The sequence below is a fragment of the Emydura macquarii genome, unplaced genomic scaffold, assembly GCF_026122565.2.
Source record: "Emydura macquarii macquarii isolate MOO-44397 ecotype Brisbane River unplaced genomic scaffold, CSIRO-AGI_Emac_v2 contig_2768, whole genome shotgun sequence".
Classification (NCBI taxonomy): domain Eukaryota; kingdom Metazoa; phylum Chordata; order Testudines; family Chelidae; genus Emydura; species Emydura macquarii.
In genome coordinates this window covers 33,832,906-34,370,801 of record NW_027132905.1, presented here as the reverse complement: position 1 = coordinate 34,370,801, position 537,896 = coordinate 33,832,906, and the positions used below count along the sequence as shown (strand labels likewise).

At 44.9% G+C, this 537,896-nt stretch overlaps 2 protein-coding genes and 1 long non-coding RNA gene across 21 annotated transcripts; 1 reads left to right on the top strand and 2 right to left on the bottom strand.

Moving 5' to 3' along the window:
• Positions 1 to 19,601: 19,601 nt before the first annotated feature.
• HP1BP3 (heterochromatin protein 1 binding protein 3) lies at positions 19,602 to 83,102 on the bottom strand. 5 transcript variants are annotated; one of them, XM_067566993.1, is made up of 14 exons: positions 82,597 to 82,656; positions 81,475 to 81,592; positions 70,733 to 70,932; positions 70,230 to 70,329; positions 68,173 to 68,323; positions 67,272 to 67,431; positions 58,997 to 59,140; positions 58,564 to 58,644; positions 28,484 to 28,638; positions 27,683 to 27,773; positions 26,805 to 26,964; positions 23,315 to 23,426; positions 22,122 to 22,250; positions 19,602 to 20,814 (listed from the first exon to the last, which is right to left on the bottom strand). In XM_067566993.1, the coding sequence occupies exons 3-14, from the start codon at positions 70,826 to 70,828 to the stop codon at positions 20,529 to 20,531; spliced, it is 1,665 nt and encodes a 554-aa protein (XP_067423094.1). In that variant the 5' UTR covers positions 70,829 to 70,932; positions 81,475 to 81,592; positions 82,597 to 82,656; the 3' UTR covers positions 19,602 to 20,528. The 5 variants fall into 5 exon arrangements, with proteins under 5 accessions (XP_067423094.1, XP_067423097.1, XP_067423098.1 ...); XM_067566996.1 differs by lacking the exon at positions 70,733 to 70,932 and having other exon boundaries at positions 82,597 to 82,652; XM_067566997.1 differs by lacking the exons at positions 70,733 to 70,932; positions 81,475 to 81,592; positions 82,597 to 82,656 and adding an exon at positions 82,992 to 83,102.
• A 20,495-nt stretch (positions 83,103 to 103,597) lies between these two features.
• On the bottom strand, positions 103,598 to 505,088 carry EIF4G3 (eukaryotic translation initiation factor 4 gamma 3). 15 transcript variants are annotated; one of them, XM_067566985.1, is made up of 34 exons: positions 401,286 to 401,909; positions 357,803 to 357,931; positions 317,911 to 318,006; positions 312,560 to 312,592; positions 303,206 to 303,385; positions 302,456 to 302,570; positions 288,210 to 288,313; positions 280,528 to 280,650; positions 257,315 to 257,423; positions 243,893 to 244,705; positions 220,429 to 220,517; positions 216,823 to 217,075; positions 212,558 to 212,715; positions 211,541 to 211,660; positions 195,182 to 195,292; positions 190,611 to 190,781; positions 183,436 to 183,633; positions 181,369 to 181,515; positions 180,842 to 181,078; positions 168,695 to 168,799; positions 165,232 to 165,364; positions 155,669 to 155,763; positions 153,289 to 153,382; positions 126,107 to 126,224; positions 124,734 to 124,957; positions 122,682 to 122,797; positions 119,339 to 119,511; positions 116,701 to 116,826; positions 115,553 to 115,634; positions 113,563 to 113,661; positions 112,363 to 112,509; positions 108,776 to 108,857; positions 106,537 to 106,683; positions 103,598 to 104,520 (listed from the first exon to the last, which is right to left on the bottom strand). In XM_067566985.1, exons 1-34 carry the CDS (start codon positions 401,370 to 401,372, stop codon positions 104,339 to 104,341), a joined length of 5,196 nt encoding a protein of 1,731 aa, XP_067423086.1. In that variant the 5' UTR covers positions 401,373 to 401,909; the 3' UTR covers positions 103,598 to 104,338. The 15 variants fall into 15 exon arrangements, 12 of the variants coding, with proteins under 12 accessions (XP_067423086.1, XP_067423082.1, XP_067423081.1 ...); XM_067566981.1 differs by having other exon boundaries at positions 212,582 to 212,715; positions 401,286 to 401,361; XM_067566980.1 differs by having other exon boundaries at positions 257,315 to 257,420; positions 401,286 to 401,361.
• Positions 411,214 to 430,085, top strand: LOC137165652 (uncharacterized). Its single transcript, XR_010923448.1, has 3 exons — positions 411,214 to 411,237; positions 418,990 to 419,142; positions 430,045 to 430,085. It is a non-coding gene; the product is annotated as an uncharacterized lncRNA (long non-coding RNA).
• Positions 505,089 to 537,896: the final 32,808 nt, after the last annotated feature.

The following is a 537,896-nucleotide window of genomic DNA, read 5'->3' as shown; positions in this document are numbered from 1 at the left end:
AGCCTGCATTGCTCACACATGGTTCTCTGGGTCGGGGGCTCCCCCATGCTGCACTTTTCTGGTTTCCTGCTCCGGGGATGCCGTGCTAGGAAAAAGGCTGCTCCCTGGCAGCCAAGAAGGGGGACAGGAGCTGCACAGCAACAGGGCCAGACAGCATGGGCACCAAAGGGCACAGCTCCCAGAGGTAGTGCCGGGAACCAGGCAGCTCCACGGAGCCGGGGACCAGCAGACAGGGCCCAGCAGTTCCGGAGCCCGGGGGGGGCCAGGTTTCCTGGAGTCGAGGACTTGCATTCCCAGGGCCAGGTAACTGCAGGAGCTGCCCCACAGCTCAACAGCTCAACACGCCCTGGTAAGCGCTGTATGCTGGGGAGGCCAGAGCTGGTCTGCAGGGGCTGGGCCCCTCCAAGAACCCCTGAAATTAAGATGCCTTGACCCATCCCCTCCCGGGGCTCCAGGCCTGGAGCAGGTGCTGTGAGCCACCTGGAAGGCCCAGCCCATGACCTGGAGGCCAGTGCATGCTAGTGTCCCATGCTCGAGGCCAGCCAGAGCCACTCAATCAGCGCAGGCTGCTGGAACCTGCCGGCACCTGCCTGCTAACCAACAATGGCTACAGGGCTGTGCCCCGCTGCCAGCCAGCACCAGCGCCTGGCTCAGGGCACCACTGGCGCCGCTAGGAGGAGGCTGGGTAACACTGAGCAACGTCTGCGGGAGGTTTGGGTGTGTCAGCACGTGCGGGCTGGGTGCAGCAAGCCATGCCCCCGTGGCAGGGCTGCAGCTGGGCGACGGCACAGGGAGGCTTCACACAGGGCACGGGCATGGGGGGGTCTGTAGCACTCTGTGCTTGGGAGAGAAGGGGGCACCTGCACGCTTGCCTCAGCTTCCTTGTTTGAGTGCAGCACTCAGTAGAGCCTCACCAGCGAGACGAGGTGCTGGGCCCCCCACATTGCCACCTATAGCCCCCGCTGCCCATACACGGGCCCACTGTCACATGGCCCCTGAGATACTGGGATGAACTGAGCAGCACCATGTGTACTTAAGACCACACAGGGCCAGACCCTGTTGGTCATCAGCAGGGAAGGGGCAGCCCCACCAGAGCTACCATCCACCCTGCCTGTCAAGCTGCTCTGTGTACTGGCAACACAGCACCCACCAGGCCAGCGCTGGCCTGACGGGCCCCACAACCAATGGCACCATGTCCAGGGGCTGCCCCGGCTCTGAGGACACGGCCCGTCCCATGGAACGGCCACAGTGGGAGTTTTCCATGTGGGCAGGTTCACCCCCATGCAGCGAAGGGGGTCACAGTACAACCAGCACTTGCGCACCCGCCCCACAGCCTCATTCAAATGCCCCTCTGTGCAGAACGTGCCGGGGGCGGGGGCAAGCGGCTGGGCCTCAATCAGCTGCTCTGGTGGCATCAAGTGGCTGTCTGGGTGGCAGGAGTTTCCTGCAGGCTGATGGGAAGCGCTGAACCCGGCGGCTGTGATGCTGAAAGCTAGTTTTGGCTCCCATCAGCTGGTGCTTTGAGCTAGAGGCACTCAGCGAGTGCTCTTTAAAGGTGCTGGGCATGCAAGCCAGATGCCCAGGGCTCCTTGTGTCCCCGTCCCCCCTCTCTGGTTTTTTTCAATTTCCCCCATGTGACCGGCCCCTGAAGTCCTGGCAGGGATCAGTGCGCTGTTCTCAGGGAGCTGGCCAACCAGCCAGCAGAGAGACAGCACCATGCTGCCTGCAGAGCCCAGCCGAGCCTCAAGGCTGGGCATATTTGCCCGCCCGTCGCTCCCACTGGTGTCCGAAGCAGGCAGACAAAGGCACCTCTCTGCGGAGATGCCTCTGCCAAGGTCCGGCTGGCTCTAGAGCCCAGGCCACCAAGGGGCTCTGCATGGCTGGAGTGCTGCTCCCCCCTCATCCCCCGGCCCAGAGTAGCCATCGCCTCACAGTGGCGACCTGTCAGGGTCCAGCATGGGACCAACCTGGTCCAGGACAAGCTCTGCTGTCTCACACCAGGGACGTACGCCAACAAGGCCCCGAGTGCCAGCCCCCCCAGGCAGGGTCCGTCTGTGGCTGTGGGTCAATCTCCTCTCTCCCACCCAGGCCAGTCAAGGCTTCCTGCTGCAGTAGAGGAGGAGGGCCCATGGAGGGATGCTCACGCAGTGGCAGCCCAGCGCTAACCGGGGATCGCTGTCTGGCCTGGCTGGAGGGACCCATGGGGATGGAGCCCACTAGTAGAGGTGGCCTCAAGCTCTAGGCCAGTGCCACGCCCAGGACAGGTCTGATGCTGGGGATCAGATGCAGCGGGGGTTGTTTGGGGTCCAGTCAGGCATAGTCCAGCCAGCCCTGCTGTGCCACTCGCTCAGCCTGCACAGCCCTTGAAGCACCCAGAAAGCTCAGCGCGAGCCCGGGCTGAGAGGCCGGCCCCTTTCACCTCTCATGCTAAATCTAAGGTGGCCTCCTCATGCTGCCCAGTGTGGGCCGGGGCAGCTTCTTGGCTGGTGCGGTGGGAACAGTGCCAGGAAGTGCACTCGAGCACTGGGCTGGTTGCCATGTTTGCCACAGGGCATTAGCTGCATTTATTCAAGCTGAAGCTCAGTTTCTTTCTGTCCATGCTTTTAACCTCGCCCAGGCCCTGTGTAAGGCCTCTGCCCAGAGCCGCAAGGGAGGCAGCTCCCATGCTTTGGGCACTAAACTAGACCTAGGCAGACCAAGCTCTACTGCCCTCCTCAACCACAGATAGCCAGTGACTTGGGGCCAGTCCTTAGCCTTGCTGTGCCCTAGCTGTGTTATGCTTGTCAAAGAAAAGACTAGCAGGATCTTATTCGAGGGGCACAAGGCAATACGCTGCGTTTATTGTAAATGTAAGAATATCAAAAAGCAGTCACACACACACACACACACACACATTCATACCCAAGACGTTCTGCAAGCTGGTGTGATATAATTACCAGTCCTTTTATGCGTTTTTTTGAGCTAGCCTAGTGGCCAGCTAGGCTGGGCACAAGGAGGGAGCCAGGGCTCTGTCGGTCGCGAACTGATGCTCCATGATGACAATTGCAGAACAATACCCAATGTTTCCATGTTTTTACCCCATTTTTTATACTTGCTGGCTCTTACGTAAGGCTGTGGACCTTGCTGTGTCATGCTGTCTCCAGGTTCAATATGGTTGTTAATCACCAGCTAATTGCAAGCATGATATTCTCTTATGTCTGTACTTTGTTTGTTCTCAAGGTGGATCCTGCTGTACTTTAGGGTTGTTTATTTGCACTTTAAGGTCATTGATAGGCATTCTTCGGCCTTCAGGGTTAGGATGGCAGTGGGTCTTAACTCCCCTTTCTGTTGTCAGAGCAGTTTAGGTTGGCGTCTTTTTATGCCCTGCACATACATTCCTCACTCACACAGAGAGAATTCATTGAGATATTTTTAGGTTCAACAGTACAAATTTCAGGAAAGAATTCACGTCAAGAAACTAACAAGATGGAGCCCACTTATGCCACACTAAACAGTACTATACCGTTATCATAACAGTAAAGGCAGAATCTATCTCTACCTCTAATCTCACGTATACAATAAACCAAGGAGTCTGTGTCTGGTTTGTTTACATGGCTCCTGGGGATGGTTCACCGCTGTACCCTGGGCACAGCAGTCCTGTGGCACAGGCGCGTGTATGACGATAAAGATACAACAGTGACAGGGGCCAGATAAATATCTTGGTTGAGATCGCTACAGCTTGTCTCAGGCCAGCCCTGGACACCAGCCAAGATGCTCCCTTGCCGACAGCAGTCAGTGGTGCCCTGCTTACACAGATGGCTCAGACCCAGGCAAACCCTCTGTAGCAAATTCATTAATTGGGGCTCTCCAGAAACCTCTGTGAACCTGAACAGAGCGTCCAACCCCAGCTCTGGACTGCAATAGCTTGACTTAAAACATGCCAGAAAGGTGTCTTTCTCTTGCCCACTGATGGGGCCTTGGCTACTTTTGAGGAAACACTGCGCAGCTGTGTGACAATTTTGTAAGGCAGGCAAATAAATTCAGGTTCAGTCACAACCCAGTGCAGAATTCAAACCCAGGTCTCCTGGGGTGCTTGGGGGACAAGGACTTTGGCAAACCCCATCTCAGCAGAGTCTCACCAGACACCGTAAGATGTTCCCATTCATTTGCCTGGCAAAGAGTTACTTGTGCATTCCAGGGTTGTCCAGCGTGGTTTCCAACTCTAGTTTCACTCTTAAACATTTGCACACAAGATTGACACCAGAGCAAGTAAACATGTTACTTTGTCTTAACAAAAATCAGCAGGAGAGTTGAAACGCAGCATTTTAAAAACTTGATTCATATGAACTGGACGCTGAATCTTTCTGTGTGTGTGTCTCTATGTGTGTGTAATTGGACTTTTTGGATGGCTTAGGGATATTATGTAAAAAGTAACAAAATGACCTCTGAAAAGTGACTTTTTACAATAATTTTTTAGAAAGTCATTAGTAATATTTGAGGCTATTGTGTTAAAAAAGTGCTACAATTATTTGATCCGGTGGATTTACCCATGTTTTTTCATCTTCGGTGACTGTAATTTAAACTATTTATAAACCTGAAAGGAAGGTATTCAGATCTTTGAAAAAGTGGGTTTACATAAGACTGTTTTGTTGTTAGCAAAGACAAAGGAAGACAAATATACGTGGGCATGGGGTAGATTGTTAACAATCAAATATTTAACTGATCTAATTCTGGCAGTTTAACCAGCTATTTTTTAAAATGATGTTTTAGCTCCTTATTGGGTACCAGGGCCCCAAAACCGAGCACATCTCTTGCCCTGGGATCACCATCAGCATCAAACCAGGCACATCCAGTTTCTGGCTCATTCTACCACTTTTTAATGGAGATTTGGCCAGTGACCAGGATCAGGCTCTCCCTTGTTACTCCCACTATGCTTCCTCCGGTGTGATTGCTCATGGCTATGCCAATCGAGTGATTGCCAATCGAGTGATTGCTCATGTCCATGCCATTATTGGTAACTAATATTGGTAACATTGGAGGTGGGTCGGAGTTACCAATGAGTTGCTGGCAGCCCCACTCTACCGACGCCTGCGTCTTCCCATACCTTCTGGACAATGGTGTAATGGGTTGTGAAGTAGACACCGACGACCAGGTGGTGGCTCTACAGATGTCTTGCACGGGCATTCTCTCCAGGAAGGCTGTAGACAAAGTGTGAGCTCTGGTTGCGTGCGCTGTTATGGTTCCTGGAATTGGCACCTTTGCCTGCTTATAGCAGAATTTGATGAAGGATGTTATCCACGAGGAGACGCGCTGGGTGGAGACAGGTGATACTTTCATCTGGCTGGCCACTGCGACGAAGAGCTGCATCCATGTCCGGAACGGATTCGTGCACTCAATGTAGAAAGACAGGTCCTGGCTCACATCCAATGATAACCCCCGCCTATCCTCCTCTGAACCGAGACGTTTGGGAAAAAAAACGGGGAGAAAAATATCCTGGTTACAATGAACTTGGGAAACCACCTTTGGCAGAAAAGCCAGGTGCAGCCTCAACTGAACCTTATCTTTATAAGGGAGGGCTGTATGGGAGGGGTTCCAAGGTCAGCGCCCTAATCTCGGAGACCCTCCTTGAAGAGGCAATGGCCACCAGGAAGGCCACATTCCAGAAAAGCAGAAGCAGAGGGCATGAAGCCATGGGTTCCAAGGGGGGCTCAAGAGGACCAGGTTGAGATCCCAGGGAGGCACTGGGTGATGGACCTACGGATAGAGCCTCTCCACCCCTTTGAAGAACTTAATAGACATTGGGTGGGAGAACAGAGATCTCCCCTATAGCGGCTGATGGAAGGCCAAAATAGCTGATAGGTGAACCTTAAGGGAGACCACCGCCAGTCCCTGGAGCTTTAGCTGAAGCAAATATTCTAGGATCACCTGTATAGGCGAGAGGATAGGCAGGATACCCCGGGACTCCACCCAACAGGTAAACCATATCCACTTAGCCTGATACACGATCTCTGTAGAAGGCTTCCTGCTGCCAAGCAGGACTTGCTGGACCTGCACCGAGACGGTTCTCGCCTTCTGTCAGTCACAGAGCCTCCAGGCTGTGAGGTGGAGGGAGTACAGGTCCAGGTGCAACAGGCGATCATGGTCCTGGGACACAATTTTGTGTCATCCCGCGAGCTCCAGGGGTGGGGGCGATCAAAAGGTTCAGCAACATGCTCAATCAGTGCTGTCTTGGCTGGGCTGGCGCGAACAGTATAAGGTCTGCTCCGTCCCTCTATTTTCAGCAGGACCCTGAGCAGGGTCCCTGAGAATGGGCAGGAACGCGTACATGAGGTTTCTCATCCAGTCCATGAGGAACGCGTCGTAAATCAACCCGGTCTCTCGACCCCGGAAAGAGCAGAACCATGGACACTTCCTGTTGCAGGCCAACATGAAGAGGTCCACCTGGGGAGAGCGCCACCTACAGAAGATCATAGATACCACCTCTGGGTGTAGCAACCAGTTGTGGTGGGGTAGAAACGACCTGCTGAGGTGGTCTGCCTCATTGTTCCTCACTCCCGAGAGGTGAGAGGCTATCATGTGGAAATTGTGCCTCACGGAAAAGTCCCACAGGCAGATAGTGTCTCTACAGAGGGGTGAGGAGTGGGCTCCCCACTGCCTGTTGATGTAGTACGTGGCTGCAGTGTTGTCTGTCAGCACCTGTATCACTCTGTCTGTAAGCAAACGGAGGAACACTGCACGCTAGGTGAATGGCCCGCAGCTCCTTCACATTGATGTGCAGGCACCTCTCCTCTCTTGACCAGATCCCTTAAGTGCCTAGGTTGGCACTGATATGGGTCCCCCACCCTATGTGCGAGGTGTCCGACATTAGGGTAATTGAGGGAACTAGTTCCTCGAATGGAACGCCCTTCAGCACTGCCCGGGGCGGGGGGGGGGGGGGTCCTCCACCAGTCTAGGGAGGCTAGGATGGGCGGGGGAACTGTGACCACCTGATCCAGAGGGTGTCTGCTTGGGGCATACACTGAGGCCAGCCATGCCTGAAGCAGTCTGAGCTTCAGATGAGCGAGTCTCACCACACAGGTGTAGGCCGCCATGTGACCTAACAGTTGCAGGCAATGCTTGGCTGTCGTTGTGGGGCATTGGTGCAGATGGGAGATAATGAAGACTATTGCCTCGCAACGTGGTCGGGGCAGGAAGGCTCTGGCCTGGGAAGCATCCAGGATAGCTCCAATGAACTCTATGCGCCGCACTGGGTTTAACGTGGACTTCTGTTCGTTTATAAACAGGCCCAGCCTGCAGCATGTAGAGCAAGTGAGGGTCACATTGCTCTGCACTTGGGACCTGGCCCTACCCCTGATTAGCCAATTGTCCAGATATAGGAAAATGTGTGCACCTTTTCATCTCAGGTACGCAGCCACTACCACCATGCATTTGGTGAACACCCTTGGGGCCGAAGATAGGCCAAAGGGTAAGGCTTTGAACTGGTAGTGGGAGTCAGCCACCATGAAGCGAAGGAAGCACCTGTGGCTGGGGAGGATAGATATGTGGAAATATGCATCCTTGAGATCGAGGGTGGCATACCAGTCTCCTGGATCCAGGGACGGGATTATGGAAACTAGGGAGACCATGCAAAACTTGAGTCTCTTGATATATTTGTTGAGACAACGCAGGTCTAATATGGGACTTAGGCCCCCTTTCACTTTGGGAATGAGGAAGTGCCTCGAACAGAACCCTTTCCCCACCATGCCCTGAGGGACCTTTTCCCTCGCTTCCAGGCTGAGGAGGGTCTCCACTTCCTGTATGAGGAGTTGCTCATGAGAGGGGTCCCTGAAGAGGGACTGAGGGGGAGGGTGTTTGGGGGAAGTGAGGCAAACTGGAGGGCATAGCCCACTGAAACTATACCAAGGACCCAGAGTTCCAAAGTAATTTTGGCCCATTTGGAGTGGAAGGGCGCTAGGTGATTAAAAAAGGGACAGGATGGATCCAGGAGAACGGTTGGGGCGCCACCCTTGGTGCACCATCAAAAGTGCCTCCTTTGGTTGCCCGACCACCTGGAGGACTGAGGAGGAAGTTGGGGGCAGATTATGTTTCCTAGACCCCCTATTTCTGTCCTGTTGTCTATAGGACGGGAACAGCTGAGGTCGGAATCTTTGCTGCTTCTGTGCCTGGGGATGTGACTGACGCCTAGAAGACTGAGGAGTGTAAGGGCCCAGGGAGCGAAGCGTAGCCCTTGAGTCCTTCAGACCGTGCAACTTAGCATCAGTCTGGTCTGAAAACAAGGCTGACCCATCAAAGGGAAGGTCCTGGATGGACTGCTGAACCTCTTGGGACAGCCCGGAGGACTGGAGCCATGAGCACCTTCACATGCAGATGGCGGAGGCTAGAGCCCTGCCCGCTGAAGATGCCTGGAGCGCTGCTCTAGCTACCATGGTACCCTCTTCCATGATCGTATTAAAGTCCAGGGCCTGGTCCTGAGGCAAGGCCTCAGCAAAGTGTTTCAGCGAATCTCTGCTGGTTAGCAATCCTAAACTGTAGGCTTGCCGTAGAACAAATTTTTCTCCCGAACAAGTCCAATTTCTTGTTGTCCTTGTTTTTGGGAGTAGACCCCAGCTGCTTCTGCCTATCCCCCTGGCTGGCAGCGTCGACCACCAGGGTCCCAGAGGAGGGGTGGGTGAACAGGTACTCAAACACATTGGCCGGGACGTAGTATTTCTTCTTGGATCCTTTAGAGTCGGGGCCACACAAGGCCTTTACTATTTTGAGTACCCCTCATGAGTCAGCCGCTGCAAGTACATTAAAGAAGCTGTCTGATGCCTCTTTTAGTTCCTCCACCTTGAGCCCCAAGTTGGAGGCCACCCTTTTAAGCAGCTCCTGGTGCACCTTGAAATCATCCAGGAGTGCTGAGTAACCTTCGGAGACTGCTTCATCCGGTGTGGCGGAGAAGGAGAATTGGAGGTGTACAGTAGGAGGTGGCACCACTTCCCAAAGATGAATCATCCCCACATAAGTCCTCTCCTGTGGGTCCAAATTGTCTTCCGAGGGCAAGTGGTGGGCCTTCCCCAGTACCGGTGGCACTGACTGTACCCCCCCGAGGATTTAATGAACTGGGGTTCCAGGCCCACCAGGAAACCCCAGGGGCCCCAATATGGCCATTAGGCTGGCCACTGCCCTTGACGCCATCTGGGGCCTACCTGCACTTGGGTCTCCATCACCTTTTGTCGATGGTGACTCGCCTAGCGACTACTCCCCTGGGAGGACAAGAAAGCACTGTCCGGCACCTCCGAGGTTCCCAGCCTGCAGTACCGAGCCGGGGGGAGGGGACTGCGGAGCACCAAGCCATGGGTACTCCATCGTTCCAGAGAATGTCCACTGCGTCTTGGTGCTGTGTCGGGCTTCAGCAACCACCTCTTGTGGGCGAACTCCTTGGCACAGAGTGAGTCTGTGATGACTGGGTTCCGTGCTGCCTAGATGCAGACGAACTCATCGGTGCCAGGAAGCGGGAACAGCGGGATCCACCTGTGATGTTGCACCCAGTGGGCAACAGCGACCAGTGCCATCTCCTGGAGCAGGCTTCTCCTGGTGCCAGGGATCTAGCATTAAGAGGGTAACTCCATTGCCTATCTCGGCGCAGGTCAGCCCAACAACCGCGACCTGGAATGGCTTCTAGGGGAGCAGCGCTGCTCTAACCTAGGCGACTGGCCCGCAGGAGATCTTCCTCCCCGCACCGGGGGATCTCCTGAGCCATTCAGGGGGAATCTAACATAGGCGTCCCCTGTGATACCGGCCCCTTCTCCCTCCGGTGTTGATGGCTACAGCTGGTGCTGAGGGGGCTCCTCCCCTTCCCGGTTTCAGGGTTGGCTGCCTGGCTGGAGATCTTGGCTCCGGTGAACACGTCTGTGGTCCGGCCCGGTGTAGCTGTGTTCTCGACCCCACCAGGACAGTGTGGGGGAGGGTCTGCACTCTAAGTGCTGCTTCCACTTCTTCTTCGGTAGCAGGGAAGATGCGCGGTGTTGAGTCGAGGCCGGTACAGATGGTGGACTCTGCACCGACTCCACACTCCATATTGAGATGGAGCGGGCCAGCACACAGGGTGGACGAAGCACTGCCTCCATGAACAAGGCTTTCAAACAGATTTCTCTGTCCTGCTGAGTTCTTGGTTTGAAAGCTGTAGGAAAGTAAAGAGTGAAAAGCTGGACAAGTAATCAGGCCTAATCTACAGGGAATGGCATCATGGCACAGGCAGAAGGTTGTTTCTGTTACTTACAGCTAGAACGTTCTCTCTTTTTCTTTCCCTCCCTTCCTAGCATTCAGTATATTTTAAAGAACGTTAGTACGTTTCGAGGTAATGTGCACTAATCCTATAAACAACAAACAGGGGTGGGTATATTCATTATGTAGTTGTTACTATTCATTTTATAGGTGTTAATGTAAGCAAATAAGGGTGTATGGGGAGTTGCTGGAAATGCATACAGTTACATACTGTTATGAATAAAAAGATTGTAAAGTAACCCCCTTTTTGCTCACTTGCAGTGTCAAGATGGAATGACCAGGCAATAAAGGGTTCCATCTCCCCAATCCACCCCCAGGACAACCTGTTTGATTAATTCTAACAAAAGCCTTGCAGATCTTACACGTCTCCTTGCGATGGGCTTCCCCCAAGCACTTCCGGCATCCGGCATGAGGGGGGGTGTCACTGAGCAGAAAAATCCTTCCTGCAGGAAGCACACGGTTTGAAGCCTGGTGAATGGCGCATACCCCGGTCTTGGCTAAATTCTAGCTGGGACTACCATAGCTACTAACTACCACTATTCACAGCTCCTTAATCTAACTACATAACTAACAGAAGTAACAACAATAATAGTTCGACAATGGGGAATGAAGAACTTGCAAAGCAAGCAAAGGCTTTTCCGGCAACAGTCATGGGCAGAAAGAAGGAACGGAGTGGGGGGGGCATAGGGCCGGCAGCACCTCATATACTGCGCATGTGCACGGGGCTCCAGAGAGCACCGGCGCCCAGCCCTACGGGATCTGCTAAGGGGAAAAAACGTTCCGGTAGCCGTGCACAGAGGTGTGCACAAATCTATAATGGAATGGACATGAGCAATCACTCTCAGAAGAACTAAGCTCTTTGTGATACACATGTAAGCAAAGAACATAGTGTGTTACTCTTGCCTATCCACAACCAGATGGGATTTTTTTATTACTGTGAGAAGAGATAAGGGACGTAGTTTAAAATGTGTCAAGGTGTAGAGAGGGTTTGATATATGAATGCACAAATGAAAGAAATCCTCCTCCTCAAGCTAGAGCAAGATCAAGCAACAAGTTTGGCAGTGCGAGGGAGGTGTAAAATTATTGGGACATAAAGTGACTGTGGCCAAAATGTAACCTCACTACCTACTCCTCCCATGAGGTTCAAAACAGATGATACCAAAGTCACCAGACTCAAGACTCTCCAGAACGGAATATGACAGTAAATTGGAAGGGGTGGTATGGGGGGGGGGGGGGTCAGCATTATACGTATAATTAAGCCTACCAAGAAGGAGGGGGGAGGGAGCTCTGTTGGCATACAGAGCTATGGTTAGGGAAAGAAGGCACTCTTATGGGAATTGTCGCAAATCGCTAGCGCTGCTACTATGGGTTCTGCACTTTTACTTCTCATGAAGGGTCAGGGCACAAGCTGGTGCCCCTGTCTCTGGGCATTGGCCATTCCAGTAATGCCCAGTGGGGCAAGAGGGGAGCGGGACAGGACTGGGGCCTGTCCTCTACTCTAGGTTCTAGCCCTAGGGACCTAATAATAGCAGCTAGGTGCTGCTGACAAAGCTTCCGACTACAATTTTCCCTTGGATTACTTCTCCTGTAATGTTCTGTGTTCTTCCTTAGAGTACAATTGTGTATTGTTTAATGCAAACTATGTCATGCAAGATGTTGCTGGAATGCACGTGATGAACTGAGCATTATTATTATAGTAATATTTGTTGCAGTGGCATGTGTAGTTATGAGACTCCACTATATAATAGTCCCAAAGATGTGTCCTCATGGCTTGAAACAGATCCAGGCAAAATGCTCCAGGAGCAGAAAGGGAGTCACACCTCATTAAAGCGTGTGTATTCCAGGAACAAAAGACTGGCCTAGGCATCAACAAAGGAACCACGATAAGGTAATGCTCACTGACTCAGGACATGGATGAAACCATACAAGGACATTGTTTGTCAGCTGACCCTGAAGGGGCGGGGGCAAACCCCCATAGAAGAGAAGGACCATTTTAAAAAGGGGAGACATTTCACATGCTCTCTCCGTTCCACTTCCATCTACAAACACCACTAAGAAACTGAAGTGCTAACCAAAGGAGAGAGCTTGGATAAAGGGAAACCACCCAGTTTGTGGTGCGAATCATCTAAGTCTGTTGAAAGTGTTATGCTTAATTTTGAATTCCTTTTGCTTTTTTTATCCTGACCAAATCTGACATGTTTCCCTTTGATTTATAATCACTTAAAATCCTTCTGAAGTTAATCAATTTGTTTGTTTGTTTTACCTAAAGCAGTGCATTTGGTTTGAAGTGTGTTGAAGACTTCACTGGGAGTAACAAGGCTCGTGCAAAGCAATTTCTTTGTTAAATTCAGGAATGATTATGAGGATGCATTGTTCAGTGGGCAGCACTGACAATTGTAAAACAGAATTTCCTAGAATTGCATCTGGGACTGGGAGTAGTAGCTGGGGTCACTCTATTGTATAATCCGAAGTGTGGCTGACTAGAAGCACTCACTCAACTAACTAGGAGCAACTTGCGTGATAGAGGCTTGTGTGTGAACAGCCCAGAAATGGGATGTCTCTTAGCAAAGGAGAGTAAGCTGGGCTCTGGGTGTGGGGGGTGACAGCAATTCATTAGTTCAGCTTGCAGTAGGGGAACATCACATCCTCTCTGCCTTTTCAGTTTCTGGGGTTCACCCCCCCGCCTTCTTGGGCAGAGTCTCTTCTAATCCTCCTCCCTGGGGGAGTGTCTCAGTCCTGTTTCCCTGCTTTTGGCAGGGTCCTTTCCCCACAGGACTCTGTACCTTTAGGCCAGGGGTCTGACAGGGATGTCTCCCTCCCAGCATTCCCCTTCCCCTGTTTCTTTGGTCTTTCCTTCAGTCACCATACTCTTCCAACACTCCCACCAGATTTCCTCCCTGCCCCCCTTGGGTTTTTTTATCCGGTTCTCTAATTAACCTGTAGTAACCTCCCCTCAGCCCACAGGGAACAAGGCCCTCAGCATTCTAGTGCTTCTTTCTCTCCCTTCACCACCCTCTTGCAGGAGTGGAGCTACAAGGCCCAGAACAGAGGCCTTCCTGCTGTTGCTGCAGTGGCAGCAGCAGCCAGACCATCCCAGCCAGACCCCTGCCTTCCCCTGGCCGCCTGCCCACCCCCCTGCCAATTGCTGCCTAGGTAGGCCTGCTGACCTGCCTTCCAGCAGGAAAGGAGGGGACAGAGAGGCCCCTACCACTTCCACCACCCTTATTGGAGTCTCTCCTGTCCTGGATGCTGGCTCCTGCTGCTGGGCACTCCACTGCTGCTGCTTCTCCACTGAACAACTGTTTGTGGGTATACCTGTCCTTGCCCTCCCTTCCCTGTAGCTACTTCTGATCAGTGGGACCCCCTCTTAGTTTTGCCCACTGGCCCCAGTAGCACTCTGTCCTCCTCCTTTACCTCCCCCCCCCGTGTTCTTCCCCACTTGCTTTGGCTCTCTAGAAGAGTTGGATTGGTTTGTTTGCCCCGCCCTAGTCCCTCAGTGGTAGTTTGTTCCCAGCCCCACCCCAGCTTTCACAATTTGCTTTTGAGCCTTTCCTACTCCCCACCCCTTATTTGGACTCCCCCCTTTTTTAACTTGCTGCATTTGACTGGTGGGTCTCCTGCCCCCCCCTTTTATTTGCTTTGCCCCCCACCTGCGTCTGCAGCATATTTCCCCCCTTTTATCCCTTGATGCCTGCCCCACCTGTTCCCTTCTCACTGTTAGTTTGCTCCCCTGCTGCTTTGCTTCAGCCTTCCAGAAGTTTCCTCTGATCACTGTGTCTGCCCCACCCTGGCCCTGGTGTTAGTTTTCTTTCCCCCTCCCTCTCTCCCCATTTTATGGATTGGTTTTGAGCTTCCCCCATATCTGTTCCTGCCCACTTCCAGGACGGTGGGTGTGCCTGGGGAATGGGACCCCCCCTGGGATACCCCTGCTCCCCTCTCAACCCAGTCCCTAGCATTCCCCCGTGGTGACTGTCCTCGCTGCTGTGTCACCTACTATCACCCCCTACTGGGGCGCTGGCAGTGGCTGACTCGGGCCCCTTTCCCACCCTCAGCAGGAAGCACATGGTCCGTTGCCTCCTGGTGCCCACCTTGCACCACGTGGAAACATATATGTGGGTGTTGGCACAGGTGGTGGGGTCCACGGCCATGGTAGCAATCTCAAAGATGCATGGGAAGGTGATCTTCCTGGCATCTGAGGCCACTGCCCAGGAGGGGGCTGAGAAGGGAATGGCATTTGGGGGGTGGGGGGATGGCTATGTCTCGCTAGAGCCTCTGGAAGACCTGGCCATATGGGTGGTGCTCACGTCTGTCCGGCCCTTCCTCCCCAACGCCAACCTTCTGCCTCTCCACCCTGGAGAAGCCCCTCTCCCTGATTAGCTTTGTTCCACTTGCTGCAAGGCCCACACCCTCCGTCACGGCCTATTGTTCCGCCAGCAGGTGCGGCTCCAGCTGCCACTGTTGGCACGGTGCAGAGAGGCACTCAAGGGGTCGTTTCTGGTGCCCTATCAAGGGCCCCAGTACTGGGTCCACTACTACAGAGGAGAGGTTCAGTGCTACCTCTGCCGGGTGACACGTCATGTCCAGACACTCTGCCCTGGCAAGGTGAGATGCCTGGGATCCCTGAGACCCAGGAGGGTTTTGGCTGGGTCAGTGGTGGTGACCATAGCCATCCAGTCGCTGTGGCCGCCCCTCCTCCTCCCTCGCATGATGTGACTGCCACTCTGGACCCAGGGATGGCTCTCCTGGTGTCCCCAGACAAGAGGGTGGGCTCTGCCGCTGCCAGATGTAGTCATGCAGGACCCGTAGAGAAGAGGAAGTCAGGTCTACCATTGTTGGGCACCATTGGAGACTTACCCCAGGGGGAGGCCTTTCCTTCCCTTGCTTTCACACCCGTCCTTCCACGCTCTGATCCCCCTTTGCCCTTGTCCTGCCCCCGCCGACCAGCCCGCCACCTCAGAGGACTGGGTGCTCGTGCAGGGCAAGCACAAGGCTCAAGCTCAGCACCTAACCTTTGCTGTGGAGGAGGGGTGCAGCCCCTGAAAGAACATGAAGGGGGGCCACTAGTGCTGAGCATTTCACCACAGCCCCTGTTGAGGCCCAGCGGGTGGCACCAGCCAAGGCAGCACATGTGGGCCACATCATCTCTCTCCTAGAGTCCCTTCTCAAGGGCACCCCACTAGGAATTCCCACTGCCTCTGTTATCTGGGCCCCCCCTGCTGGCACCGCAGCAACCATAGCACGGGCTGCTGCTAGGGAAGACCATGTGGTGGTGGGAGGGGATCTCTCCTCCATATGCGATGAGATCAACGCCCTGAGTCTGACCCCAGCTTACCAAGGGGAAGAGGACCCTCCCCCTTATAGAGGGCCTTGATTGAGGCAGAGTTCAGGCTGCCTTTTCCCTCCTCTTTCCTCCCTCCCTCCACAGGCTTCTGCCATCGCTCCCCTCCTGGGATGCACTTCCGCTCCTTTGCCTGCCTGACCACCAGTGGCACCCTGATCGAGGTTGCTCAGCTGTTTGTGGTGGCAGCTGGTGCACCCCGAGCCTCTTGAGTTTCCCTTCCTATCATGTGGGGGTACCGGTCTGACCGCCCCTCCACTTAGGGCCAAGGACATGGGCACCAAAGCCACTGAGGCACGGAGGGGTGGGCATCGCCCCTTATCTGCTCCTTTGGCTCCCGCCCCAAATCAGGAGGCACTGAACACCGATGGCTCAGTTGCTGTGGCCTCAGATCCCATCCGTACTCCTGTCCCTGTCCCTTCGCCAGCTCCCGCCCTGGTCCTGACCCTTCCCCTGCTCCTGATCCAATTGCCGCTCGCGCACCGGTCACCAAATCTGTCACCTGCACTACCGCCACCCCCAGGGTCGTCTCCTTTCCTTCAATAGCTCCCAGGAGGCAGCGTTTGTGTTCCCCTCTGCCAACCCACCTGGGGCTGCTGTCTTCCCTCCGCCACTGCTCCCTGTGACCATCTCAGTGAGCCGTGGGGTTGTTGCAGGACCTAGCCAGAGGATAATCACCTATTTGCGCTGCAGGGCAAGCTGTGCTCCTTTCCTCAGCGGACACATGGTGCCAGGAACAGGGTGCAGCTCACCCTGCAGCACTGAGGCAACTTCCACCCCGTCATTCAGGCCATGAAGGCCATGCTGAAGGAGAGACAAAGGCAAGACCTTGTGGCCTACCTGTGGGCCTTCAGCTGCTGTGACTCTCTGATGGCCTGCGGGGTTGGTCACAGATTGCCCAACGGAGATCGCCAGTGCTCCTGCTCATGAGGATCCTTCCCAGCCCTCTTCATAATGCCTGTCGGTGTAACTCCATTGACCACCCGGAGATTTAGGACGGGTCTATGCAGGTGCCAAGTGCTCACCTTCCTCCGGGAGAGGAGTACTCAGTGACCTTGCTGCAGGAGATCTACATGGATCCAGCCGCCGAGGCTAGATGGCTGTTGGAGTGGGCCACAGTGTACTTCAGCCACTTCATGGCTCACTCGGCTGGAGTGGCCACCCACTCTCCTCAGAAAAAGTATAGACCATCACTCCCTGGTAGACATCTGGTGCAACCACCACTAGGATGACATGTCCACATTTACTTTTGTCCAGGAGGGGGAGAATCAGTCGTGCCAACCCAGATAGATAAATGTAGTCAATCTGCTCACCATCTTGTGCAAGCCCACTCCTCTGGAGTTCAGCTGGACCCATTCTTGGATCACTACCTGGTGACACTAATGGCCTCCCTCACATTGGAGAGGCTGGGGCTGGCCTATAGACACTAACAACAGTTTGCTGGAAGATGTGGGGTTCGTGGCATCCTTCCAGAAGTTCTGGCTGGTCTATTGAAGGCAAAGGTGCGCCTTTCCCTTGGCGTGGCAGTGGTGGAACGTGGGGAAGGTTCGTGCCCAGTTTTTCTACCGTGACTACACTTGGGAGGCCAGCTGGCAGAGGGATGTAGCGATAGAGCAGCTGGAGTGGAAGGTCTTAGAGCTGGAGAGGCGTCTGGCCACCAAGCCCGAGGATCCATCCCTCTGCGGAGTGTGCTGGGAGGAGCTCCAGATCCTTGAAGACCTTTGGGCCCAGGGTGCCTTCGTTCAATCCCACAGCTATCACCTAAGGGGATGGAGCACGGCTCTTGCTTCTACATGCTGGAGAAAAAGAAGGGGGCTAAGAAGCATATCATCTGCCTTTTGGCAGAGGACAGCACTGCCATCCCTCCTTCCCCCAATGGACCCAGTGCAGATGCGCGAGCATTCCAGAGCCTTCTACATCAGCCTTTTTCCCCTGGATCTAACCCATACCGATGCCTGCAGGGTGCTCTGGGACGAACTGATGTTGGTCAGCATGGGCAACCAGGACTGGCTGGAAGTCCCTTTCACTCTGGCCAAGCTCTTGGAAGCCCCATGTCTCATGCCCACTAATAAATCCCCAGGTATGGACGGGCTGACCGTGGCGTTCTACCACGTGTTCTGGGACTTCCTCCACGCGGACTTTGCCACCGTCTGGGCTGAATCCTTGGGTGGTGGTGAGCTCCCGTCTTGCAGGTGGGCTGTGCTTGCCTTGATGCCCAAGAAGGTGGGGCCTCCTTGATCTGCAGAATTGGCATCCCAGCTCGCTCTTCAGCATGGACTATAAAATTATAGGGAAGGCCATTTCCCTGCAGCTGGGCTCCGTGCTGAAGGATGTGATCTCGCCCGACCCGACCTACACCGTCCCGGGCCATACCATTTTTTATAACCTTTATTTGGTCTGGGATCTCCTTGAGCTCAGATGTAAGGATAGTCTGTCATTCGCCCTCCTTTCCCTGGATCAGAAGACGATAGTTAGAAGGGTAGACCATGGGTATCTCCTGGGCACCCTCAGCATGTTTGGCTTCAGGTCCCAGTTTGTGGGGTTTCCTCCAGGTTCTGGGCGAGGCTCAACTGGATCTTGACCGCACTGGTCAGCTTCAGGTGCAGCGACGCTGTCCACTGTCAGGTTAGCTGTACACACTGGCCTTCGAGCTCTTCCTCCGTCTCTTCCACAAGAGGTTGGTGCTCCGCAAGTCAGAGTTGCAGTTGGTGCTGTGAGCATATGCCGATGAAGTGCTCCTCAGGGCTCAGGACTAGGGCAACCTGGTGTGAGTGGAGACCTGCCAGGCTGTCTACTTGGCAGCCTCCTCCACCTGGGTCAAGAGCTCTGGCCTGATGGTTGGGCTTGGGTGGCAGGCAAGCTCCCGCCCACCCACGCAGTGGTAGCTGCTGATGGGGGTGGACTTCCTCCCAGAGCCCCTGCTATCTCAGTCTGCAGGTGGCAGAGGCACGCCCAGTATGCCAGAGGATGGTCCTGGCAGGCATCACCAAGATTGGCAACCACCTCCTGGACTATGACCGGGGTGATTGGGTGGATTCCCCAAGTCCTGGGTCAGCTCATGGAGCTCTCCACCCTTTCATGTACTTCAGCATGCCCCCCCTCCCCAGCATGTACTTCAAGAGATGACGGCAGCGTTACCGCCCACTGCTTGGGCCTCCCTCAGGCATGTCCTGCCTAGCCCTCATGCCAGGCCCTCCGGATCTTTTCATCAGGCCCCTGCACCACATGTTCTCTCAGCCACCCCCTCCACACACCCTGAGCCGATCCCTTCTGAACTGCACTATGGGCACATCTCTACACGCTCACACTCTACATTTCCTTGCCCTTGTGTCCCGCCCCACTACTAAGTGGCAGGGCCTTTTGCCACCAATCGAGGATGAAAACCCCAGTGGGCCAGTCTGTATTCCACCTTGGTTCCACTGCCCTGCTGGGGCTATTAGACGGCTACTCCTTCATGGACCCCTGAGCACAGGCATGTATCTGGCTTGGTTCACCCCTTATCCCAATACCTGTCCCTTTTGGAGTCTGGTCATGTGTATCTGGAGTGCGCCAGGTTGCAGCCCCCTATTCTGGCTCGTCCAGAACCTCCTCCTGAGGAAACAATTTATCTCCTGGAATATTTCCCCCACACCCCACTCAGCCCCGGGTAGTGCCCCCAGCCTGGCTCCGCAGGGGAGCCCCATCTCAGACCAGTGATCCCCGATCTTCCGCAGCAGGGTGCTCCGCAGCGCCTGCACCAAGGCCTTGGCCTCCCCAGGCAGCAGCTGCCTCCCTCTGCCATGGCCTGATGATGTCATCATGGACACAGTCTGCACCAATAATTGTTTAACCATTAAGTATTTTACATCCCTAATTTGGAGTGGAAGGTGAGGACATTTGGGATGGTTCTTATTTCCTTGAACAAAATGTTAAATAAAATGGGTCTCTACACTGATCCTTTTGGTAATCCCACTCTCCTTCTACATCACCTAAAGAAGCTGAAAAAGCTGCAGGGAGGAAGAAGCACACAAGACAGGGCTGGAATCTAGTTTCATTTTATTTTAGCAAACTGCATGTTCATCACTTACAGCTCTACATTAGCAGTTATATAACTTTCCAACTTTTTTTTTTTTTTTTTTTTTTAATTTAAAAAAGGGCAGACAAGAAGTGAAAACTCAGGTTCTTCATCTTTTTTTTTTTTTTTAAACTTTTCAAAGTTGGATTCAAGACGACTTTTATATATTTTGGTATTTAGGTAACATATGTGGAATCACTTACTCAAATCACAACCTGACTAACTGAAAACCAGTAGATTGCTTCTTTTGGGACCCCTTAGATGTCAAATGGGTCAAGATATTTTATATCCACTCATGAGATCTGACGCATTTTCAAGGGGAACTTACTGGTCTGAAGGGGTCAAACAGAACATCTTCTTAGCAAATCACTACAACAGCCAAGCAGAGAGAAGCACCTTCAGAATTCAGTGCAAGCACTGCATATATTTTGCTTCACCATGGAAGCATTAGGAACCCTTTGTGTTAGATACCATGCAGGAAATCTAAGGAGAAAGCTACTGCAGTTTTGACTTTTCACTTCAGAGTTTCATTTCCCCAATGATCCTGTTCCTGCTGTCTAAAGATATAAAACTTTTCTTTGAACAAGTTTTAAAAAGCAAAAAACCAAAACCAAAATGAACGCCCTAAAATGTACAGATTACACATTCTAGAAAAGTTCTAAAATTATTGAAGAAACTAAAGACGACTTGTGCTGGGGGGAGGACAGGCACAGGGCATCTAGATCTAATTGAAATGCTTGGGTTGGTTTGACTTACGTTTTCAGCTTTTCCCCATCATTCAAGGAAAAAAAAAAACTGTTTAAGCATCAGAACTAAAATACAAATGCAAGTTGACTTTATAAAATAAGATTGTGGATTTGACCATGGGATTTCCTGACACATTGGAAAAGTTTACTTTTTTGCCCGGAGAGACTTCCTCATGGTGGATTTGCCCTTAGCCGGGGATTTCACTTCCTTCCTCCCACTCATTGCTGGTTTCTTAGAAGAGCTGCTGCCAGAGGGCCTCTTGATGGGTGGGGCTGCTGGTCTGGCTTTCTTGACAGGGGTTTTGACTTTGGGTAGGGGCTTTGCTTTTCCACGGCGGGCTGCAGGTGCCTTTCTTGGCTTGGGTTTGGACTCTCTTCTTTTCACTGGGGGGGCCCTGCTCTGGGATTTGGGGGGGGGTCTCTTCTGCATCCTATCAAAGAAATGACAAAAGAGTTTAGTACCAAGGCACAAAAGCTTTCAGAGAACCCAAGGGCTAATTGATATAAAAATGAGGCAGATTTCAGCATCCTTCATCTTTAACATGGAGGTTCCAGCATGCAATGATTCACCTCAATTGGAGTAGCCAGACCCCAACAGCAGAAAATCTTCCAAGTGAGTTCACAGTGTAAAGCTCTTAACTGTCCCCATAGTGTTCATCCAAGCAGGAGCAGAATTTAAGTTTGTATCTCCTTTGTTAACATATAACCATGCGAATACTGCCAGTCACACAAAAGTCTGAGTCATGCAACTCAAGAGACCAAGAGCTTTCTTTTGTGTTGGGCTTGTTAGTAATATAGGCCAGTGTTTCTCAACGACTGGTCCATGGTCCCAGAGATCTCCCAGACACAGTATAGGAAGCTGGTCCCTGGTATCAAAAAGGTTGAGAAACATTGATATAGGCCATTCATCACAAATATGCATTTGGAGCAAGAACAGTTTCATTTGGCTTTAGAACAGTAAGTACACCAGCCAGAAGAGAACAAGGTAAAATTATCCTCTATTTATCAGATATTTCATTAAGAAGTCTGCAACTTTTAAAATGAGAGCACAACTTTCCTAAGGCACAGAAGGAAGATGGGGAAGCTAAATGGACAAACTAAATGGACACTAAAGATGGAAAGATGGTACAAAGGATAAGAACATGCTCTTTTCCCATCAGCTTTTATGAAATTGAGGAAATGACTATTACTAGAGTCAGGCCTGGTGCACACTGAGCATGTGTATATAGCACCTACCACGATGGAATCCTGATCCCAACAGTGCTCAAAGCCTCCAACCATAAAAAACCATACACCATACTACAAATGCCTGCAACATCCCCTGCTATTCTAATCCTGGGCCTCTTCATACCAATAATGGCTATTTGTGGATAATTATTCCCTGCCAAAGACTAAACACTCTAACATTTGAACTCTAGTCTCCAAAGGTGAAGTGCTAGCACACCAAGCTACAGTATCCCTAGAGTCTTCTGTAGCATAAATATTACTAATGGAGACTATCAGTTCTCAGCAGCTAGCCCTAGCCATAAAGAACTTTACCACAGCCCCGACAAAGGCAAATGAGTTTCCCCAAACTTTGGTTAATATGATCTCAGTTCCTTCATGGAAGGTCCATGTTCCAATTACTCCTGCACTATGATATTTTGCTGGAGCCTGCTGCTGAACAGCCATGAAGCTATGACTGCAGGACAGTCATACATTTTAGCCTGGAGGAGCCCATTTATTTTCAGCTCAATACCTTTTCTTTGGAGGAGGCTCTTCCTCCTCAGACTCTTCTTCCTCCTCAGATTCCTCTTCTGCCTCCTCTTCCTCCTCCGAGTCCTCAGAATCCTCCTCTTGCTGCTTCTCTGGGAAAAGCACACCTGGGCTGCAAGAGTAATTTTGTTAACATAAAGAACCCCACTCTCATAAAAGGATACAAAGGTCAGTGTCAGATGGCTGAAAGATAGCCACTGATTGACCCTGCATTACCAGGGATAGTTGCCCATTTTGTTGCAGTAAAATCTTGCTCGTTTGAGTTTCCACACACTGTGGAACTTACACAAGATGCTGATTTCCATGTATGTTGCTATACAAAGTAGAAATCAGTGAGGTGCTGTTTGGGGAGGGCCTTGGTGGATGAAGTCAAGCTGGCCTGCAAATTAATGGACATGCCACACCCCCACCTCTTCCTAAGCAGCCCTGCCTCGAACTCTCTTACACATTGCTCCATCCCATTGCAGACATAGCAGGGGGATGGCAGTTTTAGTTCAGGTTCTCAATGATCCCAGGCAACTGTGATGAAGACATAATGGGACTTGAAGATTAGTGGGTTGATTCACGCTTAGAAGCAGACCTGTCACGCCACACTGCTCTTCCGAAGAGACTCTTGAGAGTCACCAACTTTGTGCTCCATGTGGCTCAGCTCAACGTAGCCAAGGGAAGAGATTAAAGATGGTGGAGTTGGAACTTGTTCTCTCCCCTCCATATAGAGCAAACGCCGATCTTCCCCCATATCTGTATTATGTATAGTGGGATAGTTGGATTAAGGGTATTTTTCCTTATAATAATTCCTGTGTTAAACAAACTCTACGAGGGGCACAAAGTACCTCATCATGCAGATTCGCTATATCTTAGAAGCACTTAAATAATACACTATGGGCACTACAAAAGACACCAGGAAGAGTAACTGAGAATACTAGGCTCAATATTTTATTTAATAGTTTCCAGGTTGGTAAAGCCATTATAATGTTTAAGCACAGATTTGTTATCAGAACCTAGAATGGTATGGGTTACACAGTGTTGGGCATAATCAAGGTTGTTTAACCCTATAAAAAAATCTTTCAAAGAAAATAAATTGATCCTGTGAATATCAACATGTTAATCAAGACTGCTGGGCTAATGGTGTGTGAAATGCTCTGCATGACCACCTGTCAGCGGAGGGCTCTTTACCTGGGGTAATAAGGAAAGCAGAGCTGGAAGGTGCCACTGAAACCCTTCCCAGAGATCTGCTCCATCCAACCATTCTTCTCACATTTCTGCAGGGTTCTCTTCAGTAGATGCACTGTGGGAAGTGAAGTAAGGGTGCATCAGGACCTTCATATAGCCACAAATCCTGACTTCATTATTCGATACAGTCCCCCTCACCTTTCTGATGCAGTCAACTTCTATATAGCACCTAGCTAGAGAGAGTTGCTTTAGAAGAGGTTTACTATGAATGTACTATATTTAGAACATACAGGGCAATCCTCCACACAGATAATATTGAGGTAGATTCAAGTGCTGGGCCTAAAACAGTTAAGTGTTAGTTTAAATCTTCCCAAGGCTGTCAAAGCTTCTTGGTGGAAATATTAAGATTGGAGACAGCTCTTTTATAAATGTTTCTGATAGCAACATAATTAATTTTAGTTACACTGACATTTAGTCTCTGTTCTGTTCCAATTGTTCTTTGAAGTATTTTTGCCTTACTTTGAACACTTCATTTCCCACTCTTCCCTGCTTTTTGTTTTCAGGTCCCTCACCCTCTCAGTTCTACCTTGTTACAGTGAATTGCTAGGGCAAGATTTGAGGGGTCAAGAACCAGAGGAAAAAAATTGTTAATATATGTTTTTGCTCCAGTCTTTTCTTTGGCACTTGTGTGCAGTGATGGAGCCTCCTGCACATGTAAAAAGGAACTTGCCACTCTTGCAAATAGGAGCAAATAGCTGGTTCAACAGTTTGTCATGAGACAGTTTTCCGTTTCAGTTAGGATGGAACATTTACACAAGTTAACTTCCCTTCAAGCCAGTGAGAGACAGGAAAGATCCTTTTCACCTAGAGAATGAAAAAGACTTTTATATTTTATCTAAAACCATGTATTTTGGGCTGAAGTGCTTGGGAAATCTCAGCTCAGATTATAAAGGCCTGTGTATGTCCTTTCCACACAGAGAGTGGTGAACTACTTAATGAAATTGAACTGCCCAAGGGAATCTTGAGCAGTGTAAGACAGTATAATTCTGGGGTGCAAGACAGGGAGGAATTGGCTGAAGGCTGGAGATCATTCATGTAACTCAGTTGGGTGTGTCCCTGTCTGTGGATGGCTGTGTAATTGCAGTGCCTATCAGAGGCTTGTAGCTTGACATTAGCATCACAGTGAGAAAGACATAGTCCAGGCTGATGGGTGTGGAGGGCTCAGCGATCCCACTGTCCAAGTTGCTCCCTCGGGACTCCGTCATAGAAAAAAACCCACCAGAACCAAAAGGAATATATTGGTTAAATTATCTGGTAATATTAAGCATAATAAATGGAAAGATATTCACTCCAGCCAGCTTCTATAATATTGCTGAAGTGGGGCTTGTTATGTTGAAACGTCATCTCTCTCTACTAAATCACCTGGGTCTAAGCCATCCTTCTATCAACCTACAGACTATTCCCACTGAACACAATTTAAATGAAAAATATCATTTAAAGAGCTTGCATTTTGACTGAATGGCTCATTTCCATTAAACTATTAGCTTTGGCCCTGTTAGATGCTTAAGAGTACAAAAACACTTATTTAAAAAAAAAAACCCCAAAGTTTTATAATATGCATCATCAGGCTATTTTTAAACCTGGGCAGTGAAGACTTCATATGTGAAGGATCTAACTGGAATTAGAAGTGTGAGGGACAAAACGACAACCATGGCAGGGCACTGAACTCCTCCTAGCATACGTACACCTGTCTGCTACATCTCCTCAGGTCTCCCTCTCTGGATTAGTCCAGAAAGGGAGTGAGATCATTTCAGGTATTTCTGTCTAGTGGTATGGGATGCAAATTAATAGATAGCATGCTGAAGTTTCCACACAGGATCAGCAGTAACTAGATGTCATATCTCTGCAAGCAGTAATCAGTGTTCTCAGGCACTGGGGGTAGGTTGAACTGTATATGCCTTTAACAACCAGAGTTGAAAGTTTCCTACAGCAATGCTATGAAACCAAATAATGCCAGTGCTAAAATACGTATTAGACCAGCCTGAATCACAGGCCTCAGAATTCTTCCTACACACCCAAGATTAAAGGTGGGCATGGGACAAAACTGGATAGCATGATCTCTGAATGACAAGAACAGTAGCCATAGCCCTGCATCAAAGATTTGCTGATGCAATATTCTCAAACTGACAAATGAAGAGTACAAGACTGGGTTTGCTATCTATGGCCCTGTCTCCTGAAAGCATTGCAGGAAAGCACTAAGCATCAAACTTTTGAAACAAAGAGCCAAAAATGGTAACATGCTAACGTGTCTGGAGATGTGCTTCTGGGTCTGGCATTAGTAGGAAATCACAGTGATCTGATATCTGCTTCATCTGATCACCAGTCCAGGTCAAACAATCATACTGTGCAGCAGTGCTCAGATCAACACCATATACTGTACTTCCTCTGCAAGTGAACTATTAGAAAAATCTACCTTTAAGCCCCTAAGGCATCACCACTACTGATAATACAAAACGGTTTACACATCACAGTCAAATTATAATTTCACATATTTATTTTGTTTCTGACAACCAAGATGTACTATGCCCCTTTCAAATAAAACTAACCCACAGACTTAATCTTAAGTCAGACACAAATATGGAGACGTGGAGGCAGCACAAACAAGCAAAACTGACCAAGCTGGTGAGTGGGTGCTTCATGGGCTAGAACTGTACAACTCCTCTAGTAGGAAGTAAATTTGGAACTGCATTTATTTTTCTGAGCCACAGTCTCCTAGAATTTTTCCAGAAGTGGCTTAAGACAAATATGACTAGACCATCTAGACTAATAGACTGCTGTAGTAGACTATTTTCCTCCCCTAAAAATGGGCTTCAGAGCAAGAAGACACAAAAATCCGTTATGGGTCTGAGACAGACCAGGCTGCTATAAGCCTTGATTGGGACTCAATGGAAATAACGGGCTTTAAAATCCTGGGAATCTCTGTAGTGTGCCTCTTTCACAAAGGATAGTGCTGAGCTGCTGCCTGGCCTCGCTAAGTCAAACAGTATATTTTTAACAGGGAGTAGAGAGAATTCTGTGGCTTCTGGGACGCTCCCTCTTAGTCTCTGTGAAACTGACAGCTTTGTAGATTTGGAGTAGGGATGTAAATATTGGTTAAAAAAGGAAACCATTTAAACTCTTAAATGTATATTGGTTAACCGTTTAACTGATGTAATTGTGTGCCCCCCCGGATCTACTCCCTTCCCTCCGTCCCCAGGTAGCGCCTCCAGCCCAGCTCCACAAGGTCTCAGACCCCTGGTTCCTGGTGTGCCACAACGGGGTGCTCCAGCCACAGCTTCCCTAGGCAGGCAGCAGTTGCCTCTGCCATGGCCCAGTGCCATCATCATGGAGACGGCGAGCCCGCGCCGCCGGTTAACTGAGAAGTATTAATCTTAATGGAAAAACTAATATTTAACGGTTAAAAAGGTTTTGCATCCCTAATCTGGAGTCATACCCTGGAAGTTGGAGTTGGTCCCGGGGTGGTTCTCCAGGACATACTTCTTCAGAGCTGTGGTGGAGCAGGTCTTCGGTTCATTCATGGCAGCAATAGCAGACAGGATGGCATCTTCCATCAGACTCCCACCAAGCAAGGGCTTCTCCCCTGATTTCTTCAGCTATTTTCCAAGGAGGAAGAGAAAAGCGATCAAGACAAAATTCTCCCAAACCAGGCCAGGACAAGACTCCTCTGCACCAGGTGAGTCGGGGCTCCTGCATTAGCACAGATACGTTTTACATTAAAACGTTGCATAGGGAATACTTCTCTCCCACCCACAAGGAGAAGACAGGTCTTTTAGTCAATTGGCCAGAAATGTTATTTATTGGAGACATGGTCCCATCTCCAAGATACACAGTAGCTACATTTACATTGAGCTGAAGAGACTAACACCACAGGCAAATTAACATGCTATGATCTTCCTCCATCACACAGACCAGGCAGCCAATGGATTTAGGCTTCCTTGTGCCACTGCCATGGATGGGGAACGGACGGACGGACACACACACTTCTAGAAAAGCATTTATAGTTACACTGACCATGTAAAACTTACCCCACCATCCAGCCCCATCACCCTAATGAGTCAGAGCTGAAACAGCATGTGTAGCACTATTGACAACAGACACTATAAATCTCAGCAAGAATGGTCAGGTGGCCTGCTCCAGAAATGTAGACCAACCTAATATTCCATAATCTGAGAACTACTGCATGTGACTCTTACTTGATAGGCTGCTAGAGAAGGTTGCAGCCCAATAAAATCAGAGGGGGAGAAAACAGAAGGGTTATATGTGGTATAAACAACAATGGAAGGTGAAGAAAGACTAACTCTGGCCTCTGACCTGGAATGTTCCAGAAGCTCCTTTGCCTGTGATCTGTTCTAACTGGCCCTTCTCTACGGCTCTCTGCAGGGCATTCTTCAACAGCTGGGGTCTGAAAAAAATGGGCAACATAGTGTAAAAGGGGAGGTGGAGAGATGACACTTTACCCAGGGTATGAGAGTAACTATTAGCAAATGCTGACTCTGTGAAAGGAGTAATGGACATTATTTAAAGGTGAACTGACATTGTCTTCTGGTGCTGTTTATCTAGAAAAGACCAAGTTTCAATTTAGAAGTCTGACTAAATTATAAAGAAAATTTGTAGACAGAAGAAGGTGGGTAAGTCACTTCCCCACCATCAGTCAATGGACAAAATCTGGGATCTGAATACAAGGCTCTTTACATTCACTAATTAGGTGACTATACATAATTTTTTTTAAACCATCCACATGGGTAAACTAGCTGGTAGGCTGCATGCCCTTTAAAAGCATAAAAAGAAGTGGAATAAGGGGCCAAGAGCAAACATGGAAATATTTATATCCCCAAAATTAAAGGGATTCCATTTACTGGTGGATGTTCAATATGAACAATGCTGCCCTAGGGATCTGGAGTTTCACATGGGGCACAGAAAGAAAAAGTCACAGGAAAAAGCATTTTATTCTCAGCTCCTAGGAAGGTACTACAATGCAGAATAAAAAAATGCATCTGCCTACAGCTTGGTAAAATACTTGACAATATCCTTAAAGAAACAAAAGAGGGCAAACAAATGGAAATTAGTGTTTCAAGATAATGATAGAGACAAATATGTACCATCTGCACCTACCTTACATCCACCTTGAGTTTGGGGTAATACTGAGAGACATATTTTTTGATCAGGCTGTATGAAGCTTCCTTAGGTTCACAAAGGCGGGTGAAGGCCAATGGAAGGATGTCTTCTAGCTTGACTTGCTGCTCTGGAGTGGATATGGAGGTACTTCTCTGAAATATATTTTTCAAGATATATCTAAAGTTAAAGCAGGGACTACACAAAACATATTTTCAATCAGGTATATGCATACAGGAAGAGGTGCTGTTGAAAGAAAGGATACTTATTGTAACTGGAATTCTGCAAGATGTGTGGTCCCTATGGGTATTCAATGTGGGCGTGCATGTGCACTGCGCACCTGGGACCAGAAACTCTTCAACAGCAGTGTCTGTTAGTCCATGATGCATCCTGTGCCTTCTTGTGCTCCCAACTGAGGGCATAAGGGTGGCACAGTTCATCCATCTCTCTAGTTCCTGATTTACTGAGAGTCCTGTGAGGACCCAAGCAGAGGGGAAGGAAAACGGGTTGTGAATACCCACAGGGACCACACATCTCAAATAACTCGTTACTATAAGGTACTTAACTTTCCTTTCTTCGAGTGCTGGTCTCTATGGGTATTCACTGGAGGTGACTTCCAAGCATTGCTCACTGAGGAAGAGGGGGTGAGGATGTATGCCATACCACAGAGTGGAGCATGAACCAGCTTGCATGGTGAAGGTGTGTACAGAGCTCCAGTGAGATGCTCTGCATATCTCCGAGAGGGATTCCTTGTAAGGAATCTATTGATGATGGTTGGGCTCTTATCAAGTGGGACCTGACCATCTGAGATGAGGGGACTTTCCTAAGATCATAGCAAAGAGTGACGCAGGAAAAAAAATCCACTTAAAGCCTTTGGGAAGAGAGCTCTCTAATTTTTTCTGTAACCGACAATTCTGGAGACTTTCAAAAGGCCGCCACACTATGCAGACAAAAGGCTAGAGCGCTGTGTACATCTAGAGTGTGGAGCCTTGTCTCCTCCATACTGCAGAGAGACTTGGGGTAAAACGCCAGAAAGTAAACTGTGTGGTTTAAGGTGAAGCTCAGAAGGCACATTAGATATGAATTTTGGATGTAGTTGCAAAGAAACCTAGTCTATGTGAAAAACTGTATTAAAAACCTGCCAAAAGGGTTCCAACCTCCTCTCCCCTTCTAACCAAGGTAATCGCTGTCAAGAAGTTCACTTTTCAAAAAACAGTTCAAACCATGGTCTCATAAGAACAGAAAGGACAAGGTTCAGAACCCAGGTAGGAACTGTCCTTTTATTGCCTGTCAGGAATTTCACAATAATGGATGGGTAAAGACCGAGCACCCCTCACTAGGATGTGGAAAGTAGACAGACATGCCTGATGTCTTCAGTGAGAGAAGATATTCCGGTAAGAGGAGTATTCCTGATGCCTCAGGGGATAAGTGGTGCTGTCAGAACCAAAAGGAGAATTATATCCACTTCTGCATAAATGCTGTTGTTGTTTAGGATTGATTGAACGTTCTGAGAGCATGCTCTCTATGCTTGTCCATCCAAAAACCATGCTGCCAGATGCAGGAAAGCTGGATTGGAATGGTTTGTGCTGCCCTTGTTCTGGAACATAAGGCCCAAGAATGGTTGTAGGTGGACACATGGATGGGAAGCTAGCTTTAGGATGGTGGTGAACAAGAAATGCCTCAGTCACTATCAGGAGGGCTATCAGAATCACCAACAAGCTTGATTTTCCCCGAGTTCAAGGTACCAGAGAGATGGAGAGAAGGCGTCCATCAGTGGGTCTGACCGCTGTACCAAGACGACATCCCCTCTGGAGTTGAGGCTCTAGACAACCTGAGAGCAGTATAACAGGCACTTCTTTTTCCACTGGGTTGAGAAGATGGGGGCCTTCCCATTGCTGAAAAATGAGCTATACTATCAATGGGTAGGAGTTCCCATTTGTGATCCACCTGGAAAAGTCTACAGAGGCTTTCTACCAGGGAGTTCATTATTCCTGGAATGTGTATTTCTGAGAGGATGATTTGGTGCCTGATGCGCCAATTCCAGAGTTGGACTGCCTCTCCGCAGAGTAGGGTTAATTTTACTCTTCTCTGTTTACATGTTGGACCGTGTTCACATTGTCCGATCTGACTGGGATGTATGGAGATCAGATAATGGGTAGAAACATCTTGCAGGCTTTGTGAATTATCTGAAGCTTGAGTAAATTGATATGCAGCCTGGATTCCTTTGGGAACAAGGAGTTGTGAGCTGTCTTGTCATGGAGATGTGCTCTTTGTAAGTGGTACGGCAACAAAAGGGGAGTCCTACACAAACAACCTCTGCTGTCCCACCAGGTGAGCAACATCAGCATATTCCATAGAAGAGAAACTTTCTTGCCCAGCGAGTCCCTGACCAGGACACAGACTATCCTTAACCATGTTTGGAGGCACCATAGGTGCAGCTGTGCAAACAGCGTGACATAGATGCACACAGCCACGTGGCCTAATAGAACCAAATGAACAGGATCAGACTATAATCTGAGGACTGAGACAAAGCGGGGCAATGAGATTCCTCATGGCAAGGAATCAGTCTTGAGGTAAATAAGCCATTGCTGTGAATGAGTTCAGATCCATCCCAATTAATTCTATGATTTGCATGAGCATTAAAGTGGACTTGTCTGAATTTACCTGGAATCCCAAAGAACGAAAGAGTTGAAGAGCAGTGCGTTCTGTTTGCATTTCCTGGGCCGACAAACCCATAAGCAGCCAATCATCTAGGTAGGGAAATATTGGTCTGCCTTGTCTGCAAAGCATATGGCTACCGTCACAAGCACTTTTGTAAGGATCCTCAGGGCTGTCAATAAACCAAAAGGGGAGAACTCTGTACTGAAAGTGCTCCAGGACCACCATGAAGTGCAGGAACCTTCTGTGATGGGGGAGGAATGTCCGAATGAAAGTATTCGTCTTTCAAATTAAGGGCCATAAACCAGTCGCCTGAGTTGAGGGAGGGTTTTAGAGGCCATGGTGGTGATCCTGAACTCTGAGTGTTGTATGAAGACATTCAACTGCCTGAGGTCTAGCAACTATAGCATGTAAAGAATGGTTACTTACCTCGTAACTGTTGCTCCTCGAGATGTGTTGCTCACGTCCATTCCCAATTTAGGTGTGTGTGCTCGCCACATACACCAATGCCAGAAAACGTTTTTCCTTAGTGGTACTAGTACACGCCAGCTCTAGCGCCCCCTGCAGCGGCACACATATGCGTCTACATATAGACACCGCCGGCTCCTCCTCCCTCTCAGTTCCTTCTTGTTGGAACTCCAACTGAGGGGTAGGAGGGTGCACATGTGGAATGGACATGAGCAACACATCTTGAAGAACAACAGTTCTGAGGTAACTAACTGTTCTTTTTTGAGTGCTTGCTCGTGTCCATTCCCAATTTAGGTGACTCACCAGCACGCAGAAGTTCATGGACATGACCCTTGAAGCACTGCTCTACCGAAGCCAGTGTCGACCCAAGCTTGCTGAGTCAAGGCATATTGGGATGTGAAGGTATGTACCGATGACCAGATAGCTGCTCTACAGCTGTCCAATATGGGGATGTGCACTTGGAAGGCTGCAGATGATGCCTGCGCTCTCGCTGAGTGGGCTGTCAAGGACACTGGAAGCGTGACTCCAGCCTGCTTATAACAGGCCTGGATATAGGCCTTGATTCACTTTAAAAGACACTGCGAGAAATCCAGTAGACCCATCATCCGGTCCGCAACTGCTACGGAGAGCTGAGTAGAGCGATGGAAGGGCTTAGTCCTGTTGATGTAAAAAGCCAGGGCCCTCTTCACGTCAAGAGAGTGCAGACGCCTCTCCTCACTGGAGTTGTGCAGTTTGGGGCAAAAAACAGGCAGGAAAATCTCCTGGTTCAGGTGAAAATAGAACACCTTAGGCAAAAAAGCTGGGTGTGGGTGTAGCTGGACCATGTCATTATAAAACACTGTGTAGGGTGGTTCTGATGTTAACATTCTGATCTCTGACACCTGCCTGGCGTATGTGATAGTGACCAGAAAGGCAGTCTTCCAGGACTGGTCTGTAAGGGAGCATGAGGCCACAGGTTCGAAGGGCGGTCCAGTGAGCCTGGAAAGGACCAAGTCCAAGTCCCTTGAAGTCCCTTGATGATGGGAAAAGCCTTTCCAGACCTCTGAGGAACCTAGTCATCATTTCATGTGAAAAGACAACAATGGATGGAAAGCAGATATGGTAGCCACATGGACTTTAATTGACGAGAAGGCCAATCCTCCTGGCTTCAGGTGTAGCATATACTCCACAATTGTTGGGATCGATGCCTCTGTCAGGGACATGCCAAGTTCAGTTGCCCAGCAGGTGAAGCGCTTCCACTTAGGCCTATAGGCCTATCTGGTCAATGGCTTCCTGCACTCCAGGAGCATGTGCTGAACTTGGTTGAGCAGGCCTGCTTCTCCTGGTTAAGCCACGAAGCATCCAAGCCATCAGGTGGAGGGATGCCAGCTCTGGGTGGAGCAGGTGACCTTGATCTTGGGATAGCAAGTCAGGGCGCAGTGGCAGGATCCAATGCCTGGGTCCAGCCAGCTCTAACAGCATCCTGAACCAATGCTGTCTGGGCCACGCTGATGCCACAAGGATGACCTGTGCCATGTTTCTCTTCACCTTCAGGAGGACTTTGTGGATCAAAGGATCGGCAGGAAGGCGTACAGGAGTCCCTCTGAGCAAGGGAGGAGAAAAGCAACGGTGATGGAGCCTGCACTGAGGCCCTGATGGGAACAGAAGTGATGGCACTTCCTGTTGGCCCTGGCGGCAAAGAGGTCCACTTGGGGATTGGAAGATGCGAGCCACCACCTCCGGATGGAGGGACCATTAGCGGTGAGAGCAGAAGGACCTGCTGAGATGGTCAGCCAAAGAGTTGATGACCCCTGGGAGGTGAACAGCTATTGGGTGAATATTATGGCTGATGCAAGAGTCCCAGAAGTGCATGGCCTCTATGCATAGGGCAGGGGATTTGCTCCCCCCCCCACCATCTGTTGATATAATACACGGAGGCTGTATTGTCTGTGAGAATCTGCACCACCCTGTTGGCAAGATGTGATAGGAAACCTGCACAGGCTAAATGAATTGCCCTGAGATCTTTGATATTTATATGTAATCCCAGTTCCTCCGAGGCCTCCATGACCTGGATCTTCAGGGAACCAGCTCCCCATCCCAGGTCTGAGGCATTGGAGACCAGAGTTACCGACAGCTGAGATGCTTCGTAGAGCATTCCCACAAGGACATGACCCGGACTTGACCACCATACAAGGGAGGTAAGTATTTTTGGAGGAACTGTAAGTATCCTGTCCAGGTGGTGTCTGACCGAAGAATAGAATGATGCCAACCACATTTCGAGGAATCTGAGGTGCAGCCTGACCTGGGGAACCACGTAGGCATAGGCCACCATGTGGCCCAAGAGGCTGAGGCACCCTTCGCTGTTGTGAGGGGACGAGCCCCGAAAAGCAGGTAATAATCTGTCATCATTCGAAATCTTTCCTTTGGAAGGAATGCTCTGGCCTTGGATGACTCCAGCATTGCTCCAATAAATTCTATTCTTATACAGGGACTACTACCTATTTTTGTTTATTTATTAGGAGGCCCAGTGCCTAACAAACACTTTGGGTGACAGATGCTGGCCTAGACCTGAGACCCTGATGAGCCAGTCGTCCAGGTAGGGGAATACCTGCACTCCTCTCCTCTTGAGGAAGGCTGCTACCACAAACATGCACTTGGCGCAGTTGAGAGGCCAAAGGGGAGCACCACAAACTGGTACTGGCAGTCTCCTACCATAAATCTCAGGAACCTCCTGGGACCAAGGAAGATCACAATGTGAAAGTAAGCGTTCTTTAAATCGAGAGTGGTGTACCAGTCGCCTGGATCCAGAAAGGGAATGATGGTGGCTAAGGAGACCATGCGAAGTTTTAGCTTTCTGAGGTACCTGGTCACGTATTGTAAGTCCAGAATAGGCCTCAGCCCTCCCTTTGGGATCAAGAAGTAATGGGAGTAAAATCCTCTACCCCGCAGGTCTCTGGGAACCATTTCCACTGCACCCCCCTGCAGGAATGCTCACACCTCCTGTTTGAGGAGTTGCTCGTGAGAGGGGTCTCTGAAGAAGGATGGGAAGAGAGGGTCAGAAGGTAGGAGTGAGGCAAACTGGAGGGTATAACCAATAGCCACCGTGCTGCTGGGCACCCACGTCTGATGTTATGGCCGCCCAGGCTGGGACGAAACAGGCTAAAACGAGAAGACAACAAAAGGGGGGTTGGAACCATGGACAGAACTGGTAGGTTGTTCTTGGTCACACCTTCAAAAGGCCTGCTTTCCGCCTCACTTATGGTGGCTAGAGTCCAGTCGAGGGCCAGCAGATGATGAACGGCCCTGGTACCTCTTGTAAGCTTAGTTTTTCCTCTTATAGGAGTCTCTGTAGGGATGGTCCTTAGATCACTGCTCATGCTGGGGCTTGAAATGCCTCCTAGAAGGAGGTGCATAGAGGCCAAGGGACTACAAAATAGTCCTAGAGTCCTTCATGCCATGTAGTTGGGCATCTGTCTGCTTGCCAAAGAGGGCCATACCACTGAAGGGGAGGTCCTGGATAGATTGCTGGACCTCTGATGGGAGACCCGAGGATTGTAGCCATGACGCCTGCCTCATCGATATCGCCAAGGCCATCGTCCTGGCTGCAGAGTCTGCCACATCAGAAGCCGCTTGAATAGATGCCCTGGCCACCGATCTCCCCTCTTCTAAGATAGCCTCAAACTCCTGTTTGAAGGAGGAGGGGGACAACGAGTCCACGAACTTGTCCAGCAACTGCCAGATATTAAAATGGTATCCTACCTAGCAACACCTGTTGGTTCACTACTCATAGCTGCAGACTGGCTGTGGAATACATTTTTTGACCAAACAAATCGAGTCTCTTGGTATCTTTATGCTTAGGGGTTGAGCTGACTTTCTCCTGTCTGTCCCTTTCGTTGATGGCTGTGACCACCAGGGACCCCAGCGCAGGGTGGGTATAAAGGTATTCAAACTCCTTTTCTGGGGCACAATATTTTCTTTGTCCTCTTCGACGTGGGGGGCAAGGAGGCCGGGGTTTGCCACAGGGTCTTGGCCAGTTTAACAACATGGATTGGGAGGGCCACTCTACTAGGAGCTGCCAAGGCCAATATTCCAAACAGCTCGTCAACCAGCTCATCCAGCTCCTCTATCTTGAGTTGGAGGCGACCCTTTTCAATAAGTCCTGGTGCGTCTTAAAATCATCTGTCGACATCGCAGATGAGAGTCCCATAACCACCTCGTCCAGTGACGATGAGGAAGAGGCCGGTATGCAAACTGGGGGAAGGGCCTCTGTTCTGGGTGGGGTGGAACCCACGGGGCCCAAGGTGCGTGAACCTTAGTGGTCTGAGACCGCGTCCAAGTGCAGACGCCACGCTCTGAGGGATGGACTGCGGCACCAAGGTTCCTCTCATGGAACTGACCTGAGGAATCCCAAAGGGAAATCCCCACCAGTTCGGCCACGGTCCAGGCCACTGGCCTTGCAGCCACTCCCCCCATTGATGGTATTATGGAGAAACCAGGCACCGGAGCCGGGGTTTCCCTAGTCTGGACAACTTCCTCGCTGTCCGAGAATGAGGTGCCACTATCTGATGACTATGGTGGTGCCGTCTCCGAATACCTCACTGTGCTGCGCGAGATGCGTTGATGTGCCAGCATTGGAGAGCAGCATGAGAAGCCGTGAACACTAGGTGTGACAGGACTGGCTCTTGTCCTTGGGCTTCCTGTATGGGGGAGGCGAGAAAGGTCGCAGTGCTGGGGAAACACACTGCGAGTCTGGCAACTTGCGTTGCTCTGCTCCATAGCGGTACTCCATTCAGTTCCGGTCCTCTGGAGGAGAACAGCGGCAGAAGCCCGATCTGGCGATATCCTGACCCAGAGAGCATGGCCTGGATTTCGGGGACTGCCTGCACACCGGTGAGTGGTGCCTCGATGACAGGGACGGATGAGCAGATCTGTCCCTCTGCGGCTGCCCCAAGATGCCGGTGCTGGAACTGGGTGTGGTGCTCTGCTGTCCCTCTGCGACTGCAGTACTGGCAGCGCCCAGAGGTCCTTCATAGCTTGGAAGGCCTCTGGAGTTGACAGGATCACTAATTGATGAGGGCCTCTACCACTACCTGGAGGTGGTGGAGGCCCAGTGCCAGGGTCGACTCTTGCTCAGGTGAGGGACCCTTCTAGGAAGAGTTAGCAGCCAGATGCAGGTCTTGCCAGGTCCCCCTTTGCCTTCTCCGCAGGAGAGCGTCCCTATTCCGTGCGGATCTTCCTAGACCTCTTCTTCGGAAATGGGGAGGGAGATCGGTGCCAGGTGGATGAAGCGGGCGTCGGAGGGGCATTGCGTGCCGAAGCCATCATGCTTGGTGCAGAGTCTGACCTGCTGGACTCCGAGACCAGTCTAAGAGCCGACTCCATCAGAATGGCCCTGAGACGAACATCCCAATCTTTCTTAGTCTACAGGTGGAAACTTTTACAAATCTTACACTGATGTGGGCTTTCCCCGGACACTTTAGACAACTTTGATGAGGGTCGCTCCTCGGCATAGGCTTCTTACATGAAGCGCAGGGTTTAAATCCCGGGGAATGGGGCATATCCTGACCCTGGGATTCTAACTACTAACAAACTAGAACTGTAACTGAACAAGTAACTATACACAGTAAAAACGATAAACTAGGGAGATGAGAAGAACTTGCGAAGGCAAGAATGTTTCAGCACCGTCACTGGCGGCAAGAAGGAACTGAGAGGGAGGGGGAGTCAGTGGCATCTATATTTGGGCGCGCATGTGTGCACTAGAGCCGGCTTGTACGGGTATGACTAAAGGAAAAAGTTTTCCGGCACCAGTGCATGTGGCGAGCACACACCCCTAAATGGGGAATGGACATGAGCAAGCACTCTGAGAATTGTTCAATAGCATCCAGAACCCATTTGTCCATCGTGATAACACGAGAGAACTGGGCGACAATGGGCCAGTCACCAAAGGTGGTGATAGTGGGCAGTGTGGTGTGGAGACTGGTAGCTGTGATCATGTATTGTGTCAAAATAACTTTCTGTGAGGCAGTTAAGACTATAGAGGGGAGTGTGATGGTGTAGGATGCCAGCCATGCTAGACAGTTCCTGGGTGGGTTCATAAGCCCCCTCTGTTGGAAAGAGGACTGAAGTAATGGGTGGTGTTTGGGAGGAGGCAGCAGCCTGAAATATTTTCTCTGGGGTGCCAGAGAGTATATCTCCAGAAAGCAGAGGGTAGTGAGAGTCCTTGGGAGTATGCAATGACTCACCAGTTTTGTTCCTAAACAGCTTGCTACCCTCAAAGGGGAAGTCCTCAGTCATTTGGATCTCCTTGGGGAATTCCCAAGGCCTGTAGCCATGGGGAGCACGACACTGTATCAAAGGACACCTGAAGGCAGATCCTGCAACTAGCTTTGCTGCATCTGTGATGGCCTGGAATTGGGGTTTGTGTCCTGAGGCAGGTTGTTAGAAGATTCTGGCAGCCTGTTGTAATTCAAGAAGTCATATTTAGACATCAACATCCAGTAATTTGCTATAAGGAAAACTAAGCTGTCTGAAGAAAGTATCTTCCTCCCAAAGAGGTCTAGTTGTTCTGTGTCTTTGTCCAGAGGACTGGACTTGGGCTGGTGCAGACAGCTTCTCTCCATGACAGCCTGAGTCACCAGGAGTTGGAATTTGGGTGGAAAAACAAATATTCCACTCCTTTGGATGGAATGAAGTATTGTTTCTCTGCCCTCCTTGGGTCAAGTAGCAGGTGCGTGCCAGGCTCCATAATGGCCTTGTTAATGGGAGTGCCATTTTAAAGGGAGCTGTAGCCTCAAGAATGCCCAGGAGCTTGTAGATGGGATCTTAGACCTCCTCTAGTGGTACCTGTAGAGAGTCAGCAATCCTTCTGAGAAGGTCCCAGGACTACTTAAAGTAATCAGATGATGAGAGAGTGTGGCTAGAGATACTGCCTCATCTGGAGAGTATGAAGAAAGTACTGCTGGTTGATCTGCTGGTATCAGTAGTTACTCCTCCATCAACTACTCCTGAAGAGACTGTGGTTATTCCCTGGGTTGACTATACTGGAGGAGCATGCCAGGTCTTTGTAATGAGATGCCTGAAAGTATTGGTTCCAGGGCTCCAATAAAGTCAATGGACAAGGCTGCAAGAGTATAGAGGTAGACCCCATGGCGAGTGCCATTGATCCCTTGACCGATAACAGTTGTTGAGGACATGAGGGCATGTGAATGGCTCTAGAAGCCCTGTGCAGGCTGACTGTTCTCTAATCTATTGGATACCTGGAGGCAGCATTAGTACTGATTTGTTCTTACCAGATAAGTTAAAAAAATGTTTTTAAGTACATTAGATGCAGGAAGCCTGCCAAACAATCAGTGGGGGGCCACTGGATTATTGAGGTGCTAAAGTAGCACTCAGGGAAGACAAGGCCTTTGCAGAGAAACGAAATCAATTTTTTGCATCAGTCTTCACTGCAGAGGGTGTGAGGGAGATTCCCACATCTGAGTCATTCTTTTTAGGTGACATCTAAGGAAGTGTCCCAACTTGAGGCGTCGTTAGAGGAGGTTCTGGAACAAATTGGTATTGCTGTTTAATTTGTCATCAGGACCAGATGGTATCTACCCAAGAGTTCTGAAGGAACTCAATGTGAAATTGCAGAACTACCGAGTATGGTATGTAACCTATTGCTTAAATCAGCCTCTGAGGATAGCCAATGCAATGCCTATTTTTAAAAAAGCTCCAGAGGCATTGCTAGCAATTACAGGCTGGTAAGCATAACTTCAGTACCAAGCAAACGAGTTCAGACTATAGTAAAGAACAGAATTATCAGACACAGATGAATATGGTATGTTGGGGAACAGCCAACTTAGCTTTTATAAAGGGAAATCATGTCTCACTAATCTATTACAATTTTGAGGGGTTCAACAAGCATGTGGACAAAGGTGATACAATGGATATAGAGCTCTTGGAGTCTCAAAGCCTTCAACAAGGTCCCTCTTCAAAGACTCTTAATCGAAGTGAGCAGTCATGGCATAAGAGGGAAGGCCTTCACCTGGATCACTAACAGGTTAAAAGATAGGGAACAAAGATTACGAATAGGTCAGTTTTCACAGTGGAGAGAGGAGGATAGCGGGCTCCGCTAAGGATCTGTACTGGGACCAGTGCTGTTCAACATACTCAAATTATCTGGAAAAAAGGATAAATAGCGCAGTGGCAAAATTTGGAGATGATACAATATTACTTAAGATTGTAGTCAGCTTTGGACTTAACTAAGAGTTACAAGGGGATCTGACAAAATGGGCGACAGAATGGCAGATGAAATTCAAAGTTGGTGAGTACAAAGTAATACACATTGGAAAACATAATCCCAACTATAATACATAATGGTGGTATCTAAATTAGTTGTTACCACTCATGAAAGATCTTGGAATCATTATAGATAGTTCTCTGAAAACATCTGCTCAATATGCAGTGGCAGTCAAAAAAGCTTTTAGGAACTATTAGGAAAGGGAGAGAAGACAGAAATATCACATCATCATCATATAAATCCCTGGAATGGAAAATATCACAATGCCATTATATAAATCTCTGGAACGCCCACATCTTGAATACTCAAAGATATTAGAATTTGAAAAGGTACAGAAAAGGGCAGCAAAAATATTAGGGGTATGGAACAGTTTCCATATGAGATACTAAAAAGACTGGGACTGTTCAGCTTGGAAAAGAGACGGGGGGATGGAGGGGGGAGAGGGAGTCTATAAAAAGATGTCTATAAAATTGTGAATGGTGTGTAGAAAGGGAATAGGGAACTGTTATTTAACAAGAACCAGGGGTCAAACAATGAAATTAATAGGCAACAGGTTTAAAACAAAGTGAAAGGAAGTACTTCTTCCCACAATGCATTGCCAACCTATGGAACTCATTGCCAGGGGATGGTGTGAAGGCCAAAACAATAACTGGATTAAAAAATGAAATAGATAAGTTCTTGGATGACAGGACCATCAATGGCTATTAGCCAAGATGGTCAAGGACATAAACCCATGCTCTGGATGTCCCTAAACCTCCAACTTCCAGAAGCTGGGACTGGATGACAGGGGATAGATTACTGGATAAATGTCCTGTTCTATTAATTCCCTCTGAAGCATCTGGCACCAACCACTGTTGGAAGACAGGATACTGGGCTAGATGGACCATTGGTCTGACCCAGTGTGGCCGTTCTTATGTTCCTATCATGCTCCAATATTGAAGCCAAAAGGTACCATGGGATCCTATCCTGACCAATCAGGAACAGGAGTAGGTGAGGAGTGCACAACTGTACTACAGCTTTTAATTCACAGCTGGGGCAAAGTACTGGTGGATGTCAGCCTGATGGAGTCAGGACATCTTACAGCTAGATTGGATCTGAGAATGACTGAGGATTCCAGATCTATATAGATAGCTAGGCCCTAGAGGAGAACATATTGAGGTCCAGGCTGCTAGGAGTCTTGGGCTTGGCCTGAACTGTCCCCGTCATCTTAGAGGTGGAAGACTTGTGCAGAGCCGGTACCATCAGTGCAGAGGAAGAAAGAAACAGAAGGGATCAATCAAGGTGGATAAAAATCAAAGATTTTTTATTTAAATTGGATTTAAAAAAAAAAAAAAAAAAAAAAAAAAAAATCAATAAAATACTAAATTTCTCTCATTTAAAAAAGTTACAATTAAATCTCATCACAAACATGCTAAACCTACACTTACAGTCACATAAAAATGAATTAATGGCTCTAGTCTATCCAGCCTAACTACCAGCTCTTGCTTCTTGAAAGTTCTGTGCTTTCAGTTTCTGTTCAGTTTCTCAGCGGACTGAAGTCATATGTGCAAAGAGAGACACAGGCTGGATAGAACTGTTGTTGGTCTGTGTTTATATGGTGGTGGATCTGAGCCAAGCAAGGCAGAGGAGTTAGTTAAGACACTGTCTTAAAGACAGAGAGCCTAGGGACGGAGGCAGAGGAGAAAGGAACAGTGGTATGGAGTGGAAAGAAAAAAGGAAAACATTGTTCAGTACACACATAGCTTCCTATATTCCCCAACACTTTTGCCACAGAAAAACTGTCATGGCTTCTGGGCATAAGAGAGACCCTATCTGGGAATATTTTGAAGAAATTCCTTCTCTAGGTAAAAAAGGAAAACATGTCAAGTATATGTTTACTGATGATGTTTTGAACAAAGTTACTCCCCTGAATTGATGGAAATCATTAGCCAGGCACCTTGAAACAGAGATCCTTCAGTTGCTAAGCCAACTTTTCACATCAGTAGCTTCCTTTGCAGGCACAGAGAGAATATTTTCACAGTTTGGTATTATTCACTCAAAGCTAAGAAATCAACAGGAAGCTGAAAAAGCAGGAAACTCATTTCTGTTTCAGTCTATGGATAAAATGACAGTGGGAGTGGGAAGAGAGATAGTTGTAGAAGTTTTAAGGACAGTGTACGTTTAGTGTTGTGATGACTTGTCTGTTATAGTTAATAAAATTTGAAAATTGGAAAAAAAAAGAATTTAAGGACAGCCGTCAGCTGGCAACTCAGGAGACTGTTGCAATTGCAAATATGAAACATTTACGTAACATTTAAGATTTAGTTTAATAAAATATAAGTGCTATTGTGTTTGCGTGTGTGATTTAGCTCTTACCATTCCTAATGCACTGCTGCTGCATCTGCAGCTTGACACAGGTATTGAGTCTTATGTACTATTTCCTAAATTAGTAAAAATCAAGTTATTTAAAAAATTACACAAAATATACCCTCCTAGATGTTGTAAAATGCTGTACTGAGTTGTAAATTAACGTTTTAATGATCAGATTTGCACCATTGTTTAAGAAATATGTGAAGATGCATCAGTGTGAAACTTTATTTAAATCAATGATTTTCTCTTTGTAAATAATGATTTAAAATCACCTTGATTTAAATCAATCCATCCTAGTTTTTATGCAGTGCAGAAGTTATTACTGCCCTTTCTCTGCAAGGTTTCAGGGCACTGGAAGCTCCCAATGCTGTCATTTTAGTCTTCTCCAATTGCTCCGGGTGTACCTGTTCTGGGGCCCAGAGTCTTGTAGGAGAAAGGGACAAGGAAGACCTCGTTTTAGAGGATGTACGGGGAGATTTGTCCCTCTTCTTGTGGGATTGCTGGCCCTCGCCTTCCTTGGGCTTTTGCTTCATGGAGTCTGTATGCTTGCTTGAGGACTTCCATCTGTTGGAATTAGACACAGGAGGGGTACTACCTGGAGGCTCTGAATAGATATGGGAGTGGGAGGGCACAGGGTCTGAGCAGAGCCTCATGGAGAGCTCCATAAGGAGTCTTCAGAGCCTGAATTTGTGAGATAGCTTGAGTTGTAGTGCTAAAATTAGTTAGGTGCGGATTGAGTGTTCCCCCAGCTCCCCCATCGTTTCGGGCACCTATTAGGCCCAAAGTTCCAGGCTTCAAGCCTTGCCTGGCTCGCCCCCAGATCTTCCTGGTGAACGACCCCACATGAGAGCTGCCTGTATTCTCTCGAGGAAGCACACATCCTTCAAAAAGCGTGGCACCTGCCATGCTTCTCCCCCGTATACCAGGCAATCTAAAACTTTAACAACTATTTACAATATTTACAGGTTTGACGAAGCAGAGTGTTGAAGAGCAGAATCAGACACAGGAGGGTTCCATCCCACACCACAAGTTGTAGAAAAAGGAACTAGAGACGCTGTCGATCCACACCACACCTTATGTCCTCGGCTGGGAGCACAAAGAGGTGCAGGTGCAGACCAATGGACACTGGTATTCAAGTACTGCCAGTCCCGGGTGCACAGAAAGCTTGCGCACCCAAAATGAATACCCATAGGGATCAGTACTTGAAGAACCTGGCCACACATTCAATAAAACAAAAAGTTACAGTAAGGCAGCTTTTCCAACTGAACGTTATATTAATAAGTTAAAGGGGCATTGTCTACATGACATCTAGTCGATTTGTCTGGAGTTTTCAAAGAAGACTAAGGGAATTGGGCACTTACAATCCCACTCTAAAATAATGGAGTTAAAGTAGTTTCCATGAATACACTTGTACATTTGTGATTTTATTCACGTTCCTTTTTATATTTTTAATGTCTCTTTTCCCAGCACTGGTTGCTGTGTGAAAGATTCACATAAACAGATACAAATTGACTTTACAGTTATTGAATGCACAAAGCAAAACTGAAAAGATAAGGTTCCCCCTGCATTCTGCATCAGTTCTATTAATCTGCAGAAACAAGGCGTGTTATTTTTTAAATTGGTGTTCCTTGTAATCAAGCCATCACATTTGTATCCCTATCACTTCCACAGTAGTAGGAGGTGGATGATTAGAAAGGGGAGCTCTGCTCGTTACACAAAAATATCCTGGTAAAGCAGCACAGGAAAGAAAATGCCAAAATAAATGTATGACATTTTAATTGGTTTTTTGACTCCATGCAATAGATTTGTGAACATTTATTCAAGTGAGGGAATTGTAGTTTTCACAACAGGTCAGGTTGCTAGCTACTTGTTTTTAATTAACTTATTAATTGCTGCTGAAGCAGGCTAAGTTATCCTACTTGAAGAAAGTAAACAGGAATGAAGAATACACTGATTTGCTTCAAGGTTTTGCAAGGACATGAAGTGAGACACATCAGCAGGGATCAGCTGCAGTAACCTTTAATACAGCAACACTTTTTTTTTTTTTTTTTTTTTTAAATAAAGCAAAGACGACGGAGTAGGTTCCCTCTCTCACCTCAGTACCCATACATATCACCATAATTATCCTTTCTAGGCCTTCTGGTTTCTTTGGTAGCCAGTGAGTAAGTGCCAATATGTTCAAATACTCAGTGCAATATCCCCCTTTTAAACACCTGGACTCAAGTGTGGGACATCAGTGGATATCTCATTTTTGTGGACTGGATATCACTTGGCTAGCACCTAAAACAAAAATGCTGCACAGCCATAGCCAGGCAAGAAAAGAGAGGGAAAGCCAAGATGGAACTACTATTAACAAGGACATCTGGGCTCAAGAACTATACCAGGTTTTTGGACATGATACAATATACATCACATCTGTGGTCTCTTTTCAAGAGAATTAAGCCAATTGTATTCCCTTTCTCTCTCACTACTGATGTAAGGGGACAATCTGTCAGCCCTGGAGACTGAAAGTCCTCCATTTATTCAGCAGAAGCAAGGTTCCCTCACATTGCCCTGGGAGCGATCCACTTCAAAATAAGGAGAGAAGCCCAGTTCTCATGGCCATTCACTCTTCAGCCTCTCTACGGTGGTAGGGGTAGATATTGCTCCATTAATAACTGTGATTACTATGACAAAGCCAGCCAACAACTCTCCACCTACTATAAAGAACTCAAAGACCATACGACATCACAGTTCACACAGGAATTAAAGGATATCATCAAATCCTTCCACAAACAACTCCAAGAGAAACTCTACAACCTCATCCTCCATGACCCAGTGACCTTATACACACTTTCCAAGGTACATAAACAAGGGAACCTAGACAGACCCATCATATCTCCCCACAACACACTTAATGAAGGAATATGAAGACTCTCAGGAACCCATCCTCTTCTAATTATACAAAGGGTCAGTTTCCTTCAGGACACAACTGACTTACTCCAGAAATTCTGCAACAAGAACAACAACATCCCTCAGAATACCATCCTTGCCACCACAGATATCATGACCCTATACACCAACATCCCTGAACACGATGGCATCTCTGTCTTCCTCACGTATCTATAAAACAATGGACAATATTTACATAACCACACCAAAAACATTACCAAGCTCATCCATTTCATCCTCATCCATAACAACTTTACATTTAACACTTTGTCCAAACCATGGGAAGAGCCTTGGGTACTAGGCCAGCCCTCCAATATGTTAACCTCTGCATAGGCCACCTTGAGGAAGAATTTCTTGACAAACACCATGAAACCAATTATATACCTGAGATCCATATATTATATTTTCATCCTCTGGCCAGACAACCTGAACTCCCTCAAAGGTTTCCACCACAACTTCACCACCACCATCTATCCAACTCTCTCTAGAGTGCTCCCATGCCAGCATCAACTTCGTTGACATGATGATCACATTCAACAATGGAACCCTACAGACAACCATACACAAGAAACCCACAGATCACCATACTTACCTCCAAAGATCCAGTAACTACCCCAGAAACACCAAGAAATTTGTTATCTAAGGCCAGACACTCAGATACCACAGAATATCTTTGAGGAGAAAGTCTAGAATATACACTTTAAACACACTTAAAATCACCTTCATCAAACAGACACTGCCCCAGAGAAGTTGATTGTATCATGGAACAGGTCACCCAAATATCCCGAGAAAACTTGCTTCAACAAGGACCATATATATATATCCATCCATTGGCCACACACCCCTAGTTGTCACCTACCGTTGTTTACAGGGGTGGCCCACATAGGGTACCAAACAATATTTGATGGGAGCCACATCCTGAAAAGTTTTCCCAACACCCACCTCTTCTGACCATCAAACAGCTCCCCAGAGTTACCAAACTCATCAGAAACAACCTCCGCATAGACCACCTCACGCCAAGTGACAGCAGCACCAGACTGCCATCACAACAGATGCAAAAGAGAAAGTTGCTCACCTTGTGCAGTAACTGAAGTTCTTCGAGATGGTTGTCCCTGTGGTTGCTCCAATTTAGGTGTCCATGTGCCCTGCTCCTGTAATTATGGTAGCAGTGCCTAGGTGGATCACACATGTCTGTTGCAGACTTGTGCCACCTCAGGCCGTTATAGTGCTGTGCAACCGACCATCCCTCAGTTCCTTCTCTCTCTATCGCAAAGCATCGGTTGTATAAACTCTGAAGTAGAGGGGAGGAAGGGAGGGTAGTGGCGTACCCACAGGGACAACCATCTCGAAGAACTTCAGTTACTAAGGTGAATAACCTCTTCTTTGAGGAGTGTCCCTATGGATGCTCCACGTTAGGTGACTGTCGAGCAATGCCCCTCAGTGGAAGGAAGGGGCTTTGGAATTGCGCTCGTGATGGTTGATAAAACCACGAGTCCAAATAGTGTCTGAAGATGACTTTTTCACAAAGCACTACATTATAGAGCATGTGGGCAGATGCCCAAGAGGCTGCTTTGCAAATGTCCATAATGGGAGCATTGTTGAGAGAGGCTATGGATGTTGGAACTGCTCTTGTAGAGTGTGTGTGGGTCCCCACTGGGGCTTGTAATTGACGTTTTTGGTAACAAGAATGGATGCATCCTGACATACCTTCAGATAGACTGTTTTGAAATAGGCTCCCCTTTTGATATTCTGTTATAGAGACAAAATAGTTTCAGTGATTTTCTAAAGGTTTCTTATGCTTTCAATGTAGAAGGCTAATGCTTTTCAGACATCCAAGGTGTCGATTACTCTCTCTTCCATCTGCATGCGGTTTAAGAAAAAAATGCAGGTAAGCGTATGGGTTTGTTTAAATGAAATGGGGATGCGACCTTGGGTAGGAATGTAGGGAGTGGCCTTAAGGTAACTTTGTTTGTTCTGGCACCATGTGCTGAATCTTTTCCATTTGTAAGTATATGTCTTCCTTGTATTTGGTCTATGGTTACTTAATAAGATATTTCACTTCCTCTGAGCAGATTGTTTCGTCTTCTCTGAGCCATGGAGTAGCGAAGCCTTGAGGTGCAATATTGTCAAGTTGGGATGGTGGGTGTGTCCCACATCTTGGAAGAAGAGATGAAGCATTAGAGGAAGATTTTGAGGTGGGCATACAGACATCTGAGAGAGATATGGAAAGGAAGTTTGTCTGGCCCATGTAGGTGCTATTAGGATGACTCTGGATTTGTCCCTCCTGATCTTATGTAGGACTCAGGTTAGGAGTGGGATCGGAGGAAAAATATACATTAAAGGGTGCATCCCATTTGATGCAGAGAGCATCACCTGAGAAGCAGGGTCCCGGTCCGAGTCCCAGTCCTGCTCTTACTCTGGAGCAAAACTGTGACCAGTTGGTGTTCCGTGCTGTTGCAAAGTGATCTATGGTAGGGAATCCCCACTGTTTGAATAGTGTATGTAGAACTCCAGGGTCCATTTCCCCATTCATGATTCTGTGAGAAGTCTCCATTTTAGGATGCTGATATGTGGCTGTCGTGGCTGATGCACCAGTTCCAGAGCAGCATTACCTCCATGCATAGGAAGAGTGATTGTAGCCCTCTGCCAAAGGTTTTTATAAAACATGCACACCATTGGTCTGCTAGGATCCTGATTGACTGTCCTTGATTAGTGGTAGAAAGTGATTGCATGTGTTGCACACTGTTCTTAGCTCTAGCAGATTTATATGCGGGTTGGACTCTGATGTGCACCAACTGCATAGGACTATGTTGTTGAGTAGATGCGTTTCCCAGCCTACTAGGGAGGCATCTGTGGTGATTGTTGGAGTCCTTTGTAGGAAAGGAAATCCTATACAAATGTTCTTTGGTTTTGTCCATCATTTTACAGAATCCTTTAGCTTGTCTGGCATTGTGAAGCATCTGTTCAGACTGTGCCTGTGTGGTATATAGACTGCTCGATGCCATGCCTGTAGGCATCTCATGTGTAGTCTGGTGTGTTTGACTACAAATGTTGTTGCTGAAGTGTCCTAACAGTTGTAGCCATGTTCGGGCAGTTTGTGGGCTGTCTGTAACCATTGATATTAAGTTGACAAGTATGGTGAAGCATTGTTGAGGTAAAGGAGGCTGTAGGTTTTAGACAGTTGAGACAAGTGTCAATGAATTCCAGTTTCTGGACTGGAATCAGTGTTGACTTTTGTTTGTTCATTTGTAATCCTAGGTTTGTGAAGAGGATTATTGTGCTTTCAGTGGCCTCTATCACTTCATGTTGTGTTGGTGCCCTTATCAGACAATGGTCCAGATATGGGAATACCATGATTCCATGTCTACATAGATGTGCTGCCACCACTCTTAAGACTTTTGAGAAAACCCTTGGGGCGGATGATAGTCCGAAGCAAAATACTTTGTATTGGAAGTGCTGTTCTCCTAAGATGAACCTTAGGAATCTCTTGTGTGACAGAGGGATTGTTATATGGAAACATCTGTCCTGGAGGTCGAGAGCAGAGAGCCAATCCCCTCTTTCTAGCATTGGAATTATAGTTATTAATGTCACCATTTTCAAACGTCATGTTTTGACAAATTTGTTGAGTTTTCTTAGGTCTGGGATGGGCTTCCATTCACCCATCTTTTTCTGTGTTAGAGAATAGCATGAAAAGACAGTTACTTTCCCTCATAACTGTTCTTTGAGATGTGTTGCTCATGTCCATGACAATTAGGTGTGCGTGCGCCATGTGCACAGTCGTTGGAAGGTTTTCCCCTAGCAGCACCTGTCTGGTCAGAGCAACTGCCCCCTGGGAGAGGCGCCTCCATGGCATTGCATATAGGGCCCCGCTGACCTGCTGCTTCCTCAATTCCTTCTTGCTGGAATGCTCCAGAAGGATGTGTCTTGGAATGGATATGAGCAACACATCTCGAAGAACAACAGTTAGGAAGGTAAGTAACCATCTTTTCTTCTTCAAGAGCTTGCACATGTCAATTCCAGTTAAATGACTCCCAAGTTGACCCAAGGCAGAGGGGTCAGAGCTTATAGAATTGCTGACTGAAGCACTGCTTTGCCAAATGCAGTATCATCTCTGGCTTGGTGGGTGATGGCGTAGTGTGCAGTGAATGTGTGAATCAATGACCAAGTAGTGGCCTTGCAGATCTCCTGCGTAGGGATGTGTGCCAGGAATGCCACTGAAGAGGCCTGACCCCTTGTGGAGTGCGCAGTTAACGCCGGAACTGGTACCTTAAGCCAGGTTGTAACAAGCTCTGATGCAAGAGGTGATCCAAGAAGAGATCCTCTGGGACAATACTGGCAGGCCCTTTATCCTATCAGCCACTGCAATAAACAGTTTGTTTGATCTACGGAAGGGTTTAGTTCTCTTTATATAGACTAGTGACCTCCTGACATCTAGGGTATGAAGTCTTTGCTCTCTGCTGTTTGCATGCCATTTTGGAAAAAAAGACCGGGCAGGCAGATGTCCTGACTCATGTGAAACTGGGACACCACCTGCGGTAAGGCGGCTGGATGTGGTCGCAGCTGCACCTTGTCCTTGTGAAAGGTCTGATGTCAATGCTTTAAGGTTTGACACTCTCCTGGCTCAGGTGATTGCAACCAAGAATGCTACCTTTCATGAAAGGTACAGCAGCAAGCAGGAAGTCAAGGGCTCAAAATGGCCCCCTATTAGCCTACTAAGCACTAAGTTAAGGTCCCAAGAAGGTATCGGGTTCTGGACCAGCGGGCAGAGTCCATCCATACCCTTGAGGAAACAGGTCACTGTTGGATCAGTGAATATGGAACGCCCAAACGCGCCCAGATGGAAAGCGGAAATTGCTGTCAGGTGCACCTTTATGGAAGAAATTATCAGCTCTAACTGTTTCAAGTACATCAGATAGTCTAAGATGAAAAAATAATCGACTTTCATTGTCTGCATCGAGGAAGTGTCTTTCTGCACCACCCACATGGAGAACCTCTTCTCCTTTTTCAGGTATGCCGCCATCATAGACAGCTTCCTATCACCTAGGAGAACATCCTAACCAGGTCTGAGCAGGCAGACTCCCTGGAATTTAGCCATGGAGCATCCATGCAGTGAAGTGAAGGGACTCAAGGTTGGGATGCTGTAGATGGTCCAAGTCCTGCATGCTAAGATTCAGTGCCAAAAGAAGGGCTATGGGCTTGACTTGTGACATCTCCTGTAGCATCATGAACCAATGCTGTCTGGACTAGGCTGGAGTTATCAATATGATGGACACCTTTTCCCATTTGATCTTCAGGGAAGATCTCCTTGTGGACCAAAGGAAAAGGGGTGGAACGTGTGCTCTAGACTGTGTCCCCAGGGCAGAAGGAATGTGTCTACAATCGAGTGTGGGCTGTGGTTCTGGAAGGAGCAGGACTGCTGACACTTCCTGTTGAGCCAAGTCAAGAATAGATCCACTTGGGGAACGCCCCACTGTCGGAAGATATCGTCCAGAATATCTTGGTGGATGGACCACTTTTGGTTGTGAAATGATCTGCTGAGATGGTCCGCCAGTACATTTTGGGACCCCAGAAGGTAAAACCCCTCCAGGTGAATAGAGTGAGAGGTGTAGAAGTCCCACAGCTTGAGGGTTTTTGTCATGTGGGAAAAAATGCGCGCTCCACTTTGTTTATATAAAACATCACTGTTGTATTGTCTGTCATAACTGAAATGCACCTGCGCTCTAAAGTGCAGCTGGAGCGCCTGATATGCTAGTCAAACTGCTCTCAGTTCTCGGACATTTATGTGGAGAGACAGCTCTTCCTGCAATCAGAGGCCCTGGGTTCCGAGGGGAGCTAGGTGTGCTCCCCAGCCCATTTTGGATGCATCTGTAACCAGGGACAGCAATGGTTGGGGTTTGGAAAAGGGGACTCCCACACATACAAGGCTGCACGTTTCTCCACCACTGGAGAGAATCGATAACCCAGTCTGTCCTTGTTTGGGCAGTAGACCGATGCCAGCCAGGCTTGGCGAGGTCTGAGCTGCAGCCTTGCATGTGCACATACGTGATGCAACAAAGCCATGTGGCCTAATAGCTTCAGACAAACCCTTGCCACTATGGTCACGAAGCGACTCATGTTTCTTGTGATGGCTTCCCTGACCTTAAACCGAGACTCTGGTAGAAATGCTCTTGCCTGTCCCAAGTCTGGATACGGATAGGGTCGATTTGGGCACGTTTAGGCAAAGGCCCAGGCTGCCAAAGTTTAATCATACTAGTTTGACTTGTGCCTCTACATGATCCCTGGAGTGGCCCTTGACCAGCCAACTGTCCAGATATGGGAACACTTGCACCTGCCGTCTCCTCAGGAAGGCAGCGCTCACCACCATACACCTGGTGAAGACTCAAGTGGTTGCTGACAGGCCAAATGGGAGGACTGAACTTGTAGTGTGCATTGTTCATCATGAACCTGAGAAACTTCCTGTGGGATTGGACTATCAATATGTGAAAGGTTCTTTAGGTCAAGAGTGGCATGCCAGTCTACTGGATCCAGGGACGGGATGATTGCAGCCAACGAGATCATGAGAAACTGTCTTCATAAATTTGTTGAGATTTTACAGATCCAGAATGGGTCTGAGACCCCCTTTGGCCTTAGGAAATATCAGGAGTAGAATTCCTTACCCCTTAGCTTCTGCGGGACCTTTTCCACAGCTCCCATTTGTAGGAGCTGCTGCACCTCCTGGTCCAGGAGTTCCTCATGAGAGGGGTGCCTGAAGACAGACAGGGAAGGAGGGGTAGGAGGGAGGAAAATCACAGAGAATATCGCACTTCTACTATGCACAGTACCCAAACGTCCAAAGTAATGCAAGTCCAAACACAGCAGAAGTGGGACAGATGATTCATGAAACAAGGTGATGGATCTGGGTTGCTGATTGGTGCATCACTCTCAGGAGCATCTTCAAAACTGCTGTTTGGAACTAGACAGCTGTCTTGTTAAGCTCCAGCCCTGGTTAGGCTGAGGCTGTGGTGTTCTACAATTATTGCTTCTGCTCCTCTTCCTGAGATAATCCTGCTCTTAGGCTGGTAAAAAAATTGAGGGGCAGGCTGAGGTTTAAAATGTTTCCTCTGAGTACTCAGAGTGTGCAAACTCAAGGACTTCAGGGTTGCCCTAGAGACCTTTAGGCTGTGCAACTCTGAATCAGTCTGCTCCAAAAAAAAAGTTCACACCCTTAAATGGCAGGTCTTGAATGGTCTGCTGTACCTCTAGGGGGAGGCCAGACACCTGCAGCGAGGAACATATCCGCATCACAATCCCTGAAGACATGGTGCAGGTGGCAGAGTCTGCTGCGCCTACGGATGCTTGCAGAGATGTTTTCACCACAGCCTTTTCTTCCTCGAGGATCACAGAGAACTCCTGCCTGGAGTCAGCTGGAAGTAACTCCTTAAATTTCGACAGCCTCCCAGAAATTGAAATTATATTGGCTAAGGATAGATTGCTGGTTGGCTATGTAAAGACAGAGCCCTCTGGTAAAATATACCTTTCTACCAAAGAGCTCCAACTTTTTGTAGTCTTTAGACTTGGGCGTGGGTGCCTGTTGTCCTGCTTCTCTTTGTCATTAGCTGCAGCCACCACCAGTGGCCCTGGTTGCGGGTGTGCAAAGAGGTAGTCATATCTGGTGGATGGGCAAAATATTTATGCTCTATCCCTTTAGACATCAGAGAGATGGATGAAGGAGTCCACCACTGAATCATAGTTGTGGCTTGAATCATTTTGATCATGGGATGCACTCCGCGAGAGGAGCCCTCCAGAGTCAGGATGTCAGTCATCAGGTCCTCTGACTCCCACACCTCCTCAGCTGGAGGCTTAGGTTCTTTGTCACACTCCTCAGTAGATGTTGGTGGGCCCTATTACCAAACGGAGGGAAGTAGCTCAGGTCTCCACCACTGCCTCATCCAGGGATGACGACGAGGATGCTCTGGGAAGGGCGGGGGTCCTCCCACTCCACAGAGTGCTGCTGTTCCTCTGCAGCATCCCTCACGGTGCCATGAGTTTCCTCAGTACCGTGGTCCATCCTGGTATTTGCCCTTTCCTCCTCAGCACCATGGAGAGATGGTTGCAGTACTGATGGCCTCAAGCTCTATGCGTGTGAGGTGATGAAGCATGACCTCCTAGATAAGGCCCTGGGCCTGATAAGCGCAGGGGGTCCAAAAGGGCCACTGGGAAGGCACCTGCCAGTGGGGCTGCCAATGGTCTCATAAAGGAGTTCTGTCCTTGCCTGTCACTGGTCGCATCTTTGTGACTGGTCCTGGCTGTGTGTGGACACAAGACTCCACTTCTGAGCCAGATGATTGGGACTCAGACCACGGATATTACGGCGGGGCTGAGCGAAGTTGGTCCAGAGCATGGTGGCGAGGCCAGGGTGATCGGTACCAAACCATAGCAGGTTTGCCTCTGGACGGTACCACGATGGGATGTGATGTTTGAGGATTTACTTCCTGCTCGTTCCCCACTAGAAGGGAAACTGAGCCATCATGGCTATTAATTCCCATGTCACCTCAAAAGTGCCTGGGCGGAAGAAGAGTAACTCCTCCACGTGGCTCTCCCTGTCAAGTGAGTCCAATGGCGCCGGACTCAATGGATTCCCTTACGGTGCCAAAGTCAACGGTGCTGGTCCTGGTAGAGAGGGTTCCAGGTGTCCCAGCATGGGATGCACCCAGGTCTCTCCCTAGCCTGCAGTCCTCCCTGTCAGCAAACATCCCCTCTGACTTCTTCCACGGCACCGGTGAGTGAAAGTGATGCCATGTCTTCAGTGCCAAGGAACGTCGGTGCCAGTGTTTTCTGGATGCCAAGTCCCTTTTCAGTGCCGGAGCCTCTTTTAACAAGGCCGGCAGACTGCGCACTGATGTGCTGGGTCAGAACTCAGCTGAGGACAGAGCGCTACCTCCATAAGGAGATGTTTAAGTCTAACACTCCTGTCCTTTGTCCTCGGCTGAAAGTCCCTGCAGATTTTGCACCTATCCGTTTGGTGTGCTTCTCCCAGGCACTTTAGGCAGGATTCATGCAGGTCTCCTCTGGGCATGGGCATGCGGCAGGTCTCACATGGTTTGAAGCCTTGAGACCAAGACATGCCCCAGTCCCTGGATGGGGATTGGGGAGAGGGTACCCCCAAATAAACTTACGTACAACTAAACTATTTTGTGTGTGTGTGTGTGTATATATATATATCTTTTTTTTTTTTTTTTTTTGCTAGAAAGCTTGCTGGAGAACCAGGCAAGAAGCTCCAATGACCGTCACGGGTGGTAAGAAGGAACTAAGGAGGCAGCAGGTCAGCAGGGACCTATGTTCAATGCCACAGAAGCGCCACTCCAGGGGGCGCCTGCTCTGACCCGATGGGAGCTGGTAGGAGAAAAACCTTTCGGCAACAATGCACACACCTAATTGGAATCGACATGAGCAAGCGCTCAAAGAAGAATAAAACTCTTTCCCTCCGTACTGTGTTGGCACTGGTTCTACCGTATCTAGAATGTATAACATGGTTTACTTCCTGTTGCAGTGGATATTTATGAGAGTGGTCCCTGAAGAGGCACAGGAAGGGAGACTGGATAGACGGGATGGAGATAAGAGATGGAGTAACCAGTCTCGATGATTTCCAATACCCATTTGCCTGCTGTGATGGTCTGTCAGACGCAGTAAAAAGGTGACAACTGATCTCCAAATGTTTGGGAGCTGATCTGTGTTTCCAGAGTTAGCATCTGGGGGTAACAGTGGATAATAAGCTGGATATGAGTCAGCAGTGTGCCCTGGTTGTCAAAAAGGCTAATGGCATATTGGGCTGCATTAGGAGGGGCATTGCCAGCAGGTCACGGGAAGTGATTATTCCCCTCTATTCCGCATTGGTGAGGCCGCATTTAGAATATTGTGTCCAGTTTTGGGCCCCCACTACAAAAAGGATGTGGACAAGTTGAAGAGAGTCCAGCGGAGGGCAACAAAATGATTAGGGGGCTGGAGCACAGGACTTATGAGGAGAGGCTGAGGGAACTGGGCTTGTTTAGTCTGCAAAAGAGAAGAATGAGGGGGGGATTTGATAGCGGCCTTTATTTGAAAGGGGGTTCCAGGGAGGATGGGGCTAGGCTGTTCTCGGTGGTGGCAGATGACAGAACAAGGAGCAACAGTCTCAAGTTGCAGGGCGGGAGGTCTAGGTTGGACATTAGGAAAAAGTTTTTCCACTAGGAGGGTGGTGAAGCACTGGAATGGGTTACCTAGAGAGGTGGTGGAATCTCCATCTTTAGAGGTTTTTAAGCTGAGGCTTGACAAAGCCCTGGCTGGGATGATCTAGCTGAAGTTAGTCCTGCTTTGAGCAGGGGGTTAGACTAGATGACCTCCCGAGGTTCCTTCCAACTCTAATATTCTATGATTCTATGATCTTTGGGGGTGTTGTGCTCTCGACCACACCTTCCAATTGTTGTCTTGAGACACTGAAGGTTGGTCTGGGGTTTATCATTGTCTGGTTTGTCTCTGTTTACAACGTCGGTGGCACTGCCTGTATGGCTGTGCATAAGGTGGCTGGAATCTGTGTATAATACCTACCCTGTTTCTTATTTGCAAGTGTATAGATGCCCAACAACTTTAATATTGCCCTTGAATACTTCAGAGTATGAAGGGACCAGTCAGTTGGCTGAAAATAGTTTTGGGCCTTCAAAGAGCAGGTCCTTGACTGAACTCACTGGAGAACCCTGACAGATAGAGCCATGATGCACTGTGCACAATTACTGATGTAGCAATAGAGCATGCCGCTGTATCTGCAGCGTCGAGTGAGGCCTGCAGTGCTGTCCTGACCTTCAGTGATGTTGGCCTTGAATTGTTCTTCGTTGTCATCTGGCAAGCTATCAAATTCTGACATGTTAGAAAAAACTGTATGTATATATTTTGATAAAAGGGCTTCATAATTTGCTACCCGAAATTGTAATGTCACAGCCTCTTCCAGGCTGTGTCATATGGGTTTGTCCTGTTATGGTGTTGCTTTCCCCTCTCGTGTACTGCATCCACCACTAAAGAGTTTTCTGTGGGATGCATAAACAAGAATTCCATTTCCTTATGTGGGATGTAGTATTTTTTTTAATCCAACTTCTTGCATGATGACAGTGCTGTTGTTGGTGTCTGCCAGATGGTTTTGTCAGGCTTCATGGTAGCATCATTAACTGGCAGTACTATCTCTGCTGAGGTAGAAGTTTTGCATATGTTCAGCAATTTACACAGACTCAGGTACTTCTTCCAAAGATTTGTCTGGGGACACTGCTACCCTTTTGAAGAGTTCCCGAAATTGTTTGAAATCATCCCCGATGGTGAGTGGGGAGAGTGGGAGGCAATTTTTGTTTCATCCAGCAATGAGGAGGATAGGTTTGCTGGTGGTAAGGCTACCTGATCAGAAGCTTCCTAGTCTGCGGAGTCGCCTCCTCTTGGGGTTCTGAGTGTCCTGATATTGGTGATGGTGGAGATCATGGCGCTCTCAATCTTGGTGGGCTGGAGGGCTTGCAATATTGTTCTCTGTATACAAGCCATGGGTCCCAGTGGGGCCATTGTGATGGGAATGACATGGGAGGCAGCAACCAAGAGTGCCCATGCCAGTTGGGTGCTTCTCAGCTTGAGTGGTAGCCTGACAGGTGGGATGGTCCTTGTCTGGGTGAGTGTGCAGGTGTGAAGAATGACAGAGTGAATGTAATTGCCCTTCATCTTCTTCTGCGTTGTCACGGGGGGGGGGAGGGGGTAAGAGGGGAGAGAAGAGAAAGCAGGCACACAGACCTGGGTGGAGTGGTTAGGCAGTTTGGTACTGAGCGGGTTGGAATAACGTTGGTATTGAAGAGCAGGGATACTGAGGTGGATGAGACCAGTAGGTCTTTATGTCTCAGGAATTGCTGTGATACCGGAAGGCATGGTACTGATGTCGGCATAACTAGCGATGCCAACGTGTGAGTCGTCATCACCGGTGCCAAGAGTCTTGTGCTAGGCACCATAGGTGGCACCACTGACTGCAGCGACGTTGAGCTGCTTGGCGCGGAGTGTGTCTCTTCAGCTCCGTGGGTACAGAGGCTGAGGGGTTTACTTTGCTTTTTGAGCCTTTATCAGAGCTTGCCAACTTAGGGTCTTTTGCTCTCTGGGTATCGGCGGTACCAGATGGTCCTGGTGTCTGAGTCCTATGCACTCGGTGCCGATGTGGTCTCAGGGGCTGAGAAGCGCTTTTTCTTAGAGGACTTCCTTGGCAGTGAAGTTTGAGCCTGCTTTTTAGTCTCTTTTTTGGGCAAGGGCTTTTTAGTAGGAATTTTTGTGGCAAAACAAACTTATTTTTCTAATGAGAATTTAAAAAAAAAATTTAAACAAAAAAATTAAAGGTGAACAGAAAGGGTAGGAATAGCTAACTATCTTATACTAAGTGGAGATAAGAGGCACTGCTAAGTGCTCCGAGTTAAGCCAAAGGTGATAGAGAAGGAATTAAGGGACCTGAGGCGGCGCAAGACAGCGACAGCACATGTGCGACCCAACCTTGCACTGCTACCATAAATCTCCGATTACAGGTACAAGGTGCATGGACACCTAAAGTGGAGCACCCACAGGGACACTCCTGGAAGAAGAACCCGCAGACATCTCTACTGTTATGATCATCAATACCCCCTCCTAACCCCAACACACCTTCAAGATCCACATGTCCTACACATGCCTGTCACAACATGTGATGCCTCTCATCCAATGTGTCAAATGCCCCTACAAGAGCTCCATTGGTGAAATGAGACAACCACTACGCTCTCAAATGAACGTCAGAAAAATGATAAAAGAAAAAAATACTCATCTTTGGGTGAACACTTTTCACAAAGCAATCTGGCCCCAAAGGAAACCTGCACACCACCACCTTCAAAAGAAGGGTCTGGGAACATAACTTCATGATTTTTAGTGTATAGCAGAGGTATGGACTCAAAGTCTCTGGTTTTACGGCTTATTACAACAATTTGTAACCTACTAACCCTTTTTTCCTATGACTGTATGGGTACTATTGCTCCAATTCATTTTAAGTTGTTGCCTGCAATGTGTTAACCCCTTATGCATTACAATCTGTCCTACTTTGTATTTAGCTGTGACATGGATTACTTTTTCCAGAGCTGAACAGCAGCTTTGTGAAGTTTGAAAGCGTGTACCTTCCACCAACAGAAGTTGGCCCAATAAGAGATATTATGTCACCCATCATGTCTCATTAAGAACTAGACAGACCAACTAAATGATTTCTCACAGGTTATGTCCTTTAATGCAACTTTTTTACTGATTATATTTTGCGGGAGGAGGAAGCAGTTGTTGGGTGTTTGGTTTTGGGTACAATATGTTGTAGCTGTATTTTGCTGGCAACTCAAAGGCCTTTGAGACAATATTTATTATTAAAAATGATCCATCTTACCTTTCTGTCTCTGGATTTCGGAACGGTTTTCCCTGCATTAGAGACCACCACAAAACTCCCAGAGGCTCCCTTCCCTTTCACCTATTTAAAAGAAGAATTTCCATTTCAGTCCCCAGTAAGCAATAAATTAACTTCCAATAATGGCCAGTCGAGAGAGACTGTAAATGAGACATGCTGATGCAAAGGTGAGGCAGTGGAAGATATGAACTGTTGCAATGCCATAAGCCACAGTTCACCATCAAGATACAAACAACTGTATCTTCTACAGACTTACAAAGTATGTGGTTCCTAGAAAAACTCTGACATCCTATTAATGATCAAAGAAGCTGAGAAAGGTTCATGAGAGAGAACAAGGTCTCCCAAATGACATGACTACTGGGTTGATGTGGGAGTTTTCACTCACATCTGCAATGCTGCTCAAGGTGGCTCCTACCTGTCTGATGACTCCCCTCTCCAGCTCCCTTTTCAGTGCTTGCTTTAGAAGATAGCCTCTCCTTTCAAGCTCCAGGGAAGGGTACTTGTGGATAATGTATTTACGTATGGCAACCACAGATGCACCACTCTTTTGAAAGCATGCCTGAAACAGAATCAACACGTTAATAAACCACACACAACAGAACTACCTCTCCAGTGGTAAAGATAAACTGTTGCATATATGACAGGACAGTGGCCTAACATGCCAGGGCTGGCCTTGGTCCCATAATGGTTTCAGAAGCAGAGAAGAACATTAATATATCTAATTACAGCACACCTTTCTACCCTTCAGACTGACTGAACAGCAGACAACATGAAAGTAATATGGTAAACATGTGGACAGCTCATTTGTCCTGTACTGTGTTACAGAGTAGCAATTTCTGTTGTAACAGAGCTAGTCACCCATTACAGCAAAGCAACAACTGTTAATATGTTCCACCAATGTCAGATTGGGTTAATCATTGGTTACTGAAGTAATTGCCAAATTTCCATTCCAAATTTTTTGCCATGAATTTTGAAAGCAATGCTAGCAGGCTAAAAATAAAGACTAAGCTACAAATTCATAAGAAAGTTGTTTCTTTCAGAGATTCATGTTTAGGATGCCAAGTGTTACTGTAAAGTCTCCTTGTTAAGTGTAAGATCACTTGAGATCATAACATTACTACAATTCTGCTAGTTTTGTAGCCCATTTGTAACCCTTGTAGCCCTAAATCAATTACCTAAAAAAATAATCTTATTTTAAATCAATTAATTGGTAGTTCCAAGTGTTTAACTTGATGAAACTCTAGGTATAAAGTCAATTTGCAGTTCTAGATAGATTTAGGAAGATTGCCCACATGTACAGTCATGTAATACGGGATGAATTTAACCCACACAGAGCACGGTTATGAGCCTTAGAACCTACACCGTTACCTGCCTCTTCTAAACAACAGCCAGCAATCTAGGGTTTAGAGCAACCTAGAGTTTAGAGCATTTCTTCTCTCTTCCTCCAATGGATTTGGACGAACTGCTGTAGACTGCAGTGGCTGGAGAGGTAGAGTCTTTTGCAACCAAGGCTGGTGGAGCCCAGACCCCCTGTGAAGGGAGTGTGCATTGAGTGAGTTCTAATGGGAAGGTGGCAGCGTTAACTGCTACAAAAAGGATTTCGGGCCACAGCTAGAAGTGGGGATGCAACAGACTTAAGACCACTGACATTTTTTTTTACTTAGTTTTCAGTACCGTATTTCCCCATGTATAAGATGCTCCCATGTATAAGACGCACCTTAATTTTGGGGCCTGAAATTTGAAAATAAATGTATTACGGTACATCACCGGTAAGTACCACTGTGTAAGATGCACCCAGTTTTTAGACCCCAAATTTTTCGAAAAAAGGTGCGTCTTATACATGGGGAAATACGGTATTTTCAATCCATTTTGAGCCAAGATTAAGCTTTGAAAAAGACGTAGCAAATTGCTGTGCCAAATCAAAGTAAGTCAGGTAAAACAGAGCTAGAAGCAGAAGCACAGCACATTGACTGTTGGCATCAGTTAACCAACCAGTCAATACAACAGTTTCTAACGAGTTAAGCAGAAAAACAAGGTTACCTACCAGTAACTGCTGTTCTTTGAGATGTGTTGCTCATGTCCGTTCTACTATAGCTATGTGCACACCTCCGTGCACGGTTACCTGGAACTTTTTCCCCCTTAGCAGATCCCGTAGGGCTGGCCACGGCGCCCCCTGGAGTCCCACGCACATGCCGCCGTATATGAGGTACTGCCAGCCCTACGCCCCCCCTCAGTCCCTTCCTTCTGCCAACTCTGGCAGCAGGAACGGGGGGTGGGTTGTGAAATGGACATGAGCAACACATTTTTAAGAACAGCAGTTACTGGTAAGTAACCTTGTTTTCTTCGAGTGCTTGCTCATGTCCATTCCACCATAGGTGACTAACAAGCAATACCTTTGGAGGTGGGTCGGAGTTCCCGGTGAGCTGCCCTCAGCACTGCTCTGCCAAATCCCGCGTCCTCTCTCATCTGCCAGACGATGGCGTAGTGGGACGTGAAGGTATGCACCGACAACCAGGTGGTGGCTCTGCAGATGTCCTGCACGGGTACACTCTCCAGGAAGGCTCCAGATGAGGCTTGAGCTCTGGTTGAGGGCGCTGTGATGGTTCCCGGGAGCGGCACCCTGGCCTGTTCGTAGCAGAACTTGATGCATGACATAATCCACGAGGAGATGCGCTGGGTGGAGACAGGTGAGCCTTTCATCCGGTCGGTCACTGCGACAAAGAGCTGCGTCGATTTCCGGAACAGCTTTGTGCGCTCGATGTAGAAGGCCAGGGCCTGTCTCACGTCCAGTGAATGCCACCTCCTCTCCTCCTCCAAACCGTGAGATTTGGGGGAAAAAAACACGGGGAGAAAAAGATCCTGATTATAATGAAATTGGGAAACCACCTTGGGCAGAAAGGCCGGATATGGTCTCAACTGAACCTCGTCTTTACAGAACACCATATAAGGGGGCTCCGAGGTCAGGGCCCGAATCTCTGAGACCCTCCTAGCTGAAGTAATGGCCACCAGGAAGGCTACTTTCCATGAAAGCAGGAACAGAGGGCATGAAGCCATGTGTTTGAAGGGAGGCCCTGTGAGTCTCGAGAGAACCAGGTTGAGATCCCAGGGAGGCACCAGGTCACGGACCTGCGGATAAAGCCTCTCCACCCCCTTGAGGAACCTGACCAACATGGGATGGGAGAACAGTGATCTCCCCTCTAGCAGCTGATGGAAGGCCGAAAGGGCCGCCAGATGAACCTTCAGCGAGGCCAGAACCAGACCCTGGAGGTTTAGCTGGAGCAGTTACTCCAGTTACTGTATAGGCGAGAGGCTGGGCGGGATACCCCGGGACTCTGCCCAACAGGTAAACTGTCTCCACTTAACCCGATAAACGACTTGTGTAAAAGGCGTCCTGCTGCGAAGCAGGACTTGCTGGACGTGCACTAAGCAGGCTCTCTTGCCCTTCATCAGCCACAGAGCCTCCAGGCCGTGAGGTGCAGGGAGTCCAGGTCTGGGTGCAACAGGCGACCATGGTCCTGGGACAGAAGGTCGTGCCATCCTGCGAGCTCCAGGGGTGGGGCAGTCGAAAGGTCCAGCAACATGCTGAATCAGTGCCGTCTCGGCCAGGCTGGAGCAATCAGTATAACGTCCACTCTGTCCCTCTATTTTCAGCAGGATCCTGAGCAGGAGCAGAATGGGCAGGAACTCGTACATGAGGTTCCCCGTCCAGTCCATGAGGAACGCGTCATAAATCAACCTGGTCTCTCGACCCTGGAAAGATAAGAACCGTGGACACTTCCTGTTGCAGGCTGATGTGAACAGGTCCACTTGGGGAACACCCCACTTCCGGAAGATCACAGACGCCACCTCGGGGTGTAGTGACCAGTCGTGGCGGGGTAGAAACGACTTGCTGAGGCAATCCGCCTCATCATTCCTCACTCTCGGAAGGTGAGAGGCCGTCAAGTGGAGATTCTGTCTCATGCCGAAGTCCCACAGATGGATAGCTTCCTTGCAGAGGGCTGAGGAGCATGCTCCCCCCTGGCTGTTTATGTAAAACATGGATGCAGTATTGTCTGTCAGCACCTGCACCACCGTGCCTGTCAGGAATCGGAGGAACACCTTGCATGCTAGACGAATGGCCCTCAGCTCCTTCACATTGATGTGCAGATGCCTCCCCTCCCTCGACCAGATCCCGAGTGCCTAGGTTGGCGCTGATGCGGGCCTTACATCCTATGCCTGAAGTGTCGGAAATTAGGGTAACCAATGGGACAAGTTCCTCGAAGGGAACTCCCTTTACCAGTGCCCAGGAAGTACTCCACCAGTCTACAGAGGCTAGGAGGGGCGGGGGAAAACTGTGACCACCCGGTCCAGTGGGTGTCTGCGCGAGACATATACTGAGGCTAGCCATGCCTGAAGCAGTCTGAGTCTCAGACAAGCAAGTCTCATCACATAAGTGCAGGCTACCATGTGGCTTACCAGCTGCAGGCAGTACCTGGCTATTGTCATGGGGCATCAGTGCAGCTGGGAGATGAAGACTATCGCCTCGAAGCGTGGCTGGGGCAGGAATGTTCTGGTCTGGGAAGTGTCCAGGGTAGCCCCAATGAATGGTATGCGTTGCACTGGGGTTAAGGTAGATTTCTGTTAATTTATGAGTAGCCCCAGTGTGAGGCACATGGAGCAAGTGAGGGTCACGCTGTTCTGCACTTGGGACGTGGACCTGCCTCTGATCAGCCAATTGTCCAGGTAGGGAAAAATTTCCACACCTTTTCGTCTGAGTTGGGCTGCCACTACCACCATGCACTTGGTGAACACCCTCGGAGCTGAAGATATGCCAAAAGGCAAGGCTATGAACTGGTAGTGGGAGCCAGCCACCATGAAGCAAAGGAAGCGCCTGTGGCTGGTGAGGATAAATATATGAAAGTATGCGTCCTTGAGATCAAGGGCGGCATACCAGTCCCTTGGATCCAGGGAAGGGATTATGGAATCTAGGGAGACCATGTGAAATTTGAGTCTTCTGATATATTTGTTTAGATGACACAGGTCTAAAGAGGGCCTTAGGACCCCACCTCCCCCGGGGATGAGGAAGTACCTCGAATAGAGCCCTTTTCCCTTCTGCCCTATACAAGGACTTGCTCGTGAGAGGAGTCCCTGAAGAGGGATGGAGGTGGAAGGGTGTTGGGGGTGGGGTAGATGTAAATTGCAGGGCATAGCCCCCCGAAACTATCCCAAGGACCCAACGGTCCAAAGTGATTTTGGCCCACTCAGGGTAGAAGGGCCATAGCCTGTTTAGAAAGGGGCAGGATGGATCCAGGAGAACAGTCAGGGTGCCACCCACAGCTGCACCATCAAAAAGGTCTCCTTTGGTTGCCCGACCTCCTCGGAGGGGCCCTTGCTGAGGGGCTGAAGATGACCTAGGGGGCTGATTCCTTCTTCTAGACCCCCTATTTCTGTCTCGTTGCCTAGAGGACCAGAAAGGCCTGGGCTGAAACCTTGGTTGCTGCTGCTCCTGGGGACTAGGTGTCAGTCACGAAGACTGAGGTGTGTAAAGGCCCAGGGAGCAAAGCGTGGCCCTGGTGTCCTTCAGACCGTGCAACTTCACATCAGTCTGGTCCGAAAACAAGGCCGACCCATTAAAGGGAAGGTCCTGGATGGACTGCTGCACCTCCTGGGACAGCACCGAGGATTGCAGCCACAAACACCTTTGCATACAAATGGCGGAGACTATAGCCCTGCCTGCTGAGTCAGCCACATCAGAGGACTCCTGGAGCACTGCTCTACCTATCGTGGAGGAGGTACCGCGGTAGCATTAAAATCCATGGCCTGGTCCTGGGGCAGGGCCTCAGCAAAATGCCTGAGAGAGTCCCACAGGTTGAAATTATACCTGCCCTGGAGAGCCTGCTGGTTGGCAATCCTAAACTGAAGGCTTGCCATTGAATACATTTTCCCCCCAAGTCCAGCTTCTTGTTATCTTTGTTCTTGGGAGTCAACCCTGGCTGACCCTGCCTATCCCACTGGTTTGCAGCATCAACCACCATAGTCCCAGGGGCGGGATGAGTAAACAAATACTCAAATCCCTTGGCCGGGACGTAACACTTCTTCTCAGCCACCTTTAACGTTGGGGTAACCGAGAAAGGGGTTTGCCACAGCGCCCTCAGGATTTTAAGGACCCCTTCGTGTACTGGGAGGGCCACTTAACCTGGGGCAGCCTCCTCCAGCACATTAAAGAGGCTCTCCACCTCCAGCCCCAAGTTGGAGGCAACTCTCTTGAGCAGCTCCTGGTGCGCCCTGAAGTCATCCAGTGGCGCAGGGCAATCCTGGAAGACTGCCTCGTCAGTTGAGGAGGAGGATTGCAGGTGTGCAGCCTGTGGGTGTGCCCCCTCCTGGCAAAACCGCTGAGGTTCCCTCATGCAGGTCTGACTCCTCGTCCGAGGAGTGATGCCAGTGGGCCTTCTCCAGTACCGGAGGCACAGACTGCATCCCCGAAGATTTAACTGATTGGGGTCCCGGTCCTACCTGGAGGCCCTATGGGGCCCAATAAAGCTATTGGGGTGGCCACTGTCTTTGGAGCTATCTGGGGACTAACTGCCCCGAGGGATCTGGCACCTTATGGGAACGTCAGCTTGCCCAGCGACTACCCACCCGGAAGACCCTGAAGCAGCATCAGAGTCTGAAGCCCTGGCTCTGCGGTACCGTGTCAGAGGGGTGCAGTGTCCTGGGTCACTGACTCTTCCCCTTACCAGTGAACACCCCCTCGACGCCTCCGACCTGGAGGACAAGGAATGCCTCCGTCACCACAAACAATGCCGACGAGGGGGGGTTGTGCTCTGAAGAGCTGGAAGTACCGGAGCGTTGCCTCAGCACAGACGATTTCCAGCGCTGCTTCCCCTGCAGCTCCATAGAAACCTTCAGTGACCGAGTTTGGAGTGGTACCAAGCCAGACTCCGATGACCAGGTTCAGCGCCGCCTCCACGTGGGCGAAATCCTTGGTACCTGGGAGCAGAAATGGGAGCTGTCTGAGCGTCGCTGGGCGGACCTTGATCGGTGCGGTCTCCCAGCTTGAGTTGCCTTCGGTGCTGGGGATTGACATCAGTGCCGGGAGGGAGACTCTACATTCCGTGTCGGAGCAGGCCGGCTTGATGACACCGACCTGGAGCGACTGCTAGGAGAGCGTCTGTGCTCTACCCTAGGTGACCGTCTTGCAGGAGATCCTCCTTCCCGTACCAGGGATCTCCTTTGCCATTTAGGGGGACCCAATACAGGTTTCCCCTGCATCACCAGCCCCTTCTCCTTTGGCGGAGGGTGGGGCGGAGGCGGCATGGGCAAGGCAAACAAGGCTCTTGCCACCTGAAAAGACTCCGGTGTTGACGGTGTCGGCAGAGGGGCTCTCCCCCACTCCCTAGAGTCAGGGGAGGCTCCCTAACCGGAGATGTAGGCACCAGAGAAAGGGTCTCTATGGGCCAAGCTTGATGCATCTCGGTACTCGACCCCACTTGTACCAACAGCATCGGGGAACGTCCTCATTCCGCACGCTGCTTCTTCTTCAGTACCGGGGAAGTGGCGCAGTGCTGAGTTGCGGATGGTGCCAAGGGCGTGCTTTGTACCAATGCCACACTCGGTACCAAGACAGAGCGGGCTCGCTCGGACGCCGGGCAGAGCACTGCCTCCATCAGCAGGGCTTTTAACTGGATTTCTCTGTCTTTTTGAGTCCACGGTTTGAAAGCCTTGCAGATTTTACACTTATCCTTTCTGTGGCCTTCCCCCAAGCACTTAAGACAGCTGTCGTGTGGGTCACTGAGCGGGAAGGCCTTCCTGCAGGAGGCACACGGCTTGAAGCTTGGTGACCGGGGCATGCCCGGGCTGCGCGAAGTCTCAGTCGGGACTAACTACTCTATTATCAAGTAATTAACTATAAAACTAAAAACAGAACAACAAGTCCAAACGAGGGGAATAGTACTTGCGCTTGAAAGCAAGGCTAGTTCCAGCAACCGTCACGGGCGGAAAGAAGGAACTGTGGGGGCGTAGGGCTGGCAGCGCCTCATATACTGTGGCATGTGTGCAGGGCTCCAGGGGGTGCCAGAGCCAGCCTTATGGGGTCTGCTAAGGGGAAAAAAGTTCCGGGTAACTGTGCAGGGAGGCGTGCAGACCCCTATAGAGAAATGGTCACGAGGAAGCACTCGAAGAAGAGGGACAAATTCTAGACAGAGAAAAGTTAACCAAGAGCCCCACTCAGTTACATCACTGAATGAAGAACAAAACCCAAGTGCCAGGAGTTTCTGTCACTGAAGTCCAACAGTATACAATGTATTATAGCTCATAGCATGACTACACTACAAAGGAAGTTTCCTTTTAAAAAGTACAGTATTATTCATGTCTATACAGGAAGCTGACCTGAACACACAGGGCATTTTGGCTCTCCTATTATGATTATTTTCCCATGCCCCCCCCATCTCAGCAGCATGATTATGTTAATACAGATATCTCTTGCCTTATCTAGGCACTTATAACATGCTCCTCATAATATCAGGGCACCTACTGGTCCATGCCTTAACACATGCCAATTGCGATTTTGCTTACTCACTGCCAGAATTAAGTATATATTAATCCCAAGATAAGAAACTGGGAGCGTGCAATTGTGAATCCTAAGAATCTTCAGATTAATAATATATTTTATATATGATATACAAACAAAGGGAATGAAGTCTTTCACTTGCCTTGATAGCCTCAGTTAAGATAGCATCCATCTTTGGGCGCGAGGAGGCAGCCATCTGTGTTTGCTTCTGTGCTCTAGCTAGTTGGCTAGCAGAAAGGGTTGCCCATGAGGGAATGGTCTTTTTCACTTTCTTCTCCTTTTCCTTAGATTGATCCTTCTCACTTACAAAAAAAAATACAAAGTGACTGTAAGACAAGAGATACTGAACAAAGACAGCCCATGGAGCAAAAGAGGCAAAACGGGGAGGGAGGTGGGGGAGGGGGGGGGAAGGATATCTCAAAAAGGTTGTCTTAAAAAGGAAGGGTTTTAAAAAAATATAGGAGAAGGTTGGGTGGATAAAAGAACTGAGGACTTTATATTACATTGATATAATTTGGGAGCATAGACTGCAGAGGATAAATCCAAAACCCCTCTGTGTACAGACAGGATTCTCTGGGTACAGACAGGAGTTTGTGTGTATGTACACCACCTGAAAGAAGAATTGCTCATTTCAGGTCAGCTGACAAGTGACATGAGTATATCCCTCTCTCTGCACTAATGAAAGCCCAAAGAGATGGAGAATATATTCAGGCTAGCAAACCAGTTTGCAGAAAATATATGTATTTTCCAGGCAACTCTTGTTTGCAGGGGAAAAAACTTTTTCCAGGAATTGATTTGCATGGAATTTATCTGCTGCTGGATGAACCCCAGGAATTTGTTCCACCCGGAAACAAAAATATTCACTTTTGTTATAACTTACTTCAAAAACAGCAGCAGCATTTTGGCTGCCATCCTTTGTTTAAGAAAATTTTAGTTGTCTCTTTCTCAATAAAGATCTTTTAGAAGAATTTTGACAGACTTTCTCCCAATTTCTCCTACAATCCCACCCCAATTCTAGGCACTCAGAAAGGAATGTGTCTTACTCCTTTTTGGTTTCTTCGGAAGACTTTGCTTCTCCCTTCTCCTCACTCTCAGGTTCTTTTGGCTGCTCTGTCTCACTGGATGTAGCAGGCGGAGTTTCATTCTCTTGCTCCTCTCCAGTAGAAGCAGATTCCTCAGAGCTGATTTCAGGGTCTAATAAGAGATTTGGAAACACAAAGTCTCTATCTAAAACAAAACAACTCTTTAAAAAGGTAGAGGGAGAGTTTATAAACACACCCAAAAAGCAGCAGTTTCCTGCCAGATAATCTCGGTGAAAAACTCAAATCCATTAAAATTAAACTTTAAATAGATCTGTTCTCTTTTTAAAAGATCTTTGGATGTTGTGATTAGCTGTCAAATGCCAGAGTGAACTTCAAAAGAGACATTACATAAAAATTCTCCAACTGAATTAACTCACTTTTCTCATTTCACCATTTCCTCCCCAGCCTCCTCTTCCTAGTCTGTGGAAGTTACTATCCCACAGTGGTCACTCAAGTGAGATGCCACAAAAGAGATGTGTATCATCTCTGTTTAATGCCAACACTAGATGAAGTGGAAAGATTTTTGCCTAGACTAAAATGACCTCTGGCACCCTTTGACACCTTTTAATACTGAAGAGACATTGTCACTTAAAATTTGATAACATTTAGATACATAAAAATAAACTTTTAGAAAACCTGAGACCAATATAAATGTATCCATGATTTCTTTTGTTTTCAAGAATAGGTTTGACCACAACCAACAAACATGTTTTTATCTGCACTAAAGACTGTAGTGTTTAAAAACCACTAACAAGTTACCTAACATGTTCACCAGTTATTCATTGCTCTAGACAGGGCCTTAAGAGTTTACAGAAGTGTTGGCAGCTGCCTTTGCTTAAACAAAGAGGGATGAAAACCAATGTAAGAAATCAACATTCCAAGAAAATGAATGCAAATGACTTGTAATTGAGTGCATGCCTTATAGACCAGACAGCTCATCATACAGAACTCCAAAATAAACTTCTGGGTAGATTCATTTTTTCAACTGTCTGTTACCTGTTTGGATGGAAAGCCCCTAACAAACTCTAGTTACTCAATGCACTGTGGAAAGCCTTCTTCCCTCTACTTTTAAGAAGTGTGCTCAAGGAGTCACTCTGACTTTCTGCTGTGCACATTTTTCTTTGAAATTTTGTGCATTTAAAATGTCAACTAATGCTGCATTAACAACTATTTTTGCTTTAATTTCCTTTTTTCCATAAGAAACAGGATAAACAGTGGGATTAACTGAATGCGACATCCAAGAATCACATTTCCCAGAAACTCAGAAGTGATTGATCAAATATGCAATGTATATCAATCTTACAAAGAGGTTGCTAAACTGCATACTCCATCAACACAACAAAAAAAGCAGAGAAATATGCAGTTAAGTCATTCAGCACCATGTCTACACTCAGCCTGAGCAGGGGACCTGATGAACAATGTCTACACTGCCAGAAGTGCTCTCCAGACAACACGATTAACCCACCTGCCCCAACCCCTGAAAGAAGTAAGGCTGCATTGACCAGTGGGCCTCCTCCATCAACGCAGTGCAGTGGAGACACTACAGTACAGCAACATAAGTAAGTCGACAGCAGATACCCAAGCTACATTATGTACACTGTGTACCTCCCATCGACGGCAGTGTAGACCAGGCCTCAGTCTAATACTTCCTTCCACTACTGAAAGCCACATCTTTACCTTCACCCTGAACAACCAACAGGCAATCATAACACAAATCATGTTTATTTGTTATATGCTCATACAATGCAGTAAAGCCACAACCCTATATTAATCATAAAACACATGTAGTCTGTATGTGGTTGTGTACTGGTGTGTGTAAGTAAGTGAGGTATGGTTTCAGATAGCAAATGATGGCTGCAAAACATAACTTTTCCTAAACACTATAAAAAAGGCATATGAACGGGAGTTCTGTGTTAGTGAATATTCTAAACTTAACAGTAATATCTATATAGGAGTTACAGAACTGAAGTCTGTGTATGGGTACACATTGGTAACTCAGTACAATTATTTCATTTTACCTGGCTTGGCCTCCTCACTTTCAGCAGGTTTGCTTTTGGGAGGAGTTTCCCGAGCAGAAGAATTCACAGCACGACGGATCGGCATGGTGTCTTCAACCTCCTTTAAGAAACAGAATAAGAAAATCAAGCAAACATCAGAAAGTCTGGAAAGTTCCTGAAATGGGTCTAAAGCAAAGTATTAGAAACTACTGGAAGAAGTGTGTTGAGAAATTTTCCAGCAAGATCTGATGCAATTAGCTTTTTAAACTTACAGGAAAAACCCAAACCAGCTTCTCTGAAGCACACTAGGAGAAAATAGTTTCATGTTTTTTTATTCTAGTTTACATTTCTGAGAGCGAATCATTTAATTTCAATTCAGAGTTAAATGAGGAGAGCATTTGAGGATTCTGGCAAACTGGACATCTCAGGGGAAGCCAGGAGGGAAGAGTACAAACTAACCCTTGGCAGGGCTGGAAGTCAAGGACTGATCCAAGGGTGAGCTTGGAGAACAGGTCAGCCCCTACCTCTCTTAACTTGTCCATGTGGATCAGCTGAGCTCCCGTTAAGAGAGGAAGCACCTTATGATGCATGGGTTCAGCTTCAGATAGATCAGTCGCCATTTAAATTAATTTCTAGCCCCAAGTGCAGGTAACACTGTGGAGCCCCAGGTTTTAACCACAAGGATTTTTTCCTAATGGTTTTCACAGTGCAGTGAAGAGTCAACCTAAAAGTACAGAAAAAATCTGGTGTGATTAACAAAAAACAGACATCTACTAAACTAAAGATAAAAAATGATAAATTATTGTTTATAATGTGACTGACAATCTACTGCGTTCAATAAAGATGCCACAACATCACCACACACAAACTACCATACACAGCTAGGACAAAGGCGAAAGCCATAGCAGCAGCCTGTTCTGTTAATGCACCTTCTAAGAGAATAAGGAGCCCACAAAGGAACAAGAAGTGTTCAGAAATAGAAACGCAATAATGCACTGCACCTGAAGTTGGCTAAAGACAAAGCTTTGAGGTAACAGGTATGCCATTCACTTGGGCTAGAGCAGGGTTTGAAAAAGTTACCCAGAACCTACTAGCCCAATAATGAAGTCTACTAGACAGGCAGAAATATACCAGTGATCCAAGCTATGCCCTTCCCAAGCTATACTACTTAACATTTAGAGGAATAAAACAGGTTTTTGAATAACAACTTACTGGAAAGATTAGTCACCAATAAACCAATGTTTACTACCTCCCACAATAAAATAATGCTTGGCAGCAGCATTCCCTCTAATTTTGTAATAGATATGTGTAAGATCTAATGTGTAAACATCTGTCCAAGCTCAGTTTTAAGAGTCAAGAACAGTCTCTCCCATTCTCTCCACCTTATTTACTCATTATCTCCTTCATTTCATACCTCATATTCATTATCAATTCCCCTCCATCACAGGATTCCATTCTCCCTCTGTCCTATGGACATAATCATTCCCCTCCCTCCACTGCAAGAGGGGATTGTACAAACTTCTCCATTCCCTTCCCTCCCCAACCATCTCCTTTAAGAATACCCAATCCAATGAAAAACAACAAAACCGGGGCTGAACCTCTCTTCCACTATTCTAAGAGCAGCAGCACTTAGGCCTCGGTGCTCCTTTTATGTCTACAAAAATAGCCAGGGGCATCCTAGCCCCACTCAGCCCATTTTCAATTTATGAATATGTTTTTCTATGTCCTGACTAGACGATAAACAGTTACTACACACAGGTTTATTTTCAACAGACATTTCCCTTGCCCAAGAGTTTTACAGTACTCCCGTGAACAGACTATATTCTTTCCCTTTTTTAAACAACTTCTCGTTATCACTCAAGGCCTCAAAGCAATCAACAATGAAGACTTCTAGACAATTAAAAAAATTCCCCGTCTCTAGAATAGTGTTCTGCCTCCATCACATCCCCAAGCAACTCAATCTGGGTCTTCCATCCAGGTACACAGAGCAATACCAGCAATATCCATACAAACAGAATTGGTGGCAGTTGTGGGAGAAGGATAGGGGAAGGGGACACAAACATCATGATTCCTGAAAACTGAACATTGACAACCGGGTTCAAGCTTCACAAGGAATTACTTTCCCTTCAGAATTTACTGGACCAAATTCAGCCCTGATACAAGTGGGTGTGATACTTATTCAGCCTTGTTCTGCCCTAAGAGCGTATCTAATTCAACATTTGATTGACCTAAGGGAGGCAAAAGGCTAACTGGAACTATTCCGATGAACCAAGCAGGCACCATTTCAACAGGATACACACCTGATGGTTAAATACAATTTATCCACTTCCTCTATAATGTAAACCTCATTTGATACTCTTCAGGACAATTTTTATTAAAAGAGTTTAAGAGTTGTTGTCTACACTAGTGGAAGTGAATAAGGAGACTAGGTTGGCTTTCCCCCCCACTGAGAGGAAAAAAAGTTCATAAGGTGCTGCATTTCAAACACGAAACAAAGATGGGTTGAAAATAAACTTTCCTGTGTCGTTCCTCTCTTCTCTTAGAATTTCAACACATCACTAAGCCATTTGCTGTTTGTCCAGTATTTTCATTTCTGTATGTGGGATGAGAGGCCTGCCCCCAATCAAATGTGGGAAGAGATTTATTCAAAAATTGTATTAGGTTGTATTTCAGAATCTTTCAATTATTAATCCAATTACTATCAACTATCAGCAGCTCTGGCTACCAAAGAATGCAGGAATTCTTTTGGCTATCATTTATTACTCAACAGAGTGGCAGTTCAAAGAAACAAAAACTAGATAATTTAGTTTAGGTGGTTGATTATTTCTTTGCTGCCTCCACTCAATAATCTTCTTTCAGTCTGAGCATTATTTATTTTTTGTTCTCCCTGCTCTCAAAAAAAAATCAGTCCCCAACAGTTGTATAGGAATGAAATCCAAGGTACCTTTGTTGTTCCAGCTCTTACAGTACACCTAACTTCTTCATGAGGCAGCATCTTAGAGCGAAACTGACATTAGTCCTCTCAGTTTCACTCTGCTCCTTTCAAGTAGGCTCACCTCGCAGGGCAAAATGCCAGGAAAGTGGAAAAAGTAGGGGTCTTTCAATCCTCCACTGAATTTAAAGCCCTGACAGTTGGGAGAGACAAGGTCACAAGTGCTCCTGGTCCTCCGATGTCACTGAAGTTCAAGGTTTGCCTGCTGGAATTTGGGCATACCTTACCTAATCAATTCCATGCTATTGCAAGAGTCTTAGGCATTGGTGGCACTTTAGGCTATGTTTACACTGGTGGCGGCAAATTCGCCACCGCCAGATCGATCTTTCATGATCGATTGAGCAATCAATGAGACGTGATCAATCGATGAGGGAGTCGACTGAACAAGTCCACCCCGGGATCAGCGCAATGTGAACAGCGCGCAGAAGCAGTCAACGGGAGTTACGCAAACTACTCTGTGTGGTTTGTGCAACTTCCGTCGACTGCCGCCGAATTTCCAGGTAAGTGCGAACAAGCCCTGAGTCTCTTCTGCTTTCTCCCTCTAGCACACGATTTAATCACCAAAAGATTGAAATGTTTTGATCTAAAAGCTTTTGAACTTAAGGGTAGATGTAATTTAATGACTAGTGATATACTGGAGATCAGACTAGATGCAATGGTCCCTTTGGCTCTTAAATGTGGTAGGATAAAGACTGATTTCTACACCAGGGAGAAAGCACTGACCAAAGCATCACTTTCTGGACTGAGCATGCTCACGAGAGATGGCAGCTGATAACACGGTCTAAATCTATTTCTCAAAAAATGATGAAGCAAGTAACGAGAAAGTCTCAGCAAAAGCAACATTTCCATCAGAATTAATGCAAGGACAGCGAAGGTGAAAAGAAAGGAGACACTCCTTCAATTGTTTATTAATTTATACTTCGAGAACTTAAATCCAAAAGCATTTTATTGACCACATACTGAGACTTTCATACAGTATTGAAATGCAACTCTGCTGCACAGAAGTTACAGATGGAAAGTGAACAAGAATACTGTTTCCAAATAAAATTGCACGTAGCTTTAGAGGCAAAAAAGTCAAGTTACCTAAACTGCATTTGATGAACATACCCTAACTCCCTGCAGAGTACCAAGGGATCTTTAATGAGCATGTGTGTCTATAAAAGCTGCAGTGACACACACAAGATATTCTTATCATTGCTTCTAATTGCAAAAGCAATTTGGAAAGCAGTAATTATTAATATTCTCTTAAATATAAAAGAAGTGATGTTGATTAAGACAAGAAATTCAAGTCAGCATTAAAAATGGCTGTAAGGTCATTTTTATTTAGGTTAAGGTTAATCTGATCAAGTACCAGCAAAACTTTAGATACCACCTAGATATACCAGTATGATTCAACAAAACAGATACTAAAAAAAATGAGATTTCTGTGAACTGCTTTGGAAATACATATTATAATTTTACACACACAGACCTACCCACATTGTAACTGTTCATTTAGGTTATCCATAAGAGCTGACAAATGGCTCAGACCAGTGGCCCATGTAGTCTAGTATATCATCTCTCAGAGTGGTCACTACCACATGGTTCAGTGAAAGGTTGTGGAAAAGTTTACCTATAGAGAAATTCTCACCTAGCTTCTGTCAGTTAGTTGTCTGCTTATGTTCTTAATGCAACATGAAGATTTGTATCCTGTGCGTGTTTTATATGCATATATAAATAAAAATGCATCTTAATTGTGGATGTTCTCATCCACAAACCTATAATTGTTTTTAAACCCTGTTAAGTTCCATATTATGCATTATATAAAAGTTCCAAATTATGCATTATATAAAAGCATTTCTTTGTACATATAAACATCCTCTCTTTTAATGTCACCGATATCCCCTTGTTTAAGTGTCAATAAAAGTACCCACTTTACTTCTCTATACCATTTATTTTATGCATCTTTTATGCCTTCTTATTCCATTCCTCTGTAACCCAAGATGTTTGCACGTCTTTTCACTCTCCTTATGTGAAGTCTCTCCACATCTCTAGTCTCCCTTTAATAAAATATTTCTATTTCTGCTAGAAAAGAAAGGAGGGGGTAAAGGTATGTTGAGGATGCTCTTCTTACACAAACCCTTATAGTGAGATGCTCACACGAACCAAGTTTAACAATACCTTTGACTGGTGAAAACATAGCAAGAATTATTAGAGGCCTTTAAGGACTGGATCAATCATGAGAGACTTTCAGTTCCATGCAATGATCCCAAACTGGTGGGCAAGATGCCAGATAGAAGGGGCAAGGAAGAGAGGAACTCAGTTATTTTACACATTTTTTTTCACTTTTTATAAAAGCAAGACAGTTCTGATGGGGAAATCACTACCACTTTGCCTGCCCAGAAATAAGACTAATCTGCAATCTCTACAACCACCTTACCTCCCCTCCCCCCAAAACTCTTCAAAGTCACAGCCAGGGCCACCCCTAACATCCCTAAACAAATTTCCATTGAGGATAACTGCTGTGACTCAGGACCTTGTGGATTTTGCAGGGAGGAAGAGGAAAAGGAAATGCGTGAAAAATAATAAAATAAGGTAAAGGGGGGTAAAAGGATAACCAGTCTCAAACAGTGATAACAGAATCTCTACTACCAGTAAAAACACTGCTAGTGGACATGTGCAACTGCAACAGCCCTGGGAAAAATAGGGTAGCAATTTAGACTCTTGCTCAGAGGCAAATGACAACTGAATAGGGCAGCCTGGGTGAGTAAAGTATCATTCATCTTCCCTCAGCAGATTCTACAGCACCCGTTAGCTCTTCTCAGGGTTGTGCTAGCAACGATGCTGGCTTAAGGATGTCTTGACACCATAAGGAATTACTTTAAAAAGCGGTTTTATTTCAGCTCTGCTCAGAACAAGAGAAAGTGGGAAGAAAAAGCAGCATTGTTAAATAGAAAAATTACAACAAACAAAAGAGAAAGACAACTCTACTCCCTCTTCCACTTTGTAATTTTTTTATTCACCACTATAAAATGTATTTAAAGTTGTATGACTGTTTTAACTCCCCTCATTTTTTTTCCACAATAGCTTTCCCTGACCAACTAACTATAAGCTTAACTTGACCATCGACATCTTTTTTATGCCCCCCCCCTTTTTTTAAATGGACTGTTTCCATCCAGAAGAAGGTCCACCATAATAAGAGAAATTTGCATTTAAGTGAGGAAAACAGAAGATGGATTAGCCAATTAAGCTAAGACATTAATCAGTGGGTTTGCACAAAATATTAGGTCCTGTCTACACCAGGGGTTGGGGGGAGGGGGAGGGGGAGGGGAAGGGGGGAGAACGTATTTTCTGAATTGGTTTCACTCTTAAAGACCAAGATGGTTTAAACACAATTTGCCTCACCAGTATGAATGAAGCATAATGGTGTTTAAAAAGTGATAGTTCTAAATCTGTTTCTTTAGAGCCAAGTTGCAACCTATTATACCCCACTTATGATGGCCCACAGCAAGCTGGTTTAAAATGTGTCCACATATATTCCCCATTTCTCATTCAGAATAGAACCTTAGTATGAATGACAATTTTGTCTCCTCCAAACTGTGGACATTCTGGATATTAATAAATGTTCCTGAAGACTTTTTAGTATAACTTGTTTGATTAAACACACGACACAAACTTAATTAATGAATGCAGCCAGCACAGATTCATTCCTGTATATAATGTGAAGTTGTGACATTTAAAAATGCATTTGCAAGTGAATTTTACAGCACCTTGCCCAAGACCAAGGCATACAATACAAGACATCTCACTGCAACCCAGGATACCTGCCACATCACAGAATGCTGCATCCTGCAACACCATCAGTACCAAAAAGAGTTTCACAGAGGGAACAGTTAAAACTTACTTCTTTGCCGAATATCTCTCAGAACCTAGTTAGAAAGGCCTTTAGTACTCATTTCTGATCTTTACTCTGCTTTCATTTTTGTTTTGCAGCTCACCTTTAACTGGAGAACCTGGTGCACAGCCTGTTTTCCTGATAAGGAGGTTGGTCCAGTAGAATGAAGCCATTCAAGTCAGACAAAAAAAATTATGAGACTAAAATATCTTACTAAATAAGAAGTTCCAGAGGGGTAGCCATGTTAGTCTGTATACAGCAAAAATGAGAATTCTGTAGCACTTAAAGCTTATGCCTGCAGAAATTAAATTTGTTGGTCTTTAAAGTGCTACAGAACTCTCATTGTTTTTACTAAATAAAGAGGAAGAAGACACGTTTATTCACTGTGTTCCACCTTGATTTACTCTTTCAGTCTTTATTTAGTAGTTTCCTTATTAAGACTAACTCAGAACTTCACTCCTGTTTAACATCTGATTAAGCACTACTTCATCATGGGCATCTCCACCACAGACATCTCCACAAAGCAACTTTTATGCTAATTTTGTCCCAACTAAGCAGCAGACTTTGCCATTCACTATCATTATGCTGCACAGGTTTCCTGGGAAATGTCCTAGTTAATCAGACTTTCTAATTAAGTAACTCCTGATCAAGATCCAAAGGCTGTATCTGTAACTCCCTTGAGATCCCCCGCTGCAGAAATCTCCTACAGAATATTTAAGCCCCACGTTGCTGCACACACCATAAGCAGTTTGTTTCAATTTAAAAAATAATAAAGGCCCAACATGAAGATCTCATAGCTTACAATCTGCCAGGCTAGAAACTATTCAGCCTCCCTAGTACAAATTTTTCCATTCTCGGTAAGCTTTTCTAAGTACTACTCACTAAATAGCCTTGTCTACACTAGCACTTGTGCCAGCAAAACTTTATGCTGCTCAGGGGCATGAAAAAAAAAAATAAACAAAAACCAGCACACACACCCCGAGAGACCTAGGTTTTGCCGGTATAAGCACTTGTGCGGACAGCGCTACGTTGGTGGGAGACATAACACAATCACACAAGCGCTTATGCTGGCAAAACAGGAGCTGGGTTTTTTCACACACCTAAGCAACAAAAGTTTTGCTGGCATAAGTGCTATGTAGACAAGGCCTAGGGAAAAAAAAGGCATTAAATACCACAGGTTTTTTAGAGGGAGTGGAGGTAAGATTAGAAAAAATGGATGTGCTACATTATGAAAATACAAAAATACTACAGAGATAACTTCATTATAAATCTGAGTGATACATTTTCATTTCAGTACTGTAATCAGAATTTGGATATCTGACTCCCAATAGCATTATCAGGAGTTGTGTAACTAAAATCTTGTTCGCTAAACTGAAAGTTTATCTATCAAGGCATACAGGTTAAATGCTACATTTGTGTTTACACATAGGCTATAGCTTCACTGCAAAGGTGTGTTTATACACTGAGATAGCTAACTCCAGAAAGCTCTCAATGTAAGGTCATAGTGGAGACATTGCACAGACGAGATTCGAAGTAAAAGCTATCTGTGCCTTGTCTCTACTAGAAAGAATCATTGAGCCCAAGAGAGCTTTGTGTTAATTCCCGCCCCAAAAACACCACTTTTTTCTCTGCAGTGAAAACAGCCACAAACTCCAGTTTCGCTTTTTCCTTCCACCCTCTAATCTTTTGAATTCTATAGAAGCAGTTTAGCAACAGATCAGTGCTATAGAAGAGAAGATAATTTATCAAAATCTAACTGTTATCCATTATTATTAATTGGATGACTAGAGCCAGGTACTGCAGTGTTTAGCCCTAGGAAATGCCAGTGATTAAAACCATTTTCAAACATGGTTACAGTACATTATATACCATTCTACTACAAGTAATATTACAACCATGCTGAGGAACTGTGCTAACACTCTAAGGGATTAGCACAGAGCAGAGGTTTCTGTTGTATAGCTGTTTAAAAAATAACAGCATTATTATTTTTTGTCCTCTGCACTGGAACACAAAACCATGGTACCTACAAGTCATACCAAAAAAATGTTTTCAAACAACCTGATGAAGTGGGTTACAGCCCACGAAAGCTTATGCCTGCAGAAATTAAATTTGTTAGTCTTTAAAGTGCTACAGGACTCATTTTTGTTTTCAAACAGTTTTAGTTAAAATTGTTCACGGCCTACATTCCTAATCCCTGCTGTTGAAGAAGGCATAATATTCTGAGTTAAAAAGTTAGTGTGTCAACTTTAAGTTTATTGTAGGTTTAGGTCAGAAGTTTAAAGCAGAAAATTCATTAGGGAAACACTTAGAGAAATTATGGGCAAAATATAGATACTGGAATTAAGATGTCACTCAAATTTTGATATACTGCTAACTTCATGCTTGAAGGGAGGTTTATATCACTAACGTTACATATCAGGGAGAGCAATGTTTACAAGTGAGAATACATTTAAACAGTTACATTTAACCGCATAACATTATTTTTAGGGTTTTTTTTTTTTTTTTTTTTTTTTTTTTTTTTAAGTATTATAACTCTTGTGTTCTGGACATAATCCCCTAAAGGCTCATATCAGCGTTCCTTCACAGAAAGACCTTTTTACTTTTATTCTCTCTCAAGATACCCTAAGATCACAGTAGCTCCAATCTTAGGAAAATGCACATTTATACAGAATTGCTCTCAGTGGTTATATACTTAGGATGCATAATCTGTTATGAATAATTAGGAGAAAGTGTAAACTGTAAAAGCCAGAGCATATATTTACAGTGTATGCTCGCTAGGTTCTCTCTATGAAAAGATAAACCTCTTTTCTCACTCCATGTTCTATGTCCTTGATTTACTGAGACACCTCACTTTATTCCCCAATGCCCTTGGGACCACTTCTTGTAGCAGCCATCCTTCTGGTGGAAGAGAACAGGATGGATTCTCCCTTTACAGTTCATTAGCAAGCAAAGATTAGTTAAACTGGTTGCTGTAATGGCAATAAACATCGCCGACCCAGAGTCACTGTTCCCTGTATGCACAGCATTCATGACAATTTGGGGAGCAAGAGACTGTTAAACCCTAGATGTTGATGAACAACAGTATTACTATGGCACTGTCTGATTGTTTATGAAACATCAATATTTAAGAATTTTTTTCCATCCAGTAAACATAATATATCTGCTTGCCAAAGGATTGGTTTTTTTTTGTTTTGGTTTTTTTTTGGGGGGGGAGGGGTTAAAAGAAGGGGGGAAATGAAAGCATTATGTATTTTTAGTAAAAATAACAAACACCACATGTCTATAGAGTCACAAATTGGGTATATTTAAGAAGTCTGCGATGAGTTGAGAACTCACATGCTTGTTACCCTGGAAATAATTTTAACGGCTAAGTCAGACGCCTGAAATACAGGAACTTGCACATGAAATGCTGATACAGATGAGCTGAAAGTCACAGAGCAGAGATAAAATATCCACCCACAAGCATCAAATTTTGCTAAACATCTCTTCCCTCACTATACAGTAAGCAAGTCTCCATGATTTACAGATACCTGTCATAGATGAAACACCTATCACATAGAAATTTGCTGAGTAGGGTCAACTGTGACAGTGTGTTTCCAAGCTACTGCTATGGAGAAGGCTAAAAACAGTGAACAGATTCTCAGCTGGTGTAAACTGGCACTGCTCCATGGAGCTATGCCAATTTACACTAGCTGAGAATGCATTCACTATTCTGTTCTTTTTTCTACAACAACATGCACAAGGTTTCAACCAGGAACACAGTCCAGAGTGGTGAACAGGCTAATACATCCAGAATGCTCCAACTTTGGAACGGTCTAGCTTTTTCAAGCTATGGAATTTACAGCCTCCACTACATTTAGGTGGGAAAGGAGAGAAGATAAATGCTTAGTTTTTCTCAATAAGATGGAGAACGCACAGAGGAATGGTACCTCGTATTTTACGATTTGGACCATGGCTCCTAACAATCGCTGAACACACTTCTCACTAGGATGAATGCTTTTCTTTTGGAAAGGAAATGCAACACACTAGATGCCCTCTGAGGTGCAGATTTGGGTCACTGCTCAAGAAACCATCTCAACAGTGCTAATCAAGACAGCTATCATCTGATTTAAAACCACCTTTTCTTGGAGAAGATTGCGGTGAATATGGAGTTAAGGCAGCTTCAGGTGCAGCTGGTGTTAAGAAACTTCTTAAATCCTTATCAGTTCTATTCAGGATTTGTAGATGACACAAGTTATTGATGTTTGTGGTACCCCAAGCAATTATACTTTCACGAAGTCCATGCTGATTTTGTTAGATCTGTCAGCAGCATCAGATACCATCAACCTTGGAGAGACAAGGTTGATGAGGTAATAGTGGACCAACATCTACTGTTGAAAGAGACAAACTTTCAAGCTTACCCAGAGCTCTTCTTCAGGTCTGGGAAAGGTACTCAGACAGTGTCATAGCTACATAGCATTCTAAGGAGTTAACACATGTTGCAAAAGGCCATTCAAGGTGAAGTGGACATGAACACCTCTGCAATTGTAAAACAAAGGAGAGTTGGTCGGTTACAGTTTGCTGTAGTGAGCCATAAATCGAGTGTCTCTACTGAATCCATGATTTTTACTATCTAGCATCAACAACACTACAAACAAGCTGGTGGGGCCGTGCATCTCTTCCTCTTAAAAGGATCTCAAATAGTGGATACCATAAGTTGCAGTCTCTTATCCCTCCCAATACATAACTGCCACTGATGACGAAGCAAGGGGTTACAAACTGCAGTGTTGGTGGCATTTCACTCAACTCCGCTGCTTTTATGTTTGTGAAGCTTGGCTCTGGGTGTGATTGAATCAGGACAAGACCAGAAACAATGCTGTTCGGTCAGGGGATTTATCCAGGAATGGAATGAAGCTGTGCCAATTTTAAGTGCAGGGTGAGGGCTGCCCTTCAGTCCTGCCCACCCCTAGAGCCGCATCAGATCCCTCAGCACTGCTGGATATGCAGGTAGCAAGGGCCCTCTGTGCCAAACCAAGAGACTGCCACATCTTCTCGCTGCTATGGGCCTGCTACAGCTCTGCTCGGCGTTGCAGGCCATGCTACTGTAAAGTGCCTTACTTGGTGAGGTCCTTGGCAGGGCGTTCCAATCGCTATCCACCTCCGCCTGCGATGCCCTGCAGCCTCCGGGGGGCGGAGGTCCGGTAGCCCTGGCGACAGCTGAATGCTGCTGACCGTGCCACCCCCGGCGGTCTCAGAACGGAGCTTGCTCAAGCTCCAAGCCTGTCCCTTCCTGTACTCGCTCCCGCGGAGATGAAATGCCGCGCTCCCGCCTGGCCTAGCCCCCCGGCCAGCCGCTCAGGTCACGGAGCCAGTGGGCTGCTGCCTGCTCCTCTCCCCACGGAACCGGTGAGGGGCCGCCTAGCCCTTCCCTTCCCTTCCCTTCCCCCAAGGCCACCTAGCGCAGCCCCCCTACGCGTCCCCGGGACCCTACAGCCCAGCCCCCAAGAAACCGGACCCCTCCGCAGCTAAGGGGAGCTACTCACCAGCAGACACAAAGCAAAGCGAAGCAAAGCGAAGCGACCTTTTTAATGGCGGCAGCACCGCGGCGCAGGGAACCGGAGAACGGGAAGACGGAGAACGGGGGTGGGTCGAAGCTCGCCGCAGCCAATCGCAGCCCGCGGGCATCTTTCGAACACCAGACCCAGCCCTTCAGTCAGGAGAGGGCCGATCTAAGGGCCAATCAGCGCCTCAGCACCTGGCGCAGGCGCACAACAAGGCGGGGTTCAGCCAATCAGTGAGCAGCGCAGCCCCCCAAAAGCAAACAAAACAGAAGCGGGAGCCCGCGAGGCCAGAGGGTGATAAAGGGGGGCCGGGAGCGCGCAGACGGAATGTTTCGGCCGGGAACTTCCCGCGCCCCCCCTCCGCCTACTTCGGTTACCTCAGCGCACGGCCGGTGGGGCTCGACACTTCAGCAGAGCTCGCCAGCTCCCCCCTTCTGCTGCCAGTCACCACCCGCGCGCTCCCGGCAGCGGACACGCCCCCTGGCGTGCGCGCTCTCTGCAGCTGACTAGTTCTTAAAGAGACAGTGACTGACTGACTGACTGAGGGAGCCCCCTTGGCTTCTGCTTGGGCGGGGTTGTCTAAACCCAGGCACGGAACGGCACGGGAGTGGAAAGGCCGCAGCAGGCCGGCCTCAGCCAGCGTCTCGCCTGAATGTTAAAGTCTAGCGACGGCCGGGCCCGCGCCTCCTCGCTGGAGAGAATCGGGTCATTCGCGGCCTGGAAACGAGCCTGCCCCGCTCGTGAAGGGCGGGTAAGGCGCAGAGCCGTCACCAGGGCACCAGCTGCCCGGACCCCCGGGAGAGAAGCGAGCAGGCCCGAGGCAAGCACCCTGAGCGGAAGGAAACAGTGTACGGTGCAAGGCAGGGGCCGGAGTCCGACCCTGTCCTCACCTCGGTGTAAATCTCAGCTCAGCAACGCCCCCAGCGTCACACCGCGATTCCGGATTCATGCTGAATAAACGTCCCACCCCCACAGCAGGGGAATGGTCAAATAGCCTAACATGCATGGAGTGGGCCTTGGGAGAGGGGGTAAAACTCTCCCATCTCCTCTCGTGGTAGCACAGGTGACATAACAAGGTGAAAGGCAGGAACAAGACTAGTCAATGGGGAGAATACATGTGACTTCTGTGCCAAGGGGAAGAAGAGAGAATAGTGGCTAATAGGTGTATGGACCGGAAGCAACCCCTATGCATGCGTTTACACTTACTCCAGCCCTCCCACAGCCTGCATGAGCTGGTGTAATCCCCAATTTGGGGGCTGCAGCCACTTGTATCAGGGCTGAATTTGGGCCACAAAGACTGTCAAACCAATTTAAATTACATACCCACTGAAAGCCAATGAGTTCCACTACTTTGCCATTTACATCCAACATATATCTTAAACCACTATTTAGGTCACTGTTGACTTACAACCAAGGAGGACTCATTCTGAAAACTGTGGTCATTCATTGTTTACAAAAGGTATAGACAGAAACCCCACTTCACTGTGTTGCAAGGCTGCCTGGACATCAAAGGTTTGTTCTTCAATTGGATTTACAGCTAGCAAGTGACATGAAGGGGAACTTTCTACAAGTATGTTAGTAACAAGAAGGTGGTCAGGGAGAATGGAAGCCCTTTACAGAATGGGGGAGACAATCTAGTGACAGATGATGTAGAAAAAGCTAAGGTACTCAATGCTTTTTTTGCCTCTGTCTTCACAGACAAGGTCAGCTCCCAACCTACTGCACTGGGCAGCACAGTGTGGGGAGGAGGTGAGCAGCCCTCAGTGGTGAAAGAAGTTCAGGACTATTTAGACAAGCTGGACATACACAAATCCACGGATCTGGATGCAATGCATCTGAGGGTGCTGAGGCTGATGTGATTGCAGAGCCATTGGTCATTATCTCTGAAAACTCGTGGTGATTGGGGGAAGTCCCAGACGATTGGAAAAAGACAAATATCATGCCCATCTTCAGAAAAGGGAAGGAGGAGGATCTGCGAAACTACAGACCAGTCAGCCTCACCTCAGTCCCTGGAAAAATCATGGAACAGCTCCCCAAGGAATCCATTTTGAAGCACTTGGAAGAGAGGAAGGTGATCAGGAACAGTCAGCATGGATTCACCAAGGGCAAGTCATGTCTGACCAACCTGATTGCTGTCTATGATGAGATAACTGGCTCTGTGGATGTGGGGAAAGCGCTGGATGTGATATACCTTGACTTTAGCAAAGCTTTTGATATGGTCTCCCACAGTATTCTTATCAGCAAGTTAAAGAAGTATGGGTTCGATGAATGGGCTATAAGAGGGATATAAAGCTGGCTAGATCATCGGGTTCAACAGGTAGTGATCAACGCCTCAATATCTAGTTTGCAGCCGGTAACAAGCGGAGTGCCCCAGGGGTTGGTCCTGGGACCAGTTTTATTCAACATCTTCATTAATGATCTGGAGGATGGGGTGGATTGCACCCTCAGCAAGTTTGCAGATGACATTAAGATGAGGGGAGTGGTAAATATGCTGGAGAGCAAGGATGAGATACAGAGTGACCTAGATAAATAAGAGGACAGGGCCAAAAGAAATCTGATGAAGTTCAACAAGGACAAGTGCAGAATCCTGCACTTAGGACGGAAGAATACCATGCACTGCTACAGACTGACTAGGCAGCAATTCAGCAGAAAAAGACCTGAGGGTTACAGTAGACAAGAAGCTGGATATGAGTCAACAGTGTGCCCTTATTGCCAAGAAGGCTAATGGCATATTGGGCTGCATTAATAGGAGCATTGCTAACAGATCGAGTCCTGCTTTGAGCAGTGATTATTCCCCTTGTATTTGGCACTGGTGAGGCCTCATTTGGAATACTATGTTCAGTTTTGGGCCCCCCATTACAGAAAGGATGAGTACAAATTGGAAAGAGTCCAGCAGAGGTCAACAAAAATGATTAGGGGCTGAAGCACATGACTTATGAGAAGAGGCTGAAAGAACTAAGCTTGTTTAGCCTGCAGAAGAGAAGAATGAGGGAGGATTTGATAGCAGTTTTTAACTACCTGAATGGGAGTTCCAGGGAGGATGGAGCTAGGCTGTTCTCAATGGTGGCAGATGACAGAACAAGGAGCAATGTCTCAAGTTGCAATGGGGGGGGGGGGAGGTCTAGGTCGGATATTAGGAAAATCTTTTTCACTAGGAGAGTGGTGAAGCAGTAGAATGGATTACTTAGGGAGGTGGTGGAATCTCCATCCTTAGAGGTTTTTAAGGCCTGGCTTGACAAAGCCCTGGCTGGAATGATTTTGTTGTGGTTGGTCCTGCTTTGAGCAGGGAATTGGACTAGATGACCTCCTGAGGTCCCTTTCAACCCTAATCTATGAATTTTGTCTAATTCATTTTTAATTTGCATGCCTGTTTTTCCCCCATTAGCTCTGGTTACCATCATCTGAAAACATGGTGCTACTACTATGTTAGAGTGGTGATAAACAGACCTGGCTCACGTCATCTTTAATAAGTTGTCTCTGAAAGAAAAATCCCAAATGTTCGACACTTCAAATATACATTTGAGTTCTGGGTCTATCGTCCTACTGCAGCTGCACAGCATCACCCTACCTATTGCTCCATCCCCTATCTCTGCCTGTGTGTTATCCAAGAACCTCTCCTTGCTGTTCATGAATTTATACCATCCTTCATGCCAGTTCCAATGCCATTTGGGAACAGCCTCCTACCTTACAGGTAGGAAACTCCCTCAAAAAAACAATTCCCATCTGATTTGTTAAATGTCCCCACCATCAGCTCTGTGTTGGTTCTGAATCACATTGTCCTCTGTTATACCCAGGTGTGCCTTTAGATGCCAAGCCTCTCATGCAAGGGACTTTATTTGGGTGGCAAAGTTTAACATTTATTTTGCAGCAAATACACTTATAGTGGCATGTGGAGCAAAGCCAGTTATACTACAAAATCATCAGTGATGTGCACTGTATTCAACATACACCTTTGGGGTTGTTGCCCACACTCAAGATAGCCGCTATAGGATGTTTCCAGTCAAGGGAAGCCAACCTCGTTGACACATCCTCTTTGCAGCTCAATGATCTTCCTGTTGCAAGCTGAGAATTGTAGTTTTCTATCAGGAAATATGCCTACAAGTTCCTGCTTGTAGGAAGGGTCAGATTTTTTGATTTCCTACAGACACAGAATTGTTAGACGGGGAGAGAAAGTTACATGAGAAACGGGTGGTTAGATCGAAAAAAGATTATGCTCAGTGATGTAGCGGCGTTTGAACAGCATTTGTGAGTCAACATACAGGTGGTGCATTATACGACAAAAGGAAGGTGGTTTTTTTAAAAAAACCGGGGCCCAGTGTATCCCAAGACATTTTTCATCCTGCTGCACGATGAGCATTACTATGGGGTTTTGGATGTGAAAAGTTGTTTGGTGTGAAAAATTATTGCGAGTTTTGCCATGTGGTGTACAGTCATGACCACTCTTGCAGGTACTGTTGCCGCCTTTGCTTGAGCATGACATGCTTTGACAGTATGGGTGTGCAACTGAGGTGTCCTAGCTGCAGACTGTATTGTTGGTCCAAAGAGTGTTTAGACGGCCATGTAGATGCTGCATCAAAAAAACAAGTCGAATGCCTGTCTAAAACTTTGACACTTATCACAAAATCTTACATGGACAAGGGTCACAGGTGCAAAGGGAGGCGTTGTAAGTAGTATCAAGGTGTGTAGACAGTCACTTGTGTTTTATGGACAACATTAGAAAGCCCGAATTGTCAGAAAAGTATATTTTTTTACGATTTTGAATGCATGCAGGAGATAGGGTTGCATGTGCCCAATTACATTTATGCTATGTCTCTAAAGCCGGAAAAATCCTGGGAATTTAAGGGCGGTGAGTGTCTTTCTATCTTTGCTAATACCTTCATCAACAAAAAGTTTCGGGACTACACGTTCATAGCGCACAATTCCAAAGCTTACAACGTGTACTTTGTCGTCAGACAGTTACTGAAGGAAAAGATGTGCATAGAGGTGATAACTTCCACGCACTTACTTACTGCCCTTAGTTAAGGCCCTGGGTGTCCGTTTTATAGACTCTTTAAACTTCCTGCCCATGAAGCTTAGCAAGCTCCCGCAGGCTATGGGGTTCGAAGGTTGCAAAGGGTATTTCCCACTTCTTTTTTTTTTTTTTTTTTTTTTTAAACACTTTAGGAAACCAAAATTACGTGGGGCCTGTGCCCAGGATGGAGCACTACGGCATCGACAGCATGATGCCCCAGGAGAAAGTGGAATTTCTCGACTGGTACCGGGACAACTGAAATGAGACATTTGACTTGCAGAAAGCGCTCATGTATTATTGTCAGCAGGATGTCAAAATTCTGAGATGGGTCTGTACCCTGTATAGAGAAGAGATCATGAAAATGACAGAGACGGTAGATATTGTTGAGAGAGGCCCTGATAAATTCATGGAGGTAAAATTGTGTATAGATCCTTTCCGGCCATGTACAGATTTATGTTTTTAGTGTCTAACATGGTAGTTCTTCTCCCTCCCGACAACTATCACAGGCAGAAAAAGAGCTATTCGACCCCGTCTATTCAGTGGCTATTGTATATCACTCACAAAGAAAATATAGAGCTACATCATGCGTTACAGGATGGGGAATTACAGATAGGCCCCTACTTTCTAGACAGTTATGCCATCATTGACGGGGTATGCACGGCCTTTGAGTTTAATGGGTGTTTTTTCCACGGCTACGTCACCTGTTACCATGAAAAAGCACTGAACCCTATGACAGGGATGACTTTTGGGTTTCTTTATTACAAGATGCAGCTCAAGACCGACTATCTGAAAAGACTGGGGTATGTAGTCAGGACTCTGGGGACACGAGTGGGAGGTGATGAGAGAAACAGATAGGACGCTTGCAGATTTCTTATACAAAGCACAATTGCCTCAGCCTCTCGTCCCTAGGAATGCTCTTTTTAAGGGTAGGACTAACGCCATCGGTCTATATTACAAACCTAACTCCAGTGAAAAAATCCACTATTACGATTTTACCAGCCTGTACCCTTTCGTAAACAAAACCGAAGAATACCCATTGGACACCCTGATATTGTTTATGACAAATTTGGACCTCCCGCAAATTATTTTGGAATTGTGAAAGTTAAAGGGTACCCCCTGTGAGGTCTCTTTTTCCCATTGTTATCTGTCAGCTTGGGTGGCAAACTTATGTTTACGCTATGCCGAACCTGTGCAGAAACCGAGCAGCGGGAGACATGCGCCCACACTGACGAGGAGCGGCCCTCCTGGGGACTTGGTGCTCGGTGGAACTGAACACAGCTGTAGTGAAGGAGTACGCGATGGCAAAAGTCTACGAAATCTGGCATTTTGAAGAAAAATCTGACAAACTCTTTTCAGAGTACATAAAGTTACACCTGTGTCAGAAACAAGAGGCTTTGGGGCATCCCAGCTAGTGCATGGATGAAGCAAAACAAAATAAGTACATTAATGATTTCTATCGGAAAGAAGAGGTGCGTTTACGCCAACACGAGATCAGGCTGAACCCCACTAAGCGTCAAATGGCTAAACTGTTTTTAAATTCTATGTGGGTAAATTTGGCCAAAGAACAAACCTGCCTAAGACCAGCATCATGAGAGACCCTGACAAACTCTTTCAATACCTATTTTCCCCCCATTATGAGGTTTCATCCTGCGACTTTATCGATGATGAAACAGTGGGTGTGGCTTGAAAGCACGCAAAAGACCACTACTCAGTCTCCGGCAATACCAACGTCTTCATTGCCTGTTTCAACACCACTTATGCCTGCTTGGAACTATACAACTTGCTAGACAGGCTGCAAGAGCGGTGCCTGTACCACAACACAGACTCGGTGATATTTGTGAAAAGGGAGAGTGACTGGAGCCCCCCTCTGGGGGATTATTTAGGGGACCTCACAAGTGAGATCCCGCCAGATCAGCACATCACGGAGTTTGTGTCAGCTAGTCCAAAAATGTTCGGGTACAAGCTGTCGGGAGGAAAGTCCTCTATGAAAGTCAAAGGGATTACCCTGAACGTAGCAAACTGTGAAAAGATCTGGTCCTGGACTATAGTGCAGACCTGGGAGAAAACACCCCAAAAAAGATAAAGGTGCAGCAGCCCTCCATCGTAAGGAACAAAAATCAGTGGCAAATAGAGACAAAAACCCTTAAGAAAATGCAAAAAGTCATTTACAACAAGAGGGTCCTCAGAGAAGGGTTTAAAACGCTGCCCTACGGTTTTTGAAAAATGGATACGTGGTAGAAAAACTCCTTTTCTGTAATTCTCTCAGAGTCTAGCAACTGCAGGAAAAGTTACTTTATAAAAAAAATATGCTGGATAACGCCGAGTGAACGTTGTGTGTTATGCCTGAGAACATTGTGTGGTGTTACAGTTGCTGGCAGCCTCTGTATAAAGAACTGCTCGGTAAATATCCTTTTATCAATTTTGTGGAGGGGCTGCCTGATGCTTTTGACAATGACTGGTTGTTTCCTACCAATAAAGTAAATATGATTATCGTAGATGATCTGATGAACTCTGCATGTGAAAGCGATGAAATTGAGAGAGCCTTTTCCAAGTACGTGCATCACAGGAACCTGAGCATTATGTATATAGTTCAGAATGTATTTTGTCAGGGAAAAAAGAGTTGCACGATTAACCTAAATGCCAATTACATGGTCCTGTTAAAAAACCCCACGGATAAATTACAAATCGTTACGCTCACCCGGCAAATGTACCCTGGCCAGACACAATTCTTTCTAGACGCTTTTGAGGATGCTACCAAAAGACCTTACGGCTACCTGGTGGTGGATTTAAATGCTTCTACACCAGAGGCTTCTAGACTAAGAACCGGTCTTTTCCCTCCAGACTGGCCAGCGGTTTATACTTTGAAAAGAATAACAGGTGGGTATAAAAAGAGATGAATATTCGGTCAGTCCTTTTTAACTGCAGGGGCTGCCGACCGAAAACATATCTAGCTGCATGAAAAGAAACCGGATCCTTTTAAAATTACTTAGCAAATCGTCCCTGCAGTAAAGGAAGGCTATACTGTGTTCGGTTTGTGGTCGGTGCATTCCTGATTGGGAGACAGGTCAAAGGCAAACAAGGTATAACCCAGTGCAAATTCCACAGTCGATTAGCAGTGCACGATATTTCATGTGTTTACCAGCTGTTTGTACAGTTTCATATACTCCCTCACACAGCGCCTGACCTCAAAGTCCGGTTGCAGAGGCTTGGTTGGTATCTGTTCAGTATCCACGTACAAGGCCACAAAATTAATATCGTAATGTTTAAAGTGAAAGGGGTTTTTAGCGTAACTTCCGCTGAGGGTGTCATTATCCACAAACCCTAGGACAAGCATTTTGGGTAACTGTCCCAAGAACAGGTTCTCCTGGTTACTGATCCTGCTGCCTGCGGGGATGCTAAACACTTTCATTCCCACACGGTCCACGACTTATTTAGCATTAGCAGTAAGCAGGGCCTCCGCGTGCCCCAGGCAGACGCCCAGGGCCACCCCTACTTTCTTCACAAAAAGGGATGCTGATACAATGCTCATTTATAGCCTTCGGCCACATTGCCCATTAAGCAGAAGGTGTTTTTATTACACGTCAGTTTAATTTTCACATCCACGCCATTCAACAAAAATTTTTCTTGAAAAAACAGGTCACTGTGTAGATGGCCCAGCAGCTCTATTGTCCTGCTCAGGGTTGTCAGATTTGCCTGCCTCACAAACCCTAGATTCTCACCATCCAGCTCTGTTCCTTTGTGTTGTCTGGGGGTGTCTTTGTAAAAGAGGCCAGTGTTGGAGGCCCAGTACAGTTTGAGTTGCTTGACCACTGTCCTACAGGCCTAGCATAGCTTCAGTTGCTTGCTTGGCTGTTCTGACCCCTGTAGCATGACATCTTCCAGTTGGCAGAGACCGAATCACCTTATAGATGTCTCAGTTTCTGCATAGCACGGCACATAAGACAAAATACAGATAATGTATACTTGCAGCTGCACATAGATAACAGTGATAGGAACAACAAGTTATCTTTTTGAGTCCTCAGTTTGAAAGCCTTGCAGATTTTACACTTATCCTTTCTGACGGCTTCTCCCAAGCACTTAAGACAGCTGTTTGCAGGGTCGCTGAGTGGGAAGGCCTTCCCGCAGGAGGCACATGGCTTGAAGCCTGGCGACGGGCATGCCCCGGCCGCGCAAAGTCCCGGCCGCGCAAAGTCCCAGCTGCGACTGCCTTATCTCTAACTACACTTAACAACTACTTAACTAACTAAAAACTAAACACAGAACAAACAAGTCCAAAGAAGGGGAATAGTATTTGCTGCAAGCAAGGCTAATTCCAGCAACCATCGCGGGAGGAAAGAAGGAACTGAGGGGGTGTAGGGCCACCAGTGCCTCATATACCATGGCATGTGCGTGTGGTTCCAGGGGGCGCTGCAGCCGGCCCTACAGGATCTGCTACGGGGAAAAATATTCCGGGTAACCGTGCACGGAGGCGTGCACACACCTATAGTAGAATGGACATGAGCAAGCACTCAAAGAAGAACCACTTTCGGAAGGAAAGCTGGGTGCAGTCGCAGAAAAACCTTGTCTTTGAAAAAGACTGTATAAGGGAGCTCCGATATCAGGGATTTGAGCTCCAAAACCCTTCTGGCTGACATAATGGCCACTAGGAAGGCTACATTCCATGACAGGAGAGAGCATGTCACCAATGGCTCAAACGGTGGTTTCATTAATGCTGATAGTACCAAATTAAGGTCCCATTAGGGAACTAGCTGGTGAATTTGAAGGAACAGCCTGTTGAAGCCCTTGAGGAAGCAACTTACTGTATGGTTCATGAAGATTGAGCGACCAGCCACATATGGATGAAAAGCTGACATTGCAGCTAAGTGGACCATAATAGATTATACTGAAAGACCCTGATGTTTAAGATGTAACAGATAGTCCGGGATGAGAGGTATAGCTGACATCTCTGGAGAAGTGCCTTTCTGCATGGACCAGATAGAGAATCTCTTCCATTTTGCTAAGTAGGTAGCCCTAGTGGAGACCTTTCTGCTTCCCTGACCTGCTCTGAGCATTCCAGCTCTTGTGGGTTCAGCCACGGAGTTTCCATGCTGTCAGGTGTAGTGATTGCAGGTTTGGATGATGAAGGAGGCCGTGATCCTGAGTAATGAGGTCTGGTACCAACAGGAGACTGATAGGGGCTTCCACTGATAGCTTGAGAAGCGTGGTGTACCAATGTTGGCGCAGCCATGCTGGGGCTACCAAGATTATTGTCAACCTGTCCTTCATGACCTTTAGAAGTACCTTGTGCACCAGAGATATCGGAGGAAAGGTATAGAATAGGTGCCCCATCCATGGGATGAGGAACACACCTGTGATGGACACTGGACTGTGGTTCTGGAAAGAGCAGAACAGTGTGCACTTCCTGTTGGATTTCATCACAAACAGATCTATCTGGGGAATCCTCCAGCTTCGGAAGATGTTGTTTGTCACATCTGGGAGGAGAGACCACTCATGGGCAGATATCATCCTGCTGAGGTAGTCTGCGAGCATGTTCTGTGACCCGGGCTTCTACATGTATTGCGTGGTCTATACAAAAGTGCCAAAGGTCAAGGGCTTCCTGACATAGGAGAGAGGAGCGAGCACAACCCTGTCTGTTTATATAGAACATCACAATCATGTTGTCTGTCCATACAGCGATGCACTTGCCCTTCAAATGAGCCTCGAAGGCTTGACAGGCTAGATGTACCGCTCTTAGATCCCTCACATTGATGTGGGAGGACAACTTGTCCTGAACTCTTGGGTTCAGCCCTTGGGTCCTGAGGTGACCTAGATGGGCCCCCAGCCTGTGTTCGAAGCGTCCGTCACTAGGGTCAGGGTGGGAGACGGCCTTAAAAATTGGATTCCTGTGCATATCTGATGCTGGTCTAGCTACCAGTGGAGGATTTCCAACATTGATGCCAGGATTGCAACCACCTACTCTATGCAATTCCGGGATGGTCGGTAGACTGAGGCCATCCATGACTGTAAAGGTCTAAGGCACAGTCTGGTGAGGCCACGTAAGTATAGTCTGCTAGGTGGCCCAACAGCCTCAGGCAGTTTAGTAGTGACCATGGGGGTGACATTTCCACTCCTCTATGATGGAAACTATGGACCGGAATCATCACTCTGGAAGAAAAGCCCTGGCTTGGTTCGAGCCTATAACTGCCCCTATGAGTTCTACCCTTTGTATGGAGGTCAGGACTGACTTTTGTGAGTTGATCAGAAGGCCTAGTCTAGCAAACATGTTTTATGAATTATGTCTGATTCCACTTGCCTGGAGCGATCCCTGATCAACCAATCGAGCAAATAGGGGTAGACCTGTATCTTCCGCTTTGTGAGGAATGCGGCTACTACTGCCATACACTTTGTGAAGACTCTGGGAGCTGTAGAGAGGCCAAACAGCAGTACTGAAAACTAGTATAGGGAGCGATTGACCACAAATCGGAGGAATCTCCTCTGTCTCAGGATCTCTTCCACTGCTCCCACTTATAAGAGCTGCTGTACTTCTGAAATCAGAAGTTGCTTGTGACAGGGGTCTCTGAAGAGGGACGGGGAGTGTGGGGGCATGAGGGTGGGAGGGAGCTGAATTGGATGGAGCATCCCAGTTCTACCATGAGTAGTTCCCAGCTGTCCAATGTAATGTGGGCCCCACGCATGCTAGCAGTGGGATAAGCGGTTTGAAAATAAAAGGGATGGAGGATCCAGAGTCTGGATTGGTATGCCATCCTTGGGCGCATCCTGAAAAGATAGGTTTTAGCCCTTGGGCGTTGTTTTGTTGAGCCTCCACTATGGCCGCAGGGAGCCTGATAAGGCCTTTTCCTGTTATTCCTGTCCCTCCTGTGACTTTTATCCTGTCTCTGGTGGGGTGGTAGAACCGAGGAAGTGTTTGAGACCTGAAATGCCTCCTCTGGGGTGCTTCCGTATGCAGACTCAGGTATTTGAGGGTAGCCCTGGAGTCTTTGAGACTGTGCAGTTTCAAGTCCATTTGGTCCGAAAATAAAGACTGGCCCTCAAAGGGGAGGTCCTGCACAGTCTGTTGGACCTCATGGGGAAGGCCCAAGGCCTGTAGCCATGAGCTGCAGCACATCGTTACCCCCGAGGCCATGATGTGGGCTGCCTTGTTGGCCGCCTCCAGTGCCCCTTATAATGAGGCTCTCTCTGTTGTCTTGCCCTCCTCCACTAGGGCCGCAAATTCTTTGTTGGAGTCGATGGAATAGACTCCGTGAATTTTATCATGGACCCCCAGATGTTAAACGTATATCTGCTTAGAATTGCCTGCTGATTGGGTACTCTAAATTGCAGGCTCCTGGTGGAATACACCTTCCTGCCAAAAAGATCCATTATCTTAGCCTCCTTGGCTTTAGGTGTAAGGCCCTATTTCCCCCGTCTCTCTTTTTTGAGACTCAAGAGGAGGGTTAGTATAGAGGCACTCAAAGTTCTTTGAGGGAGTGAGATACTTCTGCTCTACCTTCTTGGCAATCGGGAATCAAGGCAGGGGTTTGCCACAATGCCTTCATGTTCTTGTCCATTTTTTTTTATTATTTGGCAAGGCCACCCTGGCCGGACCTGATAGTGACAGAATATACATCATTGGGTCTCCTCCACCTTCCAAGTCTTCCTCAACCTGGAGCCCCAGGTTTTGGGCAACATTAGGCTATAGGTCCTTGTGTGCCCTACTGTCTTCTATTGTGGATGCCAGGGAGGTGCCCGCAACTGCCTCATCCAGAGAAGAGGTAGATAATTCCCTTATCAGGACAATCTGCTGTCCCTCGGTACCCAGGGGATCTCACGGTGCTGGGAACTCTGGTTCCGCGACGGTACTGGTGGTCTCAGGCTTGACATCGGTGCCAGTGCCAAAGTCGGTGAACTGTTCATGCTCGGTGCCAGTGTCAACATCCAGACAAGAAAAAATGTCTCTGACCTGGCCTGGTGGTACCTGCTCACTGATGCCATAGCTAGGGACCGTCTAGAGTGAGGCCCTTGGACTTGATGAAAAGCCTATGGGGTCCAAAAGAGCCACTGAGTCAGGGCCTGCCATGGCATAGAGAAGGGCTGAACTGGCTCTGATACCGTTCTCTGTCCCGGTGCCAGCTCCTGTGCGAAGCATAGGATTCTGCCTCTGAGTCAGATCCTGAGTGCTCACTTCTAGGAGACCATGGTGGTGTGGTGCCCCTTGGTGTCGGTGATCAGTGCCGAGGCGATGGCTGACGAGGCATTGACGCCGGCTTTCCTTTTGATGGTACCACCTGCTTTGCTGGTAGCAGGGCTTCTGCCTTCAGAGATATGTTGCGGGTATACAGAGATTGTGGCACCGTGTGAGCTCCCTGGCCACTTCAAATATCTCTGGGGTGGAAGGCAGTTGCAAGTCCTACTCCTCCAGCTCCCTAGGTGGGGGGCTTGTTGGCACCAGACTCAACACACCCCTCTCCAGGGCCAGAGTCAATGGTACCATGGCCATGGGAACGGCGCCTGAGTGGCCTGGCACAGGTCACATTCCACTAGTGCTCTTACATTATGAAGTTCTGGGCATGGGCGAACAACCCATCTGTCCTCTTCTGCTTCTTTCTGGGGCCCATAGAATGATAATGGTGCCATCTGCTCATGGTGATTTTCTGTGCTGGAGACCCCTTATGGTGCTGAGGGTCTCATGAGCCAGAATTCTTCCTTGGCACTGAGTCCTGAACCGAAGCTGGTGCACTTCTGGTTGAGGTGGACATGCTGGAACTTTAACCTCTGGCTCCTGTCCTTCTCTGCAGATTTTGCAGCAGTCCCCTAGGTGTTCCTCACTGTAAACATTCTCCAACGTGGGTGGGAGTGGTGGCATTCCCTTGCCATCAATCTTCGAGGGAGGCCACAACTCCCAGCCCCTATGGCCTGTGGGGAGTTCAAGCTAAAAGGGGAGGAAGTCAGCAGTTCCGGGCCACTTCGGCCCAGCTGGGCAATCCCACTGTCCTGGGCTCCCCAACCCTCAGGCGGGGCAATCCTGTAGTTTGGAGCCCGGACTGGCAGTTGGGGCAGGCAGGCCAGGTAGGAGGCGTCTCGCCTTCTTCAGGGTGAGCACACAGTTCCAAGCCCAGGCCCTCAGACAGGGTGGGCAGGCGAAGGGGAGCAGTCTTGAGCCCTCCGTGGAGCAAGCTAACATTGCACCTCACAGACCCTTAGGCAGGGCAGGGCAGGCAAAGGGAGAGCAGTCTCTAGCCTTTGGCAGGGCGAGCAAACTGTTCCTGACCCAGGTCCTTAGGCAGGGCTGGGCTGATTAAGTGGAGCAGTCCCTCGCCCTTGGTAGGGCGAGCAAACAGTTCACCGTCCAAGCTCTCAGGTAGGGTGGGGCAGGCAAAGGGGAGTAGTCTCTAACCCTCGGCAGGGCGAGGCAACAGTTCACAGCCCGGGCTTTCAGGTGGGTCAGGGTCCGACGGGGTAAATGGACAGTAGCCCTAGGAAGAACAAACAAATGGTTTAAAGCCCAGGCCTTTAGGTGGGCAGGCAGACAAGGCCAGTAGTCTATAGCCCTTGGCAGGGCACACAGTTTACAGCCCTAGCCCTCAGGCAGGGTGGGCAGGCAGAGCCATGAGTCTAGCACTGGGGAGCGGGAGGGAGGCGATCATCCCAGGTTGGGGTAGGAAGGGGGAAAGGGATGCAGGCCCACTTAACTCCACTGTGTCCAAGCCCAGGGCCCTGGCAGTGATGGGGTGTCCTGTCATTGAGTCAGTAGGGCTCCAGCTGAAACACGCTGCCTCAACTATATGCCATAACACAGCCAGACGGATGTCTGGCTTCCCTGGGCTCCTTCCTTCCCCCCTTTCCCTGGAGTACCTTGTTCCCCAAGTCACTCTGTCTCCTCAGGGTACATTGCCAGGGGGAGGTTCCAGAACCCTTTGGCCTTGTCAGTTGGTGGCAGGTCCGGCAGCTCATTGGGGCCATCTATGGATGGAAGCTCTTCCAGGTCGCAAGGGCCAGGTACTTCCTCAGGTTCACAGAGGGTAGGCAGCTCGGGCAGCACGTCCAGATTGCAAAGCCTAGGGGTCTTCTCTGGCTCACAGGGCTCAGGTGTCTGGCAGGTCCTCAGGGTTCCAGCCAGTTGGCAGCCCTGGCAGCCTCTTCTCAGGATAATGGTCAGGCCCAGGCCCAGGCCCAGGCCCCAGCACCAAAGGAGAGACGTCCTTCTCTCTCAGCTGCCTTCTCCCAACTGAGCTGGAAGGTCTGCCCTTTATACTTCCCTTTCTTGTCCCGCCTCTCTGCTTCTAGTCAGGTGGATGTGGACTTCTGAGTTCCGCCTGTCAGAGGGGGTTTGGCTCTCCCTCTCCATCAGTCTCGAGGGAGGCCACACTTCCTGACCCCTACACTCACCCAAACACTTGAGTCACATCATGTGCAGTTTGCTCTTCGGCATGGGCTTTTTACACACCCATAGAGGGAAAAAGACTGATCCCTTAAGGGGATCTGCTTAATACAAATTTTCAGGCTTCTATAGCACTTTTTGTGTTCAAATCACAGCTCTCATTGACTTCAGAGGCAGGTGAAGAGCTGTAGATATGAGCACTAAGCATTTTTGCAAAACAGACCCCCTCCCCACCCCGGTCTCAAGCTGACGCACCACACTACAAAACAAACACAAGTAGTAACCCCTATGAAAAGTTTGGTTTAAGTGACTTGCCTTGTATCACGCAGGAACTCTGTGGTGCAGGCCAGGAGAGAATCCAGTTTTCCAGCATTCAACTCTATTAACCATGAGACTATCCTTTTTTTAATTGAAGTCTCCTGCCTCTTTCAGTACACACCTTCAAACATCTGCAACAATCTCATTAACCACACAGCCCCAATTAATTGTCTTAATTGCCCTAGGACAAGGGGAGTCCTGTGGAAAAAAATAGTATGTGATCACAGGCAATCTTAATTTTGGCATTTCCTAACTTTTGGAGTGCTTGACTTTGCAACTGTAATGTTCTTTTAACATTTTTTTGTGAAATTTCGTTTTTTAAAAAGCAAACTGAACAAATTCCATCATTTAGCATCATAGTGACACCCACGTGGTTCGCCAGCAGGATTGGAACCTTTAGAGCCACAATCACAGACCTATGTTCCTTAAGCTAATTGGTAACAAAAGTAGGCTGCCATTGTCTATGTCAATCAGCATTGGAGGGAAACAAGACACACATTGGGCCAGAGGGTTTCACAGCTATTTGCTGACAGCAGAGGAACAGTGAGGCAATGTACACCCTACAACTTAAGTTGGTATAATTATGTTGCTCAGGAGCGTGGACTGAACTATGTCAGTGGGAGAGCTTCTCCTGCCACCATAGCTATGGCCACTCGCAGGGCTGGAGCAATTAAATTGTTGGGAGAGATCTCTGCTGTCAGCTTAGAGTGTCTGCACTAGCAGTGCTACAACGGTGCAGCTGTGCCACTGTAAGCTTTGCAGTGTAGCCATAGCCTGAGACTCAGAAATCCCAAGTTCTAGTCCAGGCTCTGCAGGCAAGTGTGTGCTCTGGTGGTTACAGACCCTTATGCTGCTGTTCTGCCAAACCTGAACCCCTTCTGTTCCCTCATCCTGGTTCCTTCTCTCAGTCCTAGTCTCCTCATCTAGAGAGTCCCAGTCTTGCTCTTCATCTGATGTCCCAATTTACTTTCTCTGTACCCAGCCCCAAACCCTGTGGTCTGGCTGCTGTATGAGTCAAGAACCTTCTTCCTCTGTGCTGCTGAGTACAGCAGGGGAGCACAGAGAAAACGGGGCAGAGTGTCCTTGCTCTGAGTTCCCATACCCAGTATTGCAGCAGCTGGGGACAGCAATTGCAGGGGGCAATGCCAACTCCACGCATAACAGTGACTTTGATTCGGCTACTTCGTAGGTGACACACTACCAGGTGCACAGTTGTAGCATTCCGGCACCAGTAGGAACTAGAAGTTAATTTAAGTAATGTCTAGCATAGTCTTCTACACTGAGCAGTGGTAATTTACTCCCATATTCACCAGAGTGTGGAGTAAAGAAGGGCTGTGCTGTTGGCTTGGCTTATAGGACAGTGACTTAAAAATGATCCTCAGCATTCATGCAAGGAACTTGTTACCCTTTCCCCTTAGGCCTCACTTCTGTACCAAGCAGGAGCAATCTTGGCTGCTAAACACGAGTCAGCTTTTTCATTAATGCAGAATTGGGTTCCCCAAGCTTTGTATTCTGCTCATCAGCTTTTACCTTGTGCTTTATGTGCAATGCTCCACACCTGTGCTGTGCGGGATTTAGCCATGATAGCAGGCCCATGTTTCTCTTGTGCCTATGTGCAACATCTAGTTGTTCTGCAGCACAACAGCCATAGCATCATGCTGTCCTTGTGCAAGGCCTTTCAGGGTCAAGCTCAAACAAGCAATATTTCAGGACCCCCAATGACCAGTCTGGTCGGTGGTCCCCATTAGGAAGGTCACACTTAGTAAAATTCAAAGCCATGTTTGTTTGTTGCAGCAGGCCTATGATGCATCCACTCTCACACACCTTCCTCTTACTATGAGACTACTCATGAACAAACTACATCCACCGAGTCTGTGACAGGCAAAAGGACACGAGTAGTTTGTTGGTGGTTCTACAAAAATTTACATCAACTTATTTTTGTGTGTCCTTAGAAACTTTCCAGATTAGGCATAATTGTAAAAATACCTTTTGATCAGAATTTCCAGATGGAACCTTCTGTTAGTTATCCCTTTTCTATTTTAATCAGTTGTCATTTAATAATAAAGTAATATTTTATATATCTTAGCACCTCTCTGTCTGAATGGTCTCAAAGCACTTCATAAACTGTAGGTCATATCCCGAGAACTTCAGCTCCATGTGAACCTGACTTTGGATATCTATTAGCTCATTGAAAAGCAGTGAACTTCTGGTGTGAAGCAGAACTTCTGGTGTGCTTCATGTAACTAAATAGCACACAGCATACCTCACACTGGTAATGGGAGGAGACAATTTTGTCAGTGATACCAAGCAAACGGTTCTTATGAAAAGAGACATGGGGTCTTTAATGTCCAGGCAGGGCAGATACAACTACAGTCCTAAGGTCTCATCCAAAATTCCTCCAACACAGTGCATAGAGCTTAATTCATCTACTTTAAAAAGATGAAAGACTTAGCTAAGCTTCCTAGCATATGAACTTCTGCTTCCAGGGATTTTGGATACACCTAATGGGATACACTAAGACATCAACTCCAGGCACTTACATAGTGCCAACAGGGTAAATTGTCTATTCCCCAGAAACATTTAACTTGAAAGGGTGAGACAATGACAGGTGATATTGGGAATTATTTCCTCTCTCCCATTTATTCATCCCCATGGATTTGCTCATGTAACACAGTGGCTATCAACTTTTCCAGACTACTGTATCCCTTTCAGGAGTCTGACTGGTCTTCTGTACCCAGAAGTTTCACCTCACTTATTAAGTACTTGCTTATAAAATCAGACATAAAATACAAATGTGTCACAGCACACTATCACTGAAGAATTGCTTCCTTTCCCATTTTTAACCATATAATTATAAAATAAATCAATTGGAATATAAATATTGTACTTACAATTCAGTGTATTGTATAGAGAGCAGTACAAACAAGGCATTATCTGTATGACATTTTAGTTTGTACTGACTTCACTACTGCTTTTTATATAGTCCTGTTGTAAAACTAGGCAAATATCTAGTTGAGTTGATGTACCCTCTGCATACTCCCTGGGGTACATGTACCTCTGGTTGAGAACCACTGGTGTAATACCTATTGCACGGATCAATGTTTCACTACCTCCCTCATTCAAATGATTCAAATGTCCCAAGCAAAATAACCCATCAGTGACAGCAACAGCACCTGCTTGGTCAGAGGTGCTAGAATTTCTTCCCCTTTGGTCAAGGCAACACTTAAATACATCACATTGCTTACAGGCATCCTTGCAATAGTTCGCAAGGCACATGGATAGTAGAAAGCCTCCTCAGAGTGCTGCCTGAATATCAGACATTCAGATGTATAATCTATCTCAGGCCTAGGTTGCGTCTACACTACAGAAACTATACTGCTATGATAGCATACCCCTGTAGTGCAGGCACAGCCTACATTGATGGAAGGAGTTTTTCCATCAGTGTAGGAACACCACCTTCCTAAGTAACAACCCATTCTTCCATCAACACAGCTGCACACAATGGGAGTTAGTTTGGCACACCCTGTGAAAACCCTGTGTGGACATTCTTATTATGGTTTAAGAGTGATTTATTCCCAAAGAAGAGTGCCCATGAAACCTTTTGCACTGATTTATCACACCTGTAGTTAAATTGGTACCACTATGCATGAGACAAGCCCAGAGTTTTTCACCAATTTGTAGAAACAGCTCTTTAGCCAGGGGGGCTGAGGAGGTGGACAAAAGCTACTGAGAATGGGGAATGGCTAGCTGTCTTTAATGTAAGTGGGTACATATATGTGGGTATATTAAGGAGGGTTTTTTTTTTGGTTTTGTTTCAACAACACACCAGAGAAAGTGTTATATTGTTACTAAAAATCAATGCTCTCATCTTTTAGCCCATGGGTTATCCAACTTTGATTTCACAGTGTGGACCAAATGTTAATGGAGAAGCTGGTCTCCTGGACACCTCTCCCTCCATCTACCACCAGACAACTTCTCCCCTCCCACCAGTGATCAAATATCATGCCCGTGCATGTACAGCAATTATTTACATTTAAAAAAGTAGGAAAGTATTTAATGTATTTGTAGCCTTTAAAAAAAGTGAGTTAGCAGCTGGTAGAAAGAGAAAGCACCAAGTTAGTGGCCAGCAATCCACTGGCCTCACCAGCAAGCGCTTCATAAACCACCAGCCAATGCTCCACCGGTTGCTGACAGTCCACAGACCACAGTTCACAAACTACCATTTTAGGGCTTCACAAGCTTTGCAGATTGTATTGTGGTGGATGCATCTTCATAGTGAGATCCAGAAGGTCATCTTTGGTTGTTCAAGAGAGATACAAAAAGATTTAATTTGCTTAGAAGCAGCTGTTTTGTGGCGTGCTGTTTGTATAGCACCAGCCCTGTGAAGAAGGGCATGTTTGAGTCATCTTTGGACACAGATAGTATGCACTCCAATTTAATTGTAAAGTAGCCACTGTTAATCTGTGCCAGAGAAGCCAGTGCCCAGGCTGTACTCAGACTTCATACACCAGGATGGACTGGGCCGAGCTGGGAAGAGCATTGTGTCACTTGCAGTGCTTTTTTCACCTCTTTTGCTTAATGCTGTAGTTGTTTTCTTTTTTACTCCTGGGGGTTTTGGGTCCTTAAGCACAGCAAGGCAACTGACAGATGCAAAGACAGTGGTGGTGGCAAATGGATGTACAAGCCATTGAGAAGAGATGTTGGTTATCTGGTTCAAAGGCTGCAACCTGTTAAGAGAGCTACCACCATAACAATGCAGTGTTCTTGAGTCATAAGACACACTGTAGTCAAACAGCTGCAAAACTAAGCAGGGGCTAGTTATTTTATTACCCCATAGCCTAGTGGAGAAGCATTTGAAACTGGATGGACCTAGCTTGTATGGTGATACAGCTAGCTGCCCATCAGCCTTGAAGTTCACTCTTCTAAAAGGGTTCCCAAGCAGCAGCCCCCCATTTATCACAATGGCCCCTACCCCCTTTTTGGTGCAGACACACACACATACACACTGTCTGAACACAAATTTGGATCTAGAATCTACACACTGAAAAGGAGGACAGCACCGCTTAGATATGTGGTGCATTCAGCAGCTGTCTAAAGGAGAAATCGTTTTTAAACTTGCAATGTTTGTCTTTATTTTTGTTCTTTATATTTTGAAAATGAAAAGAAATAGTATCGAGTCATTTTCTTTCTTTTTTTAAATATTTGTTCTATGTATTTACAAGCCTTAAAGATGTTCTAAAGGTTTTGAAAGTATCACTAGTACTCCCCTTCACCCCCCCCCCCCCCCCCCCCCCGGGTAGCACCGTTTGTTTTGAATGAGTTTTTCTCGGAGCACTCTGATCCACAGTTTTTTTCCCAAACGCATTTCCTTCTGTTCCAAGGTTATGTATGTTTTGATTACTATTTTCTTTTTAATTTCTGAAGCAAGCTGAGAGGCAGGCAGAAAAATCCGATGACAATTTAAAAATATTGATCTCTCTCACATAGCTCACCCAAGTCCCCTTAAAAGTTTTGACTATCTACCATGCTTTGAAACAAAACTGAGGTGCATCTGAAGGGGAGGGAAATTTATTTCTCTGCTTTTTTCTATCATACAATTTGTTTACAGAAACTGCAAATTTAAAAATTACACTGGCATTTGCAGTCCTTAAAATAATAAATTAAAGTTTTCAACTTTTTTTTTTGCTAAACAGATCTGTTTTTTTTTTTTTTTTTTAAAATAATGAGTCCTTGTTTAAAAAGAAAAGAAAAAAGATTAAAACAGAAAATATTTTCTATAAATAATACATGTCTTTTGGTTTAGTGCTCCCGCCCTCAGGTTTGAAGTTTACTTTTTATTTTCAAGTACCTTTTTCCTCCATGATCACCTTTATGTTTATCTATTTTTATTTCTCTCCCACTCGTGCATATGTGGGGAAAGAGGGGGGGTTATGCGCGAGAATTGGCCTTGCTGCACTGTGATTGGCGAAGACGTGAAACTTTTTAAAAAAATACTTAAATTGTTTCTTTTTTTTTGTTTTGTTTTCTGTATTTAAGTTTTAATTATCCTCTGATTCCTCTTCAGCCTCTCGTAGCCATGTGAAGAATGCTGTGACTGATTTCAGTGCTACTCCTTTCCCATTTTGCTCTGCTGGGTCCTTGCTGCTTTCCCATTTGTAGAAGGCATCCTCTGATATCACCTCCTCATCATACAGGCAATCAAAAAACATCCGCAACAGATCTGTAAGAGGGAAAACATCTGTTTAGTAGTGTATAAGTCTGTAGACAAGGAAATGCAGAAATGATTAGAGATATCTGTTTAAAACCTGAATAAAAGTGGCCTTTACAGTGAGAAGTGGAGAAGCAAGTAGAGAGAACTGCTATTAATAGTGGATGTACCCTAATTACATAGGTATGAAGGTTAAAATACACACCCACTAAAGTACAGTTTCCTCTGATGCTACAGAACATGGTGTCATATGTTAAACAGAAGGCTGGAGAGGCAGCTGCGTGTGCACGTGTACCAGCAATGGCCATGGAACAGTATCTACAATAGCCATTCTGCGCTTCTTAGTTTCACTAGTCTTGAACTTATGACAACATCTATGCTAAAGATATGGCAATTTCCTACAGTATCCTGGAAAAGCCTTACTGAATTAAGTTTAAGTATCCTTGGACTCCATTGCATTAAATGGAAAGGTTCTGTATTACTGTGGGCCAGGATTGTCTGTAATCTCTCCAGGGGGGAAATGTGATGTGAACTCTGGGAAGTGTTAGGAACTTCAAAGGACTGTGCTGAACAATGTGCCAGACAAGAAAGGACATTGGGGACAAACAGTATCAAGTGGTTTGCTTGGGGACTCTCTAAGGGGAGTGGAATGCAAATTCCACTCCGTTTATGCAAAAAGCCAGCCTTTGGAAGTTACGCCCTGAGGAGACCATTGTGTGCTGATCCACTGTTCCGAGTCTCCAGATCAAAGGCCTAAGCTGTATAAAGGAAAGACTGACCTATTCATGGGTGTTCTAGTCCTGAGTTAAGGCTGTTATGAACTTGTAACCACAGAAAAACCCCATTGTGGGGTTTGAAGGACTGACTTCTACCGCAGTCCTTGTTGGAGTGATCTCTGGTAGGCTTTTTAGTAAGTAGGTAGGTTCTTTTATTGGTTTTATATGTTTTCTCTGTAATGCTTTAGCCTTAAGAATAAATGTACTTGCTTAGAAAGGTCTGTGTGGTAACTTGGGACTGGCTGGCAATTACAGTTGTACATGGCCTTTGGGGAGAAAGCAAAGCGCAGATGCTGGCCTGTTTAGGTAGCCTGGCTCACTGGGGATATCACAGTGCAGACAGGGAACTGTACAGCATGGAAAAACCCCAGACAGGAAGAAGAGAAACCCGGGTCTCTACCAAAGAGAGGTGACGGCTGAAGACCCAAGAGCCAAAGGGGATGCCCTTAAGGGACATTGGTGGGGGTACATAGGTGCATTTGCCCTGAAATATGACAAGCATCAACAAGTTTTGCATTAAACTAGCACTGGTATCCAGTCTAATGTTTGATTTTACAATGATCATCCTCAAGCTGTCTAAATAGAACGATTGCTACTAAATACTGCCAAGGTTATTTAAAGAAAATTAAACTAAAATTAGAATGTTCTTTCTAGCTCTTCCTGATCTGTGATGCAAATTCACCCATTGTCCCTGTTTCACTGACAAAGGTCTGCATGTCTCCACCATAAAGACCACATGCTGTATTGTGCCTTTAAGCTGTAATATATTTGATACAGGGACTTTAATTTGTACAACTCATTTTACCCATTCTAGAATTCCATGTGCATCTATGGCACTAGATATAAATACAATTATAATAATGGGGATGTCACACTCCATCACTGGCTGGAGATTTAAAATCCTCTGCTGTGATTTAAGATTTTTCTTTTTCCTCACTCCACATTATGGATATTTCTTCTCAGCTGCTTATAGTGGTAGCCAATAGAGGAAATCACCTTCAGCCAGGAGGGTGTGGAACAGTATTGGTCTAAAGCCATAAACTGGATAATAAGGTGCTACAACAGTAGTTTGCTTTCGGCCCCTTGGCACTCACCTAACCAGTCTGTTCCACCTTCAGGAACAGCACAATCTACCAGACCCCAGTCTAAGGCCCAAGTCTAATCCTCCACCTAGATTTTTCCCTTAGATGCCATGTCATTTTTCAAATCCCAAACACACACACACACACACACACACACACACAAAACTTACTAGGAGGCTGATCAAGTTTTACTATTGATGCTTGTAGTGCATAAAGTGCTTGTAGTTCCTTCTCTGTATCTGAGTCTAGGTACTTGAGTAAGATCGGCACTCTCTGCTTGATAACAGCAGTGTCCACACGGAAGCTAGAAGAATCCGCTGAAGAGAAAAGAACTACAGTTAACTTTTGGTGGGTCGAAGGCCAGGAGCAGGTTTTTCATCTTATTTATTTAGTCAAATAGAAACGACAAACTCAGGTTAGTCAGAAATGGAAAGAGGATTGAAACAGATGGGACACAATTGAAGCTAATATGATCTCTGAGTATTGGCTATTTCTGTAATAGAAACATATAATCTGCTTTCCAAGGCACCCACTCCTCAAATACAATGAACATTTTCAGAGATTCTGGACCACATTTTCATCCAGGCCACTATCCAGCCTTCACATTTGCACATTCACTTGAATACTCAAATATCTACACACAAAGAAGCTGTAAACTTACTTTTTTTTCTTGAGATTTTGAAATCATTACATTCACAGAACAAGGATGTATCAGGAGACCCCTAAATATTAGTGATTAAATCCTGCAGCATCTAGACTTTAACAGTAGGTGACATTAAAAAGATTATACTCTCAGAAAATAAAGGTTTTTGTCCACTTTGAAATCCATACAACAGTGAGATGCAATTCAATTACACCCATCCCAAGAGCAAACACTTGAAAGAGAGAATGATTTTTAAAGGGCTGAAACCTCACAGACAGTTCAATCCAGACACCTGTAAAATAGCAGCTGCTTTGTTAGCACATTCTCATGGTTCCTGTTATCTTAGGGGAAAATCACAACAGTATTTAAGACAAATAACTTTACTTTTCTCTAGTATCAAACTTTGAAAATGAAACACAGCATTCTCCATGTTCCATGGATATTGTGATCCTCGCCAAAGATTTTAAGTCCAATTTTGTGTTTAGTGTACCAGAAAAAAACAGAACCTGTTCAAAATGGCACCCCCACACACATTTACTTTTAACTATTTTTCTAATCTACAAAATAAAAGTGGGGACCAAGTTTTGCTCTCCAACATGTGTGTCCTGCACATCCACAGCTGAAAGCAGCAATAGATGTTTTATGAGCACTTCCTTTGTCTTGCTAAATGCCGGCAGTAAAATTACAGAAAATGAAGGGAACTGACCAAATGTTTTTACTGGCTATCAGCATTCCCTTGTGGACACATGGCTCCAGCCCATGTGTGGGAATCGTTTCTGATACAGCATCCACACATGTGCAATACAACAGCAGTGGAAATAAGAATTGTAAGAACATAAGAATGGCCATGCTGAGTCAGACCAATGGTCCATCTAACCCAGTATCCAGTCATATGACAGTGGCCAATGCTAGGTACTTGAGAGGGAATGAACAGAGCAGGTAATCATCAAGTGAACATCTCATCGCCATAGGCGTGCGCAGCACATTTCATTAGGGTGTGCACCCAGGGAATGTACATTAGGGGGTGTCAAAGTCAATTTCACCGGCAGGCCATATTTGAATTACCCGCCGGCGTACTCGTCTCTGCTGAGAAATCTCGCAAAGAACGGGATTTCGGCGGCAGATCGCGCCGTCTTCCCATCCGCTGCGCCATCGCGTGGCTTCCTCTTTTTAGGTGGCAGCTCACTTTCTCTTGCCGTCCGCTGAAAAATCGCACGCACCCTCTGCTCTTTCGGTGGCAGCTCTACTGGCCCACATCAACAAGGTTTGCGGGCCAGATAAAAAAGGTTAGACTCCCCTGCATTAGGGTGTGCCTGGGCACATCCGGAACACCCCGTGCGCACGCCTATGCCTATCGCCCATTCCCAGCTTCTGGCAAGTCAGAGTAGCATGTAGTGGATTTTCATCACATCAGAAAATCAACAATCTAGCATAATTCAATAGAGGTGGAACTCCCTGCTCATGGGAGACCCAGGATGCTGCAGGTAAAGACTTGAGGGGCACTGGCAGACCTATGTGGGGGAAGGGAAGCTGGCACACCTTGCCTGCACTATGCCTGGCTCTTGCCATTGATATCAGTACCTCACTTTCTTGAGCAATAAAACTCTACAATCTGGGAGAAAAAAATCTTGATGCACAACTTGTATCAAAGATTAGCCAGCCTCAAATGAAAAGTAAATGGTTACAGCTCAAGTAATCTGTAAATTCATTACTTTCATATTTGATTATTTTGTACTTTTGTATTTTGTATCTTGAAAGTTACTCACCTATAATGGCTGCTTTACAAACTGCTGTCATTAAAGCTCTAAGGAATGTAGGTGAACTCATCTGGCTTTCTACTAGATTAGCCTGAAATCAAGAGTAAATGGACCAGTTAAAAGCACTGTAATGTACAACAGAAACTGTTCCCAAAATCTGCTGCTGAATTTGGCACTAAGTGCAAGTTCAGCGAAAGCTACAGCAGCAGGAATCCAATTCAGCCCTTGTGTAAAAATTCATTTTCCTCATTAAACCTCTTGAAAATAGTTCAGCTGTGTCAATGTTTGCCAATATATCTCCTGTAAGCAACAGCACAATCTATTTAACCACACCCCTCCACTATTCCTTTAGCTAGAGAAACATTGTGAAATAATACTTGGTATTTATACAGCATTTTATATTTCCAAAGTGATATACTATTTTTAATTAATCACTCTACACAATACCCTGTAAGATGAGTCTTATCGTCATTGAAGAGACTGGAAACTGAGAGAGTGGTTAACTGACTTGCCGAAATCTCAAGAGACTGACAGCAGAGCCAGGACCAGAACTGAACTGTTCCCAGACTTTCAGTCCTGCAATCTCTCCGCTAGGCCATGCTGACTCTACAGCAGTAGAAAAATGACCTTTCTGATAAACTGTGCTGGCAACACACAGCTGAAATGATGCCTAACTAGGTATATTTGCAAGTGTACATCAAGATAAGAATGTAAGAATGGCCATGCTGGGCCAGACCAATAGCTCATCTAGTCCAAGACCCTGTCTCTGACAGTGACCAATGCCAGATGAGGGAATGAACTGAACAAGGCACATTCAAGAGATCCATCCCTCTGTCATCCAGTCCTAGCTTCTGACAGTTGGAGGTTTAGGGACACCCCGAGCATGGGGTTCATAGCATCATAGAAGATGAAGGTTGAACCATCACAATATCCCATGGCAATGAATTCCACAGGTTGACGGTGCATTTGTTTTAAACCTGCTACCTATTAATTTAATTGATTAGCCCTTAGTTCTTGTGTTCATGTGGAAGGGTAAACAACACTTTCCTATTCACCTTCTCCATACCATTCATGATTTTATAGACCTCTATCATATCCCCCCCTTAGTCCTCTCTTTTCTAAGATGAACTGTCCCAGTCTTTTTAATCTCTCTCATATGAAAGCTATTCCATACCCCTGATCATTTTTGTTGTCTTTGTGCTTTTTCCAATTCTAATATATAATTTTTTTGAGTTAGGATGACCAGAACTAAGCATAGTATTCAAGGTGTGGGAGTACCATGGATTTATACAGTGGCATTATGATATTTTCTGTTTTACTATCTAACGCTTTCCCAGTGGTTCCAAACACTCTATTCTTTTTTTTTTTTTGACTGCTGCTACACAATGTGCAGTTGTTTTCAGAGAACCATCTATGATGACTCCAAGATCTCTTTCTTGAGTGGTGACAGCTAATTTTGACCCCATCACTTTTGTATATTATATTTGTATATTGGAATTATTTTTTCCAGTGTGCATTACTTTGAATTTCATTTGCCATTTTGTCATCCAGTTTTGTGAGATCCCTTTCTAACTCTTTGCAGTCAGCCTTGGACATAACTCTCTTGAATAATTTTATGTTGTTTGAATATTTTTGCACCTCACAGTTTACCCCTTTTTCCAGATCATTAATGAACAGCTTTGGTCCCAATACAAATCTTTGGGGGACCCCGCTACTTACCTCTTTCCATTGAGAAAGCTGACCATTTATTCCTACCCTTTGTTTCTTGCCTTTTAACAAGTTACGGATCCATAAGAGGCCCTTCCCTCTTATCCCATGACTGCTGATTTTGTCAATGGCTTTCTGAAAGTCCAATTACACCGTACTGACTGGATCACCCTTGTTCACATGTTCAAAGAATTCTAATAGATTAGTGAGGCACAATTTCCCTTTACAAAAGCCATGTTGACTCTTCCCTAACATATCGTGTTCATCTATGTGTCTGATAATTCTGTTCTTTACTGTAGTTTCAACCAATTTGCATGGTACTGAAGTGAAGCTTGCCAGTCTGTAATTGCCACCATTGTCTCTGGAGCCTTTTTTAAAAAATAGATGTTACATTAGCTACCCTCCAGACACCTGGTACAGAGGCTGATTTAAGCGATAGGTTACATACCACAGTTAGCAGTTCTGTGATTTCACATTTGAGTTTCTTCAGAACTCTTGGGTGAATACCATCTGGTCCCGATGACTTATTACTGCTTAATTTATGAATTTGTTTCAAAACCTCCTCTATTGACACTTCAATCTGGGACAGCTCCTCAGATTTCTCACCTAAAAAGAATGACTCGGGTGTAGGGAACTCCCTCACATCCTCTAAAGTGAAGACTGATGCAAAGAATTAATTTAGCTTCTCTGAAATGGCCTGGTCCTGAGTGCTCCTTTAGCACCTTGATCATCCAGCACACACATGGTATTTCTATCCATGTTCTATGATTCTATGATTCCATGATTCTATGGTACAGTTTGATTCATTTAAGATTTTTACTGTATTTGACTCTATGCTTTCTTTCATATATAGTGCAACCCCCCACATTTCTATATATTTTGTACCCTGGTACTACTGCGTCTCCATCGAGTTCCCATGTTACCTATTAGATCAATAGGAAAAATCAGCTTCAGCATAATTTCGGACACTGAGGTTAAAACTTGGTTTAAAGCATGCGCCCAGAGTTAGATAAGATAAAAGACAGTGAGAGGCTTTTATAGTCTTGGTTCTAAAATACTGGAGCAGAGCAGGGCACACATACATCACCAGTGGGTAATTGTTGGAAAAGAGTTCCACTATTCCATGGGAGGGCACACAATCTCACAATTGGGCACAGATAATATCAGGAAGAAGAACTAACCAATTTCACCCAATACTTAGGAAAGAGAGACAGTGATAGTATATTTGGTTTAGAATGTCATTGCTAACCAAAAACATGTTTTCATAGAATTATACATTTGAACAAGCCATTATCAAATAACGTGTTAACCTTCAAAATAAGGATGTATAAAAAACCTATGAGAACTTTACCAAAGTTCGCATTTTCTTTCTACAAATTATATTCTCTATCCCTAGGCAAATGCCAATTTTAGAACCATAACTATCTTGTTCTCTTGTGCTTAGCATGAAGATAAAATTGAAATAGCCACTTTCTACTGTAACTGTACCGAATCTTACTGTACCAAAACTTCTATTGGGAAAGTGCTTAAGATGTCAGGCCAAATCAGCAGGCAAAGAATTTATGGAAATTTAAGAATCCTGTGAACTGAAGGATGCCAAGTAGTCAGCCATACAAATACTAGGCGCCTTGTCCAGAGATGAATTGGTGATTGTTATGAACACCTCTGCTTGGTTCCCTGGAGACTGGAAGCCGTGCAGCAACAGAGGAGTTATTCTATGACAGTGACTAGATCTAGTGGTTGGCACTTGGCTATATACCTGAAGTGGGCAGTGTAGTGGAGCAAAACAAAAAACTGGCAAAAGATAGAGATGATCCTGTTGGGTTGGATAAAGTTTATAAAGATGGTTAATGCACTGTGCACAGGCAGGGTGAAAACAGTCTTTATACCTCTACCCAATCAAAGATCTGTTCATCATTCGCCTTGTCCTCAATTATGAGTTTTTCTAGCTGTTTGTTCAGCTCATCGGCAGAGAGTTCTTCCTCTGAAAGTGCATCTGAGGAACTGGAACAATCAGATATGGTGAAGTCCAACTTCTGCAACATTAGAAGTTATGAGAAATGATTTAATATGCTTTTCCACACTGAATCATAACAAGGCAAAAGAACAAGCAACACTTTATTCTGTTTTATACGTCCCAATGATACTGATTTATCATTATAATGACATATGTCCCGCCTTTCATTTCAAAGAATCATAAAGCAATTTACAAACAATAACTGATGTACAAATTATACTGAGAGATCACTTCATCCAGCAAGGAAATGTAGCCACCTTTGAGGAAAAAAGTGGCACACTGCAACACGACACTACACTTTAACCCATGAAATAAAGACAAAGTTATTGGTTAATTGAAACTAAAGGGAGCCAGAATGCAATTACCAGATTTGGAATTGGGTCAGGAAGCTGAGGCTTATACACTATTCTTCCAAAATGTAACATAGGCTCTAGAATGAGCACTAGTTCTCAGATCTCACTTTTACACTGCATTTCCAGTAGCACAGTACTCCCTAAAATCATGCTGGGTCACTGGTTCACTACAGACTCAAGGAAAAAGTGCCAATTATTTCATCACCCACACTCCTTTCAAGTATTCCTTTGGTGTCTTCCATCAATGTACTGTCATGGCCTGATTCCATTTAATGTTTGAAATATAATGGAATCACTGCACAAGGTGGGAGGGTGAATAATTCTCATAATATATTCCACTCTCCTTGTAATGTTAAATCATTAGATGGACTGTCCATTCTCTGATTTCTTATCACCTGTAAAACTCTAGCTGCTTTTTGAGGGATGTACCTATTAGAGAAAGCCAGCTGCTTACAAATCAGCAGGCAAAGAAGTTTAGAGAATGCTCCTTTTCATTTCAGAAATCCCAGAAGTTTAATTTACTCAAACCTAATTTGAATGCCTGCAGTACCTCATCTTCATGTTTCATTTTGACAATATATAGTGATGGAACTGAAATGAACAAGACAGACTGAAAGTAAAAATAAAAAATAAAAAAAAATACAAACCAATGGGTCAAATGTATCTTACAAAAATATATCACAGGGCTGTTCTCTAGCAGAAATTTGCTTTCAACTCACCTGCTCCATGAGAAAGGTATGTACATCTTCCCCTTCAGGTAAGTAGTCTTTCCAACTGAGACCAGTCTCTCTCCATAAGGCTCCTACTTTCTTATGGCTCTAAAACACAAAGCAGTTTGTTCATTTTTTAAATCTGAAGAGAAAAGCAGGGAGCTTAAACAAGCTGGAATGGTGCTGCTGCATAAAGAGAAATAAATAATCATTTACCCATCAAAAAATAGGCCTAGCCATGATGTGAAAACTTCCAGAAAGCCTGTGCTGGAGAAGTTTATATATATGTCCTACCTTTTACAGGTAAATGTTGTATCTTGTAAGATGCTCAGATGCCCCAATGAAGAGTAATAAATATGGCTGGCTTGATATATGGAGTTTGCAACAACATGACCAAAGATCATCTACAATAAAGTGACCATATATAAAAGTGTGGTCCAGTGGATATAATAAGAACTGGGACTCAAATGAACTGGATTCTACTACTAGCTCTGCCACTGACTTGCTGTGACCTAGTAAGAAATGACTCATCCTTCCATCCCTCTAAATGAATAAAGTTAGAGTATGTATACTTTAGAAAAATCATGTTTACATGGATATCAGTGCTCAGCGTCATGTGTACGACATCATGGTCTTAGTTTAACTCCTATAATTCATTATAAACCTATGGAAAATTAGCTTTACAACCAGATGTGGTACAGCCTTCTGCATCTAACAGTCTAGTAGACTTCGTGCCTGACCTTTCAGAATTCCCTAAAATGTTGATATATATAATAAACAATACTGAAGATAATGATAGCAAAAATAATTAGATCTTCTTTAGTGCCTTCCACCCAAGAATCTCAAAATACTTTGCAAATATTAACGAATTAAGCCTCATAACACGTTTGGTATTATTTTCATTTTGCAGATGGGTTATTGGGTATCTAAAGTTAGACACCTTGATAAAAGCAGCCTTATTTTCAGAGACAGATTACAGAAGTCACTAGGATCTGCTTGTACTCAGTATTTTTGTCATTCAAAGCTCAGATTTAGGTGCCTAAATGTGGAGTTAGATACCTGACTTCAGGTACCCACCTTCGACAATTTTGGCTTACAGGACTTACTGAAAGTTATGTTAGAAGCCTGGCAGAGCTACAAATAGAACCCAGATCTTTTGACTTTAGGCCTATGTTTTAACCACAAGATCATGGCTCCTCTCCCTGTTCTTCCCCCACAACACAGAAAATGGCAATCCATATTCAAAAAGCAGCAAACTGCTCATTTTGAAAAAGAAAATACAAGCTTCTAGCCACATTAAGGAGCTGTTGTATGAAAAAGCTTCTGGAGCAACCAACCTCATTTGAATATATGCTTTAAAAAGGAGGTGAGTGATTTTAAGGGTTTAAGTTACTCATGACACAAAGTGAATTATTTAGCCTGACTTTAGAAAAAAATTTAAATAAATGACAGACTTATAGGGAAACTACCAGGATGCCTGGGCACACAACGGTGAAAATGTGTGAGAGAGCTTTAGAAGTTACATGGTGAATAGGTGTGTCTACCCCTAGAGACAGGTGAATCTCAAGAGTTTGCAAGTTTAGTTTGGATAAACACCCAGAAATCTGAATGGCCATCTGAAGCTTATTCTAACTCAGAGAACCTCTCAGCTGCGCAAGAACAGGCTCTCTTGTGAGATTGCCAGTACTTCTTGTTTCTGATCAGCCCAGAAATACCTTGAGAATGGCTCTCTTGTAATATTTCAGCACTCCAGCTTCTGGAAGAAGCCAGGTGCAGAGGTACCTGCAAAAGGGAAAAGTGGTAAGAAAAAGGTAACGCAACTTTTTGGAACCTTATGAAGTTTGGTTTGAAATTTGGGGTAGGAACGGCGGGTTTCTTAAGTTATCCACACAGGTGGATAACTGTCCCTGCATGTTGGAAATACAAGCACATTGTCATTATGTATGATCATTTACTCTCTGCACCCAACAATTAATAAGTCATATCCCTGGATACTTACCATTTGTTTGCATAGAAGGTGCAATATTTCTGAAAGCAAGACCCCAGCTCTTCCCACAAGAAGTAAAGGTTTGCTAAATTCTCTGGAATGGAACAGAAATAAATACTTTTCTTATAATCTTTTATTGTCTCAGAGAAGATACACTGTTGTGAAAAGTCACTCTTGATTTGGGGCAGGATAGAGGTGCGGATCAAGCTGATGCAGAAAACTGCACAGCTTTAACTTCTGCTCTGTATATGGGATCTTATCTTGCTCCTATTGAAGTTAATGCTAAAGCTCCCATCAACTTCACTGATGCAGGATTGGGCCCATATTAGGCTAAAATTTAGAAAACTGGGCTGGAACACCAGCCACAACAGGAACAATTAAAACAATTAAAATTGGTAGGATGAGGATTTGGCCTACAGGATCTTTTAGATTGTAAGGCCTCGATATTTAAAGATATGCAGCCCCCTTGAATTCAATGGGAGTTAGCTGCCCAAGTAACCTTTAAAAATCTATTCTTAAGCTCTTTGGGGCAGGGAACTGTCATTTTCTATATATTAGTATAGTGTCTACAATAACAGGGCCAAGCCTCGTTGGCCTATCTGTGCTGCTGCAATGCACATGTGAACAGATGGTAATAATGATAACAGTATAGTAATGGCCTAATTTTTGGAAAATGGTTTCTACTTTTGTGGATGTAGTTTTGTGCTTCTGGTTAATAGTAATCAGTCTAAGTGGTAATAATGAACTCTACTCACAATTATTACAGGTGAAAAACTGTATCTTCAAAAAATGAAGGCAGAGTTCACAGCCCCTTAAAAGATCAGGGCCTTGATGTTTCCCTGAGTGACTCTGGTCCTACAACTTTAGGTTGTTTTTAATTCAGTTAGCAAATACTGAGACTGAAGAAGATTGGTAGATAAAATTAAAAAAAAAAAAAAAAAGACTGCCCAGCAGCAAGCTCCCTCACCACTAGAGCTTCCACATCAATGCAAATTTGATTTCTGGAACACCATTCAGCAGATCTCACATTGACTCCCACAGGCTGAGTCTCATTATTTCTGTCTAGCCAACAGACAGGGGTCATGATGCTTAGATATTATAGCATAATCAGGCAGCTAGTTCAGGCATAACAGTCACTGAAGGAAAACAGCAGTGCTTACATTATAAGTTCTCTCATAGAGATTCCTCCTTCTTTTAACATGGGGGTCACCAATTCAGCTAGATACAACCAAATATGTGGTATATCAATGGCCATATCATCTGCCAACTCCAAAGTGTCTGAAAACCTTTGGAAAAAAGAAGGAAAAACTCCAAATATTAAATCCAATTCCAATCTCAGCAATTATTTTTTCTGCCAAGTAAATCCTGAATTTAATGCCAAGCATTTAATACTTTTGACTTATATTTAAAAAGTCCAACAAAGTATACTATTTCCATCCAATCCTCCCCATATTATTGTATATGGGCAAAAGGAACTTCCCTTCATGCAACTGGAGTGCCATAGAAGATGGTAGTCAAAACATACAGGAAAAAAATTTTAGAACTCCCAATACTGAGCTGCTCATTAACACTTCTGACATCTGTGAGAGTAAATAACATTTTCTTCTTTAAATACAAAACCTCTAACAAACAGAATCTTACATGCAGGAAGACACAGAATATATGGTATAAGATTTTCAACAGAACAATGTTTGATCAAGTCCGGTGTGATCCATCAAGTGTTTAAAACATAACACAAGAAAATAGTCAATAAACTGGAATGTGGCCTGCAAAGTTCAATCTTTCTTTTTTGGAAAGTCACCTGCAAAACTGGCTAGGTTAGCAGGAGGACCTGGCACTCCAGAACAGTAGGCTCCACAGCTGATTTATGAGGTCTCTCCTTAAACTCCAAATGCAGATTTCAGAATTTTTTGACATCCCTTCCAAAAGCACAATGACAAATTACCAATTAACCAGTTTCATGTTTCATCAGTGGTACCAGGCACTCACTTTTCACCTGGTGGATTATAAGTGCTCTTCTATCAGAAAATTCACACTGATTCTTTGGTTCCCAGGAACCCTTAATAGTCTTCTGGTATGCATTTTAAATGGATTTTGGTGAGCTCTCTTTTTCTTGTTTACTGGTTTCAAGGATGGTTTTTGAGCAGCTGCTGCCTCATATGTCTGGTTCTTTAAGTCTTCTCTTACTGGTTCATTGTGGGTTTGACTAAGCTCTTCTGCCACTAATTTGGCTGTTTATTTCCTGTTATGCAGAGAGTTTGAGTATCTCACTAGATTGGAGCTTAATTTAGATTTTGTGTCATGATCTGTTCTCAGACCTTGGCCCTGAATCTCAAGGTAAAATGTCTTGGGGGAAAAGCATAGCAAGTCTTTAGCAATTTTGCTGTATGTCCACTGAATGTCATGGCTCTCCACCCTCACTCTGTTATCTCTAGTGCATTTGTTTGGTTTCACCACCCCACTTCCCTCTGTCCCCCCACCAGGAATACCACACATCCTAGTACTTCACTTACAGTCCACTTATTTGGGCACCGGAACTCATTACCAATATCAAGTGAAGTGTGATGAATTGTATTTTGCAGTGTTGTTGTAGCTGTGTTGGTCCCAGGATATTACAGAGACAAGCTGAGTGAGGTAATACTTTTTAATGGACCAATTTCTGTTGGTGAAAGAGGCAAGTTTTGAAGCTACACTGAGCAATTTTTGTGGTCTGAAGACCAGAATCAATGTGAGTAAACCTGAATCTGTAAGTCACAGCATGTGCGCGCACACACACACACGTACATACGTATGTTTTGGGGTGTCAGTATACATTTCCAAAGTGAATGTTCATCCTGTCCAGAGGTAAGCCAACTGGGAAGGTATAGTTACCACATTATACTTGGAGACCACATGTTTCTACTCTATGATCTATCTGGCCTCCACTAGTGATAGAAGCAAAAGGGCCTTCCAAGTCTATTGATAAACCCAGGTTATGTAATCCTTCCACATCAGCTATTAGATTTTTTGGACTTGTTGACACTATGATCACTAAGCAGTCAGTAGCAGTGTGAAATGGCAAACTTTCAAATAAAAGCACCAGGAAGTGGCTACAAACACTAAAATGTATTATGTGAAAATATTAATTTTTTCTGTCATAGAGCATCACTTTTCTTTGTTGTTCCTGGTTTAATCATTGCATTATGAACCCTTGGTGTGAACTGGCTGGCTTAGGGGACTGGTATTGGGATATACACTTCACTTTACTTTTGTGCAACAGGTTCAAATCTAGGCTAGTTCAGTATGGTCTGCATGCAGTTACCATATGACGATCTGACACCTGTTCAGTGACCAGTGAGGTGGTCTACCTTCAGTTCCTAGGGGACAGGTATCCACATCACCAGCAGCATAACTTCATTTGGCACCATACTATCCTTATCCCCAGAACTGGTTCGTATAAATCAGAGTTGATTCACTACAGTGGGTACTGCATGAGTGAAGCCTTCCTTGTCATTTCAGAACTATCCCATTCTATGGATAGATGGAGGACTTTAGTTTAAAGAGCTGCCAATATGGCACCTTTCACAAGCATAAATTTCACTCAAAATATTGATTTAACACACTCCTTTCCCCAGTTAGACTATGAGACTCCTCAATGTGCAAATACAAATCCTCTTTCACAAAGCATAGTTGTAGGAGATGTTGCTCTCATAGGAAGCTGGGAAGGGGGTATCCCCCAACACAAAGAGCATGTTTTTGAAATTAACACAAACATAAACTAGAGATCTGATTAAAGTGTTTGTGTGGCAGAATACCAACCCCTTGAAGAAGTCCAGTTTGCTTAGCTTTTCTGACTGCACCAACTGATATAATAACTGGCCCATGTGATCCCTGGTGATCTGACTCCTCTCGAGTGTAGACTCCACTCCTACTCGCACAAAAACGGGCAGCAGACTCTGTGCATTCAACTCCTCCACGCATTGCATTGCTTCCTGTTCAAACAACACAGAGGATCATTTATCTGAATTCTGGGAAATATCAAGACAAGCAAGGCATGAGAAGGTTCTTCACTAAAAGAAAGTCCCCGGAACTTAGTTCTTTTGGCTGAATTCAATAGATTATTTTGATACACTTTTGTCATTCAGGGAAACTGAAAGGCAAGGGTGCATAATTAGCTTGTGGAACTCACCACCACAAACATATCCCCAAGGCTGAGAACTCAGCAGGACTTAAAAAAAAAAAAAAAAAAAAGGCATTAGATATTTATACAGATGAAGGTGCCCATAGTTACCATTAACAGAATTTTAAAATACATCCTCATGCTTCAGGAAATAAACTAGCTACTAACTGACAGGTCCTAGGAATTCTTCTATGGGCAGTGTATTCTATTATTGTACTCTAGGAGGTTTCTCAACACTTCCTCTAAAACATTGTTCCTTGTTAGTGAGAGGATACTGGACTAGATGAACTTCTGGTCCTCTCTGGTGTGTCAATTCCTAGGTTAAAAAAGGTGCCATGTAATGAAGCAGAAAATATATGAATCATATTTGGCAAATTCAAAATTTCTTCTTTATACAACCACTACATTCTGCTACCCACACTTTATAAAATACACAAGCATAATATTCTGAAGAACGGTCAGAGAGAAATACATTAACACTATACTTCTAATATCTGCACTATCATCAGAGAAGAAGTTCTTCAACTGAATGTTTATGTCAAACACAGTAGACTTCAGTGGGTTCTTTATGACTCAATACATGTAAATGCCCTTTATCTAGGATCATACCCTCTGTTGTCAGGAACTGGTAGCCCCAGATGAATGTCTGGACTTTCTAGTTGGCTATTTTCCACAGGTCTCAGGGTCTAAGGTAGTCCCAGACTCCATGTTCAGGCCATAGTTTTAAATAAGATGTATGTTAGTGCCTGACAGAAACAAGGAAAACGTGGCTAGGGTTTTTAGGACTCCATGGCTATATGTCCCAGCTGTCATAAGAGGATGCCACAAAGCTAAATCATAGTTCTAATCTGATTACAAATTAAACACCATGGTTAAACACATGAACCAGGATGTTTCTACTTATATGTGCCATATCAAAACTCTGTTAAGGTGAAGTTAACATTGTAGGCACATAGAATCATAGAAGAGTAGGATTGGAAGTGATCTCGAGAGGTCTTCTAGTCCAGTCGCCTGCATTCAAGACAAGACTAATTATTATCTAGACCAGTGGTTCTCAATCTTCGGCCCAATCAGCACACAGCTGCGGCCCATGTGACATCCGCCGAGCCATACAGGTAGTATTGGATACAGCCCACAAAACACATTGTGGGCCACATATGGTAAAATAGGTTGAGAACCACTGATCTAGCCCATCCCTGACAGCTGTTTGTCTAACCTGCTCTTAAAAATCTCCAATGATGGAGATTCCACAACCTTCTTAGGCAATTTATTTCAGTGCTTATCTATCTTGACAATTAGGAAGTTTTTCCTAATGTCCAACCTAAACAGCCATTTCTGCAATTTAAGCCCATTGCTTCTTGTCCTATCCTCAGAGGTTAAAGAGAACAATTTTTCTCCCTCTTCCTTGTAACAATCTTTTATGTACTTGGAAACTGTTATCATATCCCCCCTCTTCTCCCGACTAAACAGTAAATTAGTTGTCCAATTGCAACTAAATGTTTTGGTGAAAACTGAAACAAAAAATGTCATTTAGCACCATTTCTCCATTTTGTATGGTTTTTTCCTTCCTCATTGAGTAACAGGCCTACCCTGTCTTTGGTCTTCCTCTTGCTTCTAATGTACTTGTAGAATGTTTTCTTGTTACCCTTTATATCTCTAACTAGTTTAATCTCTCCCTGTGCCTTGGCTTTTCTAATTTCGTTCCTACGTATTTGTGTTACTTGTTTATGTCCATCCTTTGTAATTTGACCTAGTTTCCACTTTGTGTAGGACTCTTTTTTGAGTTTCCGATCATTGAAGATCTCCAACGTACCAGTGGATGGAGTCTCGTACATTACATTTAAAGAATGTTAGACCTAAAAATCATAAAACAAAACCCATAATAACCAACCTCAAATGTTTAACCCTTAGGAAATGCAGTTATAGTTGCACTTCTCAAACAAGCCACCCAAGAAACTTTAACTCTGCCTCTGTAGAAATATCCTGAGAAACTAAAAAAAACCCACACTCCTATATCTAACCAGAACAAACAGTTTAATTGTATGTGATCACAGAAATGAAAATGCCTCTACCTTAATCACCTAATGGTTACACTTTGAGGTCTAGCTCAAAAAAGAAAAGCACTGGAGACCTTTTTTTTTTTTTTTTTTTTTTTAAATAAGCAGTCCACAGATGACCAATACTAAGATTCTCAGAGTCAACATTCCCTGGTGACAGTGACAAATCAAATTTTATTAACTCCTGAAATAAGACTTTAATAAACCAAATATTTATCCTCTTAGATAAGAAGAGTCCTGTACAATAGGATTTACCTCTCTCCTTTCTGTGTTTTGGCTACAAAATTTTAGAAGAATTTCTGTGTTTAATGACTCTATTTGCAGGGAGTCAATTCAGGACCCCTCAACCTAGTCATGCAAACTGCAGAAAAATTCTACCTGGGCTACAGATCTAACTTATTAATTTTGAGGACAATATAATACTTGTGGATTTTACATGAGAGGCCAAAATCCACTTTACAATAGAAACTCAGTTACAATCTTAACTCTGGAGTGACAGCAGTTGCTCAATAATTTTCAACATTTACTAAAAATACTATGGAGTAATTTGTTGAATAAGTATTATTTCATCTGCCTTGAGATCAGAAGAAGGATGCTTTGATAAGTGAATTAAACTTTTGTCTAGTTTCTCTAGCTTTCTACATCCAGCACTGACATACTATTGTAACAGTGCTGCTCAGTGGTTATGACAGACATACCTAAAACTTTGGGGACTATTTTTCCTCTGTCTTTAGCAATGGAAGAACCAAAACAGTCAGACAGCTGTGCACGGATACCTTCTATCCAAATTCCAATGGGTCCTATGTTTATGTTAAAAATCTAAGAATGGGGTGTTTAGAAAGACACTGGTCCTGGAAAGGAAAAAATGCTAAAGGTCCCACTGGTTCCATGGTTTTCTGGAAGGTGGGGTTTTCATTATGTTTACCTTATAATCGTTAATATGCAAGAACTCATCAACGATGGCTTTGCACTTTCTCTCCATTTCCTCTTCTGACATTGTAGATTTGTCTTGTACCAGAGCTGAGGGGGTTTCTGGCTTGGCTGGTAATAAGGTAGAGAAAACAGACATTGGATTAGGAGATCTTTAGTTCCAAAGAAAAGTATTAAAAAATCCCCCCAAGTCTCCTCTGTCAGCCATTCCTTCTGGCTGAACAGAGCTCTTACTAGGCAGTCTCTGCTGGGATGACTGAAAAAAAGGCTGATTTGGAAGCATGACAGTGTGGGGGTAAAATAAAATTTAGATTTTTTTCTGCCAGTTTCTCATGAGTGTCTCTGATCACCAGGAATAAATCATTTCTTATTTAGCTTGATTTTCAACTGGTGAGCCCTCCATGTCTGCAAATCACCTTTCTTAGTTAGTATAATACTTGGCAGTGTAATAGCATTTTACACCTTCAAAGCACTTTACAAACATTAAATAATTAACTTTGAACTGTAGTAGCAGCTCTCACTGAATACTGCAAATTTACAGCACGCTGCCTGTGACTGTCAGAAACCAGAGACAATATCCCTAATTCTAAAATCCACAATAGAAAGCAAACCCCTCAAAGACTTCCTCCCCAGCCAATCCTCCAGGGATGGACTTGCCTCCCCTCAAACGTCAGAATTCAGGAAAAAACCTGAATAAACAGAGGGGCTTGCATTGTGCTCTGCACATTATTACTGTTATTTAGCATTTGTATTGCAGTAGCATTCACGACATGCTAGGCACTGTCCAAGCTAATAGTAAGGCACCATTCCTACCCTAAAAGGCTCAAAATCCAAGGCTTTATTCACATGGAACTTTTTCTTAAATTTCCCCCATATTGTGCCACTACTGGCTCAGCTCCAGTGGAAGGAGCAACAGAGGGCCTCAAGCACAGACAAGATGTCAGCAGCTACCAGTGTTTCTACTATTGCTGCTTCTGTGCAAGGTTAGGTGACACAGTGGTAAAAACATTGCGCCTTGTCTACACTAGATTTCTCACCACTGGGAAATGATAAAAAAGCGTAGACACAAGCTAAAGAGACAATCAGTACCAGTGCTTAGATATCTTAGTGAAAAGGGCCTAAGAAGCATCTAAAATAGAACATGACTGACCAGGGAGTCAGTCGTAACAGATGCTGAGAGTGGACCCCACCCACTGAAGTCAGTGGGCCATGAGGGTGCAAAGCATTTCTGAGAAAGCACTACAAGTTCATAGGGTCAGGCCCAGGTGGATAAAGTTTGAGAGTGAAAGGCCTTCCCCTGAAAATGCTATGCCTCAGCATTATATCCTGGGACCGCTAACAGAAGCATCTTGGCTAGTCTCAACTGTTGAGAGGGTACAAAAACAGCAAGGTGGTGACTGGGCAACCAAGCCCCAGGCCCATTTTTATTCCTCAGTGTTGTCCATTACCTTGGCACTTTACAAAAATTAACAAACACAATATTGAAGGAAAATAAATCTTTCTAAAATCACCACACCCTGTTGCTAGAAAAAAGTCCAACAATCAAAGGTCTAGCCAAACAGATGACTCTTACACTGTGCCTGAACCTCACCAGACTTGGGCTCTGACCAACCATCACAGTCAACAGGCTCCAGATGCATGAGGTCAGTACTGAGAGTATCTTCCAGTGGTCCTGGGGAGGTCTATCCCAGGAACTGAAAGCAAGAGCAACTGGACTTGGGTGGAAGAGGCAATTATACTGATAATTGGGTCCCAATTACTTTTTCTGACAAATACTGTATTTTTACCTCAGTGAGGATGACAGTAAGAAGAGACATATATAAATCAGCTGAGTTATAAACCTTTGGTATAGGAGATTCAGCTACAAAAGCTCTGCTGTGAGTCACTGGGAGGAGGGGGGAAGGGAAAGACATCCACAATGACACCCAGAGAACTATCACTTATATTGAAAAATTTTCCCTTAAATATTTCTTCATATTCTGCAGGATTCCCCTGTATTAATGAGCCCCAAGAGTGCTCACCCAGCACTCATGGAGGAGTCTCTCACCAATTTCCTTGGCTTTGTTCCTGTCTGTCTCTGTGCTGTTTCTCTCCATATCCATGCCACCTGTTAGTTGTTTCACTGTCTCTAGCATCTCTCTCCGTTGTTCTTCTTGTGCTTGATTGTCTAGCAGAAGCTCTTTACTGCTGCTACCTCGCAGGAAGGTGTTTGGACGGGTGATTGAAGATGGGAGTGGCTTGTCATTCTTCTCCCTGCCTGTGCTCCCACGACTACAAAGTGAAAAAGATATTCGCATGGAAGGGTCTTATCCTCTTAACTGCTAAAAATTAACACTGGCCACATTTATAAAAGCTGCCGGGGAGCTGTCTCTTATACAGTCTATTGGTTACAGGAAAAATAAGAAAGTAATTTAATACTGTTCAACTGTACAGACTATGGTCAAAAAGCAGCCTGTGGATCCGCTCATCTTTAAAACTATGGTGTGGCCCTTAGATGCTTGTCCCAAGTGATGAACATGTACATACATGCTCAGGGGAGAGAGAGTTTGTCATATGTTTGTCATAGTACATATCTGAAACAAAACACTCTGAGGATATACCACCCCTCTATAAGTTTAAAACACAGTGAATTTTAATGTGAAAGTAATGGCACCATTTCACCATGAAGTTGCCTGACTTGCATACTCTTTACCTATAAATATATTGATGTATAATTTCAAAATAGGCTAACACTGGGATTTCTAATGGATCAGTCCTAGGAATTATGTTAATATTTTAATTAATTACATGGAAAAGGAGGATGATACTGATGTGGAAAAATCCCAGGTGAGACAAAATTATTTATGACAGTCAAGACTAGAGAAGACTGGGGAACTTCAGAGGGACTTAGGTGAATGGACAGTCCGGTGGCAGATGAAATTCATTGTTCACAAATGCAAGGTTATGCACACTGCAAGGAATAATTGGTCAACTTTACATTAGAGGTACATTTATAAATAGTTATAAGAAATTAATAAACGATTAATAGATGCTATAAGCATATTACAGATATGAGTAGTATGTTTTATAGCTAGTTACAAACATAATGGTAGAAAGTATTACAGGTAAGCAACGTACAGAGATATTGGACTCTATAACCTACAAAAGTTAACCATTTATGAAAATATATCTTAATAATTTATTAACCCTTCATAAACTGTGTATAAATTATACCTTAAAATAAAGTGTGACCTTGGAACAACTGATACATATAGATGGGTTCTAAATTAATTTTAATCACTCAGGAAAAAGACTTGGGTATCACTGAGAGACAGCTCAACAAACGTCTTTCTCTATGTGCTGTGGCTGTCAAAGTAGCAAATAAATGTTAGGATGTATAAATATTGGGATGACAAATACTATTGGCAGATTGAATCTTACCTAGTTAAGGCCCTGCGAGAGTCTAACTCTGAGGATGCAGAAGAGGAAGACACAGATGACACTGGGGGCTGCAATGCAGAGAATCTGTTCAAACTAGTGGCACTTGGTCGTAAGGACTCTGCAAGAGATTGTAAAAGAAGATGTAGTGAATGGTGATAACATTAGATTATCAAGGATACAATGCCACAAAATAATTTAAACGATCTCCCATTTTTCAAGAGTTGGTAGCATGGAAGCCAGTGGAAAAGAGCTGGCTTGACTCCATTTTATTCTTACTTCTCATTAGCACCATGGCATGCAAGGCTCATTCATAACTTTGTGACTTTTTCTGACTTCTAACACTTAATGCCTGATTCTCTTTCTTGGCTGGATTATCACAATGCTTTATTTGCTGAATATGTTGGGATGCACAGATCTTTTGGGATCCCCAGGGTGTATTCCACCTGCATTCCACTCCACTGGCATTCCTAGGTGGAAGCTCTGGAAAAGAAGAGATCTGCCAAGAATTTTGGGAGTTAATTCTCAGCCAGGGTTCAGAGACAGATCAAGGAGATACTATCAGTGGGAGCTAATTGAATGCACCTGTGCCTATTCAGCCTGAACATTAAAAAAAGATGTTACCCTCAGGTTGGGTTGGGGAGAAGAAACTAGATGATGCTGACCAGAAGCCAGAGCCGGGTCTTCATGAGAAATATTGGTGCTACCCTACATAGTTTTGTATGTTGTACTTAGTATTCCTGTGTTTACTGCTTTGCAATTGCATGGACAGAAGGCAGCAGGACATGGAAGGTTACTTACATTACAATAACGAGTTCGAGATGTGTAATCCTTTGGGTATTTGCTGTGGGTGCACATGTGCTCCATGCGCCTGAGATTGGAAATTCTTTAATAGCAGCGTCCATTGATTTGTACCTGTGCACTACACTTCCTCACTCTGTGAACCAAAGGCATAAGTGGACAAATGGACCACCCGCCCTTTCAGTTCCTACTCTACCAGGAATCATGTGAAGAGCCAAAGTAAAGAGAAAGGAGAGTGGATCATGAATACCCATAGGGACCATACATCTCAAAGAATTCCAGTACTTCTTCGAGTGCTGGTCCCTATAGCTATTCAATGTGGGTGATTCCCAAGCATTGCTTTTTTAGGAGGAGGGTGCAAGGAAGTACTTGGCATCACAGACTGCTGAACCAAATGATACACCATCTGCCAAGGCCTGAGTCAGAGCATAGTGCGTGGTAAATGTATGGCCTGAGCTCCAAGTAGCTGCTCTGTAGATTTCAGAAGATGGGATACCTTACAGTAATGCTACTGAGGCAGCCTGTGCCCCATTTGAGTGAGCTCTGACATATCAAAGAGGAGATGTTTCTGCATGCTAGTAGCAAAGGAGGATACAGCCAGAGATCTGTCTCAAGAATCTTTCACACCTATGGCCTGCGCTTCATTTTCTCGGTGAAGGAAATGAACTGTTGAGGAGAAATCCAAGCAGAAAGCCAGGGTCTTTCAAACATCTAGAGTGTTTAATTGCTCAGCATTCCTATTGTGAAGTTTCAGGTAAAATACAGGTTAATGAATTGTTTGATTCAGGTGGAAGTTTGACAAGACATTAGAAACAAACTTCGGATGTAGCTGGAAGGATGCCTTGTCTCTGTGAAAGATTGTTTAAGAAGTGACTGCTACGCAGGCACTGAGCTCACCTACGTGCTGAGCTGAAGTAATCACTATTAAAAAAGCCACTTTCACTGATAAATACAGAAAGAAGCATGAAGCCAAAGGCTCAAAGGGAGGCCATGAAAGTGCTGCTAGTACTAAATTTAGATCCCAGGGAGGCGTAGGTCAAGATACAGGAGGGAATGGTTTAACAATACTCTTAACTAATCAGACTGTCATGGGGTGAGTGAAAACTGAGTAACTCTCTACAGGAGGGTGAAATGCACTGATACCCGCTAGATGCACTCATGGTGCGCTGCCTGAAAGTCTAATTGGGGGAGAGGATGTAGTCAAGAATATAGAGAAGTTCTAACTTCTCCAGTGAAAGGTGATGTTTCTGGCACCACAGAGAAAATACTTCCACTCAACAGTGTAACAATTACACGTAGAAGATTTTTTTACTATTAAGCCAGATGGATTGCACCTCTTTTGAGCAAGTTCTTTCTGAGCCTGTTGCCCTACCAAAACCCAAGCTGTAAGCTGGAAGGAAGTTGAGATGGGATGGTTGGTGCTGCCCCATTCTAAGAGAGTAGGGTAGGAAACGACTGCAGGGGATTGCTGCAGGTAGTCATCGCAGTGAACAAAACAGATGGGGCCACTAGCTACCATGGTGCTATTAGAATTACTGTCACTCTGTATTTTCTGGAGAACACAAAGTCTGAGGGGAATGGGAGAAAAGGCATATGCTAATGGTTCTGACCATGGGAATAGGAAGGCATCCCCTGAGGAGTCCAGACTGTGGCTGCTGCAAAAGCAATAAACTTGGCATTTCATGTTTTCTTGGGTGTCAAAGAGGTCCCAGGATAGACACCCCCCATTGTTGTGAGATTTGTTGGATCACCAGAGTGGAGCTCCCACTTATGGTCCTAGTTGAATGCCTGCTGAGTCTATGTGCCAGGGAATTTGTGACTTCTGGAAGATGTACTGTGGAGACAGTGATGTTGAGCTGGGTGCACCAGTTCCATAGCTGTACCATTTCCCTGTTGAGGATCTTGCTCCAGCCTGCTTGTTTATATAACAAACAGTGGACATGCTGTCTGACTTGATCTGTCCTTGAGGGGAATGGATGACGGGTAGGAAGTGTCTGCATGCCTCGCAGACGACATGTACTCTAGCAGGTTGATGTGAAGTGTGGATTCCTGTCCTGGGTCCATGAGCCTTGGGCTATGTGGTCATCCAGGTATACTCCCCAAGCTAAGACAGATGCATCAGAAATGAGCATCTTTGTGGGAGAAGAGTGAATGAAAAGGATCCCTACACACGTTGTTCCTTTTTTCCCACCAGAAGAGAGATGCTTGAACTGGAAGTGGGCAGGATACCTTTTTCTCTAAGGAGCCCTTGTTCAAAATATAGGATGACTTTAACCAAGTCTGAAGATTTTGCAGGTGCCATCTGGTGAATGGGATCACATAATGCACACTGCCACCTACCCTCAAAGGTAGAAACCTGTCCAGTGGTCAGTATAATTTAGCCATGGTTGAATCCAGGGCTACTCCAATACATTCTATAGTCCATGTAGATGTTAAAATGGACTTTCCCTGGGTTTATTTGAAGCTCCAAGGACTGGCACAGGTTCAGTAGGGTGCTCACTGCCATCTGTGCTTCTTGGTAGGACCGACCCTTGAGGAGCCAGTTGTCTAGGTAAAGAAATATGTCATAAATGAGTCTATGGAAGTGGGCTGCTACCATTGCCATGACTTTCGTGAATATCCTTGGTGTGGCTGACAGCCCATAGGGAAGTATTTTGAACTGTAAGTGGTCCATGCACACCATAAAGAGCAGAAATCTCCTAAGAGTCAGGTGAGTATCAGAGTGGAAATATTAGTCTTTCAGATTGAGAGCCACAAATCAGTCATGTTAATTCAACAATGGGATTATGGCAGCCAGCATAACCTTCCTGAATCTTTTATGATGGATGAAGACGTTTAACTGTCTGAGGTCCAGGGTTGGCTTCCAACCCCATCTTCTTCAGAATCAGGAAGTATCTGGTGAAAGAATTCTTTCCACTGTATTTGAGAGGTATGGGGTCTATGGCTCCTAGCTGGATCAAGGAGTCCTCTCTCTGTTTAAGAATGCTCTCACGAGGGGTCCCTGAAAAGGGAAGAGAATTTGGGAGGTGAGGTGGATTGGAACTAGGTCATAGAATCGTAGAAGATTTGGGTTGGAGGGGACCTCAGGAGGTCATAAGCCAGTAGAAATAATGTCCAGAATCAATCTGTCCAAGGTTATGTCTGCCATCATGGAAGAAAATGGGCTAGGTGACTGTCGAATAGGGGTGAAAGTGTTCAAGAACTGGTTGACAGCTCTTGAGCAATCAATCAAAATGACTTTTTAGAGGGCTGATAAATCTGGGGAGATGGTGATGGAGCTGTGCCCTTGCCCTGTTGTAGTCTTCAGAGCTTTCTTAGTGGATCTATTGGTGGTAAAAAGAGCTATGGTGGTGGCTGGTGTATCTGTTATTGTGATCTCAAGAATTTTCTCCATGATGGTGGGGTGTATGTATACCCAACAAATGAGGGTGGCATGAGACTCTTTCATTGAGTGGGATGCCTCACTGGTCTTCTCACAGAAGAGAGTGTTCCCTTCAAAGTGAATGTCCTCCACTGTTGCTTGTCTCTCCTTTGGGAATGTGGATGTTTGAAACGAGGAGGCTCATCTCATGACTACTGAGTTTGCTAGTGAGTGGGACACTGTGTCTGCTGCATCAAGTGACTCCTGTAATAGTGACCAGTCCACTAGCTTCTGCTGGTTGAGTATGGCCTGAAATTGAGGCTTACTTTCTGGGGGACCTGGTCAGCGAACTCTAACAGCCTGTTGTACTTGAGGAAGTCGTACTTTGACATGAGGGCTTGATAGTTCATGAAGAGGAGGCTGGCTGAAGAGTTGTTTCATCCCAATAGATCTAGTCTCTTGGCCTCTTTATCTGAGGGGGTGGCTTTTGGATGGTAGAGTCTACTGTGTTTAGCAGCCTGAAATACCAATAAGTTGGTGGTTGAGGTGGGAAAATAAATATTCTGTACCTTTGGGGGGAGGAGGGGGACAATACATCTCTTTTTAGATCTCTTTGAGATTGGAGCACAGGTAGCCGGGGTCTGCCAAATGTCCTTAGCTGGGTCTAAGATGGCTTCATTCATGGATAAAGCCATTTGACATGAGCCATTGAGTGAAGGAGATCTAGCAGCTTGTGTGCTGGATACTGCACTTTCTCCAATGGAATTTGGAGGGTGTTGGCTATCCTCCTGGGCAGCTCTTGGCACTGCCTGTAATCATCAGACAGAGAGGGAGAGATTGGCAGGACTGCCTCATCTGGGGATGAGGACAAAGCGGTTGGTGGATCCAGCAGTACTGGCTATGCCTCTTGATATTCCATCAGTGTTTCCTCTCTAAATGTTGGAGGGCAAGGTCAATATCTGTAATATTCTGTGATCCACTGTTAACGATCCCATGCACCCCAGTGTAGTCATCTAGGGTCAAGAGATGGACCATATGATGAGTACTAGTGCTCCCTCGGGTGATAAATATGGATCCTGGATATGGGAGGGTCTCCATGAAACCCTGGAAGTCCTATCAAGGCTAGGCTGGAATCCTTTGAGGATTCCTCTGACTCAAGAGGTAGGGCTGTTGGTGTCACTTGCATAAGGCTGGCACAGCTAGAGGTGGATTGAGGACAGAGCATCTGGACATCACAGCTCTGCTGCTAGAGCTGGGGACTGGGGTGTGGTAGATGGACTGTATTTCAATGTCCTGTACTAATACCAGTTCCATCAGGACTGGAGACCCCAAACCAAGGAGATAGCCAGATCCTGTAGAAGGGCTTATTTCAGTTTCACCAGAGGAGAACAGGCTGGAGTCTTTACTGTCGAGACAGATGATACAGGCTTTGGCACACAGTATGGTACTGTTAGTGTAGAGGGTGTGCACTCCTTACTGCCTTTGTGCGGCTCAGAGGATGTTTTTGGAGCAGCAGAAGGTCCTGTACCTTTGGTGCCTGCTCGATCTCACCATGAGATCCAGGTGAACCTGACCCCTGTTCAGAGAATGAAGTATCACTTGAACCTGAAGGAAGGGAATGAAGTTGTTCTCTTCTTTGTGGATTTATGAGCAGACATCTCTGCCTCTTGTGCTTCTCTTTCCCCAATTTGTGCCTTCACTTAGTGGAGACTTTTAACCTTGAGGGACATTTTGGAGTGACAACAGAGAACTACTTGGCAGTTCCGGTTGACGAGTTGGAGAACAGGAGGGCCCTGAATCTGATCTAGGCCTCATGGCTAGCTCCAGAAGGTGTCGGCAGTGCCAGAACTCTCGAGTCTGCCTGGTGCAAGGGGGAAATGAGCGGCAAAACCCACACTTGGATAGGATGTGTACCTTCCCTAAGCAGGAGAGGTAGGTGTCATGAGGCTCGCTCACCAGGAAGATGTGGGGGCACGGGAGGCAAAGTTTGAAGCTCAGAACCCTGGGCATAAGCTCCAGAGTTGGAGAGAGACAGGGTGGGGAACGAATCCCCTCAAAAACTATACTAATTAAACTAGACAGGACTGCAAGCAATAGAAGAGGAACAGAAAGGGCAATCAGTCCATGTCACTACTTATATCCTCAGTTTTCAGCACAAGGAGTGTACAGCACAGGCAAGGACCAATGGACACCACTTTGAAGAATTTCTGGTCCTGGGAGCATTGAGTGCCTATGCACCTACAATGAGTACCCGTATGGAACAGCACTTAATTAACTTCTGTCAAAAGGTGTCAGTTTGGATTAACATAAAAGAGGAGTTACTTACCAGTGTTAGGTCTGAGGCAATTTTCAGCTAGGCTAAAAATTCACATTAACAGGCAGGCATACCAGAGCCTCAAGGACAATGACACATGTAAATACCTGATAACTTGGAAGGCCAAATGTCCATTCAGTGATTCTGCCTCATAATGAAAACAGCACATTCCTTACACCCCCGTCTGTCATGTACCCTCCTATCTGTAAAGATTCTCCCTCTCCACCCATTTCCACCCCCTCCCAAGTGTAGTCAAAAATACTTTGATATAATTAAAGTGTCTCTGCATGTGTGTTCTATATCTGTCATCATTGCTCCTGTTCTTTCTGGGTAAAACAATGTCTGTATTTGTAAATAAATAATCATAATAAAAAAAATTGTTTAAGTAATAAAAACCGTATAGAAGTGCCTCCTATAACAATATATATTCAAAGCTGTTTAAAGCAGTCTTCCCAGTGCCATGAATAAACTCTTCAATATTATCTTGTGCTGCCTAATTCTTGAAAAAAGAATCCTTTTTGCTTCACACCAGTAACTGAAGGTTCTTCGAGATGGGTGTTCCCTATCTGTATTCCACTGAAAGGTTCACACGTGCACCATGCAGCTGGAGAATTTGTAAGCAGTAGTGTCTGTTGGGCTGCCCATGTACCTTTGCTTTGCCTCATGATTTCATCCAAAGCAATAAAAGGCGAGGTGGATCAACCGCATCTGCAGTTCCTTCTCCACCACAAATCGAACAGATCTGCAGCAGAAGGGAAGGAGGATGGGAAGTGGAATGTAGATAGGGACCACATATTTCGAAGAATCTCCAGTTACAGGTAAGTAACTCCTTCTTAAGGTGATGGTCCTTATTGTATTCCACAGAGGATGATTAACAAGCAGTACCTAATTCAGAGGAGGGTGAAAGGAAGATGATGGAATGGTGGAATGGAGTACAGCCATGCCAAACGAGGCATCCATCACAGAGTCCTGCACCAAGGCATAGTGTGCAGCAAAGATATATATGAAACTCCACAGGGTCACCCTACATATGCCTGGAAGCAGCACATCATGGATGATGGCCATAGTTGATGCACAGGCTCTTGTGCAATGGGTTCTCACCCCAAGGGATGAAGGCAGTCCTGACAACCGATAGCAAAGTGTAATGCACCCTGAAATCCACTTGGAAATCTGTTCTGTGGAGATCACTTGGCCCTTAATCTTCTCAGCTATAACATCTAGGAGACTTCCTGATTGGATTCATTGCTGCAGGTAGAAGGCCAGGCCCCTGAAGATGTCAAGGGAGTAGAGGCACCACTCTTCTGTTGAGGTGTGCGGCTTTGGAAAGAAAGCAGTAACTGTATGGATTGGTTAAGATGAAAATAGGCTACAACCTTTGGTAGAAACTTGGGGTGTAGACACAGGAAGATTTTGTCCTTATGAAACATGGTGAAAGTGGGGGGTCTGCCATCATGGCCCCAAGTTCGCCTACCCTAATTGCTGAAGTAATAGCCACTAGGAAGGTGACTTTCATGGAAAAGAAGGACATAGAGCATGAAGACAGTGGCTTAAAGGGTGGTTTAATTAATGCTGATAAAACAATGTTGAGGTCCCATTGGGGTGGATAGGTTGTACAGGTGAGAAAATTCTGAGGAGACCTTTCCAAAACTTGGCAGTCAATGGGTGTGTAAATACAGAGTGTCCTTCCATGGGAGGATGGAAGGTGCTGATAGTCGCTGTGCCCTGAGAGAATTGAGGGCAAGACCGACGTCAGGAGGTAGTACAAAAGAAGGGGAACATCCTCTTCCGGTGAAAGCCCCCCTCTGACGGGTCCAGAAGGCGAAGTGTTTCCACTTGGCCTGATAGGAATGCCTCATGGACTCTTTCCTGCTGTTCAAAAGGATGTCCTACACTGCCCACAAACACCCCCATCCAAAATTCCAAGCTCTGAGGTGAAACCTCTGTGGATCAGGATGTCTGATCCTTCTATTGTGCCATGTGAGCAGTTCTGGGAAAGTGGGTAAGGGAAGTGAAGGAAGAGCCGACATACAGAGAAGATTAGAAAACTAAAACTGGTGTGGCCAGAATAGGATGATCAGAATGACTGTGATCCTCTCCTGCCTGATATTGTGGAGGACTGGTGGGAGGAGTGGAAGAGGGGGAAGCATAGTTGAGCTGGCCCGATTAGCAAAGGATGAGTGTGTCACTTTGAGAGTGGGTACTGACACCTGATTTGAGCAGTAGATGCTACATTTGTTGTTGATGTTGGAGGCAAAAAGGTCTCTAATCAGAATCCCCCATTGGCTGAAGATGTTGTTTCTAGAGAGTCGTGAACCTCCCACTTGTGATCTATGATGAATCTTCTGCTAAGACAGTCTGCAATCACGCTCTGATTCCCAGAAGATAGGCTGCTGAAAACAGGATCTTGTGGGTGATGCACCATTCCCATAGATTGATGGCTTCTACATATAAAGCAATCAATCTTGTTCTCTCTTCTTTGTTGATGTATTAAATGGTGATGGGGTTGTCCGACATGATAAGAATGTTATGGGAGTGAGAGGAAGGGAGAAATGCTTGGTACAACGCAGGCCACAAAACCTCACCCACCCACTCCCATGATAGACCCCTAACTTATTACTGAGTTACTGAAGTCCTCAAATCATGGTTTAAAGACTTGAAGGTACAGAGAATCCACCAACAAGTGAGCTGTGCCCCATGCTACAGAGGAAGTTGAAAAACCCCAGGGCCTCTGCCAATCTGTCCTGGGGGAAAATCCCTTCCTGACCCCAAAATAATGGTGATCAGCTAAACCCTGAGCATGTGGGCAAGACTTACCAGCCATGAGAGTGGTCCCTGAAAACGAATAGGGCAGGGGATGTGGATGAGGTAGCATGGTGAACTCGAGTGCATAGCATTAGTAGATGACACCCAGGACCCACTTGTCTATTGTTATTGCACTCCAGACTGGTAAGAAAAGGGGGTGGGGGTTGGTTGCACGGCAGGAGACATGGTGGTTGACAGTTCTCTAGTGGCACTCAGAAATATTGTTTCTGAGAGATTTGAATGTGAGATTATGAAGATTGCCCAGAGGATGGGACTGTTGGGTCTTCTGGCACTTATAAGGAGGTTCATATGGCCTCTGGTGGAAGAGCTGGTGAGTCCTGAATCGCTGTGCAGCCAGCTGGTGGTAGAATTTCTGTTTCGGTGCAGGTGCATAGATACCCAACGATTGAAGTGTGGCTCTGGAATCCTTGAGGGAGTGGAGGGAATTGTCAATCTTCTGATTAAACAGATGAGACTCATTGAAATGAAGGTCCTCAATGGTATTCTGAATCTGGGAAAATCGGGTAAGTTAAACCATGATTCCCTGAGCATGACAATGCCTGTGGCCATCGACTGTGATGAGGTATCTGCAGCATTCCTGACCAACTATAGCACCGTTCTACCCATCAGCTTGCTCTCCTCCAGGATAGACTGGTAACATGCTCAATCTTGCTGAAGCAGCTTTTCCTGTGAAGTCCTCCAAATTTCCTTAGTTAGGAAGTCATGCTTGGCCAACAGGGCCTATTAGTTCAAAATTCGAAATTGGAGGCTTGAGGAAAAGAAGACCTGGCATCTAGAAAGTCTAAGCATTTGCCTTCCTTATCTGTCAGGGTGGAGTGCGGGTGTTGCTACCCCTTAGCCGGTACACAGTATCTCTTTTCTGTGCCCCTGGGGGTAGGCACACAATTGACCAGGCTATGCCAATCTGTTTGGACTGGTTGGAGAATGGTACCGTTGATTGGTAGAGCAACCCTGCTCAGTAACAAGGAATGAAGGATGTCCAGGAGCTGGTGCTGCTTGTCTTGTACTTCCCTCCAGGAAAATATGAAGCTCATCTGCCACTCTTTGCAGGAATTCCTGGAATTAGCAAAAATCATCGGGAGGCGAGGGACAGGCTGAAATTACTGCAGCATCAGGAGAGGATGATGGGAAATGCTTTCTCCAGTGGTACCGTTGGTACCAAACCGAGTGGTTCATCTTCCATAACCGATTAAGAGCACTTGCTTCAAGGTGCACTGAGCAGGGATAAGGGCAAAGCCTCCCTTGCCGAACAGGTGGGTTCTGAGGGTGGGTACTGAGGCATTGACCCCCAGCAGGGCCAGCCAAACGGATCTGGCGGATGTTGTGGAGGGCCCCATGGAGGGTCACATGGAGAAGGCAACCACTGACTCCCCTGTTGCTATATAGGAGTGTACTGATATGCCACTGCTGATCCTGTTAGGGAACTCATATTGGTAGTAGGGAATGGGCAGCCCTTGTGCTCCATTGGAATCCTCTGATGATCAGAACTCAGATCCCGGTTACAATGGTGGTACCGTCAGAAGCATGGAACCACAGGAGGATGGGTTGATGCATGACCTGATTTCAGCAAGTACTGGATATGAGAGTGGACCTCCCTAGGTGCGGAGGGTAGAGGAAAATGTGGTGATCTCGGTTTCCCTAGGGCAAACCGCTCATGTGGCTCCGATGTTTTCTCTAATCATCCAGGTGTCAATGGTACCTGTTCCATAGTTGAAGCCCCATCAGAGGACTGTCCTGGCGTCAACTGATCCCTTGTTGTAAGGCAGGTCAACAAGGAGGGTTTGTGAGTCCCAGTGCTCTGTACTGGTGGATCCGCTGGTCTGTGCGATTTCATGTCATGCTTGTGCACCTTGGAATGCGCGTCTTCTCTGTCCTTCTGTTTGGAGGAAGACTTACTGCCATTCTTATGCGCATGTTTCCTTGTCTCCTGACTAGGCCCCAGCACGGGGTCTGTAGTGGTGGTACCACCAGAATTAGACTTGATCTCTGTAGCTGGAAGCGCACTTCTGGCTTGCTCAGGCAGTAGGGGGTGGGGTGCCCCGGCGTGGGTCCCACTGAGGCCTCATGGCGACTTCCATGAGGTGCTTCTTGAGGTGGAGAACCCAGCCTTCTTGGGTACGGCTTGGGAAGGACTGGCAGATACTGCACCTGAAAGAAATATGGGCTTCTTCCAAGCAGTAGAAGCAGAGTTGGTGCTCGTCAGAGATTGAGAACGATTGTGGGCAGAAGGCACAGATCTTGAATCCTGGCATCTTTGGCATAATCCAGCACCCAGACATGGGTGTTGGGGAGTGTGGAACCCGGTAAACAGATTCCCTAAAGCCCAGTCCTACTAAAACTACCACTAAAAACTATACTTTATAAAAACCAATAAAAACAGTAAAAGAAAACTAAAGATATACAATTCTAAAAACTTTTTTCTTTTTTAAAATGTGTCAGAGACGAGGACACTAGGAGCGCCAACTCGGACCATGAGACGGTGAGAAGGAATTGGGAACGCAGTTGATCCTCCCCACCTTTTATCGCCTCGGATGAGGTGAAGCAAGGGCGTATGCGGACCAATGGATACTACTACTTTCAAATTCTCCAGCTCTGGATACATGGTGCACATGTGTAAAGCCCTCAATGGAATAGGCACAATCACTCAAAGAAGAACCAAACACCCCTTTCCCTTTCTGAGACAGAATGATGTTGTGTTCAAATTAATGCATAGGGTGAACTCTTTTCTCACACAATTCCACCCCAGACCCTGTGACACTGGCCTTTTTGACTTCTTCATTAAGTATATGGCTTATTCAGATTGGCCTTAAATGATCAGCAACAGATTCTACCTGGGCCTTCTGTGTTGCGCAGCTGGGATAGAGAGAGGGTATATAGAGGCTCCCTTCTCCTGTGAATCACTTAAAAGTCAGCAGAAGCACAATCTCGGCACTCAGGAGAGTGCAGGGCTGCTCCTTCCCTAACCTTCTGTGGTACAAGGTGCCCCAAAGTGAAGGGAGACATAGAAGGAGGCAGATCTGTTGTTTTGTCTCCCCTTATGCATTGATCAGGAAAATTGGCCAGCGTTCAGTCACTGAGTGCTGTGGGGCTCCAGCAACCTCCCTGAGGGGAAACACCTCCCAGAACTACCTCTAAGGCACTGCAGTTCTGCACCACCTCAACTATATGGCACTATTGAGCCCTCATTTGTTTTTGATTAATTAGTGGTTGCCTGTGAAGAGGAGGTTACTTACCTGTAACTGGAAGTTCTTCGAGATGTGCGGTTCCTATTTATATTCCACTGAGGGTTATACACATGTGCCATGTGTCTGGCGCCACAGAATTTTCATGCACCCTTGCTCCACCTCCTGGTTTCATCCGAGACAATAAAGGGTGGGGTGGACTCTGAGTACCTTCTCCATTGCAAATTGAACACATCTGCAGCACACGGGAAGGAGGGCGAGACTGGAATATAGATAGTGACCACACATCTCGAAGACTTTCCAGTTACAGGTAAGTAACATCCTCTTCTTCTTCAAGTGATGGTCCCTGTTGTATACCGAGGGTGATTAGCAAGCAGTACCTAATTTGAAGGATGTGAGTAAGATGACAGAACCGTTGAATGAAGTACAGCTTTGCCCAACGAGGCATCCGTTGCAGAGTCTTGCACCAAGATGTAATGAGCAGCAAAAGTATGTACCAAGCTCCACATGGGCACCCTACATATGTCTGAAAGTGGTACATTATGAAGCATTGCTGTAGTTGATGCTTGAGCTTTTGTGGAATGGGCTCATACTACCAGGGGTGAAGACAGTCCCAACAACTGATAGTAGAGAGTAATTCACCCCAAAATCCACTTAGAAATCCTCTGTGTGGAAATCGCTGCCCCTTAATCCTTTCAGCTATCGTGATAAACAATCTAGGGGACTTCCTGAATGGTTTCATTCTCTGCAGGGAGAAGGACAATGCCCTGTGGACATGAAGGGAGTGAAGCTCCTCTGCTGAGGTGTGAGGTTTTGGGAAGAAAGCAGGTAAGTGTATGGGTTGGTTGAAGTGAAAGCATAATACAACCTTTGGCAGAAACTTGGGGTGCAGATGCAGAGAAACCTTGTCCGTATGGAATGTGGTAAAAGGAAGGTCCACCATCATAGATCCCAGTTTGCCTACCCTTCTCACAGAAGTAATAGCTACCGGGAAGGTGACCTTCATGGAAAGTAGAGACAGGGAATATGAAGCCAAAGATTTGAAGGTTTAAATAATTAAGGTTGAGAGGACGAGGTTCAGGTCCCATTGGGGGGCGATAGGTTCAATGGGTGGATAGGTCCAGAAGAGGCCTTTCCAAAACATGCTAGTCAATGGAAGCGTAAACACAGAACGCCTGTCCACAAGGGGATGGGAAAGCACTAACAGCCACTATATGCACCTTCATGGAATTAAGAGTGAGTGCTGATGCCTTCAGGGATAGAAGGTAGTTCAAAAGAAGGGGAATGTCCAGATCCTTAGGGGCAAGACCCTTTCTCAGGCCTAGAAAGAGAAACATTTCCACTTATTCCAATAGAATGCCTCATAGACTCTTTCCTGCAACTTGAACAGATGTCTTGTACGGCCAAGCATAGTCCCGTTCTATGAAGATGCCAATCCAAAAACCAATCTTGGAGGTGAAGCATCTGCAGATTGGGATGCCTGATCCCACTGCTGTGTTGCGTAAGCAGTTCGGGGAACGATGGCAGCAGAAACAGGAGATGCACTGACATACGGAGAAGGAGGGGAAACCAGAACTGGTGAAGCCAAAATGGGACAATACGAATAACCATGGCCCTCTCCCGCCTGATCTTGTGGAGTATACATAGCAGGAGCAGTAGTGGGGAAAGGTATAATTGGTCTGGTCCAAACAGCAGATGACAAGGGCATCGCCTTGGGAATGGGCGCTGAGGCCCCCTTTAGAGCAGCACTTGATTCATTTACTGTTGGTGTGGGAGAAAAAGAGGTCTCTCGTTGGAGGCCCCCAGAGGTGAAAACGTTGCTGACTACAGTGACGTGGAGCTCACATTCAAGAGTATCTATGAATTTCCTACTCAGAGAGTCTGCTATCATGTTCTGAGTCCCTGGAAGATAGGCTACTGACAACAGGATCTTGTGGGCAATGCACCGTTCCCACAGACGAACCACTTCCACACAAAACACTGGTGACCTTGTGCCCCTTTGGTTGTTGATGTAACAAATGGTGGTTGTGTTATCTGACATGCCAAGAACATGATGGGAGTGAATGGATGAGAGAAACACATGGCACGCCCTCTGTACTGCCTGAAGCTCCAGAAAGTCTATGTGCATTCTGAATTCCTTAGTGGCCCAAGTCCCCTGTGTCATACGTTTGTCCATGTGGATCATCATGCTTCAGGATGGACAAAAGGGTATCCTGGTGCAGACCTGACAAGACCTGACAAGGGACCAACTACTGGTGCAGGGAGAGGAAACTGTCAACATGAGGTCCTTAGTATGTAGCAAGGGAGAATTGATCCTCTCTAGCCACAGCTGGAGGCAGCAAGGATGAAGACAAGCAAAGACTGTGACGTATATCAAGCTACCACATGGCCAAGGTGAGAAAGGCAGGTCCAAACTGTAACAGAAGGACAGGTGACCATCTTGGCAATTAGCTCTTGTAGCATCTGGAACCTGTCCCTTGGCAGATAGGCTTGTGCCAAGATTGCATCTATGCGGGTTCCTATGAATTCTAGCACCTGTCTGGGATCCAAATTTTTTGACTTTTATGCTCATCCCAAGGGAGGAGAAGAGTCTGAGCAGCTTGGAGATTGAACCTCCCTTTTGGATCATGCTGCTAGCAGCCAGTTGTCAAGATAGGGGAATATAAGGACCTCCTGATGTCGGAGGTGGCCACCACTACAGAGGAAACTTTGCTAAAGACCCACTGAGCAGTGGGGAGTCCAAATGGTAAGACCCTGTTTGGAAGTGTCGATGGCCTATCATGAATCTCAGGAATCTTCTGTGGGGTGGATGGATGTCTATCTGAAAATAGGCATCCTGCATATCAAGAGCCACATGCCTTTTTCCAGTGATGGTATGATGGCTGCTGAGATAACCATTTGAAACTTGGGCTTGCGTTTGAACTGATTGAGACAACACACGTTCAAGATTCATCTCCATCTACCCTTCTTCTTGTGAATGAGGAAATATGTGGAATAGAACCTGTGCTCTGGTAAGCCATTGGAACAGGTTCTATTGCTCCCCGCCTTTGAAGGAGATAGTCCACCTCTAGGGCAAAGGATACTGTTGTGAGAGTGGTCCCTGAGGCGGGACTGGGGTGCATGGATGAGGTAGTGTGAACTCGATTGTATAGTCATATCGAATGACATCCAGGAACCACTCGTCCATTGTAATTGCATCCCAAGCAGATAAAAAGAGAGCTAGGCATCCCCCAGAGTGGGTGGGTCAGATGTACAGCAGGAGGCAAGGTGGCAGCTCTTTAGATGCACTCAAGAAATATCGCTCTTGTGAAGACTGAGCATGAGATGTTGAAGGCTTTGATGAGGAGCCTGGAGGATGGAGCCGTAGAGTCTTTTGTCACTTGCAAGGACAGCTATTGATGGAGGAATTGAGGAGTTCTGAATCAGGTCGGTGGTGAACGGTGGAACTTGTGCTTGGGTGCAGGTGTGTAAATACCCAATGATCACAGAGTGGCGGGAATCACTGATCTTCTGATTGATACACATAGTACCTGTTCTCTGCTCATTTGGGGTGGGTGCACAAGTGGCAGGAGTGTGCCAGACAATCAGAGCCAGTTGAAAAATGGCACTGTTGATCAGTAGAGCCATTCTGGTTGGTACTGAGTCATGCAGGATGTCAAGAAGCTGATGCTGCTTGTCCTGTACCTCCTCCAGTGGAATGTGGAGGCCCTCACCCACCCTGCGTAAGAGGGCCTAGAACTGGCGGTAATCATCTGGGGGTGAGGAGGGAACTGAAGACACAGTGGTGTCTGGAGGTGACTAAGGGAACCGCTCCTGTTCCAGTGGTACCATCAGAGCCGGGCTGAGTGGCTCATCCTCCAAAACCGGTTTTGAACACCCACTTGAAGATTCCTGAAAACAAGACAGGGGATTCTTCCTCTTCCAGGACCCCAGTACGGACAAGGAGACAGATAGTATCAAATACATAGTGCGGAGGGCCCCAAACAGAAGGGTATCATGATTTCTTTGTTGAGGAAATAGAGGATATGGCCACCGAGTTGAAGGAGCCTTCAGATATTCATATCTATTGGGGGAGTCTCTGCCCTCCATCCAAATCCTCCGATACCGAGAAGTTGGATCCCGGTTCGAATGGTTGTACCATCAGATCCATATGAACAATAGGGGAGCAGGTGGAAACACAGCCTGAACGAGGTAAGTCCAGGGTAGGAGAGCATACCTCCCCAGGCACCGGCTGAAACGGAAGACATGGAGATCTTGCCTCCTCCAAAGCAAGGAGTTCATGAGGCCTGGGCACTGACTCTGGCCTCCCTGGTGTCAACGGAACATGCTCCAGTCGGAACTGGAGCTGGAACAGAGGACGGCCTCGGAACCGAAGATTCCCTTGACTTAGTAGGTGTCAACTTGGAAAGCATACGTGGCTTGGTGGATGGAACCGGCAGATCCAGCGGACGGTGCAACTTCTTGTTGTGCTTGTGAGCCTTGGTGTGTTCTGGAACTCATGGAAGGCACATTGTCTTTCTTGGGCCTGGAGGAAGACTTACTGCCATGCTTATGTGCATGCTTCCATGCCTCATGACTAGGCTCTGGCATAGAATCCATAGTACTTGTACTGGTGGAACCAGCCTGTGTCTCCGTGGTAGGAAAGCACTCCTGGTTTTCTCAGGCTGATGTACAGCCTGGTTCCGACTGCAGCCTCATGGCGTCCTCCATGTGGTGCTTCTGGAGGAGGAGAGCTTGGCCTTCCCAGGTACAGCTTGGGAAGGAGAGGCAGATACTGCACCTGGATGAAATGTGGGCTTCTCCCAAAGCATTAAAGCCATGCCTTGGTGCTCATCACTGACCAAGAATGAGCACAGGGAGGAAGTGCAGATCTTGAACCCTGGCATCTTCGGCATAATCCAGTACCCAGGTGTGGGGGCTGGGATGGGTGGTAACAATAAAAAATTAATTATGTACAATACTAAAAACGATCTTTTTTTTTTAAGTCAGTCACAGAGAGACAAAAGGAGAGTTGAAGCTCTGACCCGGACCATGTGACACTGAGAAGGAAACGAGGGCTTGGTCAATCCACCCAACCTTTTATTGCCTTGGTCAAAACCATGAGGCAGAGCAAGGGCACATGAGCAGACCAATGGACACCACTTTCAAATTCTCCAACTCTGGACACACAGCACATGCATATAACCCTCAGTGGATTACAATAGGGACAATCACTTGAAGAACAAACTGACAGTCCCGTTTAATACTTGTAGTGAACCAGTACAATTTTAACAATGTCCATTCCAAACTGTTGGCAGAATTAAGTACAAACACATATTCCAATTCATACTTTGCATTCTCCCTTAGACTTATGCGTGACGCTCTTTTCTCTTGCATTTACATTTTACACAGCCTGAACTTTTGGTCAGATACTGCAGTATCTATTAAATGTCCAAACATTTTGTTACCACAGAGTTAAGGTGGTACCTCATTCCCTCAAGAATGTGGAGAGTCGCTAAACTTAAACCTCTAAAAACCAGGAACTACAGATATCAGGTTCATGCTACCTCACAGAGTAACCATAACTCTATCCTCCGGAGCTGTCAATAGGCACTGAGGATAGTTCAGTAATGCTGCTGGCATATGTAATAGCCATGAAGAAGGACTAAGAGAACATGCCAATTACTGTGTCGTGTACCACAGATTTGAATCTGCATGCATTCCAGCTGCATTCACTGTGTTAGATGCAGCTGTGTTTAATGGTGGAGGGATTAGTTACAGCAAGTTAGCAGGAGAGGTGCTTGTTTACCACGAAGAATCAGCCATGCCTCATTTCAATGCTGACTTCTGTGGTTTGTCTCAGTAGTGCTGCACAGGGGTCTTTTAATGGGGACTTGGTGACATTCATGACCTTGGTCTCAAGGCTTAGTGAGGGGTAAATGAAAGCAATGTCTCAGAAAGCCCAGTGTTGGAGTGTAGACTAGGTGTATGCAGCTCCTATTTGCTATGCCTAACCTAAACCTGAGTTTGTCCTACAATGTTCATCTGCTGTGTTCCCAGAATGTTTTGTAGCCTCTGCAAGGTTTGAGTGTTAGTATGTGTCTTCTTGGAGTGCTGAGGCATTGATCAAAGAGGGGAGAGTTAAGGCTGTGGTGCAGGGATGGAATGTACCATAATTCTATATTTCCTGGTTTTCAGAAGTTTAAGTTTAACCACTCTCCACATTCTTGAAGGGCAAGAGGCATCACTGGGCAATCTTAACTCTGTGTTCACAAAGTTTCTGGGCACTGAATTTCCTTGTTTTTTAAAAATAGTTTCTCAGCATCCCCATGTATTCCCACTCTACTGCTTATGGTAATGATTATCCCAGCCATAGAATGCACTGGCTGCATGTTAGGCCCTTCACTGCCCCTGTAGCATCTATTATCTCCCATCTTGAACTCTCCAGCACAGCCTTGTTTCCCCACGTCAGCCCACCTCCATATGGAAAGGGGGTGTCAGTATGGGCCTTGTAGATTGAGGAGCTAATGTAGCAACAGTGCAAGGACTGGCATGAAGTCAGTAGGGACATTTCTTAAAGAAGGGGACAGACATGTGGGAGCACGGATATAGGGAATTTTTAGGGGACAGAGCTAAAACACCACAACATCCCCCACAGTACAGCTCTGATCCTCTTCTCTCTACCCCACTCTTCCCTGCATTGCTCCAACACCCCACACATTCTCCTTCATTGCTCATAGTCCCCCGACCTACTCAGACTCCTATACTACTTCTCTGCACTGCTCTAACTCTTCCAACATTCTCTCTTTCACACACACACACTCCACCCTCCTCTTTGCCTCTCTACTTGTAAGCTTGGAGGGGTCATGCAGGTGATGGGGCTATAAGGACTACATGTACCAGCTGGAAGCCAGGTGCAGGAGAGTGTAGGTACAAAGTCCCTACCCCAAATCTGGGTGCATGGGGATGGAGTTCCACAGATCCATCTGCAGCAAAGGAGGCTCGGAGAGATGTGATGTGGCCTAAAAAGATGTTCTCAGCTTGTGGGCTTGTGCCATACTCCAAACATGCCCTTTCTCAGCTCCAGATCCTATCTCAGCATGGTGTGCCTGTGCTATGCACTGAACATATTAATTCCCAGCTCTCCTTCAGGTCTCAGCACTGAGGGAGCTTGTTTTGAAGGGGGACAGAAATAGGGGGTATGGATCTGGTGAGGTTTGGAGGACAGAGCTAAAGTCCCACTCTATGTCTTCTACCGCACAGCTCTGATCCCCTTTTTTTCCTCCCCATCCTGTCCTGCACTGTTCTGACCTCCCCTAATTTCCTAGAAGCACTGGCATCAGGGTAAGGTGAGCCTGGTTTTCCCATCCCCACTGCTGCAGGTAGCATTGGGTCAGAGTAGAGTTCTGGGTTCCTTTCTCTGATCAGGGAGCAGTGCAAGGAAGAGCAGCCTGGTGGAATAGCCACTGGGATGAATTGTGGAGATGGGGGGAGGGCACAGATAGCTCCCATTCCCTTCCTCCAAGTATGTCATGGGAAGTGAATGTGCTGAACTTTCCCTCCTGAAGGTTTTGCTCTGTCAGTTCTTCTGATCTCCCAGAGAACAAAGGTCCCTTTGAGGACAATCCCTTTATTCACTGACTACTTTTTTAGAAATCCAGTTAAAGTCCTAGTAATCAAACTGGGTTTTCAAAAACAGTGTTTGAATGATCCCTTCCACTAGTAAGTTGTTCTCTAGGAGTGTGTCGGCCCCTTGGTAACTATGCCAGAGCACAGTCCCAAGGGGAAAAGATTGATAAAGGTGCAGAGCCCCCAGCCTACATCCTCCCAACCCATCACCCCCTGCACTGCTCCAACATGCCTCACATTTCCCCTCACTGCTCCAACACTCCATATTCCCTAGCTCTACACTAAAAAAGTTGGAAGAATATGAAAATATTATGAGCAGTTTATTTTAAGGGAGCTGTGTAATTTGACCAAGGGTACGTACATTGCAATGTAAGCCCAGGGTTTGAATTCAGGCTCAAGCCTCACCCCCTTTCTGTCTACAGACAAATTGTGCTAACCCAGGTCTCAGACCCAGGGCCCCACAGGGGTGGAGGATCCAAGCCTGAGTCAAGCCAGGACCCAGGGTTCAAGCCCCATTGCTCTGTAGTGTAGTGTGCAGTCCCAGTGGACTTGTGCTCTGCGAGTCCATCAAAATCGTCCCACAATCCCATAGGTGAACATTTTGGGAGGGTGCTAGGAAGTTTGAAATAGGGGGTGTTGGACTGGGGTCCACATAATACAGTGTAGATGCTAACCTGGGTTTGCAAAAGAGTGTAGACCCTGAAGCCCTAGGTTAACAAACCTACTGTCCGCTAACTTCAGTTCTACTAACTCTGGGCTTACATTGGAGCATAGACATACCCCAAAAGAATGACTCCTCAACTTGCTGTCCTTTGATCACACTCAGTCCCTCTGCTCAGGAAATAGTTGAGGAGCATTATCACATTATCCTAACTGAAAAGTTCCAGAGGGGTAGCCATGTTAGTCTGTATACAGCAAAAAGTGCTGAAGCAAAAAGTGTATACAGGCAAAAAGGTGCTACAGGACTCTCATCCTAACTGCTTATTAGAATCTTTCATCATCCTTCTATTTAATTACTGGTAAAACAAGGTTACTTACCAGTAACTGTTGTTCTTCGAGATGTGTTGCTCATATCCATTCCAATATAGGTGTGTGCACACCCAGTGCACAGATTCCCGGAACTTTTTTCCCTAGCAAGCCCCGCAGGGCCAGCTCAGGCGCCCCCTGGAGTGCCGCACTCATATCGCGGTATAAAGGGCGCTGCCGGCCCCACGGGTCCCCAATCCCTTCTTTCTGCCGACTCCGACAGTGGGGACGGGGGGTGGGTTTGGAATGGATATGAGCAACACATCTCGAAGAACAACAGTTACTGGTAAGTAACCTTGTTTTCTATCTTCGAGTGATTGCTCATACGCATTCCAATATAGGTGATTTCTTAGCCATACCTTGGAGGTAGGTAGGAGTTATCGGTGACCTGCTCTTGACAGCACGGCTCTGCCAAATCCCGCATCTTCCCTTGCCTGCTCCACGATGGCGTAGTGCGACGTGAACGTATGGATCGACGACCAGGTCGCTGCCCTGCAGGTGTCCTACAGGGGCACCCGTTCTAGGAAGGCCGCGGAGGAGGCCTGGGCCCTAGTTGAGTGTGCTCTCACCGCACCTGGAAGGGGCACCCCTGCCTGCTTGTAACAGGCTCTGACGCAGGCCATAATCCAGTTGGAGATTCGCTGGGTGGAGACAGGTGAGCCTTTCATCCTGTCCGCCACAGCCACGAATAGCTGTGTCGACTTCCGGAAGGGCTTGGTCCGCTCGATATAGAAGGCCAAGGCTCGCCTGATATCCAGCGAATGTCCTCTCCTCTCCTCCTCCGAACCGTGGGGTTTTGGAAAGAACACAGGGAGGAAAATATCCTGATTACAGTGGAACTGGGACACCACCTTAGGCATAAATGCCGGGTGAGGTCTCAGCCGGACCTTATCCTTATAAAAAACTGTATAGGGGGGCTCCGAGGTCAATGCCCTTAGTTCGGAAACCCTCCTGGCCGAGGTAATGGCCACCAGGAAGGCTACCTTCCAAGACAAAAGGAGAAGGGAGCATGTGGCCATGGGCTCAAAGGGGTGTCTCATCAGCATGTTAAGGACCAAGTTGAGGTCCCAGGGCGGCACCGGGTCCCGGACCTGAGGGAAGGTCCTCTCCACCCCCTTAAGGAACCTAACTGACATGGGGTGAGAGAATAGGGACCGCCCATCCATCGGCTGGTGGAAAGCCGAAATGGCTGCCAGGTGTACCTTGAGGGAAGCCAGGGCCAGGCCTTGCAGCTTAAGCTGCAGCAGGTACTCTAAGATAGCCTGTATGGGTGAGACACTCGGATGTAACCCTCTCGATTCTGCCCACCCCGAAAACCTCCTCCACTTAGCTCTGTACGTAACTTGCGTGGATGGTTTCCTGCTACCCAGGAGAACCTGCTGAACTTGTAAGGAGCAGGCCCTCTCTCCCTCCGTCAGCCATAGAGTCTCCAGGCAGTAAGGTGGAGGGAGTCCAGGTCCGGGTGCAACAATCGCCCCTGGTCCTGGGAGATCAAGTCGCATCGTCTGGGTAGCGGAATCGGCTCGGTGATGGAGAGGTCGAGCAGCATGCTGTACCAATACTGTCTCGGCCACGCTGGGGCGATCAGGATGATGTTCGCCCTGTCCCTCTTGATCTTGAGAAGGACTTGGGGTAGGAGCGGAATGGGGGGGAATGCATACATTAGGTCCCCTGTCCAGTCTATCAGGAATGCATCGGACAGTGAGCCCGGCTCGCGACCCCTGAGTGAGCAAAACCTTGGGCATGTCCCTGATGGGGGAGATCCTAGGGGGAGTGTCGGGGGGAAGGCCATGAGTTGGAGGGTATAACCCTTGGCGATCACCTCTAGGACCCACCGGTCCGTAGTAATGGCTTCCCATTCCATAAAGAAGGGATGGAGCCTATCTGCAAACGGTCGGTTGAGATCCCAGGGAGAAGGAAGAGTACTACCCTCCTCCACAGGGTCAAAAACATTTATTAACATTACCCCCTTTAGAAGGCCCTTGCTGGCCCCCAGCAGAGGACCCTTGCTGGCCTCTGTTGGGCCCACGATAGCGCTTGCGACCTCTCCTCTGCTGGGTGGGTTGGGGAGCCTGCCTAGGTGGGGGTGGCGGTTGCCTCTGGGCTTGCGGCCTGGACTGCCGTCTTGAGGCCTGGGGGGTATACAGCCCGAGGGACTTCAGGGTAGCCCGAGAGTCCTTAAGGGCATGCAGTGTTTCATTTGTCTTTTCTGAAAAGAGCCCTAAGCCATCGAAAGGCAGGTCTTGTATGGCCTGTTGAACCTCCTGGGACAGGCCAGACGCCTGAAGCCAAGAACAGCGGCGCATGACGACAGCGGAGGCCATCGCCCTGCTAGCAGCGTCCGCCGCGTCGCTGGCAGACTGCAGGGCCGCAGTTGCCACCGCCTCCCCCTCCTGCAGTACCGTGGCAAAATCCGCTGCTTGGTCAGGAGGTAACGTGGCTGCAAATCTTTGCATAGAGGCCCAGAGGTTTAAGTTATATTTGCCCAAGAGGGCCTGGTGGTTCGCTACTCTAAACTGCAACGCTGCAGTAGAGTAGATTTTCCTCCCAAATAAGTCCAGCTTCCGGCCCTCCTTGTCTTTGGGAGTATTCCCCTGGTTCCCCTGACGGTCTCTTTGATTGGCCGCATCGACCACCAAAGAGCCTGGCGCAGGGTGGTTGTATAAAAACTCAAAAGGTTCCTTGGGGACATAGTATTTTCTCTCTACCCCTTTGGAAGTGGAAGGTAGGGAGGAAGGGGTCTGCCAGAGGTTCCTGGCAATCTTCATGACCCTGTCATGAACTGGCAGGGTTGCCCTTGATGGCCCCATAGAGCTTGAGGGCCCAAAGAGGAGGTCCTCCTCCTCGGACATGAGTTTGAACTCCATGCCCAAGTTCTCAGCTGCCCTTTTCAAGAGGTCCTGGTAGGCGCGGAAATCGAACAGGGGAGCCCTGTGATCCCTGGCCGCCGCATCATCAGGTGATGAGGAGGAGGATGGAGGTATGGGTCCAGTGGAGGGTCCCTCCCCTGGCTCAGAATCCTCCTCTGAGACCTGCCCTTGTGTTTTAGGGAGCGGGGGCACTGGAGGGGCCACCGCCGATTGTATGGACATTGACCCTTGGGCCATAGGAGCATTCCACGGTCCCCAATATGGCCACTGCCATGGCCCTTGGCTCCAACCCGGGGCCTGCAAGGGGGGCGGCTGCTGTCCTGTGGCCCGTTTGTCTTCCGAGCCTCCCATGTGTCGCTTGCTCCTCCGACGTGGAGAACGGCTGGACGATGATAATGTTGACCGGTGCCGACGTCTGCGGTGCCGGCGGTAGGACGAGACCGGGGAAGACGACGATGTAGAGGACCTGCCCCTACAGCGAGACGATTTGCGGTGCCGCTTACCCCCTCGAGAGCGGGAGCGGTGCTGATGGTGACGATGCTGAGGAGACTCTGCCCTCCCAGTCAGCGGTGCCGGGCCCATCGGCGTCGACGTAATGACCGGGGCCGGCACGGAAGGAGGCTCCCGGGTTCCCGGTGCCGCTGGTCATGGGCTGCTGTTCCCTGATGTAGCGGACAGAGACCGGGATCGGTGCTGGGACGGGCTCCGTACCGGAGTACGCGAGCCCGAAGTGCGGCCATTGCCGGGGTCGGAGCTGGACCGACAGCGACTCCGGCGATGGACTCGGGATCGCTCGACGACCTAGAGTCGGAGCTCGGAGGGGAGCTGACGCTCTCCACCCTCCGTGACCATCTGGATGGAAACCTAGATTGAGAACGTCTCCAACCACCGGGACCACCCAGCGCGGGTTTGCCCCGAGACGCAGGTCCCTTGTCCCTCGGCCGAGGGGGGGACGGAGGCGTAGGCATGGCCATGAGGGCTCGTGCTGCAGTAAATGCCTCCGGCGTCGACGGCCCTTGCAGGTGCACTCCCCCACCCCCAGGAGTCGGGGGAGGCAACCCGCGTGGAGACACCGGGGCCGGAGTGATCTCCACGGCCCGTGGCTGGGGTGTCTCCTTACTCGCTCCGCGCTGCGGTAGCAGGGAGGAGTCCTTAGGTGCGGTCAGGGACCATGCCGTCTTCTTTGGCACCTTCGGTACCTGTGTCGGTGCCGAGGAGGGTGCCGGTGGGGGGGCGCTCCGCACCGACGACATACTCGGTGCCGACGTGACCGAGAAGGCTCGGACGCTGGTCGGAGCGCTGACTCCATCAAAATCGCCTTCAGCCTTGCATCTCTTTCTTTTTGAGTCCGAGGCTTAAAGGACTTACAGATCCGGCACTTGTCTCGTCTATGTTGCTCCCCGAGGCACCGGAGGCAACGGTCGTGTGGGTCGCTGACCGGGAAGGCTTTAGCACAAAGGTCGCAGTTTTTAAAGCCTGAAGAGCCCGGCATGGCTCCAAGAAAGGACCCCGTCAGGGGTACTTCTCTCTAACACTTAACTATTAACATTATCAACAACTACATAACACTAAACTCTAAAGAACAGTCAGTAACAGCTAGGGTACGAGTGCTACTTGCACACAGCAAGAGGCAATAGTTCCAGCAACCGTCACAGGCGGAAAGAAGGAACTGGGGACCCGCGGGGCCGGCAGCGCCCTTTATACCACGATATGAGCGCGGCACTCCAGGGGGCGCCTGAGCTGGCCCTGCGGGGCTTGCTAGGGAAAAAAGTTCCGGGAATCTGTGCACTGGGTGCGCACACACCTATATTGGAATGCATATGAGCAATCACTCGAAGATAGAATTCCTTTGACAACACCTACAAAATCAAAGTCTGCTTGTGTATTTTAGAGCAATTTAAAATATTGGCTTTAAACCAGAAATTTTGATCTCAGAACAAAACTTCCCAAAAGAGCCCCAGCAGATTTCAAGGAACACACACAACACACATTCTCGGAAAACTGCCAGGGGCAGGGCTCGACTGAGAGTATATTGCTGTAGCTCAGGTTTAATCAACACAGCATGTCACCTTGAGCCACCCAGCTTCTGTGACAACAGATTACCTGCAAACTACCTAGCTTCAACAGAGCCCTAGTCTTGTTGCACATGTTCATTTCACTTTCTTTGGTGTGCCAGTTTAAATTGTGCTAACCTGGAGTTCTAAACTTTTTCCTTAATAATTTTTTTCAATGTTGCATTGCCAAAGGGGCAGTGGATGTCACTAGCTGAGATAAATTCTGAGTGAGTGATATCAGTTTGGGGAAGATCAGAGCCATAGTCTGAGCCCCAGGTATGTATCAAAAACATGAGAAGTACCAGCTGATTTTGTAAATAATGTTTTTTGGGGGGCGGCTGTATCTCAGGAATCCCTTGCACAATTACCCCAAATTTGAACCACTAACCCCACCATTTACCCGCACAAGAGACAACAAATTTCATATCCACGTCTGTGTGTTGATTTCAGATCACTTAGAATAGTTGTGTCTTTATACAGTATGTAACTCTCAATCTTAAATACGGCAATGCTGCCACTCCGCTATAATGTAATGAAAACGTTTACTCCAGATCACTAGTGTTACAGACTCTTCAGGAAGTTTTAAAACTCTATTAGAGAGATCTATTTTGGGGATTGAACTTGTTCCTAATCTGTTGTGTAACTGTATTTCTTTATTATTTGTTTTATGACTATAAAAACACTTTGGCACATACGGTTAGTGCAGCAGAAAACAATCAATTGCTAAAAATAAAATAGGCTATTTTCTAATTAGTAACTGGCCTGAAGAATTCGTTCATTTGTTAAGGGTTTTGAACTTGCTGAAGACTTTAATTAGCTCTTGGGCTGATGACTCCAACAGAAAGGCACAACTACAAAATTTTCTCTTCAAGTCTTGAAGGAACAGTCTTATGGTCCAGATATCAGCACCAGGAACCACATGGCCCATGCTGATATTATATTTTGCTTTTCTTATGTATTAATTAAGGGGCTCCTCTCCTGAAAAAGAAGTTGGGTGAACCAGCCTGAAAATAGCTGATGCCCTTACTATGTGTTACTATTATGTCACATTCTGCTGTAAGTGATGTAGTCTTGATCATTCACTACACAAACACAATCTTTACAGATCATCATCAGGGACAGCATATAAATGGAAATGAAACTTACCAATCTCACTGGCCTTTGCTCCACCACTGCTGCCCTTCCCCCAGCTGCCCAACTGCGCTTTAGGCACAAGCTGAATCTTCTCATCTATTGTAGACTGCAATACACATCAACACAGATGATCAAGTCCTCACAAACAGGAAAATGTTGCTCCTTACCTGCAAATGGGTCTTTTCATATATTCCAATTCACTAAATGTGGTACAGCTGGTAAGTCCCCCTTGTTAGCACAGAGGCATATTTCTAGTAGATTCTTGGAGACCAATCCCCAGCCTCTAAACACACCCCAAGTAGATACTTCCAAATAGTAAGTGTAAAATATCTGTGTCTGATAGTAACTTCCTATCGATAAGATAAAAAAAATTGACAGTAGTTTTAAGGAGGGAATAAAGGACTGGTGCATTGAGCATGTGAGAAACAACCAGTTTGTGTATAATGAATAAATGGTTTCCATTCACTATGTAATCTGCCAATTCTGGGACTGCTGGGAATTTGCAAGCAGCAAAGATCAGAACAGAGAAGGGCATGGAAAAAAAGGGTTTGTAGGATCTGAAGGGCTTTTCAGTGTCTGACAACAATAGGAATTCAGTTTTGTAATAATCAGCAAATGAATTTATTGACTACCAGGTTGCAACCCTACAGATCTCCTTGCAACAGCCTGTTTCTTTCTGCCCATGAAGCTGCCATGGAGATAGTTGTATATGTATAAATCACAGTAAGGGGGCTTCTCTGATCTGAATTGTAAGCCTGAATATTAGCAGAATAAATCCACCTTACTAGACAGGTTTTGGAGGCCTGTTCTTTGATCTCCACAAAGAACAAATGGCACTTGATCTGCAGAAAGGTTTTATTCTGTCCAGTCCTACTTTTAGGCCTCAACATCTAGGCACTGAAGGAAAATTCAACAAGGTGGTGTTGATTAGGGTAAAAAGAAATAAAGGAATCATCCTAATTATGTGACGGACCAAGTTCTCTTTCTTTATATAGAAATTCTCAGGACTATTTTGTCTGGAAAGAACTCTAGGAAAGGACAGTTCACTTACCCTGCAACTGAACTTACTGTCACAAGAAATCCCACTTTGCTGGTAAGAATAACAAAAAGCAGTTTGTTAGAGCTCAGATGGAGGCTGGCGTAAGGTTTGCAGGACCAGATTAAAATTTCTAACTGTCTATAGGAAAGTGAACAGCTGGTATAAGCCTCCTGATTGCACCTAGAAATCTACAAATACACGGTGAGTGCTTCTTGCTCATTTTAAACCACAGATCCTCAAAGCTCTTGGTGCTGCCCTGTATGATAGGCAGCAAGTAAAGGGCAAGCAATACTCTTCCCCACAAAGAGTAGTTCAGTTGAGGAGAGAGGAGGTGATGGGACACTGGAGAAAGAGGAGTGGCAGCAGGGGAGCTATAGCCAGTTTCCCTGGCAACGGAAACCAGCTATTAAGGGCTCAGATCTCTCCTACTCGGCCTGCATCAGGACTCCAGATGCTTAAATCTTCCCTGCCAGGCAGCTCTTTAAAGCACTGCCAACTAAGAAAGGATGAGGGAGAAAACTTGCCATCCTCTGAGGAAGAGGGTTACCCTTTCCTCTTCTTCCTTCTGACCCTTTTTCTTGGGTATTTGTGGGAGGAGAGTCCAAGGAACAGAATGAGAATCATGAAAGTGTAGAAGAATCATCCCAAGATGACTTCCTGGGCATCTGCCTGGAATATCCAGAAGTTGAGTGGATGGTGGTCAGAGAAAAAGGGTCTGGGCAGGAGACAGAAAGATACAAGAGCCAATTCTCAGAAAGTTGTTGTATAGAAGAAGCCTACTATCAGGCCTGAAGCAAAACTGAGTGAATACTGTGGACTCCATATACAGTACTGAGAGTATGGTGGACACCTCTGCCTAAAGAGGCTAGAAACTGAACTCCAAGAATCTTCCTGAAGGCTGCCTCCATGATAAACACAGACAGGCCTTCTAAGGCATTGGAAAGGCCTTGGGGGATAGTTGCTTGATGTACTATTCCATGTCAAAGACAGTATCTGAATTCACATTTTCTTTTCAACTCAAGAAAATTTTGGGTCAAAAAAGGATAATTATGAATCTTTAAAAATGTGTACTTATATTGTCTTTCCTTAGTTCAAATAAACTATGAACATTCAGAACCAAATAAAATTTGCTCAATGTTTTATTTACATTCAGCTCAGACCTGCCTCTCCAAAGATTTTAAAAATTAAAACACCTGAGATAAAAGAGTAAGGCAAGGTTCTGCACAGGTGCCTCTTTGTAACTATAAGCACCAAACCATTCCTGAACAGATCTAAACAAACAAAAATTTCCCAAATTAATATCCAAGTAGCTTTGTCAACATTAAGTGACTCTGTCCATTGATACTTACTTACCTTAGTGATTTTAAGGAATTTGGTGGGGTCCAGCACTCGACTGTTCTTTGCCCCCTGAACAGTGTTCCATCCACCTTCATCTACCCTCTGGACACCTACAAAAACAACAGTCAATCACAACCACCTTAAAACGGATCCTGATGGTCCAAACGTACCCAAGGGCAATGTGTACAGTCCTCAACTCTAAAACTCGGCCTGAGGAAGTCAAAGAAGATGCTGAAACCCTACTGTGAGCCCAGCACAACTCTACATACAATGCGAATGTTAAGCATGAATTTTGGAGATGTATTCTAGATTAGATATTATAGACCAGTGGTACTCAACTTATTTACCATTGCAGGCTGCATATGCAGCTCTGTGTGTTACATGGGCCGCATCTACATAATATATATACTAACTGTATGGCCCTGAAACTGTTACATGAACCACAGCTGTGTGTTGATTGGGCTGAAAGCAGCCTGGAGTTTGAGAACCACTGTTATAGATGCATGGAATATTCAAAAACTATTGTACCAATTTTATAAACATTATGTGTATCTTTCAGAGCTATGGATTGTATTTTTACTCCATAGGGGAGTTATAGGGCATTCCTGCAGGAACTAACATCACTGGGGGGTAATTAAGTAAAATTCCTAGGCAGGTGGCAAGATTGTAGAGGGTTCACCATCTGAGGGAAATGCCATATATGAGTTTGATCTGGTTAAAGATGGTTACTGAACAAAGAATTGAGAACTGTAAAAAGTGGCCACCCTGACATAGGAAGGAGTCACTGTCACTCAATCCAAGAATTAGCACGACATTGTGACCAAGAAGGACAGACTTGCAGGAAAGGTTTGAAGAACTTTGTTCCTGTCTTTGTCCCATGAGTTTTGAAAAGGAAAATCATGCCTCACCAATCTACTAGAATTCTTTGAGGGGTCAACAAGCACGTGGACAAAGGTGTTCAAGTGGGTACAGTGTACTTCAATTTTCAAAAAGCCTTTGACATGGTCCTTCACCAAAGGCTCTTAAGCAAAGTAAATGGTCAGGGGATAAGAGGGAAGATGGGAGCACGGATGAGGGATACAAGGGGAAGGTCTCTCCTGGATCACAAACTGGTTAAATGACAGGAAACAAAGGGTAGGAATAAATGGTCGGTTTTCAGAATGAAGAGAGGTAAACAGTGGTTTCCCCCAGAGGTCTGTACTGGGACTAGTACTGTTCAATATATTCATAAATGATCTGAAAAAAGGGGTAAAGCATGAGGGGGCAAAATTTGCAGATGATACAAAAGTACTCAAGATAGTTAAGTCCAAAGTAGACTGTGAAGTGTTACAAAGAGATTGCACAAAACTGGGTGACTGAGCAACAAAATGGCAGATGAAATTCAATATTGATAAATGCAAAGTAATGCACATTGGAAAACATAATCCCAACTATACATATAAAATGATGGGGTCTAAATTAGCTGTTACCACTCAAGAAAGATTTTGGAGTCATTGTAGATAGTTCTCTGAAAACATCCACTCAATGTTCAGTGGCAGTTAAAAAATGTTGGGAATCATTAGGAAAGGGATAGATAATATGACAAAATATCATATTGCCGCTTTATAAATCCATGGTATGCCCACATCTTGAATACTGCATTCAGATCTGGTCACCCTATCTCAAAAAAGATATATTGGAATTGGGAAAAATACAGAAAAGGGCAACAAAAATTATTAGAGGTATGGAAAAGCTTCCATATGAGGAGAAATTAATAAGACTGGGACTTTTCAGCTTGGGAAAGAGACAACTAAGGGGGGATATGATAGAGGTCTATACAATCATAACAGGGGTGGAGAAAGTAAATAAGGAAGTGTTATTTACTCCTCCTCATAACACAAGAACTAGGGGTCACCAAATAAAATTAATAGGCAGCAGGTTTAAAATGAACAAAAGGAATATTTCTTCACACAACATGCAGTCCACCTGTGGAACTCCTTGCCAGAGAATGTTGTGAAGGCCAAGACTATAACAGGGTTCAGAAAAGATCTAGATAAGTTTACAGTGGATAGGTCCATCAATGGCTATTAGCCAGGATCAGCAGGGATGCAAAAACCATGCTCTGAAGTGTCCCTAGCCTTTGTTTGCCATAAACTGCGAATGAGTGACAGAGGATAGATCACTTGAGGATTGCCTATTCTGTTCATTCCCTCTGAAGCACCTGGCATTGGCCACTATCAGAAGACAGGACACTGGGCTAGATGGACCATTGATCTGACCCAGAATGGTCGTTCTTACATTCTCTATGATGACTGCCTGGTAAGCTAAGACCTGCATGTGAGCTGTTTGATGTTTTTAAGATAGAACAAAAACATTACAGAGAAAACCTGAATAATACTTTCTTTACGAAGGCTGACTGGCCACTGGTTGGGCCAGTCATTGCTCTAAAAGCAGAGCTGCAGTTGCTGAACTAAACTCAGACTAGCTGGGATAATCACGGTGAATTGCAAGAGGGAGTCACAGACCTCTGCCTTCAGGAAGGTGATAGAGGCATAAGACCTAAGTGGAGTGCCCTTAAGAAGGTCACCTGAAAAGGGTCAGAGAAGCAGTTACCTCAGGAATTGTGGCACACATAGATTATTAATTGTTGTATTGTAAACAGGCTGGAAAAAGAAGCACCACAATTTTGAAGGATAAACATTTTTTGTCATATTTCCCTCTGACTACAGCACAGTTTTCTCAGCCTGTGTTCCTGGTGTTTTGATTTAGCCATTTGAATGTATTGTGTAACATAAAAAGTTCCAAAAAGAGGCAGAAGAAATGGCTTCCTGCTACCTTTGAAAACTCGTGGCAATTGGGTGAGGTCCTGGACGATTGGAAAAAGACAAATATAGTGCCCATCTTCAGAAAAGGGAAGGAGGAGGATCTGGGAAACTACAGATCAGTCGGCCTCACCTCAGTCCCCAGAAAAATCATGGAGCAGGTCCTCAAGGCATCCATGTTGAAGCATTTAGAGGAGAGGAAGGTAATCAGGACCCTCAGCATGGATTCACCACAGCCAAGTCATGCCTCACCAACCTGATTGCCTTCTATGATGAGATAACTGGCTCTGTGGATGTGGGGAAAGTGGTGGACATGATATACCTAAACATTAGCAAAGCTTTTGATACAGTATTCTTGCCAGCAAATTAAAGAAGTATGGGTTGGATGAATGAACTATAAGGTGGTTTAGAGAGCTGGCTGGATCGTTGGGCTCAATGGGTAGTGATAAATGGCTTGATGTTTAGTTGGCAGCCAGTATCAAGCAAAGTGCCCCAGAGGTTGGTCCAGGAGCCGTTTCATGGATTGCACCCTCAGCAAGTTTTGTGGATAACACTAAGCTGGGGGTGCTGGTAGATACACTGGAGGATAGGGATAGGATACAGAGTGAGGATTGGTCCAAAAGAAATCTGATGAGGTTCAACAAGGAGAAGTGCAGAGTCCTGCACTTAGGATGGAAGAATCCCATGCACTGCTACAGAGTGGGGTCCATCTGGCTAAGCAGCAGTTCTTCAGAAAAGGACCTGGGGGTTACAGTGCATAAGAAGCTGGATATGAGTCAACAATGTGTCTTTATTGCCAAGAAGGCTAACGGCATATTGGGCTGCATTAGTAGGAGCATTGCCAGAAGATTGAAGAAAGTGATTTTTCCCCTCTATTCGGCACTGGTGAAGCTACATCTGGAGTATTTTGTCCAGTTTTGGGCCCCCCACTACAGGAAGGATGTGGACAAATTGGAGACAGTCCAGCGGAGGGACACCGAAAATGATTAGGGGGCTGAGGCACATGACTTACGAGGAGAGGCTGAGGGAATGGGGCTTATTTAATCTGCAGAAGAGAAGAGTGAAGAGGGATTTGATAGCAGCCTTCAATTACCTGAAAGGGAGTTCTAGAGAGGATGGAGCTAGGCTGTTCTCAGTGGTGGCAGAACAAGGAGCAGTGGTCTCAAGTTGCAGTGGGGGAGGTCTAGGTTGGATATTAGGAAAACTTTTCTTACTAGGAGAGTGGTGAAGCACTGGAAGGGGTTACCTAAGGAGGTTGTGGAATCTCCATCCTTAGAGATTATTAAGGCCCGACTTGATAAAGCCCTGGCTGAAATGATTTAGTTGTGAAAGGTCCTGCTTTGAGCAGGCGGCTGGACTAGATGACCTTTTGAGGTCCCCTCCAGCCCTAATCTTCTATGATTCTACCTGAAACAGCCTGATGAAAGTAGCACTCGCTGCACAGATTCAGCACACACATATTTCAGCCTGCAAGATGAATCATTTCTAGAGATTCAGGCAGAGTTTCTTTCCTACTATTATTATAAATTATAGAATCATTAAAAATAGAAGCCAATATGCATTTTGTCTGCTTCCTTTTTTAATTATATCTCTTGTTTTGTAATTTTTAGTATATCACAGAAGATTTTTCTGCATTGGGTCTGTCAAGCATTCTTCCTTGACTTATGCTTCATTGCTTGCCAATTGTTTAACCTTACTCTTATTTCTTTACCTACTGGTTCTTGTACATAAAACTGCTCTCCATGCTTGTGGTCTCATTAGCCATTTTATACTGGAAATCTTTTTAAAGTTATTTTTTGTTTTACTTTTATCTAGTACCTGGTGGTACATTGTATCTGTGCATTTCTAGTGGTCCCACCAGTTCAGAACAATTTGGAATTTAAAAATAATTTAGAAAAAAATGTCTAGCCATTATAGTTATGAAGAAAAACTTCTGACCATGAATCAGTGCACTGCTGTCTTACTGAAATTGCTAAGGCCATATCTTCACTGCTGAATGCAGTCGACTTACTTGAAGTCAACTTTCAGCAGCCGATTTTTAGAAGTCGCAGCAGCATGTATACACTACGCTGTTTGCGCAGGTCTCCTGCGTTTACACTGAGCACTCTTAATTTGAACTGCAAAGCAGTGCAATATGGGTAGTTATCCCACAGTGCAACTAGCCATGGTGGCTGTTGGGACGAGTGTCACTGTGCTATGATGCAACGCTGCTTCCCCCTCTCTTCCCCCCAAACAAACAGGAAAAGTATTTTTGTGCTGTTTTCTTACTCCCCGCGCTCACCATGCTGCAGAGACATGGAGCCAGCTCAACTCTGCACTATTATTGTGAGCATTACAAATACATCGCGGCTTATCATTGAGTATTTTCAAAGTAGAGCAAGAAGCCGAAGCGCACACAACAGCGATGCTACAAGCCATTGAGCAGAACAATTCCCGATTGCTGCAGGGTGTAACGAATCATCTGCATTCCGTGGAGTGCCGGTTCTGGTGCAGGGAAACAAGCACAGACTGGTGGGACTGCATCGTTATGCAGCTGTGAGATGATGATCAGTGGCTGCAAAACTTTTGTATGCGAAAGGCAACTTTCCTGGAACTGTGCTTGGAGCTGGCCCTGTCCCTGAAGTGCGTGAATACTCGCTTGAGACAAGTTCTGACAATGGAGAAGAGAGTCGCCATCGCTCTGTAGAAGCTGGCAACCCCAGACTGTTACTGCTCGGTTGGGAATCAATTCGGAGTCGGTAAATCTACAATGGGCACCGCTGTGATTCAAGTATGCAGGGCCATCAATAGACTTCTTCTACGAACGCTAGTGACTTTGGGAAATGTGCAGGACATAGTGGATGGGTTTGCCACAATGGGGTTCCCAAACTGCGGGGGGGCCATTGATGGGACGCGCATCCCTATCTTAGCGCCTGTCCACCTAGCACCCGAGTACGTAAACCGCAAGGGGTACTTCTCCATGGTCCTGCAGGGGCTTGTGGATCACAGGGGTGGTTTCACCGACATCTGTGTGGGGTGGTCTGGGAAGGTGCATGATGCATGCGTATTTCGTAATTTGGGGCTGTTCTCTAATATGCAGTCGGAAACTTTTTTCCCAGACCAAAACATTCAAATTGGGGGTATGGAAATGCCCATAGTAATCCTGGGGGATCCTGCCTACCCCTTGCTCCCTTGGCTAATAAAGCCGTACACCAGTCAACTTGACAGCGACAAGGAGTGTTTTAATAAGAGGTTAAGCGGTTGTAGAATGTGCCTTTGGGCATTTAAAGGGTAGATGGAGGAGTCTCCTCACTAGGCTGGACATGAATGAGAAGAACCTCCCTTCTGTGATATCTGCATGCTGTATTCTTCATAATGTGTGTGAAGCGAAGGGTGAGAGGTTCCCCCAGGGTTGGGCTGTGAAGGCAGAAAGACTGGCTGCCAATTATGAGCAGCCAGATGCCAGCACTACACTGAGAGCTAACCGCGTAGTGCTTTGCATTAGGGAAGCTTTGAAAACCAGGTTCTGCAATGAGATGCAGGACTGATTTCTGTTCCTGCATGTGTTTGCCTTTGGTGAAACCAGCCCCCCATCGATATCTGTACCCGACAAATCCCTCCAGAACAAGATATGATTTATAAAGAAAAGTGTTGAAATGATGCTTAACTTTATTTATGAACATTCAAGTCATGGGGGAAAGGGGAGAGTGTTCATTCACTGTCTCAAGGGGTAGGGTGGTAGCTTGCCAGCCAGCTGTCAGCGTGGCCACTGCTGCTTTCTGTTTGTCTCCACTGGGGTAGAGGCGAGCATGTACTGCAGCATGGCCAGTCTCCTTAGAGATTGGCTGGGGGCTGGGGAGTGGGTTGGCATCAAAGTCCTCGGTTGAGGAGCATTATGGAGGGGCTGCAGCATGACTTTGTCCTTCCTCTGTTCCTCCTGAAGCTCCACAAGCCTCCGCAGCATGTCTGCCTGGTCCCACATGATTCGCAGCATCTCCTGTGTGGTACTGTGATCATGCTCCATTGTTTCTCTGCGAGTCTCCCTATCCATGTCCATATTCTGGGAAAAGGTGAGCCGCCACGTGCTTTGCTGTGTCTCTGTGGCCGCTGCGGGGTTCATGAGCTCGCAAAACATGTCATCTCTTGTTTTTTTCCCCCTCTTTCTAATCTGCGATAGTCTTTCTGCAGCATTTTTTGAGGGTGGGGCCAAGGCCGAGGTGTCTACAGAATGAAAAAAAAATAACAAGGTAGCCACTGTTAGCATAGTGAAGAAAATGATACAACTGCAACAATGTAGACAATAATCCCCTGCAACAATGTAGACAATAATCCCCATGCAGTGCACAGGGCAAACACAGAGCCCCATTACATTCCTGAGGTCCCAGAAGGGTCTGCTCTCTGTGCCCTTACAGAGAGGATCTGAGGTCAGCGTGGTGTGTGTGTGTGTGTGTGTGTGTGTGTGTGTGTGGGGGGGGGGGGGGGGAGGGGGACGGCGAAGGGGGGGTGGGGGAGAGAGAATCTCTGCTGGTATTTTAAATCCTTACACAGAGGAACTGTGGAGAGTGTGGGGGGGGGGGGGGTGAGGGGCAGTCTCTGCAGGTATTTTAAACATGGGCGGTGTGCCCTTACAGAGAGGCACTGCGGACGGGGGGGGGGGAGGAGAGGGTGGGGAGTGGGGGGAGGGGAGAATAGGGGGCAGTCTCTGCTGGTATTTTAAACCCTTACAGAGAGGAACTGCGGAGAGCGTGGGTGGGGGAGTCTCTGCTTAAAACAAAGATTTGCTGGACACAGCGGGGTACCAGCAGTGTTCCACCATGATGCAGGCTCCCTTCATTGCAGCAAAGTATCCTACCGTGGAGGGAGGAACAAGGCAGCCCTCCCCTGAAAATTTTTGCGAAGGATAACAGATTACATACATGAAAGTTTCCGTGAGATATCAACTGATGATAAACGGAGCATTTCTCATCACATAAATAAACTGTTCCCTAGGTAACCCCCCAGTACAGTCACCGAAACACCTGAAATCCCCTTCGTGCCCCCTCCCCCCACCAAAGTAAAAGGACAGAACTGCTAAGAAGAAAAAAAAAACTCACCAGATATGCCTTCCACGGGATCATTAGTGCTGTCCTGTGTGCTGCTGGACTGCTCTGGTGTCAGAAATATGTCCTGACTTTCAAGGAGAACGGACACCCCGCTCTCATGCACCCTGCTCTCATCAGCCTTCTCCTCCTCCTCGTTGTCCATGGAGTCCTCATCATTGTCCATGGACTGTGACCTATTAGAGGTAACGATGCTGCGGGGTGGCACCGTGGTGGGATCGCCACCGAGAATTGCATGCACCTCATCATAGAAGCGGCATGTTTTGGGCGAGGAGCCAGAACGGCTGTTAGCTTCCCGGCTTTCTGATATGACTGACGCAGCTCCTTGATCTTCACGCGGCACTGCTGACCGTCCCTCTTGTGTCCCTTCTCCAGCATGCCCTGGGATATCTTCCCATAAATGTCCAGATTCCTTTTACTGGGTTTGAGCTGAGCCAGAACGGACTCCTCACCCCACAGCCCAATGATATCCAAGACCTCTGATCAACTCCATGCTGGAGCGGTTTGGGCTTTGCAGTAGCCATGCAGAGAACAGTGAAAAAGCTTTCTCCATGCTGGCAGCACAGGAAATGAAAATTCAAATCTTCCCGGGGCTTGAGAGAAGGGAACATTTCCTGGTAGCGTGACCACAGAGCAGCACAGCGTGACTGTCCAGAACGGTCAAAACGGTGCATTGTGGGATACCTCCTGGAGGCCAATAAATTCGATTTAAGGGAAGTTGTGTCTACACTAACACTAAATCGAATTAACAAATTCGATTTAGGCGCTATGCCACTTGCAGAGGTGGTCTTATTAAGTCGATTTTTGAGGCAACTTAATTCGAACTAACAGTGGTGCCAGTGTAGATGCAGGTGTACGTAGGTAAACGTAAGTGACTTTACGTCGATCTACGTTGCCAGGGTAGACCAGGCCTAAGACTGGTCAAAACAATGAGGCAATTCAGTGCTGGGATAACCAAATGTTTTGCTACTGAAATCACTAGGATCCAGACCTGCTTTTAGTACAGTATAGTAGCACTGTACAGTAGTACGGTAGCTCAGAAAAGGATGAACAGTCCCTATTCATCTCAATGGATGTTTAACGTTAATGCCTAATAACCTGACTGTAAATTATCACACCCTTTCACACGATAAACTGCACCTTACTGTGGGAGTACTCCCATTTGTTGAAATCAGAGTAATCATGAAATAAGATGCTACTCGGTGTGAGTAAGACGGGAAGAATGTGACTCCTAAATAGTAATTATGATACTTTGAGATCCCTGGGAAGTCCTAGAAAAGTGCAGTGATTCACATCAATGTAACATTTAAGCATCAACCACCCACCTGGTGAAATCACCATTTTACAAATAGGGAAACTGAGGCATTTCAGAACTTAAGTGATTTGCCCAAAAAACCCGACATACACAGGAAGTCAGTGCAGAGCCTACAATGGAACTAGATTTCCATAAGCCCGTCTTTGTTAACCATCTCATCAGTGATCATTTGAACAGGAGAAACCAGCTTCTTTGGGAGGGTGGATGGTGCTTGACACTGCAGAGGCATGCTGGAGAAAGTACCCTCAGATTTTCCTCCTTTACTAATCACATTTATGTCCATGACAAAAATTCCTTAACAGAACTGGGCATTTTTAATATGATTCTGAACTGCTGGCAGTGGGTGCCTCGCAGTGAAATGGGAGCTAAGGTGTGGTTCCTTACCTGGTCTTCTCTTCTCTTTGGTCATGAGTTGCTGAACCTTTCTCTGCTCTTCTTGCTCTTCAATTTTTGCTTCTTTATGGATCTGCTCTATAGTCTTGGGGCCTTGATCAGCTCTCCGGGATACCCAGTTGCACTGTATAAGGCAGTACACAAGAACCTAAAATGAGTTCTATGGCATTTACAGAGAGGCCTAGTAAATGTGATACTATGAACATGGTGAGAGTAAGGTTTTAAAAGTGGCACAAACAGTTCAATAGCTACCTGGTCAGTAATCTTCTCACCCTTAGGGTATGTCTACACCACAATTAGACACCCACGGCTGGCCCATGCAAGCTGACTTGGGCTAGCAGGGCTTGGGCTGCAGGGCTGTTTAATTGCAGTGTAGACATACCCTGAGACATTCCGGCTCAGGCTGCGCCTGGGATCCTCTCACCTCAGTGTCCTAAAGCCGGGGCTCCAGCCTGAGACTGAACATCTACCCTGCAACTAAACAGCCCTGCGAGCCTGCATCAGCTGGCATAGGTCAGTCGTGGGTTTTTAACTGCAGTGTAGACATACCCTTAAAGCAGAGGTCCCCAAACTGTGGGGTGGAATGTTCAGAGGAAGGTTTGGGAGGTGAGGGGGAAGTGGAGTGGAAGCGCCACCCAGCCCTAGTCTACCCCATCTCTGTTCTGGCCCCACCCCGGCTCCCAGCCCTGCTCCTTGCCCCAACTCTGTTCCTGGCCCCAGCCCCGGCCCCAGCCCCAGCTCCAGACCCCACTGTGGCCCCGGCCATAGCTCAGGTCACAGCTCCAGGCCCCAGTCCCAGCTCAGGCCCCAACTCCTGGCCTCCAACTGCAGTTCTGGCTCGGTTCCTGACTGCAGATCCCGGGAAGGGCACAACCCAAAGAGTTTGGGGACCACTGCCTTAAAGGCTATGTCTACATTTACAGCAGCATGTAGAATACAAGCACAATATGTGTAACTACACACTGCAGTGATGAGGAAAGGCTCAGGCAGGGGGAAGTCAACAGAGAGCTGCTAGAACCTTTCCCTGCTGCCAGAGTCTTTCCCTGCTGCCTCAGCCTTTTCCTGTACAAGGAAAGGCTCTTGTAGTGGGGAGGCAGCAGGATGTTACACTGCTAAAAATAAGTGTAGTCGTGGGAGGCACTGCTTGGGCATGTAGATAGCCTGTGTAGGGTATATACCCTGGGGATTCAGGCATGTAGGACACTCTACTCTGCTCTATTCACCTAAGCTATGCCTCACCATCTACATTGCTCTTTATACCTATGCTAGCTGGGTGTGCAGTGTTTGTATTCTATATGTCACTGTAGGTATACCTTTAGATTAGAAGGACCACCAGTGAAAAGGATGCTGTGGAGCTGGGTCACATAACCCATACCCCATTTCTAGCCTCAGACTTAAAATAGTAGAATGTTTATAAAAGGAAGAAAGCATCATTGAATTTGGCATCTGTAATAAGTACACTGGAATTCTCAACAAGGATCCACCATCACAAAAAGGACACAACTGACATAACATACTCGGCTGCTTTAACCACTTGTGCTATAAAAGCCTTCAGATCATTATCTTTTCTATCCTATACAGCATATTTGAATACCAACTTAATAGGAAAGAGATGTCTTTGAAGGGAAGTTGCTGTAACTCCAAATTAGTTACATAATTTCAGTTTGCTTGAGTGTTTCTTCCAACTCTGGAAAGACAATGAAAATAACAGCTGAGCCAAAAGAGCAGTAATAGGCTATATTTTTGCAGGAGACTGATTTGCCAGTTAATCCAAGACTCAGTATATACTAATGTGAGACCGTTTACTTGCAACAGGGACTAATGCAACAGGGACTAATGCAACAGGGACTGGAAAATTTGCTTTGAAAAAAGCTACCCCAAGCTATAAAAGAATCTAATATGGGCCAGATAAGAACCCTTTGGAAAAAAGTGGAACTTTTATGCACAAAAAAAAGTTAGGTGATTAATACTCACTAGACCCTATGCTGTACAGGTTTATCTAGCCCAAAACACAAGGGATCCAACAATGAGCCAAGGGATCCAAATACACCATGGTTGTTTCTTGACCTGGCTATAACCTGTTTAAAATTTCCAGTGTGGATGACCTAAATTATACTCTGTAACTGGGTTAAAGCCCAGGTTATGTATTAAGCTTTAGTCTGGCTACAAGTCTACACCACACATTTTAGCTTGGTTGTAACCTGGTTTCCTTGAGTATTGTGTCTGTAGTTTAGATTGGGCCCAGCTTCACTTTTAACCAAGTTTGGAACCAGTTATTGATATGGATGGCTTGAAAGGTCATTTCTGTCCACACACAATGTGGTTAATACAGTACAACCTTGCTATAATGCGTTTCATTATTATGAACCTTTGGCTATAATGAACCTGGTCCTTGCATCTCAACTACAGTAAGTACTGTACTGTAAAAACCCCAATTTTTATCCAGCCTCATATGTTGAGCCCAAAGGCAGAAATTAAGGAGTGGGCCCTCATGTCACCTCTCCCCATCTGGGGCTGAAGCTGAAGTCACAACCCCGCAACATGGTGGCTGAAGCATGGAGCCATGACCCCGCCAACCAGGGCTGAAGCCTGGAGCCATGATCCCACCTCTTGGGGCTGACAGCCTGTAGCCCCAGCCATAGCCCTGCAGGTCTGGCAGGCCAGAGCCCCAGCCCCATTGCCCGTTCATTTTGATGGTCCTTTCAATATAATGAACCCCTGGCTACAATGAATAAAAGGCTTGGATCCTGACAGGTTCGTTATAACAAGGGTGTACTGTAAACAACTAGCTAATCATATATCACTCTTGCTAGCAGCACAGGCTGAAACGTGTCTTTTTGTAACAAATTGAGCATGCTTTTTTCTTGATACATAAAAGGCTTCTGAACACCCTTGTGTAACCAGACTGGCTAGTCACCTCAATCTTCTGCATAATAGAGCTCCCCAGAGTGCTGATGGTGTGGCTTTGTGCTCATGTCCTCTGCAAACTCAGTTTCCTGCTCCAGCACTTTGAGACAGCTACCCAGAATGCATTGATACATACATGATTAAGCAGAGGGCTAAGAATAGACACACAAGTGATACAAGTTTATGTTGTTTATAAAAAACCCAAAAACCTACTCTGGACAAAGCTGAGCTGTGTTTGTTGTAATCGGGTTGGATGAGTATCAAAACTCGTTACAAAAACATGTCTGTATTTGAAGTGTAGACAGGACCTAAGTGTCCTAAACATGTGAAGCAATAAACCTATCCACCAAACACTGATTTCTTAGCCCTCAGTATAGTACTTCTTACCTTTCAAATGGCCAGATTTCTGGGAGGAGAAAAAAGGGTGCAGATTTTCCTTTTACCATTCCTACTATTGTAATCAATAATTATTACTCTTATTTGAGGGATATTCCATTACAGTAGTGCCAATGAGTGTGCTCTTTTACTTACTTCAGTGGGTACATACCAGCCTTAGGTCTATTACATCCTGAAGCATGAACCGAATCCTGGAGGACGTTTTTCTCTCTTTCACAATCTTCTCCATTTGATTAAAATACTGGTCCATACGAGGCTATAAAAGAGGCACATATGCCATCATCGTCTCTTGGAAGAACATCGTAATACAACTTTTCCCGGGCAATCAGTTTTGTCCCATAGTAGTCTACTGATCATTGCCACACTGCATGATTGATTCAGGGATCTAGACTTGCTCTGAGTGGAAGTGCGCATCACTTTCATGCATATACTGGACGTGTGTATGTGTGACCCAAAGCATGCTTAAACGAGGATCAGGGAGTGAGACTGTGATCCTATGGACCCCTGCCTAATTCACTACAAACTTTCAATATATTTTGACTACACAGATAACTTACCACATCCATATGCACAACACCCCTTCAGTCAGTTACATTATCATTAAAAATAGTGTTATCATTTACTGACAAGAAAAGTAATTTTTCCTAAGGCTTATAAATTTGGCCAAACAAAAATCAGTTTTCACCAGGACACTTAAAGGCACTTCTGTTTATCAAGGGCTTGACAAATTCTCACATTTCAGCCCCCATCCATTTTGGAGCTAGAGTTTTATAAAAAAGAAGTTGCAAGATTTTTTTTTTTTTAATAACCCAAAAGTTTATTTTTTTTTACTCTTCGCATTCAAAACCAGCAGAATCGTTTTCCTTCAAACATTAAAAAATTAACTTTTGGCCATGGGCCAGTCTTGGAAAATTTCATCCGTAAAGGTGAAAGTTTCAGAATGTTATGAGTCATGGAAAACAGACTTAAAGGGGAAATTCTCTAGAACTTTAATTGTAACTATTGCTAGCATTTCAGCATCAATGAAAATACTTAATAAAATGTTTCCCCTATTATTAGAAAGTAAACACAAGAGGTCAAATTCAACCCTGGCATTGTAATTCTAATGAAGTTAATAAATTTGGCAGAAAGAGCATTAACATAAATAAGCAATGAGACTAGAAAAAACATTACAATAAGTACAGCCTAGGAGCTTGCTTCTAGGAAGTGAGGGTATGTCTGCACTACAATCATAGATGTGATGGCAGCACATGTAGCCAGATATGAGCTAGCATTAATCTAATTTAATGCCCAGGTAACCAACAACAGTGAAGCCACAGCGGGACAGGCTAACCACCCGAGTACATACCAAGGCTCCCTGGTGGACTTGTACTTAGGTGGCTAGCCCATACTGCTGCAACTTCACTGTTATTGGTACCCAAGCCAACAAGGTTAAAGCTAGCTCAGGTCTGTCTACATGTGCTCAAGTCACACCTCCAATTGCAGGGTAGACATATCCTTAGTGGCAGAACTCCTACAGATGTCAATGGTGCAAGACTGAGGCTTTGGGTGATGCAGATAGTGTATAGAAACTGAAATTAGGAGGAACTGAGGGAAAGTATGGTTACTTACCCTACAGTAACCATGGTCCTTCGAGATGTTGTAATCAGTGTGCATGAGACCAGATTTCTTTTAATAACTGTGTCTGTCAGAGCTGCACATATGTCCTGTGCCTCCTTGTGCTCCTGTATGAGGGCATAAATGGTGGGGCAGCCATGGCCCTCCCTCAGTTCCTTTGCAATTCAAAGCCCATTTAGCTGAGGACTCTGAAAAGCGGGGATGAAGGGTAAGTTGTGGGATCCACTGACTACAACATATCAAAGAGCCACAGTTACTGCAGTGTAAATAATCACACTTTCTTTTTCCAGGATAGGTCAGTGTGGATCCCACTCTAGGTGTTTGGCAAACAATATGCTCCCTGGATGGTAAGAATGAGAAGACTTGATTGCATCAGTAAAACAGAGTTTGAAGTATTGCTCTTCTGAACTTGGTATCTGTCCTGACAGCCATGGCAAATGCACAGTATTTCACCATTTTCAGTAAGCTATCCATGTGGCTGCCTCACCAATCTGAGATTGATCTACTTCTGCAGTAAGCCAAAGACATCACCTGCATACTGGTTGAGACTACCTGATATTTGGAGGAAGAAGCTTATCAGCCAGCTGACAGCAGATAGAAATGTCCTGAGTAATCCACTTCGAGATTCTCTGGGACGAGATGGCTTGACATGCCAGATATGGCGAGGGGAAAGCCTGAAAGGTCTGGTCTAGCTGATGTAATAAAGCAGGGCCCCAGAAACATCCAGAGATTGAAGTTTATGAAGCTTCTTTTCTTACAGTGACAAGTGTGGCTTTGGGAAGAAGATTGGTAAGGTGATAAGACTAGCTCAGGTGGAATTCTGATACCACTTTAGGGATGAATTTAGGGTGTGGTTTTATCACCACTTTGTCCCTATGGAAGAATGTTTATGTGGCCCAACCATGAATGCATTAAGTTCACCGACTCTTCATGCTGATGTGATGGTGAGAGAAAGAGAGAGACCACCTTGATGGTAAGGTGGTATGATGAGCTAACAGCTCAAATGGAGTGTCCATGAGCTGTAGGAGAACCACATTAAGCTCCCAAATGGCCTCTAATTAGAAGGCAGGTATGAAGAAGGCCCTTGAGGAGTCTTGACACCGTAGCATGTGGAAAGACCTAGTGTGACTGTATTGGCACATGGCACACTGATACTGGTGCCAGATGGTCTTCCAGGGAGCTAATGGCTACTCTTGCTTGCTTCAGGAGCAGAATACAGACTTTGGTTTCCGGGCCTCAGCTGGGTTCACATTGTTTTGAGCTGCCCACATGGAAAATCATTCCCCGTTTGAGATGTAAGTCTTCTTAGTAGAGGTTTTCTTATTTTGTAAGAAGATCTCTTGAACCTCCAGGGAACAGTCTCTGTCAGTTCTTCTCAATCAGCCTACATCCAGGCTATCAGATGTAACGATGGTGGGTCTGAGTCCAATATTTACTTTTGGTTCTGCAACAGCATTTCTGGGCAGGTGGGAAGGCATATGGGAGGATGGCAGGACACCTGTAGAAGTTTTGACAGCTAAAACTGCTTAAACCAGTAGGAAGCTATCATGATGATCATAGATTCATCCTATCTGGTCTTAGATATTATCCTGGGGATTGGTGGAAAAGCATACAGCAGTCCTCAAGACCACCAAAGTAGAAAAGCATCCGGAAGGGAGCCAGGACTCACATTTCCCCTGGAGCAGAAGTTCCTGCACTTGGCATTCTCTGCCATGGCTAAAAGATCTATACTGGGTGAAATATTGGCACTAGGATGGATTTCCAGTGACCACCTGTGGCTGGTGACAATGCTTCTGCTTAGAAAGTCCGCCAGGTCACTGATGACCCCTGGTAAATGTAGAGCTATAGCAGTCACCCCAAGCTGATTGCATCATTCCCAGAACTTAATAATCTTCCAACACTGAGTGCCTCTCTGCTTGTTTATGTAGTGCATAACCAGCATGTTGTCCTCTGCACAGGGGTATTTTGGAGGACAGGTAGGAGCATCATTCAAACATGACTCTCAGCTCCAAGACATTCATGTGAAATTTTAGATCATAAGGAGATCATGAACCATGCATTTTCAGGTGGTTCAAACTGGTATTCCAGCCTATACCTGTTACGTTTGTGGCTAGCATCAGGGAGTGGACATAGAAGGATACCCCTTTTCCTGCGTCCAGGAAGTCTAGCCTCTATTCAAGTTCCCACGGGATATGGATGGGACAATGACTTGTTTGGTCAAAAATGTCTAGAGGTGGAATAAACTGTCCTCAACCAGTGTAGTAGAAGCCACAGGTGAAGTCCGGAAATTGATGTCACATACAGCATCTGGACATATGGCCAAGATGTCCCAGACATGTACCATGGTCGTTGGCCCTGACCACAGGTCATCTGCTATCCTCTGAAGTGACTGGAACCTGTCCTCTGGCAACTTTTCACCAAACTGGAGTAGAGCAGAGCAACTACAAACTCTATCACTTGAATTGGTATGCAAGAAGACTTCTTGAAGTCCACTAGGAGTCCAAGAGGGAGAACAGAGAGGACATGATACAGAGCTACTTCGGTATCCTCTTGGGACCTGCACTGGCATCACAGCTAGACACTTAGTGAACACTCTTATAGAGAGATACTGAATGGCAGAACTCTGTAAGGATGGTTGTGTCCCACCAGGAATCTGCAGAGATGCCAATCTTGCTCAGAGTTTTAGAGATGTTCATGAAAAAACTAGGAAAGAATTAGTGAGATTACTTGGACCTTTCTTCCCCGCTTCCTTGTCTATGGCCAATGGGGTGTGGACTTCACACCTCATTGCACCTCGATCCCCACCCCCAAACAGGGAGAACAAGATGATAGGAAAGTTAGCTGCCCTCCTTGGCCCTTAATTACCTTGGCCGGTCCCAGACCTGGAACCTTTCCAGGATAATCCTGCTCCTCTTCTTCCTCCCACTGTTGCATTCCATCATTCTTCCTCTGCCATCATTGCTTCCTTCTGCCCTCTGGCTTCTCCTCCCTGATGGATTGCACAGTGATGGTCTAACAGGAGAGCTTTGAAACAGTCTTGAGCTTGGACTGATTGGATGATAGAGGGAAGCAATACCATCTTGAATCTGAGACAACATATATAATAGTTGAGTCTGCTCCTCCTCTAGGATAGAACAAAGACCCCCTTGTTTGAAGAAGGAGGTGGCAGTGGGTAGAGAATGGACATGTATGGGGTAGCCATGGGTTATGATCTTAAGTGCTCATCTGTGTGATGTTATAACAGACCCTGCCATCTCCTACTTCATTCCTCTTTAGGAACCTTCTCAGAAGAGCCTATTATGAACAGAAAGTTGCTTTTGTAGGAGCCATAAAGGATGTTCTTTAGGAGTACAGAGGAGAAGAGGGTTTTACTCCTGGTATTTTCTTATTCCAAAGCAGCAGAGGGGAAGGAGGGTGGGATTGAAATACAGACAGGACCACACATCTCAAAGAACCTCCAGTTACAGGTAACTAACCTCCTCTCCTTCTTTGAGTGACAGTCCCTATTGTGTTCCACTGAGGGTGACTGACAAGCAGTATCTAGTTAGGAAGAGGGTGTGAAGAAGATGATGGAACTGTGGAATGGAGGACAGCTGCATTGAATGAGGCATCTGTCGCAGAATCTTGTGCCAGGACATAATTGGAGGAAAAGGTGTGTACTGAATTCCATGTGGCTGCCTTACATTTGTCCATGAGTGGCACGTCATGGAGCGCGGCCGTAGTTGATGCTTGCGCTTTCATAGAGCGGACTCTGACTTGACAGACCTGACAATCGATACCAGAGCACAATGAACCCTGAAACTCATTTAGAAAGCCTCTGAGTGGAAATGGTTTGGCTCTTAATTCTCTCTGCTATAATGACAAATAGTCTAGTAGGCTTCCTGAACAGCTTCAACCTCTGCAGGTAGAAGGTGAGGGCTCATCGGACATTGAGGGAGTCCTCCACTGGGGCATGTGGCTTAGGGAACACAGGCTAGAATGGGGTGATCAGAATGACTGTCAAATTCTGCAGAGGACACAAGGCAGGAGTGGTAGGGGAGGGAAGGCATAATTGATTCAGCCTAACCAGTTGAGGATGAGGATCACCTTGGGAGTGGTGTCCGAATCCGCCCCATGAACAGTAACTGGGTAAATTTGGCATTGGTGTGGGGGTGAGGGTGGAGACAAGAGATCCCTAGTCAGATCCCCCAGTGACCACTGAGTCGTGGAGCTTCCATTAGTGGTTGGTCACGAAGTTCCTGCTGAGAGCATCTGCAATCACATTCTGAGTCCCTGGGAGATAGGCCGCAGACAACAGGATACTGTGTGCGATGCACCATTTCCAGAGGTGAATCGCTTCTGCATAAAGTGCTGGCAACCTTGTACCCCCTTGCTTGTTTACTTAGTAAATGATACTGATACTGTCTGACATGATGAGAACATGGCGGGATTGGATGGATGGGAGAAATGGGCGACGTGCTCTTTTTACTGCCTGAAATTCTAGGATGTTGATGTGCATCCTGGTTTCCCGAGCAGTCCAAGCCCCCTGTGTCATGTGGTTGCTGATGTGGGCACCCCATCTGTCGCAAGACCCATCAGTAATGATCATTATGTTTGGAGAGGACGGAAGGAAATACAGCCCAGAGCAAACCTGATCCGAGTTTGTCCACTACTGAAGGGAGGAGAGGACCTCATTGGGAACAATCAGAATGGTGTCCATGGAATATAGTATGGGAGAATGGGCATTCTGTAACTATAGTTATAGACAGTGGAAACAAAGACGACCAAAGGCAATTATGTGCACGCCGACATGTGGCCAAGAAGGAAAAAGCAAGTTTTTGCCAGAACAGAGGGATTGGAAGTCACTGAAGCGATTAGCTCCCACAGAGTCTGAAACCTGTCCTCTGGCAGGTAACCATGCGCAGAGACTGCATCGATGCGAGCTCTGATGAATTTCAGGGACTGTGTTGGATCCAAAGTCAATTTTTTGACATTTATACTGTCCCCCCAAGGAGAAGAGGAGTAGAAGCAACTGGGATGTCGACAGTCGAGTTTGTCAGATGGACAGTGCTGCCAGCAGCCAGTCATTGAGATAAGGGAAGACGAGGACTCCTTGACGCCAGAGGTGGGCCGTCACCACACAGAAATTCTTGGTGAAGACCTAGGGAGCACTGGTGAGTCCAAACATCAGGATCTTGTATTGGAAGTGTCGAGTGCACACCATAAATCTCAAGAATAATCTGTGGGTTGGGTTGATATCTATGTGAAAGTAAGCGTCTTGCACATTGAGAGCTGTAAACCACATGTCTCTTTCTAGTGAGGCTGCAAGTCTGACCATACAAAATTTTGGCTTGTGTACAAAATGGTTGAGTTGACCGAGATCCAGGATTGGTCTCTAGCTTCCTTTTTTCTTGGGTACCAGGATATAGGTGGAGTAGAACTCTGTGCCCTAAAAGGTTGTGGGAATGGGTACTATCGCCCTTCTCTGCTGGAGGGAGTCCACTTCTAGGGCAAGGATACTGTCATGAGAGTGGTCCCTGAGGCAGGATCAGGATGGGGAATGTGGATGAGGCAGTGTCATTAACTCGATCATATAGCCATGTCAGATGACGTTCAGGACCCACTTGTCCATTGTTATTGTTCTCCATGCTGGCAGACAGACTCCTAGAAGGCCCCTGAATAAGGTGACTGGTAAGAGTAGTGGGATGCAAGATAGTTGACAGCACTCTAGAAGCATTGAGAAATATTGCTTACATGAAAATTGAGTGTGCTGCGTGGAGGACTGCGTTGACAGACCCAGTGGATGGGGCCACTGAGTCTTTTGATGCTTTTGGGGAGGCTCATAAGGTTGCTGGTGGAAAAACTGAGGTGCTCTATATCACTGTGCGAGAGGCAGATGATAAAACTTTTGCTTCAATGCTAGTGTATAAATACCCAGCAATCGCAGAATGGCTCTACAGTCTTTGAGCAACTGCAGATAATCATCAGTTTTCTGGTTGAAGAGGTGAGATTCATCCAAAGGGAGAACCTCAATTTTGTTCTGCACCTCCCTAGAGAATCCAGAGGACTGTAACCAGGATTACCTCCTCATGATGTTCCCAGTCACCACAGTGTGCAAAGATGTGTCCGCTGAACCTACTGCAGCCTGAAGTGCGATCCTGGCAACAGTTTGCTTTCCTCCAGAATAGCCTGGAAGCAGGCACGATCCTGCAGGGGCAGCTTGTCTGCAAAGTCCATTAACTGCCCATTATTCAAAAAGCCATTTTTAGTCAGCAATGCCAAGTAGTTGGCGATGCAGAACTGAAGGCTGGCTGAGGAAATGATCCTGCGACCTTGAAGGTCTAACCTCTTACCCTCCTTGCTGGTTGGTGTGGAATGCGGGTGTTGCTGCCTGGTCCATTCAGTAGCAGCCTGAATAACCAGGGAATTAAGTGGGGGGTGAGAAAACAAACTCAGACCCCTTCATTGGAACATAGTACCTCTTTTCCACCCCTTTCAGGGTGGGAGCACATGTTGCTGGGGTATGTCAGACAGCGCAAGCCCACTGGAAAATGGCATCATTGATCAATAGTGCCATTCTGCTCAGTACTGAAGCATGAAGAATGTCAACCAACTGGTATTGGCTGTCCCATACCTCCTCCAACGGAATATGTAGAGCATCAGCCATCTTCTGTAACAGCTCCTGGAATTGGCGGCAGTTGTCAGGGGAGAGGAAAGCATCGACAATACAGCCGCAGCAGAAGACACAAGGAGGGGAACTGCTCCGGATCTGGAGGTACCATTGGAGTTGGAGTAACTGGTGCATCCTCCAGCCTTGGTTCCAAATGTCTTCTTAATGAAGCCTGGAGTGGTGAGATGGGGGACTCCTCCTGGGCAGATCGGGACTGTTCCGATAGTGGGTATTGTGGCCAAGAACCCCAATATAGCCAACTGGGCAGATCCAGCGGTTGCTGTGGCATCCCCATGGAGCTGGGTACCAATGACTCCTATACTTAGACAAGTGAGGATAGTGCCACTGGGCCAGTGGAACCTTAGATCAGTCGTGCTGACAGTACAGGAGTGGCAGATCATGTTTGAATTGTCTGATGCTAAGGAAACAGATCCTTTTTCAAACAGCCACAGAGGAGCATTCAGGAATACGACCTGAAGAGGCAAGTTTAAAGTAGGGGAGAGGACTCTATTAGGAGGTGAATACACCTGAGACATGGAGATATCATCTCATTCAGAGCAAACAATTCATAAGGACTGGGAGTTGACTTGAACCTACATGGTGTCAGTGGCACACTTTCCACGGATGGAACTGGAATGGGAGCAGAAGACTGCCTTGAAACTGACAATTCATGGGACTTTAGTGGTAGCACTGCAGAAGGGATACACTGCTCGGGAACCTGGCCCAGAAGGTCCAGCATGTGATGCGACTTCTTGTTGTGCTTGTGTGATTTGGAAAGTACCACTTATCCATGGCTGGAACTCATGGATGATGCAGCATTCTTCCTGGGCCTTGAGGAAGACTTACTGCCACGCTTATTCACATGCTTCCTTGCCTCACGGCTAGGTCCTGGCATGGGATCCGTCGTACTGGTACTGGTGTAACCAGACTGGAGCTCCATGATAGGAGCTCCTCAACTGCTCTAGCTGATGTATGGTGGAGGGTGGGAGGGTTCCCTGGCCTGGTCCGACTGCAGCCTTATGGCGACCTCCATTAGGTGCTTCTTGAGGTGGAGAGTATGGTCTTCCTGGGTACGGGCATGGAAGGAGAGACAGATATGTGGGATTTTCCCAAGCAGTAAAGGCAGAGTTGGTGCTCGTTGCTCATCGAAAACGAATGAAGGCAGGAAGCAGAGATTTTGAACCACGGTGTCTTCAGCAGAATCCAGTGGGTGCTGGGGGGAAGGGACGGTGGGAAACTGCTGAAGCAGCATCCCAATGTCCTTAAATCCTAAGAAAGATACGACTAATGCTAAAAACTACTAGAAAAACAATAAAATGTTAACTATGTACAAAAATAAAATGGTCTTTTCAGTCAAGTTTGGCAAGTGCATCACAAGGGATGAGAGAACAGCAGAAGCTCCGACTTAGACCATGCAGCAGTGAGAAGGAACTGACAGTGTGGTTGCTCCGCCTTGCCCTTTATTGCCTTGGTGAAAACCATGAGGCAGTACATCGACACATACGCAAACCAACAGATACTACTACTTTTAAAAGCTCTGGGCGCATGGTGCATGCACATAACCCTCAATGGAACATAGATTGGGACCATCACTCGAAGAAGAACTTCATTTATTATGTGGGCAATTCTGGAGGAACAAGCAGCCGACAAAACGTCTAGCATTTTGTGAATTTTCTTGGAGATGACCAAAGTCTCAATCTCCAGGATGTCCATAATCTCCACCAAGAGCTCTTGAAAGGCCTTGAAAGTGTCTGGTGCTGGTATTGGTGTTGAGGCTACCGCCTCATATAGGGACAGCAAGAAGAGGTCTTTGACACTGAGGGGTTGTTTGGACTTCAAATCCTGTTCTCTATATTCTGGCAACTAAGATCACTATTGGACTTCCTCCTCTTCAGCAAATACTGTCTCCTAGAGGCCTGTGAAAGTGGGCCCCAACTGCTCCAGTAGGGCCATGGAGCATTCTGTGCATGTATGAAGGGCTGGCAGGTTGCTGGCTGGACCAGTGCCAATCCTGGCACACTGGTTTTTAACTCTGTAGAGATCCTCTAGTGGTACCTCTCATAGACCTCAGTGGATCTCTGTTTGACCCTGGTGAAAAGGTGCATGAGGAATACACCTCTTCTACAGGCAGCACTGTCTGGTAAGGTGGCACTGGCACTCAGAACAGTGTCAGTCATGGTACATATCTCAGTGCTGAGCATGACTCCAGTGTGCTCTGAATGTGCAATGTTGGTGCCAGAATTGGTACTGCTTTGGATACTTCCACTATCAGGCCTGGTACTGGTGGAGCATGCTGCAGTGCAGTTTGCTCCTGTCCATTTGTCGTCGATGTCATGAGTAACTTGGCAGACTTGTCTCCTGATGTCTTCCTATTTCCCTCCTCATGAGAGGACATCAAGCTTCCTTTTCGAACTCCTGGTCAGTGCCCCAGGGGCCCTGCTTCAATGTCTGATATGTGGACTCTGCCGTTGGGGCCACTGATGGCTTTGCTGCCGAGCTGGGCTTCAGTGACACTTTTTCTGCAGAGATATTCAGTATTGCCTGTCTGCCTGCAAGATGGGGTGCTGGAAGATGTAGGCTGGACTGTTAGAAGGGTTTCTGAGTTTGGCAATTCTTGATTGGATGCCTCTTTCATACACTACCCCAGAAGATGGAGATTCAGCCTCACACCCCTTGATCTACAAGTTCTTACGAAAGAAGAAAAGGCAGACTCAGCACCTGCTTGGAATATGAGACTCTCTCAAGCAGAACAGGTATTCACTGTGCCAATCTTTCAGAAGAACTAGCCTGCTGCAGGATGGACAAGGTTTAAAGCCTGTGAGTTTTGAGTTTGCCATTCTAAGAGACATACAGACAGGTGGAGGAGGGATTTGAGAGCAACTTTAGATTTGACAAGCACTAAAGCACACTAGAATAATAAAATTAAAAGAATAAAGGTAGTTCTGAGGAATCTCAGAAGATTTGAAAAAGCTTTTTGAAAATTTAACTAGAGCTCAAGTCTAGCAGGTCACACATCAGCTAGATTACATTCACTTGCCCTGGCAATAAGAGGTAATTGCCCTGACTTTTATGCCTTCATTTGGGAGCAGGCGGAGGAACAAGGTGCATGTGTGACCCTGGTAGATAGTGCTATTCAAAAACATTTGGTCTGGTGTGCATGGGACGCATGCGCACCTAGAATGGGATCCACACTGGTACATACAAGTACAACATGGGATTCATAATGCCTTTTAAAGAAAATGTACATAGATGGGAAGCATGCTGGATGAAACCATTTCTTTGACCTCCATCCACATATCACTAGACAGTGTATCATAGAATCATAGACGATTAGGGTTGGAAGGGACCTCAGGAGATCATCTAGTCCAACCCCCTGCTCAAAGCAGGACCAACCCCAATTAAATCATCCCAGCCAGGGCTTTGTCAAGCCTCACCTTAAAAACATGTGAGGATGGAGATTCCACCACCTCCCTAGGTAACCCATTCTAGTGCTTGCGATCATAAGACAACACAAAGTGAACTTTCAGAAAAAACAATGCAATCAGAAGATTAATCTAAGCCTGTGATTGCTTTGATAATGAGGAAGTTTAGGTCAGTCAACATGCCTTGCAGATGTTAGCATTTGATTATGTATTTTCATATGTAACACAATCCCCAAGGAGCAAAGAAACTGGAATACATTTTAAGGCTCTGGAAACTGCAGATGATAAATTAAGATTCCATGTGAAAAAGGAAGGCATTATGTGTGTAAAATACTTTTTAGGTTGTGTAGCTGGGTGAATTACTTGGACACAGCTAAACAGCAAAAGGAATGAAAATATTTCAGCTAGTGCTTAATGTAGCAAACAGTCCATAATATATTGGAAAGGGGCAGGAAGGCAATGAGACAGGGCGGCGATGAAACATCCTCAGCACAGCATATGATTTCATAGAACATGGCAGAAATTCCTAGAGAAAACAATGGCAACTGACAGCACCAAGCCCCCACTTTTGCAACCCTGTTCAGCCATTGTCACTCAGGTCCTGTTTTACCTTTGCTTTCTCAAAGTCCAAATCCTTGCCAATGGTGGTGAGCAAGCGGCAAAGGCATTCCAGGGACTCTTCATCATGGTTCTTAAGCAGCTTCACCACACAGTCATGCATGATGGCCTCTGTCAGCATTTTCAGTTTAAAGAGTTCACCAATAAATTTGATGTTTCCAATGGATCTCCGTCGAGCTTTGTCCTTGGCCTCTTCTAGCTCATCATGGAGCCGTGTCTTCTCCTCTGGCTGTAAAACAGGAAGGGGAATTCTAGAAAGCATGTATGTGGAAACCAGCGTGTAGCACAGGCTCCTGAACACATCAAACTTTTGTAGCTAGAGTTACTGCTGTTCACATCCCCACCCTCTTACTCCCAAAACTATGAAAAATAGCATCACAAGGGTGTCAATTAATGCAAATAGCTTTTTTATTAAACCCAACCATAGCAACACAGGAAACCAAGATTTTCCCAAGCATCAACAGCGGTCCTTTAAGATTGGACTATCAAAGATCTCTGAGATTTTTTGAAGACACTCACAGTGCTAGCAGCCTCGAGTTCTTTCTGCTTCTTCTCAAAGACATCATCATCGGCTTTGTCTTTTTCAAATTCCTTCTGGCAACGATTCAGTAGCAACTTGCGGAAATTTACTGTGCTCCCAGGCTTGTCTGCCATAGGTACCTTCAGCTGTATGCAAAGGAAGAAAAACACAGGGAAAAGCATGGTTAAACCTTACATACAAAGAATATGTTCTATGCATCATCAGTTACATTTTATTACATATTTTATTAACAGTAGTAACAGAGCTTGCAAGGCTACTACAGTTAAGCATCTTGCCTTGTGTTTTCATTGGACAACTATACTTTTATGAGCTTTAGAATTCAGATTTGAAAAATTGCTCCATACTAAACCTTGTCTGACAAAATCTTAGCCTAGAAGTAGATTGTGGTTTCCCTACAAAGAGTCCTGTTTCAGATTCATGCTTTTTTTTGTAAGAACATTTTAAAATATAGATTTTAATTATATGTTTCAGATTCCAGAGCTATGCCACAACAATGTATATTATTTTTAATAAACATTCATAGAGCACTCTGTATGTGTTGCTTGTGTATTCTGTAAACACATACTATCAACAGCACACACAGAGTAGCTAAATCTTATCAGGTCCACTGATTTTCAGGGTTCATTTCAGAAATGTGCCACTCTGGGACAGTGCTCCACCAACGACAAAAACAGGGATCAACACTCAGAAAAATAAGAGTCATTCCCCAAATTTTATGGGTAAATGTTTCTTACCTTAACTTTGGTGATTCGGCCCTCCCCTATCTTGCCTGAAACTTTCTGATGCCTGAAATGGCTTTTCTGGAGGCAGTGCTTCTTGTCTGTGAGTGACAAGAAGTGCTATTTCTGGTAGGATTAGTTTTCTCCATCACTACCTCTTTCTCTGTTTTCCCTCCTCTTCTCTACTTCTACCCTCCTTTTCTCCATCCTCCATCTCTATGTTTCCTTTCTGCGTTTTTTTAAGTACCTACTGTGTTAGATGCTATAACAGGTCTAATAACTGACATTAGTAGTGTGACTGATGCCTAACATAAGGCAAATTCACTTCTACTGCCAACAGCCTGGCCAGCAATCCCCAACTGTATTATTTTCAGTACACCATTAGGATAAAATCACTCAAGCTCAATGTGGAATTGGAATTGTGTGGCCAGGGCACAATCCCGTGCCCTGAAATGAACTCTGGATTTGATTATGTCAATTCCAAAAAGGTGTTAAACTCTATTACAGGTCAGTAATAGTTCTTTAATCTGCATGTCCATTTCAAGATGGCATTTGCACCTTTCTGTCACTTGAATCACTACTGGAGCTGTTATGAAGTATCACATTGATGATCTGGATATCTGTTTTCATCAGTCATTGCAGTAATGAGTCAGGATACCTACTTTTTAGTTATAAATGTGCCTTGATACAGATTTATACAATACACACCAAAGCCTTCTCTATATCAAATAAATAACCTACTTTAAAAACGTTTTTACATGATATATCATAAACAGTGCAAAAAGCACTATAAGTGTAATTGAGAACACTGTCGGGCATACGTAACCATCAGTGATAATGAGGCTCAAGACAGAAAGAGTGGATTGACTGTCAGAGTCCAGGGTCAGTTTGTAAGGCTGGAAGTTAAAAACTGCCTCAGCTTTCTACTCGTAAACTGAACAAATTTGCTCAGGAAATCAGTGAAAACTTGAATTTGGAATCCTGTTTTTATGGAGGTACTTTTAGGGCTGCACTGCAATTTAATCACCAGATTTTCAAAGGTGCTCAGCACTCAGTAGCTCCAAATCTGGACACTAGTTTAGCATCACGCCTAGTCAGTTTCACTCTGGGTTTTCTGAGTGTATGTGTGGCCAATGGTATACATGTGAACACAGTTTTATAATATGAGATTTTCTCAGATACACTAAGAAGTTCAGAAACAAATACTAAGGGGTATAATTCTGCCGTTGATGTGATTACATAATTCCCACTTTAGTTCATGGGAATAATGTGCAGCAAGGGAAGAACTTACTCACAGGACCCTCCTGTTTGACTTTTGCCGCTTACCGTTACGAGACATCTACACATGTTTGCATAAGCCACAGAGAAGCTGGGCTCATCGATGGCTTTCTCAAAGACCAGGTCAATGACCCCTTTCAGTCTCTCTTCTGTGTCCACAGTCAGGTCAGTTACTTGCTTCATTAGCTGATTGAACATCTGTGGCGTCAACTTGTTTAAGATACTTCGTACCTTGCGGAACAGCTCCTAAACATGTCAGTAAAAACAATAAGGGCAGAGCACAAACACAGAAAGATGATAGGTGGTGATAATAAACTGGTATGCATTTTAAAGGTGAACAGAAAAGCTTTTAAAATGAATTTTTAACAGAATGTATGTCCAGATCTCATCAGCAAAATATACAGTGAAACCTTCAAGACAAGTCCTTAAAGACTGGTCCTATCTGCTGCGCGTCGACATTGTATTAATTATTACTCTCAAGTAGAGGTTTCCTATTATTAGAAATGCAATCTGTGGTGCTTTAAAAGTATGAGGGATTTTCACTGTACTTGACAATTAACAGAATTTCACGATATCCTCATTCCAGTGCAGGAAGGCTCCACTGTACATTTTATAACACGATACTTGAAAGTCATTTCTGCCTCCACTTACCCACAAGATGGATTTTGTGGGTCTCTCCTGTACAAGTTGATAACTTCACCGATATCTAAGGGACCAAGGACTGTAGGAAAATGCACCTCTCAGTTTTCTAAGGTAAAAAGCTTCTCAGTTCACCTTTAATACTAATTCATCTATGGATTAACAGCAATAAAAGAGGAACAACACTTTCAAAAGTGCCTATGTGATTCCAAAGTAATTCCAAATGTGATTCCATAGGCAGTTAGGAACTTAAGTCCCACTAACTTTCAGTGACACAGGCTCCTAAATGCCTAAGTCACTTTTGAAAATAGCACTTGGACATGTGAACATTTTTATCTGGGATAACTTCAGAAGCAGTAATTTATATTCCATAGTTAAATTTACCGTGAAGAAGCTTTGTTTTTTTCCTCAATAAAGGTAACAAGCTTTTAGTACATTTACTCTAACAGATTTTTTTAATACACATTTGGTCAACAAGTTTGCATTTGGCAACCAGAATATAATTCCAATGTATTCCAAAAATATTCCAATTTATCCTCCCATGTCTCATATCAAAAATTGTACCACCAAGCAAACATCTCCACCTTAAGTGGTTACCCCATGAAGGAGGGGAAGGAGAGAAAACTACAAAGAGAGTTTGAGATATAGCAGTGATGGCATGGGCAGGACTTTGCAAGAGCGAAATCTACAGAAGACTCTTAGTACCACAGAGGCTCAGTATAGAAATACATTTTACAAGGGGATGAAAAGGAAGTTCTGTGCTACACTGAAAGTTGGAGGTTGGTTTTTTTAAAAGCGAAGGCAGAAATATACAAGTAAAATAGCTGCATAAAAATAATCTTGGTAGAGAGGTAGTAGGTTGTCTGGTATTCCCTGTCTTCACTTTCTTTATATATCAAGTGACCCAATTTTAATTCTGAATAAAAGCAAAAAAAAAAAAAATGAATGCAGATCAGAACTGTGACTCAAACTGGACTTCAGTGCTGCTTGGGTTATTGTCCAGTACAACATCAAGGAGAAGAGTATCACAACAGCAAAAAGAAAAAGACAGTTACTTAACTTGAGATGTGTTGCTCATGTCCATTCCATTATAGGTGTGTGCACGCCTCTGTGCACGGTTACTGGAACTTTTTTCTCTTTGGCAGACCATGTAGGGCCAGCTTCGGCACCCCTAGAGTCCCATGCACATGCCGCGGTATATGGAGGCACTGCCGGACCTATGCCCCCTTAGTCCCTTCTTTCCGCCAACTCCGGCAGTGGGGATGGGGGGTGGGTCATGGAATGGACATGAGCAACACATCTCAAAGAACAGCAGTTACTGGCAAGTAACCTTATTTTCTTCTTTGAATGATTGCTCATGTCCATTCCATTACAGGTGACTCACAAGCAATACCTGGGTGGTGGGCCAGAGTTACGGATGAGCTCCCTGCAGCACTGCTCTGTTGAAGCCTGAAATCATCCTGCACCTGCTGGACGATGGTGTAGTGGGACATGAAGGTGTGTACTGATGACCAGGTGGCGGCTCTGCAGATGTCCTGCATGGGCCCTCTCGCTAGGAAGACTGTAGATGAGGCTTGGGCTCTGATTGAGTGTGCTGTGATGGTTCCCGGAAGTGGCATCTTTGCTTGCTTGTAGCAGAACTTGATGCAGGAATTTATCCATGAGGAGATGCGCTGGATAGAAACAGGTAAGCCTTTCATCTGATTGGCCACTGCGACGAAGAGCTGCATCGACCTCTGGAACGGTCTCATGCGCTCAATATAGAATGCCAGCACCTGTCTTATGTCTAGCGAGTGACACCTTCTCTCCTCCTCCGAACCATGCAATTTGGGAAAAAACACAGGGAGAAAAATATCTTGGTTATAATGAAATTGGGAAACTACCTTGGGTAGGAAGGCCAGGTGCAGCCTCGACTGAACTTTATCTTTATAGAATACAGTATAAGGGGGCTCCGAGGTTAGCGCCCTAATCTTGGAGACCCTCCTTGCTGAGGTAATGGCCACCAGGAAGGCCACCTTCCAAGACAGCAGGAGTAGAGGGCATGAAGCCATGAGTACAAAGGGAGGCCCCGTGAGTTGTGAGAGGACCAGGTTGAGATCCCAGGGAGGTACAGGTCACGGACCTGTGGATAAAACCTCTCCATCCCTTTCAGAAACCTAATCATCATCGTATGGGAGAAAACCAATCTCCCTTTCAAAGTCCGGTGAAACACCAATATAGCCACTAGGTGGACCTTCAGGGAGGCCATGGCCAGCCCCTGAAGTTTTAGCTGTAGCAAATACTCCATGATCACCTGTACTGGCAAGAGACTAGGCTTCCCCAGGACTCTGCCCAGCAGGTAAAATACTTCCATTTAGCCCGATACATGACCTGCATGGAAGACTTCATGCTGCCCAGCAGGATTTGCGCCAAACAGGCCTGCTCATCCGCGCTCAGCCACAGAGCCTCCACACCGTGAGATACAGGGTGTCCAGGTCCGGTTGCAGCAGGCGACCGTGATCCTGGGACAGGAGATCGTGCCATCTCAGAAGTTCCAGGAGCGAAAAGGAGGGGGAGAACGATACGTCCAGCAGCATGCTGAATCAGTGCTGGCACAGCCAGGCCGGCGCCATTAAGATAATGTCCACCTTGTCCCTCTTGATTTTCAGCAGAACTTTGTGAAGGAGGGGAATGGGCGGGAATGCGTACATGAGACTCCCCGACCACTGCAGGAGGAAGGTGCAGGAGAGTGACCCAGCCTCTCGACCACGGAGAGAGCAGAATTGCGGACATTTCTTGTTCCACGCTGACATGAACAGGTCCACCTGGGGAGAGCCCCACCTCCAGAAGATTATAGACACTACCTCTGGATGTAGCGACCAATTGTGGTGGGCTAAGAACAACCTGCTGAGGTGGTCCGCCTCGTCATTCCTCAACCCTGGAAGGTGAGAGGCTATCATGTGGAAATTGTGCCTCACCGCAAAGTTCCACAGACAAATAGCCTCTCTGCAGAGGGCTGAAGAGCGGGCTTCCCCCTGCCTGTTGATGTGGTACGTGGCTGCGGTATTATCCGTCAGCCCCTGCACTACCTTACCCGCAATAAAGTGGAGGAACACTCTGCATGCTAGATGAATGGCCTGCAGTTCTTTCACATTGATGTGTAAGCACTTCTCTTCCCTCAACCAGACTCCTTGCGTGCTGAGGTTGGCGCTGATATGGGCCCCGCATCCTAGGTCCGAGGCGTCCGATATCAGGGTGATTGAGGGGACTAGCTCTTCGAATGGTACACCTCTTAACACTGCCTGGGGCTCCACCACCAGTCTAGGGAGGCTAGGACCTGGAGGGGGGGGACTGTGACCACCTGATCCAATGGATGTCTGCTCGGGAGATAAACTGAGGCCAGCCATGATTGAAGTGGTCTGAGTTTCAGGCGGGCCAGCCTCACCACGTAGGTGCAGGCCGCCATGTGTCCCAACAGCTGCAGAAAGTGACTGGTTGTGGTCGCTGGGCATAGATGCAGGCGAGCAATAATGATGGACATCGCCACAAAGCACGACTGGGGTAGGAAGTTTCTGGCTTTGGAAGGAAGGCTCTGGCTTGGGAAGTATCCAGGACTGTGCCAATGAACTCTATCTGCTGCACAGGAGTTAAGGTGGACTTCCGCTTGTTTATCAGCAGGCCCAGCTGGCAGCAGACAGCATATGTCAGGTTTACACTATTCTGGACCTGGGACCTGGACCTGCCTCTGATAAGCTAATTGTCCAGGTAGGGATGGGAGAGATCCAGGAAACAGGCTGGGAAGCTGCCCTTGAGTGCACCATCAAAATGGCCTCCTTTGGTTGCCTGACCACCTAGATAATCCTTGCTGTGAGGCTGAGGAGGAACCTAGGAGTGGATGGCGTCTCCTAGACCCCATTTCTGTGCCTCTTTCTGTAGGGCGTGAACAGCCATGGCTGGTACCTCTGCTACTGCTGGTCCTGAGGACGGAACTGATGCCTAGAGGTCTGGGGAGACCCAGGGAGTCCCATGGCCCTCGAGTCCTTCAGACCATGCAACTTCGCAGCTGTCTGGTCTGAGAACAAAGGCTGACCCGTCAAAGGTGAGGTCCTGAATGGACTGTTGAACCTCCTGAGACAACCCTGAAGATTGAAGCCACGAGCACCTGTGCATGCAGATGGCGGAGGTGATGGCTCTGCCTGCTGACTCAGCTGCGTTCAAGGACACCTGCAGCGCTGCTCTAGCCACCATGGTACCCTCTTCCACAATGGTGTTAAAGTCCAGGGCCTGGTTCTGGGGCAAAACGTCTGTGAAGCACTTCAGTGAGTCCCAGAGGTTAAAATTATACCTGCCCAGGAGAGCCTGCCAATTGGCAATCCTAAACTGCAGGCTTGCTGTTGAATAAACATTTCTCCCGAACAGGTCTAGTTTTTTGTTGTCCTTATTTTTTGGTGTAGAACCAGGCTGCCCTTGTCTATCCCTCTGGTTGGCCACATCTATCACCAGAATCCCAGGGGAGGTATGGGTAAACAGGTACTCAAACCCCTCGGCCGGGACATAATATTTTTTCTCAGCCCCTTTAGATGTTGGGGCCACCGATGAAGGGGTTTGCCACAGGGCCTTCACTATATTCAGAACCCCTTCATGCACAGGGAGGACTACCCGACCTGGGGCGGCTGCTGGCACAACGTTAAATAAACGGTCCAATGCTTCTTTTAGTTCCTCCACCTCCAACCCCAAGTTGGAGGCCACTCTTTTGAGCAGCTCCTGGTGTGCCCTAAAATCATCCAGGGGCGTGGAGTGACCTTGGGAGACTGCCTCATCTGCAGAGGAAGAGGAGGATTGGAGGGGTGCGGCAGGAGGTGGCACCTCTTCCCACCAACGAGAGGTCCCCACAGAGGTCCCTTCCTGTGGGTCTGAATCGTCCTCCGAAGGCGAGTGATGGCTCTTCTCCGGCACTGGTGGCATTGACTGAACACCTGAAGACTTGATGAACTGCGACCCCAGCCCCACTGGAAATCCCCAGGGTCCCCAGTATGGCCATTGGGAAGGCCACTGTCCTTGAGACCAGCTGGGGGTTATTTGCACCGGGGGCTCTGGCACCTTCTGCTGATGACTTGCCTGGTGACTGCCCACCGGGAGGATATCGAGGCACTATCCAAAGACCATGGTAGGGCTGTCTCGGAGGCTCCTGCTGTGTGGTACTGAGCTGGGGGGAGTGATATCTTGCTCTGCAGGTGCTCCATTGCTCCGGAGAGCATCCTCTCGACATCAATGATCTCGATGATGACGAGATCTGGTGTCAGTGCCACGACCAGTGCTGGTGCACGGAATTCAGTGCTGGGGAGTGGGAATGGTGCTGAGACCTGCCTGGGGAATAGTTCCCCGTGGGCGACCCCGACAGGCGCCGCCTTCTGGGGTGGACTTCTCCCAGTGCCGGAAATCATGACTAGCGTTGGGAGGGTGACTTCATTCCCTGCATCAATGTGGGATGCCCTGGCGACCTGGAGGAACTTCTTCCTCCCCGCACCAGGGATCTCCTGAGCCACTCAGGGGTTCCCAGCGTGGGCTTCCCCTGCGACACCGGCCCCTTCTCTCTCGGTGGAGGTAGGGGCAGGGGCAGCGTAGGCAAGGCAAGCAAGGCTCTTGCCACCTGAAAGGCCTCCGGTGTCAACAGCACCAGTGGGTGCAGAGGGGTCCCCCCACTCCCAGGAGTCGGGGGTGGCTTCCGGCTAGAAACGCTGACTCCGGTGGGTAGGTCTCCACAGTCTAGCTCTGGAGCAGTCTGGTGCTCGACCCTGCCTGCTTAGACGGAGTGTCTGCAGATGCGGTCTGGTGCTGAGGTGGGGCCAGTGCTGACGGTGCACTCTGCACTGATGCCACGCTCGGTACTGAGGTGGAGCGGGCTGGCTTGGAGGCCGGTCTAAGCGCTGCCTCCATGAGCAAGGCTTTCAGGTGGATTTCTCTGTCTTTCTGAGTCCAAGGCCTGAAAGCCTTGTAGATTTTGCACTTCTCTTAACAATGGGCTTCCCCCAGGCACTTCAGGCAGCTATCGTGGGGGTCACTTAGTGAGAAAGCCTTCCTGCAAGAGGCACATGGTTTGAAGTCTGGTGACCGGGGCATAATCCGCTCCCAGCAAAGTCCCAGCCGGGACTACCCTAAGTGCCTAACTACCATTGTCAACAGTACTTAACCTATCTACTTAATTAACACAAACAACAAATGATTAGAGTTGAAAACAACGGGAATTGAGCACTTGTGATGCAAGCAAAGGCAGTTCCCAGAAACTGTCACATGCGGAAAGAGGGAACTGAGGGGGCGTAGGGCCGGCAGCGCCTCATATACTGTGGCATGTGCACGGGGCTCCAGGGGGCATCGGAGTTGGCCCTACAGGGTCTGCTAAGGGGAAAAAAGTTCCAGTAACCATGCACAGAGGCGTGCATGCACCTATAATGGAATGGACATGAGCAAGCACTTGAAGAAGAACTTCCATCTTTCCAGTGTTAATAGAATGAAATGCTAGTGATTGTGAGTATCCAATTAGTCATTGTGTAAGACCATTACATAAATCCACTGGCATTCACAAAGCGTGTTGAGATTGTTCTCACCTGAGTTTTTATATTTTCTGGGTCCTCAGCCTGGCTGTCTCTTTTCAGGCTTGGCTTCCAGGCATTCTCTGCTTTCTTCAGGTGGACATCTTCTTTCACACATACAGTGATGATCTTTCTGGGCTCCCTCCTCTGGTTTGGCTGAGATCTTCTTGGTCCAACATTCAACAACTAGGACAAAAATACTCCTTATTATATCCCCTTTAATACATGCTCCAGTACTCAACTAATAGCTGTTGGTGACAAACAATCAACAGTTCACCCTACAACTTTTATGAATTCCTCTCAGCCAATAAACTGGTCTAGACTCCAGCTTGGAGTACGTGCAAAGCAGGTTAAAGGGAGTTTTTCTTTTTAAAGAACAAACACAAGACACTCTTCCCACAGGCAGCCATCATTACAATTGAAATAGGATGATTGGCTGTCTATCAGACAGAACCTCTTCACACCTACCATACTGCTTAAGCTCTGTGGAACTGACTCCTAGTGTCCAAAATGAAGTTTAGAAAAATAAGAGACTATTAAGATAGGAGGGTACAATAAAAGTGTTTTATAGGACTAAGCAGCATCTTCATATCCATTTCAAACATGCAAGCTCAGGCTATTAAGTAACATTTTTGGTAAAACTGATCACCTATTATTGACGTTTTAAATGAATTTTGTTTTAAACAAGAAAGCTATTTTTGAGTTGCTTGTAGAAAGGAAGGTCAATTTCTCTGAGGCTAAGTAATTCAAAACTGATGTGGTTCAATTTTTCCCTAAACTTCACTGCTGGAGGAATGGAAACATTTAATTTAAAAGATGGCACCCACCACCTCCCACAGAATACAAACAGCGCACCAGTTTACACCATTCAAAACCACACATGAATAATGCAGATGATATAGCAGAGAAAGATCATCTGTACTGGCAAAAGGGTATAACACACACACCTCACCAGAGTAATCTTTGGACTCTCGTTTAAATACTAAACATGCTGAATTGTGCATTAAGCAAGTTTCATATTTTCCCCTGAATTCTCTTATCTCTGAGTGTATTTGACAGAAATGCCTAATTACTCATAGACTATAAGGTCAGAAGGGACCATTATGATCAACTAGTCTGACCTCCTGCACAACGCAGGCCACAGAACTTCACCCACCCACTCCTGTAATAGACCCCTAACCTAAGACTGAATTATTGAAGTCCTCAAATAATGATTTAAAGACTTCAAGGCACAGAGAATCCACCAGCAAGTGACCCGGGCCCCTTACTGCAGAGGAAGGCAAAAAACCCTCAGGGCCTATGCCAATCTGCCCAAGGGAAAAATTCATTCCCGACCCCAAATATGGCTATCAGTTAAATCATGAGCATGTGGGCAATTCCAGTTTGAATTAATCTTTCTTAAACATGGGAGACCAGAACTACACACAGTATTCAAGATGAGATCTGACCAACACCTTGTATAATGATACCAACACTTCCCTCAATATTAAGTTACATGTTTTGTTAACATAGTCCTTTAACACTTGTTAACAAAATATATTTGACATTTTTCCTTTGCTGTACACAACTTTTAAATAAAATTTTGGCCATTTCAAAAACCTCTCTTTATTCGACAAAGTGATTAATCCGCATTGTTGAAGCACAATCATTTGACTCATTCAAATGGCTAAACTGTTTACATGAATAAAATATGCTTGTTGGATGATGCCCTGCATGCCAAGTTTCAGCCTAAAACACATTTTTGGAAGAGTTAGAAACTCCTGAATATAGGAGTTTATAATAGGAATGTTAAACACTTCATTTTGATGGCGTAAATGCTTGCTGCTGATAAAAGAGCATCACAATATACTAATTGTCACTGCTGGAGTTATTTTGGGTTTCATTAAGTGATAATGCCAACTAATAAAATGTCACAGGAAAATGATCTTAAGCAGTTACATGCTTCATATGCCGTGACAAAGCACTGAAAAGAACTATGTGGTACAGAGGATTAGTATACCAACCTACTAGCCTTTCACTTATGAAGACATGCATTCAAATCCAATTTCAGGACATGTTTAAAGAAGTCTAACAGTCTCATCCCAGTTCCTATTTGTGCACATCGTAAAAACCCTATAATTGCACAAGTTAATACATCACACTGACAAGATAAGAAGATCCATCTTACAGTGTATTGGCAGACAACTGTCGGAAAATTTACATATCATTTGCATGCACTATGCCTTGTTGAAAATATTACAAAGTACCTATTCCAGGCTCTAAGTGCCTTTGCAAATGTACAACCACATAAGACAGACACTTCTCTTCATCTTAAATCAGAAAACTAAACAACCAGACATGAAAACAAACCCAAACATTATCTGCTTTAGCCATAAACATCAGCTCCTTTCATGCCTCTTCCTCCTAAGGCTTGGTCTACACTACCAACTTAGGTTGGTATAATTATGTTGCTCAGGGATGTAGAAAATCCACATCCGAGCAATGTAGTTATACCTACCTGACCCCTGGCGTAGACAGCGCTATGTCGACTAGGGCACTTCTCTCGTCAACATAGCTACTGCTTCTTGGAGAGGTAGAGTAACTATCCCAACGGGAGAAGCTCTCCCATCAGTGTGGGTAGCTTCTTCACTAAGCGCTACAGTGGCTCTGCTGCAATGCTGTAAGTGTAGACAAGCCCTAAGTAAAGAAAAGAGTTTGCAGTGTGCCCTGAAAGTAAACAGATTTGGGCCTCTTCCTAAACTGAGGGCCTTTTATGGAAAACAGCTTGCCAGCAGCTCCCCCTTGTTTACTGCAAGGGGGTTCCAGCTTGAGGGACCTTCATTAACTGCAGATGTGCCAGTAAACCCTGGGGAGAGAGGTACCAAATAGGCAAGTCCCACAACATTTGGGGCTTACAGACACATACTGAAATATATGAACATGTGAGTGAAGTCAAAGCATTTGTTTTTAAAGTAGGCGACATAAATCCTAGGGCAGTGATTTATTTCTATTATAGTAAATGGCTGATGTAGAATTAATTTTTTCACCTGATGGGCACTGATGACATAGTGGCAGATGTTGACTAAACCAGTGCAGTCTTTTTTAAACCTGTTTGGTTTACAGGACAGACCTTCAACAGATCAAAGCAGCTAATCCAGAAGAGTAGTTTTTAAAAGAATAATCTCTATATTTGTGAATAAATTGCTTTCAGATTGGCTGAATGTTTGTGACTGGCTTTTAAAATACCTATCAGTGAATAGTAGTCTGCCTGGAATTATTTATATTAAAAATAGTATATGTAGATAATAAGATTTTTGCTCCAGGAACTGAATTTTGGTCTGTGTTGGTGGCGCCTAACACAATGGGGCTTGGCCCCCGCCTGGGGCTCCTAGTTGCTACCGCAATACAAATAACTACTACTACTACTAATATAATAATAAATTTTATAGCACCTTCAATAATAATGCGATCACATTGTGCTTCTATAGCACCTTCTATTCAAAGATCTCAAAAATGCTTAACAAACATCAATGAATCAATTCTCACACCCCACCTTCCTTACATATAGGGAAAACTGTGGGAGAAATTTTAAAGGATTTGCCCAGGTGAGTCAGAAGCGCAGCAGGGAACTCACAAACAGTAAAAGGGGGCCCTAGTGCTTTCTTTCTGGTTTAGCTTCCCTTCTTAGAATGTAATCAAACTCATCCAAATCCCTCAGAAACGTCCAGGAAATCAAAGAAGGCTAACTGCTCCTCTTTATGCACATCTAGTTACATTCTTCTCATACACAAGTAGGCCTCATTTGTTTCTACATTTTTCAGTTTTCATCTCTATCATAAATATATCTCTTGGTTATATTTTGAGCCACTTTGAATTATAGACCCATACTGTTTTGTTTGAAATTTGCTATTTCTGAAATGACAGACAGAAAGCCAAAAAGAAGCAGAGAAAGAAAGTTGTCATGTGTTGAGAGCTTGTTAACTCTGAGCTGCTTGACATCAATTTGAGAGCTGGAATTAGGTGGTGGCTTTCACTGATTTATGGGCATGGCCTCTGTAACAGTGAAATGAGGAGAGTGGACATACAGTGCCAATACAGATTTTGGTGCATTTTACAAGAGGATAACATTTGATTTTTCGAGGCTGAAATCCCTCTTATCCTATAATAAATAATATTATATGATGCCAGGTTTGTTAAATGCTGTTACCTTTAAAACCTACCCTAGAAAATGCACAGTAAGAAACTACTCTTTAAAGGCACAAATGTAGGATGAATGTTATGTGCTAAATACTCCAAACAAACGGGGTAAGCAGGACTTACCTTTTCTCCCCCTTTCCACAGGTCTGCAAAGTGCAGACCCATCGCAGATCCCACTCAGGCCAACGTCCCAGCATGCCCTCTGCTGGTGATGTCCCACCCACCACTGTAGAGACTGCCTAGAGGGGTGCAATGCAAGTCTTGTTTTGTTTTTTTTGGTATAGTATTGCACCTTTTTGTAAAGTTTTCTTTTACTTTTATTCTCTATAAATAATAAAATTATGAGAAAGAAAACTTTACAGAAAGATGCAAAAATGTGGGGAGAGGGGAGAAGGAGGGATTTGGCTTACCCCTATCGGCAGGTTCCTCAATGGTGGGTGAGATGAGACCAAAAGAGGGCATGCTGGAGTGCCACACCGAGACAGAGAAGGCAATCCAGGGTTGTTCTGCACTTTGCAGGCCTGTCAAAAGAAAGAGTAGTAATTTAAACATTAAGGTGCTGAGTGTCTCCTTTCCTGTTTATTTCAGACATTCAGCACATAAAAGAAATGTTATTTACTGTAACTGGAGGTTCTTCGAGATGTGTGGTACAATGAGGTTACTTACCTGTAACTGAAGGTTCTTTGAGATGGGTGGTCCCTATTTGTATTCCACTGAGGGTTATGTGCATGTGCCATGCGCCTGGAGCCAGCACTTTTGAAAGTAGTACTGTTTGGCAGTCTGCATATGTGCCCTGTGCCACTTCACGGTCTCGCGCAAGGCAATAAAGGGTGCAGCAGAGCTGTTAATTCTGTGGCAGAGGGGAAGGAGGGTGGGTTTGGAATAGAGATAGGGACCACACATCTTGAAGAACCTTCATTTACAGGTAAGTAACCTCATTTTCTTCTTCGAGTGATGGTCCCTATTGTATTCACTAAGGGTGATTAACAAGCAGTATCCATGTGGAGGATGGTGCGAGGAAACTATGGAACCGAGGACTGCTGCTCTGAACAAAGTATCTGTTGCGGAATCATGCACTAGAGCATAGTGCATGGAAAATGTGTGTACCGAATGTCCTAGCCAGAAGTGGCTGGTCCCACCCCTTTTCCTCCCAGGAGCAGCTGATTGGTGGTCATCCTGGCAAGTGCTGAGCATCCATTATTTTTTTCTGGGGATGCTTGAGCCCCTGAGTACCCATGAGTCAGCGCCTATGTAAGGCTGCTACCAAAAGAATATGGTGTGAGATGCACCATTCCCAAAGGTGTATAGCTTCTGCATATGGGGCTCGGGATTATGTCCCTTCTTGTTTATGTAGAAGACCATGGTGGTGTTGTCTCACATGACAAGAATGTGTTGGTCTTGGTTGTTTGGCAGGAACACTTGGCAAGCTTCGCATACTACCCAGAGTTCCAATAGATTTATGTGCATCCTGGACTCTTGCGCTGTCCAGGTGCTTTGGGTTATGTGCCTGCCCATGTGCGCATCCCAGCCTGTGAGAGATACATTCATGATAATTGTTGCAGTGGGCGAGGACAGTAGGAAGGTCACCCCTGAGCAGACTTGTAGTGGGTCCATCCACTATTGGAATGAGGAATGAACTTATAGTGGCATGTGGAGCACAGTGTGCATGGGTTGATACATGGGGGAGTATACCCTCTGTAGCCGGAGTTGAAGGCAGTGCAGGTGTAGGTGAGTGAAGGGTATGACGTATGTGCAGGCCACTAAGAGATAAAGATAGGTTTGGGCTGAAACTGAAGGGTTGGAGGACACTAAAGTGATTAATTCCATCATTGTTTGGAATCTTTCCCATGATAGATAAGCTCAGGTGAAGGTCGCATCTATGCGAGCTCCTATGAAATCCAGGAATTGTGTAGTGCTTAAAAATTGATTTTTTGACATGAACACTAACCCTCCTCCCTCTCCCCCTCCCAAGGAGGAGAAGAGTAGAAGCAGTTGGGATGTCGACTCCTGAGCCTCTTCTTTGGACTATGCGGCTATCAGCCAGTCTTCTAGATAGGGGAAAATGGATCCCACAATGTCTGAGATGAGCTGCCACTACCAAGAAAACTTGTGAATACTCACGGGGCAATGGTGCGTCCAAACAGTAGGACCCTGCATTGAAGATGCCGAGGCCTTGAACCTCAGCAACCTTCTGTGAGTCGGGTGTACATCGATATGGAAGTAGGCATCTTGCATATTGACAGCCATAAACCACATGCCATTTTCTAAGGAAAGAATGATTGTTATGAGCATGACCATGTAAATCTTGGTTTCGAAATCAAGCGGTTGAGGCATCGGAGAGCCAATATCGGTCTCTACCCTCCAGTCTTCTTGGGGACTATGAACTAGCTCAAGTAGAACCCTCTTCCTTGCAAGGAGCCTGGGATTAGCTCCACAGCTACCCTTCGCAGTAGGGAGTCAACCTGTAGGTGAAAGAGGTTGTTGCATGGCTGTTCCATGTATGTGGACTAAGGACAACGACAAGATCAGGGCATTGTGTAAACTCTATAATAGTTGCTCTGAATAATATCTAGGATCCACTTGTCTATTGTTATGGCTTTCCATGCTGGCAGGAAGAGTATGAGACAGCCCTGGAAGGGGGTAGGCGAAATGAGCATTGGTGTATGAAGTGGCTGAGGGCTCTCCAAGGACACTCAGAAATACTGTTTATGTGACTGTTGAGTGTGTTGCATTGACCAGGATTCCTTCCTCATGACAATCCCCATTGCCAGAACACGGGAGGCCATGTCTGCAGAGTCCACTGCTGCCTGTAGCATGGATCTGGCAAGTACCTTGCCTTTCTCTAAGAGTGCCTCGAATTAACTGTGATCCTGTGACAGTAGCTTGTCTGCAAACTCAGCCAATCACCCATACTTCATAAAATTATATTTGGTCATCAGAGCTAAGGAGTTTGAAATATGAAACTGGAGTCCTGCCACGGAGAAGATCTTTCTGCCCATGAGGTCTAGTCTCTCACCCTCTCTACAGGATTGGATGGAGTGAGGGAATTGTTGTTTGGAATGTTCTGAGGCCGCCTGGATGACCAATGAGTTAGGTGGAGGATGAGAGAATAGGAACTCCGACCCTTTGATGGGGACATAGTATCTCTTCCCAGCCTCCTTTGGGTTGGGTGCACGTGTGGCCGGGGTGTGCCATACCTTGTGTGCCAACTGGAGGAAGGCATCGTTGATTGGTAAGGCCACCCTTGCTGGTACCAAAGTGTGCAAGATGTCAAGCAGCTAATGCTGACTGTCTTGTACCTCCTCTAAGGGTATTTGTTGGGCATTGGCTATTCTCCACAGCAATTCCTGGAACTGGCGATAGTCATCCAATGGGGAGGAGATGATTGAAGAGGTGGCTGCATCTGGAGAAGATGAGGGCTGCCTTTTCTGATCCATCGTAGTTGGGCTAATCAGTACATCATCTAGCGCTATGTTGGAGAGCCTACCTGATGATGGTTCTGGTGGGGAAGTGAGGGAATCTTCCTAAAACGAGCAGGATCATTCAGAGGGTGAATATTGCAGCCACAAGCTCCAGTACGGCCAATTCAGTTGCCCCTGCTGTTGCGTAGCCTCAGATCACAGTTCTGGATACCAACTCTGAATGTAAGGCAAGGAGAAAACTGCCACAGTGCAATCGGAACCTTCAAGTAGTCATACTTCCAGGGCGGGAGTGGTAGACATGTCGGATATCCGAATCGTCTGAATTAGAAACCTCACCAAATGGCAGTGCTGTTGGAATGTGAGGTGGCAGGAACATAGCAGGCAAAGGGTCCCTTTGACTTGGTGATCAGATCAGTGGTCGTGGAGACCATAGTCTCTCCAGTGTGAATAACTCGTGGGGATCCAGGGCACCTCCAGGGGTCAATGGTATCTGTTCCACTGGAGAACTTAGTATCAGGAACTGCATATGGTCTGGAGATGGACAGTTAGCAGGATGCTGGTGGAGTCACCGCATCCATGGTTGGTACCAACGGATCTGGTGATCGTGCAACCGTTTATCAATCTTGTGAGACTCTGAATGTGTGGATCCCTCGTGGATGGTGCTGAATCCTTCTTTGATTTGGAGGAAGACTTACTGTTATGCTTAAGTGCATGCTTCTTTGGTTCATGGCTAGAACCCGGTGCTGGGTTCTTAACACTGGTAACGGCGCAACCACAGGAGCAGCGGAGGGTGGGGAGGGGGGAGAGGATGCTCTTCGCCTGTTCAGGCCAGTAAATGAGAGGGTCCACGGCCAGGATCCAATGTTGATCCCATGGCAACGTCCATAAGGTGTTTTCTGTGGCAGAGAGTCTGGTTCTCCTCAGTACGAGCAGGAAAGGAGAGGCAGATACTGCTCCTATACGCAATGTGGGCTTCCCCTAAGCAGTACAAACAGCACTGGTGCTCATCACTGATGGAAAACGATTGACAGTAGGAAGCACAGGTTTTGAACCCCAGTGTCTTTGGCATAGTCCAATACCCAGGCCCGGGTACTGGAGGTGGGGGGGAGAGATAAAATTTGGCAGAAACACCAATGAAGCGGCATCCCAAGTCCTAAATCTGGTATGAAAGGAAGAATCAAACAAAAAACCAGAACCACAAAGAAGTAAATGCAGAACAACTAAGAAATGGAAACTACGAACAGTACTAAGGGTAGTTTTGAAAAGTTTGGAAAATGCAACACAGGGACAATAGGCGAGTACTAGCTCCGACTTGGACCATGCGGTGGTGAGAAGGAATTGGAGATGCTGGCAGCCTGCTGCACACTTTATTGCCTCAGGAGAGACCATAACTTGACATAGGGTGCATGTGGGACAGCTGAACAGTATACAGAAAGAAGGGGAAGGAGCGCAGAATGTGGAATACAGATAGGGATCACACAACTCGAAGAAATTCCAGTTACAGATAAGTAACCTTCTCTTCTTCGTCAAGTGGTGGTCTCTATTGCATTCCACTGAGGTGATTAACAAGCACTACCTAAGTTGGAGAAGGGTGCAAGAATCAGGATGGAATGGTTGTGCGGAGAACTGTTTTCCGATGGAAGCATCGGCCGCCAAGTCCTGTACATAACTCCATGTGGCCACTCTACATATGTATATCATTGGCACTCTTGAACTCTTGTGGCCCCCCACTCCTCTGGGAGGGAGGTGGAGTGGAGATGGCCTGTTCCCTGAGTCTCTTTGGCTCTGCAATGAACAGTCTAGGGCACTTCCTGATTGATTTTGTTCTCTGAAGGTAGAAGGTCAGAGCTTGTCAGATGTTGAGTGAATGGAGTTGATGTTCTACAGATGCGTGTGGTTTCGGGAAGAAAATAGGTAACTGAATGGATTAATTGATATGAAACTGCGAGACCACCATTGGTAAAAATTTTGGCTGTAGATGTAGGGAGACTTTATTATTGTGGAAAACTGTGAAAGTTGGGTCTGCCATTACAGCTCTAAGTTTGCCATCCCTTCTTGTGGAAGTGATAGCAACAAGGAAGGCGACTTTCATGGGAAGGAGGGACATGGAGCATAATGTTAATGACTCAAAAGGAGGCTTCATTAGCATGGAGAGAACTAGTTTCAGGTCCCATTGAGTTGCGATCGCTTGAATGGGTGGGAAGGTTCTGATGATGCCTTTCCAAAACATAGTGGTTAGCGGGTATGTAAAGACAGAGTAACCTTCCACTAGAGGATGAAAGGCACTAATCGCCACCAGGTGGACTCTCAAAGAGCTGAGGGCATGACCTGATGACTTTAATGACAGTACATAGTATAGGATGAGGGGGTTCCCCGGCGATTCCAACAGAATTCTTTTTTGTTGAGCCCAAGATCAGAAACATCTCCATTTGGTAATGTTGCTTAATACAGTTCTTCCTGCTGCTGTAGAGAATGGTTTGCACAGCCAAAGGGCACGTCTATTCTAAAGCAGATGCCCATCCAAATACCATGCTCTGAGGTAGTGCATGTGGATCGGTATGCATGAACTTACAATTGTACTGGGTCAGCAGATCGAGGAAGCTGGAGATGGGAATTGGTGGGTGGGAAGACATGTGGAGGAGACTGGGAAACCAGAATTGTCTGGACCAGCAGGCAGCAATTAGAATGATCATTGCTTTGTCTCATCAGATCTTGTGCAGCACTCAAGACAGGAGTGGTAGTGGAGGGAGGGCATAGCTGAGTTGATGAGAACAGGAGAGTGTTGCCTTGGGAGCTCTGGCTGAGGGCTCCCCTAGAGCAGTATGTGTGCACTCACTGTTCACAGCACCATAGAAGATTATGATTGGAAGGGACTTCATGAGGTCATCTAGTCCAACACTCTGCTGAAAGCAGGACCAACCCCAACTAAATCATCCCAGCCAGGGCTTTGTCAACTCAGGCCTTAAAAACATCAAAGGATAGAGATTCCACCATCTCCTTAGGTAACCCATTCCAGTGCTTCACCATTCTCCTAGTGAAAATGTTTCTCCTAGTATCCAATGTAGACTTGCCCCACTGAAACTTGAGACCATTGCTCCTTGTTCTGTCATCTGCCACCACTGAGAACAGCCTAGCTCCATCCTCTTTGGAACCCCCCTTCGGTAGTAGTTGACTTCTGTTATCAAATCCACCTTCACTCTTCTGCAAACTAACTAAGCCCAGTTCCCTCAGCCTCTCCTCATAAGTCATGTACCCCAGCACCCTAATCATTTTTGTTGCCCTCCGCTGGACTCACTCCAATTTGTCCATATCTGTGAAGCGAATATGTCTGTGGTTGGGGTGCCCATCCAGCAAAGATATCATGTACTACTGAGTCATGAAGTTCCCATTTGTGGTCGATTGCAAAACGTCTGCTGAGCGAGTCTGCGAGTACATTCTGTGTCCCCGGAAGATAGGCTGTGGACAAGAGGATCTGGTGACTGATGTACCAATTCCAGACATTGACCTCCTCTGCGCACAGAGTGGCCAATCTAACTCCCCTGTTCCTCGACATAGAGAACAGTGGTGGTGTTTGACATGATGAGAACATGATGGGAGTGACTGAATGGAAGGAAAGATTGGCATGCCCTTCTTACAACTCAGAGTTCCAGGATAATTATGTGCATCCTGGATTCTCAGGGAGTCCATATTCCTTGTGTCATGTAGTTGCCCAACTGGGCTCCCCAGCCCACCAGGGATGTATCGGTGATTATCATCTTATCTGGGGAGGAGGGAAGAAAGGGAATGCACATGCATACATGAATTGGGTCTGTCTATCACAGGAGGGATGACAGTACCTTGGCAAGGACTGTCAGAATGAAATCCATGGAGTGACGGTTTGGTGAGTAAACGGATCGGAGCCATGTCTGTAGGCAGTGAAGGTGGAGTCGCGTGAAGGGTGTCACATAGGTACGTGAAGCCATGCATGAAGACCAAGCAAGGACAGACTAGTCCTGGCCAGAGCATAAGTCTTGTTCATGATGCGAGTTACGATGCTAGCTGTTGTCTGAAATCTATCCATAGCTCATGCTATGACTGAGTTTATGGAAGCCCAATGAAGTGCAGAGATCGCATGGGATTGACAATCGATTTCTTGATGTTGACACAGATTCTCATGCAAGAAAGAAAGCTAAGAAACACAGAGGCTGACGTGGATTTGGTGGCTGGGAGCCAATTGTCAAGATATGGAAACTAAAGGAACCCATAACGCCTGATGTGGACCACTATGATGGAAAATACTTTGGTGAAGACTCTGGGAGCAGTAGCTATCCCAAAGGGGAACACCTTGTAATGAAAATGGTGGGTGCCTACTGTAAATCTCAGGAAATGTCTGTGCACAGGATGAATATTGATGTGAAAATAAGCGTCCTTTATATCAAGAGCTGTAAACCACATGCCTTTCTCTAAGGATGGAATTATCTCTGCTAGTGTGACCATATGAACCTTGAGTTTGCCGATGAAATGATTGAGATGCCAAAGATCGAGGACTGGTCTCCACCTACCTTTCTTCTTGGTATTAAGGAATAAGTTGAGTAGAATCCCATTCCCTGGTATTTTGGAGGAATGCATTCTATTGCTCCCTGTTGTAACAAGGAGTTTACCTATTGGGTGAGAATACAGTCATGAGAGTGGTCGCCGAAAAGGGACGAGAAGAGAGTTTTGAAGGAGATAGTATGACAAACTATCATATAGCCACAGCTGATGAAATCAACATCCATCTCTTTGTTATCACACTCCAAGCATGGGAAGAATGCTAAATGACCCCAAAGGGAGTAGAAGGGTTGTGAGGTGGTAGACTTAGTGGTTGGCGGCTCTTGGGGTCATATCAAAAATACCTCTAATCTATGAGTTTGGGTCTGAGATGTTGAAGGCCCTTGGAAGATGAGGCCTCTGCAGATTTTGACATTTCCTTGGGGGCTCAGAAGGGCTCTGTGGATAGAACTGAGAAGATCTGTAGCATTGGGAGGATTAAGAATGGAATTTTCATTTCAGGGCAGGAATGTAGATGCCCAACAAGTGAAGAGTAGCCCTGGAATCCTTTAGGGTATGTAGCAATTCATCTGTCCTCTGGTTAAAAAGATGAGATTTGTTGAAAGGGAGGTTTCTCAGTGGTGTTATGGATCTCTCTAGGAAAACCAGAAGAATGGAGCCAAGACTCTCTATGCATAGCTATTGCCATAGTCATGGCTCTGGAGGAGGTATCTGCTGCATCTATTGAGACTGGAGGGCAGTTCTAATTACAAGTTTCCCTTCTTCAACAAGTTCCTGAAAATGAGCACAATCTTGTTGTGAAAGGTTATCCACAAATTCCTCAAATTCATTGTAATTCAGGAAGTCATATTTGGCTAATAATGTCTGATAATTTGTGATCCTGAATTGCAGGCTAGAAGATGAATTACATCCTAGAAAACCTAGATGCTTCCCTTCCTTATCAGCAGGTGTGGATTGAGAGTGTTGTTGTTTGGCCCTTTCTGCAGCAGCTTAGACCACCAGGGAATTCTGAGGTGGATGGGAGAAAAAAAATTCAGATCCTTTGGCCGAAACATAATAGCCGTGTACGTAGTAGGTGTGTGCCACATTCTTCTGGAAGGCTCAAGTATGGCTTCGTTAATTGGCAATGCTATCCTTGCCGGCCACGAGGCATGAAGGACATCCAGAATTCTTGAATCTCTTCTAAAGGAATTTGAAGCTCCCCCGTAACGCTTCGTAACAGCTCTTGGAATTGCCTGAAGCCAACTGGTGGAGAGGGAGATGATGTAGCCACCGCCTTGTCTGGTGAGGAGGAAGGGAATTTTGCCAGTTCCAGTGGAACTGCTGAAACAAGGCTAAAAAGATCTTCTTCCACCATGGGATCCATATGCCTGCTGGAAGGATTCCTCAAGGGGAAGGCAGGTAATGGTTCCCTTGCAGATCAGGTTGGTTCCAATCATGGGGCTTTGTGCCCAGGGTCCCCAATATGGCCAATAGGGTGGATCTGACAGAGGGGGTCTCCATGACATGGGATACCAGTGCCTCTGTGGAGGCTGAGGTGGTAGTTGTTGCCAGGGATGTGCTGGTCTCCACGATACTGCATAAAGGTGGTATGATAAAGGTGGTTCTTCTCCCAGTTCCAGCTCATCGGAACAGGAGAAGGCAGACTCTGGCTCTAATGGCAGTCCCATCGGAGTCTATGGAAGAGTGCAGAGCATCAGTACAGAGAGTGAGGGACCCCATGTCGGAGGACATTTCCCTTGGAAGGGATATAATCTCTCTGGAAGAAGAGGGACCTGATGGAGGGGGTGACACTGGATCCAGCAAGGAAAAGACATCCTGGGGTACTGCCACAGCTCTGGACCTCCTTGGTGTGCGAGGCACTATCTTTCTCAGGCACTGATACTGGCACTGGGATCATTCCTGGTACAGGAAGGGATGGATGGGGTGCCGAAGATGGAGGTATGGACAGATCGGCACCCAGAACCACTGTGTCCCATTGTTTATGGGTCTTTTTCTCATACCTGTGGGACTTAGAACACAATCAGTCCCTTTGGACCGAACTGCTGGAAGGAGCGTCCATCTTCTTTGATTTAGAGGAAGACTTAGCCCATGGTTATGGGAGTGCTTCCTTACCTCCTGACTAGGCTTTGCCAAGGAGGTGGTTATTCAGCCTGGGTCCAAGTTCAGCCTTATAGCGAGCTCCATGAGATGCTTTTGGAGGTGAAGTGTCCAGCCTTCTCGGATGTGGCTGGGGAAGGACTGGCAGATACTGTAGGTGGACATGATGTGAACTTCTCCCAGGCAGTAGAGCACCATTGGTGGTTATTGCTGACCGAGAAGGATCATGGGCAGGAGGCACAGAGTTCAAAGCCCAGAGTCCTCACCCCGCAAGTGAGAGCTCACCCTGCAAGCGAGAGCTGCCCAGCTACCACAGCGGGGGGAGGAGGGGAGCCGCAGCTAGGCAGCTCTCACTTAGCAATGAGGAGCCGAGCCCAGCACTGCTCCCCCTCAGCATTTAACCATTTAAACGTTCTATTTTTAGAATGTTTAAATGGATTTTTAATTAAGTTATTTTTACATCCCTAATCCAAATCCAAGTAGAAAGCCAAAGCTCTTCTTACATCGAGTGTATGGAGGATGGCTTCCTTATTATCCTGATGAGTCTTGGGGTAGAAGGCTGGAAGCTGAATAAGATGATTTATGTGGAACACCAAAGTCAACTTGGGAATGAACTTTGGATGTGGTCTAAGCATGACCTTATCAGGGAAGAATACTGTGAAGGGGGGAATGCACCATCAGGGCTGCTATTTCCTCTATTCTTCTCGCTGAAGTGATGGCAATGAGAAACGCCATATTCATGGACAGGTAAGTTAAAGAACATGTAGCCCTGGGTTCAAATGGTGATCTAGTAAGTCCTTTTAGCAACAGATTAAGGTCCTATTGAGGGGTGGGGTGATCTAGGCTGTGGGGAGAGGTTCACTATGCCCTTGAGAAACCTCTTCGTGGTTGGGTGGGAGAAGATGGGCTGGTGGAAGGTTGAGATTGCTGCCAGGTGGACTTTCAGTGAGATCATAGAGTAGTTTCTGCTGTGCAGCAAAACCACCTGTACCTCCTCAGAGCAGGATGTCTCTATGTGCTGGAACCATGGAGTCACGTTTTGAGCTGAGGGACCCGCAGATTGTGATGGAGAGTGCATCGTCCATCCTGCAACAGTGGCCTGAAATGGTTGGGAGAGTCAAAGGTGGGCAAAGAGCCAGCTCCGACAAGTAAAGATACCATGTCTCTCTGGGCCACATAGGAGCAATCAGTATGACAATTGCACTTTCCCTCTTTATCTTTAGTAGGACTTTTAATAGTATAGGGAATGGGGAAAGGTGTATAATAGGCCTTCATTCCAAGGGAGGAAATGAGTGTCCCCCATGGAGTGGCGGCAGATTCCTGCTCTGGAACAGTACTGTGGCCATTTCCTGTTCTGGCGAACAGATCTATTGCTGGAGTCCCCCGCAGTCGAAAAATATTGTGGAGTATCGTTGAATCTAACTCCTACCCGTGGTTGCGAGTAAATTTGCATCTCAAACTGTCTGCTGTTGCATTGTGTATTCCCAATAGGGAGGCCGCTTCCATAGCTTTAGTGATTCTGGGCACAGGGAGTGCGATCTGGCCCATCCCTGCCAGTTTATATAATACATGCAGACCACTTTGTCAGGACCTTTGTGTGTGTGCCTTTCATCGGTAGTACAAAGTGACCACACGTTTCTGACTGCTCTGAGTTTGAGCAGATTGATGTGTAGGCATATCTCACTCCAGGACCATTTGCCCTGAGCCACTGAGATGTGCACCCCACCCTACGAGGGATACATCAGTGGTCAGGAGTAGTGATGGTGAACGGGATTCCCACACAGATGTTTACTGGATTTTTCCACCAGTTCAGGGATTGCTTGACCCTGATGGGTATCAATTGTTTGTTTATGCTGTCTCTGTTCTGTTTGTGAACAAGCTTGCAAACATCTCATGCGTAGACTGGCATGGGCTTTCATTAAGGTCCCCATGGTCATGTGCCTCAGAAGCTGGAGCAACATTTGGCTGACATTTGAGGACAGTACTGTACTGTCTCTATCAGAGAGGATCCTAAGGAATCTGTGATGTTGGAGGAGCGCTCTCACTTGAACAGTGTCAAGGTCTGCTCCTATGAATTCCAGCCTCTGTACTGGTTTCAATGTTGATTTTTTTTTTGTTGACTTGCAGGCCCAGACTTTGAAAGAGGACCAAAGCAACCTGAGTGACACACTGGGCATCTTTGAAGGATTGAGTCTTGAGGAGGCAATCATCCTGGTAAGGGTAAATCATGATGTCTTGAGAATCTAGGTGGGCTGCCACCACCAGGAGGACCTTGGAGAATTCTCTGAGGGCCAAGGGGACCAAAGAGGGCCAAGAGATCGAAGGGGAGTACTCTATACTGATAGTGGACCTGTCCTAATGTGAATCTGAGGTAACGCCTGTGGCTTGGTATAATTGAGATGTGGAAATATGCATCTTGAAGATCGATGGCCGAGAACCGATCTCCCTTTTCTAGCGCTGGAATGATCATGGATAAAGTGACCATCTTGAACTTCTGAGCTTTGACTAATTTGTTGAGTGCTCTGAGGTCCAGTATAGGTCTCCAACCCCCTTTTTTCTTCAGTATCAGGAAGTAAGGAGAATAGAAGCCTTTGCCCTTTAGATGCATAGGCACTGGCTCTATCACATCTATGTTATGGAGATGGTCTATCTCCTGTTGTAGAGAAGGGTCTCTGAGGAGGGATGGGGAAGCGGGCTTCAAAGGTGGAAGGGAGGAAAAATGGATGAAGTATCCTGTCTGGACAATCTCCAACACCCACTTGTTGGACGTTATCCATTCCCAGGTGCTGTGATATGGAGTAAGACAATCCCTAAAGGAATGGGAGGGGTATTCCAGCATGGAATGGCAGCAGGAGAGTGTTCTATTGGTGCCTTGACCAACCCATCAAAATTGTCTCTATGATGTAAAGGGCTGAGAAGAGGTTTGTTAGGATCCTGATGTCTTACATCTTGTTTGGAACCTGGGTTTCCTTCTTTGCAGCTCGTACAGCCTCAGAGTGTTGAGATGGATACTGGGATGGATGTGAATATGAGTATTGTGACCTGGGTTTGAATGATGACTGATGGTGTAATCCTCTTGTAACCAGGTGTGTATATCACCAAGGACCTGAGGGTGGCTCAAGTCCTTTAATGTATGGAGGGCAGTGTCTGTCTTCTCAGCGAACAGAGTCACTCCTTCGAACCTGAAGTTCTCCACTGTCGCTTGCACCTCCTTTGGGAAGCTGGAGAGGTGAAGCCACGAGGCTTGTCTTACACCACTGCGGTTGAAACAGAATGGGCCGCCATGTCAGCTGAATTCAGTGATAATTGGAAGGACATCTTTGTCACCAAATGGCCCTCATTAACTAGGGCTTTAAGCTGTTCTTTATGCGAGTCAGGAAGCTGATCAATAAAGGTGTTTTATTTTGCATAATTTTGGTAACCACATTTTGCCCATAGGGCCTTATAATTTGCTATGCTGAACTGGAGAGTGGCTAACGAATAGGCTTTTTTGCTTACAGTCCCGATCATAAGGGATACACTTGAAATGCTGTTGTAGTCCTTTCGAGTTTACCGTGTCCACAATGATGGAATTGGGAGACAGGTGTGAAAACAAGAATTCCACTCCCTTTCCTGGAACATAATATTTCTTGCCCTGCATTCTGCTCGTTGGAGGGACAGATGCCACAGGGTCTGCCATTCTGTTTAGGCATGGTCCAGTAGGACCTCATTGATTGGCAGGGCTGTGGATGAATGTAAAATGTCCACCAGCTTATGATGTGACTCAGTCACTTCTTGTAAGGGTATTTGTAGAGCCTCTCTGCCACCCTTTGTGCCAGGTCCTGAAATGTTTTATAGTCATCCGCCATAGAAGGCGGAAGGGGCATGATTGTCTTGACTGGTGACGATGACGACAGCTGGGTCTGAAGAGTGATGTCTTCCTCAACCTCTGGTTCGCCCATCAGTTACTCTCTTTTTTGCTCATGGGGTTCAGAGGCTCTAGAGGCAGCAGTTGAAGGAGGGTAGTTCCTTTGCTGCTGGAAAGTTTCCACTAGGGTCAAGGTGGTCCATTGCCTTTGGGCCTATCAGGGGTCTCAATACTGCCATTGCCTCGGAATAGTTCCCAGTGGTTGGAACCATGGCTGTCCAAACCAGGAAGGCTGGTCAGCTGGGTAGTATTCTTTATGTTTGTAGAATGGGCACCATAGGGTGGGTGTGATGAGCGCTGGGAGATTTAGTCCTCTTTCTCACTTTTTGACTCTGCTGATGACATTGGCAGTGCATGGCATGAGGTTGTAGGTGAGCCAAGGGTGCCGGGTGGGTTCCAGTGGAGAGTCCAGTGCGTCCAACACCAAAAGGTCCATCGCGCACAGGAGGCGACGGTACCAGGACTGGCTGTCGGTGCTGTGAGGCTTGTACCAAGGGGGTGAACGCTACAGAGACTGGGGACCGACTGGCTAGGTAGCAGTTCTGCAGAAAAGGACCTGGGGGTTACAGTGGACAAGAAGTTGGATATGAGTCAACAGTGTGCCCTTAGTGCCAAGAAGGCTAACAGCATATTGGGCTGCATTAGTAGGAGCATTGCCAGCAGATCAAGGGAAGTAATTATTCTCCTCTAGTCAGCACTGGTGAAGCCACATTTGGAGTATTGTGTCCAGTTTTTGGCCTCCCACTACAGAAAGGATGTGGACAAATTGGAGAGAGTCCAGAGAAGGGAAACAAAAATGATTAGAGGGCTGGAGCACATGACTTATGAGGAAAGGCTGAGGGAAGTAGGCTTGTTCAGTCTGCAGAAGAGAAGAATGAAGGGGGATTTAATAGCAGCTTTTGACTACTTGAAAGAGGGTTCCAGGGAGGATAGAGCTAGGCTGTTCTCAGTGGTAGTAGATGACAGAACAAGGAGCAATGGTCTCAAGTTTCAGTGGGGCAAGTCTAGATTGGATACTAGGAGAAACATTTTCACTAGGAGAATGGTGAAGCACAGGAATGGGTTACCTAGGGAGATGGTGGAATCTCTATCCTTTGAGGTTTTTAAGGCCTGAGTTGACAAAGCCCTGGCTGGGATGATTTAGTTGGGGTTGGTCCTGCTTTCAGCAGGGTGTTGGACTAGATACCTCCTGATGTCTCTTCCAACCCTAATCTTCTATGATTCTATAACCTGCTGGTAAGGTCCCTCAGTGCCTGGCATGCAGTTGGCGGTATCGATATTGATGACCATACTGATGGAGCCTTCCCCGGGTGGTTCTTCTTTGCTTTTCAACCCCGCGCAATTCTAAGTCTTCTTTGTCTGTGCCCATCGGGTCTGTAGGTACTCCAACTTGTTTTGTTGGTTCGATACTACGCATGCCCTAGATACCTGATTTAGGCAGTCTAGGTGCTGTTGGTACCAATGTCACTGACCAAGCTGGAGAGTGTTTTCAGCTTGGTCTGGGCTCACCATGGGAACTCAATGACCTTTTCTTATAGGCCTTTTGTGATTGGTTGTCACGCCTCCACCAGGACTCATCTCCCCTCGAAGTGGAGTGTTGCAGAGAGGATTCTTGTTGGCGCTCTGAAGGTTGTAGGGCTGACTCCATGAGCAGGAATTTCAAGCTCAGCTCTCTATCTTGCCTTGACCTGGACTTCAGTTGCTGACACAATCCACACATCTGTGGAATGTGCTTCTCTCCCAGGCAGCAAACACACTGCAAATGTCTGTCAGTAACCAGGGCTGATTCCTTACAACTCGTGCACTTTTTGAAGCCAGGGGAAATGGACATACCCTTGTCCAGGGGGGTCCCCTTTACATGGGTGCGTAGGATAGAGTCTCTTTCTGTTCTTTGTCATTTCTTCTTTTTCTTTTTATTTTATTTTTTAAGGTTCGGCCAAAGTAAATGCAAATGAGAAAGAAGGAAAAGGGACCTTCAATGAAACTAAAATGAGCAATTCTAAAAGAATTAATGATCAGCAAACGGACAGCTATTATCTCCATCTCTTGTTGGGGAGGTTGAGAAGGAACTGAGGGGGGGCATGCCCATGTATGCTGCTAGCCTTGTGACTGATGGGAAGCAGCACATGCGCGGGCAGTACAGACTGCCACTGAAAACCTCTAATCAGCAGTGCAGGGGCACAGACACACCTACAGTGGAATACCCATAGGGACCCTACTCGAAGAAGAAAACAGTGGTAGGAAAACAGAGGAAGAGGAAAGAAATCATAATATAAAAGGGGGAGAACACATAAGAAGGAAAGAGAAAATAGTGTAAATGTAGCGAAGTAGCAAATGGAAGGAAAGAAAATGAAATAAAGAACAGAATAAGAAGGCAAGAAGACAAGCTTTTCAGTTAGTAAAATATATTCTATTTGCATTTAATATAAATGGATTTCTGTGAGAACACACAGAAACAAAACTCATGCAACTGTATGAGAAAAATGTATTCAAATTAGTTGTGCCCTCTAAGTTCGTGGAAAGGTGGCCACTTGAAGCATGTATTTGCAGATCACTTTTGAGCAAGAAAGGGAAAAAATTAAGACCAAAACCATTTAGCCCAATTTCTATCAAGTTAAAAGCACTCACAATGATTTTATTTGCTTCTAGATCAGCTCTCAAGGAAAATAACTTTTATTCAGTCTGCCTGAAGCAGAGAAACCAAAATATCAAAGATCCCTAAAAGATCCATTCTTGTTCCTTGAGGCTAGATTTCATAGATATCGAGGCCAGTTTTTAACTTAGCAAGTCTCAAGATAATTCACACTTACAGCTACACCCCTTCCACCGGAGGTTTGCCTCCCAAAATCGGCAAAGGCTGGTGTGAAGTCAGGTCCTCGAGGCAATATCCGAGGGTCCAGAGTTCTCATTGGCAATTTTGGCTGATTAATCTGCATGGTGAAACAACAACAACAAAAAGAATCTGTTAAACTTTTGTGATGTGGTTATCAAAAACACACGCAATCTGTAGACAATCCTCTGTCAATTTTTCAATCAGTTATATGCAGGGATACGACACATACTTGTTCTTTTAGCAAATAGTAAGTTTAATGTTTTCTATTACTATTCATAGTTGCACATAAAAATTTGTATTTCATTTGTGCCATGCCTTATACTAATGGCTGTTCTATAAATACACAACAAGGACCATGAGAACTTTGGAAAATTTGTCAGGGCTCGACATGACTTACAGAGGATAAAAAAATGGCTAAATGGGGCTGATTTGTGTGAAATAAATTTGATGGTGTTGGTTAAGGATCAGAAAACTGTCATCTGATCCGAAACAAATCATTTTAACAAGACAACTGGTTGACCAAAGAAGGAAGCCTCAAAAGACAATGATGGGGCGAGGGGGAGGGGGGAAGAAGTGTCACAGAAAACTGAAAGAGCAGTTGGATAAAGACTTTTCTTAATCTCACAGTGAAGCACATTTTTAAAAATTGAACCCACACTGGTGGTCAACGAATGTTCATTAATTGATCACACCCAAACCTATGTTATTTTATAGTACATGGCTCTAACCAAATACCGTCCCATTCCCTTGCTGACAAAACATATGCCAAAAAGCTCACCAAACACTCTAGTTTGCATTATAATTCACAGTCACTAATATTAATTCCTGATGGCAATTGTATATGCAACAGGACCAGGAACCTGGATATGCTGTTAGCATTGGGAAATTCAGATTCTTGGCATTTAAAGGTTAACCCCCCTCTTTTTCATCCCACTCCCTTTCAGTCAAATGATTCCTGGTGTCTTCACCTCTTTATTAAAGAATTTGCACACACCTGTTTTATTGGGTCTCCTCTCACCTTGTCGAGGACCACATCACTAATGGGAGGCAGCCCTTCTGGTTTCTGTATACAGGCAGGCATGAACTGAAAATCCAGCAGGAACTCCCTATCATACTGCTTCTTCCCTTCAGGATCCATGGACTTCCACTGTTCTATAATGATACAAGTTGGCTGAGGTTCATAGGCAACACTAAGAACTTTGCTCCTGGTGAGTACACAGTAGATAAACCCAGAGAAAGGTATCTTTGGCTAAATTTATTTTTTATTTTTCACTTAGTAATAAACAAGTTAAGTTGTCAGGGCATAAGCAATGGGGAGCATACAGCCAAGTTCAGGAGGAGTCACATAAAGTACTAATGTTACAACTAACACTAACTTTCACCCATGACTAGACACAATAAAAATTCAGGATAGTGCCCTGAAGTAAACAGATTCAGGAATGGAGGAGCAAATTCAGAGGCAGTTTTTGAAAATGGGGCAACAAAATGCTTTGACATCTAAGTCCTGGTGCTGGGAGTAGAACAGAACTCAACTGCAGCCTAAAAATTTGAAAGGTTTTGGCTTTACAATCTCAATGTTTAAAGTAAGACAAATGGCAGAACCAAGAGGACAAGGACAACTGCAGATGTGCAGTCAGGCACATATAAGGTGTTAAAACTTTTCACCATTTATTTAGAGTTTTCTCAAAAGGAGGAAGCTGATTGTGGTATGGAAAGAAGAATAACTTGCTTTGCTGAGAACCAAAGCATATACCACAATCTTTTTATTCAATAGAAAATTAGCATCTCTGCTGGCTGCACAGTTTGTTTGAAGTTGGAAAAGAAAACATCTACTTGCTCAACAGCCAGGTTGACTAGTCAGGCCCATAAGTAGGGAAACACATTTTTATCTGAAGCAAAGTATACGTAAGAAATCCTTTTTTGTGTGTTATACTGACACTTAACTGCACTGCTCTGTCTCCTATCTAATCCATCAGTCTATTCTATTAAACTTTTCTTCCTATGTCTTTCTACTATTTCCTCATTTAATTCCTTTGAATCTTGAGTTCAGATTTTTTATGTTATGGCATCACCTGCCCCTCTATGACCACAAAGAGAAACTTGCGCCAAACAACAAGATTTTAATTGAGAAAGAAAATAAACCATATACAAAGGATTTTAATACCTAGATCTTACGCAGTATTTTTCACCCACAGATCACAAAGTGTTTTATCATTATGCCCATTTCATATATGGGAAAAACAGGGTACAAAAGGTGACTCAGCAGGCCAGTGCCAGTTCAGCGAGTGAGAAATCCAAATCCAGCAGCCTATCCACTGGACCAAATTGCTTCCTCACTTGTAAGTGGGTAAATATTGAAAATAGCAAAAATAATAATTACACACACACGCCTTTTTCTCCTGGAAGTTTCCTAAAAAGAAATTATAGTGTGAAAAGCAGGGAGCTGGTAAATGTCAGAGGCAGCCAACCTGCATGTAGAGGAAACCAAGGCCAAATGGAGAATTCTTCCTTAAATCTACTAAAAGGCAAAATCTGCATAGCTTTGAAAAGATCTAATAATTGAAGATTATTGTGCAAATTAGTCAAGATCACCTTGCAGAATAAAAATAAAGTGTTCCTTGCTTTCAGAACAGATGCACTTGATGAATTCCTTTTAGGAACAAGTTAAAGCACGGCCAAAATTAGGCTATGAACCGTCTGAAAGGTCTGAAACCTGTAAGACCATTGACTCTGCATGACATGTTTCTATTAACAGACATTCTATAAAATTCAGGTTTACTCTAAAATCTGTTTACCTGATAAGTAGTTTGTGACACACTGCACCCCCATGTACACCCTAACTGTGCATCATTCATGTTCACCCTTATAATGTAATTGTGTATTGTTTAATGCAAAGTATGTCATGTAAGATGTTTTTGGAGTGCTCATGACATACTGAACGTTATTGTTATAAGTAATATGTTTGTGAATTGGTTTGTTGACATCTGGACCGGTCCTTTGTTCCTGGAATGCTGAGGTGGGTTGTTCTATACAAGTCCTAGTGAGGTGTGAATTGCTCCTTAGCTCTGTGGAGTTTTGCCTAGATCCGTTTCAAGCCATGAGACCCATTTGGAAATACTACATAGCGAAGCCTCATAACCATACACTTGACATTGCAACAAAGGACCACAGTGACTCAGGGCATGGAGGGAACCATACATGGACACTGTTTGTCACCTGATTCTGAAGAGGGATGAGTGAAACCCAAGAGGGGAGCAGGAACATTTTAAAAAGGAGAAACATTTTGCTGTTCACTCTTTTTTCCACCTCCATCTACAAACACCAAGCAACTGAAGTGCTGATCACAGGGGGAGGGCCTGACTCGAGGCAGACCAGCCAGCCTGTGGTGAGAATCATCTGAGTTTGTAAGGTTGCTGAAAGTGTTAAGCTTAGTTTAGAATGCGATTTGCCTTTTATTTTCTCTTGATCAAATCTGACTTGCTTTCCTCTGAATTACAATCACTTAAAATCTTTCTGTACTTAATAAATGTGTTTGTTTTCTCTAAAGCTGTGCATTTGGTTTAAGGTGTGTTAGAGACTCCATTTGAAGTGATAAGGCTGGTGCATATCAATTTCTTTGATAAATTGATGAATATATGAGTTTGCAGTGTTCAGTGGGCAACAATGAACATTGTAAAATGGCAATTCCTAGGGTTGCATCTGAGACTGGGGATATTAGCTCGGGTCACACCATTGTATAATCCCATGAGGAGATGGCTAGAGACACTCACTCACTGAGTTGGGAGCCACTTGCTTGCTGGAGGCTGTGAGAGATCTGCCCAGGAGTGGGCAGTTCTCACAGCAAAGCAGGGTAAGACGGGCTCCAAGAGTGAGGGATTTGGGTGACACAGTGATTCACCAGTCCAGATTATGGATGGGAATGTCACATAGGTGGTCTATCATAAATAGGTGGTAGACTACTAGAAGTGTTTTTTTTTTTTTTTTTTTTTTTTTTTTTTTAATTATCATGCTATCAAATAGATTTGCTCATTTCTGCAAGTTAATATAAAGAAAAGCTATCTTCAACAGAATAGAATGCTACAGAAAAAGCAGCAGTGTAATCGGACTGCAATAGTTCCTCCTTTCCTGTATCTCACTCTCCAGTGTTGTGGGTGTGTTCCCTACCTATTTTACTTAACACTTTATATTTATTAAGCACTTAAGGACATTGTTTTATTTATTTTGAGGAAACCGCATCTGAAAAGTAAAATACTTGAAAGTTGGTACTAACCAAGAGTGAAGAACATGGCTTGAGAGATGAGACTATACTGCAGTTCAGGCTATACAAAATAAATACTATCATTAATAAAAGAAAACTTAGGTATAGCAGGTATAATGCTAAGTATCAGGAAAAATATTGTATTCTTGGAATCCATACTCTAAACATGACAATAGAATCACATTTCATAGCTTTTTAGGGTTAGATAACTAGGATTGGATGGAATATTAACATGCATTATTTCTCTTCTTTTATTCAGCACAGATCATCTCCTCTAACAGGGACCAGTTTAGAAATGGAAGATTTTGAACATCTGGATGTAAATTGGAGGCCAGCAGGTCACCCTAGATCGTATGCAATCCTTCTGGCATTAAAATCTGTGAAACTGTATAACTGGGTAATCTTTTTTAAACTATACTCCTTGGTTTGGTATTCAATACTTAAATCTTGCAGTGTAATCTTTTAAACCCACTTTAAATAAAGATCTGTTGGTTTATATTACAGCAGAGCTACTATACTAATGAAAAGATCCGATGGCTCTGTTTTGTGTGTCAAATGTTCTCATGTCTCCTCTAAACTTAGTTTTAGAAACTTTGAGGACTTCTCAGATCAATTTCAAAAGCCAGGTGTGTGACACGTACCTCACACAGCCACTTGCATTTGTGCTGAAGCCATCTACACATAGACATATGATAAATTAAAGCAGCCAAGGATTTTCTTCTCCTCTCACCCTCTTCCTCTCCAGTTCCCTCTTCTCCTTCACCACCAGAAAGAAAAAAATTAAGCTTTCTATATTGTCAGGCTCTGTAGGCCTATAGATTAGCAAAATCCCAACACTGCTAAATACTAAAAATGCAACATCTCCCCAATGTGAATATACTGCTTCCAGTCCATAAGCATCCTTCTTTTCTTAGGGAGCAAGTAGCATTCCTTGCTGGTCCTGAGGGAAGGGAGGAAGGCAGAAAAGCAAGCATGTATGCATTCAGTCAGGCAGGATTTACCTTGTTTATACTGGTATACTCCCCCTTCACCAGAGCTCTCTGTGGAGCCTGAATTAGCATCAGCTCCTTCACTTTCTGAAACACACTCAGCACCGTTCCGTACAGGCTCTGCTTCCTGCTCACCATTTTCTTCCACAACTTTTGCTTTTTTAAGTTCAGAGGTGTCTCTTTCCAGGTGGAACCCATGGCTCATTTTATCCTCCTGTTCAGATTCAGGTACTTTGTCACCTAAACGTTCCTCTTCCGCTTTAGGCTGAAGCACAAGTGAATAGAGAGGTTCTGATTAAAAACAACGTCCTTTTCAAAATACTCAGTGTGTGAGGCAGCTACATGGGTCACTACAGCACATTTGTTCAGCACTATAATGTATATGTATCTTAAACGGTGACATGGACAACTATAATGAAAAAGATAATTTGTTCAAAACACAGTCTCTCATTTCTGAGATAACCCACTGACAGTTTACAATGTAACTTAATGGCTTAATATTACCCATAAAGTCCACATGTACTGTTGAGTTAGAATGGAAGGAACAGTTAAGCCCTATAATACGATGGTCAATTCAAACTCATGGAAACATCTCTCACTCCCTCATCTGATGGAGATCAGCAGCGCCACTAAAAGCAGTGCTAAACCCTATTTGCAGGGGTTGTTTCTTTAAATGAAAACTGCCTGCTGCAAACTGGAGCAGTTTCCGGTAAATAAGGCTAATGTAACATGTAAGTGTAATTTTAGCTGACTGTTATTTTTCAGGAAAACCAATATTTTGTATGTTATCCCTGACTGTTAAGTTTAGAATGCTCAAGGGGACAGCCTTTTTCTGATTACATACAGTAAAGTGCTAGGAACACATTTTTCGTGGGAGAAGCCCAAATTCAGATTAGAGTCATTCATTAAAAGAATGGTGCCATTAATTTATGATGCTTAAAAGAGAAATTTGATCACTTCACTTTGCTATATAAAACATAGCATTCAAAAATGCTTTCTGCACTGTTCTAAAGAAAGAATTTGTAAATTTGCTAAATTTTTCTTTAACATGGCCTTAGAGACTGAGTCCTTTACTGAGTGATGAAAAAACACATAGCAACCGCAAGTTTTCCTGGCATTGCCCCTTGCCAGTGTGCTTCACACTCTGGCCTGGAAAGGGGCATGATGATGACTTTAATTTCCATGGTCCATTCAATAATTAGCCTTTCTGTTAAATATGCCAACCTGCAGGCAAATTGTGATGGTAGGATACTTAATGTGAAAGTGTGATGTGGGCACCTGTCCACTAAAAACTGGACAGAAAGCAATATATACACATAGTTAGACTGTATGCCATTACTGTAGAGTGAAAACAGGCACCTGCTGACCCCAAGGATGAAACTCCTAGTATATCCACCTGCCAATCCTCCAACAAACAAAGACTCATGGTTAATTCTGCAGATACAAGCCAACATACTTCTCTAGTGGAAGGATGACAGGATGGTAGAGCTGCAGTAAAATGATTTGAGCAATGAGAGAAAGTTGTGAAATGAACAGTGAGATGTGGGCAGGGTGCTCTTAGAAGAGACAATGAACAATGCTTCCATTTACCCTGTTTGGCTAAGGGCAGGCGAGTTTTATAGTTGTTCTGATAACGGACAGTTTTAATCAATTTGATTATAGGCGCTATTGCTAACTCCCCCTTTTTCATGATCTCTTCTAATTCTAGATTTCCCTAGTTAATTTAATACACATTTCTACAGTAACTCCACAAGAATGTAAACATAAGAAATATCCCTGGGCTCCCAGGTAGCTTTCTCAAAAAGTCATGCCAGGGCTGTAACTCATGCTGGACACCAGGGTTAAGTGTGCAGAACAGTTCAAATAAAAAAACATTTACCAACATGCCTTATGAGCAAAAGTTTAATTTTAGTTTAACTTTCAAGTTACCTTTGCATTCTTCATAATGCAACACACCATGAACAATTCCACCACTCAGCACACATTTAAAATGATTTACCACAGCAGTGACAAATTATAAATATAGTGGGACAGTGCATATGGAGAAAAACAAATTTTCAAAATAATTTTTAAAACTATGAATGAGATATGTGGATAATTGTTGATAAATACAGTTCTGAATGCAACACTTATGTGTAGGAAGAGGATAAATAAAAGTGTAACTACACGGACATTAAAATTGACCCCTGACCCTGGGCTTTCATTCCCTGGAAAAGCAGTTGCTGGGAATGCTGCAGTAGCAGCTCTTGTCACTCGACAGAGTCCACCACTGAATCTGGGACATTTGATTGATAGGAAGAAGAGTAACCATGATATGGACCCTTTGGGGTTGCGAACGCACAGTTATGACAACTGGAGAAGAAAATAAGATATCACTGACTGAAAAAGTAGTGAAAACTGAAAAGCAAAACAAAACTGAAAGAAAAATAATCGATTTATGTAGCTACTCTCCTTCTCCTGTCAGGTGCTATTGGGAATGCATCCTCTATTTTTCTACCTTCATTATCTTATGTATAAACTTCTCCCCATAATTATCCTCAACTTAGTGCCACAACATGTAAAAGTGCAGTTACTGATAAAGGACTGACAGCACAGAGCAGATAGCACATAAAAAGCAGATAATGAACTGCAGAAATTAGTTTAACTAGCAATGTGAGGAGAGAAAACCCACCAAAAGAAACTGCATGGAACTAATGCACTTGTATTCGTTTTTTGTTTAAGTCTCCGTATGAAGATTAGAAATCTTTCAGATTTTCAACTGTTTCTGCACATTTAAACATGGCCTACACGGAAAGATGACTCCAAAATGAGGCTTTGTAGTGACAATAGTTGCATAACTCTCTTTACTCTGCTACATGTAACAGAAGAAACCCCATTAAAACTCCTACTGTTCTGACCCTGACAAACCACCACTGCCTTTTAAAAGTCAAAATCTGCCCTTGAAGATCTATTGCAATAATCCCATTGAAGTCAACAGGAGCTGTGCACATTCATCCAAGGACAACATCTGTCTCTTAGTACAGATGGGGCCCATATCAGACTACCAGAAAGAAGGACCTCACACCAGTGCAAACTTGAGGGAACAGGTAGAGGGAAATCTCTGATTTGTTGAAAATTTTCTCTATTCGTGCAGCTATTGTTGATATACAGGTTTGCATGAAAACTTCAACTCTTTCACATCTCGGCTTCTCTTCCAGCTTGATTCTGCCATGAAGACATAGTTCTTTGTTCATGACATCACAAATACAGCATTGTGAAGGGGAAAGGCATGCTGTGTCACTCAACACCAACCTCTGAAGCTCATTATTGAGCAGCTCTAATGGGCTCCAAAGGGAGACCTGTCCAATCCTTCACTTGAATGACAGTAGTTACAATGTGTGACCCTGAGTGTGGGGTGGATATAAATTAGACAAAATGAAAGTAATTTAGGTATCCAACAGAGCTGCAGACTACGGGTATCTGGTTAAAGTATGATGGAGTGTATCTGACAGTTTGCCCCCACATTCAAATCTGTCTAAGCCTTCTAAGCTAAACAAGAGGTAGAATACTGACCAAGCTAGCCTTATAAGAGAGTTACACTGCATTGAAATGAAGAATGAGGATTACACTACCCCTTACCTCCATTTCCGCCTCTAACACCTCCTCAGTGTCTGGGGTCCGATCTTTTGGTTTCTTCCACATCTTTGGTGCAGTTACAGCTGTTTGGGCTGCAATACAAGTTTACGCCTATTACTTGCCAACACCATATCATGTTTAGAACTGTCTGGTCCTGGGTAGTGCCTTCGCTCTCAATTGAGCTTTGTTTTCAACCATACAGAAAAATAAAAAAAGCCAAACCCTTCTACAGAATTAAGATTCAAATGATCAGTTTTTAACCAAAAAGCAGTAACAGCTAAATGGCCAGAGCAATATTAGAACAAGACAGAATTTGTTTTACAAGCTATTTTTTTATACTCTAAGAAGTACTTTACAGAGCAAGGAGTTAACAACAATGACAATGTAGGGAAATACTCAGCAATATTTCACACATTATAATTGTTTGAAAGAGCACTACTATTGACCAGGATACTGAGTTATGCTTGATAGTTTTTCCCTGAAGAGTGTCATAAGATTTTTAATTTCTATCTCAACAGCGACCAGAAACAAGGCAGAAGGAATCCTGTTTTAATATCTCATCCAAAAAGATGGCACTCTAGAAGTGCAACATCTCTCTGGTAAGCACTTATCCTTAATTGTGTTTTAATGAATTTCAAAAGCCAATTAATAATTCCACTTTTTATCACATCTACTAGCCAGTTGGTTGAATGTCTAAATAAAATATTTATAGTCACCAATGATCTAGTCTGACCACTATTTTTTTTCCTCAACAGTGAAAGACCACCCAGAATATTCATACTTGAAACAGACAAAAGTATATTAATCCAAAACATATGTGATCTGTACTATCAGCTCTACGAGGTTTGGGCACTGATCTTTGAAACACACATATGCTTAACTAAAAGCATCTGAAGAGACCAAGTGAAACGAATGGGACCGCTCATGTGCAAAAGTGTTTGTAGGATCAGGGCCTAAACTGCTAGCTGTAGAACAACATGACATGTACATATTTAACATAAAACTATAAAATGGAATTGAGAGATTTTACACACAGATGAGTGAAAGAAGAGTGACTAAAGACAATGCACCAATACACATTAAGTATGTAATTGTAATTAGATCCTAAGTTGCTGGCATTTGTTCCTGTGGGGAAAAAGGAAATTGGGTACATTAAGTTCCCAGTGACCAAAAAGATGCCTGGTTGGTTCAGTGGCTTGTTAATAGAGGTTAGTTTGAGGGAGAGTATGGATTTTTGAAGACATCACTGGAAACAGCAGAAATTATTAAAGCAAACATGCCACTTAGAACATGGCATGTGACAAAATATAATGCTACAAATACTGAGATAGTCGCTTTCTGTGTGGAAGAGAACAGAGATGGCCACAGCAGTATACATGAGGTTAACTAAAGTGGGATTCATAATATGAACACAAAAGTCAGCTCTTGATAAACATGATATCCCAGCTTCATCTGGTCCTTTTATATAATGCATGACAAAGCAGACATCAATTTCATATTTCTGTGCACATCAGTTGTAACTAGCCTAAACTTCTGAACAACATTACTGAACTTCATACAGTGCTTTTTATCCACAGATCTAAAAACACAGTAAAAGGAGTGCAAATATCACCATCTGTGGTTTACAGATGAGGAAACTGAAGCACAGAGAGATAAATTTGTGATAAAGCAGGAATTTCCTGTAATATTTTTGACTACTGTATGTGCCTCAGTTTCCCTTTGTACTTTGCATTGCTAACCAGTGGATGTGAAAGGGTCAAAGCTGCTTCTGGAGCAGCACAGGAGAAGTGAGGTCTGTATATCACTTAACTGTCTGGAGTGGAATGAAGGATCATTAAAGAATTGGTTGAAACTGATCCAGGCCAACTCAGGATCTGGAAAGACAATGAGAACTGACACCTAATAGCAGGAAACCTCGGCAGACGGAATACATGAACTCAACTGGAGAACAAAGGAGAAAAGTGTCAGGTGGCTAGAGTAAAGGTTGCCCTTCGGGGAGAAACAGGCTCTCACCTGTGACTAAGGACAAAGGGAGAGAGCCAGAGCCAAAAATGGAATCTGTAACAGTGTGGCCGGCTGATTGCACTGGCTTGGCCAGGTTGGACTAAGGCTTAACCTTTGCCTCTGTGTGCTAACTTGAGGACTTGCAGGTTCTGTAGCTGGGTCAATGATAATCTGTTATATTGTTCTGAAAAGGCTGCCTGCTCTTGCTGCAAATACTCACTGAGAGCACTGCACCCTAAAGGAGAACAGTGCAAGCCTTCCGCAGGAGTGTGGCTCAGCTGAATTCACTGCAGGGAGCCATGAGGAGATACAAGGATTGCTGGGACCTGAAGACCCAGTCTTGGAATCTTGGAGGCCACAGGCCTACCCCTGTGGAACTGTGTGGGTCCTTGGGGCCCAGCACACTAACGGGGTCACTCCCAAGGGACTGGTCACATGCTGGGACATACACCATATCCTGTGGATCCATGATGAAAGTGACTTGCCTAAGGCCACCCAGCAAGTCCATGGAAGAGTGGACAAATAGCCTAAGTCTTTTGACTCCCAACCCAGTGCAAGATCCACTGGACCCTGCTGTTAAGAAAATTTAAATAAAAAAAATACAGCAGAACCTTGCAAATTATCAGTAATAGCTGGGAAGATCCATGATAAATAACTGAATTTTGGAAAGACAAGCTGGGTGAGGTAATATCTTTTACTGGACCAGTTTTTGTTGGTGAGAGACACAAGCTTTCAAGCTTATAAAGAGACCTTCTTCAGGTCATAAAGCATCTGAGTCCAGTGCTCTCTCTCCTATTAAAACTTTGCTACAGTGGGAAGAAACTGCCAGATTTGTGTGTCGATCATAGGGTCTGGTTTAGCAAAGGGTGGATATAAGCGAGAATCCACTGTCAGTGAGAGAACACAAATAGTTTAAGCCCTACATTTCACCACCTAATGTGCTATAGTTTAATGAAGAATGTCCTCTGGGTTTTAGAAGTCAATTCATTTTTTAAAAAACAATTCCATGGAACTCCACAAAATAAAGCAGCACAAGATATGTGATCCTATCTTGTTGGCTCTGCAGGAATCAGCAATGAAATGCTCTCAAGTTAAAGGGGAGTGCTTGCTGTGATATCTCCATCCTTGACAGTGCAGGGCGCTGTCACCATGCTGTGAGGTGATACACACTGATATAACATAATAACTATTATTTATCCACAAAACTATTTCAGGGCTTAGGGAATTCTCTGTGGGAAGTTTAAGTCTGCCTATGTGTGTATATGAGACTGGCACTAGGTGTGACAAGAGAGAGACTTGATAGATTTAAATGTCAGTGTATAAAAGCAGGAATTAATAAGAACTATGCTAATTTCAATTCCAACTGAAACACAGAAGTAAAAAAATGTTTTCAAGTGAACAAAATAATTGGGGAAAGAACAGTTCCTTTTGAGAAAATGCACATATACACAAGAAAATATAAATTATACAAGACAAAAATATTTTCAGGCTTTCAAAGTGGTGCAGCTATATAAAAAGGTATTTAACAATACTCCCCTAAAACTACCGGCCGTTTGCAGATGCAAGAAGAGAGAAATGCTGCTGTGAAAGGAAGCTGTCACTGAAGACATTATCTTTCCAGATTAAAAGGATACCTTTTTAAAAAAAGGAATCACTATGACTTTTTGGGCTCCTTTCTCCCCCTTCCAGATCAGACTGCCCCTTCGGGACACTCAAAACAGCCATATTGCCAACAACAAGGCCCAATTAAAACCCAAGGAAATATACTCAACTTGATGTCTATGAGTCGGCAAAGTTACTTATTTTCTTTCCATTATCTATTCTCCATTACATGTGGAGTGTGCTAAACAGTCATTGGCAACATTATTTCATCTTCAATAATAGATTTTTTTACATCCTTGACACAAGGAACACAAGTAATACAAAAAGGACTCTATCCTGCAAAGTGCTGAGCACTGACCTCTCTGGGAGTTGTAGGTACACAACACTTTTCACAAGTGCTCAGCACTTGCCAGGACTGAGACATAAGTCATTCCTAATTTGTCACTGAACCTCTCTCTCTTGCTCAGTTTTTTTTTAAATTGCGTAGATCCATTTTCCTCCTCTTCAATTGTAAAGCCCATTACAATATACTAGCACATTTAGAAGGTATCTACAACTTACTTCAGAAGGATGGCAGGAAATAGATTAATTATAATATTGTGTATTTTAGAAAACATGTCTTCATAAATATTTTACACATACACAGCTTATTGCTAACTGCTCTGCAATAGCCTGCTGTTATGTCATTGCTTCATGAGACAGAAGTAAATACCTGACAATGCACAAAGTGCTGAAACACATTTGAAGCTTGATGCGTCAGCCATGTATTCCTATCCAATGAATGTCATTATCATTTTAAATATAGGACATGAGAAGGAACAAATGATTGTGTGGTGTTGTATTAAGGTTTTATTGGCAGTAAGATGGTGGTGAAGCCACTAATGAATTATACAGGTCAACCCAAAGGAGTGCCAATAAAACCACTCTATCACATATTCCATATCTGCTGCAGGTTTTATAGACAAGCTATTTAAAAATATTTTAGAGACTTACAATAAGATGCATTGTCACAATATTTCATCTCTGCGTGTAAAATGAAATCCCACTGAAATTCAAAGGGAGTTGGGCACCTAAATTCATTAAGGTCCTTGAAAAGTATAAAATATTGTATTATTTCTGCTTATAATCAATTTCTATATTGCCACTTTTGTAATATTTTGAATTATAATTCAAATAGAATATAATTCAATTTTTTAAAAAAGTAATTCTGTCCTGATGAAAGGTATCAGATCAACAGCATTAGGGAATGAATACCTCCACTTTCTGGAGAACTGGAGGAAGCTGTGCAAATTGCTCTTGCACCCTTCCTTGTGTAAAATTACTAGAAGTCACCAGGAGAAACTATGCAGATAATCTTACTAGTTCTATTTATTGGAATGTATAGAATTAAATCTTGGAAAGATGCTTGTTGACATTTGTGATGGATTCCTTTCTATATGCTTTTATCACCAGTAAAGTCTTTTTTTAACAGCAGTAAATTCTGTGTTGCCTGAATCTCTTTCTAACGAAACAATTTTCTTAGATTAACTTCTGTCTGCAGGTAATGTCCACATAGCCAAGCAAACAAACTGCACTGCTAATGTACTATAGTTCAGAGGTACAGGGAGACAGCAGTTTGGTCACCAGACCAATGTATTTCTTGTTCTTTCTGAAGAGACAGACAACCATGGTGTCAATTAGCACCAACCATGGTGATGGCTTTGTGATATGGACATCTGCCATTAGGAACAACGGAACAAAGACAGACCACCTCATGTCCCAGTGGAGAGACAGCAAGTTCCAACAGAAGGGAACTGGACTGGGAATCAGAAGAAATGTGGTTTCTATTCCTGGCTCTCCCACTGAATGTTACTTCATTTCTCTATGCCTCAGTTCCCCAAGTAAAATGGGAATAAAGAAACTTACCCTCCTTTATAAACTGCTTTGAGCTCAATGGATGAAGAGTATTACATAAGAACTAAGTGTATTATCATCAGCTATTGTAACTCAAGTTATTACTAACTTGGAATGAAATCAAACTAGTAACAGGCTCTATATTCCATTACTAACATCTGGAGCAACAGTCTCCAAGTCCCATTATTTCTTAATCTGCTAGTATATTTTGAACACTCACTGAAACCTGCTCATAGTCATATGTTCCAGAAGAATGTAGGCAGCTAAACTATTTCCATTGCACAAACCCTGTATGACTTGAGGCTTGTTTTCTCTCTTAAGCTTAAGAGTTGAACCAGGACTCTGTTTTTTTCAGTCAAAACCAGAAATGGAAGATATGCAGAATTTTACTTACAAATTTACCACAATTTTAAAACTCAATTTGGACTAAGAAGTTAGAAACATGACAGGAACTAAGCAATGTGATACAATTACTGGCAAAAATTCGTATCAGTAACAGGAATAACCATACTCTCCTCCCTCTTTTAAGCTCCCTACTTCAAAACTGCACATCTCATAAAACTAGTTTTCAGGAAAAACAGGTACTGACTTACACAAGACATACATCTATTTTTATATTTATAGGAAATACAGTGAGTATATTTAATTATACTCTTAAAATTATCTTTTTTTTTTTTTTTTTTTTTTTTTTTTTAAACAAAGCATTGTTGGGTTTCATGTTTATGTCTGTTAGGGATTCCATATCAAATGTTCTCCATTTACTAGTGATACAATGATTTTCTAACTGTCAGCCTTGCACACATTCTCTGGGATTTGAAAGCCAAACTGAGTTCCTAATAACTCATGCCTCCTCCACAGTGAAAAATATTCTGGAAACTGGAACTAAATTAATACATAATGCTAATGACGCATAAATAGAATAGAACACAGGACACTTTCCAATAGCTTCACTGGCTCTAGAGTGCTAAAAACGACAAAAAGTGGTAAAAGTTTATTTCTATCTATAAAGTTAGGCTGCTGAGTAAGAAGATGTCATTTTTACATGGAGTGGTTATGATCAGAAAAGAGATTAAAGGCTTGTCTACACTGGGATTTCAGTCACCAATGTGGATGTTTTACACTGGTATAAATAGTGATTTGCACCATTCCAGTGCATCTACAGTAGGTGTTTGCATTAGTACAGCTATATCACTATAGCTACTCTGGTGGCTAAAACCTCAAGGCAGACAAGACCTACATGTTCATTTTCATTGTGTCTGACCCCACTAAATCATTTTACATCCTGAAGATTTTTTTCTACACTAAATATATTTGTAATTAGTCTTAAAAAATGTAGATACTTAGAATCCAAGTTTTCTAACTTTGCATTTCTTGCCTCTGCTTTCTGTTTGAGAGTAGATCACCCTCATGTTGCTCTAACAATGCCTAAGACAGAACTCAAGAGCATCACCCTAAAACAGACTCGCAGAGAACCACTTGTTGAGAGTTGCTGCTATGGAGCATGCATACCCCCATACAATTCTCTCTAAGGACTTGTAGTGCAAACTGTAGGGCTGTGCAGACAGGGTGTGAACACCGAAGTGCTGTGTTGTAACTCTCCTGTGTGAATGATGCAGAACACAAAGAAGTTCCTATTTCACATTAAAGTAGTCCTCTTGAAACAGGACTACATTAATGCAAACTAGGAGTCTTTTAGTCAATGTTTGCAGTGTCCACACGGGGAAGTTACAGCAAACTGCTATTCACATCTTCAGTCAAAACTGTGGTGTGGTGTAGACACAGCCTTAAGTGTTTGGTACAGCACCTATTCTTGTAGTATCGAAGTGGAAAATTAGATATGCATTGGGAGCTCCCTAGTGGACTTCACGGAGTCTTCTGCTCTCCTGCCTTTCCTGGCTTTTGAAAGTTTTGCCTGGGATAGACAATTTATTATTATTATTTTTCTCTTTCCTTTCCCCTCCACCACATCATTCTAGTTATGATAGGGAAAGTTTTATCAAGCAGATGGTTCCATATAGCATGTCCTAAAGCTGGACACTCTCTGGATCCATATAATTGCCTATGGAAGCTTGTCCTTAGATGAACCCCCTTGGAAAAAAACATTTTCTTTCTGGCTATCATGGACTTTCTAAGCCGTTTTGTCTAAGAGGAGTGTAGCTCCCTTAATGTGGCCCTGCAAAATCACTTGAGGAAAACTATGTGTTCAATAATAAATGCAGACTTTCATAGTTGATGGTTCAGAATAGCAGTGAGGGTTTTATGAATGTCTTCTTTCTGCGTCAAGGAAGGACTGACTAGTGATAAGGGCCCATGGCTTTGCTTCAGGGACCCTACTACCTCAGCTGGTCTTTATCTGAGTAATAGAATGGGCCCTATTGCTTAAAAATATAAAGCTGTTGATATACAAACTGAAAGCAGAGCAAAGTCCCTATCTGGCAGCATCAGTAATTTGCTGCTGCAGCAGAGATAACCGGAAATTAATTTTTTAAGCACTGCAAACTCCTGCCCTTTGTAGGTAACAGCTATGTCAATCCTTGACAAACCTAAAGATACTGTTTATGTCTGTGTAGAGATGGAATAAGTTAGCTGGATAACTGTCTTCAAACAAATACGTCACCTAACTAAACATTTTACAGAGTATTCAGAAGGGGGACATAGCCTTCAATGACAGACTGGAAACTCAGGTACACTATTTGGCTTCACTTTGCAGGATAAAATATTACAGCTCTCTTTCACAGGTTCAACACTCCAAAACAAAACAAAACACGAGGTTACTTACCTATAACAGAAGTTTCCTCGAGATGGGTGGCCCCTATCTGTATTCCAATGAGGGTTATGCACATATGCTTACACCTGGAACCGGAGTTTTGGAAAGTAGTACTGTTTGGCGGTCTGCATATGTGCCCTGGGCTGCCTCATAGTCTCACCTGAGGCAATAGAGGGTGCAGCGGGCCGTCGGCATCTCCAGTTCCTTCTCTACCGCAGAGCCGTTGACTCCACAGAAGAGGAGAAACAGGGTGGGTTTGGAATACAGATAGGAACCACACATCGAGAAGAACATTCATTTACAGCTAAGTAACCTCATTTTCTTCCTTGAGTGAAGGTCCCTATTGTATTTCACTGAGGGCGATTAATAAGCAGTACCCATGTGGAGGATGGTGTTAGCAAAATTTGAATTTGGTAACCAATTTATTCCTTGGTGTGATGAGGTACACTCACCTCTTGTGAGGGCCTCCGGTTGGCTGAGTGCAAACCTACACTCTTTCCTTTTCCTGGTGCCCCTCTTGGCTGTTGCCCTTGTCAAGTGGGTCTTCAGTGGCTCAGCCCCCTGGCTAAGTCACACAAAACTTAAAATGAAGGAAGGAACCCCTTCCAGAGTAAAATGTCCAACAGAGCCTGTCCCTGTGCCCTTGGTAATGTCTTTAGCCCTGTTTCTGGGGTCAGTCCTCACCCCCTTCTGAACTAGCTTTAAGTCCATGTCTGCCCTGGTATAGAGCAGTGCCCCCAGGCTTTCTCCTGGAGACTCTAAGTCCTGCCCTTCACTTGGGCCTCTAAACAAGCCTTATCCCCTTCTCAGGGCTTAGGCCACCTGCCAGTGGCTGGTGGCGGATCCGGGGCCATCCACTAATTCTGGTCCCAACTCAAGGACTCTACAAATAGCAGCCATGTGCTGTTCCCTGGGCCACTTCGCATGTAGCCTCTTCCTCTTCACCCTTACCTCGAGGTTGAAGTTCCTCCTCATAGAATGACAGAACCCATCTTCTGGCTTTCCCATAAACTCCAGAAATCCTGCAAAGAGCACCTTCTTTCTCCCTTTGGTCCCTGCCAAGAATTGATTAGCTCAGGCCCTGCTTCTATCTAAGTCTATCGAGCTCTGATTGGCTGCTTCACTACAGCCTATCTATGCAGGCCTGGAAGACCCACATTTAGTGCTCCTGTTCTGGAGTGGGGTGGATTAGGACCCCTGAGGCCTCAAGCAGGGGGCCTTAAAGGACCGAGTACACTCTGTCACACTTGGATTAAGCTTTTATACTCTAACCCACCTTCCAGGATAGTTACCAATGATATAATTTCTGCCCCATTTCCATTATAGAGAGGTATGAGGCAGGGCTGCCCCCTTTCTCCTTTTCTGTTTGATTTAGCTCTAGAACCTTTAGCCACTATCATCTGAGCAACAAATTCATGGTATCAGGGTGGACGAAGCAGCGCAAAATTATGCTCTATACGGACGATCCTCTTGAATTTGTATCTAAGCCTGAGGTTACCATTTCTATGCTTCTAACCACTATTAATAAGTTTGGACGCCTCTCAGGATATAAAATTAATTGGGGAAAATCAGAAATCTTAGGCATTAACAAATATCTCCAAAAAGACCTTTTCTCAATTTGGGACTTTCAATGGCAATCCTCTTGTATGAAATATGATTACCCAAAATATTTAGGACATTCCTAAGATAAATAATGAACCAATTATCGCCCAAATGGTTAACAATTTCAGGAAATGGAGGTCATTAACGCTCAGTTTGTGAGGTGAAAATGTATGTCTTTCCCAGAATTTTGTATGTGCTGAGGGATCTCCTTATTTCTATTCTTTGAACTTATTTTAAGAAATTCAATAATATTTTCAGAATATTCCTTTGGGGCACAGGGAAGAAAAACAAGGTTATTTACCAGTAACTGCTGTTCTTTGAGATGTGTTGTTCATGTCCATTCCATTATAGCTGTGTGCATGCCTCCGTGCACGGCTACCAGAACATTTTTCCCCTTAACAGATCCTGTAGGGCTGGCTCTGGTGCCCCCTGAAACCCTGTGCACATGCTGCAGTATATGAGGTGCTGCTGGCCCTATGTCTCCCTCAGTCCCTTCTTTCTGCCAACTCTGGCAGCAGGGACAGGGGGTGGGTTATAGAATGGACACAAGCAACACATCTCGAAGAACAGTAGTTACTGGTAAGTAACCTTTTTTTCCTCTTCGAGTAATTGCTCATGTCCATTCCATTATTGGTGACTAACAAGCAATACTTTAGAGGTGGATCGGAGTTACCGATGAGCTGCCCTCAGCACCGCTCTGCCAAATCCTGCATCCTCTTTCACCTGCTGGATGATGCCATAGTGGGATGTGAAGATATGCACCGACGACCAAGTGGCGGCTCTGCAGATGTCTTGCACGGGCACTCTCTCCAGGAAGGCTGTAGACAAAACTTGAGCTCTGGTTGAGTGCGCTGTGATGGTTCTCGGAAGCGGAACCTTCGCCTGCTCGTAGCGGAACTTTATGCACGATGTTATCCACAAGGAGATGCGCTGGGTGAAGACAGGTGAGCCTTTCATCTGATCAGTCACTGCGACGAAGAATTGCGTGGATCTCCGGAACAGCTTTGTGCGCTCGATGTACAAGGCCAGGGCCCGTCTCACTTCCAGTGAGTGCCACTTCCTCTCCTCCTCTGAACCATGAGGTTTGGGAAAAAACACGGGGAGAAAAATATCCTGATTACAATGAAATTGGGAAACCACCTCGGGCAGAAAGGCCAGGTGCAGTCTCAACTGAACCTTATCTTTATAAAACACCATATAAGGCGGCTCCAAGGTCACTGCCCTAATCTCGGAGACCCTCCTTGCAGAGGCAATGGCCACCAGGAAGGCCACCTTCCAGGAAAGCAGAAGCAGAGGGCATGAAGCCATGGGTTCAAAGAGGGGGGCCCATGAGTCACGAGAGGACCAGGTTGAGATCCCAGGGAGGCACTGGGTGATGGACCTGCAGATAGAGCCTCTCCACCCCTTTGAAGAACCTAACTGACATTGGGTGGGAGAACAGCAATCTCCCCTCTATTGGCTGATGGAAGGCCCAAATAGCCGCAAGGTGAACCTTCAGGGAGGCCACCGCCAGTCCATTGAGCTTTAGCTGAAGCAAATACTCCAGGATCACCTGTATAGGCGAGAGGATAGGCAGGATACCCCGGGACTCAGCCCAACAAGTAAACTGTATCAACTTACCCCGATACACGACCTGTGTAGAAGGCTTCCTGCTGCCAAGCAGGACTTGTTGGACATGCACCAAACAGGCTCACTTACCTTCTGTCAGCTACAGAGCCTCCACACCACGAGGTGGAGGGAGTCCAGGTCAGGGTGCAACAGGCGATTGTGGTCCTGGAACAGGAGGTCGTGCCATCTCGGGAGTGCCGGGGGACAAAGAGGGGCGGCAATCGAGAGGTCCAGCAGCATGCTGAATCAGTGCTGTCTTGGCCAGGCTGGAGTGATCAAGATAACGTTCGCTCTGTCCCTCTTGATCTTTAGCAGGACCCTGAGCAGGACGGGAATGGGTGGGAACACATACATGAGGGTCCCGGACCAGTCCAGGAGGAAGGCATCGAAGATCCACCTGGTTTCTTGACAATGGACAGAGCAGAACTGTGGGCACTTCTTGTTCCAGGCCAATGTGAACAGGTCCACCTGGGGAGAGCCCCACCTCCAGAAGATCATAGACACCACCTCTGGGTGTAGCGACCAGTCGCGGTGGGGTAGAAACGACCTGCTGAGGTGGTCTGCCTCGTTGTTCCTCACTCCCGGGAGGTGAGAGGCTATCATGTGGAAATTGTGCCTCACGGCAAAGTCCCACAAGCAGATAGCTTCTCTGCAGAGGGGTGAGGAGTGGGCTCCCCCCTGCCTGTTGATGTAGTACGTGGCTGCAGTGTTGTTTGTCAGCACCTGTACCACTCTTTCCGTAAGGAAGCGGAGGAACACTGCACGCTAGGTGAATGGCCCTCAGCTCCTTCACATTGATGTGCAGGCACCTCTCCTCTCTTGACCAGATCCCTTAAGTGCCTAGGTTGGCACTTATATGGGTCCCCCACCCTATGTGCAAGGTGTCCGACATTAGGGTAATTGAGGGGACTAGTTCCTCGAATGGAACGCCCTTCAGCACTGCCCGGGGGTCCTCCACCAGTCTATGGAGGTTAGGATGGGCGGGGGAACTATGACCACCCGATCCAGAGGGTGTCTGCTCGGGACATACACAGAGGCCAGCCATGCCTGAAGCAGTCTGAGCTTCAGATGAGCGAGTCTCATCACATAGGTGCAGGCCGCCATGTGACCTAACAGCTGCAGGCAATGCCTGGCTGTCATCATGGGGCATTGGGTGATAATGGAGACTATTGCCTCGAAGTGTGGCTGGGGCAGGAAGGCTCTGGCCTGGGAAGCATCCAGGATAGCTCCAATGAACTCTATGCGCTGCACTGGGTTTAACGTGGACTTCTGTTTGTTTATAAACAGGCCCAGCCTGCAGCATGTAGAGCAAGTGAGGGTCACGTTGTTCTGCACTTGGGACCTGGACCTACCCCTGATTAGCCAAGTGTCCAGATATGGGAAAATGTGTGTACCTTTTCATCTCAGGTGCGCAGCCACTACCACTATGCATTTGGTGAACACCCTCGGGGCCGAAGAGAGGCCAAAGGATAAGGCTGTGAACTAGTAGTGGGAGTCAGCCACCATGAAGCGAAGGAAGCGCCTGTGGCTGGGGAGGACAGATATGTGGAAATATGCATCCTTGAGATCGAGGGCGGCATACCAGTCTCCTGGATCTAGGGAAGGAATTATGGAAACTAGGGAGACCATGCAAAATTTGAGATTCTTGATATATTTGTTGAGACAACGCAGTCTAATATGGGACTTAGACCCCCTTTCACTTTGGGAATGAGGAAGTACCTCAAACGGAACCCTTTCCCCACCATGCCCTGGGGGACCTTTTCCACTGCTTCCAGGCTGAGGAGGGTCTCCACTTCCTGTATGAGGAGTTGCTCATGAGAGGGGTCCCTGAAGAGGGATGGAGGGGAAGGGTTGTTTGGGGGAAGTGAGGCAAACTGGAGGGCATAGCCCACCGAAACTATACCAAGGACCCAGCGTTCCAAAGTAATTTTGGCCCACTCGGAGTGGAAGGGAGCTAGGCGATTAAAAAAGGGACAGGATGGATCCAAGAGAACGGTTGGGGCGCCACCCTTGGGCGCACCATCAACAGTGCCTCCTTTGGTTGCCTGACCGCCTGGAGGACCCCTGCTGGGGGGCTGAGGAGGAAGTTGGGGGCAGATTATGTTTCCTAGGTCCCCCTATTTCTGTCCCGTTGTATATAGGATGGGAACAGCTGAGTTTGGAATCTTTGCTGCTGCTGTGCTTGGGGACGTGACTGACGCTTAGAAGACTGAGGCGTGTAAAGGCCCAGGGAGCGAAGCGTAGGTCTTGAGTCCTTCAGACTGTGCAACTTAGCATCAGTCTGGTCTGAAAACAAGGCCGACCCATCAAAGGGAAGGTCCTGGATGGACTGCTGAACCTCTTGGGACAGCCCGGAGGACTGGAGCCATAAGCACCTTTGCATGCAGATGGTGGAGGCTAGAGCCCTGCCCGCCGAAGATGCCTGGAGTGCTGCTCTAGCTACCATGGTACCCTCTTCCATGATCGTATTAAAGTCTAGGGCCTGGTCCTGGGGCAGGGCCTCAGCAAAGTGTCTCAGCGAATCCCTGCTGGTTAGCAATCCTAAACTGTAGGCTTGCCATAGAATAAATTTTTCTCCCGAACAAGTCCAATTTCTTGTTGTCCTTGTTTTTGGGAGTAGACCCCGGCTGCTTCTCCCTATCCCTCTGATTGGCAGTGTCGACCTCCAGAGTCTCAGGGGAGGGGTGGATAAACAGATACTCAAACCCTTTGGCCGGGATGTAATATTTCTTCTCGGCTGCCTTAGACATCGAGGCCACCGAAGAAGGAGTTTGCCACAGGGCCTTCACTATTTTGAGGATCCCTTTATGGATGGGGAGGGCTACTTGAGCTGGGGCAGCCGCCGCCAGCACACTGAAGAGACTGTCTGTAACCCCTTTTAGTTCCTCCACCTCCAGCCCCAAGTTGGTGACAACTCTTTTGAGCAGCTCCCAGTGCGCCCTGAAATCATATAGTGGTGCTGAGTGGTCTTGGGAGACTGCTTCGTCCAGCAAGGAGGAGGAGGATTGAAGGGGTGCAGCCTGAGGTGGCGCTCCTTCTTGTCAACGAGCGGTACCCAGAGGTCCCCTCCTGTGGGTCCAAATCATCATCCATGGGGTAGGTGATGGGCCTTCCCCAGTAGCGAAAGCAATGATTGTACCCCTGAGGACTTAAAAGATTGGGGTCCCGGCCTCACCAGGAAAACCCAGGGGCCCCAAAAAGGCCATTGGGGTGGCCACTGCCCTTGAGGCCATCCGGGGGCTATCTGCATCGGGGCTCTGTCACCTTCTGTTGATGGCAGCTTGCCTGACGACTACCTCCCCTCCCTCTCCGAGAAGACCCTGAAGTAGCTTCAGAGTCCGAGGCTCTCACCCTGCATTACCGAGTCGGGGGGGAGCAGTGTTCCAAGTCACGAGCGCTCTGCCTATCTGGAGAATGCCCTCTCAACACCGTCAACCTCGATGACGATGAGGGATGCCTTCGGTGCCGTGAATGGTGCTGGTGTGCAGGGTCGCGCTCTGAGGAGCTAAATGTACCGGAGCATCGTCTCGGTGCCAACAACTTTTGGCACTGGTTGCCTCTTGGCTCCATATTGGCTTTCGGCGACTGGGTTCAGCACCTCCTCAGTTTGGGCGAACTCCTCGGTACCAAGTTCATCTTCGACGACCAGGTTCTATGCCGCCTTGGTGCAGGCCAACTCCTCGGTGCTGGGATTTCCTCCGACGACCGGGTTTTGCACCACATCAGTGCAGGAGAACTCTTCAGTGCCGGGGAGCGGGAACGGAACCATCTGTGGAGCAGCGCCCGGAGGACGACCTCGACTGGTACTGTCTCCTGGCATGAGCTGCTCCCAGTGCCGGGGAGCGACGTTGGTGTCGAGAGGGAGAATTTGCGTCCCGTATCAGTGCAGGTCAGTCCCATGACCCCGACCTGGAACGACTTCTGGGAAGCTGGGCTGCTCCACCCTAGGTGACCGTCCAGCGGGAGATCTTTCTCCCCATACCAGGGATCTCCTCAGCCACTCAGGGGGACCCAATGCAGATTTCCCCAGCAACACCAGCCCCTTCTCCCTCAGCGGAGACGGCGGAGGCAAGGCCTCCAGTGTCAACAGTGCTGGCAGGGTCAGAGGGGGTCCCCCACTCCCAGGAGTCGGGGGAAGCTCCCTGACTGGAGACACTGGCTCCGGAGACATGATCTCCATGGGCCAACCTAGGTGCGGCTCGGTGCTCAACCCCGCCCGTTTCGACGGTGACGGGGCAGTGTCCACGTTCCCCACGCTGCTTCCTCTTCTTCTTCTGCGCCGGGGAAGCGGCGTGGTGCCGGGTAGCGGTCAGTGCCGATGGTGCACTCTGTACCGACCTCACATTTGGTATCGAGATGGAGCGGGTCGGCTCGGAGGCCGGGTAAAGTGCTGCCTCCATAAGCAAGGCTTTCAAATGGATTTCTCTGTCCTTTTGAGTCCTTGGTTTGAAAGCCTTGCAGATCTTACACTTATCCTTACGGTGGGCTTCCCCCAAACACTTCAGGCAGCTGTTGTGGGGGTCACTGAGCAGGAAAGCCTTCCCACATGAGGCTCACGGTTTGACGCCCGGTGACTGGGGCATACACTGGTCTCGGCTAAATCCCAGCCAGGACTACTTTAAGTTTCTAACTACCACTGTTAACAACTACTTAACTAAGCTATCTAAGGATAAGTAACATAAAAAACAAAGTCCAGAACAAGGGGAATTACCAATTGCAAGGCAAGCAAGGATAGTTCCAGCAACCGTCACGGGAGGAAAGAAGGAACTGAGGGGGCGTAGGGCCGGCAGCGCCTCATTTATCACGGCATGTGCGTGGGGCTCCAGGGAAGCCGGAGCCAGCCCTACAGGGTCTAACGGGAAAAAAGTTCTAGTAGCCATGCACGGAGGTGTGCACACACCTATAATGGAATGGACATGAGCAAGCACTCAAAGAAGAATGTAGATTAACTCTGACCAAATTACAGCTCCCCCTGTATCTGTGAGGATTTTGTTTTCCCAACCTGGAAAATTATCATCTCTCTTTTTTGTCAAGCCAGGCATCTTTGTGGTAGTTAGATATGACCGCACAGAGCCTATCTTGGGTTCAGACTGAATGAGAATTGGTATAACCTCCCCTGCTTTCAGGCCTTGTAGGATAAAATTATTATAGATGTGATAGCTCTAGAACTCCCAAAATAATGGCTGAGGCAAGCTTGGTTAAACTTGGTGAGAAAGTTCTGCTTCCAACAATTTTTCCATCTTGACACTGTACTATGGAGCAATCTTATCCTTAAATATGGTGGCAAAACCTTGATGTGGAGGGATTAGATGGATAGAGAAATTATGACTGTGTTGCAGCTAACTGACAATGATCAATTTAAACCATGTAGAAACAGAGAGCATATTGATCAAATCTGCAGATGACACAAAGCTGGGGGGGTTGCCAACACTATGAAGAACACAGCTAAAATTCAGAGGGATCTTGATAAATTGGAGAACTGAGCTATAGACAACAAAATGAAATTCAACAAAGACAAATGTAAAGTACTACATTTAGAGAAGAAAAAACAAATGCACAGATACAGAATGGAGGCTTGGCAGCAGCACTACTGAGAAGGATCTGGGAGCTCTGGTGAATCAAATCTCAACACGAGTCAGCAGTGCAATGTTGTTGCAAAAAAAGCAAAAACAGTTTTAGGTTGCATTAACAAAGGAACAGCATGCAAGTCACGGGAAGTGATAGTACTATTCTACTTGGTACTTGTTAGGACTCAGATGGAGTACGGTGTCCAATTTTGGTCACCAATATACTGAAGGGATCCAGAGGCGAGAGACAAAGATGATCAAAGGGATGGAATGCAAATCATACGAGCAAAGGCTGAAGGAACTGGGTATGTTTTGTTTGGCAAAGAGGAGATTGAGGGGGGACATTATAGCGATCTTCAAAGACTTGAAAGGCTGACATAAAAAGATGGAGAAAAGTTGTCACAGAGGGTAGGACAAGAGAAAATGGGTTCAAACTACAGCATGGCAGATTTAGATTAAATCTCAGGAAAAACTTCCTAACTGTAAGAACAGTAGGACAATGAAATAGACTGTCTAGGGATATTGTGGAAGCTCCTCCAGTGGAGATTTTCAAAAGGAGGTTGGATAGCCATCTGTCTTGAATGATTTAGACACAACAAATCCTGCACCTTGAACTAGATGACCCTTCCGATTCCTTCTAAACCTGTGATTTGTAGATGTTCAGCAACAATTTGGCTTGCCCTGCTCATGAGCATGGAAATATCTCTAGTTAAAGCAGGGGTGTCCAACCTTTTCATGTGAGGGGCCACACTGCAATTTTTTTTCACTCAGGGGGCCAGTGAGCTCAAAGAGGCTGGAGGGGAGGTGCTAGTCCTCCACCCGCCTGGCTGAGGTGGAGCTGATGCTGCGCCCCACTGGCTTGGGAGGGCTTCTACGCCCCCCTGGCTTGGGAGTGGAGGGGGCTCAGGGCTGGAGGGGAGGGGCTGCTGGGACTGGCTCAGGAGTGGAGGAATTGCTTCTGCACCCGGCCGGCAGGGGCTGGAGGGGAGGGTCTACTGCTGCTCCTGGCCAGCTGGGGAAGGCGCTGATGTGCCCTGCTTGCTAGGGGCTGGAGGGGCTGCTGCTGCACCCCGCTGGCTCAGGGCTGGAAGGGAGGGGCTACTGCTGTGCTCGGCCAGCTTGGAGCTGGAGGTGATGCAGCTGCACACCCAGCCGGCTGGCCAGCATGGGGCTGGAGGGGAGGGTCTGCTGCTGTGCCCAGTCAGCTGGGGGGGAGGGAGGGCTGCTGATGTGCCCTGCCAGCTTGGAGGGGAGGGGCTACTGCTGTACTCATCCAGCTCCGGGGTGGAGGGGCTGCTGCTGCACCTGGCAGGCCAGATAGCAGCCTTCGGTAGGCTGGACTCTGGCCTGCGGGCCGTAGCTTGGACAACCCAGAGTTAAAGCATTTACTTACGAATGTATTTGGACCGGAAGCATTGAAAGCTTCAGAACTTTTATTATTTTACAGGAACCCTCCTAGATCTACTAAGCCAGTGGTATCCTTATACAATTTTCTGACCCAAAGCACTCTGCCAAAGATTGATAATTTCAGAGTTGTGAGGAATAGATTTGGATACCCAAACTATCTGACCCCGTGGAATAAAATTGTATCTGATGCTTAAAAAGCAACTATAGACTTGACATTATGGCTTATTCACCAAAAGACATGTTTTTGAATACAATGGTCCCCATGTTGGCTAATGGTAATGGGCCACATAAATGCTGATTTCTGTTGGAAATGTAACTCCCTCGGTGCTATATTAACTTATATGTTTTGGAGTGCTCCTATATCAAGAATTTCTGGTATGAGGTGAGTCAAAGGACCAATCAGACATTGGATGCTAAGATAGAGCCCTTCCCATTACGTTTCATTCTTGGATATATTCCTGATACCTGGAGATTTCCTGGTTACAAGGTGGCATGGTCCCAATGTCCAGCTTTGGTTGCTACAAAATTAATCCTCCAAAAACTGAGAAGTCAATCCCCACCAAATGTTGATGCCTGGCTCAGTGATATGACTGACCTCGCAGTTAATGAACAACTGACATTCTGCAGAAAGGGAATGTCCAAAAAATTCAAAACAATTTTGGATTAACTTTTTAGAAATCTATGATTACTGTAGACCCAGAAAATACCTTAGACCCCCTTTATCCTAAGCCTCTTTCTTTACTTAGTGTATTATGATGAAACTGGTATTTTGGTATATTTATTGTATTTGAAAAAATTAAAACAAAAACAAAAATATTATTGCTTTAAACTAGTCCAAATCAGCTATTCAGGCTTTAAGACAACAGTGTTCTCCCTTATGTAACAAAAACAATAGCTCAACTTATGTAATAAGTATTCTTTCACCAGCTCCCTACAACAGTCACCAGAGAAATCCCATTAAGAATACTACTACATAGATTCTTTCCTCTTATTAAAGCATAGGGTTGAAATCCAAGCATCACTGAACTAAATGGTAGGATTCTTATGACTTCAAAGAGTCCAGATTTCAACCTAGGTCTCTTTCTACTAGTAAGGCACTTTTCTTTTTCTTCCATTATAATGTAGAACTGCACAATATTGATGTTAATATGAAAATTCTTGTGGTCTGAACTATATAAATGTCTGCTCCATCAAACATTGCACAATTTTGTTTGAATGCAATATTACCTCACATTTACAGAGTGCTTTCCACACAGAAGAATTGCTCCCAAAGTGGTCTACATAATACACTGGTATATGGATAAACAATTTCACCCATCACTGAAATGAAGTCACCTCTGATACAGAATGAAGCATACACTGAACAGAGCACTAGCAACACTACCCAACAATTTTGAGTAAGAAGTGCATAATTCATACCAAAATCACATGGGAAATTTTAGTTAGGTCGGAATATAAATATGAAAACTGGAATTCTGCCAGGGAAGAAGACCTAATACATTTGCTTTTGCAAAGAGCACCATTAGAGTTTTAACTGAAGATTTCATGCCTCCTCCAAAAGACAGCACTTCCTACAACACGGTGCCCCCTAGCATCACACTGAGGGATCAGTTCAATACTAACTCAGTAATGACTGCCACCTACACCACTTCCTGAAACAATTAGATTATTCTGAAAAGTCTCCAGTTGAAATCAGGCTTGCTTTATGAGAGCTGATAACATTAAGGGAATAAAGTAGTATGATTTCATGCCAGGACATGTAGATAATTAATCTGATGTGTAATAAGTAAATATTTATAAGACATACTGTTCTGAGCATTAAAAATCAAAGCACATAAAAAATTTTGATTCCCATTTCTACCTCATTTCCAGAGATCAAAAACAGCCTTGTAGGAGAAAAAAGAGTTAAAAGCTGGACAAGTGGTCAGGCCTAAATTACAGGGAACGAGGTCAAGGCAAGGGCAAACCTTGTTTCTGTTAATTGTGTGAATTTTAGTTAGAGTTTGTTATTTCTCTTCTTCTCCTCCCTTCCTGTCCATCTGTGCTGGGAATGAAGTTAATAAAATACCTATTGCTGTTTCTGTGCAAGGCCTTGGTGGGAAGAAAGCATTATCTTCCTTCCCCCCGGCATGCCTTTACTTCAAAGAATGTTAGTGTAAAATTTATAGGTTTTAAGATGATGTGCCTGACCTCTGTATGGTAATCCTGTAAACAACAAACAGGGGCGGGTATAAGTATATTCATTATGTAGTTGTTAATATTCATTTTATAGGTGTTAATGTAACCAAGTAAGGGTCTATGGGGAGTTGCTGAAAATGTATACATTTACATACTGTTATGGATAAAAGAATTGTAAAGTAACCCTTTGTTGCTCACTCGCGGCATCGAGGTGGAACGAGCAGGCAATAAAGGGTTCTGTCTCCCCAATCCACCCCCGGGACAACCTATTTGATTATTTCTAACAAGCCTCCTAACCTTTAACTCAGGAAAAATAACACAACTCGTTATGTTTTTGTTCTGTTCAGCATCTGTCTTTTGTAGTTAAAATGTCATAGAAACCTGAAATTCATAGTTAAGCCCACTTTCTGGAAACTACAAACCCTAGCTGGCTGCAGGAATCCTTCTGAAGACTGTCCTAAAAGGACGCATGTGTAAAGAATTATCTTATTTACTTTATTAAATCTCTCATTCCTCTCTGAGGACAATTATAAATCCAAATATTTGGAGCTGAGAAATGCAATACAGTTACACTTCATTAGTACTAAGTCACAAGGACTGTTAAGAATATAAAAGACTAGCCTGGATAGTATTTCACTTTCCTTTAAATAGCATGCTTTTAATATCAATCAGAACATCAAGAAAAATTATACAAAGCCCGGGAAATACTTTTTTCCTTATTGCTAAAAGCATTTTTTCAGAGACTATGGTTGAGCTATTTATCAATAATGAAATTAAAGAATTAAAATTAAAATCTTCATAATTAGAAAACCAAAACGTTGCATATAAAATTTTAGAGTTTAAATTATAGTACATTTAAAAGCAAACTAGAACCCTATAATTTAGGACCTGGTCATATAAATTGTTTCTTACACAAGTAGTTCTATTCCTCTGTTGAACCAATAAAGAAATTAAATGTGTGTTATGAAGTGGCTTAGATTGAGAGAGCACTCTTATTGCAAGAGCAGTGAAAAATTTAAAACATGAGAAGGCAGAAGAAAATTATTAACTGAAAAGTATCTGATGCAATATGAATAGTGAAGAGCCTGTTTAGATCCAGCATGGAAGTTATTTACATGTATATGGCATAATTTTCCACTAATCATCTCACAGCTTTTCACTGAAGTAACTTAATATCAGAAAATAATACAGTAGATGTAATTAATTAATGCCATTACATGCATTTGGGAAAGGGTAAAATATAAAGAGATAGAAAATCACAATTATTTTTTCCTGTCCAAGTTCACTTTGTCTCTGTATCTAACAGGTTTTAGAACCCCTTAGGAACTTCTGATGCCTAAAACTTGAAAGCTGAAGTGGTCTATCTGTGACTGAAACTCTTCTGAAAGTAGCAGTAGGACCAGTGCAGAAGAAGAGGTTTAGAAGTGGAAAGTAAATACTGAAAGCTTAATCAAAATACAAGGTAAAATTTTGCCCTCGGATACTTCACTGAAGTCAAATGGAAGCCATATTTGCTCATCCAAAGGCAGAATCTGGCTCTATAGGTTTCAGGCAGGCAGTCTTTAAAATAATTATGATATGGGAAAAAATCATTTGTAACATCAGAAAATGTTTTAATTTCTTCTCCTTTCCTCTTGTTCTTCAATAACAAAAAATGAACAATTTTTTTTCAGTTATATGTAAAGAATATTTTACACAATTAACCCCCAATCCCGGCAAAAAAACAACCTGCAGTAAGCACTGTGGATTAATGGAAATAACATACTTAGGTGCTTTAACATTTGGTCCTGTTAACTATTAAACAAACCTATGCATACATTATATCCAACATTACATATCTTAGAATAGGTAAATGCAATAATCCTCTGATTCACAAATTTCCCACACTTTAGGTTTTCAGAAGCAATGACCTTCCACATACGAAAGTTTAAACCAAATGTAGCTAACAGGTCTTGGAGAAAATATTCAGGCTTTAAAAGTAATTACAGAAGTTTTGCATCTAAATTCTGGGTTTAAAATAATTCATAAACAACTTTCAAGCTTCCTGCACTACTCTGTATAGTGTGGGGGTTTTTTAAACCCAGGAATAAAGTCTCTTGAGCAGGAAAGAACATTTTACTTACGTGATAGGGTATATTGCTACATTACTATTGTAGTGGAAAATGGATGTACTGTTAATTTAGCATGGGTAGATCTAATGTGTTACACTTGGCATTTCAGCCACCCAAAGCATAGAAATGTCGAATTCATTTATCACTTTCAGAAATATCATTTTATTTGTTATTATTGTCCATAACGCAAAATTTCAAAAATAGCTTGCTCAAAAGTTTCACTCTCGATTTCAAGGACTGATGAATATAAAGCTGATTTTGGTGCTGACAAATCAAAAGGAGCAGGTTGTTCAGCCAGCCAGCTGATGTTAGACAGAACGAGAGTGATGTCTTTCAGGTTTCCTGGCTGGAAAGATAAGGGGTGCTGTTCTGTCTCCTGCCCCCCTTGAAACAAAATAAACCAGTAGCTGATATGAAATGAACAAATCCTAGAATGTATTTAATAAACAACATATTCTTATGGAACAGCTAATAATCTATCCTTTATATGAAGATCAGAGTTATATATTATAACAAACAGTAATAACTTTATTAGTTTTTCTAGATGTGCTTATTAATTAAGGATTAGCATTCTCTGATTAAACCAGTGGTGATTTGGTACATGCTAGATCCGGGGGGTGGGATGGGAGGTGAAGGAACAAGACTGATTAAAAATTGTACCCAAATCGCCCCCCTTTCCCTCTATCCTCAAGTTTAATGCATGCTGGACCATAATGTCAAGCACTTACCTGGTATAGGGCTCTTCCTGGAGTTTAAACTCCGATTCTCTGCATTTTCTTCTGGTTGCCCATCTGCTTCCATTCCTTCTTTCTTTTGAGTATCTTTTACAACTTCATTAAGGGTAGTTCTTGAGCTCTCTTCTCCATCTAAATCTCCCTGAACAACAGGAGGTGGAAGAGGAGTGGGGGAAGGAGGAGGGGAAGGAGGAGTTGTAATGGTAACAGCAGCAGCAACAGGAACAGGAGGAGTTGGAGGAGGAGAAGGAGCAGTGGAAAGAGCAATGGAAGATGGCAAACTTTCCACTTCTGAAGGAGGGACATCCAATATCTCCAATTCAACAGTCAATGGTGCAACCTCCTGCAGAACTACTTCTGCTATGCTGTCTGTACTGGTTACTTTTTCACTAACTCCATTCATTTCATTAATTAGATTAGTACTAGCAGTCACCAGAATATCACTAGAGGCTACATTACTAGACTCTGTATCAGCATCAGCCTCTTCTGTTGGTGAAAGGTCTGATGCTTCTGTGCAGGGTGCGGCACTGGATATAAGCATTGTTTCCTCTTTCGCAGAAGTTAGTTCACATCTCTCTTCTGAGTCACCTGTGAATGTAGATTTACTAGAAACAGCAACAGCAGCAGCAGCAGCAACTGCAACAGGAGCAACAGGGATCAGTGATGCAGCAAGAAGCAGTCCTGGTGTTGGTTCCAATGAGGCAGCCTCAGATGTCTGGCCAGCTTGATCTTTTTTCTCCCCACTAGGCTCTGATCTGAGGACTGGGGAAGGAGATTTTAGTACTGGATCTGGTTTTGGCTTCTCTTCTGGGGAAGAAAAACAACAACATTACAAGGATAGATTAGTTTACCAATTTATCTTTAATTAGTCATACTTAGGGTCCTTTTCATTGCCTCACCCTGTGTTCTGTCCATTATCCCAGGAGCTCATTAGAAGAACTGCATAAGCAGGCAACCTTTAATTCTAAAGTGAGAACCAAGACTCACCTGGGAACCTTAATATTTAATGAGATTGTAAGAACAAGTCTTTTCAAGAAATCACACTTCTCTTGAGCAAAGCATACTCAGAAACCTTAATTATGGAAGACATATTTGTTGTTAACTTTGGAAACCATACGGAGGTTTTGTTGCTCAAAACAGGACTCTTCTTCTTAAAAACAACAATAAGCACAAAACAAAAATAAATATAAATTAAATTCTAGATAAGAGGACAGAGCAAGTTAGTGGACTGCGTGTAACACTCAGACCCAGAAACTCCAACATTCTGAAATTCATTCTAATAATGATTCCCTCTGTGGCTTTGGACAAGTCACAACTTGTCTCTGCTAGCGTTCTCTATTCGTAAAATGGTAACACTACTCTGCCTACCTCAGTAGAGTTTTGTGATGATTAGTAATTTGTTTATTGCTTTAAGGATGCAAAATACCATGCTATTATTAAAAAGTGAGATAATGTAGTTTGGTTTTTTTACTTGTCAAATGACGTTTCTAAATTCCTCAGACCTTCAGGATGTCAGAAAAGACTTATTACAATCTATCATCACACTTTTGTTTTAAATTCCAGAAGTGAAAATTAATATTTATCACAAGTAAAACTGAAAATGAAGGGAATTTAAGTCTGGCTTCCACTAAAGAGAGGTTCTATTTCCTTTTGAGGTATGCCAGTGAAAGAGATCAGGCTGGGTTGGGAAAAGTAAGGTGAATTACCTTATATTAATGAGTTCTTTGAACTGATTGGTCCCTATGCTTATTCACTGTGGTTGCACATGTGCTCTACATGCCTGAAACCAGAAGATTTTTCAGTAGCAGTTGTTCCACACCTGTGCCCTACATCTCTTTGTGCTCTGAACCAACAGCATAAGGGGCAGCAGCGTACATTGACCACCTCTCCAGTTCCTACTCTCCAGTGAATAAAATTAGTATTCAAGCAGAGGGGAAGGAGGGTGGGTCATGAAATCCCACAAGGACCACACAGCTCAAAGAACTCCAGTTACTATAAGGTAAATAACCTTCCTTTTGTCTTTGAGTGCCTGTCTCTAAGGGTGTTTACTGTGGGTGACTCCCAAGCAGTACTCATGGAGGAGGAGGGTGTAAGGAAGTATGCTGCATCACAGATAGAGGAATCCATGCATGAAACTTGAACAAGGCATAATATCTAGTAAAAGCGAGTACTGAGCCCCAAGTTGCTACTCTACAGATTTCGAAAAGGGGAATTCCTTGCAGGGAAGCCACCAAAATGGCCTGTGGGGAAAGGACTCCATAAGCTCACAGCAAAGGAGGATGGAGCCCAAAATCTATCTGGAGGGTCTTTACAAAGAGACTGCTTCTCCCTTCATTTGCTCGGTGCTGGAAACAAAGTCTCAGACTTCCCAAAGGGCTCTGTCCTTTGCAAGTAGAAGGCTAAAGCTATGCAGACACTCAGCAAATAGATTAGAACCTTCTGTCATCCTTGCTGATGTGAGATTTTGGGTGGAAAAAGAGAAAGTGGACAGTTTGATCCAAGTGAAAATCAGAGGGAACCTGAGGGGTGAACTTGGGATGCAATCTCAAGGACACTTTACCCCTTTGAAACACTATGTAGGGAGGGACTGCCATAAGAGCCCTGAGCTCACCCATTCTCCTGGCAAAAGTGATTGCCGTTATATTGACCACTTTCATAGAAAGGTGTAAAACAGAGGAAGTGGCCAAAGGCCTCCTTTCTGGGAAGTGACCGTTGTCTAAATTGCAGTCCAGCAATCTAGAATAAGGATCCCAGGAGCTCCAGCATGGCCAGTAGGTGGGATAATATGAATATAGGGAGGGCCTCGTGGAAAGTACCATTGATCCTATGGTGAGTAATATGCTCTGACGAAGTGACAAGATACTACCTAAGAGGGTTCTCTGACTCCTTTCAGGACTCCTCTCTAGCCTCAGAACTGCTGGATGATCTGCTGTCACCATTTCCAGTTCATCGGATGAATAGAGTCTTCTGACTCCACCAGTGGAGCCGATAGTACCATCTGCCTTGTGAAAGTCGGCTGGTGGAAGGAACCGGCGAATAGCACACTGATGATGTTGGTGCTTCTATGCCACAGATTGTAGATGAAACCAGAGACTGGTATGTATTCGGTGTAGGAATATCCCTGGGAACTATAGGATCTGAAAGATTCAGCAACTCCAGATCAGTGTAGATTGCCATGTCCTTGATAATGGCATATCTAGGCTTAGCGGGCAGAGAGCAGGAGGGACTCCAGTCTCTGGGTAGTGTCAGCAATGCAGGTGTGGGTTGGACTGAAAGCATTGGCCTATGAGGTGGTCTTCTTATTGTGTGGAACTGCTGGCGCAGAAGTTAAATGATCCCTTCTCTCTGGGTGATGCAGGGACTGGTCCCACCACTTGCACAGGCAGTTTTGAAACTCTCTTGGCTCTCGGAACTGTTGGTGCCAACACATGCTCATGAGCTCTAGACACACCCATATGAGGGCACAGAGTCTCACTCAATACTGAGGGTAAGACGACACGATCTTTTTAAGGAAATCATACGTTTAGTGTTGTGATGTCTTGTCTGTTAGAGTTAATAACATTTGAAAATTAAAAAAAAATGTTTAAGGACAGCTGTCAGTTGGAAACACAGGAGACTGCTACAATTGCAAATGTGAAACAATTATGTAACATTTAAGATTTAGTTTAATAAAATAAAAGTGCTATTGTGTTTGTGTGTGTTATTTAGTTCTTACCATTCCTAAAGTACTGCTGCTGCATCTGCAGCTTGACACAGGTAATGAGTATTACGTACTATTTCCTAAATTAGTAAAAATCAAGTTATCTAAAAAATTACACTAAATATACCCTCCTAGACGTTGTAAAATGCTGTATTGAGTTGTAAATTCACATGTTTCAGTGCTCAGATTTGCACCATTGTTTAAGAAATATGTGAAGAAGTATCAGTGGGAAACTTGATCTAAATCAATGATTTTCTTGGTGATTTAAATCACCCTGATCCATAGTGAATTCTGACTGTGCTTTGCCGTGCTACAGTTCTGAAATTGCATTATGTTCCCTCAAAATAGATACAAGCCAGGATAATGGAAAATTTATTACCCAATGATTTCCCTTCTGGGACTGACCTCTTCTCCCATCAGAGACACACAGGCTAGATGAGGTTCTGGGGCTTGGTCTTACCTTCATGCAGGCAAAAAAGGCAATGGCAGGCTAGGAGAATAACTTTATTATTTTAGACAAATATTCAGTCTTGTTTAGGAAAAGCCATTCATCAGCCATACTGTCAGATAATAAAAGGAGATTTTGTCTGGGATAATGAGAATGGCTAAAGCTTCCTCTTTCTTGATCTTTTGTATTACTCTTCCTAGTAGCAGAAGAGGAGGGAAAGCATATAGAAGCAGATTCAACCTTCCTTGAGTCATAGCATCTTTTCCCAGTGATCTCTGGGTCTGCTTTTCTGATGAAGAAAGGCCTTATTTTCACATTTTGACTGAATGTGAATAGGTCCACTTTGGTTCAGGGACTACTCTGAATTGTTTACCTGCTGACAGTATAGCCAGCTTGCATTTGTGTTTCAAGTCCCTTTTATGGGGCTTATCTCATTCATCAGGTTTTTCTGATTAAATCAAGATATACACCTTTCTCAGATGATCAGAGAAGTGCTGAACAGCCCACCTGAATTCTCTTATCTCTAGGAAACTGATGTTCTAAATCACCTCTGAGTTTGACCTTGCTCTTCTGTATATTATGATGTCCTAAATGGGCATTGATGCTCATCACTCACCGAGAATGAACAAGAGCAGAAAGCGCAGATTTTGAACCTTGGTGTCATCGGCATAATCCAGAACACCCAGGTGTGGGTGCTAGGAGAAGCAGAAAACCAGCAAAATGGTGTCCCAAAGTCCTTAAAATCCCCAAAACAACTACAAAAAAACCCAAAATACTAACTATATACACGAAAAAAAACTCAGTCTTTTTTCCCTGTATTATAGAAAGTGCGTCACAAGAGATGAGAGAATAGAAAAGGCTTCTACTTGGACCATGAGAAGGAACTGAGGGTGCGATCGGTCCGCCCTGCCCTTTAACACTTCGAAACCATGAGGCCGAACAAGGATACATGCGCAGACCAACGGACACTACTACTTTAGAAAGCTCCAGCTCCAGATGTATTTTGCATGAGTCCAACCATCAGTGGAATACAATAAGGACCATCACTGGAAGAAGTACTCTTACTGATACTTTTTCCCCATAACATAGATTGGGAAAACTGGAGGGGAAGAAGGAGTACCTCTGGGGACAGAGAGGAGGCAATGGAGGAAGAGCTGAACTTCAGGTAGAGGAAAGTGGGGGAACCGAGGAGACAAAAGAGATGAAAGCATTTGGAAGATTTCAGCAGAACAGAGGCCTGCTATATCCTCCATCTCAAAGACATAGGGGGAGTAAGTCACCAGAGGTCCCCCCAAGAAAACAGTAGGAGGGAGCTGGGCTGTTGGGAGCAAGGGTGGTTGTGGTGACAAAATCTGCAGGGTGTGGTGGAAGAATGAGATCTCAGTGGGTATTCACCTATACTTCAGAATGTTTATCTGAATCTAGGCTACAAACAATGCTGAGGTTTTCCCATAAGTTGGTCTGATATGAACATTTCCAGTGAAGCAATGATGCTGATTTTGCACATCATCTTGCAAATACTGATATGCAGTTATGATACAATGTATGGGGGCTGTTTTTTGCTTTTTTCTCCAATATTATTCCATTTCCCCAAAACAAACTACATATTAAAAAAATGAACACGGAGAAGATTTTGAAAAATATTAGAGAGAGGTTTTTAAAAAACAACACTCCAAACAATGCTCTGAACCTGTAGAATCTCTCCAACCTTTGGCTGAAATGTGGCAGCTCTGATTCCATGCTCAATCATAGCTTTTGCAACAAAGTCATAGACATGGCCCTATGCACTCTGTGACAAACTTGACCTAAATTCTGCAGCAATATATCTCCTGTATTCTGCAGCATTCCAGTGCAGCAGACTGAAGATTCCACAGCAGCTTCTGAGAAAGTGAAAAAAATGGGGTACTTACAGAATGAAAATAAATAATGCAAGCACTACAGTATCTCCTGTTATTTAATTTATTATAATATTTCATTTATTTTACACTACTCCTAATGTTGCCATATGCTGCAGAATTTTGTACTGATGTTCATAACTGTATGACAGATGTTGTCAAAGGGAAGCTTTGTGCAGCTGGATAGCAAGAAATGTAGACCTTGTGGCTCCTGAAGAGATGTGGGAGATAGTTTGTGGGATAAACACAGTAGCTGGATGTGATCATATTCACCAGTGAGATTGTTAATGTTAATAATTATGACATTGAGATGAATGGAGAAATTCACACCTTTCAAAGCTATTGTTGCAAGCTGCCTTCCACTCAGGCAGACAGCACTGAATCCGTTTACACTCTGGCCTGGTCTACACTTAAAATGTAGACTGACAGTCACGCAGGGGTATGAAAAATGACACGCATCCGAGCGACATAGCTATGCTGACCCTGTCCATGGTGTAGATTCTTCTCTGAACCTACGTACTGCCACTTGGGGAGGTGGAGTTGCTACAGCAACAGAAAAACCCCATCTGTCCTGTACTGTCTAAAATACAGGATAACTAGGGTATATCTACAGCACCGTAGATATGCCGCTGGAGCCTCTGTAGTGTGGACAAGCCCTCACTTCATGTTTAGAAGGTTTTCTTCACAATCAGGAAGCCTAGAAACGTACTTATAAAAAATAATAATAAAAGCTTGGATTTTGGAGCTCAACTGTAAGGCAAGGGATAGATTCACTTATCCAAATCCCCAGCCATGGAATTGCAGCATTAATTGGGCACTGGCTTTCTTAAGGTTATGTTGAGATATAAGCCTTGTTTGCACTAGGGAGATTGCCCCACTTTCAGGCATCAGTGGCCAACCTGCTGTATATGGACTAAATATGAATCCCTAGGATAGACAATGCAAGTCACGATTTGCTTGTGCCCTGATAATACAGCCTTCCAAAAAATTAGTTCAGCCATATAAAAGGAAAGGTGTGTCCCCACCTCATTTACCCCAGTGAAATGTGAGCTTTAAAGCCTGTTTGAGACTATTTTAATGTTAACACATATAAATAGTTTATTTCTTTATTTTTTTTTTAAATAAAAGGGGAAAAAAAAACCCAAGAACATTAAATGTAACTCATTCCCAATGTCAGTGTTAAAGTTAGATTTTTAAACAAAAATTGTCAGGGACTATAGTAAAATAAGATTCTCAGAAGAGGCATGAACCCACCTTCATTACCCATTGTGACAGGGTTTACTGGGCCCTTTGAGGCCCCCTGCTGGAAACTTTGTGGTTATACCACCCCAGAAAAAACCAGTAAAGGTGGGCCCTCCAGGCCTGCCTAGAAAGGCTGCAAGGAAACAGCCATTCAGAGTGCAGCTGGCTCAGTTAAAAAGAGCTGCAAGGCTGAGCAAGTCAGTTGCTGGCTGGGACCAGAAGGGGGAGAAAGGACTGGAAGACAAAGAAACTCTCTAGGCTAGGAGGCCTGGGAGAGACCCTGCTCAAGCAGGGAACAGACAGAGAAACAAAGAAGGTGATGGAACCCAGTGGGAAGCAGCCCAGGGAAGACAGCAGCGACTATTAAAGGGAAGCAGCATGGGGTTGCCATTTATAGGGACCTAGGTTAGGACCAGATGTAGTAGGCGGGCCCAGGTCTCCCACCACCAGCCGCTGAGGAAGTGGCCTAGGCCCTGAGGAGGGTATAAAGTCTTATTTAGAGGCTCAAGTGAAGGGCAGGATTAAAGGGACACCACAGAACGGCTAAAGGCAATATTCTCCACGGAGAAAGCCGTGGGGGTGCTGCTCTATAACGGGGCAGGGACAGACAAAGCTAGCCCAGAAAAATATCAACAAGGGCACAATAATAGTCCTTGTTTAACCTGTGTAGCCCCGGAACAGGTTCATTCATTTTAGACTTTGTGTGACTTAGCTGGAGAGCTGAGCCACTGGAGACCCACCTGACAAGGGCAACAGCCGACAGGGGGCACTGCAAGCAGAGAAAGAGTGCAGGTTCACACCCAGCTGACAGGAGGTGCTCATGAGAGGTACGTGTGCCCTGTCATACACATATAGTATTTCTGATTCCTAATTAGGCTATTAAACATATGATCCAATTCTCCATTGCTTTAAGGCATAAAAATGTATTAAATCAGAATGGCAGTGGTTTACATCAACTGTGAACTGATGTAAATGAATACAGAATGTGCAGAGCACCAGAAACTCAAGTCTATATTGTATGCACAATGGAGGTGACTTAAGTCTGGCCTTCACAAACTTGCAATGAAACAACAAAATTGGTTTTAACACAGAGCTTTTTGTTATTTCAATGCAAGTTTGTATATTGTCATTCTTATTTTTGAATAAAAGTGACTTAAATAGGATACTTGTCAAATAACGAAAGTTGTGAATTAAAGCAAATTTAGTTACTTTCGTACGTTTGTGTGTAGACCAGCCCTTAAATTTACTATGAGAACTAGTTTAGCTATGTAACCATAACATTGTACTATCACTTTTTTCATCAAGTTTCATCATTTCAACTCAGTTTTATTTTATAGTGTTTTAGCCTTTGATTTTTAATGACTATTTTCATTCCTTCATTCTCTCTTTACCTACTGCTGTGTTGTTCTTTAGTACTTAGAGAGAAATAAAATAAATACATACCTCTTTTCATCAGCAGATTTCAAAGCACTGGATTTTCTTTTTTGTACATAATCTGTTATAATTATATTTATAATATAATTATGTTCTAATCTGTTCTAATGTTGGTCTTTCTTTTTTGTATATAATCTGAGGTCTTATCTACACAGGAAAGTTATGCCAGTATAAATTTAGGTTTGAATTTAAGTCAATAGTTATACCAGTATACACTCACATTCCAATTTGAGAGGGTTTATTTTTTGTTTTTTTTTCCAGTTTAGTTGATGTTGCTTACAAAGGAGATTTAACTTTAACTGAAAAAGCCACTCTCATATTGGACCTGATGAGACTGTCCAAACAGAAAGTTATACTGGTATAACTAGATTGGTCTAAGTCATCATTAGTTAGTTTAAATCTGAGTTGGCCTGAGTCATCATCAGTTAGTTTAAATCCCTTCCTACTTACTGCATTAATACTTTAAATTGTTGATTCAAAAATGAAACACATTAAAAAATATTGGAGGGGGGGCAGTTCTCAATAATGGCTAGTGCACTGTAGTTTCATGACAAGAACGTTGGTTTCAAATCCTAGATGACTCACTGGATGAGACTGACTACATCACGTTCACCATTTGTACACATCACAAAACTACCACATGCTTTGGTATACTAATGTACAACAAATCGATCAATGCACGATGGAAGGAATACTTTGAAGACCTCCTGAATTGTGACTCCAATATTGATGAAAGCACCTTCAACTCAATACTTCAACATCCCACCAGGACAATCTCAGAACACTACCAACACCCACTGAGGTAAAGAAAGCCATCAAACAGATGAAGAACAATAAGGCATCCAGACCCGACAGAATCCCTGCTGAAATCTTCAAAGAAGGAAAAGAACTTACTCACCAGCTTCATGCCCTAATCCTCAAGATCTAGCATTTAAAAGAAATCATAGCCAACTTTAGAGATGCTATGATCATGACCATGACCATCTTCAAGAAAGCAGAAAAACTGAATTGTGGAAACTATTGAGGATTTGCCCCGTTTTCTACCCCCAGAAAAAACCTCACCAGAATTCTTCTCAACCTGTTGCTCCCTTTTGCCAAGGAAATCCTTCCAGAACCGCAATTCATTCTGTATTGAATACTTGTCAATGATGAGGAGGAGGGTGACAGCAAGAAAAATGGAGAAGGGGATTGGAGCAATGACACTGCTTCAGACAGTGTCGAGGTACCACAGTACACTGATTCAGACAGTCTTGAGGTACCAAGGATATGATCTTCACCACTCGCCAACTTCAGGAAAAGTGCCACGAGCAACATCGACCTCTATACATGACCTTCATTGACCTCATAAAAACATTCGATTTTATCAATCATGAGCTTCAGTGGAGTTTTTCCCAAATTTGGATGCTGGCCAAAATTTGTTGCCATCCTCCGACTCCTCCATGATATGTCTGTGATGGCTGTCAGCAATAGATCCAAAACGGACCCCTTCCTAGTCAAGACAGGAATCAAGCAAAGCAGTGTCATTGCTCCAACCCCCTTCTCCATTTTCCTTCCTGTCACCCTCCTTCTCATCATTGACAAGTATTCAATACAGAATGAATGGCAAGCCATCAACCTCAATTGCCTTCAATTCAAGACAAAAACTATCACTAAATCACTCACTGAACTCCAATATGTGGATGACTGTGTCCTGTGCACCCACTCGGAAGATCTTCAAAAAACATCTTCTTCTCTGACGCCTACAATCAACTAGGCCTCACACTCAACACCAAGAAAACTAAAATGCTCTGCCAACGGACTCTGAAATATCAGGATCCTGCTCCTTCAATTAAGATCAACAAAGAGACCCTGGAGAATGTTGAGCACTTCCGTTACCCAGCAGCCATCTGTCTCAGAAAGTTGACATTGACAAGGAGATTCAACAATGCCTCCAATATGCCAGTGCAGTTTTTAGACGCTTGAGAAAATGTGTCTTTGAAGATCGTGACTTCAAGAACCAAACCAAGCTTCTCATGTACCAGGCTGTCATTATTCCTGCTCACTTGTACAGTGCCAAAACCTGGGTCATATACAATAGACACCTCAAGCCAGGCTCTTGAACGATACCATCAACAGTGGCTCCACAAGTGGAATGATCGATGCACCAACATCAGCATTCCGTCCAAAGCCAAAACCTCCAGCACTGAAGCTATGGTTATCCATCACCAACTCCATTGGACTGGTCACGTTATATGAATGCCGGACTATCGACTCTCAAAGCAGATCATATTCTCACAACTGAGCCAAGACCAACAGATGAGGGGAGGGCAAAAAAGCACTTCAAAGATACCCTCAAATCCAACATGAAGAAGTGCAACATCCACAAACTCATGGGAAACCCAAGCTGTCAACTGACTAAAATGGAGAAAGACCTTGTGACAAGGATTCCAGCATTTCAGGACCCAACAAAGACAACAGGAAATGGAGAAATGGGAAAGGAGGAATGAATGCAGGGCAGCCTGACTCAATCCCGATCCACTCATTTCACCAGAAAATGTCTGTCCCAACTGCGACAAGATCTGTGGATCCTGGATTGGTTTTATTAGTCACCTGTGGATCCACCAACAATAGCCAGATATCATTTCATGGAAGACAATCATCCTCGAACTCTGAGGGATCACCAATCACTACTTTCACAGAAAGTCCAGGACTGAGCTAACAAGCATGATGATCAGGATTAGGGTGTTTTGGCAGAGATTGGAAATGGGTCCATATCTGGAGCAGCAGCCATGTTGGGGGTCAGGAATAAAGTGCAGTAGTAAGTGCTTGTGTTATGTGTGGAAGAACCCAAACTCAGGGGTCCTTACTTACACGTCCGTTGCCCAGCGGATAGTCCAATTAACTAGACAGCAGATCAGCAAAGTCAAAGTTTATTCTTTACGTAAAGAAGGTGGTCCCTATATGCTAGGGGCGACTCTTAACATTCAATTCTAAAAGCTTTTATAGCCTTACGCAAACAAATCTTTTTACGTCACAGTTTCCATGGCAATACATACTAAAAAAAACTGCTTATCTAGGAATTTTTGGCCCAGTATTTTTCAACTGTCCCTATCTAAGTTGCAAGGCCTTTCTCTGCTTTCCATTCCTGACGGCGCCTAGGCCCCATAACTATTTTATTACTTCTGAACATTCTAAGATTAAATATTCAAAATGCAAATACATTGTCCATCTACCTACAGTGGAAGGGGGAAAAAATCAGTAAAACTTTGATACAGAAAAGAGGATAAAAAAAACGCAGCACAAAGATCAATGCAAGTAAAATAAGTGGAAGAGGGTGGAATTGAATGGAAGAGGGTGGAACATTCTAAGATTAAATAGCTGCTGGGAAAACATTTTTCATCTCAGGCCTTTGCAGCCATTTCTATAAATCAGTTCTCAGAAGAAACAGAGACCCCATCTTCTTTTCCCTCCACATATGTAAGGCCAGTACAATCAAGTGTCAGTTTCATGCATGTTAAATTTATCCACAACTTTTTCAGAAAGGCAGGACGTGGAATTTTAACACAGAGAATTGTAATACTCTACACTTATTTTTTTCCTCAGATTAGTGTATTCTGTAAATATATCTAAATTGTGCCTGCCAATAGCAACATTTTCAGAGACATTTTACTTCCCCTTTTGTCACTCAGTGGTCATTCTGATACCTGGATGTATGGCATCTCTAAAAAATTAGAAGCCAGCTTCTTTTTCCTTCCTGGCTATAATGCTAACTCTTTGGGGATTAGCTTTTCTTCTTCTAACAAGTACTTTTAAAAGTCTCCTTAGGTACAAAGTTTACAGGAAGTGCACAAAGAAAAAGATAGTGCTTCTCAATTTTCAAGTACACACCTGTGTAGACAGAAGCCTAAACGCTATACTGCAATGAATGAATGTGGAGAATTGGAATGCTCAGTCTATATTATATTACCAATACACTTAAAATTACATAACACTTACATTATAAACCCAAGTTTTTAAGGGTTTCTAACTGCAAATAAAATTTCATTGTGGGAAGAAACTTGGCATGCAGTCTCTCAAGTCCAATGATAACTTCTTTTTAAACACATTTTAAAATTCCATTCATATTCTGTAGCTATAAAAAGAATGAAATTTAATAATTTTAAGATATTATTTTCACTTGCAGAATTTGAAAATAGCTGTGTGGAAACTGAAATTTGGCAAGCCATTTACTGCACAATTTGCACAATAGCAATAACAATTTTCCAATTAATAACTTCTACTGATGTACATGCTGGCAGGACATGAAGAACAAATAGCTCTACAGGAACCAGTATGATGTGTTAGGTAAGTGATATCTCTGTGTTTAAATGATGTACCTGAGAAGTTCCCCTGTCCAAGTGACCTTTTTATTGACAATAATTTTGCTGGTTTTGAAGAAAGGAGCATTTGGAAGAGGGAAACTGAGGTTCACACTACCAGCTGCTCTGGAACAATGTTTTGGAAGAATTAGTTTTAGTGAAACAGTTTTTACCCAATTCTGCTTTGCCAAATTTCAATGAATCTGTAAATAATACAACAGATTAGTCAAAAACTCAAAAAATAAGCTTTTCTTTCTGGTGCTGTCCACTCTGCTTGCCTACAGGCTTATAAAAAGTCAGACTAATGAGAGAGGAGACAAATGACTAAAAATACCAGGGAGAAAATATCCATTAACAAACCTTGCTTCGGGTCGCTAGTTGCAGTGACAGGGGTGCTGGCAGCAAGATGAGTATTCTCCACAGTCCCATAAACCACAGGGCTGTGCTCTGGGACCTGGCTGGAGAGCTGCTGGGATTTGAAGTACAAAAAAGGGTGATAATGAGCGTGCGAACATAAAAACTAGCAACATGGAACACAAGCAAGCAAGAGGGGGAAGACGAGAGTAGGGTGGGAGGTAAAAGAAAAACAAAAGGCAGGAAAAAAATATACACAGACCAATTGAATAAATTCAAAAAGTACATGGGAAGGGGAGGAAGGAAAAAGGCAGCAGGAAAGGGGGGAAAAAAGACGATTACTATTAACAACAGCAAGAAAAAACAGCACAGCACAGTCATTAATACACTTCATTCTTCTATGTTTCTTCCAATAACAGCAGAAGTGTTACAGGTAATAGTTTTCAAAAACTGGGGTACAATCACATCCTGATTCCCCCCACCCCCCTACACACACACACACACACACACACACACACACACACACACAAAAGCTGTGTAAAAAGAATTTGCTAACTCCATTTCCAAATGAGAAGTAATTTCAAACATCTTTGATATTTTTTATTAAACCATTAGAAAACAGCAAGACTGGAATCTGTAGAGGCAAATGTGAATATCACAAGGCAAAATCTTGGTAGATTTAAGAGCTAGCCATCCTGATGCACTATGAATTCGTTGGTTCAGTAAAACACAATAAATACACTAATATTTGTCATCAAATTTTAGAAAAATAATCCAGACTAGATATATACATGTGTGTGTGTGTGTGTGTGAGAATGAGAGAGAGAGAGACAGAGACAGCAAGAGAGAGTCAGCGAGAGAGAGATCTAATGTCTTCTACAAAAGAGGCTTATGTATTATACCCATTGGTTGATAATGAAATGAAAAAGAAAATGATTTTTCTTCACTCTCAGGGGTGAACAGGGATAACTGGCCCCTCCTGAGTTTACAGCAGGCCTGATAAAGTTTACATATTTAAAAATGAGAGTGCAAGGCCAGAAAGACACTTGACCTGAACTGAGGATATTCCAGGTACAGCTCATCTCAGAGGGAACAAATATCTTCACCATCACCACCACCTGACAGGACAAATGTACACTCTGGCAAAACATTCAAACTAGTTGCTTTTCTGGATTTGGGATGTGTTTGTGAGCAATACACAAAGCCACAAAAGTCAGCATCTCTCCATGGAAATCTAATAGAAACCTCTTACAAAACTATAAATGACTATACCAAACTCACTCAAATTTTTCAGAGCAAGGCTCTTTTGCAAGTTACTTTGTAGATGGTGGGGGAAGTCTTCATATCAGTAAACCTCCCTTAAAGCACAAACCAGAGAGTACATGCGGAGAGAAAAAAATGCAACAAATTTAACATTTATCATGTAAAAACCCCATAGTGTTTGTTTCACAATGTATATTAGCAATATCTGATCCAGTAGCTTTGTAGTGTGAAGTTCCCATATACACATCCACCATCACTACCACTCAGACAGGCTATACTAGAAAGCTGAGATCTTCAAAGGAGAGGAGAAGAGGCAACTTCCTTCATTAAAATTAACTATCATTTGGATGCCTATCTCCCTTAGGCTCCTTTGAAAATCATAGCTAAGGTCCAAAGAAAATTTTTTTCTCTGAATTGTTTAAGGAAGAAACCATTCTGGCACCTAGAAAAATAAGAGAAGTCTGAGAGAGATTCACTTTTGTATTGTTTTCAGATTCTCAACGTACACAGCTGGATACAGCTGTGATGCAGTGTCCAACAACGAAAAATAATGGAGAGATGCATGGACAAGTTCACATAATCAAATACAGGTTATAACATTGAAGGGAGGTTGTGATGTGCACATTACACTGCCAGAGTCTTCATTGGAAAGAGAGCCCCTGGGTACAGATTAATAAAATCTTCATTAGTATTGAAAACTTAATCACATAGGTTTCCCTACTAAACTAAAAGCCACACTCCTCATGGAAATGAAGGTGAAACCCAGACGCTTTCAGCAACATGAACTTCTGAGCTGACATCCTGTTAGAAACTTATTCAGTCCCCAAGGAAGCATGTCACAGAAACTGGCTTCACCCCTCAGTGGGCTACCTCTAGATCTACCAGATCCTGTGGAATTGTGAAGGAGCCTCTGCAGGCTACAGGAGAAGTGTGGGGAAAATAGAGTTTGGGAGCATGATGGGGAGCTATCTGCTCCTCCCTTCTGTACCTCCTGGCCTTCATGCCAGCATCTCTTGCCCTCTCTTCCAGTGGGACTAAAGAAGATCAAGCCTTTTTGAAGCTGCTGCTGCTCTTTCTGCATTTCTGATATGCTGAAGAGACAATATTTGAGGTGTACATTAAAAAAATAAGCAAAATATCCATTTTTGGTGCCATGTCTGACCATTATTGAAGAAGCTAATGCCCTTCTAAATATTACATTATAGAAGCCTATCTTACGAATTCAAAGCAGTAGCAAGCAGTAAGAAATAATTGTAAAAGAGGCAGACCAGTAAACAGACATAATGCAAAGGGGAACTAGTAGTCTCTTGGAAACAGTTAAGTTTTCCAAAAATGAAACTGACAAAGTTGGCTAGGCCCTGGGTGAAGAGCTGTGTTTATACCTGCAGCCAGGCCTGAATGAAGCCAAGTAAAAGACATTTATAGATTAACTGATACTGATCTCAGGAATGCTCTCCTCATTGTCTGGATTATCAGTTTTATTTTTTGGGAAAAAAAATCTATGTACATAGAAAAGTATTAAGGCGAATGGGACCAAAAACCCCAGGAGCCAAGTGAGACTGGATAAGGAGACGAAATTTTTAAAATCTGTAAATTCTTTGGGTCAGGAACCATGTTTTCTTAAGAGGATTGGAAAGCACATTGTGGGAGCTAAAACAATGTAAATGTATACATAAAAATAATGACATTAAAATAAATCATCCTTAAAACGTGAACAACTTAAAAATGCAATGTTTACAAAGGGGTTCTAGTAATAACCTACTCAAACATCACTATTATGATTAATGATATTAAAAGAACTTCTCAATGCAATTACCTCCCCCTTGGGTTGTTGTCCAAACAAACATACAAAGGAAGAAGGTTTGGTCACCATGTGGATGAGAGAATGTCTAGGAAAATACAGGGTGTTTTTGGTTCCATAAAGGGTGCTCTTCCTTATAAGCAGGGATACTAAAAATCTGTTTGCCGTGGAAAAACACAGAATATTTGTGTTTTTACAGAGAATGTTCAGTTTTTACATTTTACGAAAAAATAAACACATTATCTATTAACTAAATTTTACAGAAAATACCAGTGTCACTTATTCAATGCACGCAATCTCCCCCTCTTGTGGTTGATTTCTGAATGCACTTTCGATTTACATAGCTAAACATACTCCAATGAACTGCTTCTGGTATATACAGGTTACTCAACAGCATATAGGGGTTTGTATTTTAATGCATCTCAAATTTCACTTCAGCTTCCAGACATGACTAATTAAAGTTATGGAAAGACGCAAAAAAACTTTAAAAATCACCCCTCAAGACTGTGTCATTGGGTTTAGCAAGGACAAATTTCACGTTGATGGTAATGTGCTGTTCTGTACTCTATGCAGCAAGGCATACTGTAGAACACATGGAAAACATTAAACATAAACTGAATGAAAAGAAATGAAACCAAGAGCCTGAAACAGCAGGGCCATTAAAAACAGTAAAGAAACAATGCACTGGAACTGGATTCTTTCAGGGATTTTGTGCATTTAAAAAAATTTTTTTTGAAAACATGGAATAAAGATATAGAGGTATTTAGTATATGTAAGAAATAAAATTGTAATTCTATTAATTTTATTTTATTATTATGACTGATGGCACTGGTAGGTTTTGAACTTGCTTAAAAATTGTAAATATATCAATAAAACGTTTTGTTCAGCTGATACCTATATATATATATTGTGGCTAAGGAAAGAATGGTTACATATCTTGTAACTGTTGTTCTTTGAGATGTGTTGCTCATGTCCATTCCCAATTTAGGTGTGTGCGCATGCCATGTGCATCGGTATTGGAAATCTTCCCCCTAATGTTACCCTTACAAGCTGGCTTTAGCGCCCCTTGCAGCAGCGCACACACAGGCTCGCATATAGGCGCTGCTGGCTCCCCCTTGCTCTCAGTTCCTTCTTGCTGGAACTCCGATGGAGGGGAAGGAGGGCGGGTGTGGAATGGACATGAGCAACACATCTCGAATAACAACAGTTACAAGGTAAGTAATCGTTCTTTCTTCTTCGAGTGCTTGCTCATGTCCATTCCCAATTTAGGTGACTCACCAGCATTGTCTCCAGAGGTGGGCATGGACATGACACTTGAGGCATCGCTCTACCGAAGCTGACATCGTCCCGAGTTCGCTGCATCAAGGCATAGTAGGACGTGAAGGTATGTACCGATGACCAGGTAGCTGCCCTGCAGATGTCCAGTATGGGGACATTGCAAAAGTCCCAGAAGTGCATGGCTTCCTCGCACAGTGCAGAGGATCGGGTCATCCCTTATCTGTTGATATAATACACGGAGGCCGTATGGTCAGTGAGAATCTGTACCACCTTATTGGCAAGATGCGGTAGAAAAATGGCACAGGCTAGACAAATTACCGAGTTCTTTGATATTGATGTGTAACCCCAGCTCCCTTGAGGCCCACGTACCCTGGGTCTTCAGGGAATCAATGTGAGCTCCCCATACCAGGGTCGAGGCATTGGCAATCAGTGTTACCAACAGCTGTGGCATGTCGTAGGGCATTCCCGAGAAGACGTGACCCAGACTCGACCACCATACCAGGGAGATAAGTATTTTTGGAGGGACCATGAGTATCCTGTCCAGGTGGTGCCGGACTGGAGAATGCACTGACGCCAACCACATCTGGAGGGGTCTGAGGTGCAGTCTGGCCTGGGGAGCCGCGTATGTACAGGCCACCATCACTGTTGTGAGGGGACGAGTTGAAATGTGGTTATAATATTTGTCATTGCCCCGAATCTTTTCTCTGAAAGGAATGCTCTGACCTTGGACGAGTCCAGCATTGCTCCGATACAGGGACTAATACCAATTTCTGTTAGTTTATTAGGAAGCCCAGCACCTGACAAACGCTTCAGGTGACTGTGATGCTGGCCTGAACCTGAGACCTTGACCTGCCCCTGATGAGCCAGTTATCCATGTAGGGGAACACCTGCACTCCTCTCCTCCTGAGGTAGGGCTCTACCACTGACATGCACTTGGTGAAAACCCTTGGCGCAGTAAAGAGGCTAATACAGAGCACCGCAAACTGATAATGGTGGTCTCCTGCCATAAACCTCAGGAACCTCCTGTGACCAGGGAAGATCGCAATGCGAAAGTGGGCATCCTTTAAATCAAGAGTGGCGTATCAGTTGCCGGGATCCAGAAAGGGAATGATGGTGGCTAGGGAGACCATATAAAATTTCAGCTTTCTGAGGTACTTGTTGATGCATCTTAAATCCAGAATAGGCCTCGGCCCTCCTTTTGCCTCTGGAATCGAGTAACAGGAGAAAAAACCTCAACCCGATAGGCCTCTGGGAACCTCTTCCACTGCATCCACCTGTTCGAAGAGTTGCTCATGAGAGGGGTCCCTGCAGAGGGACAGGGAGGGTAAGTGGTAAGGCAAGAGTGAGGCAAACTGGAGGGTATAACCAATAGCCACCGTGCTGAGCATCCATCTGTCTGATGTTATGGTAGTCCAGGCTGGGAGGAAACGGGCTAAACGAGAAGAAAATAGAAGAGGGGTTGGATCCATGGGTAGAACTGGTAGGTCGCTCTTGGGTGCACCTTCAAAAGGCCTTCTTTCCGTTCCGATTATGGCGGCTAGAGCCTGGTCGAGGGCCAGCAGATGATGACCACCCTTGGTGCCTCTCGTAAGCTTTGTTTTCCTTCTTGTAGGAGTCTCTGTGAGGGTAGCCTCCATATTGCTGCTCATGCTCGGTCTTGAAGTGCCTCCTAGAAGAAGAAGGTGTATAAAGGCCGAGGGACCTCAAAGTAGCCCTTGAGTCCTTCATGCCATGCAGTCTGGAGTCCATCTACTCGGCAAAGTGGGCCGCGTCATTGAAAGGGAGGTCTTGGATAAACTGTTGGACCTCTGATGAGACATCCAAGGATTGGAGCCATGATGCCCCCCTCATCGATATCGTCGAGGCCATCTTCCTGGCTTCAGAGTCCGCTGCATCAGCAGCTGCTTGCAGGGATGCCCTGGCTACCAATCTCCCCTCTTCTAAGACGGCCCCGAACTCCTGTTTGGAGGAGGGGGACAATGAGTCTGTGAACTTGTCCAGCGACTGCCAGATATTAAGGTGGTATCTACCTAGCAGCGCTTGTTGATTCGCCACTCATAGTTGCAAGATGGCCGTAGAATAATTTTTTTGACCAACAAGTCAAGTCTCTTTGCGTCTTTATGTTTAGGGTTCAAGCTGACTTTCCCGTCTGTCCCTTTAGTTGGTGGCTGTGATGACCAGGGATCCCGGCGCAGGGTGGGTATAGAGATATTCAAACCCCTTTGCCAGTACATAATATTTTCTTTCTGCTCTCTCAGATGTGGGGGGCAAGGAGGCCAGGGTTTTGCCCTGGCCAGCTTAACAACCCCCTCATGAACTGAAAGGGCCACTCTACTAGGAGCTGCCGAGGCCAATATTCCAAAAAGTTCATCAACCGACTCGCCCAGCTCCTCTATCTTGAGGACCAAGTTGGAAGTGACCCTTTTCAATAAGTCCTGGTGTACCTTAAAGTTGTCCATCGGCACCGCAGGTGAGGGTCCCACAACTGCCTCATCCGACGACAACAAGGCAGAGGCTGGTAGCTGAGCTGGGGGAGGGGCCTCTGTTCTGGGCGGGGTGGAACCTTCATGGTCTGAGTCTGTATCCAGGTGGGATGCCAAGCTCTGAGGAATGGAGAAATGCAGTCCCGATGTTCCTCTCACGGAACCAGCCTGCAGAATCCCAGAGGGAAACCCCAACCAGTATGGCCACGGTCCAGGCCATTGACGTTGTGGCCATGCCCGCATTGGTGGTACTGTGGGGAAACCGGGCACTGGAGCCGGGGTTTGCCTAGTCTGGACAACTTCCTCGTTGTCCGAGGATGAGGTACCACTATCCAACAACAAGGGTGGTGCCCTCTCCAAATACCTTGCGGTGCCATGCAAAGCGTGTTGTTGATGCACCAGTGAGCGGCCTGAGGAGCCCAAACACTGGGTGTGACGGGACTGGCTCTTCTCCTTGGGCTTCCTTTATGGACTAGGCAAGCGAGGTTGCGGTGCCAGGAAAACGCGCCATGTGTCTGGCGACCTGTGTCGCTCTATGGCTCCATAACGGTGCTGGATTCTGGTCCTCCAGAGAATGGCGGTGGGAGCCCTATCTGGTGACGTCCTGACCCAGAGAGCATGGTCTTGACTCTGGGACTGCCTGCACACCAGTGAACGGTGCCTCGGTGATGGGGACTGTTTAGCAAATCTGTCCCTCGATAGGCTGCCCCTAGGCACCGGTGCCGAATCGCAGTGCAGCGCCCTGCCGTCCCTCACCATTTGCAGTACCAACAGCATCAGGAGGTCCTTTAGGGCTTGGAAGGCCTCTGCCACTACCTGGAGTTGCTGGAGAGCCCAGTGCCGGTTGATGCTCACAGGGCCGAGGGACCCTTCTGAGGCAGAGAGGGTTGGCAGCCCAGTGCAGGTCTTGCCAGGTCCCGCTTAGCCTTCTCCGCAGAAGAGCATCTCTGTTCCTCGCGGGTCTTCTTCGACCTCTTCTTTGGAACTGGGGAGGGAGATCGGTGCCAAGTGAAGGAAGAGGGCGCCGGAGGGGCACTGCGCAGAGGCAGTCATGCTCGGTGCTGAGTTTGACCTGCCAGGCTCCGAGAGTAGGCTAAGAGCCGACTCCATCAGAATGGCCCTAAGATGGATATTCCAGTGTTTCTTAGTTCGGCGGCGAAAACATTTACAGATCTTACACCATTCATGGATGTGAGCTTCCTCCAGACACTTTAGACAACTTTGATGAGGGTCGCTCCTCGGCATAGGCTTCTTACATGAAGCACAGGGTTTAAGTCCTGGGAAACACGGCATGGCAGCCGCTTGGGATTCTAACAACTAACAAACTAGAACTAACTGTAACTGAACAAGTAACTATGTACACTAAAACAATGAATAAACCACTAGGATTGACAAAGAAAAGCTTGTGAAGGCAAGAGACATTCCAGCACCATCAATGGCTGCAAGAAGGAACTGAGAGGGAGGGGAAGCCGGCAGTGCCTAAATGTGGGCACATGTGCGTGCCGCTGCCAGGGGTGCTAGATCTGGCTTCTACGGGTACCACTAGGGGAAACAGTTTTCCAGCACTGGTGCATTTGGAGTGCACGCACACACCTGAATTGGGAATGGACACAAGCAAACAGTCAAAGAACAAACTAAAGTTCAGCGTTTCATTATAATCATGGAAAAATGCAGATTTTTAATGGGTTTTTTTTAATAGGAGAATTTTATTTTTTTTAATCATGGGTAACTAGCATTCCCGCTTATAAGTCAGTACTGAACCTATGCATCAGCCTGTGTTAGTTTGTATTTTATTATTGGAAGTGTGGGGGTTTTGGCTGGGAAATGAAAAGACAATTACCTGTCAGAAATGGCATGCCATCAGATAATAATGCTTGCACTTGAATAGTACCTTTTATCCAAAAACCTTAAAGTTTTTTTATAAACTAATCAAACTTCACAAGACCCCGTGAGATACACCAGTTTTAGTATCCTCACATCACAAATGAGGAAACGGAGGCACAGAAAGGGGAAGTGACTTGGCCAAGATGTACATGAAGTCAGTGGCATATCTGGGAATAGTTTCTCTTCCCACACCCAGACCCCTGTTCTACACACTAACTAAATCATATTATGTTAATTGGAATTTGGGAGTTACATTCACTCTACCTCCTTTCTCACTGCATTTTCAACTAGAATACAGTATTCTGTGATTCCCATCCTAAATCATCATCTAATGTCATAACAACTGGTAAACAGTTGCAGTGTTCTGTCTTAGACATTGCTGAATTTCAGTTATGTTATTCCTACATATACAGGACCAAATTATTTTTGACCTACATGGGTTCACTTAGGCCTGGTCTACACTACAAAGTTAGGTCAACGTAAGTCACCTTGGGTCCACCTAGTTGTGCACATGTCTACACTTACATTTGACTCCCACTGGCGTAAGCACTCCATTACACCCATATAACAACACTACCTCCTTGAGTAGCATTGAGCCATGTTTAGGGATAAGACTTTATCACAGAGGCCTCAGAAATCACAGATTCCGTGACTTCCAGAGACCTACGTGAAATTAGCCTCATCAGCTTCTACCCCGTGACCTCAGGCCACAAGGTGGAAGCTGTCAGCTTCTGAGGGCTGCAGAGTGCTCAGGAGGGCGGCAGCTCTTAGCAGCAGCAGGAATCCCCAGCTCCAAGCTCCCAGGGCTGGCAGCAGGGATCCCGCTGCTCCAAGTCCCTGGCAGCTGCAGTGACCCTGCCCACTGATGTTAGCCAGAGCGAGCAGCAGAGACCCCACAGGAGAACTGGGGCAGGCAGCAAGGACTCCACAGCTCCAACCCACTGGCCCCGCTGCTGTCAGCCAGGGTGGGCGGCAAGGACCCCACAGCTCAGCACCGCCATTGCTGGTGGGTGGCAGGACTCCACAGCTCCAACCTGCTGCCGCCGGTGGCCAACAGGGGCCCTGTGGCTCCGAGCCACTGGTGGCTGTGGGTAGGGTCAGCAGCAGGGACCCCACTGCTGTCAGCCGGGGTGGGCAGCAGGGATTCTGTGGCTCAGAGCCATGGCAGGACCCTGCAGTCCCAGGCCACCGCAGTGGAACCCTGGAGCCCCAAGCCAGTGCAGGCAGTGGCTACACAGCTCTGAGCCATGGACAGCGGGGAGACCTCAGAGCTCTGGGATCCTTCTGCTGCCCATAGCAGCTCTGAGCTCCAGGGTCCCTCTGCCGCCGGTGGTGGCTCTGAGATCCCACCACCCACGGCAGCTGATGGCTGGAGTCCCCGGAGCTCTTAGCTGCCACTGGGTGATCGCGCAGCTCTCAATTGCTGTGGGTGGCAGGGGAATCCCAATGTCCCCAGCCATGGTGGGCAGTGGAGGGACCCCACTGCACCCAGCGGTGAGAGGTGGTGGGAGGACCTCCCAGCCCAAAGCCACCACAGTGGGACCCCGGAGCCTGGAGCTCCAAGCCACAGGCAGCAGGGGGACATCAGAGTCCCGGGGTCCCTCTGCTGCCCATGGCAGCTCTTAGCTCTGGGGTCCCCACCACCTACAGCAGCTGACGGCGGGGGTCCCTGGAGTTCCCAGCCATGGCAGGAGGACCCTGCAACCCCTAGCCATGACAGGCAACCCCAACCTGGACCCGCCCACCTCCAGCTCCCAGCCGCTGCACCCGCCTCCCTCTCCTCCCAACTGCACCTCTTCCTCCCCCCTGGGCAACTCCTAGCTGCCACCCTGTTACTTTTAGTAAAAGTTTCAGACAGGTCATGGCTTCCGTGGATTTTTGTGTATTGCCCATGACCTGTCCGTGACTTTTACTAAAAATAACTGACAAAATTTTAACTTTAGCCATGGTCAATGTACTGAGGTCAACATAGCATGAATGTAGACACTACCATACCTATGTCACCCATAACAGTCTTCTGGCAGCTGTCCCACAATGCTTAACACTGACTGCTCTGGTCACATTTGTGAACTCCACTGCCCTGGGGACATGGAGATTGGAAATGCCACCTTTAAAACTCTGAATTTTTAAAATGTCTTTTTCTGATTGTGCAAGCTTGGCAAGCATACCTAGCAGCTCTCCATTGCTGTGTGCAACTGCCCAGCTCACCATGCCGGCTCATGCTCCAGACGTGATCCAACCTGGAGTAGACAGGAGATAATAGATCTCCTGAGCGTGTGGGGAGAAAAGGCTGTGCAAGCACAGCTACAGACCAGCCATAGAAACAGGGACATCTACAAACAGACTGCACAAGGGATGTAGGAGAAGTGGTCCGATAGAGATCAGCAGCAGTGTCTTGTGAAAGCAAAGAAAGCATGGCAGGCATATCAGAAGGCCAGGGAGATTTTGAAAGCTCTTCAACCATTTGCACTTTGTGTCTTTCACAGACCATCTGAAAGGAGAGAGAACCCAGTGTCACCTGCAAAGGTCAGGTCTAGGTAAGAGCAGAATGTTCTTGTATGAATCATAAATAGTGCATTTGGAAGAGAGGGTATTTCCCAGTGTTTACACTGTGTAAACATAACACATGCAATTGAGATTGAACAAAAAACAGTGGCTTTTTAAAATTTTTAGATTATGAATTTCCTGCAATAGTTGATGCACTTTTTCTCATATTGTGTAGAGCTGGGCAAAAAAGGCGGTCAGGGATAGTCAATCTGGTGCTGCTGGTTTTACAAAGAGCTGCATGTCATACTTGGCAGAAACTGCTACACCACCCTGCATATCACCATGGATACCACTATGGAGTCAGAGTCACAGGATCCTGGTGTGAACAGTATGGATGAGGAGGAGTTAGAACAGGAAGAGGAGCAGGATGACGGATGTGCGAGTGGGAGCCAGTCCAGCTATGCTGTGAGTCAGGATTTGTTTGAGACTCCACCACAGTCCAGTCAATCCTGGCAATGGAGCATGGGTGAGCCTGATACAGAGGAAAGAATACTGGGTAAGTGTGTACATTTACTTCCCATTACAGTGATGGCACCCAATCTTAACAGGACACAGCTACTGACTTTTCGTTAATGTACTCATACTAGAAAAGGTAGTGGCACAACAAAGAGAGGTAGAATTGTTATGGGCTTTTAATTTTCATGTAGAGTTGGGGGGGGGGTATGCAGAGCAGTTTGTTTATGTACACAGGAATATCCCTTGGGCCCTCCTGAGAGACCTCAATAAAACTTTATGGAATTACTCTGCAATCCTCCCCTGAAGGTTTCTAGTGATGGCAGCCTTATTTTTCCCTCCACAGTAGGACACTTTCCCATGCCAGTTGGCGATAACTTCGGCAGGCACCATTACAGTCAACAGGCTAGTGGCATACAGGCCTGGGCAGCTTCAGGACACTACCAAAAGCTATGCTTTCTGTCCCTTTGTTACCCTCAGGAGTGAGATATCAGCAAAAATGACCACCACCTGTGTGCCAGTATTCATGCCATTGCCCTTTACTCAAAGTTTCATTCAACTGAGCAATCTCCTCATTTCCCTCACCCCTGGAGGGTTTACTCACCATGGCTGGTGCTGTGACTGGTGCGGCGCACAAGCACTCCAAAACAGAAGAATCAATCAGCATGTCTTGTTTAAAACTTTAAGGGAGCAAGAGAAGAGAGTTCTGAATCTTAACTTTCACTTTCTGTTGTGACTATACTGACAATGGTACCTCTGCGTGTTTTATCTAACTGTTGCCGTTGTAGCCTTGAGGGGTTCTCTCTCCACACCCATTGATTGCCTGAGCCAGATAAGTGGGAGAAAGAGGAGGACGTAGGATGATGTGTTCAGCGATATCCTGCAAGCAAGTGCTACATCAGAGACTGAGCAGAGGGCCTGGAGAGTGAATATCGCAGACTGTGTGGAAAAGGAAAGAGTGGACAGGAGAAAGACCCAAGAGTCCCAGCAGGAAAAGAAGAGGGAGATGCACCAGGACATAAAGGGAGTCACCAGCAGCAACACAGATGATGCAGATTCTTGCAGGGCTACAAGTTCAACAATCCCAGGATTGCCCATCTTTGCAGTCCATGGAGAACTCCAGTATACCACCTTCCTACACACCTTAACATTCCACACAGCATCAGGTGCCTCATCCCTAACCCTACCATTCGACACCAGGGGACAAAAAAGACAACCATAGCTTCACAAACACAGACCTGTGAGAGCCACAGTTCATGTATGGGTAGCTAAAATGAACATGAATGTTTTTTCACCATCTGTAAGTTCTATTCCATAAATTTATTAAAGTTTTAATGCATTTGCTTTTAACATGCACAGAACTTTTTTTGTTTTTGAAGTGTTATCGTTACTCAATAAAACTGTATTGTTTGGAAAATAATTCATCTTTATTTATTCCCAACATATGCTGCAGAATGCCTGGTGGTAGTGAAAGCACCCACTTAGTTGCACCCACTTAGTTGTTATTGTACACCGTGACACAACTCATAGAATCAGTGACAAACACAGTGTGATAGTCATAAATACATAGCAAGCGCCACAAAATTAAGAGGTGCATCGACAATGTTGTGTTCATAGATGTGCACCAAGCCCCAATCAATTCCTAACAGGTCCCCAAACTGCAGGGCCAGGCAGAGCACAATATGCCACAAAGCATTCCTGTGGTTCACTGTTAAAATGCTCTTTCAAAGTCTCCCTAGGCCATATAGCTCCACATTGAGCTCTTCAGATAGCCCTTGTATCTGACTGTCCAAACACAGCATACAGCCGTTCCATCTCTCCCCCCACCCCGACAGCAACTTTTCCTCCCTTTGCATCACAGGTATTATGCAGGACACAACAGGTGGCTATAATCATTGGGATACTTTTCTCACTAAGATCCAATCTTTCGAGTAAACAACACCAGAGCCCCTTCAATCTACCAAAAGCAAATTCAACTGTCATTCTGCACCTGCTGAGCCTGTAGTTCAACCTTTCCTTGGGGCTATTGTGGTGGCCGATGTACAGCTTCATGACCCAGGGGAGTAAGGGATAGAATCACTACTGACATTTCAATATCATCAATGGCCAGGAAAGAAAGTCCTCACTTGTAGCTTTCTGAACAGTCCTGTGTTCTAAAAGGTGCACGTGTCATGCACCTTCCTTGAGCAGCCCACATTCATGGGGGTGACGCCTCCCAAGTGACCTACCATTGCTTGCATAACCACAGAAAAGTCGCCCTTTCTGTTCATGTACTGTGTGGGAGGGTGGTCAGATGCCAAAATAGGGATTGTGTGTCAACTATTGATCCATCAGGGTTCGGGAACCCCATTGCTGCAAATCTATCTATTATCTCCTGTAGATTGCTGAGAGTCACAGTCCTGTATGGTAGGAAATGATTAATGGCCCTGCATATTTGCATAACAGCCCCCCGCAGTGGATTGTCCAAATCCAAAATGATTTCCCACTGACCAGTAGCAATCCAGCATTGGAAGTTTCCAGTGTGATTGCAACTCGCTCCTCTGTTCTCATTCCGGTATCCCTGCACTGGAGCAAACTCAGCACACAGATTCAGGAATGTGACCTTGTGCATCTGAAAGTTCTGCAGCCACTGCTCATCATCCCAAGCCTGCATTATGAAATGATCCCACCAGTCAGTGCTCATTTCTCGGCCCCAGAAGTGGGACGGCAAGGCCTGAATGGCGAAGGTTATGTAGATAGTAGAGGATCATCAGTATGGATATTGTGTTCAGGGGGTGATGGTTGCGTGCTGCCCACTCCATGAAGCATCGTCACTTGGCTTGCTAACATGCCCTGGTGGAGAGGCATCGACTTTGAGTAAGTACATCCCTTAATGGTTTAGAGTACACCCTTTCTACTCGCAAGCCCCATCCAAATAGCAGGCCATGAGGTGAAGAGGGTTCAGGTTGGGGAGGCAGATTTGACCTTGTTGGGTGAGAAGGTTTGGGAGAGGGGAAAGAAGCTCTATAAACCAGTGTTGGTGGAGCCAAAAAGGGGCTATGAGTATAAGGGTTGCCTGGTCTTGCTTCACCTTGCAGAAGAAGAGGGATGGGAGGGACAGTGTAACACAGCTCTAGTGTCCAGGGGAGAAGAAAAGTTTGCCTTTGCGAGCCCCGTCCGATGGTGCCCCTGGAGCAGAGGAGAGGAAGAGATCCCATCGCAGTGTGCCCCAAAGATGGAAGATGTATTGGAGAGTGGGTTCATGCAGTTCCCTTTCATGGCGGCAGTGAAAAAGGCAGCTGAAGGTGTCCATGAGGTTGTTGTCTGTCCCTGGTAAATGTATTGCGTGAAGTATGACGTGGTGCCATAGGCACTAATTCCAGAGTCCCACAGCCTCTCAACAGAGTGTGGATGATGTGTTGCCTCCCTGTTTGTTGATGTAAATGACCACAGTCAAGTTGTCCGAGTGAAGTTGTATGTGTCTGGATTTCACAAAGGGCAGAAGCGCTTGACAAGCGCACTGGACTGCATGAAGTTCTAGGATATTGATGTGCAGCCGTGCCTCTCTGGGAGACCAGAAACTCTGTGCTGTATGGCCTTGTATGTGGGCACCCAGCCTACAAGGAAGGCATCTGTGGTCAGAGTAAGGTTAGGGTGGGGGGACAGAAGGAAGTACCTGCCATGACTTTGGATGGATCGCACTACCAGGATAGGGAGGCTAGCACTGTGGGTAGGAGGAGGACCCATTTGTTGAGATGATCCCTTTGTGGGTCATACACCAAGTGAAGATGTAATTGAAGGCACCTCACATGTATGCGGGCATATGGCATGACTGCAATGCACACCGCCATATGTCCCAGAAGTGATAGGTAGTGACAGAGGCTCGTGCAAGGGTGGCTTCGGAGTCTCGTGATGGGGGCTGTGAGTGTGGCAAACTGATCTTGTGGAAGGAATGACCTGGTTACATGGGAGTCCAGGCAGGCTCCAATAAAGGTAAGGGTTCAGGTGGGTATTAGGGTGGACTTTGCCTCGTTGAGGCTTACGCCCAGACTGGCAAGGAGTTCCCGCTGTATGCAGATAGTGGTAAGGAAGCGGTCGCTTAATGTCACCACCAGGGGCCAGTTGTCCAAATAAGGAAAAAAGTTAATGGTCCCAGCGTCCAGGGAGTGGGGTTATGGAGTTCCCATTCGTGGCAACATGGTGGGAAAATGGTCCGGGGAGTGGAATTGTGGAGGGTAGGGTTGATAGGTCTGGTAATTGAGCCTTGGTTGAAATCGAGACTGATAAGCTTGTCAGTTTGGAATCTGGTGGGACCAGGAGTATATAGGCCTAGTGATTGAAGCGTAGCCCTGGAGTCCTTCAGGGAATGGAGACTCTCATCTGTCTTGTCAATAAACAATTTCTGATGATCAAATGGTAAATCTTCCAGTGTTGTTTGGACTTCCTTTGGAAACCCCGAGGTTTGTAGCCAAGAGTCACGCCATAGAATAAATCCTGATGCAAGGGATTGCACCCATCCACCACTGCCTGGAGGGCAACTTTGGAGACCAATTTACCTTCCTCTATTAAGGCCTTAAATTCTGCATGGTTGTCCTCTGGTGGTGAGGTCTGGAACTCCTTCAGTCTAGAGTAAAATTGGAAGTCATATTTCGCAGACTGGAAGTCATATTTCGCTAGTATGGCTTGGTAGCCAGCTATAAGAAATTGAAGGCCTGCTGAAGGAGTATACCTTGCGACCAATAAGATCTAACTATTTTCCAGCTCAGTCTGGAGGGGTGACTCTAAGTTGCTGTTGCCTGTCCTGCTGTACTGAGGTTTGAACCACCATTAAGTTAGGCAGTGGGTGCATAAAGAGGAAGTCTGCATTCTTGGCAGGTACCAGATACCTACGTTCAGCCCGTTTGGGTGTTGGTGCACAGGAGGCTGAGGTGTGCCAGATCACCAGTGCTGGCTGTAAGATAGCCTTATGGATTAGTAGTGCTATCCTAGGTGGACTTGCTGGTTGAGGCATGTCAAGGAACTTATCCTGCGACTATGTGACATCCTCCGCTGTTAGTTTTAGTGTTGTTGCCATGCACTTTAGCAGTTCCTGATATTGGCCCGGATTGTCGGGTGGCGATGCAGATGGTGAAATGATGGCATCATCCAGCAACGACAAGGCTCCCATAGGGGGTGGTGGATCCATCGGTCCCGAAGGAGCAAACGGTACTGGCGATGCCGAGCTTCTGTGTATTCCCCTGATACCAACAGTGCAGTATATACTGATGGGAAATGAGAGGCTGTTGCCTGGTCCCATCCTTGCAAGGGGGGAGCTTGCATAAAATTCCTGCAGATATCTAAACTATTGCTGCTGTGGTGGCATTTGGGAGGACGCATAATGCTGTCTTAGGCTGCGTTGTGGGGAGAAATGGTGCTCTGGTTCAGATGACAAGTCAGATTCTGACAGTTCCGGTAGCGGCCGTGCTGTTGGTACATGCAGAACCGGCGGAGGTTGCGGAGGCTGTAGTGGCTGTATCATCGGCGGAGGTTGGGGAACCATATATGTTTGTGGGCCCGGCGGTACCAGTGGAACCATAGAGCATGTTCACACCGGATGGTGGTGCAACAGAAGCAGTTCATCGGCTGGAGACGGTGGCCATATGTTATCTTGGGGTCCTTGCGAACTGAGCCCTCCATGGGGTTACAGAGTTCCACTATGGGGGTCAAAGGAATAACCATCCCAGAGTGTGCAGTACCGGGTCTGGTGGATTCGTGGATGGTCCATATTCCATAGGGCCTACAGATATGGACGGGCTAACAATGTTTTGTTTTCTTGTCAGCTTTAGCTCTTTTGAGCACAGGAGCTACCGAATCCATCCGCGATGTCTCTCCGGGCTGGTCATGGCTTGGGGAGGGAACGCAGCATTTAGAGGTGGTCCCTCTCGGGGATCCACTCTTGTGCCCATGACTATGTTTCTCTTTATGCAGTTTTGACAGTGTTGAAAACTCTGCTTTCAATGTTTGACAATGTTGGTGCCATCGGTGGGGTGGGTACTCCGATGGGTCCACTGATGCCACCTCTTGGTGCACACGCGGATGCATAGCTTCCTCCATAAGGAATTTTCTAAATCTGAATTGCATTGCTTCTCGAGTTCTGAGCGGGAAAGATCAGCAGATGGAGCATCGCGATACAATACAAGATTCCCCCAAACAATATAGGTAGCGCGAATATTCATCACTTACTGAGAAAGATCGTGGGCACAAGGGCGCAGCTCTTGAAACTCGCCTGTTTTGGCATAGTCCCCCAGACAAACAGGGGGAAAAACTAACTTAAATCTCTACCTAATTCTAACTTTTAACTTTTTTTTAAACAACTTACTAACGATCCGCTAACAATCAACTAACAATTTACTAACTATTCTACTGCTAACAATGAAAAACGTTTACTTGCTACTCAGGTCTGAAGAGATGTTCCAACTCTAGCCATGTGGCGGTAAGAGGAAACTGAGGGGGCATCGACCCACGCAGACATATAAGACCTCGGATGCACCACATGGGCAATGCAAGGTGTTCATGCGGGTCAATGGACACTGCTTTCAACAGTTCTGGCTCTGGCGCATGGCACGCATGCAACCCACAGTGGAATCCACATAGGGACCATGACTTGAAGAAAAAACAGTAGTTCTCAACCTTTTTGGGCTCAAGACACATTTGTAAATGTTTATGGCCTGTCGTGACCCAGTAAATGGTCTGGAAGTGGAGGTCCTGGGGTGGTTTCAATCAGATCCTGCCTTCTGTGGGGGTTGGGTCCTGTCCAGCACTCACTCCACAATGTCAGCTTCTGCAGCTCCTGTGCTGCGGGGCTGCGTGGCACTACAACCTCTGGAGGAGTGCTGCTCAGGTTTGGTCCCACCACCCCCAACTGGACCAAATTTGTGAGAGTGGAATTGTGACCTGGCTCATGGGTTACAGTGCCACTCATTCAAATTTGGCCTACCTGGATTCCAGTCATCATGATGGCTGGACCAAACCTGAGTGGATCTCGGATTCCAGAGGTTGCACTGCCTGGAGCAGGGAGAAAAGCCCAGCCATCATACCATATGTTATTGCCTGATATTGCTACCCTTACTTCTGCACTGCTACTGGCAGGGATGTTGTCTTCAGAACTGGGTGGTTGGAGAGCAAAAAGGGCTGGAATGCTCTGAAGGCAGTACCGCTGCCAGCAACAGCACAGAAGGGTGGCAATACCATACCTGCTGCAGGGCTCTGCCCCCTACCATTTTTTTTCATCATTTTTCCGTGCATCTACTCCACTCTGGTTATAGCCGTGCTGCTATGCAACCCTTTAAAACATTCTGGTGACCCAATTTTGGGTCCTGACCCCTGGGTTGAGAAACCGTGGTCTAGACAACTCTTTATACCATGCTTCCCAATAAATATATTTAGGGAAAGACCTATTTTTAGATCAGATGCAATTAATAAGGCTGATTCCCTGTGTCTAGCAGGAGCTGATTCAATGTAGCAAAGTGACTGATAGCGGTAAGGTAACCTAAACGAAAGAATCCATGGTCCATGCAACTCATTAGCTGGGTCACACTTCCTGGGGAAGCACCATCAACAAAGCAGCATCAGCATCTCTTGGACAACAGGAAGTGATATAATCATTAACAGCATCAGCATCTCTCGGTTTATTTCAGGGGAATACCATTCCAAAATGCACTTGTGTGCATATTGTTTCCCGCCCTTCCCTTATTAGTTCCCAACCTTTGTAACTGGTGTCTATAGTATTCCTGCAAAGCTATGGGCTAGAGGAAAAGGGTACAGAATGCTCTATGGACCAGATCACCAGGCCCAGGAAAGCCTTTGAGCCACCTTCATGCTGCTCTACTCGTGAGGCTAACTGAGGGTTGAACTGGTCCCCAGTTCAACTTAAAGTAGGCTATCGGCTGCTCTGAATTGTGTGGGTTAGAATAGTCCCCTAGGAAATGCTCAGTTGGTTGGGGTTCACTCGAGAACAGAATGATCCACCTCTTTTCCCTCCTGCTCTGGAATGTCTTCTACACTTGATGAGATGTGGGGAAAGAATAAAAGTAGAATAGACCCAGCTACCATGGCTTTATGCACATGGGGACTTTCTTAAATCAGGAGAATTCTCAATTGCTTTGTTACCACCAGAAGACAGAGTTTGGACCAATTTCAACAATACTACTCCAAATTGCAAGTTTATTGATACATTTAATCCTGTAACTGCAGTACTCCACCCAAAAATCAATGTCTTAAAATGGAGCCTGGAATGGGAAGCATAAGAGCCATATTATACTTTTATCTCAGCTTAACTAAACAAACAAATAAAATATAGATATACACAAATGAAAGCAAGAGATTGTTCCTGACACAATTCATGTTTTTTGGCACTTATTTCCCCTGAAGTCAGGATATTTTCCTGCAAATTAACTCCATTAAAAGTCCCATGTTAAAGGCCATTTTCTAGCACTGTTCCAGATCAGTGTGATCCAGCATGTCGATTCCATGTTTCTCCCAGAGTGAAATTCTTTAAGAGCAACATGAAGCTGATGGTAGGTGAGGAAGATGCTGGAAGAAGGGAAAAAGGAAAATTTCATCCACTCCTCATTTAGTCCTGTTTCAATGGGAGTCAATGAGAGTCTTTCCATTGAATTCACTGAGCTTTAGATAAGGCCCTTAAACTTATGGCTCCCCCTCCCACAGAACTTTGTTAATTTTAAAAGCCCTTAAAAAAGTGAAGCCTTATTCTGTCCCGCTCCAACCTTCCAAATAAATGTAAATTTAGCAGTGCTTGGTTTAATGGGGCCTGCTTGTGCTTTCTGATAGAAAGAAGGATCTGGGGTGATATGGGGGAAAGCAGCAACAACACAGCCAGCTGTTGCTAAGAGTCCAATAGCTGCTACTGCAGTGAAGATAATCCTCCCTGCTTGCTTGATCTGAGAAACTAATAAGGTGGGTGGGTGGAACCTTGACTCCTAGCAGCTGGGGTGATAGTGGGGACAGCCAGTGCAAGTTCCAACAAGAGAGAGAAGGAGGAAGGAATAGCTACTGTTGACAGACTGCCAGCTCCTAAGTAGGGAGCCTGTTCGAAAGATTTCTTCCCAATCCCACAAGCCTCCAGTTGGAGGGAGGGAAATGAGCTGAATATATGCCTGCAGTGTGGGTGGGCAATAAGTTGGCCACTGATACTGACAACTCAAGGAAATAAAAAACCCAGAGAAAATGTCAGGCTATTCCTCTGATCTACTGCCTGAGCTGAAGCCAGCACTAAAAAGGGAATCAGCTTTTCTTCCCAGCATTGATGTTAGCAAGAAAGCAAGGAAGCATCTCATCCGTATGAGCTTCAGAGCTGCATGTGTGGAAGATAACAGGTGAAGGGAGAGAAGTCAGTTTTCAACAGTATAAAGCATATACCTCTAGCCATGGCAGTTTATTACAACATGGACTTTAAATATATGTCAGGACTATATGTCAGGACTACCGTGATTTTTTGGTCTAACAGATCTCTTCTGGCTCTGACTCAGGGCTGTACGTAGCAAGACCTAGACATCAAATAATATCATTCACTCCCTGATAGTGGGTTATTCACGTGGGATTGAGGTATGCAGAAACAAGAGGGTATAGCAATTGGAAGCTGGATGGGGGAATCAGGAGAGGAGAGCTATGAGAAGGGTCCATTTAGAATATTTATTCTTTTTTCTTGGTTAACAATAAAGTGCAATTTTAAGGTTGAGAATATATGCACACAGAAGTTGGGAAATTCTTATGTAAAGATTCCCACAAGAAAGTTATCTTGGTCACATTGCAAAAATATATTAAAGGACAAAGCTGACCGCAGACAGTAATTCAGCATACATGTGCTAAGTAGACTTTTCCCTCCTTTACAGTGGTTCAGTGGAATAGTCACATTTTATAATAAAAATACAAGATTCTCCTGTATAGAACAGAATCATAGTGTTAGAAAGAACTGCAAGGGTCATCTAGTCTAACCTGCTGCCAAGGTGCAGAATTTGTTGTGTTTAAACCATCCAAGACAGATGGCTATCCAGCCTCCTTTTGAAAATCTCCACCGAAGGAGCTTCCACAACCTCCTGCTATTCTTACAGTTAGGAAGTCCTACTATTCTTACAGTTAGGAGGTTTTTCCTGACATTTAATCTAAATCTGCCATGCTGGAGTTTGAACCCATTGCCTTTTGTCCTGCCCTTTGTGGCAAGAGAGAACAACTTTTCTCCATCTTTTCATGGCAGCCTTTCAAGTATTTGAAGACTGCTATAATGTCCCCCCTCAAACTCCTCTTTGTCAACTAAACATACCCAGTTCCTTCAGCCTTTGCTCAGATAGCTTGCATTCCATCCCTTTGATCATCTTTGTTGCTTGCCTCTGGATCCTTTCCAGTTTCTCCACATCCTTTCTATACATTGGTAACCAAAACTGGACACAGTAATCCAGCTGAGGCCTAAGCAGTACCCAAGTAGAGCAGACCTCCCCTGACTTGCATGCTATGCCTCTGTTAATGCAACCTAAAATTGCATTTGCTTTTTTTGCAACAGCATTGCATTGCTGACTCATGTTGAGGTTGTGATTCACCACAGTTCCCAGATCCTTCTCAGCAGTGCTGCTGCCAAGCCATTTTTCTCCCATTTTGTATTTGTGCATTTGATTTTCCTCCCTAAGTGTAGACTTTTGCCTTTGTTGAATTTCATTTTGTTGTCTATAGCCCAGTTCTCCAATTCAACAAGACACCTCTGAATCTTAGCTGTATCCTCCAAAGTGTTGGCAACTGCCACAAACTTTGTGTCATCTGCAAATTTGATCTCTATTCTTACATCCAGACATTTATAAAGATGTTAAACACCCCCGACCCAGAACAGATCCATGTGGAACCCTACTTGAGTCCTCCCTCCAATCTGACATCATTCCATTAATAGTTACTCTTTGTTTGTGGTTGTTTAACCAATTATGTATCCATTTAATGGTTGTTCCACCAAGCCTGCATTTCTCCAGCTTACTCATCAGAATGTCATGTGGGACTGTGCTGAAGTCCAGGTACATTATATCGACTGAATTCCCCCATCCACTAAACTAGTTATCCTATGTTATTTTTTTGTAAGAGAACTAAAGCAAAGTAGGAATTGAGCAGCATTGCCTTCCTCTCATCTTCTGGTATCAGCTCACCTTCTCCACAGAGCAATGGACCCACACCATCCTTGATCTTTCTTTTAGAAACAAAGGAGTTTCTGTAACAATGCTTAAAAACAGCTCCTGACAATGCCATGCAAAAGCTGGTTAGGAAGTCTATAACAGCAACTTTGCTCAATGTATGCAAACACACTTGTCAAAAAATTACCAAAAATTGGCTAACAATAACCCTTAAATGGCCTATTTATGAAAGGACCATTTAGATATTTTAGGTGATGATGCAGATGATATGAATGGAAAATACAGAAAGTTGCTATAGCAAACAGCAAAGCTGAGCAGACATTAATAACAAAAGGCTGACGTTACCAGTGCTCACCATCTTATTACCTGAGGTGGGGTAGGCGTGGAGGTGGGTCTCATGATGGGAGGCGTAGGGTTCCTGCTGCCTCCTCCAGACATTATTTCTTCTGTTATATCTTTACCCCCCTGGTTTGGATCCCGGATTCGGATCTATAGAATTGAATAAATACTTCAAATGGATATTCCCATTAGACACCATGCTAGGGAGTGTAAAGAGAAGGAAAGTATGCAAAAGCCATATATTTCCCATTTTACTAAGTATTAAACATAATATATTCTCTGTCAGCCTCTGCCACACAAATCAGACCCATAATTGCAAACTGACATGGCTCAGATTTAAACTGGCATTCTGTGGGCACAAAGAAATTAAGCTTATTTGAATAACTATCAACAGGATGATATGACGCTCATCAATCATTTCAATCAGGTCTAAATGTAAGCATCTCTTCAAAATATTTCCCAAATACAGAGAAATAGTGAAACATTTTAGAAAAGAAATCAATCAATGATGGTGCATGATCCTTTAACTAAGGGTGTAGTTATTCCTACTCTGGATTAAATTTACCTGACACTTATCAACCATAGTAGTAAACCTGCCAAACAAAGACAAAGGCAAAAGGTTACTATTGAGGTTCATGAGCAACACTCTGCTAAGAAACCTAGTATGCCTGAGATCTTTATATGGCCCCTATCACTACAGTATCTGAGCACCTCAAACCTTTAATGGATTTATCCTCACAATACCTCTGTGAAGCAGGTAAGTGTATTATTCTTATTTTACAGATGAGAAACTTAGGTACAGAGAGGCCAACTGAACTGCCCAAAGCTACAAAAAAAATCTGTGGTAGGATTGGGAATTAAATCTGAGTCTCCTGAGTCCTAGGTTAGTGCCCTACCCAGCCTTCTTCTCCTCCCAACCCCAGCTGCAGAGAATAGGGATGATCAGAGATGATGTGATTCCTGAACCTGAAATAAACAACAGCAAAGAAAACCCAGCATGAAGATTTTAATGAAATCGAACACAATGCACAATTATGTCAAAGTTTGGCTGCCCAAGCAAATTTACCACCCTTGTAAGACTCCTCCATGACTGGATGACTGTCTTCATCCTGTGCAGTGGCTCTATCTCTGAGCCCTTTGCCATCTGAACTAGCATAAAGTAAGGTTGTGTACTGGCATTGACTCTCTTCTCCAGTTTCCATGCAGCTATGAAAATGCTAGTCCAAGATTGTCTGCCACAAAGCATTGGCATCCAATATTGCACTGATGGCAACCTCTTCAACCTCTCTCGTCTCCTCTGAAGCTTACAAAAGCCTAGGGCTAACTCTGAACATAGGCAAAACAGAAGTTTTCCACTAGCCTATTCCTGGTCAATCATCAGACCCAACAAAGAAGATCTGCACTGACAGAGAGGAACTGGAAAATCTAGAACACTTTGCCTACCTTGGCCGCCATCTCTTACAGAGGGCAAACACAGATGTTGAGATTCAGCACAGAATCTGCTGTGCCAGCCTTGTCTTTGGCAGACTGTCTCACCAGGTGTTGAACAACCATGATATCAGAACACAAACTAGACTTTTAGTTTACAAAGCAGTGGTAATTCCAACTCTCCTCTATGACTGCAATACTTGGGTGACCTACAGAAAACACGTGAAAAACCTGGAACACAAGCACCAGCACCTTCTCCAGAAGATCCTCAACATAAAGTGGGAGGATTGCCACACTAATGTCAGTGTCCTCATGAAGGCCAACATCTTCAGTGTTGAGGTCCTAATTAACCAGCACCAGCTGAGGTGGAGTGGGCACTGTGTGTGCATGCCTGATGCACACCTATGAAAACAATTGCTGTACACCCAACTCACCAAAGGAGAAAGGAAACAAGACGGCCAAAGGAAACGCTTCAAAGACATTGTGACCGATGGTGCCTAGGGGTCCCCCCCAAAGGGGGGAGGATATTGGTACAACTCCTGTCCCATGCAGGCCCTGAAGTGTCGGGCTTGGCCTCTAGCTGCCTATAATGCCACTGTTTGAGAGTTTCCCAGCTGCGGAGGGGCCCAACAACCCACCCAGGCTGAGCAGGAGGCAGCCCTGAAGGCTCTCTAGGCATGGCAGGACTGCATTTCTTCTGGTGGGCTCTGGGAGTGAATCTCTCTCTGCTATTGTCCCACCCCACTCTGAGGCCTATACTGGGCTTTTAATCCCCACCTCCTGCCAGGGTGTACACAGCGTGCATGACGGAGAGAGGCCTGTCTGGCCTCTGAGGAAGCTGAGGGCTCCCCCTCTAGTGGGAGTGGCTGGTACACCCTGTCACAGATACCCTCAAGACAAACACCAAGAGATGTGGCATCAACACCACACACTGCCAGACAGTAGCCCAAGACAGGGTTAACTGGCAAAGACTTGTCAGAGAAAGAATGACCATTTTTGAGGACAATGCTGCGATCATGGCCCAACTCTGCCTTCCAACACCACCTGCAAAGTCTGCCAACAAGTCTGAAGCTCAAGGATCAGACTCCTCAGTCACCAAAGGATATATAAAATATATAAAAACCTATGAAAGAGATCATCCTCGACCCAAGGGATCAAACATACCGCCGCCACCTACATGATTTATTTTGTAACCATACTTATGCCTCAAATATAAAAAGGCACATACACTGTCCCAAAGAAAACACTTACAATCCTGCAAGTAAGACAAGAACACACTAATCAAGCCCTCAACCTACTAACAATTTAGGTCTACTACTTTTTTGTATCTGCCCTGAGATACTGATGCACTTTAATCAACTTATTTGCCTTTTCAGCACCAAGCTGGTTATACAGAAGTCTTGAATAAACTAATCCAAGTGTACTAAATATACACCTGATTGACACGGAGTAAACCAGACAAGAATGCATGACTTTCAAAAGTTGACAAAATCCTCCTGTCCTGGTTTAAATGATTTTACTTCCATAATGCTGTTACTGTGACCCCAACTCACATTTGGGTAGAAATCTAGATCTTCAATTTTAAATGCAAGACAACAAAAAAGGATAGGATTGAGGATGACATTCTAGCATCATCTTCTTGTTCTTGGAATCTGTCATGTTGGCTACATAATAAGAAATTTCCAAAGCTTCTCTGGGTTTTTTTTTTTGTTTTTTTTTAATTTTGTCCTTGTGAGGTTCCAGTTCTTTGCTATTAATTAGACCATTTCAGATTTCCACTAAAACTGAGACAGTGGCGTCATCAGTGTGCAATCTCGGAGTCCCCCTCCAAAATATTAAAACGATTTTATAAATTGAGTGCCTCTCCATGCGGTCCCCTGTGCAGAACACATGCTAAGGTTCAATCAAAGTCTCTCTCAAACTCAATGCAAAGTTCAACATACTTGCAGTAGTCAGGTGAAAATTTAGAGAGACAGTCTTCCTAAGAGCTCCACCATCACTGGGAAGATGGTACCTCAATCCTCTCTTTTCAGTCAACAAGGTATGAGGCCTTTGTCATGCTGGATTACAGCAACGTGAAATACCTGGACATGAAGCCCTCAGCACTTCAGAAATTCCAACTGGTACAGAACATTGCAGTGCTTCTTTTCAGCAACACAGGCAATTGTGATCACATCAAACTTGTCCTCTGTTCTCTATACTGGCTTCCATCAAATAAAGTTCTAGATCTCAGTCCTTATCTTTAAGGCACTCCCATTCAGAAGGGCATATCTACAATTCAATAAAAATCTCATGACACCGACTTGGGCTTGTAGGGGTCAGGCTGCAGGCTAAAAATAGCAGTATCAACTTTCTGGCTCGAGCTAAAGCCCAAGCTTTGAGATCCACCCTCACTGAGAGATCTCAAAGCCTGGGCTCCAGCCCGAGCCCAAACATCTATGCTACAATTTTATAGCCCCACAACTGGAGTCAGCTAACCTAGGCAACCTGTGGCTGTGTCACGAGTCTTTTAGTTCAGCATAGACATACCCTCAAAGACCACCTGAAGTTTTGGGATGTCAACAATAGTCTTCAGCTATGCTCCTCTGGCACAATGGAACTCTTTACAATACAGGTAAAGCTCATACTTGTAGGAGACAGAAGTTTTTGGAGGCTGGTCTGAGTCTGTGGAATGAGCTTCTCTGGGAGCTTGGGACAATCACAAATCTCAACACCTTCCACTCCAAGTGCAAGGCACATTTCTTTGGCCTTGCCATCTCTAACATAACTATGTACGTATCTAACTATGTATATTTAAAAGCAAAACTAAACCAAACCAAATCCCTAAAATCCTACCAAAACAAGATACTCACTGTGCATATTCCCTCCCCCTACCCACCCCGGGAGAGGATGAGAGTGAGAAAGTAAACAAGCAGTGTAGTCACATGGCTTAATGCACTACTGGCAGGTGTTCAGATACTTTGATAAGCAGTGTTGCAGTCAGGACCTACCAAACAGAAGGGGTAAGCTGGTGGTAGAAGGATTTGGGCATAGCCAGGGAGAGTTGTGGGGATTGAAATACTGCAGCCTCTCTGGCAGCTTGAACAAAACAAAAATCAACTCCCCCACCACCTCAAAGTGTGGGTCACCGGACCCCGGTGCTACTGCGATTACTTATATTTCTGGTACCTCAATATTACTCCTTCTACATGCCAAGCTCCGTAAACATGCATATCACTTTAAACAGTACAACTTCCTCTTGCAAAATTAAACACTTCTCATAGACAGATTCTATAGTGCAGTAAAGAACAGGAAACACTTCTGAGACCACTGCCAAGAAACCGTCAAAGGAGAAATCAAGTTTCCAGAGTTTCAAGGCAGCCTACCAGACTCATATACACAGACAGCTCTCTAGCTCAGTTTTGCTCTCTAGTTCAATTTACTTCAGGTAAAGTCTTCCAGATGCCTGGAAACACCTAGAATTCCTAAAAGAATTTCTGTCACACACTCCTTGAGTCTCCTGCCTGGTTTGCCAGTTTGTTGCCTGATTTGGGGTGTTTAGTAATTTGAATGGGGTTACAGACGCGCCAATTGATCTGATCAGAAGATAATGAGATTCTAGTCCCGGAATCAGGCTACAAAGGGTTTTACAAGGACCCCTGGGGTGCATGACAGGAATGCTCACACTGATAACCAAATATGTATAGTTTCACAGACTTTTATTAAAATAGCATAGAATAGACAAATGAATAATTAATCAATTGGATAATGATTAGGATTACAGTCTTGTTCTAAAGACATGTGATACATGTGTGTGTGTGTGTATATATATATATATATATATATATTGTACGTTTTGGATTAATATACTCACACCCTTCCCTGATGACCTGGTTGAAAGAGATGTCCAATTCCTCAACTCTTGAGTGGAAGGGTGGAGAGCTAGGCAGTGCTAGAGAGCTAAGAGCTATAAGACTAAGACTAAGGCCATGTCTATACTGACGGCAGCAAATTCGCTGCCAACAGATTGATCTTTCTGGATCGATTGAGCGGTCAGTGTAAACCCACTCAATTGATCAGGAAGTCGATGCTGATAAACCACCCCCTCAAGTAGCGTAGTGCTGCATCGATGGGAACAGTGTTCCCGTCAGCACAGTGCAGTGTAGACAGCGCACAGAAGGGAAGCAGAGCAGTTGACGTGAGTTACGCAAGCTACTCTGCGTAGTTTGCGTAACTCCCGTTGACTGCCGCCGAATCTCCAGGTATGTGTAGACCAGCCCTAAGACTACAAATAGTACTAAGTATAAACTAAGAACAAAGATCCTAACCAACACCAATACAAAAGAAGCCCAAAAGAAGAAGTAGCTGAAGATCACATATGGTTTGCCCTTTTTATACCCTGAACAATATGGGTCCTCCTTCTAAGTCCAAACTTGGCTTCTTCACCCACAAATTATTAGGGTACACTTATTCTGTAGACTGGCAGGTTCGTGAGTATTATTGACGGACTCATATTCTTTCCAGATGGTTCGCTCATTTCACCTTTGTTATTTCTGGCCCTTTCTATAGGTTTTGTGGCGTACTTGTGAAGTTTACTTGGGGCATAAACTGAAGGCTCCCCCTGCCCACCATCTTGGTGCCTTCTGACTTATCTAGGGTAAAGGTTATAACCATACATGTAACTTATCATTACTTATCTGGGCCAAAGGTCCCAAACATATGTATGCTAACGGCCTTAGCTTTTCATACAGGATGTGGCCTGTAGGTTTCTTGCATTACAGCTATAATACCTTGACATGAAACTATGACTCTATTATAATAAAACAAATACTCAAATATATAGGGAAAAGTATATATGTGCAAGCAAGCAGGCTAGTCCTATAGGCTACACAAGCATCGTATAAGAACCTATATAAAATATAATAAGCAAATGGTGGTTGCAGAAGAACTTTTTGACTTGCACTATGAGTTTTAATACTGTTTTAGATTTCACTTCATTCTCAAGTTTAAACAGTACACTGTATACATATATGCTTGTCAGGATGACTGCACCAGATAAGTTTTCTTATCTTTTTATTTTTATGGTCAGAGAAAATGTAAAAGACCTCCCTTGTTATACTTTTCTCTGCATTCTTTTATGGAATCTACAACAACCAGGAGGCGATAGTCTGCAGATTTTTTTTTCTCCAGACAAGGAATCAATAGCAGTAGAAATACATTTTCCTTGTATGGATGCTTGTAGAATTACTTGGTCATATCTCATGTTCAACCAGTCATCTTGCATTTACATCATTGCTGCTTCTGTTAGTTCTTCCTTTAATTTTTCCTTTGTTTCTCCAGTTGCAGCATTTAGTAGTGCAACCCTGTGAGTTTAATTCGGTCTAGAAGAATATATCCAGGGAGAAGGGCTTCAATCATTTTTTACAACTTCTCATTTTATTAGCAATGGTCATTTTATTAGCATACATAACTAAAACTTTCTTATCAAGTTTAAGTCTCTGCATTTCACTTGGTTTTTATGGCATAACTTCTAATTTATCTTTGACAGTTTTTAGGTATTGAAAATAACAGACTGATTGTAAATGAAGCTGATGTTGAAGTGCTGCTAGAAGGCCTGGAAAAGGGACTTACTACGACAGCTATGTGTTGATGACAATAATGGTATAAAAACATTTTGCTTGCAGTATCAACTAGTTAAATGTTCTGCTTTTCCATTCCAATAGACAAAGTTTCATTCGATGTCAGAGTAGATCTTAAGACACAGGTATCCTGTACTTTGCAATGTACACAAATCCTTCCTATCTTGCTACTTAACAACTGTTAACAATATTTATATTTTCCTTTAAGAGAATTCTGTCTATTACTTCTGTCCGTTCCATCACTTGTTCCCTACCATTTCTTTCAATTTTAGACATGTTGAGCTAGATAAATTCATACCCTGTTTCGTAATCACTAAGCATTAGAATCTCAGTTGCAGTAGCTTTCATGTTTATTACAGATAGAATAAGAAACCACCACCTAGTAAATCCAACACTGTGAAGAATGAAAAATAAGATGAGCTAGCCAGCTTTATACATCACTATGTTATTGGATGCCCTGCCCATCATCAGAAGTTCTAGTCGAACAAGGAGCCAAAAGAGGAAGGGGGAACAAAACAACAATACACCCTAGAGATGGGAGAAGGAGTAAAAATCTGAGTTTAATCTTGAACCTTATATCAGTGGGTCCCCTTCAATGTCCCAGCCTTGATATATCAGACTTAGCAGTTCCATGAAGAAAGTACCAGTAGAGTAGGCTCTTACCGTTTTTTTCTCTCTTTTAGTTGGTGGAGGCTGCTGCTGCTGCTGTGTAGGCACTATGATGGGTGCTGACTGATACACTGGCTGACTTGGATAGAACGGTGTTCCTAGGAAATCACAACAAGATAGAAACGCATATTCAGTTAATTTGTAAATGAAGTAAAGTGAAGAGCAGCAAGTGAATGACAGCCTAGTTTCAATCTCTATTTTCTAAGTAGCCTGTGTGCATTTTCTTCCCCACTTCTATCAAATCAGAATATGACATCACAACAACACAAGTGATGGAAAGAGTCACTAGTCCACTTTTTTCACGTGATTAGGGAAATGGCCACATGCATCAACTTTCTAGAGGCACTGAAGATACTGCTGAAATCAGCCAACACTATCAGAAAGGAAAATCTGCACTTCCTTGTATTTTACTGAGCTGCAAGACCTGAGAAGACAATTTCAAGCACTGAAAAATCTACACAGAATTAAAGAAATGAGACTGGCCTCTTATCCAGTGTAGAGAAAGCCATAACCAAACTATTCCCTGGAAGCTGCAATCACAACTGCAACCTATTTTGAAACTGAGCTAGAGAAGTAAGCTTTAGTAAGGCTTTTGATACTATCTCGCCTGACCATCTCATAAATAAACTAGGGAAATACAAGACAGAACTACTGCAAGGTGTGGGTACATAACTGGTTAAAAAAACCTGTTCCCAGAGAGTAGTTATCAGTGGTTCACAGTCAAGTTGGAAGGGCATACTGAGTGGGGTCCACAGGGATCAGTTCTGGGTCCAGTTCTGTTCAGTATCTTCATCAATGATTTAGATAATGGCATAGAGAGTACACTTATAAAGTTTGCGTACCAAGCTGAGAGAGGTAGTAAGTGCTTTGGAGGATAGGATTAACATTCAAAATGATCTGGACAAACTGGTGAAATGGTCTGAAGTAAAATGGACAAATTCAATAAGGACAAATGCAAAGTACTCCACTTCAGAAGACACAATCATTTGCACACATACAAAATGGGAAATGACTGCCTAGGAAAGAATAGTGAAGAAAAGGATCCAGGGATCATAATGGATCACAAGCTAAATATGAGCCAACAGTGTAACATTGTTACAAAAATAGCAAACATAATTCTGGGATGTATTAACAGGAGTGTTGTAAGCAAGACACAAGAAGTAATTCTTCCGCTCTTCTCCATGCTGATTAGGCCTCAACTGGAGTATTGTTCTGGAAGAAACTGCCCGCCTGCATCTTAGAGAACCGCCCTGAGTTACGAAATATACAAGCATCATGCACCTTCCCAGACCATCCCACATTGATGTCTGTGAAACGACCCCTGTGATCCACGAGCCCCTGCAGGACCATGGAAAAGTACCCCTTGCGGTTTATGTACTTGGTGGCGAGGTGTGCAGGCGCTAAAATGGAGATGTGTGTCCCATCAATGGCTCCCCCCGCAGTTTGGGAAGCCCATCGTGGCAAATCCCTTCACTATGTCCTGCACATTTCCCAAAGTCACTAGCCTTCATAGCAGAAGTCTATTGATGGCACTGCACACTTGAATCACCGCAGCTCCCACTGTAGAGTTATCAACTCCAAATTGATTACCAACTGAGCGGTAATAGTCGGGGGTTGCCAGCTTCCAGAGAGTGATGGCGACTCTCTTCTCCATCATCATGGCTTGTCTCAAGCGAGTCTTCACGCACTTCAGGGACGGTGACAGCTCCGAGCACAGCCAGAGGAAAGTACTCCATGATAAGCCGTGTTGTATTTGTCATGATCAGATTACAGTGCAGAGCTCAGCTGTCTCCATGTCTCTGCAGCAATGGCGATCGGGGGGAGTAAAAATCCAGCGCGAAAATCCTTTTCCTGTTTGTTTGGCGGGAGGGGCGAAGGGTAGGGGAAGCAGTGTTGCATCCTGGGATGAGGACACTCTTCCAAACAGCCACCGTGGCTAGTTGCACTGTGGGATAGTTACCCACATTGCACTGCTTTGTAATTCGAATTAAGACTGGCCAGTGTGAACACAAGAGACCAGCACAAACAGCGTATTGTGGACAGTCTGCTGCGATTTTTATAAATCGGCTTCTGAAAGTCGAATTATCCCTAGCCTGCTAGCTCAGCCCACTGAAGCTCAGCAGACAAGGCAGCCTTAGAATAGTCTGGGACTGAAAGATTACAGCCTGTGTGGCAAGAAACCACAGCAGTTCAAAGAGCACAAAAGAAACCAGGACAACTTTTTCAAACTACAAAAATAAAGGAAAATGGTGTCAGGAGGTGGGAAAGGATTCAAAAGCCAAACAAGAGAATCAGCTGAGAAACAAAAAATTCAAGCTATACCATGTTTTCTCCAAGTTAGTGTATCAGAATTAAAGCTTCGTTGCCACATTTATTTTCTTTATTTCTCCTGTAATGATGATTTCAGAAATATAAACTGAAATTGTCTCCCTTATGCTCAGCCCTTTGCTACTGCCCAACTCATTCAGAGATAATACAATCCAGGGTTCATGACATCACTGTAAATGTTTAGGATAAATATAAATCACTATCACTAGATATGTTGCTGAATAAACACGAAAAAGAAAAGTCCACACTTTGCTTTATGATAAGTAAATGAGAACTGATTTTCAATTACTGTTTTTTTCCTTTAAAGTGAGTCAGCATTTGTTAAAACTACACATACATATTTTGGGATCCTAAGCAATTTTAATAATTAGTATAACAAACAAACTTTTCAGTCAACTTCTAAAATTCAGAAAGACTAAATTAAAATTTTAAAAGCTGTAAGTCCATAAAAAGTTGATAACAAAGCAACCCAGCAGATTTCAGAATTGTGTGTCAAGGTAGTGGTGGTGAAATAAATCACTTTTACCAGTGGGATTAAAAAGGCAAAAATTAAAATTTAATAAAATACCAAAATGTTGAGATTTACAGATAAAAAACAATAACTAAGTATTGTTATTGCACATGTCATTGAGAATTTTTCAAAATATTCCCATAAATCACAGTAGGGTAATTATTCCCCTCTATTCGGCATTGGTGAGGCCGCATTTAGAATACTATGTCCAGTTTTGGGCCCCCCACTACAAAAAGGATGTGGACAAGTTGGAGAGAGTACAGTGGAGGGCAACAAAAATGATTAGGGGGCTGGAGCACAAGACTTATGAGGAGAGGCTAAGGGAACTGGGCTTGTTTAGTCTGCAAAAGAAAAAAATGAGGGGGGATTTGATAGCAGCCTTTAACTACCTGAAAGGTGGTTCCCGGGAGGATGGGGCTAGGCTGTTCTCGGTGGTGGCAGTTGACAGAACAAGGAGCAACGATCTCAAGTTGCCGGGGGGAAGGTCTAGGTTGGACATTAGGAAAAAGTTTTTCACTAGGAGGGTGGTGAAGCACTGGAATGGGTTACTTAGGGAGGTGGTGGAATCTCCATCTTTAGAGGTTTTTAAGCTGAGGCTTGACAAAGCCCTGGCTGGGATGATATAACTGAGGTTAGTCCTGCTTTGAGCAGGGGGCTGGACTAGATGACCTCCTGAGGTCCCTTCCAACTCTCATATTCTATGATTCTATGAAATTTGGTGAAAGTTGGCACTACAATAAAGGTCTGCAAAACAATTTCTCTTCCCTTCAAAAAATAGCCCAAACGCACCACAAAGCAAACCAGACAAAACACATGGCCACCCACCAGATTTAGTCCAACTCTAATTAAAATGCCCAAAAGAGACATTTCTTGGCCTGCATTAAATTACTGACCATAGCATCAATCCTGCAGCGAGATAAGACGATTACTCACTTTGTAACTGTTGTTCTTCGAGATGTGTTGCTCATGTCCATTCCATTGTAGGTGTGTGCGCACCCCCGTGCACGGTTACTGGAATATTTTTTCCCTTTAGCAATATCCGTAGGGCCAGCTTCATCGCCCCCTAGAGTCCCATGCACATGCAGCAGTACATAAGGCTCCGCCAGCACTACGCCCCCTCAATTCTTTCTCGCCGACAACTCCAACGGTGGGGATGGGGGGGGGCGGGTCATGGAATGGACATGAGCAACACATCTCGAAGAACAACACTTACAAGATGAGTAACCGTCTTTTCTTCTTCGAGTGCTTGCTCATGTCGATTCCATTATAGGTGACTCCCAATCAGTACCTTGGAGGCAGGGTTCAGAGTTCACAGATTAGCTGTCTGCAGCACCACTCTGCCGAAGTTGGCGTCATCCCTTGCCTGCTGAACAATGGCATAGCGGGATGTAAAGGTGTGCACCGATGACCATGCATATGTCCTGAATAGGCACTTGCACCAGGAATGCCGTAGAAAAGGCCTGCGCTCTAGTTGACTGAGATGTGACATTTTCTGGAAGGGGCACCTTCGCCTGCTCATAGCAGAACCTAATGCAGGAGAGGTTATCCAAGAGGAGATCTGCTGGGAAGAGACAGGTAAGCCCCTCATCCTGTTGGCCACTGCCACGAACAGCTGCACTGACTTTTGGAATGGTTTTGTCCTCTCAATGTAAAAAGCCAGAGCTCTTTCGCACATCCCACATGTGCCACCTCCATTCTTCCACTGAAGCATGCAGCTTTGGGAAGAACAATGTCAGGAAGATGTCCTGACTGGCATGGAATTGTGACATCACTTTGGGCAAAAAGGCTGGGTGAGGTCTCAACTAGATCTTGTCATTACAAAAAACTCTGTAAGGTGGCTGTGAGGTAAGTGCCCTAATTTTGGATACCCTCCTAGTCGAGGTGATGGCAACTAGGAAGACTACCTTCCACAACAGCAGCAAAAGGAGGAGGGTAGTCAAAGGCTCCAACAGAGCCCCCGTAAGCCTGGAGGACTAAGTTCAGGTCCCAAGGGGGTAACCGATCCCTAACCTAGGGGTAAAGTCTCTCTATACCCTTCAGAAACCTAACTGCCATGGCGTGACAAAAAAACTGACGTCCCTTGAATTGGAGGATGGAAGGCTGAAATAGCAGCTAGATGTACTTTCAATGAAGTAGTGGCTAGGCCCTGAAGTTTAAGATGCAGTAGGTAGTCTAACACCGTCTGGATTGATGCTTCGTGGGGCGTGACCACCTGAGCTGTGGCTCAGCACATGAATCTTTTCCACTTGGCTAAATATGATGCCCTGGTGGAAGATTTCCTTCTACCCATTAGTATTGCCTGCATCTGATATGAGCAAGCCCATTCCTCTAGGTTCAGCTACTCAGCCTCCGTGCCATCAGTTGCAGGGACTCCAGGTCCAGGTGCAGAAGTCACCCTTGATCCTGGGAAAGCAGGTTGTACCAACGCGGCAGCTCCAGGGGGAGGAGGGAGAGGGGACAAAGGCAAAAGACAGCTCCATGTTACTTAGCAGCTCTATGTTCTTGGGGAACCAGGGCGCAAAACCCCAACTCTCTCTCTGGCTCACCTGAATACCCCTCCCAATACACCCCCTCCCCCCCCCCCGCAGTCTGCTTGAACCAGAAACCAAAGGCATTTCAATATGAAAAGGCAGTGGAAAACCCTCTCATCAAGGGTGATACAACTCCAAATGCCTCATCTACATCAAAGATGTAAAAAGGGGGCATACAGAAGCCTCATCTACAACGAAGATGGAACACGCACTGAACTCTGGGATTGATAAAGCAGAAAACACACTGAACTCTGGGATTGCCAAAGCAGGGAAGCACTGCATGTTGGGAGATCTATGCTCTTGATGTAAATGAACAACACCTGTACACATCCAGCTTGCAGTTATCAGACCATTCTAGTTATTGATATGCCAAACACTTCATCCTGGTTGCATTGTGAGCTTTCTCTCAAGGAAAGATGCCCTTCCAGGAAGGATCAGCTCCTTTTGTCCAGACATTATTTATCCATAAACAAACCTGGGGTCTACAAAACCCCCCATCAGAAGTCAAACCTCTGTTCTGATGCTTGGATCCATAATGCTGCTTCAGTTCCACTGTAACTTCCCCCTCTTCCTGACTGATTGTGCTGAGAACTCTGCCAGACTCAAAGAGCTCCAGACCCTAAGCTGCCAAGTCTGTTCCTGGGAACCTCTGAGCTGCATGGAGTGGTGAGACCTCTTCTTCCCCCAACACACTTTTTGTCTCTCTCCCTCTCAGTCCAGGTATAACTTTCTACTTTTGTAATCAAACCTGGGATAGCTTTCTCCAATACCCCAACTGTAATTGTGTAGTATTGTAGGCATTTGATTGTTTTTCTCTCCTTGTATGATATTACTATTAGTAACGTAAGTTTTATATACCTAGCAATAAAATAACTGTTATAATCAAGCTGGTTGCCACTTTCTCTCTCTATCTCTCCAAACTTTATTTTACTCCTTTGTGTTCTTGGTCCCTATCTTGCTCTGTAGCAACGCTTCTCTTACCTAAGCCAAAGATCTCCAGAGTGCCCAAAAATCCTACGGGATTTGCTCATCAAGGGGATTACTGCTAGAACAATTGTGGTGTAAAGGGGCATATGAAGGGGACAGCCGGGAAGTGCTACTCTGCCTAGTCTATGGAGTCCAGGGGCAAATAAGGGTGTGGCTCAAGGTGCTGTTTGACCAGCCTGACTGAGTCCAGGGGCAATTAAGGGGAGTAGCCAAAAAGGTGCTGTTTGGACCCAGCCTGGTCTATTCTGGTGCGTTGCAAAGTGGCATATAAGAGTGGCCACTGAAAGTGTGGTGTCACCCAGCCTGCTGAGTTCAGGGACGCATAAGGGGTCAGCTGACAGTGCTGATAGCCCGGTCCGCTCAGACGCACTCAGTTAATATGAAATGTGTATGTGTATATGTGCGGGGTTTATTTGAATCTGGTACTGGAGGAACCCAGCCCTGAAAACCTGGTCCTGCAGGATAGCTCCACTGGGAGAGGGCTTGTAGCCATATGAACACACAAGTAACACAAGCAGTACATTAATAGAATCACACCCTTAGAATCACATCTCCCCTTCCAGGAAGGCAACCCAAATCACACCCCCTTCCAGGAAGGTAACCCTAATAAATGAGCATACTCCAAAGTGAAGGGGAAATCTGGTAACATCCAGGAGCGTCGTGAACCAGTGCTGCCTGGGTCATGTGGACGCTATGAGGATCACACTCACCTTGTCTCTTTTGATTGTTAGCAGGACCCTGGGAATCAACAGAATGGGAGGGAAGGCATACAGAAGCCTCCCCAACCACGAAAGTAGGAAGGTGTCTGACAGTGCTCCCTCATCGAGCCCACGAATGGAGCAAAACTGACTGCACTTCTTGTTGACCTTGGAAGCAAAGAGATCCTCTTGGGGAAACCCTCACCTCCAGAAAATCATATTAGCTACTGACAGGTGGAGAGACCACTTGTGGCAAGTTAAGAAGGTCCTGCTGAGTCAGTCCGCTGTGGCGTTCTTGATACCAGGGAGGTGTGAAGCCACCAGGTGAATGTCATGCCCTATCACTAGGTTCCACAGACTCACTGCCGCCTGACACAGGTTCTGGGAGCAGACCCCGCCCTGTCTGTTGATGTAATACACTGCAGCAGTGTTGTCATCAGGACCTGGACTGTCTTGCCTCTCAGGAATGGGAGGAACACCCCGTATGCCAAGCTGATCGCCCTGAGCTCCCTGATATTTATGTGCAGCCTCTGGTCCTTCCTTGACCAGGTCCCTTGGGTGCTGTGGCCCGAGCTGATATAAGCCCCCAAACCCAAGTCCAAAGTATCCAAAACCAGAGTCACTGAAGGGGCTAGATCTGAAAAGGCCATCCCTTCCATCACTGACCAAGGGCCCAGCCCCCAACCAAGGGAGGCGAGGACTTGTGAGGGCACCGTGACCACTTTGTCCAAGAAGTGCCTGCTCAGGGCGCACGGAGAGAACAGCCATAGCTGGAGCGGCTTGAGTTTCAGACATGTATGATGCAGCATGTGGGTGCACATTGCCATATGGCCCAGCAACTGCAGGCAAGTTCGTATGGGTAGAGGCGCATAGGCCCAAGATCAGATTTGACATAACCTCGAACTGAGCCTGTGGAAAAAACGCTCTGGCCTGCGTAGAATCAAGAATGGCCCCAATTAATTCTTTTCTTTGCAGTGGTGTTAATGTGGATTTTTTTCATTCACCAGCAGGCCCAGATAGAATCATAGGGACCTCAGGAGGTCATCTAGTCCAACCCCCTGCTCAAAGCTCAGCTAAACAATCCCAGCGAGGGTTTTGTCAAATTGCAGCTTAAAAACCTCTAAAGATGGAGATTCTACCACCTCTCTAGGTAAAAAAATTCCAGTGCTTCACCACTCTCCTAGTGAAAAACATTTTCCTAATGTCCAACCTAGATCTCCCCCACTGCAATTAGAGACCATTGCTCCTTGTTCTGTCATCTGCCACCACTGAGAACAGCCTAGCTCCATCCTCCCTGGAACCCCCTTTCAGGTAGTTAAAGGCTGCTATCAAATCTCCCCTCATTCTTCTCTTCTGCAGACTAAACAAGCCTAGTTCCCTCAGCCTCTCCTCATAAGTCTTGTGCTCCAGCCCCCTAAATCATTTTTGTTGCCCTCCGCTGGACTCTCTCCAACTTGTCCACATCCTTTTTGTAGTGGGGGGCCCAAAACTGGACACAATACTCCAAATGCGGCCTCACCAATGCTGAATAGAGGGGAATAATCACTTCCCATGACCTGCTGGCAATGCCCCTCCTAATGCAGCCCAATATGCTATTAGCCTTCTTGACAACCAGGGCACACTGCTGACTCATATCCAGCTTCTTATCCACTGTAACCCCCAGGTCCTTTTCTGCAGAACTGCTGCCTAGCCTGTCGGTCCCCAATCTGTAGCTGTGCATGGGATTCTTCTGTTGTAAGTGCAGGACTCTACACCTGTCCTTGTTGAACCTCATCAGATTTATTTTGGCCCAATCCTCCAGTTTGTTTAGGTCCTTCTGTATCCTATCCCTATCTTCCAGGGTATCTACCACTCCCCCTAGCTTAGTGTCATCTGCCAACTTGCTGAGGGTGCAATCTACCCCATCCTCTAGATCATTAATGAAGATGTTGAACAAAACCAGCCCCAGGACCGACCCCCGGGGCACTCCGCTTATGACAGGCTGCCAGCTAGACATGGAGCCATTGATCACTTCTCATTGAGCCCTATGCTCTAGCCAGTTCTCTATCCATTTTATAGTCCATTCAACCAACCCATACTTCTTTAACTTGCTGATAAGAATACTGTGAGAGACCGTATAAAAAACTTTGCTAAAGTCAAGGTATATCACGTTCACCGCTTTCCCCACATCCACAGAGCCAGTCACCTCTTCATAGAAAGCGATCAAGTTGGTCAGGCATGACTTTCCCTTGGTGAAACCATGTTGACTGTTCCTGATCACCTTCCTCTCTTCCAAGTGCCTTAAAATGGATTCCTTGAGGACCTGCTCCATGATTTTTCCAGGGATTGAGGTGAGGCTGACCCGTCTGTAGTTCCCTGGATCCTCTTTCCTCCCTTTCTTGAAGATGGGCACTATATTTGCTTTTTTCCAGTCATCAGGGACCTCCCCCATTTGCCACGAGCTTTCAAAGACAATAGCTAATGGCTTTGAAATTACATCAGCCAACTCACTCAGCACCCTCGGGTGACAGCAGACCCAGATGGTAACCCAAACTAAGTCTAGACTGGTTTGGACCTGGGCCCAAGACCTGCCTCTGATTAGCCAGTCATCTAGATATGTGTAAATCTGAACCCCTTGGCACCTGAGATATGCGGCCACCACTGTCATACATTTTGTAAATACCATTGGGGCGGACGACAGGCCAAAGGGGAGGGCTGCAAACTGGTAGTGGGAACATCCCACCACAAACCGGAGAAAACACCTGAATCCGGGGAATATTGTGATATGAAAATATGCGACCTTCAGGTTGAGGGTGGCATACCAGTCTACTGGATCCAAGGATGGAGGCTAGGGAGACCACGCAGAACTTCAACTTTCTGATGTATCTGTTTAGCCCTCATGGGTCCAAGATGGGCCTGAGGACCCCCTTCGCCTTGGGAATAAGGACGTAGCGGGAATAGAAGTCTCTTCTTCTCATGTCCGCCGGAACGTCCTCCACAGCTCCCAGTGCGAGAAGGTTCTCCACCTCCTGCATGAGGAGTTGCTCGAGAGAGAGGTCCCTGAAGAGGGACGGGGATGGGGGGAGAGGTGTATGGGGGGAGGGGGGGAAGAGAACTGCAATGGTACCCAGGACCCAACAATCCGAAGTTATACAGGCCCATGCCGGGAGGAAAGAGGCAAGTCGGTTGCGGAATCTTGGGGAAGTAGGATCCTGGTACAAGACTGGAAGGCCATCCTCAGACATACCATCAAAACGATTTGTGTTGCACACTAGAGCACCGGGAAGGGGCTGGCTGATTGACCTAGGAGGAATATGGGCCCGATCGGTGCTGCCGAAAATTTCTATTTCTGTCCGTCTTTCGGTAGATCCTGAAGCACTGGGACCTGGCACCTAGGCTGCTACTGCTGCAGCCAAAATTGCCTCCTTGAGGTCTATGGCATATAAAGATATAATTATACCACCCTAGCAGTGCCTGCTGGTTTGTGATCCAGAATTGCAGGCTCGCTGTAGAATATATTTTTCTCCCAAACAAATCCAATTTCTTATTGTCTTTGTTTTTGGGGGTCGTACCAGGTTGTCCCTGTCCATCCCGCTCATTAGCAGCCACCACTACCAGGGAACCAGGCAACCCCTTAGTGGGGACTTAATACTTTTTCTTCACCCTTTTAGAGGTTGGTGGCAAAGAGACTGGTGTTTTCCACAAGGTTTTAACCACCTTGAGAACCCCTTCGTGGACTGGCAGGGTGACCCGGGATGGCACAGCAGCTGCCAGCACATCAAAGAGGTTGTCCGATGTTTCCTAAAGATCCTCTGCTTCTAACCTCAAGTTTGAGGCAACCCTCTTGAGGAGCTCCTGGTGGGCATGGAAGTCTTTCAAGGGAGCTGATGGCCCTGTCGTGACTGCCTCATCTGAGGAGAAGGAAGATGACTACTCAGCACAGGGGGTGGTGGTATCTCCCCCGACTTCTGGGGAACTGCCGTAGATGTTCCCTCCAGTATCTTTGCATCTGAGGCCGAGCTGTGACTCTCGACTGGGGCTGCTGGGGCTGCGGATTGTTTCCCTGATGACCGAAGGCCCTGTGACCACAGGGAACCCCCAAGGATTCCAAAAGGGCCATTGAGTCGGCCACTGTCCCTGAGGCTATCCTGGAGCAGCCAACAGGGACCTTTTTCTTGACCCCCAGGTTGATGGGGCTGGCTAGGGTGGGGTGCTGAGGATTTATTCTCCCCTGAGGAACCAGACTCACTCTCTGGCGACCAACGAGGGCCTGAGCCTGACCCTTTTCCTGATGAGCAGTGCCGAGGAAAGTGGGAGCAGTATCTGGCCTCCCGGGATCTCTGGTGCTCCAACGACCGCCGCCTCAGTGACAGGGAGCATGATATTGGCGACTGGTGTTAATGATCTCTAGACCGGTGCCATGCTGGAGAAGCCTTCCAATGGGAGGAAGAGCGGAAACATCACCGCGCCACAGGTGAGTGCCTCGGTGCCGGAAATCGACGATGGTGCCAATCATCCCTGGACAAACGTCCACATGCCGGCAACTGGGTTCTGCGCTGTGAACACACAGGCGAACTCGTCTGTGCCAGGGAAAGTGATCAGTGCTGACTCCCTGATGGTGAGCATCTGCTGGACTTTGATCTGGATTGGTGCTGCCCTGCCAGGTCCAAGGCCTTCTGTGCTGGAGACAGAGATTGATGCCAAGTCAATGCTGCTGAATGCCTCCGCTGTCGGTGCTCCGCCTCCGGTGACAGGGAATGCATTCTTGGGATAGGTGCATGGAGGGAGGAGAGCTTCTCCTTGGCGACCTGGCTTATGGAGAGGCACGCTGGGGCTCCGGAGAGCAGAGCAGCCATTGTGGGGGGTCCCAATGGGGGCTTCCCTTTCAACGCCAGTGCCTTCCCTTTCAACTGCTCCATTTGGGGCATAGGCATCGGAGGAAAGGGCAGTGCCATTAAGTCTCTTGCTGCTTGAAATGCCTCCAGCGTTGATGGCATCACGATCTGTGGAGGCCCTCCTCTACTCCCTAGAGACGGAGGAGGCTCCCTTGGAGGACTTAGGGTCTAGGCACCAAGCCTTGCTCTTGCAGTATGCTCGGCCTGTTGGACCTGTGATGGCCCCACATTCGACCCTGCTTCCTTGGTCTTCTTCGGCATGGGGGAGCGCCCCTTCTCAGAGCATTGTTTCTTCTGATCGGTGCCATGCAAGTTCTGGTGCCGGAGGGGTGCTCTGCACCGATGCAGTGCTCAGTACTGAGAGTGAACAGGATGACTCTGAGGCTGGTCTTAAGGTAGCCTCCATCAGTAAGGCCTTCAGCCAGATTTCCCGCTCCTTCTGAGTCCGGGGTCTGAACTTGTCCTTCCTGTGCGATTCCCGCAGGCACTGTCATGGGAGTCGCTAAGCAGGAAGGGCTTGCCACAAGACTTACAGGGCTTGAAGCTTGGAAACCGGGGCATGCCCTGCTGCCGGCAGAGATCAGTCAGAGATCCTTAAGGGGATTAAACCTTAACTAATAAACTATTTACAACCGTTCAGTACAAATACACTAACAACTTCTAATTAACAACTACTTAAGAACACTTAACCCTAAACGCAAAAAGGCACTTGCGGGAGCAAACAACGAAGGCAGTTCCGGTAGCTGTCAGTGGTGGAAAGCAGGAACTGAGGGGCCATAGGGCCAGCAGCACCTTATGTACTGTGGCATGTGCGCGGGACTCCAGGGGGTGCCGAAGCCAGTCCTACAGATATTGCTACAGATACTGCTAAAAAAATTCCGGTAACCGTGCATGGGGGGTGCGCACACACCTACAATGCACTCAAAGAAGAACCATAAAGATGGATCCCTACACCTACATGAATTTCTAATGGCTTCCAAAGAGCCCTCTGTGGGCATGTGTGTCCATCCACCTAGCTCCTATTGCTGAATCTGGTCCAGCACTGGTTTCACAGTAAATACATTGTTATTACTACAGACTACCTAATCCTGCAATTCACGCAAACGTAACAAGGAAAAAGTTGGAAAACTTCTTGTTAGTAAACAGATACCACTTTTTTAAAGAGACATTGTCAGCATAGTAACAACCACCACCTATGCCTAGCCAATATTTCTAATTAGATTATAATAATAAAGACCAAATTCTACCCCCTAAGCAGAAAGAACTGTAGAGAGGACTGCGGGGATGAAAAGTCTGGAAGTGCACCTTGCAGAGATTTCACCAGGTTGCTCTTGCAGAAGGTGGGGTGAGGACCGAATTTGCTTCCTCTCTGGAATGAATTTCACTGTCATTTTAAAAAGTTAATTAAAATATTTTGGGTTTCATTCTACAAAACTATCCTTGTTATTAAATTAATTTAAATTTTGTATGGTGTCCCTTTAACTCCATATCTTATCTCATGTTAATACAATAACTGTCAACATTTAATCTGTTATTACAGTCTGTTTTACTTGGAGCATTTCCCACAAAACTCTACCATCCAAACTCTCTGCCACAATAAACACACACTCTCTCCTCATGAAACAACCCCCTTGACAGCCACATAATTTGTTCCAAATAAATTATGGAATAATTTTAGTCTTTACTCACAGCGAATCATTCATAAGCCATGATTATTTTTGGCAAATGTATGTTATGTAATTTCAGGATTTGGGCTATTTACAAATTGTTTTGACTATTTCCTCTTCATGATATGCAACTGGTCATCCAATTAACATGTTTTTTCTCTCCTCCCTAACTAAATGCCAAATTTTTTGAAACAGGAGAAAAATGAATAACAAATGTTAACTGGATGGCTATGGATGTATTCAGTGGACAACCAAATGGAGCTGGGACCTTAAGCAGTAATAAGAAATAATATTAAGTAATAAATAATTATTATAATAATAATGATGATGACTGGACCGTGAATAACAAAAAGACAATACATGTGAATACTTCTTTTTGCACATGTTTAAGAATATTTATATGAGCAACAGTTATTCTGCAAACATTCATGCAAAAAAAGCTATTTGTGTGTATAATCACAGTGAGTAATCGGGAGCACAACACACTCAAATTGAGCAGCTGTTTTGAATTCAAACAAATTATTCTGGCATTACCATATTACACCAGCTGTAAAGAAATAAACACACACCCAGGAACACGCCCCAAAAAACAAAGCAACACCCCTCCTTCCCCCAAGCCATGCACAATCCTCCACCCTGCTTACCATAGGCATTGGGGAATTCTCCAGGACCTGGTCCTGGATAAAATGGGCCTGGCCCCGGTGGCTGAACAGGATACTGCTGTGGAGGCCCAACATAAGGAGGGCCACTATGACGATACTGTGAGAGAAAAATTACAAGGAATTTACAAATAATTGTCATGTGCTATGGTATTATATACAGAAACTGTAATTAACCTGGATTAAAAGATCCCTAAAAATGAGATTACGAAACCCTCTCAAACACAGATTCAGAATGTTGACTACCAAAAAGGATGTGTCATAAGAATGAAATGCATGCTGTGTCATTTGAAGTAAAGACATGCAGGACATCAGTGCTGAGGCAGACAGTAGTCAACTTGAGTTCATTCCCCTCATTTCAGTAATACAGGACTCAAATAAAGTCCAAGGTTTTATAATAATAGCACAGCTATTAAGTCAAGTTAAGAGCCATTGCAGGACTAGATGTTTTCATGGTATTTAGTTTTTCATTATCTCTTTCAGTGGCAGAAAATAATTACTATGGAGTTTTTTCATCTCAAAAACAAAAAGGATACAGTTTATAATTATCCCATCTCCACCCTCTGCCTCAATAGATAAATATAAATCTAAAGAAGAAAAAGGACAAAGTTTATGCTGCTAATTACATCAGCCTCATTCCCTACCCTTTCCTATAGTCTCAAAAGATCACCTTCTTTTAATCCAAGAGCAATAACTGTAACTCTTGCAGGTTTGTGTTCTTAGGCAATATATTACCTGTGGTATACAGTACTGGGGGCCCTGGGGCATTGCATATGGCATTGGCAGATGGTTAACCATCATGATGTGTTGGTTGGTTTGGTACACTGCAGTCGGTGTTTGCGCACCAGGACGGATAGAAGGGCTGGTGTTCTGGATGGCAGCTCTAGAAGGCTGTATTTGAGGCCTCTGAAAAAACTAGAGTAGGGAAGCAAAAACAAAGAAACAAAAAAAGTCAAACTTATTTTTCCTGAAAAGAAATTTGCAATATCAAACAATGGCAGAAAGAAACATGCTGTAATTTTAATAAAATACACTTTCAAAGGGTTGCCACCCATTCAAAAAACTGCAGGACAGTTTCCATTAGTCTTTAAACAATGGCCCTTTACACAATCCTCAGTTTTACAAGGCACAAAGTGAGAAAGACTGACTAAGAGCAAACAATTAAGTTTTATACTATAATGCTATAACCATAAGCTTGGGTCTACTGAATTATATACACCAGTTTTCAGACTTATGGTCAGAGGAAAGGATTTTATGCAAAATGTATTTTATAGGGTGGAATAGATTGAAAATATATCAGCTTTATAAGTGATTTGATAAGTCAGTAAAAGATCAAGGATACTACATTGAAAATTCCAGAACAGCTAAAATTCTGATATTTATGGGGGTTGTAGGTCACCCCATACTTACCCTCTTTACCATACTGAAAGTTTGAAGAGGCTGTGTGTCCCTGTATTCCTTTTTTCAAAAAGGTGGCAATCCCTGTCTAAGTTGCACCAAACTTTTCCAGCACACTTGCATGAAGTAACCCCCCACACAAGTGTAGCCCACACAGATAGCTCCAGGGAACAAAGCAATCTAGTGATATGTGTCTCAGGTCTCAACTCTCTTTAAGTCAAGCACCAGCATCCAGGATGTGGAAGCATTCATGTCACCAGAAGCCCTCATTCTTACTACAGTCTTAATCATCTTGAAACAAAACAGGTAATATATACATCATACATTAATTCATTCACTAATTTAATAATGATATATGTGATAAAGAAACACTTATGCCATGCAGAACCAGTAATTAAAATTACCTGGATGGGTCTGAATCCTCCCTTCAATAACGAAGCAAGAAAGCAACAGGAAACAGAAAGAAAGCCAATGGAACAGCTTACAGATCAATATGAAGGGATAGGGTATAACATGCACCCTAATGCTAACAGTTTCAATAAGCTTTCAGTCCTGCTTTCTATATAACAGGGTAGTCACACAACAGGAAAGATACTGTGCTAGTATCAAAAAATCTTTTCCTGTCAGAATCCCAAGCACTTTTCAAGGCAGAAGTTTTCTAGAAAAGCTTAACGCTGAAGAATAAAATATAAGTTAAAAAAAATTAAAATGTGCAGCAAACAGGATACTGGAGAAAGTCTTTCTGTGCAGCGTGTTCTTTACTTCTCTCATTTTTCCCTTCCTCTCTTAGCTATCTTGGTAGTCCAGAAATAGCACAAAATAGAAAAAAAAAAACCTATGCTCATATCCTGGACTTGATATCCAACTCTATACCAAAGCTAGAAGAATGAGAGATATGTGTTTAAACTGCTGAGCAGAAAGTACTCTGCAGTGACCACTGCTGATTGATAAGGTGCATTAAAGCAAGCAGTCATCATGAGTACAAGGAAGAAAAGAGGCAGATAGTTATTGGGGAATAAAAGGCTGGGCTAACCAAGGCTGGCCTGGCACTGGGAAACGATGGGCCAATATACATGTATCACAATGGAGTCCACTGGAGAAATGAGCAAGACGGAAGGATCCTATGTTGCACTTGTACCTGGAAATAGTGGCAATAACAAAATAGTCACTTTGGCCATTCTTGAAGACTGTGACACACCGGTAGCCCCTGTATTGAATGATTTCTCTCCACAAAAGTCAACACTTACTCCCTTTCTCTGAAGGCCAGATAAATAAAGATGACATAAATAATTTTATTACTAAGCCAGTTTACCTGAATGAAGAATTGTACCATCAGTCAAATCTTATAATGTGTTTAGAATCAGAAGAAACTTCAATTGTTTGAACACAAGATAATGATGAAGGTGAAAAACAAAAACCAAATGCTCCCAAACTTCTGGGTTAGTGGAAACTAGGTGGTTGTCTAGTCATGGAGGACCAAATGACCACTATCTGATATAGAGAGATGTGGTAAGTCCCTGGTGGTGGCTGATTTCTATGATTTCCAGTATCCAGAGACACAAAAAAAGGAAAGAGTGAAAACAATTCAGATATTCAATATTCTTACTAACACAGCACCACAGACATAGGCTTGAAAAGGATCTTGCCAGGACTGCAATTAGAAATCTCATTTTTCTTCCATCTTTCCTGTTTCCCCCCTGTAACATGAACAATCTCTTGAGCTAGTAAAAATGAGTAAGAACATGCTTGTATGTAGGGTTCAAGGATGAACATTATTTCTCTGTAGTTCTTCCTCTGGTGTCAGCCTTCGGCTGTCTCTTGGCTGGCTTGCTGAGATGTAGTTACTTCTAGATCAACAGTGATCCACAATGGAGCTCCTCATTCAGAAAAGAAAATCAGTGTCTCCTCTGTTTCTATATTTATTCAAGGTGGGAATGGATTGGATGGAGACCGAACTTTGATCTGGTCTCTCATTATGTTGACTAGCCAGAGTTTCTCCAAATTAGTAGGACAATTTGCCAGGCTAGTATCTACAGCCAACACTATGTGGTCATAGCTGCCATTGAAAAAAATTCAATATTGTTTTCAAATTCAAAAAATAAAGACTGGTCCTCCATGATTGGAAATGAAGTATGTGAAACCTATCCTTCTCCTTCAACAAGGTCACTCCATTCTTAGGAGCAAACAAACAAATATGCTAGCAAATATGCAATACAGGCCACCGAAATAGCAAAGAAATTTATGGAAATGGAAATGATTGGTTTGTGTATGGCTTTTCACCATAAATTAGTGTGTCTAAAAGACCATCTGAAGCAGTGTGTAAAGTCACAGGGATGCAATTCTGAAACATTTCTGCTTTGTGAGAAACAAACTGGCTCCTCTTCCTGCTGTCATAGATGGAATGAAAGTACACTATGGACCAAAACATAGTGCCTTCCAAAACACGACATGCTTAGCAGGCTTGTAGCCTTAAACTGTTTAATAACTATCTATCTTTTCAACTCTGAGTGAACCCATAGTGAGGAAGTCACTGGTTTTTAAGAAACAATACGATCATATGTCAGCAGAAGTTGCTGACAGCCAGTTATGATTCTGAGGAGAAGGAGGAGAGCAAAGGCATGATGCATTACTTTTAAAAAAGACACACTGGGAATCAATGAGTTACACTTGTGTCAACCAATGTGAGAGAAGAATTATTCCTATAGGTTGTCAACCCCAAGGTTCAGGAGAATCAAACTTTCATGACATTGCATTGCAGTTGCACTGCTGTAGCACTTTAGTGAAGACAGGACAGCTTCAGCATAGTTAATCCACCTCCCAAAGAGATGGTAGCTATGTCAACAAGAGAAGCTCTCCCGTTGACATAGCGCTGTCTACACTGGGAGATAGGTTGGTATAACTACGTCGATCAGGGGTGTGGATTTTTCATACTCCTGAGCGATGTAGTTGTACCAATGTAAGTTTGTAGTGTAGACCTGGCCTAAGTACTGCAGGACCTAACAAAGCTCCAGTCACTGCAAAATATATACTACAATGTATCTTACACAAAGCTAAAAAACTGCTATGTCTAACAAGACATTTTCTCTCAAACCAACTGCTTTTACTCCACAACCTCGCTTTTGTTAGAAAGTGAAAATGAAGCTTTAATCATTGCCTCATTGGTAGTTCTGTATTAATTTTCTTCTTTCAATTAAAAACCCTTTTTCTTCAAGCATATGAAAACAAAGGCACATAACAGTTCCATATATAGGGCATCTGTAAATGAAGAATTCTGATTTCTTCTGCAAAAATCTGTATTTAGAATCAGAAGTTAAAGATGGAAAGAGACCTTTAAGGTCTCATCTTGTCCAACCCCAATCAATGCAGGATTGCTCCCTACAGACTATTTCTAGTCATTTGTCCAGTATAGTTTTCAGTGGATTTTCTACATTATGATCTTTAGCACATTGGCCTAGCTGAACACTCCCTTATCTACATGTTGGCGTGTTGCAGTGCACATGAGCTAAACTCCATGTGTTCTAAATCTTTAAGAACTTCTGAAAGGAGATGGGAAGAGCTTGCTTTACCATACACAAGGGATATGCTTCTAAACTGAACCATCATTTTCACTGAAAAGCCTGTGAAGCACACCCCATATGTCCCAGACATCTGGACTGTAAAATAAAAGAAGTCTCTCTAGCAGGAGTACTGAAAACCAGTTCCATTTATTTTAAACATAATAAACAGCCATTTGTCTACATATTTCCCAGGTCAATTAAAGACTGGTAACTGTTATAGATACATTAGCAGACATATGCTCCTGAAAAAGGCTGAAAAAAGTAACAATGGAAACACAAGGACAAAGCAACAAATTGTCAAGATTACTAACAAAACAAACTAGCACATTAAGGCTGTTTTCTTGTTTTAATTATGTCCTCTCCCCCCTCAGTCTGAGACACCTCCTTTGTTATTAATTTTTAGACTTTTGAGATAAAAGAGAAAGAGAAGAATTGACTGGCAAGATATCTGTCGTCTGACTCTAAGAAGGGGAAAAGGAGTATCTACAAAGGAAAGATGAAAACACTTTGGAAGAATGCTATTTTCTTAGTGGGTGTGAGAAGTACACCTACTATCAGGTACAAGTCAGAGTACCTTTAAAGCTCTGGCTTCGGTCTTGGCTGAGAAATTTGCACCTTTGCCATCTCATCAAGATCAGCTGGGGAACTTGAGTTAAAACTGCCTCTGAATTTAAAAATCTGGGTGACAGAGACAGTGATTTTACAGTGAAGGACCCTTGGCTCTGGAACTTACTTCCTTCATTGGTCTGCAAAAGCCTGAGTGCTCACATAAAGGGCATGATGTAAGGTCATTTCTTTTCCCAAGTTTTTGCCTGAAGATGATGGTATGTAGTTTATTAGTGGATGAAAGTCTTCCAGTATTGGCAGTCCTCATCAAATTCTGTACTTTATTTTTATCATCTTTCATTACACAGAGACTGTGTGATGGATGCTCTTATAAATTAAAAGAAATAATAAAAATATATAAACAGCTTCTGCTACATCATGGTTCTCATTTAAGCATTAGCAACATGGTTGTACCAGTCATGTTCCTTCACAGCCTCTCTGTCCTTTCAAATATTCACTAATAGGAAAGAGTTAACAACTGCTCCTACAGTGGAACCAGCAGTACCTGCTTTGATTCCATATCTCCATGGAACTTAGTTCCCAGTGTGTGGAGATAACACTCCCAATACTATCTCTGTCTTCATGGATGGGGTGGGAGAACAGAACATTCCCCCCCAGGTCTCCGTATAGGTGGGGAGTGAAGAATACCTCCCAACACCTCCTGCTCCCCATCCTAGCTACATGTATGGAGGTAAGAGAGGACATTCCCCACACTTATACACCTTCCCCACCCTAGGAAACACATTTGCTGACAATGGAGAGAGAAGGAATTGGAAAAATAGCTTTTTACCAACAGGGTGAAATCAAGGCCTCCCCTTACTGAAGTACTGGATCCCTTGTTCCTGGATTAACTGCCAGCAGCATTGGAGCAGCTACTAATGTGCCCCTCCAGTGGATTTCTGGAAGGGCAGAGAGAGGCAGTGAAGGAGCAGGAACAAAAGCTAGCATTATGGTTCTACTGTGATTTAGTTACTTTATAAAACGATGTATAACACGTTTTGAAATTACTTAAAAACATGTTTACAAAAGAGTTATTTCCTCATGTTGTTCAGCTGGGAGCAGAAAAGGGAGCAGATTACTTGTGCTTCATCATAAGTAATCTGTTCACTGGGAAGACAACAGACCCTGGCATAAATATGGAAAGACCAAAGTGGGCATAAGATGGCAGATACAATAAGTTTTATTATTTAAATACCACATGAATATAAAAATTTCCAATCCCATATTTTATATACAAAATTGTATGATTTTAGGAAAAAGCCACTGGAATTTTCCTTCAACATCTTCTGCTTGTTTATGTAAAAGCAACAGAGGTGAAAATGGAAGTGATTTTGACAATTGTTTCTGATCAGTTCGTGAACTTTGAGACATTTCAAGAAGCTAAAACAAATTTATTTTCTATGAGTCAGTTTAAAGAACAGCTGTCTGAGCCTTCTAATTGCAAGTCTTGTTAGCAATAGTAGGTAGAAAACACGTGCCTTCTGTTGTGTATGTCATATGCAAAGGAACCCAAGTAATGAACTAAAATTGGAAAAATTAAAGATACAAAACTAGTAAATTAACCTTATGATGAATACAATCATAAATCAGAAAAGGAAAGATGACATTTGATTTTATATTCATTCTTTTTTCTGTTTCTAATTATATTGGCCTTTTCTGAATATCCCTTTGACAATAGTCCACATGCTTCTAAAAGTTTTTTGTTTTGTTTTTTCTTAAATTAAAGGTTACTTTAAATTTCTGACTTCAACTAATTTCTGACTTCAACTTAGAAGAATCTGCTATTTTCAACTGTTTTATCAGGGTCAAAAACATCAAAGTGACTCAACATCCAACTAAAGAAAGAAACGGAGCACTTTGTACACATATTGAAAAACTACAACATCAATTCCAGCAGGAATGGCACAGACGCTAACTGGGGCACAGTGTCCCTGATTTGTACACAGGCTCTGGAACTCAAACAAAAAACACAAGCACATTTAAAGATGTATTGTTCCAAAACAAGCTACACTGCCAATTTACTTAATTCTAGAAGGTGAGATTTTGCAACAGATCCTTTGACAACTATCAGGATCAAGGATTAATAGGTCCATAATTAACTTTTCTACAAAATCACAGCAGCTATTTTCATTTGATTTTGGTTGTTGTTTACTTGAAAAATATTAAAACTGGGCTTCCAGATGTTATGAAATCACAAAAGCTTCAATTTTGTTTTCTATAGCATCCACAGGCTTGGAATAATTATAACTGACATGTTCATAATATATTTTAAAGAAATTCTTTATATAGTTAACAGTCAGCTTCAAGAACATATATCATGCTCATTGGAGCATATTAATGATACAATAACTACAGGAAATAGAACTAAAGAATACTCTGTATTATATGTGTTCATTCAAAGTGACATGGAATCAATGCATAGATGTGATTTAACTATAATATAATTTGTATATTACATAGGAAACTTAAATTTAGGATAAAAACCTGTTCTTCCTGATACTTGGTTAGAAAACCAGATTGGAGAGGGGGTTTCAAATGTCTATTACAGCAAAAGTTGGTACCCAATATAGTAAATTTCAGTACTGGGTACGTTTTGCATTAAAAATATCTTATTCTGGGTTCTCAAAGTAACATTTTAATTAATGTTTGCATAACATTTTAATTAATCCAGGAGAGTAAAGACTGTGCAAAGTAGCAATTTGTAACTATGGGAATAATAATTTAGGTTAGCCTCGGGATTCCTAATATAAGAGTACAAGATTCTCACTGTCAGTTTTCAGGTGTAGGACCAGATCCTGTCCAATGTCATCACCCTTTGGCACTGGCATAATATAAACTACTCCACGGACTAGATAGGTATAGAATCAGAATCCGAATTAGGGAGCCACAAAAGAATCATTTGCCGTCTCCCCATGCACTTGTCCCATTCTTCCCCCTCTCCCACACAACTGTGTCCAGAGGATACTGGGAACAGATAAGAATCTAGGTCTAAGTGTGCTTCTAATAAATTCTGGTTTCTGAGAGATAATTCTGTCTACACAACAACTATAACTGAGTCGAGAACTTAGAATAGCTGCTGCTGCGCCACTGTAGCGCTCAATGTAGACATTCGCGACAACAATGGGAAAGGTTCTCCCATGAGCACAGTTAATTAAGCTCCCTCACAGGCAGTAGCTAGGTCAATGGAAGAATTCTTCTGTTGACCTAGCACTGTCTACGCCCGGGGTTAGGTCAGCTTAACTATGTCACTCAGGAGAGTGGATTTTTCACACCCCTGAGAGAGCTAGCTGGGTCGATTTAACATTTGAGTGTAGACCTGGCCTCCGAGTGACTAGCATGTATGAAATTAGACTAATGTCATGGAACAAACTCGTCCTGATTAAGCATCTAATTCTGCTCCAGTGAGGTCAATGGAATTTTTTCCATGAAGTTCAGTAGCAGCAGGATTAGTCCTCATAAGCACATGGAGTGTGAAAAAGAAATAATCAAACCCATTAAGATCTCCCTCATAAAAAATAATTTGTATGGGAACAGTGGCTTTCATAAGAAGGAAATAAAACATAAGAGTTGAAAGATAAAGAGATTTATCAAACACTTTCAGTAGGCCACAATATACCCTTTGTTTGTTGTTATTAGATTGAAGCGATCACTTCTGATATTTCAATTAACTTTGCATTAAGTGTTCCCCATCACTTTTATATAGACTATTCAACTTTTAAAATATTCCCCATCCAAAAAACCATAGTTATTGCCCTTGAATTAAAACCTAAAGATTTGAAAGACTGGCAGACTAAGAGAATGAGCTATTGATCTTCACTTTCTCACAAAGCAAGTTATATGAATAAACTATATACATGAGAGGTCTACACTATTTCATATTTTCTTCCTTGCTTAGGAACTGAATCTATATTACAGTTAAATGGTTCCATTAAAGTCCAATTTAGCCTTCAGGAATACCATATAGACGCCTAGAAATTAAATTTTGCTGTTAACAGTAATACACATTATAGCAAACAAGAGGAAGATAATCCTTCAAACACAGCAGACCCCAGAGTCCTATAAATTGGCAACTCATATATGCATTGTTAAAAGTCATTAGAATTTAAAGGCTGAGTTTTTCAAAGGAATTTGGATGCTAAATTCCCACTGAAATCTGTGCATACTGGGTATCCTACTCCCTCAATAGCTTTGAAATCATCTGAGGTTTTAGCTAGTTTCAGAGATTCTCTCAAAATGCAAGAAAATCTGAAAGATACGTCGCAATAGTTTCTCTAGATTTTTTTTTTTAAGTTAAGCAAACGTTCTAAGTGGGACTGTTAATAATAAGAATAGTGAAATGAATTAGGAGGCAAAGCAACACAGGGTATTATAGGCTGCTTATTTGCTGCTTAGGTGCTTAATGTTTGGAAAGGGTCTGGCTCACAAAGCGAGCCTGCATTTTTAAAGTTAGTAGGTGGATAACCTCCAGCCTCCCCTCTCCCACAACAAATTAGTTTGGGGTGATAATGAAGGGGCAAGGGTACTGTACCTGGTGATGGGCAGGTCGAGGCCCCGCTGCAAACTGAGGAAAGGCGGGAGAAACAAACACAAAAGGAAAGGCACAAAGAGTCAGAAAGACCACAACAAAAAACAAAATGTCACACTATATACAAAATAAACCCACTAGAAAAAACACAAAAAGTCAAAGCTTTGCTGCAAGACAGTGACAGACAGGTACTACAATATAACAGGTTAACACCACTACAGTGAGTGCTGCCCAAGAGCTGGGAGAGCGACAACCAAAGCAGCTAGCCATCTTAAAGGCATTCTACTGTATGAATACAGAAATTCTTAATACAGTCCAGAGACAAAGGTTAAATATTAAGTGTTTAAGACATAAGATATGCTTAAAGTGGATTGACTTATTCATTGTGAAATTTTTCGGGAGTGGAGGATGGACACCTCTGCTTACACTGCAACTAATAGCCAACTAATCACTTCTAGTGTCCTGCAGACTACGGAATGCATGAAAATATCTGCAAGGCAAAACAAGACTAATTAACAATAATTTGCACATACATCGTGCATTTCATCTTCAAAATAGTTTACAGACATTAGCCATATAACCCTCCTATCCCCCTGTGTGGTGGATAAGTATTGTTATCCCCATTTTACAAACAGGGAAACTGAAGCAGATAGGTTAACCCATGATTTGTCCAGGGGAACAAAGGATACCAATGGCAGAGCCTGGACAGAACTCAGGAGTTCCTGTTTCCCAGTTCTGTCTCATATCATTAGACCACTTCCCACCCTCTCACTTTACAATAGGGAAAAGATTCAGCATTTAACACACTCAATAAACATTTAAAATATTCTCTGGTAATTAGCTGAGTGTTAAAACAAATAAAAATGAATGCAAGAAATGGAAAATATAAATAAAAATGAAAGGTATCTCTTAGAAGAAATCACATTAGGTATTTAAACCCTTAATTCTCAGTGTGTTAACTCAACTTCAGTCTTTCCTCGAATGATAGCTGGTAATCTATTAATAACAAATAATTAAACAGAGTACATTAAATTAGATCCCACATTGAGTTTTTATGCACAGCAGTAAAACACTGCACTTTTATCTGTTACATTACTGGCAGGCACAGCTAGCAAGACAGTTATGGAAGTAAGCCAAGCAGTACAGCTCAGCTAATTCATGGTACTTGTGCAGAGACTGATTTACTACGTATTACTTTCTTCTCATGTGCTACCATATGTTCTAAAACTGGAATTTAATAAAGAACAATAAGGGCAGAAAAGTGCACCCATCAGTGAAGTTTGTATATTTCACTGTTGTATATATAGTTTGTATATATACAAATTATGGGGATAGTTAAACTATTTTAAGTAGGTGACAAAGGCTGGTGTCAAGTTTCTGAATTCTTCTTTCAACCAAATAGGAAAAAGCAATAAACTGATAAATAAGTAAATAAAAACAAGTAAATAGGGTAAAATTCGCTTACAGTCCCATTTCATTGCTACTTAATGTTCTTAATACCACCAAATATGACATAAGCAAAACAAGCATTCACCACTAATAGAATAGATTTTCCTTTCCCTTCAGAAACATTTTTTTAAATTGCCTATATTTAATTCTTCCAAGCAGCAGTCGATAAAAACTAGTTTATTCTACAGTGTTTATATATTCCTCCTATCTTCTTCTCACCATTACAGTTGGATGCAGAATAATCAAAATCTTCAGGAAAAAGAAATGCACTCATTCTATTTCTACCATAAGCGTGTACAAAATTATAATCCACAGTAGCAATTCACAAACCATATACAGCTATCATTTCTTTTCCACCCTAACCAGTCCCCTGTGTGACATTTTCACTAAACCTCAGATTTTAAAACAAGAAAATTTCAATTAATTAGACTAAAAATCTAAAATTTCAGCTTTAATAGTTTTGGAAACTTGTCATGTGACATACTAAAGAGACACTTGGTACACATAGCTTCTAACCCTTCTCCCAAACCTCAAGGCATTTTGGAGGGTGGTGGCTCTATTGATCCTTCTATTGTAATAGTAAATGGAGACTATGATGATTCTAAGGAGATGATGCGCACATTACAATTCAAGTCAGATTTTTCACAGGAAGATTCCCATAAGCAGAGTACAGGTTTCATTTCTTCTGTCTCACATCTGAGAAAACAGGATGTCAGGGGAAGTGCTAAGGACAGGACACCAACATAAACATTTCCTGATGGACTACAGGCGCTATTTTATCCACCAATGAAAGGGGAGAAAGCAATTTGCTTCAAAAACTCTACAAAGAGAATTCTGGGGTGCAAAAACCTGTGTTAATCAACCTGACAGCAGAAGTACCTGTTTTATCACTATTCCACAGAAAAGTCTAACTTTTAATCAGCTCTCAAATAAGAGTTGGAAATTTACATCTTAAGAACACTTGAGCCAAAATATATTCCATAAATAAAAAGTAATACATTTTATAAAAAATAAAATAAAATAAAAACTCAAAGTTAGTGGAAAAGTACCCTAGTCTATTTTGCACTGGTCACCATTGGCTACTGATTTTTATAATTCTTGTTGACAATATTCTTTACTCCTATTGGTAGCTGTAAGCAACAGAACAAACTGTAGTCACTGCTGGCTCAGATTAAAAATAGAAACTTTGTTTTTCTTTTAGATGGTGAAGGTAGTAGATATAGAGGAAAACAGCCTTCTGTGAAACCTAGATCCAACATTTCTGCCACTCACGCCCTTATTGGTCTCATTCACAAATTCTTTTGCGCACAGCTGGCAACTTCTATGTATGTTCATGCAGATTTGGCACACTGCACCAAGTCATTTGAAAATAACCACTTCTTATGGGTTATTACAATAGCCATTACATCCCCTTCTCCCAGATTATGTTTTTCAGCAGTTTCTCTACATTAGACAGATTGCTGTAAAATAAACTAGTTTTTAGGGTTGGGACTGACAACAGGAAATGGAAGTAAAGCGGTAATTATACTTGGGCTGAATAGTATTTAAAATGTTTCCCCAACTGTAACGGAACTTTGAAATTCTTGGTATTAAATAGAAATAACACTACAAAAACTAAATGGGAAAATATCTGAAGCCACTTGAATTGCAAAGGCAGCTGTCCAGTGAAGAACAGAAAAGCCTAGATTGTGCAATTGCCAATGGCCCTTTAATGCAAAAATAGAAAGGAGTAAGCTTTGGCTGCTCTAGAATGAGAGTCACATCATCAGTGCAATAAACTTATCCTCACCAGCTGGGTCAGCTGTATGATGGATTAAACTATGCTATAGAATCCCAGGATGGTAAAGGAGTTATCACACCATTTTCCTCGTCCCCTCTTCACCCTCCCATCACCACCAAAAAAGAAAGAAAAACTAAAATAAATCAACCCAGAACAAAAATGCAAGAGTAGTTCAGAACTAGCTAGTCTTGCATTTGTTTTGGGAGTGGGGGTGCAATGGAATGTTATGTGTGTGGTTTTTTAGTAATGGGGGTGGTAATGGTCACTAGCAGAGCAGATGGCAAAAAGTGCATACAGGATAGTTTAAAAAAAATAGTTCATGACCACAGAAAAATGGCTGACAACTGCAGACAAATTCTTCCTCATTATTTTCTCCAATTATGGGACAAAATCCCTAAAATTTTGTGAATTTTCAGCCAAATTTCTTGAAAGTGTCATCCCTTTAAGTGTAAATTCTTCCTGCCTAAGTCCTGAAAGATCAGCCCTTTCCAAACCATTCTTTCAGCACTTAACCTGGCAGAAACTGCCATGGTATCTCATGTTTTTAGCAAAGAAGCAATCAATGCATTTCTGTAGATCAGTCAACAAAAAGATGTGGTAAAAAAACAACAACAACAAAAAAATTAAACAGTGCCATTGGCACAATTGCCTGCAAGAAGGAGTACAGTTTGTTATATTGCTTACAATGCAGTATTTTATCCAGCCTCTTCCAGCCAGGGACCTGTAAACCGGACTCTGTTCCAAAACCTTCCTCCTCTTCCAGTTGTCTGTGCAATGTATTGGCACTGTTCTGCTGGGCTGTCAAAAAAACTGGTTTAGAGATGCAGCTCTTCAGTCAGGTTTTGCTCCAGTTCTAACCATGTAAATTTACTCTTGCTTTTCAACCATTAGAGATAAAGATGATGTTCATACTTACAGAAAAAAGATTTACCACCATCCGTATCCCACATTACTGATTAGAACTGGGAACTAAATAGAATGAATTGGAGTCTCTGCCCAGTTACAAATGTGCAGCTGTACATGTCACAAAAACACCATCACATCTGGTATTAATTGGCTCTCTCAGCACAGAGGTCAAGGACTCAACAGGCCACAGAAACTAACTCTCCTCTGAATTCCTAGAGGTGAAAGCTCCAGAAGTGTGGTAAGGCACATTGGGGAGGCAGTGTGTGGGGGAAGCTTGCTCTGTACCTGATAAACAAAAGATTTCTGTCTCAAAGGCTTTCATTTGCCACCCTTTCACAGCATTCCACTCTAAAAAAGGAAGAGTGCTGGAGATGGTGCAGTAACTTTACTGGTAACCCAAAGTGATAAGCGCAGTAGATGTGGATTTACAAGAGACAGAGGGACTCCCTGGGCTAGCTGAGGATTCAGGTACTGTGGAGATGGATCTACCCTGCCTCCAAAAGTAGGGGTAAGCATATGATGCTGCAGGAGTGCCTCCTAGCATCAGGTGGAATTGGACACAGATTTCCCAACATGAGGCTGGTTTCGGGGAGCCAGAGGCCTAAAACAGCAGAACAGTATTACAATACGCATGAAAGAAAAGCATAAAGGACTATAAAGTCCAAAGTTTGATGAAAAGGCCTTACCACAAAAAGATTCTGAGATTCAGAAACTCCATATTAAGCTGTATGTACACATAAACAGTGATACATTAAACAGTTAGAACTGACCCAGTGGCAATGACTCAGAAGTCATGTTCCCTGAGCCATTGGAGACTGTTAGTGCAACTCTGGAAATTTAATTTCATTTACTGATCTTTATTCTATCACTTTATCAAATGTTTCTCTAAAGAAAAAAAAATGAAGCAAAGAGAAAGACACTAATAATGAATCTAAGTTCTAAAACGAGGTGAACATGAGTGAGACTACACTAAAAATAAATCATGCTACTGGGAAGTAGATGAGGATCCCTCCATAGCTTTCCTTTCACATAAGCTACTTTGAAAGAAATTTCTCCTAATATGAAAGGGTTTAAAACTGTAATAAAGACTTGCTATTTGGAACTTGCTTCCAGAAGTCAATAAAACACTTTCCACATAAATGGTACTGTGCACACACACAGACACACACAAATGAGAGAGAAAGAACACAGAAGCTAGAGCAAACAAGTGCTCCCTTACCGGAGAGCGAGTCTGAGGCTGTGTATTCATTGTTTGAGGAGTTTGGGGGTACACCAAAGTGGTTGGAGCAGCATTCTGCCCTGAAGGGTAAGGGGCCTGGCAGAGAACAGAGAAAAAATGTGAATATACCAAATAATTTATTCACAGAGAAGTAAATGAAAAGTACCACAACACATTATCAGATGAACTGGTGATTACTGTTGAGATAAGATAGATAAAATAGATTTATTTTCTACTGTAATGAAATGCCTACCAATTTATCTATAAAGTGCACACATCACCACATTCATTTTCTTAAAATATAGCAGCACTGGAGATCACGATGAACATTGCTTATCAATTTAAAATTTCAGCATTGCTTGAATCCTCTGGTCTATGTGCTGATTTTAATCCCAGTCTGTATAAATTTCCAAAAAAACTTACAATAACAATGTGCTGCTGACAAATGCTCCAAGATACGACAGACGACAAAAAATTAAGTAGCATGCAACTAGTATAAATCGCAGTGTTAAAATAAATAAATAAAGTGTTCAAAACATAGCAAAATGGTCTAAAACTACTAGGCATATTGCGGGGGAGACCTTTTGCTGATGTGAATTTACACCAGCAGAGATCTGCTCCATGGTACTTATTCCAAAAGTAACAGTAATCGGGAGTAGTACAGTTATGACATTTGTAGGTTTTTTGTACTAGAAATTTCAAAACATTCCACTTAAAAACCTAAATTTCAAAAACTTTATTTTATCACGTAATTTACTCTTCATCCTTCATTCTTAACATGTATAGCTGGAAAAGAAGTTATTTGCCTAAATAATTTTTAAGCCATTTCATGATGACAATGCCCAACTGAAACATTGCCATCATAGAATATTAGAGTTGGAAGGGACCTCAGGAGGTCAGCTAGTCCAAACCCTACTCAAAGCAGGACTAACCAGGACTAACCTCAGCTAAATCATCCCAGTGAGGGCTTTGTCAAACCACAGCTTAAAAACCTCTAAAGATGGAGATTCCATCACCTCCCTAGGTAACCAATTCCAGTGCTTCAATACCCTCCTAGTGAAAACCTTTTCCCTCATATCCAACCTAGACCTCCCCCACTGCAACTTGAGACCATTGCTCCTTGTTCTGTCATCTGCCACCACTGAGCACAGCCTAGCTCCATCCTCCCTGGAACCCCCTTTCAGGTAGTTAAAGGCTGCTATCAAATCCCCCCTCATTCTTCTCTTCGGTAGACTAAACAAGCCTAGTTCCCTCAGCCTCTCCTCATAAGTCTTGGCTAGATCATCGGGCTCAACGGGTAGTGATCAATGGCTCCATGACTAGCTGGCAGCCGGTAACAAGTGGAGTGCCCCAGGGGTCAATTCTGGGGCCGGTTTTCTTCAACGTCTTCATTAATGATCTAGAGGATGGGGTAGACTGCACCCTCAGCAAGTTTGCAGATGACACTAAGCTAGGGGGAGTGGTAGATACCCTGGAAGGTAAGGATAGGATACAGAAGGACCTAGGCAAAATGAAGGATTGGCCAAAAGAAATCTGAAGTTCAACAAGGACAAGTGCAGAGTCCTGCACTTAAGAGAAAAGAATCCCATGTACACCTACAGACTGGGGACCGACTAGCTAAGCAGCAGTTCTGCAGAAAAGAACCTGGGGGTTACAGTGAATAAGAAGCTGGATATGAGTCAACAGTGTGCCCTTCTTGCCAAGAAGGCTAACGGCATATTGGGCTGCATTAGTAGGAGCATTGCCAGTAGATTGAGGGAAGTGATTATTCCCATCTATTCAGTACTGGTGAGGCCAGATTTGGAGTATTGTGTCTAGTTTTGGGACCCTTCCCCTCCAATAAACTACGGATGTGGACAAACTGGAGAGAGTCCAGCAGAGGGCAAAAAAAATGATTAGGCAGCTGGAGCACATGACTTATAAGGAGAGGTTGAGGGAACTAGGCTTTTTAGTCTACAGAAGAGAAGAAGAGTGAGGGGGGATTTGATAATGGCTTTCAACTACCTGAAGGGGGGTTCTAAAGAGGATGGAGCTAGGCTGTTTTCAGTGGTGGCAGATGACAGAACAAGGAGCAATAGTCTCAAGTTGCAGTGGAGGAGATCTAGGTTGGATATTATGAAAAACTTTCTCACTAGGAGGGTGGTGAAGTACTAGAATGGGTTAGCTAGGGAGGTGGAGAAATCTCCACCCTTAGATGTTTTTAAGGCTTGGCTTGACAAAGCCCTGGCTAAGATCATTTGTTTGGGGTTGGTCCTGCACGGGGTTGGCCTAGATGACCTCCTGAGGTCCCTTCCATCCCTAATCTTCTATGATTCTAAGGGGGAAGGGGTTGGAATCAGACAAGACAATCAGAGGGGTCATGAGGCATCAAAAATTGTATTACAGTCTAAAGCAAAGAAAATCTCACTGCCCTATTCTTCATACAGTCAAAAAAGATCAACTATTCTCTGTCAACTTCTCTAAACACACACACACAAATACATCATTTAGGCATATGCTATTATTGTTGATCTTTTTTATGTTTTCACATTTACTTTTATAATAAATGTAAGCGGGTCGAGAACATTTTTTACTTAGAACAAGGGATTGCCAATTTCAAAAGGCTGTCACGGTCACCATCAAATAATGTCAGTTGCGATAATGGCTTGTGATGTGGCCAGAAGTCACCAATACAGAAATAAGAAATCTTAGCAATAAGAGGTTCCCTATCCCATTCCCTAACCTAAGCTGATCAGTCCTTCTAAAGAAATGTTCTTTTTGCATTTCTGGGAGAACTGGGTCACTTAATTGTGTTTCTCTAAATAACAAACAGCGCAATTTTTAATATAATATTTAGCTCTTCAGTAGCATCATCCCACACTGAGCCAACTCCATGGTCTACCAGTAGTAACACTTTTATGTCTAAAATGGCCTCCCTGGCATGGCCCCTGGGGCACTGTACAGCACATTCAAGAACACAAACACAACAATCTGTTTTAAAATCTTCAGGAAATACAAAAAAGAACACAAAATATTGAAGGTATGGGCAGTATCACTCTTATGCAGGGCATCAAAGGTTGGCTCTGGAGCTCTCAAGACTGAAAATGCCATGATGCACAGCCACTGAGCAGGCAAGAAATTGTTATCACTCTTGAACGAGCACTTGGTTTCAGTCTCACATGTGAATGGTTCCTCACTGACGACTATCTCCATGCCAAATTGTGACTTTCAAAAACAGCCATTTTGGCTAGTTTAAGGCTCACGAGGAGTCTGCTCCAACTTCAACTGAAGTCAATTAAAATGATTCCATTAATTTAAATGGGAATTAATCAGACACTTCGTAAGGACTGAAGTACAGACAATTACTGGCTTGTAAAATTTTGAAAATATCTGCTTTGTTTTAATGAGCACGTAAAAAACCTGGCTACATTATCATACTCCAGTAATCACTTTTATATATTATAGATAAAGATACATCATATTTGTTAAGGGCTTAAAAACCTAAATAGCATTTTTTTGCATGTGGAATTACTGTGCATTCATTGTGCAAACTGCACCAATTCTAAAGGAGCCATTTCTGATCTCTACATTCAATGCTCTAAATAGCAAAGTTCAGGAGTAAGTCTACAAAAGCAATAAAGAAAAGTCTGCTTCAATGCCTACTGTTATGCCTAAGGAATGGGTTTGGGGCACTAGCCCTCAGGCACTTCTCAGTGCATCTGAACAATTAGATTTCAATGATCTGACTAAGTTTAGGCCAAAATAGTTTGTATTAATTAAAATTAAAAGAAATGCATAAACAATCTGCTATAAAATAGTCCTGGTAGTACCAGTGCTCCAAAGGTAGCAGGCGGCACTGCTATACAGGGACCCAACGTAAGGTCTCAAGCTCTGTTCAAAGCCAGTAGCGCAGGGTGGGCTGTGGAAAAGCACACAGCACCAGAAGGATCAATACAGAGTGTCTTTAAACCTACTAAGCCTGATTAACAACAAAGTGCTAACAAGCACTATCAGACCAACTAGCATAGTCCCTTACAAAATAAAATGGGTTTAATGGTGTGTTGTGTGTGTCAGCTGAACCGATAAAACTGATGTTAAACTTGAAGGGACCTGTTTGGTAAATGTCCCTATGGTAAATACTGACTTTGAGTCACTTCAGCAGCCCCCCAATGCACTTTATATTAAATTCAAACTTTTGTCCTTTCCTTCCAAACTCTTCACCATGTAGCCCCTGCCTGCATCTCAGGCCTGGTCTTCCTTTTGCAATTCTCAACCTATCTGCTCAGTTCTGCCAGTGTCACCATCCTCTCCCCTTTGTTTTTGAACCATTTTTCAGGCTTCTACTTTTGCTTGAAAAGCCTTCCCCCACCATGACATTGTCTTCATCTCACCCAAATCCTTCCTCAGAAATAATTTCTGTTTTTTCACATATGAGAAGTGAAGAAATGGAAAGTTAGTGTGTACAAAACCAAACCACCCAGATGTGTCTGTGCCTTCCTGCATAATCATGGGATTTTACTGTCAACCTTGTCTTTAATCTCCTCTACCCATTTGTGTCATTCAAATTTAGACTGTATGCTTTTGGAGGCAATGATCACATTTTACTTTGGCACAGTGTCTAGTACAGCTCTGCGTACCAAGACATCCAAAACAATACTAGGACTACAGAATGATTACCTTGCTGAAGCATCTTTCAGGAGAAGAAGCTGGACTATGACAGAGGAATCCCTAATTAGAGAGGACACTGTCAGTTAAACATGAAAGACCAGATCCTCTGTTGCTCCTTTCCTATGCTGCGTGTAGGAAACAAGCACTGTATAATTTTATTCTACCTTTACACTTCCCAAATTCTGACCTAAGCCACAGCCTCAACATTTCTTTTTTCATTTTTCACTCCCTCCTTAATGGTTCTACTTATAAAAAAAATTAACTAAAAATATACAAAAATATTTTATATAAAGATTCTGAGCTCCCTATAGCTCAACTTAGTAAGTTTCCCTTTCTGGCTCATACAGCAGTTGGGGGTGATTTGAGAGTAAGCAAAAGTACTCCTATCTCAAACATAGTAGAAAAAACTGCCTCTGCAACACTTCCCAATTCTGTTGTCCCAGGGATCAAGTTCAGACACAAACTCTGATCTCCCAGTGGGTGGCAGCCTCAGTCACACACTAAAACAAATAACTTGTAACTGTAATTCTCTTATTACACAATTAAATAAACAGATTTTCTACCATCAACATAGCTTCATGTTACTCTAGAGCAGTGGTTCTTAAACTTATTTGATCGTGCCCTCGCCCCTTTCTTTTGTGTCTGTAGTTGTTTACACACACACCCTGCCATGCAAGTACATATACTGATAAAAAAAATCAACACTCAACTCTCACTAAATAGTAAAAACAGTAAGGCATTGATTCATACAGAGCCAATGATCCACTGGAACAACAGCAAAAACAAAACTATGATTGCTGTCGATGATTACAATTAAATGTGCACACAGTGTCGTAGCAAACAGATGTACAGATGGCAACGACTTTGTATAATGCTATACAAGCGTAACAGAAATCCACCAAAATACACAGCGCCATCTGATGACCTGATATGTCTGGAGGAATCTATTCATTGCTGTGGGTGAATCTATTCACTGCTGTGAGTAGTATGCTTTTTCCCTAAAGCTTCTCACCCCTCACTCCCCCAGAATACATTCCGTGGCCCGCCCCCCAATTTGAGAACTTCTGCTCTAGAGTTACCAAGATAAGTTAAAATTTCACCTTTCGGAAAATAGCTGATGATCCAGAAGGGAATGCATAAAACTCTGAGTTTCTCATTGGGTCTTTGCTGTAATTTAGAAACTCATGAGCTACATTCAGCAGTACTGGGATGCTGACAGAGCCCCGAAAGCAAATAAGGCTTATTTACATATTCAGGGATACAAGTCGTCTTTATATGCCTGTGTGCAGAGTAGGTAAGGAATATTAAGCACTGTACAATGGCTTTGTTAAAGTTGTATTCAAATTAGATAAAGAAGCTTCTAAACTGAAATTATTTTCCAGCAAATTCCCACACTGGGACTATAGTGCCTCTCCATAACTGACTATGACTATACACTTAAAAACATTTGATAAAATAATAATAATAATAATTGTACGATCATTTTGAAATGTATATCACCTTCTGACACACACATCTCCTTTTCCTTGGGACCACAGCTACTTATGGTGATTTTCTATATAAAACTGAGGAATCTCTTTGGCAGATGTTATAGCTACTCTTTCCCCTTCCTCACGCCGGCTCAATCCACTACTTTCCTCATTGGTATATTGTGAGGGGGTCTATAAGCCCCATTAGGCAGGAGGAGAGCCTTTCCTACCTATAAAAAAACAGACTGGCCACGCCCACGCACAGCTGCCAGTGTTGCCAATCTGGAGGCAGGCACCCACATTCAGATCTCATAAGGGCATCGAAGCCTAATATAAAGGAGGGAGAATACCAGAAGTGAGGGGGCAGAAAAGCTTGGAACAGGAGGGTGACAAAAGCTCTGCTCCAAGCAGCCTCCCAGAGCACTACCACAGAGTGGTGATGTGCTAACATACCCAGTAAAGGAGACACTTAAACAGGGAACAACCCGGAACAGAGACAAGCCGGGAAGCTCTGCGGACTCAGCAAGAGAGCACTAACAGATGCCAACGAGAGTCTATGACAGGTGGTACCAGAAGTGGGATTTTCGTTTGTTTCTGCGAACCCCCCTTGCAGAGAAGAGAAGAGAAGAACCGGACAAAACAGAATACTACCTTCTCCCCTTTCCCCGCTGAACAAGGGAGGACTATGGAGGTAAACCGGCTCTTGAAATGGCTCACAGACTCACAAGCACAGCAGCACCAGAAACAACAACAGCTGTGGGAATCGATGACAACCCACCAGCAACAGATGCTACAGCAGGTGGCTGAGATAATACATGCTGCTGCTTCGCAGGGACTTGCAGCTGCGAGAACCAGCTCCCACCCTATATAGGGGGTCCTCTTCACTCCTACAACCCCCAAGATAATGTCCCAGGACAAATCTAAAGCCTTCCTGAACACCTTTGAACCGTAGCCACTGCATCAAACTGGCCTGTGACCCAGTGGGCAAGCTGCTTCGCCCCACTTCCTGGTGAGGAATCCCAGAGAGCTTACAGCGGCCTAGGCGACACAGAGGCACAGGACTATGTACACATCCTATCAATGCACCGTCCCAGGCCTACGCAAGAGTGGAAGCCCTCAGCAGCACCAAAAGGAACAGACATAGATGTCAGGCAATGAAGGGTGAACCTGATAAACTCTTGCTCCTATGGGCAACATAGTCAGTGGTCTCGAGACTGCACCTGCATGGAGAGTAATTTTGGGCAGGTCTAGGTTGCAGAGGCTAGGGCCTGTATGAAGAGCCCAAGAAAAATCACAGTCCCCATAGAGGTGGAAGGTAAAAGACCTTGGCACTCATCAACTCTGGATGTGACCAAGCTTTTATTCAGGAACAGGTGGCCAGTGTGGCAGGAAAACCAGAGGAGGGGGGAATCTCCATTAAGTATATTCATGGTGACATATTGTCAAATCCCAGCACAACACTAAGACTGATTGTGGACAGATGTCAAGATCAACTGATGGTATGTGTGTCCCTGGGTCTCCCTTACCCTGTGATACTGGGCCAGGACTGGCCATATTTCACAGAACTCTTACAGTTGGTCCTGCTTTGAGCACGAGGTTGGACTAGATGACCTCTTGAGGTCTCTTCCAACCCTAATCTTTGATTCTATGATCACAAATGTGCTATTTCTTCTCTATGGCAACTATGACATTAGTTTGAAATAGTTATGAGAATACATCACAGAAAACCAGTAAATGTACTACCTACATCTTGTAGAAATAATTAAGTCTTAGTAATGCGAGACCTCAATGCAGCTTGCAACTGTAAATCTTTGCTAAGATGTGAAAGCCTCATGTTTTTTGTCCATATATCAATGAGGTTCTACTATATACTTAATAACTGGTTCCAAAATTCCTGAATCTGAAGATACTTCCACCCTTCATGCAGGTGGGTTCGCTGATCCCCCACATCTCTCCAACCCTCTGGCAGGGTTTATTCTGTAGAATCAGATAGCTGAACATCCATCCTATAGAGTAGCCAAATAAGTAAATTCACTGGGGCACTGTCGCATATTGCCATGGGTCCCCTGACCTTCTGGGTCCTCTCAGCGGTCTCCCCCTCCAAAACAAACAGACTTGCAGGCTTCATCCGGTGCAATCATCCGCACTCATTTATTTACAGTGTACAAATGCAAACCTCACTCCCAAACCAGGCCCACTTGGATCTGAGGCTTTGGGCTGCTCACCCTTCCTTGGCCAGGAGGCAAACTGAATACACCCTCTTCCCTGGCCACACCTCTCCCTTGGTTTCTCCCTGGCTGGGTTATATGCCCCTTTCCCCCCACAGCTAGGGAAACAGCTGTCCTCCATTGCCTCCTTAGGCAAGGTTCTGGCTTGTTCTAATCAGAGCGGTCAGCTGTGGGTTCCTTGCTTGCAGTCCAGGGCCCTGCTGGCCCACTTTACCCCAGGCCAAGTTGCTGGGTTCGGGGTGGCAGAGGCACCGAGGGGCTTAATCACCCTCTACTCTGACACACACACACACACACACACACACACACACACACACACACACACTTGGGAAAAAAATCCACAGGAAGGCAAAAACTTGTTAGAAAATATTACAAGTGTCTTCTTGATTCTCCCCAAAGAGGGAAAGGATCTGATGGTCTATGGAGACAATGGTTGGGATGGCCTGCAAATGCAACAGATCCCAAGGAAGATAAGCAATACAAAATCTAGCAGACATAAAGCTGTCCTTGTGAAGGTCCTGGCTCCAGTGTACCACCATGGCTTCTAAGGGACGCACTGCCGCCCTTTGCAACCCATCAGAACTTAGCAAGCACAGAAAAGTTACTTTGGCAGTAACTACTAAGCAAGCTGTCACTCAGAAATCAACTAGTTAACTGCCTGCTCCTGCTACTTCCTGTCCTATACCCCAGAGGAGGCCTGACCCCAGAGATTTAATGTTTAGTTCTCCCATAGTGTCTGAAGCCAGAGGGAAGCATACAATACAGGTATTATCCTTCCGCTTCTGCTTGTCTGAGGGTTTTTCTGTCATGTTTTGCTCCTCCTCCAGCGTGCTTTAGTGGATGGTAGTCAGATCCTGGACAAATATTTCACCCTTTATTCTCTGCAGCTTCTGGTTTCATATTTCTAAGAATCCTCTGAATGTGAGCTCACCTGCTCTATCCATGACTAGATTGCAACATGTTTTAGACACCAGTTTGTAATGGACTGATTGCCATGTGAATGTATGTTCTGCTGAAAATAAAGCTCTGGTTATTAGCTCCTAGGGCCCAGCCTCGAAGCAAAGTTCTTAACTTTCATACACTATAATGAAAAGATGAGGTTATTTACCTGTACCTGGAGGTTCTTCGAGATGTATGGTCCCTATCTGTATTCCACTGAGACGCTTATGCATGCGCACCATGCAGCTGGAGCCAGAGAATTTGAAAGTAGTGTCCTTTGGTCTGCGAATGCACCCTAGCTCGCCTTATGGTTTCTTCCAAGATGATAAAGGGTAGGGGGGACCGACTGCATCGCCAGTTCCTTCTCCACCGCAAATCAAAAAGATCCACAGCAGAGGGGAAGGAGAATGGAAAGTATAGTACAGATAGGAACCACACATCTTGAAGAACCTCCAGTTACAGGTAAGTAATCTCCTCTTCTTCTTCAAGGGATGGTCCCTATTGTATTCCATTGAGGGTGATTCACAAGCAGTACCTAGTTTGGAGGACGGTGCAAGGAAGGTGATGGAACCACGAAATGGAGAAAAGCCGTGCTAAATGAGACATCCGTCGCAGAGTCCTTTACCAAGGAGTAATGCACAGCAAAAGTGCGTACTGAACTCCATGTGGCCACTCTACATATATCCTGGAGCAACACATTATGGAGGGAGGCCATGGTTGAAGCCTGGGCTCTCATGGAATGAGTCTACAACCTAACAGGTGGCAGCAGGCATCCGGAGCCGGAGAATCTGAAAGTAGTATCCATTGATCTGTGCATGTGCCCTGGATCTCCTCATAGTTACATCCTACGTGATTGAGCAAAGCGGACTTACTGCATCTCCAATTCCTTCTCACTACTGCATGGTCCAGGTTGGAACTATTAGTGTCCTTTTGTGTGTGCCACACCTCTAAAGTCCTCTAATTTGCCGTAGTTAAGTAAGTCATATTTGGCCAACAAGGCCTGGTAGTTTGACATTTGGAATTGGAGACTTGCTAAAGAGAAGAACTTGCAGAAGGTTTGCTTTCTTTAGCTGTAGAGATGGAGGGCAGATATTGCTGTCTGGAGCTTTCCTTTGCTGCTTGTACCACAAGAGAATTGGGTGAGGGTGTGAGAAAAAAACGCTGACCCCTTGACTGGTACGTAGTATGTCTTCTCGGCCCCACTGGGAGTAGACATACAAGTGGCCGGGGTATGCCATACAGTTCGAGCTGGATAAAGAATGGCATCGTTGATCCATAGAGCAACCTTCTCAGTACCAAAGATTGAAAACTGTCCAGGAGCTGATGATGTTTGTCCTGTATTTCCTGTAGTAGAATATGCAGCTTTTCCACCATCCTTTACAGGAGTTTTTGGAACTGGCAAAAGTCATCAGGAAGCGAGGGGGAGGCTGAAATGACTGCAGCATCCGTAGAGGACAAAGAGAAACACTCCTGCTCCAGCAGTATTGGTGGAACTGGACTGAGAAGTTCGTCCTCTATAACTTGTTCAGATCGTCTACTCGAGCGCACCCTAAGCGAGAATGGGGCAAAGCCTCCTTCGCTGAATGGGCAGGTTCTGAGGATGTGTACTGGGGCCAGGATCCACAATAGGGCCAGCAACAAGGATCACGCGGATGTTGCGGTGGGCCCCATAGAGAGGGCAACCAGTAGTTCCCTGTTGTTGGAGAAGAGGATACTCGTACCAGTGGTAAGGAATGGACAGCTCTTGTGCACCATCAGAATCTTCCGATGATGGGAACTTGGATCCCGGATCCAATGGCGGCACTGTCAGAACTGACGGAAGTGTGGAAACCACAGGAGGATGCATGGAAGTGGAGCTGACTGTGCCAAGTCCCAGACAGGAGATAGGACCTCCATAGGTGTGGGTGGTAGAGGAAGGCGTGGAGATCTCAGTTCACCCCGGGCGCACTAGTCATGTGGCTCTGGTGCTTTCACAGAATTCCCCAGAATCAAGAGTATCCATTCCAGAATTGGAGCAGATAATTGTCCTGGAACCAGTGGATTCCTCATCTTAAGGGAGGCCGACATCAAAGGCATGTGCGGCTCGGTACTGGCAGATTTGTTGGGCTGCGTGATTTTGTGTCATGCTGGTGCGCCTTGGGACACGCCACTTCTCCAGGGCTGGAACTCATGGAAGGTGCATCATCCTTCTTCGGCTTGGAGGATGACTTACTGCAATGCTTATGCACATGCTTCCTTGCCTACTGACTAGGCCTTGGCACGAGGTCCGTAGCAAAAGTACCACCGGAGCTGGGTTCAAGCTCCAAGGATGGAGGCACACTCCTGGGTTTCTCGGGCTGATGTACTCAGGAAGCAGGAAGGGGAAAAGGAGGAGGAAAAGAAATCCCCAACCTGGCTCCGACTGTGGCCTCACGGCAATCTCCATGAAATGCTTCTTGAGGTGGAGAGCCCAGTCTTCTCAGGTACAGCTTGGGAATGACTGGCAGATACTGCACCTGGATGAAATGTGGGCTTCTCCCAAGCAGCAGTGGCAGCACTGATGCTCATCACTGACCAAGAACGAACATGGGCAGGAGGCACAGATCTTTAATCCTGGCGTCTTCAGCGTAATATAGTATCTGCATGTGGGTGCTGGCAGTGGTAGGATGCAGAGAGACTGGAAAAAGCGATCCCCCAATGTCTAAATCCTAGAAAAATTAAACTACGCAAGAAACAGTAAAAATAGAAGAATAAAATCCAAATATATACAATTTCTAAAACATTTTTCTTTTAAAAGTGCATCAGAGATAAAAGGACACTATTAGCTCCAACTTGGACCATGCGGTGGTATGAAGGAACTAGACACGCTGGCGTGCGATCCAGTCCACCCCACCCTGCCCTTTTTCACTTTGGACGAAACCATGAGGCGAGGCAAGCACACATACGCAGACCAATAAACATTATTACTTTCAAATTCTCCAGCTCTGGATATGCATATCCAAATGCCAAATCAAATCAATCATAACGATCCACTACTTTCCAGACAAATAAGTCAATTAAAATTATTATGGGTATTCAGCCTTCAGAGGGTTTTTCTTCTGCAACAAGCACATAAACAGGTACACAAGGTAATTATAATCACATTCAGTCACACTGGAAGATAGGCAGCTTTTATGCACTGTGGCTGAAACCTGGGAATGAGGTGAACAAATAAAGAGAACAGTGAGGAAACCACTTCAAAAACCCTTTGGATACAATATTGTGGGGGAGGAAGAGAGGAAGCAAATGCTGCTGTGCATAAAGATTTTGGTTCACAAGCATCAAAATGATGGCTGGAAACCACTGAAGTTCAGCACCCAGAGCTGCAGTAGGATGGATGGCTGCCGAGCATCTTCTAATCAGAGCAATCCTGCCTTCCTCAAAGCTTTCATCTTTGTGGTATTAGATTTGAAATTTAATTATTGATGGAGTAAAGAAATAATATCTGAGTGTTTATGTAGTCAAAGTTACTTGCTAGGAAAAACTCTCAGTGACTATTTTCTGTACAGATTTTCCACACCTATGCTGCTGACTTAATAACAACTAAAATAAAAGTTATTTTTAGATCAGTTACTGACCTGGTTAATAAACACTATGCCTGCTGTGTAATGTGACTCCTCCAGGACTGACTGTGCTGGGAATAAACAGGCGAAGTACACACTTGATCATGTCAGACAGGTTCAGAAAAAAGCTGAGTCACCCACAGCTCTTCCACTACCTGCTCAGGACAGCCCAGTGGAAATTTCTGTGATAGCACAATCATTAAATAAGCTGGCAGAAAGGTGCTGCTCTTTGAACACTCTGCCATCACTAGCACAGCCAGAATGGTTCAGAAAGAAGCCTTTATCACATTGTTCCTTGATTCCTGTCTTTAAAAGGGAAATAATATGTTTCTAAGATTCTATATTTACTAAAGTTACATACTGGGAGAAAAAATGGTGGTATAGTTTAACCACGACTATGAGTTAGGAGACAGGTTCTATTCCCATCCCTGACATTAATTCACTTTGTGGCTGTGCATAAATAAACCTTTGTGCCCTCATTTACCCATCATCTAGAGAAAGCAACTGAATTGGGGTGATGTGAGGCTTAACTGAATGTTTGAAAATGCTTTAAAATCCTTGGATGGAACATGGTTGACTAGGACAGAAGATATATATAAATACTAAATACTCTGGGCCAAATTCAGCTCCCAATTACACCTGAGCAACCCCTAAATCAGTTTGCTGCGTTGATGTAATCAAGGTCAGAATTTGGTTCTTTAAATATTGAAATTGGTGCCTTAAAAAGTTGCATGATATACCATTTGAACATTCAAATAACCATGCTGACCAAAATATAGAGTATCCATCTAAAAGCCCACTAATTAAAGTAAACTAATATCTTACTTAACACTGTAAACAATTATTAAAAGTGTTAAAGCAGGGAAATAAAAGTTAAAAAAAAAGGGGGGGGGGAATTCTGAGTGAAGACTTCTACAACTTACACCCCACAAAAAAGAAACCTCTCCAAAATAATACACACATATGTACATACACAAACTTATCTCACCACAGGTATAGGCACATATGGATGATGGTGGCCTTTTATCAGGGAATTCCAGAACACTCACTCAGATCAAGTGGGGTACATGATATTCACAGTGTCCTTTACACTGAAGAAACGCAAAAATAATTTACAAAAGAATATTCAAATTCTACAGAGGGACCACTCTGTCTTCCACTGAAAGGCAGCCACCTCTGCAGTGAAGTGCACAGCTGTAACAGAGCATAACAATACTAAACAACAATTTTATTTGAAAAATCATTCCATTTTTTTAAATGAATCTAAATAAAGGCACCCATGTGAAACTGTAAAAGCTTTGACATATGTTAGAAAAACAAATAAGCAACTAAAAACTAGCAACGAACTCTCCCAACAGTCTCCATCTAATACCTACTACTGGGGGTGGGGAAGCTTTAAGGAAGCTTTTATCCCTTTACAGTCTGTCATGTCTGGAGATGGAGAAGCTGCAAACAGACCAGCAGGTCCCAAACCCCAGCCTCTCCTGCTACCACTGGGCCCTTTATTTCCCCCAGTCAGCCTCAGATGGGAGTGGGGAGGCAGATGCAGTGGTGCAGCAATCTCCTGCTCCCTCACAGTACAGGCAGTTTGCAGCAGGGAAAAACTCTTACAAAGCTTTCCCTGGGCTGCTGTTCTGGGTCAGAAGGGCTTGGTAGGCTGCAGATGGAGAAACAGCTCCAGCCCCTGGCTCCCATCTCTCCAGCATTCCGCTCATTTCACCCATTTTTGTTTTTAAAGTTAAAACCCCGGTAAAAGCTTTTACATTACAAAACTTCATTTATTTGTTATGTTTATTTTAACTTATTTTAACTTTCTAGTATCTTTCTAAGCTGTGAACCCTTAGCAATAATAAAATAGTATTTCATGCAAGAGTTAAGAGATCATGCTTAATGGGCAGCCTTCAAAAACAGCAAGAAAGCCAGTCCCTTACCACAATAATTCATACAAACACAACATAATCCCATGATCAACCTGTTCCATCCCAAAATACCCAAGAAAAACACTGTGCTTTGCAGTAAGCCTCAAAGATGAGCAGGACATGAACATGATACCAGACCAGGCTAAGATGACTGTGTAAGGGAGTGAAGTCCCAAGTTGAGGACCCCCTACAGAGAACATCCTGGTTCTGCCAGAAGACCCCGTCCTCTCTACCAAGGGGGCTCAAGCTTGCAGACCTCTGCTGACTTCAACTTGGCAATACCCACTGGAAGAGAGCCAGTCTCTCAGGTAACAAGCTAACAAATGCTTAGGGATTTATAGTGTAAAACCAACATTCAATTTTATCCAGTAAACTAACTGGCAGTCGGGAGATACCAGAGTATCAGAGCAGTGGGATCTCTATGAGACACCACCATAATCAGCAGACATTCACATTCTACACTAGCTTCCATTTCAGAATGGCCTCAACATGAAGCTAGCATTTCAGTAACCTAATGTGGCAGTGACAGAAAATGGGAACTTAGAGCAAGAACTGTATTGAATAAGAAAGGTGTAGTCTTATTGCCTACGAGAGATGGCCACCACTAGTGTCCAAGAATCTAATGGTACATTTACACTGCAGTAAAAAACCTGCAGCACCAAGTCTGAGAGCCTGAGTCAGCTCACTTGGGCTCACGAGACTCGAGCTATGGGGGTAAAAGTAGGAGTGAAGACATTTGAACTCAGGCTGGAGCAGGGGCACTGAGACCCACCCTCCTCATGTGGTCTCAGATCCCAGACTTCAGTCCGAGCACGAACATCTATGCTGCAAATGTATAACCCTGCAGACTGACCCCTCACGAACACAAGTCAGTTGATCTGGGCCAGCCGCAGGTCTTTTAATACAGTGTAGGCATACACTTAAAAGCAACCTAGTTTTACTTTGCACCTAGCTTGCAAACTACATTACACATGGCTGTTATACTCCCTTAATTAACATAGTTGCCAATTCTGTTCTTTGTCCTCCCTTCTCCACTCCAGTCTTGTCCAGGTTGAGCCTCCTCCAACATGCTGGCTCCCTATCTCATATGGTCACTGGTGACCCATTCCACTTCACCAACCAGATTGAATGGGCTAGACTAGAGATAGATCTGCATGTTGTTAGCATATTAAATAGAAAGCACCCCATATATTATCACTGATCCCCATAATGGCCTCATAAATGCAGGAGGTCCCGTGGGACAGAAAAGTAATTTCGCAGAAACTCTCCGAGATACCTCAGAAAGGAATGCACAGCACCATTCAAAAGCGTATCTATTCATTCCTGCTGAGGACCAAAGAAAATCTTATGGTCAACAATGTTAAAGTCAGCTGACAGATCTAAAAGGATGAGCATGGATACTTGATCTTTACCCATTGCTAGGAGGAGACCAAACATTCTGTTTCTTCAAAATTCATTGCACATATGTGCTCATATGATTTTTTTTTTGCCTTGTTGGAGCTAAAGCTATGCCATTAATTAAATATGGATTCTTGAAGTAAAGTGGGTAATCAATGAAATAGAGTTCCCTTGGGCTTGTACTGACGACATCATCACTGAAAGTTTGTACTGAAAATATCTTGAAAACTCATTCACTACTAAGTCATAATAGTCAGTGCATAGAGCAAAACAGACTAGACTGAAAAGAAAATACTGGGAAGATACTGCACCTACCATACTTTAAAAATTTGATAGTTTCAGTATTTTTTTTTTTTAAAGTAAAGAACAAATGAGTTTCCACCGACAGTCTGCACTAAGCTTTATTTGTGAAGAGCTCTGTAAACACACATATGACAAAAATGATTTAAACAAGTTTACAAACACAAAAAGAAACAAGAGATATCCCATTCACCCATGTTTTATACTTAGTATACAACTGAATTTGCTAATTTGAAATTACCAGCATGTTTGAATCTAAAACTTGTGGCAAATAATACAACAGAAAAATATTTTTTTTTTGGGAGGGGGAGGGGGTGGTTTCCACTGAAAGTGTACAGAGCAATGACTATCATGGGTCACTCTCTGTCTAGGACTGTGCTTCTCTACTCTTCCAACCCTCCATGGAAGTGTTTCCAAACAAGAAAATTTGGTCTACAACCAGCAAACATCCTTGCTGTCATTGGTCAGAGCAGCCTTGGGGCCTTGCCCTCTTCACTTATGCAGCACTGCAGTGAGCATTTTAGAACCCTTGGGCCCCTTATGATTATTACAGGCTGCCTGCCCTCAAAAGGCCACATATTGAGCACCAACCTCCAGGACTGCAGCAGCTGCCAGTACCATAACAGCCTCTGGTACTACAGGAACCTCCACCTCAAGAGGAGACTACAGGTGAGCACGAGCTAAGGAAGAGACAATGCTATCGTCCTCCTCTCCTGATGAGATTCTTGTCACAGAGAATCTCTCAAGTGGATCCAGTGATATATTTCCACCTACTATCAGACAGCTGGTGTACACTTCCCTTGAATGTCAAGGCTCACTACACCAGGGCACAGGCAATATCTTCAGCCTCCTTCAGGAACGTGCTGATACCAGATCTGCAATGCAGCCACACGGAGCAACCCACTAACATGTCAAATGTTATGTCCTTGACACTGTGGCTAGATCAGATGCCAAGTTTGGGAGCACAGAACTTCAATCATTATTTGATTAATATAGCTGAAAATCCTCATTCACGCCATCCAGTGAGGATACTACTTGCCAGACACCTACAGTGGGATCCACATGAGAGACACTTGAAGAAAGAACGCTTGGACTACAAAAACTGTGGCTCTTTGAAATATTGTAGTTAGTGTGGATCCTACAACCCACTCTACATCCCTACTTTTTGGAGTCCTCAGCAACCACAGGCTTTGAATTGGGAGGTAACTGATGTAGACTGCCCCACTCTTTATGCCTTCATACAGGGGCACGAAGAGGCACAAGATATGTGTGGCTCTGACAGACTTGGCTGTTCAAAAGACTCCAATCTTGCACAGATGAGGAGCATATGCACTTACACTGGGATATAAAGAACCATCTTTACCATAGGGTAAGTAACTGTTCCTTTTACATGAATTAAATATAAATAATAAAACAAGTGCCATTGGCCTTGATATTTATTTTTATATTAAATTCCAATGACTTTTCACTGTCCCCACTCTTTCACTTTTTTCTTTAATATAACTCAGGATTTGTCAAAATATTGATCTCCGAGGCCAGTGCTGTAGTCTCTCCCGTATTCAGACGGAGAGCTCCCAGCATCAGAACTGGGGGCTTGTATCAATACTGGAGCCTGAGGAAGGGTAGGCAGTTGAGTGGATGTGAGCCTCTGCTAAGGTATAATAGTACAGATGGAGACTCCGGCTCCAACAGGCAGGACGGTACCAGAGAAGCATCCCTCTTAGTGCCCCTGAGAAGGCAAAAGCAAAGGCTTTCATGCAAGAGGAACATGGCCAGCACCAAGGGATGCTCTATTGTAGTCTGGGAAGGCATCGGGGATGGTACGGAAGTGCAGACCACGCACCCAGTAGGAATGCAGGCTGATGAGGATAGTTCTGAGACTAAGCCAAGTTACGATGAGGATGGTCCTTGTATCTGAGTCCCAAAGAGGAGATACTAAGGTAGGTGTGAGCTGCTTAGAGGAGTCCATCTTTCTACAGTCTTCTTGCATCTAGAAGGCTTCTCTTCTGGTACCAACTTTGGAGCCAATCCATGTTTGCTAGATGATCCTTCAGTGCATGAGCTATTGATGGATACTGGTTCACTGGTACCAGGGCCTATGGAAGCCTCAGCAGCACCCAGATCAGGATACAAGGTCTCCAGGGATATAGTGTATCCCTAAGTCCTGACCTTGGAGGTGACTTCCCCTTTTTCCTAGAGTCTGTTTCTGGAGAATGAGGTCTCCTTTTTTTTTTTAAGAATGCTTCAATTCCAAAGCAGCCCTATGGTCTTTACTTGCTAAGGTCAAAATTACCGGCATGGCTGAAGACAATGTACAAGGTGGGGGGCCTCAGATCCAGTGGGTATGAGAGAGTGCTCCGTTAGAAGGCGCTTAAGCGTATCCTCTCAGCTTGAAAGACCTACTTTTGAAGTCGGCACAGACCTTGCATTTAGACAGGATGTGGCACTCTCTGAGGCAGCTGGAATGACCATCATCACTAAGGGGAAAAAGACATGGCAGGTCTGGCAAGTCTCGAAGCCCAGAACCCTAGGCCCAATGCAAGCAGGAATGCCACGGACAAACAGCTGAAGGCAGAAGCCCTGCCTTTGGAAAAAACAAGTTCGGGGTGGGGAGGGGAACCCCGAAAAGCATGTGTGTTTAGGAAACCAAATTAAACAATAAAAGAAAATTAAAATGAAATTAAAACTAGAAATAAGTAACAATTAAAACAACAATAACTACAAATGCAGAGGACATCATGCTGAACTGTCTTGAGCTGAGAAGGGAAGAATGGTTACTTACCTTGTAACTAAAAAAAATGAGAGTCCTGTAGCACTTTAAAGACTAAATTTAACTTCTACAGGCATAAGCTTTCATGGGCTGCAACCCACTTCGTCAGATGCAAGAAACAGAAATCAGATAGGGGGTGTATATATATACATCCAAAGGTAAGGAACAACAATGGGGAGGGTAGGTGTTAGCAAAGTCTATTCAGTTAGAGTAGATGAGTCCTATTTACAACCAGTGATTAGAAGGTGAGAATGTGTGAACAGTGACAATTACTTCTTGTAATGAGATAACCATTCCAAGTCCCTATTCAGACCCAGTTCTTTGAGATGTATTGCTCATGTCCGTTCCCAATTTAGGTGTGGCAGTCCCTTCATCTGGTCCACAACCACAATGAACAGTTGCGTTGAGCGATGAAAGGGTTTGGTTCTGTCGATGTAAAACACCAAAGCCCGCCTCACATTGAGAGTGTGCAAACGCCTCTCTTCACTGGAGTTGTGAGGATTGGATTAGAAGACTGGAAGGAATAAATTCTGGTTGAGGTGAAAGTGAGAGACTACCTTAGGCAAAAAGGCCAGGTGTGGGAGTAGTTGAACTTTGTCCTTATAAAACACCATGTAGGGGGGGCTCCAAGGTTAACGCTCTGATCTCTGAGACCCATCTTCCAGATGTAATGGCCAACAGGAAAGTGATCTTCCAGGATAAGTATGTAAGAGGGCATGAGGCCAGGGGCTCAAAGGGAGGCCCTGTGAGTCTAGAGCGTACCAAATGTGGGATCTCTTGGTGGTGAAAAAAGTCCTTTCCAGCCCCTTAAGGAACCTGGCCATCATCTCGTGTGAGAAAATTGTTTTACCTTCCACCACAGGTGGAAAGCAGATATAGCTGCTACATGAACCTTAATGGATGAAAAGGCCATTCCCCGTGCATCAAATGGAGTAGGTAATCTAGTATCATTGGGCTCGACGTCTCCATTGGGGTGATACCATGCTCAGCCACCCAGCAGGTGAAGCATTTCTACTTACTCCTGTAAGCTGATCTGATAGGAAGTTTCCTGCTCTCTAAGAGCAATCTTTGGACTTGGGTTGAGCAGGCCTGTTCCTCCCAACTCAGCCACAGAGCATCCATGCTGTCAGATGTAAGGAGGCCTGTTCCAGATGGAGCAGGAGACCTTGGTCTTGGGACAAGAGGTCAGGTTGCAGCGGAAGAGTCCATTGTCTGGGCCCCGCTAGTTCCAGTAGCATTCCGAACTATGCTGACGGGGCAAAGCCGGGGCTACTAGGATGATCCATGCTTTGTCCCTCTTCACCTTCAGCAGGACTTTGTGAATCAGAAATATTGGCGGGAAGGCATAAATGAGGCTCCCTGACCAGGAGAGGAGGAAGGCGTCGGTGATGGAGCCAATGCTGACACCCTGACAGGAACAGAACTAATGGTACTTTTTGTTGTCCCTGGTGGTGAAGAGATCCATTTGGGGATTACACCACCTTTGGAAGAAGCGACTCACCACCTCCGGATGGAGGGACTATTTGTGGAGAGATCAAAAGGACCTGCTGAGTCTGTCTGCCAAAGAGGTGTTGATACCCAGGAGATGCATCACTGTCGGGTGAATGCTGTGACTGACGCAAAAGTCCTAGAAACGCATGGCCTCTTTGCACAGGGGTGGTGACCGAGTCCCCCGCCTATTGATATAGTATACTGAGGCTGTACTGTCCGTGAGTATCTACACTACCCTATTGGAGAGATGTGGCAGGAAGATTGCGCAGGCCAGGCAAATTGCCCTAAGCTCCCTGACATTCATGTGCAACGCCAGATCCCTTGCCTTCCTCATGCCCCATCCCGAATCTGAGGCATCAGAGATCAGTGTAACCGACGGCTGGGGTGTCTCGAAGGGCATTCCCACGAGCACCTTATGCAGTCTCGTCCACCAGGTCAGAGAGTAAGTATATGCGGAGGGACCGTAAGTATCCTGTCCAGTTGATGTCTGGCTAGAGAGTATACCAACGCCAGCCACATCTGAAGGGGCCCGAGGTGCAGTCTGCCATGTGGCCAAGCAGACTGAGGCACACCCTCGCCATAGTGAAGGGGTGGGCCGAAATGCGAGCTATCAACTCGTCATTGTCTGGAACCTTTCCTCCAGAAGGAAAGCCCTGGCCTTAGTAGAGCCCAGCATAGCTCCAATAAACTCTATTCTTTGTACCGAGAATAATGTTGATTTTTGTTTGTTCATTAGAAGGCCTAGCACTTGGCAAACATTCCTGGTGGTTGTGATGCTGACCTGGACTTTAGACCTTGATCTGCCCGATAAGCCAATCGTCCAGATAAGGAAACACCTGCACTCCCTTCTTTCAGAGGTAGGCCGCCACCACCAACATACATTTGGTGAAGACTCTTGGTGCAACTGAGAGGCCAAAGGGGAGCACCGTGTATCGGTAACAGGAACCTCCTCGGACCGGGGAATATGGAAATATGAAAATAGGCATCCTTTAAATCAAGGGCGGTGTACCAGTTGCCAGGATCCAGGGAAGGAATAATGGTGGCTAGGGAAACCATAAGAAACTTTAGCTTTCTGAGGTACTTGTTGAGGTGCCTTAAGTCCAGGCTGGGCCTCAGGCCTCCCCTTGCCTTTGGAATCAGGAAATAACGGAAATAAAAACCTTGACCCCCTAGGGCCTAGGGAAACCTATTCCACTGCACCTCCCTGCAAGAGTGCTTGTACCTCCTAAGTGAGGAGTTGCTTATGAGAGAGGTCCCTGAAGAGCGACGGGGAAGGAGGGTGGGAAGGCGGGAGTGAGGCAAACTGGAGGATGTAACCAATAGTCACAGTGATGAGCACCCATCTCTCTGATGTTACAGCAACCCAGGCTGGGAGAAAATGAGCTAAATGGGAAGAGAACAAAGGGGACGTTGGATCCATGGGTGTAACTGGTAGGTTTGCCTTCTGCCTCGGTTGTGGCGGTTGGAGCCCGGTTGTGGGGCAGCAGGTGACGAGCAACTCTGGTGCCTTTTCTATCCTTTACTCTTTCTCTTATAGGTGTCCCTGCAGGAATTGTCCCCAAACCGCTGCTGGTGCTGGGGCTTGAAGGGCCTCCTGGATAAGGATGGGGTATATAGGCCAAGGAACCGCAATGTCGCCCTCAAGTCCTTCATACCAGGCAGCCTAAAATCCATCTGTTCAGTGAAGAGGGCCATGCCATCAAAGTGGAGGTCCTGGATTGATTGTTGGACCCCCGACAGAAGGCCTGAGGACTGCAGCCATGAAGCCCGTCTCATCGATACCGCCGAAGCCATGGTTCTGGCTGCAGAGCACACTGCATCAGAGGCAGCTTGCAAAGATGCCCTGGCCACCATTCTCCCCTCCTCCAGGATGGCTTCAAACTCTTGCTTGGAGGGGGGGGGGGCCAGTGAGTCTGCAAACTTTTCTAGCAACTGTCAGATATTAAAATGATATCTGCCTAGCAGCACTTGCTGGTTTGCCACTCTTAGCTGTAGGCTTTCCGTGGATTAAATTTTTTGACCAAACAAGTCCAGTCTCTTCACTTCTATGTTTTTGGGGGTCAAACTCACTTTACCTTGTCTGTCCCTCTCGTTGGCAGCTGTGACTACCAGCGATCCCGGTGAGGGATGGGTGTAAAAGTATTCAAACTCCTTTGCCAGTACATAGTATTTCCTCCCTGGCCTCTTGGACGTGGGGGGCAAGGAGGCCAGTGTGTGTCGCAGTGCTTTTGCTAGTTTAACCACCCCATCATGTACTGTGGGAGCTGCTGACATCAGGATCCCAAAGAGCTCGTCCACTGGTTCATCCAGCTCCTCTATTTTGAGGCCCATGTTGGACACAACCCTTTTTAGCAGGTCTTGGTGGGACCTGAAGTCATCCAGAGGCACCTCTGAAGAAGTTCCCGCCACTGCTTCGTCCAGTGAAGAGGCTGATAGCTGAGATGAAGGAGAGGATGCTCCGGATGGGGTGATCCTCCCCGGACTCAAGGCCTGTGAACCTTCATGGTCCGATTCAGAGTCCAGGTGCAGAACCAAGCTCTGAGGGATAGAAGACTTTAGTACCGAAGTACCTCTCATAGACCCGGTCTGTGGGATCCCAGATGGAAACCCCCACCAGTAGGGCCATGTTCCTGGCCACAGTCCTTGTGGCCACATCTCCATTGGTGGTACCGTCAGGAAGCCAGGTATTGGAGGCAGTGTCTGCCTCGTCTTAACCACTAGCTTCAGCAAGAACTTGCAAAAGCAAGAGACATTCCAGAACCATCACTGGCGGCAAGAAGGAATTGAGAGGGAGAGGGAGACAACAGAGCATATATGCAGGTGCATGTGTGTGCTGCTGCAGGGGGGCACTAGAGCCAGCTTGTACAGGTACCACTAAGGGAAAAGTTTCCAGCACCAGTGCATGTGGCATGCATACACACCTAAATTGGAAATGGACATGAGCAAGCACTCAAAGAAGAACTAGAGTGGCGGCAGGTGCGTGCCTGCCTATATACCCTCACACAGCAGCACAAGGATGAGTTATGTGCAGACGTGGACCATGGACACTGCCAGCTAAAATCTCTGATCGAGAGTACATGGGCACCCACACATCCTAGGACGGAGCATCCCTAGGGATATATATTTGAAGAAAGTGGAATTCAAAGTTACAAAAGTCACACAGCAATTACATAATGAATTATGTCTTCAAGTTCCAACATTATATGTATATTTCAACTAAAAAGGGAAACGAACAAATGTGTTTGGGACCAGAGAAATTCCACCTTCCTCTTACACAAGGGAATGGTCAGAGGAGTTTGTCCATACAGGATGATTAGAATCCAGACAGATAGGGAATCAATCTAATGAAATGATAGAGAATGAACAATGTTATGTACACAAAATGAAGGAGGGACGTTTTCTGCCTTTTGCTATAAATGCTTATAGGGAAGCACATCCAGTAACTCTGCTTCCCAGGGTCCATATCTACCTATGGCTAGGTACTTTCACACACACACTACTAGATTTTATAACACAAATCTCTCCTTTCAGCAATCAAACTTAGAACACAAGCCACTGACTTTCCTTTTAAAAAGGCTTCTAAAATGAACAGAACCAGAAATTACTCACAATAAACTCCACAAATCCCAACCTGGGCCATGACTCCTCATGAGTAACAACAAAGGGGCAGAAAAAATGGGATTCCAGAGTTGGCTTTACTGGTATCTACTGCTCTATCCTGATCAAACTGATAGCTTTTCAGCATCCTTATGAGTTACACTACAGGCTTTTACACCTGGCTACAGTCAAAGAACAGCTCAACTGCAGGTTCTTCTGAAGGACTTGTTTGGCTTTTTCTCCAGTCATCTCCCTCCAAACGGGGAACATCCATGCAGTAAAGGGTTAATTCAGAAGACTCACAAGACCACCCAGCTGCACCAAAAATGAATCACGCACGTGTTAATATGGGGGAGGGGGCGGTTCAAATCTGCACAACACTGATCTTCAGAGATTCACATTACCAAAGCACACAGCATAGCAAGGCATCACATTCACAGAAACTATTTCAATGATCAAATAACGCTATTAATTATTAAACCAAAATACTAATATCAAAAATACTAATCTCATTACAAAACAGAAAGTCGTGCTGTACTTTCTGCAGACCCTTAACACCCAGGCCAAAAGAGGATTAAATGTTTGCTGCATGTTAGATATTAAATATGTCATGTTTTGAAAAGCGTAGCTATATTGACAATGTTTTTGCAACATCACAATTAGGGAGGAACATTTAAAAGAAGCAGTGCAATCAAGAAGTATTACCTGGATCCAGTGCCAGTGCTAGCCCATTGGTGGCCTTAAACAGGAATATTCCCCCCCCACCACCCACACCACATACTGATAATTAATAGTGGCCCCTATTAATTATTGAGCTGCTCAAGGCCCTTAGTCTGTTTATGCCTAGTGCCAGCTCTGCTTGGATCCAGGAAAGTGTGTTTATGGGGGCAGGCAGGGAACATTACATAACACCCAACAAGATATATTCCAGCATACCTATTGAAGGCAGAGTTTGCATGCAAAAAACCAGCATGAGTTTGGCTGTTTATGGTTTTCTCCACCCTTACATTTTTAAGTATCTGTGTATATTTGGCATTGGACTGAAGGGCTTGAAAACTGAAATCCTCAGTTTATCCACAGAAGAGGGACACAGTATGGGCAAAAGCAATGCAAGCTTCCCCAGAGTTATCACTATGCCCCAACCTCAAATTCTCTCTGTCCGCATTCCTGAGACTTCCAAGAAGACTGCTAATAAATGTCATGACCCATGACTGTACCTTTTGTTATGATTTACAGTGTTCTGTCTGTTTTTATCAATGTGAAAGCTGTTATACTGAAATCTTGCATAAAACCTGCAGGCTTCCTGTACGTGAACCAGCAGATGGTGATAGCTTTCAGGTAATACAAACCAGTTCTGAGTCTGAACCAGTCATCTACAGTTGGAAGACTTAAACACCAATCCTGTGAGAATTCAGTTCTCATATAGTTATGTTTTCCTTGGGACATATGTCTACAATGTGAATTACTAAATATGGTTAGTATTTGTGTATAACTGGAACATCTTTGGAACAAAACTTTGTTGTATCCTACTGGCTCTGTGGCTAACAGAGTATTTAACTATTTTAGAATTACCCATAATATATGAACACAAAATACTGATCTGCTCTGTACATAGAATTTTTTAAACAGGATCTAAAGCATTCCATATTTACAAAAGAAATTCATGATGATTTGTTCCCCAGTTGTCAGTGAATCCCCTGCAAACTGTGATCCCAGTCTAAAAAATCCCTAACCTCACAAATCAGAGCCATCTTCTTTAAGATAAGATAAGCAAGGCCAGATGCTTTTTGGAGGTGCATTTCTCAACCTTTTTCCTCTTGTGACTCACCACCCCACATCCTAGAAACCTTTGCACCAGTTCCCTTGGATCTTCAAAAAGATTGCTGGCTCTTGGGTAGGACTGAAAGCTTCTGTCCCTCCTCCCTTCTGACTGCTGAAGTGAGAGAGAGGGTTTGTGCATGTAGAAGCTCTAATCACTCTCTGCCCTCGTCCTGGCTGCGGGGGGAGGGGTTTCAACGCTCTTTCCCTTCTTTTTTCAATAATTACAGACAGCAGCAGCATCTTAAGAGTTTTTTCTCTCCAGCTCCCAGTTTGCCTGCTTGGGTTGAACTCCACTTTCTCCTCTAATCCTGACTGAGGAACACTTTTGTCTCTTCCCCCTTACTGCTTAGAGTGGCAACTGATGCTCCCAATTTGGCCAAAGCCAGTTCAAAGAACAGTTCCACTGTCTCTCTCCTGCCCACCCTCTCCCAGGTTTTGAAATTCATAGCCAAAAGGTAGATATCAAGGATAGAAAAGGTCCCATCTGAGAGGTCCTTATAAGAAGCCCATCCCTGCCTCCTCCAGGTACTAGAAGTGGGAAGATGTTGGTATTTCTAACACAGTGACCTTCTTATTCCCTACTTTAGACTCCAGATTTCATTTCAGTTTCTGGTATCTCCTTTTCAAAAGCTAGAGAAGGATGAAAGAGCTTTGGGTCTTTTTTCCCCATTCAGAGTCTCTTGAATGATGCCAGGGTGTGTTGCGGCTACTTTACTTCTCTCCAATTCTATAACTGAGGAGGGTAGGTGGGAGAGAAGAGGTTTCTACCCCTCCCCCAGTCTCTTGATTACTGGGGGTCCTTTAGTGCAAAGAAATACAAATGAGAAGCTGTATGTATGACTCTGGGTCACATATTGCCATGAGATTCCTATATCACCATGTGCTGTGCATTCAAGCATATGAGGCAGTGGAATCTCCATCCTTAGAGGCTTTTAAGGTGTGGCTTGACAAAGCCCCAGCTGGGATGGTTTAGTTGGGGTTAGTGCTGCTTTAACCAGGGGATTGGACTAGATGACATCCTGATGTCCCTTCCAACCCTAATCTCCTATAATTCTAGGATTCTATATTTAAAAGAGTTTAAAACATTCCAGAAACCAGAAGTGTGATTTCAAGGCCATGGGATTTTGACAAGCAGAGGGACGCCGAATGCCTTTTACAGTGGATACTGGCTTGTAAAACCGTTTTTCACTGATGCAGAGTTCTCCTACTTTTGCAACAGAAGTTAGTTCTGAAGGGCAGTGGAATGCCTGGGACTGGTTTTAAGTCGTTCTAAAGGAAAACACAGGATGCTGTACAGATAAAACAGGAGAACAGAGAAATGCTTTTTAATTGAAAAAAGTAGACAAGAGAGGAAAATAACCTAACCATCAATAGTGCTACATTAATCAACTTTTTTTTGGTGTTTATTTCAAAGAAAATTAAATGAAACTCAACTAGATGGGTATGACAAGACATCCATAATACTTGCACCTCTTTTCTCACAAGAGGCGCAATACATCCCATTACTCCTTAATCGGTGTCCTGGAAGCCTATGTTTGAGGTCGCAAAGTACCGCACCCTTAATACTCTTCCTTACTAGCATTTTACAGATATTAGCTAATCTTTAATGCCCCTATGAAGAAGCCACACTTTATGACCATGTGCCTTGCCATAGACACAGATCCTCCTAAAGTAGTAAGGCAATGAGGAGGGCACATGTATCTCAGCTCCAACATCCCTGAACTGAGGATACAGAAGTTACACCATATGTAAGCATCTCCCAATTCTATTCTACCTCCTGAAATGCTATTCAAACTCTGAAGCAGATGGGAGGAAGGAAGTACTGAGTGCACCTCATCTGCAGAGGCAATACATTTGGAGAACCAGCATTCCTATTAATAACCTTCTTTTCTCCTTTATGGTAGTGCTTCTAAAAGATCCTAGCTTTAGGAAGCTAGCAAACAGTTTCGATTCTCTGGAGGAAGAGTGCTGAGGAACTCTACTAATTAAACAGAGATTGGAACATTGCTCTTTTGACTGAACATCTGATTTAGATTTAGCATTGATAGATTTGTGACAATGTGACTTAAATTTACAAATCTCATCTTTAGGCACATGGCAAATAAAGTTACAGATGTTGTCACCGCTCCAATAAAATGAATTCTATGTCCACTTGTACTTGAGCCCTGGACCATATCATAGGAAGTCTAAACATACAATTTAATTAAATGAAAATGCCTTTGGCTCACTATTACTTAATCTGTAGTTTTATCCCTTGGTAGGACTACATTTCTTAAAAAATCCAGTAGATAGTTATGGCTTTTGGGGAGAAAACTAGCATCTTTTGTAAGCTTAAACAACGAGAGTTCTGTAGCACTTTAAAGACTAACAAATTTAATTTCAGCAGGCATAAGCTTTCGTGGGCTTCAGCTCACTGCATCTGAGGAAGTGAGCTGAAGCCCACGAAAGCTTAAGCCTGCTGAAATTAAATTTGTTAGTCTTTAAAGTGCTACAGAACTCTCGTTGTTTTTGCTGTCTACAGACTAACACGGCTACCCCTCTGGAACTTTTATAAGCTTGTAACTCTCCAAAACCTTTCTGACTGATGTTATAGACACTAGAAAGGCAACTGTAATAAATATGAGATGCAGAGGGCAGACTTTCTACACATTTATAGAGTCACAGATTATAAAGCCAGAAAGAACCATTGTGATCATCTATTCTGATCTCCTGCACAACACAGGACACAGAACGTTTCTGAATTAATTCTTGTTTGCACCAGAGCAGACCTTTTAGAAATCATCGCATCTTCATTTCAAAATTGCCAAAGATTGAGAATTTACCACAATTCTCAGAAAGTTATTCCAATAGTTAATTACCCTCACTGTTATAAATTTGTACCTTATTTCCAGTCTGTATTTGTCTAAATTAAACTTCCAGAGATTGGATCTTGTTATACCTTTGTCTGCTGTTATATAAGTGCTCATAAAAAGAATGTGCAGAATAAGAAGTGGTAAAGAGACAGGTGACAAGAATGATTAGGGACAAGGAAAAACTTTAATACAATGAGAGCCTGAAAAGATTGGGATTGCTTATCTAAGAAGAAACAAATAAGAGAGAGCATGATAAAAGTCTACAAAATAATGAATAGTACAGAGAAGGTAGATTAGGAATTTCTATTCAACACAGTTTTGTAATATTAGAACAATGGGACATTCAAGAAAACTGAAAGATGACCAGTTCAAAACTGATATAAAGTCATCCTTTTTCAAACAACACACAATTAGCCTGAGGAACTCATTGCCACAATCCTGAAACCAATAATCTGACAGGATTCAAAGAGGGATTAGAAGGTATATAAATAAGATTGTTTCTAGATATAAAAAAAATTAAAAATAAACAAAAGCTGTGGAAAGAATATAAATTCAGGCTGCAGGGTTTATGCCAAACTCTAACACGTGGGGGTTAGGAGGAAACTTTCTGGGGAGCATCCCATAACTGCCTACTACAAGGTTTCTTGTACCTCTTTTGAAGCAGCTGGTGTTGGTCATTGTTGGTAACAAGATACCAGACTAGATCAACCATTGATCAGATCTAGTAAGGCAACTCATACCTCTGTCAAGCAAGACACCAAATAAGGCTATGTCTACACTGCAGCACTAATTCGAATTAGCTTAATTCGAATTACAGAAAGCAATTTATAGAAAGCGCTGCAGATTGTCCACACTACAGTGTTTGTGCTGGTTTCTTGTGTCCACACTGGCCAGCCTTAATTCGAATTAGAAAGCAGTGCAATGTGGGAAGCTATCCCACAGTGCAACTAACCATAGAGGCTGTTGTGACGAGTGTCATCATCCCAGGATGCAGCACTGCTTCCCCCACCCTCTTCCCCCACCCCCAAACAAGCAGGAAAAGGATTTTCATGCTGTTTTTTTACTCCCCCGATCGCCATTGCTGCAGGCACATGGAGCCAGCTGAACTATGCTCTCATTTTGACTGAGACAAATACATCGCAGCTTATCCTGGATTACTTTAGAACTGTATGTTGTTTGCCTTTTATGCTCCCCCCACCCTCCACCCTCTGTATATTGCTTGCCTTTGATTTTGATTCTACAGGTGTCTGTAGAATGTAAGATAAATAACAACGGAGTCAGTTCGTATATTAATACAGTGATACAAATGTTTCCATTTCACTGATGGAAAGCATGATATAATGTATCCACATGTAGGGCTGTGAATAAACGCTTAAGAAAGTATCAATTTCCATGATTGGCTACTAAAACAATGTAGCAAAGAATTTCCTCTCACTGCAGGCATTTAAAACGCATTCACCACGCGGGGAGGGGAGTGGGTGGTGAAATCTTTCAAAGGGACAAACTTCAAAGGGCTAAACTTTCAAGGGGACAAATCTTAGACAGACAAACTGCAAAGGGCTTGCTGGCAGTTAAAACACATTCACCACACGGGGAGAGGGGTGGGTAGTGAAATCTTTCAAAGGGACAAACTTTAAAGGGCTAAACTTTCAAAGGGACAAACTGCAAAGGGCTTGCTAGGCAGTTAAAACACATTCACCACGCGAGCAGGGGGGTGGGGTGGTGAAATCTTTCAAACCCTTAAAGAGACAAACTGCAAAGGGCTTGTTGTGGGGGGGGGAGGGGTGTGTGTGAGCGCAGCTTGGATTTTAAACCCATTCACCGCAAGAAATGAAGATTTAAATCTTCCCGGGGCTGTTTTGGGGGAAGGTACTGAAACGGGCATCATGGGATACAGTCTGGAGGCCAATTAATTCGAATTAAGTCCCATTGCGTCCACACTCACACTAATGTGAATTAACTGATGTGCTTCAGGCACTAATCCACTTGCAGAGGTGGTTTTATTAATTCAATTTTAAAGGCTCCTTAATTCGAATTAACAATGCGCAAGTGTAGATGCGGGAGTAATTAATTCGAATTAAGGGACTTTAATTCAAATTAAGCCACCAGTGTAGACCAGGCCTAAGAATCTGGAAGGGACAGCTACTACAAAATGCTTTAGTGATTGGTCTGTTTGAGAAAGACGTCTTCATTCTGGGAAGAGATGGGGGGCCCACCTAACCAAGAAAGGGAAAAGCATCTTTGTACACTGACTCACCAATCTAGTGAAGAGGTCTTTAAAAATAGAAGAAATATCCAAAACATAAGACCTGGTATTCATGGGGGACTTTAGCTACCCAGCCATCCCTTGGAAAATTGAAAAAGTAAGATGGCAAAACACAAAATGCCCAGTAAGTTCTTTGAACGTACTGTCGACAGCTTTTGGTTCCAGAAAGTGGAGAAAGTAACCAGGGGAACAGCCATTTCAGACTTGATTCTGATTAACAAGGAGGAATTGGTTGTGAATCTGAAGATTGAAGGCAATTTTGGAGAAAGTGATAATTAAATGACAAATTCATGATTTTAAGGAAAGGAAGGACAGCAGCAGAACAAGGAAAATGGACTTCAAAAGAGCAGATTATGACAACCTCAGAGAACTGGCAGGTAAGGTTCTATGGGAAGAAAATCTACGGGGAAAAGGAGTTCAGGAAAGCTGATCGTTTCTCAAGGCGACAGTCAGTAGTAAAAGTGCAACACTAAACTATCCTGATGTGAAAGGAAGATAGGAAACAATAGTAAGAGACCAATATGGCTCCATCAGGAGCTTTTTAATGATCTGAACATCAAAAAGAAAGCCTACAAAAAATAGAAACATCGACACATTGCTAAGGGTGTGTACAAAAGGATGGTACAAGCATTTAGGGACAAAATCAGAAAATCTAAGGCACAAAACGAGTTACAAATAGCAAGGGACATAAAAAACAAAAGAGTTTTGATAAATACATTGGGAACAAGAGAATAACAAAGGAAAGTGTAGGTCCTCTATTTAGCAGGGATAGAGAGCTATTAATAGACTACATCAAGAAGAAGGTTGAGGCATTTAATGTCTATCTTGCTTCAGTCTTCACAGACAAGGTAAATTGTGACCAAATAATTAACACATTAACAACAAGACGGAAGGAACACAAGCCAAAATAAGTTGGCTAGGCTGGGATACTAAAGGAACTAGCTAAAGCAATCTCAGAACCATTAGCAGCTATCTTTGAGAACTCATGGAGGACAGGTGAGGTCCCGGATGACTGAAGAAGGGCCAAGATAGTATTTACCTTAAAAGGGAGAACAGAGAGCACCCAGGGTATTATAGACCAATCAGCCTAAATTTGACACCTGGAAAGATATGGGAATAAATTATTTAACAATCAATTTGTAAGCACCTAGAGTAATGGTTCCCAACCTGGGATGCAGGACCCACTTAGGGGATGCCAAAGATTACAGGGGGTCCATGAGGCTTCAGTAATAGAGCCCCCCTGAGCCCCGGGACAGCTGGAGCAGAGGAGCAGCCCCCCCAAGGGAGCAACAGCTCTGAGCTGGCCAGAGTGGAAGAGCAGCCTCCCAGTCCCAAGCCGGCTGGAGCGGAGGTGCAGCCCCCCCCCACAAACCCCATGCTGGCCGGGCACCTGGGTGGAACAGAGTAGCCCTGCACTAGTGGGGGCCTGGAGCAACCCTGGCCAGCCCGCCAGCACCGACTGCCTCCATTACCCTCAGTCCATGAGGGACAGGAAGAGGCGGGGCCACACAGAGTGGACGGTGGTGGCTGCACCAGGAAAGGCTTAGCTTCTTACTCAGGTAAGAGTAATTTATTAATTATTATTATTATTATTATTATTAATGTAATTTAGTGGTATTATTATTAGCATTATATGTGTTTATAGGGGTTATATATGTTTATGGCTGGGTCAGTGTTAGCAGATTGGAGGACAGGATAAGAAATCAAGAACACCTTGACAAATTGGAGATCTTGTCTGAAATCAACATGATGAAAATCAATAAAGACAAATGCAAAGTACTAAACTTAGGAAGAAAATGCACTCCTACAAAATAGGGAATAACTGGCTAGGTGGTAATACTGCTGGAAAGGATTGGGGATTATAGTGTATCACAAACTGAACATGAGTCAACAATGTGATGCAACTGTAAAAAAGCTAATATAATTCTGGGATGTATTAACAGAAATATCACATGTAAGAAACGGAAGACAATTGTCCCACTCTACTCCACAATGGTGAGGCCTCAGCTGAAGTACTGTGTCCAGTTCTGGGCATCACACTTTAGGAAAGATGTGGACAAACTGGAGAGACTCCAGAGAAGAGCAACAAAAATTATAAATGATCCCCAGAATCTGACCTATGAGAAAAAATTTATAAAAACAGGCATGTTTAATCTTGAGAAGAGAAGACTCCGGGGGAATCTCCTAAGTTTTAAAATACATTAAGGACTGTTATAAAGAGAATGATGATCAACTGTTCTCCATATCTACTGAAGGTAGGACAAGAAGTAATCGGCTTGTTCTAAACCAAGAGAGATTTAGGTTAGATATTAGTAGAATCTTTCCAACTATTAGGTTAGTTAAGCAGTGGAATGGGCTTCCAAGGAAAGCTGTGAATCCCTGTTATTGAAGTCTTTGAGAACAAGTTAGATGAACACCTGTTAGGTATTCTGTTATGTGTACCTGGTCCTGCCTCAGTGCAGGGGTCTAGACTAGATGACCTCTCAAGGTCCCTTTCAGCCCTACATTTCTGTGATTCTTCGTAATACACTGGAAACCATGAAATAAGAGGAGAAACTAACAGCAATGTAATCAATCAATTTAATTGACACAATGCCAAGGAAATTTTGTTCCGACAGTATTGAGTGCATTGTGGCTGAACTAGTCTATTAGTTGACTGTGCCCTGAGGAGATACCCTATCAAAGCAGGTGCCTGAAATGGAGGTTTGTAGATGATACCTGCCTTTTCATAGTCTCTGCAAAGTGAGGCCTCAATCATGGTCCTTCATGCAATTGTCTTCAATGGCAGTGACCATTACTTTGGCCTCCACATTCAAAGCAACATAGACTTCTGTCATTCATACCAGGATTTTGTCCTGCCACGTTTGTACAAGAGTACTTCCTGTCTGTTGAGGCATCTCCCACTAGATGCTTGATCCCATTCCAATGAGATAACCTCCTCTATGGCTGAGCTTAGTTGGAAAATTTGGCTCTTTTAACATTTGCGTGGAAAACATTTCCCGATCAGAAATTATGATGATTCTCTGCTTGGGAGCTTAAAGGGTTTGGTCCAGCCCAAGAAGCTTAGAAGACCCTTTTTAACATGGCGTAATAGCAATCCATCATGACTAGTCTGTTTTGGCTGCTGTTCAGATTTTCTTTTCCAAACTGAACTGCGATCGCTCTCCCACTTCCAGGGAAAGAAAGTGGAGTCAACTAAGGAAGAATCTGATACCCTCGGATGTGTCCTTTGTTTTCTCTTGAATTTTTGTTTGTAACCTTTGCAGGTATTCCTACTGGAGGAGACTCAGACGAACTAGTGGAGGGGGAGCAACCATCTTCATACCTTTACTTTTGGATTTTTCTGAGGCTGCTTTTGGCAGTAATGGTATAGATGTGAGGTAATATAGCTATGAGAAGACATTTACTGGTCACTCACAAGGGACAGGTGTCTGCCTACATACCTGCCTACTCTCCTATTGCTAAATGCATTCAGCATAGTATCTCTGGGAGCTTACCCATGTGCAGGGATGCTGGCTATCAGAGCAAAGTAGGAAGGCGTGAGAGGATCCCTATTAATCTCTACCGCCTTTCTTATATGCTAATCAGGAAAAATTGCTTTTACCGTGTTTGCTGGAGTTCTTTCCCCACATTTTAGGGACTGCTGCTTCTCTTCCATGCTGGTTTACTCTCTAAAGTGCAACTGTTGCCACAAGTGCAACTGATTTCTCTAGTAACACTTGTTTTGGATAGGAGCCAAGAAGCCTGGTGCAAATACTGCCGGTACAATCAAGTATAGGAACTGTTCCCTCCTAACACTCACAAGTGTCCCCAAGATGGTGGGGAGGATACAGGGCCACGATCCTCCTACTGATCATCACAGATAAAAAATGCTGTAGTCTATGTGGTGGTGGCACAGTCTGTGTCTAATTTCAAAGCTCCTAAGAGTCATTGGAACAGCAAACTAGAATTCTCCATGGCTGGCTAGAGTGGGGATTCTACCACAGACACCATCTTCTATGCAAACATTGACTTAATTAAAAAATATTAAGAGGAAAAAAAACTTGGCAAATATTTAAAACTCTATCTAGGTCACTCTTCTTCTCCCCTTCCCTCAGTGTCATTCAGGATTGGCTTTCCCTTTGTCCACAACTTCACCATGAATGAGTTTGATGCTATACAAGAAAAGTCAATTAAGATATTGGGGTTTTTCCAGATTCCTTCACCCTTGGAATTTGTTTCTCTTTCTAGTGTGAGGCTCAACCTTCAAACTAGAGAATGGGTAAATAGCAGCACTGAAATAAAAGCACAAGGTAATGCTTCAGGAGAGCATCCACAATGCCTGCAAGATACTTTTGTTTCCACTTCCCAGGCCTCTAAAAAGGTAGCATTTGCAAGTTTCCAGACATGATCATGGGTCTTCAGTTTTCCTGCAAGGTGCTGCAGCCCATGTATCAGATATGTAGTGTTTTATCTGTAATCTGCTAAATGCTATATTTACACTAGCTGGAATGTTTCACACAATCTCCTTTTTCTCTTTTACCTCTCCTCATTTGCTTTTACACATCAAAACTGTCTGAAAAGTGGCTCATACTTTACTGCTTCTCCCAAATTAGAGAGGTTGGCTGAAAATTTCAGAAGTGTTTGCCAAGATTTTTAGTTGCTTTTTCTTGGTCCTACACTAAGCTTGAAGCTCTCATTATCTCGTATCCTGTCTTCTGGACACTGCCCTCCTCCAACCCTTCCACAATTGGTCTTCCTCTTTTCTCCCATAAACTGATACAACTTGTTCAGAACTCTACTGCCCATCTTAACCTCCTGGGTATCTCACAGATTCACATTTTTTCCATCTGCTCAACTGAAATCCAAATTAAGTTTAAGAGTTTTTCTATATTAACTTAGTGTGCAGCACACCAGGGTGTGAATCTACAGCACACTAGCCTACCCTGCATTGAGTTTCTGTGTGGAAAAGTCCTAAGATTCTGGTTCTCGTTGTGTCTGCTCGCTACACCATTGGCTTTCCTCCACTTCCAACCTTTCATAACTTCATGCATTACCCCTCTCAATCTCCTTTTTCTAATTATCCTCCTCCTCTGTCCCTCTTCTCTCTCCTGCCCCCCCTTTTTAAAAACAGAATATGCTCCTTCTTTCACTTTCACTCTAATACAACACTAGTCTTTTAAAACATCTAAAAACTAATTTGTTCTCAACAACTTGCTAATCAAACATTATTTGTTCATCCTTACTATTACTTCTATTTCACTCTTCTTCTGTACTTTTTTTGGGGGGAGGAGGGGAGGGCAATTAGTCCTTTTATCTTGTAATACTGGCACTTACGTTTGTAACTCTTTATTTCATCCTTTTTAATATTAATTGTAAAGTGCTTTGCCCACCAGTATTCTGTAAAAAATGTAACACGGAAAATCTCTAGAACAGTATGTGAGGCACTTCTGCAATTGTTAAAACAAAAGTGGACAATAACTCAGAACAGCTTGTGAGGAAATGGGGATATTCCTTACTGTCACTAATATTTTCTGCAATTTTTTTAAGATGACACCAATATAATCTTTTCATTTCATGAGCAATGATAGACTAATGATTAACAACCAACTAGAGTGGCACACATAAGTCACTGCAGGGTTTGAGTCAGGGTGGATAAAAATCAATTTTATTTTTTTTTAATTAAAAAAATCAGAATTTTTTTTTTATTTAAATTGGATATTTTTTTTTTTAAATCATCAATAAAATACTAAATTTCTCTCTCATTTAAAAAATAACAGTTGCAATTAAATCTCATCACAAACATGCTAAACCTACATTTATAGTCTCATAAAAATGAATTAATGGCTCTAGTAGCAAGTAAAATTTCAGTCATCCAGTAAAACCACCACCATGGATGGGTTTGTAGTAAGAACCAGCAAATACCAACAAGACACCATAGATGAAAAGATTGCTCGGTTTATTTATGCCACAAATTCTCCTTTTCACATTGTTAACAATAAACGCTTCATTGAGCGTATGAGAAGAAACTTGAACAGCGTGCAAGAAATACTGAGGGGAAATTTGCCAGATTAAACCTTAATGGGTGGAGCAATGTACAATGATCCAGTAATATGTGCACGTGTGACAACAGAAGATGGGGTTGCATATCTTTCAGAAACAATAGATATATCAGGAAATGTCCACATAACAGAATATTTAAAAGAAGTGGCAGTGAAAGCTGTAATAAACTGTGAACAAAAATTCAACTGTCATGTGTGCAGTTTCGTCACAGACAATGATGTAAGGAGCGGAAGAATATTATAACGTGGATATAATAGCATAGTGACAAGGCTAGGCCTGAGTTAGCATAAGTAATAACAGTTAGGCCCCATGAGCAAAGGTAGGCCTCTCAAGCAAAGCTAGGTGCCTCATGACCTGGGCATAAACTCAGGAAATATGTTAACCGCACCATGACCTAGATATGAGCTTGAAATAGAGCAGCTAGAGACGAACACAAGTAACCACAGCTTATAGCAGATTGGTCCCTAGCTAAGTGCCAATAGCAGAGAGAATAACAAATGTTAGGACCCAATCCCCAAGTGGATTGAGACATAACCAAGGAGCTTATTGCTAGAAGTGGGAGGGGGAGAAGTATATTGGGACCTCCCGGGTGCTGCCCGGCCCCAAAGCTCTCCACAGACTTGTAGAGGATCCAGCGGGTGCTGCGTGGCAGGTTTGCTCCCTGGTTGCAGTCCGCTTACAGGGGGGTAATGGGCTTCCCCTTCCTTATTGTGGTAACTGCCTGATTTATATCCCCAGCAGCTGAGTGTTGTAATGATAGCCTAAGATTTGTAACTTTCACAGTTTGAGTGCTGCTTAAATAAACTAACAGTGTAAGGTACTTCCTCGTCCGGCTGCTCTTTTCTCGCTACCGGGATATCAAACCACGGACCCTCTGTATCGGCGGACCACAAATGAATGCTGCAAATGTGGGAAAGATGAGAAGATACTTAGAAGAAGAAACGGAAGGATGCTCCTTAATAAAATGTGACTGCAGTGCCCATTTAATGCATCTTTTAGCCAAAGACTTAAGTACATCTTCTCCAGGAATGAAAGAAAATGTTGTTGAAGTCGCAAAATACTTCCGTAACAACCATTCTGCTTCAGCTTCACTGAAGAGAGCAGGAGGATCCAAACTAATTCTCCCCCAAGATATTCGATGGAATTCTGTGATTGATTGTTTTGAACAATTTATTAAGAACTGGCCTATTCTCATAAAACTTTGTGAAGAAAACCATGATAAAATAGATGGAAGTATTTCATCCAAATTATCTAACACTGGATTAAAGAGGAATGTAGAGGATATGCTCAGTATACCGAAGCCTATATCCTCAGCCTTAAACAAACTTCAGAGAAATTGCTGATGCATTGCTGATGCTGTCGAAATTTGGAAGGCACTTCAAGAGACATTGAAGAAAGAAATATCTCATCAGAAAGTTAAACTACAGGCAATAAAGAAGCGAATGGATCAAACACTAACTCCACCACATTTTCTTGTGAACATTCTCACCCCAGATATAAAGGTAGATGCCAAACTTCTGAAAAAGATGCTGCTGCTATGGCATGGACATCTCAGAATCACTCCTCAGTTATGCCAGTCATCAAAATTTAAAGGCTGGAGCGGAACCATTTAAACAGTACATGTTTACTGATGATGTTTTGAACAAAGTCACTCCCCTGAATTAGGGGAAATCATTAGCCAGGCACCTTGAAACAGAGTTCCTTCAGTTGCTAAGCCAACTTTTCACAGCAGTAGCTGCTTCTGCAGACACAGAGAGAACATTTTCATTGTCTGGTATTATTCACTCAAAGCTAAGAAATCGACGGGGAGATGAAAAAGCAGGAAAACTCGTATTTCTGTTTCAGTCTTTGAATAAAAATGACAGTGGGAGTGGAGAAGATAAGAGCTAGTTGTAGAAATTTTAAGGACAGTATACGTTTAGTGTTGTGATGACTTGTCTATTAGAGTTAATAACATTTGAAAATTAAAAAAAAAAAAAGAATTTAAGGTCAGCCGTCAACCAGCAACTCAGGAGACTGCTGCAATTGCAAATGTGAAACATTTATATAACATTTAAGATTTAGTCTAATAAAATATAAGTGCTATTGTGTTTGCGTGTGTGATTTAGTTCTTACCATTCCTAATGCACTGCTGCTGAATCGGCAGCTTGACATAGGTAAATTAGTATTATGTACTATTTCATAAATTAATAAAAATCAAGTTATCTAAAAAATTACACAAAATATACCCTCCTAGATGTTGTAAAATGCTGTATTGAGTTGTAAATTAACATGTTTTAGTGATCAGATTTGCACCATTGTTTAAGAAGGTGAAGTATCAGTGGGAAACTTGATTTAAATCAATGATTTTCTCTTGGTGATTTAAATCATTATTTAAATCAATGATTTAAATTGCCCTGATTTAAACCAATCCACCCTGGTTTGAGTTGCTTAAAAATGGCATGCTCCCCATTAATCAGTTTTACACCGGTCACAGAGAGCAGATAACTCAAATGTAAGTTGAGCTCTTTGAGCTGAGAAAATAAACTAAAAAAACAAGAGCAAGCCAATTTCTGACCAGCACCTATCTCACCTGTGAAAGTCCTGGAGAAGATGAATGTCCTGGTGGCGTTGCAGCAAGATTTGGGTGTCCCTTATTTATTTCATGTGCAGAGTAAGGGGATGGAGCAGGAGGTCCTGGCTGTCTTGCTACCTGTGTTACCTGTAAGGAGATAAACTATTAGTAAAACATAGTATTAGTAATTAAATCTTTATATACTGTTCTATTATTTACCTATGTTATAATCTGGGAGTAAGGAACTGCCAGATATGAATCCAGAGTTAGCTGCATTTTTAAAATGGGGTCTAATTCAAACATTATTTAGCTATTTATGTGAAATTGGTGGTCATGAAGATGTGGGAACGAATATCACTAGCTTGATTCAGTGATAGTGGGGGCTTTCATTGCAATATCCTTGATATTTCAGTCCAGTGCCTTTATTGTGAGTGTGTCAATCATTATAAATTATACCAAACAATGTTATGATTTTGTGCTACAGAAAACTACTCACTACGATTTGCAAAGTGGTGCAACTGGGGCTTGCTACCTGTCAGAATATGTGACCCATAATGGCAACGAAATTCCCCATTTCTCCCTCAAAAGGGAATGAGGACTGCACGGAAAATCTCACATTGCTGATGGACTTGACATCAATAAAGAAGAGTAAAATTCAAAGCAGTTCTTTTGGAAAACTAGTTCCTTCCTCAGTCTCTCAAAAAAGTTACACACACTACATAGATTTAAATAAAATAATCTCCATGTCTCATACGCTTGTTTCTATTCTACCATATTTAAAATGCGAGATTCACTCCAACTAAGGTATTTAAAATACAGTTTTCCAGGTCAGTAAAACAAGAGATGAGCAATCACAACTGCAAGAAATATCCCCCAGCAATTCAGTGCAATGAAATCTTTGCTAATTTGTTTTATACTCAGGAGTGCAACAGTCTAGCACTCTTTTCTCAATGAACAGTACTCAGACCAACACCTCTCTTTGTTTAAAAACAGACATTTAAATCTCAGGAATTTCAAAATACTGCCCTTACCTAATCCATGTCCCTTCCAGGAGCCGCAATCGGTAACCAAGGCCAGGAGTGGGGCCAAAGTTGCAGTCTCGGGCTGGGAACTGGGGCCCGAGCTGTAGCTGTGGAGTCAGGGCTGCAAATGGGGCATGGAACCAGCAACAGGGCCGCAGGGCCTGGGGCAGTGAATGGGACCCAGACCAGCCAGGAGCAGGGAATCAGCATGGTCCACGGCCAGGAGCGGGGCCCAGGGCTGCAGCCAGGGGACAGGGTAGGGCTGGAGTGGAGATGGGGACAGAGCAAGGCTGGGTGGTGTTTTCTTCCCACCCCCGTCAGGGCTGGCCCAGGCCCCGCCGCGTTCCTGTAAGGTTCCTCCATGCTCCCCCAGGGAAGCACACCCCCCAGTTTGGGGACCTCTGTAGTACAGAATATTGTGAAATTTTCACAATTAATTAAATATTAAAAACCTAGTCATCATTTAGGGCTTGTCAAGTCAAAAGAAGATTTTTTATTCGGTGCTTAAAGAACATCTAGAAAGGACATCAGAATCTACAGTTGGAGAAAATTTATTTTATTCACTTGTTTACTTATTCAGTTATTATTATTCACTTATAACCAGACCATTCAGAAGACTGTGTGCACGCTAGTCATCACCCCCTAGAAAATAAGTGGCTTACTTCCTGTTGAAAAAAAGAAGTTACTAAACAATAACTGGTTCTTCATGTATTGTCAGCATAGATCCACACCCTTCAATACTTTCAGCATCAAAAATAGAACCCTCTACAACGCTCTGACCATTAAGGAAGCACACTCCCCAATTCAGATCCATTTAAACGGAATCCACGTCAGAGACTTTCGAGAAGTGAGGATGGAGAATGAAAATATGCATCTATACTAACATTCTTCAAAAGAAACCACAAATGTTGACAAGTTAGATCTTTTGAGTATTGTCAGTATTGAAGCCATACCAAGATTAAACAGCAATGTGCAAAGAATGTAGGCCTGAGGTCGACTAATTGCAGGATCATTCATCCAAACTAAGCATTAGATCTGGAAGCCAATCAAGAGTTGGAAGAACTGTGTTCCAGGTAGTAGCTTTAATTAATTCAATTATATAGTTCTTAGACATGCTGTAGAAGTAGCTTTGGACTTGTTGGAATGTGTTTGAGACCGTCAGGTACTGAAATAACTGCAAAGTCATAGCAGATTTGCATACTGAGCCTAACCCATTAAGGCAGTATCTGGCTAAAGTCAGCCACTACCCTTAGGCGGGAAGTCGACTTTGTTTAATTTGACTTTCAGTAGGTGATTTTTAGAAAACACAGCAGAGTGTACACACTACGGTGTTTGCACTGGTCTCTTGCGTTCACACTGACTAGTCTTAATTCGAATTAGAAAGCAGTGCAATGTGGATAGCTATCCCATAGTGCAACTAGCCACACTGGCTGTTGGATCGAGTGTCTTCATCCCAGGATGCAACGCTGCTTCCACCACCCTTCCCTCCCGCCCCCACCCAAAAAAAACCAGAAAAAGTTTTTCGCGCCTTTTTTTACTTCCCGCGATTGCCATTGCTGCAGAGACATGGAGCCAGCTCAACGTTGCACTATAATTGTGAGTGTAACAAATACATCGTGGCTTATCATTGACTATTTTCAAAATAGAGCAACAAGCAGAAGCAGAGACAACACCGATGCCACCGAGGCTGCCCTGCTAGAAGACATTGAACGGAACAATTCCTGGTTGCTGCAGGCTGTAACGTGTCATCTGCAGTTCATGGAACGCAGGTTCTGGTGCAGGGAAACAAGCACAGAGTGGTGGGACCGCATCATTATGCAGCTGTGGGATGATGATCAGTGGCTGCAAAACTTTAGGATGCAAAAGGCAACTTTCCTGGAACTGTGCTCGGAGCTGGCACTGTCCCTGAAACGTGTGAACACTCACTCGAGACCAGCTATGTCGGTGGACAAGAGAGTCACCATCGCTCTCTGGAAGCTGGCAACCCCCGAATGTTACCGCTCGATTGGAAATCAATTCGGAGTTGGTAAATCTATAGTGAGCATAGCTGTGAATCAAGTATGCAGTGTCAGAAATAGACTTCTGCTACGAAGGCTAGTGACTTTGGGAAATGTGCAGGACATAGTGGAGGGATTTGCCACGATGGGCTTACCAAACTGCGGGGGGGGCCATTGATGGGACACACATCCCCATCTTAGCGCCTGCACACCTAGCGACTGAGTACATAAACCACAAGGGGTACTTTGCCATGGTCCTGCAGCGGCTTGTGGATCACAGGGGTCGTTTCACAGACATCAGTGTGGGATGGTCTGGGAAGGTGCATGACGCTCGTGTGTTTCATAACTTGGGGCTGTTCTCTAAGATGCAGGCGGGAACTTTCTTCACCGACCAAAAAATTCAGATTGGGGGTGTGGAAATGCCCATAGTGATCCTGGGGGATCCCGCTTACCCCTTGCTCCCTTGGCTAATGAAGCCATACACCGGTCACCTTGACAGCAACAAGGGGTGTTTTAATAAGAGGTTAAGCAGTTGCAGAATGGTTGTTGAATGTGTCTTTGGGCATTTAAAGACCAGATGGAGGAGTCCCCTCACTAGGCTGGACATGAGTGAGAAGTACCTCCCTTCAGTAATATCTGCTTGCTGTGATCTTCATAATGTGTGTGAAGCGAAGGGTGAGAGGTTCCCCCAGGGTTGGGTTGTGGAGGCAGAAAGACTGGCCACCAATTATGAGCAACCAGATGCCAGCACTACGCTGAGAGCTAACCGTGGAGCGCTTTGCATTAGAGAAGCTTTCAAAACCAGGTTCTGCATTGAGATGCAGGACTGATTTCTGTTCCTGTATGTTTTTTGCCTTTGGTGTACCCTGACCCCAAATGATATCTGAGCCCACCAAATCCCTCCTAAACAAGATATGATTTAATAAAGAAACATGTTGAAATGATGCAAAACTTTATTTCTGAACATTCAAGTCATGGGGGTAGGGGGGGAGTGTCCATTCACTGTATCAAGGGGTAGGGTGGTAGCTTGCTGGCCAGCTCTCAGCGTGGTCGCCACTGCTTTCTCCTCGCCTTCAACGGGCTGGAGAAGAGCACGTACCGCATACTGGACAATCTCCTCCGAGACCTCCTGGGGGTGGGTGAGGGGGAGGGCAGCAAAGCCCTGGGTTGAGGAGCATTATGGAGGGGCTGCAGTGGGACTCTGTCCTGTCTCCACTCCTCCTGAAGCTCCACAAGTCACCGGAGCACGTCTGCCTGGTTCCGCATAATTCGCAACATTTCCTGCGTGGTGCTGCGATCATGCTCCATCATTTTTCGCAGACTCTCCCTGTCCCTGTTCTGTGACAAGGTCAGCCTTCACGCTCTTTGCTCTGTCTCTGCGGCTGCTGAGGCGTTCATGAGTTCTGCAAACATGTCGTCTCTGCTTTTTATTTTCCTCTTCCTAATCTGAGACAGTCTGTCCGCAGCATTTCTTAAGGGTCGGTCCAGTGCTGAGGTGCCTACAGAATGAAAGAAAAGTAACAAGGTAGTCACAGTTAGTATAGTGAAGAAAATGAAACAAATGTAACAATTTAGATAATGATCCCCTGAAAATATGTAGCAAATGATTACAGAGAAACAATGTACACAATGTTACCATTAAAATGTTGCAAATGGTTCCCTTGATATAATGTAGCATGATTCACTCTTTCTGCTTGTATTTTAAACCATTACAGAGAGGAACTGCAGATGGCATGGTAGTGGTGGTGAGGAAATATCTGCTTGTATTTTAAACCCGTACAGAAAGGAACTGCGGACGGCATAGTGGTGGTGGAATCTCTGCTTGTATTTTAAACCCTTACAGAGAGGAACTGCAGACGGCATGGTGGGGGGGGGGGGGGAGGTGTGGCTTAAAACACATGAAGCCATGATGTTGACTACCTTGATTACAGAGAAGAATCCTACCGTGGAGGGAGGAACAAGGCAGCCATCCCCTAAAAAGTTTTTCTAGGGATAACAGATTGCATACATTAAATTTTCCATGAGATATCAACTGATGAGAAACGTAGCATTTCTCATCACATAAACTTTTTTTTCCCTGGGTAACCATCCAGTACAGTCAATGAAATGCCTGAGATCCCCTTCATGCCCCTTCCTCCCCCAATGTACAGGGACAGAAATGTTAATAAGAAAGAAAACTCACCAGATGTGCCTTCCCTGGGATCATCTGTGCTGTCCTGTGTGCTGGTGGACTGCTCGGGGGTCAGGAATAAGTCCTGACTTTCGGGGAGAACAGACACCCTGCTCTCCTGCACCCTGCTCTCCTCAGCTTCCTTCTCCTCCTCGTCCACGGAGTCCTCATCATTGATCATGGACTGTGACCTACTGGAGGTATCGATGATGCGGGGAGGCACGGTGGTGGGATCCCCACTGAGAATTGTGTGCACCTCATCATAGAACCTGCATTTTTTGGGTGAGGAGCCAGAACAGCTGTTAGACTGGCGCAGCTCCTTAATCTTCACGCAGCACTGCTGAGCGTCCCTCTGGTGTCTCTTCTCCAGCATGCCCCGGGGTATATTTCCATAAATGTCCAGATTCCTTTTGCTGGCTCTGAGCTGAGCCAGAAAGGACTCCTCTCCCCACAGCCCAATGAGGTCTAAGACCTCCGGTTGACTCCATGCTGGAGCACGTTTGGGCTTTGCAGTAGCTATGCGGCGAACAGTGACAAAGCTCTCTCCACGCTGGCAGCACAGGAAATGAAAATTCAAATCTTCCCGGGGCTTGAGGGGAGGGGACTTTTCCCGCTAGCATGACCACTGAGCAACACAGCGAGACTGTCCAGAGTGGTCAAAACAGGGCATTGTGAGATACATTCCGGAAGTCAATTAATTCGAATTAAGTTCCGTGCATCTACAATGATACTAAATCGACTTAACAAATTCAAATTAGGTGCTACGCCTCTTGCAGAGGTGGTCTTATTAAGTCGATTTTACAGGCACCTTAATTCAAATTAACAGGGGTGCCAGTGTAGACGCGGGTGTAATTAAGTTGATTTAAATGACTTTAAGGTGACCTAAGTCGCCAGTGTAGACCAGGCCTTAGACTCCCCAAGCCATGTTTACAAGGCGAGTTACTGCATAGTAAGTCAGGTTGTGAATCTACCCCGCAGCAGCTTGCCACACAGTAACTCATCATGTGGACAATAATATAGTGCAGCCAAAGTCCCGGAGTGGGGATTCACATACTACAAACTGCTAAGCTGCATTCCAGGACTTTCACTTTGTTATAACAGCATCCACACGGTGAGTTACTGTGTGACAAGGTGGTGTGTTATTGATTCACATCCTGGCTTTCCACACAGTAACTTGCTGTATAGACAAGCCCCCAGAGAATGTATGAAGAGGGTTTGTCCTGTCTAGATAGTAATTATGGACCCTCTTAACTTCTAAGTTATGCAGCCTAACTTTTCCAAGAAAAAAATGTACTAGGAGAAAAAAGGGAGAATAGATTTCAACTGGTTCAAGCAGAATTTAGAAACTATTTTAGGTAAGAATGAGCATGAACAAAAAATATACACTATCTGTCTCCTTATGAAAAAATGTATAAGAAAGGTCAGACATCAAAGCTTGCAGCTTATTGACTCTTCTTGCTGAGGTTATTGCTAGGAGTAAAGCAGTCTTTTAAAGGGTCTCTTGAATGTTCAAAGGCTGACTACAAAGGACTAAATTAAAATCCCATTAGTGCATGCAATGGTGAAAACCTGTCAATCAGGCCTTTCAGGAATCCTTTTCCCATCCTTTAAGCTTTTAATTCTCAAAAGTTATCTCTGAAATCTTTATGGTTTAGGAGTGATCAGCATTATGTACAATCAAAGAGTTCTTTCAAAGTCCCACTGCCTGTCATTTACCCAGAACAAGCTCAAGAGATGCTCATAAAGAACTCGGCTGCCTTCTAAATGAGCAACAGGAAGGGAGATACTTACAGTATTTATTTATTTGATTTATGCAATCCAGTCAAGCCAAGCCACAGCATTCTTATCAATGATGTTGAAGGCACAAAGACCTCCAGGAAGTTGAGTCGTTTAGCAGTCCTCAACAATATGGGTCATGGTTTGTGACTGCCCACATTGACATAGTGGACTGTCTCTAAAACACTACTGACATTCCACTGCAGCACAAATTCCATGTCCGGTGTGAAACCACTTCAGAGGGCTCCATTGCCTTTGCAGTGAATCAAACCCGGGTTGATTTTGAGTTGGGTGCGAAACAAGATAATTATTTGTCAGTTACTCTGCAGACCAGAAAGCTAGCCATGCATCCTCTATTGTGTATCCCTCACATAGTAAATATATTCACAATGGGCGACAAGGACAGGTGACCATGTGGTGGATTAAATTTACAGTGAGGGGAGAAGAGGGGAGGAAGTGGCAGAGGACCCATCCCATAGCTGAGCCTTGGCCATGCTGTAGACAGTAATATTAACACAATGTAGAGGAATGACAGCATTGATATAGGTTGTCTGCACATCTTGCATGAGAGTCTCACTAATAATACTATCTCCGTGCCCTCCTCTATAGCAAAAGCCTGAAAGCATTTACAATTATAAAAGAAACCTCCCATCTCCCCTAGGAGGTACGTCACTATTATGTTATTAGACACATTTTACTGAAGAAGAAACTAAGATGTAGGGGTGAAGTGTGGGCCTAAAGTCACATGGTGGGTCCATGGTAAAGATGAAACTGAAGCACGAGTCCTAGCTTCCATTCTTCTGCTCTAACTCACTTACCAATACTTCTTCCAGAGTGAAGGAGAGAACCCAAGATTCCAGACAGCCAGTCCCCTCTTCTAATCACCAAACAATACTTCCATAGGACAGTACAGAATGACCAAAAGCAAAGCTGCCTTACACAGAGACATGGTATACTGCTGTGGCTGCTAAGTGAACGTCAATTGTTCAGTACCAGTCCACATTTTTCATACCAATAGGGCCACTATTGAAGTAAATGCTGGAATGATCTGTCCAGATTGAAAAGAGGAGGTTACTTCCCTGTAACTGGAGGTTCTTCGAGATAAGTGATCCCTATCTGTATTAAACTGAGGGTTATACGCATGCACTCTGCATCTTGAGCCGGAGCTTTTAAAAGTAGTAGTGTCCATTGATTCGTGCACACATCCTTGCTCTGCCTCATGATTTAGACCGAAGCAAAGAAGGGCGGGGGCAGACCAATCCTTACCTCAATTCTTTCTCAACCGCAAATCAAAAAGATCCGAAGCAGAGGGGAGTACAGATAGGGACCAGGCATCTCAAAGAACCTCCAGTTACAGGTAAGTAACCTCCTTTTCTATGCGAGTGATTGTCCCTATTGTTCCTATTGTATTGCACTGAGTGTGATTCACAAGCAGTAGCTAGTTAGGAGAAGGATGCAAGAAAGATGAAGAAACCATGGAATGGAGAACAGCCATGCCGAATGAGGCATCTGTCAGAGAGAGTACATCTTCAATCACAGCGGCGCTGTCAGTGCTGCCAGATCGAATCTCCAGGATTAATTGAGCGGAAGTGGAGACCCGCTCAATCGATCCGTAAGTCAACCACGTTAATCCACCCATGTAAAAAGATTAATGCTGAGTTGACAGGAAAATATTTAGGAATTCAACGCTGAGTCAACAGGAAATACACAAGCTACTCTATGTTTCTACTCTATGTAGCTTGCGTATCTCCCATCAACTGCTGCCAAATTTTGCGGTGAGTGTAGATCAGGCCAGAGTCTTGTACCAGGGCATAATGGCAAGAAAAGGTATGAACCGAACACCACGTGGCCACCCTACATATGTCTGTGAGCAGCGTGTCATGAAGCATGGCTGTAGTCGATACTTGCACTCTCATGGAGTGGGCTCATACCCCGAGGGGTGGAGAGAGTTCCAATAATTAATAGCCGTGCCCACTTAGAAATCCACTGAGTGGAGATGGCTTTCCCCTTAATCCTTTCCACTATAGCAATAAACAATCTGGGGGACTTCCTGAATGGCCTTCATCCTCTGCAGGTAAAAAGCCAGGGCCCTATGGACATCGAGAGAGTGAAGGCGCCGTTCCTCCACTGAGGCATGTGGCTTTAGAAAGAAGGCAGGTAAGTGTATGGGATTGATTGAGATAAAAGCGGGAAACAACTTTCAGCAGAAACCTAGGATGCAAGTGTAAGAAAACTTTGTCCTTATAGAATACAGTGAAAAGGGTGTTCACCCATCATGGTCCCCAGTTCACCTACCATTCTTGCCGAAGTAATAGCTACCAGAAAGGCGACATTCATGGAGAGGAGACACAGGGAGCAGAAGGCCAGAGGTTCAAAGGGCGATTTCATCTATGCCGCTAGGACGAGGTTGAGCGAAGAGTTGAACTGGAGGATATGTTGATATGAGGCCTTTCCAGAACCTTGCAGTCAAGAGGTGAATAAAGACCGAGTGCCTGTCCATAGGGGGTAGAACACCCTAATAGTCACTACACGCACCCTGATGGAGTTGAGAGCAAATCCTGACACCTTCAGGGACAGGAGACAATCCAAGAGTAGAAAAATGATCATGGCTTCAGAGGCAAGACCGTTCTGCTGGGCCCAGGAGGTGAAATGTTTCCACCTGGCCTAATAGGACCGCCACTGCTGCTTTGCTGCTATTCAAAAGGACATCATGTACTGCCAACAAACACTCCTGGTCTAGCAAAGATGCCCATCTAAAAACCAGGCATCTTCGAACCGGGATTTCGGATCCTGCTATTATGTTGGGTTAGCAGTTCCAGAAACATTGGAAGCAGAAATGGAGTCTGCTTCAACATGTGAAGAAAAAGAGGAAAACGGAACTGGTGAGGCCAGAATAGGGCAATCAGGATGATCATCACTCTTTCCTGCCTGACCTTGTGGAGGACACAAGGCAGGAGTGGGGGATGGGAGGAAGGCATAATTGCTTTGACTCAACTAATGGATGATTAGGGCATTGCCTTGGGAACGAGCCCTGAGCCCTCCCCTGGAACAGTACTGGATGCATTTGCTGTTGGCATGGGAGGTAAAGAGATCCCTGATGGGAGTTCTCCAACAGTCGAAAATGTCTGCAACTATAAAGTTGTGCAGCTGCCATTTGTGGTCATCCACAAAGTTCCTGCTGAAAGCATCCGCAATCATGTTCTGAGACCCCAGAAGGTAAGCTGCTGACAACAGGATACTGTGTACAATGCACCATTCTCAGAGGTGAAATGCCTTTGCATAAAGCGCTTGTTTATGTAGTAAACGATAGTGGTGTTGCCTGACATGATGAGAACACAACGGGAGTGGATGGACAGGAGAAATGGGCAACATGCTCTCCTTACCACCCAAAGTGATGCATCTGTAATGATCATCATGCTTGGGGAGGATGGAAGGAAAGGTATCCCTATGCAAATCTGAGCTGGGTCTGTCCACCATCAAAGGGAAGAAAGAACCTCAGGGGATGCGAGGGGGGGGACAGTTAGTAGGGTGTCCATGGAATGGAGCATTGAGGAATGGGGCTCTCTGCAGCCACAGCTGTAGACAATGAAAATGAAGAAAGCAAAGGCTGTGACAAATGTGCATGCCGCCATGTGACTAAGGAGGGAAAGGCAAATTCCAACTGCAAGTCTCAGTAGTAATCAATTCTAGTAGGGTCAGGAACTTGTACTTTGGTAGGGAGGCACATAGAAACCGCATCGATGCATGCCCCTGATGAACTCCAGGGACACTGTGAGGTCTAACGTTGATTTTTCAACATTTACACTCACCCCCAGGGAGGAAAGGAGTAGGAGCAGCAGAAGAGTCAACGCTCAAGCCACTCATCTGCATGGCGTTGGCATTAGCCAGTTGTCGAGTTAAGGGAAGAAGAGGACCCTTTGATGCTGGAGATGGGCCGCTACTACAGAAAAACCCTTGGTGAGGACCCAAGGAGCAATGGTTAGCCCGAACAGTAGAACTCTGGACTGAAAGTGCCGAGGGCCCACTGTAAATCTCAAGAACCATCTGTGGATCATGTGGATATCTGCATGGAAGTAAGCATCTTGCATATCAAGAGCCATAAACCAGATGCCTCTTTCTAGCGAGAATATGATGGCTGCGAGAATGGACATATGAAACTTTGGCTTGTGTATGAAGCACTTGAGACGACGAAGATCTAGGATGGGTCTCAATCCCCTCTTTTTCTTGGGTACGACGAAATAGGAGGAGTAGAACCCTGCATCCCAAAAAGTTGTGGGAACAGGCTCTATCGCCCCTCTCTACAGGAGGGAGTCCTCCTCTAGGATGAGGATACTGTCATGAGAGTGGTTCCACAGGTGACAGGGGATGTGGATGAGGTAGTGTCATGAACTCAATTGTATAGCCATGTCGAATGACATCCAGGGCCCACTCGTTTGGTATTATCGCACTCCGGGCTTGTAGAAAGACTGCTAGATGGCCCTCAAAGGGAGTGCGATGTAAGAACTGTGGGGTGCAAGGTGTCAACGGCTCTCTAAATGAACTCAGAAATATTGCTTATGCAAAGACTAAGGGTGTGGTGTCAAAAGACTGTGTTGATGGACCAGGGGGATAGGGCCACTGGGTCTTTTGATGCTTAAAGGGAGGCTCATTGGGTTGCTGATAGAAGAATTGAAGAGCTCTGTACTGTTGTGCAGGAGGTGGACGTAAAATTTGTGCTTGGGTATTGGTGTATAAATACCCAATGATTGCAGGGTGGCTCTAGAGTCTTTGAGGAAATGAAGGGAATCATCAGTCTTCTGGTTGAAGAGGTAAGATTCATCGAAAGGGAGGTCCTCAATTGTGTTCCGTACTTCCCTTGGGAAACTAGATGAATGCAACCAGGTTTCCCTTCTCATGATGATCCCTGTGGCCATAGTGCGTGAAGATGGGTCTGCCGAATCCACTGCAGCTTGAAGCAGCATCCTAGCTACCAGTTTGCCTTCTTCTAAGATAGCCTGGAAGCAGGTACAGTCCTGCTGGAAAACTTATCTGCAAAGTCTGCTAACTGATCATAAATCAAAAAGCCATATTTTGCCAGTAATGCCAGGTAATTAGAGATGTGAAACTAAAGGCTAGCTAAAGAAAAGACCTTATGACCTAGGAGGTCCAATCTCTTACCCTCCTTGTCTATCAGAGTGGAACATGGGTGTTGCTGCCTGATGTGTTCAGCAGCAGCCTAAATAACCAGGGAATTGGGTGGGGGAGGGTGTGAGAAAACAGAAAACTCAGACCTCTTTGCGGGTACATAGTATTTTTTTATGTCCCCTTTGGGGTGGGTGTGCAAGTGGTCGGTGTATGCCAGACAATGCAACTAGCTGCAGAATGGCTTCGTTGATCGGTAGCAACACTCTGGCCGATACCGATACATGCAGAATATCAAGTAACTGATGTTGGCTGTTCTACACTTTGTCCAATGAAATGTAGAGGGCATCAGCTACTCTCCTTAACAGTCCCTAGCACTAATGGTAGTCTTCTGGGAGAGTGGAGAGGGGGGAGTCGAAGACACAGCCACATATAGACATGACAAGAGGAACCACTCCAGATCTGGTGGTACCGCCGCAGTTGGGCTAAACAGTGCATCTTCCAATCCCTGTTCCGAATGTCTACTTGATGAAGGCCAGAGTGATGAGATGGGGGACTCCTTTCAGAAAGGTGCCGAAGGTAGATACTGGGGCCAAGATCCCCGGTACGGCCAACCAGGTGGATCTGGCAGTTGCTGCAGGGAGCCCTCCGGAGCACAGTACCAGTGGATCCTGTGCTGAGGAAATGAAGGACATTCAGCCAGCAGAGTCTTTGGGTATTCATGCCGACAATATAGAAGAGGCGACCTTATGTTCCATCCGAGTCCTCCCACACTGAGAGGTCAGATCCTTGTTCAAACAGCAGTGCCATCAGAACCAACGGAAGTGGGTGAGTTGCAGGAGGGCGCTTAGGAACAGAATCCAAAGGCAGCAAGTCCAATGTAGGAGAGCAGGGTCTCTTATGAGGTGAACGCACCAAGAGGCATGAAGATCTCACCTCGCCCAAGGCAAAAAGTTCAGAAGGTCCAGGGGCTGACTTGTGCCTCCCCAGTATCAGCAACACGCATTCCACAGATGGAATTGGGGTCGGAATGGAGGACTGTCTCAGAACTGACGATTCCTGTGACTTCGGCAGTACCAATTCAGAAAGGGAGACTGCCCGACCAAGGCACCCCACTTCCAGAAGATAAGACCGGCCACCGCTGGGTGCAATGACCACTCATGATGAGAGCAAAAGGATCTGCTGAGGCAGTCCATTAATGCACTGGTTCCCAACCTTTTTGAGTGAAAGCCCCACTAATTAACACTGGGTAAAACACACGCCCCTCCCGCCACCCCACCGGCCATAAACACATATAATCCCTAAAAACACATATAATGATAATAACAACATTAAATTAAATAATAATAAATTACTCTTACCTGAGTAAGAAGCTAACCCTTCCCTGGTGCAGCTGCCACCGCACACCCCATGTGGCCCCTCCTCTTCCTGTCCCTCATGGATGAAGGGTATCGGAGGCAGCAGGTGCTGGCAGGCTGGCCGCGACTGCTCCGGGCCTCCCACTAGTGTGGGGCTGCTCCACACCGGCTGGGCGCCTGTCCAGCTTGGAGCTGGGGGTGGAGGGGTGGGGGCTGCTCCTCCAATCTGGCTGGCACGGAGCTTGGGGCTGCTGCACCCAGTTGGAACGGAGCTTGGGGCTGCTGATCCCTTGGGGCAGCTGCTTCTTTGCTCCAGTCAGTGCCCGGCCGGCGCAGGGCTTGGGAGGGCTGCACCCAGCCAGCATGGGGCTGGGGGGAGGGGCTAAATTAATTCAATATTACTGATGCCTCATGGACCCCCTGTAATCTTTGCCCCCCCACCACCAATGGGGGTTGCACACCCCAGGTTGGGAACCATTGCGCTAATGTATTCTTGACTCCGGGAAGATGTACCGCTTCCAGGTGAATGTTCTGGCTTGCACAAAAGTTCCACGTGTAAGCAGGTTCCCGCGTGCACTGCATGCGAAGTGTGTGAACCTATGCTGCCAGCATGTTAGAAGTTCACATTACATGCTGTTTACACATTGAAATCCAGGGAAACTGCACAAAAACTTTTCTTGACAAAAAAAAAATTGTGTGCACGCAGAGGGTTTCCCTGTGATATACCCTTCCCCCCCATTCTTTTGCTGTCTCCCTGGTATAGGAGCTTGTATTGTACCAGACGTTTGGTAAATACAAGAACCTTAAAAAAATAATTCAATTTAAAAACAAGATTGAAAGGGAAAAATCAAGCAGTGCAGGGGATAGTAAAAAAAACTGACTCTGTAGCAAGGCAGAGCACCTGCTAATCATAGCCGTTGTGAATCCCTGGTTAAACTGCTAAAGAATGTTGTTGCTGTTAGCCTGTACCTTAAAATAATCTTACAAGGCTAATTGGTTGCTTCCCCACCCCCTCACACACACACTTGCACTTCTGTTTTTCTGAGATTTTAATAGAAGAAATTTTGAATACATTTTAAATGTAAAAGTTATGGCAGCCAAAAATAATATAATAAAGTTTAAATATAGTAAATAAAAAGCAAAAGTAAGTAACTTAAAAAAAAGTTAAAAAAGTAGCTTTGGTAAAAATTAATACTACAAAAGTTAAAAAAATTAAACAGTTAAAAATGTAAAAATGTTCAAAAATAACTGTTGTAAAAATGTTCAAAGAGTAACAGTGTCATAAAAAGAGAGTTCTTGGTTTAATAACATACAGTATTTTTTATTCTACTGAGTGTACAAATATATTGTATAAATCTGTAAGGGTTTAAGGATCTAAAGCAACACTCTTGGTTTGTAAAACCCTATTTTGTCATTTTAGATAATTTGGTTTTATTAGCAATTAACCCTTAGGGTACTCCCATGCTTCATAAAGTTCAATATCTTTTAAAGACCAAAGTCATGGCTGTGGAAAAGTCAGCCAGACACAGGAAAATATGGGGGTAATTCCTCTGTTTTGCCTGTGAACAAGAAGGAGATTTGTAAAAGGAAGAGGTATTTTAAGCAATAATCTGCCACTCCTAAAAGGGGGTAGCAAAATGTTCTTTTTGCCTTTCAGAACTTCATAAAAAGCAGACGCCAGCAAAACAGCAGAAGAATACCACCATGAATTTATTATGGCAACAAAAATTGTTTTGTGTTTTATGCTGTTTGTCTTGTTACTAACATTGTGGTATACTACATTAAGCAAAAAAGAATCAATGACCACCGTAAACAAACATATATCAATGTGGACTTAGTCCAAATAGGGTTGGAAAACCCTAAAGCTACATGAAATATGTGGCAATGGTTAAACGCTATCATGTAGCTATTACACAAGCAGCAAATGAAAATGGAAAATAGAACTGCTTTGGTTATTGAATGTACTAAAATGCAAATTCTCATTTTGGCTACACTAAAACATAAAATGTATTGGGTTATATCTGGGAATATTAAGGTACTAGCCCGCTTGTTAAGGCAAAGGAAAAAATTCTTGTTTAATACATATAAACATAAATGAATGAAATATATTTCTAGCATGGTAAAACCTAATTTATTAACAAAAAAATTGTTGCAAAAATTGCTCACCAACAGTCTGTGAAGGCAGAGTTGTGGAAAGTAAGCCCACTCCCAATATTGACCATAGGATCCTTCTGGTTACCCTGGGTTATGAGTCAGTGGGCTGCGAGAGAGGGAAAACTACTGGACACTCAAGGGTGCACTGAATGGAGCCCTCAAAAATGGGTATGCCTGCCACCTCAGAGCCATGCAGTAAGGATGTATCACTGAAAACATGTATATGAAATAAATTAGAAAATGTAACACGTTTTGCATAATAGACAGTGTGTATGTGTTAATTCCTGGGAAACTGAGTTTTGGGAGGACGGGATTATAAGCCAGCCACCAGTAAATTAATGTAAATGTAATGTAAGTGTTCTTTACACCAGCAATAATACATATTATTTGCCAAAAATAAAAAAATATACAAACAGTTCTAACTTCCCATTTGATAAACTTTTCTGTAAACTTTGGCCTTAATTGGTCTGACCTAACTAACCACCTACTTAAAAAGACCACAGTAACTCAGTTTTTGCAGCAAACCAAAAAAAAAAAAATATATATATATATATATATATATATACTAGGAAATGCATCATCCAAATCTTCCACGCTAATGAAGTTATGTTAAAAATTGCCACAGCTGAAAAAGACATCACAGCATATCACTGGTATTATATTTTCACGGGTTGATCTCCTACAACCAAAAGCATATTGTCTATTGCTTTCCATCCATTGTTAATTGTACAAGTTCTCAGTTGTGTCTGTTTAATTGGCATGTGCATTATGTGCTGTTGAATAAAAAAAATGTATACTAAACTGGAACCTCATGTTAGAATCAACTCTCAGTACATAGCTTTGAGATGACTGAAAATGGCCCAGTCCCCTTGTTAAGTTGAAGGGTCAAAAGGGGGATAATGTAGGCCCAAAGCTTGATTCTGTTATATTGATTCTATAGCCATATCTTTACTGACGGCGGCAAATTCGCCGCCACCAGATCGATCTTTCTGGATCGACTGAGCAGTCAGTGTAGACCCGCTCAATTGATCAGGAAGTCAACTGAGTAAAACCACCCCGTCATGTAGCGCGGCGCAGTGTAGACAACGCACAGAAGGGAAGCACAGCAGTCGACGTGAGTTACGCAAACTACGCAGAGTAGCTTGCGTAACTCCCATCGACTGCCGCCGAATCGCCAGGTGAGTGTGGACCAGGGCTTAGTGAAATATCCTAATTCTTTTGGTATTTGACAAACCACCATAGAGGTCTCTGTGAGGCTTTGCATTTTGAATATGTAGGGTGATCTGTTCACTATCGATAAGTTTGTTTAAAACCACCATCTGTTTGTCCGAAACTAACATCTGCTCATCAATTATCCTGTTTGTAAAGTTACCAAAAATCATTCTGTAAAACTGTTGCTATTGTTGAAGTACATATGTTTTAAAATCACTGCTTAAAGTAACATCAACAAATGTCCTAAAACAGAAAAATTCAATGTTAAATAAGAATGTAATAATAATAGTAAATGTTTTAAATAAAAATAAATGTTATTGTTTCTGAAAGACACCAGTTACAAGTTTTAAGTAAATGATAAAAAATTAGGGTGTAAATAAATGAACAAGTAATGTGTGTGTGTGTAAGACCAAAAAATGACAGGAAGAGACACCAGCCTCAAATGTTCAAAAAAGTAAAAACAACAACTTTTACGACCCAGATGTCTGAAGACGGCCCACCCTAATGACCCTAAAATCCATCTCAAAAAACAAAAACAAAATAAACTATAAAAATCAACAATGGTCATGCTTGCAAAACACGGGTGATTAATAATCACACCAGGATGCAGATGCAGCATGACAAAGCAGAAACCATAGAGTGGCATAAAAGCTTACCCTTATAAAAAGGGGACAAAAAGATGAGAGACGGTGAGAAACTTCAACTTCTTGAGAAATCTGTTGAGGCCTCATAGGTCCAGGATAGGTCTCAAGCCTCCTTTTGCCTTTGGAATTAGAAAGTAGCAGAAATAAAAACCCCCATCCATTAGGTCTTGCGAAATCTCTTCCACTGTGCCCACTTGCAGGAGTGCTTGCACCTCCTGAATGAGAAGTTGCTTGTGAGAGGGGTCCATGAAGAGAGACAGGGAAGGTGGGTGGGAGCGAGGTAAACTGGACAGTGTAACTGGCAGCTACTGTATTTAGTACCCAGCGATCTGATGTAACGGTAGCCTAGGAGGAGAGGAAGGGGGAAAAGACAGGATGAAAATAATAGGGAGTCTGGATCCCAGGTAATGGCTGGTAGGTCATCCTCGGGCACGCCTTCAAAAGTTCTGTTTGCCCCTTTGGTTGTGACAGCTCACGCCTGACTGGGGAACCATAGCCAGCAAGTGGCCCTGACATCTTTTGTAACCCCTGTTATTTTCTTTTATAGGACTCTCTTCAAGTTTGCCCTCAAAATCTCTGCAACTGCTAAGTCCTGAAGTGCTTCCTGGTGGACAACGGGGTGTACAGGCCCAGGGAGCGCAGCATGGCCCTAGAATCTTTCAGCTCGTGCAGTCTGGAGTCTGTATGGTCCGCAAACACGTCTGTGTCATCAAATAGGAGGTTCTGTATGGACTGCTGGACCTCCAGCAAAAGGCCAGAAGATTGGAGACAGGATGCTCTTCTCAATGACACCGCCAATGCCATAGTCCTAGCCGCCGAATCGGCTGCATCTGAGGCTGCCTGGAGGGAAGCCCTAGCTGCCGCCATCCTTTTCTCCAGGATTGCCTTGAACTCCTGCATAGAAGCTTGCAGCAAGGAGTCTGACAACTTGTCAGATGTTAAATGACTGCTAGATGTTAAAAATGATCTCTCTCCATTGGCTGGATACGCCTGAACAGTTCTAGTTTTCTGGCCTCCTTGTCTTTTGGGGTGGAACTCATTTGGCCTTGCCTGTCTCTCTTGTTGGCAGCTGTAACTACCAATGATCCTGGGGGGGAGAGGGTGTAAGGATATTCAAACATCTTAGCAGGAACATAATACTTCTTTTCCATCCACTTAGACATGGGGAGCAGGGAGGCTGTGGTCTGCCACAATAGTTTTGCCAATTTTACTACTCCCTCATGTACCAGGAGAGCCATCCTGGATGGATCCACTGTAGCCAGGAGGCCAAACAGTTATCTGTCGGCTCCTCCAGCTCCTTTACTTTGAGGCCTAGATTGGTTGCCATTCATTTGAACAGGTCCTAGTGGGCTCTAAAATTGTCCAGAGACACCGTGGTGGAGGGCCCCATATCCGCCTCATCAGGTGAGGAGGAAGATGAGGCCAGCAACTGTGGTTAGGATCCTCTTCTCTGAGTGAGGTAGCCCCTCCCGGAATCTCTGTGGGTGCCACTTTCCAGGCAGACTCCACATCTAGGTCCAGTGCCATGCCTGGGGCCATCAAAGACCATGACCATGGAACCATGAAAGCGAATGACTTTGTGGGACCACTGTCTGGGGGAAACTTCAGGTTCCAAAGCTGCCACGGTCCTTGTCCCTAAGCCCATACCCCCACATCAGTGGCATCACGGGGAAACCGGCGACTACATGAGGACTGCCCTGTTAGTAGGATCAACCTCCTCTTCCTCCGAGCTTGAGGATCTGTTCCTTGGTGACCATAGGAGCGCCGATACAGATTGCCCCACTATGCTATATTGTGCGCACCAGTGTTCCAGGGAATACTGCCAGGAGCCTGGGTATCCCGCGACTGGCTTTCGCCATTAGGCTTTTTATAAGGACTTGGTGACCGGGTCTGGGACTCTGGAGAACCACGTCGGGAGTCTAGGGCACAGTGCCAAAGATCCAGGGACCGTTGGCGCTCTGGGGATCAGTGCCGTTGTTCTAGGGATTGGTGCCAAGTATTGAGGGACTGGAAATGAGAGCCCAACCTCTCACGGTGTGGCTCCTGGGACTGGTGCCATGGGTTTGGTGACTGCTGGCGCATTGGAAAGTAGCGCCTTGGAGACATGGATTGCTGCAGAAGTTTCAATGAAGGTTTTCCCCTGGATGAGCTCACCGAGGGCGTAGGTGCCTGTTCCTGGTGCAGAGGCCTCCCTTCCCTGGGTGTCAGTGGCACAGGGATCGCCAAGAGGTCCTTCATCGCCTGGAAGGCCTCAGGCGTGATGGGCACTGCCAGGTGTCACTGACCCTTGCTGCTCCCCAGAGTTGGGCGCAAGGTGGGGCTTGAAATCCTGATGGGCAGTGACCTCCTCAGAGTCTGAGGGAAGAGTGGCCCGATGCGGGTCTCACTTGAATTCCTGCACCCTTCTTATCTTTCTTCAGCACTAGTGAGCATCCTCATTTGGCATGCGTTTTCGTTGGTCTTTTCCTCCACAAAGGAGATGTTGATCAGTGCCGGGAAGACAACAGTGCTGGAGGAGCACTCTGCACCGAAGCTGATGTGCTTGACACCGAGTCTAATCGCGGTTCCAACGTTGACCTGAGTGCCAACTCCATCAAGATGGCCCTGAGTCTAACGTCCTGATCCTTCTTAGTCCAAGGACAGAAACTTTTACAGATTTTACACTTCTACCGCACAAGAGCTTCCCCTAAACACTTTAAGCAGCTATGCTGCGGGTTGTTCATTGGCATAGGCTTCTTACATGAATCACAGGGTTTAAAAGCCGGTGACCAGAGCAGGCCCCATACTTGGGTCGATGCTAACATAAAACTCTCTCTAAATTTAACTCTTAATAACAAACTAACTATATACACTTAAACAATGATAAAACCACTAGGTTGAAGAAAACTTGTAGAAGCAAGGGACTGTTCCAGCACCATCACAGGCAGTAAGAAGGAACTTAGAGGGAGGGGGGCCGGCAGCACCCTATATACGGGTGCATACACGTGCCGCTGCATTGGGCACTAGAGCCAGCCCTACAGATACTACTAGGGGAAAAATTTCCAGTACTAGTGCATGTGGCAAACACATACCTATTTAGGAATGAACATGAGCAAGCACTCAACGAAGCAGCAGCTCCGACTTTCACCATGCAGCTGTGAGATGGAACTGAGGATGCGGTTGGTCTGTCCTGCACTTTATCGCGTCGGTCAAAACCATGAGGCAGAGCAAGGGTTAGTAATCGTTTTTTCTTCTTCAAGTGCTTGCTCATGTCCATTCCTAGGTAGGTGATAACTAAGCCATATTCTAGGCGGTGGGTTCGGAGTTCTGTGCTTGTATGGACACAGACTGTAAGACTGCCAAACCTAGGTCAGCATCACCACTCGCCTGCTGGGTGATGGCATAGTGAATAGTAAACGTATGAATGGATGACCAGGTTGTCGCCCTGCAAATGTCTAAGATCGGAACCTGTGCCACAAACGCCGCTAATGAGGCCTGCGCCCTTGTGGAGTGTGCTGTCAGGCGAGGAGGTGGGACTTTCGCTAAGTCATAACACATGCAGATGCATGACGTGATCCAAATGGAGATCCTCTGGATGGAGAGTGGACTCCCCTTCATCATTTCCACAATCGCCATGAACAGCTGGGTGGTCTTATGGAACGTTTGGTCCTCTCCTCTCTAAGTAGAATGATAAGGCCCCTCTCACATTCAAAGAATGAAGCCTCTGCTCCTCCCTGTTAGTATGTGGCTTTGGATAGAAGACTGGGAGAAAGATGCCCTGGTTGCTGTGAAAATTCATAACCACCTTTGGCAGGAGGCCGGGTGCGGGCGGAGTCTCACTTTATCTTTAAAGAAAACTGTATACAGTGGTTCAGAGGTCGGAACTCTGATCTCCAAGACCCTTCTCACCGAGGTAATGGCAACCAAGAAGACCACCATCCACAAAAGGTGAAGCAAGGAGCACATTACCATAGGCTCAAACGGGGGAACCATAAGCCTTGACAGAACCAGAGTGAGGTCCCAGGGTGGCAGAGACTGGAGCATCTGGGGATACAAGCACTCAAGACCTTTCAAAAACTAAGAATAAACTGGATTAGCAATGACTGAGTGGCCAGAGACTGGTGGGTGGAAAGTCGAAAATTGCCAACAGGTGAAGTTGGATGGACGACACTGCCAGGTCTTCATCCTTTACATAGAGCAGATTCCTCTTCCAGAATAAGAGGAAGGGCTGCCTCATTTGATCGTGCCCCTTTCTGTGATGCCCACAGTGAAAACTGTTTCCACTTAGTCAGGTACACTGATCTGGTTGACGGTTTTCTGCTATTCGTGAGAACCTTGTGAATCAGGGCTGAGCAGCACTATTCCGTCTTGCTCAGCCACAGAAGTTCCACATCATCAGATGCGGGGAACAAAGATTCAGGTGAAGGAGGCGACTGTGTTCCTGGGAAATTAGGTCCAGGAGTGACAGCAGGCTGATGGGCCTGTCTTTGACAGATGCAGCAGGGTCGAGAACCAATGCTGCCATGGCCACGCTGAGGCTATCAGGATCATCCTTGCTTTGTCCCTGCTGACTTTGAGTAACACCCTATGGATCAGATCCGTGAGAGGAAAAGTATACATCAGGTCTCCTCCCCAGGGGAGAAGAAAAGCATCTGTGAAGGATCCCAGGTATGAGCAGAATTGCGGACACTTCCTGTTGTACCGGGTGGCAAATAAGTGTTTGGGGAAATCCCCACTTCTAGAAAATAGTACCCAGAACATCCAGGAGGATGGACCACTCGTGATGGTTGATAAACGATCTGCTCAAATGGTCCGCCAGCTTGTTCTGTGAGCCCAGTAGGTAAAAGACTTCCAGTTGAATGGATTAGGCTATGAAGTAGCCCCGTAGGCGCACCACTTCCTGACAGAGGGGAGAAAAGCGAGCTCCCCCTTGTCTGTTTATATAAAACATAGCCATAGTGTTCTCTGTGAGAGAAATATGCATTTGCCCCATAGGGGGGTTGAAAGGCCTGGCACGCTAAATGGACCACTTTTAGTTCTCTGACGTTGCTATGGAGACTCAACTCGTCTGGCACCCACAGACCTTGTGTCTTAATAGTCCCCAGATGGGCTCCCCCCCCCATATCCGAGGCATCAGTGACTAGCAACATCGACTGGACAGGCTTCGAGAAGGGGACGCCCTCGCACACCATGTCGTGATCGAGCCACCACTGTAGCTGTGACCTTGTCCAAGGGATGGTGACTTGGCACATATACTGATGCCAGCCAATTCGGAAGGGGTCTGAAATTGAGACAGGCATGCTGCACCACGTATGTACAGGATGCGTGTGACATAGCAACTTTAGGTAATTCTGATCTGTGGTGACCAGAAAGGCTCTTAGACCTGCTATAAGGGCTTTGATGGCTCTGAAATAATTCTCCAGAAGATAGGCCCTTGCACAGCTTAAGCCAAGGACAGCCCCTATAAATTCTATTTTCTGCATTGGCGAGAAAGTTGACTTCCGATGATTTATGAGAAGCCCCAGGCTCAAGAAAGTGGACTGAGCAAACCTTACATGCCATTCCATTATCTTCCTGGAGCGGCCCTTGACAAGCCAATCGTCCAGGTATGGGTAGATTTGGATTTCTGCCTTCCTGAGGGAAAGCCACCACCACTGCCATGCACTTTGTAAATACCCTTGGTGCTGCCAACAGGCCAAAGGGAAGCACTGTGAATTGGTAGTATCCGTGACCTACTGTGAGTCCGAGGTACTGGGGCTCTAGAGAACCGCCAGGTGGAAGTGCGGATCCTTTAAGTCGAGGATGACATACCAGTCCCCTGGATCCAGAGAAGGGATGAGTGAGGATAGGGAGATCATGCAAAACTTCAGCTTCTTCGTGAACTTGTTGAGGTTTCGCAGCTCCAATATGGGTCTAAGATCCATGTCAGATTTCGGGATCAGAAAGTAACGGGAATAAAATCCTGTGGCTTCTTTGCTCTGTTGGAATATCTTACACTGCTCCTACCCGTAAGAGGGACTCTAACTCCTAAGCTAAAAACCTCTCGTGAGAAGGGTCCCTGAAGAGGGACAGGGAGGGAGGGTGGGAAGGAGGAGAGATAAATTGGAGGGTATACCCCACTTTCACCGTGTGGAGAATCCAACAGTCTGATGTGATGTCGGCCCATGTTCAGTAAAAATGAGCTAAACGATCCCCAAAGCATAGGAAGGATCCAAGGTCTGGGCTGATGTGTCGTCCTTGACCACACCTTCAAAAGTTCTGTCTAGGTCCCAACATCTGTCTAGTGGATGTAGATGTGGGGCCTGATGAGGAGTGGTGTAGCTGCCTTCTCCTGAAGCCCTTATTACACCATCTCCCAGCATCATGCCTCTGCTGAGGAGGAGGATAGAAGCAGCCCAGAGCCTGGGGTTTAAAGTATTTCCAGGATGGGGCCAGTGTAAGTAAACTCAGACTTTATAGGTGGCCCATGAGTCTTTTAGGCTGTGCAGCCACGCATCTGTTTGCTCAGAGAATAAAGAAGTCCCCTCAAACAGTAGATCCTGTATTGTCGTCTGCACCTCATAAGGCAAGCCAGATGACTGGAGCAGGGAGTTTTTTCGCATTACCATCGCTGTAGCAACAGTGCACGCTGCCGCATGCACAGCATCTAAGGAGGCCTGGAGGGATGCTTTGGTTATAGCTCTCCCTTCCTCTACAAACGCCGTAAACTCCACCCTGGACCCTGCCAAAAGGAGCTCCTTGAACTTAGACATAGCTGTCCAAGAGCTGAAAATTGTAGCGGCTGAGCAAGGCCTGGTGATTGGCCATTCTCAATTGTAGGCCCCCCGTCAAATAGACCTGTCTCCTGAATAGGTCCAGTTTCTTGGCCTCTCTAGCCTTGGGGGAGGGACCTTGTTTTCCCTGCCTCTCCCACTCACTAGCTGCAGCTACCACCAATGAGCCTTGGGGTGGGTGAGTGTAAAGATATTCAAACCCCTTAGGCAGCATGAAATACTTTTTCTCCACCCGTTTTGCTGTTGGCTGGAGAGATGCTGGAGTCTGACATGTTTTTATAGGTTTTGAGATGTCCTCATTTGGGGTAATACCAACCTGGATGAGCCCAGAGCCGATAAAATGTTCACCAGTCCTGGGGCAGAATCCTCAGTCTCCTCCACTTTGAGGCTACGGTTCTGAGCCATCCCCTTCAATAGCTCCTGGTGAGCCCTGAAATCATCCTGTGTGGGGGCTAAGGCCATCCCCACCACAGCTTCGTCCAGGAAGTAGGATGAGGTGGCCAACATTGTGTCAGGGCCCTGTGGCTCCTCTGGTGCTTGTAGGTTCCCCAACACCTCTCAGATGCAGGGGGGAAGGGGAAGGAGGAACACAGAGAGTGTATCATTGCCACTGAGGGAGCCAAATGTGACCCAACCCGCATAGGAGATCTGGAAGGCCTAGGACATCCATGATTCCCATACTGGTCACTGTGCCAACATTTGCCACTGGGCTGGGTTCCATGTCAGGATACATGGTCCTTGGGCCACTGCCTCATGCCTCTGGTCAGACCGGTATTCGCTCTACCCCAATCCCTGAGACTCTGCCTGGGATGCTGAACCTCAGGAATTGCTCCTGGGTGACCACTGCAGTGCTGTGCCCTTTGATGCCTTATTCTGGTGTCGAAAGGTCAAATGGTACTAAGAGGACGAGCGATGCCGTGATGGGAATCGGTGTTGCGATGATGAGTGGCGTTGAGGAGGGGAGCAGCATCTTGACTCCAAAAGGCATCAAGATCTCGAGAGGCACCATGACTTGCATCAAGGTGATCGTGAACGGTGCCGTGATTCTGGTTGGTGGCGGGACCATGACCTACACCGTGTCAGAGAGTGGTGAGGAGTCAAGGCTCACAAGCCCAGGTGGGATGAGGCTTGGTACCTAGCCATCATTTTTGGCTTGCTCAGGGCGGAGGTCATTCTTCGCATAGTGACCTCAAGTTGGACTGTGCCTAACAGGCCCTGATCTGGAGAAGACGGAGGTGCCAGGAGGGTCAAGTGACTCCTTGCTACCTCAAATGCCTCTGGTGTGTATGGTTCTACCACATTCACATCACCTTCCTAGTTCACCCTCGGCTGGGAGTCCATGTGCGCTGGACTTGATGGTACCTCTTGCTGGGCCAGAGTCAATGGCACCATTTGGCCACTTACTGTCTGGCAGAGGGCCGTTAACAGCCCCACATTCTCCATGCCCTTCTTTGTTGGAGATCTTCCACGGTCCAACTTCTTCGATCTCTTCTGTCGCACTGGAGATGTAGAATGGTGCCGCTCCAATGGTGCCGATGATATGGGCATCAGGGAAGAATCACAGTGCCAATGGGGTCTCAGTGCCTGTGACCTTCTGCCTTTCTGCGGTTCTCTAATCGAGGCTGGTGCACTCCTGATTGAGGAGGAGCTCAGCCCCTAGTCCGGTTTCCGCAACAACGCTGGGTGGAGTGCAGCCTCCATCAAAAGGAACTTCAGCCTGTTGTCCCTGTCTTTTTTGGTCTCAGGCCTGAAGTTTCTCCAGATACAGCACTTTTCTGGTATGTTCCCTTCTCCCAGGCACTTCAGACAGCTTTCATGCAGGTCACTCACTGGTATTTTCCTTAGGCAGGTCGCACACAGTTTGAAGCCCTGGGAATGCGGCGTGCCCCAGGCGGGCTAACCCCGCAGGGCAGGGAACTTAAGTACCAAAGTACGTAACAGTGTTCCGGCGACTGTCACTGACAGAAAGAAGGAACTGAGAGGGTGGCAGCTGCCTATATGCCATGTGATGAGGGTGCCACTCCAGGGGACACCAGAGCCGACCCGGCACGTACCACTAGAAAAAGCTTCCAGTGCACACAACATAAGAATGGACATTTTGAGTTAGTTGGGGTTGGTCCTACTTTGATCGGAGGGTTGGACTAGATGACCTCCTGAAGTCCCTTAAAACCCTAATCTTCTATGATTCTATGACATGAGCAAGCACTCAAAGAAAAACCAAAGTTGAGTGCGAAGAGTTACAGGCGGATCAGAAAACTGGGTGACCGAGCAACAAAACGAGAGATGAAACTCAGCACTGATAAATGCAAAGTAATGCTCACTGGAAAAAATAATCCCATCTACACACATATAGTGATGGGTTCTAAATTAGCTGTTACCACTCAAGAAAGAGATCTTGGGAGTCACTGTGGCTAGTTCTCTGAAAACTTCAGCTCATTGTGCTGCAGCAGTCAAAGAGGCTAACAGAATGTTAGGAACTATTAGGAAAGGGATAGAAAATAAGACAGAAAATACCATAATGTCACCATATAAATCCATGGTGCACCCACACTTTGAATCCTATGTGCAGTTCTGGTTGCCCTATCTCAAAAAGGACATAGTGGAACTTGAAAAGTTTCAGAGAATGGCAACAAAGATGACCAAAGGTATGGAGCAACTTCCATATGAAGAAAAACTAAAAAGATTAGGGCTGTTCAGTTTAGGAAAAAGACGACTAAGAGGGGATATGACAGAGATCTATAAAATCATGAATGGTGTAGAAAAAAAAAAGTCTTATTTACCCTTTCACACAATACAGAAATCATGGGTCACCGGATTAAATTAATAGGCTGTAAGATTAATACAAACAAGAGGAAGTACTTTTTCACACAACACACAATTAACCTATGGAACATACTGCCACCAGATGTTGTGATGGCCAAAAGTATAACTACACAAAAAAAAAAAAACTATGTAAGTTCATGGAGGATAGGTTCATCAGTGGCTATTAGCTAAGAGGTCAGAGATGCAACCCCATATTGGAGGCAACCCTAAACCTCTGACTTCCAGAAGCCAAGAGGGGAAGATGGATCACTTCAAGTGCCCTGTTTTGTACACTCCCTCTGAAGCTCTGGCATTGGCCACTGTCACAGACAGGATACTGGGCTACTTGGACCATTAATCTGACCTGATATGGCAGTTCTTACATTCTTATTCACAAGAGCTACCACCAATTTAATAACCAAATTAAAAGTAAGTAAGTAACTGGAACAAGAAAGATGACTGAAGGGCAGAACATACTTCACCATGCGGAGAACGAGCTCTTACGTACTGGATATCTAGAGGAAGAAACTCATAGATCCCTGGATCTCAGATGGACTTCCACTACAGCAAATCACTGTGTGAAGATGTTGATACCATACAAAAGGTCAAAGGGGAAGAACTTTTTTAGTTGGTAATGACAATCCTTTGCTATACTAAATCTAAGGTACTTCATAGGAGCTGATCTGATGGAAAATGTGGAAACACATATCCTTTAAGTCAAAAGTTCCAAAACCAATTCTAGGAGAGAATTATAGAGACTCAAGTCACCATTCTCAACCTGAATTTGTGTTTAAACTTCTTGTGCCTTGTAAGGGCCAGAATGGAACAAAGCCCTCCACAGCTTTCTTGGGGGACCGGGAAATATTATGAATAGAACTCACACCATACAGATTTTCTTCTATGTTCCATATTAAATACAGAGATAACTTTCTCTTTTAGTATTTTCTTGTGAGAGGGAACCCTGGAAAAGGAAAGGAAGGGAAATAGCACAGAGTGCAACCACACAGACTAACTCATCTGGATGATTTCAAAACCCACTTTTCTTAGGTAATTCCATTCCATTTTGCAAGGGAAAAAAACGGTATTACCCTAAGGGAAGAGGCAAATTTTCATTCACAACAAAAGACTGGAATTCTTGAGAGTGTCCACAAACTTGCTGCTTGGCAAATGAGCCATTAAACAAAGTATTTAGAGCAGAAGTATCCAGTCCCCCATCTGTTGGCAAATGACCAACATGATGAGGAACCTTTGGACTGATTGGGAGACAGTTATTGCTGCTGACCCTGACACTTGAAATGGAAGGGAATCTTCCTCTCATGAGAGTATTTGTACATTCCAAAAACCCTCAGTGTTTGCTGGGAGCAAAAGGAGAGACATTGCTAACAGAAACAAATGGGAATGGAAGATATCAAATTAATTCTGCACAATAGTGTGTAACTAAACACTACTCCTATACTAAAACCACCAAATTTTAACCATTTAACAACTCACTAAACAAAAACATGTTTAAACTAGTAAAGAACTGTGTGGGACAAAAGGCCAGTTGAGAATGATAATGCAAGGAAGAAGATGGCTCCAACCTCATGGCTGAAGAAATCTGAAAGTGCTTCAGTGGAAAGACTTTGTCATGATATATATTGTCCTAGCAGCTACTGCTTTAGATACGTTTTTACTTCCGTGTTGAGTGTCCATGTGCATTTAACAGTGGGGGATCTTTGCTGATAACACCTCAAGTAGAAGCGTATACTCATACCGTATACCTGGGAGAGATTTACATGCTGGAGGCTGTGTGAATGCAGACTAGGAGTAGTTACTCTCACAGCGAGGCAGTGTAAAAAAATAAACTCAGATTGGAGAATGAGGGGACACAGATGTCCATCAGTCCAGATTCTACCCTGGGTAATGTTACATATGCCTTCTTTTAAAAAACTATAATACAGAATTACAATATCTTCTTGTTTGCAATGCTTGTGTTTCTATAAGAAAATATCAACAAGGTTATGCAGTTATCCATGTATTTACAAAATAATTTTGTTACAAAATGATTGGGACTAGTTGCAACAATATTTGTAGTTCTGGCTCTTCATATCTCTGCTGTAACATACATTTAGGTTCATGCATAAAGACCACATTTGGAAGGAATCTTATAGATTACATATTGCCTAAATTCTAAAGGAACAGTATCTTTAGCTCAATTATACTTCTAATTTAAGGCTAGAAAGCAAAGAGTAGATAATGATGACTCAGTTAATTGGATGTGTACTAAAATGCTTGTTTCATAATTTCCAGAGGGGTAGCCGTGTTAATCTTGTATACAGCAAAAACAATGAGAGTCCTGTAGCACCTTAAAGATTAACACATTTCTGCGGGCATAAGCTTTCGTGGGTTGCAGCCCACTTCGTCAGATGCATGCTTCATAATGCAAGACACTTCTGTAAGTGCCTGGAACTTCCTCTTTCTGCTTATTAACTGGGATTGTGTGAAATGTGCAATATGTCTGAGACGCATGTTAAACAAATGTAAATTTTACTCACAAATCCAGAGATGAAATTATTTTCCTAAACAACTGATATGTGAAATTAAGTATTAATTTGCTATAACGCAGTATCTCTTTTTATACCAGATAGCTTAGAGGATATGATCCTCAGCCTTTAGAAGCCTTACAGCCAATGGGGAGAATAAACATGAAATTAAAGTGGGATTTTTTTTTTTCAATTTTGGTTTTAAATTTCTTGTTTTTAATATCTTTTTAAGTCTCAAAAGTTCTCTCATTTTTCATTTTTCTGTGTTGTGTTTGAGACAACCTCAAAATCTCTGTTTGTATATCTGTAGCAATACTAGTTAATCTTTCAGATTAGATCAAACTGGATAAAATGTGATGGAAAAAAAACAACACATACATTTTCTTTATACACAATTGTATGTGTTGTCTGCACATGATGCAGTGAGAGTTGTAAAGGGAATGGCACCAAGTACATGTCCCTCACCCCCAAATTAAAAAATAAATAAATAAAATAAAAATCTTGCTACTCTAGGCAGGGCTTCTTGCCATGTAGGATCCAAGATCTTCACTGATGTGCATATAAATATTTTCAAAATGCCTACAGTGCAGCAGAAACTCAGCATCTCTCTTGCACACCTTGTAGCCTTCCAAGCAGCGACACAGTACAATGGATTGGCCTCCAAACCCAGTTCTCTAGTTTAAATCCACTGTGGCTAGAGTAGCTAATCCTTCATAATCTCTTTTCTACAGGATTCCCTTCATTGCAGGAATATCCTTTTAAAGAACACAAAAGCAAATCACAGCACTACTGCTGGGTGTGAAACTCCAAGGGGTCCACCAACAATCCCTCAGTGCAGAGAGGCAACCAAACAGACACATAAATAGGCATGTGAAAGCAATGGCTGAATCAACCATATGTCATTAACTTTGATTCACTTTTCCTTAAGAGTTCTGGATTTTCTGTTAGAAACTGAAAAGTGCATTGGAAGTATGTACTTCACCTCTAGTCACAGTGTGTACTTGTATAAACAGCACACACTAAAATGCAGATCTTTTTGTTTTCAATGGGAAAAAAGATCATTCCATGGAGGCCGCACTCCCCAAGCCATTATCCCTCTGCTTTTTGTCCTCTCTGACCACAATGGCAGAAGGGACAATATGACCCTTAGTTGCAAATATGAAGGGTGAGGTGTTGCTGTGCTAGTGTGTAGTCTTTCACCTGTGGAAATGTGGGTTCTAATTCTCCTATGCATTACAAGTGAAAAAAAGAGTTTAGTGTTCACAGTCTAGATTCTAGTCTACAGCACAAGTTACTGCACAATCATTACAACTGGACACAGCTGTAGTATCTACTCAAGAGATGCCCAGTAAGATTGGAATTAACAGAGATGGTTCATAACACAATTGCATCTGGCACAATTGTGCTGCGGAAGTTTATACAGTGTTACTGTGCATTACACATGACTCAAAAAAGTGTTTATTTGTCTCTAAATTTAAATGTACACTAAAGTGACTCTAAATTAGTGATTAGTCTGCATTAGGGACTAATATCCTGCAAAATTTAATGTAAACAAGTATTACAATCTATTTGATATTGGGCAAAAATATTCTTCAAAATGCAGTTTTTTTTCTTTATACTTTTTACTCAAAACCAACAAAGTCAATGCTTTTAGAATTAAAAAAGTCACTCCATCTGGAGCATTTCTGGACAAAGTTGCAGAGCTTCAGATCAGAGTAAGTTATTATGGCAGAGCCTGTTAAGAGGCTGTTTGTGTGTGGATGTAGATTAATATAGTTATTTATCTTATTTGCAGTGTACATTCTTGAATCCTCCTCACGGTCCATACTAAATTTAAGGATCATTACCACTATGGGTGCCCCATCGGTTCTATTTTCAACAGAAATTAGTCCCCATAATTCTGTGTATTCTAGAAGTAGCCATGGAATAAGGTTTGGATTCATTTAATTTACATCTGAATTATCAATCAACTTCTTTTCTCTCTCTTCCCTCTCATTGATAAAGGGATGATTTGGATGTAGGAATATTTTAAAATAGGAACAAAATGTGAATGTCTCACTGGCCTCCTAATATGATTGTCCCCATGGTTTCCTTCAGAGTTCTACAGACTCTGAAACTCAGAGATGCTATATAAGTAATTTTCTTGAATGATATGAACTAAGTAATTTTTTGAAGTATAATTCTATTAGATGCTGCTATAAGGAAGCTCCATAGGGAAAAAAATACCCTACTATATAGCTCCTGATGATATGACATAACTTTTCCCTCTTTAATAATGTGTATGATTAAGATTCTTGCATTAAAACCGATTAACCCTGAGAATTATTTGATTAAATCAAAACAATTATTCCATCACTGGATTTAGAAGGAAGTGAAGAATTATATTTTAGCATATTGAATATTTTATGGATTACATATTTAAGAGGGTTAGACCCATAGAAGATTATGGTTGGAAGGGATCTCAGGAGGTCATTTAGTCCAACCCCCTGCTCAAAGCAGGACCAACCCCAACTAAATCATCCCACCAAGGACTTTATCAAGTCAGGCCTTAAAAAAGAACTGTTACTTACCTTGTAACTTGTTCTTCAAGATGTGTTGCTCATGTCCATTCCCAATTAGGTGTGTGTGTGCCACATACACCGGTGCTGGAAATTTTTCCCCTAGTGGTACCTGTAGGGCCGGCTCTAGTGCCCTCTGCAGTGGCACGCGAATCCACCTGTATATAGGGCGCTACCAGCCCCCTCCCTCTGTTTCTTCTTACTGAACTCCAACTGAGGGGAAAGTGGGCAGGTTTTGGAATGGACATAAGCAACACATCTCAAAGAATAACAGTTATGAGATAAGTAACCATTCTTTCTTCTTTGAGTGCTTGCTCATGTCCATTCCCAATTACATGACTTACCAGCTGTACCTCCAGAGGTAAGAAGGAGTTCTCAGACATGCCCACTGCAACACCGCCCTTCCAAAATCAGCGTCCTCTCAGGCTTGTTGCATGATGGCATAATGAGACGTAAAGGTATCCACTGAGGACCAAGTGGCTCTACAGATGTCCTGTATGGGAACGTGTGCCAAGAAGTCCACCAAAGACACCTAAGCTCTTGTGAAATGGGCCTTCATAAACACTAGGGTGCGACCTCTGCCACCTCGTATCAGGCTCGAATACAGGCTGTAATCCAATTCAAGATTCTCTGTGATGACACCACCTGACCCTTCATCTGGCCAGCTTTAGCACCAAAGAATTGCATGGATTGATGGAATGGCTTAGTCCTCTCTATATAGAAAGCCACAACTTTCCTGATGTTGAGAGTATGGAGATCTCCTCCCTCATTAGAATTCTCTTCTCATTAGAATTGTGAGTCTTTGGAAAGAAGACAGGTGGGAAAATATCCTGGTTGATGTGGAAGTTGGAAACCACCTTTGGCAGGAAAGCCGGGTGCAGTCACAACTGGACCTTGTCCTTATAGAAGATTGTATAAGGGTGCTCAGAAGTCAAGGCTTTAATTTCCAAGACCCATCTTGCTGATGTGATTGCCACCAGGAATGTGAACTTCCAGGATAGGTGCGTCAGGGAACAGGAAGCCAAGGGCTCAAAGAGTGGTCCAGTGAGTCTGGAGAGGATGAGGTTCAGATCCCATTAGGGAACTGGGTCCCGTACAAATGGAAAGAGTCTTTTCAGGCCTCTGAGGAATCTAGATGAAATTTCATGTGAAAAGACTGTTTTCCCTGGTATAGGGGGTGAAAAGTCGATATGGCTGCTAAGTGTACCTTGACTGATTAAAAGGCCAACCCTCCCTGATGTAGGAGGAGCCGGTAGTCCAAGATTGTCTGAATGGGTGATTTAGTCAGAGAAATATTACGGTGGGCTGCCCAACAGATGAAGCACTTCCACTTGGTAAGATGCTCTGGTGGAAGGCTTTCTGATCTCCATCAAGACCTGCTGCACCTGTGTTGAGTAGGATTGTTCTTCCAGACTTAGCCATGGAGCAACCAAGCCATGAGGTGCACAGAGGCCAGGTCCAGGTGGAGCAGACGATCCTGGTCCTGTGTCAGAAGGTCCCATCAGGAAGGCAGCATCCAAGGACGGGCTACGGACAGATCAAGTAACATCCTGAACCAATGTTGATGCGGCCGTGCCGGGGCCACCAAGATGACCCATGCTCTGTCTCTTTGATCTTTATAAAGACTTTGTGAATCAGCAAGATCGTTGGAAAAGCATACATGAGACTCCCCATCCAGGACAGGAGAAAAGCATCAGTTTGAGAGCCTGCATGAGTTCCTGAAAGGAATAGAATTGCTTGCCCTTCCTCTCCACTTGGTGATGAAAAGATCCATTTGGGGATTGTCTCACCTCTGGAAGATGCTCCTGGTCACCTCTGGGTGCAAGGACCACTCGTGATGAGAGCAAAAGAATCTACTGAGGCGGTCCGCAAAGTATTCCTGATCCCCAGCAGGTGTACCGCTTCCAGGTGAATGCTGTGGTTCACCCAGAAGTTCTAGAAGCACAAGGCCTCCTGACAAAGGGCTGGGGATCAGGCCCCCCCCCCGCCTGTTGATACAGTATATTGACGTTGTGTTGTCCGTGAGAACCTGAACTACCTTGTTTGAGAGTTGAAACAGGTACACCGCACAGGCCAGTCAAATCACCCTGAGCTCCCTGATGTTGATAAGTAAGGCTAGCTCATCTCTGGTCCAGTCAGAGACCTTGGGTCCTGAGGGAACCGAGGTGCGCACCCCATCGCAACTATTAGGCATCAGAAACTAGTGATAACATTGGTCGTAGGGCCATGAAAGGAACTCCTGCCAACGCGTGACTCAGCTTAATATACCACTCAAGAGAGTTAAGTATCCGAGTAGGGACTGTGAGGATCGTATCCAGGTCGTGCCTGAACAGGTAGTACACTGTCACCAGCCACATTTGGAGAAGTCTGAGCTGCAACCTGGCATACTGGACTACGTAAGTACAGGCTACTATGTGACCCAGCAAGCTGAGGCATATCCTTGCTGTAGTAAGGGCATGGGTTGACATCTGAGTTATCAGCTCCAACATAGCCTGGAAGCTGGCTTCCAGCAGCAGTACTCTGGCCCGTGTGGAATCTAGGACCGTTCTGATAAATTCTATCCTCTGGACCAGAATGAGTGATTACTTTTGCTCATTTATTAATAGGCCCAACACTTGACGGGTGGTCCTGACCAACACGATGCTGTGCTGAACTTGCGTTCTTGATCAGCCCGATGAGCCAATCACTTGGTAAACATGCGTGGTACAGTTGAGATGCCAAATAGGAGCACTGTGAACTGATAGCGCTACAAATCCATCATGAACCATAGAAATCTTAAAACTACAATACCCACCTGGAGAGGTGAAGAAACAAATTGACAGAGCCAGATGGGTACCCAAAAGTCACCTACTACAGGACAGACCCAACAAAGAAAACAACAGAACACCACTGGCCATCACCTACAGCCCCCAACTAAGATCTCTACAACACATCATTAAGGATCCACAACCTATCCTAGCATATGATCCCTCGCTCACTCAAGCTGTGGGAGGCAGACCTATCCTTGCTTACAGACAGCCCCCCAACCTGAAACAAATACTCACCAGCAACCGTACACCATACAAGAAGAACACTAACTCAGGTACATACCCTTGCAACAAACCCCGTTGCCAGCTCCACCCACACATCGACTCTAGTGACACCATCACAGGCCCTAACCACATCAGCCACACCATAAGGAACTCATTCACCGGCACATCTACTAATGTAATATATGTCATCATGTGCCAGCAATGTCCCTCTGCCACGTACATTGGCCAAACCGGACTGTCACTATGCAAAAGAATAAATGGACACAAATCAGACATAAAAAATAGAAACATCCATAAACCAGGTGGAGAGCACTTCAATCTCCCAGGACACGCTGTAAATGACTTGAAAGTTGCCATACTTTTACAAAAAAAACTTCAAAAACAGACTTCAAAGAGAAACTGCTGAGCTTGAACTGATCTGCAAACTTGACAGTCAAACTGGGTTTAAACAGGGACTTGGAATGGCTCTCTCATTACAAGAAGTAATTTTCTGTGTTCACACATTCTCACCTCCTAATCAATGGTTGTGAATAAGCCTCAACTACTTCCCCATTGTTGTTCCTTAAACTTGGATGTATATATATACCTGCCATTTGATTTCTATTTCTTGCATCTGACAAAGTGAGTTATAGCCCACGAAAGCTTATGCCTGCAGAAATGAAATTTGTTAGTCTTTAAAGTGCTACAGGACTCTCGGTTTTTTTCATAGAAATCTACTGTGCCACAAGAAAATGGAGATATGGAAATAGGAATCTTTTAAATTGAGGGCAGTGAACCAGTCGTCTGGATCCAGAGAAGGAATGATGGCAGCTAGAGAGACTATGCGGAACTTCAAATTCTTGAGATATCTGTTGAGGCCCTGCAGGTCCAGAATAGGTAACAAGACTCTTTTGGCTTTTGAAATCAGGAAGTAGCGGGAATAGATGTCTCTCCCCCTCTGTCCTTGAGAGACCTCCTCCACCATGCCCACTTGTAGGAGGGCCTGCACCTCCTGGGCGAGAAGTTGCTCATGAGAGGGGTTCCTGAAGAGGGACAGAGAAGGTGGGTTGGGAAGTGAGAGCAAGGTAAATGGGAGGGCATAGCCAGCAGCTACCATGTTCAAATCACAGCAGTCCAATGTTATAATAGTCCAGCCTGGGAGGAAGGGGTTAAGGCGGAATGAAAATAAAAGGGAGTCTGGATCCGGGTTGGTGGCTTGTAGGTCGCTCTCAGGCACACCTTCAAAAGTTCTGTTTTCCACCTTGGTGGTGGCAGCTCAAGCCCAGTTGGGGGGCAGTCATTGACCAGTGAACTTGACGCCTCTTGTAACCCTTATATTTTCTTTTATTGGACTCTCTGCGGGCTGGTCCCGTGAACCTCTGCGGCTGTTCTGACTGAAGTGCTTCTTGGTAGGTAAAGGCATGTACAAACCCAGAAATCGCAGGATGGCCTTCAAGTCTTCCAACCATGTAGACTGGCGTCGGTCTGCTCAGCGAACAGGGCTGTACCATCAAAGGGGAGGTCCTGTATGGACTGCTGAACCTCCGCTGAAAGGCCTGACAATTGGAGCAAAGAAGAAGCCCTTCTCATTGAAACCACTGATGCTATAGTCCTTGCTCCGGAATTGGCAGCATCTGAGGCTCCTTGAAAGGAAGCTCTAGCAACCATTCTCCCTTCCTCCAAGATGGACTCTAATTCTTGTTTGGAGGCCTGTGGATAGGAGTTAGAGAATTTAGACAAAGACTGCCATATGTTGAAGTGGTACCTTCCCAACAGCGCTTATTGGTTGGACACACGCAGTTGTAGGCTTGTTGTTGAATAAAGCTTACATCCAAACAAATCAAGGTTTTTGGCCCCCTTATTCTTTGGGGTAGAACCCAACTGGCCTTGCCTGTCTCTTTCATTGGCAGCTGCTACTACCAACGACCCAGGGGAGGGATGAGTGTATAGGTATTCAAAACCCTTGGCAAGTACATAATATTTTTTTTCTGACCACTTGGATGCAGGGGGCAGAGAAGTCGGGGTCTGCCACAGTGACTTTGCCAGCTTGACTACTCACTCCCTCAGGTACTGGAAGAGACACCCTGGATGGGGTGCCGTAGCAAAGATGCCAAAGAGCTCATCAGCGGGTTCCTTCAAGTCCTCCAACTTGAGATTTAGATTCGCTGCCACATGCTTGAGACGGTCCTGGTAGGCCTGAAAGACATCTAGCAGGGCCATGGAGGGACCTGTCACCACCTCATCAGGTAAGGAAGAGGAGGAAGCAGTCAACTCTGATCGGGGTCCTCTTCCCTGGCCGGGATAGTTTCCTCTGGGATCTCAGTGGGTGCCCCCTCCTGGTCAGACACCACATCCAAGCCTGGTGCTGTATCTGACGCCACCAAAGACCACAGCACCAAGGCCCCTGTAAATGAGTGTGCTTGCGGAACTACAGTTTGAGAGAACCCCCGAAGTTCCACAGCTGCCATGCCCCCATTGGTGGCATCATAGGGAAACCAGTAACCAGGTTTGAGGACTGTCCCCTCCAAAAGGTTACCTCCTCCGAGTCCAAGGAGCCACTGGGTGACCATGGAAGCGCCAACGTTGATTGTCCTCTGCGCTGTGCCATGCACACCGGTGCTCCGGTACCGGGAAATGGTGCTGGGAGTCTGGGGGCTGGGTGTCCCACAATGGACTTTTGTCCTTTGGTTTCCTGTAAGGACTTGGTGAGCGAAGCTGGGTTCTGGGGAACCCATGACGGGAGCCCACAGAATGGTGCGGGAGCTCTGGGGACCAGCAGTGCTCCGGCGACCAATGCCGTCGCTCCGGAGACTGGTGCCAGTTATCCAGTGATAGAAGGCAGGAGCCCAACCTCTCATGGTGCGGCTCCAGGGTTCGGTGCCACAGACCCAGCAACCAATGATGCATTGGCGAGTAATGCCTTCAGGATAGGGACTGCTGTCTGAGTAGGAGCTTTCTCCCTAGAAGAGCTCACCAAGGGTGTGGGTGCCCATTCCCAGTGCATGGGCCTCCCTTCTCTGGGCATCGGCAGTACGGGAATCGCCAGAAGGTCCTTCATAGCCTGAAAAGCTTCAGGCGTAGTGGACACCATCAAGCGTCAAGGGCCCTTGCAGCTCCACAGAATTGGTGGTGGGGCTGAGACCTGACTTGAGGTCCAGACTGGCATTGATTCCCTTGGGGCTTGCACAGATGAGCAGCCTGATGCAAGTCTCACTTGCCCTCCCATGCTCATTCTCCCCATCTTCGGCGAGCACCCCCATAATGCACGTGTCCCCTTTTGTCTTTTCTTTGGCAACAGAGATTTTGATCGGTGCCAAGAAGACAGTGGTGCTTGGGGAGCACTCCGTGTCGAGGACGATGTGCCCAGCACTGAGTCCAACTGTGGTTCCGACGCGGGTCTCAGAGCCAACTTCATTAGAAGGGCTCTAAGTCTAATGTCCCAATCCTTCTTAGTTTTGGGTCGGAAACTCCTGCAGATCTTCCACTTTTCCCGTATGTGTGCTTCTCCTAAGCACTTTAGGCAGCTCTGGTGCGGGTCACTCAGTGGCATAGACTTCTTGCAAGAAGCACAGTGCCGAATAGAGGGGAATAATCACTTCCCTCGATTTGCTGGCAATGCACCTACTAATGCAGCCCAATATTCTGTTACCCTTCTTGGCAACAAGGGCACACTGTTGATTCATATCAAGCTTCTTGTCCATTGTAACCCCCAGGTCTTTTTCTGCAGAACTGCTGCTTAGCCAGTCATTCCCCAGTCTGTAGTGTTGTATGGGATTCTTCCATCCTAAGTACAGGATTCTGTACTTTTCCCTGTTGAACCTCTTCAGTTTTCTTTTGGCCCAATCCTCCAATTTATCTAGGTCACTCTGTATCCTATCCTTCCCCTCCAGCGTATCGACCATTCCCCCAGCTTAGTGTCATCTGCAAACTTGCTGAAGGTGCAATTCATCCTATCATCCAGATCATTAATGAAGATGTTGAACAAAACCAATCCCAGGACTGACCTCTGGGGCACTCTACTTGATACTGGCTGCCAACTAGTCATCAAGCCGTTGATCGCTACCCATTGAGACCAACAATCCAGCCAGCTTTCTATCCACCTTATAGTCCATTCCCACACTTCTTTAACTTGCTGGAAAGAATATTGTGGAAGACCATATCAAAAGCTTTGCTAAAGTCAAGGTATATCACATCCACTGCTTTCCCCACATCGTCAGATTTGAGGTTTTGTTTGTTTGTTTTCAACCACAAAGGTGCAATTTCACTGAACAAAAGATTCTATCTAAAGGAAAAATAATGAAGTTTCAGTGTGAAATATATATACTATATCACTTTTGTTCTTGGACATACCCATGGCAAGAACACTCTCATTTGATGTGTCAAATTAAATTCATCTACCTATACCTCACATGCCTTTTCTCTCCTTCTGTAAAACAAGTGTCCCTCTCATTTGATTCTTTTGGGCCAACTTAGCTGTGGCTAACACAAGATTTCCACTCTTACTGATGATTAATGTTCCTAATAAATTAATATATATATATATATATATATATATATTTATGAAAAAATAAACCCATTAATATCTGATATGAACCCTCATAAATTAGGTTTCCCCCATAAGAAAGTTCAGAGTTAAAGCTTCCCCTCTAATCAACTTGCAGTGTTGTTTCTTGGCATTTTAAGTGTCTGAAAATCAGTTCTGTCCATAATAGACATGTACAATGTATCTAGGTAGGGAAGGAAAGAATACCTCTGAATTGCACTTCATTTCTTTTTTAAAGTGAAACTTAACATTACTTTACACTAGATTGTGGAACTCCAACATTTCAGTGACATGCCCCACCCATAATTCAGAGATAAAATGAGTGACACAAAAGGATGCATCAACTTTGTGTCAATACATAGTACTGCAGATTCCTAATCCTTCAATTAGGATCAGAGCTGCTCATTCCCAAAACTGTCAGCCTAACACCACCATGACGTGCTTATTTTTAAAACTCTGATGCATAATCCATATCCTAAATTCCACATAAAGCAATGGTACAACTAATAAAACACAGTAACGGAAAAAAATTACTGGGTGTACAACATAGCCGATATTCATACCTTCAAGATATTCATACCTTCTTATCAGCAAGTTAAAGTAGTATGGGTTGGATGAATGGACTATAAAATGGATAGAGAACAGGCTAGAGCATAGGGCTCAATGAGTAGTGATCAATGGCTCCATGTCTAGCTGGCAGCCGGTCACAAGCGGAGTGCCCCAGGGGTCGGTCCTGGGGCTGGTTTTGTTCAATACCTTCATTAATGATCTGGAGGATGGGGTAGATTGCACCCTCAGCAAGTTTGCAGATGACACTAAGCTAGGGGGAGTGGTAAATACCCTGGAAGGTAGGGATAGGATACAGAAGGACCTAAACAAACTGGAGGATTGGGACAAAAGAGATCTGATGAGGTTCAACAAGGACAAGTGCAGAGTCCTGCACTTAGGACGGAAGAATCCCATGCACAGCTACAGACTGGGGACCGACGAGCTAGGCAGCAGTTCTGCAGAAAAGGACCTGGGGGTAACAGTGGATAAGAAGCGGGATATGAGTCAGCAGTGTGCCCTGGTTGCCAAGAAGGCTAATAGCATATTGGGCTGCATTAGTAGGAGCATTGCCAGCAGATCGCGGGAAGTGATTATTCCCCTCTATTCGGCATTGATGAGGCCGCATTTGGAATATTGTGTCCATTTTTGGGCCCCCCACTACAAAAAAGGATGTGGAGAAGTTGGAGAGAGTCCAGCAGAGGGCAACAAAAATGATTAGGGGGCTGGAGCACAAGACTTATGAGGAGAGGCTGAGGGAACTGGGCTTGTTTAATCTGCAAAAGAGAAGAATGGGGGGGGATTTGATAGCAGCCTTTAACTACCTGAAAGGGGGTTCCAGGGAGAATGGAGCTAGGCTGTTCTCGGTGGTGGCAGATGACAGAACAAGGAGCAACGGTCTCAAGTTGCAGTGGGGGAGGTCTAGGTTGGACATTAGGAAAAGATTTTTCACTATGAGGGTGGTGAAGCACTGGAATGGGTTATCTAGGGAGGTGGTGGAATCTCCATCTTTGGAGGTTTTTAAGCTGCGGCTTGACAAAGCCCTGGCTGGGATTATTTAGCTGAGGTTAGTCCTGGTTAGTCCTGCTTTGAGCAGGGGGCTGGACTAGATGAGCTCCTGAGGTCCCTTCCAATTCTAAGATTTTGTGATATTTAAAAAAAATTAGATCATATATAATATGTAATGAATACATATTATGACACACAAACCCAAATATGTGGAGTTAATATTCATGGTATAAAATGCAGAGCTCCATGTATGCACCTCTGACTACCTCATGTGCCCCCTGCATAATAATCCATCCTCTCTGAGTCTTAGGCTATGGCCTTCAGATCGATTTCTCTGGATCGACTGAGCAGTCAGTGAAGAACCACTCAGTCGATCCAAAAATCGATGTACTAAGACCACCTTCACAAGTGGCATAGCACTGCATTTACGGCACAGTGCAGCGAAGACGGCGCACAAAAGAGAAGCAGAGAAGTCGAGGGGAGTTACACAAGTATTATGCGTAGCTTGCGTAACTCCCATCGACTGCCGCCGAATCTCAGAGGTAAGTGTAGACATTACCTGAGTCTAACATTACAAGCTTCTAAGTAGCTTCAAACAGAAGTTAAAAAATCAGGCTCAAAAATCAATTTGGTTGAGAAACATTTCTTTCCTTCCCCCCCAAAATGTGAAATTTTCTTTCCAAAATTATATCTGCCTGAGGCCCAAGAAAGGAAATATTCAATCTTGGATAGTGGTGGGTTTAAGGTCCAATATCTCATGACAATGCACAGCTAAAAATTGGAGCTTTATATTATTGGCATGGGGATATTCCCAGATTTCTCTGTTTTTAGTCTTAGACTATCCCAAGATACCAACATTTAAAGGAATGTCATTGTTCAGTATCAAAAGCAACTTTAGATCATTTTTAGAGACATTTCACATTTATTACGTTTTTTCCTCCTAGGCAGTTGGATTAAGCCTTTACAAAAGGATGGACAGAAAAAATAATCTAAATAATTATTTTCAAAACTATATCAAATATTTTAAGTATCATATGTTATATACAAACAGAATACATGATGGTATAGTTGCTCCCACCATGTTATACATTTTGGAAGTGACTGGACATCTAGGTTCTGATTTTCAACACTTTGCTTCAAACAGGGTTATCATACGTGCAGATTTTCCTGGACAAAGTCTCTTTTTTTTAACTTCCTTCTCTGTCCAGTGGGATTTTAAAAGTAACGAGCAATGTCGGGGGGTTTTGTAGAGCAGACAAGCTACAGCTCAGAAAAAGTCCCGATTGGTCCTTCCCCTGCATCTGTAGCTGATTGGTCCATTCCCCTGAAAGCCCCAGCTGTCGGATCCTGCCCTCTCAGAAATTTATGATATCATGCAAAAAATTATGAGTTTCTAAAATCTACACTTTTTCTTCCTTTTTTCCAAACATTTTTAAAAGAGTTTAAAAGTAGTTTTGGTAATTAAAAAAAATTAGTTTGTGATATCCTCTTGGAAAACTGAGGCACCTATTTTTCTTTGCACTTATTTTTTGTTTGTTTGGTCTCAGTCAGCGCTGCATAATAGCTTTCAGTATAGAGAAGCTCATAAGGAATAATGGGCTTCTGGCTCTTACTATTTGAAAAAGAAAAGACATGAATTGAAAAAAAAATTCATATATGCAAAAATAAACATCGCTAGATTTCCAGTCTGAATTCCCTTGACAATTAGAATCTAAAACATTTAAGGCAGTCTGCTAAAAATATCTCTGACAAATATTAAGGTACTTATAGGAGTATTTCTTTCCCTTAAAGGCTTTAAGAGAGATATGTAACATGAAAAACAACTCTCCCTAATATACTTTTTCTTATGAAATAGGAACATCAGTGTCTTGGTGGAAATGTGGAGTAACTAATATGTTCCATCAAGTTATTCTTTGAGGAGAAAGAGAATATGGCGGTTAACATTTTTACTTAGCGAAGAATGCTCAGAAAGTCCAACTGTAAATTCTGTAAGCAGAACTGCAAATGTTTTACAAATAATGAAGTAGCCCAACAGGTCCTGCTCTATTATTATGTAGTGTTACAAGGACATTTCTTCTATTTACTGCTCCCCATTTATGTGGAAAGAAAATGATGTTTTGAATACTATGCTGAAGAGCAGCAATTTTAGAGGGTAAGGAAGTTGATTTTTGCTGTCCCTAAAAGTGCGTAACAATTTCTATTTCCTTACACACACAAGGAAAATGTGTCTCCTTTTAAAAAATAAATAAAAACACACACAAAACTGAAGGTTTAAGATTTTGGAGAACTACCCTTAGATACTTACAGTGCTGTACACAGCTGAGACTGTCGGAGTGAAGATCCGATCCTCAAGGGACTGCTGCACAGGACCTCTGGGAATTCTACAATACATCAACTTAAGGAAAATAAAACCAAAAAAAGAATGGTGTTCTATACTAACAAGAGTATGACACAAACAGAAAGTACTTTATTGGTTAAAACATCCAACCACCTCTCTAACGTAAGTAGATTCACAAACATCTCCAAAGGCACTCACATTCAACCAGGCAGATACAATCCTTCAGGTTTCCTAAAATGGGTAAATATATCCCTCAGGAACTGATTTCCTGGACAAATATGACAAGAGAAACTGAAAGCAAATCTAATTACTTAAACCACAAAACATTAATCTCATCCTCAGTACTCCTTCCCTCCACTCTTTGAAGAATACAAAAAGAAACTCTACATTCAGTGAGACAAACCCTGCTAATCAGCACTGAATGCTCTGACAAAGGCCTGGCCTGTTTTGCTAACCATGCTGGAATTATGTTATAATTGTTCCCTTGTTTGTTTTGGCTTTTTAAACCACTAAATCCTTCCCCTCATCCATCACACAGCAAAATCATTTCTAAATGGGGCTGTCAGTATAATCCAACTTTTAACATGTTGGCAGTGTTATTTAAAGAAAAACTGCAAACTTCTTGTTCTTCTCAGCAATTCTATATCGGAAAGATACTATAGTAAACCAGGAAGACAAACCTTCCAATGGTAATTAATCTGAAACAATGACATTTATTTTGAAATAATGTTTATAAAGGGATACAAAAAGATATTTAGAAACAACATTTCTTTACTTTTAACAACCTTTTATGTCCTAATCTTGAAAATATAATACATGCTTAATTCTAAGCGCAATTAATAGTCCCATTGCCTTCAAGGGTTTGCAGGATCAGGGCCTAATTCAGTAATACCAGACATTTTTTAAACCATATTTATGCTTCAGACTGATCAGTTCTGTTTTGTTTCCAGTTAGTTTCATGTTTTGTTTCTTCTGCCAGAAGTTCTCAAACTAGGCGGCATGGAATGTATCCTGGGGGACAATGAGAAGCTTTAGGGGGAAAAAGCTTATTGTGCACATTTTACCCACAGCAATGAATAACCAGCAACACTGATACCTCCAGACATATCAGGTCCTGAGATGGCACTGTGCATTTGACTTTAGATGGCACTGTGTATTTTGATGGATTTCTGGTAAACTTACATAGCATTACACAAAGTTGATACCATCTGTACGTTAATCCGTTTGCTACAATGCGGTGTGCACATTTAAACGTAAGCATCAACCACAATCGCAATTTTGCTTTTGCTCGTTTTATAATGGATTGTTGGCTCTGTTTGAATCAATGCCTTGCTGTTTTTAATGTTCAGCGAGAGTTGCGTAGCGTGTTGATTTCTTTTTAATCGATGTATGTACTTTTGTGGCGGGAGAGGGGGGCATAAACTACTACAGACACAATGGGGGAGATGGGAGCAATCAGTTAAGTTTGAGAACCGCTACCTTATGCTACAGTGTTCAGACTGCACACACTACAGGAGATTGCCTAAATTCAAAATGAAATATATTTTCACTGATTTTTTTTAAATAAAGTGAAAACTTAGGATTTGTTCAAAGAAATATAAATAAACAAAAGCTAAATTTTGAGCTTAAACTACCTAACCATGGTCCCAATCCTGCAAAATGCCAAAAACTTCAACCTCCATTAACTTTAAAGGCTTGAAAGTCCACAGCACCCTGAAGGATGGGGCCCTGTGACCTTTTACAGACAAATGGTATTTCTGAGCCTTCTGTTGACAGTGGCCACTGTGATATCAGCAGTACAGAAGCTCACTGTCAGTGCCACAAAGCATATATACCGATTTAATGCCTGTAATACTATTTGAACACTCAAAAGACCAACTATTTTAGTGTTTAAAATCTAAATAAAATGTTTGATTTTAAATGCTGAAGCTCTCCCTAGAACACTTAAATCATTGTTTAAACAGCATGCAAAACTGTTTGCAATCTTTCAAATTGTGTTTCCATGAAATTGTCATGAAGAATGTCAAGTTCTGAGGAAGGAGGCTCAAAAAAGAATTCTAAATCATAGCCACAAACCGTATTCAAAAATACAATTCAGTTTATCAGAATTTAGAATTTCTACTAATTTGAATATTTAAACAAGAATTAAAGATAATCAATAATAATAATACTCAACACAAAGATCACTTTCACTATTTTAATCCTCCCAACACTCCTCCATTATAAGTAATACCACAGATAGGCAAAGGTAAAATGCCTATAACATGCCTATAAACAGAGTCAGCAACAGAGCTGAGAATAGGAATCTGGAATCCCTGGCTCCCAAGATTATGCTCATCCCACATCTTATATTTAAAAAAAAAAAAAAGATATCAAGGATTCTCTTGAAATAAGCAATGTTTCTTCTCTTCTCAACTTTCACAACTGCCAGTTTGAACATAAGGGGCATAATTCTGTTACTTTAACTAGTTTGCATTAGGTAAATTTAGTATTTATCCCATTCTTTTATACAGTAAACACTTTCCACACAGTCAGACCATAAACCATAGCCACACCATAAACCTCCACTGCTTTTGCTCAATAGATAATAAAACTGTTCCATCTCTTGGGTTACTGTACTGTACCTTAAACAGGTTTTGGGAAGGGGGAGGGAGGGAGGATGGAATGGGAAAGGTAGCCTTTCACATTTCATTGTTGGCTTCTTCACAAAAAAGGTTACCCACAGAAAAACAAAATCTTCCTTTGAATCAACAGGATTCTGAAGTGGACACATGATTGGCAGGAAACATGAAGTTATTCTTTCTTCTGAAAGTCCAAATGCTATTGCTTTCCACAGCTGGAGCAGAGTTCTCAGTGTATGAGAACCAAGCCTCACTGCTGTCATCACCACATAGTACTGCAGGCTATTCAATAACTCAACCTGTACGCATTGGATCCAGTTATCCAGCCCTGGGGATACAGAGAACTCCCACTAAACTGAACTGGAGTTACTCATATCGTGCAATGGGAGAATAGATCCTGTTGAATATGGCTAGCTTAAAACTTTAGATTATAAATAACTCAGTTTTAGGTAAAGAATAAATGTCATCTTAAATTATTATTTACATTGCTTCATTGGAGTACATGGTACTTTGGAGTCATAAATAAAATGGCTGAGGGTATGTCTACACAACAGCCACAACAGCTGTGCTACTGTAGCACCATAGCCTAGAAACTTTCCACACTGATGGAAAGGGTTCTTTTCTCGATTTAGATAGTCTACCTCTCCAAGAGGCCATATCTAGGTTGACGGAAGAATCCTTTTGTCAACCAAGCTGTGTCCTCACTAGGGGTTAGTTAAACCTAAATAGGGCACTCAGAGTGCAAAATTTTTCATAGTCCTGAGCAACACTGCTAAGTCAACCTAGGTTTTAGGTGTAGACCACAACTAAGGGTGAAATTCTGGTTCTGCTAAAGTCACTGGCAGCTTTGTCATTGACTTCAACGGGGACAGGATTTCACCCTAACTCTGTTATATTGAGTTTACAACTTACTCTATTTTGGACAAGCAGAATTAAAGACTTTTCTTTAAAAATTTGTAGAAAATGGCAGACAATATAGATTCATAGATTACAAGGCCAGAAAGGACCATTGTGATCATCTAATCTAACCTCCTGTATAATACAGAGCAAAGAACTCCCCTAAAATAATTTCTAGAGCAGATCTTCTAGAAAAACATTCAATCTCGAGTTAAAATGGTCAGTGATGGAGAATCAACTACAACCCTTGGTAAATTTTTTGCAATGGTTAATTACTCTCACCATTAAAAACTTACGTCATAGTCTGAATTTGTCTGGCTTCAACATTCAACGATTGGATCATGTTATACCTTTCCACGCTAGATTGAGGAGCCCATTATTAAATATTTGTTCCCCAGGAAGACACTTACAGACTATAATCAAGTCACTCAACCTTCTCTTTGTTAAGATAAATAAATTAAGCTCTTTGACTCTATTACTACAAGGCAAATTTTCTAATCTTTTATTAATTCTTGTAGCTCTTTCCTGGACCCTCTCCAATTTATCAACATCCTTCTTGAATTGTGGACACCAGAACTGGACACAGTATTCCAGCAGTGGTTGCACCAATATCAAAACAGAGGTAAAATAACCTCTCTACTCCTACTCAAGATTCCCCTACTTATGGGATATGCCATAAGGGCCACAATTTCTCCGACTCATCAGGCATAAGTGATGGTGACAAGAAATGCCATTCTCATTAATAAATGCACGTAAGAGCAGGTTGTTTTTAGTTCAAATGGGGGTCTAGTCGGAGAGCGTAGAACAAGGACGAGATCCCATGCCAGGGTCAAATCTCGTATGTGAAGATAAAGGTTTTGGATACCCTTCAGAAAACATTTTGTGACTTGTTGCATGAAAACAGAATAGCCATCTATGTGGCAGTAAAAGATAGTGATTGCCAACAAATGTACCCGAATGGAGCTGGTGGATAATCTTGATTGTTTAAGGTGTAACATGCAGTCCAAGATAAGTGGTAGTGGAGTGCATGTTGCATTGACTTGATGAGAGACACACCACCATTTGAAATCTAGTCGATTTGTGAATGTAAGTACATCTGATCGTGTTGCACCTGCTATTCAAAAGTATCTGTTTGACAGGTTATTTCTGCATCCTGGAACCAAGGAGAAGCCAGGCTTTAAGGTGGAGCATCTGTGGATTGAATGGAAGATGTGTCCCATGACATGTAAAAGAAGCTGTGGCTTTGGATAGAGAGGAATCAGTCGGCATACCATCATGCTAAGGAGGTAAGTATACCAGCCCAGTCGTGGCCATGTTGGAGTTATAAGGATGACATGAGCGCAATCCTCCTGAATCTTGCGAAGTACTTGGAATAGGAGGGGAAAGGGAAGGAAGGAAAAGGGGATTGGTGCATCCCATATGATTAAGAATGCATCTCTCAGAGATCTGTTTCCCAGTCCCTCTCTGGAGCAAAACTGAGAACATCAGGCATTTTTTACAGTGTGGCAAAAATATCTATGGTGGAGAATCCCCAGAAGTTGAAGATGAGCTGAAGGACTCGTGTATTCAGTTCCCACTGGTGATCGTCGATGAATCTCCTGCTCAGAGTGTCCATGGTGGTGTTCTGATGTCCAGGGCCTCCCTGGCTAACACGGTGATGTTGTTTCGGACACATTAGTTCTGTAATTTCATTGCCTCTGAGCACAAAAGGTGGGATCTCACTCCATCTTGCCTGTAGATGTAAAACATGCAGGCAAGATTGTTCATCGTGACTTTCATGGTATGATGTTCGAGCAGAGGGAGGAAAAGGCCAGCAGGTATTGCGAACCGCTCATAGTTCTAGAAGATTGAGGTGTAGGGTGGATTTGGTTAACGACCATCCATTTTACACTCTGCGATTGTGAAGATGCGCTCCACAACCGAGTAGAGAAGATACCAATTGTTAGGATCGTGGTCAATGGTGATTATAGGAAATGAACTCTGACAGAGATGTTCTTGGGCTATGTCCACCAAAGTAGTGATTCCTGGACTCTCATCGGTGTCGGAAACAGTTTGTGGAGACTGTGTTTGTTGGGGAGATATACTATACGGAGCCATGCTTGAAGACATCTCATGTGAAACCTTGAGTGTCTGACCACAAAAGGGGCCGCTGCCATGTGGCCTAGCAGTTGGAGGCACATTCTGGCACTGATTTGGGGGCAGATCTGTATGTTGGATACCAGACCTATTATAGCCGAGAATCTGTGAGGTGGTAGGAAGGCACTGGCTTCTATGGCATTCAACTGTGTGCTGATGAATTCTAAATGTTGTACCAATGTTAAAGTGATCTTTTCTAAGTTCACAAGGAGACCTAACTTCATAAACAGGTTCACTATTATGCGGACGGTTCGTAGACTGTCAAGTCTTGGATGGGGTCTTGAAGAGACAGTCATTCAAGTATGGAAAAATGATGACGTCTTGTTGCCTTAGGTAGGTCATGACTACCGCAAAGACCTTGGTGAACACCTGAGGGACTGTCGACAGTCTGCAAGACAGTATCCTTGTACTGGTAGCGGGTCGTTGACTACAATGAATCGGAGAAATCGCCTGTGGGCAGGGTATACTATTTATGAAAGTATGCATCTTGGTGGTCGAGGGCTGAGAACCAGTACCCCTGTTCCAGTGCTGGGATAAAAGTGGAGAGAGTAATCATCTTGAAATGTTGCATTTTGATGAACTTGTTTAGACTGTGAAGGTCCAGGATGGGTCACCAGCTGCTGGATTTCTTCTGAATCAGATAATAATGGGAGTAGAAACCCCGCCCCCTGTGTTAGAAAGCAATCGGTTCTATGGCTCCCAGTTGTAAAAGATTATGTATTTCTCCCCATGGAATGAGTTTATGAGAGGGGTCCCTGAAGAGGGATGGTGAGGGAGGATGGCAGGGCGGGATAGACAGGAAGAGGATGGAGTATCTTTCCTTGACTATCTCTGGAATCCACTAGGTGATTAGTCTCCATGATGGGAAAAACAGAAATACTCAGTTGCCAAACTGGTGGGTGTCAAAGATGGTTGGAATGACTGGAAAAGAGGGAGGCTTCTCAGAGCCTCGACCACACCTTTAAAACTGTTCCTTTGGTGGGTGTGGATGAGAAGTAGCTCCCTAAGGAGTGGGTTGCCTACGTTTCGAGGGAGGCCTTTGTTTTTGGCACTGGATGTCATAGTGTTGTTGAGGAGTATACTGCAGTGGGGGGAGATGGTACTTCCACGGATGTCTCTTTGGCACTGGTATGAAGAAGCCATGAGATCGGAGAGTAGCTTGGGAGTCTTTAAGGGAGTGCAGGAAATTGTCCACGTGCTCCGAGAATAGTTTTTGGCCCTCAAAGAGTAAGTCTTCCACAGTGGTTTGAACCTCCTTTGGAAAACCTGAGAGGTGGAGCCATGATGCACACATCATGACCACAGCCATTGTGATGGAGTGGGTGGCAGTATCTGCAAAGTCTAATGAGGCTTGTAGGTCTGTATGGGCTAGGAGATGTCTCTCTGATATTATGGTCTGAAATTCCTCTGTTGGCCTCCAGAAGGTCATGATGGAGCTCCTCCAACTCGGAGTAGTTTAAGTATTTGTATTTAACCATCAGAGCCTCGTAATTCAAAATTCAAACTTGGAGCATGGCTGATGAATAGGCATTGCATCCAAATATGTCTAATGTGTTTCCAATCTCTGTCTGGATGGCTAGAATGGGAATGGTATTGACGGCCTCTCTTGCACCGCATTGATCATCAGAGAATTTGGGATGGAGTGCGAGAATAGAAATTCTGCATCTTTCACCGGTACATGCTATTTTTTGTTGGCGCATTTGCAAGTCGGACGGATGGATGCTGGGATCTGCCAGAGCACTTTTGCAGCATCAAGAAGAGCCTCATTCATTGGTAATGCTATCTTATAAGAAGAGGATGTGTTCAGGATATCAAACATCTTATGCTGCTGGTTCTTGACTTCCTCCAAAGGAATATGCAGGGACTCTGTATTCTGCAGAATAACACTTGAAATGTCTCAAGTTGTCAGTAATTGAAGGGGGTGGAGGCATGATAGCCTCATCAGGGGAAGAGGAAATGAAATGTAATGTTGGTGAAACTTCCTCCTCCTGTTCTTCCTCCACAGTTGATACTGGCAGAGGTTTGGCCTCCAGAGAGTCAAAGAATGATGGAGAAAGGAGAGGTGTAAGTCTCAAGCTTTGCTCCATGGGACATTTCCCAAATTGTGTCCTGTACATGACTGAAGGGTCCCAATATGGTCAGCGTGGAGTAAGCGGAACATGTGGTTGCATCCATGGTGGTCTGTGCCATGACTGTGGACCAGATGTAAATTTGTGTGTAGTGATGATGAGTAAGTGGAACTTGTCTGGTAGAGGATGGTATGATACAGCCCTCCTCATCGGTGGGGAAGGGAGGTGCCATCTTCGGGGGAGAAAGAGAGGAGTGTTGTTGAGTCTGGCGAAAAAGGTGGAAGTGAGGGGAGGTCATGTCTAAGGAGAGGCAACTCAGTAGTGTCAGATACCAGCAGGTCTTTAGGGTATCTGAAGTTTTGTGGAGGGGGAAAAGACATCATTGGTGCTGGCCTATGACTCAGTGCTGAAGTGGGGGATGTGTTCCCCTGAAGAGTCAGTAGATGAAGCAAGAGACTTGGTTGATACTAATGAGTTGGATAGCGCCGACAACTTGATTGGTACTGACGGTTTCACTGGTGCCAAAAGTGTTGAAAAGGATTCCTGTATTGACAGTTTTGTCGGTGCTACAGCTCCTGAAGTCAGCCTGTCTCGGTCTCCAGAGCTGAGAGACAGTGCTGACGGCTGTAGGTCTGCCAAGTTAGGGTCTTTAGACCGTTTCTTTGTTCCGGTACTAGAGGTACTCGGACGGGCCCCTGAAGCTATGTCCCCGGTGAGAGGATGTTGAAGCAACTGACCTCGCAGGGGGTGGTGTTCTTGAGTCTGAGGAGGAAGCCTATTTTGTGTCATCAAAGCGAGAAAGGGACGACTTTCTTTTCAAGGGGCCCAGGAAATAAGGATCGGCAGATGACCTGGCAGAACGTGAGGTCTCACAGGGGAAGAGAAGATAGAAGAAAGGAGAAGGAGCAAGTACTAACTATACTACAGCTAACAGCTAGCAGCTAACAGGTAAGGCACGATCTACTGAGAAAACAGGATTGGCTCTTCTGCGGAGTCCATCCCAGACCAAAGGTGGTAGAGAAGGAAATGGGGGTGGTTGCACAGTGCTATATATACGTCCTGCTCACAGCACAAGAAGAGGGAAGTGAGCATGTGCAGTCTGATGGGCACTGCTGATGAAGATCTCTGATCCCAGGCTCAGGGGGCACTGTCTCACTTGAAGGGACTTCACTTGAAGAAGAATCTCTGGATTCCATCTGACCAAACTTACAGCACAGGCAGACATGATGACAAAAATAATACACTCAGATGCACTGCAGCCAATAATTATCATCTGATAAGGAAACAAAAATGTGCATTTGGTGTTGAACTACCATCGTTTTCTTCACGTCTGAGATTTCTAGCTTCAAGATGGTTTGATACAGACATCAGTAACAGCTAACTGAAACAATTCTAGCTTCAAAAGTATCAATCTGTATTTGAAGCAACTTTCTTCCATTCAGTCTGAAGAGAGTTTGGGCTTCAATTTTAAGATAATCTTCTTCCAGTTTTACATGAAAAGTAACTTATATTTTGTACCAGGGAAAACTTATTTCTTTACACAGGTGTTCATGTCTAGAGGGATTTCTGAAGATGGATGTTTAAATTCAAGATCACTTATAGAGAAGGTAATAGATTTTCACAAGATTTTTCTTTTCTTTTTTTTTTTTAAAGACCCCACAAATGTTAATTTAAATAGGTCTTGAACTGCATATGATTTTGATATTTGGGTATACAAAAAACACCCTGAAGTCTAATAAAATCTTGCCACATACAAATTATGCATACTGAAAGACTTTCAAAAATTTGAAAATGTTAAAATATGGTTTTAGGTAATTTTCCTAGTGGTTAAGCTCTGCAACCTAGGAAAAATGTCAAGCAATTCAATTTGCTATATATTAGTCAGGAAAAATGTCTACATGTAGTTTTCCATTTCCTCATAGCCAAGCCAAGAAGGAAATTACAGATAGAATAAGATGAATGAGAGCCAAAAGCTGTACTTTAGCTCTAGAGGTATTCAATGCCTTTTAGGGCTCATTACTTCAGGAAATACAAAAAACTGTCCAAGAGATACTTCTGGAAAATTAACAAACAGTGGTGATGGATCCAAAGAGAATCCCCACCCAGTCCTCCTTTGACTGCAACAATGATGAGTACAAACCAGGGAATTTTCAGGACTTCAGTGGGAGCAACTGAGGACCCAATGAGAGAGAGAAGGTGAGGACAACCACATAAAAAGGAGTTTCATTTTATTTCCAAAATACCTAAAGAATAAAATAAGAATGCTATTCTTTTAATGGAACTTATACTAACATTTTTTCTATTCATTTTTAACAGTCATATGGCTGGGCAGTGAGAATTAGAGATGATTTTTTTTTGAGAAAATAGATCTAATTGCTTTACCAACCTGTTATTGTAACTACCATTTTCAGAGTATTTAAAACAGGTGGGAGAGCAGTTAAATAAAAGCTGAACAATCATTACTTCACCCTTTTCTCCTTACCCAACTCTAGACAAATAATGAAGTGGGAATTTCCCTCTCTACAGGATCTAGGTTTTTGCTCTAATGCACAATAGAGACCTGCCAACATTTTGTACATTTTTTTAGATTGTACTATGTTATCTAAAATTGAAAATATATAGCCATTTATTATAGTATCACATCCTGGGAATTTCTATGGGTTTCTCTTTGACGATATACACTTTAAAAGGATGGACTACAGAAAACCATTTATGGATTTTTTTTCAAAATGAATGTATTTTCCCCATAATGGTGCTTGTCACTCAAGCTTATTTTCAACCCTAACAACTGCTTTTTCCCTAGTATGGATCGCTGGCCTCTTTCTTCACTTACTGCTTGATATAACAATCTTTTCATAAAAATAAAAAAAAATACAACTACAAAAGGGCAGTAAAAGGCTAATAAAAAGGGTAAAAGGGTAATAAAACATGTATTTGAAACACTCCAGAATAAGGACGTCTATTTTCTTGCAGAAATATAGCAAATCTCCCACCAGCTATCTTTAGGATTATGTAAATTCCATGCATGTTCCCACCTGCATTGAATTAAATTACTTAAAAATAAAAGGTAAGAACCATCCGCAAAATTACAGAGAAGAACAAGAAACCACATAATTCAGACAAATAAAAGCAAAAGCTGAATATTTTCAGCTTAATCATTTTTAGTGTTTTGGTTTCAAGAATTAAAAAATTATATAAAGACATAAAAATGGTACATACATTGTAAAGCAGCATGCATCACTACTGTAATTTCTTCTGTCTTTAAGATACTCAGTAAAAATATTGAACATTAAAACCCTAACTGCAAATGCATTTAGTTTAACCGAGTTTGGAAACTGCATCACTGACCCTCAAGGAACTTTAAAAAAAAAAAAATAATGCTAAAACAATAATTCAAACCTGATTTATTTATATAATACTAAGGAACAGAAACTTGAAACAGTCAAAGCTATTCAATAGCTAGCAGGTTACAGAAACTCCATGATGATCAACCCCACTGCGAGGCTTTTTGTTAACCTCATTCATCTTACCTGGCACTGGACTTTAACCTCCACTGAGTGCCTCCAAAAAGGATTAATAAGGAATTTGTTTCTTAAATCCTAAATGCAAATTATAATCTTCCTCCTTTGGTTTGCTGTAACGTAAGGCTGCATTCACACAACCCTGCTATCTGTTCTTAAAGCCTGCGTCTATCTTGCCCTCATAAGAAAAGCTTCTGCACCAGTGCAGAGAACATAGAGATTCTTAAAGTGATAGCTACAATTGGAATCCTTAAGTATTACCAGCACTACATATCTGCTGACATACATCAATTTGAGTTCAACTAGCTACAGTTAATGCTTCTTCCAAATTCTGTTTAGATATAATGCTTTGTCTCTATTCAAAAATGGCAGACACAAAAGATTCAGTGGCATATAAAGCAGTTTCCAAGACTGACTGTCAATGCCAAATTTCAAGGGAGCTGATAGAGGAATGCAGAAATTCTTTTCTGCATTATGTATTTCCGTGCTTCTCAGATCAAGTGGAAAGCCTCTAACCACTCTATCTCCCACTTTTTCTGCCCCACTTTAGCTGTAAGTAATCACCAAAAAAGGGAAGGGAGTTAACACTATATTCCTCCTGGCAAGCCTGAGCAGGAGAACATCAAAATAAACTACCACCCAATAAAAGTTAGAATTAGAGAAAGCTTTTAATGGGTAACCTCACTTAAAATACATTATGCTTAATATGCTTAATATGGAGGGTTTGAAAAAAACAATTTTTCTTGTTGGAAACAGAATTAAATCTCAGCCTAAACGTCTCAGCCACACCACATTTTGCAATACAAGTTTCTCAGCTTCTCCACTACAAAATAACTGGTTATTCCTCCCAAATGCAATAACTTGGTACATCACAAACCCATACTATTTAGTAAGCTCTTCATGAATGCGAACAACTTTCTGGTACAAGTGCTGGAGGAACCAACTACTGGCCGTGCTTCTCTTGACCAACTGTTCACAAACAGAGAAGAATTGGTTGGGGAAGTGCGTGGTAACCTAGACAGTAGTGACCATGAGATGGTAGAGATCAGGATCCTGACAAAAGGAAGAAAGGGGAACAGCAGAATAAGGACCCTGGACTTGAGAAAACCAGACTTTGACTCCCTCAGGGAGCTGATGGACAGGATCCCCTGGGAGCCTAATATAAGAGGGAAAGGAGTCCAAGGGGGCTGACTGTATTTTAAAGAAACCTCATTGAGGGCGCAGGAACAAACTATCTCAATGTGCAAATAGCAAATATGGTAGGTGCCCAGCTTGGCTTAACAAAGTCGTCTTTGGTGAGCTTAAACACAAAAAGGAAGCATATAAAAAGTGGAAGCTTGGTCAGATCACTAGGGAGCATTATAAAACTACTGCTCAAGCATGCAGGAGTGAAATCAGGAAGACTAAAGCACAACTGGAGTTGCAGCTAGCAAAGGACATGAAGGGTAACAAGAAGGGTTTCTACAGATATGTTAGTAACAAGAAGGTGGTCAGGGAAAGTGTGGGCGCCGTATTGAATAGGGGAGGCAACATAGAGACAGATGATGTGGAAAAAGCAGAAGTACCCAATGCCTTTTTTGCCTCTGTCCTCCCAGACAAGGTCAGCTCCCAGACTACTGCACTGGACAGCACAGAATGGGGAGGAGGTGAGCAGCCCTCAGTGATGAAAGAGCAGGTTCAGGACTACTTACAAAAGCTGGACATGTACAAGCCCATGGGGCTAGATGCAATGCATCTGAGGATGCTGAGGGAGTTGGCTGATGTGACTGTACAGCCACTGGCCATTACCTTTGAAAACTTGTGGCAATTGAGGGAGGTCCCGGACAATTGGAAAAATGCAAATACCCATCTTCAAAAAAGGGAAGAAGGAGGATCCAAGTCAGCCTCACCTCAGTCCCTGGAAAAATGATGGAGCAGGTCCTCAAGGAATCCATTCTGAAGCACTTGGAAAAGAGGAAGGTGATCAGGAACAGTCAACATGGATTCACCACGGGCAAATCATGCCTGACCAACCTAATTGCCTTCTATCATGAGATGACTGGCTCTGTGGATGTCCGAAAAGCTGTGCACTTGATATATCTTGACTTTAGCAAAGCTTTTGATATGGTCTCCCACAGTATTCTTTCTAAAGTTAAAGAAATATGGGTTGGACGAATAGACTATAAGGTTCACAGAAAGCTGCCTAGATCATTGGGCTCAATGGGTAGTGATCAATGGCTCAATATCTAGTTGGCAGACAGTAAAAAGCGGAGCGCCCCAAGGGGTCTGTCCTGGGGCCAGTTTTGTTCAATATCTTCATTAATGAACTGGAAGATGGACTGTATTGCAGCTCAGCAAGTTTGCAGATGACACTATGCTGGGGGCAGTGGTAGATAAACTGGAGGGTAAGGATAGGATACAGAGTAACTTAGACAAATTGGAGGATTGGGCCAAAAGAAATCTGATGAGGTTCAACAAGGAAAAGGACAGAGTTCTGCACTTAGGATGGAAGAATCCCATGCACTGCTACACACTGGGGACTGACCAGCTAGGCAACAGTTCGGCAGAAAAGGACCTGGGGATTACAGTGGACAAGAAGCTGGATACGAGTCAACAGTGTGCCCTTATTGTCAAGAAGAGTAATGGCATACTGGGCTGCATTAGTAGGATCATTGCCAGCAAATCAAGGTAAATGATTATTCCCCTCTATTTAGCACTGGCGAGGCCACATTTGAGTACTGTGTCCAGTTTTGGGCCCCCTACTACTGGAAGGATGTGGACAAATTGGAGAGAGTGCAACAGAGGGCAACAAAAATTATTAGGGGCTGGAGCACATGACTTATGAGGAGAGGCTGAGGGAACTAGGCTTGTTTAGTCTGCAGAAGAGTGAGGGGGGATTTGATAGTGGCCTACCTGAATGGGGTTCCAGGGAAGATGGAACTAGGCTGTTCTCAGTAGTGGCAGATGACAGAACAAGGAGCAATGGTCCCAAGTTGCAGTCGCGGAGGTCTAGGTTGGATATTAGGAAAAGCTTTTTCCCTAGGAGGATGGTGAAGCACTGGAATGTTTACCTAAGGAAGTGTTGGAATCTCCATCCTTAGAGATTTTTAAGACCTGGCTTGACAAAGCCCTGGCTGGGATGATTTAATTGGGGTTGGTTCTGCTTTGGCCGGGGGTTGAACTAGATGATCTCCTGAGGTCCCTTCCAACTCTAATTTTCCATGATTCTATGAATCTACTCTCCCTTCAAAATAAATTCCTGTTCTGACAGGCTACTTCTCAGAAGTCAGTTAAAGGAAACCTGATATGACAAACAACTACAGTCTTTTAAATAAATAAAGAAGACCTGCCATGTGACATGTCACATATTAGAGGCTGGGAATAAACTGATCAAAACACATTCCTATACTCTCCCTATTTTTAAATATTTATATTTATTATGCAGAAAAAAAAAAGCAGAAAAAAATCCCTACATTCAAAGAACTTTAAGGTTGTAAAGTCAAGAACTGCAAAGTTAGGAAATGCCAGAGTTAGGGTTCCCTGTGTTACCTTAATTCAGTCCATTTGTACATTTGCATTACGACAGAGTCTTTAATTACTTGATTCCATACTGGTTTTTCCACTGGCCTCATTCATTTTCTTTCTACTGGGTACTACAGATACCCAGTACTATACAAACTGCACTACAAACATATAGCTAAGCAGTGTTTATTATAACAGAGGTAAAAGACAATCAACATTGCAAAACCAAAATGTAATAGTCATTTAACTTTACAAAAGGATTTATTTATTAAAGAAGGGGCTTAATTTAAGAACTGGGAGAAGCTAACAATCTGAAATGCATACACTCACTAGCCAATCTATTGTCGACCTCTGCCCGCAGCCAGGCCTGCCGAAGAGGGGGAGCCTAGGGAACCAATTGCCCAGAGGCCTGGAGATTTAAAAGTGCCCGGGCAAATGAGAGGATAGAGATGAATTCTCCTCTCCCCCACCTCCCCTTACACCGAGGCCCCCCACCACTCCCCTGAGCTGAGCTTATTTATTATGCACTATGCATGTTCCTGGGCGGCCAAGGAGGTGGTATCTGCTACTCAGTTTCCTGTGTTCATCAGTAATCTCCCTGAGGAGTCCAAGGGAAGCTGAGTAGCAGATACAGCCTCCTCAGCCATCCAGGGACCTGCATGGCACATAAAGTAAAAACTTCTGGCAGAAGCCTAGTCAGACCTCTGCCATGCCTTTCTAGCAGGGCCACTGACTGTTCTGCACTGGCGCCCGGAATTGCTGTCGGTGGGCCTGCCCACAGCATACCATAATTACCCAAGGTAGACATATTGTTAAACACACTGGAAGCATTAACAGATACAGATAGGTAAAGATAATAGGCAATGGATTAATAAAAAGCCTTGATGATGTCACCCTCAGAAAAACAGTAGTATGTCTATGGTATACACTGTATGCCTATCAAAAACCCAAAAGGAACAAGTAGACATTCTGCATAAAAAATAGCTTTATTTTAGTTATCATGGATGCACAGTTTTCTGGTGCACAGTAATTATACAGCAAAATAAAACTATGAATCAGAGGTCTGACCGTATCCATAAATCATTTTTTTTTAAATCTCCTTTTCTTTTTGTTTTACATTTTATGTTAAATCTTACTGAGTTCATTAGAGAGAGGAAATGTTAAATAATTCTCAAAATTAAAGTGAATTTATATGTTTAACAGGCCCCGGTCACCGTTTTCGAAGTGGGAATTCAAGTTAGGCACCCGTTTCTATAATTAGGTACCTAAATAAAAATGCCCTGATTTTCAAAGATAAACACCCACAAATCTTGTTAAAAACCAAGGTGAGCTGAATGTACTCAACAAAAAACTAGCCACTTTTATCTAGGGGTCTAATTATGATATTAGGAGCCTCATTTTAGGTACCCAGATTTGAAAATTTCTGCTTTTATATTTAACAAGTTACAATAGAACTTATGGATGAAGGGACACCATCAGGTAAGTGTCTGACGTGTGTTTGCCTAACAAGATGCTTATATGGCCTTCATCCTCATTCATCATCATAACTCAGCACCGAAAAATCTTCAATATACTTATCCTAACATTCTCCCTATGAGGTAAGGAGATCACTAACCCAGGAACCTATCCCTGCAACAAACCCCATTGCCAGCTCTGCCCACACATCGACTCTAGTGACACCATCACAGGTCTTAACCACATCAGCCATACCATAAGGAGCTCATTCACCTGCACATCTACTAATATAATATATGCCATCATGCGCCAGCAATGCCCTTCTGCCATGTACATTGGCCAAACCGGACTGTCACTATGCAAAAGAATAAATGGACACAAATCAGACATAAAAAATGGTAACATCCATAAACCAGTCGGAGAGCACTTCAATCTCCCAGGACACTCTGTAGCTGATTTGAAAGTTGCTATACTTCTACAAAAAAAACTTCAAAAAAAGACTTCAAAGAGAAACTGAAGAATTGGAACTCATCTGCAAACTTGACACAATCACACTGGGTCTAAATAGGGACTTGGAATGGTTATCTCATTACAAGAAGTAATTGTCACTGTTCACACATTCTCACCTCCTAATCAATGGTTGTGAATAGGCCTCAACTACTCTAACTGAATGGACTTTGCTTATACCTAACTTCCCCATTGTTGTTCCTTACCCTGAGATGTATATATATACCTCCTATGTGATTTCTGTTCCTTACATCTGACGAAGTAGGTTACAGGCCACGAAAACTTATGCCTGCAGAAATTAAATTTGTTAGTCTTTAAAGTGCTACAGGACTCTTGTTGTTTTTATTCTATTAATAGTTACTTTTTGTTTGCGGTTCTTTAATCAATTATGTATGCACTTAATGGTAGTTCTGCCAAGCCCACATTTCTCCAGCTTACCTATCAGGATGTCATGTGGGACTTGCTGACCCTTGCGGTCCCTTCTAATTCTATGAAAGATCCTTCGTCTCTGAACTGTCTGGACTCTTACAGTGAAGTGTATCAGATGCAAAATGGAGATCCCCAGAGACAATATGGGTATCCCAAAAAGACTTTTGGGAAATTGGCAGTTTATTACATCACTGCCACCATTTGAATTACAAACTGTGACTCACCTTTTGTTATATTTTACCTGCTTTATCTTTTATCACAAAATTCAGTTTGTCTGGGTGGCAAAACAAGCTGGTGAGTCTAAGGGCACTGTCTGTGACTCCATGGTAAGACCGGTATACTGATCTAGGTCACATTTGCTACTGGCTTGGTGAAATCGAATTATAGAATGCACTACCAGCTAAGGGTATCTGCCCTGTTTCTGACAGTCTGCTCTAAGGTCAGCCCTCACAGTTCTGAGTCACTCCAAACAGCATGACAATGTTCCATCTGTTTTATGCATTCGTCTCATCAATTACCTCTTCCACTTCTGCAGGCAAGTCTTTCTGGTTGATTCCTTTCTACTATGGATCAAAACCTCTTGCACGTCTCTTGAACAGGAAATTTCTACCCCTGGAGGACCATCCATGTGCTAACCCTGGAGATACAGAGTTGTCATATTGGAGTGAAGACCCACCCCAAGTCCCAGGTTGGCAGGTCAGGTACGATTAGTAACTGAAGTGCAGGGTGAAACAAAAGTTAAATCAAGTATGGGAACCATATTTCTCCGGTCCAAGTTGACACACTTGTATGACTCTGACTCTGTCCTGATTAATATTGTTCAGGAGTGTGAGGAGCCATGGCATCAATAGATATAGGAAATTTCTGGACCAAGAAATGAGGAAGAAAATGATAATCTAAAACCCCTCTCGAACAGAATTTGATACTTCCGGTTGGAAGCAGTGGCAAAGAGGTCTACTTTCTGAAGAATTCCAAGTCTACCTTTTCTTTAGTTTATATTGAACACCTTTAAGGGCTATCCATAAAACTGATGAACTTCCTTAACTAAATTCCAATTAACAATTTTAAAGCTATGAATCCTATTTACAAAATAAGGCCACACTACTTATGTGCAGTTTTATATAGGCTTTTTAGTTGTGCCCGTGCTAGGATTATGCTTACAGCATTATTCTTGCAATTTGGCAGCTTTCCCAAATTACCATCAGTGTTCAAAGATGAAGCATATTCTGGTGGATTCTGAGTGTAGGCAACAGGTTTCTTCCTGCTGCTGCTGAAAATTAAATGTCTTAAGAACTAGCTAGCCTGAACACTGGAAACCCTCCAAGATTTAGATTCTTGACTGGAGATCAAAAGGTTTGTTTTTGAGCAGGCTATTAGTCAAAGACATTCTTGCATTTCTGAACAATTAGGATTTTTAGCTACAGTTCAGAAGCCCAAACAGTTTAGCTGTTTCTAACCACACCATGTCATGCAGAGGCTGTTTGGCTGCTTTTCTCAAACTATGTAACATTTCACAGATTGATTTTAGATCACTCTCCACTAAGAATGATTCTGTAACCATAAAAATGCATATAAAGTTGAAGAAAAATAACTCCTAATGCCATTTTGCAGACTGATCAATGGTATCCTTGTTTGTTCAATGGATTTCAAAACCATTCTAGAACAAGATTAAAGATGTTCTGCTAGCAATGCTATCAGAATGTATACCAATTCAATCCCCTTAAGCAACAACAAAAACTGTCCAGCAGTACCTACTCTGAAAGCACATATTTTGTACAAGTAAAATTTCAGCTTCCACTGCCAATACATAGGTAGGGGTTGTTAGCTAAAGTTATTCTGACTGGATATTTTCCCTGGCTTTATCACAAATTTTATCTTGTATTTCCACCAGACAAATGTGAAACTATCAGATCAGAGAATTTGGTACTAGCCAGAAAACAGCATGAAAACTAAGTATACATATTGACAAAGGACTTCAATTTTATTCAGACCTTGTAATTTTTTTTCCTTATTCCAAAAGATTCTTTTGCATTGTAGTTGAAAGGACCCAAGGAGTTCATGACCAAAATTACTTTTTTTTGTTTAATATGAGAGAACACTCTTAAAATACTTAAGTTATATCAAAACCAAGGCAATTAACCTCACCCCGACACTCTGTTGGTGTTTTAGAAGTATTGTTACACTAATGTGAACTTGCCAATTGGTTGGTAGGAACATGTTCGAGACAATACATTGAATTCATTGACAGTAAGTGCCCCCAAATATCACAGGGTGACTTCTCACACATCTGAGGATACATCAAAACAAAAACTGTTATACCTAAAGTCTCTCTGTGCGGGGTAAAATCATAGAATCCTAAAAGATTAGGGTTGGAAGGGACCTCAGAAAGTCATCTAGTCCAACCCCCTGCTCAAAGCAGGACCAACCCCGACTAAATCATCACACCCAGGGCTTTGTCAAGCCAGGCCTTAAAAACCTCGATTCCACCACCTTCCTAGGTAACCCATTCCAGTGCTTCACCACCCTCCTAGTGAAAAACTTTTTCAGAATATCCAACCTAGATCTCCCCCACAGCAACTTGAGACCATTGCTCCTAGTTCTGCCATCTGCCACCACTGAGAACAGCCTAGCTCCATCCTCTCCCTGGAATCCCCTTTCAGGTAGTTGAAGGCCACTATCAAATCCCCCTCACTCTTCTTTTCTGGAGACTAAAGAAGCTCAGGTCCCTCAGCGTCTCCTCACAAGTCATGTGCCCCAGCACCCTAATTATTTTTGTTGCCCTCCCCTGGACTCTCTCCAATTTGTCCTCATCCTTCCTGTAGTGGGGGGCCCAAAACTGGATATAATACTCCAAAGGTGGCCTCAACTGTGTGGAACTGGGTGGAATAATCACTTCCCTCGATCTGCTGGCAATGCTCCTACTACTGCAGCCCAATGTGCCGTTAGCCTTCTTGGCAGTAAGTGCACACTGTTGACTCATATCCAGCTTCTTGTCCATTATAACCCCAGGTCCTTTTCTGTAGAACTGCTGCCTAGCCAGTAGGTCCCCAGTTTGTAGCGGTACATGGGATTCTTCTGTCCTAAGTGCAGGACTCTGCACTTGTCCTTGTTGAACTTCATCAGATTTCTTTTAGCCAAATCCTCCAATTTGTCTAAGTCACTCTGTATCCTATCTCTACCCTCCAGCATATCTATCAATCCAAAATCAATCCAAAGTGTCCATTGTTTCCCAGGCTGTCTCAGGAGTTCTGTATTTTAAAATAAAGGCTCTCCTCTACTGAGGTTCACGCAGAAGATTCTCTTTCCTTAGGGCTTGTCTACACTTAAAATGTTAGAGCGCTCTCTACCCACAGAGTTAGGTCAGCTTAACTATGCCACTCGGGTGTGGACTTTTTCACACCCGAGTGACGTATGTATGCCAACTTAATTTTCTAGTGTAGACCAAGACTTAGTCTGATCTCTCCTCCATCAAACTGCCATGGCTTTCTAGCTTTCTTCATTTATGTTCGGAGGTGAGGCCTGGCAGATTCAGCTACATGTGCATGTCTCCCTTTAACCCTTCCGTCTGTTTCGACCTTCCTGCCAAGCTGACAGAGAAAACAAATTGAGCTGGTTAATCCAAATTCATGGCCTCAAGGGACCTAAAGGAGTTGTACAATTTATTACATTGCCATAATGAAGAAGTTTGCTCTAGCTAAAGTAAGAGAGTACTGTGGAGCCTCTCAAGTTTTCTTCTGCTAGTAAGTGAAGAGTGGCTTAGCCTGCAGGCTAGGGAGAGAAGCTTGTTGGAGAAGATTTGTTCAGGGTGATGTAACTTATTTCTGAGTGGTGCCACAGCCTGGGAGAAAAGTTTGTCAAGGACTGAGACATTACTTGAACAAGACCAGGGAATTTGTTAAAGATCAGAAAGTTTGTTGAGGCTGAAGGTCAATTAAGTTTTCATATATACACACACACACATACATACACACACACACATACATACATACACACACACACACGCTTGGCAAATTTAGATTTTTATTTCTAAATAATTTTGATGGATGGTATCAAAGTTTATTATTAAACTTTTTTATTTTATCTATTTAAAATTTTCACATTTGAGGGAAATGAAGGGGTGGTCAGACATTAATTATGTAATGGCAGTAGACATTGAGACTCAAAAATGTAAAGTTTTATAACCATTAACACACATTTTCAACATCACATGTCAAAATATACAAAGTAAATATCCTTCAAATCAAACCTTAAGTTCTCAAGCAGCATTTTTCTTACTTTGCCTATCTGTAAATTTCAATTATTCATGGAAATATTTTTTCAGATTGTATGTGTATGGTGAAATCAACATTTACTGATAAAAATAACAAAGGTTACTTACCAGTAACTGCCGTTCTTCGAGATGTGTTGCTCATGTCTATTCCACTATACGTGTGTGGATGCCTCCGTGCACAGCTACTGGAACTTTTTTCCCCTTAGCAGATCCCACAGGGCCGGCTTCGCTGCCCCTGGAGTCCCGCGTGCATGCCGCGGTATATGAGGCGCTGCCAGCCCTATGCCCCCTCAGTCCCTTCTTTCTGCCAAGTCTGGCAGCGGGGCGGGGGGTGGGGTTGTGGAGTGGACATGAGCAACACATCTCAAAGAACAGCAGTTACTGGTAAGTAACCTTGTTTTCTTTTTCAAGTGCTTGCTCATGTCTATTCCACTATAGGTGACTAACAAGCAGTACCTTGGAGGTGGGCCCGAGTTAGCGGTGAGCTGTCTGCAGCACAGCTCTGCTGAAGCCCGTGTTTTCCTGTGCTCTGTTGAGTGAGCTGTGATGGCGCCCGGAAGCGGCACCTTCACCTGCTCGTAGTCGAACTCAATGCAGGAAGTTATTCACAAGGAAAATGTGCCAGGCGGAGACCGGTGAACCTTTCATCCGGTCAGCTGCTGCAACGAAGAGCTGCATCGCTCTCCGCAACAGCCTCGTACATCTGATGTAGAAGCCAGGGCCCCTTTCACGTTTTTAATGAGTGCCACCTTGTCTTCTCCTCCGAACCATGTGGTTCGGGGAAAACATAGGGAGAATATATGTTGGTCACAATGAAACTGGGAAACCACCTTGGGCTGGAAGGCCTTGTGCGGCCTCAACTGAACCTTATCTTATAGACTATAGTATGAGGGGGGAGCTCCGAGGTCAGAGCCCTGATCCTGGAGACCTTCCTTAACAAGGTAAACACCCTCAGGAAGGCCACCTCCCAGAAGGCAGGAGTAGAGGACATGACCCCGTGGGTTCCCAGGGGAGGGGGAACCGTGGGCTGGGAAAGGATCAGGTCGATATCCCAGGGAGGTACCGGGTCGCAGACCTACAGATAGAGCCTCCCACACCCTTCAGGAACTGAACCGACATCAGACGGGAGAACCGCAATCCCCCTTCCAGCGACTAATGGAAGGCTGATACGGCTGCTAGGTGGGCCCTCAGGGAGGCCACAGTCAGTCCCTGGAGCTTTAACTGTGACAAGTATTTCCCGGATCACCTGCACTGGCGAGAGGCTGAGCAGAATACTCCGGGATTCCTCCCAGCAAGCAACGGCCACTTCCACTCAACCCGGTACATGACCTCGGTGGAGGGCTTCCTGCTATCCAGCAGGACTCCCTGAACTTGTTCTGAGTGGCTCGCTTGTCGTCTCTCGGCCACCAATCCACCACTCCCTGAGGTGTTGAGGGTCCATGTCTGGGCACCACAGGTGACCGTGATCCTGGGAGCTGGGATCGCACTGACTCAGAGGCTGCCGAGGCAGGCGATGGAGAAATCTAGCAGCATGATGAACCCATGCTAGCATGGCCAGGCCGGAACAATCGAGATGGCATCTCTTTAACCCTTCCTCATCTTTAGCAGGACTGTATGCAGGAGGGGAAAGGCAGGAAGTAAATATGAAGCTCTCTGACCACTACAGATGGACTGCGTTGGTGAGCACCCACGCCTCTTGACCACAGAGAGAGCAGCACTGTGAACACCTCATGCTCCAGTCTGATATGGACAGATTCCCCTTGGGGAAACCCCCTTCCAGACAGTTGTAGATGCCCTTTGTGGGAGCAGCGACCCATCGTGGTGAGGAAGAGCGACCCCTTGACGCGGTCTGCCTCGTCATTCATCACCCCCGGGAGGTGATCACGGCCAGGTCCTAAGGACCAACAGCTTCCCTTCATAAGGCTGATGAATGGGCTCCCCCCGCCTGTCGATGTGGTACATGGTCGCTGTACTGTCTGTCAGCACCTGTACTGCCCTGCCCTCGATAAAGTGGAGGAACATTCTGCAAGCCTTGCAAGTGTTTCGTGGATCTTTACATTAGTGTGCCGACACCTCTCCTCCCTTGGCCAGACGGTTTGTGAGCCAAGGTCAGCGCTGATATGGCACTTTACCCTCTGCCCGAGGTGGCCAATATCAGGGTAACTGAAGGAGCCTGTTCCATAAAAACAGAACACCCCTTTCACACATCCCAAGGAGTCGTTCAACAGTCTAGGGAAGCTAGGGCTTGCTGCTATTGTTTTTTGGGGGTTTTTTTTTTGGGGGGGGGGGGGGGGGAGAGTAGCCTCCCGGTGCCGAAGCTACCTGCTCAGACTGTATCCCGGGGCCGTGACTGAAGCAGCCTAAGCATCAGGCTAGCTAGCCTCACCACATAGGTCACAGGATGGCCTGCACCTATCAGCTGTCGGCAACGTTTGGCTGTTGTCGTAGGGCATTTGTGCAGGTGGGCTATCCTGAGGGATACTGCCTCACAGCACGGCTGGGGCAAGGAGGTCTGGTCTGGGAAGCAACCGGTCATGCCGGTGCATTCTGTAGGCTGCACCTGAGTTAGTGTGAACTTTTGTTTGTTTACCAGCAGGACCCCCCCCAGCCGCAAATGGCGCCTGACTGGCTCACACTGCTCTGAACTTGGGACCTGGACCTGCCTTGGGCGAATCTTGTACCGACTTTTGCCTCAAGCACACAGCTACCACTGCCAGATCTTCAGTAAACACCCTCGGGGCTGAGTAACAAGCCACGGGGTAAAGCCATAAAGCGTTAGAGGGAGCCAACCCCTACAAAGTGAAGGAAGCTTTGAAGATATGCGTCCCTGACATCCAGGGCGGCATACCAGGCTCCTGTATCCAATACAGGAGCTGGGGAGACCATGCAAGACTTGAATCCCTTGTTCAGTGTTTATGAGGCGACATAGGTCTGACACCATCCTTAAATCCCTTTTCAAGGGGACGAGGAAGTACCTCGAGTAGGAACTCTTCCACCATGCCCTGTGGGACCTTTCCCACTGTTCCGGGCTGAGGTGGCCTCAACCTCCTGGATGTGGAATTGCCACTGAGAGGGAGGAAGAGAGAGGTGTCGAGGGGGTGGAGGAAGGAGACGAAAGGGGGTCCTAGCTCACCAAACTAAATCAAGGACCCAACGGTCCAAAGGCATTCTGAGCCACACGAACGTGAAGGAGGGTATAGGCTAGGGCGCTGCCCTTGCCTGCACCATCAGAAAGGGCCTTTTCCGATTGCCCTATCGCCGAGAGGACTCTTACTGAGAGTCTAAGGAGCCACTCAGGGCGGATGGTATCTCCTAGACCCCCTGACTCTGTCCCATTGCCCATAGGTCGCAAAACGGCCGTGGCTGTCACTTCCGCTGCTGCTGTCCCTGGGGACCTGCCTGACACCTAAAGATCTGTGGCGTGTAGCAGCCCAGGGAACAGAGCATGGTCTTGGAGTCCTTCAGACCATACAGTTTCGCTTCTGTCCGAACCAAAGACAAGGCTGACTCATCCAAGGAAGGGCCCCGGATGGGCTGCTGGACCTTTTGGGACAGCCCAGGATTGCAGCCACTAACCTCTGGGCATGCCGATGGCAGGGGGTATGGCTCTGCCCACCGAATCAGCAGCAACTGAGGATGCCTAAAGCGCTGCTCTAGCTCTTGTGGTACCCTCTTCTGCAATGGTATACAGGTTCAGCATCTGCTGCCAGGCAGAGCCTCAGCAAAGCAGCTCACTGAGTCCCCCAAGGGCTCACCTTCTACTTGCTGGTAGTGCTATTGAATAAATTTTTCTCCAAATAAGTCTGGCTTGCAATCGCCCTTGTTCTCTGGAGTAGAGCCCGGCTGCCCTGCCTATCCCTGTGGTTGGCAGCAACCACCACCAGGAACCTGAAGAGGAGTGGTAAACAGTATTCAAACCCTTTGGCTGGGGTATAATACTCTTCTTGGCTCATTTAGGCCTCGGGCAACAGAGGAGGGGGTTTGCCATGAGACCCTCACTATGTTGAGAGCCCCTTTGTAGACTTGGAGGGCAACCACACTGTGGGGCCCACCAGTAGCCCACCAGATTGTCTGAGCCCCTTTTGCTCCTTCGTCTCCAGCTCCAAGGTGGAGGCCACCTCTTGAGCAGTTCCCAGTGCACCCTAGAATCAACCAGGGCTCGGAAGGTAGGTAGGGGGGGAAGCAGGGAGGGCTCTGCAGGCCGCAGCACCTCTTCCCGCCGACAGGTGGTTCCCACAGGAGTCCCTGCCCATGGGGCCGAGTCATTGTCTGAGGGCGAATGGTGGCCCTTTCCCTGTACCTGAGGCACTGACTGCATCCCCGAGGGCTTGACGGACTGTGGTCCTGTCCTCCCCACCTCCCCCCCACCGGGAAAGCCCCTAGGCCTCCATACAGCCATTGGGGTGACCATTGCCTCTGAGGCCATCCGCCTGGAGCTCTGACACCTTTCGTTGGTGGTGGATCCCCCCAGGTATTACATCCCCAAAGGGACACAGAGGCACCATCAAAAGACCACGGCTAGGGCTGCCCCAAAGGCTTTCACGCCGCAGTACCGTCACTTCAGAGAGCGTCCCCTTGACGTCAACGACCTCGACTACCAGATTCGTCGTGGGTGCCGCGGCCAGAGCAGGCATACGGACAACGCTCCGGCAAGCTGGGCTGACCCTAGCATCATCCTGGTACCGAGGACTTTGCGCTCTGCATGCATCTCAGTTCCAAGTCAAACTCCTGCGACCGGGCTGTGCCCAGCCTCAGTGCAAGGCGAACTCCTCGGTGCCGAGTCTGTCTCCGGTGACTAAGTTTGGCGCCGCCTCGGTGTGTGTGTGTGTATGGGGGGGGGGTGCGCGCGGGCGATTCCTCGGTGCCAAGGCTGTCTCCCGCATCTGGGCTTCCCTCGGTGTGGGGCGGGGTTGAACTCTTCGGTGCCGAAACTGTCTCCGGCATCCGGGTTTGCCTCGGTGCAGGGGGCAAACTCCTTGGTGCCAAGTCTATTTCCGGCATCTGGGTTCGGCACCACCCGGCGAATTCTTCGGTGTTGAGACTGTCTCCGGTGACCGGGATATCAGCGCCGCGTCATTGCGGGCAAACTCTGTTGCCGGAGCAGTGGGATGGACCTCACCCATGCCGGGCAGGCGACTTCGCTCTCTGATTCAATGCAGGTCGGTCCAGCCACCGCAACCTGGGATAACTTCTAGAGGAGCGTTTCTGCTGTACTCTAGGAAAATGGTCTGCAGGAGATCTTCCCCATACCAGGGATCTCCTGAGCCATTCAGGGGATCCCAACGTGGGCTTCTTCCATAACGCCAGCCCCTTCTCTCTCATGGAGGTATGGACTGCAGTGGCGTATGCAAGGCCAACAAGGCTCTTGCCGCCCGATGGCCACCGAGTCGATGGTGCCGGTAGGTGCCGAGGGGCTCCCCACTCCCCTGAGTCAGGGGAGGCTCCTTGGCTGGAGACGCTGGCTCAGGCAGCAGGTCTTCGTGATCCAACCTCTGTACAGATAGGTGCTCTACCCCGTCTGCTTCGACAGTGCGGGGGAGTATCCACGCTCCGAGTGCTGATTCCATCTATTCACGGTGCCGAGTCGGGTCAATGCCAACGGTGCCCTCTGCACCGATGGCATACTGGGTACCGCAGCGGAGCGGGTTGGCTCGGAGCCGGCTTGTGGGCTCCATGAGCCAAGCTTTCGGGCGGATTTTCTGGAGATCTGAAAGCCTTGCCCATCTGTTCTTCTCCTTATGAAGGGCTTCCACCCCCCATGCTTCAGGCAGTGGAGGTCACTTAGCGGGAAAGCCTTTCTGCCAAAAGCGCACGGCTTTCAGCCATGTCACCAGAGCATATCTGCTCCCGGTAAAGTCTCAAACTACCACTACAACAGTTATTAAGCTAGCTAGCTAACTAACACAAAAAAATCATTGCTTAAAGTTCAAAACACGGGGAACTAAGCATTTGCAATATAAGCGCAGGCAGTTCCAGTAACCGTCACGGGAGGAAAGAAGGAACTAAGGGGGCATAGGGCCGGCAGCGCCTCATATACTGCGGCACGTGCGTGGGACTTGAGGGGGTGCCGAAGCCGGTCCTACGGGATCTGCTAAGGGGAAAAAAGTTCTGGTAGCTGTGCACGGAGGCGTGCACACACCTATAGTGGAATGGACATAAGCAAGCATTCAAAGAAGAACTAATCATTCCAAGCCTATTTATATATACACTGATAAATGAATATAAAAGCCCCTAAGAAATATGCAGTTTAATATATTTCTAAAACAAAGACATAGCTACATCTCTGAATACATACTAGCTATGAGACACGATTCCCTTACAAAAGGAACAGGCAAGGCGACATTTCAGACATCTAGAGGAGCAGAGGGGTACAAAGTCAACATGATCCGGGAAATACAAAATGAATACTCAAACCTGTTCAAGTACTTGCAAAAATGGAGACACAAAAACTAAGTTGAAACTGTAATATCTAGTTCAGTGCATGAGAATTGTAATCTAGGTAGGATAAGCAAACTTATTTCATTAATTCCATTTTCTGTTTTTAATCTAATTATTTTTAATAAAATTACTGCTGTATGGGCAATTTCACACACATCGCTGGAGAAGGTAGAAACCCTGAACCTTTAAGGAGAGATGTTGAACGGTAAAGAGTTTCTAGAACCTATACCGCCTTAGTTTCACTCAAAGAGCCTCAGCAAGATATCCTATCCCAGTGAATTGTTGCATTAGGCTGCAGCAGGCAAATAAAAGGAAAGAAGGCCACCCAGGAGATTAAAGGTAGCAAAGGTGTTTGTCATAAGAGGATTTTCAATGCTGATCTGTGTCAGAGCACTCAATTAGACTGTAAAACAAATTCCTCTCTAGGAAGGCTCAAAGACACGCCACTCTTTTGCACAAGATGCTACCTGACATGCCTTGAGAAAGAATAATTTAGTTGGCCTTTAGAATAGACTTGTGGAATTGGCTGTACTCTGCCTTATACTTATGCAGGGCATGGTGTGTTGCCTTGGGTACTGATCCAATTGTTTCCCTTCATATAATCTTTGTGTGGCTGGAATCTGCATCCCCATCTTGCATGGTAGAAATGTAAAACAAGTGCAGTTTTTTTGGGTTTTTTTTGTTTTGTTTTGTTTTTTTTGCATTTCAGACTTAACTCCAACAACTTTTCATAGGTAATTGAAGCACTGTATTTTGATTTTATAAAGCTAGGGGTGTGGAAAACAATGTTGCAGGAAACTCTTGCTCCAACTTATTCCATGGTCATGATTTTTAAAGATAGAAGAACCTGAGTCATATTTTACAGTCTTCCTCTATTTGCAGGATGACAGCCAAAGTTGACAATACACTCTGCAAAATCCTCTCAATGAATAGTGCCACTTACTATGGATGGAATTGAAGAGTCTTCATTGTGATAACCACTGACACAACAAAGGGATTGTAACAGGTACGCAAACATTTCTGAGGTCAGCTGAAGGTCAACCTACCTCAACTCAACTGCACAAACTGAATTTTTTTTTTTAATGGGGTGATGCACTATCAATCAGTATGAACGAGAACATATATTTCAATTGCAATTACACCAAATACTAGCCATTATGTTTCGAGAGTATTTAACTCATTTCCTAGATGAACTATTTATTCTTTAAGTACAATAATTTAAAGTAACAGTGTACAAATTGTTTTCAAAAGGGCAGTAGTATACAGTTTCCTTTAAGTTTTATAACTGAAATGTCATAAGTAGGAAAAGCCAAAAGGGATATTTTTGATACCTCCCACCCTAAAAGTAAACAAGACCTGAATGACCTACAAAAAAGGCAAGTTTATAACAAATACAAATGGAAACTTTAGTACCATTTCTGTTAACACAAAAACTTGACATCCCCTGTGTTTAAAGTGTAATCTTCCAGAACAGTGGTTTCCAACCTGTGATCCATGGACCCATGGGGGTCCGTAGACCACATCTAAGGGGTCTGCGAAAAGTGACTATTGCCTTGTCTATACTACAAACTTAGGTCGATGTAAGGCAGTTTGTTGACCTAAATGTGTAAGTATCTACATTACAATATTCCCCTCGCCGATATAACTCACCCACTACACCAATCTAATAACTCCACCTCCACGAGAGGCGTAGCACTTAGGTGATGTAGTTAGATCAATGCATTGCTTACATCGTCTGTTACTGCCTTTAACAGTCAGAGCCCCGCCACCCCGGCTGTCAGCCCCGGGATGGTGGGACTCAAGCGGTCAGTGCCCTACAATGCCCCACTTAAGTCAATGCAAGCGCTCCTGGTGAGGACATGACTGTCAACAGGAGGAGGATAGTGTGAACGCAAAGTGCTGATTTCATTGCTGCAGTGGCTATAGGTCAACCTAATTTAAGTCGACTTAATTTTGTAATTAATGTAGACATACCCTATGAAATTCAAGTGTCAAGTCCCAGAAAAGGCATTCCATTTTTCTGATCAAAAGTATGTGAATACCCCTACATACAGGTAAGAAACCAGAAGTGCATTATCATAGAAGCCCACAATTTAGCGCCCTTTCTCACGCTGTGTCAAATGCCATGATGAGCATGTGCAACATTTATAGTTGAATTCTGTTCTGTTAGTTTTCAGTCTAAGGCATCTATGGTAAGGGTCTGTGGACCACAGATTAAATTTTCAAAAGAGTTCACATGTCCATTCAAAATTTTTCGGGGTCTGCAAATGAAAAATGATTGAAAAACCACTGTTATAGAATATTGTTCTTTTCTAGATACTAGCTACAGTTTTTTGCATTCTGATTACGGAGCTGGATGTAGCCAGAATTCCATCTCCATACATTCCAACCCAAATTAATCACCAGATATCTAGCATCACATGATCAGAATGCAAAAACAGATTATCCCAAAACAAGCCAAGTATGTCATTTTATCAAAAGACGTTTGCCTAAAAACGTATTTTGAAAAGCAACTTTCAAGTACTCAGATCAGAGGTTTGCAAATTTATAAAATCCTACAGAGATAATTAAAAGATTTTTTTTTTCTAAATGAGAGAATGCTTTCAAGCTCAGTGTAACCAGCAACCCCTTCAGGACCACTCCAACTAATTAAAATGTACAGATGTCCGCACTGAGCTTAGCTATTTGTTTTTCACATGCATTCACTAAACTGATTAATGGAAAAATAAATCCCATAGGAACAAGAATAATTTGAGAAAACCACATGATCACTTAGATTTACTTCCTTTTAAACATCCTTAAATGCATTGAAAATGTACATAACACCTGTCAGTTAGTTAAAGGATTTTTGGACACCCAGTACTGGATTACAATTTGGAAGCCTAGCTGATGTTCAGATTACTCAGATTGTTTGAAATGTTTAATAAGGTGTATTTTCACATTTTAAATACTATTATGATGCACTAGTTTCTAATACGTTCACCTAGAAATCAAACTCGCGCTTCCAAAAGACAATGATTTGTGAGTTCTGGTTTGCATCAGTGGCCTTTACTTTTATCCAGGACAAGTTTTCTTCTACTACATGTAAGATCTAATATATCTCATATTTTTTGCTTTCTGTTCACAGTTTTCATCCAATTAATTTTTTTTCGGGAGGGAGGTGGGGGGGGGGAGAGAGGAGGGAAATCTATTACTCATTCATCACAACTGTGATCTTCAGCCATTTCATTCCCATTTAGTCAAACTTGCAGTATCTTGAAGAGCTTACTCTACATAAAGTTGTGCCAGTTCAAACTAAAAGAGGTTTAAAAATTACTTACGTGCACAACCTATGTGGACACTTAATTCAATTTAAACCTGGCTTATATCAATTTAACTTAAATAAGTTCCTTAATAAATTAAGCCAAATAAATATAAGCCATTTTTAGATGCAAATTTGTGTACAAATAAGGTTTTACACTTCAATGCTCCTTTTAGCGAATGCCTTCCTAGGGAAAGTGTGCATATAGGAACAAGAAAGAGGTCAGCGAAAGGGCTGGCCCTTTTTTGAATGGGGGAGACAATCTAGTGACAAATGATGTGGAAAAAGCAGAAGTACTTAATACTTTTTTTGCCTCTGTCTTCACAGACAAGGTCAGCTCCCAGAGTACTGCACTGGGTAGCACAGAATGGAAAGAAGGTGAGCAGCCCTCAGTGGTGAAAGAGCAGGTTCAGAACTATTTACAAAAGCAGAACATGCACAAGGCCATGGGGCCAGAGGCAATGCATCCAAGGGTGCTGAGGGAGTTGGCGAGGTGATTGCACAGCCATTAGCCATTACCTTTGAAAACTTGTGGAAATCGGAGGAGGTCCCAGACAATTGGAAAAAGGCAAATATAGTGCCCATCTTCAAAAAAGGGAAGGAGAAGGATCTGCAGAACTACAGACTAGTCTGTCTCACCTCAGTCCCCAGAAAAATCATGGATCAGGTCCTCAAGGAAGCACTTGGAGGAGAGGAAGGTGATCAGGAACAGCCAGCATGGATTCGCTAAGGGAAGTCATGCCTGACCAACCAGATTGCCTTCTATAATGAGATAATGGGTTCTGTGGATGTGGGGAAGCGGTGGACCAGATATCTAGACTTTAGCAATGCTTTTGATACAGTCTCCCACAGTATTCTTGCCAGCAAGTTAAAGCAGCATGGGTTGGATGAATGGACTATACGCTGGACAGAAAGCTGCCTAGATCATCGGGCTCAACGGGTAGTGATCAATGGCTCTATGTCTAGCTGGCAGCTGGCATCAAGCGGAGTGCCCCAGGGGTCTGTCCTGGGGCCAGTTTTGTTCAACATCTTCATTAATGATCTGGAGGATGGGATGGATTGCACCCTCAGCAAGTTTGCAGATGGCACTAAGCTAGGGGGCGTGGTAGATATGCTGCAGGGTAGGGATAGGCTACAAACTGACCTAGAAAAATTGGAAAAGTGGGGCAAAAGAAATCTGATGAGGTTCAACAAGGACAAGGACAGAGTCCTGCACTTAAGATGGAAGAATCCCATGCACAGCTACAGACTGGGGACTGACTGGCTAGGCAGCAGTTCTGCAGAAAAGGACCTGGAGGTTACAGTGGATAAGAAGCTGGATATGAGTCAACAATGTGCCCTGACTGCCAAGAAGAGTACCGGCATATTGGGCTGCATTAGTAGGAGTATTCCCCTCTATTCAGCACTGGTGAGGCCACATTTGGAGTACTGTGTCCAGTTTTTGGCCTCCCACTACAGAAAGGATGTGGACAAATTGGAGAGAGTCCAGAGAAGAGCAACAAAAATGATTAGGGGGCTGGAGCACAAGACTTATGAGGAGCGGCTGAAGGAACTGGGGTTATTAGTCTGCAGAGAGAAGGAGGAGGAGGGATATGATAGGAGCCTTCAACTACCTGAAGGTAGGTTCCAAAGAGGATGGAGCTAGAGTGTTCTCAGTTGTGGCAGATGACAGTACAAGGAGCAATGGTCTCACTTTGCAGTAGGGGAGGTCTAGGTTGGTTATTAAGGAAAAATTTTCATTAGCAGAGTAGTGAAGCACTGGAATGGGTTACCTAGGGAAGTGGTGGAATCTCCATCCTTACAGGTTTTTACAGCTTGGCTTGACAAAGTCCTGGCTGCATTGATTTAGCTGGGGTTGGTCCTGCTTTGAGCAAGTGGTGGGACTAGATGACCTCTTGAGGTCCCTTCCAACACTGATTTTCTATGATACGATGAATGCACTCACAATCCCACCCACACTTATTTTTCTATGCAAACAAAAACAGAAGGGAAAAAGAATAAGGAAGACAACATATTGAAGGGAAAGTTGTGTGAAGAGAGGAGAACAAACAGGGGAAAGGATATAAAGGAACAAAAAAACCCAAGAAAAAACATAGCATTAAAGTTAGCTCGTTTTATTTCTTTTATGCATAGTCATACAATTTATTTAATTTCTTTAGTAGAAAAGGTAGAGCTTGCAATGCAGGAAGAAAAAAATAAAGGAAGATGAAGGGGAAAGTGAAAAATAAGTGAAAATCCATCTTTGGCTACCCTGGCATTTATTGCAGTCTAAGCTAAGTCTGGTATCTTTTGGTTAGTACAATACACCGTGTAAAAAGGTTTAACTTAATTATATTATTGTAATTTATTGGCTCCATCACACTTATTTCCTGAATAAGCTCCTGGATTTTAGTAACCCCACATCTACATCGTGGATTTAAAAAAGAATAAAATAAAAATCCTAGCAGAAGTAGCACAGATGGGGGAGTGTGACTGTAGACAGGGCTCTAGCAGCTTCTGGCTTTTTTTTCTTTAAACCACTGTGTCAGTCAAATCTGCAGGTTTAATGTAGTGTTTTAAAAAATGTTAGAAACTACCAGAACTTTGTGTACTGTAGGATTCCCACTGGTGCTGTTACTACTTCAGCCAAAGCAAAATTAACACATATGAGTTTAGGAGGTTGGGTTTTTGTTTCTAAATTCCCTAGGGTAGACAACACCTAAGGAATTAAGTCAAGAGTTGACTCTTTTGGAAGAAAAGAGCTGTTCCAGATAATGGTTTACAATATCAAAACATTTTCTGAATCAGGCAATAATTCACTAATAGTGAATTATATCAATTCACTAACAACTCAGGTAATCATGTTAATCTACTTTTTATTCACTTTGTTTCCACATAAACTTTTCCAGCAATCAGCCCTATGACCCAGCTGCATTCATAATATCACGACCATAATATTCTGTTAAAATCTCACTTTATTTGAACTAATCAAACCAAAAGTTTGGGTATTTGAGCAACAAGGCAGGAAGTGCAATCACATCTGTCTGAATAGAACATTTGACCAAATCACCACAAACATACAGCTTTAAGACATCAAAAGATAGGAAAGAAAAAAGTACTTAAAAAATAGCAATTGTCAAAACATGCATGTGAGCACTTTTAATAGATGAGATTTTAGTTCTGGCAATCTTCCAGAAACACTTACAAATCAAGAGAACAATATCAGTTGCTCCTCAATGAATATAACAAATAAATAATATAAATTCAATATTCAGTTGTAGCAAAGCTAAAAAAGACACTATTCTACTGGGACAATCCCATGACTTTTTGCAGTAAGGGTTGTCTACACTCTTGCTTATGCAGGCAAAACTTTTGTCGCTCAAGGGTGTGAAAAAAAAGGCCCACTGAGCAACAAACGTTTTGCTGGCATAAGTGCAAGTGTAGACAAGCCCTGAATAACTGCCAGTGACAATCAACACACATCAGTGTTTATGCTGAAACACACAGTAGTTTCAATGAGACAAGGTGAGTGAGTAATATCTTTTATTGGACCAACTTCTGTTAGTGAGAGAGATAAGCTTTCGAGCTACACAAAGCTCTTCTTTCTTCAGTCTGGAAGAAGAGCTCTAAGTAACTCAAAAGCTTGTCTCTCTCACCAACAGAAGTTGGTCCAATAAAAGATACTCTCTCACCCACCTTGTCTTTCTAATATCCTGGGACCAACATGACAACACCACCACTTTATACAGTAGTTTTAATAGCTTTTTGGGCCAAGGACACAACAAGATTAAGAGAAGATACACCTCATTATCCTGCTTTGCTTAGAACTATTGCTAAACATATGAAGTCAAATAAACATGGCCCAATCCCCACATACAATCAAGCACTAATGAGCAGAACTTGAATCCTCCTCCCCATCCTGATAGTGTAATAAATACCTGAGTAACTCCAACGAAATATTAAATGGCAAAAAAACTTAATTAACGCAGAATTAAGGTTTACAGTGACAACTTGTATCCTTCCAGAATGACAAGTTCAGCAAAACTCAAAACTTCAGAAAACCAAGAAATACAGAGTTAAGGTACACACCCATGTAACCTTGATTCTTCCCAGTGGCTACTGCCAGCTCCAGGGGGGCACTGTACACATGCACTGCAGCAGCACTCAGTGTAAGAGTTGTAGCTGTATTGAACAATGGAGACAGGAGGTTGGTAGGGGTGTTTTTATAAGTTGAGAAGATGGAATCAGTTTGACAAGCATTACATTCACAAAGCTGTGATTGTGATATAAGTTCAGGATTTGCACACACCCCACAAGTGCGAGAAAACAAAAGGGGAGAAGGTATACCTGGAGGAGGCAGTCTGCTTCATTTTATTGCAAAATTGCGTAGGTTGTCTCACTGGCAATGTACTGGGTCAGAGAGTTTGCCATGGGAAAGGTCAGTAGTGAAGTGGGATATGAGAGCAGTCTGGGAGTTAAATGATGGATAAGGGGAAGTATAGACTTAGATGATACTCTGTGAGTGTGAAGTGACTGTTGAATTTCAAAAAAGTGTAATATTCTGTCAGGACAGTAGGTTAAGTGTTTGAGTGTAGGGCAGGTGCTTTGCACTGGAAAGGCAGAGCGAAAGCCTGTGCGCTATGAAGCAGCACTCTCAGAGGACACAGCTAAGATTACGTGTGTGTATCTTAACTCTATTTCCTAGTTTTCTAAAGTCTAAGTTCTGCTGAACTTGGCATTCTGGAATGGCATGATCTGTCAACAGGAAATCTTAACTTTGCGATAAAACTTTTTGCCATTTAAGTTCCTAGGGTTTTGGGGATTTTTTCTTTTTTTAAACTAAAAGAAAACATGTTGGTAGGATTTGGTGGTCATCATGGCAGTTGTAGACCACATGCAGGCCAAATGAACTATCAATCCTGGCCCTATACCCATCTCCCCTCCATTGCTCAGCCCCACCAACAAGCCCTGTCCATTCCAATCCAGCCACCCTCCTAGCCAACCCCCACCACACTATTTTGTCCAGCTTTCTCCCAACCCCAGGTGTGGAGAAGTGTCTTTGATGCATCTACATTGTAGCGTACTCAGGTTTCCAACTGGACCCAGCTTTAGAATCCAAATTTCTCCCTATAGATGACAAGAGAACCTACAGGATCTTTTAAAACCCACCACAATTTTCTGAAAAGGAGTTGTATTCTGTGCGCTGCTTAACCAGTCTGGGTTTACCCTCACATCCCACTCTCTCCCACATATGCTGTCTACACACACAGCTCTACACATCCATCTGCAGCATAGGAGGCTCACAGAGGTGTGAGGTGGCCCATTCATGTCAATATGATGCTCTCACCTGAATGAGAATACCACAAGGAGATGAACATAGCATGAAACAATAGCTCATAGTGACAACAGACATGTGAACTACTCCATTCATGTCAGTGGGTATTGCCATTCCCTATTCACAGTGCAAGAGAGTTGCTGATGTGTGTGATAAGCATGTTGTTCTTAGCTCCTCACCCCAGTGTCAATGGGATATTCATAGAGCATGCTCCAAGCATGCCTGTTATAACCTCCCCACCAGGATGGGGTACCCCAGATCCTGGCACACACAAAAGGGAAGAATGCAGGGCTAATAGGCACCCCACTCACATTTCTCCCCAGTTCCCTGCCACTCACCCCATGTCCGCCTCCCAACCCCTCGCTATTTATCCTCCACCCTTTGATACATCCCCAAACTTCACTCCTATTCCCCCCATCCTCCACCCCTTAAAATACACCTTCCCTGCCAGTAAGCATTTATATGTCTAATTTATTTTACAAAAATACTTTGATTACATTCCTCCAAAATAACACACACTCTACAGAGATTTTAGTCATATGTCATCCAAACTTCTTCAAATTTCAGCCCAAGCAGGCACTCAAACTGACAACAGCTGGGTGGATTAGATTCAAAGGGTTACTGCTCATCCCTTTGAATTATATAGCTAGTAGGACACTTAAAAAGCTAACTATCCTGTAACTCCTCTGTCTGCGCATGCTCAGTATAATCTATTCGGCACACAAACTGACAAATTTTTCAAATAATGTTTTAATTTGATTTCCCCAAAGGGCTGCTGTGTGCCATGCACCCTGTTGGGGTAAACTTTGATCATCTGAAACCTACGATGATCTGAGTGCTGATTTGATCTCTATCTGTGAGCAAAAATAGGTTACCAGAATCTGTCAAGTGTAAGAAAAGCTTGGGGGGAGGGGGGAAGAGGATGGTCCAAGGGCTCTATCTTGGGAATTTCTTGGTCAAATGATCCCAAATTTGGTTCACAAACAGACCCCTGCACCCGCATAAGGAACATCAAATTTCAAGGCACTCTGATTAACCAGAGAGATGTTAATGTTCTTAGGACAATAGATCTGTTAACAGAGAACTATAGTGGTGTTTCCCAGCCAGTGTGCCAGGGTACACTGGTGTGCTGGACAGGTGTGCCGTGGAATTTTTTGAAAACTACATGTGAAAACAAAAAACTTTTCCTTTGTAATTTTAATTTGTGTCAGAGCCAGATAGCATTCTGTCCTTTTGATCTCCGGGCTGAGGCCCCTTTCAAATATTATACATGCATCATATTCCATTCTCCAAAGCCAGGTTAAGATAGCAAATCTGAGTCCTGTGGCATGGGAGCAGGAAGGAAGGAGGTAAAGCTGCCTTCTGATTGGTCATCTGCCTCACTGCCCCGCCTCATCCAGGGGCACTGCAACCAATCAGAGCTCAATCTCCCTCTCCTCCCACCTCTCCTCCTGTGAGCCATGGGTCGGTGACTCCGTCCCTCCCGCTCCTTCCTGGAGCAGGGACCCTGCTTCAGCCCCCGGGTTGAGAGGGGGAAACCCCAGGAGAAGCTGAGGTGAGACAGAGGTCTTGGGGGGGGGGGGGAGGAGAGAACTGGTGGGGAGCTGTAGGACAGAACTCATTGAGGCTTGGTGGGAGTGGGGCAGAACTGGGGTGAGGTGGGGGCTTGGTGGGGGAACTGGAGAGGCAGAACTGGTGAGGGCTGGGTAGGGGTGAGGCTGAATTGGGGTGAGGTAGAGGCTGGACTGGTGGAGGGTAAAGAGAAGTGATGGGGGTGGGGGGCAGAACTGATTTGGAGACTAGGGGCACACAGGATTGATTTGGAGGCTGGGGGCAGAATTCATTCTGGGCAGGGGAGGGGCAGATGTGGGGTGAGAACTGCAGCAGGGCCAAAATCCTCATACCCAATACAACTGGGAGCATGGGCAGCACTAACTAACTCTCTCTCTCTCTCTCTCTCTCTCTCTCTTTGAGGATGGGCAGGGGCACTTCACCAATAACAGACAGACTGAAAAAACAATATAATCTCTTTGTAAATAACCACGTTTTAAGGCCCATCTCCTGCTTTTGGGGGGTCATTTATATTTTGATCTCTTGAGGTTGGCAATACTCTGAGTAGGACTTAATTATATTACATTTAAAAACAATGGGGAGAGTTGCACACGTTTGGGAAGACTATTTTGGGAATGAGAAGAAACAATTAATTCCTCTTCATCCCAAAATAGTATCCTCACGTGCGTGTCATGTTCTCCACTGAGCATGCTTTTGTCCAGAGTTCTTATATTTAGCTTTAATGTTAGTTTCCACTGTTAAAAATGTTAATTCTGGCACAAAAGACAGATTGCGATCTAATGTTAGCTGCCATGGTTGTTTTGATTTTAACCCTACTAGTCTCATTCTGGTTTGGCTCATGAATATTCATGAGTTTATTTGGAGACAATATGGCGGGGTGCCTCAAAATAATTAATGTTATTCATGGTGTGTCGTGGCAGAGAAAAGGTTGAGAACCACTGAACTAGAGAATTCTCACTCTGCTAGAATAGGAACACAACCTGCACTGATGGAAAACATTTTAGAAAGGGCTATTTTCTCAATTCATCTTCATGAATACATTCCATGTTTGTAAAGTAAGTGAAGGCCCCTAGGTCCTAGAATTCATTTCCCTCTTTGATCCACAAGAGCCCAAATCCGTTAGCCTTCTAGCCACGCAGAAAGGCCCATCGCTTTATGCATACAGCTGAGAAGAATTCAGACAGGGCTTTATTTAAACTCAAATTCCATCCCTGGACTGCCTGGCAGCACTACAATCTTACCCCCAGATATTTACTTCCAAAGCTGAAACTGTATCAAAATTAAACAGAACCATGGCATTTAATAAGATTCAATAGCATTAAACAACATTTACCAGGACATGAAAAAATTCCATCACTATTGCCAATAAGAAGTTTTCCTGATAATTGAAGTCTAAAGCTATCAGTTTCTAATAAATTAATGACAGTTTAAGTTCAGCCCATTAGATTGTGCAGAACACCTTCCAAATGTGAACCAAACTTTGAATTATCCAGAGTTTAATTGCTCACTGCGCAGATAATACCACCTAGTTCTTCCCTATCAGTAGATCTCAAAGCAGCTTAAAATAGTATCATTGTTTACATTTTATAGATAATGGGCAGAGGGGCAGAGTGACTTTCCCAATGTCACCCAGAAGATCACTGGCAGAGGCAAGAATAGAATCCAACTCTCCTGTGGCCCAGTCCTGTGCTCTTTTTATTAGCTCACACTGCTCCTCAGCTTCAGTGACTCAGCTGATGATCATGACTTTCCCAAAGCAACAGGAGAACGAAAATGACAATATGTCAATTTCAAAACTGCTATTCAGAACCATGGCAGTAGTACTGAATCTGTCAAGAGTTTTGTCACTTTTATTCTAATGCTACTTGAAGTAGCTAGCAGCACAAACTGAAGTGCTGGATCTATTATTTCTGGACCTCTCAGGCTGCTTTTTCACATCCATCTTTTCATATCTGCCTCCATCTAGCAACTTTTGTTCTCTGTTAATAGGTATCAGTCACTGACATTTAGATTTGTTATAAGAAGGATACGTCCAAGCTAGTGGATGTCTGTCTTGCAGGAGAGGGAGAAGAGGGGAAATGACTGATTGTTTTCTTTTTCACATTCTTAGGCATTCACTGATCTATACATCATTGCCAGGAGGCTGAAAACAGTTATGGCCAACTCCAGGGAGAAAAAGGCAACTCAACATCCAACCATCCAGCAACAAGGAAAAGGACAATTATTATTGTAATTCTCATTTTATTTGCTTGCCAAATTTAGCAGAAAGGCACTTGGAAGTAGTCAAGGTTATAGCCAGGAAAAGAATGTTAGATTTGTAATATTTTGTGAAGAAATATGCTGAAAACAAATGAGCATTGCAATCCTCATGGAGAGCATTATTTTTTTTTTGTTATTCCTATATGGAAACTGAGGCATTAATCAACCTTTTTAAGCCCGTCAACCCTGAGAATGCTGGCTGTGAAGAAAAAAATTTTAACCCTGTGTGTCAGGGAGCTACTTCTTTTTCAACAAGATTTAATAGTGTGCTGAACATCCAGACATCAGAAATTTAAGATAACTGCATCAGAGAAGTTCATCTTTCATTTTGTTTTTGTTTGAGCAAGTGGCAAAACACCTCCGTGTCTCAGATTTTTCTGCATTACCAAACAGCATCTTCAGCAACTTGGACAAAATATTCTCCAGTTTTCTTTTCAGATATAGAATAGGAATCATTTTTACCTGTTTAGCTGCCAGTAAAGCATCATTTCTCATGCCTGATTACCCATCTTGCATTACTATCAATGTTTAATTTTTTAGTTCCATAAATTTTTCTTCAATTTCTTCACTTGCCACATCTTGAAGTGGACATGTGAAGTTAAATCTGTCTGGAAGGGTACATCAAGAATAGTGCTTCAATAATTTCTCTAACTGCTTATTTTATGCTACACTGAGATGATGTTAGCATAAAGAGGTTGCAATTTAAATCAAGATATTTTAAGGGCATGATCAGATTCATTTTAGCTTTTTTTGGGAGTCAGACTAACAGACTGCTTCTTGATAAAGCTGATGCTGAAGAGTTGCTTAGAAATCCAGAACAGACTTTATGATTTCAATGGCAAGAATGGCACCAAAAAAATCTCACTTGTAAGATCAAACTTGTCAATTTTCTGTTCTTCCACTTCACTAGATGAAGTGTCATTCAATGGCACATTTGATCTTGAAGTATCTAAATAAAATTATTTTCTGTACTTGAGATGAGCAAAAATCCTTTACTGCTTAACTTTTGGCAATTTTTACATTTTGCTTAAGAACTGTATGCAATACTTCAGTCTATTTAATTGCTTGATGCATTTTACATCAATTTTCAGCATGTTGAGTCAGAAAATCCTACACTGCTGCTTGATAATCACTGGACACTAATCACCAATTAGGAGCTTTCACATTTATGAGGGGACATACATAAGCATTTTGTTCTTTCTTTATTCCCACCAATAAATGAAAACAAAAAAACACCTGAACTGGTTTAGGCTGATGTTAAAGAATAGTAATGTAATGTTAAGAATCTGAATCAGAATATTTTGAGTTTACCATTGCACAATAGTATCATTTTGCCATGCATCAATGCAATGAAACATCGCTGTTTTAACAAGAGTCTACATCTTTAATCGGATAACTTTTTCAAAAAGGAACAACAACAGAGTTTAATTCTATTCACTGCAATAATACAAATAATAAATTATAATCATCCCAAGAAAATGTTAATATTCTCGAGCACTAGAACAAATGGTTTAGTCTCTGCATGTACTGAGTCTGCACATAGATCTAAGCATTAATCTTCTATTTCCATGATCCTCTCATACAGTGATTTGCTTCTATCTGTTTACATGATTCTCGCTCTTCTTCCAAAAGCATGTAAGAAAATACTCTAAGAAGAATACAAAGACAAAGCACTCACTCCCCACACTCCCCATTCTTTTGCAACTTTTTTTAAAGAAGGAAGTGAAAATAATTCCAAAATTGTAACTGTTACTGCTGAAACATTAACAATGAGAGTGAGAGGTGGTGAAAGAGAAAGGGGGAGGGAGAGTACAAAAGCCCAGTGCACAGGCTGTGGCTAAATCCAGGGCCTGAAAGGATTCTTTGTCTTTCTAGTCAATGCAACCCCTTTGAATGTCCCAGTATACAGCAGAAAGAAAGGGTGGGAAGAAGAAAAGTGCTGTCTCTTTAGGGGACGGACGTTTCCTCAGCTGCCAAGCTGCAAGAGAGGATGCTTGCAAGAACACAGTAGAGCCTTCCAAGTGGTCAGTAACCCAGTCATTGTCCATTAACAAACAAATTGAAAGAACATGCTCTCTAACATAGAACCTTACTTGATTAAGGGAATACAAATTCCAGGAACTGGACACCTCGTTCCCAATGATTCTCAAAGTGCAATATAAATAAACTATAAAAAATAAATCCTTATTTCTAAAATCTTCCATCATTTCTACAATCCTTTTCTTCTAACAATGAGCTATTGTTCCACTTTCTGTATTGACAAAACATTTGAGTTCATTCTCAGTGTCCTTAAATTTAGAAACCTGCTCCACATTTCAAGATAATTATCCAGCATGAACAAATGCTAAATATCTAAGACATGTACAGTATAAAAGCAAATGCTCCACAGAATAAATACTTATACACAGTACAATATTCTGAATCCTAAAACAGAAATCAATTCTGACTTTATAAAACTTAAAAGTAAAAATCTAAACTTGTTAGCATCACTGTAAATACTTAGTGGTTCTCTATAGTTAGTCAAAATACTTGTCAGAGTAGGGGTAAAGTATGATTCTGTAGTTGCTTTCTCTCTGTCCTTCCCTTTCTACCCACTCCCAATAAAGTCTTCTCTTTAAGCCACCAATACTCAAGATATTTGAGAGAGATAATTAGTCTATTTTTCAAAGATTTGCTTTCTTTTCAAACATTTTCACTGGAAGTGTATCTCCAATTACAAAATGTATACCCTTACAGGAAAAAAGTTGACTAATCTATACTAATGCAAATGACAAGCAGGACTAGCAGATGTTTACTAAATTTATAAACAAGGCCCTGATAAATATGTTAGTTGCAACTTGCATCTGTTTGGCTTACCTCCAGTTTCAGCTGGCTTTAAAGAGAAAACCTCAGTACTATAAAACCACCTCCCACAGGCAAGTTTCCTGCCTGCAATAACATACTCCTTTTCCACTAAAATTTTAGAAGCAACAAGAAACCATTTTAAAGCAGCTTTAATAATTCAGATAAAGTTATTGCATTCATCCAGTTGTATTTTTATTAAAAATTCTAAGAGCTTGTCTACACTTGTAGTGCTGGAATGGTGCATCAGCGTGCTGTAGAGCTTAGGCCTTGTCTACACTTGAAAAATAAGTCAACCTAACATAGGTCGACTTACAGCCACTGCTGTAATTAGCTGATGGCCACACTGCCCTCCTTGGATCTGTGGCGTGTATCCTCACCAGGAGCACTTCCACCAACCTATGAGAAGCAGTGTGGGGAGCTGAGAGTAGGACCCAGCCGCCCGGGCTTCCCGCCCCGCTGCCAGCCGAGAACGGGACCCAGCCGCCGGGCCTTCAAGCAGCCCAGGGTTCTCACCCCGCTCCCTGCCCAGAGACAGGTCCAGCTCCTCAGCTCTCCAGAGGGCTTTGTTGTCAATTTCACTGCTCCAGCAAATGACAAGAACCACAGCTGTCCAAGAAAGACAGCCCCACAGCACATTTAAGGGGATGCACTGTTTACACTGACACCGTGTCACCCTAACTAAGCTGAAATAAGCCCTATACTTCTCACTGAGATGGTTTTATTTTGTCAAAAACACATGGCAGCTGCGTCGGCAGGGTTTGATTGCAGTATGTACACCATCTCTGTTTTGTTGACCAAAGCCGACTGATCAACAAAACTCTCTAGTATAGACCAGGCCTCTGTGAAGATGCTACCTACACCAACTGGAGAGCTTTTCCCATCAGCATAGGTACTTTACCTCCCTGAGAAGTGGTAGTTATGTTGACGGGAGAAGCCTCCCGGTCAACATAGAGCTGTCTACAGTGGGAGTTCTGTTGGTATAACTGCATCACTCAAGAGTGTGAATTTTCCACTCCCCAAGTGATGTAGTTATAGCAACAAAAGTTTGTAGTGTACACCAGGGTGAATACTAGTTCTGTAAAAAAATTGTTATATTGATATACACAAAGTTGAATAGCATGGTTCTCATAAACTTACACACAAAAATCCCAGCAACTGAGAAGTCTTTCCACTGACTTTGAGGAGTTTGGATCAGGCCCTAATATCTGGTACTTTCCCTACAGTTACTGTGGTTCTTCAGGATATTTTGTCCATAAATTCCACATGTGCACGAGATCAGATTCTTTTCAATAGCAGTGTGTTGGGTCCATGCCTGCCCCCTACCCACCCTCTCACTTCCTGAAGCCAAAAGTATAAGGGGCGGAGCAGCCACAACCTGCACCCAGTTCCTTTGCCAATAAGAATCCCATGAGAACAGGGCTCTGACTAGCAGGGACAGAGGATGTGCTGTGGAAACTGTGTGGACAACATATCTTGAAGAACGACAGTTACTGTAGGATAAGTAACCATTCTATCTTCTTCAAGCACAGATTCCACCATTAGTGACTAAGGTCTGGTCTACACTTACCGTGAAATTCGGCAGCAGTCAACGGGAGAGATGCAAGCTACATAGAGCTTAAATTCTAAAACCTACATTCTAAATAGTGCGGCGTCCCGTTCCCATCGACACAGCATTACTCTTTTTCTAGGGGGTGGATTTATTCAGTCGACTTCTGGATCGATTTGCCGCTATCAGTGAAGACATAAGCAGTTGTCCACACACCTGGAGATGGGCAAAAGGAGTCCAACTTGCAGAGATATTATAGGGCCAACCTACCACAACTAGCATCTGCTCTGGACACTTGAACTAGGTAATAGTGAGTGGTCAGTGTGTGGACAGAGCTCCACACTGCCACCTTACATATCTGATGTAGCATTTAGGCCTGTGTATCTGCCTGTGATGATATTCTGGGCTTGCTTACCTACCTGAAAGTTAAGGTCTTTAAGATACATCTTAGCAAAGAACAAAGACAGTGTGTGTTCCTCTTGCCTACCCACAACCAGATGGGTTTTTCTTTATTACTGTGAGAAAGATAAGGGATGTAGTTAAAATGTTTCAAGGCATGGTGGGGGGTTGATACAGGAATGCACAAATGAAGGTAAGCACTAACTCCTCTTCAAGAAAGACACCAGAGCAAGGCCAAGCAACTGGCTGGGAAGTGCAAAGGGGGTGAAAGGAGGTGTGAGAAAGAAATACAATAGGGCCATAAAAAGATCATGGCCAAAATGTAACCTCGCTTCCTGCCCCTCCCACAAGGTACAAAAGAAGTTCTACTAAAGACCCAGCCCCAGAACAGAACATGACCATATATTGGAAGAGATGGTACCGGGGGGGCAGGAGGGACGCGCACCTTATAGGTGTAATTAAGGCTACCAAAAAGGAGGGGGTTTCGTCAATATACACAACTATGGTCAGGGGAAGAGGGAGTTCTATGGGTGTATAAAACTATGGTTACGGAAGGCGTATAGAGAAATAAGCCCAACTGGTGTGAAGGGCTTGGAGGTACAGTTATGGTTTTAAGCTTGTCAGTGTAGCCCCCAATAAACCCATCATGGATTGCCTGCAGATTGAACTCTAGACTGTTGCTTTCCAGTGAACTGTGTCTGGGAACTGAGAGGGGAGAGGACGGAGAAGCCCTAATATCTGATATGGGGATGCTACCCTTAGAAGCTGCAGAGGCCATTTGAGCTCTAATCTGTCTTGCGGGATCTTTTCAGCTAAACTGCAGTAAGTCTCAATACAACCTGAAATCCACTTGGACAACTCTCAGATACAGACTGTCCCACAGCAAACGCCACAAAGAGTCTAGGTGTGTACCTGAATATGCATGTGGTCATATCTAAATTAAAAAACATCCAGCATGTGGAGTTTTGTTTCAATTCAGGGCAGAAGGTGGTTTAGACAAGAAAAGTGGGAGGTGAATAGATCAATGTGAAAGTCAGAGACTACCTTGCACAGAAACTTTGGGTGAGGTTTTAAGAATGAATCTGTCCTTATGAAAGGCTGAGTAGGGAGGGCCCACTATGAGGGCTTCAATCTCCCCTGTTCGTCTAACTAATGTGGCAGCTACCAGAGAGACTGTTTTCAATGACTGCTGGTAAAGAGAGAAGATAGTCACAGGCGTGAATGAGGAACCCATCAGTTCAGTCAAAACCAAATTAAGATTCCAGCAAGGAGGAGGTCCCCAAAATACAGGTAAAGCCCTTTAAGAAACTTTTTGCATCCAACAGTGTGGCCTCAGATGGGAAAATGACTAGTAGATATCATTGCACTCTTATAGAACTGAGGGACAACTTCAATAATTTCAGGGGAAGTAGGTACACCAGATTTGTGGAGATCGGAGCCATCAGTGACAAGAAATGTTGCTGCACTGCCTTAGATAGAAAACTACTTCTATTTGGTGTTGTACAAAGGTTTCTTGCTCTGTAATAAGATGTCCTAAAGTCCAGCAGAACAGCTCCTCTCTACACCCATCATCCAGACAATGTCCAGGCTGTCAGATGCAAGGATGTCGGATCCGGGTACAGAATCTGGCCATCATTCTGTGAAACTAGGTTGGGCAAGGTGATTGCTCTCCTAGCAGAGTTGTCTGGCCCATGCCCAGGCTATCATGGTGACATGGCCAGCACCTTGCCTCAATAACCTGGGTATCATGGGATTGGAATGTAGGCATATATATCGGATCTGGAGACCACTGAACATGAAAGGCTTCTAATAGGGATCCCAGGCTTACACCTCCTCTGGCATTTGTTGTTGTGACACATTACACCCAAGTCCACACATGGGAATAACCATCAGCAAAATATGCTGTGGAGGACAATTCTCAAACGTTCAAGATGAGCTCCTCAAGCCTTGGATGGAAGCAACCATACCCAGAGTCTTTCACAGAATCATAGAAGATTAGAGTTAGAAGGGACCTCAGGAGGTCATCTACTCCAACCCCTTGTTTGTTGGCAGCAGGTTTCAGAGGCACTCCAGTGTGTACCTATTAATCCACCTATCCATTAATTTAATGAGGCTAGAATTTCAAGGACTAGTGACCAATCAATCTATGCCTGAGAGACAGAAACACTGATTTCAACCACACTTGCAAAGAATGAGGTGAAAACCAGCATTCTATGTGTCATAAGCATATACCACCATGTGTCCCTTAAGTCTGAGGCCAGACTTCACTGATGTGTTGGGGTGAGTCTTGAGCTGCCTTATGAGGTATGTCAATCTGGAACCTCTGAATAGGTAAGTATACTCTTGCCACTTTGGAATCTATCAATGCACCAATGAACTCTATATTCTGGGTCATGGTAAATGTAGATTTTTTTTCCCCTCTGTTGATTCTAAGCCCCAGAATGGGAATGAGGGTTAGTATCTTTTTAAAGGAGTCAGACCCTTGCTGAGGGGAATTCCTCTTACCTGCCAATCATCGAGCTAGGGATACACCTGGATAACCTACTGCTTCAATTATGCCTCTCTGACTTTCAGAACTCTGGTAAATACTTGTGGAGCACTAGAGAGGCCAAAAGATGGGTAGGACTTTGTACTGAGAGTGAGATCTGTCTACCAAGAATCTCAGATGTTTCTCGTGAGCTGGATGTACTGAAAAGGGGAAGTATGCCTCTTGGAAATCTAGACTCATGAACCAACCCATGGAATCCAAGAAAGGGATTATGAAGGCGAGGATACTGTGACATTTTCCAGGAGTACCCAAGGTTGTGAGGTACCTCATCACCACCTGTCCTTAGCGTGAAGAAGTCTTGTCTATGCCTGTTACTGATCAACTCTCTGATATCACAAGCACTACCTTCCAGGCCTCCGCAGGCCTCTCTCTTTGTACAGATTAGCGATAGGCACACACCAACCCCTAAGTACTCCAGGTGTCCCTCTGGAGTGTTCAGCGCATTCCCCTGAACACTCACAGAGTTCTTATATCTGCTATTCCCAAGGGAACAGTACACACCAGCTTGTAAGATTCAACTAAGGATCACCACTTTGCTTAACACACGGCACTTAGATATACATATATATTTGTGACCCTAGGAAACCTCGTATTCATGCCCTACATAATACTGCAATGATATTTGTACAAAATATGCCTTGTGAGGTATCATTTGAAAAATAACACCATGCTGGTCAATAATATCATTATGAAATGTATGTAACAATGCTGTATGTGGACTTATGATGCCTCTGATATTATGTTTTAAAGTCGGTATTTGAACAAAAGAGAAAACCGTGGTGGGGAGTCACTATATCTAGGTCATAAAGGAAGGGAAGCTTGTCAATTGGAATCAGGCAGTGGCATGCCAGAGGATGGTATGCCTCCGGGCGCCGGCCTGGGTGGGCATCAGCCAGGCCTTCGGAGGAGTAGCTGCCCCCTGCTCTCGCAAGGGGCCAGGACACTACAGCCACATCGAGTGTAGTATCAATAACTAGAACCTATCAAAATTTGAGACCATTCCAGACCCTAGGTCCCAAAGTCTGACAGTTGCTGGTTATTGGAACTACACCAGCAGCCAAGGGCTCCCTCTGCGGGGAGAGCAAGCATCCTCCCGGCCCTTTCGCCCCCACACTGGGCACAATGAGGGAGCTGCGGGAACCAAAGCCCATCACACACACCACCACTGCCGGGCATCTGACTGCCCGTCACTCCTGCTCCCAGTCACACCCACCACCCCCACAACGGGGAGGGAGTGGGCAAGAGCAGGGAATGGGCCTGCAGACCCCCCTACTCCTCGGGGCACTGCTGCGGACGAGGGGGGGAGGCGCAAATGGAAATATTGGCCCCTGGGCGCGGAGACCCACAGTACGCCACTGGCATCAGGAATTGCTACATTTACATTATAAAACTGAAGAGAAAGCATCATACTGGAACACACCAGGGGACACCTTAATCAAGATTGAGTCGGCCGCCCAGAGAAGACTGGTGACTGATCCCAGGGGATCAATCTGACCCTTGGGAAAAAATTTTTTAAAAAAAGGCAGACGTGAAGATATAAAGACACAAAAGACTTTGGGTTACCCTTCATCTGAGGAGTCAAGGAAAGCCAGAGCCTTGGACTCTGTGGAGATCCTGGCTAAGAGCTAGTCAAGCCATTGATGGAAAGGGAATATTTGGTGAGAAAACTACCTTGTTAAAACTAACTTGTTAAGTTAAATCTCAATCATTCAAAAGTGTATTTTTACTTTTGTTTGTAACCCTTTCTATCTTTACTCCTTATATTTGGTATCATTTAAACCAGTGACTGTTTAATAGATTTGTTTTACTTTTATTATAAACCAATTCAATGCTATTATTGAAATAAGAGAGTATAGAACCAGAGTTGGAAGGGACCTCAGGAGGTCATCTAGTCCAACCCCCTGCTCAGAGCAGGACTAACTTCAGCTAAATAATCCCAGCGAGGGTTTTGTCAAGCCACAGCTTAAAAACCTCTAAAGATGGAGATTCCACCACCTCCCTAGTTAACCCATTCCAGTGCTTCACCACCCTCCTAGTGAAAAACTTTTTCCTAATGTCCAACCTAGACCTCCTCCACTGCAACTTGAGACCGTTGCTCCTTGTTCTGTCATCTGCCACCACTGAGAACAGCCTAGCTTTCAGGTTGTTAAAGGCTGCTATCAAATCCCCCCTCATTCTTCTCTTCTGTAGACTGAACAAGCCTAGTTCCTTCAGCCTCTCCTCATAAGTCTTGTGCTCCAGTCCCCTAATCATTTTTGTTGCCCTCCGCTGGACTCTCTCCAACTTGTCCACATCCTTTCTGTAGCGGGGGGCCCAAAACTGGACACAATACTCCAAATGCAGCCTCACCAATGCCGAATAGAGGGGAATGATCACTTCCCACTATCTGCTAGCAATGCTCCTACTAATGCAGCCCAATATGCTATTAGCCTTCTTGGCAACCAGGGCACACTGCTGACTCATATCCAGCTTCTTATCCACTGTAACCCCCAGATCCTTTTCTGCAGAACTTCTGCCTAGCTCGTCGGTCCCCGATCTGTAGCTGTACATGGGATTCTTCCATCCTAAGTGCAGGACTCTGCACTTGTTCTTGTTGAACCTCATCAGATGTCTTTTGGCCCAATCCTCCAGTTTGTTTAGGTCCTTCTGTATCCTATCCCTATCTTCCAGGGTATCTACCACTCTCCCCAGTTTAGTGTCATCTGCAAACTTGCATGTATGCAAGTATGTCAAACCCCAGTTAAAATAATGGGCAACAGTGTACTGACTGTTTAAAGGAGCAACAAAACTTAATATCTTCTGTGAAAAGGAAAGTACTCACCTTGTGCAGTATCGATGGTTCTTCGGGATGCAGGTATTCCACTGTAGGGGTGTCTGTGCCCCACCGCTGCTGATCATAGACCTTTGGCAAGAGTCCGCCCTGCCCGCGCATGTGCTGCTCCCCACCTGCCAAGAGGCCGGCCAGTGTGCTGTCAGTTCTCTCTCTACTGCAGAGTCAACTACTAGAACTCTGAAGTAGAGGGCAGGAGCGCGGGTCATGGAACACCCATAGCTTGAAGAGCCATCATTACTGCACAAGGTGAGTTACTTCCTCTTCTTCTTCTCCGAGTAGTGCCCCTATGGGGGCTCCACTGTAGGTGACTCCTGAGCAGTACCCACTACTGGAAGCCAGGACTTTGGAATCAAATCTGATACAGATGATAGTACTGTAGCACAGAACTTAGCATCTGAAAAGGTATGTGCAGATATCCAGGTAGTTAATCTGCAGATTTCAGATATAAGGATACCCTTGGAGAAGGTGACGGACGATGAGACCGACCTCATAGAATGCATACATACTGAAGATAGGGTAGCTAATTTTTGCAATTGGTAACAGAGCTTAACACAGTTTAGAGAGTCTCTGAGCAGAGATTGCTGTGTCTTTTAACTTATCTGCAATCGATAGGAAAAGTCTCGGGAAGTTCCTAAAAACTCTTGTCCTGTCCAAGGCTCTTCTCACATCAAGCGTATGGAGGATGGCTTCCCTATTATCCTCATGAGATTTGGGATAAAAGACTGGAAGCTGAATAAACTGATTTATGTGAAATGCAAAAGTCGCCTTGGGAATGAACTTTGAATGTGGTCTAGGAAGAACACAGTAAAAGGGGAATGCGCCTATCCTTCTGGCAGAGGTGATGGCATCTTCATGGAAAGGCGAATTAGTGAACAAATGGACATGGGTTCAAATGGCAGTCTAGTCAGTCCTTTTAACACTAAGTTGAGATGCCACTGGAGAGTCGGGAGCCTGGGTTGTGGGAAGCGGTTCGCTATGCCCTTAAGAAACCTCTTTACAGTCAAGAGGGAGACAATTGAGTATCCTTCTACCTGCTGGTGGAAAACTGCAATTGTTGCCAGATGAACCTTCAGTGAACTAATAGAGAGTCCCAACTTCTATAAAGCCTAAGACTACCAGTACGGTGGCTGCAGTGGGGGTGACACGCTTGAGCTAGCACCAGATCTGGAACCTCTTCCATTTCTGAAGGTAGGTATGATGAATAGTTCCATTTCTACTGTGTAACAGCACCTCCTGTACCTCCTCAGAGCAAGATGTCTCTCTGTGTTGGTACCATGAAGAAGCCATGCTTTGATTCGCAGAAACCACAAATTGGGATAGAGAGTGCATCTCTCATTCTGCGACAGGAGGTAAGGAGCGATCAGGAGAGTCATCGGTGGATATAATAGCAGGATAGAATAGTGTCAGGTAAGGGTACCACATCTGTTTGGGCCAGGTGGAAGAAATCAGTATGACGTTAGCTTTCTTTCTTCTTATTTTCAACAGGACTCAGTAAGAGAGAGAATGGGGGAAAGGCGTAAAGAAGGCCCTTGTCCCAAGGAAGGAGGAGAGCATCTCCCATACAGTGTCATCCAATCCCCGCTCTGGAGAAGTACTATGGACATTTCTTATTCTGGTAAGTAGCAAGCAGGTCAATTACCGGTGTCCCCCATTGTCAGAAATATGTCATGTAATATTACCGACTATCTCTCATTCATGGTTGTGTGGGAATTTGCAGCTGAGACGGTCAGCTGTATTCCCAGTAGGTATGACGCTGGTATTAGGATGTTGTGGAAGATGCACTGGTTCCATAGTTTTAGTGCTTCTATGCACAGGGACTGAGACCTGGCACCTCCCTGTCAGATTATGTAGTATATGCACACCATGTTGTCTGTCATGTCCCTTGTACACATATCTTTGATCAGCAGGAGGAAGTGAGCACATGCGTTTTGACCACTATGAGCTCGAGCAGGTTGATGTGAATGCATGTCTCTGTTGGGGACCAATTTGCCCTGTGTTGTGCGACCTATAAGGGATGCATCAGTGGTCAGGAATAGAGATGGGGAAGACTAAGAACAGGATTCCCATACGGACGTTTGCTGAGTCCTTCCACCAGTTCAAGGATCACTTGATGTGGTGGGCATAGATAGAAGTTTGTTTATATTGTCTCTGTTTGGCCTGTAAACTGAACAGAACCATGCTTGGAGGCATCTCATGAGTAATCTGGCATGAGCAATAACCGATGTGCCCATGACCATTTGTGGGTTGGATTATATTGTCTCTAACAACGAGGAGAGACTAAGAAATCTGTGATGTAGTAGGAACGCTCTTGCCTGAGTGGAGTTGAGGTCAGCTCCTATGAATTCTAGCCTCTGTATCGTTAAGGTCGATTTTTGTTCAATCTGTAGGCCAAGATTCAGAAACAGACCCCGTGTGGCCTGAGTGACCCATTGGGCGACTGCGAAGGACTGTGCCTGAAGAAAACAGTCGTCCAGGAAAGGATAAATCATGATGCCTTCAAAGCGTAAGTGGGCTGCCATTACTGAAAGGAGCTTGGAGAATACCCTGGGGCTGTACCCTGTACTGGTAGTGGTAGTGGCCCAGCATGATTCTGAGGTAATGCTTGTGACTCAGTATGATGGAAATGTGGAAACAGGCATCTTGAAGGTCGAGGGCCAAGAATCAATCAACTTCCTCTAATGCTGAATAATTTTTGATAGGGTCACCATCTTGAATTTCTGCACTTTGACATATCTGTTGAGTGCTCTGAGTTCCAGTATGGGTCTCCAATCTCCTTTTTCCTTTGGTATCAGGAAGTAGCAAGTGTAGAAGCCTTTGCCTCAGATGTATGGCACAGGTTCTATAGCTCCTACGCTGAGGAGATGGTTTACTTCTTGATGTAGTAGACTCACGTGAGAAGGGTCCCTTAAGAGGGATGGGAAAGAGAGGAGAAATGGATGGCATTTTCATTCTGAATAATCTCCAGTACCCACTTGTCACAGGTTATCTGTTCCTAAGTGCTGTGGAATGGGGTAAAGGTGGTCTCCAAAGGATGGGTGAGGTCTTCCAGCGTAAGGTTATAAGGAGAATGTTCTACAAGCACCTCAACCATCCCATCAAAGCTGACAATTCAAGGTGGAGGGCTGAGATGCAGTCAGTAGGGGGGTCCCAATTGCTTTCGCCTATGGAACCTCTGTTTCTTCCTCTGTGGCTCGTAAGCTCTTTGTGGTGAGTATTGAGACATTTATTGTGATGACCAAAGCTTAAACAGTGGCTGAAGACTGTATTTTCTCTTGTAAGCTGGCGTGTGTATCTCGAGGGATCGAAGAGCTGCCCACAAATCCTTCAACGTATGAAGAGATGCGTCAATCTTCTTGGCGAGTAGAATCATAGAATCATAGAATATTAGAGTTGGAAGGGACCTCAGGAGGTCATCTAGTCCAACCCCCTGCTCAAAGCAGGACTAACCTCAGCTATATCATCCCAGCCAGGGCTTTGTCAAGCCTCAGCTTAAAAACCTCTAAGGATGGAGATTCCACCACCTCCCTAGGTAACCCATTCCAGTGCTTCACCACCCTCCTAGTAAAAAACTTTTTCCTAATGTCCAACCTAGACCTCCTCCACTGCAACTTGAGACCGTTGCTCCTTGTTCTGTTATCCGCCACCACCGAGAACAGCCTAGCCCCATCCTCCCTGGAACCCTCTTTCAGGTAGTTAAAGGCCGCTATCAAATCCCCCCTCACTCTTCTCTTTTGCAAACTAAACAAGCCCAGTTCCCTCAGCCTCTCCTCATAAGTCCTGTGCTCCAGCCCCCTAATCATTTTGGTTGCCCTCCACTGCACTCTCTCTAACTTGTCCACATCCTTTTTGTAGTGGGGGGCCCAAAACTGGACACAATATTCTTCCACCATGGTTTGGACCTCTTTAGGGAAGCCAGATGAGTGCTGCCACAAATCCCATCACATAACCATGGTTGTAGAAATCGAATGTGCCAACGTATCGGCCACATCTAATGCGGACCAAAGAGACATTTTAGCCACTAGCTGGCCTTCATTGATTATGGCTTTGAATTGGTATTCATGGGAGTCTGAGAGCTGTTTAATAAAGGGACCAAGTTTCATATAATTCTGGTAGTCTGATTTTACCAGCAAGATCTGGTAATTTGCTATGCAGAACAGGAGTGTGGCTGATGAACAGGCCTTCCTGCCAAACAGGTCCAGACATTTCCCATCTTGGTCATATGTGGTGGATTTAGGTTGGTGCTGGCAGACCCTAGAATTAACTGCATCTAGAATGATGTTATTGGGAGGTGGGTGGGAAAACAAATTCCATGTCCTTTACCAGCAGATAATACTTTTTGTCTGCCCATTTGCATGCTGGCGGGCTGGATGAGGGGTCTGCCATATTACTTTGGCAGGGTCCAGGAGTGCCTCATTAACTGGGAGGGCCACTCTGGCAGAGGTGAAAGAGTGTAAAATGTTCACCAATTTGTGGTGAGGTTCAGTCACTTCACACTGCAACTGTATTTGCAGGGCTTCTGCCACCCTGAGCTAGGTCCTGGAATAATTTAAAATCAATCATGAATGAGGGGATGGGGCTTCACCGCCTTGTCTGGTGAGGACGACAAAAAAATGTGCTTGAGGAGTGTCTTCCTCCTCTGCCTCCACTCCAACTTCCTCCCCCAACTGTTCAGGGGGTCCAAAGCCTTCGAAGCCACAGCTGAAGGAGAGTGCCTCCGTGTCTGATGGTATGCCACACTAGGGGCCTGGGAGGCTTGCTGCCTCTGAGCCTGCCGAGGGGCCCAGTACGACCATTGTGGGTAGGAGGCTAGTGACTGGTACCACAGTTGGCCAAACCATGGAAACTGTTCGGGTGGACAATACGCCTGGTGCACATAGTGGGACTGGGTCCCATATGGTGGGTAGGAAGAGCGATGGGAACCCAAGTCCTCTCACTCACTTTCTGACTCAGACGATGAGAAAGGCAGCATGTGGCAGGAAGATGTCAGCGAGTCCAATGCTCTGAGAGAACTCGGTGCCGGGGCCCCGCTACTGAGTAGGGGTGAGTCCGATGTGTTGGACACCAAGAGATCAGTCATGCACTGAGAAACATGTTGAACAGATACCGTTGATACCGGTGGTGAATGTCAGTACCAAGAGGCTTGCACCAATGGAGTTGGAGATGTGGACCTGGCTGTACAGTTGGTCAGTGCCACGTGCACCGCAGTTGATGCCAGTGCTGATGTCCGTGGTGACGTAGCCTTCCTGGTGTGAATCTTCTATGCCTTTCACAGCCCTACGGTACTGGTACTTCTTTGGCTGCGCCCATTGGAACTTTGTGCAGACCATGTGCTCTGTCAGCTTGGTACGCTGCGTGCCCTGGGTACCAGCATTAGGCAGCTTCTGCACCATCAGTACCAATGGAGCTGAGGATCATTTCCAGCTTAATCAGGGCTTGCTGCAGGGACTCAGACCTTTTCTCAAGTGCATGTTCATCTCTTTGGGATCACTTCCTTTCAAAAGTAGAAAGTTGTGATGAGAGTTCTCACAAGGGCTCTGGGTATTAAGGGCTGACTCCATGAGCCAGAGTTTGAGCTTTAAACTCTGTCTTTCCTGGACCTGGGTTTTAGTTGCTGGCACCAAACACACTTTTGTGGATTTTGCTTTTCTCCAAGGCAGCAAACACACTGTGAGTGCCCATCAGTCACTGGGATAGATTCTTTTCAACTGAGGCACTTTTTGAAGTCTGGAGAGTCAGGCATACCCTTGGTCTGGGAGAGGAAGGGGGATTCCACCCCACCCGGGTTGGTAGGAGGCAAACCCTTTCTTCTTTCTTTACTTTTTTTTTTTTTTTCTTTTAGGCGTGGACAAAAAGCCCAAATGAAGTAACAAAGGGGAAAAAAGCTTCAAGAGAAGCTAAAATTAACAAAACTAAAAGGAGTTAACGATCCGTGAATGGACAGCTTTAAGCTCCATTTCTAGTCTGGGCAGTTGAGAAGGAACTGAGGAGGGAATGCTCAAGCACTCTGGCGGGCCTCCTGACAGTGCATGCGTGGGCAGGACAGACTGCAACCAAAGTTCTCTGATCAGCAGCCTGGGAGTGGAGACACACCTACAGTGAAGCACCCATAGGGACACTACACAAAGAATGTACCGTGATAAGGACTGTGTAGTGCAAAGAAAGACATCTTGGAGGAGCTACAGAGCTGGTGTTCACAGATTGTTAGCTGCCTAGGCAAGGTTAAGGGCTTGTCAGAGTTACCAGCTTAGTGAAGATACTCCACTTCCCTGAAAGGCAGTAGCTATGTCGATGGAAGAAGCCCTCCCATCAACAAAGCACTGCCTACACTGGGGGTTAGGTCAATATAACTGCATCACTCAGTGGTGTGGATTTTCTGCACCCCTAAGCGACAGTTATACCAACACAAGTCTGTACTGTAGACCAAGCCTAAGACTGGTAGAGTCTCGAGGGATTTGCTAGTGATGAAGACAGACAGGTGTGGCAGAGAGCTGCCACAGTCTAATCCCAAAAAAAGCTCACTCTTGTTGAGGCAGGAAGGTAAGTGTGGCTCACTCCCCAGCAGCATGTTACAATGGTGAAAACAAGAATAAGTTTATTATTGAAGAAGATTCAAATGATAGTAAGAACACTGGAAACAATTGTTACATATAAAACAAAATCACAACACTTTCTAGAAACTAAACTAACAAGCTATTCCACTCACAACTAACAAGATAGCTTATCTCAAGTTCTTTGCCCAGAGTTTTCAGCCAGTTTGATTGAGATCTCTTCTCATAAGATCAAGCAGCTTGTACTCACAAACTGTAGGAACATCTGGGGGTTCAGCTGCACCCCAGATATATTTTCAAAAATTCATTTTCTTACTCCCAAATAGGATAGCGCCTGCTGTTTTTGTGTTTCAGACCTTATATGACATTCTTCTGATAAACCTAAGGGATCCCTGTGTCCTCTGGCAGGTGGCATCAAGAGATCCTTGGGTCACAGTTTCGCATCTGGATTTTGAAATGATGGATGCATATGTCGAGACAAAGGTTGAGGATAGGTCTCTATTTCACTTTTTTCTTTGGGACTAAAAAGTAGTGGGAACAAGAGCCTTTGCATCTGATCTCTAGAGGCACTTCTTCCACTATTTCCAGTTGTATAAGAGAGACTACATCCTACTTTACCAGTCTCTTGTAAGAAAGGTCCCTAAAGAGAGATGGAGATTTCCTAGCAAAGAGATTCACAGGGGACCAGTACAGCCACAGTTGGAGAGGGACACATAGGTGGGTACCAGGTGTAGGATTCCTCATGGGCCTCTGAGGGTATTCTGACATTTCAAGGATTCCTCTCTTCAACTCTGTCACATTCCCATGTACACATGGCAGTGAAGGGGCATGTTCTGGGGGAAAAGGTCTGCTCTGCTCCTTTGAGGAAAAGGAATGCACCTCTTCTAGCAGAGGGACAGTTTTGTCCTGTGTGCCCAGTCATGGGCACAACCTCCCACAGCCCCCCTCACTGAGACACAAGTCTAGAATTGGCCCAACTGAAAAGTCATGGGGTTGCCATATAATGCATCAGAGCTGCTGAAGAGAGTCCTCTAGCATGGGCAAGGATCTGGCCCACGCCATGGAGGTAGTTCGAACCAAAAGTAGTGGTTTTCGGTATGGAAGTACTCTGAGCTGAGATAGACTGACAGAGGCTTCAGTGCCATAGCTGGCACCATGCTATTCGTACCAGAGAAAATGCGGTCCTTGTGTGTGAAAACTGTCAGCCAGTCTAAGCTTCAGCACAAATGCCCCAGAGCCAGACTCCATCTTCAAGCTTTTGGACATGTGAGCCTTTGTAGAGACGCTCCCTGTTAGGGAAGGGAGATTGGTGCATTTCATCATCAGTGATGCAATGCTCCTTAAGGGCCCTGTCTGAAGACTTCACCAAAGCAGCATGGGGTCATGTCCTGTCTCACAGGGCATTAAATGCTTTGGGCAGACCCAGCACCTAGAGCTTCTCAGAAGGCCTACAGGGGTCCAGTTTTGCTTGTATGGATCTTTTCAGGAGGAAAAGTTTCAGTTTTGCCTCCCTCACTTTCTGGGTCTTTGCAAGATCTCTAAAAACTGAACGGCACTCTGGAGCACAGGCTTCTCCCAGGCAGAACAGGTATTGGGCATAGCTCTCATTCACAGGCTTCACTGCCATGTTGCAAGACAGGCAACTTTTGAACCTGAGCAATTTGGTTGGTTGACCTTTTGAGTTCTTGTATGGGAGGATACCCCCTATAGACGAACACTATCAATACTCTATTTTTCAGCAATAAATACAGCAGCCAGTAGATCAGCACAGCACACGACACTATTACCATGACAGATACCATGACAGATTTTGCACCAGGAAAGGTAATTTGAGGCCAGGGAATAGAATTCGGCAGAGAGAATGGCAGAGAATTTCTTCCCCTGATGTTCTGCAAGATTGAGACTCTCTTTGTTTACACAAGGCCATGGGGAAGGATCCCTAGGACTCCTGAAATGCTGCTTTCTCCCAACAACAAATAGGGAGAAGTAAAAAAATATGTAGGAAGAGAACAGATTAAAATGGAAGTGTCCCATACTTATGGAGGCGGCAAAGAACTTATCTGCAATAATTGTGACATGACAAGAGTCCCTAAAATCTAACGAGACTTTTTGGTAGGACTTGAGGTAGCTGTCCTGTATTCAAAGGGAATCTCAGCACCGAGGTTGGCTATGTAGGGATAAAATAATGGGAGAAAATTCCTTCTTAACTATTTTATTTAATTTTTTTTTGGTAGTTTTTGCTTCTCAGAAAACAAGAAATTAGGAAAGAAAAGAAGGAGCATGAGGGCTGACGCACTGACTCAGTGCTTCCAACAGAAGGAAGTAAGAAAGACTAGATGGGAACAAGACGTAGTCAGCACACACGTGTGTGCACACACCCCTAACTTCAGTGATATTTCCCTCCTCTCCCTGATAGGTGGGGAGATACTAGTATTTGTGCTGACTGCTTGCAGAGTGAGGGAGAGCAAAAAAAGAAGCAAGCATTTCTTACACTGCAAATGAAGACAGCACAGCTGCTACACAATCAGCATTCAAAAGAGTATGTTACAGAACTAACGTCTTATGTTTTAACATCTGTTCACTCACACTAGCATTTTACAAGTTACATGAACATTCTCTCAAGATCCAGTGCAACACATCAGATGTTCACATACTGAAAACATGTTCGAAGTGGGTGTGAATGAGCATAAAAGAACAACATAGAAAGGGGGAAATCAAAAGCAAATACAGAAAATACTCCCAGAAAGTCATCTAAGAGCTTTTCATGTCATTTTTTAGAGGTTGGTTGGTACAACCTAGAAATTCTGGTAACATCAGCAGTTGCTACCAGTATGTGGTTTGGAAAATAAAAATAAACATTTTGAGAAATCTGTCCCATTAAACATGTAAATGGCATAAATTTGTGGTTTTATAATGAGAACAGCAATCAGAACCTCAATTTGGCCCATCAAGTACCAGCAAAACATATAGAGATGATACACTTTGTGCTCTTTCACCATGCTTAATATCATGAGAGAAACTAAATGTTACCAGCAATTCTTTCCCTCCATAAATCTTTAATATGTTTTAAAATTATAAACACTAAGCAACAACTGAAATAAGTCTCAGGAACAAAAAACACCAAAACCATAACATTATGAAAATCTGCGACATGGTAATATGTTTTCAAATATGCTGTTACAATCCATCAGAATTCTGCCAAGCTGGTTGAGAGCTGAAAATCTATAGTAACTTTCATACCATGCTTTGCCATGCCCTAGTCAGGCAGCATCAAAAAAGTAAAACAAAGCAAAAAAGTTTACATGAATCTTTCCAATTTATACAATTTGGAATGAAAAGGCAGAGATCACATGCATTAGCATCTTGATCTGGAGATTTAATTATGAAATACAGGCATTTAGAAATAAAATCATTTATATGCACCCATTCTGTAGGGAAATCTTAAGAGTAGAAAGCAGAAGTTCTCTCTGCATAAAGTTGCCACTTACCATTAAGAAGGAGCTTATCTACCCGTAACTGGAAGCTCTTCGAGATGTGTGGTCCCTATTTGTATTTCAAACGTGGCTGCGCATATGCACCAAAGTCAAAAGGCTTTCTTAGCAGCGTCCGTTGACCTGCACGTGCATCCCCACGTGCTCCCAGCAGAGGCTATAATAGGCCATGTGGTTCTATGCCTCTCCAGTGACCCTCTTATCGCTGAATAGTCCAGTCCACAGCAGAGGGGAGGAGGGTGGGTTTTGGAATGCAAATAGGGACCACACATCTTGAAGAGTTTCCAGTTACAGGTAAATAACCTCATCTTCTTCAAGAGATGGTCCCTCTATGTATTCTAAACGTGGGAGAGTAGTGAGTGGTGATCAGCATGGAGGTGGGTGCAAGGATTCAAGGAACGTGCCCTCTGTAGTATGGCATGGCCCAGGGGCTGGAGGGGAGGGTAGCGAAGGGGGTTCTGACCATGATCTTGAAAGGGTCAGTCCACTAGACAAGAAAGGCGAGAACCATAGGAGGGACAATGACCCTGTTCTCCAAATGGTCCTAATAGGGCCTGTAAATGGAGAGAAGTCACAATTGGAGGCATCGCATGTGCAGACATGCGTGCAGCATCACACAAGTACAAGCCGCCATATCCCCCAGGAGGGAGAGGCAACGGCAAACACGGTGCAAGGGTTGTGTGTCAGTTTGCAACTACGGTCGTCAGGATGGTGAAGTAGTCTGCCAGAAGGAAGGCCTGGGCCATAATTAAATCAAGTAGTGCTCTGATTAAATTGACTGTCTGCGTAGGTACAAGCATCGATTTCTCCTTGTTCATGCAGGCCCCCAGAGAGGTTAGGAGTGCACAAAGAGCAAGTATAGCGGAGGTGAGTTCCTGTTGAGATGACTGGCCTGTGTTTGTGTTGTCGAGGTAGTGATACACTGAGTAGCCAAGGCAGCACATGTATGCTGCCACAAACTCAAAGATCTTCATGGAGATCTTCAAGAGCTGTCGCAATGCCAAAAGGGAAGACTCTGAATTAGCAGTGGTGGTGCCCAACCTGGAAACCAAGAAATTTCCGATGGGCCAGATGGATCTCAACTTGAAAATAGGCATCCTTCATGTCAAGTTTTGAACCAAGTCCCATGAGGGAGGGAGGGATAACATATGCCAGTGTCACCATACAGAACTTGGATTTCCTGATAAACTTGTTTAGTGGCCAGAGATTGAGAATGGGGCGGAGCCCTCCGCCCTTCTTCAGGATGAGGAAATATGGGGAGTAGAAGCCTCTCCCCTCTTAGGGAGGTGCCATGTGCTCTATGGCACCCTTTGAGAGAAGAACAGCTGCCTCTTGGTGGAGAAGGCTTTGATGGGAAGGGTCCCCAGGAGGCATCCAGGGTGGAGGCAAGTGCAGGGGAAAGGAAAAAAAAATACTATAGAGGACCCATCATGGATAACCATCAGTACCCAATGGTCCATGGTGATACTGCCCCAATTGTAGGCTAACAGGACAAGACGGCTACCAAAGAGGACATGCAGCACCATTGGTGATAAATGGGAGGGTTCAGAGCTCTCAACCGACACATCAGAACTGTTTGGGTTGGTGGTGGGGAAAAGACAAGGAGGTAGTTGTGGCAGACGCCGTGGGTTGCTGTCACTGGGATCAGTGGTGCCTGCGTGGGGGGTTTCCTGGTGCCACTAGTAGTAGACCGAATAGGGTACATATGGCTGGGGGCAGAACTGTTGGCACTGCTCCTTGCAACATGGGGCTGGGGTATAGATCCCAGGGATCAATGTGTGGCTTGAAAGTCACTTAAGGAGTGAAGGAACAAGTCTGTCTTTGCACAGAACAACTGGTCCTTGTCAAAGAGGAAGTAGTTTAGACCACCTGAGGAAAGCCCGAGGACTGGAGCCAGGAGTCACGGTGCATGACAATGCCCATTGCAAGGGAGTGCAAGCATGTCAGGCACATCGACTGTTGCTTGGAGACCCACCTTGACGACCACACACCCTTCATCAACCAGGGCCTGAAATTACTGTGGCTGATCAGGTGGCAAGCTTGTCCCTGAACTCTGCTAGCCTAGCACAGTTGTTGAAATATTTGTCTAGCAGAGCCTGGTAATTGGAAATTAAAAATTGAAGCACGACAGAGAAACAGACCTTCCTCCTCAAAAGTTCTTAAGCACTTAGCTATCCAGTCTGGAAAAGTAGTTTTTTGCTTATGTTGGCTTGCCTGTTCTCCTGACACATTCACAACCAGCGAATTGGGGGAAAGGGAGGAGAAAAGGAAGTTCACCACTTTAGCTGAGATGAAGTACCTGCACTCCACCCGTTTCAGCATGGGGGTACAGGAGGCCGAGGTATGCCACACTGTCTATGCGAGCTGGAGAATAGCATTAATGGAGAGTGTCACTCTATATGGGCTCTAAGGCTGGAGGATGTCCAGAAGCTGGTGATGCTGTTCCTGTACTTCCTCCAGTGGAATGCCAAGGTCCACTGCCACCCTCTGCAACAGGTTCTGATACTGTCTGTGATCACTGGAGCAGAGGAGGAGGAAGGGATGAGCCCCTTGTCGCTCACAGAGAGTTAGAGCAGGTCCGAAAAACAGTTTTTGAATCAGGGATCATGGGGCACAGACCCTGGAGGGGGAGAGGAGCGTATCTCAAATGGGGTACACTAACTAACTACACTACTACTACTACTATATGCAACTAACTATCTATACAAAAACAATAAAGAACTATATACAAACAAAGTGAGTCACTGTCTTAGCTGGAAGAGTAAAAGCACGAAGGAACAGGAGTTCCAACTCAGCCATGAGAGGGAACTGGAGAGGTGACGACCAGCACAGTCTATTGGAACCTTGGATGCAAGCATGAGGAGACGCACAGATCAACAGACATTGCTAAGAAACAAAAATGATTAGGGGGCTGGAGCACAAGACTTATGAGGAGAGGCTGAGGGAACTAGGCTTGTTTAGTCTGCAAAAGAGAAGAATGAGAGGGGATTTGATAGCAGCCTTTAACTACCTGAAAGGGGGTTCCAGGGAGGATGGAGCTAGGCTGTTCTCAACAGTAGTAAGTTCCAGAGGGGTAGCCGTGTTAGTCTGTATACAGCAAAAACAACGAGAGACCTGTAGCACCTTAAAGACTAACAAATTTCTGCAGGCATAAGCTTTCGTGCAGCCCACTACAATGGTAGTAGATGATAGCACAAGGAGCAATGGTCTCAAGTTGCAGTGGGGGATGTCTAGGTTGGATATTAGGAAAAAAATTTTCACTAGGAGGGTGGTGATGCACTGGAATGGGTTACCTAGGGCAGTGTTTCTCAACTTTTTAAGTAGCCAGTAGCCCCTAACCTCTGAAAATTTTAATAAATATCCCAACACTCAATTTTCCACTCTGAGAAATACAATCTTTTTCCCCTTTACCGCTAGACAACGGTATTTCTCGTAAAGCAGGAGAGTTCTGAGTTCTGCAATGCTGTGTGGCTATGGCAGATCACAAAACCCCCTGCTGTTTCTCCCCTCCTTCATCCTCCCCTTCCTTCATATAGGAGCAAAAGTCAACACCAGCCAATCACTGTGGCCTGATGGCAGGGACACGTGGTGTTCTCCTCACACAGTCGGGAATTTGTGATGTATGAGCAGACACTAGCGGCCTACCAGAATGGACGGCAGCTCTCCCCATGGCCGTCCCTAGGCAGGTGTGGGGGTCTGGGGCAAATCACATTGGGTGGGCCCCTCTTAAAGATTTTTATACTGGTGAAATCTGGGGCTGTCATAGTTGTCAATTTCATGGCTCAGCTAGAGCCGTGAAATTGACAAGTAAACCTGCAGGAAGAGCCCAGCTCCAGAACTGGGCAAGCCGCTGGACTCTCTGCCTGGCTTTCTGGGCACCGGCCTTTGAGCCGGGGAGGGAAGCTGCCACCTGGGCAAGTTGCAGTCAGCTGCCGCCTGGCTGCCAGCCTGGGAAGTGGTTGACTGCCACCAAATCCGAGCTGGGTCGGAGGAGGCTTCTGCGCAGGCTGGGATCCGGGGAACGTGGGCAGGAGGCAGGCAGCTACTGCCCATCTTCAAGTCAGAGCATGGGAGGCTGTCTCTCAGCTCAGAGCCAGGGCACGGGTGGCAGCCACCAAGCTGTGAGCCCAGCGCGCAAGGCACAGGAGGCTGCTGCTGGGCTCCCACCTGGGAGCCAGGACTGGGCAGGACACGGGGAGCTGCCACCCGGCTTCCCAAACAGCCAACAGCTGCCGCCCAAGCCATCAGCTACCTCCTGGTGTCCCAAGAAGATGGTGACTGCCACCCAGCTTCCCAGGACTGGGGCGGCTGCCATCTACCTCCCAGCCAGGAGGTTGGACCAGACGGGAAGCTGGTAGCTAACGCCCACCTTCCCCAGAAGCCGGTGGCTGCTGCCTGACTCCAACCTGGGAGCTAGAACCAGGCAGAAAGTGAGCAGCTGCCGCCCAGCTTCCCCAGAAGTGGGTGGGTGCCACTTGCCTCCCTTCACTGGGTTTTTTGCTGCGTACCCCCTGCCTGTGTCTCATGTACCCCCAGGGATACGCGTACCACAGGTTGAGAAACTATGACCTAGGGAGGTGGTGGAATCTCCATCTTTAGAGGTTTTCAAGCTGCGGCTTGACAAAGCCCTGGCTGGGATGATTTAGCTAAGGTTAGTCCTGCTTTGAGCAGGGGGGTTGGACTAGATGACCTCCTGAGGTCCCTTCCAACTCTAATATTCTATGATTCTATGAAGAAAACCTTCTGGTTCCGCCACTTGGCAGGCATGTACACCCATGTTTGGAATACGTACAGGGACCATCACTCAAAGAAGAAAAGAGGTACCAAACTATTACATACATTAAAACATATAATCTTCATCTGGTTTCTACACACCTTTCATTTAACAATGCTGTTAAGACATTACAAATATAATTGCGACTATTCACGTATGACTTGAAGTCCAATGTTTTGTGCTCTTCTGCTACCTTCAAAATATATATTTTAAATATAAGCTGAAATGGTATGCATGGATATTAGAAAAGCTATTACAGTAACAAGCCTGAATAAACAGAAAATATAATCATTTTAAATAGTGTATCGTATTAAATGAGTGTTCTTTAAATCAAAGAGTGCTTTCAATATTACTATCATTTTTTTAATAAATTAATTCTTTCTAGATTAAAAAATTATAAAACAACCTGTTGAGGGAACACTTTTGTGCAGAAGTTATACATTCAAAGTTTTTTTTTTATTAATTGTGATTATGTGAGCTCAAAGAAGTTTGAGATTGTAAAAGTTTGCTCCCATATTATGAAGATAAGTGAAATTAAAAAGAGAAAGGCTATTTTAAAACATTCTACTCTCCATCACTGTCTTATATAAAAACATGGCATCATCCGGGCAGGAAAAATAAAGAGTTGTCCTCTGCTACCCACTTCCAATGCTTACGTACTACATTTGGGCCCCATCAGTCTCATGATGATGATTGCACAGTCTGTCCCTGCCCTGTGGTAACAGTGTACAAGGCTCTTCCTCCCCATGCAAGCAATGAGTAGCCTGAAATAAAAAGTCTGGGTAGATAGTTGGAGGTATGAGAGAAACCTGACATATAGAGGCTGTGAAAACAGTTTGCAAACGCACATTCATTATTCTAATTTTGAGTTAGTTAACTTTAGGATTCAAAAACACTACAGAATTAAATCCATACAAAGTTTGAAGTTTACTACTGGCATTAACATAGGCAGTCACTAAAAGTGAGCTTTACTATTATGTGTCAAATCACCTGAGGAAGTTACTCACCTTGTGCAGTAACGATAGTTCTTTGAAATGTGTCCCTCTATGGGTGCACCACTGAAGGTGTACTCGCATCCCTGCACTGGTGATTGGAGAATTTTGGCCCACACATGCAGTCCCCCCATTGTGATCTGGCTCAAAGCTAACAAGCGTTGCACAGGCGAAGCCCCTTCAGTTCCTTCTCTACCACAAAGTCCCTATCAAGAATTCCGAAGCAGAGGACAGGAGGGTGGGTTGTGGAGCACCCACAGAGGGATACATCTCAAAGAAACATAATTACTGCACAAGATTAACTTCCTTTTCTTCGAGTAGAAGTATCCCTACGCATGCTCCACTGCAGGTGACACCTTAGTACTATCCTCAGTTGGAGGCTGGGGCTTTGGAGTCAAATCAATGATAACACTGCAGAGCCAAATCTAGCATCAGAAGCAGAGTCCCCAGTGATGGCATAGTGTTCTGCGAAGGTATGCGCAGATGCCCAGATAGCTGCTCCACAGATTTCCAAGATAGGGACATCCTTGAAGAAGGCAATCGAGGAAGAAACCGATCACATGGAGTGCATACAGATTCCAGATAGAGGTAACTACATTGCAAACATAATAGCAGTGTTTGATGCAGTTCGAAACCCACTTGAATGTCTTTGGACTGATACTGCTGCATCTTTAGACCTATCCACAATGGAAAGGAAAAGCCTAAGAGATTTCCTTCATCCTGTCCAGGTAGAAGGCCAGGGCTCTCTCTTTACTCTGTGTAGAATGGCTTCCCTATTTTCACGGTGAGGCTTGGGATAAAAGGTTGGGAGGTGAATAAGTTGGTTTACATGAAAAGCTAAAGTCACCTTGGAGATGAACTTCAGGTGTGGCCTGAGTGCAATCTTGTCAGAAAAAAATATTGTAAAAAGGGAGTGCGCTATATGAGCTGCTATCTTCCCTATCTTCTTCCCTGAGGTGAGGGCGACCAGAAACATCATCTTCATTGACAGGTATGTAAGTGAACAAGTGGTCATAGGTTCAAAGGGCAGTTTGGTCAGACTCTTTAATACTAAATTCAAGTCCCATGATGGGGTAGGATGTTTGGCTTAGGGAAAAAGGTTTGTTATGCTCATGAGGAACCTCTTTGTAATCGGGTGATTGCCAAGAGTACCTTGAGCTTCTTGAGAGTCGGTAGGTAGTCTAAGACTTGGAAGAGTAGCAGATGTTCCAGTAATTTATCTGAAATGGCACCAACCCTGAAACCTAGTCCACTTTTTAGGTAAGTACAACAGGTAGCCAATTTTCTACTGTGTAGTAACACTTCCTGTACCTCCTCAGAGCAGGTTCTCTTTATATGTTGGAACCATGAAGGAAGCATGCCCTGAACCAAAGTATCCACAGGTTGGGATGGAGAGTATGTCCTTCGTTCTGTGACAGAAAGGAAGGAGTGGGTTAAAGAAGGATTGGCGAACATGTTGCCAGCTGTGACAGGTAAGGGTACCACGTCTGTCTCAGCCAGGTGGGAGCAATCATTATGACATTTGCCTTCTCTCTTTTTGTTTTTAAGAGGACTTTCAGCAACAGAGGAAATGGGGGAAAAGGTGTATAGAAGGCCCTTGTCCCATGAAAAAAGGAGAGCATCCCCTAAGGAGTGCTATCCGAGGCCTGCTCTAGAGCAGTAGCATGGGCTTTTCTTGTTCAGGTAAGTGGCAAACAAGTCTATTGTCAGTATTCCCCACCGTCTGAATATGTCGTGGAGTATTACTGCGTTCATCTCCCATTTCTGATCATGTGGGAACTTGCAACAGACTGTCCGCTGTCATGTTCTGCACTCCTGGTAGGTAGGCCCCTGATATTGTAACACTATGGGAAACGCACCAGTTCCATAGCTTTAGTGTTTCCGTGCAAAGGGAAGGAGATCTGCTGCTCCCTTTCCCCCTCCCCCCAGATGATTTATATAGTAACTACACCCCATGTTGTCTGTCATGACCTTTGGTTGTATACCTCTGATCAGTGGAAGGAAATGAGCTAGTGTGTTCTGACCGCTCTGAATTTGAGGAGGTTGATATGAAGATATCCCTCTGTGGGTGACCACTTGCACTGCATCATGAGATTGTTGAGATATGTTCCCACCCTATGAGGGATGCATCGGTGGTGAGTAGTGACGGGAGGTACTGTGCAAACGGGATCCCCATGCAGACATTTGCTGGGTCCTTCCACTAGTTCAAGTATTGTTTGATCTTGGTGGGTAATGATAGGGGTTTGTGCAGGCTGTCTCTGTTTAGCCTGTAAACCTAGCTGAACTGAGACATCTCATGCGAAGTCTGGCATGAGCTATCACAAATGTGCCCACAACTATGTGCCCCACAAGTTGAAGGCAGTGTCTGGCTGATATTTGAGGGCTGGTTTGCACTGTCTCTATGAACATGGACAGACAAACATAGAATCTATGTTGTGGGAGGAGCAATCTCGCTTGGAGAGAGTAGAGATCAGCTCCTATGAATTCTAATCTCTGTACTAGAGTTAACATTGCTTTTTGGACATTGATCTGTAGGCCCAGGCACCTGAATAAGTCCACAGACATGTGGGCAGAACTTCACCGAAGGAGAGAGCCCTGAGGAGGCAGTCATCCAGATAGGGGTAGATCATGATCCTCTGGAAGCAGAGGTGAGCTGCCACTACGGAGAGGACCTTGGACAATACTCTTGATAGCCCGAACGGGAGTACTCTGTACTGGTAGTGGTCCTGTCCTAGGATAAATCTGTGGGACGGTAAGATTGAAATATGGAAATAAAAATCCTGAAGGTTGAGGGCCAAGAACCAGCCTCCCTGTTCCAAAGCTGGAATAATCACTGCTAAAGTGACCATCTTGAATTTTTGTGCCTTGATGAATTTGTTGAGTGCTCTGAATTCTAGAATTGATCTCCAAGCTCCCTTTTCCTTGGGTATCAGGAATTAACAAGAATAAAATCTTTTGCCTCATAAGTGCCGAGGTACTGGTTCTATGGCTTCTATACAGAGGTGATCTCTTGTCGCAACAGACTTTCATGAGACGGGTCCCTGAAGAGTGATGGGAAAGGGTGTTCAGGGGGGAGGGAGATGAAATGAATGGAATACCCTTGTGGATGATTTCTAGATTCAGATATCATCCATTCCTAGTTGCGGCAAAACAGAGGAAGGCAGTATCCATAGGGATGCGAAGGGTTAGTCAGCATCAGATGGCATTGAAGAGAGTGGTCTGTCGGCACCCCAACCAATCTGTCAAAACCGGTGTTTTCAAGTGAATGATTGGGAAGGCAGAGGCTGTGGGCCCCACGGATTGTGCTTTGAGAATCTAGACTCTTTCCTTTGTGGCTCATGAAAGCACTGAGTTGGGTTAATGATCCGATGAAGGGACTGCTAATAAGCTCCATCTCTAGCCAGGGGCTAGACAACTCATGTGCGGGGTGAATGGACAGTGCTACAAAAATACTCTGATCAGCAGCATGGGGATACAAGCACACCTACAATGGAGCACCCATAAGGTCACTACTCAAAGAACACTCTGGAAAGGAGTAGTTCTGAATTCTCCTGGTTAAACAGACTAATGCTTTTAGTTGTAATAATTTGTCCATCACTTAATTTCTGCCCTCAAATCAAATTCCCATTATTAAACTAAGCCATCAAATGCTCTTTATAATTCTCCCTGAAGAATCAGGTCGTATCAAAAAGATAGGAAATGTTTTAAAGACACATAGGACTTCTCTAAACACCACAATTACTTAAAATGTTTCTTCCATTTTCTAGTTCTCAACTATCTTGTATGCAAATAATTCAGTTTTTTAACTTTGGAATCACCTTTCTCTTTGCTCAGAGTGCAATAATGATCTTGTATTTACACAGAAGTTGTACTTATTTAAGTTAAATCACTTTTAAATAGATAGTTAACCCAGTGCAAGCCCTTGTGGGAGGCATACTTAACTGTTTACAACTGGTTTACATCAGTAATTCATCACAAGATCTGGTCAGCTAGTCTATACTGTGCACAACCTTTACAGTCAGGAAACAGATACCCTCATTTGGAGGTACAATCTCCACTTCTGCCAATTCTGAAAATACCTTTCCTAGCCAACAAGCATCTCTTCCATTTTATCCACACTGAGCCTAAACTATTTAGTTTCATCTAGGTCAGGGGTGGGGAACCTTTTTTATGTCAAGGGCCTGATGGTGGCCCTGGCGACGGGGGAGAATTCGGCGGCGGCGCGGTTTCACGGCGGCGACGGGGTTCCGTGGGGGACGGGGGGCAGTGCCCGCCGCCGAAGTCCCCCCGCCGCCGAAAAGGGGCAAACGGCGGCAGGGTTTCGGCGGCAGGCATTGCCCCCCCCCCCGGAACCCCACCGCTGCCGTGAAACCGCGCCGCCGCCGAATTCCCCCCGACGCCAGGTCCAGACAAAATGATTTTGCGGGCCTTATTCGGCCCACCGCAGGCCGGACGTTCCCCACCCCTGATCTAGGTCCACATATCCTCAAGACAGACCAGAAGAGTACAGAAATATCTTGGGTCAGAGTTGTAGAAGAGACAGCATACAGCTAAGTATCACCTACATAGTTCTAACATTGTACTCCATACCCCCGCTATCATTCTTAGAGCCAGATTTTCAAATGCTCAGTATTTAGCACCCACACAGTTGGGGCCAGATTTTCAAGAGAGTTAAATTCTCATTCAGGCACCTCAACGAAGGACAGACTTCCAAAAGGCTCAGCATCTAGCAGCTCCCACTGTAGTACTTATGGCCAGATTTATAAGAGCATAGTACACAAAATTAGGGCAAATAGTACCTATCTTTAAAAAGGGGAACAAAGAGGACCTGGAGAATTATAAAACCAGTCAGCCTAACTTCAATACCTAGAAAGATACTGGAACAAATTACTGAACAAATTGTAAGCACCACAGGATAACAAGGTTATAAAGAATAGTCACAATGGATCTGTCAATAGCAAATCATGCCAAACTAACCTAATTTACTTCTTTGATGGGGTTACTGGCCTAGTGGATGAGGGGGAAATAGTAGACATGTTATATCTTGATTTCAGTAAGGCTTCCGACATAATTCCACATGACATTCACATAAGCAAACCAGGAAAATGTGGTCTATATGAAATTACTATAAGATAGGTGCACAACCAGTTGAAAGATTTTACTCAAAGAGTCAATAATTATCTGTCAAACTGGGAGGATGCATCTAGTGGGATCCCAGAGGTCAGTCCTGGGTCCAGTACTATTCAATATTTTCATTAATGATTTGGATAATGGAGTGGAGAGTGTGCTTCTGAAATTTGCAGATGACGCCAACGTGGGAGGGGTTGCAAGCACTATGGAGGACAGGATTAAAATTCAAAACAAACTTGAAATATTAGAGAATTAGTCTGAATTCAACAAAATGAAATTCAATAAAGAAAAGGACAAGGTACTTCACTTAGGGAGGAATAATCAAATGCACAACTACAAAATGGGGAAAAACTGGGCAGGCGGTAGTACTTCTGAGAAGGATCTGGGGGTGAGAGAGGATCACAAGTTGAACATGAGTTAGCAATGTGTTGCAATTGCAAAAAAGGCAAATTATGTTCGCCTTTCCTACATCAGAGACCTTCTGAAGTCAGCTAGTTTTCATACACTTAGTGGCAGACCCTATCATGTGGATCTCATTCCCACACACAAAGTGTCTTATTGTGATCCTTCTCACTTTCAAAGTGTCATGCCTTAAAGTTTTTACTTCAAAAATGATTACTCTTCGATTTATTACTTTTGCATTCAATCATCATTTCTTTTTTAAAATTGGGCAACATCACAAAAAGAAAACCACATTTCTCTCTGAAAATTGTGTCTACTTACTGTTACTAGGAATACCTGACATTACTAAAAACTGGAAGTTAAAAAACAAAAATGAAACAAAATAAAAAAACCAACTCTACTTCCAGTCTGTGCATTTGACAGTGTGTGTAGTCACTGTAACTGTTTCTCTATATATCATTAACAAGGGAGAAAAAACGAATTAACTGAAGATTCCCTTACTGAAAGTCAATGCAACTTAGAGAGTCCCAAATTGCTTTTTAAAAAAAAGAGACTTAGGTACTTTTGAAAAATTTACCCCATGTCTTCACTAGTAAACAGTCACTTTTATTTGGTTTAAATAAAATACTTTTATGTAGACATGGCCAAATACTTGTAAGCAATCCTCATTGATTTGGAATGAATTTGGGCCTATATTTTTACACTGTACCAGACATTCCATATGAACAGAACACAACAGGAAAATAGATAGCAACGAAGAATCCCAACAGCAGAAACACGAGAAAAATCTATTTATTCAGATGCTGGGGAAGTTTTCAAATCTATATTTGATTTTCAAACAGATTCCAGAGATTAAAGATGCCCCTATTTACAGAATGAACCCAAAAGAAGTTATTAATAGTGGAACACCAGACCCATACAGAAATGAACCTATCACTGATTTCCATCAAGTTTTGCTAGCCATTTAGCTCTTTTATTGGGGCATCTTATTCATTTTGAGGAAAATAATACCTCTCTCTATATCAAACTGCCATTACAGCAGTGATACATGAATTATGAAAATTAAAAAACAGGAATACTAAACATGATTCAAGGGACATAGAAAAAAAGTCATTTGTAGAGTAGAAGCAAATCACATGCACAATAGAGTAAAGTAAGAGACTGAGTCACTTTATACTATATTAAAGACTACATCAATTATCCTTTCACATCTGTGATAGACAAAGTAGGAGCAGGAGTTCCTTCTGTAACCTTCCAAGTACAATACAAGAGGTTTTCACCTTCCTCTGAAGCATCTGGTATAGGTCACTGCTTAAGGCAAGACATTTGAATAGAAAATATGTCCCCTTATGGCAGTTTCTTGTACCTACAGTCTAATATAGCAATTAAACCATTAGAGCTCGCAAGGCCTTACATCCAAACAGAAATGCTACCGAGTATAACTTAATTTTTGAACACCTCATACAAACAAATTCCAAAATTCATTGAGCACCTCCCTGGCCTTTCCAGTTAATCTGGTTATTAGCACGGGCATACACTGTTCATCTGGGATCTTGTGGAGACTGCACAGGTGCTCAAAGGTAGATAGAAATTCCTCAATATTCCCAGTATCTTTGTAAATGGGACTGATCCTTTCCCAGTTTCTGTTATCCAGAAGAGAGATTTCCAGGTGGTGGTATCCTCCTTTGTTCGTCCAGAACCTGGAGCCAAAGTGCAGCAGCTTCTTTTTCAGCAATGAGGCGTTCCATCTGCATTTGATATGCAGCTTTTTCTAGTTCAGCAGCTTCTTTCTTTTCTCTTATTTGAAGTTCTGCCAGTTTCTCTTCATGTTCGAATTGCTGCTTATTTTTTACTGCTGGCATTCTCTCTTTCTGCTTCAGTCCCTGTATCAAAGGCAGGTGATGACAGATCTTTTGTCCTCTGATCACTGGCTATTAATAGGTTTTTGAGTTCTTGATCTGTGTTTTTCTTCTAAAAAGATAATGCCCTTTGCGAGCACAAGTCATCAAGGGCTTTTCTATCAAGATCTGCATATGCTCTCATTTCACCCATTTTAACTGATTTTTAATCCTTAAACTCAAATATCAAAATCAATTTTGCCAAGCGTGGGGTTATGATCCAAAACTCAGTTAATCTGTGGTAATGTGTATCCTGACCAGACTATTCCACTGTGACCTTGGCCTCCAGGGGAGCCATGCTGAGATAGCTTAAACAGGACAAACTGCAAAGAATGGGGCAAGCAAAGCCCTAAATACTGGTGGTTTTTCTTCCATAAAATATACCAAGCCAGCAGCAAACAAGTTCTGATGATCTCACTGGTCATTCAGTAGACAAAATGCAGTGCCCTTAAAACTATCCAGCCCTTTGGCTAGCACCCAGACAGCCAAGTCAGATATGATGGGAATTACTGAAAATCTTTATCCATCATATATAAAAAAAGTTCTATCAATCCGAAAGGATTGGACATATTACCCAACAGGTCAATGAATAGTTCAGATCTTACTCAATACACACTTAAAGTCAATGCTTATTAACTAAACTAACATTTATTTTAAAAAGGCAAAGAGAGTAATGGTTAAAAGGTCAGTATACATACACAGATAAAATTAAAGCTCTTAGGTCAGTTTCAAAGTAGAGATGATAACTGAATTGCAAAGTTCTCAAATTGCAAAGTCTCTGAAATTACCCAAACAGCTTGGAGGTCATCAGTCCTTGTCTAGAGCTTCTTTGTTAGAAATCCACTCCATCGAAATGAAGACTAAATACTCCATGTGCGAAGTTTGTTCAAATTCTGCCATAAGAATTAGCAGGGTGATTCCAGGCTGATGCTGGGATCTCAATGTTGCAATCCAAACTTTCCCTGGCAAGCTTGGACAGATTTGAGATAAAAGGGATCAGTCCACTAGAGTCTTTCATTGATCCATGCAGGCTGACCAATATTTTCTTGACAGCAGGTATCTCCTTGAACAATTAACAGATGATTACTTGGGACTCTGAAATACCATCTCCTATGTCCTGAGCATACTGGTAACTAGTTACATTAGCACAAGGTAATTGGCCATTTACAACCATTTACAGGTATTTACTACTTAAACTTCAAAGAGAAATACAAACAATAGTATTGTAACATTCAAAGTTCCATCTAAATGTTCATATGTTCCTTTTGAACTCTTATTCAAGAGAACAGTAATAGACAGGAAAGCAGTTTATCTGCATTGCTAATTTGTAAATAACATCAACTAACTACCAAGAATACACTTGCATATCAAAGCTCTAGTCTACATATAAGGAATGACCCTCACTATCACTGTAATTTCCTATAATACATCTTGAAAGGTCAGAGTTGGGCCATGAAAAGTTGCTTTGCTTTTTCGGGCTTAGCATCACAGCATGCCTTTGTTTACTATCACATTATGGCAAAATTGTTTATATGTTTTGTAATAAGGATGGTGATTTCATACCCATTAACATATAGATAAGATGAAGGGAGAGGACATTTGTACAGTCTGCACCCAAAGCATAGACTATTCAGGTAGTGGTACATGCTGATCATTCAGTTCTAAAAATAACTGATTTTCTAAAGTGACAGTCAAACCTAACTCCATTATTCAAATCTTGATTAAGTCTAATGTCTGGCCTGTTTCTTTATCAGCCTGCCCCAAGCGATTATTTCAAGACTAATGTCTCAAAGCCTTTGTCAAATGCTGAGAAGATCCTGCTTTAGCTTTCATGCAGCAAAATGCAGCCATCACATTGAAACAATTACAAAAAGGTCTCTTTTTATTCAAACACCTGGCAAGGCACTAGAGTCTTTTCTGTCTGTTTCTTCCATGTAAACAAAGTAAAATCAAGTTAAAAAAAGTCCCAAAACATAAAGCCATTCAGCACCTAGAAACGAAGCAAACCTGGAAAGGACGTGTCTTGAACGAGTAATTTTTCAACATGTGCCAATGTTAGGAAAAATATTCGGAGATACTCCATTTTGTTTACTTTTGCAATCACACTAGAGTGGAGGAGAAAGTGAACAATTACCTGAATGAAAAAAGGTTTTTTAACATTTCTTTGTTGCCTATAGTTCTTCCACACCAATCTCTGGCTACTAAGTGTCTAGTAAATATTTACACCCCGTACATAAATGCAAAATGAATTCTGTGCAAGTTAACAGGCATGTGTCAGAGAATGCTGTGCTGGCTACATACCAGCTGCCAGGGAAACTCATGGGATGCATGCTCTACAAGTGAACCTGCATCTTGCAAATTGATATATTGAGTTAAAGAAAATAAATGAACAGATAAAACATACTACTTCTGAACCCTTCGACAGCAATATCTAATGGATAAGATCGGTCTAGCTATCTCTTCAGATAGAACACAGATTGCAAGCCATACAGAAAGGGATGTTGGGAAGGTGAAGGAGGAATAAGTGAGAAAGTAAGGAATCTCTGGTAAAAAGACAGTGTCCAAAGGAGCATTTAAAGATGAAGTTTCCCAGCCACATGTTTTGAGACTGTACCAAAGGATAATCATCCAAACCACTTACACTTGCAATGGGGGAAGAAGGTGGATGCAATAAAACTTTAGAGCCAAACACAGTTATCAAATGCCATATTTTGCTCTCAGATTTGGACTATGGGCAAAAATTAAGAGGAGAAGTCTCCTGTTTGACAATGAACAAAGGTAAGAAAGGTACTGTATTACCGTAAGCAAGTGTCTTGGTGAACATTGAAGATATGTCTACACTCCAATGTAAACCCAGGGTTAGCAGAATTGGAGTTAGTATACCCTGGGCTTGTAAACCTAGGGCTTCAGCATCTATATTCATTTGTAATCCCAGGTTAAGAATTCTTGAACCCAGGGTTCCAACCTGGGGCTCCAGCATCTACACTGCGGACCCCAATTCAACCATCCATATCCCAGACTACCTAGCACCCTTCCAAAATGTGACCACTCTAACATGTTGTTGATTGTGCACTGTGGGAAAACTTGACTGTCCACTAAACTCCAGAGAACAAAAAGTTGGCACATGGGATACTTTGGTAGACTCCCAGAACACAAGTCCAGTAGGGCTGCATCTACACTGCAAATCAACCCGACATGAACCCTGGATCCCAGCTTACCTCAGACTTGGACCCTCCACCCCTGCAGGGTCCTGGGACCCTCCACCCCTGCAGGGTCCTGGGACCCTAAGTTTGAACCCTCGGTTAGTACAATTTGTGTATAGACAGACAGTGGGGGGGTAGGGTTAGGCTTGAGCCTGAGTTCAAACCCTGGTATTACATAAGTGTAGACATATCCTACATAAGGAGTTACACAAGGAAAGGCTGACTGTTCCCTAACCGGTTTTATTTGAACATACACAGTAGCAATCAAAGGAAAGGAGAGTCTACGGAGAACAAAGATTTGCTCCAAACTTGACCAGCTGGGATGAACAACCCACTGTACTGCCCTACACTCTCCTTGCCTTCTTGTAAAGTAAAGGTAAAATAGCAGATTTGGCTGGTCTGCTATCCTCTACATCTTTAGCCACACATTGTGAAAGTATCTAATTCTGCAGAAGAATTGTATAGTATTGTATTTAAGATACAGTCTGCAATGTTACAAACTATCATAATGGCATATGTAACAGGATGGCAAAATTAAGGCTGAATGCACATTCAACCTTCTATTTTACATTTTCTGACAATTAACTGTTTAACCACATAACCTTAATATTGGATTAACACACAATTTTGTATTTTAATTACTGTTTAGCATTGCTGGGTTCAAGATAATTCCTTGGATTATATCCTAATTAAGCAGAATGTACAGTATGAACCATAGCTATCGCATACATGCCACACAGTATTTGTGTAGCACAGATTAAAATGAATACCCTGTGATTTGGCAGATGTAGAATAAATATGAAATTAAAGAACCAATGTAAGCTAAACTCTGATTAAGGAAACATGTGGTGTAAAGAAAGGCCCTGACTAGCAAGTAGAAAATAATGAGTTATGATTACAGAAAGAATAGCGTAGGGAGGATGCCAGGTTCAAACAAATAATAAAGTAACAAGTTTCTTTAAAAATGGACCCTGACCAACAGGGGTGACTACAGATTGTTTTAAATAAGATAGAGAATCTGTTTTAGAAAAAGCCAACATGGACCTTCCCACTCCACATACCATTGTTATCAACAATTAGGGCCTGTGTGAACATAGGTGAAAAAGAAAAACCGTCATCAACAAGAAGGGAATGAGATAGGGAGGAAAGGCCTTGGGGAGAAAGGAGGTTATAAATCTTACCTGGATTAAGACTGGAAATAAGACTAAACTGTCTCAAACTGGTTTTTAGCTGGAGTCAGTAATTGGCAATGAGATGACTTGTTTATTAAAGGATATAAAAAAGTGAACTCTTAAAGAGTTCATTGTTAGTAGTTGCCTGACCAAGTTGGAGCCAACCAACATAGAGGAAGCACCCCAGTGTCAGCCCGTTTATAAATATCTTGATCAAATGCTTATAAATATTTTGTTGTTTGGATGTAGTAAATTGCTTGTTATTTAGGCTTTTTAGCATGTTTTGAGCAATTATATAAATACCATTTGGCCTTTGGATTTAATAAAGGAATTTATGGCTAAATTAATGTCATGCTAAATACCCTGCATAAATAATAATAATGCCAACAGCAGAGTAAGCTTTGTTAGTTCATATATAAGATATCTTACACAGACAATATTAAAAAATATACACAAGTTACTTAAATCAGTCACAAGACTAATTTCTAAACCAAATTTATACTTCAAATACATAACCAGATGAGAACTGTATAATTTAACATTTAGTTAGAGCAGATAAATAGGGTTAAATCATGTAAACAAAGGAAGAACAGTAGGTAACATTCTATTAATAAGGTTTCTCAATCTCAAATTAGGCTTCAACAGAAACTGAAAATGACCATGTTCAGTCTGTAGGTAATATAATGAAGGCCAAAGAATAAAAGGAATATTCTTTTTTGCTTTTCCAACTGAAGATCATTAATAATCCACAGAAAGTGCTTTAGTTTTCAAAGGGTTCTATTCCAAGCACCTTCTGTGCAGTGAATTTGGCTTTCATTCAGCCTACAGTGTGGGCACAAGTATCTGCTCCCTCCCAATTTGAAATCTTAAAAGAAGTTGAATCTCCTAGGTTTACCTGCAGTCCTTATGCCTACCTGTGAGGCTGGAAAACAGCTCCAAAAGGCAGGTGCACATGCTGCATTACTTGTGCAGTAACTCAAGATACTGACAAAGATTCAGAAATTCGAACAAGATGAGTACATCAACATGTACTTTTCTCTTCAGCACTGTACTGCAACACAGCTTAGTTTTATTCATTTTATCATCATATGTTTTTGTTAACATAGCTGTTGGGTTTTATTGCAACCATTTGCTTTAATGCAAATTAAGACTACTGTTAGTTACGTGGTGTTCAGGCCCCCGAAATGTCAAACATACATTTCAAAATTGCATTCTCCATCTCTTACTATGAATATCAAAAACTTGGTTGGTATCTTACTGAGCTACATTTCTGCTGTCTCTCTAATTCTTCATATTGTGACTTTGTAAGAAAACGTAATGCTCTAGAGGTAAATCTGTCAGTAACCAATACGAAGGCATCAGTATTGTCACCCAAATTTATTACTCTATTGCAAACAGATCAATATGTTCTAAGAGTATGTATCTAGAGAACATTAATGTTCCTTTCAACTCAAATTTTCAATGCCCCATAATTGTCCCCTGAAATATTAAATAAAATTATCTACACTTTTGCCACATGGAGAGCTTGAAGTTTTTCTTCAGCTAGGTCAAAATTCCACACATTGTCAAAAATGAAATCCTAGAAGAGCAGATAACTATCCAAAAACCAAACAATATGTCCTGCAAAAATCTCCACTAAAAGTTTTAGATAACTGTCTCAAAAGCTGTCGATCTCTGATGGATTCTCATCATCCACAGATTAGAAAGCATGAAAATCTATATTTTGCTCCCCAAATGCACTGTTACGAGAGGGTGCTGTTACACTGCAACAAAAATGGCTTCAGAAAAACACCTTTGTAAAATATACCTAAGAAGGGAGTTTGCCATCAATTATTTTTGTGTACTACTACTAACTTCCATTTCAGGACCAACAGCCATAATAAGCTGGACCACTGTAGAGCCCAAGAGAGTCTCCCTGCCAGAAATGCAGGGAAAGCATTAATGGTAATGGAGAAACACACATCAGGAGGAACAAAATAAACAGACCTCTAGGATCCTCAGTCTTTGTATATTCAAGTAATTCATTTTGTATATTCAAGTAATTCATTTCATCCCACTGGACCAAAAAGTTTATACAGCGGTTTATTATAGAATCTCCTACTACTATTAACTAAAAAAAATCAGCTTCTGAGAAACCTACTTCAACTGTAAAAAGAGATGAAACATTTTCCCAAATCTTACATTATGTAAAATCAACAGAAGAGTCATTTGAGCATCAGAAACACAGCTGAGAGGCTGGAGTTTGGATGAGTCTCTACTTCACACTGACTAACCAGTGCATATAAGACAGCACTTCAACACCTGTGCACTGGGTGGAATGAAAATGAGTCAGTTCTTTCTCCAAAAGCACAGTATTCTGGGATTCCTAAGGAGGCTGTAAAAGGCATCAGCCATGGGCATTCTCTACTCTAGAGTTTTTGGGTAAATCTACCATTGCACTACTATGAGTGCAATTCTACTGATGGTACCAATGGTGTGAGCACTAGCGTATTCAGGGCACTGGTTTCCCTTCCTCTCTCTTTCTTTCACTTTGCTGTCTTCTAGGCCCACTTTTACCAGAGCTGACGGACACTGAGGTAAACACCCTATGTCCCAGGGAGCCCTTTAATGCCAACTGGCAGAGGACACACCACCCCTAATTCTCAGCCTGACACACTAACTGCCCCAAGTCACAGTTGTCATAATCCGTATCAAAAAGGTGTCATATACAATGCAAACTGATAACACCCTGGTCATTAATATTACTACTTGATATATGTACAAGTGGTGTATAAAGAATCATAGATGTGTACTGGAAACATGTTCTTAAAATGTGTTTGGCAGGCAGAGCCTAACCCCAGCCTGTTGTAAACAAAAGAAAGTTGTTTCGCTGGCTTCACTGTGTCTCCAATACAAATTAAGCAAGATGAGGTAAACAGTCATCATGTGAATAAGAGGGGGCAGGTGACACCTTAATTTCAACAGGGGATGGAGGTTGCCTCTTGGAAGTCTTCCTGCCTCTTGAAACAGGATCAATAGACTTTGGGGAGACAAGCAAAATCAAAAGACCATTCTGTTATCCATCACCAGATAGATACAAGGAGCCAGAGCTCTTGTAATCATAGAAAGCTGGGTCCTTCTACCAAGGGGGTGTTCTCTGGAAACTGACTACAAATGAGAAACCTGCTTGGACAAAGATTGTAACTGGATAAAGTTAAGTTTTATCACTAGACAGCGAGTTTTGTTTTATTTGTAATCATACCTGTATCTTCTACTCTTAATTATCACGGAAATATCTGTTGTGTTAACAAACATTGTTTTATTACAAAACCATCTCAGTGTGTTCTGTACTAGACTGAAGGGTAAAATCCTCAACCAAACTAAAAGGCTGAAGCATGTGTTCTCTCTTTGGAGGCAGCAAACTTGATAATTTCTGTGAAGGTCTAGTGAGAGAGACTGGACACTACAGAAAGATGCCTCTGGGGAACTCGGGAAATTGAAGTTCACTGTCTGTTACCTGCAAGGCAAGGTTTGGATGGAAAGAGTCCTGAGGAGTTTGCTGGCAAGGCAGACAAGCTGGTGGGTCAGGAAACTGACTCTCAGTTTAGCAGCACCAAGGCTCATTCTTGCTAAGCCAGAGCGCTAACATAGTGGCTCACAGTTCTAGGTGACCTGAGCAAGGAGTCACATGTCCTACCTATACTAGTGCCCCCATTGTAATTACTAGGTACAGCTGCACCCAGGGGAAATTTCCAAAACAAGTCCGGAGAAACTGACAGACTTTGTCTATACTTTGTCTCCCCACAGACGTGAAAGGGAGGCAGGGATAGGGAACCAGATATGATGCATATGCAGTTCTATCAAACAATTTAATAGATAATCCATTCAGTTGCACTAGTATCAAAAGGGGCTGTGACCAACATCTATGTCTTTCATATTCTATCGTGCAGTTAGTTACTCAGGATTTCATCTCTGGCAGTCACACACTTTTTACAGCCTTCTGGAGTCTGGAGCCTAGACTGGTTCAGACAATGGGGACTCTCATTTCTGTTATAGTAGGCATAAGGAAAAAAAACTTGAAGACTATTCATTTTCTTTCCCTGCCAGGTATCATCTGAAATAGGGACATAGTTTGTGCTTCACTCCCAGAGACAAAAGAAAACAAGAGTGCTACAGAATCTGAGTACTCAGCTCCGCAGGAGGACATCTGGCATCCCTTTCAAGTGGGCACCTCTGCCCAAAGGAACATTAAATGACTCTCAAAAGGAGTTTACATCCAGCTCTCCTGAGCTAAAGTTAGGATGTCTATGCCATGGGAATCTTTGAAAGTGGAGTAAGGAAGTAAAGCATGCAAGGAGAAGATGAAATCCAGAAGACAATCAAGAGAGAGAAGTATTAAATGTAACCAGATGGAGCTAAAGGAATAATTATTAGTCCTAGAAGACAGTTATCCTCTGAGGAACAACTAAGAGGAGACATAAAACTCACTTTGCCAGTATATTTCATAACTATCTGATAGACAGTAGTGGAATGCTGGGAATCAGGATTCCTGAATTGTATTTAGGGCTTCTCTTTTTGAGGTTTAATAAATTTAATTTATTTTGCTAATTTAAGTTTTCGTAGATGCCAAAAATAAGGACTTTTCTGAACTCTTTGTATATACTGTAATAAGTACTCTCTTTGTAATGTTCCCTAGTGCACTTTAATGTTGTACGGTTTCAAACAGCTCTACCTTAACGTGCACAAGGGACCCTTTAGAGCACACCAACAGCGTCTACATAAACCAATTAATGCACAACACAAGTGCGCTTTAGAAATCACACCCCATACTCCACATTATTGATCTGTGTAGACAAGCCCTTAGATACAAGTAACCATTTCCAGTGTTTATTATATAAACACCAAATTTACTTCTTTTTGTACTAGACGTGTTTTATCTGTGTTTATTGGTTAAAATCTAAAATCAGAAGCCCTAGTCATATCACAAGGTCTGGAAAGGAAGTTGATTACATGGTTAGAGAGCAGTGGCAAGCAATCTAGCTAGCTAGCAGAGGCAGCTCAGGAGCATGCACAGTGCAGGCCGAAGTTTCAGAAAACAAGGGGAGAGTGTAAAGCAAATGGTAATTTTCCACGGCATATACATGTGCCAGATCTTGATTAATTTCCACAGACACAGTAAGAGGTACCTCCTCTGAACTTAGGACTAGAGCTGGGTGAAATTATTTCAACAAATACTTGCAAAAGAGTTTTAATTGAATTGAAAAAGAATCAAAATATTTCAGTAATGTCAAACCAAAACATTGTTTCAACCGAACCAAAAACAAAAAAATAATTTGATAAAAGTGAAGGAGAAGGAGGAGGTGGTGGTGGTATCTCTCTTATAAGCTTTAACCCGGTGGTCACTGACTCACCTGGGATGCCAGACACCTAGGTTCAATCACCCTCTCTGCCTGAAATAGAGCAAGGATATGAACTTGGGTTTCCTACATCCCTGGAGAGTGCCCTAATCATTGGATTGCTTATAAGGCAGGCACTACTACCACCTCCTCCTCCAGCCATTTAGTGAATCTACTCCTTTGATTTTGTCAAAATCCCTGATATTGAACAAAGTTTTATTCAAGTCAGGTCAAAGTGTTTTAACCCAAGTAAAAAAAAATTCAACATTGATTCACAAATGTTTTTTGAAAAATTTCATTTTCAGTTCAACATAAAACAAAAAACTGATTTTTCTGTATATGTAGCAAACCAAAAAAAAAAAAAAAAATCTATTTTTCACCAAGCTCTATTCAGAACTACATTCAGCCCAATTTTGGGTATTTTCTCCAAGCCCCAGAGGCACTAGATCTGTTTAGAAAAAGAGAGATGAAAACATTTTTTAACAATAGAAAAACTATCTACTGTTCCTTAAACTTCTAGTTGACAGATTAGTTGCTAGACAGCGTTTACCAAAAAAAACACACACACAAACACATCTTTTTAAAATAACCATCAACCTGAAGCATGGAAAATATCATATTCAAACAGTTCAAGTTTGGTGAAGTCAATCAGAAGCAACAAAAACAGGAAGTTAAAGTAAATGCTAATGATCCTTAAGTATACGAGTCACTACATGCCATATAAAGGTTATTAAAATCATGTGTACAGTACCAAGCTTACTCATGAACCAAAATTTTTAACTCTAGGTCCCCTTTCACCTACCACATCTTGCTTCTTTTCCCTCTTTAGTCTCATCATCTCTTTACTTCACTGGGAATCCTACAAATATTTATGCATGTAACTTTACATAAGTAGCCCCAGTGAACACAAGAGGGCTACTAATGTGTCTAGTTACTCATGTGTTGTGTTCATTTTGATCACAGCTTTAGATTGTAATTTTTTGGGCGGGTACTATTTCTTTATTTGTTTATCACAACTAGCACTGCATACTCTGTGTGTAAATGATTGCATTATATAATCACAGATGCTAGTAGGGATGGGAACCTTGTGGCAAATCTAAGGCGGTGGTTTTCAGTCTTTTTCCTTATGACCCCAATCACACCCTTTCCCCACACCTCAAATTCCCTGAAATGTTTTAGCAAAAAGATTATTACATACCATGTTAATTTTTACTAGTGCACTATGCGTAAAATGAATCATCAGCTAACATTCACCACTTACTATTCTTAAAATAATACAGCAGTTCTCCGAGGAAAATCACAGTATAATCAAAACACCATACAATAATTAATAAGTTGCACCAACTTACAACAGAAGTAAGTCTGATCCAAGAAACTTAAAACAAAATACATCAGGAAACTTGCTAACATTGCCATTCGGCAGAAAATACAAATAAACTGAAAAAGTACGCCTTAATGTTCAGATGTACATCCTACACACAAAGTTGCACTGATTTAAAGCATTTTATTATCAAACCTCTAGTGAAACCACTACAACTGTGTATAGGCAAGCCTTAAATTTCAAACATTTCTACAAAGATTGCCAATCCCCAAAATCCTAAAGTATATAAGATTTATCTTCAGAGGATATGTTGTTTGACAGTAAATAAATTTAGTGCCACAGAGTTGTAGGAATCATTCTTTGCAAAGTCTTTTCAATTGAACAAATTTCCTTCAAGAAACTGAATTAAGAGCTATAAACATAACATTCTCCCCAATGTACATCAAGTCCCTTTTCTTCAAGCCAGTCAAGATCTCTCAGATGCAGAAAGACGAAAATGCCAAAAATATCAATGTATTCCTTTATTTCTTTGTTTGACAAGTTTGAATGCGAACTACTAGAGAATGTTTCTCTACAGACTCCTCTTTGCTATCTAAGACCTGGTCCACACATAAAGTTGCACTAGTAACTAAAGATGTTATTTTAAGGCTATTTAATTGAACAGGTACAAAAGTGTGTGGACACAATGCTATCAACTTAAAACTGGCTTATATTGGTTTCATTTGCAACAGTAAGTTTACAGGCACAAACCAAATAATCAAAGCTAGTTTTAAACTGATATGAGCTTCCATATAAGATTTGCATCAGGTTAATTACATTGGCTTTTTGCTTAAATGAAACCAGTACAACTTGTGTTTTGAGAAACTCAAAAACCAGCACTGTATCTAAAAACAGTTACTAAAAAAATCAATTGTATCCAAGTTCTTCAAGCTATGATGCAACTCATTTATTATTGTATGATGTTTGGCTGAACTGTGGTATTCCTTGGGGAACTGCCATGTTAATTTAAGTATAGTCAGTGGTGAATGTTAGCTGATGATCTATTTTATGCATAGTGCACTAGTAAAAGTGGGATTCTGAAAAGTGCCTAAATGAGTTAAGAGTTCTTCTATGCAGTGTAGTTGTAGCTGTGAGCTCTTCTGAGTGGCTTGAAAGCTCATGTCTCTCACCAACAGAAGCTGATGCAACAGAAGATACCTAATCAACCTTGTCTCTCTAAGGAGCTTAAGTCTAATTGACTTTCAACCAGGCTTGTGCTCCTAAATCACTTTGGTGCTTTTTCAAAAATCTACCCTAATCTTTCAGACCTAAAATGTTTCTCACCTAGGTCTTATCTTCTAGTACCTCATTCCTTTAATTAAAAAAAAAAAAAAAAAAAAAAAAAAGTCTATTAATGCTAAGGTTCCCTGTTCTTAGCAGATATTTGCTTCTTGATCAACAAGCGATCGTGTCGTTTGGAAATTGAAACCATGTCTAAAGGGTTCTCAAAATTAAGTACCAGCTAATATGTTAAATTTAAAATAATCCCAGTTTGACAGCATAAAGAAAACAAAACCTCAGAGTAGATGTTCACAGCAACACTAAGATGAGGTTCCACAAATAAAGTATTTTCTTTCTCCCTTCAAGTTATGTATTACTGCTCATTCACAAGTTACTCTGTTGTAAAGGTGCTGGAAGTGCTATCATAACGAATTTCCAATCAATCCTGCAGCTCAGACAGACTAAAAATTAGTCTAATTAAAAAGTGCAAACATGACCACATTGTGTACCCTATAATCTTCAATGGGAAAAGTATGGGGAAATCTGCACCAGACACTGCTTGTCTTCAGCATATTTTAGGATAAACAGGAAGTCAGTTTCATAGCATTTCTAACCCTAAATTAAACAGGCAAAATTACCAGAATTACAAAATGTTGTGGGAGTGAAACTATACTTCTTAGCTAAAGTGAATTGCCAATCTACCACTATGTTGTATCACGTGCCCCACAAGAGACTTAAGTTTCAAGGAACGTCTCTGCCTTTCCATCACTTATTTGATCTGAACAGATATTTTGAGCAAATACCACCATTCCTTTCTATCTGTAGTAGAAATTTCTGACCTTGTTCAAGTCAAATAATAAAGAAACTGCACTATCACTGAATGCATGTGGGTCCTTTAATACTTGGATAAATCATTTTAAAATAAATAGTCATTATATATACAAAGTTTCCAAACCTTTTAATATGGGCATACACGATACATCATGTATTCATAGCCAACACTGTTTTACTTTTATCATCTGAATAGCAATTCGGAGATAATTCCTCTTATAACATCCGCAGATTCTGTTCCAAATTACTATACTGTCTGCCGTGTTATTGGATATAAAAGAGATAAGGAGGATGAGGTAGTATCTTTTATTGGATCAAATTCTGTTGGTGAAAGAGACAAGAGACTAAGACTATACTGTACATCAGTGACATTTTAGCAACCTTTTACATGATCAAGGTAAATACAGGGCAGTGGTGGGAGGGAGGGTTTTGAAGCATGTACATACCCTCCAGTTTCCTAGAACTGAATTTGGTATTGAAAGTCTTAAGACAAACTTACAGTCTGAATAGGAGCAGAAAAGGAGGAATGAGTGTTTATAATCTGTCCGCCTTGCTACAGGGTATTTTTGCCATTCTTTCTGAGTAGATTTGTCAGACCCTGAAAACACAAGGAAGGCAATGAAATAGACGAGGGGATAACAAAACACTAGCCGATCTACCTGCCAGTGAAAGATTCAAGACGCCTGAACGGAGATGCATTTTAAACGGTACATACCAGCTACATTCACTACAATTACATCATAACTGTCACAAAGAAGACTTGAAGGGATCCCTCCAACAACTCTAATCAGTCAGTCAAAAGAGACTTCCAGCCCCAACGCGGAACCCCAAAAAGCTTTCATGAGTATATACTACTATCCAAACTGATTATTAAAATAAATTAAAATAAAATGTGTGGCAAGTAAACATTGCACAGCTATCAGTTGAGGAAAAAACAAAAAAAAAAAACTAGTATATTTTAGATGGAAATTCTATTATGCCCAAAGTCCTTTCTTCTCAAATCAAGAGGTGCTGAAAATCTATCAGACACTTCCTACACATGCTTGGTACAAATTCAAACTTGAATTTCCAGGCTATTAGAAGCACATATTAGCTCATACTTCAAACTATATAAACCAAGAGATCCCTCCAGCTCCTAAAATACAAGCCTGGTAAACTTTGAATTATAACTTAAATCTTAAAGTCCCTCTTTTCTTAGCAAAAAGGATAGCACAAGTATAACAATTAACTATGGTTGTTACTAGGATAATTTAGAACAACATATTCAAGACACTAGTATTTAGTCAAAGTTGCCATAGGATTAGATGGGATCACTTTACAGTGGCTTCAATCATTCCTTTCAAAGAGAACCCAGAGAACACAAGAGGCAATTGCTCATGTTCCCTGAGGTATTTCACATGCAAGGGGTCCCACGTGATTCCATCCCATCATCCTCCTATCTCATAGATTTGAGGCCCCAAAGGACACAGATTTTTGGGCCGCAATACATCCTGTATGCCAATACTCAATTCTACAGCTCATCAAATTTCTGTCAAAATATACATACTTCCAACATTTTACTATACAATTCATGTATATCTTTGGTTTCCCTGCAAACATTGGATTTCACGGATGCTTTTGGCTCCTCAGAGAGCAGAAGAGTCTTTAAGTGCCTTTTACTATCTTCAGCTAGCCCAGAGATTGCAATCTTTCTGACGCTGACGTTACCAATTACCCATGCTTTCATCAACTCCTGGCTGAACTGCTGTGTAACACATTCTTTCTGGAACTCTCAAAAACAACCCTTGCTTTTATCTAGTGCAGAATGCAGCTGCCCATCTCCTATGTGAGCCAAGCAGACAAACGTCACACAGCATTGGTAAAACAAAACAGGGAACATGCAATTGAAGGTGTTGATTAACATTTATAAAACCCTGAACTACAGGAGAACTGACTATCTCCAACACCATCCCATAAGACTCATTAAGGCAACTGTAATTCACTAGAAAGTTTTTGCTGACTAACCCCAGTATTGAAGTCCAGGAGGACAGGCAACAAGGCATTCATGAAAGAGATCCCCCAGCTATAAAATTAAATTTCTCCTATAGTCAGAGAGAGCCTAAATTTGGTTTTTTGTTTTTGTTTTGTTTTTTTTAAAACCACCACAAGGCACACCCATTTATCTAACTAACTATCTTTATTTGAGTCTGAAGCCAAGGACACTTATCTATTCAGTAAGTGGACACAGGGATTTTACACTTTCTTTCTATGTGCCTAATGCTGGTAACAATTGTTCTTGTTAATTTCTGTACCACACCAAGATATCACTGTAATTTATTCAATATAGTAAACCTCTAACAAAAAACATAAGGGAAACATTTCAAACTGAACAGTGCAGAAATCCAAAGAACAAGAGAATTACATAGTACTAGTTTTATTTAAGTTTTGACAGTGTTTCAACCAAAGAGAGCGTAGCTCAAGTTATTGAAACACCAGAAAGTTACAGCCTTGTAATACATATTTTCATATTTGCAAACCAACATTTCATTTTCATATTTGCAAACCAACATTTTAGAGCACACTAGAAAACATCTAATATTTATTAAAATAAATCCCCGTTCCAAAAAGATAACTTTAAAGGTGCTCAAAAGTTTGAGACTTTAATTAAAAAAATTAAAGTAAAACATTTAAAATACTAAGCCATAAATGTGCATCAAATATTATAGCATTACAGTTCATAAAGTCATGCTGCAAAATACAAAAATACAAGCTAGTAATTTAAAGAGATACTTCTCAATATATATGGATACCTGATGTATGTGCTAGAAACAATACCCAAATACTGAAATGGTCTTTATATGTCACAGCACACAGAACTCAAAGATTGCCAATAAGCCCAAGAAACAGTACATTCATAGTGTAGCATTCGATAGAAAATTCAGAATACTGAAATTTCATGTGAAGTTCCTTTCCCATTATATTTTAGAGCTTAGGACATTCCACACAACTGGATGATAAAGTCTAGAGAAATATGCATTCAGTGCTTCACTGATGAAGTGAAGAACCTAAATCAGGATTCACCAAGTCCTCCATAAAAATAAGCATGAATAATTATCTTCAGTGCACCTTGACAAAGAACTTGGCATAACTCTACAAAAGCATATGCATTAAGCCTATCCAATTTATCTACTGCATACTAAAAACTGCTTGCCTTGCTGTATAAAAATATAAGAGTTTCTAATTTTTGCTTCCTTATGATGTACAAAGATGTCTAATTTAGAGGGCTTGTTATCCTGCTTTTTAATTTTAGTCTGCATGATTTTGCTGAAAGGTCTTCTGGTTGTCTAAGGATATATATTATTAGCTCTCATACTTTAATTGAAGGGGATGGTGATAGTGAATCTTGAACAAACTTCCTTTCTCCAAAATATTAGTCAGCCACTGAAGTTACACTTATGAACCAAAAAAGAATTCTAAACAGTCTGACTGAAAATTCCTTCCCTTCCCAATTATATAGCCTTCACACTCATGACCATGATTTCACTAGTTCTCCAGTTAGAAGTGAGTTTTCCTGGCTAGACAGGAGCTACATTTCTAGTGTAAAAAAGGATAATTTTCTTTTTTATAACAGAAAACAAAAAAAAAATCCTAATTTACTTAATCAGTTCAAACTGGTTCTTAAATAATAGCTATTCTCAACTGCAACTCAAACTTATCAGCAACCACAAACTAATCTGCAAAGGGTATTTGGCAGATCTACACAGAGGATCAAGACAGCACCGGTTAGCTTATAATGTCAATTCAGGGTAGAAATGAAGAAAAAAATATACTTGTTAGTGAAGACCTTTAATTGTATTCTTATTTGGTGCTTTCATAGAATAAGGAGCAACCAACATTTTGGCAACAAGGTTTCCTTTATTGCTGTGTAGAACAAAACAAAACTGCATTGTGTCAACCACCCTGGTTACTAGTAATTGCTTGTCTACACAGAGAGTTATTCGGGAACAGCTCATTACTCCTGAATAATTCCATGCATAGATACTCTTCCTCCAGAATAAGAGTGCCTTGTTCCTGTTTAGCTTTCTTCATTTTCAAAGTGCATTAAGAGAAACAGGAACAAAGTACCCTTATAAGTCCTGAGAAACTCCATGAACATACAAGCCGTGAACCTTTTACATATTTAATTGATGATTATAGGGAAACATCATTGGTACCCAGTAAGAACAGTTTAAACCTCTGTTGTTAAGAAAAAACACAGAAGATATATTGTAATACCTTAAGGAATGAAAACTTCCTAGAGTTCTTATTTTTATAGAAATTGAGGGTGTACAAAAGTATTATAACAAGTAGTACATCTAAACACTAATTCTTGCTCTATCATATACAATGAATATTAAAGGTTGACACCACACTAGTAAGGATGTACTGCCATCTTTCTTATGCAGTGCAGAACTTTGGCCCTTTATGTCCACCTCTGATGACTACCCATAAGGCAGAAATTAAAAATCTCATACTTTAAGTGCCGGGAATTACCTGTCTGGCACTGACATATATTTTTTATTTATTTTTAATACATTCATGTCCCATTAACCTAGTTATATGCCCAGCAGCAATTTGACTGAAGTCCCATCAGCAACAATATTGTGCCAACATCTACTAGAAAAATAAAGCAATTAAGTTCTGGGACATCTTCCAAACATATACAATAAAATGTAAAAAGCAAAATACATAAAAGAAAATTCCACTAGCCTAGAAATTCTATTGCCACCTTCTTTTCCAGTCTTGCCTTCTCCATTTTCCTCAATTCTATTTTCTTCTTCCAGCTGTCCCACATCACCATGTTTTATTTGATCTGAGCCACAAGGTCTGAAGTTCAAGATTCAAACAATTTGGTGAGGGAAGTCAAAGTTTTGAAATTCTGATGTTTTTATCAGAACATTCTTGGAACTAAACTATGACACAATGAACATTACCATCAAGAAAAATAGGGTGAGCTATGTTTTCTAGTGAAAGTAGTAGCTCCTAGATAGTTTATCCTCAGACCACCCAGCTATAAGAATTCTCTTTCCTAAGTCTACAATGCTACTAGATACAGACCTCACTTGCTACTGTTATTCTTTATTCAACAGAAAACTTTGTAGTTTTAAAAACACGAATCAAAGATGATCAAGGTTTACTATCAAAGGAATTTCTGTAAAACTAATATTGCTCTTCTACAATTCCTAGAGAAAAAATAGGGGCACTCTACTCACTCTACTTTTCACCTCCTGTCATTAAACAAAATCAGATATAATTTTTGTTTGAAACAATATCAAGATGTGCTGGAGTGGGGAATGTAACAGAAGATTGTCCAGTGGTTTAGAAGCGGTAACCTTTTTGTGCAATGTGATGAGTGGCATATGCCCAGTCCTCTGCAGAAGAGTCATGATGAAGTGGCAACAAGGAGAACCTCAGGATTCAAGAGAGCCCCTCCCTAATACGCACCTCTGAAAGTATGACACAATATTAAGATCTTTATAGCTTTAAGGAACCTATAAGAAGGCAACACGATTTCATCCTTTGCTCCTTAAAAGAACCAAAATTTTTTAAGATTCCATCTAGGGCCTAAGACCTTGTAATCAAAACAGATCTAAGGCCTGATCTACACTGGCGACAGAGGTCAACATAACGTCACTTACGTCTATCTCCTAAAACCAGCGTCTACACTGGCACAGTAGTTCCGTCGACTTAAAGAGTGGCAAAAGTCGATGTAATAAAACCACCTCCGCAAGTGGCATAGCGCGTAAATCAAATTTCATGGGTCAAATTTGCATCAGTGTAGACAGAGAGTAACGTAATTCGACATTAATGGCCTCCGGGAGGTATCCCATAATGCCCCATTGTGACCGCTCTGGACATTCGCGCTCTGCTGTTAAATGGCCATGCAAACAGGAAATGGCCCCTCCCCTCATGTCCCAGGAAAATCTGAATTTTCATTTCTTGTGCAGCCAGCATGGAGAGAGCTTTGTATCTGAACTCATCATGGCTACTGCAAGGCCCAAACGCGTTCCAGCATGGAGTCGACCAAAGGTCTTAGATCTCATCGGTCTGTGGGGTGAGGAGTCAGTTATGGCTCAGCTCCGAGCCAGCAAAAGAAATCTGGACATTTACAGGCAGATATCCCAGGGCATGTTGGAGAAGGGGCAAAACAGGGATGTGCACCAGTGCCGTGTAAAGGAGCTATGGCAGTCATATCAAAAAGCCAGGGAAGCTAACAGCCATCCTGGATCCTTGCCCAAAACATGCTGCTTCTGTGAGGAGCTGCATGCAATTCTCAGTGCCGACTCCACCACAGTGCCGCCACACAGCATCAATACCTCCACTTGATCCCAGCCCAGGGAGAATGATGAGGACTCCGTAGACGAGGAGGAGGAGGAGAAGAGCAGGGTGCAGGAGAGTGGGGTGTCAGTTCTCCCAGACAGTCAGGACCTATTCCTGAGCCCAGAGCAGTCCAGCAACACACAGGACATCAATCATGATCCCGGGGAAGGCACATCTGGTGAGTTTTTTCTTCTTCTTAGCAGTTATGTCCTTTTAAATGGGGAGGGAGGGAAGGGGATTTCAGAGGTTTAGCAGACTTTACTGTGGGGTTACTCCCAGAACAGATTATTTATGTGCAAAGATATGCTCTGAGAATCATCCATCGATATCTCAAGGAAACTTTCATGTAGGTAATCTGTTATCCTTTGCACCAGGTTTTGGGAGAGGGCAGCCTTGTTTCTTCCTCCACAGTAGGATACTTTGTTGCGCCACGCTGCAATCAAGTGAGCCGGAATCATGGTGGAACACAACACAGCAGCATAAGGGCCAGGCTGGTACTCCGCTGTGTGCAGCAAATCTTCCCTTTCCTCATGTGTTACCCTCAGGAGACTGATATTGCACAGGGTCACCTAGGGAAGACGGCGCATGTTTAAAGTACCCGAGCTATACAACCAATACCCTCTACCTCTCATGTCCCCTTTTTATTGGCCTACATAGTCACTTAAATAATTTTGCAAAGGTATCTGATGAGACTATTAACCCACCCTCGCCGTACTCAGCTACACTGTGGCCAGCTCGTCCCAAAATGGTCATCTTAATTAAAGCGTGGCGCCTGGTCAGCCCTCTCATATAGTACATTTGAAATGAGCTTTTTAGAGATAATTAATCCTCTCTATAGCAGAGTCAAGTGCCCCTGGCTTACCATCTCTGTAACAGCAGAGCGAGCCGACTCTTCTGAGATGCTCAGAATGGAATGCGGGTCTGGCTTAGCTTTGTGCACAGTAAAGGGAGTATTTTATACATTGTTGCATTTCCTTCAGTTTTCTGGGTCTGTTAACAATGGCAATGTTGTGCATTTCTTTTTATTCTGTAGATACCTTGGCCTTTGGCCCACCCCCTAGAACTGCTGCGGAAAGACTATCACAGATCAGAAAGAGGGAAAAAAAAAATCATGAGACATGTTTGGCGAGCTCATGAATGCCTCCGCAGCCCCTCAGACAGAGGTCCGAGCGTGGCGGCTGACCTTGTCCCAGAACATGGACATGGACAGGGAGAATTGAAGAGCGATGCAGGAGCATGATTGCAGTACCCAGCAGGAGATGCTGTGAATCATGCATGAGCAGGCAGACATGCTCAGGCAGCTTGTGGAGCTTCAGGAGGAGCGCAGCGGGTCAGAGTCCCGCTGCAGCCCCTCCAGAACGCTCCTCTGCCTATGGCTTTGCTGCCCTTCCCCACCCCCAAGCAGTCTCATAAGAGAATGGCCAGGCTGCAGTACGTGGTGCACTCCACCCTGGTGGAGGCAAGCAGGAAGCAGCGGTGGCCACACTGACAGCTGTCCTGCAAGCAACCATGCTAACCCTTGACACTGCGAATGAACACTCGCCCCCTACCCCCATCGACTTGAATGTTCATAAATAAAAGTTTGCATATTTCAATACATCTCTTTATTAATTCATAGCTTGTTTGGGGAGGGCTTTGGAGGGTACTAATATCGATGGGAGGCGGGATGGCAAGGAAAGGTAGAAAACATTACCGCGTCTCATTGCAGAACCTGGTTTTCAATGCTTCCCGAAGGCAAAGCGCTCCGCGGTTGGCTCCAAGCGTATTGCTGCTATCTGGCTGCTCAAAATTGGCAGCCAGTCTTTCTGCCTCCACAGCCCAACCCTGAGGAACCTTTCCCCCTTTGCTTCACACACATTATGAAGAACACAGCACGCAGATATAACTGATGGGATGTTCTTTTCACTCATGTCCAGCCTAGTAAGGAGACATCTCCATCTGGCCTTTAAATGCCCAAACGCACATTCCACCACCATTCTGCAAGTGCTTATCCTGTTATTAAAACGCTCCTCGTTGCTGTCAAAGTGCCCAGTATATGGCTTCATTAGCCAAGGGAGCAAGGGGTAAGCAGGATCCCCCAGGATCACTACTGGCATTTCCACATCACCGATGTGAATTTTTTGGTCTGGAAAGAAAGTGCCCACCTGCATGTTTGAGAACAGCCCCGAGTTCCTAAATATGCGCACGTCATGCACCTTTCCCGACCACCCCACATAGATGTTGGTAAAACGATCCCTGTGATCCACAAGGACCTGCAGCACCATGGAAAAATACCCCTTGAGGTTTATGTACTCTTGCTAGGTGGGAAGATGCTAAGATAGGGATGTGCATGCCATCAACGGCCCTCCCGCAGTTTGGGAACTCCATCAGGGCAAACCCATCCACTATGTCCTGCACGTTTACCCAAGTTGCTACCCTTCATAGGAGAAGTCTGTTGATGGCTCTGCACACTTGAATCACGGCGGCTCCCACTGTAGATTTACCAACTCCAAACCGATTCCCAACTGAGCAGTAACAGTCAGTTGCCAGCTTCCACAGAGTGATGGCCACTTGCTTCTCCAGGGTCAGAGGTTGTCTTAAACAAGTATTCACACACTTCTAGGAGGGGTACAGCTCCGCACAAAGTTCAAGGAAAGTGGCCTTTCGCATACGAAAGTTCTGCAGCCACTAGTCATCACCACACAGCTGCATAATGATGCGGTCCCACCAGTCCGTGCTTGTTTCCCGGGACCAGATCTGGCGCTCCACGGACTGCAGATGATGCATTACAGCCTGCAGCAATCGGGAATTTTTCCGCTCAATGTCTTGTAGCAGGGCAGCCTCGGTCAAGTCACTGTTGCCTGTGCTTTGGGTTCTCGCTCTCCTTTGAAAATACTCAAGGATAAGCCACAAGGTATTTGTGATGCTCACAATAATAGTGCAGAGTTGAGCTGGCTTCATGTGTCCACAGCAATGGCACTCGCGTGGCATAAACGAATGGCACGAAAACCTGTTTGTTTGGGGCAAGAAGGGAGGGGGAAGGAGCATTGCATCATGGGACAATGAAACTCATCCCAACAGCCCGCACAAAGAGTTGCACTGTGGGATAGCAACCAACAGTGCACTGCTTTGAATGTCGACACAAGTGTGGCAAGTGTGGACGCACGAGCACGGCGCAGGAGCGTGGTGTGGAGATGCTCCAGCAACTTCTAAAAATTGGCGGGTGAAAGTCGATTTAAAGTACGTCGAATTCACTCTGCAGTGTAGACGTAGCCTCAGAATGTTAAGCTTTAACATGAGGTGACACTGCCGTCAAGGAGCCACAACATCTGTGCTAAACCCCAGCTTTTAAACATTCCCTTGAAGGAAACCTTCAGTGTGCCAGACTCTCAAGAGACCCCACTCTTTCTTAAGGGTAGGCCACCCAGCTTCAATGACTTGGAGTCCTAATCCTTGGACTCCAGCATTCCTGTTTCACATCATGAGCTCTGCCAAGCTAATCCAACTAAGAAAGACTCCTGCTCAAACATTTTTACACTCTTCAGGGACCAATGCAGCTCAACAAGTAGTTGCAGTGACACCAGCAGTCTTTCCAAAAGAGAGTAGAGTTCATTAGTTGCATGGAACACAGTATCAGGAAGTCCCTAGGTTAGCATAGAAAAATAAAGGTTAAGATACAGTTCATTCTACTCAAGCCAGTGTTCTACCCAGCCAAGCTGCCATGGAATCCCTTTCTGGCTCTGGCTCATCTGTCCCACATGAGATCTCCACAGTCTCTTCCAAAAGAGAACTCTTATGGCAGCCATCTCTCAGTCCATTCTCCAACTCCAACTCCCATGCTGAGTTCATATGTTCTGCCTCCGGAGATTCCAATGGAAAAGTGCCAATTGCTCGGGCTTTGGGGCTTCCATTGTCTTTGCAGCCTCTCCATTGACACTGGCCAGCTTCAGCCAGTCCTTTAGTGACACATTCATCCCATCCCAGATAGTCACACGAGAACACACCTCACGTTACCTGCTCTGCTCCAAGAGCACTTTTTAACCCTTTTACACCCACTGGGTTAGCAAAGTAAAGTATATAGGGAACCTGAGCATGCAAAGGCATCATAAAAATAGTACATAAAATTCCCACTTTGCCACAAGTGCAGACCAGACTAACAAAATAGTGAAAGGCCGCCTTCACACCTCTCTAATCCTAACACAGTGAAAATGCTCTTTGCAGGCAACTATGAGGTAACAGTCACACTGTCGGTCAATATAGGATTACTATAACCCCACTGTACCTTGGACTGAATGTGAAAGCAAAGCACAAGTTATAACTTGTGCACAATGCAGCAGCCCACCTCCTCAAATGCTGCCACAAGCATATCACCCATGTTTCTGACCCTTCCATGGGCTTCCAAGAAACCCACATCAGCAGTTTAAGGCTTTGGTCATGATCTTCAAAGCCATCAACAGGTAAGCAACATCAAGGACTACAACTCCATCCACTACCCAGCCCATCAATTGCACTTTCTGGGCCAATGCTGCTCATAAAACAAGCAAGTACGGAAGATAAAACGTTCTCTGATTAGGAGAGTTGACTGTGGAACCAGCTCCCAGAGGAGGTTAGACTAATCCCAAATCTGGGCTGTGGCCACCTTTAGGTTATGCTCTAAGGCACATCCTTCTTACTGTAACAGGAATTTTTAAAAAAAATTCCTATGATTATATAGGTATATATTTAATTCAAGCAGAGCTTCTATAACCCAAAGCAAAAAAACTCCATGAAGTCAACTAGGGACCTTCCTATATAGATTTGGTTTACCAAGGAAACACTTAGCCACTGCAGTGATAGCGCTATAACAAAAAAAAATAAAATAAAAAAAAAGTCTCCTTACCAGCCTCATCTATGCTCAAATGCCTAGAGTCTCTTACCACAGAAACAGAAAGAAAAAAAAATAACCCAACCCCAAAATCAGCTGCAGCTGCCTTTCTACAATAACCCTGAAAATAAACATGCTAAGATATGTCCAGTCTCACTCTGCAACAGTTTAAGTGACAAACTAAGGTCAAATTTATTGTTGCCTGCTTTGAGACCATCAACTACCACAAAGTTTAATTGGATCCAAATATAAACAAGTTTGAAAAAGAAAAAAATCCACTCATGCCACCATGGAACTCAGGATGGTCCTAATTTGGCTTCAAGGTACAGTGTTCAATTAACCCTGAAGAGCCAGCATTGTAAACTTTAAGCAGATATGCAATGTTATTAAAGTTCAGAACAAATCAATCTGTTTGTCATTTATAATGCATTGTTTGCTGATGTCAGGGCAGCTGCTGGGAGGAAACTGATGATCTAATTATAATGATCAACAAAATTTATTCACAGAATCTAGACATTCTTTTAAAGACTCAAAAAGCAGTTTAATTATCTATATAAGAAGATTCCAGGATTGTCACTCTGTGTGACTCTGAAGCCTAAAAAGTCTGTTGAGTCAGCATGAAGCAATGGAAATAGCTACAAGCTTAGCTGAGTTGTTTTTTTTTTGTTTGTTTGTTTTTTAAAAAGAGTATCACCAGGTTCAATCATCACTGGGATTCACAGTCTATTACTGTCCAGTATTTAAGTTTTCAGCCATTTTCTGCTTTTTTACACTTTCTGAATTACACTCATACACCACCAGGCATTCAGCTAGTAAAGGATAACAGTAGCATGCCAAAAATACTTACGTTTTCAAACGTATTATAGATGAATGTACAAGGGTCAGTATGAAAGAAAACACACACTTTAGTGTATATAATGTATATAAATACATTATAAATTCTATTAAGCTGAAAGACAAGATCCATGGTGAGCTTGCGTTCTGACACATACCTTCAGGTAAGAAGTCTTAGGGTGTGAAAAATCTACACCCCTAAGAGACATAGTAGCTATGCCAACCTAATACCTGGTGTAGACAACACTAGGTTGTTCTGTAAACTAAGCTACTGCCTCTCAGGGAGGTGAATTAACTACAGTGACAGGAGAAGTACTGCAGCTGTTGTAGCACTTCAGTGTAGGCACTCACTACAGGGAAGGGAGGGGCTCTCCCATAACTGTAATTAATTCACCTCCCTGAGAGGCAGTAGCTAGGTCAATGAAGAACCTAGCACTGTCTATACCAGCAGTTAGGTTGGCATAGCTACTACATCTCCCAGGGTGTGGATTTTTCACACCCTGGAGAGATGCCGCTATGCCAAAGTAACATTTCAGCATAGACCACCCCTTACTATGGAAAAATGGAATTCAGCTAGATCCAATTTCTTATATGTAATTTGAAAGCTTAATACCAGTGGAGAGGAAAGCCAGTGAAATCCAGGTTTACTTCATCTATATTCCATAGTATGTCACTCTGCAGTGATACATGTACACACATCTCAAAATATTAGTGTGTTTTCCACATTTTAAGTTATTTTCACTTAAATGCCTTGTCCGACTGATAATCCTCAAAAGAACATTCTTCATCTGAATTCAGGTTTGACTTAAGACACCTGCCACCACTGGAGCTACAAATTTATTTCAGCTGACCTTCTTATAGGACACCAATTATCCTTTTAAATCATTACACATTAAGATAAATTCTGAAAAACCATCTTTGTCTTGCATTCAGTAGTCACAAAAATAACTTCCTATTCAACATGCTAGACAACAGAATGGAACACCATTAGAAACATGTCTGTTCTTTACACCTATCACTATTCAGTTTCACTTTCCTTTTTAAAAAATTCCCCTCTGTCCCCTATATTCTTCAGATCATGTCTCACTTTTCATTCTTTTCTGCAAATAGATATAGCGTGGATGGATACCAGCTCTCCTCCTATACAGTTGTCTATTCTTACTGTTAAAGTGTACAGATAACTATTCTTAATTAATTTAATAGAGTATAAGAAATGTTAGAGCTGCACACATATTTCTGAAAGCACAAGGATACAGAACTCTAACCTTACAAGCCCATATTTTAGCTTTGCAAAACTGATTCAGAACCTCAGCACGACTATCAATGTATAGCATACAGACCATTGCATCAACAAATAAATCCTCATACTGCCTTCGGGAGTAAACAAGGTCCTGGCAGCATGCAGTTCACCCCATGCTGCCAAGAGGACACTTGCTACGGCAACTTTTCTGCTGTAGGGTAATGCTCTCTTGATGTCATAAAAACATTAAAAAACAAACAGCACTAAAAATAAAAATGAATTTGGATGACCATCTGCATTTCAGTAAGTTTCTAAGGAACTCCCCTCCAAAAACACTCACAATCACATTACAATTCATACTAGGTAAAAGCCTTCATTTACTATCTACATACACTTCCAGATTTCAGAGAAAAATTGCTGGGACACCTGAATATATTTAAGGAAAAATGGAAGAGAGAATAGAGCAGTGGTTCCCAACCTGTGGCCCGGGGGCCAAAAGTGGCATGCGAGGGCTTTCAAAGCTCCCCTCCTTCTGCCTGCAGAAGGGAGCTGCTGCCTAAAGAACCAGGCGGAGCATGTTTCTGCGGGGCTAAAAGACTGGTGCAAGCTCCTTGCTGCAGTCAAGGGGATGGGAGATCAGCACTCCCCTCGCCCTGGCTGTAGCAGGGAGCACGGCAAAGCACTTTGCCTGGGTCTGTAGGTGCTGGGTCCCTGCTGGAGCCAGAGGGAGGGGAGCACTGATCTTCTGTCCCCTTGGCTGCAGAAGGAAGCCACTGCCGAAGGACTCAGGTGGAGTGCACAGGGCTACAGGACACATGCAGTTTCCCTGCTGCAGGAGACAGGAGATTGGCGAGGAGGCTGCTCTTTCCATCTGGCTGCAGTGCGGAGCCTGGTGGCCCTTCAGGGTTGTAAAAATGATATCTCTGGCCCTCGTGCCAAAAAAGGTTGGGATACACTGGAATAGAGCATTTGTGTATATCACAAAGACAGTTACAGCTTTAAATGTTGAGGCATTTTATTAATTAAGTACAAATCTTCATAACAGAATCAAGTCACTAATATAATAAAATCTCATCACACAACTGGTCCTCCTCTAGATTTACACCTCTTAAACTTACCTTATTTCCCTCATGAATCTCTTTCCTTTATGTCTCTTGTTAACTCTTAGAGTCTAGAGTCACATTCATGTGATGTGACATGCTGCAGCACCACCAGTGGCTCCTTTATGACAGAATCAACCACTCTTGCAGTGAACCCTTTAGGCTCACTTCTAGGATTAATTCACTCTCCTCCCCCTAACACACACATCAAATGCCTCTGGTCAAATAGCACCAAAGAACTTACCAAACATGATGGCATTTTCCAGTTTTAAACTCAACAGTATATACCAGTCTTGCAATCCACACTAAACTAGCATTCACTGAAGTTAGAAAAGTATTAAAATCCCTCAAAGATGCTTTTAATGATTACTTTAAAAGAAAGTGCTTTTGAAAGTCTAGCACTCTCATGCTCTGTGCCAGATCCAGGCAAGCAGAAGCCATTTAATTGTCAAGACACAAAAGTATTATACAACAAGTGAAAAGTTTAAAAAAATAAAAAAATATCCAGATTTATCCAGTAAGGTGCTGGGTTAACATTTGAGCACCAACTTAACATGTAAAACCCAGCCAGCTAGCTTTCCCACCAACACATTTGGCACATCACTCAAAACTAAGCAAATTCCCCCCCAGCAAGTTTTTCTTATCACTGCCATGCTTACTTAGGAAAAAATATTTAAGTCATTCTCACTATCCAGTAACTACTTTTTAAAATTACAGCTTATTACAAGCTAGCCAAAAATACTAAAGTCTGGCCAGAGTTTGCCCTTCTGTTACCACTCTTAAGTCTCTACAGACTTCACTCTGACCCAAACAGATCTGTAATATCAAGTCTCCTGATTTTTTTTTTTTTTTTAAATTGTGGTTAGCTGCAAAAATTCCTTCTGGAAGCTCAAGAAAACAACAGGCCTGACAAATTATGAAAGGCCTTGATTTTCCCACCTCAGAAGGAAAGTAAGAGCAGTAAACATTATACACTGGGTAAGAAATATGTTCTTTGTATACACATTATGCTGCAGTCTGACCTCTTAATAAAAATATTTTGCATTTCCTTATTTAAAAACTAAGCATTAGCATTAACACTTCTAGCTGACAACCACCAATACTGTCATCTTTGTGCATGAAACATTCTCAGGTTAACATACCTAAAGATTTTTCATTGCACTTGCATTGATTTTCTATGGGGTTCTCTCTCCATCCCTCCCAAAATTCATTGAAAATTCAACTTGTCATAGATGCTGTCCAGCACCAGAAACAGAAAACATGTACACATTGACACACTACGTTCCTGCTGATCTCTGCAGTATTTACCTCCAAACTTCAGGCCCAGTTGCAAAGAATTAAAGACTTTTAAAACATTCACTGAAACACAGGGCCTCTCTTTTGAGCACTAGCGTTTTTGGTGGGGGTTTTATTGAGAATTTTCTGCTCCCACCACAAGCTGTTATACAGAGAAAGGTGCCTAATGGGACATTTCCACCCTAGATTTACTTCCACTACAAATAATTATCATAATTTTAAAAAATCCACAATTCACATTAGTCAGGGAGCTAGGCTTTATCTTCACCGTAGCTTAAAAAAAACCCACTTACCTGAACATGACCAAATATAATTCACTGTACAACTAACAGAAAACGTACAATTAACATTTATTATTTGCACCACTTCTACTTTGGGGGTAAAGATTTAGCCACCCCATACCTCCCCACGAGAAGGGGGATGAAGCACCATTAGCTTTCTCCATAAAGAGATGGATATAGCTCACACTCTATTTAAAGTAGAGAGGAATATGCCCCCTTCTCACAATACCACTATCAGCAGGTGTAATTCCCGAGTTCTCTGTATATGAAAAAATATAGCACCACCACCTTAACAATAGGGTATAAAAGCCCCATCCCTCCCACAAAAAGAAGTGGCTGCAACCCCACCTGCACAAGCAAAGATTAAACTCCCATTCCAACTATATATACAGAGCCTCATCGATCCCCCTTCTCTCCAAGAGAAAGGGGTTCGGGCCTCATCCCTTCTACTTGGGGATACGCCCCCACTCCTGAGTGAAGCCCACTTACTTATACAATTAGGGGTTGCAGTTCCCATCCTCTGTGAGTGGGGATCCCAGGCCCCCCCATACGCGGCCATATTGGGGTCCTCGGCCCCTGCACGCTCTCCTCCCTCTGCGGGCTCGGCTCTACCCCCGCCCCTCCATCCCTTCCTGTGGAGGGTCTCAGCCCGGGCGGGGGCTGGCCGGTGTAAAGGATACTGTTGGGGCGGCTGGGTCTGTAAGGCCCTGATGTTGGGGTGAGGAGGCGGCGGCACTCCCGCTGCCGCCACTGGGTGAGGGGGAGCCGGGGAGGGAGGCGGCCCCGCTGCCACCGCCCCGTTCCCGGGGCCGGTCCCCGCCGCCGCTGCAGCCGCTGAGCCGGGCTTCAGAGCCGCCTTCTGCGGTAAACTCATCGCAAAGCGCAGCCACCACCCCCCTGCAGGGAGCGGGGCCGGGCGCGGGGGGGAGCCGGGCCGGGGGAGCGGGGAGCGGGCCGGGAGGCGGCGCGGGGGCAGGGGCAGCCCGGCGGGCCAGCACCACTGGCCGGTCTCCGTGACAACGCGCCTCCGGGACGGCTGGGGCGGGGAGAGGGGCTGGCGAGGGCTGCTCAGGCCGCGCTGCTCATGGGCCGCCGGCGGCGGGGGGTCTCGGTCCCCCTCCCCGGGGGAAGCGGCACCCTTCGCGGTGGCGGCTCTCGGACGATGCCGGCGGATTTTCCTCACTGTAGTATCGGAGCATCAAACATGGCGCTGCGGCCGCCTCCAGCAGTCCGGCAGGACGGACGCTCGGGCGCCTTCGGCCCGCTCCGGAGCCGCTCGGGCCTGACGCGCTCGGAAAGCATCGGCCCGCTCCGGTACCGCTCGGCCTCAGGACTCTCGGAAAACTTCGGCTCCCTTCGGAAATCCTCTGCTCTGCGGCTGCGCTGCTGTCGGGAGACTTCCGGGTGCTCGGCCGCGGTCCTCAGTCAGGGGCTTGGGACTCTCGAGCAATTTCGAAAAGACTCGAACTTGGGATTCGGGCATCTGCCGACATGCTTAGGCCACTTCAGAGATCCTGGGGAAGGGAACGTGTGCTGCTTCAGAAAAGTTCGGCCCCAAGCTGAGAGGGGCTCCGGGAACATAGACCCATAGAAGATTAGGGTTGGACGGGACCTCAGGAAGTCATCTAGTCCCACCGCCTGCTCAAAGCAGGACCAACCTCAACTAAATCATTGCAGCCAGGGCTTTGTCAAGCTGGGCCTTTAAAACCTCTAAGGATGAAGATTCCACCACCTCCTGGGCAACCCATTCCAGTGCTTCAGCACCCTCCTAGTGAAAACGTTTTTCAGAATATCCAACCTAGACCTCCCGCACTGCAACTTGAGACCATTGATCCTTGTTCTGTCATCTACTACCATTGAGAACAGCCTAGCTCCATCCTCTTTGGAACCCCCTTTCAGGTAGTTTAAAGCTGCTATCAAATCACCCCTTATTCTTCTTCAGACAAAACAAGCCCAGTTCCTCAGCTTCTCTTCATAAGTCTTGCGCTCCAGCCCCCTAATCATTTTTGTTGTCCTCCGCTGGACTCTCTGCAATTTCTCCACATCCTTTCTGTAGTGGGGGGTCCCAAATTGGATACTATACTCCAAATGTGGCCTCACCAGTGCGGAATAGAAGGGAATAATCACTTCCCTCAATCTGCTGGCAATGCTCCTACTAATGAAGCCCAATATACTGCTAGCTGTTTTCACAATAAGGGCACACTGTTGTCTCATGTCCAGCTTCTTGTCCTCTGTAACCCCCAGGTGTTTATCTGCAGAACTACTGCCTAGCCAGTCAGTCCCCAGTCTGTAGTGGTGCATGGGATTTTTCCGTCCTATGTGCAGGTTTCTGCACTTGTCCTTGTTGAGCCTCATCAGATTTCTTTTGGCCCAATCCTCCAATTTGTCTAAGTCACTCTGTATCCTATCCCTACCCTCCAGCGTATCTACCACTCCTCCCAGCTTAGTGTCATCTGCAAGCTTGCTGATGGTGCAATGCACCCCATCATCCAGATCATTAATGAATATGTTGAACAAAACCGGCCCCAGGACCAACCCCTGGGGCACTCCGCTTGTGATCGGCTGCCAGCTAGACATGGAGCCATTGATCACTACCCATTGAGCCTGACGATCCAACCAGCTTTTTATCCACCTTATAGTCTATCCATCCAACTCATAGTTCTTTATCTTACTGATAAGAATACTGTGGGAGACAGTATCAAAAGCTTTGCTAAAGTCAAGCTATATCATGTCCACTGCTTTCCGCACATCACAGAGTCAGTCATCTTATCATAGAAGGCAATCAGGTTAGTCAGACATAACTTGTCCTTGGTGAATCCATGCTGAGTGTTCCTGATCACCTTCCTCTCCTCCAAGTGCTTCAAAATCGATTTCTTGAGGACCTGCTCTATGCTTTTTCCAGGGACTGAGGTGAGACTGACCAATCTGTAGCTCCCCAAATCATCCTTCTTCCCTTTTTTAAAGATGGGCACTATATTTTCCCTTTTCCAATCATCTGGGACCTCCCCTGATCGCCATGAGTTTTCAAAGAACACTTGGCTGTTTTAAAGGATTTGAGAAGCCCCCATGGGGAGAGTTTTCTAACTGGGGTCCCCAAACAGCTGTGTCCCTTCTCTCCCTCTAGTTGTCACCCAACCAACCAGCCCCCCTTATAGCCCACAGCTGGACCCATTCTCCCCACACAGCTGGCACCTAACCAACCAGCCCTTCTTCCACTCCACAGCTAGGCCCCTTGTCTTCCCCAAACAACCAGCACCCCATCCACCCCGCAACTGGGCCCCCTTTAGTCTGAGTTTATTCAATTCCAGCCATGCACGCACACATGCTGGGATGTTCAGCATGGAGGGTAGGAGATGTTATTCCTTTGACTGTTCATCTTTCCAAAGGTTAATTTAAAAAAAAGAATGGTTCTACAAGCTGTCAAAAAATTAATTGTACTGGCCACACAACTCCCACAGAAGTCATAATCATCATCTAAGAATCAGGAACTTTGAGTATTGTCTTTACTGAAAAACATGGGCCAGACTCAACACTGGGTCCAAGCTGAAATTAGCACAGGACCACAGGGACAGGGGCAAAGGTGGCTTTACACGACAGTTATGTGTACATACTACAGATATGTCTACATTATGGACACTACAGCAGCCCAGCTACAGGGCTGTAGCTTTGCCACTATAGCACTGTAGTGTAGATGCTTCCTACAGTGACAGAATGAGTTTTTCCATCGATGTAGGTAATCTGCCTCCCTGAGTGATGGTAACTAGGTCAGTGGAAGAGTTCTTGCTCTGCTTCTTTACCCAAGCCCAAAGAAGAGCTCTGTGTAGCTCAAAAGCTTGTACCTTCCACCAACAGAACATGGTCCAATAAAAGATATTACCTCACTCAGCTTGTCTCTCTTATATAACTGTCTAGCTAATCTATTCAGGTACTTATCGGGCCTTCATTACTGTAGAGTCGGAGCACCTCCTGTTACTTAAAAGATGATTATTTAGTGTTTTCACGTATTTTTTATGAAATGGGAGAGGCTGAATTAGATGCTGTAATGGGAGTGAGTTGCACATTTTAGGGTCCACCACAGGAAAGCTTTGATCCCCTACTCAGAGCTATGAAAGGCTGCGAATGATTTAGTTGCGGTTGGACCGGCTTTGAGCAGGGGGTTCTATTAGATTACCTCTTAAGGGCCCTCCCAACCCTAATCTTTTGTGATACTATGTCAGATTGCAGATTCTCACCTACACAAAGTCAGCAGAACTGGTCTCATGTATACGCAGGTTCCTGCAAGGGAAGGCCAATCCTTGAACTGGCAAAGTGCGCAAGTACTCATTGATTCCTTAGCAGGGCCCACGCATAATTTTTTCAGGCCCAGTATAAACTTGTAACATGGGCCCCTCCACCCCCCTCCCCATACCACAATCCCTCATCCCATACATACAATCTCATGAGCCATGAACATTTTTTTCCTCATGGTAATGGGAGTTGCAGCCTGGGCTGGGCCACCCAGGGCCTCTGGGCCCTGGTGAAGTGTACCTTCCCCCCGCCCCCGTGTGGGGGCTCTGTTCCTTACTGATCTTATCCTAGCACTGAGGAGAGAGAATAAGGTAAATTAGAATATGCTGGGATGGCTGTTTGCTCTCTGCATTTCTCACAGGATCCTTGCTATATTTACATATGGCTTTGATGGGCTAAAATCCAGGGCAAACGTAAATACAATACACCCTCACTATAACCAATCCCTGGGGATCCAAGCCATTTGTTCAGTATAGCAAGGGGTTCGTTATAGCGAGAGGTGGGAGGGAGAAAAGCTCCTCCGGCCCTAGGGCTGCGGCCAAGGCAGAGTACTCCTCTGGCCCCGGGGTCGTAGCAGGGAGGGAAAGCTCCTCTGGGAATTTATATAAGCTGTACCAGCAAAAGCATTCTTGCCAGTATAAGCATCCATACTAGGAAGGTTTGCCAGGTATAGCTATACTGGCAAATCTTTCCTAGTGTAGAGTAGGCCATAGTCTCATTTAGGCCCAGATTCTCAAAGATATTTAGGCTCCTATCTTCCATTGAAATCAGTGGAAATTAAGAGCCTAAATACCTTTAAGGAGCTGGGCCTTTGTGTCTCTGTTTCCCATCTGTAAAATGGGGATAATATTACTTCTGTACCTGATGAGATGAAGTGGCACCATTCTGAGGCACTTGGAAAAGGGGAAGGTGATCAGGAACAGTCAGCATGGACTGGCTAGGCAGCAGTTCTGCAGAAAAGGACCTGGAGGTTACAGTGGACAAAAAGCTGGATATGAGTCAACAATGTGCCCTTATTGCCAGGAAGGCTAATGGCATATTGGATTAGCTGCATTAGTAGGAGCATTGCCACCAGTTCGAGGGAAGTGATGATTCTCCTCTTTTCGGCACTGGTGAGGCCACATTTGGAGTATTGTGTCCAGTTTTGAACTCCCACTACAGGACGGATGAGGACAAATTGGAGAGAGTCCAGCAGAGGGCAACAAAAATGATTAGGGGGCTGGTGCACATGACTTATGAGGAGAGGCTGAGGGAACTGGGCTTGTTTTGTCTGCAGAAGAATAAGGGGTGATTTGATAGCAGCCTTTAACTACCTGAAAGGAGGTTCCAGGGAGGATGGAGCTAGGCTGTTCTCAGTGATAGTAGATAACAGAACTAAGAGCAATCGTCTCAAGTTGCAGTGGCGGAGGTCTAGGTTGGATATTCTGAAAAAACTTTTTCACTAGGAGGGTGCTGAAGCACTGGAATGGATTACCTAGGGAGGTAGTGGAATCTTCATCCTTAGAGGTTTTTAAGGCCCGACTTGACAAAGTCTGGCTGGGATGATTTAGTTGAGGTTGGTCCTGCTTTGAGCAGGGGGTGGGACTAGATGGCCTCCTGAGATCGCTTTCAACCCTTCTTCTATGATTTTAAGTGCAAATAAATACATTAAATATTGTCAGGCAGTCAACTACAACGTTGATGGGAGCCATAAAATCACCCTAAATAGATTATGGCCCAAATGCAACTTTGACAATTTGGACCATGCAGGGCCAGCTTTCAGGATAAATGTCACATCAAATAGAGCACACATCATCTTTGTAATACTATTCAGAATCAGGAGATGGAACTATTACATGTTCTATCTAACTGAATGTAGAGGCTATTAGATCTCAGGAGCAAAGCTCCTGTTAATTGTAGTGCAGTTCTTTTGAGAAGTAATGCTTGTCATCAGTAAAAGTTGGTCTCTGCCTGAATCTCACTGGAATAGTTTTAGTTACTAAGGTACTACAGTACTTACCAGATATAACAACACAAAACACAAACATTTCATAGCATCAAAAATTATTCCCAGAGTCAGTAGCAAAGTGAAGATGCTTAGGATACTAGCTATTTTCTCTTTGCAGCTAACTCCTTTTATTGCACCAGTCACCTATGTGCCTGTGTAAAAAGCTTGCAAAAAGAAAATGACTACAATTAGTAACTTCCCATCCATCTCAAGCTCTTTCCAGAAAGCTGGATGAAAATGAAACTGACTAGGATTGTGCCAAACCTTGCCAACATGTCAAAGAAATGCATTAACTGAAGTCAATTTCCATCAATATTTACCTGTAGAAGGGGCTGCAGGTATTGTATTCTAGTCAATTTTCCTCTGTAGCCTATGGCTACATGAGTAAAATGTTTCTGATGCTGACCCTACAGAGGGAAAACAGAAGGAAAGGCAAGAAGAGAGGAAAGACAAAAACAACAGATGAGAAAGATAGCAATAGAAGGCAAAAAGAAAGACCAAGATGAGACAAAAAATGGAGAGGAAGGGAGAGAGAATGAAAGGAAGAGAGACAGAAATGTATGTCATCTCATACTTTGGGCCAGCAGCCATGGCACCTCCTATGAAACACCATTGACCCATGTACTGGCTGTATTTTTGGGTGGGATGGAGGTGGTCCAGGGAGGTTGCCGTACCTGGTGGTAAATAAGTGCATTACAAAGTGTATTGTCACATTTCCCTGCCCTTCTTTACAGTCAGAGGCCCATTTGAATCCTGGGACTAAAGGCCTGTCCCCTCAATCGAGGAGAGAGGTCACAGAGTCCAGAATACAATTGATTGGGGAGAACAGAATATAACTGTGGGGAACAGCAAATGAAAAAACAGGGATCAGAGTGAGGGGCAGAGGTTAAAAAGAAGAGCCTCAGAGGGGCATACCAAGCAGAGAACCCTGGACAGCACCCACTGCTCTATAAAAGAGTTCAAGGAGCCAGTGGATGCTGCCCAGAGGAATTTTGTCTGGATATGTGAGGCAAGTAGGGAACAGAAATAGGCCCCACTGTCACAGAACACCACCCCATTGAGTTTTCTCCTAGTCTAATTGACAGCCCTCTTGGCCAGTGCCAGGAGGAGGGTGATGGGAAGGTCCTGCAACTTAGTAAGGCTATGGACAGAGTGTGTAAAGCGGATGATTTGGCTGTGGTTAGTCCTGCTTTGAGCAGAGGGTTGGACTAGATGACCTCCTGAGGTCCCTTCCAACTCTAATCTTCTATGATTCTATTCTATGAAAATAGGAACAAATGTACAAAGTGCAGCCAGTACCTCAGCTGGAGAGTCTGGAAAAATTGCTGCAACCTGACATACTCTTTTAAATAGACATGTACCAGGGTTTTCCTATCGCTGCAGAACGGGCAAGTGTCAGGAGACTCTGAACCGTGTGAGCCATGCGCCCATGCTTATAACTCCATAGAAGATCTCAGCCAGAGTAAGAGGCACCATGCGGCTGCCATTTCCTGCACTGGGAGTGAAGGACTGGAGCTCTGCCCAGGGAGAATTTTGAGAGCCCCGCTGGTGTTCTCCCATGCTGTTAGAGCTGCACTTGCCTCCAATAAGAAACAGATCCAGCAAAAGCTGCTATTATCGAACTACCTCTTTTCTCTTCTGCTTGGAAGAATCATTACCTGGGTGCTTTTCTATGTTCGGCAGCTGCATGGAATGACTAACTGGTTAGATATGGAGGCAGGGCCTTCAGATCGAAGGGGCTCTAGCCTTGGAGCTTTGATCAGCCCAGCTGTTTGAAGTCTCTAAGTGGCTAATCACTCCCTGTGGCAATGGGTAGAGCTGAGCTAAATTGAGCTAAACAGGGAAGACTTGGTATGAAAAACCACTTGCTAGGCAAACTCAAGAGCTGCAAACGGAGGCAGCTAGCAGCAGTTTTGAAGGGAATGTGAGAAGCTTGCTGTTCAGGTTCAGCACTATGTGTGATATCAAGATGGTCAGCGATGAAATGGTGGATGTATCATGCTCTCTCATGCAATGGATTTGCTATGCTCTCTTTCCTGCCTGAAGACAGAAGGGATTTCCTGTGCCTGAAATGCAAATTGGTGGCTGTGTTAGACTAAAAGATTGTTGAATTGGAGGGCAAGTTGAGAGGCTACTGAGAATCAAAGAAGATGTGGAATTCTTAGACATCCAGGTTTGGGAAACACCAAATTCACAGGTTCAAGGAAGAATGAAGCTGGCCGCATAAGAATCAGTGAGAGAGGGAGTCAGAGGGGAAGCCAGAGGCAGGAGGTCATGGCAGTATTCTACACAGTTGGAGACAGATGAGGACAGGCAGACTATGGCTAATTCCACACACCTAGAAGTTTCAAACTGATATCAAGTCCTCAGTGTGGAAACCAAGGAAGATACCTCTGAAGATCCAGCAGATCCAAAGGATGTGTTACCAGATTTGCCTGTCATCTTGGGGTTTGCTCATTTATTAGGGTTACTTTCCTGGAAGGGGGTGTGTGATTCTATTAATGTACTGCTTGTGTTACTTGTGTGTTCATACGGCTACAAGTCCCCTCCCAATGGAGCTATCCTGCAGGACCTTTGGTTTTCAGGGCTGGGATCTTCCAGCCCCAGGTTCAAATAAACCCCCCACATATACACACACACATTCCAGATTAACTGTGTGTCTGAGCAGACCGGGCTATCCCTGAACTCAGCAGGCTGGGTGACACAGCACTTTCAGCGGCCACCCTTATATGCCCTCTTGCACCGCACCAAAATAGAGCACACTTCTGAGCAGGCTGGGTCCAAACTGCACTTTCATCTGCCACCCTTATATGCCCCTGGACTCTACAGACTAGGCAGAGCAGCACTTCTCAGCTGCCCCTCACCACTCTACAATTGTTCTAGCAGTAACTTCCTTGATGAGCAAACCCCATGGGACTTTTGGGCACTCCAGGGATCTTTGGCTTAGGTAAAAGAAGCGTTGCTGCAGAGCAAGATAGGAAGCCAAGAACACAAAGGAGTAAATGATATTTGGAGAAAGAGACTGGCAACCAGCTTGATTATAAGAATTAGTTTATTGCCAGGTATATAAAACTTATGATACTAATAGTAATACCATACAAGGAGAGAAAAACAATCAAACGCTTACAATACTACACAATTACAGTTGGGGTATTGGAGAAAGCTATCCCAGGTTTGATTACAAAAGTAGAAAGTTATACCTGGACTAAAAGAGAGAGAGAGAGAGAGTGTTGAGCAGGGGGGTCTCACCACTCCATGCAGCTCAAAGGTTCCCAGGAGACAGGCTGTTCAGCTTAGGGTCCGGAGCGCTTGAGACAGGCAGAGCCGACAACACGATCAGTCAGGAAAAGGGGAAGTTCCAGTGGAGCTGATGCAGCATTTGGATCCAGGCATCAGAACCAGAAGTTTGAACTTGGGTAGGGGTTTTTGTAGGGAAGAAACAATGGTTCAAGGGAGAACACTAGGTTTGTTTATGGGTAGACAATGACTCAAGGGAGTATACCAGAGTGGTTTTCTTTATGTTGGACAATAGGAGCTGATCATTCCTGGCTATGGGCAGTGTTCCTTTGAGTGAGCTCACAATGCAATCATGCAGATTCAGTGTTTTGGATATCAATAACTAGAATGGTCTGATACCTGCGGAGCTGGATTTGTGCAGGTGTGGGGTCATTTACATCAGGAGCAGAGATCTCTCATCATGCAGTGCGTCCCTGCTTTGCTAATCCCAGAGTTCAGTATGGTTCCTGCTTTGGAGCTTGGTTCTCCATTCAGTATGCTAATTCTTGTTCCATCTTCAATGTAGATGAAGCTTCTATTCTCCATTCGATGTGCTAATCAAGATGCCTCCTTTTTACATCTAGGGAAGTTGCCTTAATCCTATCATCCTTGTCTGGAAGGGTTTAGGTGTGTCTCCCACTGCCTTTTCATTGCTTTTGGTTTCTGGTTCAAGCAGAGGCTGGGGGGGAGGGGATTCAGGTGAGCCAGAGAGAGTAGGAGTTTTGTGCCTTGATTCCCCAAGAACACAGAGCTGACAGGTAACAGAAGGAAGAGATATACAGGGCACACCCATGGAGTGTAGATCAGCCCAACCTGTATGAAAATCAAGCTTACTGCAAAGTGTTCTTCAACCATCCAAGGTTCCCCTACACATTATACATAGGTGTGTAAAGAACCAGTCATCCTGTGGTTTGGATGTCTGTAGCAGACATCAACTAGTACCCATCTTGTGCTTTAAAAAGAAGAAAGGGAAAGTTGATGGTAATGAATATATAACAGCTGTCAGGAATTGTAGAAAATTAATAAGAGAAGCCAAAGGACACAAGACGACATCTATGGCCAGTAGAGTTAAGGACAATAAAGAGTTTATTAAATACATTAAGAACAAAAAGAATCCAGACAATGGTATTGGTCCACTACTAGATGGAAATGATAGGTTTATGAATAATAATGCAGAGATGTTTAATACATATTTCTGTTCTATATTTGGGGAAAAAACAAATGATGTGGTCTCATCTTATGGTGATGATAACACTCTTTCCATTCCACTAGTATCTCTGGATGATGTTAAACAAAAGCTTTTAAAGTTAGACATTTTTAAAAAAACATTAAAATTGATGTTTAAATCAACAGATCCACATAACTTGCATCCAAGAGTTTTAAAAGAGCTGGCTGAGGAGCTCACTGGACCATTAATGTTGATTTTCAAAAAGTCTTGGCACACTGGGGAAGTTGCAGAAGACTGGAAGAAAGCTAATGTTGTGCCAGTTTTTAAAAAGGATGACTGGGATGATCTGAGTAATTATAGGCCTGTCAGCCTGACATCATTTGCAGGCCAGATAATGGAGTGGTGTTAGGATTTGGTTAATAATATATAATTAATGCAAATCAACATGGGTTTATGGAAAATAGATCCCATCAAACTAACTCAGTATCCTTTTATGATCAGATCACAAGTTTGGTGGATAAAGGTAATAGTGTTGTTATAATATACTTGGACTTCTGTAGGTGTTTGACTTTGGGGCTGCAGGGCATTTTGATTAAAAAAAACTAGAATGATGTAAAATTAACATGTCACTTACTAAATAGATTAAAAACTGGCTAACTGATAGGTCTCAAAATGTAACTATAAAACAGAGAATCATCATTGAGTGGGGCTGTTTCAAGGGGGGTCCCACGGAGATCAGTTCTTGACCCTACACTATTTAACAGTTTTATCAGTGACCTGGCAGTAAGATTGCCACCTTTCTAAATGCTGGTAACTGGGCCCCCAAGGCCACACCCCCTACCCTGCCTCTTCCTCCAAGGCTCACCCCTATCCCACCTCTTCCTTCAAGGCCCGGCCCCTGCTCCACTTCTTTCTCCCCAAGACATGCCCCCATCACTTGCTCCTCCTCCCCTCCCCTTCTGGATCGTGTCATGGAACCTGCCTACAGGTAGGAGGTGGCCCTCACTGAGCAGGGGCTGGCACAGGTTAATGACCCAGTGCCTCCCCCTGCCCTTTGGTAACCGGACTTTTGGTAACCTAAATGGCACCTGGACACAGAAGCCAAAAACCAGACTGTCCAGGTAAAACCATACACTATTTCCTTCTCTTCCCCTGCCCCATCCCCATCCCCTTCCTCTGCCTGCCTCATCCACTTTCCTCTTTCCACTGTCTCCTGCCCCATCGCACTACACCATCTCCTATTCCTTTCGCTTCTTCCTGCCTCATCCACACCGCCTTCCTATCACTGCCCCATCCCCTTTCCTCGCCACACTGTCCCTTGCCCCATCCCCTTCTCTTTCCCCTGCCCTATCCCATCCCTCTTCCTTCCAAACTGCCTCTTCCCCCTACCTCGCCCCCTTGCCTTGCCCTCCCACAGACACTCACCGTTGTACAGAAACAGGACCCAGCACATGTAGAAGAGGACAACAACTGGCACTAGGACTCAGGAGGCAGTGTTCCAGAGCTGCCAATCTCAGCTGGAGAGAGCGACTGAGTGAGCCAGCACAGTGTGGGAAGGACAGATCCCCCCCATCCCCCTTCCGACAGGCTGAGCAGAGCAAGCCCTGCTCAGTGTTCGCAGAAATCAGGAGTGTGGGGGTAGTGGGGGGGCAATGATGACCTGGTGCCTCCCCCCTTCCGCGGTAACTGGATTTCTTCGAGTGATTGCTCATGTCCATTCCACTATAGGTTTGTGCACACCTCCGTGCATGGCTACCAGAACATATTTCCTCTTAGCAGATCCCGTTGGGCTGGCTCCAGTGCCCCCTGGAACCCCGCGCATATGCCGTGGTATATGAAGTATTGCCGGCCCTATGCCCCCTCAGTTCCTTCTTTCCGCCTATGACAGTTGCTAGAACTGCCTTTGCTTGCTTCGCAAGTGCTTCATTCCCCGTTGTTGAACTGTTATCGTTGTTACTTCTGTTAGTTGGGTAGTTAAATTAAGTATCTGTGAATAGTGGTAGTTAGTACCTAGGGTAGTCCCGGCTCACTGAGCTTCAAACCGTGTGCCTCCTGTGGGAAGGCTTTCCCGCTCAGCGACCCCCACAACAGCTGGCTGAAGTGCTTGGGGGAAGCCCATTGCAAGGAGAAGTGTAAGATCTGCAAGGCTTTCAAACCAAGGACTCAGAAGGACAGACAAATCCATTTGAAAACCTTGCTCATGGAGGCAGCACTTCATCCAGCCTCCAAGCCAGCCTGTTCCACCTCGGTACTGAGTGTGAGGTGCAGAGTGCACCATCGGTACTGGCCTCGACTTGACACTGCGCATCTTCTCCGGTACCAAAGAAGAAGCTGAAGCAGTGCTTGGAGCGCGGACTCTTCCCCCCACTGTCCAAACAGGTGGGGGTCGAGCATGGAGCCGCACCGGGGCCAGACCACAGGCACCCATTCACCGAGCATGAAGCCGTTCTGGAGATCAGCGCAGCTCTTCGTCGCAGTGGCCAACCAGATGAAAGGCTCACCTGTCTCCACCCAGCGCATCTCCTCGTGGATAACATCCTGCATCAAGTTCTGCTATGAGCAGGTGAAGGTGCCGCTTCTGGGAACCATCACAGTGCACTCAACCAGAGCTCAAGACTCGTCTACAGCCTTCCTGGAGAGAGTGCCCGTGCAAGACATCTGCAGAGCCACCACCTGGTCGTCAGTTCATAGCTTCACGTCCCACTACACCATTGTCCAGCAGGTGTGGGAAGACGCAGGTTTCAGCAGAGTGGTGCTGCGGGCAGCCCATCGGTAACTCTGACTCACCTCCAAGATATTGCTTGTTAGTCACCTATAATGGAATGGACATGAGCAATCATTTGAAGAAGAAAACAAGATTACTTACCAGTAACTGCTGTTCTTCGAGAGGTGTTGCTCCTGTCCATTCCATGACCCACCCGCCATCCCCGCTGCCGGAGTTGGCGGAAAGAAGAGATTGAGGGGGTGTAGGGCTGGCAGCGCCTCATATACCGTGGAACGTGCACGAGGCTCCAGGGGGCACTGGAGCCAGCCCTATAGGATCTGCTAAGGGGAAAAAGAGTTCCGGGTAACCGTACACGGAGGCGTGCACACACCTATAATGGAATGGACATGAGCAACACAGGCAGGCAAGGCTAGCAGAGCTTGATATCCTCTGCGAGGCAAGCTCAGAGGATGTCAGGCACTCCTGGGGTGGTTAGGGAAGGGGGGAGGGGGACGCAGGCCCACCCAACTCCACTGCGTCCCAGCCCAGGGCCCTATCAGTGGCAAAGCAGTTTGCCACTGGGTCAGCGGTGGGTCAGTGGTGGTTAGCCCCCGCATCCCGCAGTGTCCTCAGAACTGCAGCCACTTGATTCAAGTGCTTACTCCAGTCTCGGCTGTACACCATGACGTCGTCCAAGTAGGTTGTGGCGTAGTTTATGCGTGGCACTAGGAGCTGGGCCATCAGCCTCTGGAACGTCGCCAGTGCATCATGGAGTCTGAAGGGCATCCGCACAAACTGGTATAGCCCACTGGGGGTTGCAAATGTCATCTTCTCCTTGGAGCTGGCGTCAAGGGGGATTTGCCAGTACCCCTTGGTAAGGTCAAGGGTGGTAAAATAGCGAGCCTCGCCAAGTCGCTCAAGCAACTTGTCGATGCGTAGCATGGGGTAGGCATCAAACTTTGAGATGAGATTAACCCTCTGGAAGTCTATGCAAAAATCGGCACAACCCGTCGGGTTTTGGCACCAGCAGAATGGGGCTGCGCCACTTGCTAGTCAAGGGCTCTATCACCCCCAGCTTCAACATGGCTTGGACCTCTTCTTCCACAGCCGCCTGCAGATGGCGGGGGGGGGGGGGGGTGTGTGATCTCATGCCAGTCCGCACCACCTCACCGGGGTGGGTCTCAATCTTGTAGTATACCTGGGTGATCCTCCCGGGGGTCGTGGTGAAGCTCGTGGTGAATGCTTCCACCAGGTGTTTTGCCTGTTGCCTCTGGGTCTCAGTTAGGTCAACGCTCAGCTGGGGTTCATCAGAGTCTGCCTTTTCAGGGATCTGTGGGCCTAGGTCTGGATCCAGGGGGTAAGGGTTGATGAGTAAAACCTCCCACTCACACCAAGACTTCAACAGGTTTAGGTGGTAGACTTGCTTCTTCTGCTGGTCTGGTTGTCGGACCTCATAATTCACCGGGCCAACCTGTCTGATAATTTCAAATGGCCCCTGCCATCGGGCCAGTAGTTTGGACTCGGCGGAGAACAATAAAACAAGTACCCGATCGCCTGGCTCAGAGGAACAAGTCCGTACTCCCTTGTTATATGTCCGGGCCTGGGTGGTCTGGGCTGTTTGCAGCCTCTCCTAGGTGAGCGTCCCAGCCTGTCAAAGATGTTCCCATAGGTCCAGGACATACCGGAGCAGTCTCTTCGCTGGCAAGGGGGCCTGTTCCCACTGCTCCCGCATAAGATCCATGATTCCCCTCAGTTGTTGGCTGTATAGTAGTTCAAATGGTGAGAACTGGGTGGAGGCCTGGGGGACTTCCCAGATGGCAAGGAGCAAAGATGGGATCAGTTGGTCCCACCTCTGCAGATCCTCCTGGGGGAACTTTCGGAGCATGTGCTTCAGAATCCTATTGAATTGCTCAACTAACCCGTCGGCCTGGGGGTGGTATATCAAGGTCCAGAGCTCCCGGACCACAAGGATGTCACATACCTCCCAAAACAGTTGGGAGGTAAAATTAGTTTCCTAGTTCATGAGGAGCTCCCAAGGTAGCCCCACTCTCGCGAACACCTTGACCAGTTCTCATGCAACCCTCCGAGCAGTAGCATTCTTCAGAAGGATGGCCTCTGGGAAGTGGGTGGCATAGTCCATCAGGATGAGGAGGTAACGATATCCTGTCACACTCCGTTCCAGAGTCCCCAGCAGGTCTATGGCCATCCGTTCGAATGATGTTCCGATCAGAGGGAGAGGCACTAGGGGAGCCTGCGGAACACCCTTTAGGGCAGCCAGTTGACACTCTGGGCAGGAGGTGCGATACTCCCAGACTTCCTGGTACATGCTGGGCCAAAAAAAAAAAAAAGGGGGGGGGGGGGGCCAGTATCTGGGCCAGGTTCTTATCGAGACCTAGGTGGCCCATGGCTGGGATATCATGGGCCAGTCTCAGCACGGCTCTCCGGTGGATCCAAGGCACTCCCAGCTGGGCATGGGGGGGGCCCCAAGTCTAGGCCTCCCACGCCACACAATAGAGTCGGTCATGGCAAAATAAAAACTGTGGCCACTGGGCCACCCGTTGGAGGTCGGTCACCACTCTGTCTACAGTGGCCAGTTGGTCATAGGTGCCGCTGAGGGTGGGATCTTCCTGCTGGTCTTGACAAAAGTCATCCCCTGGTTCCCATGAGTCGGGCAGATCCATTCCAGCCAGTGGGGACTCTCCTTCCTGGATCCCCATCTCTCCGGGGCGTTCTGGGGCGGGACCCACATGGTCGTTTTTGGTGGGTGACTCCTGGGGGTCTGGTGTCTCTGCCTCCGGGGTCCCCTTGCCTGGGGTGCCTTGACTGCCTATCCGTTGTAGGACCCCTGCGAAGCCTGGCCAGTATCGGCCTAGGATCATGGGGTACAGGAGGCAAGGTGCCAGCCCCACTGGAAGTACTCGGGTGACCTGCCCAATGGTCAAGGGGACTGAAACTGTGGGGTAAAACTTCAGATCCCCGTGGATGCAAAGGCCAACATGTCTGAAGATCCGCCCATCCTCAGGGACCAGCCCCCTCAGAATGAGGGTCTGGCCATACCCAGAGTTGATCAGGGCCTCCAAATGCCTCCCCGCTATGCCAATGGTGATCATAGCTTTTGGGGTAGTTGGGCCCTGGGCGCGCCCCTCCCCGGTGTAGATCAGGCTGTAAGTGCAGTCCATTGCTGGACATTGCCACCGCAGTCATCCCATCTGGCCACATGTAAAACATGGGCCCAAGCTTCCTGAGGCTTCCTGGGGTCGGCCTTTCAGGTCCATGCCCAGTGCCCCCGAGCAGTCCAAGGGCTACCTGGGCCTGGGGCTGACTGCACCTTGGATCCTGGATCCGGCGGGGCAGGATAGTCCGCAAGGACTGGTGCGGCACGGTCCCCGCAGGGCTCATCCACCTGGGCCTGAGCGCTGTTGGAGTGGCTGGCTTCTGTGCTGCCAAAAAGTCTTCCATCAGACGTACCACCCCAGCCAGGGCGGTGGGGCAATGCCTCATTGCCCACGTCCTCCCCTGGGCAGGCAGGATATTTAAAAATTGTTCCAACACAAGCTGCTCTGCCACAGCGGGCACGTCATGCTGCTCTGGTTGGAGCCAGTGCCAGCAGGTGTCCTTAAGCTCCTGTGTCATGGCCCAACGACGGGCCCTGGGGGGTAATGCCTTCTTCTGGAACCGGCGTCGGAAGGCTTCAGGGTTAATATCGAGGGCATCCAGTATCACGGCCTGGTAGTCCTGCGCCTCGTCATCGGCCAGGGCCCGGTAGGCCGCCTGGGGAGCCCCCGTCAAATACGGGGAGCCAAAAGAACAGTCCATTGGTCTGGAGCCCAACCCGCGGTGGAGGCCACGCATTCAAACGTGGTCAGAAATGCCTCAGGGTCATCGTTAGGCCCTAACTTCGTGAGGCGTAGCTGTGGCGGGGCTACCAGCGGGGATCAGCCCTGGAGTTCATCTGGGCTTGCTGGTTTAGATAGCAGGGCACCTAGCTGTTGTACATATTGCCGTTGCAGCTCCTGCTGCTGGGTCCCCAGGTCCCGGATCAGATGTTGCTGTTGCGTGCCCAACATCTGTAGCAGCTGTTGCTGCTGTTGGTGGTCAGCCCACCACTTCATGAACTTGTCAAAATCCATGGTTGGACAAGTCACTAGCATCCGACTGCCGATGGATCATCGGAGCGGGCAGTCCCCCTTCTGCATTTTCTACCACATGTAGGCCGGTGGCACAATCCAGCCAGGGCGTTGCGACCCCTCCTCAGGCCCAGGCTCCAAGGAAGGCCACAGTGCCTTGCTACAATACCACACACCGGCTCCTGGAGTGTCTATGTGATGCAAACAATGCTAGGATCTGATCTCTGAAATGGTAGTGCTAAACTCGTGTACCCAGAGCAGCAGAGGGGACACAGCTACACGGTGTTCTACAGGTGTCCAGCTGAGCAAATGGGGACTTTTTGGCCTGCATGAACATAAACCAGTACTCAGGTATGCATGCCAATGTAGACATAGCCTTAGTGCAGACAGTTTATGAAAAATGAATTTGGGTAGCAGACATGTAAAACATGGTTTTTAAAACATCACCCTTCAAGAGGAGAAATGAGTAGAGTCCAATCTAATGTCTGGGATCAGCCTCCATCATATGTCACATAGCTCTATCATAACTCAGCTGAAAAATCCCTTAGCCTCTTCCTTTTAATTGGACAGAAGCATAGTTATACAGGTTATACTAGAAATCTGGTGGCCCATACTGGCCTGAAACTATGATTCTATGATATGATTAAATACATTAAAGATTGTGAGGTGCTCAGATACTACAGTAATGGCTACTATCTATCTATCTTAGGTACTTACCTGACCCCCATTACTGTAGTAACTGAGCACCTCACAATAGTGATACCCACTATCTATCTATTGTAGTTTGCTCTCTGACAGAAACAACCACTCCTGTATCACTGACTTGCTCTGGCCTTTGGATTCTGGCTCAGTGTTCTCAAAGGGGGGATGACAGATCCATGGCAGCTTTCACACCTCCATAACTCTCCCTAGGCATATGTGCTGAAGGTCTTGGTAAGATGGTCACAGGGATCTGAGAGAGGCATAAGGGCCCCACGGCAGCTACCAAGATTTCCAAGCAGCCCTGTTTAGGGATGGTCTGCTCGCTCATGTGAGGGTGGCCCTAGAAAAGGTGGGTCAAACAAGCCTTTCCTCATTGTTTGATACCCACTGCTCCCAGTTAAAGAGGAGAAATTGTCTAGTTTTAGTACTACCCTATATGGATATTTTATCAAGATAAACATGAAACTGACAAGCAGATGCAGGCGAATTAGAGGGTGTTGTGGCAAACGGCTGGCTTCACCCTGGTGGGTCTTGCGCTTTTGCCTCTCATAGTGGGCCAGTGCGTCACCAGTTACCTCGTCTCCCTAGGGAGGGGGGTAGGGACCCGGATCCACCAGCTTCTCCAGGTCCCAGCCCAGGGGCCCTATGAGCAGCTGCTTTGTGCTTCTGACACTGTATTCACAGCTGCAGTCTTTCCCCTGGGCTAATTTCTCCCCTCTGTCCTTCTGGCTCCTTGGGTCCTGCTTCCTTGCCACTTGGACCAGGCTTCCTTATCCAGGCCCCTGTGCCCGGGGGAGTATCTCAGTCCTGCCAGGGCAAGTTTCCCCCTCCTGAGCCTGGTACCTTTCTCAGGACTCCTCTTTGCTCTTCCATGCAACTCTGCACTTCTCTCTGCTCCTCCACACAATTCTGCACTCCTCCAGCTCAAGCACTCTCTGTCTGGAGCAGAGGGTTTTTATCAGGCACCTGGCTGGTCCTTAATTGGTCTTAACTGCTCCTAATTGCCCTCTAATGACTCTGGCTAGTCTGCGGGGAATAGAGCCCAGATCATTCTGGGCCTTCCCTACCTCCCATTTCCCTCTCTTCTAAGGCTGCCATAGGGGATACTGCTGGTCAATGGAGCTCCTGGGGCTGCTGCCGGCCTGTCCCCTTCCCAGCCAGCCGGGAGGGAGTGGGTGAGTGGTCCCTCCACCGCCACTACTACTACTACTACTACTATTACCATTGCTGCTGCTGCTGCCGCCGCCGCCACCACCACCACCAGTGACGGGGCCTTCGCAGGTTGGCTGCTGTCTGCTGCTGTCACCTGGGAGCCTGCTGCTGCTGCTGTTTTTGTCCATCACTGCTTGTGAGGAGGAGATCCACCATCATCTTTGCCACCACTGCTGCTGGGGGAGCGCTCCAGAGGGGGCTGCTTTTTTTTCCCTGGACTGAGTGACTGCACCACCTCTGCTCTTGTGGTGGTGGGGACAAGTACTGTTGCTTCTGTGGGGGGAGTGGCGTGGAGCTCTCCCCCCGGGTCCATCTACTCCCCATCCAACCCCACCACTACCATCGTTGCCCCCTCCACTGCCCCCAGCCATCGCTCGCTTCGCCTCCTCACCCTCAGCTGAGCTGCTCATCCCCTGGATTGCCTGGGACCGCTGCAGCAGCAGGGACTTGTTTTCCACCACCCAGGCCCACCTGGGCACATGTGCTTCCTCCCCCTCCCCAGTCTTCCTTTCCTTGTCTGGCCGGAGGGCTTCCCTTGCCCTCTGCTTTGCCCTCTGGTGGTTCCAGACCAGCTTATCCCGCCTCCCCTTTTTCCTTCCCCTTGTGGTCTGCCCCACCCGCCCCTTACTGACCAGTTTTGCCTCCCTCCTTTTCCCCCTGGGTTTCCTTGGTTTTCCTGCCCTGCCCAGCCCTGAGTGTTTGTTGGTTTGCCCTGCCATGCCCCGCCCTTGAGCGTTTGTCATTTGCCCCTGGCCCATTCCTTGGAGCCCTGTGCTCCTCCCTGCCCCGCCCTCGCTCCATGCCTGACCCTATCCCCCCAGGCCTTTGCTGCTTCTCCTTGCCCCGATTCGCCTCACCCCCTCAGTGTGCCCGGGTGCTCTTCAGTATCTGTGAGCCCTTAGAATCCCAGTTCCTTTTCATTTTGTCCCTGTTCACTGCACCCCCTGATGTGTTTGTGACCCCCCTTTTCCCAGTGCAGCTGGAGGAGCCGGCACCCCACCACGTTCCCCTCCCGGTCCCTGCCCCCCCCTCGCAGTGCCCTTCTCCCCAGCCTGCAGCCTAGTGGGGAGGAGTGGTTATCCACCCCGCCCCCCTTCCCAGCCCACCCCCCTGGTGTTTGCCCTTGGAACCCCTCCCTGCTTGCAGCCTAGCAGGGCAGGGTGGTCAGTCTTGACCCGCACCCCTCCCCTTCCCCTCCCTTCCAGGTGCCTACTCCCACCCATCCCTCTCTGATGGATCAGGCAGTCCCTGTGGTGGCCCCTGTCCCTTCCCCCCAGCCTGCTCCCCCGCCCACCACTTTGACTGCTGCTCCTAATGCTACTGCTGCCCCTACTGGCGTACCGGGGTGGCTCCCCTGTTGTGCCCCAGTGAGCAGCCAGGCCCCATCGCCCCCACAGCAAGTTCTGGGACGGGGCCCATGGAGGAGAGGGTGCCCAGGTTGGACTCAGGTTTGGGAGAGGACTTTCCCCAGGGGGAGGTTTCCCATTCCCTGGCCGCCCTGTCCCCACCCCTTCAACCTCCGACACCATCGTCCTTGCTGCCTGGCCCCGACCCTGTGGGCTCGCCTTCCGTTACCACCTTGGAGGGCTGGGTGCTTGTCGGGGAGAAGCGCAGCAAGCGGAACAACGCTCAGAACCTCCCCGCCTACTCGGATGGGGAGGAAGCCCCCTGGAAGTCTCTGAAGGGGCCCCGCCATCGCTGAGCCTTCTGCTGCATCCCCCAACGAAGTCCAACAGGCGGAGCCGGTCGAGGGGGACGCTGCAGTGGCGCGGAGGAGTAGCTCCACCCCCCTCTTGGGGGCCCTCTTAGCTTCCCTCCCTGGGAGAGCCCCAGAGGATGCTGCCCTCGCCACCCTGTCACCTTTGCCCCCTATCGCCGCCGAGGTCCTCGTTGCCCCGGCTTCCGGTGGAGTGGCGCCTGGGATGGCAGAGGGGGATTATGGCTCCATCTTTGCAGAGATCGAGTCCCTGGGTCTGACCCCTGTCACCCAGGGGGAGGACGATCCTTTGCCATCGGGCCTCGATCCGGGCAGTTTTGTGCTGGCCCCACCCCCTCCTTCCTCTCCCCTTCCCCAGACTGCTGTACCTGCCCTTGAGTCATCACTCGATGCCCCCATCTACCCAGCTGCGGCTGGCATTACACCTGCGGCCGCTGAGCCTCCTGTGGCAACGGTTGGCGCTGGGCAGCCAGGCCCTGAGGTGTCTGAGGTGGGGCAGCTGCCCCCCCAGTCTTTCTGGGGGCCCTGGCCTGAGCCGCCCCCTGCGTCTCACGGGGGCTGCAGGTGCCGAGTCCACCTTGGTGCGCGGGCCTGGTGTCGGCGAGGGCCCTCCCCCTGACCCCATGCCCCTGTGTTGGGTCAGGCGGAGCTGCATCCTGGTAGCTCTGCCCCTGGGGCCCCTGATCCCAACCCCGCCCCTGTATCTGTCCCCATTCCCACTCCTGACCCTCACCCCATTCCCGCCCCTGATCCTGCTCCTGTCCCTCCCATATTGTTACCGCCCCTGGGGTTGTGTCGTTCCCCCCCACCATCTGCCAACTCCCAGGAGGCGGTATTTGAGTTCCCCCTTCTACTCGGGTCTGCCGTCTTCCCTCTGCCACCGCTCCTTGTGCCGAGGGTTGAGGTGGGCAGCACGGCGCCCACGACATCGGCGCTGCATCAGGGCTCTGCCCCCTGTCTGCCTGTCTCTGTTGGCCATGGGGCCGCTGTGGGGTCCCGGCTGGAGGACAGCCCGGGGTCTCCTACCCCAGCCCCCGAGACACTGCGGGACGAGCTGCAGACCTTCCTGGCCAACTGTTGCGGGGTCAGGAATAGGGTGCGGCTTGCTCTGCAGCAGTGGGGAGACTTCCACCTTGTCCTCCGGGCCATGAGGGCTATCCTGAAGGAGGGGAAAGGGACTGGGAGGCTGGACACAGTGGCCTACCGGCAGGCCCTCAGCTTCTTTGACTCCCTCCTGGCCTTTGGGGTTGGTCATGGATGGCTGCGGGGCTTGACGGGGGCCCCCGGCGTTCCTGCCTGTGAGGATCCTTCCCAGCCCTCCCCATGACCCTGACCATCTTTGTAACCTTGAACACCAGAGGCTGTAGGATGGGTCTCCGCAGGAGCCAGCTGCTCACCTTCCTTCGGGACGGAGCGTACTCTGTGGTGATCCTGCAGGAGACCCATACCACTTCAGCCGCTGAGGCTAGTTGGCGGCTGGAGTGGGGAAACAGGGTGTTCTTTAGTCACCTCTCCGCCCGCGTGGGTGGAGTGGCCACCCTGTTCTCCCCCCCACCTACAGCCTGAGGTGCGGGGGGTTGCCAAGGTCATGCCGGGTTGCCTGCTGCACCTACAGGTCCATATGGAGGGGCTGGCGTTGAACCTTGTCAACGCCTATGTCTTGACATTGGGCCCGGAGAGGATGCATTTCTTCCAGCAGGCATCCGCCTTCCTCAGCACCTTGGATTCTCACGAGTGCCTGGTCCTGGGTGGGGATTTTAACACCACCCTCGAGGAACGGGACCTCACGGGGACTGAGCAATGCCTGGCCACTGCGGACGTCCTCCGGGCGATCGTCTGGCATGACCACTACCCGGACGATGTCGTCACCTTCACCTTTGTCCGGGTGGGGGGAGAGTGGTAGCGCCACTCCTGGTTGGACTGCATTTATATTTCTTGTCGCCATCTTTCACGAGCCCACTCCTCCAGTGTTCGGCCGGCCCCTTTCTCGGATCACCATTGGTGACTGATGGCCTCTCTCACTGCGGAAAGGCTGGGGCCGGCTTACTGGCACTTCAACGACAACGTGCTGAAGGATGTGGGCTTCGTGGCATCCCTCCAAGAGTTCTGGCTGGCATGGCATGCCTTTCCCTTGCTGCGGCGCTGGTGGGACGTGGGGAAGGTGTGCGCCCAGCTCTCCTGCCGTGACTACAGTCGGGGGGCCACCTGAAGGCGGGATGCGGAGATAGAGCAACTGGAGCAGGAGGTCTTAGAGCTGGAAAGGCGTCTGGCCGCCAGCCCCGAGGAGCCATCCCTCTGCGGAGCGTGCTGGGAGAAGTGGGAGGCGCTCCGGGCCCTCAAAGACCTTCAGGCTCGGGGCGGCTTTGTTCAATCCCGCATCCGTCTCCTTAGGGAGATGGATCGCGGCTCCCGCTTCTTCTATGCCCTGGAGAAATGGAGGGGGGCTAAGAAGCACGTCACCTGCCTTTTAGTGGCCAACAGTGCCCCCCTCACGGATCCGGTGGAGATGTGTGGAAGGGCTGACCTCTTCTCCCCGGATCCAACCAAAGTCACCACCCGCAATGAACTTCCCATGGTCAGCATGGGCGACCGGGACCGGCTGGAGCTACCTCTCACTCTGACCGAGTTCTCGGCAGCCCTCTGCCTCATGCCCACTAATAAATCTCCGGGCATGGACAGGTTGACCGTGGAGTTCTTCCACGTGTTCTGGGATGTCCTCAGCCTGGATTTTGCTGTCATCTGGGCCGAGTCTGAAGGCAGCAGGGCACTCCCCCTTTCATGCAGGTGGGCCATGCTCGCCTTGCTGCCTAAGAAGGGGGACCTCCATGACCTTCGGAATTGGCATCCCGTCTCGCTCCTCAGCATGGACTATAAAATCATAGCCAAGGCCATCTCGCTGAGGCTGGGGTCCGTGCTGCAGGACATGGTCCATCCCGACCAGACCTACACCGTCCCGGCCGTACCATTTTTGATAATCTTTATCTGGTCTTGGACATCTTGGAGCTCGGGTGTAGGGATGGTCTGTTGTTTGCCCTCCTGTCCCTGGACCAGGAGAAGGCATTCAACAGGATGGACCATGGGTATCTCCTGGGCACCCTGTGGGCGTTTGGCTTTGGGCCCTGTTTCGTGGGCTTTCTCCGAGTGCTGTACGCCTTCGCAGAGTGCCTGGTCAAGCTCAACTGGACCCTCACTGAACCTGTCAGCTTCGGGTGAGGAGTGCATCAAGACTGCCCGCTGTCAGGCCAGCTGTACACTCTGATCATCGAGCCCTTCCTTTGTCTCCTCTGCCAGAGGCTGATGGTGTTGGTGCTCCGTGAGCCAGAGCTGGGGCTGGTCCTGTCCGCGTATGCCAACGACGTACTTCTCGCAGTCCAGGACCCAGTCGACCTGGTGTGGTTGGAGGCCTGCCTGGCCATCTACTCGGCAGCCTCCTCCACCCGGGTCAACAGCTCTGGCCTAATGGTAGGGGCCGGGTGGCAGGCAAGCTCCCTCCCACCCATGCTTCAAGCCATCAGGTGGAGCGCGGGTCCGCTACTTTATCTGGGCGTTCACCTCTCCGCCACCCATCCCTTCCTGGTGGAGAACTGGCAAGATTTGGTGGGCCGGGTGTCTGAGCGGCTGCGGAGATGGACAGGACTGCTCTGGTGCCTCTCCCTTCGGGGGAGGACACTGGTGCTTAACCAGCTAGTCCTGTCCATGCTCTGGCACCAGCTCAACACCTTGGTCCCGACCCCGCCCCCGGGTTTCCTGTCCCATCTCCAGACGACTGTTCTGGAGTTCTTTTGGCCAGGACTGCACTGGTTCTCTGCAGGGAATCTGAATCTTCCCCTGGAGGAGGGAGGGCAGGGCCTGTGCTGCCTCCGCAGCCAGGTCCACGCCTTCCACCTCCAGGCCCTACAGAGACTCCTTTATGGTGCAGGTGGTCCGGGGTGGAGCCACTTGGCACACACCTTCCTCCGCCACCTCTGGGGGCTCCGATATGACCGGCAGTTCCTTTATCTCCATCCGAGAGGTCGTCCGCGAGACCTCTTCGAGCTGCCGGTCTTCTACCAGGACCTCCTCTGGGCCTGGAGGCTGTTTTTGGTCTCCAGGCCTCTTGTGGCCACCAAAGGGGTGGATCTCCTCTCGGAGCCCCTGCTACACAACCCCCATCTCCATATACAGGTGGAGGAGACCCTCTTGGTGCACCGGAGCTTGGTCCTGGCAGGAGTCCCCCATTGCTCATGGCTGCCCTTTAATTGACTAACCCCTCTTTTTAGTTGACCCTCCCTGCACACTGCATTCTGCTCCATTGGTTTAGCCCCCTGCACCCTTTCCCATGCAGCCAGAGGAGCCGAGTTTCCATCTAGGGCTGGTGAGCCCATCGCCCCTGGATCCCCACCTGGCTTATCCCCCTGTTTTTCTCTTGTGCTGGTGCCCTCCTCCTCTGATTTCAGCCTAGCGGGGAGGAGCAGTCCCCCACCCTTTCCTCTCCCCTCCCCATCCCCTTCCTCCTCCGTCCCTTACCCTCCCCCCCTCCGAACCTGCTCCAAACCCCTCCCAGGATGGCAGGTGTGCCTGGGGTCGGGATCCCCTCCCTGGACACTCCTGCCCCTCCCTCTCGCCCCAAGACTCCATCCCTGCCTGTGGGGACTGGCCTCACTGCCCCTGCTGGGCCACCAGGCGTCGGTCCCAGTGTACAAGCAGTGGGCAACTCCAGTGGGGACTCTGGGGACTCTGCCACTGCCATGGCCATTGCCCCAGCTGCTCCAGGGGCGCGCACCATCGACCAGGAATAAGGACCATGGAGGGAAAAAAAGAGCAAGAGCCATGCCTGGAAGGTCACGCCTCCCGCAGCGGGGCCCCTTCTCCCACTCACCTTCCCTACTTTCCTTTCCACCAGCTCTGGGGGGTGGCACTGCTCCCAGGGCTTATGCCCAGGTGGCCGTGGGCCTCCCCGCTCGCCACCTTGTCACCTGCTCCGACCGCTGCCTCCAACACCACCCAGGGGGCTAGGGCCCCTTTCCACGCTTACCAGGAAGCACGGGGTCAGTTGCCTCCTGGTGCCCGCCTCGCCCCACGTGGAAACCTACGTTCGGACGATGGCACGGGTGGTGGGGCCCACAGCCATGGTGGCGGCCTTGAAGATATACAGGAAGGTAGTCTTCTTCCTGCCATCCGAGGCCACTGCCCAGGAGGCAGTGGAGATGGGCCTGGCGGTGGGGGGCATCCATGTCCCCGTGGAGCCCCTGGAGGATCTGGGCGTACAGGTGGTCCTCATCTCTGTCCTGCCCTTCCTCCCCAACACCACCCTTCTTCCTCGCCTCTCCACCCTGGGGAAGCCCCTCTCCACCATCAGCCCGCTTCCCCTTGGCTTCCCCGCCCTCCACCACATCCTCTTGTTCTGTGGGCAGGTGCAGCTTCATCTGCCGCCAATGGCTCATGGCGGGGAGGTGCTCGAGGGGGTTGTTTCTGGTGCCCCATCAAGGGGCCTGGTTCCGGGTCCACTATTCAATGGGGGAAGCCCAGTGCTAACTCTGCTGGGCAATGGGGCACATCCGGAGGGACTGCCTCCTGGCACGGCAAGGAGGGAGGCCTGGGACCCCTGAGACCCAGGAGGGTGCTAGCCAGGCCAGCGGTGGCGACCCTAGCTGTCCGGTCCCTGTACTACAGAGAATTCTTTCCCAGCTGTCCGTCAAGTATTGCCCACAGGCTAGGGGGCCAACTGATTGCCAGATGTGCGGTCAGGAAGGAATTTTCCTCTGGGTCAGATTAGCAGACAGTTTTTCGCCCTTCTCTGCAGCATGGGGTCCGGGGTCACTTGTTGGTTTAAACTAGTGTAAATGGTGGATTTGCTGTAACTTAAATCATGATTTGAGGCCGCCAGAAACTCAGCCAGACATTAAAGGTTTATTACAGGAGTGGGTGCGTGACATTCTGTGGCCTGTGACATGCAGGGGCTCATAATCCTGGTGATCCCTTCTGGCCTTACAATCTATGAATCTGTGTCCTTAAAAACCTCCAGTGCTGGGGATGCCACAACCTCCTTTGGAAGTCTCTTCCAGAGCTTAGCTACCCTTAGAGTTAGAAAGATTTTCTTAATATCAAACCTAAATACAGCCTTGCTTTCATCATTCGGTCGGCTGAGCCTCATCTAAAATGGACATACTTCTCAGAACTTGTGTCCTGGCATGGCTGCCCCACCCAGACAGTGGATCTCTCAAACAAATAGCCCAAGGCTGCATATGTAACAGGGGCAATGCTGGACCTAGACGCATGCTGCTTAACTGAGGCACAGGAAAGCCAAATAAGTTGGACAATAGCATGCAGAAAGTTGGTAGGTGGGCTGGAAATAGAATCCTTTTGTGCAATGCTGGGTGGATTCTGCCAGCAGACACAACTATTATTACTTTTATTGCAGCAGTGCCAAGGCCCCCCCTCATCATGGAGCAGGCCCCCAGTGTGCAGCCACAGACAATCCATCCCCTAAAGAACTCACAGGCTAAATATAAAACAAGAAACAGCAGATGGTATATATTATCCCCTTTTTTACCTGAACCCTAACCCATTAGTCCTGGTAGACCTTGTATCTGGGGCCCCCATGCCAAACCAACCTAATGGCAATAGAGGCCAGCCCTGGGCTGCCCATCCTGACAGAGGCGTAGCCATTGGACTGCACCCAGTGTGCGCAGGAGCCTGCCAGCCACTGGGCTGCCTCTGTGAGCAGAGGGGTAGAGGCTTGGCAGCTGCCCAGCCTGGGTCCCTGGACCTGGGCTTCTCCCTTGGAAAGCGCCTCCTCCACGCCTGGCCTGGCTCAGCCACGGATGCATGGGGTGGGGTTGCCCGAGCCCATGGTTGCTCTTCCTTCCTACTCTGGGGTGTGTATATCACATCAGACCCTCTCACTGCAGCATGAGTCGCACAGTTAATAAGTGCTCCACCCAAGGCAGTGTTGGTCTGCATGTAAATCATAGGCTGGGTCTCAGACCTGCCCAGAAAAAAAGGCTCCCACTGCCAGCAAATGTACTTACAATGAATCATTTGAGCAGCTCTGCAGACAGGCCCAGCTGTCCCTGAGAGTCCATGTGCAGACAAGCCCTTCCATGGGTGTGGCTTATTCCTGTCCAGGAAGGAGAATAAGCTGTACTGATATACGTCAGCTTTATACCACTAACTGTCTCCACACATGGGACTGTATTTAGTTAACACTACAAAATGACAGCCCTAGCACAGGACTTCCATCACCAATAGAGTTAACAAAAGAACTCCATCCTTGCTCCCCACAAGCTCATGGGACCCTGCATTATTCATTCGGCAGTGATCTATTTCTGCCAGCATTGCAAGGTTAAAAAGAAGGACATTTGGGGAGAAAATTAGGAACATGGCGTTCCAATGGCTTTCCTCAAGTGAGGTTAGACCAGTTCATAGCTCTTGCATTGATCCATAGGGTTTTAGGCCAGAAGGAGTCATTAGATTACCTAGGGCCCATCTACACTGGCTATTTAGGTCGATTTAAGCACCCTTAATTTGAATTAATTACACCCTCATCTACACTGATGCTACTGTTAATTCGAATTAAGGTGCCAGTAAAATTGAATTAATAAGAACATCTCTGCAAGTGGCGTAGCACCTAATTCGAATTTGTTAATTTGAATTAGTGTCAGTGCAGATGCAATTGATCTTAATTCAAATGAATTGGCCTCTGGAAGCTATCCCATAATGCCCCATTTCAAAGTCCCCTCCTCTCAAGCAGCCCTGGGAAAATTTGAATCTTCATTTCCTGTGTTTGCTGCCAGCGTGGAGAAAGCTTTCCCACTGTTCTCAGCATGGTTACTGCAAAGCCCAAACGTGCTCCAGCATGGAGTCAAGCTGAGGTCTTAGGAGTTATTCCTGACCCCCGAGCAGTCCACCAGCACACAGGACAGTACAAATGATCCCGTGGAAGGCACATCTGGTGAGTTTTCTTTCTTATGAGCATTTCTGTCCTTGCACATTGTTTGGGAGCGAGGGGATGAGAGGGAATCTCATGTGTTTTGTTGACTGCCATGGGTGCTTATCCAGGGCTCAATTTTTGTGTGTGTTAAAAAACATTACGTTTATCATCTGTTGATATCATATTGAAAATTTAACATATGTAATCTGTTCTCTCTCGAAAAAAAAAAGTTTTCAGGGGAGGGCTGCCTTGTCCCTCACTGCACGGTAGGATTCTTTTCTGCAAGCAAGGCAGCCAGCATCTCCCCCACTCACCACATGGTGAATGGGTTTAAAATTCAAGCTGTGATTACCACTCCCTGACAACAAGCCCTTTGCAGTTTGTCTCTTTAAGGGTTTGAAAGATTTCACCACCCCACACCCCTCCCAGCATGATGAATGGATTTGAAATGCCAGCAGTGAGGGGAATTTTTTGCTACATTGTATCAATGGCCAATCATGGAAATTGATACTTTCTTAAGAGTTTATTCACTGTGCTACATGTGGATACATTATATCAGGCTTTCCATCAGTGGAATGGAAATATTTGTATCGCTGTATTAATATGCTAACTGTGGCTCCCTTGTTATTTATCTTTCATTCTACAGACACCTCGGCAGTGGACCAATCATTAAGAAGTGCTGCTGACAAACTGTCTCACATTAGGGAAAAAAAAAAGGCAGAGATGACATGTTTGCAGACCTCCTGAACGCCTCAGCAGCTGCACAGACAGAGCAAAGAGAGAGGTGGCTGACCTTGTCCCATAACATGGGACAAATGCAGGACACTGATTGCAGCACCACGCTGGAGAGGCTGCAACTCATGCGGGGTTAGTCAGACATTCTACAGCGTCTCATGGACAGAATCCCCTTGCAGCCCCTTAATAATGCTCCTCGACAGATGGCTATGCCGCCTTCCCCCTCCCCAGCACGACTCGGAGGAGATTGTCCAGGAGGCATTACGTGCTTACCTCCACCTGGAGGTGAGCAGAAAGCTGCAGCGGCCACGCTGAGTGCTGGCCAGCAAGCTAACACCCCACCCCCGGAGACAGTGAAAGAACCTCCTCCACTTCACTTGAATGTAAAGAAATAAAGATTTGCATCATTCCACAACATTTCTTTATTAAATCATATCTAGATCAGGAGGGAATTCTCGGGCATAGATAACAAATGGGCTTGGGTGGTGGAATGATTATTAAGACAAACAACATACAGTGTGGGGGTTGATGGAGGGAATAATAAAAGGCAAGCAATATACAGGGGTGTGTTGGGATGATCATTAAAGGAAAACAGCATACAGGTGGGGGGGTTGGTTTGCTGGAGGGAAGAATCAAAGGCAAGCAATATACAGGGGGTGTTGGGATGATCACTAAAGGAAATCATATGAAAGTTTTGAAGCCACTGATCATCAGCCCACAGCTGCATAATGATACAGTCCCACCAGTCTGTGCTTGTTTCCCTGCACCAGAACCTGCGCTCCACGGACTGCAGAGGAAACAATACAGCCTGCAGCAATTGCTCATTATTCTGCTAGATCTCTTGTATCACGGCATCCACAGAGGCATAGATCACTCTTCTTTGCATTCTTACTCTAGTTCTAAAGTAATCCAGGATAAGCTGCGATGTATTTGTCATGGTCAAAATCAGAGAACACAGGTCAGCTGGCTCCATGTTTCTGCAGCAATGGTGACCGGGGGAGTAAAAAAACAGCGTGAAAATCCTTTTTCTGTTTGTTTGGGGGGTGGGGGAAACAGTGCTGCACTCGTCACAACAGCCTCCATGGTTAGTTGCACTGTGGGATAGCTACCCACATTGCACTGCTTTCTAATTCAAATTAAGGCTGGCCAGTGGGGACACAAAAAAACAGCAAAAATGCTGTAGTGTGGACAGTCTGCTGCGCTTTCTATAAATTGGTTTCTGAAAGTCGAATTAAGCTAATTCAAATTAGCGCTGCAGTGTAGATATAGCCTTAGTCTGACCACCTGGATAAAACATGCCACTACATTTCACCCTGTTCCCCTGCCGTCAGCCCCATAATGTGTGTTTGGCTAAAGCATAATTTTTCAGAAAGGCCAGTCTGGATTTGAAGACATCAAGCAATGGTGAATCCCCTGCTTCCCTTTAACGTTGGTTCCAATCACTCACTGATAAACCTTTGCCTTATTTCTGTGTGTCTCCTAAGGTACAGCAGCCCAAACTTGTCTTGTCCAAGATAAGTCCTGTTCTCTATACAATCCCCACGCAGAAATTTGCACACTCTGGTTATGATCTTAAAGGAGCCCTGCAAAGGTTTTTTTTAAATTTTGGTTTGTGCCTCTCTCTGATGGATAAAGGATAATGGTAAAAGGTAAGGGTGTGTGGGTGAGGGCTTTGCTTGTTTTTACATTAGAAATACTAAGTTTGGACTTCCCTGCTCTTACTGAAGGACTCCATGGAGTTGCTGAGGGTGTGTATGGCACGTCCTGACATCTCAGGCCATGTTTACAGAGGAGTTTAGCATTAGTCTAGATATACAGATGTAGTTTACCCACCTCCCCACAACACTGGTGCAAAATATTATTCATGCCAGTGCAGCACATTTATGCTAGGGTTAACACCATTCTGGAGTCTGGCTGCTCCCTGCCAGTTAAGAGGAACCTCTTAAGGAATGCTCTAAAGCAGCAGTTCTCAACCTTTTTCTCCCGAGTACCACTCGGGTCAGGTACAGTCAGGTCAAGTACCACTTGACCTGACTATACCTGACCAGAGTACCACTCGGGAAAAAAGCGGGGGGGGACGACTTTCGGCGGCGGCGGGGTTTCACGGCGGCTGGGGGCTTTCGGCAGCGGATTCGGCAGCGCAGTATGGCTCGCGTATCACCCAGCCTTCTTCAAAGTACCACTGGTGGTACGCCTACCACCGGTTGAGAACCGCTGCTCTAGAGAGAGGACTTTAAAAAAAAGTATTAGGATTATTTTTGTATCCTTCCAGCAGAGGCCATAGTTACAAGGAACCTGCCTTACAGCAGTTAGGAAAATCTACAGTTCCTATTAAAAAAAAAATTGGCAGGAGCTACAGGGAGGGACGCAGCATCCCAGAATAGAGGCCTACAGAAGTGTCCTGGAATAGGCCTTAGAGGGAGCCATAAAAGTCTGCTAATGAAAGCCAGTAACAAAAGCTTGGAGGCCTTCCAGGGCTAGAAATGTGCTGGAGCCCTGGGGGATGCTGGGGAACCTCCTTTTTCCGGTGCTAAGAAGATCTCAATTCCTAGCTCTGTGCAGTCATCAGATAACAGATTCCCAAAGTTGGGACAGTCTTCTGTCTAGATAGGCCATTACTGGCCTGAGGTTGTCTTGCCTGACCTGGCTTTTGAGCATGGGGGGAATTCCACATTGGGGAGGAAGAAAAGTGGAAGCCTTCCTCAGACAGGTCTTCAAGCAGCAGCAGCAGCTGTTTTGCAGCTGCTCAGAGGTTCAGAATGTTCCAAGTGGTCAAAAGGTGCATGATAAATAAATGTGTTAGTTGGCTATCAACTCCCAGTATGGGGTAGACATAAGAATGGCCATACTGGGTCAGATCAATGGCCATCTAGTCCAGTGTCCTCTCTTCCAACAGTGGCCAATGCCAGGTGCTTGGGAGGGAATGAACAGAACAGATAACCATCGTGATCCTTTCCCTGTCACCCATTCTCAGCTTATAGCAGAGGCTAGGGACACTTTAGAACATGGTTTTGCATCCCTGCCCATCCTGCCATTGATAGACATATCCTCCATGAACGTATCTAGTTCTTTTTTGAATCATGTTATAATTTTGGCCTTCACATCATCTTCTGACAAAGAGTTCCACATGTTGACTGTGCGTTGTGTGAAAAACTACTTCCTTTTGTTCATTTTAAACCTGCTGCCTAATTAATTTCATTCGGTGACCCCTAGTTCCTGTGTTAGGAAGAGTAAATACTTTGTTATTTACTTTCTCCACACCTGTCATGATTTTATAGACCTCTATCATATGGCCTCTTAGTCGTCTGTTTTCCAAGATGAAAAGCCCCAGTCTTATTAATCTCTCCTCATATGGAAGTTGTTCCATACCCCTAATAATTTTTGTTGCCTTTTTCTGTATCTTTTCCAATCCCAGAGATGGGGCAACCAGATCTGAATGCAGTATTCAAGATGTGGGCATACCATGGATTTATAGAGGCAATATGATCTTTTCTGTCTTATTATCTATCCCTTTCCTAATGATTCCCAACATTGTTAGCTTTTTTTGACTGCTGCTGCACATTGAGTGGATGTTTTCAGAGAATGATCCACAGTGATTCCAAGATCTTTCCTGAATAACAGCTAATTTAGACCCATCATTTCGTATATCTAGTTGGGATTATGTTTTCCAATGTGCATTACTTTGCATTTACCAGCATTGAATTTCATCTGCCATTTTGTTGTCCAGTCACCCAGTTTTGTGAGATCCCTTTATAACTCTTTGGAGTCTGCTTTGGACTTAACTATCTTGAGTAGCTTTGTATCATCTGTAAGTTTTGCCACCTCACTGTGTACCCCTTTTTCCAGATCATTTATGAATATGTTGAACAGTACTGGTCCCAGTACAGACCACTGGGTGACACCACTGTTTACCTCTTTCCATTCTAAAAATTGAATGGAATAGGAAGCCCTTTATTTCCTA

Bases quoted from the DNA above. Each gene is read 5' to 3' on its own strand.
- HP1BP3 (XM_067566993.1), bottom strand. From the start codon at position 70,828: ATGGCGACTGATCTATCTGAAGCTGAACCCATGCATCATAAGGTGCTT. The intron at 68,324-70,229 runs GTAAAATGAAAT...ATCTCTTATTAG, and splicing joins AAGTGAGGAGGCCAAGCCAG to ACCCTGAAATCAGCTCTGAG. The intron at 22,251-23,314 runs GTAAAGAGCCCT...TTACTCTTGCAG, and splicing joins TGCTTTCCTTATTACCCCAG to CCCAGGTGTGCTTTTCCCAG.
- EIF4G3 (XM_067566985.1), bottom strand. From the start codon at position 401,372: ATGTATTGTAGAATTCCCAGAGGTCCTGTGCAGCAGTCCCTTGAGGAT. The intron at 318,007-357,802 runs GTGAGATAGGTG...GTTCTCTGCCAG, and splicing joins CTTCTCCAGGACTTTCACAG to GCCCCTTACCCTTCAGGGCA. The intron at 257,424-280,527 runs GTAATAAGATGG...TTCAAATCCCAG, and splicing joins CCACGCCTACCCCACCTCAG to CAGCTCTCCAGCCAGGTCCC.